The 521,940-nt window shown below is 40.8% G+C and overlaps 3 protein-coding genes across 23 annotated transcripts; all 3 read left to right on the top strand.

The window, feature by feature from the left end:
- The first annotated feature begins 18,554 nt into the window (after positions 1–18,554).
- Positions 18,555–56,617, top strand: LOC134516241 (melanopsin-like). Its single transcript, XM_063336201.1, has 11 exons — positions 18,555–18,626; positions 33,796–33,938; positions 36,234–36,367; positions 37,706–37,909; positions 38,339–38,510; positions 40,903–41,058; positions 42,222–42,329; positions 48,138–48,312; positions 50,712–50,798; positions 52,500–52,649; positions 55,674–56,617. The coding sequence occupies exons 2-11, from the start codon at positions 33,805–33,807 to the stop codon at positions 56,061–56,063; spliced, it is 1,710 nt and encodes a 569-aa protein (XP_063192271.1). The 5' UTR covers positions 18,555–18,626; positions 33,796–33,804; the 3' UTR covers positions 56,064–56,617.
- A 32,339-nt stretch (positions 56,618–88,956) lies between these two features.
- On the top strand, positions 88,957–218,223 carry PDLIM5 (PDZ and LIM domain 5). 17 transcript variants are annotated; one of them, XM_063337366.1, is made up of 21 exons: positions 88,957–89,060; positions 92,923–93,058; positions 130,467–130,618; positions 161,631–161,673; positions 162,990–163,387; positions 168,063–168,080; positions 168,386–168,558; positions 170,133–170,169; positions 172,462–172,491; positions 174,098–174,232; positions 175,008–175,124; positions 178,876–179,070; positions 179,801–179,887; positions 180,666–180,821; positions 181,644–181,775; positions 190,818–191,002; positions 203,723–203,897; positions 209,120–209,300; positions 210,297–210,417; positions 214,317–214,432; positions 215,062–218,223. In XM_063337366.1, exons 2-21 carry the CDS (start codon positions 92,963–92,965, stop codon positions 215,149–215,151), a joined length of 2,637 nt encoding a protein of 878 aa, XP_063193436.1. In that variant the 5' UTR covers positions 88,957–89,060; positions 92,923–92,962; the 3' UTR covers positions 215,152–218,223. The 17 variants fall into 17 exon arrangements, with proteins under 17 accessions (XP_063193436.1, XP_063193443.1, XP_063193441.1 ...); XM_063337373.1 differs by lacking the exons at positions 88,957–89,060; positions 162,990–163,387 and adding exons at positions 89,752–89,898; positions 166,054–166,070; XM_063337371.1 differs by lacking the exon at positions 88,957–89,060 and adding an exon at positions 89,752–89,898 and having other exon boundaries at positions 163,284–163,387.
- Positions 218,224–259,519: 41,296 nt separating this feature from the next.
- On the top strand, positions 259,520–516,506 carry BMPR1B (bone morphogenetic protein receptor type 1B). 5 transcript variants are annotated; one of them, XM_063336742.1, is made up of 15 exons: positions 259,520–259,662; positions 262,558–262,725; positions 263,751–263,894; positions 310,789–310,859; positions 360,463–360,524; positions 485,086–485,245; positions 494,626–494,728; positions 495,712–495,814; positions 502,298–502,394; positions 503,203–503,341; positions 508,768–508,960; positions 509,394–509,691; positions 512,012–512,187; positions 513,568–513,698; positions 516,043–516,506. In XM_063336742.1, the coding sequence occupies exons 6-15, from the start codon at positions 485,103–485,105 to the stop codon at positions 516,166–516,168; spliced, it is 1,509 nt and encodes a 502-aa protein (XP_063192812.1). In that variant the 5' UTR covers positions 259,520–259,662; positions 262,558–262,725; positions 263,751–263,894; positions 310,789–310,859; positions 360,463–360,524; positions 485,086–485,102; the 3' UTR covers positions 516,169–516,506. The 5 variants fall into 5 exon arrangements, with proteins under 5 accessions (XP_063192812.1, XP_063192811.1, XP_063192809.1 ...); XM_063336741.1 differs by lacking the exon at positions 263,751–263,894 and adding an exon at positions 261,883–261,961 and having other exon boundaries at positions 262,561–262,725; XM_063336739.1 differs by lacking the exons at positions 262,558–262,725; positions 263,751–263,894.
- Positions 516,507–521,940: the final 5,434 nt, after the last annotated feature.

The following is a 521,940-nucleotide window of genomic DNA, read 5'->3' as shown; positions in this document are numbered from 1 at the left end:
GCTGACCACTAATGCTGCAGATGACGTGTTTGTTTGTTCCATTGCTGAAGCTATCTTTGACCTGATTTCCTCACATTATCCACCAACTGGAGGCTAATCAATAGGAACTATTTGCAGTTACTTGTAGCCCAAAGAAAACTACAGACGATCCAAAATTTGATGTTATATGTGCAAGAATTGATGGTGATGTGCAGTAATAGGATAATTTTTTAGTGTTGCTGCTGCTGCGGATTATGGTGTTAATGTTAGAGTCGCTTAGGTTGGAAGGTACTTCTTGAGATCTTCTAGTCCAGCCCCCCTGGTCAAGCAGGGACAGGCAGAGCCAGTTGCTCATGACCACATCCAGTTGGGATTTTCATATCTCCACAACCTCTCTGGACAACCTGTTCCTGTGTTTGACCACCTTCACAGTAAAAAAGTGTATTCTTGTGTTCAGATGGAATTTCATGTGCTTTAATGTATATGTTCATTGCCTCTTGTCACTACTCTTGAGCAGAGTTTGACTCCCTTATCTTCACCCCAATTCACTTGGGTATTTATATACATCGATAAGTTCCCTTGAGCCTTCTCTTCTCCAGGCTGAACAACACCAGCGCGCTCAGCCTTTCCACGTAAGAGTGATGTTCCAGTCCCTTAGTCATCTTTTGGGCCCTGGGCTGGCCTCAGTCTAGTAAGTCTGTTTCTTTCTTCTACTGGGGGGCTCAGAATTGTGGCTGGAGCTGGTGAAGAAACACTCACCAGAAATGAGAACCTAAAACTATTTGTGGACTTGTGCTATCCTCTGGGAAAAGTTTTAGGAGTTATTCCAGGAAGGTGTTGCACAATCTCAATTTCCGTAGCACTTGATGTGAGCTCTTAGCACTAAGCAAAAGGATGTTGAATCCTACACAACAGAAATGTGAAAACAACCTAGCCTGTTCATGACTAAGTTAGACTTAAAACCACTTATTCCTAAGTGGCATCCTTGCAGTGGCCAAATGATGATGTTAATTTTTAATAGACTGAGTTGAGAAGACAAATCATGGATGTCAAAACCACGGATGTTGTGATCTGTAGCTGTTTTTATCCTCTTCCCTCTTGGGACACAGTTCTGAAAGTGGTCTTTTCTCTGAATTTGAAATTGGTGACTATCTTCCTAGTCACAGGATGGGAGGGTTATTTAGCAAGTCCTGAATCACTCTTTGATACTGAAATAGTGAAGGCAGAAGCCTGGAAATAAAGTTTTTTGTTCTAATGGGTGACATACATGGGGAAATGTAATTCTCAGCTTATGAGCACCGCATGCAAGAAACCTAACTTATGGAAGTTTATAAAAGCGCTGCTGTAAGTAGATTTGCCAGAAGAAATATTTTACCTAAACCTTACAGACAAGTATCTTTCAAGCAAAGAGAACAAAGACTGCTGAATAAGTAATCCAGCGGTACTACACCTCTATGCCTCAGAGAAATTTTGGAAATTGATATTTAAATACAAATTTCTCCTAGTAGCACATAGTTTAATTAAAAAAAAATTATTAAATCCATCACCAAGTCAATGGAAACTATACGTAGTTCGGTGAGGCCAGGTGTTCACTTGTAATATGCACATCCTCACTCCGGAAGAGTAATAGCTTTCATCTTCCAGGAGCTAAGGACTTGTCAAATTGGCTTATCTAGTCTCCGGTGTTCAGAGCGAGACTCATTCCTTCAGACCCTATTTTCCACTGCTTTCCAGCTGGCATTTATTACACTACACTTGTAGCATGGAAGTTTTGTTGCCCTCCCACTCCGGGAGCCCATGGGGTAGGTAGCGCTCTACTCAACATGCCATATATGTCAGGTCCCTTGGAGAGTCAGAGCAGAGGCTGTATGTGAGCTGGTGGAACATGTCCTTTGAAGGCAGGTTCCCTAGCAGCAATCAATTATTGCAGTGTGCTCATCCCGTTCACAGGGGCCTGTCTGCCACACAACGCGGTCCTCCTCCTGTGACCTCAACTTGGGCACTTGGGCTTTTCATTAGTTGGACAAATTTGATTCAAGCAGTTTCTCAGCAGTTAAGCCATGCAGGTAAATGCAGCTGTTAGGGCTTTGTAGTGGGAAAGGAAGACAGAGTAGTAGTGAAGAAGCTTCAAGAAATATAACATTTGCGTAAGGATCTCTTTCCAGGAATGGATAGAAATGAGACCCTGACCAGCAGAAATGGACCTAGCAGGGAGAATGTGAAACACTGTGGATTTCAGCTGCCTCCGTGTAAAAGACAGAGGAACACCGAAAATGTAAGATACCTTAAACTAGTTTGAGATTAATATTTTCCTCTTGGATACTTGTGTTCTTGGTGAATATTACTTGAAAGCCACACAGTCACTTGTAATTCCAGTCATTCCCCTGCATTGCCAGTAGGGTACTTGACAAACTGAAGGCAGGTCTGTGGGCTTGATCATATTCACTGGCAGGAGATGTCCTGCCCCAGAAAGGCAGTGGACTACCTTTGTGGGTGTCCCAAAGGTGGGAGGTCGTGCCCTATTACACACCCAGGGCTTTAGGACTCCAAAAAAGGGTCTATGCTATTACAGATAATTCAACCATCAAAAGTTGCCATGATATTGATTAAATGAAATAAAAATGTGGGAGGAGACCTAAATCAACTTTTAATTAATAAGGCAAAAAATTGCTCTATAGGCAGCAAACTATTCCTTTTGTAAGTCTTGCTGCACATCCTTCGAAGGAATTAGGAGTGGTCGGTGTCAAAAGCAGGATACTGTGCTGGGTGAAACGCAGCCCTGACTGCAAATCGTGCGGCTTCAATACGAATAAGGAATGGTTTCAGAAGAGCTGTGAGACAGGGTTATATAAATTATTGATACCTCAAAAGTAGGTTAGGATTAAAGTAATGTCATTGTGCCACTTCCAAAGAATATTTGTAAATCACAGAAGAACAGAGCACGACAGATTATCAGGAATAAGTTTAAGGAATAGTGGATAAAACTACACTGTATAATTCAAATCCAAGGTAAAAAAACCCAGAATATTTTGTATAGGAGCACTTATTCAGGAAAGCAAAGACGAAGTGCTTTTTGGAATATGTGCGTGACAACTGGGACAAAAGTTAAGATAAAACCAGAAATACAGTTTTCCAGCCCACACCCATCGCAATGACTGTCTGCAGTAGAAAAGTTACATGCATATTTTTTGCAGGGTTGAAGCTTAGCGAATTCTTTCTCTTATTGCTAATGTTACAATGCCTGAAATGAATGTTTCTAGTTATATATTCATGGAAGTGTATCTTGAACTCAAATGCGTCATGGCTAAGTGCTTTACTGAATCTAAATGTAAATGAAAAACTTGATAGAGTAAACTATAAATAACTTCCTTAAAAATAAACTTTGTTTGGAAACTCACGCTTAAGTGGATGATCCCTTTTTCCATAAACATCCACTCAAATTTCCAAGTTGCTTGGAAAATGAAATAATTATTGCAAAGCAACAAAAAAGCCTCACTGTGGCTTAAATTTTCCACATGTCCAACGTGCTGTAATGTCTGTACTAATTAACTTGGTGTTCCACGCTCGGTTTCAGCTTCTGAACTACCTCACTGCACTGAAGAAGTTTCAGCTCTCAGTCTAAGGAGGTTGAGGTCTTCTGCAGGGAAGTGCGAGTGCAGTGGCCAAAGGTGATGCTGAGGCTGGATTTGTGCACGGCATTTGTCTCCTTGGCAAAGGCTGTGAAGCCCCAATGAAAGCTGGGCTTTTGGCCATGCAGGAAATGCCCCCGGCTGGTACAATTGATCACGCCACTTTGGATGATCAGGTGAACTTGGTCATGGCATTGGTTTATATGTGCTGCCTTTTTCAAAAATAATGCTGTTTTCCATGCGTACTCTTTGGGGCTAGTACAAAATATCCTGACTGCCTGCTATCTTTTGAATACCAACACAATATGTTTTATAAATAACATCTAAAATGACTAGGCAATGAAACAATTAATCGATTTTATAATGAAGCATGAAATCAAATAGACTTTGAGATAGAGTTGAGAGAAGCTGGTGTCTGATCTGATTAAGATCAATGTCATTTTCTGCTCATTGTAGCCCAGGGGCTGCTGGTGAAGAAGTCATTAGTCTTAGTTTAGCGGACATAGAACAGTTTGACCGGTTTTACTTAGTGATACCCGAGCGATAGCTCAGTCTTAGGAGTCGTCAGTGCAACGGTTACATGGTTGTTTTGATGTGGCCAGATTTATATCACAGGGAGAAAAATGGGAGAGCAAAAATTTCACTGGGTGCTTTACCTTTTCATCACAGAATAAGTCCTTTGCTGAGCTGGAATGTTAATTCATTGTGTCCTTATGGTTAAACACACGGGAGTACTTTGTCCAAACATTAGAAACCAGTAGACTCCTGAATTTCTTTGGTTTAAAATCATTTGGATGCACAGCACATCCAAAGGAAATCAAAATGCCCAACTGCATTTGTTCTGAGACGTGGTTTTATTTTGTTTTCTCTGTGGTGCTTTCCATGCAGAAGTCAGCCTGGGAAGGATGAGTTTGAGAGGGCAAGGCTTCTCTGTCTGGGAGACATCTTCCATCCACCGGGTGCCCCATGGACTCGTGTTTGCACAATCAGGATGTAGCTGAGAAATGTCTTTAGAAGATTTCTTGGATTTATAGAGCGATACGCAGAAATCTCAGCTTCAGGAAGCTGCAGTTGTATCATTGAGTAGTAGCCTGGGTGAGGAAATTTTCTTTACTTTGAAGCCTAAGCAAAGTGCTAATAGAAGAATTTCAATGGGAGTATAATTACCCTCACCTGATGCATGTTACAGAAATCTCTCAGACTGAAGGGGATTATTACGAGAGCTCAGCAGTATTTGGAACTGCCCTGCACTAGGAAGCCTGGTATTTGCATGCAGAGCTTTGCTGATATGAAATGCTCATGTTTCAAGGGTTTTTTTCTGGGAATCAAAGTCCTTAAAAATCAAGAATTTACAAGTGTAGAAATATTTTCAATCTCAACAAGACATTTTAATACTTCAAAGTTCATAAATTGCGCATGAATTGAATTGAATTACTGATATCTCCCAAGGCACTTTGTAACTTATCCGGATTTTCCCATTTTGAGTACCTTGGAGGGGTGGGTAAGGGGAAAAGTGTCCTTTTTAAAAAAAAAAATCTTTTCTAGATATGGTTCCCTTACAAAAGTGATTTTCCTGTGAATCACCTGCTTTTCTGTGTCTGCCACCTATCAAGCAGTTCAGCCAGAGAGAAACTTGTCATGTCTTCCCTAGATTAGAACAGGAATCGTTGTATCTCCTCTGGAACAAAGGCAGAGGTAGTTTCCTGTGTTGTTAACTGCCAGAAAGTAAATCATGTCAGTCGGCTCAGCTGTTAGCTAATATATGCTAGCATGTTTTGAGAAACGTAGCTTCTACTGCAAGTAGTAATACTCAAAAGGTCTAAGCAATTTTTTGTATCGTTAACATAAAAAGTATATATAGGGGTACTTTTTTTGCTCCAAAGCAAAGTTAATTTCATTCTTAAAATGGTACAAGGTAAATCCATGCAGTAAACTCGTAGTTGGAAACTACTGGTCTCTTTTGGGTAATCCTTTGCTTTCTATAAGGTGTGAAGGACACACACTAGTTAGCATGCTCACATTCAGAAATTCTGCTTTTATACTTCTCTCCAAAATCTACCAAATATCCTTTTTTCCAAACCAGTGAAGGTTTAGCAGTGCCTTTTTTTAAACTCTGCTAACCACGGAATTTATTTGTCAGTTATAAGCACCTGGAAAAAACATGATTTTGGAAACTAAATCTAAACTCCAGGCTAAGTTTGGTAGATACCTCTCATACCCTGGAGCCAAAAGGTTTTTGGAAGACATTTTTGTAGCAGCATTTGCAAAGCTAAAATTATCAGTTTGCTGGCACCCTGGTTGTTAAGTGTGCTGAGTTACTGCTATAAAAAAAAATGCTTTATACTTATATACTGTACATTAAAGTAAATTTTATAAACCAAAAAAATGGTTCTATATTTTCAAAGTTTTGACTGTAGTACATCTTTAAATGAGCCAACTACCAAACGGGGTCAGTGGCTGTAATTTTTCTGCCACAAAGGAAAAAAAAAAAGTTGCCTTCATCAACTCCTTTTCTTTGACTTTAATTCTCCTTTTCAATTCTGGCTGAGATGCATTTTGCCTGCGGTCTTTTCATGAGTTGTATGACATCACTAGGAAATACCATGTCCAGAAGCAATCATATGGTATCAACTCATGCTTACATTTCCTTTCCAGACGTGACCGCTTCAATCAGGTGGATTTACAGCTGCCGTGGGATCAGATGAAAGAGTTAAGCAATCCTGTGGAGAAAGCAAGAAGCTCTCCAGGTGACACAAAGGCAGTAGTGATCAGGAGGCTGGGAAATGCCTATGCCAGGAAGGGACTGAAGAAATCGTTATACATGCCAGATCTGTCAAGACTAATAATTAGTATTAGCAATAAGTTATGCAATTATCATCAGATCACAGTGAAACAGTGACAGCAGATTTAACAAGATGTTTATGTAGTTAATCCTTCGGTTGATGTGTGGTTTATGAAGTGCTACGATGGTAATGAAAATGTCACGCCTTCAATAAGGCCACTTCAATGAAATAAAAACAAGTTGGTGCAGGGGTAAAACTGAGGTTGTGCAATTTTGCACGGTGCTGCACTACGCACCGTGCTATGTTCCTGCTGGACCAAAACAGGATCAGGGAGGACTGACATGAGACGTGCTGAAAGTAACAAAAAGTAGGGAGAAGATACAGCCTCCGCTGCATCTCAGGCAATGGAGCCCGGAGGCAGCTGGGGCGGAGGTGTCTGTTACACTGAAAAGTCGTCTCTGAAGGATGGTGCCCAGGAGGCAGATGGGCCTGGGGACTGCTGTCTTGGCTCCATGCATGAACAAGGACAGAGGTCGGCTCTGACAGACAAGACAAGATGGTGGAGGTGGCATGCTGAGTCACCAGACTAGTTTCCCAGGCTGAGATATGCCTCGGAGAAATCCCCTGTCAGGCTAGAAGGATAGACTGATATTAGGTTTGTTTTAAGTGCTGCCATGGCTGTGCTTTTCTTTTCTAGTTTTGTTTCATGCTCGTTATCCAAAATTTAAACCGTGGTTTTATTGACTAAGTTTGGTGCTTTTCCTTTTATTTTTTTTTTCTCCAGCATTTAAAGTCAAGTCAGGTGACTCATGGATTAGGCTTTCCCAAGCCCCAGGGCATGTGTTTCCCATACCAGTTACTGGTAGGAAAGCGTCTTTGGGACTCACCGGTATTATTTACACACTGTCAAAAAAAAATCCCAACAGGAGACCAGCCAGTCAGCCGCTGAAAGAAGTTTTCCAGTTGTTGGGAGGCTGAAGCCCACCTGAGGGAGGACCACTGGGAACTCCCATCAGCCACTTGAGCAGCTGTATCCTGAGAGGCCTTCCCATGGCCAGATGGTCCTTCAGGATCAGTAGGTCGTAGACATCCAGCTGCCTGTGCAAGAATACCTCTCTTCACCATCCGATATTGTTGGGATCTGGAGAGCCTGGAATATTCTGGTCAAATTTCCATTTAGCAACTCTTGTTGTTAAAACTCTCAAATCATTTTGGATGCAAACAGAGTTTTGGTTGCACCGAGCTACATCCTCAGCTATCATCTCTGTGATCATTGTGTGGTATTTGGTCAAGGGAAAAACTGGATTTTACAAATATATATGGGAGTATTTCAGATATCTGTGGAGTTATCCACAGCTACAAAGGAGAGAGAAAGCAGTGTTTTTTCTGTAATTCCGTTATAAACCCTGTATAAATATGACCCTTTTGGCAGATTCATTTCTGAGATGGCTGCTTTCTTAAGAGCAGCAATAAGACATACAAGGATGTTACATCCCATATTTGAACAGTCTTCGCTTATTCCTATGTTTGACCGTATTCTCTCCTTAGTTTCTTCTGCAATCTGCTGTTTATCTCTCTGCCTTTGTCATAGTCAGTCAGAAGTTGCCCTGTGCTCTGTTTTTTTTCTTACAATTCCTTTGTGTAATGACTTTCACTCCTGTCTCCAGTCTACCAGCCCAGCCAACTTGTAATTTATCTCTTCTTTTCAATTCTTCCTCCTCCTTTACCTACCTGCTAGGCTTTTTCTGGCTAGCTTTTCAAAGGCTTAATCTGCTGGCCATTTCATCTGGTACTTCAGTTCCTTCCAGTTACCTTTTGTAGTCCTGATCCTAGAGCCTTGACCCTCTTCTGAAGGATTCAGCTGTCTGTGGTCCAAGACTTTGTTGTGATACGGCACAGCTGCAAAACCTTGGCTCGGACTTCTGAGAAAATTGCTTCATTCTGAGAAAGTACAGAGAGGAGAGCCATGCGAGATAAGGAAGGTAAAAGTGCAGGCAGAGGAAGATTAGCAGCTCAGGGGTTCAAAAAAAAATAAATCACAGTCATATGAAGAGATACAAAACCGAAGAAGAAGACGGGGAGCTGGAAGTTGGTAGGTCAGCGGTATCAGGGATCAGCCTGCCCAAGCCGTGATGGAGGATGGTCCTTTCCCACCTGCCCAGCACATCGAGCAGCAAAGGCCCAGCGGGCATCTTACCGAGAGGCGAAAGCCTATCAATCTTTATGCTAGTAGCCCCTCAGCCCTGGCTGGCTACTGAATGTATTAGTTGTGGATGGGCTGCTCGACAAATTTATTTGTAAAAGTTGCGCAGAGAGGGATGGCTACCCAGCACGTGCAGGTTTTTGTCTCGCTTCTAAAATCTGCAAGGCAGTGCCATGAAACGTGAGCTGTAGCAAGTTTTTCTTGTTGTTCTACAGCCTAACGGTTTTTGTAGCCGTTTGTATTTTTGTATTACTTTTCTTCTGCACTGTCTAGCCACCAAAACCCTTCTCTCTCAGGACGCTGGTTGTTACTGTGCACTCTCCATACGAAACCTGACCTGAGCAAATCTCGCTGGTGATGGCCTGAATCGCTGTTTGCCAGTCACTGAATACAGATTTAGGGAAGCATATGAGATATCCCAAGGGATCCTGGGCTCTGTTGGCAGGCAGCACTGACTTAGGTTTATCTAACCTTCGTGTTGAAATTCAGAAGCCCTGAGCGAGTAATCACATTTTTGGTTCCTAACACAGCGCGTTATTCTGCAATAACTTTTAACTCCTTTTGGCAGTTAACTGTATTAGCCTAAATCACCACTTTTGCAAGCATCTCAGTATCTGCTTAGGGTCTTTTGCTTCCTGGAAAATTTGTTTCCTCCAAAACTGGTGGTAGATTCTCATTTTCTGTTAGCTGGACTACAATGCCTGAAAGTCCCAGCATGGGCTTGATGAGAACAGCTCTGTCTTGGACAAACTTTTGACTTTGGAAATTAAGTGTGGAAAAAAGTGAGCAGAGTGAAGAAGTTAGGAAAAGAGGGGGCCAATACTCTCTAAGTAAAGGCTAACAGTTAGTGATTTATGCCTGGAAATAGATCCCATCAACAATGTGAAAATAGAATAAGGCCATGTTTTTAATGTATGTGTGAAGATCAATGCTGTAGACCAACCTCTGTTCTCACTACCCTAACACAAATACATAAGCCCAAATGAAGCTTGTGATATAACAGTAGAATTTGGTTCCGTGATTTAAGGAAAGTGATTTGTTACTCAGGTCCTGATGGATAAAGGAGAAACCGGCAGAAGGAATAACAAAACTGAGCTTATATGAAAAAATTTTGCTGAAAAGCAGCTTAATATTTCTCCTGTACCTCAGACCAAATCCAAATTTGCCATCGTTTGGCTTGACTTAGAATGAGATGGGTGGAGCGACATTTTAATTTAATTCTTATTTTATTAATAACAAAAAACCCACAGCACATCTTGCCAGTTGAGCACAGGACTTTTTCCCTCCTTGGCTCATGAAACAACAGCATTGCTGTGATGCTGCGTGAGGGATCTTCATCGGTTTCCTTGGCATTAGCTGTTGGTTTCTGATAGAGCTGCAATGCTGAACTTAACGGTGTAATGGGACAAACACTACAACATTAAACATACCTGGGAGCTCACAAAACATATGTTGTCTGTTTGAGAGAATCTGCAATAGGCACTGGCTGCTATGGTTCTTCTGAGGCAAATTTGGTAAATTCTTGTATTCCAGTTATAAAAATGAACAGTTCCAGTCTGTCCTTGAATGATGGCAATACACCATTTTGACTGATGGAGCGGGCAAGAGGGAACTGGATGGTCCAGCTGAATTTTTGTTTTCTCACTGTTCTACTCCTTCCTTTTCATTGGGGAGTTAGTTTGCGTAGAAGTAGAGCTGTTGCTAAAGTGTATGAACCTCAAACGACACCTGCTTTGCTGCCAAAGTGTATCTCTGCCAAAGAAACGTTTTGTTCCTTTTCTTTGCATCATTTGGGAAAAGGGTGGGGAAAATACTTGAAAGCATTGGGAAAAGCTTAAAAAGAATAAGAGAACTGAAGAGTTCATTTAATACCATTTCCCTGTTATCTTATGCAGCTATATTTCTTGAATTTAACTGTAGCAAAGCTTACTTTACAGTCTAACATCCCATTATTTTTCTGAAAGAGCAAAAAATATTTTCTTCTCTAGGCCAGCCTTCTCCTGAGCTGAACAGTCAGATGGAGAGTTCAAAATTGCAGTTGCCAGAAGAAAGGATCGGTAAAGGCACACTTAGCTTCAGCAATGAAAATTATTCAGTAAATTAGGAAATGAGTTTTAATTAAAATTAATTTTTATCAACGTGTGTATATGCATGCAGATGCATGCAGGCACTCCCAGCAGTTTAGGGTATATAATCTGACCTGTTTATAGCTCTAATCCAATTTTTTTTGTAACATTTATGCATAAAATTGTGATCTAAAAACACCCCTCTATTTAAAATGTTTGAAAGAAATACGAACCCTGCTTCAGATATGCCTGAAATGGTCCTCAAAGTAGCCTTATGTTATTCACCACATCTCTTGACAAAAAAAATCTCCTTTTATCCTATTGTTTTAATGTCTTATTCCACTTGCTTCTCTCTCTGCCCTGCAGTTCTGAGCTTTGGAGAAGAGTATCTGTCTCTGAAACCACCTAGAGTTGATAGCTGCTTTCACGTACTCGCTATCCCTTATTCACTGTGTGCTCAGGGAAAAAAAGTTTAATTCATTTCAAAGCTTTCTTCATGAATTATTTCTAGAGGAAGCAAAGCTTTTTCTCCTTCTCAGGCAACATGTACCTTTGTGGTTTGGTTTCTGTGGGAAATGTGGGAAAGAAGCTCTGGAAGCAGCTGTTCTTGCTTATGCCTGTTGCAAAGGGAAGGAGGACACCAGCTGGTCGCAGAAGCCCGAACACCTGTGTCCCACTCCAACTTCCTTTGTGGTATTCATCACATTTCTTCGTTTGTATGCCCTGCTCTTAGGAAATGGGTTTTATCTTAAACGTTTGATTTTAGTGAAGTGCTGGATTTTCAGTAGTATCTATTTTGCTGAAGAAGGTAAGTGCACCCTGATGACTTCTGTACCAGATGGGATAGGGATTAGAGAAACTCATGTGGCATTAGACCAAGAAAAGCCCAGAAATGGGCTCAGTCCGTGACAGAGAAGAGATTATAGACCAGAGATTACATGCTGGAGGGAAGAACAGGGTTTGGAGTAGACTTTTCTTTTGTTTCTTCTGAAAGAAAAAAAAGTGAACTATCTTTCTAAGATGTTTCTTCCAAATTGTGTTTCTTTTTTTCTGGAGCAGAATTGAAATTTGTGAAGATAAAAATCATAGAAGATCCTGCCCAAAAGAAAGATTAGATCATTTGAGTTTATTTTTCTTTAATTTAGCACCCACATTTGAAAACCAGTCTCAGATTTACATGTCAAATTGTCATCCAGAAGGTATTACTGATGGCTTATTTTCAGAGCAGAGATGAAATCCAAGTTTCTTTTCACTTCAGGATAAATGTATTATTATGAATCTAATTCAGTTACTGCACACTGTTGCTTGTTTTCTGAGGTAAGAGTCAACAGTCAGTTTTGTATTTGCCGTTGAGTCTCAAAGATATTTCAAACAAGACTCTAGACAATATTTTAAAGGAATTTGTAGTTTAAATGCCATTTTATTCTGGGTCAACCTTTGGATTAGGGCAATTCAAAACACAGGATTATTTGCCCTAAAATTGCTGAAGAAATTGTTATGCGTTGGTCCTCGCACCACAGTAGATCTTGAGACCTTCTGAAACTTATTACTATCTCATACCCTTAATTTTAATGGGAACTGGATTTTAATTCCCCTGGTTTGAGAGTTGGGAATGCATCATGGTGAAGGACCTGCAGAGCTGGAACTGCTGTCTGATCCCTGCCGTGCTATCTGTCAGGGCAAAGCTCAAGAAGGTCACATCACCTGTGCTTCCATCACCGTACTCTGCAAAATGCCATAGTTAGAACACAACAGACCATTACCTGCAAGCTTATTGCCTAGCACAGGCAGAGCTGGAGTGTCACCGTGTCACCAGGGACTGTCAGAGCTGTGTAAGGTGCTGTGGTGGATCCCCTGGAGCCGACACTTAACAGGGCAGAGCATTTTCTGCTAAGTGTTAGGGGGTGGGATGTCAGGGTGGTAGCACGGCTGGTGCCTAACATGTATTCCTTCTGGATTTTAAGTTGTCCCCCAGTTTTTCAAGGGCATGCCAGTTGTAGCTACTTCACATCCGAGTACATTCTTCCCTCCTTTAGCATATAGAAACTGAAGACCTGTAAGTTCTTCTTTGTTTCTGCATGTTGCTTTTTAAAACATTGCTTGAATTGGGGAGCCGATACCAAGTTTGGGTTTCCTTTTTTTTTAACCTCATTATCAAGAGCCTTTGTAAGTGTTGATAGGACTCTGATGCATTCAGCTTCCAGGATGAAATTCTCCAGGCTGGCTTTTTACGCAAAAGGATTTTGTTTCAAGCATTTGAAGTGTGAAAATGTTTCCATTTATAGAAATAAGTCACCTTTGACCAGAAATGGAAAACTTCAGTATAGAAGAAAACAGTACAACAAAAAAATGTCTGTGTGGCTGTCACTGCCATGACTTTGACAGTTGTGACTTGTTGGGTTTTTCCATTAGTTGTTGGCAAAAACTTTGTGATTGAGTGGGGCCAGAGCAAAACTTGTGAGTTAGTGAAAACTCAGAATGTCTTTTCTGTGGAAAAATTCTGGTATCATAAAACGCATTTTTTCAACTAAAATGGGGTTAAAAGTAAAAATATTGTATTTTATTTACTGAAATTTTGTCAACCAACCAGAATTCAGGTTTGGTTTATAGAACTGGTGGCGCAAAGAAGACATTGATCTGAGGACCCAGTTTCAAACCAGTTCAAACAGCCTCTCTAGAAGGGATGTAACAGAGCCAGAAGAAGCAACAAGGAGTTAGGATTCCTGTCCCCCAGGGTTGAATGTCTCCCCAGGGGACTATGAAGTTGAATTCCTCTTCTGTCATCTTCTGGCCTTTTGACACCTGCATTTCTTCTGCTGCTGTTGTCTGTCTCCAACAGAGACAAAACCCTTTGGCTGTGGCTTAGTGCTGAAGTCCCTTTCCTGGGGTGCAGGAGCTTCAAAGGTCACTAAGACCATAAGATGTGGCTGAAGCTTCTCTGCTGTACCTGGGAAAATTAATGTCCTCACCTGAGGGAACTAGAGATTGAGAGTGCATCTTTGCCAGGTTGTTCTTTCCATGGAAAGGACTCTGGGAAAGGATGAAGTTTGGATGAAAAGTTGTGGCTGAGTCATTGTAATCCATTCCTGCTGGTGCAATAAGGGGATAGGAGGGATATCAGCCCCTAATGGGGTAAAGGGAAGGAGGCTAGGAGAAGCAGACAGGAATTACGCTGAAGCCCCTGTTTGAGCAGGGGCCACCACCTTAGGTACCTCCAGATTCTCTCTCTCAGAGTGTCAGGAAGCAAGAGTTTCTGTAGGCTTGGTGTAGGAAAAGGAAAAATAAAAGACAAATGCGTAATTATATTCCACAATTGGCATTAACATATGCCCTGTGTTAGTCCGGGAGGAGAAGAAAAGAGTTCGGCTTGTACATCTTTACACTTTTGCTAGTGAGGTGACCTGTATGTAAGATGTATCCTAGATAAGTAGTGCCATGTTGTCGTTTTTGTCCCTTGTGAGCGATCTGTAACAGTGAGACACACATTCTAATCCTGTGGTTGAGTCTAACCTGCACCTAGATGTTAACTGGCTTCATTTATATCCTAAAGCTTAGATTATACTTTAGATGTTCAGCCATTGAAAAATGGTTGGTTTTCCATGATGACTAACCCTACCTGAGAAGCACTTAATTAGGCGATTTCTTAAGAGCTTTTCTAAACCCCGAAGTTTCTACAGTTCTTTCATTCATGAGACAAGCTGGCCTGGCCCATGCTACCTCTTCATTTTCCTTTGCAATTAAAATGTTTCAGCTGCCATGTGAAATATGTGAGACTTTTCAGAGTTGTCAGAAGCTCAGTAGTATGACATTGAGCATTATAACAATCCCGAGATTACTTCCCAGATCAACCTTGTAGCTATTTTAAACCAGTGGAAGATACGGGCTGTTGAACGAATCAATTTTGTTCATTGGCATATGACTCTGTTCCCACTTTTTATTTCACTCTTCCTTATTCTGCAGCTCAAAACACATTTCCAAACATGCCTCTGTGCCATCCCAAAATGAACATGTGACTGTAGATTATTCATCAGTCTTTGACATCCTAGCCTTTCTTTTGGTCTTACAGCAAATCTGCAAAGGGCTTTGGGTGCTATTTCTTTTCCTTTTAAAGCTAGAATACACCAGTTCAGTGGCTGTGTATTTCTCTTTCATTACACTCTCTTCTTTCTGCCAATTTTTTTTTCTTTTTCTTTTTTTTTTTTTTTAAATAATCATGCCCTGCTTGCCTTGTTTTGCACTCTTCAGTGATAGTAGTATCAGTGGCCACGAATATGGCCATAATTCCTTAAAAGGACTGAGATCTCTGACATGACTGTGAGAGAGGGGGAGTGTGAAACTCACTCCCATCCCACTAAATCTGTAGCCTGGAGGAGCTTTTCGGTGTGACTCTGCTTCCTTTGCCATTCTAGATAATATTCCTTAACGTACACTGAATTTAGCCTGCTTTGCTACTCTGCATTGCTAGTGTTCACAGATTTCCGAGCAGCTGGTCAGGCAGGCTGCTGTCAGACCCATGTGCCCCCTAGGAAGCAGCCCTTGTGAATTGTCTGTTGGATGTGAAACACCTTTGAACCTCACTGTGTTGCCAGAAGTAATTTTTTTTTTTTTTCTGGAGCGCATATTGTCAGGTTGCAATGAAGGAAAGATGACGTGGGTGAGGGAAGGCTCAGATCATGGCAACTGTTGAAGTGTGCAACGACTCTTGATTGAGCGCTGGGTCTGGTTTTGTGCCTGGGTGCTTACAGTCAGTCTCTGCTCTCTCCTGTCTGGTGAATATAACACTCCAGCGTTGCAAGGATGGGGGCTATGTGTTGTGAAGGCACCTCGCGCTGAGGCAGGTGCCCCGAGGAGAAGGCTTGTGAGAATGCCCGCCCTGGCCATGGCAGGTCTACAAGACCTGCGATAAAGTCTTTGTCACCAGTGGTGACTGGAGAAATACCAGCAGCCTTTCCCCAACAACTTCTCAATCCAGGATTCTGCACCACTTCCAGCTGTTGACAATTATATTCTCCCTGTAGCTTTGCTTAGATGCGGTGTTTGTCACAACAGACCTACCCTGTTAAACAGATACTGCTCTTTGCTCCAGTGGGGCTGCCTTTAGTGACAGATAAAATGATTTTGGTGTACAGTAGATAATGTCCTTCAATTTGTTCAATTTGATAACTGCTTTGGAGAGCCTGTGGGGGATGAAAGGTGTCACAGAAATGTAAAGTGCTATTATTCATCCTAAATGACTCTTCTCCATTTTCTAAAAAAAAAAAAAAAAAAAAAAGATGTATACTTCTTTCCTGCATTTTGTTAAATGTTTGGTTGGTTTCTTTAAGCCCGCCCACAGAACTATGTTTTTCTAACCTTTTTTTCTAACCTTTTTTAGGCAGTTATTTACCTTACTTACTTCTTCGGTTACTTGAGCAATCTCCTTTCTGTGACTGATTTTAAGGCACTGATTTTCAGTACTTTTTACTTAAACACATTGTGAGTTTAAGCGTTTACACAGTTCATAATGCTCAGTGAGTCCAAATACCTTGTCTGGTTATTCTCACTTGGTTGATTTACCGTATTTTCCCATGTCTCAGGATTAATTGCAAACAGCTGAAATAGAGAGGCCTGACAAAGAACTAATCTTGGTGCGAGTGCAGGGAAGAGAGATGTGTGAGACAGCAATCCAGTCAGCCTCTGGCTGGCGGCTCAGCTGCACCTAAACGCTGTCATCCATGGAGCCAACTCAAACCGTCAATCAAAACCCTGTCAGTCTAAACAAGTCTGACGCTTCAAAAAGTTTGCTTTAGTTGGCATTTAATCTTCCCTTGGCATCCGATTCTTAGCTCTAATTAGAATATCTCACACAAAATAGAGGTCATTTTGAGTCCACGCTCCGTGTGTAGTGGCCTGACCTCAGAGAAGTTTCGGCTCCGACTTGCAGATGTGGGAATGAAGAACGTGAGCAAAGTGAGCTGTTCCTCAGAGAGGACATCTCAACAGTTTGTCGGGTCTCTGGATTGTTTCAGAGAGCAGCATTTCCACATTCCTGTAAGTAAAGAAAAAAGAGGGAGCCCACCTGTGGATGACAGAGGGCTGATCATTTCTCATGCAGCCTCTATTGCCTTAAAAAATTTTTATAACCTGTTACTGATAAAATATGCTATCAGATAACAAATTGTGAATCTACAGAATTTGAAGCTGCACGTCTATAGTACTTCTGAAATTGTGTATAAATTTTCCTCTTTTCAGAGGAAAAGTTATAAGGTAAACAAGCTTTATGCCTCATGATACGTCTAGAACATCAACATAATATTTTTAAGGGCAACAAAGGTAATCTAACGGATCACATCATTTAGGTAATAGTGAGATGCAATGATAAAGAAAATATAATTATGTAGCTGTTACAGTATGCGCCATTTGGTGGATTTGAGCTTGGAGCATATAAAGCAATGGAAAGAACTGTAGTTTACTTCCAAACCTGTCTGCAACAGACAGATCGCAGAGGTCAAGTCACCAGGTGGATCTGAAAAATAAAGCATCAAGATGCTGAGGTACCACTGCTGGTAAGAGGCAGCAGCTAATACTGATCTTTTGATTTACTGGGCATCTTCAGAGGAGGGAAGTAGAACCTGTCAAGTCAAATAATCGAATAGAAATATGATGGTTCAATAAGGAATGAAAACCAAGGATGAAGTAATAATGATCAACATACGATACCAATATCTAAACATTTATGTATGGCAATGATACTGTAATTTTGACTTTTATAGTACAATCCATAACAGCATATCATGCTTTCACTGAAGCACATATTTTTTTTTTCTGTTCTGGTACATTATTCATTTTGTTGTAACATATCCATCGTGTCTTTGGGATATTAAATGCCAAAACAAACTTTGTTTTGAAATCGAGGCCTTTAATTTAGGAAGTTATGCTGTATTCTCCAGCATTTACAGATTATCTATATGGTATATGTTCATCATACTTGTAAATTTTATATCTGTAATTGAATTTCTATCGTCTTTAGAATCACCAGTCAAAAGAACTAATCTTTCAGCAGAGATAGTTTTAAGGTTCCCCTGCAAAGCTGTGACTGCCACCATGCCCCAGGCGGAGGGGGCTTGTAAGTCCCTTGAATATCGTGGTTAAATTGCTATTTCTGCTCCTCTCTCTGCTACTTTGAGCCTTTTTTTTTTTTTTCCCAGACAAAGCTCTGTCTCATGAATCCTCTCCTTTTAAAAGGGGAATGCTAAAACCAATCATGTTGCAAATATTGTCAATGTATTGAAGACAAAAATATAGGGACGGAAATGTAGCTGTTTTTGTGGTGTCTTTCTGGCCAGAGTGCAAGAGAAAGAGACTCTTGAAGAGCATGTCTGCCATCAGATCCCTGCTCTTTTCATCACGTTTCAGTGCCTTGGAGGAGCTCAGCTTTACAAACATGGCACCAACAAGACTCTGTGAGGTATGTGCCCCCGTTTGGTGCCATTCACTTTATTTTCCGTGGTTATTCAAGCATCTCCAGGACAGGTGACGCTTGAAGATCGAGGCATACACTGCAGAGGAAATTTCAGTAACTCCAGGGTGAGTTGCTGGGTTTTATACCCAGTCCCTGTTCCCCGCCAGCCCCGTGAGAAGCCCAGCTGTAGCTTTAGGCGTGTGGCTGCTCATACCTGCAGCATACTCTAACCTAGCCGTGGGGCTTCGCGGGCCGTGGGGATGGAGCAGAGGGCACGCAAGGAGAAAGCCAGAGCTGGGTTTGACCGGCCTGGAGAGGCAGGGGGGGTGGGAGGGTGGGCGGCGCGGGGGGGCCCGGCTGGTGATTTCAGCCACCTAAGGGGGGGGGTCACGGGGAAGGCAGAGCCAGGCGCCTCGCAGCCCAAAGCATAAGAAGCCACGGGTGCGAGTCGCTGCGAGGGAAATCCTGGACGCCAGCCTCCGTCCCTGCCAGCCCAGGCTGCCCGCCCGCGGCCGCGGGGAGCAGGTACGGGGCAGGCGGGACCCCGGGCACCGGCCGCCCGAGGATGCGCAGCCTCGGGGGTGGTACCCTCGGGCGTGGTACCCTCGGGCGTGGTACTCGGGATGCTCCCGGGCTGGGCTGGGCAGAGGTGGCCGGCTGGGACGCCCTGGAAACGAGCTCCTCCCGCTATCCATCCTAAAAAAAAAAAAAAAAAAAAAAAAAAAAAAAAAAAAGATTTTTTGCACTTGAAACAGTCGTGGTGTGGCCAGTCAGGCTGAATAACGGGATGGGTGGTTTGCTGGGGGCTAGCGCTGCTGTTCGATACGCTGCCGGAGCTGGCAGGCTGGGAGCGGAGGAGGGCTTGCTTGCGGCTGGCTTTTTAAACCCTGGGATTTCAAACGCTCCTCGGGATGAGTCGCAGCTCGGCAGTCCTGCACACAGCGGATGTGCGGAGGGAAGGGAGATGCTTTCGGCTGAACCCAAAAAGTACGTGCCAGGAGGAAGGCTTTGGAAAGTGGGAGCTGGGCAGGGAGAAGGGAAGGCAGCGTTTCTCTTCTGCTTTGTTTTCTAAGGAGTGGTTTAAATGAATTGCTTCTCCTTTAAAAGGGGGGGAAAAAAAAGTCACTGAAGTTGTTTCGATGCAGTGAATTTTGATTTATTTTTTTTTTGTGCAGCTGACCCAAATCTCCCCAGAGGGATATGTATTTCCTTTGTGCTGTTTTGTTTAAATTTTTAGGATGGATTTGGAGTTTTGGCTGATGGGAAAGCTCTGGCTATGAAGGGGAGGATGTAGCAGATGATTGCTTATAATGGTACTTGTTGCATCATCAAGATCTAGTTGACTAAGCCTTATTGTGATCTGGTCATTAATAGCAAAAAAAATTTCAATGAAAAAGGAAATATAAATGAAGTCCTAAAGCAGATTTCAGAGTTGTTATCCTTTTGTGGAGCCGATTAATGTAATGTAAAGTGACCTAAATGAAGTGCTGTTTGTCAATTGTTTATATGTTTAGCTAGGATTATTTGAAAACATTCATAAAGAAAAGAGGATTTTCTTGTGCATTGCAAAGTAGTTATGATGATTTGGGACAGAAGACTGAGGTGGGTCAGCAAACTAAATATGAAGAATTTGTGTCCCCCTGTCCTCATACACACCCTCCACCCCACCCCCTCATCCCCCCCACCTCGTCCCTGTATACCCGTGACTTTATGCCATTACAATACTTTGTATAGGTTTTAGGATAGACGATTTCCTCCTAAATCTTTGACAACTTGCCTGGACTTTAATTCATTAGCCAGTCCTGCCCTGGCATTCAAAGAAGTCTACCAAGAATATTTGTTTGTTTTTCTAGTCTTGAGTGGAAGAGAAAGGGTTATGGGAATTGTATGGGAGAAACTCCAGCTTGGGAGGGAAGCTGTAGATGTCATCTCACTACAACAGGTCGTTGTCCTAGAATAAATCAGAAAGGAAAAAGTTGGGCAAGCCTTTTCTAGAGTCCTCTTAAGTTAAGAAATAAATAAATAGCAAATGAACCGGAGTTTGAGCGTGTAACTCAACCCCAAATCATTTAAATGCACTGAGTGCGTTCTGGCACTACTGAAGGTATTCACTTCTAATTGGTTTTGTCTTTTTAATCACAAGTTTATCGTGGTGTCTGTGTGGGTTATTTTAGCTGTTAAACTTTCTTTATGGTGCCCTAGGAAGTCCAAGATTTTTTCACTGTCATTATTTATTAGACAATTTTTGAACTAACTCCCATTCTGTATTACTTTTTCTTGCCATGAACTTATCTGTACAAAAACATGAGTGTATTTGCACATACCTCAGTAAGCTCATCAAGGGATTTAAAGTTGAATTTTTTTGACGTTGTTTGACTGCCTTTAGAGGTTGCAAATTATTCCCCCCAGGATGTCCTGTACTTCCAATGTGCTGGGGTGCCAGCCTGCAGAGAGAGTGTGACTGCCGAAGATGGCTTACTTAATTTGGCAGCTCTTGGCCAAACAGAGTTTGAAGCAGTTTCATTGCACACACCAGATGGGGCCCAGAATAGAAAGATGTGTCTGCATATTGTTGCAGGTGACTAAAGGAGGCTGATAACATTCCTGAAGCACCAGAACATGACAAAGCAACGTTACTAGATGAGATGATTCAGCCTTTGGTATCAATGTACCCAAGAGTTTCTCAAAGTTATGCAAACATAACAAGAAAACACATAATTGCAAGACATTGCAGCTGCAGTACAAGCTAAGCTCTTTGAGCCCTGAAAAGCAGGAAATGTTGGTATACTAGTGCAAGTGAAGTGAAGGAGTTACTTGTAACGCAGCTGAGAGGCAAGTGTCAGACTGACTTGCACAAAATTACTGTGCGCTACCAAAGCACTCAAGAATATGGCCGCTAGACACCTTCTATAAATTCTCTGATGAGGAGAGTCACCCTGGGAAACATCAGCATAAAAAGTCAAACTTCACGTGTGGTTTTGGTAGATACTGGGACTTGAGAGCATGCTTAGCGAGTAGATAACAAAACAGCGAGCAACGTGTGATGCTGGATGGTAGGCAGTAGTTCAACACGCAATGGCATGCCTGCAGAATGTATGGCACGGGTCAACAGTGTGGACTTGGGCTGCTATGCAGCTGGATCACCACATACGCAGCCTGCTGCAGTGAGGCCCAAGCCTGGGGTCACGGGCTCTCCTGCTGAGAGCAGACCCGGGGAATGGTATCAGCTGCTTTGTTTGTCACCATTTGAAGCTGAAACATACCCTAGTAGAAAGCCCAAGAAATAGGCAGATGGACTTTTCTGATGTTTGCTGTGCAAAGAGAGAGCACTGCGAGAGGCTGCCGAGTTTAATGGGTGATGCAGACTAGAAGACTTGAATGCCAGGTGGGGATACGTGCCTGATGCCCATGGAAATTTACCGACTGCCATCAGCACAGCTGTGTTGCCAACGAATAACTGGCTAGATGACACCAAGTCCACGCTGACAGGAGGACGACACAAACAACTTAAACAGCTACAGGTAGTCTAGAGCTAAAAGAGCAACAGGAAGGAGCATGCTTTCTTTGTGCCCTGTTAAGTCAGCAGTGCCTGAAAAAGGACTCGATCTCAGGTGAGGAGGAAGTTTATTTGTTGGGTTTTTTTTTTTTTTAATTAGAAAAAGGACAAAGTACTGCTATTGAACTTTCTGCAAACAATAACCCTAGTGATCAGAAAATTACTTGCCTAGTACTTGCCTTTACTTTCTTAAATACCTGATATATTCTGAAAAGATATCTATGCTGAAACCTGTGCTAATATTCAAATAAGGTAGCTGACTAAACCTTCACCATGGTAGGGAAAGAGTGAACACAGCTTAGAAACGTGCGGCGTTGGCCTCACCATGCCCCCGCTGACATAGGAGGCCCCTCCCTCCACAGCATTGCAGTAGAGACCATCGCACAGAAGATGAGCGATAGCAAACGAAGGTTAGCGGTGACAGCAAGAGCACCAGGGAGCCCCTGGACTAATGCTGGCACTTTGGAAAACTCTAGTGGCACTGCTGCAGGTAAGTGCCGGTCAGTTAGTCCTAAAGCAGATGGTGAGGGAAGGCGGGTCATCTCAAGTGCTGGAGGGCTGCAAGATCTGCAGTATTGGCAGTCCCTCCTCAATAGTGCATGAGGTAGCGGTCTGATGGTGTCCTGGGTAGTGCTTCAAGACCCTTAGGTAATCCATTTGCGGTAGAATTATTTTGCATTCAGCCGTAATGACTGTACAAGTGCTGTGAAATTGCTTTTCGGCTCCCGTTATTAGCTCAGTGTTGACCATTTGATCACAACAAAGCTAACAGCAACAAATTACCCTTAAATGTCAGTACAAGTTTGCAATTAACGCTAAATATTTGTTTTCAACGGGCTCCTTACTTGTGGAGAAATCTTAAATGAGTATCTCTCTTGCCCTCACAGCTGTTGTGAGTAGATTATCCCTTCACCCGTTTTTTCATGGAAAAATACTCTTTAGAAAAATACTCTTTAGTGCCGTGCTTTTATGGAGTTGGCTGGACTGAGAAAGGCCTGGTATGAGCTTAAGTGTAGTACGAACATGACTTGAGGCACAAACAGTGCTTTGTTAGACTTAGTTTTGTTTATTTTGTGAGATTCTCCAGTGCCTACTGCTTTGCTGGCTTGCTTATACGCTTCTTAAAAATAAAGGTTCAGAAAGAGCTAGTTTTTGTCTGGATGAGAAGTAGGGCTCTGCAGAAAAAAACTGAGGCTTTCTGACTTGGTGCGGTAAAACCAGGTTTGAACCTAACTGGATTGTGGGCTTCTCTTTTTGTAAAACAGCACTTCCATCTTAAACCAGGAAAAGAAGCTGCTTTGTGCTGAGATTTTCTTTTTGGGTAGTTCATCATGGTTCCAAGCTGATGTTGCAAAGGCAACGTAGGACTTGCTTCAAATGCCCCCCAGATCTGGAGATTATTGTGAGGGTGAGAGGAAGAGGATGTTTCCTAATATAGGCGTGCTAAACCTTTTTTTACCTTTTGTGAAGTCTTGAAAAGTGGTCTGTGGAAGTTATTCAGAGTTAAAGAAAATTTTCTATGTGATTAAAACAAGAGGCCTCATTAAAACAACTACATCGTCCCCGTTTTCAGCGTGCTACACACGACAGTGGAGAGGGAAAGGATGAAGCTCCTTCACTGCTATATCAAAGTTGTCTTGATGCTTCTCCAGATCAAAAATAAGGCTTTTGTGTGAGATATTGTTTCCTCTTCCAAGATGAGCACTGCCATGAGATAATTAAGTTTTCCGGGAGATACAGAAGTTACTTTAATATACACGCCTATTCCCACAAAATGTGTCAAAACATGTTCCGTTATTTTAGTATTTTTTAAATCTGGGAGTTTTTTGATTGCTCTAATTGCTCTCTAATTGTGCCCATATTGTAGTTCCTTATTAGTTTGCCAGTGCTGCTTCAATCTTCCTTTGAAATAAGTCTTCAGTACTGCGGTAGCTTGCTAATTGTAAATGGAGTTGCGACCTTCACTTGTTCGTTGGACGTTGGTCTGTTTGTTCCTTTAGCAACACTAAATCCACAAGGAATTAATGAGTGCTTCAAACCTCCAGGCGACTAGAAAAGCAATGATCTCCTTCCCGGATGAGAGTTTGTTTTACTCTTGTTTTGGAGAGGGAAGGGAGGTTGCACTACTGTCACATGCTTCGTTTGACAGTAAAGATTTGCCTTTCACTGGAGAGACGGGTAGCCTTGAATATATCTCACCCAATAATTTCCTTCTCTTCCCAGTAATCTTCAGTATCACCATTACCTATGGTGGCTAGGTGTTTCATTCTAAACAGAGCATTTAGAGTGTCTAGTGGGAACCTGTCAGACTGAAACACATAGGCCATTGGACTAAACAATGCACCAGCGATACAGTTAAATTCTCTAAAATTAATCACAAAATATTCCAAAGCCAAATTTTCATGATGCTTGGGCATCTAACAGTGCAGATAAACACCAAGGAGTATTTTCAACAGCACAGGAGAAGAGTAAGTGTATTGCCACCGGCGCAATCAATAGGTGTGAAGTGCCTAAAAACCTCTGGAAATCTGTCTTTTCATGTGGGACCTAAAGCCACAGCAGGAGAAACTGTTACAAATGAAGTGGAGCACTGACTGCAGCCAACCTAGCCAAGAAAGACAGTCCCGGTGCAGATTGCTTATCTAATCAGGCTAGGTGAAAAACGGGCATATATGTTCATTTGGCTTTTGTTGTGTGTCCCCAGTTCCTTCTGAAAGTAAAAGAAGGTACGCTAGGAAGATTTTCAATTTATTGAGACAGCATATCTGTCCTTAAGTAACTAGAATAGTATTTAATTTTACTTATGGCTTAAACCTATATTTTTTCACTATAAGTTTTGGAGGGGTTTATTCCTAGCACCATGGAATATCTTAGGTTGGAAGGGGAGTTGTCAAGTTCCACCTCCTGCTCCAAGCTGGGCTGACTTCAGCATTTTGAAGTTCTCTATGGAGGAAGATTGTGCAGTTTCTCTGGGCCCCTGTTTCACTGCTTCACCAATCTCATTGAAAATTTTGCCCGTTGCAAAATTGTGCCTGTTGTCTCTTGTGCATTCACTGTGTGCCTCTGGGTAGAGTCTGGGTCTGCCTTCTACATTCCCCCCTTCCATCCACAGAGGAATATTAAACAGAGGCAAGCAGATATTACATGGGAATAATCCTCAGCTTAGAGTGATGAGACATTTCTTTGATCTAAACAGAAACCGAATGCTACAATGTTCATACTAATATCCACAAATGTGCTTGAAGTTAACAGACGGAGAAGGTGCACTCGCTGTATTCTCCATGTTCTTCCCCTAAAAGCATCTGTTGCCAGATATGGGAGTTGGTGGACTTCTGGCCTGACTCATTTTAGCATTTTTCATGTACTTAAATGTACAAGACAGAATGATGCAAATGGCATCAAGAGGCTGGAGGTTGCTTTAAATTACCCTCCACCCTACTACCAACAAGCAAAATTTCTTGTTGAAACATGGAAATTACCCTAGTTAATGAAGAATGTCTCTGATTTCAGGCCTTCGATTAAGAATATTCTCTGCAGAAGAAAAATCAGGTGTTTTTTATTTTTTTTTATAAATAGGGAACCGCAGTTTTTTTACGCTCAGCTAATAAAAATTGTAAATAAAATTTAACTGAAATGTAGCTAATAGAGGAAGTGTATTTCTACTATTATCATTGCACTTCCTTCATCATTCACTACAATTCATTGTAAGTTACAGAATAGAAAAAATATAGAGCAGACAATACAGCAGGAACCAAATGACCAAATCGATGAAAAATATTAGCTGTTTGTATTTTTATAAGTATCATTAGAAAGGCTGTATAGGATTAGTATAAGTTATTAACATCTTGTCTGAACTGTGTTATTAGGATGTGTTTTCATTTTGTAATCGCCTTTTGAAAAGCTGATGTCAGTTCTTGATTTTTTTTTTTTTTTCTCCCCCAGAATCCTTAAAAATAAGCACGTGTTTCCATGGGATTTCTTTAAAAACGCAGGGCCCACTTCTCAGATTGGTTTTGGCACACAGATCTTCTGGCAGCAGCTGAAGCAGCTGGGTCTCCCCGAGAAGCAGAACCGTGCAATGAAAAGACTCCTAACGTCTAGACGAGGCGCATAAAGCCAGAGGTGGCTGGTGAAGGATCACTCTCAGTTATCAACAGTAAGGAAGAAAATATTATTTTTTAAAAATAAAATATAAAAGTCTAGCTGTCCATAAACCGGAGCATATGTTCAAGATCTTTGAAACCCGAGGGCAGGGTGTGATATCCCCTGGCAGAGATCAGAATTTCAAAACGTGGTGCCAACATTCGTGGAAATTCGTGAAGCCTGGGAAAGGGCTCCATCCGGGTGCTGCAGCACCGCGTTGCCATCAGCAAACAGCGGCATCCCATGAAATCGCTTTGGATGCGCGGTGGGCAGGCTGGAGTGGGAGCATCCCAGTCAGAGGTGTATGAAGCTGGTGAAAAGGGAGCAGCAGTCATCTGGCAGCCTGGGATGAGTCGAATGGACCAGGATGAGCTACAGGAGCTCAGAGGCGGTAGAGAGGGGAGAGGAGCTCAGGTGAGGAGCACATGATATGCCAAAGGGTGATAGTGCCAGTGAGTTGAGAACACTCTCACCACCAAGTAGCAAACACAGGATAAAAGGCTTTGGAGTTTTTTTTAGGTCAGCTTTGATTATTAAAGAACATCAGTTAGCAGTAAGATGCACAGGGGGAGAAAAATAATCTATGAAAGTGTATGTGCATAATGCATGAGAAGATAAAAACTTAAATATTTGCTGTGGAGTATAAATTGTTTCTCCTTGAAGACTGCAAGATTTTTTATATTGAAGGAAATAACTCTGTATCGTGTTTTGACAACACGTGCTTTTCTTTAACATGCTCTAATGCTCTAAAAAATATATCCTGAGATTTCTGCCTACTGCTTTGTTGTTTCACCATGCTAAGTCATCCATTCCCGTCCCTCACAGACAAAACAAGTATGCACTGAACTGTGATAGTCCAGATAATTTTGATGCACTGCTAGCATCGATTAGATTTGTTCGGCGTGCTGCCTGCCTAGACATGCGTAGCTGGTGGTGTAATTAGGGGCGCATTTGGGCATAGCATCAGACAATTTTGAAGGTGTTTATGGCCAAGGGGACAACACGGTGAGTGTCTCAGGGATCATGTTAAGGAACTGGCTGTACTGGTGTGTGAGCCTGTGAAAGGTGAGAAGGGGAAGATGGACTGAGTCTCTGACTCAGTTGAGTACTAACAGACTCTGGTAGTGGGCTTTTATCTGCTTGTTTTTTCAAAATGCTGAAGTCAAGGTTGAAGTTGGCTCTTTTAAGTTCTACATAAAATTTCTGTAGAGGAAAATGTTGTGAAGACCTGGGATGGTTATACAAGTATACCAGTACTGGAACAGAAATGCCCTCAGAAAACATGCTTTAGCACTTTCTGGTCTTGGAAAAAACAATCGGTTGCCTCAAGGTCTGATTATAGAAACTTGGATTAAGGCAAGGATGTGCTAGTTCCTTGTCTTTGTTGGGAATCACTGGCAAATAAGTGAGTAACCCAGTGTTCCTCCCAAGGCTGGGCTGTGAAGGCACACTCAGTGGAATAACTTGTAAGACTTTGAGTAAGCCGTCACGTTTGCTAACCCTTGCCCAGGTGGCGCAGATAGCGCTCGAGCTGGAACAAAAGCCAGCTCATTGGGTTTCAGCTGGGCTGATTTTGTTGTTGTTTTATTTTATTTTATTTTTTTTTATACTCAGAGGAGCAAACCTGCCATTTCTCACCAATTTCAGCGGTGTGACTTGGGATGTACATAGAAAGCAAAGTCTGTTTACTCTCCAGAATAGACTTTACATTTTAAGGTTCTGTTAGTCTCTAGCAAGATGAAAATATGCCCTTAGATGACTTTGTAATGAGCAGACAGATATTAAAACTTCACTTATTTTCACTTTTATTGTTTACTTCTGATTGCTGTGTAATTCTCATTTGAATCATTTTATATCATCTTATTAATTCTAAAACATGAATTTTTAATTTTTAAACATTGCTTACATTGCCTCCTAAGGCTGGATATGTAGACACACCTGAGTTTGCCAACGTTGTTGGGTATCTACCTGGTTTATTCTCATGATATTGAAAAGTTGATCAGACTTAAGAGGTCTAATTGCAGATACAGAGGACCTGAAAGAAAGCATCTTGTCAAAGCAGGGTCTGTGCTAAATGTGATATCTTAAAGATATGTGCCCCAAATGAGTCTTGAAGTCAAATATTAAATTGGCTTTTCTACTGGCCGTCCAGTTCAGCAACAGCCCAGAAACACTTGCTGGAATAGAATTAATTCAGTTTCTATTTTACTATAGAAAAAATTCTCATTTTTTTTCCCCACAAACTTATGATCTCAGTCTGGATAAACACGTGCCTAGGTCTGGAGCAGGTGCCTGACTTTGGTACCCGGCTGCCTTTGCTATTGGTTGTACACAGCACTGGCAGTTCCTGTTCTTGTTTGTCACTTTCGGATGAACTGCATCAAATTCACAGTTCAGTTTGCTAAACCAATTGTCTTTCTGATTAAATGCATGCTATAAATATGTGTTTGAGTGTTTCTGGGTTTGGCATGTGAACTGATTGGAACGAGCTGTGGAAGAAAAGTGTCGCCCGGAGACTGATAAGAAAAGTAACTTTCCACATGTGGATGATTGTGGTTTGATTTGACCTTCTGAGGACCGAATTAATCTGTATTTACTGTGTGGTGGTGGTGTGGAGTTCAGTTAACCCGAGCAAAGTTGTTGATTTGGGGTTTTTTTTGTTTGTTTATTTGTTTTTTTAATACCCAAAGGTGTTAACAATATTTTCTGTAACTATTCATTTTAAGTACATCATATTTTGAAAATTATCTGACCATCACTAGCTGTACCACAGTTGCCACATAGCAATGGTCTTCTGTTTGCTGATTCCAGAATTCATATGTACAAGATATTCAATAAGCCCCCAATTTTGTCGCCATTTCAAACCAGATGGTGCTTCACACTGAAATTACCTCTTACATTGACCATCAGTGAAATTGCAAGGAACTCGGCAAGTATTACCTGGTAACTGCTTCAGTTCGATGAACTGCTTCAAAAACATCTGCAGACTGGCACATGTGGACTGCTCCTGTATTGGCATACCTAAACATTGTTTGTTATTTTTCTTTAAAATTTGCAAGCATGACTGTATAGACTTAAGTTTTCTGTACAGTAAAATCAAACTTGTACTCTGTGAACTCACGTAGCGGGTCAGCACAGGGAGGCTGCTGTGCTGTTAATTCACTCTCTTGTTAGGGCACATTAATCCCCCATGTAAGCAAGCCCTTACTTAAGCTCATTTCAATGTAAATCATTTCCACAAGATGAGCTTGCATCCGTGACCAAAATCAGAACATAAATAAGGCTTTAGGTACTCTTATATCCACCTAGTGCCAATCATACCACCATTTCTGAATTCCATCCCTTGTTTTCCACCCCTACCCATTGAACAGGACCTGCCATTGCCCTCCTTTTTTTAACCACAATTTTTTTGTCTTCTGCATTGCAATCTTTATTAATCTTACCAGCTGGAAAGCAGAAACAGATGGCTCTAATTATTTGGACATCGTTTTATCACTAAAAATCAAATTGCAAAAGCTTTCATAGAATAACTTTCCTTCTCTGTTAGGTTTTCCATCTTTATTTTGGGAGAACTAGACCAAGTTTTATTTTTATATCTGGTGCCTGCTTCCTTTGCCAGCTATTTGAGGGACAGCTGTTAATTGTTTGTCCTCCGTTTGCCTGCAGATCTGTTAGTTACCCTGCCAGAAAAGCCCTCCAAGCACCCACGTAGGTGACAGCATTTTGATGTTGTAGTCACATCGCATGTAAGGGTAAGGCCACATCACGATTTATGTGAGTTGTCAGGTCCAACATCTCATAGAGTCAAAACACAAGTGATTGCAGCATTAATTTAGAAGGAGCCAAACAAAGCGAGTACAGGATAGGCGAGTATGCCAGAAGCTGGCCCCAGTGCAAGTACCGGCGTCTTCATGGGCTGCTTGTTTATATTTGTATTTTTGAGTGAAACAACTGGGTCATTCTGGATGGTGTCTTTAAAACCTTCATTTAGGAAACAGATGTGTCTGCAGTAGAGTGCTTGGGATTCTGCCCCGGACCACAAACGGAGGGAGGCAAAGCCAGCCTGGGAGAAAAATGGACAGGCAAACGCGTCTCCTGTGAGCCCTTGAAAACTCGTTTCATCCATTATATGTTCAATGTATCAGTTGAACAAAATGTAATGCCTTCCTTTATTATCACTGTCTTAAATCACAGCGTTAAAGAGAAGGAGCCAGGCTGTGGCTTATACAGAACAGGCTTTTCATTCTGTATTACGTGGCTGTGATGACACTGAGCACCCATAAACACAATTTATCGAGATAGATGTGCTGAGTCCAGGGCAGCCGTGCATCGCCATGGCAGTGTGAAACAGCTGGGGCTGGGGGAGCATCTCATGGCACATCTTTTAACTTTACACGGTTTCTGATTGCATTCTCAGGGGGTCTAAGGTCACTGTTACTAAAATGAAAATGAACAGCTTGAAGTATAACTGCATAGTGTATTCTAGCAGTTAGAGAGCGGTGGCGTGAGATGGATGCAAAATCCACACTTTGCTAAGCCTGAAAGGCAGGAGGACTCTTCCGTTAGTGTAAATTGATTTTTTCCTGATTCATACCAGCTGTCATTGACCGTGTATAATTTTGGTGGTAAAAGAAGCTAATATAGACCTAACCTGGTAAGACACACCAGTGACTATACCTAATGCAACCTGCTGTACTTAGCTGCTCTCCTGGTTACTGTGTCATTCGGAAAGATTTGCAATAATTATCTGGGTTTTCTTGGGTTGGAAAGAGTCACAGCAACTTGGAATATTCTTCTATCATTTAATTTTATTCTTATTACTTGGGAAAAACTAAATGTACCAGAAAAATGCATAGAGTGGTAACAGCTTTTGACACTGTCAGGAAAAACAGGCTCTCAACAGAGCACGTCACCAGGATTCAAGACTTTTTTTTTCATATTTCTAGTCCTCATCCTTATACAGTAAAATATTTACATTATCAAGTATTTAGCTTGTTAATCAAAATTACCAAAAAGACCAGCTTCTAACATGTGATACTGTAAGAAAAGGGAGAAAGCTTAAATTTTGTGACTATCTTAAAGCCTTTAAGATACTGATGGTTTATCTCCAATTGGGTGTTATTCTCTGCTGAGAAAGGGTCTGTGTTGGAAAAGCAGTATTTGTTCAGCGGAGTAGACTTTAAATTCTCAACCTGAAGAGTATTTAAGTCCTTATTCTTAAAGTTTTCCATTTTGAAATTATGCCACATTAGTGAAACTGATTGTGTGACTAAAATGAGGTATAAATTCTCTTTGATTATCTTGCTCCATTTGTACTGGTTTAGCCTGTTCTGTTTAGCAATTTTCCACTATTTTAATGAAATTATTTTACATCAAAGCTGAGAGTTTCTGTTGAAATATATATATATACACACGCACATGGATATGTACATTTCTCTTCTTAGATCCAAATTACAGTGTTATAAATGGTTTTCTGTCTTTATCAGCTTGCCACACTTCGTACAGCTGGATGCCTGCCACATCCTGCTGTCCCAGGGTAACACTGACAGAGGGAGTAAGTAGCCACCTTGTCGTTCAGCTCTTAAAGTTGTTCTTACTGATGTTAACATCACAGCGAAAGTGTCAGTGGTTTTTTATGGACTCCTCTGAAGGCAAATTCCCTTCTCCAAAGCCTGTGTAATCAAAACATCCCTCACTGCAGCTTCTCACTGAGGTTGCAGTCTCTGTGTAATCCCAGGTATTTATTGCCTTCCAAATTCCGCTCTGTAAGCATCAGTAGGTTATATATCATCCAGTATTGCCAGCAAACTGTAATCTGAGTTTACAAATGTGTCGCATGAGACATTTTTCAGTTTTTGATGCAGCTCACCCCTCGTAACTGAATAAATGAGACCAAAATGTCCAAGTCGGCTCCTCTTCAGCAGTGAGATAAGGCGAGACACCTTTGGATGTGAAATTCATAGTCTGCTTCTCAAATGAGTTTCTGCAACAGTGAGTTCCCACATGATGAAGTAAAGCATAATGTATACGACAGGCAAGTACTACTTGCCTTGAATTTACAACGTGTATATAATACTCCTCTATGTAATAACCCTCTCTGCAGGGGTAAATCCGGATCGTGCTTAACAGATAAGCTGGAATGGAAGGTAAAAAGGGACCTTTTTCCTTTCTCCCCAGTTTAGCCTCTTTGGTATGCATTGCCAGAAATGAGGCAGGGTTCCGATTTAGCGCACGTGCACTGCTAAGAAGATTAGATTTGAGGGAAGAGGAAAGGAGTTTACTGCGGTTAGTTTGCGTGCCCAGGCAGCCCCGCTCTGCAAGCACGGCACCGTCTGTGCCTGGTGTCACCGAACGGCCACAGCTGCGTTTCCTCCCCGGGCCACCTCCCTGTGTGCTGCCCGCTCTTACACTACCTCTCGCACCTTCTGCAAGGGTAAATGCTTCACAGGGTGATATTTTTTCTCGCTGTTTAACCGCTGGGAATGGCAGTGACAGCCCCTGGTGCAGCCAGCACCAGCAGACGCCCCCTTTCATTTCTTTCTACTTTTACGGCGATGTTATCTTTGGTGAAGTGTCACATTGGCAGCAGCCATCCTGTTACGTGTAGAGTCTGTCAGACCACTGAGAAAGCTTGAAAGCAGTTTTCTGCTTTGAAGCAATAGCTTTTGTACCATTTACAACATCGCTTCAACCCCAGGAGCTTTGCTGTCACCATTTCTGCTCCAGACCCGCTGGCTTTGGGTCGTGCTATGCATCTCACCATGTGCTTCCTATGACCAAATCCAACCTGCCCCACGGAGCAGCCCAATAGGATCACGTAGTCAAGGGGATAATGCCCACAGCTAGAACTGTTGTATAAGGAAGGAGCTGTAGTGTGTGCACTTATAGATGAACAAGGAATAATAGAAGGCAGAAAGGAGAAGCAGCGGAGTGGGAGATGAGAGCTAGCGACGGGGGAAAAATAGACTGTTCTCACCATTCTCATCCCTTAAATACTACCAGTGGGGTGACAGTCATCATCTTGAACCTGTTCTGTCACCCAGCTCCTCTCCTGCAGGCCAAAATCAGCCTTGTCCCATGCCCTGCACGTTGCTGAGCTGCGCAGTGGCGATGCGGAGCAGGTCCTCAGCTGTGACAAGGTGCCATACCTTTGACTAAGCCACCCAGATCTGATCACATGTGTGAGTGCTCTGCAAGGCTTAGCTGCTTCTGACTTGGTAAATAAGAATATCGAGCAATTCGGACTCTTCCCATCGATAACGCTAATGAGAGCGGAGTGGATTAGCTGCAGGCTGCCCTGCTGCTGAATTTAACAGACGATAAATCTGAATTTGCTTAAAAGGAAAAAAAAATACATAGACAGTTGGTGAGGTTTTATTCATGTGCTGGTGATAAAGGGCAGTGAAAGAGCTGTCAAGAATGTTTAATGTATTTATGCTTACCCAGGCAACACTACTGCTGCTGTTTTACCTCTGGTTTCGTACCTTTTTCGTGGGGAATTCCCAGGTTTTGCAGCACTAAGTTAGTGGATAGGGAGCGTGGGGAGAGCCGGGGGATTTAATGTTTGTAAGTGTGGGATTTGGTATCAGTGCTCCTAATAAAGCCAAAGTATGACAAGCTATTCCTTGTTGAACTGAAGATTGTGTTGTCAGCTATCTCTGCACCCCAAAGTGCGGCAATTATGCAGAGCGAGTTTTATGCCAGCACATCTTTGCCTTATTCTCATCATCATCACAACTTCCTTAATATTTTTTTCCAGTCTGTTTTCCCTGTTGTTGTTTCTTTAATATAAATATGTGCTGTTAAAGCAATGATGGCTACTTGAGGGAAACTTCATTATGGGGGACGTGAAATGAGCGCAGAAGTCTGTATTTGATTTGCACAAACCGTGGAAGCGAGTGCTCTGCCTTCCTTCAACAGGATGACCATGCCGTCCCCTGTGACACAGCCATCCTGAATGTGCTAAGCTCTCCTTTTCCTCTGTTTTCTGTTCAGGGTTTGAACATGGGCACCCAGCCACACGCCGTGACCAAGACAGAGGTCCCCGACCATGTTCTTTACACGGTAGGAACATGTGTGCTCATTATTGGCTCCATTGGCATCATTGGAAACCTCCTAGTTCTCTACGCGTTTTACAGGTACAAAAATTCCTTCTGTGGTTAATCTGACTGGCCTTGGGGTTCACCGGTGCCTGTGTGCGGATGGTTCCTCTTGGATTAAATCTCCAAGCAAGGGCTGATGGCATCAAATGGGGGAGGGCAACACACTCCACCCCTGTCACTAATAACCTCAGTGTAAATTCCTCGTGTTTTAAGGAACAAAAGAAAATGAGAAACCAAATACTGTGTTCTATTAACAACTCTACTGAAAATTTTAAAAAGAGTTTAATATTTTTAATGATAGAAACAGCAGACTTCTTCACTAGCCCTGTAGAATTTGCAGAAACACTTGACAAAAACTGATGCTCTTTCTAGCAGCCCAGATGTCCTGGAAGGACCAAGAAAACAATGTGTTACATGAAATGAGCTCATGCCATCAGGGTATTCCCTGCTTCAGGCAGGTCATAGGATTTCTGTCAGTTTGTGTGCTCTCTTGGCTCCTGACACTGTAATAGACAGACAAAGCTACTGCAGCCAGAGTATGTAAAAATCTTACGGAAAAAATGAATAGCCGCCTCCTGTCCCACACTGTGATGCTGGATTTCAAAATCCTTCTTGCTCACTGCTTGCCGTCATCATGCATGTTGATGCTGAGGGGGCTTACAATGCTAGAAACACTGGTGGGGTTATGAACCAAGCATTAGTTTCCTATTCATAAATGTTTAAGAGAAATTAGTTAGTTCTGTTATTTTGAATAACTGGCTTTTAATATGAGAAAAGGGAGAAATTGAATTCCCTTCAACTTGTAGGTGCCTTCATGATTTTTGAAATGCAGCACAAGCTCTCATTTTTTCTTGAAATTTGATTGTTTTAGCTGGCATAATAAAAGCATAAAATTGTCAAAGCAGGAAAATCTCCATATGTAGACAAGCACCTGTGAAGGTGTGAGCTCTGCACCCCCTCTCTCTTGCAGCTCACCCAGTTGTTGCAGGCAGTATGAGACCCAAGGTTTTTTTAGAATTGCAGAAGCATTGAGATGGCTTCCTCTATTTCATTTTCAGTATTTCTTAATCAGCCTGAGGAAAGAAATTCATGTTAGCTGCAAATATTTTAAAGCACATCAGGGAGGTCTCAGTTGTTCAACTTTCTACACTGAAGGAGGCATTTGGGGGAAAAGAAACGGTTATTTCCAACTATTGAGAATTACTGCATGCAGGTTTCAAGAGCAAAGCCATTTGTAAAACTCTGCTTCCTCCCTATGTCTCACGGGGTGCGCCAAGGCACTTCTTTTTCTATTATATGTACCTGACACTCTGAAAAGTCCTGAATTCAAACTCTAGGTATCGAAGCTCTTTGCTTCGCCATGCAACCAATACAGCGGTTCAGGTTGAGGGATTACTAGTTCAGCATTGCACCTTCTCAGGGTATCTCTCAAAGGTGCCAGTTTGAAGGTAGATTTGGGTGAGCTGAACTCACAAATTAATTTAGCTTTTGTAACGGGACATAACATTTGATTGGAGCAACAAGAGCACATTCAACCAAATAACCCCAAGTAAAAGTGAGAGGTTCTTTATCACATTACCAGCATCTTTATTCCTCTCAGCCAGAGACAAGGGTCATCTTGAATATCAGCTGAAAGTTTCCTAGGAGGTTGTAACTGCAGATATCCCTAAGAAGTGACACTATGTCAGGTGGCAAGATATGTAGAAAAAAACCTGGAAGTGAAGTTTTTTTCCTTTGGATAAAGTTTGCTTGCAGGCAGGCTGCTGCTTTTAAGCTCCTTGTTGGGATGTTTAATGTTTCCTGTTCACCTGCAGCTGAGTGGTTTTGTTATCTCTTATGAGATGTGTATGAACAAAAAGTATTTTTTTAAAAAAATCTCTGTGAATGCTCTGCTTGTGCTGTAGCACATTGCAAAAGGTCATTTAGTTAGTGGTAATGTGGTGAGCCGCATTCAAAAATTCACCAAAAGCAGATCCTTTGGCTCTGCAGCCTGCTTCAGGTCCTGGTCTTGTGCAGTGCAGGACACGCTCAGTGCTACTGCTCTTACAGGGAACTGCTCTTCTCCTAACAAATCCATATTTTTCACAACAGCTGGAATTCTCCTCAGTCTGAAGACAAAACAATCAATTTTATCCCCCCTGCTATTGTCAGTCATCATTTTGAAATGACTGTATCTGTAGCTGCAGTAATTGACTGATGATTAGCAATTGATTGACTGTAAGTAACCACCAATTCCAACCCAGATGGTATTTATTTATGCTAGTAGGCAAAGTTATAAAGTTAACTGTTCACTTTGTCTATTTAAAACCACATATTTCTCATGTTTTTAAGCAACAAGAAGCTGAGGACACCCCAAAACTACTTTATAATGAATTTGGCTGCGAGCGACTTTCTGATGTCGGCTTCTCAGGCACCCATGTGCTTTGTCAACAGCTTGCACGGAGAGTGGATACTTGGAGATATAGGTACTTTTCAGCACTAATTCATACCTCACCATCTCTACACTGTATGCAACCTATTTTAGCCATAACTGTCTTGCCTTGTGCTGCGGAGGCAGCAGCACAAGACTTTTGAGTGACAACCCAGGTTGCTGGCATCGTCAGTCGGCATGGTGGCACATGTTTTGTGTTATAGGTTTGATTCTTTCGTCTTATTTATTTTGGAGAGAAAGAAGTCAACATCAACATGTAATCATGTTACCCTTTAGGTTGTAAGGGCATATGCTATGGCTCAAGGTGGGTAGAAAAATTTTATTAAGTTGTAAATATTTTTTTCTGTATAGGTTTAAGAGTATAGCAAGTTCCTCAGAAGGCTTGATGCTCTGCTTGCTACTGCTCATCACAGCACTGGGTGAAAATTCGCACCAAGTAGCAGTCACGTATTGGTGGAGCAAGTCCAGAGACCATGTGTTATTTAGCAGCACAGAAAGGGTCTTCGTTAGTTTGAGGATGTTTTCAGTCTTGCTCATCCCCTTGGGTAAAATCAGCGTAAATTATCATGCTGCCACGAATGAGGCAATTGATTTGGGTTGAGTGAGATTTGGTCCTTAATTGCAGGTTACTTATAAAGACTTTAGAAGAAGTCTACTTTAAGGTTGAATCTGGTACTTCGATTGCCTCTCGTACCCAGTGGGCTGTTGTCTATAACCACGTGGGGTGATGCAAGATCCCCAGAATGAATGATCATTCGACAAATGTTTCTGAATCAAACGAGGGACGGTCTAACTCTACAAGTTTTCATCTGCTAGCACAACGCCTGAATGCAAAGAGGGGGAAAAACCCTGCTTCGTGTAAAAACTGTCAGTTTTTAAAAAAAGTGCTGCTATTAAATATAGGAGCTTGGAGCTATGTTTTACAGCTGGTCTTTTAGCCATCAAATTTAAACCACTTTTACATTTTTAAGCTACATAAACCAAAGTCATTTTTTGAAACATCCATCTGTCATTAGCAGACAGATGTCTGCTGCAGCCTGTTAAGATCAATATATTCGGCAACAGTCCAGGAAAATGTAACTTTAATTAGATTGGATTTTCTTTGAGGCAGTTTTCCATTGACAAAAGGTTCCCAGTTGCAGCCAGCAGTAGAGAGTAGAACTTGTTAAATACGTATGTTTGTATTTTATTAATAATTGTGGTTTTTTCTAATAAACACTTAATAATTATGAAACGGTGAGGCTAAGAAAATTCTTCTAATGGAAGAGAAATCCTGAGCCTGGAAAAAATGGGAGATTTATCATGTCAGGCTCAGAGAGAAAACATGCATCGGTTTTAAGAAAATCCCTGACATTGCCACCTTCTGCTTCAGGCTGTGACTTGTACGCTTTCTGTGGGGCGCTCTTCGGAATAACCTCAATGATGACTTTATTGGCTATTTCTGTTGACCGCTACCTTGTGATCACTAAGCCCCTGCGATCCATACAGTGGACTTCAAAGAAACGCACCATCCAGGTCATCGCTGTTGTGTGGCTGTACTCGCTGGGATGGAGCGTGGCTCCGCTCCTCGGGTGGAGTATGTCGTCTATCTCTTCTAGAGTTCCCTATGTGGTCTGTTTTAGCCTTACTCGGGGTATGAAAAGAAAGAGATTTTTTTTTTTTTATAAGTTCTCTGGTGGCTGTCTAGCCAGCACTTGATAGATTGCTGTTGTACTGTGTATCTGCACCTATTGCAGTGCAGATACCCTCCTCCCCCCTACCCCCAGGTTGTATTTAAGCAGAACAAATTGCAGGTGGAGTATTAGGTATATCTCAGGGTCTGGCAGTCAGAACCTCCTCTCCGTGTGTGCACTTGTATTCTTAGACCACACATATAATACATCACGCATAGCTCTTGGAGACTATATATACAGTACAGGGTTTATTTTAATTGCTCAGTTGTTGGATCAGCAATTGTGCAAGATTTGGATGTATGTGTAAATAATGTGTTCCATGTATTTCATAGGTTCCTATGTGCCTGAGGGCTTGATGATATCCTGTACGTGGGACTATGTAACCTATTCTGCTGCAAACAGAAGTTACACCATGATTTTATGTTGCTGCGTGTTTTTTATTCCCCTGATAATAATATTCCATTGCTATTTATTTATGTTCCTGGCCATAAGACGTACTGGCAGGTAAGCAATGTAACTGAAATAAGTAAATGTCCCTTTTCTTGCACTAGAAGATTTTCTCAATTTCTTTATCTGCAGAAAAATCTGAATCAAAAATTATTCTGAATTGAAATTGGAAATAAAGTGGCAGTTCATTAACAGCTGTAACTGGAGAAATATTTTTGCCAATGTAAAAACTGGAATGGATGTATGCAGTTTAGAGTAGGGAAAGAAGTCTCTGGTGGTTCTAATCTTAGCCCAGAGTGTGGTAATTAATGGTATATCAGATAATTTGATAGTTTGGATTATTTGTATTTCAGATTTACAATACAAGGAACACAGTCCCTGTGCATTCCAGCACAGTTTTCAGCCCCAAGGGATGATAAATGGCATGTAGCAATGGGGGCATCGTCTGCCTTTGGGCTGCTCTGTAAACATAACAGTCCTCATATTTTTTGACAGTTGTTTTATTTGAGGCAGACATCCCAGAAAACCTTGTGGTTCACTCAAGCATCACAACTGCATGCACAATATCTGGCTATGTTTGTTAGGACACTTTTTTTTTCTTTCCAAATTGTTGCTCTATCTTTGAAATCAAGTATCAGCAGGGTGTTAGATCTCTAAAGCAACTTCATTCTGTCAGTTATTTTTCTCCTAATGAGCACATGTCTTATCTTTGGTCTGATCCAACAATAGCTGGAGTTGTGAGTCCTTCCCGCTGCTCGCAGTGTCATCAGCTCCGATGGCTTTACTTTGAGCCTATCTGCAGGCACTTGTTGAAGTCATTTGGCTTCACAAGGCTAAATTCCATTTTTACAAGCGTGTTTAGTTGCACGCCTAAATTGAAGTTTCTGCTGAGCTCTATTTCTGGCTGTGGTCTTGGTTTTTACTGTGCTTTCTGGATGCATATTTGATATCAAGCGAAGAAGCAAAGGATGCGTCCTCAAAACACTGGTGTCCTGTACACCCATGAAGCACAGTGGCCACAAGATTTTTCTATGCCTTTGTCATGGTTTAACCCCAGCTGGCAGTAGGCAGCACGCAGCCGCTTGGTCACTCCCCCTACCCCGGTGGGATGTGGGACAGAATCGGAAGAGTAGAAACGAGAAAACTCGTGGGTTGAGATAAGAACAGTTTGGTAATTGAAATAAAAAAATAATAATAAAACAACAATAATAATAAATTGCAATGACAAGGAAAATAACAAACAAAAAAGGAGAAGTGATGCAAATGAAGAGCTATTGCTCACCACCAACCGATACCCAGTTTGTTCCCAAGCAACAGCCCTGCCCCAGCCAGCTTTCCCCCTTGTTTATATGTTGAGCATGATATCATATGGTGTATGGAATTTCCCTTTGGACAGTTGGGGTCAGCTGTCCTGCCTGTGTCACCTCCCAACTTCTTGTACCGCCCCAGCCTCCTCGCTGGCGGGGCAGTATGCGAAGCTGAAAAAGTCCTTGACTTAGTGTGAACACTGCTGGGCATCAACTAAAACGTCAGCGTGTTATCAACATTATTGTCATCCTAAACCCAAAACACAGCACTATGCCAGCTACTAGGAAGAAAATTAACTCTATCCCAGACAAAACCAGGACAACCCTTAGCTCACTAGTGCAGTAAATTCACTTTATTGGGTACGTTCACCGTGCACCAGGAAAAAATGTATTACTCTGCTGACTGGTAATAACTGTCTTCAGCCTGAAATGTATCTTCATTTCACAACACTGATATGTAAATATTGTTATTTCTATGGTAAATGGTATAAAATGCTAAACCATTTAAAATAATATTTTTAATGAAGTGTTTGTCTGAAGTGAGAAGATAATTTCATGGGATGATTTTTGGCAAAAATATTAGGACTGCCTGTTGTACTCCCCCTTAAGATGCTCTTCTCCAGTGAATAAATCTGCAGGGAAGTAAAAATGTCCCTGTAAGCATTTGGGGCCTGGTTCCTCAGAGCAGTCAGGGTATTTCCAGCACATGTTACCTTGTGAGCTGGAATTTCTGCAAGCTGCTCCTCCCTTGAAAAGGAAAAGCCATCAGATTTTATTTTGGATCCATCTGTGTCTTAGCTTGCTCCACCTGGGAGAGCAATGGAGGGCAAGGGATACCAATTTCTTCACCCTCCCAACCTGAAACCCTCCTTGTGTCAGGATAAGGAGATGGCAATCTCATCCTGTAGTCCCAGAGGTTCTTCTGGCTCAGTCCCACGCTTGTTCAAAGCTCAGACAAAACACATGGGACAATTTTACTACATTAAAGATCTCCTAGATTTTTAAATATGAGAGGACAAAAGAGTAAAGCAGGCAAAGATAAAATCTGCTTCATTTTGCGTACTGCTGGGAATGCGTTGAGATGCTGCACCTCACTTTTTTGCCCTCCTGCTGACGTATCTGTATTTTTTTTCTCCTCACAGAGACGTTCAAAAGCTGGGGTCCTGCAGCCGGAAATCCTACCTCTCCCAGTCCATGAAGAATGAATGGAAACTGGCAAAAATTGCTTTTGTGGTCATCGTTGTGTTTGTCTTGTCCTGGTCTCCATATGCTTGCGTCACCTTGATTGCCTGGGCAGGGTAAGTGGAAATGTAATCCAAATCCAAAGAGCATGGGTTATTCTGAAGTATGACTAGTGCTGTCACCCACAAGAAACAGATCTCCCTTTGGAACGAGTTTTAAATAGTTATTACGCTAGAGGTGATGTTGCTTTCTTCAGCATAGCCTTGTGGATAAAGCCAGGAAACAGATTATCCATGTATTTTAAACTATTGAGTTTTTAGCCACTTTTTTTGGTACACATTGTTTCCTCTCCCCTGTGATACTTTCTTTGAATGAATTAGAGGAGTTACATCTTTCTTTCCTAATACATGTTCTCTCAAGAGGTTTCTACTATACACTTCTGCCTCCGACAGAGGACAGGAAAGAGGTTAAATTCCCGGATCTTCACACCTGAGCTCCCATCTTCCTCCAACTGCGCTCTGCTCTCAAGGGACCTGTTGTCTTGTCGTTGATGTTATTGATTTCAAGGTCAGGCTGGATGGGGCTTTGAGCAACCTCACCTAGTGAAAGATATTCCTGCCCATGGCAGGGGGGTTGGACTAGATGATCTTTAAAGGTGCCTCCTGACCCAAACCATTCTGTGATTCTATGATAATAATTGTGACTATCCTGCGCTGACATTGATCACATGTGAGTGACTGTGGGATGTTATAGTCAAGAGGACGATATTGGTTTCAGACCACTTCTAGTCCTCTCTTCCTTCTGCAGTGTTTGCAACTGAGTCATTGATACCCGCTACTGTGCAACAGAGATGTTGCTGCTGAAAGATTTTTAGGTTTGATTCTGGTTTCTATTTCATTGTGATTCCCTTTTCCCAAATGGCCACAATGGGGGTTGTTTGTTTTTATTGGTTTGGTCTTGGTTTTTTGCTTTTTTTTTTTTCTTTTTTTTTGCCTAGTGTAGAAACAGGGAAGGTGATTCTTTGTGTTTCTGGTCATCCTCAAATAGATAACTAATTACTCGTGTATCTTTCATCTTTTCCAAATGAATGAAACCAAGTACACACTGTCAAACGCAAGGCTGTCATCTGAGCAAAGAATGCATTTGAATGAATTAACAATTCAGAGGTATTTCTTATCAAGAGACACAGCACAAAAACAGTCAAAAAGAGTAATATGTTTTAGCAATTTAGTACTAATCCATGCATAGCTGTGTGTGTAATGTTTTTGCTTTGTTTTAGTCGAGGCAACACCCTAACACCATATTCCAAATCTGTGCCAGCAGTTATTGCCAAAGCTTCTGCAATCTACAACCCCATCATATATGCAATAATTCACCCAAGATACAGGTACAGTAAACATATAGGTATGTGTATAACTGTACAAGCAAATGTGTTTTTTTACAATGAACAAACTACCCCCGTTCCCTCAGCCTCACCCCATGCGATGCACGTTCCCCCCCAACCACCCCATGGTGGGATCCGGGTGGTCAGACCCTGCACGGCATCCACCTGGTAGAGAGCAGTCCAAACTGCACGTGGGGCTCCAGACGTGGCCTCAGGGGTGACCAACAGAGGGGAACAGTCCCTTTCTTCACCTTACTTCCCACTCACAACCCTGCTCTGTCCTGCACAACGCCATGACCAGCAGGAGGAGGAGGTGGTGGTGACACTCAGGGTCATCTTTTGCCATATCAGGGATGGTCACTAAAGAGCACTCTCCAGATAATAGGTCCTAACCAGCAAGTTTCAAAAATCACATTATCACCAGTTTAATAAGCTGTATATGCATATGTTCGAAGTTTAGTTTTCTGAAGCACTGAAGTTATTCTCTTTACACCAACTTCAGTACTAATGTAAACAAGTTGCTGGGCTTTGGGAGAAGCTCTGTAAGAAACAAATAGCATTTTGATGGAAGTTCTGTGCAAAGTGAGAGTTGTATGAGACCAGCAATCCAGACAGAGCTCCCTGCAAATGAGAAAGTTTTCCAAATACTCTGGAAATACTGCTTTTCCATTAGCAGGCTTGCTAACTTTGATCAACAAATATTTGCCTTCAAAGAATAAAGCAGACATTTCTGAAAAACCCTGCTTTGGGGAAAGGAGTCTCTTCTAAAGGCTTTTTTCATATTTGTTTCATTTAGTTGTTTCAGGGAAAAGGCTTTCCATTCTTTACCTTTTGAAAAAATAGTAGCTTTGACTTAAAAAGAAAGAAAAAGTTGTACACTACGCTAATGGTGTTCAATGGGCAAAGAGCAATGTTGATTACTTCTCTGAAACGCTTCAGTGTTTTATTTTCATATATGAAATATTTCTGAACCTATGCCTTCATAAGCAAATTATACTATAATTCTACTTATTATTACAGATATCAATTACTGTATATTTTAAAACAGAACACTGTGCCAACCCAGCACAATTCCACTAACAAATACTCAAACGCTATTCAGTCTCAATAAGCTGCAGGGATAGCCTACGCTTTTCTTGCCTTTTTATTTCCTTCTCAAGCCTCTCTCAGCCAATGAATGAGTTTCTGAGCTGAAAGGTATGAATTCTGCTTTTTATCCAGGTCCTGTGACTGCAGTAAGGTGAGGGATAGAGAGTATAAAGATAACTGGTTCCCACAGAGTAGACGATTAGAAAGGTAACAATGCATTGTAAAAAAAGGTTTCCACACTGTCGCTCTGATGGGAAACCTACAAGATTACGTGAATAGAATAATTTAATATACCATAAAGGACGCTCCTCCAAAGAATCAGAAACCTTTCCCTTTGCAGAAGAAGGTCCATTATAACCTCCTTTAATAACTTCTCTAGAGCATCCCAGTTGGTCTCCAGAGACCGGATCAGCATTCCCCAACATTTAGGGAAAGCATGAGAAGGAACCAGCTTGCGTTTCAGAAAGGTCACCTGGTCTTTGAGCTAGCTAGGACCCGGAGGCAGGCATAGTATGGACACATCAAAAATGATTATGTCTTCAGTTGCGTGGTCCTAAAAGGAGTTACAATGTACTTTTGCAAGGGAATAAGCTGGCATGGTGTTCTGCTGGATGGTTTCAAACAAGGACAAACTTGCCCTGCACTTCCCAGGCGCTATGCAAGCTAGAACTTTTTTTTTTTTTTTAAGTTAATGCTTTATTTAGATATGTCCTCTCACCTTCAGTTGAGAAACATGTTCAAGTACTAGCAAAGTCAGTCACTTCTGCTAAAACGTCTAAAACACTTGTTTTCAAAAAAAACCAGCGAAAATAGATTTTTGGGGTTTGTTTTTTGAGTTTTTTGTTTGTTTGTTTAATGTAAGGAAAGGGATACAACTCCATTGTGTTCTCTGCCCTATATCCAGCATTAGGTGGGTTCCTAAATATTTTTTTTTCACCTTTACGGCCCACAGCAGTGTACTCGGAGAAGTTATACCTCACGTAGAAGATACAGCTCAGAACCTGCCATTTCCTCCTGTAGCTGTACGTAATGTGGCTTTGAAACATTGGCAGTGAAAAATACTTTATCATACAGAAGGAGAAATTCTTGTAACAGAACTGTTATTCAGCATATCTAGATTTTTCTGCGTATCTATCTACCACAAAGGGAGGCTGTATCAGAAGTTCGGATGAAACGCGGGGATGCCGTGGTGATAAACGCGTAAGTGCCACTAGATGGCAGGGTTAGTCGTTGGTATGAGGTTCGTCTGGCCCTTGAAGAGGAAGAGCTGCTAGGTTATAATGCCTGAAAACTAGGATTTGGGAGCCGGAAAGAGAGTTCATTGTTTTGAAGTGAAGTTGTGGTTGTAAAAACAGTTAAAGCTTCTCAGAAAGCTGATGGAAATACCCCCAGAAATGGTAAAAACATGTTTTCTTAGAAAATGTCTGCTATCGTAACTAACATGGTTTTGCATGCTCCAAAAACCTGAGCCCATCTTAGTTTTTGAAGGTTGTAGAGCATTTCAGTTTATAATAAAAGAATAACTACTCTCCAATGGCTTGCAGAAGTTCAATAAGAAGATTTGTGTGTCTGGCTGACACATTATGAACCTGGTATTTATTTTTTTTTGACCCTAAGCTATTGTGTTCAGTGATTCCTTATACTATTTTTGCAAGGTCAAGAGAGTGCTTTCAAAGCAGATAGTATATAGTGAACTGCTTCAATTAGTGTTTTTCCTACCAGCATTGACTTTTCCAAGTAAGACTGTATTAAGAAAAAGGCTGGAGTCCACAACAGGATTTCAGAGACTCTCTTGAAATGGAGGGGGAGTTTCCTGATTCTTAATTTGTGTTTCGAGACATATCAACAAGAGGAGTGTTTATGCAGTTGTTTTGAAGACATTTTATAGACTTGGTCATCATCCAGTCAGGAAAAGAAGTAACGTTGGGTCCCTTGTGACGAATCAAGCATGCAGTTTTAAAACTGAAAAAGCAGCTACAGTACACAAGCTGGTGAAAATACATTGGCAGGACCAACTTTGCTTGAACAGTCAATAATGAATATGTAGGTAAAGATCAGGGTTTCTGGATAGTTTCCATATCTTCTAATAATTCACATTATGCCTTCAAAGTCATTTATCCAAAGATGGATTAACGGGCCAGTCTGCTCAGGCCCAAGACTTAAGGGTTTGGGAGAGAATGAATTGCCATTTTCTATTGGCACTACTTGAACTGGCTTAAATCTAAGTTCTTTTCCAAACCCTTCTAGAAAGAAGCACCTAGAGATCAGGATCTAAAGAGATCACGTATGTCTCAAACCGATGTAACGCTACCAAAGCAAGCTGCTTTTTTGCACAGAGAATTGCTGTTGCTGCATCATAACACCCCAACAAATCAAACAAGACTTTTTGTGGCGTTTTCTGACTTCAAGCAATTAAAAAAAATACATTACAATGAATGTAACTGAAAATGTAATGGTGACCTTTATGCTAGCATTTGGCTTTTAAGAACTGGTCTGAGAGGTTAATTGTTACATACCCTCCTGCTCACCCACTCCCTACCAGTATGAAAAACACTTCTCTCTCTGACAGGTATCACTGGAAGTTAACAAATGTGAGTAAGTAAGTAAGGAATGTATACAAAGTTTTAATTTAGGAAATGCTGTTTTGTCGGCGAAGAAAGTTTTCACTCCTTTAACAACCCCTACATGAGCTGTAGAGAGCATCTCTTGGTTGTCGTTAGAGTTATTGCAGAAACTTCCTTAGATTTTGGAAGTTTTAGGTTTTACAATAATTCATTTGTAGCAAATGGGGAAATTCTGCATCTCCATGTTTCCAAGTTGCTCCCAAGTGAAGCACAATTTTACAAAAATTGTTTGTTCGAAATGGCTTCATCATAAACAACGGAATAATCATAAATAATCCTGATTTGCAATATTTTCTTAAGGAGTTGTTTGCAATTACTACATATTTGACTTTGGGTGACTCTTTTGGATGATTGTAAAAATATCATTAAATAAGTACCTCAAGTTTATAGCTATTTTGTATTTCGCATGGACAGTATTAAAACTCCCTTCAAAACCCATGCTTTCATCTCAGCCCACAAAATGTCCCTCAACAGTCCTTCCAAATACTAGTAAAATGGAAACTCTGGTCCCTCGAGACATCAAAAATAATGTTCTTATGCTATCCTTGAATTTTCACCATCAGGCATATGTTTCCTGAACCTCCAGCGTGAGGAGGTCTCTGCATGAAATCCCACTTAATAAACAGGACGGTATATTCTACACTAACTTGAAGTTACTGAATGGTTTACAGCCCCAGGTAGGCTGTGATAGACATCAAAAGCCTATGTCTGAGGGAAGTGGTTCAGCTTCTCAGCTGGGGAAAAAAGCTGGGAGCTGCGTTTTCAGCAGCAGCCTGAGATCTTCCACATGAAAATTAATTTATGGGGGCTTGGTGTTTTCCTGTGTCCTATAAACCCTTGCTGCTTCTCAAAACTTTTTATTTTCTGCACAACATTAGCTCTTTTTTTTTAATCCAGCACCATGTGGGCAGCCTCCTGCATGCCCAAGCAGCTCAGTGAGGCTCTGCCAGCTCACCGGCAGGCATCTCGGCAGAATTGGGAACAATGGTGCGGACAGAAAGCTTTCTTCAGTCCTCGTCCACTCTGTAGGCACAGAGCTGCTTGTTCAGTTGCCTTTGAAGCTAGAGAGGATTGGCAGCTAGCGATCTCATCTTGTGATCCCAGAATCAGGTCTCTGAGACTTTAACACTTGTGATCTTTCCTCAGAGTGAAAATTACGATTTTAAATGTACTAGTTATTCAACAAACCTGGTAACTATAGAAGCAAAGATTTCACACTATACACCCACTTGACTTGTGTCTCAGTGTAAAGTCAATACACTGCCGTCCTCCCCTGATCTGTAAGTCCTGCATATCCATTATTTTCCATACGCCTTGTTGCTGCCTCTCTTCTTGACTTGCTCATTTCGATTTGTGCCAGTATTACCTCGTCTGTTGGGCTGACATAATGGCTTGGGAGGCACTGGGGAAGGTGTTATGCCAAATGCCCTGCCGGTCCTCAGCGGCAGCGAGGAGCATTCTGCAGCTGGCATTCTGCAGGGGAGGCGTTTGGGCTCTTCTGCTCCATGTAGGGCCAGGGCTGAGGCCAAGAGGAATATTCTCATTACAACCATTACTGAGATTATTAATTAATAAATAAAGTAGGTTTTAAGTTCTTTGGGGCCTAGATCATCCTTCTCCTCTGCGCTTGTATGGAGTGTTAATTTCCGATAGGAGCTCACAGGAGATGCTGTGACACAGACAAACAATATCTGATCTTTCTGGCCCTCTCCCCCTTCCTGTTTTCCACTCTTCCTGTGCCTTTGCACAGAGAAGATGTTCGTACTAGCTAACCTGAAAGTTTTCTGTGTTAACTTTTTAATTAAATCAGAAGCAATCATGCTTTTCAAGATATTTTCAATTCTTAATACTTATCCATGCAGCTCTTCCATGTGTGTTTTGATTCAAGGCCCAGAAGCCACCTGCTATTTTCCTTTCAGCCTGTTGAGTAGTTTCCACTAGATGTACCATGCTGTTTCCATGTAGTCTTTAAGACCTCCTCAAGCAAAACAGAAGCCGTGCTGAGGTTATGGAAAGAAACGGTACTTTCACCACGTGATTTGCAAAACTGCCTCGTCAATGTGCCATTTAGATTTTTTCTTCTCTCATTTTCCTTCAGAAAAACCATCCACAATGCTGTTCCCTGCCTGAGGTTCCTAATACGAATATCAAAGAATGACCTCCTGAGAGGGTCCATAAATGAATCATCATTCAGGACCTCTCTCTCCAGTCATCAATCTCTTGCTGGCAGGACCAAGAGCACTTGCGTTTCGTCAGTTTCCACTGGAGAAGCTGTAAGTCTTTTATTGTTTCCACGAAGGAAAGGGAGTATAACATTTCTCTTACTCCCAAAATTAGTGGCTCTATAAATACATATTCAAAATTAGAGAATGGAAAAGAAGGGGGGGCGGGGGGGTAGCTAAATTTTTTGGGTCGTATGAGGTCATTTCTGCAAAGCCTTTCTGGGAATTCATGCATGATGATTTCTGATCAGAAAAAACATCCAGGCCAGCATATCTGCATGACTCAGATGCTTACTGGGACCATGTATGTTTGGGTTAAGTCTTTAATGTGAATTAGAAAGACCATTGTCAGGTACTCTCCACGTCACCAACCCTTTGCTACATAATTCAGTGCCTGGTGAGGCTGGAGGACAGGAAAACCATCTCCATCCAAAGTTTTTTAACCTATCCAATAGCTGGTTTATTGTTTTAAAGGAAGGCCATTTTCTCTAGACAGGAAACTTTTTTATTTGTTTCCCTGCATTTTAACCATGGGGAGCAGAAGATTCCCATGCCTGGAGTCAGAGGGGTGTTTTGCAAACAGCATACCCCAAGTCCCAGTAAGGCTGGTGGTCTGGCTGAAGTGTAGCATGAAGTAGTAGTTGTCTATAGCATGGAGGCTTGCCCTAGGCAAGAGTCACAGGTTAGAAAGTCAGGATGTGCAACCTGTGAGTTTGGATTGCGTTAGGGCCGGAAAAGGCAGAGTGACCCCTTTCTCTCCTTCACAACCAAGCAGAATTAAATAGAAGCCAGGTCTCATTGCAGGATTGAAGGAGTTAGAAATAAAAAGATCCCTTTGGGTCCTTCCCAGGCCCTCTTGGCGTGACCTTGCCTGCCTCTGTAAGTCACAAGAAGCTGGCCTTGCCCGCAGAGGTGGTGGGGAGGTGGCTCCCAGGGAGGGATGGTGGCCGCAGCAGAGACCAGGCTGGGGCTGGACCTCCAGGGGACCCGTGCTGCTCTGCCCTCAGCTTGGGCATGTGATACATCTGAGAGCGATGGCTGCAGTCCATAACCTTTCATGAAGGTGTCAGTCACCATGACGGGCTGAGTGATAAGCTCGTGGCTCTCCCCTTGAGGCAGGTGGCCGTGGTCTGAGCAAGGATGGGGCTGCAGGCTGCTGCTTTCAGGGTGCTGTTGCCCAGAGTCAGACTGCAGAGCTATGTTTCAGTGAAATCATAACTCTGTTGAGGATTTTGGGGAAGATTTGGGTCCTGGACTTGGAAATGGACCTAGGGCCATCAGGAAAACCAGCATGAACAGTGCACCATTCTTAAAAAACATAAATTTGTACTGAAGTTTCTGCTGGAGAATGGAAGTTGTTCCTTTCTGATAACAGCACCAGGGAGATTTCTGAACTCTTTCATGGCAGACAGACAGTAAACACACCTGAGCAAAAAATTGTACTGTTCACTGGGAAACCAGGCAGCCCCAGCCAATGCTAGCACTGTGCCCAGGGTGCTGACAAGAAACTCAGGCCTTCTGGCTGTGAAATCAAAAAACAGAACAAAAAATCCACTTGAAGTGCCTGAAGGGAAGGCTCACTGCCTGAGCGCTAATGAAACAGAATCTATCCCGTTACAAAACACAGGCTACTTTGCAGACCATCCCGCTGCCTCTCTTGCACGCTAGCCATATAGTTGCACCAGGTAGACTTCCAGTTAGAATGACTAATTACAAGTTACCAGGTAGCCTCAGCCATACAGCTTGTGAAGTTACGAACTGTTTGGGGACGTGGATCCTCTCTCACTTTCTTGACTGTATATCACATATCCCAGCAGCATTTCCTGCTATCACTAAACAGCCTGCAGGGTATTGTATTACACATAAGGCATAATGATGATAATTAAGGATCATGTGATCACTTGTCGTGTTTTGTGTTTTGTCATTCAAAATTAGTAGGTGTTTAAATACCATGCAATGGGTGAGCTACTTCTCAGGAGAGACCTGGTCTAGAAGTGACAACCTTTTTCTGTATTGTGTCATAAAATACGTCTACCACAAAATTTATTTTAAATTAAAACAATAAATAGAAGAGGAAAAGGCCTCTCTTAGCCCAGACAAAGCCTTTTTTAGCACACTGTTGTTCAGATTTGAGCCCAACTGAGTTTGAAGTGTGTGATGGGACTCTTGTGGTGTGACACTGCTGTACTATACCACACAGCACAAGGATCCTCACGTTTGCTTTCCTAGGCTCTCATAGTCTTCAGGGCATGGGGAGCACTTTCATGTTTATTGTTGCTGCTATATGAGGGCAAAAGATCTTAATGAGATAGAAAAAAAAATAGCTCACTTTGTATGGGCTACGAAATTTAGCATTTGTTTCTTGAAGATATGATAAATGCATAATTTTTTCTATTGCAACGTAAATGAAAATGACATAATCTATCCTGCTGATTTAATTCCATTCACAGACGACTGATTACACTATGATGCCTGAGAGTATCAACTGTGATGATTTTATAAACTGTAAAATTCACAGATTATCCTTACAATATGAGGTTAGTATATGCAACATTCCAATATCCTACCAAAAAAGAAGAGTATATTTTGTTTGGCATTGCTTAACAGCTTGAGCAAACAAAGCACCCATACATATGTGTATCCCTCCTGAGATCATGGGACTACTTGTCTGCTTACACTTGTGCTTCATCACTGGTTGTAGATAGTACGTGTAGCGAAACAGAAATGTGTTGACATAGTTTAAAAGAGGGAGGCTCCTCGTTTACTTATTTCCAAACTTTTTTGCCCCTTTTACCTTTTAATTTTCTTTGACTTCTTTCTCTCCCCATTAATCCTTTGTTTGATGTCACATTGGGTAATTTCTGTTGGATCACCCATCCTGATCCAAGAAGCTTTCTGTTCTTCACTGTTGGTCAGTACTCAATTTTGGTTTGTTAGGCTTAGCACAACATTGTGTGTGGTTGGTTGGCGTTGCTGCTTAGAGGTGGGATAATGAGGATAAAAGGCTTCAGCCTTTGGCACAACTTTGGCTTAGGAGTCTCAAACAAAGCACCTGCTGTTAGCTATGTGCGGCACTGTGTTGTGCCGAGTTGATGCAGCCAAAGGTAATTGTTCTTGGGGCCACTGACAGCCCAGTGCAGCTGTACAGATTTTACCTGAAACAGCAGCTGCTGAAATAAAAGCTAAGCTCAAGGACTCTCAAGTGACAGCAGCATCGACTGAAATTTTGGAATGCTCCAAGAAAGTATTGATGGGCAGGAATGACACCAGCAACACTGTAAAAGACGCAGCTGTTGCCACCAACACTTTCCTCTGTGTGTTAGTACACGTTAGTGTAGCGACCCAACATATTCATCAGTCACATACAGTTGCATTTACAGTTTGATTCTACAAGGGAAGAGAAATAAACAGGTGGCAAGACACAGATGTATGAGGTGATGCATTGGAATTATGCACTAGCTTCCCACTTGTGTGAAGACCTATCTATCTGTCTGTCTGTCTGTCTGTCTATCTATCTATCTATCTATCTACCCATCCATATCTAAAAGCTGGTGTGGAAAACAGTGCAATGATCTCATCATTGATATTCAATCATAAAGTCACCACAAAGTTAGGGATGATGGATGGCCTCTGCCCAAGCCTGTAAATGGAACGGCATGGTTGCAATGTCACAATCATGCTCCATTACTGGCATGCGCTTGGAAAATTAGTGTAGAGCCCATCAATTGCCTCCCATCCATGGGAGGACAGTTCAGAGAAGAAGCAAGCTCATGGGGCTTGAGAAGCCCCAGGTGTTCTGGGGATCCAGCTGGGATGTATACAAATGTGGGTTTGGACCTGTGCGTGCCCATGGTTTTGTACCAGCTAATGGTCATACAGAATACCATAAGCCATATTAAACAGATTGGTTGTACTTGCTCCCACCTTTAGACTTCAGGTGCTATGCAGCTAAAAGCATTGCATGAGCAATGAGATAAAAAAAAGCTGAAAAACATCCTGATGAAAAGAGATTAAGTAATTTTTCAGTATTTCAAAGATTTTTTTTGTTCAGAAAAATAGCCCGCGGTAAGTGACAAGATTAAAAATCAAGCCTCTCCCCAGGGGAGTTTTGAGTGTGAGGCCTGTGTTAGAAAAGCTTTATTTTCCTGTAAGTGTGCATTGTTTCTGCTAGAGTTTGAGAACTTTTGGAATTTGAGAAAGAATGTAACTGTGTGAAATCCTTCATCATTTGTGATTAGACCTGGAGCGATGTAGAGCTTGACCCTGTAGAACCAGCTCATAAGAAACTGCAGCCTCGACGGAGTCATTCTTTCTCAACAAGTGTGAGACAGGAGAAGAGAGACCTGATCCCAAAGACCTGCAGCTGTGATGCAGCAACTGCAGAAAAGGTAAGGAAAAATGTCTCTGCTGGGGACTCCCCATTTTACTGTTAATCTTGTTACGGTATGTCATTTCTGGAATAATAATTCAGCCTTTATACCAGTCTCTTCCATCTGTAAGCTTTATTTATACTGATTCTGATGTCCTCTTCAACATTGCTGTTAATTCTTTTTGATTTTTTTTTTGGTAACTAATAAAAATGTCAATAATGCCTTACTAACTTTTTTTAATGATATGTCACCTGTTTTTTGGAAAGCCAGCATCAGCTCATAGCTCTAAAGCTGCATTAAGTCAGTAGCATCAAATGTAAGAAGTTGACTTCTTTGCCTCTTTGCATGTTTATCTACCCCAGCTCTGGTTCCTCCCATCCTGACCCTCATGTCTACATTGTGGCAGCCTACTTTTATTACAAAGGCAGGGTTGCAAAACAGAGTTTGACATGATAGAAGCCACCCTTTTTCCTCTTTTCAGTGTACATTAAAATATTTTATTTTTGTTGAGGGGGAAGACGAGAAAGAAAGTCCCATTTCTCCCTAAGGGTGGGAGAGTCTGGCAGCTGCCACCCTTCCCTCACTGAAAGAGGAGACGGTGAGTACTCAGCGCATCTTCTGCAGATGCATCACACTCATTGCCCAAACCACTGAGGTTTGGTGTCCTGCGGTTGAGGAGCACCCTGTTCCCTAAGGAGGTGCTGAGGATGAGAGCAGTAAGTCACCCGCGAGTCAGCTTCTGCCAGAACCGTAACACCAGTTTCAAAACAAGTATTTGTATGGGTGGCACAATGTCAAGCATATATCAGTGCTGCATTTTCAAGAAAAGAAAGTACTTGCAATCCCCTGCCCGTGACTGGACTGAGCAGCACACATTTTTTGATGGAAGAACCCTTTCATGGGGTTACTCTAGTGTGCGTAACCAAACACCCACACCTTGGGCAGCTACAGCATCTGCTTCTGTCCCCTGTGCTCCCTTCCAGCTCTGAGACTAATTGTCTAGACACAGCATAGTTCAAAGCAGAAGCTGTTCTGGAAATCTCCAGCCATCTGAGGACCCAGTTCCTGCATGCATCTGCCCTGTCATCTTTCATGTGTCTCCTTAAGATGAAGTCCTCAGAAACATTGGTCTTTTCCTGTAACTGTGAATAGTATTGATGGAAAAACAACAGCTTCAAATGTGGTGGCAGGCAACACGGGCTCAAATATACTACCCACCTCCGCTGCCCTCCATCAGTAGCCCAGCGAGTCCAAGGTGGTAGGCAACTGGCAAAGACAAGAGGTTGTCTCCAGATGCTGGAGAGCCACCGGCTTTCAGCCTCACAAGGAAGTAAAAGGAAAATAAATCTGAGGTGGTTGCGTAAAAGTGTTCAGTAACACAATAAATATTTCTGTATTGTGCAATTTAGTAACTGTGTAGCCCACAAATACTATACTTTGTCTTTGAAAGACATCTGTTGGATTATTTTGATAAATAACTTTTAAACAGGGTACCTTCATGCTGAGTGTTTCAGTGGTGTTCACTGAGGTACCTGTGTGGAGTTTATTCACACTGAATGTTCAAAGCCTCATTTGCTTTTCTCAGTATTTTCAGCAAAGATTCCTGTGTGGCATGAAGCTCCTTTGTGTGTCAGCTAAATGCATGAATATTCATTCTATCAGAGTAAATATTTATTTGTCAAGCTCAGTTGCAGTGTTTCACTCTAAGGCCACCCATTTACTTTTAAAAAAACACCAACCAACCCTAAAGAAACCCCACTGCATTTTTAGATATTTATTTCAAGGTTCTAATAGCATTACTGGGTTGTCTATGACTGAATTCCGGTTACGGCACTTCCAAAAATGCTCACTTATGGAAATACAAGTGTGAATTTTGTGAGGGGTCACTTAACTTTCTGATTTAACAAAATATGAATTTTTTTTTTAGGAAAAGAATCTTACACTTCCTTCACTTTCTTTAAGAAGATGATCTCAACAACCTCTACAAAATTGGTGTACCTCTAAATTCTTTTTATGGACCGAGATCAGGTCTCCTTAACGCACAGTTGCAGATGGGTTGTCAAAAAAGAAAAGTCATCCCCCAAGTGAAAGTAAAAAAGCTGATCAGTGTCCTGGGCTTGGTGCTTTCCAGAGCATAAAAACGCATGGGACTCTCTTCTGTGCCGCCAGGAAGATATGATCCAGCCCCATGACTTATTGCCGTTAGTTAGGATGGTAACAGACTTGATGTAGACTGACACCTGGCAACCTGGCGTGGCAGTGACGAGGTCTTTTTAGAAGCACTAAAATGCAGGCATGTGTTATGAGGATAAGATAGGTTTGGATGCTTGATTTCAAAGGAGAGTTGCCAAGTGTGCTCTGTGCATCCAAGTTTTGTGTCAAGGGAATTAGCAGGCGTGAAAACTATTAAAAAAAACCCTTGGAAGTGGTGTCCTGCCCACTAAGCCATATCCAACAGAAACCTTCCTGCTGTGCTGAAAGCAGCCCTTGAAGCAGACAGGAGTGATTTTAAGTTTGGGGTTTTTTCGTTCTATTGTTATCGTTGGTTTGGAAGAACAGACTTTCCTTCTCTGTAACTTTTTTTAGCACGTTGCACTTCCCTCCATTCGGGTAGGTGCAGCGGCTGGAGAAATCGTTATTGATAGGGATTGGTAAATGATTCCTGCTTCTGGAGTAGAACTACACTATGCTGCAGTATATAGCAATATATTGACAGTACAATTATACAGTACCTTGAGATGTGTTAAAAATGGAGAAATATTTTTTTTAAATATATATTAAGTCAGATATAGGGATGGGCTTTTCTTTTCTTTTTGGTCTCTGTTGATATTTGAGCACACCTCCTTTTGCTTCATTTAACATCTTGCTTTCCAAGCTATAGATGTTAACACATTGTGATTTTCTCTCTTTCTAGTTGATGATTCAGGTGTTCAGAAAATATGACTGGTGACTCACATAGCCACTAGTGGTAGTGAATTTCAAATACTGGTTTTAATAGTCATAGGCTGTATGACAACACTAAAGCTTATGTCTCCGCTCTAGGTTTCCCTCTCCTCCGGCTCTTTGGAGAAGGTGCTTGGGCGGTCAGTCCTACGCAGTCCCCCTGCAATGCTCGTGACCAGCTCCCTCAAAGCAGCTTCTCTGCCTGTTGGCTTGAATAGCAACGGTGTCAGCAGAGCTGGAGACTCAGACGCTTCACAGATGGCAACTCAAGAAAGTCAAGTTGATGGAGTCCTGGGTTCTATCATTAGCAATACAGTCCCTCGCATCATCATCATTCCTACCTCAGAGACCAACCTATTTCAAGAGGAACTGGAAGAGGAAGAGACTGAATTATTCCACTTTCATGACAAAAAGGGCAATCTGCTGGACTTGGAAGGGCTTAGCTCATCCACGGAGTTCCTTGAAGCTGTTGAGAAATTTCTATCATAAGTTTGTCAAAAGAAAACTTTCCTGTAATTATTTTTTTGGCATCTTCTCCACTTAATTATACCAAATAACCAAAGCCTTGTAGGTTAGATCATCAGACTTTTTGTATGTTTATACAGTAGTCACTAGGCAGCCTTCAGATTTGTCTTTGTCCAGACCACCTCAGGCATGGAAACAGGCTTTCTTTCAGATTGTGCTGCAGGAAATGAGCAGTGGAAGATCTGGCAGCACGATCGAGTGGCATCGGTCGAGTCGGCCGCCTGCTTCGTGGGGCCCTGATTTGTAACCACAAATGGAGTTGCCAGCAGAAGGAAAAATGACTGAGCGAGAGCAGGAAGAGCTGCTGAATGTTTCTGCTACCTGTGTGTGAAACAGCATTCCTGTTTTGGCAGCTCCCTTCTGGACGGCGATGGGAAGCGCCACCAGACCACAGCTTCTACCAGCCCCAGTGATGACTCAGACAGTTAGATGATCTGAACTATCTTTTAATCAAATTATTTTTGGTTTGAAGTTCTTTTTCTTCTTATTTTTTAAATAGTCAGCTTGCTAAACATAAATAAACAAATTAATGGTGTAACTGGGAAGTGACTGCTTACTTTTAAAGCTTAGTGCTAGAAGCCTGGATTTTACCTCAGCGTTAGTACAATCACCTGAATGTCAAAATGCAAGGTGCTATATGCTAAAACACACACTGCTACCTATAGAGGCACTTAGAGCACCTTCACAGTTATAGTCTTGATTAAATATGTATGGATCCTAATGAGTCTGTGATTAAAACGATGAATGTTCACAGCTGGCTTGACAAGTCATTGATAAAAATAAAGCCTTGGCTGCTATATATCACTTGTTTCTTCAGAGCAGATTCCTCTCTCCTCTAAAATGACCCAGCGGATGCTGTCTTCTGCAAGTCATTTACCAGAGGTCTTCAGAGCAGGTAAAACATCACCTCAGGGAGAAAACTTCCACAGTCCTGTGGTGTTTGCTACCGGATCTGCAGTCATGTCGTTATCTGTGGTTACCGATCGTGCTTATTTTATCTGTGCTTCACATTATGGCTCATGCTCACAAAACCCTCCTAGCAGTCTATTCCTAAGTGCATTCTTCCTTTCATTACTCATTCTCCCTTTTTATAACTTGTTCCCCAGACCCTCCCTTTCAGTCTCTGACTTTCAAATGTAGACAAGTTGAACTATATTGTTCTCCGCATAATATCAGTATATCTTAGTAGAAAGCAGGCATTTCTCTGCATATAATAGTGCAAATACTTGGTCCAGTGAGTCTAGTAGCACTCAGACATCCAACAAGAGAGTGAGAGTTTATGTTCGTAGTCTTGGTTTGTCCCCGTGGCTGTATCCTAGGTAGTGCAGAGACCACTGAGAGCATTTCCAAGTTCTGTGTATGCACTGCCTGGTCTCAAGAAGTAATTTCTCTTTTCCTGTTCTGCTGATGCAAAAATCAGATGGAAAGATGGAAAGCGTAGAAGTGGTGTTCTAAATTATTTTTTTAGCACAAAAGAAGATAATACAAATCTTGTTTGCAACTGGCTAGACAGGAACACCACTGAAGAACAAACTAAAATCCAAAGCAGTGCAGGAGAGAGAGAGGAATGCCTCCAAATTTGCAGACCTGAGGTTTGTAGGGTGTCAGCATGGCAGAACTTTGAGAGGACACTTGCTTTTGGTATAGGCTCTGCTCTTTTTAGGAAAAAGAAAAAAAACAACGCTGGTGAGTTACAGAGGTGATTGCTGAGACAGAGTGCCTGTTGCAGTGCTCACACTCTTGCTGCTGCTGCTATAATTTGAGGTACTCTGCTGTCTGGAGACCTTCCTCAGAAACGAGGCCACCATACCCCCTGACCTTCTGGAGAAGGCGGGGAAAGGGTGGCGGGGCCATGCCACGCGTGTGGTTGTCTGCGTGCAGCCCCTCTGTGTGGCTCTGGGGGCCAGGGCTCAGCCCGGGGGGGGCATCACCATGCTGCGGTACCCACTGCCGGGCTGCTGAAGGCTGTGCCCGCCGGGTGCCGGCTTTTCTACCGGGGCCAGGCACCATGCCGAGGTCGTCTGCAATCAGCTCGGCGTTTCCAAAGGCAGTTCCTCCATTCAGGGCTGGCAGAGTGAGCAGGCAGCATGGGGCAGCTGCCGGGGACTGGGATGGGGACGTACTTGCCTGCAGTTCCTCTGTGCCAGGCTTTCATCCGGTGCGTGGTTTTGGCCGCAATGAGTAATCAAATGTTAATTAAATACAATGTTCATGGAAAATGGAGGACACTTAATCCTAGGCTAAACATAACTGTCCTGCCATCTCTGATTCTTTTCATTTTTTTGCTGAACCTGTCCTCTCTGATTTGTTTTTTTTTCCTACATCAACTGTACAGTCAGTGACCTTCCTTCTTGCAGTTAATATCCCCAGATGCTGTATCTTCTTTTTTCTTGAGCCAGATGTTGGGAAGCAAGTGTTCCTATAAGTCTTCCAAGTCTTATACCTGACTTTTACTGTTGTAATTACTCTAAATAACAATAAGAAAATGCATTTGGTGTTCCAAGATATAAAAATATTTTGCACTCAGATGTTGACAGACCTGTACTGGTAAGACTGCAAGCAGGATATTGCTGTAGTTTCCAGAGGGATGAAGAAAGTAAGACCTAAAATAACAGTCAACAAACTCCTCTGTATCCAGATAAAATTTTACATTCTACTTGTTAGTCTACAAGATGACTTTCCAGTGATCTCTTGCATATGTGCTGGTACTAATAAAGTGTGTCAGAAAACTAGCGGGGTTGAGATACATGCAAAGAAGTGTTTCACTTTTATACTGTTAATGTAATATACTATTAGTACCGTTGCTTCTGAAGCTAATGTCAAGATTACTGTTTACTTCAACTGATGTAGGCTAGAATGCCAAATGAGATAGCACTAGAGAGATAAAACATAAAGTTGTATGAAATAACAGATTTATTACATTCACGGTGACATTTTTGCAGAAAAATCAGTCACAGAGTAAATGAATCTTAAATTGACTACCACAATGCAGAAAAATTTTGCAAACTTCTCTGTTGCCACTTTAGAATAGATGGCACATAATAATGTACAACATTAACCGTTGCTTCCCATTTCACAAAGGAGTGTATTGGTTCACTCAAACGGAATAAAAAATTCTCAGGTGTTAAACTAAACTATCCATTGTTCGGTTTTCTTATTCAATCATTAATTTCAGGAGCCAGGAGGGGGAACAAAAAAGTTGAGTCAAAGCTTTTGAAACCTGTGCTCTGATCCAGTGAATAGTAAGGTACATATACAACTTTATTTACATGAGCAGCTCCTTTCAAGTCATTTAGACCGCTCACGTGCAACCAAGCACTTGCCTACTTGAGTGCAGAGCATTTACAACTAGACTTCACTGACTTGCTAAAATCTGAAGTTGCTCAGCAAATTTTGAAATATGATGACTTCAACTGAGATGTCAGGAATCGGGCGAAGAAAATTGAAAAAAATTAACCAAAGTCAATACATTAGAACTGTGACAGCAGTCTTTGATCTTTGTCCTAAATCTGAATGACAGTTGACCAGCAATTGTTTGCTTCTGCTAAATCTTTGAATAGCACAGTTATAGGATATGTTCCAGTTTTCATGAGTATAGGAAGTTCAGACCACAAGTGTAAACATTTTCTTTTACCATGGACAATGAATTTATTTTTTATAGTTCACTCAATGCTTAGATAAAGGTTTCAAATAAGAAGAAAGAAATTACTTACTAGAATCTTACTGAATCTTGCTGCCTTGGGTTGGTGTGAAGCAGGACCTATACCACTTCCAGAAAGCTCATTCCGTTCCCAGACACCCATCCATCTCCCTCCTTTTGGAAGACACCCCTGAACAAGAAAACCCTTCCACTTTGCTGTCTGAAAAATGTTTATGTTCCAAGGTGACATGGGATGTGCAAAACTGGAAAATACTGGGAGACAAATATCCTCTTTTTTAATTTCCTTACTTTTTTTTTTTTCAGCTGCTCTTCACTGATTCCCTGTGTATGTTATCCTTGCTATTTTTTGACAGGTTCTTTCACAAATACATGAAAGCCATGCAAGTTAATGGGGAGATGTGTATTATGCAGTGCTTTAAGTGTGGGCTCCTTTCTCATATAGGAGTAGAACAACAGGTAACTGTAGGATGAGGTTGAACAAGGTAGAAGCAGCTGAGATGTAGCTGTTCCTCCTGGTCATCTCAACACAACCTGGTGATTATTTCTTGCATTTCGTTTCATCCATAGCCTCAGTCTATGCACCAATGTTCCGGCTGCACATCTTGAATGGACAAGTATTTAAGTGGAAAAGTTTGGTGCTGTGATGCTTTTATTGTGCCTGTCGCAATTACTTGTGTATTAACATACACTACCGCTTACTAAGATTTTGGATGTCTGTCCATATATTTTATTTGCTTTATGGTGTGTCTGGGTTGCACTCATGTCTGCACTCTGGTTGCACTTATTAGTGCTACAGGTGGTAGCAGGACATGAAAAGCTAACTGCAAAATGTCAAAGGCAGGTGTAAATCCACCATTACTAATTTTCCCTTGTGCCAGTGTGGAGATATATCTGCTTGTCAGCAAGCCTGGTGCCAATACTTCATCGTAAAATTGCCTGAGAGAAAATTTCTGGTGAAGCCTTATACAATAGATTGACATTTTTATTCTGAAACATTTTTACTCTTTGGTTGTGGTTATGCATCACGTAAAGATTTTTATTTCAAGAGTCAGATGTGTTCTTCACCTTAAAGCAAGGCTTCAGAAGACCCTTGTCATCTTCAGGACCTTGTGCTGAACTGAACGAGCCGAAGAGACAGGCAATAACCTGTGAGAAGATGGGTGGCTGCCATTAACAGCGGTACATGGTCCTTAGGGTGATGTGCCCCAGCCCTTTCCCTCCATGCTGAGGAGCAGGTTTGATCCGCATGGAACAGTCAGACACGTGTGCTGACAGGTGTACATGAAAATGGTGTTTTCCAGAAATTTATAGGGCAATAAGTGTGGGTAGATTTTCATGGGCACAGCAGAAGATGCCTCCTTAGAGTTTCTCCTTGCCAAATTTCAGGTTCCTTTCCACTGTAAGCAGGTGGTAAAGCTCTTCAAAGGAACAGATGGATGTATTTAACGTTAACAGCTAATTTTCCACAGGCGTGCTCTTGGAAACAAATGATCCCTATTTCCTGAGATGGAGAAAAAAAATTCCAGCCCAGAGCACACTACAAGCATGGAAAATGTGAGACTGAACACATTTGAGTTCGGTAAATGTAAACCAAATGAAAACAGCAGCTTATAGTGGAAATTGTGGAGTCACTAGGAGTACAGCAAAATGGCCAACTCCATCTTCATAAAAGATGTAAAAAGCTGTATCCAACCAATTAAAACACCCAGTACTTTCTGTCTAACCCTATCTATGGGCAACCCAACAGAAATAAACTTGGAGCCACTGGCAGCTTTGTCATGCTTGGGTCACTGTCACCAGAATAAGCCATCTGGGCACCAACATGTGGAGGAAAGGGGGATGAAAAGTTTCTCTTACAAGAGCAAACCTCATTTGCCTTGTTAAACCCAGCAGAAAAAGACTGAGGGGGATATGACTGCTATCTTTACATGTGTCTCGGGAGGAAAACAGGCTGTTCAAGCAAAGTGTCAATTTTGGCACAGGAATAAGTTAGCATAAACTAACTGAATTAATGTATTTTGAAAGTTACATGGGGTTTTAAGTGCTGGTGGAGGGTTTGAGCCCTGGGGCACGTGCATTTTGGGGACACAAAAGAAAACTTTGTTTTACACTGAGCTCAAGCCTCGTACAAACAGCGCCAGCCAGCCAGCTGTAGCCCCAGTGACAGCCATCAGCAGCCAGTCTCACACACTGATTGCTTCAGCAGAATAATACAAATTTTTTTCAAAGTGCAAATACCCACAGAAAAAAATCTTCATATTAAAAATGTCTTGAGATGACTAATATGCTGATGGTTTTTAATAGGCTGGCGTTGTTTTGAGTGTCAGTGCATGGGTGGCTGTCAGCAGAGAGGACGAGGCAGGAGTCCCGCAGGGCAGATGCAGCAAATTTCCTGACGACGTACAGCCGTTGAGCAAGTAACTGCTTCCGATTTGCTGAGGGGAAAAATTGCTGAGCGACCGGTAGGATCTCTGTCATCCTTTTTGCAAACTTTAGTGGAAAAATTGCACGTCTCCCTAAGGTATTTTGCAATGTGGAAATAACTTGAGCTTCAGTTGCCTGGAAGGGCCGAGCCTGCGTTTTGTTATATTTCTCTCCTTGCCGTCATGCTGCCTAAAATCCACATGCTTTCCTGGGGCCGGGGGTTGAGCTGGTTTGGCCTTCTCCTCCCAGCCCCAAATTATGTCTACAATCGCAGCGTAGCTTAAGATCTTATTTTGCATCATTGGAGAGCCCAGCAGCAAGTGCCGAACCCCCTGACAGGCCCCTGGGGCTCTCTGCTACGTGCCTTATCCTCCCAGCCTTTAGTCTACCAGCTGTGCTGGTCTGCGAGGCCAAGGGAAATGGGCAAGTGAAAAGAAGCCTTCTGTGGTTTTCCATGGTCTCGCTATCTTGCCTATTTTGGGAGTGACTGGTTGTTTTTTTTCTTTCTGTTTTCTTTCTTTCTTCTTTTTTTTTTTTTTTCTCATGGATGCCTTGGCACGCATCCCTGCTGGCATAGGATGTTTCCTCAGAAAGCCTTTGTTTTTGTCCTGGTCTGGATTTATTTCCCCGCATGATGATTTTTCCTGGAACAGCTTCTGAGAACTGCTGAAGGTATCTGGCAGACGGTCCTTCACGGTTGGGTTGTTATGCCACACTCTGGTGCTGCTGATGCACCAAGACATTTGCTTTTGGGTGAAGCTCTTCCTCTTCAACAAGAATTAGCAACTAAGATTTCCACAGGAGAAACTCCCATGGCATGTTTCCATTTTGACTGAGATGCTGTTTCCAAATTTGTGTAAGAGAAGGGCTGAAAATGGAAAATTAGGAGGGTGGTTTTAACCACCCCACAAAGTCTGCTGGTTTGAATCTCTCTTCCTCACGTGCCTCTATTTCAGAAAAGGCTGTTGTGCACTGCTGGAACATCATTGGTGTTAAAATACTGAAAACTGTATTTCCACAGGCCACAAAGAAATCAGAAGTTTCAATAACCCAAGGGAAAAAAAGGGAGAACATCAGTCTGTAGGTGGGAATAAATAGACACGTCAAGGTAAAGCTCAGGTAGTAATGAAGTCTTCTCCACTGTGCTCCTGAAGTCCAGGCCTGGACTCCAGTGGACACAGTGAGGCTCAGGACGGGTGATTGCAAACACTCAAACAAGCCAGATTCTAAAATAATCATGAAACTGGGTAAAAAACAGCGGACTACCATGGTGAATTTTCATGGGAATTTTACAACCTCTGTTCTCCATCCTGAATAGACAGAAACACAATTTTTTTTCACAGAAAAATGAAAAAAAGAGTAATTGTACAGACTCAGACGAAGGATCCAGTTGACTTAATATCCTGTCTCCAACAGTGACCAACAAGTGCCTAGGAAGAGAAGCAGAACAGGTACAGATACTTCCCTGCTATGCTCTCACAGCCTTCAGCAGTTCTACACCAGAAATTTTGTTTGATAAGCCTTCACAGACCTCTTTTTCTTCCATAGATTTATGGAATCACTTCTGGGACTCATGTGAAAGCCTAACTACCAAAATATCCCACAGGCTCTGTGGTTTAAGTGCAATTCACATGAAACAGAGCCTTCATTTGCTAGTTTTGAGACAATGCCTGGTAATGGAATTTTGTGCCCTCCAGTTCTTGTAGGGTTTTGAGAGAGTGGATGATCGCTGTCTTTGGGCACCCTCCCTGGCGCCCCACTGAGGCTGCATCATCTCCACTGCTCGTCTCCTCTCCCAGCTGAGGGGTCCCACTCTGTTCACCTGAATCCAGGAGCTCCATCCCATTGGCACAGCAGCACAGTAAAGCCACAGGATACCACAGGTGAACTGCAAAGCTGCTTTGGTTGCTCATCCTGGGAGGAGGTCCTGGGTCATTTGTTCTTGTCCTTGCCTCTGGATGCCCTGGTCTGGACCTTTGCCCCCTCCTCTCCCACCCTGGTGTGCCCCTGCCCTCTCCCTACTCTTCCGACAGCATTGCTGGGAAGTTGTGAAAAATCCTGAAAAACTTGGAGCGGAAATGTGATGTGCTTGCAGTTAAAGAGTATCTGCAAAATATTTACAGACTATTTAAGCAGTTGGCAAGCACTTTGGGGAATAACTTGAATAACTTATCAACAGGCTGTCTCCCAGCTCTTCTGGGAGGGAAGAAAATGTAATTATCTTCTTTTAACATCAGCAGAGGATGGGACATAGCATGAGCGTGTGCCCAGGTGCTAGCAGGATTGCGGCAGTCTCCTCCTCGCCCAAGCCCAAACACCAGACCCTTCACCCTCCTTGACTGCAGTACGTGGTCAAAACCACTAAAATACTTGGGTTTCAGCTGTAGGTGTTACATCAAAAACACAAAAGAAACCTCTAGACCCAAATAATGCAGCAACGGTGATGTTGGATCTCAACTGGGATCCAAATTTTGCCACTTAATATTTCTACCTGTATAATACCGTGAAATTCAATGACAGATGCGAACACATAGCTGGAATTCTCACCAAAGTGTATGCCTGGGACCCACTCTAGGACACATGACTAAATAGAAGGCACTGGAGTAACATTATCCTCCCTCCTTAATCTGGCTTGCCTCATGGCGGTAATGTAATTATTGTATTCATTACCATTAATGTAAAAATGTAAAAATTACTGTAGAAATGGTATTTCTAAGGGCAGGGTTTCCAAGCCTTCTCTCCCAAAGAATGTAACTTTTTTTAATAACCAACTTGGAAAAAGTGTTGCCCACGCTTCTCTTCCAGCCTGTAGGATGTTTCTTTTTTTCCATAGTAATTGAACTTCCTAGTCTCAATGTTATAAAACTTTGGCAATGACAGCGAAAGTCCCAGTGTCTTGTGAGTGTGCTGCATGGGATGCTCTGTTAGAAAATCAGTATTATGGCTATATTGTCTTTGAAAGGAAACGGCCGAGGGTGGCATACGGATGAGGTTGCGCAGCACGTCTGCCCGAATGTCCTCGTACTGCCCTCGCAAAGCACGAGGAACGCTGTCATCCCCAGCGCCCATCCTGCCTCCGCCAGCATGGTGTGCCCTGCCAGAGACACTGCTGCAGGCAGGTGTCACCTCCTGTAGGCTCACGGACAGGTGGACAAGGAAAAACCTTGGTCTATTTGTGGTGCAGCAAACCCCCCAAAAACCAAAAGGTAAGTGGCTATAAGCCTTGGGTGTTTTTCTGCAGCCCAGCTGGGAGCACGGGGTGCCTTGGCAAGGAGGTATTGGTTTCCCCAGAGCCGGGGCATGGAGAAGTGACACTTTCCAGGGGCAGCCTCTGGGCCGTTCAGGTCAACTAATAACTTGTGAATGTATTTTCTCTGCCTGCTGCAGCCTAGGGAGAGACCAGTATTGCTTCAGCATGCGTGACCCTTGCTTCTCTTTGCCGGTGCTGCTCGCAGGGCTCACCCAAACAAAAGCAAGTGAGTCAAGTCTTTCGTCCCACGGGCTGGATGGAGAGAAAGACGGGAGGGGAGGCTGCTCTATTTTTAGCTGCCCGAGACACGCAGACCTCATGGTGATGGGGGGCAGATCATTACGTAATAAGTCATACTAAGGTTTGCTATTTAAGTCTATCTGGCCTCTTCCTTATCTCAAGTGCTGTACTAGCAGTTCCCACTCTGAATGCCCGTAATCAAAATATAGCGCGTTTTCCTGGAATTCATTACATGAAGTAATGGCCTATTTAATGAGCGGCTCTTCTACATACACCGTTCTTCCTGGCTAATGCCTACAGCTAGGCTCTCTTGCAGTGGCTGGATTAGTATCACCAGATCTGCTGTAGCCCCACAAGCAAAACCATGGGGTGAGCAAAAGAGGGTCACGAAGCACTGGGGGAAGGGGGTTTGCTTTTGAGCAGACTGTCAACTATTGCGGCTATTGCCTCCACCCCAGTGCTGCCAACCCTAACGTGTTTGACAACAAAAGTGTTTGACACAGACAATGGACCTAAAAACCCCTTTCAGTCGATAATTTCAGCATCTGTAGCTGATATGTCCTGGGTGCTTCTGTGCTGCTATGACCCAAAGCGCACCCACCTGTGCACCACTGTGCTGGCTGCAAAGGCAGCCTGGGGCAGGCAGGCAGGACCTTGGGCTTAGTCTCTTCCCTTCCACGACAAGGGTATTTCAGGTATTTCTAAAATTTCTCATGATTGATTTAGGGATATTACACCCTGCCTGAACCTCTGGCTATGTCTCACTGAACGCCTCTCTACACAAAGTTTGTCACGAGTGTCTCCGCACCTACTTCATGGGGAGGGGGGGTTTGCTCGTAAAAACATCTTTTCCCAGTTCCACTAGCGGCAAAGAGGGGAGCAGTGAAATCCAGGAGGCTGTTTTATAGATACAGGACTAGGGAAGCTGTAAGGCCCTTTAGTGGCATTATCCAGGGAAAAGCCACATATGTTACTGCAATTTCAAGCAGTGATATCTTTTACAAATATAACCTTTTATTCTCATGTTGCTCTAAAGCACTCAGAGGAAACGAGCACGTTAAAAACGAGGCACCAGCCTGCAGCTCCCGGGAATGTCTTGTGCCACATGCCACATGGGTGCTCTTGGATTTCAGGTGACGCAGAGGCTATATCCAGCTCCCAGGCACTGAGGTGAATGGAAACACTTCTCGCCGCATTAATAACGAAGGGCTAAACTCCAGCCCTCTAAAAGCAAGCAGTTGGTTGGTAGTTTGGGGAGAAACCAGAAACACTTGCTGCAAAGGTTTCTGTTGTACTGCACATGAACTGCCATAGATTAAAAAAAAAGTGGATGAAAGGTCTCTCTATTTTTATACAGCAGAGTGAGTGTGTTAGGTATCTGCGGCAATATTTAGTCTGAAGAAAAGTGAAATTGAATCTGAGTGACATAATGAGAAAGTGTCTGGCAAAGCCTGGTCCAGAGGAAAAGCAGCAGGGATCATTGCCTCCTAAAATTTAATTTTTAGGAATGCAACCGAACTGAAGCCTATGGTATGGCTAAAAGTTACTGTGTAGTGGAGCCACGTTGTTTTGGGAGGAGAGACAGAGCTGTTGGCATTTTAAAACATGGAATATATGGACCACGAAGCAAGAGAGAAAATTTCAGTAGTGTCAGCTGAAACTTGGAAGTGTTGCACAGAAGAGAGCAGTGAGTGGGAACACAGTGGGGAAGAACCGAGCGCAGCATAAAGGGAGGCAGGATGAAAACTGCCTAAAACCATCACAGCGGGGTACCTTGGAAAATAATTCAGCTGGTTTCAGGTCTTGAGCTTGTCTTTCAGGCACTCTTCTGCTCCAGCTCTGCCACCGTGGCAGGTGTCTTGAGTTAACGTCAGGCAACACCAGGGTGATTTTGCTCCCCTCGGCACAGTGGGGCTGGGAGGGCACTCCTGCAAAGGAAGGGTTTGGAGACACAGCTCTGAGGCAGGTACTGCTTCTTTTTATTTCTCTGAGTTCCTGCAAGGAATAAATAATGGAATATTTCTGCATGAACAAGATGCAACAAGTGAGAAATCCTTCAAATATGCTGCAAAGATTCAAAAGAACAGGCAAATTTGAGGGGGCAGATAATGGATTGCAGACAGCGTGCCTTCAGCAGGCGGCAGTGTAAGGACCCGCCTGCCAGTGTGGCCTTTCAATGTTGCATACATACATATATATATATATGCTCAACTGATGCAATGAGGGGGAATTTGTTGGAGGGACTGATTTCTCCCTGGTGCTCTGCGTGGCTGAGCAGCATGCTGTAGGTGATTTTACCATGGGCTGGTGGTTGCTACAGCCCCGCATCCCCTGTCACCCCCTCCGCGACGGCCTGATGCAGGCAGCAAGGGGAGCCTGGGGGCATGGGAGACTCTGCTGCTCCCCTGCTTACACAGGCTCTGGTTCGTGCTGTGCCTCGCACCCTCCTCCTGCCAGCACAGGCCTCTCTGAGGCCCAGCAAATGGTGCTGAGAGACTACAGGGCTGTTTTCCCAGGAGAAAATCTTCAGTACACATATGTAGTTCAGCCCTTTTTCTGTTACACAAGAGGCGACTATGGGATTTCTCAGCTGCTTGTATTAGCATAGGAGATACTGAAGAGGTGTAGTGCTTTTTTCAATGTCAGATACTCGTAAACCACAACTATAAGCCCTGGAGAAAAATCTCTAGCACTGTTTCCCAGTCTGTCCTGCAGCCCTTGATATTTTGTTACACCTGGACATTATTTATTTACGTCTGGATTCAAAAATGCTTGATGTTTGCTATCAGGTGGAAAAAAGAGATACTTTCAATTACTGGAGCTGCTGGTGATAGGTGAATTGAATTTCTTCTGCAAAATCACTGCCGATGATAACTTTTGCTGTGGCCAGGAAGACGTACAGAACTGGCTTCTAACAACCTTGTTGCTACAAAGCAGCTTGGGACAAAATTATCACGAAAATTATTAAATTCTATAAGCAAGGAAAAAACCCACCTTTTTTTCTGCTGTGGTTTTGAAAGCTTGCCTTTGAGATACTAATAGTAATATAGGAAGCCACAAATAGGTCAGTAACTGTGAGATGTACAGGCAAATTAAGCTTAAAATCAAGATGCTCCTTCGCTGCTATGCTCTGCGTCCCAGTAATTGATGTGCTTTGCCGAGCCTGTCTTGCCACTTACGGTACCGTTACCATATTATTGCTGCTGACAGCACGTGGTTGCAATCGTACCACTTGGGAAGTATACTGGCAGTGATGAGGAGACAAAGGGCAGATGGAGGAGTCAGATAGAGAAAACTTATAAAAAGACAGAAAGGATGCTCTGTCACTCTATTTGTCTGCTATCAAGAGCCAATTCTTCCGTGCAGTACAAAAATCCCAGTCTGATCAGTATTTGCAGCCACCCATCACGCCGCTAGAATATAATGGATGAGGTAGCAGCAGGAGTTGCTATCAAAGCAGTAGGGGTAGAAAAATATATCTGTTAATAATAGTTACTCATTTTTCCACTAATTGCTTTCAGGATGTTTTCTGGGAGAGACTGCAGCTCACCATTAGTTGTGTTCAGAGGTAGGAGGAAGCTATTAAGAGAAGAGAGCTATATGCTAATTGAACTAGTCTTCTAAAACCAGAGCTTTTTGAAGTGGTGTTCGTTACTCTATTCCTAGTTTCATGTGCTCTGACCAGCAGGAGAACCGATGGTGGCTACGCACCCTAAATGCAAAGTCAGCACAAGCAAGAAAAAGTTGAAATCAAATTGCTGATTCTGTGCTGTGCTCTTTCAGGATGAATCTTTTTTTTGGTTTTAATATGAGTTATTATGCAAGCATATTGCCCAAAGAGAAGCAATGTTTCCTTGGGGATTACCAGAGCCCCCTTCTTTTCCATTTTTAACTGGTAAAAATGGAAACATTGCTGCAAGAGTGTCTCAGGATCCCATCTGTTACCTAAAGCTGAGAGATGGAGGAACTGGAGGTCAAAGTTTGAGTTCAGCTTCCTGTGAGAAAGCAGAGCCGAGATTCCTTAAACATGTTAAAGCTTTGCTTTATATGGATTGTTTGTCTCCCAGTTCTCATGAAATACTTCTAAAAGAAGTATTTACATCTTAAAAGCATTCTTCCTTGGTTTTCATGATTCCTCACTGAAGGTAACAGTCAATTGCATCTATGGCCTGGCAGTTCTCCCTTTTTTTCAATTTTTCCTTTTGCTGTTTTCCAATGCTTTCCTAAACTTAGCCAAATTTTAAAAAGCTGCAGCGTAACAAGGCAAACTAATGGAAAAGGACCCCTGGGCCACATAGCAGACTGAAGGGGGCGAGCAGGAGGAAACAGCGCAACAGAAAATCTAGCCTTTTCTGCTTTATGGAAAACCAAACTAAAAAAATCTCTTCAGAACAGAGTTTTCTGCATTCATTTGTGTGTGTGTGTGCGCGTGCAAAAATGGAATAAAAGAAAAAAAATAAATTCTGTGGCCAGTTCTGGTCCTGGTTCATGAAATCTCAGCCCCTTTAGAGTTTGATCAAGAGCAAATTGAGGGGCAGTCTTTAAATGCTGATGGCCTCGCATGATTCAAGCAGCTGAACTAAGCTGCCTGGTTACATTTTTGCAATATATTATATACAGCATTGACTACTCAATGGCTATTTGCCTAATGGAAAAGAAAATGGAGAACACATGGGCAGATTAATAGGGGAAAAAGGTTGGACTGTTTTTTCTTCTGCTGGCTTGGTTCCACCTACTTTGATGGAGTTATTAATGATTTATGTTGCCATGCAACACATATAGCTAGCAGAGTAGCACTAAGGTAAAAGAACAACGGGCATTTCAAGCATACCGGATGGTTTTGGGCAGCTAAAAGAAAAGAGTAGAGGGGAATGCATTTACTAAAATTGTGCCTACAGTTCACTTTTCAATAAGAAACAACCGAGCATCCCCTTCTCCCTCCTCTGCTCTCTGGGAGAGGAGACCCTGGAGCCTCTCCTCTTCAGAGAAGGGCTCAGGGCACCTGGCTGCCAAGGAGGAGCTGTACATTGCAGAGAAGGGAGCTCTCGAGGGGGGTATTTCTTTCACTTAAACAGCAAAAGTAGAAAAGCTACACTGAACCTTTCAGGTTTGGTTTGCTCAGTTACAAAAAAAAAAAGCAGAGCTTGACTCATGGGTTGTTAATTGCCATTGATGGGTAAACAAGAAAGAACCCAATCTGACCGAGTTATTTGTAAGGTTTTTTTTTTCTTTTTTTTTTTTCCCCCCCAGTTCACTTGATCTGGAAATCAGTGAGGTGCAATAAATAGAAAGCTGTGAGGTTATCATTCACAGAGTCACTTTTCCTAGTAGGATTGCGCTTTAAATCAGCGGGACTGTCAACCCCTGACACAGCCAGGCTGTAAATACTCAGTCATCGCTTCACTCGGGGTGCAGAGGAGTGGTGAGAAAGGAATGACCAAAAGCTTTCCCAGAAATATACTGCCCTGCGGATTCATTTGTTCAATAGAGGCTGTGCCAATGCAGTGCTCTGCCGGGCTTGCACCTCTATTGAAATGTCTCCGCTGATTTATTCTCAGCATATGCATTTCCACATGTGAATTCTGTATCTTTCTTCTGTTGCTTTCAAGATCTATAGATCTGGGCCGAATTTTACAGGATGCTGTGCACAACAGTGCAAGGCAAAGACAAATTTCCTCTCTCCCCTTTTCATCTAGTCTCAGTGCTCTTCTTTTACGCTTTAAAAACATGTTGTTTGGGGGGGGTTGTTTTTGGCTGGTGTTTTTTGGGTTTGTTTTCTTTTTTTTTTTTTTAAGTTTGTAAAGCTTTATCCACTGTCTGTAACTCTGCAGGAATTAGTCTGGGTACCAGCCTTTTGCGATGCATGTGACTGGTCCTGTTTGTTTGGGCTGGTGTCTGAGGATTAAGAGATTTGGGAAAACTCATTCGCTCTTTCATTCTTTCGTGATCCTCTCAGTGGCTTTGGCTGGTTTTCTGCCTGCCTGAAGCAGGGAGATGGAAACAAAGACGCGTGACACTCTACAGCCGTGCTCCTCACAACCAGCAAAACCTTCCACTTGTTGGTTGGCGGGAACCAGCAGGACTCCTGTATGATGGGCTCACACCCAATCTGGCTTTTTCCTAGCTGTACTTTTGGACGACTTGTCATAATATTGATGTTGAATGCTTCACATCAGCTGAAAAGTCTGAGCCCAAATCTTTTTTTTTTTCCTACTATGCTATTGTACAGCTGCTAAATAGGCCCTGTCAGGAAGCACAGTTGTATACCTGCTGCTAAAAGTGGCCGCTGCTAAAAGTGATCACTGCTAAATTCATTATAGCTGCTTCTTCAAACTAGTAAAAAGAGAAGTTTCTATTCTTAGGCGCATTATACATCCACAATCAGAAGTCTATTTCTTCTACTGAAGATCAGTAGAAACCACTTCTTGCACCTCCAGTGGCTTTTATTATCAGGTGCTGTTATGGGTTTACAGCAAATGTAGTCAACTTGGAAGTTGCATGCTACTGTATCTAAGGCTGTGATTTGCTCTTTATGCAAGTAAACCTCCTTGCACAAACATCCCTAGAAGAACTGCTTACCAGGTTGCTGGGAAAGTGGCAAAGCCTGTACTTGGTGGGGTTTTGTGCTTTGTCAGCAGATGTGAATTCCTTGAGGTTTGGTCTCCTTCCCCACGGATATGATGGCTGCAAAGTGGTTTCGGTAGCTATTCTTCATGGATGTAGTTGTGGAAAAGCGAGCCCTTGGGTATAAACTGCAGCTTCGCCCACCAATGATGCTCTTCTCCCAGGGCCACCTGTGGGAGGAGAGGCCTCTTGGGTACCCTTTAAAGAAGCCTTCTCAACCGTGATTTGGGAAAACACTAGGTGTCATCAGTGAGGTTTCTTTTTCCAGCAGTAACATCTGCATTTGAGAACCCACAGCAGTGCTCTTGATAGAGTCGTTGCCCAGGATCATGATGCGTTTTTATAGGAAAGCCAGGAAGAGTCTCTGAAATCCCCTTCTCAGACAAGTCTAGCCAAGAGTTCAGGTTGTCCAGTAAAAACCATGTCAGGATTAGGTTTGATTTTTAAGTGCATAGAAGGGTATTTTTTAAAGCCTACTTTTATGAAGAATGAAAACACTATTAAAATACCAAGTGAAATAGAATTTTTTCTTTATTTGTTTTTTAGTTATCAGTTAGATCTTAGTAAAGATTTTTTTTTTCCTTTTCTCTCTATTGCTATTTCTCCTCTCTGCACAAATCTCTCCCTGTTGCAGTACCGTGTCCCTAAGATAAAACGGGAATTACCTTGTTGTTCAAAGAGGCTCTCTCCTGTCGTTAAGATATGAACAGCAGTGCACCGGCACAGTTCAGCCTCCTGGTCTGAGAGGAGGGCAGAGAACTCACTAAAAAAACTGATTTAAAAAAAAAAAAAAAAAGTACAAGGAGGACAGAGGCAAATGCAAAGAGTTGAAGCTGCCCCAAAAAATTTTCAAAGGTGTTAAAACTCAGGCAAGAAAAAAATCTCCTTTTTCCTCTGCTCTGACTTCACTGTCCCCTGCTGAGTCCTCCAAACCCTGGAGAAGAAAAGGGGCTTTTTGTGATCACAAGGAGGAGGTCGTCACTTTTTTCGTTCTAGATAATGATCCTTTCTCTTTTTCTCTCCCTCTTGGTCATCTCTGGTGCCAAGATTACAACGATGCAGGTGGCAGCCAGAAAGAGACAAACTCTAGAAAGGGAAAGGTCATTTTATCTAGTTCCCACTGCTTTTCCTAGTCACGTATGTGTATTATTAATACTAAATAGAATATTTTTTTCAGTACACTCTAGGTAGCTAGGATTTTTATTTTCTTTTTTGGGAACTACTCTCTGAGCTGTTAGGAATGAAGGAGTTTCATCTGTTTGTGTTTAGGGATTAAACTCACCACAGATGCTCCAAATCCTCAAGCAGATTCTTGCAGGTGTCAGCTGTAGTGGTACAAGAGACTTCCAAATCCTGGCACCCACACAGTCTAGCCATAATTTAGATTCAAAAACCTCTATTACATCACATTTCACAAAAGAGTGTGCACTCTGGGCTAGGAAAAAAGCCCTTTTGCCTCCCCTCTAGCTTCAGCAATCTCAGACCCGCTCTATAAAAGAGGGGTGCAAATCTGACTGGCGCAAATCCTGGATTAGACAGGACGAATGCACTTAACTCATGAAAAAGCAAGAATCCATTCAGGAAATTGCACTGCATGAGGAATTAGCTGTGAGAGCAGAGGAGATGGCAGCATCTGTGGGAGAGAATGCTGAAATGCCGCAAATAAAAATTGGCAAAATAAAGCTTAGAGAGTTGCAAATGATAAAATAGCTTTCTATTATGGTTAAGTAGAGAAGCAAGTTTTGGGTTGACCCTGTTAGAAAGAGGACCACCATGTAGAACATTGCTAACTGATGTGAACCTGCGTCATGCTCTGCAGTCAGCACACAGTATCCATAGCTACTTCCTAACTAAAATGGCTTCATAACAGCAGTTTTTCCTGCCCATCTGATGAAGAAACAGATTTTGCTCCATAGGCTGCTTCTCTTCCCCAGCCTGAATGATGCTAGTTGGTAATTCTCAGCCACGCGTGCTGCTGAGCACTGGCTGTGCTTCACAAAGCCAGAGGGAAGGTGGGCAATGCGGCTCACGCGGTGACTGCAACTAAACACTGAGTTAATTTCAGGAGAAGGTCAATGCTTCGGGATGAGAAAGGATGGGAAAAAATCATGCTTCACTGTTTACCTGTTGCCCTCTGTTGTAAAGCTGGCCGTTTTTTCAGTTCTTTGCCCATATCTTTGTTTCTGACTCAGCTCTCAAAATAGTTCTTAACTAACAATGTGCCTTACAAATCACTCTTAAAACAAGAGATGCACAAAAACTATTGTGGACCTCTGGGATGCATTAGCACAGCCTTTTCTCAGCTGCTTTTTTTCGCCTTTAAATTTAGCTAGAATTAACTTTTTTTATTATTATTATTTCTATTGCACTGAACTCTCTGTCTACAGGGGCAATGGGGTTGCCTTTCATTTAGGTGCCCCAGCTGGAGAGCAACAGACAGTGGAGTGAATCCAACAAATTCACCCACAAACCCTGTGATGTCTTCTCCTCCACCCCGACATTCAGCACACAGGTAAGAGGCTTTGTTTCACTGATTCTCAGCTGCTTCCCCATCTTCAGCCTGTTTTCCTTTCTCACCCATCCTTGTCAAACTGCTTCTTTTAGTATTTAAAAACAAAAAAGAAAAAAGCTAAAAACCCTATGGCATGATCCTGCTCCCTGGTCATTATTTTTCTAGCAAGTTATCCCAACTTTTAAAGTAGGAAGTGTTTGTGTTCAGCCTTTTGCCGTTGTTCTTCTGTTCCTGATGAGGTATTCTGGGGTTGGTCCTTTACGTGTAGCTTTACTCATCTGCAGAGGGAAGGAAGCAGTTGGCTACCTTTAAAGGTGCTCAAGATCAATCTTTGAGGAACACCTATGGGAAAAGGGAGGATTTCGCTCAATCCTTTTTTCACCTTATCTACCCCAGGAGGCCCTAGGGCTAGTGGTGAGACCTTGGGAAGAGACCATTCTCCCTTGGGAGAAGGCTCGTAACTAAATGTCAATAGAGTAACTCCACCCAGTCACTTTCAAATCCTAAAATTAATACTTTTTTCCTTGTTTTTACTGTAAGCCACTGGGAATATATGGACATTTATGCACATGGCCTAAACATGCCTTTGAGTGGAATCGAAAGATGAGGACGAGCAAAGAGATAAAGAGTAAATCCTGAGAGCGTAGGAGATGTTTTGGGTTTTTTTTTAAGTACCAAGGACCTACAGCTATCTTTCCTTTAAATCCCTTTCGTCACTTGGATATTATTGGAATAAAGGTACACTACGTCTTCTGCATCCATTACATAAAGGCCACTAATAAATCCTGTTCGGTTCCTTGCTGGCCAATGCCATTTCTCAGCAGAGCAATTTCATTATTGCCCTGGTGTCTGTTGACTGTGTTTCTGGCACTCTGCAGTGGGAGTAAAATGCTGCCCTTCTGCTGTGGGATCATCTGGCATTCGCTGTGGGGATGTGTCCAAACAAACGTGCAAGCAGCAAATGGAGACTCGCACCGTCTGCCTACACAAGAGCTTAGATCAAGCAGCAAAACTACCCCCAGTTTGTATATAAATAGAATTGTATATAAAATCCCAGCACCGTTAGCTTACACAAATTGTGTATGCCAATCATTCTAAAAATTCTTTCCAAGCAAGCAAATCCTCCATAAATCTAAGAGATAATCAAATACAATGTCTTGCGGTCACTTTATGCCTTTGGTGACCCCATCAAAGCATGCCAGTGCTTTGCCAAAATCCATGACTCTCTTTGCAAATTTTAGCTGTTCCAGACAGTTTGTGCACCTGATGCAATGTTGCTTTTATTAAAACTCCTGCTTGGTTTAGTTCCTCTTTTTAACTTAGCTAGGGTCAAGCCAGGTTTCTAGCCATTGGAATAAAGTTGAATGTGAGGAACGATCGCTACTGGAATGATACATCCTGTGTCTTGTCCTTAGCTGGAGAAATTGATACTTTCCAAAGATATGGGCAAGAGGGAAAAGCCATAAACTAATAATTTATTCCCGGTATTTTAAATGTTTTGAGGATTAAGGATTATGTTCAATATCACAAATTTTGAAGACAAAGTGAAAATGTAAAATTATTCAAGGCCATTCGCCTCTGAAAATAGCTGTCCTCCAAAACTGTTTAATGCATATAAAGGGCAAGTGTGTATTCCTGATAACAGATACAATAGGTTCTGGTTTTATCGATGCCTGCAGACTGAATAATACCAAAGCACCTCACAAGGTATTTGTCAGATTTTTTGCCTTGACCTTAACAACCCCAGTTCACCGATGAGTAATTGCAGCTTTCTGGTGGGAAGTTACAAGGCTGCATGAAAAGAGGCGCTCCTAGTTTTGCTCCTGAAGAGCAAAGCCGCACTGCAACTGGCAGTAGACACCAACCCTTTGTCAGTCTTAACACCTGAAGGGAGATGTTTAAGAGAGCAAAAAGCCCCCTGAGGCCGAAGGGACCAAGTCACAGTTCACAAGCCGCATCCGGGCATGAAGAGGTTGGCCAGCAATCACCAAAGGCGCAGGCTGAAATGAACAGGCAAAACTGTATTCCACGTTCAGTAGTTTTTCTTTCTTATTAATAATAGGGAGGTAGCAGTAAGTTTGATGGGCTAGGCTGCTCTTATTTGGAGAAAACTGAAGATATTTCAGAAACCACGCTTAGGTCGAGAATTTTGTCTGGGGGTGAGAAGAGGATCTACCCGTATTCAAGCATGTGGAGAACTCACAATGCATTTTCTTTAAATTTGATTTCCCCTACAACAAGCCAAGTTGTGTTACACAGCCTTGTTCACTGCTTTCCTATTCTGCTCATACCACACAGGCTTTTGTAAACAGACCAAACACCATCCAGAAAAATCAGTGAGGTTACCGTGTCCCAGCTGCTTTGAAGTTTGCTCCAGGATTTCAGTCCTCTGATGGCTGCAAGGCTTCCAATGCCCATCTTTCATTTATTCCACCCTCTATCTGGGTTAAGAACACCACCATCCCACCCCCCACCCAACTTATTTATCATCAAAACGAAGAAAACAGATTTTTTCGCATTAGCACAGCCAATGGAATATGTAATACTTTCTGCCTCAAAACTTACCCTCAGTAACTCTGCACGAAACCCTCCTGCAGCCCCATATGACCCTTCTCAACGCTGTTACAAAGACTCCTGCACTTCTTTGAAATTTCTCATTTGGGAGTTTCTTACCAACTTTACATTTATTTTTTGTAGACGTTCCCATTTCCTGCAGTTTGTTTGATAGCTTCCCAAGCAGTCCTAGATCTGAAGCTTTCCTGAAGTGCAGGGAGATAAAATCTACTTCATTTTTGTAATCTAGCAAAGGGACTCTTCTATCCAGGAGACCTATGGAGTGAGTCCTACAACTGTTTTTAGCCAATATGCTTCATTTTGTCCTATCCTTCATTCACATCTGTATCTACCTCCATCGTATGAAAAGCTTCTTTACAGTCTTGCATATTTCTGGGCTTGCAATAACTACATATGACTGTTAAGCTGACCTTTTTCCCCCATGCACTTGCTCTTAAATCAGACCTTACTAACACCATGTCAAGCGACTGATTACAGTTCCTGCCTGCTAGGAATGTCCACAATTTTTGTAGTCATGGTTTGGGGTGCCCACCTTGCCCAAGGCTGATTCAGCCCCAGTGGCTGGCTCTGGTGATGACAGCTGTCCCTGGCGATGCAGGGACCTGCCCCAGCCCCTGGATTGGCACTTACGCAGGAATTAAGGCATTCCTGACACAGCTGATTTCCTAGGAAATCACGCATCAGGTTAACCAGAACATGCAAGTTGTGCAGATGGACTGCCCAAATCGTTGAAGAGAGATCAGCCAGGCTGGGTGGGGGAAGTTATGCAAAAGTTTGGCTAGACGGACCCAAAAAAAGAAAAAACATAAGCCCACACCCTCTGTCTGGCGGCCCTGATGACTGAACAACAGTGGAAACATATTTAGTTGCCAAAAAGAGAGCTTCGCTCCTTACAAGGAACTGTGTACATTCACCCCTGTCTTTGTGGTCCTCTTAAGCGCTTCTATCTACAGTGACAGGAATGAAAGGCTGGTGGAAATTCGTCACTGGAATGAAACGCGAGTTTCCTGCCATCGCTCATCCTTTACCTCTTCCTTTCTTGCTGAATAGATAAGGTGGTGGTTTACTCCAGAAGGATTTGTTTGTTTTATGAGACATTTCAAGCGGAGTGCCCGAGGCTGTAAGGTTAGCACAGTGGGACGGGGTGTATTGTTCTCGGCAGTCAAGTTCTGATTTGTGCAAGAAGGAAAAAAGTAATTTCTCATACTGGTTTCCCTCTGTTCCCTCAAACAGAGCTGGCTAGAAGTAACTTTGCAAAAGTTTTGGTGAAGCATGGAAAATGTGCTCTGTTCTCTCTTTTTGCAATCAGCTCCTCTCATCTTTTTTTTTTTTTCCTTCTAAAAGCAGCTATTTTGAAATAAGTCTGATTAGCCTGCTCCTAGGATGTATTTTGGTTTATGGCATTTTAAAATGTTTTATGGTATGTATGTGCTGCATACATGATGTGTTATTTTCTTAAACCTATCATCAATTATTTTTTTTTTCTGCTCTTCCTGTCAGCTAAACAGAGATAACTGAATTTGGATGTAAATTTTATGGGTGGAGAGGGAAGGAAAAGAGGAGGTGGAGGGGGAAGGAGCAGCAAATTGTTTTGCAAAAAGCCTCTGGGCTGGAGCCATGCTTTTGTTTGAAAACACAGATATATATACCCAGTGACTGCTAGCGTTAACAATAACATAATGGTAATAATCTATGAGAAGGCCTAAACTATGTAGATTAATGAAAAGCTCCTATGGCTCCTAGTGCCCTCTGCAGCGAGTTTCGTTCATGTTGTCTCAGTCCACACGGCTTGTAGGACGAGGGAAAGCAGCCCATTAGAGGCTAATCTGGTAATTCTTGTAGGTGCCTCTGTCTCCCCAGAGAATTGTCATTAATCTACTGGCTAATCCACTGAGAAACAGGAATTGAGGTTGGGTTAGCGTTGCTGCCCTGCTAGAGCCAGCCTGGGAGCCGGCTGGGGTGGGAACAGGAGAGCAACCTGCCTCGGAGAGGGCCAGGCTCCGTGCTTTGGGTCTGGGTCATGCCCCATGGAGGGAGGCTTTTCAAGGAGACTGTTCCCTGCTAGGCAAGGAGTGGTGCAAAACCTGCCCACAAAAGAGAGGTGAAACTTTTTATAGACGCTTGTGCTCGCACTTCCCTGGATTATTCAGATACTACAACACTGAATGCGCTAACGCTTGCGAGTTATTCAGCTACTACGGTGTTGCAAGCTATATGAGGTAATACAGAAATATTCCATTCATTTCCAGGACCAGCTCGCTGGCCCTTTTCCAGCAGCACTGTAAACTTGTAAAACTGCTGGATCGGTTTCCCAAGGGTCTTTATTACCAAGACTTCTGACTTCTCAGCAACTGGAACAGCCTTGTAAACTATTCAGACCATGTAAGATGCTTAAAATAAGCTTACAATTAGTGTTCCCTAGGGTATTGTGCTGGGCTTCTTTTCCCAAAGACTCTTTTCTTTCATATTTAGCACAAGAGAATTGGATGTGAGTCTCTTGGGTCTTATCTCTGTTGATAGGAAAAGGGCACTTTTGAATGAAATTAAGCGCTACCGCTCCCTTCCTCAAGGCAGAAAACACTGCAATGAGTCTAAGTTATGCCTCAGTTCAGTTTGACAAATCCCAACCTTTGAGATGACTTGGATCTGGTTCCAATGAGGTTTAGCATAAATATGTGTATAACTGAGTTTCAAACATAGTTCTGCATGCACATTAAACTCTACGGAACACTATTAACTTGACTTTTGTCATATAAAATTCAGACCGACGCGTGCCCCATGTCTCTCTCAACTGTTCTGCTTTGCTATCCCTGTCCCTCCGTGTCAGTCAGGCAACTAGTTCCCAAGTGATGCGGTCTGCTGTTTGCTGAGGTGTGGACCACACACCGGGTACAGCACCATTAGATATGGGATACAGGATTGATTGGGTTGTGGTTTGCTTTTTTTTTTTCAAAAAAGGGTTATCCTTAGAGCGATTGTGGTTTTTCAGGGTGAAAGAATATTTGGAAATATGTATAATAATAATATGTATACAACATAATGCTATACTGATAATTTTTTTTTTTTTACCCAAAAAGGGGAAAAAAAACCCCAACATTGGGCATTCATGCTTTTAGATGATAAAAGCTGTTCTCCTTCAGTTTCAGGCAAATAAAAATAAAATGGGAGCAGAGGAACCACTTTGTGCCCCGGCCCTGCCCCCGGGTGTATAAATAGCCGGCGTCCCTGCGCCCGGGGTGGCTGCTGGAGTGCCTCTCATTCCAGAGATCTTTGGCCACCCTCTTATCAAAACAGAAAGGCTGACTTCACTCCCGCTCTCTGCTGATTGATTTCATGTTGGAAACAGGTAACACGACAGCTTCCATTGTCCTTGAATTAGCCACCTACTTCCAGAGGTCAAACAAACAGGCTGAAGGTCCAGAAACTCACTTCAGCTAATTACTGCCAAAATTCCTTCTCTGTGAAATAAGCAGGGGCTGGAGCGGTCCTGGGTGACAAATGTTCTCCAGAGAGATGGACAGAAACCATCCTGGGCGGGCTAACAAGGGGTATCGAGCTACAGGGCTGGGGAAGAGGCGAAATGCGAGACAAAGCCCAGTGCCAATTTTAAACGTAGAGCTGCAGAAAGTTTCTACTTGATTTTAGTAGGCTTTGAAGTCTCACTCAAGCTGATGGTGGAGCTGAGCAGCAGCATTAGGACAAGGCTGTCTGATTTACTCACGGTGCTCAGGAGTTTTACACTGGGCACCGCCATGGCCCTATATTTGTTGAAAATTTTCTACCAGCATAAACTTTTCCTATCAGCTTTCTGCTTTTGTATTTTTAGAAACAATATGAGTTTAGAGGCAATGGGTGGTAGCTAAAACTTTTCACTCTTCCCCCTTCCATTTTCTTTTTCTTTTTTTCTTCCACCAGCTTTCTAGCTGATTTTTTTTAGTTAGTCTCTAATATATATTTCTATCATGTAGCACATACACCACAGCTACTGCTGTGCAACCTGGGTCACGTGGTTGACATGTACGCCGTGCCAAAGATGATTGATGCCACCCTCCTGTCACTGTCATGTTTTCTTTAAAATGAAAGCTTAGAGAATGAGAGGATTGTATTGCTGTGCTTTGGAGGGCTGTCCTCATTGGGATAGATGGAAAACACAGGCCTGTGCCCAGCTAATGCATTGCAGGCACTTCAAGCTCCTCCAAAGTACTGTCAGCTCCTCTTTATCCCTGGATTGATTAATCTGACTACACGTCCCACCTGTAGCCGCACAGATGCTGCGGACTGCACAAGGCGGCACATAAAGCCAATTGCATTAGGTTCTGCTTCACTTATGGTTGTTTATATATTGTCCATCCTCTACAGGAACGGGCTTATGTGTTTTTCCATAGATCGGTATGGAAAATAAGCTCTTAGAGAATAACCCAGATATCCATGTTAGGCCACCACCTTGCTGATAGGAAGCATGGATGAGAGATATTTGCCTCTCAACAACAGCTTTTTCTTTCTTTCCGTCTTTCCTTAATCTGTGTAAGAGAATTTTTTAACCTTGCTTTAACAAACCTAAAACAAGTCTAAAATACTGTTCTCCCCATCTTTCTTTTGTTCCCTGTCGTGTTTTGAAACAAACTGCTGTTGACACTGATGAGTTCTCTGCTTCTGCTGCATTGCCGATATTGGCATGATAATGTTTTGTATCTAAGACATCATGAAACGTCTCTGTATTTTAATGCTGGCTCTCTCTCTTTCCTTCTTCACTCAGACCTTTGAGTGGCCTTTGACTCCTGCTGGCTCTGGTCTGAACATCCCTACAGACGGTTCTTGCAGCACTTCTGTGCTTTCCTCCCAGCACAGCTGCTTTGGTTCACCAAGGGCAGCTCGTGTCAGACTAACCTCACAGCTTTCTTCATCACTGCAATTATAAACAAAAGGAATGTGTCGGATCCCATTTGTCTGGGCTTTAGGTCAGCATCTGACGTCCTGCTCCACTCCTTATGCTTCTGAAGGCCAACGTTTTCGTGCAAGGTGAGCAGGAAGACCGCAGCAGGTAATGCTGCCACAAAAAGTACCAGGTGGAAAGGGAGTTAATGGAGTTTATGTATGTACATATATATAATGATATAAATATATGGTTATAAAATTAAAAGGTATTGGAATCATTCCTGCTTAATGGTTTCATCAGTAAACTAGGCACAAAGGCCTATACAAGTTTGCTGATGACCCTTGCGGATGACAAAAAGTTGGGAGGCGCTATCAGGAGGGAGGAAGATCTGAAAAATGTTATGGTAAGAATAAAAATGCAATGAAGATAAATTCAGAAGCATAAATGATGAGAGCACACATATGAAGATTACTTGTCAGTAAGCTGAAAACGGAAGAAAAGTAGAAAAAAAATTAATCAAATGGTCAACTCTATTGTATCCCTGGAGCACTGATACAATTTTTTTTAGAGAAGCGGGAAATGTCATTCTGGGACGTGTCAAACAAGATGTTTCCAGTGGAAACTCTAAATCCAGTACAGAAGATGACATCAGTAAGGTGTCCTCAGGACACCATATATGATTTTGATGTCTCATGTCCAAGGAAAATACAAGTCTGAACAGGTGTAAAGAAAGGCTACTGAGATCACCAGGAGTGCCACAATCTTCCCTTACAAATGGAGGCAAGGCAAGTTCGACTTGTTCAGCCCAGGGAAATGAAGGTTGACAGGGGATATGGTTTCCATCTAAAAATATCCGGGAGTGAAACAGCCGTGAGGGAGCACTATTTAAATTTGTCTGTGACTAAACTTAGTCTGGAAATAAGATGCAGGTTGCTGGCCATTAAAACAAACAGAGGCAAGGGCAGCCTTCTGGTGGGAACAGCTGGGACCAGAAAAGCGCAAGCGCTTTTAAGATGCAAATTTGGTTGGGAAGAAACACTATAACACCTCAGGAGGGAAAGGTTTGGGCTGGGTGACACTTCATGTTTGTGTGATTCCTGGATCCACCCGGGGAGTGCATAGAGAGGTGACAATTCCTGACTGCCAGCTAGGGGTGCGGGATGCTCTTAGGTCCCTACGGTCCCTTCCGTCCCTCCTGCTCTTCTTGATTTACGTACGGTGTTTCAGCCAAAAATACTGGCACAGCGTGGTTTTCATTCTTCTGCTGGTGACACCCAGATCTATGTGGCAGCCAACCTTGCAAAGCCAACAAGGAACCAGAGTTTTCACAAACAGCAAAAGGGAAATAAACCATTGTAACATAATTCACACATAAATGCGCCGCTGGTGTATGTAAATTTAGTCCAAACTCTTAAAATGCATAAATGTGAGCTTCTCTGGATTTTTTTTTCCTACCGCTTCTCCTCTGTCAGTAAAGATTAGATGTATTTTATTTACTGTGGGAATAGTAAAGCAGCTGCTTTAATATTTTTTGTGGACAGCAGCTAAAATAAGATCTCCTTGATGTGTTCTCAGACTGGTTTCATTATTATTATTTTCTTTTTCCTAAAGAAATATAACTTTAGAAGTGGTTCCAAAGGCAAGCAGTGGTTTCTCTGCACGCAGAGGTTTTTGTATGGATTTACCTAACTAATTACAAAATCCAGGTCAGTTAAGTCAGTGCAACGGGAAAGCAATGTTGATTTTTTTTTTTTCTTTTATGTTTGTAAATGTATTGTTAGTCCTGTTGATGTACTGGAATTTCACTAGGTTGGACTACATTGGGTTTTTTTATCAGTTCCATTACGGGAACTGGCTGAAGTGATTTGACTTGGTGAAGGTGACACAGGGTGATGGTGGCCGAGCCCCAAAGGGCATCTACCGAGTCCCTCTGCCCAGCTGCAGAACTGACCTGTCTCGTGAAAAGGCTGTGTGAATTAGTTGTGTCTGTGTGAATTAGTGGTGCCAGTAGGAATAACACAGGGGACCTGCCCCCTCCCCTCCTGTCATGTCTGTCCAAACCCATGTGCCAGGCTGCTCCCAACCTGCTGGGCAAAGCGCTCTTCGTGCCACAGCTTGCACCCGCTCCCTCCCTTGCTAAGGCAATATATCACATAAAAGATTACAGGCGAAGCTGCACCTCTTCTCCCATGACACTAATTAATATAAATAACTCCAAGGATCACTCTCAAAGTTTGGCTGTTTACCTGCCGAAGCCTACTTAATTGGTGTTCGTGGTGTATGTCAAGCGTAGCTCAAAGACATCACTCAGCAAGCCTTTCCTGTGCAGACGATGGACTGTAATTAAGCCACACCAAGCCACAGATTTCTGCATTAACCGTTCCCTGCCATTGAGGAAAAGGAAATTTAAGCAGCAGGCGTGCTTCAAGAGGTAAGAGCGTGGATGATTGAAGGCGTTACTCCCATAACATGCTTGGTTCTGTCAAGAATGGTAAATACAAAGTCTGAAATGTTTTATTTTTTCTTCCCAGGCATCGCTGTGGTTGAAGCAGCAGAAAGGGCTATGTCAGCCTGGGGTAGGGTAATCCGGTAGTTTGGAGCTGCTCAGGAATTTGGAAGAACTGGTTTCAATTCTTTATCTGACAGCTGATTCCTCCCATGTATAAGTGTTTATTGCCTCTGGTCACCATCTGTAAAATGAGGCTAACGCTTCACAGCAGGGCTGAGGCTGAAGCTGTCCAGGCTGCGATGTACTGAGAAGTTTCAGATTGGTTTCAGTCCTTAAAATTGGGCCATGTTTAACATGATAAGTATGTAACCTGGAGTTCCTCAAAAGGCTTCTCCTGTTCCATGAAATTAAAAGATTTAGTTGCTGTTTTATTGATTTGGACTCACAGGGAGGAAACGTTTAACCTATAGCACAGGCCGTGGCCCCCAGATAGGTGGTCCTTCTTTTACCTGAGAAGGAGAGAATAAACCAGATTTGCCTAGTTTACAGCTTCTCAATGAATGGCTAGGCTCCGGATGTGTCTGCTCAGCCACTACAAAAGAGTCCAGTAATAACATACACTTATTTCCTTTGTTTACACAATTTACCAAGATTTTGGGGGACATTATAAATAAGGAGTATTTTATTAGTATATATTAGCTTTTCTTTAAGAAGAAAAGCACCAATAAGGAAAAATTAAAGAAGGCTTGATAAGCTAAAATAAAGAAGAAACTAAGACAGAAAAAAAAAAGACCATAAATCTATTTATAACATTAAGAGCTATAATGGCTAACTATCTAAAGTGGGAAGACCAACACTGTTAATGTTTACATCTGATAAAAGCCACGGGCTTAAAAACTGGCCTGATCACTGACACGGCGAGTGAACTGCAGGGAGAGAGGATGACAGCTACAGACGCAGTAATGTGAGAAAACATGCTGGGTGGAAAAACGGGCTGAAGAAAAGCGAAAACGGTTGGTACAGCTGGAGAAAGAACCAGGGCTCTAAGAGGAGAAAAAAAGAGGTGACAAGTAAGAGCAAACTTGACAATGGGGTTTTCTTGGCTGACAAAGTTGACCCAAAGTGAGTTGGAGGGGTGTAGCTGCCCAGCTGGCCGGATCCTGACCCTCTGGCCGGCCACTCTGTGTCCCACCACTCTGCTGGCAGCTCGGCTGTGGGGCGGTCCTTAGGCTCACTGGAGTTACTGTGGTGGACAGGATGTATGAGGGAGGATGTAACTCAGCACCGGGTATCTTTCCAAACCAGGGACAGGAAAAAACAAAAAAAACCAACTAAAACAAAACAAAAGCCACAAAACACCAAACAAACAGAAAAAGAAAAGTGCTTCTGCGATACTGCTTCAAGGCAGTTTGGGCTTCACCATGACCAGAGTGTAACAGCTTGCCCTCTGTAGCTGTCAAAACTGATTGCAGCCCCTGCTTCTCAGAAACACTCAGAACGTATCTAATTTATTTCCTTGTTTGGCCTGACAGCTGTCTTGGAACTGGAAATAAGCTGTGAGGCTATAGACGATATTCACATTAACCTCTTGTTACTTTATGTTACTTTATGCTGAACTCCCAGCTATATGCGGAATGTAAATATTTTGCGTTAGCTTTACCTCTGGAAGGAAAGCAAAACTGAAAGTAGCAGTGCAGCTAAAGCACAGCTGGTAGTTCAGTGCCTTAGCACACAGAAAGCTAACGTTAGATTAACTGCTGCTTAATTGAGAATCATTTTACTGTGCATTGTTAATCTGTTCATAATTTATGGGCTGCTTTTTTCCATTAACGAGTGCCTTTTTGTACTTCAGGACCGCAGGTGATATTCTCTGTCAGAGTTTTGCAGTGCCCATTATCTGGCACCTAAGGCATTTCATTAGCATTTAAACAATACTTAAATGCCTGAGTAATTTTGAGATAGGCTGTATCTGCACGGCTAGCAGACTACTGCATTTAATTAATTTCCAGACTTCTTCCTTCCTTGTTTAGAGGGAAAAATGCAAGCTCTGTCTAAAACACAGTGGTGGTAGGAAGAACAGGCAGGCCACAGTTCTGGCTGCTGCTGAGGATTCTTGCTCAACTTGCTATCTCTTATTTCACTATTCAGCTCTAATGAAACGCTTTTTCTCAAAGAGGAGAATATTTGAAAAGTGACCAAGAATGGAGAGATCTCGCACTAGTGAGTTGCCTCTGATTTCTGTGCGCTGTCTCGGGAGGCAAAGGAGAACAGATTGGTTTGTCACGAACTGATCACGCTGTAGAGAAGTGATGACGGATTTAAAAGTGGAGACTGCCAGCTTCGGGCGGGGAGCGGCACTGGCCTGGGCGCAATGGGTGGGTATGGCGCAGAGCGCGTGAAGCCCTGCCAAGGGCGAGACCGACTGCAACGCCTACCAGCAGAAGTCTCCCTGCAAGTTCTCCTTTAGTCCTGGTGAATGAATGTAATCTGGTCTGAAGATGCTGCATGCAGAGGTAGCTTGGGCAAGCTACTCCTCCAGCAAGAAAAATCGAAGGCTTTTAAAGAACAGAAGTGGAAAAGGATTTCTTTTTTTTTTACTAATGTGGCTAGCCAGTATTCCAGGCTAAGACCACAGGCTGTTCGCTCTGGTGAGCTGGGAGCAGATTGCTACCCAAGCAGTCAGCGCAGGGACATGCTGACCTTGGGGATGTCACGTGAGTCATGTTGGGGAGTGGGGACCTGAAGCTTTTTCTACTGTAATAAATAAAACAGCATGGGAGTGACCTAAGGCCCTTGTGACACAATAAAAAATCCCTGAGTTGGGGAATTTTTACCTCCATGAATTAAAATCATGTGAGAGAGTCTGTGTGTGTGATGGGGATTTTCAGTTTTGCCTGATTAGAGATACTTAATAGGCAAGTGCAGAGTAAAGAAGAAAGATTTCTGAAAGAGTTGTTCAGTTACATTAGTGCGGGGTTTAAATGCTTTTATTTTTGAGATGCATTTGGCCTAGTCACGGCGGCTGACAAGACATGCAGCTCAGCGAGACAATGTTAAAATACCCTTATTAAAGTTCACGTAACTAGTACTGGCAGAACTGGGCTGGCCCCAATTTCACGCACACCCCAGCATCACCTCCAGCCTGGGGGCTCCTGCGTGGGGTAGCCTGTGTGGGCATGGGCACAGCTGGGCCAAACTTGGGCTTCGGGTCTGTTCAGGTGACACTTGAAACGAGGGACTGTGCTGCCCTCCTCCTAAATGGGGATGGAGGGACTAGGCAGGGCCATCCATGATAAGGACTGCGTGTTGTGCTGGCTGAATATGAGTCAGCAGTTTGCCCATGTGGCCAAGAAGGACAACAGCATTCTGGCCTGTATCAGGAATACCATGGCCAGCAGGATTAGGGAAGTGATCCTCCACCTGTACTCAGCACTGGTGAGGTCCCACCTTGAATACTGTCTTCACTTTTGGGACCCTCACTAGAAGAAAGACATCGAGGTGCTGGACCGGGTCCAGAGAAGGGCAACAAAGCTGGTGAGGGGTCTGGAGCACAAGTCTTATGAGGAGCGGCTGAGGGAGCTGGGGTTGTTCAGCCTGGAGAAAAGGAGGCTGAGGGGAGACCTTATCGCTCTCTACAGCTACCTGAAAGGAGGGTGTAGTGAGGCAGGTGTTGGTCTCTTCTCCCAAGTAGCAAGAATAGGATGAGAGGAAATGCCCTCAAGTTGTACCAGGGGAGGTTTAGGATAGATATTAGGAAAAATTTCTTCGCTGAAAGGGTTGTCAAACACTGGAACAGGCTGCCAAGGGAATTGGTTGAATCACCATCCCTGAAGGTATTTAAAAGACGTGTAGATGTGGTGCTTAGGGACACGGTTTAGTGGTGGTTTTGTCAGTGTTAGGTTAATGGTTGGACTCGATGATCTTAAAGGCCCCTTCCAACCCGGCCAATTCTATGAATTTAAACTTTCTTCTGCACTCTTTCTCTGGAGGAAATCCATGCCTAGAGAGGGGATTGAAATCCTCTGAATTGTAGCACTGATGGTACTGTTAATGAGGTGCACATTTCTTTCATAGCCACTATTGTTTGTAATGACTTTTAATGCACGTGAAGTATGACAGTTATGAACCTCAAGCATCACCTAGCTGTGCAGTGCAACTAAAGCCGAAAATGAAGTGTGATGGCTTCATCTTCACCCTGTCCCTCCCTCCGGCCATGCCAGGCTCCGTGAAGCTCAGCAGGGCGATCTCCCAGCAGGTCTGTCCCGCTTCAGTCAGCAACTTCGTGGGTCACCAAACTGATAGTCTCCCGGTTAAACAATTGTTCCGCTGACAGGCAAGTGTATCGTAGAAGGTAAGCTGATCAAGCCTCACCTTAGAAGCAGTTTGATTTCTTGCACCCACTCCTCTGGTGAGGCTGTGCCAGAAACCTCCCATTCCTCCTTACTGTTGGACTCCTACTAATTTCCGAACTGAATTTATTCATGTCCACTTCACAGGCATGTGTTCTTGTGCCAGCACTGTCTTTTAGCTTGAGCAGCCCTTCTGCCCCACTGCTGCTCCCCGCTTTGATGTACTTTCAGGCGGCGAGCGTATCTCCCTGCCGCTCCTCTTGCTACTCCGCGCTAAATTAACCAAACTCTCTCTTTTTGTAAGGGCCGCTGCAGGCTGTCCCTGCAGCCGTGGGGGCTGTACGTGGGGCCGTGTTGAAGATTGTACCTCTGAGACAGTGGGGAGGCTGCCTGGGGGGGAATTTGGGGGCCGGGCCCCGTTGCTCCCCCGCCCGGCACAGCAGCCCCTTCCCTCAGGCGGGGAGGGAAGCGCGGGGGGGGGGCAGCGGCCCAGGGAGAGCCGGCGGCACCCCCTCCCGCCTTTCACAGGTGCGCCTTGATTATTCCCCTCTAGTGCAAAGCGGGGGGAAACGCGTGCGTTTCTCCGTTTAAGAAAGTAAAAGAATAGTAAACGGAGGGCGGGCGGGAGGGAACGGTGTTTTTGCGCCTCCCCCAGCCCTCGCTCGGCGCTGGGCTCCGCACCGCCGCCCCGTGCCGCCGCTGCCGGGCAGGGCCGGGCCGGGCCGGGCCGGGGGAGGGGCGGCGGCGGCAGGCGGAAGTGAGAACAAGACCGGGGGGACGGGGCCGCTGCCGCCCAGACGCGCCGCCGGTGTCCTCGGCACTCCGCACCGCACCGCCGGGGTGAGTGACTGGGGAGGCTTGGGGGAGAGGGGCAAGAAGTCAGCAGATTGGCCGGGGATTTTAAAACCTCACGGTGCTTATTTTAATTTATTTTTTCCTTTTTAATTTTTTTTTTTTTTTTTTTTTTTTTAAGCGGGGCGCGCGGTTTGTCGCGGGCCGGGTCTGCCGGCGGTGCCCCGCTCTCTGGGCAGAGCCCAGCCCCGGGCGCAGCGCCCGTGGGGCGCCTCGTCCCGCGGCTGTGGGGCACCTGTGGGGCTCTTCGCCCTGGGTTGCCTGTGGGGCTGCCTGGGGCTCTGGGGTGCCGCGGCCCCCAGGCTTTGTGGCACCCGTAGGGCCGCACGCCGGGCTGCCCGTGAGGCTCCTTAGATCTGGGGCTGTGGCTGTGGGGGCTGCCTGGGCACGGGGGTCCGGGGTGCCGCGACCCCCAGGCTTCGTGGCACCCGTGAGGCCGCACGCCGGGTTGCCTTTGGGGCTCCTAGGGCTGTGGGGATGCCTCGGACTGAGACCCATCCCGCTGTGGGGCTGGGAGGCTCCTCGTCCTGGGGCGCTTGGAGGGTTTCGGTGGGGGAGTGTGTGTGGGGGGGCGCGGTACGGGGCGCTGGCGCTGCCCCCTCGGGCACAGCCACCCCTCTGCCGGGAGGGCAGGAGGGTCTCGCTGGCCACCCCCTCGTCCCCTGGGGACCAGGGCCCTGGTGACAGTGGTCGAAGGCAAGTGTTTCTGCCTGGGTTTTGAAATTCCCCCGTCCCAGAAGCAGATCCACCAAGCGTTTGATCGTCTAAGTGAAAGTTGCACAATTCCACCCGTAGCTGGTTTGTTTGCGCAACGTTCCCCACATGAAGCGGAGCTGCTGGGTTGCAATACTTTCCCTTAGATGTTGCCCTAAGCATCTTTTAAGAAATTTGTTAAACTAAACTTTGAAGGGATTTCCTTTGTCTATTATTCCTTGCCGGTGTATGTGTAAGCCTAGAGATGCAGACACGGCAGAATCGAGGGGGTGAGAAAGGAAAGATGAGTGATGCTGAGAGTGATGCATGGCATTTCAGCCTCTTCCCTCCCGTTTGTAGTTGCTACAAATGAAAAAGAACAGCCTCATTTTCTAATATAACTCAATCTTTTTTTCCTAGCTGTGTTATTGTAACTAGCTGTTACTCACGGTTTGTTTTTTTTATTAAAAAAAAAAAAAGACGCTACACAAGCGCTTCAGTTTTAACTGATAGGTAAAACAGTCTGCCTGTGCCAATGAACTGCATGTGTGCTGATGGCTTGATGTGGTCTGCTTTTCTGCAGTCTCTAATTTATAGTGACCCGTCACTGCGGCGTATTTCATTTAGAGGGAATGACGAGAATTTGTATTTTTGTACGGAAAGAAATCTGTGACTAATTAAAATCCTCTTTTTACAAGGAATTCAGTGCACAGTGCAATTAAACGAGTTGTAGTTCCTGCTTTAGCAGTGAGTGAGTCCCCTAAGAGTCCTAGCTCAAACTTGGTAGAGGATTTTTACTACCTTCCCCCCACTTCAGCCACATGAGAGCTCAGCCTGTACGTTGTTGAGACTTTTAAGGGTGGGTTTGAGTCAGTGCCTGGGGTCAGAGCTGCCCCTTTGCTGGGTGCCAGCAGGTGGGGGTACATCAGGAACTGCCCAGGTACCCAGGCACTGCTCTTACGAGCTCCGAATTCTGCTTCCTAATATATATCTTGTTCTGCCCAATGCCAGCAGCCCCGTTCCGGTTGCCTGAGTGCCTGCCGGTGTGCCTAAAGTTTGCCGTTTGGTTTAGACAGAGGTCTGAGCAGCGGATCTCTGTGGCTCTGGGAGGTGAACCCAGAAGCATGATGGCTTTCTCCAGGAGTGACATTAAATGTCCTTCCCTGCACCCGCCGGGGCCGCGGGACAGCCCCGTTCTGAAGGTCCATAGGGCTGGGCTGCATTTGCAAAAATCCACTGCCTCCGAAAAAAAAAGAAAAAAATCCTACCCACCCTTGCAGGGTATGAACAGGTAAAACCGGGCTTTGCATAGCTCGGTGGGGTCTGCAGCCCGCTTGCTTCTGCTTGACTGAAGGTCCACCTTAAATGTCCCTATCCCAGTATGGAATCTGGCTGTGCCCCGGTGTAGTCTTACACCCGCCCGCCCTGGTGTGCTCCTGCCTGCCTTCAGCCATACAAAAATAGACGGGATCCACTACCTAAGATGTCATTGTAGCGTTACTTATCCGAGGTGAAACTGAAGCCCTTATCTTTGACACTGAACGGCAATTAAGTGCTTCTGTTGCCTTTTAAAGGTAATTTGTTGCCCACGTTTGTGGGGAGGGAGATTCTCGGGTTTTGCTTTGCTTTTGCTGCCTCAGCGCTAAGTTGCAGCCATGGGTATTTCGCTTTAGTTCACAGCTTTCATTTGAGGGTTGGTTTTAATATCGGTTTTGTCTGTAGTATTGTTCTACCAATATGAAGCTATGCTATAAAAATAAAGAAGTCACAAGGATTTTATTTTCCTCTGATTAACTTCAAAATTGTGATGTTTTGACATCGTTTTGAAGCTGTCAAGACATAATGTGTTTAGAAACAAGCTTTGAGCTGATGACATGGCAGCGTATGATACTCATTTTATTAGAAATGAATGTGCCAGTAGTGCTAATTTCTTCCATACTTGGACTTAAGGGATACTGTCAATTCATGCTTGTCTCAACATTGACTTTTTTGTTAAATATGAGCTTTAACGTTGGGTGGTGGGTTTTTGTCCCCCACACAGTATTTGGTTAGTAAGAACTAGCTGCGAAACATCTCAGCAACAGAAATTCACAAAGTCCCAAATCTATGTTACCAGTTCTCTAGTTATGTTTCTTCTTAAGTTATGGAGAAAACCAGGTGTGGAATAAAAGCACAAGTAATGACAGACCTGGTGTGGGGTTTTTGGCTGTTTTTGTACTATTAAGGGGAAGACAGATGAAGAAAGAAGGCTTTCAGAATGGTAGACAGTGCCTTTTGTTTTTATCATCTTTAAATTAAAGCCGTAATCCTCTTCCACAGGCATCAGTTCTTTGGATTTGATCCTTGAATACTAAACATCATGAGCAACTACAGCGTGTCTTTGGTGGGCCCAGCTCCTTGGGGTTTCAGACTTCAAGGGGGCAAGGATTTCAACATGCCTCTGGCTATCTCTCGGGTAAGTGCCTTTGCCTCTTTGCCTGCATATGGGTATCTGGTATGCTGTGGCTGACCGGCGGCCTTCAGACATAAGTATGCAAAGCCATTAATTACAGATGCTGGGGCTCAGCTTGCCCTGTGGCATAGAGGATTGTTGGGTGCTGCACAAGCTGGGAAAATAAATCTTCTTTATTGTCTGAAGGCTCCAACAAAATTGTCTTAGGAAGGACGTGTTCATTTGAAATGGTTGTTTTATCTACATTTATTTATGCAACAAACAAAAGAAACCGCCCTTGAATTCCCCTCCTTGCTCCCACCCAGAAAACGGAGATGCAGAGGTTGGAGGCTGGCAGGAAACAGGCAATTTTCTGTCCAGGGCTGAGCCCGTGCTGTTCAAATGGGAGGCAGTGGGGGGAAAATCACTCATGTTACCCTTGTTTATTCAGCAGCTAGAGGATCTTCTGGTGTCTGTTCTTGCAAATCCCACTATTTACAATAAAAAGGCACTTAAATGACAGTAGTTGTAAATAGCTGTTCATCAATATGTGCCTGAGTGAATGTGCCACTTTCTCACCAGCATTTTTTAGAGTATGTGCTCTGAACTGATATTCAAACCATTTGAGGAACTAAATCAAAACAAATGTGATCTTTGTATGCAGGCGCTATCTAGGTAGTTTCCTACTTTAAACCATGTTTTCAGGGAGGACTTTCTTTCAGTGTGGGCTGAGTTTCAAAGCCTTCCTCGGATGGCTGAAGCACTTAAATATAGAATATAGGGACAGACTTTGCAGTATTGAATTTATAGGATCATTGGAAATCTCTGGGTGAAGAAACTGGCTTCTAATAGCTCTGTACCCCAGCACCTTCAAATTTAATTTGCAGAGTGGAAGCGTTTATGTACAAATGGCACCTTCTCTGTCAACAGCTCTCCTCCCCCTCTTGCATATTCATATAGTTTAGTGACAAAGATGAATTATTTTTTACACCTGTTGGGACTGCAGAATTGATACTGCCCTGGGAGAGGGACCAGGTTTCTATTTGGGTTTATGCATCACAGCAATATTTTTAGCTAATCTCAACTAGCGATTCAAACTCTGCCAGTTCATTTAGACTTGCCTTATCCTATTCACCTGTGGATTATGCTGGTGAAGTAAAAATACAGTTTGAGTCTGCAAAATTATTTTTATATGGCTAAAATGGACTGCAGAGCTGTAGAAATGCTTGTGTACAGTTGAATACAGCTGATACCTGAGCCAAAAAGAGGCTGAGAAGGAGTTTATTCCCAAACTCCGGGGATTTCCAAGCTAAACTGTAATTCAGTTTCTTGTTCAGTAGCTGATTACTCCTACACTAATGAGAAATTTGAACTGGGGATGCAAATAGTGCTCTTCTGATTCGACAGTACAAGTGCTCTCATGACAAGGTTTTGCAAAAGCATAGGCTCTTGCCCTCATAGGGTACTTGTGTGTGGTACTGATGAGCAATTAAATGCTGTAGGCAGTAAACCATAGTAAACAACCGGGTTTAGGAAAAGGTAGAAATTTCTTGTAGGAGCCTCTGCTGTCCTGGAGATCTAGAGTGCAGCCCCACTATAAGCAGGCTTCCCATCTAAAAGCTTCTAAAGAGGAAACACACATTGAAATGAGCCTAGACTACTACTTTATTGCAGGAATCAGATATGCTGTCGCAGGGAGTGGCCTAGGGGAACTGGCCTAAATAGCTACGTATAAAAGCCTTAGTTATGGGATTCCCTAATGACAAATGTCAGTGCCCACAAGAGCAGAACATAATGAAAGATGGGGACTGGAGTGGTTTTAGGACTTTAATTTGTGCACAGGAGGGGAAGCACAATATCCAATTCACCTATTACACCTCGGCACTGCTCCTCAGCTCAACTGTTTCTTCTTATTTGTGGTTAAGAGTATGCAAATATTAGATGACTGACAGCTGCCTTTGCCTTTTTTTTGGGGGGGGCGGATCAAAAAAGTGCTTAGTTCTGGTATGCCAATCCAGCTTTGGCCCGGTAACTGGAAGAATTCAATGCTGGTTCCTGGTATGCTAGAACAGCATGTACCCTTCACCCCCCCCAGCCCTTCTTTTCCTGATGAGGCATAAATGCCTTCCTGTATCTGAAGACTACTAATTAAATTATTTTAGCAAAACAGTAATGAGACAGCAGAATTATGTTCTTTGGCAAGGAGGACGTTTTTGGTTTTCTTTTGTTTTTAATTTGTCCTCTAGATGCTGAGGATGAATCTGGCTGCACTGCTGAGGGCTAATTTCCTGCTTTAGTTTAAACTCCTTGAAATCAAGTTCAAATAAAGTACAGTTTACAAAGCGCAGAAAAAACACTGCTTTCTAAAGCTGTTTATCTGAAAAGTTAATCTCTTTTTAGTAATGATTTGAACAAATTAAGATTTCACATGGTTCCTTGGAGAAAGTTTTTATAAGTCATTTGGCTTTGTACGGAATGCAGTTTAAATGGGCGTGCTCCCTATTGCCTATGTGAGGGAAGACAAAAGCCTGTTTTGTGCTCTTCAGTTGAAGGTCTTAATGTCAGCTAAGGTGTAACAGGTTAACATTAATGCAGGGGTAGCAGTAATATTTGATTTCTCATAAGCTAGTATATTGTAAACTAGTTGCAACATCGTAACTAATAGCAACAGTTAGTTATTGCAGGGTTATGTCAGTCACTTAATATAGCTCTCTTAGTGATTTAAAGTTGCTACATATACAGCCATACGCATTTCATGGTAAGTAACGTATGTGATGTTGGAGATACAGCCTTAGAGTTAGTGGCATAAATCAGTACAACAACAATGCGTGCAGTACTTGTTATGTATGCTTTCACCTGGCTGGACTTCAGCGGGGCGGCTTTTCACAGTTGTCCTCCTTACCTTGCGAAGGCGCCTGTCTGAGCCCTGCAGAGCCACTGCACAGGTTGGGAATTCCACACTGGGAAGCTGATGTGGGGCGGGTGCAGTGATGGGAGTGTGGTGGTGGGGTACGGCCCTCGCGACAGAGGGGTGAGTGGGAAGGAAGCTGCTCTGAAAGGAAAACAGTTTGATCTTCACCCTTCAACCTGGAATAAAGGGAGGGCTGAGGTGGTAGATCTACATCTTTTATTAACAGCCAAGTGTTAAAGTGCTTCGGGCCACCACATATAACTGTACTGTTGGGCTTCCAGGTAGTTTATTCTGTAGTGGTACTTGTATAATGAGAGATTGGAAACTGTGACCAGTTGGCCTGCAGTGAAGAAGGCAAAATTACTGAAGTCGAGGTTTGCAAACTTAGATTATTTGGAGTTGCTGCTCTTTTTCATCATGGCATTTTACATTACTTAAAGAATCAACAGTTCTCCTTATTCCTTCAAGACCTATGTTGTGATGCAAAACTGAAAAAATGGAAAGCTAGAGCAGATAAGAACAAATTGCTGAGAGGTTAATTACATTCTGGTAGCTATAAAGTCGCTAATTTAGGAAATGACTAAGATTCAGACTTCTCTATGGAAGAAAAAGCTTGATGTCTATACGTCTATCTGTAACATATGTAGTCACATGAAATGACACTTGCCATAAAGCAGTTGTCTTCATATGAATAAACTGATTGCTTCTGAATTAACGTAGACCACTGAAAAGGCAGCTACTTAACAGGTATCTCCTTTTCCACCTGGTAGATTTGTGTGGCGTTGTGCCAACACTCTTGAGTGTTGGCTACATACACCACAAGAATTACAGCATGGGTCCTCCTTGTTTCTCAATTATTTCCAAGTTGCAGGATGTTCTGCTAAACACCAGCTGGGTCAAAGCTGGACTATTGGACCAAAATAATTGCAGCTTAATTTGTTTTCAATCAGGATTGCCAATAATAAGGGACATGCTGTTGCTGATTTCCACATAGATCTGTGGTCTTAAGTAAATCCTACTGATGCTAGGGATATGTCCAGTTTGGGAATAACATTGTTCTACACTCAGTAGATCTTTGCCTTCTAGATTTGTTTGCGTAAGAGTTTGTTTTTTCTGCTGAATTAGAATAAATGCAGTTTTGAAGGTAAAGTAGTCCAAATGCACTGCTAGGCAGGATTCCTGGAGTGGCTCTTGGGCATGCTAATTATTATATTTACAGAATTTGGGGTTAATGATATCTACAACATGGTCTATGTTGTTTACATGCAACACAGTAGCTTTTAAAACAATACACACTTCTACAGAGTTTGAATTAACGTTATATTTGCTTTACGTTTTTGGGAGTTGGTTACTTTCCAATGCTTAACTAACATAAGCAGAATAAACTCCGTAAGCATGACTGTAGCTTTAGAATTGTCAAAACTGCTGTCCTCTGCAGACTGGAATCAATAGTGTTTGGTATTGATGATGTATTCATTATGTTCTGGTGACCTGTGACAGATTTAGGTATTTGTTCTAAATGTATGCTTGAAATGTTTGTAGCCTATCAAAGATGTTGTGGCGCGGTCTCTAAACAGTGCTTGTCTCTGTTTTATGGCACTAGTTACCACTAGAAACAAGGAAATACTGAAGTGAAACTACAGTTTGAACAGTAACGTAGTCTACATGCAATATGTACCCTCCCACCTAATACAAATACATAGGATGTTTTCTTGTATTTAAAAGTTACTTTTTTGTTCAATCCTGGTGGCAACTCTAGCCATCTTCCTTCTGAAGACGTTTCGCTATTTGTCTTTCTCCTCCTGTAAGAATCAAATGGAAAACAGTCGTGTTGAAATCCTTGACCCGACTGACAGCTCTCTTTGTCTACTGCAACTTCTTTCAGTGTCACCCTCCCAGCTGCTCCTGGCTTCAGTGGTTGCTTTGCCTCTTCAAAAAAAAAAAAACCAAAAACCCAAAACAGAACAAACAAACAAAAAACCCCTTAGAAATAGACCCTTCTTTTTGCAGTTTTTCAGTTTTCATTATTTCATCTGTTTCAGGTATGTTTTTCTGTGTTATTGCTGCAAGGTTGTAGTTGATGCAAGGCTGATGATAATGAATCTGTCAGCAAGCAGTACAGCTAGGGAGTAGGTGGGAGAGCAGCCCACCTTGGGATGAAGTAGGGAATGGATGTGCAGCAACATCAGCTGCTCAACATTTACCCCACGTGAGCATAATGACATTCCTCATGCTGGTATGGGGAGGTCACTATCAGAGGAGTTGTCTCCTCTGCTCTCCCGCTTTCCTTCCTGCCTACCCAGGTAGGTACATGGCTCCCCAGCAAGTTGTCCACGTGGTCGGAGCACGTATGATTGGTTTTGCACAGTGTTTGCTTATTCAGGGGCTTGGCCTTTGGCTGCCTTAATATTTAGAAGCAAGCTATCTTAAAGTCATTAACATCTGTGAAAATAATGTTAATGGGAAGAGAATAAAGGAAAATGATGCTTTGAATGGACCTAGAGCGTGTCAGCTTTGATTGACTAAACCCTGGCTGAGCCTCTTGCCCTTCTGTTTGTGTGAATTATTTTACTAAGCCATGCGTGTCATAGCCAGTAAAATCAAGTTTTGTGTAGGTATGAAATAAGCTATTGCAGTGGAGGGCTGGGGAAATGATCTTTCAAGCAGGCATGTGAAACAGGAGAGAAACACTGAAACAACTGCTGGTCTGGTCAGTGATAATTGTGTTGGTAACTTTATGCTTCATCCTGGAAGCTACTGAGAGCTACTAACTAAGCCTGAACTGCCAGCTGCTGGCATTGCTGTGCTGGTTTGACTTGCTACCGAGTTGTGATGGTTTGCACAAGATACAGCCGGGGATGTGCTCCACCACTGCAACTTCCTGGCCCAGGGTCAGAGACATCAGTGCAGGTCACAGCACTTTCCTGCTGGTCCTGCTTCTACGGCAATAAATGCTGCATTTTACGGGAGATATCAGTGCTTATGAAATGGATGTGATTAGCCAAGACATAAAGCAAGAAGTGTTACTCTGTTCTGTTTAATTCTGTTTACAAGATGTGGTTTACTGAAAAAAATACTGAGAATGACAAATGAGCTATGGTTGCCAAAGTCTGTATCCTCTCCGCACTGAGGCCTGAAAGAGCGTAGGTTTTTTCTTTGGGAACCAAGTGGAATATGGACAGTTAAAAGCTCCCAGCTGCACAAGTGGTTTAATATGAGCGAGTTTTCTGAAAGTCTAAAGAGTGCTGGTTAGTGCTTCAGAGTTTGCATAGTTGCCTGCAAGCAACGTCCTCCTTTATAGAGCTCCTCCGTTTAACTTGAAGATGGAAAGAGAGATCAGTTGGTACAAACATAATTTCCCCATTGCCTCTTTTCCCACCACTGTTTAACCTCTTTGTGCTGAAAATTGGGAAAAGGGCCATATTTCCCCATACCATTTGTTTTCCTTCCCTTGTCTCTTCTGCTGTGCAGTTTGAAGCAAGACAGACCATCACTGGAGTGGGGCTGGGAAGAAGGGAGGGCATGGGGGAGAAGAGGCGGAAGAGAAGTGCCTGCATCTTGTCTGCTCATGACCTTAATTGTCAGAAAACCTCCTCAGACCAAGTAGGAAGCTAAGTTATTTTAAAATAGTTCCTCTACTGATGTCATTCCCCCAAAAGTGAACCTGGCTGTACTGGGGGGGAAAAGGAACCAATGAGCTTGTAGCTGAGGGATATCTGATGTGATGTGTGAACATATTCTTTTTACATTAAAAAATGCTGGTAACTCTTTTTCCCCTTATAAGTGACAGTTTAGTTACAGTATGATGAGTACAAGCTAAATATTTCATGATGGAAAAACTAAAGTGTTTGTTTGCAGTGTCCGCTTCTCAAAGACAGATGTAGTGAAAAAATAAACTCTGATTAGATGTTCAGAGCAGATGCAAAATTGGCAGTCCTTCCGGACGCCAAAAAGCAGGACAATTTATTGAATAGTAACTGCAAAAAAATTAGGCATGTTTTCTTTGCGAGTATCTGGCCCTGGAGGCCTGACAACTTCTGTCGACTTCCCCACCGTTTGGAGATGCTATTTTTAGTGTAACTGTTTTTCTCATTATTCATTGGCCGATGGCTATCAGAAGGCATTGTGAGAAAAGACATGGTGTTGAAAGGTTTGTTTGTTTGGCTTTGGGATGGAGCCAGGAGATAACATTGTTGGCTTTTCTTCATTTGTTTTGACTTTTTAAGAATAGATTTCATATGTTATCAATATAAGGGAAAGTGTGAGAGAAAACTGTCTCTCGTGTTCCTAAAGCAGTGGAAATATGTGAAGGTTGATGATATTCCTCTTGCCAATGCTCAAAAAAAAATAATAATTGAGGCTGAGGTTTGTTTGAACAAATATGAGAAATAGAAGTATGCTTTCTTCCATAAGTGGCTGTTACAAGCATAGAGACAGAAGGAAAGGAGGCCACTGCTAAGGCTGGTATTACGTGAGTCTTTGACTCAAGTCTTCAGGGCAGTAGAAGTAGGGAAAAAATGACAAAAGTATCTGTTCAGGTTCCCTCTCCGTAAGAGGTCTTCAAGCTGAGTTTGTGGAGAGAGGTACTATCTTCTTTTAGGTGAGTTGATGTGGGTGGAAGAAAAAGGCTATGAACTTTGGGCACAGAATCCTTTGAGGTGCAAGTAGCTTCAGTTACCATATTGACTTAAAGCCTTACTCCTATTAAGGAGTTTATACTGTCCCGCTGCTCTAGTGCGCGATGATGAAGACAGAGCTGATGAGTAAGAGTCTGAGTGTCACTAACTGCACTAGTCTGGTTTAAATGCGGGCAAGCTACTGCTGTCAGTATGTCAGTAGGTGATTGTGGGCTATACCGGTCTATGATGGTCTTCTCAGACAAGTTTGCTGATAAATCAGGTTTGTTTACTTAGGTTTGCTTCCAGGAACTGTTCTGGAAAGGGTTTTCTTCAGGAGCATGGTCATGCTGGTAATGATATGCTGTGGGAATTCGGTCTCAACTTCTTAAGAGGGGGGGAAAAGGTAGGCAATAGGAGCTTGTGCTATGTTTGTACTGAAGAGCAGTCTCTCTAATGACTTGCTTAAATCTAGGTACATGTGGAAATGAAGTTCAAAGAAAAGGAGGAAGATGCAACAGAGGAAGAGAGAGAAAGTGTGGATGCTGTTAGCTTTGGTACAGCTGTGAGGAGGGGCAGGTGCTACTCTGTGACTGGCTGCTACTCGCGCACCAGCCGGCTGCGTATGCCTGTGGCCACTAAACACTTCTGCAGAACAGACCTAAGGTTTCAAGTTGGGGAATGAAGGCCACCCTTACTGGACAGCCTGTAAAAGTCTGATTTCAGTGACTTGCGTAACACCGCATAGCGGTATTCCCGCCATCTTGTTGCATTTCTCTGCTTCATTCGTCACTCGCCTTTTGACACTCAGTTAATGGGATGGTGTCCCACACGTGGTAGCTCTTCTTTTGTCAGTTCGAAACACCAGTGCAGTTCCCAGCACATAGTCTCTTGTGTACGCTGACCCAAGGAGAGAGGTAGTAGGGGGACAAAACAGCACATTATAAATTGAAGACTGTATTGTGATGCACACCCTCGGAGCAGATCAATAAGCACTGCCCTAATGGAATATGCTCAGTGGTTTTGGTGTAAAGCATAGTTAGCAGGCACAGACCATGAAGAGATTTCTGCTGTCGGTCCCTTATTTTTACTTAACAGGGACCACAGTAGTCTTCAGTGTTCTACAGTCCAGAAAACTTGGAGTAAAATCAATAATTCTGTGACACCTGTGTGACTGTTCTACCGATATACTATCAAGCTTCAAGATGTACCAAGTGTTGAGTCCCCACTCAAAACAGGAATCTCATTCCTTAAGAGATTGGTGTTCTTTCTTTTAATGTAGGCCAGAAAATTTGAACTGGAATAGTCCATAGTATTTTTTATTATTGATTATTATAGTTTCTATCTGATTTGGAGTTAGTATTGCATTAGAAACCTCAGCTTAAACAGTTAAACTTAGTAAAAGTACCAGCAAGAGAAAATTGCATCTGATAGGTGAAAGTATTTGCAAGTATGAACTCTCGCAATTGCTGTCAGCTGTGCCTGTAACAAAGCCCTGAAGTAAAATGTAATGCCTTGCGTGAAGTCCCATAGGCTAAAAAGTGGATCTTGCCAGGTCTTTAGTAGTCCTGTTGGAAAGGTCAAATGGTTTGCATGTTAACTGGATAGGAAAGAAGTTTGGCTTACCCTCGTCTATATTAAGGGATGACTTAATGTGGTATCTAGTTCTTTCTCTAACAAGTGATTGAACAATGTGAAGTACTTACCATTGGAAGGCATCAGAAACATTTATTTTGTGTGAATTATTTCATAGTTCTTTTGAAGGCTTGAATAGTGATTTAGATGCTAAACAGATTAACGTAGAGTGTATCAATTTCAGGAGGCTAAAACTCGCTGTTTGTTAAGTTTTGTGTTTATGAAAATAATAGGATCATATTTAGGTATTCTCACAAAATTTATTAAACCTGTGGAGAAAATAATCAAAGTGTCTCCATTAAGTGTGATGTTTTATTGGCAGTAACAGCATTTGAGATTTTTAAAAAGGAATTCTGTAGAGCAAAGACAAAATGCTGTAAATCTGAAAATTGCAGACATAAATAAAATGTATTTTTGTTATTAAAAAAATTGTATCACCTCGGTCGAAACTCTAGCTATAGAATATTTTTGTGCAGAACCCGTAAAAAAAAAAAAGGCAGCTTTGCTGTGAAAAAATTCCCTCTGCCAGACAGAACAGCTTAATCTCAAAGTTTATGGTACATCTGCTATTAAAGCTTTTTCTTTCTAATGTACATCTTACACATGACAAGCCAGGCATAGTTCTGAGTCGAAGGCAGCTAGTAAATGAAACTTTTCTTTCTTTCCCGTGAATTAAGTGGCCAAAATTGTTGGGGTTTTTTCTGGGGTGAGTGAATTCCTTGCCAGTGATGTCTAGTGATTTCTTTCTGGTGAATTCCTTGCCAGTGATTTCTGCCTCTTTGTGGTTCTAGACTTAGCTTGGCGTTGTGAAAGACATGGAGAGGTAGACTAATGGGATTGCTTGTCTCCAACTTGCTCATGTATCTAAGCAATTCCTTCTAAGCTGTTCTATTTTTCTTTACCTAATGCCTTTTAAAAGGACGAAGGAAAAAAAAGAAAAGCAAAGAAAAAACCCAATGGAGATGTACAAACCAGAGAGCTTGGGCACAAACCAGGAGTTGGGTTGGGCTTGCTTTTATTACACTGATAGGGAAATGGAAAGCTTGTAAAGCTTTAAACATCAAAGACATCTTGGGTAGAGTAAATTTTCTTCGTTCCCTGTCAGCTTTCTGCAGCTGCTCATGAAATTACAGTGTTTTGAGTCCAGACCAAATAAGAGTGTTCTCTGCCTACGGTCTACGGTGGCTTGTTAGCAATTATTTAGGAACGAAAAGGAATCCCCCAAAATGTGTATTCTGACAGAGTATACTCAACCCTCAGGGGACAGTGTATTAGTTCTTTGCGAGGCACTGATTATCTGGATTCACGGCTTGATCAAATGTAATGTAGATAGTGGTCAGGGGACACAATCAACCTCGCAAAGGAAGCGGTAGTGGTCGGAGAGTGGGCAGCATTGCATCCTATCTGGCAGCCTGCGTTCCTGTGCTCTTTAAATCTTTTCTTAATGCATAGAGCTGTGAGAGGGGGGGGAAAAACCGAAAACATTGGCAGTTCACTAAAATGGGAATAAGCTTATGTAATAACCTAACAATTTTCTTGTATGTGAACTGGCCCCCAGCTCTCTGTCAGTGGTAATCACTGGCCAAAGAACGTTGGCAGAAAAAAAAAAACAGTGCTCGCATCTCCATGTCAGAGCTCAAAGCCAGCTCAACAGATGAAACTCTTCCTCCATCAGTGCTTTAAGCAGGGATCGTAGGTGGGACTGGTGTAGCAGAGACTCACTCAGCCCAGCAGACTTGGCTGCAGGAGGTGGGGCTGCTGGTGCAAAGGTAGGGGGCAGGTACTTGGGGACTGTACGGTCTAGAATTGCCGAAGCCAGACTTGCTAGGACATGTCTGTCTGTATACTAAGCTGTGAAAACCCCCACTGAATGCTTATTAAATTACAGCTTTTGTCAGCTATGGATACAGGCTATTCTCTCCACTTTCCAGCTGTCGTGTTTTGGCAACTGGCTATGAGCAAAAGTCATTGTAGCAGGGGCTTACATGAATCTCCTTTGAGAGCAGATTCAATTTGTAAATTAAATTATTTTGCTGTTGTGCAGATTGAATGTAATCCTGTAAACACTAAGAACCCAAGCCTTGGTGCTGCAAAAACACTTGAGCAAAAGCGTAATTTTAGGCATATTAAGTTGTCTCCGTAAGATGTCTCTTGCTTAAGGCTCAGCCTGTGTTGATGTGCATGGCTGCTCAGCACCCAGCAGTGCTGGGTCGTCAGACTGCTGCTACCAGAAGGAAAGAAACATTGGCTTGCTTGGAGGAGACAATTGACCTTTCCCAGCCAACTTTCTACTTTCTCTCAGAGGCATTAGCCAGTGATTGTTAGCCATAAGAAAACTGGCTAGCCCAGGTATTTGTATGACATCCTGAGAGCTAGGTTAGAAACAGATCTTTGACCAGCCAGTCAGTCTCTATCACTAAAATTATAGGGCTAAATCAAGGGGTTTAGTAGCATTTGGGGATGAGAAGTCTTTGCGTATTAGGTAGGTGTGGTGTTTCACTATCCCTTGCTCTGGAAATGCTGTGGAGACGCTCTGTCCCCTTATCTCTCTTTGCAGTGTGCAATTATTGCACTCTTTAAACTAGAGATTAGTACCTCAGAGCAGGTCCTGTTTTGGGTAGTTGTGTAAAACTGTCTCTTCTGAATTATTGACTAAAATAACTAAGCTTATGAACAAAATACAGATAAGTAGGTTTTTGACTAAAAGAATAAACTTTGTGTATATGTCTAGAAATGCAATTCATTTTCAATGTGAAAACATAAAGATGGTTTCCTTGAGGTGTGCACTTAAATCTTGGAGACTTGAATTCTTGCGATATCTCTCTGGATAAAAGTATCACCATCTTGCCTATGTCAGAGGGAACGTGATACTGTCTGGCCAGTCGAGTATCTCCTCTGTGAGAGTATTTTCTTCCATTGACACATCTACACTTGAACTTTAAAACACAGAAACTGCTGATTGTTGAAACTTCAAATGACATTAATTTGTTTTGATACCTGACCTGACGAAAACTGCTGCTGCTGCAGTTGACAGCCCAGATCGGTTTATAACTCTGCCCTGGATGGTGTGGGATTAAATAACTGGAAATTGCTCACAGGAAACTCTGATTGCAGCAGTCAAAGTGAGGATTTAGGGCAAACCAGTTGGTGCTGAAGCTTTACTTTGCAACCTCCTGCTATTGGAGAAGGCTAAACTGCTGGTGTGTTTTACCCCTGCTTCCTCCTTGCAAACGTAAGGCATGCTTTTGGCATGCTGATGGAGACAGATGGATATACATGATTACGTGATATACATGATGAAGACAAATGGGTATACATGATATACGTGATGGGTACATGATTTTTGGATGCTGTAGCCATTGACGTCAACTGGTTCCTGACCTCATCAACAAGATGGCTTGCCTTGAGTGCTTCTGGCAACTCCGAATGCCTCCTCTGTCACTGGCTTGCTATGTGCGCAACTCTGTACTTGGTCTCATTGCATATCCTAATCTACGTCTGTTCGATTAGCTCAGTGGTTATCCCGTTGCTGCTCTCTGACTTCTGTGTCTCTCTTTAGCAAAGAATGTATCCCCAGGGTACCAAACGAGCTTTGGTAGAGATTCTCCTGCCGTGCTTCGCCCTGATGATGAATACCTAGTACAAGTCAGCCTTTAACCTACAGCATAGACTCTTTCCCTTGAAAGAAACTCCTGTATGACTTGTGTTTGGGGCTGAATATGGGGGAGAGGTGGGACCTGACAAGAGGCCATCCCTCATAAAGAAAAGTATTATCCAGAATAAGGGGATAAAAATGGGCTTTGTGGAATGCTTAACTGCTGTGCTTTAGGGGAAGTGTACACTTGAGAGGAGTGACATGCAAATAGTTTAGACTTAGATGCAATGGCATTTATGTAATGTTAGTATCAATTCTGGGAAAGGTAATGGATAACAATGGGCATTATGAGTTAGGAAATACCTCACTCCAGCATTTCAGATTGCTAACCATTCAAATTGAATTGGGGCTGGTTTTCTAGTGCCATTTTTTGAGTTTCTGCCAAATAGGTTTTAGTCTTTCAGTTTGTCACCTGTTTTTGTTTTAGAATGAAGAGAAAGGTAGTTTTGCAAGAACACAATTTGTACTGCTTTCAGGTTTTTTCCCCCTTACTTTCCTTAGCCTGAGAACATCTGTCTTACTGATGAAATAAGTCTACCAGGTGTTTTTGCTGTTAGTTGTCATTTAAGAGAAATGCTGTTCAGAAGCCATTGTTATTTGTGGCATTAACAGGGTTTAGGGTTCATAAAAGTGTATGATGGGATAGGAATGAAGGGAATAATAAGTACTAGGTGTGGGAAAGAAAAAAACCACCCCAAAATCAAACCCAAACTACAAAACTGCACAAAACTATTAAAATCAAATATATAGGATACTTGTCAGAAAGCTCCAAATGACAAATGATGAAAGCTTTGGGTTCTGTATACCAGATAGTATAAGTATTTATAGGGATATCTTGCCTCTGTTTTGAATTGTGTAAGTACTGCATTTTAAGTCTGTAACGATCCTTTTCCTTCCAGTATTTCCTTACCATGCCAGTCCTTGCCAGACTGTAGTATGTCCTGGCTTTGCTGTGCCCAGCACTAGGTTTCTGCTCAATCAGAAAAGCAAGGCATTATGGCAGCTTTTGGTTTATTGGTACAGTTGCAGGAAATGCTTTAGCATCAAGAAACAAGCTGCTCTTTTATGCAGCAGAGAGCACTTGGGCACCACTGGATTCTTGAACAAGCGGAGATGCCGTCAGGAGCACGCGTGCACTTTGGGTTGCCAGCCCCAAAATCACTGCTGGCTTCTTCAGGAAAAATTTTGTAACTGGTGTTATGTGGGGGGTAGTGAGATGGGTCTAGAGGTGGCTTCTGGCTTTCAGTCTTCTGACAGAGGTGTGACCACCCTCGGCGTGTAGGCTCGGCTATGTGTTTCAGTTTCTGGCCACCCTGTGTGTGGGACTATCTTTCAGAGCCTGACACAAAATCCCACCTTCGTGGCAATGGTAGCAGCTCTCCTCCCTCAGCCACTTCAGGCCATTCTGATTCAGGAGAGCATAGAGGCTGTTACAATGCCATAGGGCTAAACTGCTTTGTAAAGAAAGTAGCAACTTCCTTGGGTTGATCTCTGTTGAGCAATAAATGCAGTCTAAAAGTGAGGTAATGGTTAAAAATCACCCATAAGGTACCACTTTGGCCATCCCCATCCCTTTTCTTCACACTGGGAGGAAGAGTAAAGGTTGAGTTGTTGTTGAAAGGCTTGAACTAAACTGAAGCCAAAATCTAAGTCATGAAAGGGGTCACAGTGCGGTACAACAGAGCTGAGTTTGTTTTGCCAGTCATCCCATAAGGAGGAGGAAGTGCTTTGAGATCCTCACCAGTAACCCCAACTGGATGTTACTCAGGACCACCCGTAGCTGTCTTTGACCTCTTTTGCTGTCTTCCTGCATGCTGGAGTGATATTCCTAAAGTAGCCTTTCCAAGGGGTGTCCATGGGAAGATTGCTCTGGCCAAGTTTATGGAGGAACCCAGAGTTACTCTTGCTGGTGCCATTCTTGAGTGTCCCAGTAACTGTGAACTTTTGGGAAGGGAGCAGTGGGGGGGTGCTGTTAAGCTCCCAGTCCTTTGCATTGATGCGCTTGTATCACAATCTGGATTCAATTTAAATCATTGAAATATCTCCTCAGTGTTGCACTGAAGATTCAAGAAAAGTAAGTTGAAAAACCCAGCAAAACCTCAGAGTGTATCTTGGCATTAAAATTGTGAGATTAAAAAACACTCCTTATTTCTAGGGCCTGACTCATGGTTTTTGAATGCGTGAGGGTGGCAGCGCTAGCTCCTATGGTTAAGTAGCATTATAAATATTTCAGGACTTTAGGGCACAGAGCTGTGCCAAATATTTTTCTCGTGTTTGGGGTTTTTTCCTAATTCCCGAAACAAATTTTTGCAGATCTCTTATAACCTGGGTTGCGTGTATAATTAAACAGACAACACGTTAAATCTCTGTGTTTCTGAAAACGGTGCATCAAATCCAAGTATTTAAATTGATTACATAGTGACCACAGTGTTGCTGACTGTCTAAAAGCTGTTTTATTGGGGCGTAGCGTACGTGGTTTCATGTGTATGTGGTAGAGGAAAGTGAATTGCAGAGCAGCTGGCTTGCTAGAGACCTTCCGAAATAAACAGTGCATGGCATGTGTAGTAGAATTTGACCCTGTTAGGAAAATAAGTAGGGCAAAGTGGCTGGTTATTAGCGGTGGCACCATAGGCAAAACAAAAGGAAGGACATGGCGGGGTGGGGGGGAAATCAAGTGGGATTTGAATAATTCTTCCTGCCTGCCAGGAAGCCCTCAGTGCCCTGAAACTTGTTCAGCCAAGTCGTAAATGAATTTGCCTCTGACAGATTGCGCTCTGGGGGAAGTATTTTTCTACTAGTTTTCACAAGGCATTGCAAGTTGCCGCGGGCCCAGAGTGTTAAAGGGCATGGGGGTGCGGGCTCTCAGCGGAGGTGTGTGGGAATGTCTTGCTCAGGACTTCATTGGATACCGTGGGGTCACCTCTGGTGGCGTGGGGAGAAGCGGGTGGCTGGGAGCATTGTCCTTGTGAATTTCTCAGAAGTGACTTGCCAGAAATGCTGAACAAGGTCCCTCCATGCTTTAAAATGAGAACTGAACTGCTAATTTTCTTTCTCCGATTACGGAACGTGCAGGGGTGAACAAGCTGCCCCACTGCCCTGTTCTGTGCAGTGGTGAAAGAATGAGGTTGAGAGCTGTGGATGGGAACTGGTGGGTGGCGGGTCTCCTCTGCCTGCAGTATATCCAGATGGAAAAAGATGCAGGATGAATATCTACGCTTATTTCTGTATTTTGTCCATTATGAAGGTGCTGAATCCAAACTGCTATGCTATGTGGAATAAGCCCTTTACCGATTGAAGCTTTTGGCTTCCTTTATCCTTCAAGACTTCCTGGACTGGCTTCATTGGTTTCTTCTGATCTGGGGGAGACAGGTCTTTAGCCAGTGAAGAATGTGTGTTATTTCAGAAAGCTTTGCTTGTTGTGTTTGCTGCTGTTTTAAAAAATGTGTCATGTGTGGGGAAATCCTTGGGAGTAGGGGATGGAGCATGGCAGGCAAGATCCCGAGGAAATGTCAGAATAAGCAGATATGTGGATAATAGTAATCTGAACCTCTCGAAGATGTGTAGGAAATACATTTCTTGCTTCATAAATTTGTAATACTTTTAAAAGACACTAAAACATAAAGATGCTGGAAGAAGGTATGGAAAATGTCTGTATCATGTTGCATATAAATATCTGTGATGGGCCCAGTCATTGTAAACTCCGCAGGATTGTAATATAGGTAAACTTGTGATTTCTCTTTCTGCAACGGAGAAAGAATGACATTTACAATATGTACGTTATGTCTCCATATGCTGCACTTTAAAATGAGGTAACTGAGAGCAGAACATAACAAATGTGTAAGCACAGTACTGCACAGTTATCACTGGGACATAATTTCAATTGGCCATCTACATGTCTAATGCATTTATTTTGAAAACTGAATTTCATTGTAGGAATGGGTTTTATATCATAAGTTAAACTAGCTTTTGGATTTTTAAGTAACACATTATGGAAAAAAATAAATATGGAATTAATACATTCCCCTTAAGCGAAACTCAACCTTAATGTCTTTTCCTTTCCTCATTTGGTTCACTCTCTATATACAGGAATATGACAGCTGGCATAACGCCTCCTTTTTGAATTGTGCCATTTAGCATTTCTGGCAGCTGGATACATGTGGAAAGCTGTATAGTGACAAATCTGTTTCTCATACCTTTTGTAGTCTGTTTTTCGTCAGATAGAAAAATGTTAATACCCCCTGAACTTTCCTCCTTTCGCTCACCCAGACAGTGATTTACTCGAGCATTTCCTGTATGTTGTCTGTGGGTACGGTGCTCGTGCTTTCCATCTCTGCGGCGTTTCCATCTCTCGGGGCATTTCCTAAGACATCTCAGACTTTTGTGCTATGGCTAATTGGGATGTTGCAAACTCATGGAAGGGAATTTATCCTGAATCTGAAACAAAATCTGAAGCAAAACGTGGAAAAATGCTTCACTTTGTGTATTTGTTGCAATGCTGTTGATGTTTCCTGTATATCTTATCAGAATTCCATAAATTCCCTGGTCAAACAGAAGTCTGCTTACAAAGAGTTACTGCTTAGGAAAGAAAAGCTTAGAAAATCCTGTTTTTTCCACATGTTAAAATGTATTTTGATGCTAGTAAATGAATATTTTCCTAAGCGATGAATAGAACCTTTGTTTTCAAGAGAATTTTCCTCGCTTTTATTAATGTGCTTTGGCTTCAGAAACCTACAGACAAATGGAGAATATGGCATAGAGCTGATTTGGCTGTTGAGTGAATATTTTGTGTTTCTTCAGGCTGCACGAGAAATTTTGTGTTGTTTGTGGGCAAATACCTGATTCTAGTCAACTCTGCCCATCATGCTTTAATATGTAAGCAGGTGCTGAATTTTTGGCTCTTGGACATGCAGGTATTGGGATCCATACACAGTCCGGAGTAGTTGCCTACTGTAAGCAATCACCATAATGATTTTACCTCCTATTCCTTTTCTTCTGTGCTTGGGCACTTAATACTAACTCTGCAAGAATAAATACTTCAGCTCGGCAGATTACAGTTACAGCTTTCTCAATGTGCTGATATGCAGACTTGCTGCAATACAGAGGGTTTTTTGGAGACAGAGCAGCGAGAAGCGGTGAAATGCTGCTTGGAGGTCCCACCTTCAGCTCACGAATGGGCACTGTAGTGATGACAGTGCCTGGAGGAAAAGTATGCAAACCTCCTTTTCTGACAGAAGATGGAGAGTCTTGTCTAAAAGTTTTACTTGGCTAACCTGCTTTAACTGTTTATTTATTAAAAACATGCAGCATTGAGCCCAGAACTTCCAACATTTTGCTGTTTTTTACTCAGATTTTCTCTACTAAAGCCACATTTTTCCTTACTCTCCTTTTTTTCTTCGTGCTTGAAAAGCTGCTCTTTTTTTCTTTTTTTTTCTCCCCACATCCCCCCCATGCCCTATAGCAAAGCTGAAATAAGAAGGTAGTTTTATCCTTGCAAATATGCCCTGACCTTCCATTTCACTGCTGGTTTTGAATGCTGCTGAAACTGTAATTTGTTGTTATTCTTGTCTCCTCTCCTCCAGTTCTTCTAAGACTTGGAGTTCTCCTCAGACCTTAAGTATTTTCACATTCGGGGAAAAAAGAAAATCTTAGATTATTTGAGCCAGGCTAAAAAAAAATTTAAAAATATACAAGGACCAAAATGCAAACGACCACTCCCTTGAGGGGAGGATGAAGTGTTGCCTTTCAACAGGCTCTTCCTCCTCAGCAGTTCACTGAAAAATTTACTTTTGTTCTCCTTAGAAAATGTTTAGTGTTATTAATGGACTTTGAAACTTTATTTAGGGCACTATTTTCTTTTGTTAAGAATGTCTTGAAGTTCTTCAGAAGCTTAATTTGTAAGTTATTGCAAGGATTAAATAGATCCCTGTTGACATAAGTAGCCTTTTATGTTTATTATGGTTTAAGGTAGACATCAAAAATGTGTATGTGCATGTCTTTCTGCATGTTTTATTTCAGTGCTGCAGAACGATGAGGAGAGAGATGTTGCAACACTGAGCTTTTTGTTCAAAGTACAAGCTGACCCGGTGCCAGCAGGCACTGGAAAGCTGTCATGCAAGGCCGAAAGAGAAATCAGTGGCGGTTTCCTTCGTACAGCTTTTTATTGATGCATACCAACCCTGGAGCAGAGGTGGTAACAAATATCTGCAGGGGTAATGCCTTTAAAAAATTTTCAGCACAGCACTGTTACCGAAATCTTCAGAAGCTGTGTGTATTTGTATTGTTCCTGTAGATTTGGGAGGGCGGGTGTATATGTGTGCATACTGCAAGCACCCACCGCAACCTTTGGTCCAGGATCACACACTTGCTCCCAAGAAAAGCACTGCTGGTGCTGGCACCTTGCTGGGGTGGGGGTGAGGTGTGACTTGGGTCGCGTCCTGTAGGGCAGCTTCATTCGTGCGGCCATTTACTGTGGCCTCACCCTTCTCCTACCTGTCAGCATCGCAAAAAATGGTGATTGCTAAATTGTGCTTGAATTTACTGTGAAGAAAACCAGCCTGGTTTGTGTGTTTGCATGCCCCTTACCTCACTGGGGTCTTAAACAAGGAGTAATGAGTTTCATTGTCAAATTAAATGCCGTTTGCAAATGAGTGGCAAAGGTCCCCTTTTTCTTGTCTCCTTTTGGCTGTTATATTGTACATACCTAATGGAAGCACAGCGTATGTTATCTACCACACGAATCAGCAGTGGTCTGCAACGTTCCAGTATTTTGTTCTGTTTTCGCGTTGCCCTTTAACATGAAGTTTGTGTGCTGGTAATGCCATTGCTATGGGACAGCCTGTCCCTCGTCCTGCCTGACCTGGGTTTATATGCGCGCTGCTGGCATGGGTGTCCCCAGCCCTCCCGGCACAGCACTGGTGCTCTCCCTCCCTGACGCTTCTGCCCTCCTGCATTTTCTTCTACCGCTGGCTGAGGCTGGCCCTGGGAAAGCCCTTATTTCTGCATTGAAATGGGGCTTCTGTTCACGTTTAGAAAGCAGTGAAGACTGAAGCTGTAAATCGGATACAGAGGCTGTAAATCATAGTTAAATTCCGTTGCAAGCTCAGTTTGTTTCACTTACTCACTGTAAATTTTATCTCTGTTCAATCTGAGGCCCTTTGCCAAGTACCTATGGCATTTTTCACGTCTGGATTTGGCAGAAGCATTAACTCAATCCCGTAATTCTTAAAACCCTAAAGCTGTGGCCCTCTGCTCCATTTCACCAGGGAGCTGGAGATGAAGCTAAAGGTTCATTATTAAAGCAGAGCTGTAACATAATCTATAGGCAGCGTATTAAAGTGACGTGCCAGCTCGATGTGCCGTGGTTTTAAATAACTTGCATTCATCTCCTCCGAGTACTAGATGAAAGTTTAGACCCTGGCTGAGCAGCCCACACCATGGTTGGACCTCGCTGTTCAACACGTAGGCTCTGGGGCACGTGTGTCCGTTTTGGACGCTCTTCCATTTCTTTTTTTTTTTAATCAGACTTTAATTTGGTTTTAAACAACAAACTCTGGAGACAAAGTTCTTTTCCTATGCCATATCTGTTTGTAGATAAATGACTGTGAGCCTTTTCATTCCTGTTCCTTACCCCCCCAACTGTCTTTGGTATTGCTAAATTAGGCTAGAGTGATTTTAGTTTGACTTCCAGATGTTTCATATAGGAGGAAAGCATTTGGCTGAAATTTTATTTTTGGGCAACCATATTAAAATATCTTAACCAGGTGACACGTACAAATTGAAAAGAGTATATTTAAAATTATTTAATTATGCAGAACTAAACCAGAAGGCTTTTACACCAGTGAAGTTGTCATCAACCCAAAAGGAGATCAGGTTAGTTGGATAAATAAATAAAAATGTTTTTCACTGGCAGACAGGGATGGTGAGCTGTGTGACTAGTATTAATTTCTTCATGCAATGTGTCCCAGAAACTTTGAACTTGCCTGGGATTGCTTTTGTAATGATTTGTATTTATGTGGTTCACAAAGTTACTCAAAATTCTTTTTCAGTTTTGGGGTGTTTCCTCCAGCATTGTGAGTTTTGCCTTTATGGATCTGAAAGCTCCTCAGCCCCATCTCCAATAAGCTTGAGTAGGAAGACACAATCTCATCAAGCCAGTCAAAGTCAGTATTGCCCCAGCCCTGTCGTGCCCCTGACCCCACGTACCACCCCCAGCCCCTGCACTACCACCACTCTTCATCTGTTCACGTGCTGTGCTAAAATGTCAGAAAAATACACTTTTTTTTTCCATTTTTGCTGGGTAATACCGTCAGTTTTTCAATTAGTGTTAGGGATATGTGTATCCTAAAAATTCGGTTTCCAGGAGAACTACGTGTGACTCCGGGGCGTTGTATTATTGAAGTGTCAAGTTTAATTATATAAGCTGGAAGTTAGGGCACATTCTTGTTTTGTTTTGGTGAGGTTTGCCTAAGCCCACCCCAGGGACAAAAGAGTTTCCTCACCTGTGCTGGGAAATTAACTTTCACTTGTTACTGAACTCAATTAGACTTGGTGATATAAAGGGAGATGCTATGCAGTGTATCTGACTAGTAACGCTTAACGAATATTTTCTTCCTCTGATATCTTCCTTTTCTTAATCTTCTTGTGCGCCCTTTTATATGCTGTGGTCTGGGTTGCCCTCTTGTCTCTGAGCTGTAATTAGCAGACCCTGATGAATGTGACAGGGCATTTTGTTTTCCAGCAGATTGTACTTGATCACTGTTGTTCCAACCTGCCCCTTCTGCTGTTGAGTTGCTACATCAGTCGTGTACTCCTCAGGATGATGAAAACCAGGCTGCTTGTGTCTTCTCTGCAAGAGGGGGAGGAACGACAGCTATTTTCTGTTCAGTGGGCGCTGTGGTTAGTGTTTAGGAAGTGTGTGTGACAGTAACGGAGAAGCAGGGAGGTCTGGTATAACCTCAGGCAAGTTAATCGCTATACATGTTGACATTTGAATGCAAACTTCCAGCTGCACCGGGATTTTCGTAGGTCTACTTGTAACTTCATCATTTATTGTTATTTTTTGCATTTGTGTCTTAGTCTAGTCTGGAAGAAAAAAAAAAAAGAGATGGTGTTCTGCTTTAAGCTTTGTTTATTCAGAAAAGACATTTTTTCCTCCTCAGTTTAATAGGAATGTGGAGGAAACTCTCCCCTGCTTCACATCTTGGGCTGCTGTAATTTTTATTTGTTTTGTATGCTTTAAATTCTCAAAGGCTTGCACTTCCTCGCTCCAGTTAAGCGCTGCAGATTGAAGGGGTGAACTCAGTTTGCTTGTGCATCTAAAGGGCTTGAAATGTAACTTCTTCAGCAGTTAATTTAGTGGTATCATGCTCTTCAATACGAGTCATTGACACAAAATATAGCGCTGCCAGTGCTGGTCTTTCCTTCGGCATGTTTAGTTTGTTTACTTAATGAGAGAAGCACTTCATAGGTAATTAAACGCCTTGTGAACTTCGTGTTAGTAAGAAGCTCCTATAAATGGGAAGCTGAGATACTCCAGGGTGGCAAAATACCTGAAGGCACTGAGAGTGTCTGGGCTGTTGGCTTCTGTGGATGAAAAAGGGCCTGTCCCCTCGGGAGGGTTGCTCTCCTAGGGATGCTATCCACATCTGGGAGGTAGCGGGGCAAACACCTGGGACAGAGACTTTGAATTCACCAGGTGACCGGTTCCAGTGTGCGATGGAGGTTATTTTTGTGACTCTGACACAGGCTTGCATTTGGACACTAACTCTTGGTTGGGCTAACAAGTATTTTTTGCTGCGTAAGTGACATCGTACACTAGTAGTAATTGTGGAAGCTCAATCGTGGGCATGTGCACACACAGACAAGGCAGGGGAAGAAACACCCAGTTACTGCTGCTCCTGTCCATGACCACCCAAGTGAGAGTGGTGAAGTTCCCATATCCATCATCCTCCACGTCTGTTTACCGCGTTCATGCATTTGTTTGAAAACATTTGCAAGACTCCAGTTTGTCCCCTTGCTCTCCCCACAAGTTCCTGGTTTGGACACTGCTATTTCCCAGTCTTTAGGAATACGTGCAGCAACACGCTTGGCTCAGTGTGTGGCCCTGGAGGAGACCGTGTTGCCTTTCAGTATCAAAATCCAGTAAGGACAGATATTAATATTTTTTCATAGCCATGTCAGTGCTTATGCTTTTCTTCAAAAAACTGATCGCAATGTGCTCTTGTTATTAATGTGTGAAAACACCATCAAACGTATGTTTGGGCATGCTATGATTGTGCGATGTCATCACTTAAATCGAGCGGCTTAGAAGATAGAGAAAACATCCCTCTCCTCCCTGGAAAAGCAAACCTTTTAGTGGATTAGAAGTGCAGGCTGTAACTGAACACTAGCAAGAGATATGAAGCGCTTCCAGACCGTTCAGCCTCTGGAAGAGCCGCTTGGGGATATGTGCTGTAAATCCAGGGCCTCCCTTTGGTAGGTTGCGTCATTTTAAGATATTTGATGCCTTCTAATAGGTGGCTGGAGAGGAATGTCCGAAGGTGTTAATTTCAAGGAAAGCATGATGGATGGTTGTGCAAAGAGCTCAGATCCTTTTGTAGATTTTTCAATGTCCCACTGAACCCGTTTGGCTTTTAGAAACTGGTTGAATAAAAATTGTGTATTTATGAAGAAAAAACCTTCCCCTAAAATTGGTTTGTTAAACAGGCAGTAAATATGCAAATGGTGCATTTTAGGGTTGGAGCGACATGACCCTTGGTGTCATCAGCTCGTATGACTTGAGGACACTGCTTGCCAAAGGTCACTGGCTGCACATTACGTCTCACTTTCCACTTCCACGCGTGTGGCTATTCATGCATTTCACCTGCAGAAGCAGGACCAGGGATGCTATTGCTGTTTGGTGATTGATAAAAGCGTGGCTTGAATGATGGTCTTGGGTGGGAAAGCCATCGGACCTTTCTGGTTCTGGTGGCCAAACCTGATTCTGTGATGGCCTTTGAATAATGCATCTTATCCTGGCTGGTAATGTCTGGACAGGTGGGGAATGGACAGGACTAAATAAAACTTCTTTTTTAATGTTCCCATAAACTAAAGGTGGAGCCTCAGCAATTCTGGAAAAGGCATTCCCTTTCCCACCTCAGTGTATGGGGGTGGTTTTGCTTGGTTGCTTTCCTCCCCCTATCCCAAGTCTTGCAGCCAAAAGTTCATTCCTTTTGTCTTGAAAAAGGGTTTTGCAAACAGTGTACCACTGCTCAACAAAGTCTTATGTCCCACTGAAGTGAGTTATCTGCTTACGTGTTTTGTAAATCATGGTTTTGAACACTGTCAAGTCACAGCTGATGGACGCGTCAGCGGATGCTGGGGATGCTCGCAGTGGAGGCTTCCTCTGCTATCCTCCACATCTTGGGCAGTTGGCGTTGGCATCTCCTGCGCAGCAGTACTGACTTTGCCAGCAGTCCCGGCTGTGGTAAGCCTCCAAGTGGGAAGAAGCATGATGGCAGAGTAACCCTGCCGGGACAGTTCTCCTGTCCTGCTTTCTGAGATGTTTCTTGGATATTCTCACTTCCTTTTTTTTCTAGGTAGGTTAAGAGATTTTTCATTGCTTTTGAGAGGCTGTGTTAGTTGCGTAATTTTTATTGGATTCGGACTGATGTGGAGAATCTCTTTTGAGGATAAGCTTTCAGCAGAGACCATGCAGATGGTTTATTCTGAATACCTTTTCAATTTGAAAATGTCTTTCCCATCTTTCTACTGGCAAAGGGTATGTAATTGCTTGCGCTCCCGGCTTTCACCAGAACGGTGCCGTGTGTGTGGCCTACACAAACTTGAGGTACACAAAATTTATTAATGTTCAGAGTAGTGTGGCGAGACAGAAAGAATTATTCTTCCTGGCTGTCGCCGAAATAGTGGTCAAAAAGGACATTATTATAAAGGCCAGAAACTTTGTACTTCTTTTGGTATAGTTGATGCAGAATTCAAGCAAAAGCTAGCTGAAAAAAACCAATATAGGTACTGATTTTTATTTGCTTACTTATTGATAAAACTCTTCCAAAGTGTTATTTTCAGCAGTTCTGTAAGTAATACATTTACGTCTAGAAATTGTTTGACATCTAGCATGAGTCTTCCTACAGTAAAATTTTTTATTGTTGGGTACTCAGTGAAAAAACTTGAAGTGACATGCTCAAGAAGAAATTGCAGGGATTTAGCAGGCAGGAAGGTAGGCTCTATCATCACATTTATTAAAAGCCGCCTGCTTGCGTGATGGTCAGGCTTTTATTCTGGAATAGCTTGGAAGGCATTCAAGAGGCCGTATGTAGGTCTTGGAGGTTACGAGAAGAGTGTAAATCACACGGAGAGCAGTGACTTCTATGTGAGTGATCAATATTTTGTACTGTTATCAGCAATAATAAAAAGAAACAAACAAACAAAAATCCCCCGAACTGCAGGCTTTCCATACCATCTGTCTTGGATCAAGCTGGAGAAATGAACGGATATTGGGTTTTGGTGTTGCATTTTTCAACTTGGAATTGTTTCCTAGCTTTATCTGTAACCAGCAGTACATACTGAATTTTTTTTCAGAATGCTAGAGCAGTCTTGGTTTTAGTCCTAAAATTTAAGCCTGTAAATGATTTAAATTTTTATTTCCTTAGGTGTGATAATGAAGTAGAGTGAATATTTAGGGTGGATTTTTTTTTCTGTGTGTTAATTTTGAAATGTCCTGATTGTAGTTTAGGTAGTATAGAGCTTAGAGATCATGACATACAAACTGAGGGGAGGGGGGGAGGGAGAGAAAATAAAAAAAGAAGTCATCACCAGAGAGCTAACGTGACTATCGGGCTCTGTTTTACAGGATTCCTCTGCAAGTCCAGGCTTTGAATGGCCGGACACTTGCCACTGCCCAGTGATAGGCAGAGAGCAAGTGATAGACTGTTGCAAGGAGTAAATTTGAAGGGTTCAGTTTTCTTCATTGTTTTTTTTCAGAGCTATTTGGTAACCAGCCGTATTCATTGTTTAGTTGTGTGTGTAACTTCTGGATCTCCAGATGTCCAAGTAAGAAAAAAACGTGTTGCAGCATAACTCTGACTTTAGGTTATTATGATTAGCAATTGCAGTGCCGCTTTCAGCAGTGAAACTCTGAAGACCGTTAAAATACAGCAGCAAGAAATTTAGACAAAGTTCATAGTGGCAACAAGTACAGTAGCATTTTCCTCTCTGGAGCTTTAGTAAGGAAGTTTCACGTGGGCGTATATTCAGTCTTAAATGTCTGCAATACATTTGGCAATTGAATGGTAAGGAGAACTTACTTAAAACGAGGGTCTTCATTTTGCAGTCAGAGTTTTTGTCCTGAATAGCTGCCTATTTTCTCTGGACAAGTGCTTTTTGTCGTGTGCGGCCTAAAAAAAATGCTGATAATCTTCATGTGGTCATCTTGTACGGGTCCCCAGCAGAGAAGACAAATGCCTTTTTATTTATATAGGTGTGTGTGTATAAAATAAATATTTATACATAAATATTTACTTGAAGAATATGTGGGTATAACACCATCTATAGTAATATATCCAGTGTTTGAAATACATCTATAAATAAATGTACATATAAAACCCCCACACCTGGAACTGTGTAAACAAATGATGTAAAAGTGATGTTTGAAGTCAAGTAAACGAAAACAGTTGTGTGTATATATATATATATGTAATTTAGAAATGGAAAATTAAATTTGAAATTGTTATATATTCTCATAAGCTATATTAGCTTGCGATGAAGATTATTTTTTTGTCTTAGCTATAAACAGCTGGTATGAATTTATTAAACAATGTGCAACTCCTTTAAAATGTGTTTCTTGTTTTCTGCGGATTTTTTATTGGACTTTTTTCTGCAATATTTTATACTTTGGGGTTTTGGCCAATAAGTGTCTGGCTTAAAATAAATGTCTGCTATAATATTCCCTTGACGTATAAAAGGCAAGATATCCACTAGGATTTACTAACGTCTCCTCTTTCTGTTTTATTTCTTTGTGCTAGAAGTTTGCATTGAACTTATCCTACGGAGTTCTCTCTACATTGCATTAAATAAAGGCACGTACATATAGGACTGTGCTTTCATTGATCTGGAGTAGGACTCGGAACATCAGTGTATTAAGCCATAGTTTGTTTAATTGTCTCTTTCCATGCACTTCAGCGTATGCTTATTTATCTGAGCTGAGTTGTCTTCTTTCGCATGTGTAAGGTTAACTTTTTCTTCCACATTACCAAAGGAAAGTGCCATAAGCATTAGTGCCTTTATACTTAGAATGTGAACCCTCTATTGATGCGGCACGGTTGAGTGGGAGAAGCTTCTGCACCTTGATGCATTTCTTCTGCACTCTCTCCTTGGGTGTTGAGCTCAAAGGAGAGCTGGCAGAAACGTAGCTCTGAGTCCCCAGCCTTTTAAGCTGCTGGTTATAATGCTAACAGAATGTGTTCACTTTTTTTTTTTTTTTTTTTTTTTTAAATGTGACTCCTAAATGTGGCAGAACAACTTTCTGTGGGGAGTGAATGTGGTGGGCTGTCATTGCTGCACTTGGGTTTCACCTTGAAAGTGGGTTTCTGGTACAGCTTTTGCAGGGTGCCGGTTTGGGTTGGCATTCAGCTGAGCTGTGCTCCCTGGACAGATGATTTGTGCCAGTAAGCAATATTCACAGTGCCTGAACTTGCCTCCATTTTCTTCTTTACTTACATGGTGAAGCTTATCATTATCTCAGTTCTTTGAAGCAAGAGGGTTTTTTCCTATGTGTTTGTGCTCTGGATAGGAGAAAGTGAGACAACGGCTTGTATATCACAAAGGTTTCAATTTGTAGTAGCGTTTTCTTGCCCCTGGCTGTTAGTTTTTGTCACAGGAGTTTTTGCTTCACGCTTCCCCATATAACTGTCTCTGCTTTGCTCTCCTCTGCGTTGCTTTCATGTGTGGGATTGCTTCATTAGTTGCATTCCCTTCTCACTGCTTCCCTGTACGAGGCTCCTCTTTTTCCTGTGAGAGGTACCCCAAGGCAAAAAAAATTAAAAATCAATACTTTTAAATTACATAGTAGAACATATTATTCTATTTGTATTCCTATATTGGATGTTCTGGAAGCATGGGGTGGTTGCATCATGTTTGATGCAGAAAAGGCATATCCCATTAGGAGGGACTAAATCGTAGGCCATGAAAACAAGATGACACTTATTGGGCTACTAAGGTTATTGAAGAGATGGATGTTTAGTTATTGGAATTAATTTTATCATCTGTAAATGAACAAAAATAATCCTGTTTGAGAAGGAAATACACCATTATATGCACTGTAGACATCTTCATATGTATGGCCTTTACAGTATGGAAATTAATTTCTTCTTTGGAAGAAACTTAGCTCAGTCCCTTTTGCTGCCTCACACTTCAGCTGCATTAGAGAAAACTAATGCTTCTTTGATTTGGGTTAAGTCAGGAGACCCCAGCAATAAAACTTACTTAGTAACTTTCCAAACTGTTTATTCCAAAAGGGACAGGCACATAAACTTCTGTTCTGATGCAAATCGCCTGGCTGCTGAGATGGTACCTCTTCAGCAGTCCAAAGTATTTTAGTGCTTTGTTTGTGGGCTTAATTTGTGTTGGCTGCCCAAAACAACCCAACCCTGTAAGTGTAAGAGAGAGTCTACAGACCTGCAGGTCCCAAAAAATAAAGTAGCCGTACAAAGTTTACGTTACGTTTCTAGCTACATTTTGATTCCATTTCCTCTTTCTGTCTCTTTGAGAAATTAAGTAGGCAGTAATTTTTACCCACTGGCATATAGTCTCCCAGGGAGAAATCTGGATTAGTTCTGTTAACTCTCTGAACAGAAGAATAATCTTCAGAGAGAAGACAGCCAGTTAAAATAAATAGGGCTCTAAGGCATGCTGGCAGCATGAGAACACGACTGAGCTCCTTGAGAGAAGGCTTAGCGAAAGCTACTAATTTAGGGTCTTAAATATCTGCAGACATTCTGGCACTTTACTGTAAATCATTTTCCATCACTTAAATATTTGGAAAGCATATATTTTTTGGAATTGCCCATGTTCTTCTTGCAAATATGTTTTTAGCCACAATGTCTGAATTATTTTGCCTTAGTCCTTTTGACAACTAGTTTTTTGACTTTGTGGCATTATTTCTTCTCCAACTTGGAACATTAGTTGTCTCCTGTTATTTGGGAGACCCACAGGTATCGTCTATCCCATCTTGGTCACAATCCTTTCATCTCTTTGTTCTCTTCAATGCTTTGAATGACTTGGAAAAGCAAGACCAGGTGTTTAGTCTTGTTAGATTCCAATAGAGGTACACTTATACGGAGTGGTTTGTTTATTCCTCGTGCAAAGTGAATGTGAATTTTGACTCATTTTAATAAGCCTTTGAATTCCAATTTTAACTTGTATGTGAGTACCTGAAAAAAGTTTAAGCTGCATGTAAAATATGTGAAATGTATCATAATTTATTGCTGCGTGTGTAGTTAATTACTTCCATTTCATATGGTCAAGTTCAAAAGCAGGGATCATCCTTTCTAATAACTGCTACTGAATTTGCGGTGATGATGCTGTATTGGTGTTATGTCAAAAATGAAATCTGAAGGCACCTTTTGTGAAGTTGTTTGCCTCTGCTTCCTTGTGTCCTGCAGTGGCTGGGCTGCTGTAAGGGAAAGTGGAGAGGTAGCAGAGATGAAACCTGCTCGTGGAATAGTAGAGCCGCAAGGAAACCATGATTGGTCAAGCCGTGACAAGTGCGAGATGGCACCAGCTAATAACCCTTCTGGCATCGGCATGCGGAAACTGTTCCTGCTCATTAACAACCTGTTCTGGGGCAAGCAAGGGAACCTGAGGGCTGCTGCTTCTGCTTCACTCCGCTGGCATTGAAGTTGATCTGTTTGGCATTAGTTGATTGAAAAATAAAAGATCACGTATCCGAAAGGCCTATGCTTTGTGCAGTTACTCTATTTTGTAAATTTAGTTTATATTTTTGGATCCTTTTCTGCATCAACCCAACTGTGTGGAAGAGTAATTAACAGTACATGGTGCCTTTTCTGTTTTTAGCAGCTGACATCCTCTTGTGCTCCTCTGTAGGTGCATAGCTCTGTGTGTTTGGTGCATGCAGGGATGGATAGAGTGATGGATGTGTGTGTATGTAACAGTTTGTTTAAAGTGCAAAAGCAAGTTAAAATTTCGTCTTTGTGGAGGGCATTAGATAAATATTAAGGGCTGAAATATAATAAGAGAAAAATGTTAAGAAGAGTCGGTTGAAACCGTGTGTCTTTTTCCTAAAACCTGTGAACCCACAGGCATGCTCAGCCATGTTTGTGTTGAGGGAATGCTCAGACTTTGTGTTAGGTTTTGTTTGACATAATTTCTAACGTGAAACTACATGGCGCAATCACATTTAAAAGTATGTTGTTGTCAGTGTTACTGCTGACGACAGGTAGCAGAACTGGGAATGAAATGCAAGAGATGGTTTTGTGGGTTCCTCACTGGCAAAATGGCTGAATGCATGTGGGCTCTCTCCATCCTTTTCCCGTGAGCTGGGATGAGTCTAAGGGATGGTTTGGGTCTGCTGCAGCCAAGCCGCTGCTGCACCACAGTGGAGGAGCTGCTGCATATGGAGGGAAAATGACGAAGCGAAGCAGGAGGAGCTGGGAGGACAAGCCCCTGGCCAGGGCTGGGGTGGTATCTGCTATCTACTGTTGGGATCCACAGCCAGACCGAGAAGTATGGCGAGGTGGTACTTTGCCTTATACGTTTTTTTTCTTACATGTTGTATTTAATGATTATTGGTGTGCTATGCACGCCTTAGATTATGGCTTAATAGATCAGTCTGGAAGCACCTTTAAAGTTACGGGGAGAAAACGAGGGAACTGGAAACTTAGAGGAGCACGCAGGAGTACGGCCTAGTGGAGCGAGGTGAGGGCAGCATTTCCTGGCAGTGATAAGTAGCAAAATACTCTGGTACTCAAAATGGGTTTTTTGACCTAAGCTAATTTTGATCCCTGCTTGGTTTGGGGAAAACCTTCAACTTATTTGCAGGACTGCCTCATAACCCCTTTTATAGCTGGTTGTGTCAGCGGTTTCCACTGCAAACCCTGCATTAGGGTTCTTATAACTCAGCTGTATAAATTTGATCTGGACTTTAAAATTGGCATGTACATTCTTGATTTGGAAGCAAGTATCGAGGCTGGATGGCTAATCTGTTGGCTATGCGAATAATATTGCTGTAGTAAAGGCTGTGAGGAATATGATACAGCTCTCAGTTTCCATTGAGCGCAGAGGAAGCTTGTTTGTCACAAAGAGCAGGTGCTGCCATGGCTCTTTTTTTTCACGCAGGAGTGGTAAGCTAGATCCCAAGTGTCCCAAACCTGTCGGGAGTCAGCAGTGTAAGTTGAGTTTTTGCTTCCTCCTTGGCAGGGAAGGAGATGAGGAAGGGCTTTGGTGAGCCACCCTGTTAGGTAGGGCACACTGGAGCACAGCAATATATGGTAGGTTTAGATTGGATATTAGGAAAAATTTCTTCACTGAAAGGGTTGTCAAGCATTGGAACAGGCTGCCCAGGGAAGTGGTGGAGTCACCGTCCTTGGAGGTATTTAAAAGATGTATAGCTGTAGTGCTGAGGGACGTGGTTTAGTGGTATCTTGGTAGTGCTAGATTAATGGTCGGACTTGATGATCTTAAAGGTCTCTTCCAACCAAAACGATTCTATGATACCCTCTTTGAGCTGGTGGTGTTCAGGCATCAGAGCCGAGTACAGGGCACTGCTGCCGTTGCGGGGTGCTGGGATCACCCATCAGGAGTCAGGTCGGACACACAGAATTCCTGTGAGGGAGCTGGTGCAGCTATGGAGCTTAAGTGTGACCCCCCTGGTGTTTTGGGTCAAGGTTGGGTTCTCCGAAAATACAGTAAGGGCTGCTTCTCCAAGCTTGCAGCGATTCACTGAAGGGGTATTTTCTAGCATACTTTGAACTCTATGTACTTTTGAGGGCAGGCTGTTAAAATACTGGCTATTAGTGCAAGGTGGTACTTTGGTCAGGTGAAATGAGGCTAGGCATAAAAAAGGCAGTAACAGATAGCGAGTGTAAATATTTGCAGAAAGTGTATTATAGCAGGGGAGATAAAGCTCTTGTGGTTTGAACATCTGTGTGAAAAGGCAGGGTGTTGTTTGATAAAAGATTTCTTTAATACATTATTTATTTAAGAAGAGTATTTTATTTTGTGATTCTGCAAAGCTCTTCTGCATTGTTCTTTAATATAAGGAAGGATGTAGACTGAAAGAAAAGCAAGTAATGATATAAAGATCATTGGTTGACTTCTGCTTTGATTATGCACGAAATTAAACTGAGTTGCTGTAGCCAACCACATAGCAGAAATGCTCGAGGGGTAAAAATCAAGCTAGAGGGATTTCAGGTAGCACAGGGATATTTAAATTGGGAGCAATGAATTGCATTCTGAGAGAAAGTTGCAGATGATGTTGAAGGATGTTTGTGTGATGGGGGGACCATTATTTACTGTCAGACTACGAAATAGTTTCTTTGTGAGAGTGGCTGTGATGTACTATCACACGAGCCAGTTGCAGCTAAGATTGATTCAAGGCAGACTGCATGGAAAAGATAAAAGGCAGCTTCCATCTCTAGTCAAATAGACCTTTGTCTTAAGAGTAACTGCAAGGTATTTCATTTATTACTGCATGCAGGCTGAATAGTGACGGCTTGCAGAAGAGATGCTTGTCAAGTTTTCTTCTTAGTCATGTGAGGAATAGATGGTTATAAGTTAATTAGAAATGAGTTAAGCTACAAATTACATTGATTCAGAGATAGATGCACATGTATGTGCACATATGCAGTTTTCCTGGAAAGCATCTTTTAAAATATCTTGTTAAAGCTTGACAGTAATAGTAAAAAAGCTATTTAAAAAAAAATAAAAAAATATATATATTGGCTATTGCAAAATGAAATAATAGGCTGGCTAAAAATTAGCTCAAGGAAACAGTTGTATTCCAGTGTTTTGGGGCTGTTTGATTTTAACAGCCTGAGGCGTAGAGCTATACTGAGATGACTTTTTATACTGTGGCTTTTGAAGTTCGTCCTGGATCAAGAACTGGTTTACTTTTGGTTTATCTCCATTTGGAATGTATTTTAGAACAATATTCGCAGTTTTGGAAAACTAATGTGTAAAACAACAAGAACAATAAAAACTTTTTTTTTTTGTCAAACAAAACTGAAATCTAATATTAGATGGGTGACTTTATTTACGTTTATTAGAAAGCGTCCTGAGCATCTCTGGATGGCGTAGACTAGCTTTTGGCTTTCAGCCACGAAGCTGGTTGCTGCTGAGGGGCGGAAAAGAGGTTTGCTGCTGGGGGCTGCTGGGATGATTGGCCTCAGCAGGTGCCTGATCATGAAATGTCCCTCCTGCTTTCCTCCCCCTCTGTCTCAAAATGAGCTTCCCAGAGTACAGAGGCATGGAACTAAGGAGGAGGAAACATTTCTGGCTTGGCAATTTTGTAGCTTTACAATCTGGTGGTTAACATTGGAAAAAAGTCTCTTCTTTTTTTTTTTTGTAGCTGTAATTTACACTTGATTTTTAAAAACTTGCCACATAAATACAGAATTAAAACAGATCCATCAAGGATTTGAAGAATATTTGTGGTGCTTAGAGGTTAGTTTGATTCAAAGGTAGACAGTTTTATAATTTTAGTGCTATACTCTTCTGTGCATACGTCTTGTTGCATTGATTCTATTCGTTTGCACGTGTATGTTTAATAAAGACATGTTTCAAGGATATGCTTTTTTCCTACTAGGAATTAAACATTAGGTGTTTGTGGTTTGTTGTTTTTTTTTTTTTTTTGTCCATCAGTTTACTAGTCTTTTGGTATTTAAGCATAGGTAATACTGTAGTTCAGTGACTGATGCCAGATAATTTTACTAAGCTAAGGTTAAATTTGCAGTTTAAGAACAAAATCACATGTACAGGACAAAAAGTGTGGTACAAAAGTAGTAATGATTTATAAGTACCATTTCAAAATTTCCTATATATTAGCACCTACATGTTTTTATATCTTCTCCATCTGTTGGATTTTTTAGAATCTAGGTGAAAATGATGAAATAAATGGAGTTAGTTTGCATTGTGACAAGGAACATGGGGAACCTTTCTTTCAGTTTTGGTTCAAATGTGTACTCAGTTTTGCATGCATAATCCCAAGTATTTATATGGATTCACAGAGTCTAAGAAGTGTCAAAACTGAGGCTTCTGGGGTATAAATATGCCTGCAGTGTGGAAAAGATTCTTAACTATTTCAAGTGTTCTAATTCCTCCTGCTGGTTCAGTATGGATGTTTGTTTATTTTTTATATACTTGCTCCTGTGATTGTATTCTTCTTGCATCCTCTTACATGGTAAACTCTACCCTTGTTGCTTCAGTCCCACTTCGTTATAGGCACTTCACAAGCCAAGGATGCTGCCTGGGACTCTCAGGGAAGGCTTGTGCTCTGGCTGAGGTTTCCTGGAAGTACCAACCTCACCTCTCTTGGTTAGTCAGATCTCTTCTCCCAAATCAGTAGATGTTACTCTGAAGTCTTATTCGCTGTATCTAGATAAGGAGATTACTGCTCTGGCATCCTTTTGCAGTTCTTCACGCTCCTGTCCAGTGATTTGTTTGTTCAGGTGTACCTGTGACAACCTCACCTATAAGGCAGATTCAGTCCCCTGCCTGCATGGCAGGTCTCGTGGACATAACCAGGGGCTCGTCATGCTTTCAGGACATGCCTGGTTTTTTTCCCCATTTTCAGAGTGCATTTTCCAGCCATATGTGTTTCAGGGATTTTCAGCCTGGGGTTTTGCTGAAAATGATTTTACAGCTGTCTCTCCTGTGTACTTGCAAAGAGTTTCATCTGCAGCAAGCAACAGTTTAAAAGTGACCTCTTGAAAGTCAAGTGTTTAGTTATGGGTTGTCATGTGTTGGCTGCTGGAATCAAAGAAAAAAAGTGATTTTTTTTAAATTAATTTGTTTTATTTTTCTACTTTGGATGATAAGGCCTTCCCCTGTACGCCCACGGAAATAGTCACCCTGAAGCCTGCTTTTGAAGTCTCACTGCTGAATGTGTATAGGTTGCTTTTTTCATCCTGAATTACGATGCATGAACATCATGCGTATTTGTGTACATTCGGAGAAAGCTAGATTTTATTCACTTCAGCAGTCCAATCACAAAGCACAGCGATCTGTTTGACCTTTAGCTTTTAGCACCCTTACGTTCCTTTCCCTTTTCCAGAACTTGCTGACAAATGTCAGCATGCCATAACGTATCGGTGTAGAGATCTGTTTATGGCAGGTTCCACTCCTCACCCAAAGGTTTGAGGAGCTTCCCTATAAATAGCTATATTGGTCATAGCTTTCTATATGCTTGTAGGGTTCCCTGGTCTGTGTTTTATAGTAACCGGCTCTCTTAGCTCAGAATTTGGCTATGAACACCAACTTTTGGAGGAATTTCAGCTTTGCTGTTGAAGGCTTTTGTAAAATGATGCACCATAAGAGCTGTAATTCTGATGAATTTAGCCAGTCAAGAAGTTTTTCTGAAATTAGTGTATCTCTTTTTTTCCCCTCTGTCTTCTACTTTTCTTCCTTACATGGGACTTGCTCTGCTGACTTTCTCTTGACAGCAACCTTCAGTTTCAACTCTGGCTAAAATTGTTCTGTTGACCTATAACGCCGAGGGACTGGCTGCTGTTTCGAATCTGAGATGACAAGTCTTCCTACATCTCAGGCTTCTCCTTTCATCAGAATAATGTATTTGATAGCATAGGATTAACACCAAATGGAAGGATTTTTCTGGTTTTGTTTGGATTTTTGGCTATTGTGTTTAGTTGATAAAAATTGCTACTGCAGATATCCGTGGGACATAGGTTGGTGTTGAAAAGTGCCAGCCATGATCCACTGAATGTGAAATTTCTTGCTTTCAGTCTATATGTTGTCAAATTATACATTTTTGGAGTATTGCATTTGCACTTGTCTTGCAGCATTAGGCAATACTTTTTCCTTTGAGTATTTGTCTTTAGATGCTGTCCAATCTGCATGTCACAGCTGTCATGTATTATAGTCTCTGAGATTTTAGGAAAGCCTTAACCATATCAGGTAGGCTGATAGGACACTTTGCACAGGTTTACTGACAAGTGACTGTTCATAATCCCTAGTATTTCATGTAATTCTACCCCTTTGCCAGAGACAGTTTTCAAGACCTAGCCTGGCTTCTCCTGTTGGAGAGATCTAGGTGTGGAGACTGGTGACTGTATTTTGTGGTTGGTCATTGTCAAAAGGAACCACAAGAAACTGAAACTTCTTGGTCCCTACTGAGTGAACTAAAACAGCGGGGGTTTAAAAACACCAGAGATGAAAGCCTTCTTTCTGCCTCCCTTTGAGAAGTTGCTTACTAGAGCATGACTGTGGCCCAAGGTGAACTCCACTTTGGGAAGTAAAGATGAAATAATTCTGCTGCTTGCAACACCTGCCTAAAACGTAGCGCTTTTTTCAAGGAGCGCACTCATGCTTGCAGGCAAAGGAAAGAGTTGTGAGATTTTGTATGCACAGCACAAGCAGCTACAACTTCTCTCCTTTGAGACAGGAAATATATCTGGAAACAAAGAGTGAATTTTCACCATCCAGGACTGCTCTCTTCAGCCAGCTATAAAGTGGTTAGTAGATTGAGGACCGGGGATATAAATCATCGCAGAGATCTTACCATGTGTTGCTTTATTTCTATTTCTGTTCTGGGGAATGAAGCTAGTTGAAGTTTAGTGGCATCAGATGAAAAGATTAATTTATTGTTCAATCGAGGTCAATAATGTGAACTTTACAAAGGTTTCTGTTGCAAGACTATTTCATTCAAGTGGACCAAAGGCAATTGAGCTGAACTTTGGCAGTGATCTTGATCAAAGATGCAGACTGCTCAAGAGGCCTTTCTTATTCTGGTCTGAATATACTGCAGGTCGCTGGGGGCTATAAACCTATTGAGAGAAAGGCAAAACAAAGTCCTGTAACTGGTCTGTCTGTGATGTTGAACTTATGACTTTCTAGTAGTTGCAGCTGGGGAAAAGTCTTCCATGCACATGACCAGTCATTGACAAATACATAAACTTTGAAGAGCTTCTTTAGATGGAAAATCTAGAAAGGAAAAAGCTGGTTTACAGCCTTCCTTTCTCCTCTTGTGAGAAAAATTTCATATGTGAGGAGACAGGAGACTGGAACTTGGCATCCAGGAAACCTGTATGTGCCCATCCCTGCTTGCGTCTCTTGGTGCATGTGCACAGTTGCAGCCGGTAAAGTAGAAGTGGAGTTTTTGAAAACTAGACAATACTGTGCAGTATTTTTCATGTCATCCAAGTGAAATAAGAACAAGAACCTATAAATATTGCTTCACCAGAAAGAAAGATAGTACAGTAACTTTCACAGGGGCATACTCACAAAGGAGAAAAGACACATATGTCTCTTTTTTTTTTTTTTTTCTTTTTCTTTCTATGAAAAAGCACAGTAAGATATTGTGGTCCTGTGTTCAGAGAATATAGACATAAACACCCAAGTTTCTCATTTGCCATTCTTTTGATATTTCAGCTTAATGATGGTGGCAAGGCAGCCCGAGCACATGTGGGAATTGGTGATGTGGTTCTCACCATTGATGGGATAAGTACGGATGGGATGACTCATCTAGAAGCACAAAACAAGATCAAGGCATGTACAGGCAATTTGAACATGACTCTGCAAAGGTAAGATACCTTTTTCCTTTTTTTTTTTTTTTAAAAAAAAAAAAAAAAAGAAAAAAAAAGAAAATTAATCATCATCCTAACAGTTGTTTGGAGGATAAAAGCATGTAAGTGGTTTGGCAAAGTGCATGGAGTTAAATGGCCACAATTGAAAGATAAGCTGCTGTAGCCTGAAATGTGTCTTGATTTATAGCATTTTAGAAAACTTATTAGATGTTAATTATGTGAGTCGACAAAGACCTTTTCCAACCTTCTGTCACCTGCTCTAAATTGAATGAAGTCTAGTTCCTCTTCCTGTTGAGCTTCAGTTTTGTTAACACCTGTTTAATTAAAAGCAGGTTTTGTCCAGGCTCTATTTCCCTCCCCTTCCAGTGATTGACTAGGGCCACTTCTTTTTTTGGGTCAAGTCCTACATCGTCAGATGTCAGCAAACAGAATGATGGATTTATTGAAACAGTTAACCCCTGAGTTGTATGGATGAAAATAACTGCAGCTTGGAGTCAGAGAGAGAGAGATGTTTCCCAAAGTGATACTAATGTTTCCCAAAGTAGCAGCTTCCCTTCGCTAATTGCAGCATCATCTGTAGAAGCTACAGCTGGGTCCGGTCTCCCTGTTCCTGAAACATACAGTTTATTGAATATCAGCAATTTCCCAGCTAGCCTGAGACTGTGTTTTGGGAGGGGTTGGAAGAAGGGCGCAGGATGCTCATGTGCGGGCTATTGGAACTGAAGCAGGAAGAGCAGCAGCACAAGCAAGAAATTCCTTCAAGCTCTCAAAGCCTCCCCAGGGCTAAATATTGGCTTTTATTAGAATACTACTATTCTTATTTAATGATGTGAGCAAGCATCTTGGAGGAGGATTGGCCTCTGAAGCCGTCACATAATGAGAACCATCTTTTCTTGTTATCAAAGAAAACAACAGCAGTTGCACCCTGTGATTGCTGTTTGTGCCTGCCTTCGGCAATGCCAAGTTCCTCAATGAGTGTTGGTTGAGGCCCATAACAGTATCTCTTCAACAGTTACTGCCTTTTCTGGCAAATTATCCTGCCCTTAATGAAAGGACCACCTCTCCCTGAGAGTTCATCAATATAAGAATAGAAGAAATGACATGGGTGTAAGTTTGACAAACGTCCAGCTCTCCAGGGTGGTGGTGCTTGGTCCCAGCCCTACATGACATGTAGTTGAATGGTTGTGTGAGTGCTTTGTTTTCTAAGAGGCTACAGTTCAGCCTTGCTTGTTGTGTCTTGTTTTTCCTGTTGTCCTGCTGTACTTTGGTCCTTAGCTACCCGTAATAAGGGATTCCCTTTGCTCAGCCTCTGAGGAAAGAAGTATCTTGTGGTGTGGTTCATGCCTACGGCGTCTTCTCGAGTGAAACTTGTAAAGTTGGCATTAAAAGTTTCTTGATGGAGCTCATCAGAAGAATCATGCCTTGTATCTAGTGTGTCACTTGCTTTTCTGTGTCCCAATGAGGCAGGCAGGTCGTTTAGAAATGCACTTTCCAAGAGCCCACTGAGTCACTCCAGTAGGCAGCTGGGAGTGTAGGGTTTTGGCCTACTTTCTCCTGTTGCCGTAAATTGATGGGCAGGGTTAATATCAGATATAGGAAAGGAACAGCAGGTGTGTCTTTGGTCAGGCAATAACTTGTCGGAGGCTGCTTCTGGTTGGGTGCAGGGATGAGTGGTTTGAAAATCGAATTAATCATGAGTTAGCCTGGTCCCCTCCTGTTCTCACCCTTCCTACCCAGCGTAGCATCTGACTCACCAGCATCAGCTACCTGACAGCTGAAGGCTAAGTCAGGATCAGATTAGCAGAGATCAAAGGAATAGCCTCTGTCCCAGCATCTGGGGGTGGGACAGATGTCCTCTTTTGTGGTTCTATCAGTCTGCGGTCCTATGGTCTCAGCTGTTTCTAATTCTGCCTGGATCCCATGGAACAAAAACCATAGACAGTGCTCTGCTGGCTCCTCTGCTTGTGAAAACTTCCTTGCTCTGCTGTTCAGCAGGAGATTTGCTTCGGTTGTTTATTTGTTCTTTAGAGCCTGGAAGAAAGTGCTTCTTGGAGTCAGACTGGCTCATGCTAACTACAGATGCTGAATGCCCATGGGAAGGATGGCTTGAGAGTATAAACAGGGTGGCAAGATAAGCCATTTTAATATTGAGGGATCTCCATAATTATATTCTTCTCTTCCTGCCTCTTCTCCCAAAACAAGACCAAACTAGATAAAATATTTTGATCTGTGATTGTTCACATGCAAGATTAAAGAGATGCTGTCAATGTGAAACAATGCTGGCCTTCAAAATAGGAGTTGATGCCATAGATGGGAAAATCTAATACATATCTAATTTTGTTTTTTCTGCTTTTAATTATTTTTAAGGGTTTTTGTGCTTCTCTGAGCTTTTATCTACTTCCACACAGACTACTGATAGTTTGAACTACAATGCAGGAACGTTGAGGTTAGTCTTGAAAGAGTATATAAATTCTTAGATACCACCCTAGTTTGCTGCTGCTTTAAAGGAACCCGATGATTGGTTGGTTAGTGGTGTTACTTTGAGGTCCAAGAAAATAGGAAGAGCATTATGGCTTGAGCTAATGGCCTTTGCGCTGTGAGCGTGTCCCTGTGGTGTTTTATGAAAGATGTGAAAGAACTCAGTTTGATCACATTAGTCGTAGGAACCAGAATATATTTTGTAAGTTCAGTTTGGTACATTGCTGGTGGTAGCACTGAATGACCTTTATTCATGATAAACTGTAAGAAGTACTGTGTACTCATCTGTGCATGCCTGCTTCACTCTTGATCAGTTATAATTTGTCACAGACTCGTGTTGAATATGTGGAAGTTAGTATAGTGGTGCAGACTTAATTGTAATGTGAAGGTAACGGAAATATGGGGAAAAATGGCTGGACATACCACCAGCCTCCTGGCACGTCAGAGGCGGGGCTGGCTGTGCTGTTTGCTAGGGAGGGACTAACCAAAATAAACAGTAGCTATTTGAAAAAGAAACAGGGTCTTGTTCTGGCTTTTTAGCACTTTTATGGCGTGTGTTGTGAGGATCAAAACTACGGTTGGTAGAAAAGCAGTGGTATGCCTTAGGGATTACTAGGCCAGTGAACTCGAGTGGGTCCCATCTGAGGTTGATGGGCTCCAGTATCCCAGTTTGCACGGTGGCTGGGGCATGGCAGCAGCTTGCTTTTTAAATGATATGAAGGAAACTTTGTGAGTCTGCATGGCAAAGGCGAGAGAGGAAATTCTTTATGATCAGCTTCCTTATTATAAGTATTTTAACTTGATATGCTTTTGTACTGTTGGTCAGGTTTTCACTTGACTTCCTCTATTCTTTATGTGCCAAGTGGAAAAAATAAAATCGAGACAAACAAAATAGGCAAAATAGGCAAGAAGTAGCTCGCCTGGAAGGTTGGAAGGGATATTTAAAACAATGTCTTCAAAAGCTTTACCAAGAGGTTTAAAGCAGTATATTTATGGAGGCATATGTGCATGTACCTCTTGTGGAAAACCAGTTTAGATGTTTTGTAACTTGTAAATGAATATTGGCAAAATATTTGAAGGGAGAATAAAATCTCCCTTTTTTCCTACGTAAGGCAATATTGTATGTTGGTTTTTTAAATATGGAATTCTTCTCTGCCCCTGGAAGGAACAATAATTTCAGCTGTCTCAACTGCAAGTCCACTTTGATTGGAGATTGCTTAAATACAAATAGATTAAATTGTGCTTCCCAGACATGTACAGTAGTATGGGCCTAACATTCGCATGTGTTGGCAAGTATTTTCAGGTATATGTCTTTAGAATTAATTCATTCTGTAAACAAGTCTCAGTGTTTATTATGAAGGTTATAATTTTTAAATTGTGTAATAAAAATATAATTTTGGTGTGTTATTTGCTCAGTTTTCATATTAGATATGGTTTAAAAATCAGGGATGTGGTTTTTTTCTTCTTTTTCTAACATGAAATTTTATCTTTGTAGTTTGTTGGGTTTTTAAACATAAGATGCATTGCATAGGAAATTTTTCTTTGTTTATGTCCCTCCCTCCCTGAGATCTTGCTCTTTTGCACCCCAATATTTTATTTTTCAGTTAAAGCCCTTTCCTGGTTCCCATGAGGACAGATGGAAACCAGATGCTTGCTTTTTGGATGTATTTTCAAGTTCAGTAACTTAGTATGGATTTCCATAAATAAATCTCTTAAGTTGCTGAACAGCTGAGAGCCACCACCTATTTTTTAAATATTGTTTTTGGGGACTGTTTCTCCAGACTCCTGCACTTAATGACTCTTTGGAAGTGAGAAAGATAAAGAATTGTGTACTTCTTCTGTTACATGAGGTCATGATACTCATGAAACTTGTGGAAAAAGTGTCAGTGAGCAATACAGGGCTACAAACAAACAAACAAAAACAACAGAAAAGCCTGGAAAGTGGTTTTGTTTGTTTGTTTTCTTTTATAATATAGAGCTTATTTACCTCTTTATTTTGTAAAACAGATCTGCACAGCTGTAGCGTGCTTTGTAAAGAAATTTATTTCACCTCTCCCTCTGAATTTAGCCATTTAGGACAAAAGGCATTGTGATTGCTCGGCTTGGGAAGTAAAAGGATTCTCAAGGTGGTTTACCCCTCCCTCTCTGTCTATTGCAGTGCTTCAGAAATCCTTTTGGGTGCTGTAGGTTGGCAGTGAGCATTTACTACAGTTCTGCTTCCAGCTCTTCAATGGTTGACTTTAATGGATTTTTGCAAATGAGCACGGGTGTTACAAAGCAGTAGATGAATTTTAGTGATGGCTATAGGCTTTGGTTCTTTTTTTCCCTGATCCTTTTAAAAATACAGAGTTGCCCAAGTGTCACAGGTGAGGCAGGGGCCTGCGGGGTATTTTTGATGTCCGTGTTGACAGGACTCAGAGTCAAAATTCAGATGAGCCTTAAGCCAGTGTTCTGCAGTTGGTAAACGCAAGTGTTAAAAACCGTGTCACTTATTTTATCTGCCTGCCTGAGTACAAATCTTTATCATACCGTTCTCCCTCATCCTTTCAGTTTTTCTCTCAGGAAACATGAAGTCTAGACTTCTAGCTTAAGAACAGCTGAAATGCTCATGATTTGAGGTGGGGTAATAGGGAAAAAATGTTATGGATCACTTGATTTCTATTTTCTAGGGTCATTTTTCAAGTTATCCATTTCAGAAATGGTTGTCTGCAGTAAGACTAGCTCAGTATGCTTTTTACTTACTACTTTTATTGTTCTGACCGAGTCTTGCTTTTATTATAAAACAGCATAATGATATTACCATTTATTGTGTTGAGATCCCTGCTCTGCTTTGGAAATGCACAGGAGGAAGAGAGTTTTGCTGTGTGAGGAATGTGTGTTCTGACAAATAAATGATCTTGTTCCCATTTTGAAGATGGGGAGGTGAGACACCTTGATGTAGAGCAGGTTTTAAGAAACTTGAGTCCTTTCCTCCTCAGGTGTTGAAATATTCACCTAGTGTAGGTTAGCTGTAAACTATTTAATTTTACAAAAAAACCCAACCAGCAATGCAGGGAGTGGCACAGCCGTAGTCACTGTTACAGGAGGATCTGAAGTCCTAAAGTTTAAAAGTTTAAGTTGTTTCCATAGAAAGGTGAGAAAAGAGTATAGCTGCTAAATAAAATGGCAGGAGAGGCTATTATAAGAAAAATAAAAGAAGAGGAATATGCAGAAGAATACAAGTATAGAAAGGATTTTGAACTATTAACAATACAGGCTTCACTTGAGATGATGATTAAAAGTCATGCTTTCACATTTATGAGTCATGGGTTCCTTGGGGTGGATATTTTGTTTCCATAAACCATATAAGGATGAGCTTTAAGAAAGCTATGACAAGAATGCATTCGGAAGTCTTGTATTTTTCCAACTTTGGTTTACTAGTCATCATTATTTCCCTTACATAGGCATTTTGACTTTAGTTTTGTTGTTTGGTGATTTGTTTTTTTTAGCATATAGAAGAAGGTGGTTTGTCCTGGCCAGTTGAATGTAGGCAATAAACTGGTTGAAAGCATCAGAACTTTTGAGCAATTTTTTCTAAACCTGAAAACAATTTTTTGCTGGAATTCTTTTTCCTGTAATGTCAATTCTTGCATAACTCTTCTTTCAAGGATATCAAAAGTGATTCTTGGTTGATTAAGGAAATAAGCACTATTATCCCATTTTAATTGAGAGTGGAGGCCGAAAAATCACAGAACTCAACAGAGGTCAAATGGCTAGGAATATACAAACAAACTGTATATTTATAGTTTAGCTGGTAGTCAAAACCTGTCTGATCAGTTGCTGATCCTAAATGGTCGCAGCCTCCTCTCTGCCAAATGCCAGCGTTTCATCAACTTCAAGCCTTAAAGCTCCTCTCCGGTTAACTTTTTTAGAAAAAAAATAAATACAAATAAATAAATCAGTTGTCAAAGTTTTCAGTAGCCTGTAAGCTCAAAGCAGTAGGGTTTTGGGGAATGAATCTGCCTGGCTTAGTGAAGCAGGCATGGATCTGCCTTGCTCCTCTGTGTATTAAAATTCCCGAGTCTCTTTTGTTTTATCATATTATTTTTATGGAGTTGCATGGAAAAGTATTTCCAAAGAAGCATTCAGGTTACAAAGCCAGGTATGCAGTAATAGGAAGACATGGTAATAGAAGAGTCTCTATTAAAAACAAAAATATATTACTTACGGCTGCAGAAGAGAGCCTGCGTGACCAGGCAAGAAAAGCAATAAGGCAAAGTGAAGTAACATGTCCCTCAGAGTTCATTGGGTAAAACTATCTGGTGACTTGTTCTGGAGTCCCTCTTGTGATCTCTGAATTCTCTATTTCAGCAGTGCTCAACTCGCATGTTCTCAGAAACTTTCGTTGCAGGGCTGGAAGGGGAGGAGAGCTGTGCCAGCAGAGCTGTAATTGGGGGGTCAGCCTGGAACGCAGGTGGATATGAATATTCGTATAGGCTGCCGGCACGGCTCTTGGGACCTGTTTTCCTTATGGAATTGTGAACGACGGTGTGTATGTCTGGTGTGGGGCTGCCCGGCCCTCATCATGCCCTCTTTGGGGTTTGCTCCATGGTGTGAGGTTGCTGAAGGGGCTGAGGAGAGGCGCTGTGCAGAGCTGGGGCTTGCCTGGCCCGTCAGCGGCCAGTAGGGACATTCAGTATGTAGCTTGTTAAGGAAGAGGTAATCCAAGGTTGCGTGCCTCGCGGCATGAAAATCGCCAAGTGCTTTTGTCAGTCTGACCTTTGGGTTTGGAAGTAACCTGACCTGCAGGACCAGGGCTCTGTGCAATGTACAGTAAGCAGGTGCTGCTGAGAAAGTCACTTTTAATCTGCAAATTTGCAGAATCCGTTTCCGAGCCGGCGTTTCTTTGAAGTAAATCCCATGAACTCTGGGCAGGCTCTTCAAATTCTTGTGAGCTTTGTAAACACCAGCTTCAGGACTTGGAGACAAGACGTTGCTGGTGTAGAGAGCTCTGCTGGTGGTGTGGTACTGAAGACAACCTTCTCTCCTCAGAGTGTGGGCTGGTGCCTTCCCAGGTGTCATCTCAGCCTGCAGCTGCAGGAGCGTGCCTGAGGCACAGGGTGACAGCTGACCTGAAGCCTTTCCAGGCTTCTCATACCCTTACATCTTAACAGGAGCTTTTCTAAAGCTGAAAGGGTTTTGCCTGTGGCTTTTTATGCCATACATTGCAGTGCGAGCAACTGAGCCATCTTAAGTTCTCCTGTTTTATCTGTTTTTGACATTTAAGCGGTGTTGGGTAAAAAGTTGTTCAAATAATTCAAAGCTAATGAAGATGATGGCTTCCTCTTTGAATCAAAGGCGTCTTGGTGCATAAGTATATGCACTTTTTTTTTTTTTAATTGGAGGCAAGGTTGAAAGCTTTTCCTCCTAATTTAGCAGCTGAACAGGTTTTGCTAGCTAAACCATGCCTTTGGAAAGCCTGCCCACAACCTGCATAAATGGAAGGGTACAGCTCTTGCTTCAGCTGGAATTCAAAATCTTCTGTTGTGCACAGCACTTTGCTGCACGCCAGCTAGCAATTAGATGAACCACAAAACATGCTGCAGTGAAGTGAACCTGACAAACTAAAGACTTGCCTTGAAGTTCAAAGGAGAGTTGCTGGGGTGAAAATGGAAGGTCGGAGGGTAAAAATGGAGTTCAGTGACTTTTGCAGGATTATACTTACCCCTTTGCCAGGAAAATGGGTGGGAGTGAGGGCTAGTTAAGCAATAGCAGTCTTTTCCACATTGTGTACATTAGAGCCTTCCTGGGGATCTTCAGAGCTGCAGAATATCAGGATTTGTAAAGGCCATTCAGTTTCTTGAGTTCAGTACAGTATGTAGCATAGGAACATGAATCCAGTAGTAAATATAGAAAGAGGACAATGCCAGGTGCCAAAGATAGATCATTATTTACTGAACGTCAAAATGTTTCCTTCAACTTTGGTTTAAAAACATTTTTTACTTTAATTTCAGTTACATTTCCATCCCCACAGTACCATTGATACCACCATGGGCCGGGGAAGGGGGAGGGAAGGCAAAGAGAATGAAGCAAAGGAATAGCCCTGGAATTAAACATTTAATTCGGTGAGGGTTGAAGAGGAAACACATAATGTGGGGGTTTTAATTTCCTTTTAGTTTGTTTGCCCCCAGGAAAATGTAAAATATCACCTTTAAGCTGCAGCAAGTGGAGCGAATTTACCATTATGCTTTTGGAGTTTTATTGGTATCATGATGACCTGAACCAGGGGGTAATCAGCTTAGGAGGATATTTCAAAATTCCACCTTCATTTGTATGAAAATTAGGAGGCCATCATGAAGTAATTGCCTCTCATAAGCTGGGACCCTGTAAATTCAATTTGGGGTAAATTTTCAGGATTGCTACCTTCATAATCCAAGTTCTGTACAGAATAAGTGTTGGTCAATTGAGAGGCTGCTTGGGAGGATAGCTCAGATGTTATCATTAGCAAAGCCTTATAAGCAGCTGAGTGGGAAATCACTGTTGGGACATCACTATTTTTGAAGGGTAGCGAGTGCATGTGGGAGGAGGTTTGCAAGTCTTGTGTAATCTGAGAGTCCCTCACTGAAAATGGAGGGAGAAAGTGTTGGATCCCAGAAGTTCCCACCTGTTTGCAATGCATCAAGTGGTAACTAAAGGGTCATACTGGTCTTGCTTTTTCTTCATTAACCGATGAGAAACGCCTTTGCTTGGTACAAGTTGCTGCATAGCACAGACATCTGACAAATAGAACAAAATCTAATTCTGAACTTTGTATCTTAATTTGTGGGTTTTTTTAAAAAAATTGTTTTCAGACAGGAAAGTAAAAATTTTGGGTTTTTTTTGAAGTGATGTGATTTTGCTGACCCTATAGATGTCTGTTGTAAGGTCCGAAATCATGCATGTCTTCTAGATATGTTTAGCACTAGCCGAAGAATAAATGTTTATCACCTGCTGTTATTGTATGGACTGTATGCTTTAATTCTTACATTTAAGATAGATATGGAAATAATTGCCTTCCATTATAGTTCCACTATAGGGATTAAACTACTCTGAAAGTACAATGATATGAGACTTTCTTAAAACAAAGATTTAATTGCTAAAACAAAAAATGCACAGTGCAAAATATTATATGAGTTTCAAAAGTGATTTTACACAAGCAAATCATTAAAAGGTGATAGTTTTGGCTTGATTTTTAGATCATAGAGTGGTTTAGGTTGGGGGGGACCTTAAAGATCATCTAGTTCCAACCCTCCTGCCATGGGCAGGGACACCCTCTACTAGACCAGATTGCTCAAAGCCCAATCCAGCCCGGCCTTGAACACTTCCAGGGATGAGGCAGCCACCACACAACTTGGTGTCATCAGTAAACTTGCTGAGGGTGCACTCAGTCCCACCGTCCATGTCGCCCACAAAGATGTTAAACAGCACTTGTCCCAGTACCGACCCCTGAGGAGCACCGCTCGTCACTGGTCTCCACTTGGACATCAAGCCGTTGATTGCAACTCTTTCAGTGCGACCATCCAGCCAATTCGTTATGCACCGAGTGGTCCATCCATCAAATCTGTGTCTCTCCAATTTAGAGACCAGGATGTCCTGCAGGACAGTGTCAAATGCTTTTTACAAGTCCAGGTAGGTGATGTCAGTTTCTCCTCCCTTATCCACCAACACTGTAACCCAGTTGTAGAAGGCCACCAAATTGTTCAGACATAATTTGCCTTTAGCGAAGCCATGTTGGCTGTCACCGATCACTTCCTTATTTTCCATGTTCCTTAGTATAGTTTCCGGGAGGATCTGCTCCATGATCTTGCTGGGCACAGAGGTGAGACTGACCTGCCTGTAGTTCCCTGGGCCTTTCTTTTTAAGAATGGGCATCCTTTTAAAAAATGGTCCAGTTAGCAGGAACTTTACCAGGCTGCCATGACTTCTCAAATATGATGGATAGTGGTTTAGCAACTTCATCGAACAGTTCCTTCGGGACCTGTGGATGCATCTCATCGAGTCCCTTCAGGTTTCTTAGATGGTCTCAAACCTGATCTTCTCCTACAGTGTGTGGTTCGTCATTCTCCCAGTCCCTGCCTTTGCCTTCTGCGACTTGAGTGGTGTGGCTAGAGCACTTGTTGATGAAGACTGAGGCAAGAAAGTCATTAAGTACCTCAGCCTTCTCCATGTCCTGGGTGATCAGGTCTCCTGTTTCCTTCTGGAGAGGGCCTACCTTTTCCCTAGTCTTCCTTTTATTGCTGATGTACCTGTCATCATCAACGCATTGAGCCTCCTGGATTGCTTTTACCCTGCTGTGTTGTCCCTCCAACAGATAGTAGGGTGGTTGAAGTGCCCCAGGATGTACAATAGTTTAGAAGCCTAAAAGAAGTAGGAATATATTTGTGGGCAGCAGGGAATCGCCTAATCCACTCCACATGGTTTGATTTATATGGTCCGACTGTAAGCAAGAGCTAATGTTTGCAAGCTGAAATTTAATACAGAAAATATATCTAGGTTGATTGTGGTGGTAACTAGTGTTACTAGGAGTCTGACTGCTGCCCAACAGTAATCTGCAGGTTTCAAACTCCTCAAGTTACTTTTGCTTGTCTTTTAAGTTGATTTACATTCCAGGTGTTGAAAAGCCGTTTCATTGCTATTAAAGGGTGAAGCAGAATACGTGTTCAACTATCCCCACTAGGAAGAGGTGCAACTCTTCCTAAGCTATCTTTAATAGCATAGATGCTTCTAAGTAGTAGATTGAATTTATTTCCAAAACATTAAATAAATATGTCCTAGGAATGCAGCAACAAAACTAAGCTAATCTTCATTATGAAAGTCTAAAAAAAATCTCTTGAAAACCACAGGAGTTAATTTTGCTGACTATCAATATCTAGATGATGTGCAATACAGCTTCTCTTTAATAGGCAGAAGTGCCAACTGCCTACATAAGGGGAAAACATTTGCTGCCATCCGATTGTGTAATACCAAATCAGCCTTTCTGTAGTCATTGTATCTCAGTTTGGGATTACACCACCATTTTCAAGACCTGTAGTGGCCATTGAAGTTGGCTCTGTGCAATTTTTGTTTTTCCTTATCTCTCATCACACAGATGATGCTTGCTTTTTTGGGGGGGTGTGTGTGTTTGGTTTTTGCTTTTTGTTTTGTTTTTCAGAAAAAGGCAGAAATCAAGCCATTAAATATTTCAGACTTTGGCTGATAAGCAAGCAATGTTGTTTGCTCTTAGTGTGATTTCCTGGTTAAGTCCTGCTTTTTAGTTACTCTGATGAAAATGTTCATAGCTGTCTTTCAGGAAGCTCTTTTGGTAACTGTTTTCCTCCCATTTATAAATAATCCTCAGAGGGGAGTGTAGGGTTTTTTCTTTAATGAGCTATAGCAAGCCATCAGAAAAGTAATATTCTTAGGATTTTGTTATATTTTGTTTCATTTGAAGTGATCTTCATGGAGTATTATTCTCCAGGAGGCCTTTTAATGCAATTCTGGCTTTCATTTCCTTATTTTCTAATGGACTTCCGTGGTATTCACAGTGACAGCCACTGATACTTCATAAGCACTGCAGTGTAATATATCAAAATGTTTTTTCTTTCTCTAGTAATATTACCTACTGTGTGTGGCAGCTAATTACAGCTTTTTTAAAGATGCTGTATTACTTGCAAAATGTTTTTCATTAGTGATCTTGATGTTTCAGGTGTTACTTTGTCAGACCTGATTTAGTAGATAAGCGTAGATTTAAAATTCATGATTTCTAGTTCCATTTCTGGATTTGCAGCAGACTTGGTTTGGCTTTAATGTTTTACTTCCTAAACCTAGAAGTTTCCTCTTTTTCTTATGCAAATAACCTTTATCTACCCTTCAAATCTGATCTTGATATAGATGATATGAAGAAAAATAAAGTATCATGATGACCGTTAAATCAGGGCTGAGTACCTGTCGTCTTTGATAGTTCCTTGTGAACTAAAGTGTCTGCGTTCTCCCCCCAGTATTTTCTGGTTGTTAGGAACCTATAGGCAAATATTGATTGCTGTACTTATTTTTACATTTTGGTGATGATGTAAATCTGCTTTGAATTGTTAAATAATATTTAGGTTTCGGTGCACACAGGTTTCACTTCCTGAAGAGAAGTTTCCTACAAGCAAATACAATGAGAAGAAAGTTGCACTCTTGGATGCTCTGGTGCAAAACACATTGTAGAGATTCATTGCCCTGTAAAACAGACCTGAAAGTTTCATCTTTTAATGCTGCTGTTAGTTCAATATTAGAAGTAAAATCCAGCTGTGCCTGGTGCTTGAATAACAAAGAGCTGTGTATATATTGATTTTTACGTCCCCACCACCGCCTTGCATTTTCTGGTGGGACGTGTTTTGGCCTGACACGGAGTAGGATGTGTTTCAGTGGATGTGTTCTGGTCTGAACACTAAGCCTGAGAAATAATAAGGGAACTGGAAAACCTTAGGGATGGCTTTGTCTTAGAGGAGTGTATTGGATCAGTGAACCTGTTCGTCTGGTATCCGGACCCGTTGTGGCTGGTATCTGATGATTCAGCAGAGGAGCAGGGGTGAGAAGTAAACCATGCCTTTGTAACCCCTGTGTGGTGAAAACCTGGGTGCTTACACAAGAGATATGTGTCTGATTATCATAAACACTTGTAACTAATAATTAAATTGGGGTCTTATGGGCGTTGTTTCATGTATCTGTCACCATGACTCTTGTCCCAGACAGGCTGACAACATCAAGGTGTTTGTGCTGTGTGCAGATGGAAAGTATTTTCTCACGTTGTTTGTTTGTGTTTGTTTTTTTTTTAATTGCACTTTCCTCCAGCTTTGTGCACAGTGTACCCCCACTTTCAGCTAATGCACAGTGAGTTATGCAGGAAAAATTGGTCAATTTTCTTTACTCGCTAGTATGCACCTTTACTGCTTTTGGCAGGATCTGCACCAGATCTGAGACTTTGTCAACTCTGTGGTTTGAGACCTGACATTTCAGTTTAGTCACAGCTGAATCCTTATTCCTCCCCAGGAAAAAAAAAAAGGTGCTTTTTCTCTGCAGTGGCTCATGTGCACATTCTTTCACTTGTGGAGATGCATCAATTTCTGGTCTTGAAAGGACTTTGGTTCCCAGCTGGGGCAGAGCCCCAGAGGACGTGGTTTCCTCCTGACCTTGTGGCTCTTCTGGTGGAGCCCTTCTGTGTTTGAGCCTCTGCCCCAAAAGTGCTTTGAAATAAAAAAATTCCCTTCCTTCCTGCGATGAGTAAGGAGGTTTGAGAGACCCTACCTCAACTTCATAGAAGTTTTGAAGTGCCCTTTTAACCTGCTGCATTTGTTTTGTGTTTGCTTCACAATCCTCCTCTGTCTTGCACGTGACCTGATGCCACTGGCGGCTGCTGCAGATGTCAGATCCTCGCTCTCCCCAGCCCTGAGGGAACTACTCAATACAAGGGAAGTGTTTGATGCTGCCAGTTTCAGGGAGCTCTGAGAAGTGGGAACGGTGGGCATCTAGACAGACTATAAAGATGAGAGCAAAGGGAGCAGAGCAGGAGGGAAACAGTTGCCAGAAAGAACATTTTGTTTCAAAGAATGAGGAAGCTTTTAAGGAAAGATAGTGTAACTTTTAGCAGAAGGAGGAAAAGAAATAGCAAAGGTGGGGGAAAAAACAATGAAAACGATGTGGCACATTCTCAGCACAGAGATGTTAGTGTTGGCTCATAGCGCTGAATGACCATCTCTTCTGCAAAAATATAATATGATGAAGATTGCCTTTGCTTCTGACCCACGAGAGTTTAAAAACAAAACCAGTAGCAATAAATGTATGAAATGGAAAAAAATAATTATTATTGGAAATATTTCAAGAATGCTTTGGGTAGTAATTTGCCTACTTAAAAATTGGGCAAGTTTGCTCACTTGCCTTAGATGCCTCAAAGCAGAATTCACAGAGCTACGGTGGGGGAGTTGTGCCTGCTTCTTGAACCAGAACTGAACATGGATTGATTTATTTATTTTTACTTAATAGCATCTACTTCTCTTACAAACTGAGTAAATGATTGTTATTCCTGCTTATTTTCTCAGTTTAGGCTTAATTGAACTTGATGTTAACTAAATGTTTGGTGCATACTTTGTAAAACATTGGCGCAAGTTTAGGCTTTAGCTTTTTTTCCAGCATTCTTGTGGACTGTGTAAGCTGAGTAGAGACTGTCTGTTAAAATGAAATTTGCAAATGATTTCAGTCTCTCTTACATTTAAATTCACAACAGATTTATGTGCTTTCATATTTTGGGATCATCAATATTCCTCTTAACGCTTTACAACTTTTAAGCTTATGATGTCGTCTGAGTATTTTACTCCACAGTTTTGGCAAGCTTTAATTTCTGAACACTTCTAATTCTTACCAAGATACAATTAAAATATTACTTTAAAAAAAAAACACAAAACAAAACAACAAAAAAAACCCCAGAAAACCCAAACCCAAAAAGCCCTCGAAGGTTTTAGAAGTTAGTTTTATGTGGGTGTGGCTGAGCATGAAACCTTCCAAAATAAAAATGGTGAAATCTGAGAGGCTACAAGCCATTGTCTGAGAGAAGCACAAATTTCATAGAAAATTTATGTTAACGAGTGAGGCTCTTTAGAAGCTGGTGTTTGATGTTGCTTTCTGTTTGAAATAAAGTAGTCTTCACTGGGCAATTTAATGGGTTTTCTGAGTGGCAATAGTTTTGGGGAGCTTGCTTTTTTTTGCCTAGTCTGTTGTTTGCATTTAGGATGTGAGTGATTGCTGCTGTACAAGAGAGAAAGTCTTGGCAGAAGGGAATGAATTATGGAAATAACACAAGCTTCGGCAGAGGGGACTTTTGACACTCACTTAATGTCTTTTGGAGGGAAAAAGACCAAATCCAGAGTAGTTAGTCTATTGACCATATAATATCCTTTCTAACTACTAAGCTTCTATGTGAAAAATGGAATGTAGAATATGTTCTTCAAATGTATTACAGAGTTTAGGAAGCCAAAGTTTTAATGAGCACAGTGACTTCAGAGATAACTAATGCTTCTCGATTACTAACAGATTATTTTTCCTTTACATACAAAGCCACTCCACATGAGCAGACTATAAGTTTCAGTGACACATGGAGTCACTAAAATACACGTACTGTGCTAAGTATAATGTATTACAGTTTTTGCAAGTACAAAAATGCGTAATATTTTCCATTCAAGACCTCTCAAGCACTGAAATTTATACGTGTGCCTGCTGTTGATAGTGATCTTGGAGTCCCTTGGCCAAAAGAGTTGCCAGTTATCTCCTTTCCAAGTTTTGGAAGGAAGGCGATGGTTCAACAAGTCAGTCATTTTCCACAAAGTCTTATTAACCCATAAGAAACCACCCCATGAATGTGATAGTTAAGTGAATGCGGGGACTAATGCTTTTGTGTGGCATCTCTTGGAGCTGCCTAAAAAGGAGCAATGTTGAATAACTAAATTATAACGAGAGTATGGTTGTGGGATTTTTGTATCTTGTTATACTTGGCTGAAGGGAGCTTTCCTGGAGCAGAAAGATCCTAGAGAAATTTGAAGGAGTTGGAGCAAGGGCAGACCGAAGTTCTCATGGCAGGGCTGCTAGGATGAGGTGGCACAGTGCTGCGAGTACATTTCTTGGGCTTACGTGGAAGTCTGGACAAAATTAAGTTTCAGAACAAGTCAAGTAAACAATACTGTCATTTAAAAAAAAATAGTCAAAAATCAATATTAAATGACAGTTACGTAAAAGACATTTTGACAGGAAATGGGACTGAGGAGAAGTGGATGTCTCACATAAGTGCAAATTGCTTCCTGCACTTCCTAGCTGCCCATGTGAAAAGCTGTTAGGGTTGGGCTTTTTTAAGGATCCAGATAAATTTCAGATCCAGTATTTTAAACTAATGAATAAAATCTATGGGTCACTTTATTTATATTTTTTTTAACAAAACCAAGCGATCCTTACGTACATTAGCTGTTAAAGTATTTTAATGACATACAATGTAGTTGTTGCAAATAAATAACAAATACTGCTTACAGATTGTGTTATGCAACGTGCATAGAGGTGAGCGGGGGTAGCATGCCAGTGCTAAAGTTAATAATATATCAACTCAATGTTGTTGTTGTTGTTCATTTCAAAGAAAGTGGGGGGAAGGGTTGGAGAAATTGGAACTATGTTTCATGTAATCATAATCTGGTAGACTAATCTTGGTAGAGAGGATGGATTCCTAACTGGTATATGTTTGTTTACTTTTAGACTAGGAATAACAAATGCGTTTTGGAACAAAATACAGTTATAAAGTTTTGAATTTCTCTCGATGTGGAGAAAAAAAAGAGTTCTTTGTTTAATGAGAAGTACTTCATCTGCTGTTAAAGATAATGGAGCCTGAGGCATTTAGCAGCCTTCTTGGAGAAACATAACACCTTGCAGGGCTGGACCTGAAGTGTTTCTGCCATAAACCAGTAATTAGCAGACACAGCACATCTTTGATCAAGGTCTGAAAAAAGGACATTGTGAAACTATTCCTTTTGTTTTCCTTTTCTTTCTTTGCAAAAGAGAGAGGGAGAAGGTTGTAGCTTGCTACGCGGTTTTGTCTGAGGGTGTAATTTTATGGCAAATTTTTACTTTAAAGCTACACCTTTAATTTTAATCATGGTTATTTTTCTTGGCTGAGTTACGTTTTTTTCTATTTTTTTTTCTTCCCTCCAGTACATTAGCACTAGAGAATGTCTCCTTGTTAAGATGAGATATCATGAATAGCTGCACACTGTGGGTGAGGTCAAAAGGAAGTATGAGGGTGAGCTGGAGTAATTGCAAACATTAGATATTTACTCTTCACTACCCTATTCATTGTATAATTCGCCCAAATGACTTCATTCTTAAAAAATGCTGAGAATTCATCTGATCCTTTTCATGACGCACCATGTTCCTGCTGTTTGGTTTTGTTTTTTTTAAATACCATGGAAGACTTCTCTCATGATGAGTCACCAAATCATTAAGTTACCTCTTGGCATTTTCAGCATTTTTCCTTTTTTGCCTGTCTGTCTTTCAATCAGAGTGGGGTTTTTTTCGTGGGGGTGTTTTGCTGGTTTTTTTTTTTGTTTATTTTGGAGTTTGTTTGGTTCTTGAATTGCTCTTCCTAAAGAGGATCTGTCAGACTTTGCTGCTGCCCATTTAGATAAAAATGTGGAAACAAAGATACATTATATGCTATCGATGGTCTAACACTATTCCCTGCTTTAGGTCGCTGTAGATTGTTAATGGTCAGGCAGGGAGGCAAAAGGTAGAACTGGCAGAAATGGGCAGAAACTGGCAGAAATGGGCAGAACCCAAAAGATGATCAGATTTCTGTGATGGTAGAAGTGGAAGTGTTTTAGTGTGGCATTAGGGAGCTCTTGTGGCTGCAATTATTTCAAACTCTCTGCACCTCTGGGGCTGGTCAAACCTGTAGGAAAGGCTTGGGTAGACAAGGATCAGCCCTAGTGAGAACTCTCCAAAAATCAGGCTTTGTGCATGTGGCTACTGCAGCAGGACATTGCTGGAGTGAAGAAGACTGTGGGATATCATGTATGGAGACTAGAAGGTGGTCAGCACTACTTTGTTGGTTTCCAAACCATGGTACCCAACTCAAGCTTTGTTTAACTATGCAGAATATTTTTCAGGACTGTAAAGAAATGATTTCTCATTTTGCATGAGAAAGCAGAAATCTTTAGTCTTCCACAAGTCAGGGAAGTGTTTTTCTCCTTGTTCATGGATGTTTCCTGTTGGAGATAGCAGCTGGCCCAAGAAAATAATATTGGTCCCTCCTCTGCTTAACATAAATGTGTTATTAAGAAAAGATGTCTGGACAGTTGAGCTTTTCATCTTTGTCCAAAGGGATTGCCCAAGAAGCGCAATTTACAGTGTGGAGACCAATGTTTCACATCATGTATTTCCTAGCTCCAAATCAAATGCATGCCTAAAAATGGTTGTAGGAAGCAGTGGAGACCCATGATCACCCCAGCCCCACCCCGCCCCGAGAAAATGCCATCAAGTAGTAGACTATGGAGATGCACTCCTCGCCATGGTTTACCAGGGTAGTATCTTTTACTAAAAAGGCATCTGTATAACAATAATTCGCAGTGAGCAACTGGTTGTAAAATTTTTTTTCTGCCGTCAGTGAGGCAATGCTTTGAGAGTTCTTGTATTTAGGGTAAATACTTCCCTCCTCCATTCCGCTCTTAAATAGCAGAATTTTTTGCTAATGCCTTTGAAAGACTGTGTAGGTTCTCCTGTATGACTGGTGGCGATTTCCCATTCACAGTCTCAAGTGAAACTTTTCTACCTGTTTCTAGTTTGACCTGTGCATCCCATCTAGTACCTTTTTGAAATTTCAAGGCCTCGTTAGCTAGCATGTAAATTGTGGTGCCATTGACCTCACACATTTATTTTCAGTAGCGTCCATAGTTATTGAGTGAAAGATTTAAGGAAACAATGTGAAGTTGGCCACAGCTTATCTTCACTGCTTAAAATAACGTAGATAGCTCGGAGAGTGGTGTGATCTTTAGTGACATTTTAATTGTTGGCACACTTTGAAATAGCCAGCTGGGGCATCGCAGATAGACTACAGTTTTGAAGCCTTGCAGATACCATCTAAATGCCAAACTTTTGAGTAGCAAAATAATGCATTTATATATAGATTAAACACGCAGTAATCAGAAGTGCCTCACAACGTGTGCCAGTAATGGTGAACAGCTGCATTAGAACAATGCAGCTGTTACAGCTCCTCCATGCCCCACAATACATGTATTTGTCTGGTCCAAATATTACTCATTACTCTATGCTTTTTTGAGGATACAGAGAATCATTGGGGATGCATTTGTTTGAGGAAATCAGTCCTTAATTATAGTCTATCAAGGGAGTGAAAGGTATAAGCAAACCCACAGACATTAAAAAAAAAAAATAAGCCAACCTCATTCTCGCACAGCAAATTAACTGCATCTTGCCCTGAGGATCTTTGCTTTGGTGTCTGAAAACAAATATCGCTGTAACACAGTTGTATACTGCGTGTGTGTATGGTGTCTAATGCATTGCAGTGCTATCTCCTCACAGGCTTCAGCTAAATTTGCAAAATACACAGTGCTGCTACAGACATACGTAATCTTCTGTGTCATTTTAATTACTATTCTTTGTATACTGTGTTTGGCTGCTCATTACTCTAAAGGGGGTAAAATGCCTGGCCAAATCTTGAGCCTGTTTACAAGGGAGGAGGTGAGAATATTGAAGGACAGGGCTCTCGGATGTGTCAACATAAGCTGTCTGTCTCCATGTGTTAGGACAACTCTCTGGCCTTTTTCCGTGAAATCAGTAATACAGGCTCTGTGAGGCATTTGTTGAAAGAGGTAATGATAAATTTAGATATGGAAGAATTATTGTTTGTTTCTTTTCTCAGAAGAATTGCTCCTCTCTCCAGAAGAATTGCTCCTCTCTTAGTGGGCAATAAATTACTTCTTAAATTTTGCCCGCTGTTTTTATGCCAGCTGTAGTCATTGAGTTAGAACAAGCCTGGCCTGTATGGGCAGTCTGAAAAAGTTACCACATTTGATTCACTGAAAAAAACGAGACCCTTCAAATTACAAGTACCAGCAACTTAATCCAGCAACCGGACAGGATTTTATATGGTATGAGGGTGTGAGACGCTTGAAGATCTCCTCCCACGGCAATTGAACCTGAGGTTGAGAGGTGTCAGCTCTGAATTGCCAAAATCTTTTTTGTGTCTGGGGTGGCATATTTTTGTTAAGAAGCACATAGTGTTACTCCCTGCATGAAGTACACCAAATTTGTCATGTGACTGAGAACAATTTAACTGATCACTTTCTTTGTGTTTTTGTTTCCTACAAATTGCTTCATTTATTTGTATGGCCAGAGGTATTTGTTTTATACTTGTAACTTTTAATTTAAAGCATTAAACATAGGATGATTAATTAAAGATAAAGATGAGAAAACTGAAAGTGACTTAATCATTATGTTGTAACAAACCAGTAGCAAAAGTGGAGACAAGAATGCTTTAGCCTCTTCTAGCCATACCAGTGCGTAGCTATAAAAATTATTGGTAGTAACAGCCAATGTTATTCTGTGCCTGTTGCTGAGGCGTGTTTCATGCCAGTGAGCATTTGAGGACTGGAACATAAAGTTGAAAAAATTCTTTCACCATGATGGAAACCAGTCTTGTCATCATCATTGTCATCATGCTGCCTATGCCTTGTTTTCCCCTTGGGGGTTTTTATTAGAGGAAGCCTTCAGCAGCCTCTGATTAAGCTGCAGAAAGTTAAATCATACAAAGCAGAAAAAGAGCAAAGCTGTCAAGGTCTCAGACCAGGAAATCCAGGGAAAGCCTGCGCCTCTCTGTGAGGAGCTGCACTTTGGAAGTCTGATGTGCTTTATCTGCACTGCAGCTTCCTAAGGAGTACAGTGGCACAGATCTGATTTTGACTGCATTACCAATTTACAAACAGCCTAATTAAAAACTTCTTGAAGCTGACATGACCGTACTGTTTGTACTGCTTTAGGACCCTGGTCAAATTTTTTTTTCCTCCCCTATATTAGTTATGTAAAGCAAAATGTTAATAGGAAGATATCAGAAAGTCAAGAAAATGATGACTCTCATCAAATGCTAGGCAAAACTTTCTTGCTGCTGCTTTTGAGTCTCCAATGCTAGTGTTAAATCAAATGTCCATTGAATTCAATAGTTTAATGAGACTGCCAGAAAGACAATGAGCTTGAAAAATAGCCGGTTGACCCAGGTCCAAAAGTTTTCTGATCAAAAAGTTTCTAAAGCACTGTTGGTTTACTTCCCAGAACCTGAAGTAGCCTTGGGATTTGGCAGTCACTCGGCAGTCATGCGTGAGCAGTGGTGCTTCCTGCGCTCTGGGCCAAGTCTAGATAAATGGAAAAGCTTGCATTTTGGAAAGTTGAAACATTTCTTAGAATATTATTCTTCTTACCTGTGAATTTGAATAGCGTGTGAATATATATATAAGGGAGTGAAACTTTTCTTCCCTTTTTCGGATAACGGGGGGAGTTTGATATATTATCTGGATTGTATGACATGCTTCATGGCGTTTATTTCAAATCTTCTTTTGGAAATTGACTTAATCTTGCTCCTCTTGTCCCAGTGTTAAGAATGGGAAAAAATAATTTTCACTGCGTTCCTTCTACTATGGTTTCCTTATGGCTCCAAATCTGGTACTGTACAGGCAGCCTCCCTGACCCAGTGACACCCAAGTCCATCCTACCTCAGTCCACTGTGTAATCTGTGTCATTTTTTCCTTCATAAACACTCATTATCTCATTGTTTGGGTGCCACAAATAATGTTACTTGTCTCTATTTACACTTTTGTTTATCAAACACAGAATATGCCCCACACCTGTTGCTTCCCTTTGAAAAGCACATCTCTCCAACATGCACAGTTTATGATGCTAACTTGCAGGCATTCTTTAATTATAAAAGGGTATGTGATGATCTGTCAAGGGACAGTTGTCTCTAAATGGATTAAAAGAAGCTTACATGGTTTTAAAATGGACTGTGCCCTTCATGTGCTGAAAATAGTTCAAGTTAGCTTGAACTGGCTAAATAGTGTGTTTAGTACCTACGAAGGTGACTGCTTAGTTTCTCGATTTCAGATAGTAACTTTTGCACCTCTGTGAATGTGGGATGTAAAGAATAGAAAAAAACCCCAAGGTAAATGTGTGACCTGACCAGTGTTGTTAGATAAACAGTTCCTAAGCATCATCCCACAGGAAAAAATGAGCCACTGTTTAAATAAAACCTGTCCCCTGCCATGCAAGATCATCTCTCAGCTGTTCAGAATCAAAATTGCAGTGTCCTGACTCATCAATAGGGCACTTCCCACCTTCCTCTAGTAAAGAGTGGAATGAGAATAAATTAATGATTGGCTGTTTGGGAAATAAATGTCTTCCTTAAAGATAGTGGTAATATCATGGAAGTGTAACAGCATGGGAAAGATGGGATTTTTGGTAATGCTGGGAAAAGCGGGCAGGTTTTCAGGTATACAGAATTTTCTAGAGGTCTGCAAGAAAGATAGATACAATTTGAGAGCCACCACTGCAAGTTTAACTAGATATAGATCTGTTACACCACCTAATAGAAAGGTAAGTGGTAACTGCGGAGTCAAGTGTCTATTAATAGCTGAATTCCCCAGCTGTGCTGTTTTGGGAACTTTTTTTCGCCCAGTTTTTGAAAAATTACTGCCTTTGAAAAATAGCAGGGTATTGTCAGTAGAAAGTCATGTCTGTGGCACAGAACCACAAAACCCCATGAGGTAATAAAAACACATTTTGTGCCTGTCAAATGTTGTTCACTTACTTTCGTCTTGCCTCATAGCCGAAGTAAGGTTTGCAGCATTATGAAAAACCTCAACAGGTTTTGTGACTGTCAGATGTTTTGCATCTGTTTTGCATCAGTGATTAGTTGCCCACAAAAGCAGTTAATTGCTTCGTATGCTGTGAGCATGCTGTGAATGTTATCCCCTAAGTATTTTCAGCTGAGAAGGGTAAAAGCTACTTTTTCTAAAGCTAGACTGTGGGAAGGGAAACGTCTTTAGCTGGATCGGTTGGAGTCAGATGGGATTATTAATTTTTTTCTTCTTTCACAGTTGTTGCAAGTGACAGAAGAATTACAGCACTCTGTTTTTTATGCACCTTTACTTAATTAGTGTTAGAGTTTCCAGTATAATTGGTTCCTTGTCTACTTTATTGACTACAGGAATTAACAATTTGAGATCATTGCTGCTTTTCAGTCTTTCCTGCCTAGCTCTTGTGGTAAACAAAATAATCTCCAGCTACAACTCTTACTCTGGCAGTTGCTCTTTCACTTCCCTTTCCCTTAAAGGTGTGGTGAGAACTGTTGGCCAGGCTAACTTGAGGCCTTCTAGATGTAAGACTTATTTCAAATAAAAGTTTTTTGATATCTAAAGCTATGTTAGGCAGGCGTGTCGAGACAGAAATAACTTTTCTCAACACGTTAGACCTGCAATGCATGCTGCTAAGCCAGTGACCTTAAATACATAAACATACAAACAATACACGGAAATGATAAAGGGCCACAAAGGTGAGGACCTGTAGTGGAGAAGTTAACTTCTGGCAAGTGCATGTTCATTAAATTGATCCTGTAATAATTCTGTAGTGTGGCTTACAGTGCTTCAACTCTGCTATCTGCAGCCACTACTACCTGTGGCGATGTCCCCTGTGGGGACAGGCTGGGGGAGCCCCTCTAAACACACTGGCTGCAATGAAGACTGGCTTCAGTGTGCCTGTGGTGGAAAGGCACAAGGTAGTCCTTGTGGCAGCTTGCCAGCCAGGCCCTGGGCTTGTGCACCTCGAGGGTGGATGCTTGTGTCTCACTGCTGGGGCAGGGTAGGAGGGAGGAAAGAGATGCCTGAGGGGCTGGATGGGAAAGAAAACTTGCTGGTTTGGTGGTGGGTTGTGCTTTGGAGTCAGACAAATGCTTTAATGGTATTCCTGACCTTAATTGGAAAGAATTAAAACCATAGTGTATCCTATTAAAAGCAACATAGTTCATCCCTGTTAATATATTTAGCCTCACTTATCTTTATTGGTTCTGCCATGTCCCTGGCTTTCCTGGACCAGCCCCAGGCCCAGCGATTTTCCTGACAGCCACATGTTTACAGCAGGCTCTTTGCATGTCCATGCAGTTGAGATGATGTACAACTGCAAACAGCACAGATGGAAATTCAGAAATTGTAGTGTTATGTTGCTCATATTGTTCCCATATCATTGTAAGTCAATAAGAAGCAGGAGGTGCGTGAGGAAGCAGCTGGGATTTGGCCAAAGACACCAGGGCTTCTGGGGCCTGGGTGGGTGGCACCTCTTCCCATGCTGATGTGACCCAGTGAAGGACATGTCTCTTCTTTATTGCCGCCTGACACCTTGGAAAAAGGTTTTTGTCTCATTTGGTTAACTATACTTCCACTACATTTCTCAGTTTTTCTTGAAGCCGTGGATGGGTAAGCTGCTTCGTAGAGGAGCTTAGCTCCCATCATAAGTAAAATATAATACTCTAATGGCTCTCTAAATTGCCAAATTCTTCATTTGAGAGTAAAAATGTTGATATAAATGCTCATTCCTAACCATGCACTTAAGGGAAAAAAAATAAAAATCCCAAATAAGGATATGTTGGGGACTGGGGAGCTGTGTGTCATGAATTTCCAGCTAAAATAGATATGACTGCACTTTCAAGCTTATTTGGGCTGTGTTTTAGACAAAGGAGGTAATTTAAACGTTAGTCACCATATTGTGGGAAGCACTGGAAAAAATAATTTAGTGTTTAGTTTTGAATCTCCTAAATTATAACCTAGATTTGATGACAGACTGAAGTCAGCATGAAGTTGAGCTTTTTTTTTTTTTTTTTTTTTTTGTTGAGGGCTTTGGAGGACTGACTAGGTCTGCGAGTCATTTAAACCTACGCTTTTCATTAAGGGGGCTTTTTTTTAAAAGGGGGCTTGCTGTGTTAGAATTAGTATCTAATAAGCACTTCTAAAGAAATCAAATGTGTATGTTCCGCTTTATTAAAAGCACGGGTCTAATTGTTTTGTCTTATTTGCACTTAACAGTTATGTGGATACTGTTACTTGGCAAGGCAGCTTTAGGAAAGCTTAAAGAAAAGAAAAAAATCAGTTTATAACAAGGCATAACTGACAGAAATGACTACCGTCACTGAGGGTGATGTGTAAGGAGGTCTTATATACAAGCCATTAGTTTTCCTATCGTTTGTGAGTAACCAAACAGTGGCAATGTGGGATTCCTGCCTACCGAACCCAGTCATTTAGACCTGCTGAGCTACCACTTGTATCTAGGACAGCCGTCAGTGATCTGCCATACAGGATCGCAAGGCACCGGCCATACTTAGTACTGGGGGTGCTTTACCTGTTTGGGCTCTGACCAGGGAGTCATGGGCAGGTACGGGCAGATGTACCCCCTAGTCCAGTGATGGTCATACACATGGGCTCTCCAGGTTTCTAAATTTGCCTTTACGGGAGTGAGAAGTGTGTTTTTAAAAGTCCCTGGCAGTCGGAAGGTAAGTGAGATAAATTCCAAGGATTTTTTTTCTTAGCTTTCTGTTTGGTTTTTGGTTTTGCTTTAATAGAATAAAATATTATCTGCCTGCACTTAAACTCTCTTTACAAATGCATTCGGTAGGGTTGCCACAGACCACAGGAATGAGACTATGACCAGTGGTTGCCTTTGGGAGGTCTTGAAAACAACTAATTCTATGTGGGTAGGAATACCAAAGCAGAGGGCAGCTTGTTTCTCTCCTAAAATGTCAGCACTGTTTATTTTAACACAAAATTATGAAATCCCAAACCTTATTTAAATTTAAGAGGGGGGACCTATGTTTTATTTGGCCAACTCAAATAGCCAGTAAAGCAAGAACATAATTTTTCTTGCTTTTACCTGACCTAGTGTTTGATTGTAATTAACATTTTCATATTTGTCATGATTTGATATGTTCGACTAAATAAAACCTAACAAACTAAACTAGACCAAAGAGAACTTTTAGTCTTAAGAAATAAAATGTTGTTGACAGCCAGCTGTTCGTATGTTAGCAAGCACCATGACCAGAGTATAGATTTGAAAACATTACTGTATTTATTAAGGAGACAAAAAAGTAATCTCCTTTTTTCAGTGACTGCGTCAGATTCTAGTTCTCATTGAGTAGTACTTAGTGATAATTTTGCTACCTCTGCTTTGCCGTGCATTGGGATGTGTGCAAGTTTGCAGTCTCGAGGCCGCATGTCCTTGTGACAGCAAGATTGCTGAAGCACTGAGTTACCGGCTGGTGTTGCCCAGGGCAGTGTGTATGTTTCTACAAAACTGTGGGAAATGTAGTTATATATGTAAGGCAAGCATTTCTGATGGTGTAGAAGTTGCAACAACAAGCAAGCTTAAGAATGTTTTTGCTTTTCTATTGTTGTGAGCCAGAGCAAGGATGGTAAGAAATGAATTATGGCTGTGACAGAGGAAGGGCTTGGGTCTAAGCAAAAAAGAAATGTATTTGGATTGCTCCTTTTTTTCTGTGCTTTAAATTACATCTGCATTTGTTTTCTTTCTGATAACCCCTAGTGAAAGTCATGGCTTATTATATATATTAAAGGTTTTCTGCTTGTCATCTTTTTTCATGAGTTGGCTAATTTATGAAAAGCAAATGCATTTAGCTTTCTGCCCTGTCAGCTGACTGCTCTCTAGAAATAAAATGAAGCAAATTAGCAACTGCAGACTACAGTGGCAAAACCGCTAAAACATCAGGTTTTCGGAAGGAAGATCTGACCAGTGGCTTTTCAGGGATGTAATATCTGCTGCCAAAACTGTATCCTGATTGATGAGCTAGGAAAAAGGAGTTAGTTTTGAAAATGAGAGGGGTAGGAAAAATTCCTTCCTTTCTTCCTTCCTCCTCTTAGAAAGGTTCAGTTCAGAACAACAAATACAGTTTTGTGGAAAGTCTTCCAGCCTTGACTTTATTTTAGCAATGAAGGTTTTGCAGCCTCTTCTTTTTGTATCTCATGCTAGAGTTTATGAGCAATCCTTTCAGTTACAGAGATACAAGAACACCAAATGCAATACCTATGTTAAAACTGGTATTGTGTGCTCCCCTTATTTACAGAGGCGCCCATAATCACAGTTACCTTCTTGCGATCTTTCCATTGAATTCAGCACTGGCTTTTTAAGTTATGAATATAATATAGTGCATTTACTAAGAAGCAGAAGGACTGGAGATGGTGGGACTTTAAATGGAGTTCAGAGGAGAGACAAACGTGAAATGTCTTTTGCATTTTAGGTTCAATGAAGCTTTAGGGATTTATTGGCTGAGGGTATGGGCTTCTGTTGTGTGGTTATACACACAGGACAGCTGAGACTTGTCCAAAAACATCCTGCTTTGCATTGAATTTACTTCCATAATGCTAATTGAGATTACAGTGTTTTTGTTGATGATTGGCTTTTGGAGATGATGTATCAAATTGTACTCATTGCAGAAGCATGAAATACTGTAGCTTTATCTTTAATAATGGGTTTTTCCAGTTATTGGCAATTATAGAGGGGCTCTGTTGAATTGCTTGTGTCTTTTTTTTTTTTTTTTTAATGGGTGAAATACTTGGAAAGGGAATGAATAAAAGGAGAATTTGAAGAATGAATAGTTTTTTCTGGGCATGTTGCTCACAACGAAGAGCAGACTAATTCATTTTCCTAATAAGGCTGCACTGGAAGTTGGAATGTTTTGAATTGCATTAAATGTCATGAAAGTATTCATTGGAGAGGAACGGCTTGTGGTATGTTTAGAGAGCAAATTTGATCATGTTTGGTCGAAATGAACTGTTTACACAGTCTAAATATAGCGCACTTTTTTTTTCCTGAAAGATTAAACAACTTTGATGTAGAAATCTGTGCAAAAACTTTGTGCGCTTTCATTTTCAGTATTAGGCTGTCAGTAAGTGATGGCTGCTGCCCCTATTTTTTGTTGTCTATAATAATTCATATGAAGCTTGAAACTGTAACTGTTTGCCAAGGTCTTTTGTGTGTATTGTTTATAATAAGCGTTTATACCGAGCTTTTATGTCTCTGTATGCTATTGAAAATATTGCATAAACTAATATACCGAACTACTAGTTTTAAATCATTCAGAAAATATCCTGCTTCAAGCCATCCTGCTTTTCTAGTAAGTAGCAACAGGGCAAGTGTGTCATCTCATTTTGAAAGCCTTTATCATCAGTTATTCATACATTCAACATGACCAAACCAGCATGAAATCCTAATATGTTTAATTGCTAGGTGACAAGCGAAGTGCTAACAGCTAAGAAAATGTACAAGATTCTGCAGTTTAGGGGGTTTTTTTGTTGTGGTTTTTTTTTTTTTTTTTTTTTTTTTGCTATGCAATTTGGTGGTATCTATCAAAATCTTAAGGGAAATTGCCCTGAAGGAAGTATTTTCTTAAATGTGTGTGTTGGATGTGTTTTGCTTTTCAGCTTGAAGGGTGCATTTCCTTTTGTACTGTCTTGTCTAACCACCATGCATTTTTCACATTCAGATCTTGGTGGCTCAGTTTGCTGGGTGAGCATTTTCTTTATACGATACAGGATAAATCACAGATTTTTAGCTTGATTATGGTCTGTAGTCAACAAGGCCAAGTTAAACTGTTTGAAGTATGTCTGGGACACACAAATTTATGTCCTTGTTTCAAGTATGTTTGGGTGAAATAAAGTAATGTTATGCTGTCTGACTCCAATATTAAAAGAGCATTGGGAACATTTCAGTTATCAAGCCTTTTTTTCACCCTTTTTTCTTTTCCTTCCTTTTCTGTGATATTTTTGAAGATGAGTTTTGAGGAGTATGTCATCCAATCATCTGGAAATAGTGGTTTGGAATAATTTTTTCTCAGTACTATATTGAATGCAGAGCAAGCTTATCCATTGCAAACTCAAATTTGATTATTTTGTAAAAACAAACAAGCAAAAAATGAAGTATATTCCTTTTATGAGACTGAAATGTCAAGATCCAGCATTAGCAAAGAGGTTTTTTTCTCAAGCATGAAATATGGTAGTTGAATAACGAATGTCGTTGTACTTCTTAGTGCTAGCTCAGCTTAACAAATAAACAAAACATTACAAGTTGTTTTATTTAAAAAATGTATCCGTAAGATACGGAGCAAGATGCATGCTTCCTTCTAACTCTGGTCTTAAAAAAGAAAGGCTTCCATATGTATTGGCATTTTTTTTTCCTTCTTGTTGCTTTTGTTGCTGCAAATTGACAACTCTGCAATTAGGAGTGATTAATGATGCACCCCGGCGCTTTGGAGGGCTGGAGGTCAGTCTTCTCATAGGCTGCACGCTCTGTGGGAAAGGGGAAAATGGACCTGTTCCTCAGAGCGGACAAAACCCCCTCTCTGTTGAGAATTACTGTTGATGTGGACATAATGCGATGCACAAACGGTGAAGGCAAAGTGCAGAAGATGATCTTTTCATACAATGTTTGTATTTGTGCTTGTTTGGGGTTTTTTTCCCCTTTTTTTCCTCTGCCAACATAGCATGTGGATTATAGCATCTCCCTTTTTGTAAGTTAGTTACTGAACCTGCAGCAGGATTGCTGTTGCTGGAATCTGATGAGCACTGAGGGCCAATTGGCTTTGGGGGAAGGAGTAAACATTTTGAATGTAATTAATAAAAAGAAAAAAGGGATGGGGGAAATAAAAAGGCGGGGGGGGGGGAGATAAAAAAGGACTTGTTAAATGGACCAAGTGTGCCTAATTCAAATCTATCTCTTCATGTTTTCCTAGTAAAAATAGAAAAGATGGTTTATACAATAGAGGTGTTTTAAATTGTAGCCTCCGTTAGTTGATCTCCAGTTAGACAAACCTCATTGCCTCCAGGCAAATTATCTTTTGGAAATTAGAATCCAGCTTCCGTTCTTCAAAACCAAATTTAGGTGATTTGTCAGAAATCGGGGTTGTGTGAGTTCAGGCAGGATAACGATTGCTGGTTCTTGGAACATTAAGGTGCCATCTTTTCCTAAGCAGCTACCAAATATGGCCAGAAATGTTTTGAAATGTGGCAGAAGACACTTTTCTACCAAAACAGCATGAAAAGACTCAAGCGTATCAGCAGCAATGTCTGCAGACAAAAGTTAGTGTGTCAGATTTTTTGATGGGTGTTTTTGTTTGTGGTTTGTTTTTTTTTTTTTAGTTTTGTGGGTGTTTGTATGTTTGCATATAAGTATATGCAAATTCAAAAAAACCCAATCAAGCAAGATGCCTTTACCTGTAACGTGTTGTCAGTTCACTTTAGGTATAACAAAATCTGTCAATTCTTTATCTTCTTCATCCTTTCCATTGTGATACTTCCTTTCCATCCCACCACCCCATTGTAGTTTCAATGCACCCATTGTTTGGAAGAATTTTTTTTGCCATCTACTGTGGAGTTCAAGTGACATTAACCTTATCTTTGAAGACCAAAGACTGTGCAAAAAGTTTCTGTATTATTTAACTTCCTAAGTCCTTCAGAAGGATTTTTGTTGTTGTTGTTCTACAAGGAAGCTTTCTGTTTTAAGCCTGAATAAAGGCTGCACGCTGTTTAAAATGCGATTCGTCTGACCAGAGCTTTTCAGTTATGTGACATAGTTTCTTATGAAAGGATGGAAAATAATAAGCAAATTGGAGCTAAAGTCTCCTAACTGCTGATATGGTATATGAATTTACAAATGAAATAGTACTTGATGATAGATGCTAAAGTTCCTAATGTCATATCTGGATAAATTCATCCAGCTTGTTTTTGCCTTTTCCTTGTATTAACAACAATGTTGTAGGTTTAACTTGAATGCTTCTTGTTTCCTTTAGAGGAAACAAAATAAAATATTTTATATATCTGTGGGTGGACCTGGTGAGTTGGAAGAGGGAAATGCTTAAACATTAAAGAACTTGGTTTTTATGACTATGTGTATGTTTTTCTTCTTCCAGAGTGGCTTCTGTACAAAAACCTGATCTTATTCATGTACCAAAGGTATGTTCATCATCGCAACCAAGAAACGTAGCATGTGATACTAATTGTTACCCATCTGTCAAACCCTGTTATTGATAAGCACTGTCATTCAAACTCTCCTTTCAATATAACATGCTTGGTTTCCATGTTTTACATTAAGAGTATTGCAGCGTTTGAATCTTTGAGTGATTTTATTTTTTCCCCTAAAAAAGAATTGAGAGACTTGGCAAATGATTATCCGCCAAAAAAAAAAAAGAATAAATGTTATCTTCCAACCCAAATTTTTTTAGAAATATATTGATGAAGTTTTTCCTGTATCCCTAAGAAAGAAACAGTAGTAGGGTTTTTGGTGGTGGGGTTGGTTGTTTGGGTTTTTTTAATGGGCACTGAGATCTTCCTTTGTATTTAGAAGAAGCTTATCTAAATATTAGAAGCTTATCTAAATACAGAGAACGATTCCCCTCACTTTCCTTAGAGCCCTGGGGAATTATTTGTTCTCGAGTTCTTCTAATGTTGTGTTCTCAAGCAATAGTTTCAAACCCCCCTTTTTGATAAGAAGGCTGTTTGCAATCCTGAAAATGCTTACAAATGGCCTTTACTTGAAAATCCTCTCCAGTGGACATAAATAATTTGTAGCATATTACTGTTGTGCTGGCCATGATTTGAAAGGCCACAGTTTGAGAACCACTCTGTTAAAACATAGCTTCTGGGGGAGGCGGGGGGAAGGGTTTTTTGAGTGTTTTGATCTGACAAGGCTATATGAAGATATTGGGACACATTGATGGAGCGCAACTGGAAAAACTCACTGAGTCCCAAAGCACAGGCCTCTGATAAATGAGCTCCAGGGCTCCGGCTCTGCTCTTAAGGGCCGTATCAACAGATCAATATATACAGTGTGTGTGTGCACATGCCGTTTGTGTATGGGGAATGTGCATATCTCAAATTGGGTTTGAGAGGTGGAATGTGGATTTTTATAAAAAGCACTGATTTTTTCCACATGAGTTATCCCGTGGGTTTTGCAATAGAGTGGTTCTTCAGTTTGTCTTGAATTTGATTTGTGGGGTGTCTTTTTTGGATATGATGAGAGGAGTTAGCATCGTGGGATTTAATATGGATTGTGCATGCTTGGATCATTCCCTTTCTTTTCCTAAAATGCATGACTTGTTTTTTTCCCCATACATTTAATGGCTGCAGTCTCAGTAAAGCTTGCATCTGCGCTTCTTGATTTCACGCTAGGTGGATTATCTCCCCTGAGAGCAGTGGAAATACCTGCTGAGGAATGTGCATGCGTTTGGTGTGGTTTTGTGTGTTTCTTTTTTGTTTTTCATCTCGCTTAGGGAGAACCTACAGAAGTAGTTAAGCCTGTGCCCATTGCCTCTGCTGTTGCACCCAAAGTCACTGCCACGGCGAGCGTGGCTTACAATAAGACACCGAGGCCGTTTGGAGCCGTAACCACCTCCAAAGTCACCTCCATCCCATCACCGTCCTCCGCCTTCACCCCGGCTCAGGTGGCGGCTGCCACCCCGGCCCCGTTTGCTGCTCCCGGACTGCATGTTAATGCCAAACCTAACGCTGAGCAGCGGTCACCCGTGCCGAGCGCTGCTAAACCTGCAGTTAATGTCCCACGGCAGCCCGCCGCCCACAATGCCGCCCCGAGCGACGGCGCCCAGGATGTAGCTGAGGGGCCGCGACGAGGATTCAGAGAAAACCAGGGGGAGAGTAAACAGCAAAATGGGTAGGTGGGATTTTTTTTTGCTGTGAGGGTCTTTCCTCACAGGAAAAAAGCTGGGCTTGTTTAAGGGCTAATTAAAACACAGCATGGAGGAGTTGTTTAATCCTCAGAAGGGAATCTCTGAGGAAGGACTCGCATCTTTAAAGGGATGCTTTGAAGGGCCAAGCCAGACTTTCGGTGATGACTTTTCTTGGGAATGACATATCAGTTTAGAGAGTGTCATGGCTAAATTGAATTGGGACCATGAATACAACCCTTTACACGAAGGGTTGTATCACAATGTGTTCTGGACCTTACAACAAGCCCGGTATTAATTTCGATGTCCGTGTCTCACTGTGTATTTTGACTCCCGATAAAGTGACTGAAAGCAGCAGGCACTCAAAAATGCAGAGTGATCTGTCAAGAAGGGTTGGCGGGTGCTGCGATGGCCGGGAGCGAGATGCTCTGAAAGACCAACTGTAGCCCCGGCAGGACCAGTGAAAAAAGGTCCCTGAAGGGAGGCAAAGGGACAGATTTCACATTACTACTCTGCCCAACACATAAGAAACTTTAAGATGCGTTCAAGAAAGCTGGCAAGGTTGTGCAGATTTTTTGCAGCGTTATAGTGTAAATACCTCAACTTTAAATGTTACCTTTACCCTAAAAAAGCAACACAGATTTAAAATTCGAATCATTTTTATATTCAAATAATCGTTTATGTTAATGTGGATGTTGGACACCCAAGATTTAAGCTCTGTAAGGCTACATAAAAGGCTTATGCTATATCTGGTGTAGCATCTAGACTAGTAAACAACAGATAAGTAAATTAAACTGAGCCCAGCAGCAATCCTGGGCACCCGGGCCTGCACTGCTGCCCTGTTTCAGGGGCACGCTTTTGGCTGGGGCTGCCTTGGGCTATCCCAGAAATTCCTGGGCAGGGCTCGGGACCTGCAGCGCCCCAGGGACGGGTTCCCAGTGGCTGCTGTGCCGGGGGGAGAGGAGGAGGCTGGCTGCGAGTGGTCCCATGCCAGTTGGCCTCTGTGCCCGGCTGCACTGTCTGGCAGATTGAATTAAGTAATAAAAAGGTCAGGAGAAGGAACTGTAGGTTTCTCTTCAATATTTAGAACCTAAAACCTGTGCTTAAAACCTAAAAGCTGTGGTTACAGCTTTTTCTCATCCCTCAAAGGAACGGGGCTGGTGGACTAGACCCTAGTGCGTCTCTCCTCTGATATTCTTTCAGTATATAAGGTATATGAAGAACCCCACAGAAAGATAAACATCCACGTCAACTAAAATATAGAATAAATTGCAGTTTCAGTTGAGCTTCTCATGGGGGGAAAAAAAATTCTTTAAGTACCTATTCCGTATATATTGCAGTACGAATATTTTCCATATGTGGACTCATATAATGTAGTCCATATGCATTTTATATCACACCGTTGTCGCGGTAACTTCCAGCCCTTTCTTAAACAGCTGATGGCAGAAGTCCACGCTGCATAGAAGTGGCATGAAATAGGGAGATCCCAAGGACTTGCTCAAAGCTGGTAGACTTGTTGAATATGCTTTGGCAAGCCATCTCTTATCTTTCCAGGAATGCTGTTTTAGCAAATAGCAGTGTAAAGAGTATTCAAAAGCTGCAATTAGTACTGAAAAAGAGAAACAATACCATCAAAATTAAGTCTCCTGGAAGGAAGTGCTGCAGGCGTAGAGTACGTACTTGGTAATCGAGGGAGGATGACTGGCTGAGAGCTGTTACGTGCCCTACCTTACAGATAGGGGATGAATAATACCGACTGAAGAGTATCACAGCTGACAAGTGAAGAAATCCCTGTCTTGCTGCCAGCCTTGCAGATCTAGTTTGGAAAAGCTTGAAAACGTTTAGAGCTGTAAAAACCTACTTTGTTTTGCCATCTTTCTTACAATAGTGCGTTTGGGCTGTCTTAACTCTCTTGTGGTCACAAGGCAGAAAATAAAAACAAGCAAACAAAACCCCCTAAAGTGATTATACTGGTCTGCTGCTACACTACTTACTTAGTTCTACTTAGAAGAATTACATTTCTACAACGATGCTCAGCTATCTCCCCATTTAAAATGGAATCAATAACATTTATGAAATATCAGAAACATTGACATTTGGAATCATTGATCAGTCTGAAATAAATTCCATTTTGCTTCTGTGTTTTGTATTATTCATTTTCTCCAAAAAGAAAAAAAGGCAACTTGTATCTTGTTCATAGATAACATTGCTGAGCAAATGCAGTTCTTCAGACATGCACTTTGTACTCAGAATTTCCTCCCTTCCTCCTGGCTCCCCTCAAATCACATTCAGGATATAAACTATTTGCCTTCACTTCAGGATGGGGAAGGAAGTTTTGTTTCACTTGTTTAGTCCTGGCTTAGAAAGGAAGCAATTTGCCATCACTAGACTGTGTGCAATTACACTTCTATCAAGACCTTCTTGCCAACTCTTGCATGAAAATGTGCCTGCTGCTTAAAACAGGTAAGATATCCACAGGCTTTACTCAGTTTAAGCTCAACTGGGCTAAATTTTTCCCTCATAGGTTCTCTTGATGGTTGTAAGTTTGACTTACATATATATGGCTTTACCAGAACTTGGATCTGGAAACTCCTGTAATATTTCAAGAAGCAAAGAATGTATTAACACATCAAATACTTTTTTTCCCTTGCAGATAACAACAGTGACAAAGTTAGTATCAACAGCACTGGAGCTGAATTATGGTCGATTTTCCTGTTGGAATAACCAGCATGTATTCTTGTTTTGCAAAATTATAGCTCTTACAGAGTTTTATATTTAAATTTTGCAAAACAGCTTCAGCTTTTCTTAGTAACTTCTTAGTGTAGTAAATGGTTTTGTCTGCATTGGACATGATGTGATCTTGCTTTTCATTGTGTTACTTTTTGCAGCTTTTTTTTATTCCATAAAACTTCTGTGTGGTGTTGGTGTGTATTGATAAATTCTTGGTGCACCTATGGCTTACTGGTGTTGGTAAAACAACTAGTAAATGGTGAAATACAGCTTAAAAGTAAAAACGGTTTGAGGACTATGGAATGAGGAGCCAGATACTGAATTTAAACAACAACAAAAAAGACTAACATCCATATACTGTGATTTGTACATATTAGGGATGATAAATACGATTGAGGCTTTATTGGCTTGTCTTTTTCTCCCCGTGCCTCAAGGCGGAGTTAATGGAGAGCCTGTCTCATTGCCTTTTCCTTTGTCTCTGGCACCACCTTGTTGCCTCAATGGGTCATTACTGGTAGATTCTTAAGGCTTAAAAGAGGGAGCAGTAGGATCCACAAGAGAAGTCAGCAGGGTATTTTGTTAATAATACCGCTTTCAACGAATGCAAAAGACTACTTATTTCACTGTGGTAGTTGCTAGAATGCAGTCAACTGCATGTAAATAATTACATTTCCATGTAGTTCCACACCTTTAATTACCGCTTTAATTTTCAGATTTTATTTTTGCTATTAACTGCTATGCTTTACTTCATTTTTCTCTATACTTCTTGTACTCCATTCTGGAAATACCACTGTCTTTATTTCTGTACCTCTCCCTCTTTTAGTAAGTTTGATATGCGATACATGTACTTCACTAATACTGTGTGTCAGTAAATTCAAACTTTCAATATAATTTTGAACGATACCTTTCACACCATTCTTTCAGGTATTAAGTATTCTTTTAAGCTTAAGTATTTACTAATGTATTCTGTTGAATGGGCCTAATTCTTACTTGTTGACAACTAATAATTTACATCATTCTCATTCATATTTTCCACCTTTCTTCACCAGAAATACTTTGGACATTAAAAGTACAGTGGGCGAGTAGTTGGGGTTTTTTTTTTGTTTGTTTGGTTTGGTTTTTTTAGTTTTTTCATTAGAATATGTCTTAGGAGCTAGTTTTGCACAGTTAATATCGTGTAAATGATGTAAAAATAAATGTACGTTTAAAAGGTCTAAAAGATTAATGCTTTGGGATAACAAATGTAGAATTTAGGAGTAACATATGTAGTATGAGTCTTCTGTTCCCCTTTCCTAAACTGATCAGTGCCATTACATGTTCTTTACATCAGTTACTGAAAGCAAAGCTTTAAAATCCTGCATTCTCGCAAGCCTGCAGGGATTGATAATAGCATGTAGGTTACTGTGGGGAAAATTTCCCAATGGAACGATCATCCCACTTTTTTGACTTCCAGAGCCGGTAGCAGGCATCAGTATCTCCACATCATGCTCCAGAACATCGCTACCTACGCTTTCAAACGGCCTGGTTCTGATCCAGGCTTTGCCAGGCTCAAAAGGCTTGGCAAGTACTGGGTGGCCCTTGTACACAGCTAGTGCTTTGCCTCTTGTGAACCAAGGGGAGAATTTGTCAGACAATTCGACTTGTCCAAACTAAGTAGACTTCCCTGCTTTACCAAAACAAATTCCTCTCTCATCCCTGTAAGGAAATCGCTGTGAGTTTAATTTAAGTATGGGAGTTCTGTGCTGCCGTTTTGGTAAGTAGACAGAGAATATCAGTCTATTAGTTGGATTTCAGTCCCCACAAAACTAATTCAATAGAATAATTAGCTGCACTTCTGTTTCAACTTTCTGACTTTATTTCTTTTCTTTTTTTCCCATTTCCTGTTTGTGCTGGGAAAACTTCCTCTTGCTGTCTTACTCTGTCACCTCCAAGGAAAAACCCACCTAAACGGTAAAGGTTTAAACGTGTAAATGTCTTGATAATACTGTCTCTTACTCTTTCAAATGTTCCAGCTGTGAAACAAGGAAAAACGTTTTAGTTGGGTTAGAGTAATTATAAAGCTGTATTTGGTTCAGAGAAATGAATCTGTGTTCAGGTGTGCTCATAGTGCTCACTGTTGCACATCTGCGTCCAAACGCAGAAGGTGCCTTTAAAAGCTGTGAAAAGTCACAGTCCTGCCCATGTCTTCGTAGCTACCCAAACCAAGGTGGTCTTCAGAGCTTCTCACTCTCTGCTCTCTCCTCTCCTTGACACAGCCCCCCGCGGAAGCACATCGTGGATACCTATACGGAGTTTTACCACACACCCACCCACAGCGATGCCAGCAAGAAGCGACTGATTGAAGACACCGAAGACTGGCATCCCCGGACAGGCACCACCCAGTCCCGCTCGTTCCGCATCCTTGCTCAAATCACCGGCACTGATCATAGTGAGTAGCTTGGTGTAAACAAAATAAAAGTAATGGCCTTAGACAGATAGATGTCTTTGAAAGCTGGGGGCAGGGGGGAATAGTAAAAGGATTCAGTCACATCTCTTGCATTTTCCCTCTTGGATAAGAAGTCCAGTAGGCAGAATTTTGGTGAGTTTTTTAAAAGAAAAAAAATTAAGAAGACTATAGGAAAATATTTTTGTAAAATTCCTGCAATTGCGAAGTAGCTCAGGATACATTCATTACTGGACATTATTCCTGACTGAGTTGAATATTAATACATTCTAGATAAACCTTTAAATTTCCATTTCTACTCACAAAGACGGTGGCATATATGTATTTCTTGTTTCTTTCCCCTTTTGTATCACCAAAATGGCAATGTTCATGTTCAAATTTAACATTCCAGAAAAATTGAGGTGTTTTCAGGCACATAGAAAATCTTTGACAGGCATACAAAGTTATGTGATCTGCAATGATTTAACCAATCAGAAGCATAAATCCACAGGTCCTCAGTTTATTGCCAGATCATGCTTCCATCCTCTGCTCAAGCTATATACATGTGTTTACGTGTACTGTGGACTGGAAGAGATGATGCAGAGAAAGTCATTCCCAGTCATATAATTTTATGATAAAACTTCAATTTCATATCATGCTGTCAGTTAGAATTCATTGGCTGAGATCTGTAATGTTGTGTAAAAGCTGTTAGAAGTGCCATTGTGAGATTTGAGCTCAGTCATGTTCTGACTGAGGCAGCTAATGTAGAGCTGTTTCATTTTTCTGTTTTTCACAGCTAGTGCTACAATAAAGAAGGCAGTGAGGATAATCTGACCCCCTCCCTGGGGGCAGATTTGACTAAATCAGCTATCAGTTTTCTGGCAGAATTATTCTAGAAGCCAATGATGACATCTACCCAAATAAGGATTATTGTCCATGTGTGATAAATACTCTGAACTTGGACAGTTACCTGGTTGTTTTGTGGTCCTACGTTGCTGTAGTCTGTTAATGGATCATTGCCTATCTTTGGATTCTCTTAATTAATCCTTGTAAGGGCAGAATATGAGACCTGAACATCAAATAACACATCATCTAGTACTGATGAATTAATGATATTGACAAATACTGTAAGAAAGTAACTGCAACTGGATTTGCCAAACTTAAAATCAGGGCTGGGAATTTACATTATCCCATGTGCAGCCCTCTAGCCACCTCAATGGGTCAGAGCCTGGCTGCAAATAGATGCTTGGATTATCACCTGATACAGACCCACTGGATGTTCGTCCAAAAGAAATGCCTCCCAACTTCCATTCATCTTCCCCGTCTCAACTCACCTTTCTCAATGACAACGTGGAGGGTGGGCCAAGGGAAAGGGCAGAGCCTTTCAGCAATCTGGCTGGCAAAGGGGCTCTTGAAGTTTACAGACATATCTCATTTCCATTGGGATGTATTTAGAATCGAGGACTCCTAACGAGCCTTGTTGTAATTTCCTGCTGTGGTGAATACATTGGCACAGGGGAGAATCTCAGTGTACGGTGGTACAGTGCCTTTGAAAATAAAAATTTTCTGGTTTCTTGCAGTGAAAGAACCAGAACATGAACCTGCAAAGAAGACTAAGTGAGTTGATGTTTTACCTTTTTATTACTTTAATAGTCTGCATGTCTTAACTGACAGTGTTTGGTGCGTTTGTGTGACATCTGGGTGTTTTTAAAATGTTGCTTCTTTTTTGGCCTTCTACTTCAGCATGTAAAAATCAAGATCTTTTTCTGCATAGACCAACCTTTCTAAATCTGTTGGTGCAGTCTAGTATTAATGTTTGTGCAGGAGTTTGAGATTTTCCGTAAACTTGGACTGATTTGGTTTTCTGTACGAGGTCAGCTTGTCGAAGTGTTTTCCTAAATCTAACCAGGCATTTTTGATTTGCGAGTGTGGATCAGATTACAAGGCATATCTGGAAAGTATTACTGTTCTGGACTGCGAATGAGGGTCACCCATCTCCTTGCTTTGGGATAAGCGTTGCTTGAAATGAGGACCAACCAGTGGCTAAATCTAATGGTTCCTGCAGTCGGTAGGAGTTTTTCTGCTGATTTTGTCTAACACTGGCTCCAAGTTTTTGACAGAGAGGAAGGCAACGGGCAGATAGGAATAGTGCATGGAGATTGCATGCTCGCTTGTGAAACTGCTTAAGACAAACTTTCTTTCTTTCTTTCTTATTTTTCTTCTGTCACTTCTTTCCACAGGGAAAAGGTTCCTATCCACGTCTTTAGCCCCAAATATACAAAATTACGTGACTGGCACCATGAAGTCTCAGCACGTGTTCTTAATGTCCAGTGATTTTACCCAAGTTGCAAAAGCAAAATACAAACACTTCCTTCCTTTCTTCTTTTCCATCTGCTTTGGGAAAAAAAAAAAAAAAAAAGGAGAAAGAAAACATTTCACTGGCCTTACTGCAAGAGAGATTCTAGCCTTTTCTATACTTTTCTAACACTTTCCTACTGATGTATAAAAAATGAGATGAAAATGTTTTTGTGCTAATCACTAGTTGACAAAAAAAATACATATTTAAAACAGAACAACTTGGGTGACGGAATCTCCCATCATGGGGGAGGAGATGGCTGTTGCAGTTCTTTTTTTGCCTTAAAGGAGTCATTTGCATCGCTGAGTTTGAGTTACTATAGGTTCTTAGAAAGCAGAAAATTATGAACAAAAGAATAAGAAATTGTATTACTTTGATTTTGGGGCTGGGGGAAGAAGATGAAGAGGGACTGTATACACTTATTGCAAACTATCGTACTTACCAGGATAATTATCTTGGATTTCACTAGACTTCCAGCAGGTGAATTTTAGAGTGGTTGTAAATGTTTTACAAAGTAGAACAAGAAGACAGACTGCTTTTGAGCAAAGAAAAAAAAAATAAAAAAAATTTCCGATGTTGTGAATCGAAGTGCAAGCTCAATATAAAGGTTCTGCTGCTTAAACTAGTCATATGTTCATATTGTGAAAAACTTAGAAAAAATGGAGCAGAATGTTGCTGTGTATCTGTAAGAGCTTCAACGCATCCTCTAACCAGAACAAGATAAGACAGTAGTATTTATTTATTACAGAGTGAAGCTCATAGGCTTTCTTGTGTTTATAAAAGCTTCATGGCCCTATGGTTCTCCTGTAAAATAATGTATTATAGTAGCTACACATTCATTAATTTATGCTTTCTGAAGCTTGAAGAGTATTTTAATAAAAGTTGCTTTTATCTTAGCTCTGTCTGTTTTTCTTTTGAGTCTCTCTGACTCCTTGAATAGTCTTCTCATGCACCGAGCTGTAATTTCATTGCACCTTCACAGATGATAGTAAAAGAAACAATTAAATCCCTGATGCATAGTGGAAACAATCTGAATTGTACAACACTATCACAGTAACAGAGTTCCCAATCATGTTAAAAATGGGGTATGTGGTTGTGCTGTCAAAATTGACAGGAGATTTACAGAAATCAATAAAATGATCTGACCCTTTGTGGGGCTACAGGAGTAAGAATTGTGCTAAATAAAACTTGCTCTCGGCTTTTGCAACGCTTTATTGAATCAGAGAAGTTTCAAACCTTCAAAGGTGAATTGTGAAGCACATATAAAAGCCCAGTCTTTTATAATTGCTTAATGAGAACCATTGCAATTGACTCATAGTTTGTGCAGCTGACCTACATGCTTTTCTGATGGAATTGGTCCTTTGAACAGATCAATATCCACTGAAAAAAGCTGCTGCAGGCTTGGGGGGGTTGGGTTCTTTTATTGCCCAACTTGAAAAATTGAAAGGAGTAGAGACCTTTGGAAGCATTTTAAGCTTGTGTTTCCTTTTCAGATGGTTTATACTGCTATACAGTACAGCAGTAGCTTACGGTATTTGTCATTTTGTCTTTAGGAAAAGCCAAACAGAAAATGGAGACTTCAGGTAATAGCCAAGTTATCTAACACTAACAATCACCGATGTGGATGCCTCACAATGCACAGCATAAAGTACAGTTAGATTTGCACTGGTAATGATGGACAAAAGGCAAATCACATCTTACACACCTTGTGGGTTAACTCCTTAGGGACAAGAGGAGAAAATATTCACTTTAATAATTTCACTAAAGACTGTTTTTAAGAGAAGTGCCAATCAGTTTGATCCCCCTGCCATCGCATAACTGGGTAGTGAGTACTGTTACTAAACCCAAGTGTGTTGCTGAGTGCACATACACCACGATATAATAGTTCGATAGAATACTGCGTATTAAACTAGGAATGTGAAGTAGTGTATTAAAATTGTCTTGCTGGGTTTAAAGAATTTTTTATGAATGGAAGGGAAGACGGGAGTTTCAGAGGACATCCATGCAATGAAAACTGAAAGGTTATCACTTAGACTTTGTAAAGCTTTCTTAATAAGGGCAGAATGGCTTGACCTTCAAGTATTTTTATCTTATGGAGATGTCCCTATGTAATGAGAATATTTTCACATTAGTATTTAACTTACCATTATGTTTATCTATCTTACTATCTCTTATGCCTTCGAAGGGTGAGTTGCTTTAGTGAGAAATGGAAGAAAAAGCCTCTCTAAATAATCCAAAGAATAGAAGCCTCTGTTTTGATGAAAATTAAACATAGATAGTCATAGAGTCTGTCTATTGAAGATATGAGAATGGTTTGAGAAAGGCTACAAAAATTATTAGTTTCCTATAAACTCATAGTAACAAATCAGTAGTTCCAAAAATGTTTTATGAGCGTGTGAAATGAATTTCATTTACTGCTTTAAAGATGTCATCTCTTTGCCCAATATCCCTATTGCACAATACTTATTGACGTTAAATTTTGGACTTTGTTACTATTTCCAAAACAATGGATTGCTTTTCCGTTTGCATGTGGATAACATGCCCTAGCTCATGTCCGATTCCCAGCATACGTCTGATCTTTGATAAAATATTCTGAGTGTCTTTTTTTATATAAATGAATAAGCTTGCATTTACGAGATCACTGAGAAAGATGAATGTGGCAAACAAAATGAAACAGAAATTTCTCTTCCATCAGTAATCTACAGATAAATATTCCAATATAATAATATTCAACTTTTCAGACAGACATTGTCCAAGACAAATGCCCTGTGGATTTTTTATTATTGCCTACCCCTAAACTGTAACCCACTAGGGGTTTATGTGTGGATAAAATAGATTTTTCTTTTCAGCTGCTTAAACCAGTTACTGAAAGCTTACATAGGCAAAGTCTAGCCTTTATGTTAAGTTTATTTATGTGTTTTAGTAACTGATTATTTCTAATTCTGCAGCACCCTATTTCCAAGTATGTTTTAGATGTTCACTTCTAACCATCTTCTTTTGAGCAAACAGGTACAGATGTGGTTTCGGCCTTAAACTGTAGAGTCAGTTCATTGTCCTGAGTGAAGATGTGTCTGGGGTTTTTTCCAATAGCCACTGGAAAATATTTGCCCCACTCTTGGTCAGTCCTGAAACAGCCTGTCATAAATCATATATTTATTTTCCCCACCCGTGTCATAAATATCTCTAAAGCATACCTGCAGATCTACCCAATGGAGCAGGAGCCCAGGATAGCTGTGTTAATCTGAATAAAAACTCCATAGCTGCCCAGACTTTGGAGATGCCACCTGTACCAGAACTTCCATCTACACCTTTACCACCTATGAGGTCTGCTCCCTGGTCATTCCTAAGTCTGTTGAATAATTTTCAGCACTTAAGGCTCCCTACTTTATTAATATATTTAATTCTGCATGCTAATATTTATATATATTTATATAATTTTTTTTATATATATATATATGCCTACCCCTATGGCTAATTTAGTCTGCTCAAAACTTGTGGTTGTGATTGCTGTCTGCCTCATAGTTTACTTTTATTTTTGTGTATTACAGTGAGATGCCTGGTGGGTACTTTTCTTCAAGTAGAGGGCTTTAAGACAATGTTTTCCAGATTATTTTTTTTCCCTATCATAACAAAAAAAAAGAAAAAATATTGAGAAACACATAGTCTAACCTTCACAACACTAACACCCTAAAAAAGTTGCAGCAAAAAGTGCATAAAATTTTGGGACTTTGGGAGTGAATCCCACTAGCACTTGTGTCGGTTTCTTTTCCAGTATTTTCTAAAAGTTTTCCATCACACAGTGTAATACTAAATATTTGTGTTCCGTCTTTGTAAATATAAAATACTACTTTGCTTTCTGAGTTTATAAGCAGCAGGACACTTCTCAACCTTTGCTAAAAGCTTCCTAGGTGCCTCATTTTACCTCTGTCTGTATTTTGCCATAAACTCCATGTTTGGGTTTTTGTGTTTTGTGGGTTTTTTTTTTTCAATGTATTAACATTTCACTCACAGCACCTCCTGTTCAGCATACTGTTTTTAATGTGGATTAAAAATCTTTTTCTCTGTGTGTCTCCATTTGGTTTTATTACTGTGAATGCAGTGAAAATGGTGCTAGACCAGAATCTGTAGCCGCTCTTTTGCCGATAGCAGAGACCTCCCCTGGCAGTGTCCCTTCTCCCAGCCTTTCTGAACACATTGTCGCAGCAACTCCTGGGAGGTAAACCATTCAGAGGGGGTTTCAATTCAGTTAATGATTTATCTATGTGTTGTTCTAGCCTAGATTTGTCTGTCTTGGGGGAGAGAGGGTTGTCTGTCTTTCACTTAAAGTAAACGTATTAATCTGCCGTGACTAGGGTTTTTCGTGGAAACAGTAGGAGGGGGAAGGAGAAGAGAAATAAAATAAAGCTGAGCAGGTTCATAAACAGTCTCGTGGATACCAGTTAAAATAAGACACGATATTTAGTGCGTGTTGGTACGTTGTCAGTGGGTGTCCACCCTGTCACTTGGGTGTAGTAAGTTTTCAGTAGAGTAACTTTTAAAAAAGTGGATTATTTCATTCATAACACTGTGCTGTGATGCAATCAAAGAAAACTAGATGATTTTCTGGCAAATTTTCTGCCATTGGCCTTGGATAGCTTTGCCGGCACTTATCTTGTCAGGCTGGTGATGTTTTGGAGGTCTTCTATGGGTACTAGGCAGCGACAGTAATTTTGATTATAAGACAGTGACAGTAATTTAGAGGGTTATGATGCTATTATTGAAGGTCAATAACATTTTCTGATAGCTCGTGTTTCATAGTGCGGGAGTGTTTTTTTTTAATTCCAGGTAGCTAGTGTTCGTTGTACATGCACAAGCACAAAAGAAGTTGCTCCTTTAAAAATGAGGGTCCTGCCAGGCCCCTAGACAGAGACCCATGCTTGTGAAAAACATACAGGAATATGCTATTGTCCATATTTGTGTGGGCTTTCTGCAACTTGAAATCTAATACTAAGGTTTGGGATTGACAGTTTCCCCTTTAAAGCAGTAGTCTCAACCAGCTGAGAGAGATGAGGCGAAACCTCACAACAGAATACTTGAGTCTGTTTTGTTGCGGTGTCCTTTGAAGGCTTTTTTGATGTGTAGAAGAAGAGGGTACCTTCATGAGCTAACATGAGATTAGTCAGGAAGGGATGGTGGGTGGTGACAGAGGTTTGCTTGGACAGCAGGCCAGTACCTTCATGGTAACCTTTGGTTTGAGTGAACACAGGAAAGAACATTTGGTTGTGATGGTTTCAGTAGTATGTTCTCTTAAATCCCAGGGAGCAGATGGAGTGAGTAGTTATGAGTCACCAAAAATGAAGAATACACACAAAAGGTGTATGACAATATTCATGGTATTGTTGGGGTTTTGTTTTTTTGTTTTTTGTTTTTTGTTTTTTTTTTTTTTGGTTTGGTTTTTTTAAGCAGAATGAAAAAGGGTGAAAGAATCTTAGGATGCCTAGGATGAAAAAGGCAGGGGGAAAAGTACTCCTTCAATAATTGATTTTCATTTCTACCAATGAAACTCTAGTATGATTACGCCTACTGAGCTGCAGATGCCTTGCAGATACTGCTATGACTACTGTCTTCAGAGTACCCAGGAGTTCTTTCTAAATCCTAGCTCTGGGTCTGTGTCCAGGGAAACAAAATTTAACCACGCTCTCACTCAAGACCCATGGCTCTAAGTTTATTATTTGACAAAATTGACGTAGCAAGAGAGCAGCTTTAAAATGAGCCACAGGAAATCGGAAAGGACAGCTATGTTCATGGTGGTTCAGGATGAGAGACAAAGTATAGTATTTATACAAGTAGTCGTGAAAGTAGACAGTGAGTATTTTCCACTCAAGAAGGGCAGAAATCTGAGCAGCTTCTGTAGAGCTGAAGAAGGAAGGATTAGCATTGAGTGTGGGAAGGAGAACATAAATTATTTGACAAACCCATGTAGTCTTATTTATCTCCTGAAATGAGAGGTCATCATTGCAACAACTATATTTGGATTTTATGTTTTCTTACTAAGCCGATATTGCTGCTTTTATAACACTCTTTGGGGTGGGGAATACACCCAAAGCTAATCTCCAAAACTCCCTTTTTATGAAATAGCAACTGTCAGAAATCCATATGGAGCAATTGGTGCATGCCATATCAGACTTTTAGTAAAGCAGCATTGGGCCATCCAAAGGTCAGTAGACTTGCTTTTGCCACTAAAGCCCCGCATTTGTTGTCGATGACTGGCACAGGTCTTTATTTTCCTAATGGGCTCCATCTTTTCTTGGCTGGAGCTCTGTGATTTGTACCACCCACTACTGAACCACCAAGAAGGAAAAAGAACTTGCTGTGAAATGTATGAAGGATCTGGATTTGATCACTGGATTAAAGTTAGGTTCGCTGCTTATAAGGCAGACTTCATAATATAAACCATAATGCTTTTTTATTGTAGTTTTAGTTCTTTATTGAAAGCCTACACTAGTCATATGGCAATATAGCCAACTACTGTAATTTATGGTGTATTATTACTCAATTTCATAGGCGCAATGTCCTCCTGTAAGTTTAACAGTAAAATATTTAAAAGCAATTACAGCCTTTCCATCTTAAAAAGTCATCCTGGCAACTTTAAACCACGTAAACCACAGAATCTGGCGCTTCCTGAGAGATATATAACTAATATAAAGCAGAGCCAGTGCCAGCAAATCTTTAGATTGCTCTTCTATATACATACTTTTTACAGTCGTACAGACCTACTTTTATCATTTCTTTTAATGGAATTATTGCTGATAGACATAAATACAAAGACTTAGTATTAAATAGCAGGTATTAATCCTGACTTTTTTTTGAGTACTTTCTGATTACTGGACAGCCAAGAATATTCTCTGCAGAAATTGTAATCTCTGAGAGTAATTTCTTACTCTTTTTCTAGCTACTGCCAAAGGAAGTGAAAAATGGAAATACAATGAGTGCGTATGTATGAATGAGATTTGGAGTCAGCTTGCTCTCCCTTTGGAGCATATACCCACTGTGATTTATTCCCCTTTTCAAGGCCCTTTTTGTGACTTTATAAACCATCTTCACAAGGATGCTGTATGGAGTTTTGGAGAACTTGAGGGCAGCTCCAGGAAAGGGTATAATCTGTGCATACCCCTGTTTTGTCGTGAAATTTTACAACTGCTGCTATACCCTCCTCAGCTCGGCCAGATCTCCATTTTGGCAGGTTTGACGTTTCTGCGCCAGTTTTCCTAAACAACTTCCCTTGGTTGTAGTCATCATGCAAAAGGGAATTTGAAAAGACAGGAGTTGCTCATTTAATTGGCAAATGAGCATCAGGTTGGGGAGGAGACCTCAGACCAACTGAACTAAAACTGTCAGATCTTTTATGGTTGGCTTGGTTTGGTGACAATCAAGAGGAAGTAAGATATGGGGGAATAATATTGCTTTCCTGTGATGAATGCTACTTGCCCTTCTGCTTTCTTCTACTTCAGAGAACTTTTGTTTGAGAACCCTTTGGAAGCCTTACCCAAGTGCCACCTTGTTCCCCTGCAATTGTTCAGGTTTTAAATAGTGGCAGTCGAGTAGCCACAGTGTCTAAAGTGGCATCTACTCACATTAGGTAGAGTTTCTAATGTACTGGTTGTGCTGTCATTGAGTAACCACTTTAAACCACCCAAATAGTTTGGGTTTGTGGTTAAACAAGCCTGATTCTAAGCTCTCAAGCTTCAGCTGTAAAAATGCCCCAAAGAACCAGTTTCAGCATGGTCTGATTCTTAGGGGATGAGGTTTTGGTTCCTAGGGAAATAAAAAAAGCCGTCACGTGCTACTCACTTGTCCTTCTTAGGAAAGATGAAAGAACACCAGCTAGAAAGAGCTGTCCATTACTGTCTGGTATTTTTAATCAAATGAGAAATTTCTTCTGTGTACGTTGTCTCATTATAATTACTTGTGAAATTAACATCAACTAGGAAAATAACTGCGGAATTGCCTGCTCCAGAGGCAGCAAGCTTATTGACAGCTGATAAATCGCCTCCTCTCCCTGCAACGTGTGCTGTGGCCACGCAGACCCCTGAGCCTCTCCTGCCCACTGCCACGGCCGGGTGGCCACCTTGTGCAGCCCCACCGGTGGAAACAGCCTTTGGGCTGCCTCCCACTCCTGCCAGGTACACTTGAGCCAGCTGCCTTAAAAAGGCATGATGGGAAACTAGAATTTTACATATGGTTTCACCTGATTTTTTTTTTTTTTTTTAAATGATGATGCTATCAAGATGGAGCTGCTCACAGATGTCTCCTGACCCTCACGTTGCTCTGGAAATTTGCATAGCAATTAGAAATTCTAGTAGCTTTTAGGTAAAAGTTAGAAAAATAATTCAAAAATTGAAGTGATCCTTAAATGGAGGTGGAGAAACCAGTTATGGGTAGGAGATTCAGTTGGAAGGTGACTTTGTTGTGAAAAGCTGGTGACGTGGGGTGAATCTATAGTGTCAAAATGTGGAAGAAGGGTTTTAGGGGAAGGCATAGCAGAGTGTGTGTATGGTCAAAGAATCATACAGCTAATGTACGATTCTTTGATAATACACATTTTATTCACCTAGCTTTCAAAGATTAGTCGCCCTTGCTATAAAATGTGTATTTTTGAATTGTCCAGAAACCTGAAGTTTTTGGAGGAGAATACAAGCATTAACTTTTGCAGTGGCAGGACGTCCAGAGTATAGTGTTTACCAATAGGGAAAGAAAGTGCTTCCCTCGGTAATTAACAATCAGGGATGTTAAACCATACCTGTTGGGTTTTTTTTATGGGTAACGAGGGCTTTTAAAAATACTTAAATGAACTCCTCCTAAGCTTTAGTTAACAGTGCCATTGACTTTTCTTCTCTTGCTGCTTTTGGGCAGGCATGATGCATCTCTGCCTACTTATGGAACACAGTCTTTCAGTAAAATCTCAAGCTGTCAGACTAAATCATCCGTAAGTCATACAAGGTAAATCTTTTAAGGTATATCTACAACAGACTGCTAGGTGCAAGCAAGGTTTTCAGGCAGCATTTTTGCATTTAAATCCGAGAAGTGGTGCAAAGTATAGTTGCGTGTTTGGAGTGTTTTGTTCACTTCTGAAATTATTTAAAAAAATTATGCACAGCAACGCTGAGGATAGTATTGAAGTTTTAAAATAGTGCCTGGGTTATGGATTCACCACTATAGAAAAAATTTTGGAGCCAGTATGTTTCTTTCATTTTTTTCTTTTGACTGTTCGCATTCCTCCCACCCTGGTTAATAACTAGGGAAAATGAAAAGGGGGTGAGCAGCACACCAAATGGTGGCTAAAAATAGACCTACTGAAGTTATATCACCAAATATTCCAAAGCTTTCCATCTTTATTGTTTATTATGAAAAAGCAGAGAAGCTAAATGATCTTCAGGGCTCTTTCTGCCAGCACCATGGGTACTTAGGTGGATCCACATGGAGTGTCGTGGAGTTCAGTGGGAATGACCTGGAGGTGCGAGGCAGAATCTGGGATGGGAAATTTGAAGGCTGATAGATGCTGAATCCTGTGTTGATGAGAGGAAGGTTTTATTTGTGGGTGAAATCACAACTGCCATTTTCTACATTAGTATTCAAGTGGTTAATACATTGCCTGACATCTTTGTGAACTGGGAACCTATAATCACATAACTTTCCAGTGGTTAATGTACCTCAGTATTGTACTGTGTCTCTGTCAATCTTTCCTGCTTTCTCTGTTTTCTCCTCTGTTGCCTCAAAGCTTCTTTGCTAGAAAAGTACTGCTGGAAAGTCCTTTGGGAAGTCTGACGAAGTTAGGACCTGCTCCTGTTCCCGTTCTTTCTCCTTTCAAGCAGAGATCAAAAATTAAGAGCATGGCTGCTGCTGCCGTGTCTGCTGCCATTGCTGTCCGGGCCAGGTAGACATCAGATTTAAATGGAACATTTTATGGCTTGGTTTAAGAAAGTTCAAGCTCACACAAGAATTATCGGTTCCTGTCAGTGTTGCAAAATCAGTTCTTTCACAATAGCGTGGTAGGCAAGTCATTAGAATATGTCCAAGGCTCCCATGCCCTATTTTAAACTAAGCTCCAGATTGCTACTCTCTACTTAAGTGAGTTATTCTACCTTTCTGATCCTCATGATAACCATTTCATGGTTTGGTCAGTAAAGTAATTGTAAAAAAAAAAATTATGCTACATGGGTGACAAAGAATAATCTGCGTCTTTGAGTAACTTCTGGATGCTTGAAAACAGTAATTCTCTGAGTTGCATCTAAGTCTGTTGAATTGCAATTCGTGTACCCATATCAGTAAAAATATTTTGAGCACACCATCTCCAATATATTTATGTATTTCTAAATTATATAAAAATCCTAATGTACTAATATATTATGTACATTATAAAACACACAAAAACAGAAATTAAAAAAGGATGAGAAAAAGATGAAATAAAAGCTAGTTTCAAAATATTTTGTGTTACTTTAGTAATGGTAAAAATAAAAATAATAATGGTAATTTTAAAAAGTTTCTTCTCACACCCCCTGCGGTGAGTGACCTCCACTTTGGGGACTGCTTATTTAGACATAATTTCTACATCAGTTGTCCTAGGTTCAGTTTCTCTGTACTGCTACAGAACTTGCAGGCTTTTCATAAGGAATGTGGGGTTTATAGTGGTCCCAGCCAATTTGAACTTTGTTTGGTCACCTAGTTTGTTTACATCGTCTTTTTAAACGCTTGCTAGACTCTCCGACCCTAGTGTCTACCGCTCGCTCTTGGATGCCCTGCTCATCACGCCTGTCACTAAGCCTCCTCTGGAGGCCATCGGGCCCTCCAGGAAGTCCACAAGTGCTCTGGAGTTGCAGAGGAGCAAGAGGTATCGTCTGAGTGCGGCACATGGTTGGCACTGAGGACTCGCAAGAAACTGGCTTCTCCTTCAAAGCCTGTTTCTGTTGTCTTGCATGCTTGAAGTAGCCTGCCTGTTGTGGTCTTTGGCACGCAATCACCAACCCCAAATCCTACTGGTTTTCACCTCTTTGCAGAGTTAATCTTCACCCTGGCCCTGCTGATGGCTGAGGTTTCCTCACGGGCATCAGGTGCCCCTCTGAGACACACTGTGCTGTTCATCTTGCATCGTGAGCCTCTGAGGGAGGCACCGTCACTCTAAATGCCCAGCTGGAGAATAAACAAGATATTCTGGCTTGAAACCTCTATCCAAGTGAATGATTTGCAACAGTTCCTTGAACAAGTAAGCAGCGTGTTAGGCTGCAAGGCTGCTCCGGGAACAAAGACCTGCTATTTTTCAAAGCTCACTTTTAATGTATAAAATCAAATAATTGGCATGTGGTGTGGCAAATAACTATTTTAAAACTTATTTGCTGTCTAGGCCCTTTGTTCCAGCGCTGATTCTGTTCAGTGCACAGGACTTTTTGTTCTCCTTTCCTGACCACAGCTATGTTAACACTATGGAAAGCTGCTTTTATGTAATGGACTTCAGCCTCAAAGGCAGAAACCTATTTGATTATTTTACAGGACAGTATGTATTAAGCTGTGCTAAGGAAGAAGTAATTTGTGGGGTTTTGTGTACTTACTTGCATTTTCACAAAAGTAAAACCCTTCTAGAGATAAGACCCAATTATAAGTAGAGCTGAGATCCACTTGATGTAAGAAGTAAGACTTTCAAGTAAGAAGTATTAGATCTTTCCCTCCTGTTTCATGGCTTCTACGGTGACCTCAGTCACTATAAAAGGCTAAAGTAGCCCTAACTTTGGGGAGGGGAAATGGTAGTTATTAGACACCAACAGACAATCTTAAGTTCTATCAAATTTTTCAGCATTGTGGCATATGTGCTTTAAAATGAAAATAATAATATTGACAGAATTATAGTGATATAACGCAACCTTAAATACTAATTTTCTTTTTGACACTGAGTGATACTTATGAGGAAACCTTTTATGTGCTCATCCAAAAGGAAAACCTCTCCAGGAGCTCTGATACCTGGGCACCAATGGGTGAAAGCCACAATATCCTGCCAGTAAGACTATTCTTCAGCTGTGGTGTTTGTTTGTTGATACTTTAGTAGAGCCAATAATGGTGGTGAAAATTAATTCCCTGACTTCCTTTTTCTTCTTTTTTTTTTCCTCCACTCACTAACGTGCATTGTTTATGGCATAAGCTGCAACTGAAGGTAGATTGTTACAAGAATGGAACTGGCTCTGTGTTTACCCATCGTTTGCTCACCATACTGGGAGAAACTCTCCTCATTTTGAAGGTTTATTTTTGGAAATGCAAACACTTAGTTCTGTTAGAAAGTTGAGGTTCACAAACTCTTGCTGTCCAGTTGCTGTCCCTTGTGGGTACGTGGGACTGCCCATCGGGAAAGAGAGCAAGCAATGGAGAACTTCTTTCATCCTGGAGAGAGGTGTGCCGAGGAGCCAGGAGGTATACAGGGAATACAGAGAGCATATAAGCCTACCTCAAAGACCTTATCGGTATTTGATGTATCAAGATCCAGGTTGAACATCTTGAAATAAACATCCACAGATTGTCAGGGTGTTTAAAATGTTATTTCTAAAATTGTGAAAGACGAATTTTCTCTTAAACCTTTGCAATAGCCAGGTTATCCTGGTTCAGGTTGCTGCGTACAGGTGGTAGCATAAGGCCATACAGGAAACATGTGATTTTCAGGCTGTTAGGCACAACCCAAATAGTGCATGACCTAAAATTTGGGAACAGTGATGTATCACGTTAGTCTAAGAATGTTATGCATAAATTGCTTTTTTGAAGGATTTTTCCCAAAATAACTGGTGTTGATCTGAACCTAGGCGATTCTATGATTCTATAACATACCAGGGCAATGATTTCTGTTTTCCTTACTGTCATCCTGAGCTGCCAGCCACGGTAAGGAGGAAGGGGTTGCCAGTAGATGGAGCCGTAAAAAGGAAGCTTTGTGCTGGCTCATCCTAGTGAAAAAAGGAGCACAAGCCCCATTGTATGGATTGAGAAACCTAGGAAAAAGAGATAGGAGATGACAAATTGTGCTTACAATCTACTAAGTACATATTCTTATCTAAGTTCAACAAAGATCAACCAAAACCAATCAACTATGTCAGAAAAAAGGAAAAATATAGTAGATTTGAGAGAGATGTATCCAATGAGTGTAAGAAACTAGGTATTAAAATGTCTTTGCATTACTGCCCATCCAATGACATAATGTAATAAGTGCACAAATGTAATGCTGAAAAATTATTTTAAGTGGCAGCTCATTTCATCCCACAACACAATAGCTGATTAGGAAGGACAGCTGAAATCTTATGTCCCATAACTAGAGAGATGAGTATACAACATTGTATAGTAGAAAAACTTGTTCAAAAAACCAACTAGTTCAACCAAGAAAGCTGAGTAAATAAGTTTAAACAACTTTGGGGTTTTTGTTTTCTGCCTCTACCTTGTATAACTTTCATGAAAAGGTAATGAATCTATTTTACTGAGGTAGCTTAAGCTTGTTTCCATTATCTCTGGGGAAGAACCTCAAGAAGGTTGTAGCTGTAAGAAAAGCAGGTTTCAATTTTGTTGTGCAGTAGGGTTGCTCCAGCAATATTTCCCTTTTATCCCTCTCACTTCACTGTCTCTGTTGCAAAAAGCTGGCTGTCTTAAACTGCTCTGTACTGGGTAGCTGCCAGAGAAGTTGACCTTTTTCTGACTTAGTATCTGTTATTAACTGGCTTGAAGTGGTGCTGCACATCCACATATTTTCTACCAGACTCCTCAGAAATTGACTTTTTTTTGGTAAAACTGCCATGCAATCTTTCACTAAGCTAAGTGTTCATCCTGATGGCAATGGAGATAACCTTAAGTTTATGGGGGTTTGTGTTTTTTGACAAACTACATATACGCAGCAAAGGAAATTTTGTATTTAATATCTTGCATTTCCAAGAATTGGAAGCTCTTGAATAGGAGCTCTGCCCTAAAATTAAATTGCATGGCAAAAACGCTGTGAAATTTTGCAACACGCTAGGAAGAATGGGCGTTGACATGGCTTTTGCATTCTCTACCTGTTACTCTGCCACGTACAATTACTTGAAAAGAGGATAGTCTGACCTTGTGAGATAAACACTGGTCTTGACTCTGAGAGAATACTTATTCTGAAAGATGCTTTGAATTGTTTCTGTGTAGAGCAGTGCTTACAGAAGGATTACATACGCCCTCACTGTAACTTGATATGGAACTACCTCCACCCACACAACTTTCTGTGCTCTTTCTTTTTATTCTTTTATTTTACATTTTCTTCTTTCTTGCAAGTTATTGGAACACTGCTATGTTAACACAAAGTGTAAACACAGTTTTAAAAAGCTGACTGAGACCATGGGTTTGCAGTAGGGGTGGATACAAGGTCAGCAGTTGGTATTTCTTGTCTTCTGTTTCTCTATTGTTACAACAGAAAGCCCTTGCAAAAAAGGCTTCTATGTATGTCTTCAGCTAATGCTTATTTTGGTACTGGACAAAATACATCATGTGATGTGTACGACTTAACATAGCTTAAAATAAGAAATTGAGATCTGAGATTGAAGTTTTATATTGCTGTAAAGCTTCAGAGAAGCATCTATGTTACAGTTTACTTGGTCTTAGGGCAGACAGACTGTTCATTCCTTACTTTGAAGTTGCAAAGTTTCTTTAATATAGATGTTTCAAAAAGTTTGTATTTTTCCCTCTTTTAGTGCTATATCAGGCACTGTGGGTATATTTTAGAAGCCATTTATTCAGGTTTCTGCAGCGTGCTCGATGCCTTCTTGGGGTTAACAGGCAACCAACAGGCAACAAAGTGTAATGCAAGGGAAGTCTTACTTTTTTGTTAATCTCTTCTGGTTTTAGAAGCCATAAAGCAGAATCAAAGCTATCATATTCCACTTGGTTGTGCCAGAAACCAAGAGGATTGATTTGCTTACATCTTTTCTTCTCTTTTGTCTTGTTTTTGTCTTTAAAGATTTAGTGTTCTTAAGGGAAAATAACCTCACGGAATTCCTGGCCATCTGAAGAAAGCATTTGCAGACTGTCTCTTAGATACTACATGACCTCTCCTGTCAGCAAGCTTCCTCAGATCACAGGGGACTTGTTTCTGACTCACGCAGTCATTCTGGACAACAAGTGGGAGTTAAAATATCATTTATAATCCAGAAAACCATTAGGAAAATACTGATGTACCAGACTGAGCTGGGGCTCAAGTGATGATGTTTATAGATGGATAGTCTGGTATCTTGGGCTTGCGTGAGGAAAAAGTCCACCCAGACCTCTTGAACCTGCTTGGGAAAGTTTGAGAGGCTTGGCCCTTGTTACTATTTTCGTGGTGTTAGAAGTTACATGACAACAAGCTGTATTTGATTTTCAGTTAGGATCATGGCTTCTCCTTTGGCTAATAACAGCATGACACATAGTTATCTTCTCTAAAGTGTGTGCGAAGAAACTCTAGGCAGCATTATTTAGGTATTTCCTTGGAAGGATGGAGTGAGGTTTAGGTGTCTGTAGCCCAGACTCTGTGTTTTTCTTCTCTTGTTTTTTGGGGCGAGAGGGAGGGGCCCCAAACCTTTGAAAACCTTTTGCAGTGCAAATTTCTTAAAATGCCTTTTAAATGTGTTCAGCCTTATCTTGATGCACCTGATTTTGGGAAGGAAGGGGGTTTGGTATGGATGCAAATATCCCAGAGTGGTCTCTGAAAAAACTGGCGCTCATTTCACGTGTGACCTGGACGTGCTTTGTCCTCACAGGTTCCTTGCCCATCGCCCCTCTGTAGCATCCAAGCAGCTCCCAGCGATGGGACAGTCATCTGGCAAATGAGTGTTTCTCTCTGTCCTCCCACCAAAAAGCAGGGTGTAATACAGTGTTTGGTATTTGGGGAGGAAAATGAGGAGGAATAGCAGAGGAATTATTACTTGCTTTTTAGTCTCTTTTGCCTCTTTCCACAGGGCTTTTGTTGATCCAGAGGGGATAAATCTGCAGCTGTTGTAAGCTCTGGATAAAGTTTGCACTGGCACTGGAGCCCTGCATGTGTCCCCAGGTCTCAGACTGTCCCCCCAGGTGGTTCGTTCTTTTCCATACATGCCCTTAGGCATAGGGCTGCACTGCGCAGTAGGAGTTTTCTCCATGAAAATTCAGGAGAGCATGTCATGGATGCGCTAACATATGTCAAAGATAGAGAGGTGTCTTCAGCTTGCTTCTTTGCTGGACTTTTTTCTTTGTCTGTTTTTGCAATCTGTTTCCTTTGCAACTGACTTTCAGGGTTATTTTGATTAATCTTCTCATAACTTATTAATTAAACACACTGTGGATTTTCAGGACACAAGACTCTGAGTCAGTCAGGCTTGCGTTCCACAGTTCCTTCGTTCCTGCGGTGTTGAAACCCCTTGTCCAGAGCTTGACAGCAGAGCATTCACATCTCACAAACAACATTGTCTTTCTTAAAATGGATGTGACTCTTGGTTGCGTTAGTTTTAATCATGGAAAACTTTAATTTTTGCTGTAAATATTCAACAGGTGGAGGAGGAATCATTTAAGAGATATGAAACAGAGTTTAAAGGTTAAAGGTAAAGTTAGAAGGTAGGCTTGTCATTAATAACAGTACAAGTGTTTTGACATCAAAATGTGCTTGACCTGAACCTGACCTGGGTGTCATCTGGGAAGTCTGAGAAAGCTACTCAGGCAGAACTTGGTAAATACGTGAGGTTTATCATTACTCCTTCAGTTTTCTAGTGACAACACTGAAAGCAGATGGGAGCTCTCTTCCATAACCTATTCATTTTCTTGAATTTCTGTATATATTTTTCTCTCTTCAAACCATATGTGTTCTAGGTAATGAATCTTAGGTCATCATTGTACAATATCCTAGTGAGTTACAAAATACTAGTAGGGCTAATTGTGGTTATTGTACAGCCACTTTGTAGAAGGTAAGCATGCTTCTGAAAAGATACATAGCTATATTTATGAAGATGGATAAAAATAATTGGAGTTTGGGTGTTTCTTGGTGTAGAAGAACATGAAGTAAAAAGCTGAGGAATTAATTTTGAAGCATGAATTTGAAGAAGGTTAGCACTTAAAAGGTTGAACATCTCCAGGGTGCCGTACTGCTTTGAAAGAGAGACAAAGATGGATCTTTCTTTCCCTCTGGAGAACACTGCACATGCGCTCCCAGGCAACTGTGTGATTAGAAGCTGTAATTCAGGAAAACCGGTGCTTGCACTTTTTCCTGCAGCCCACCATAGGTGGGCAATGTAGCACTGGAGAGACTTGCCATGCCGCAGTAGCAGCCTGCCTGTGAAATTGACTGTAGTGCCAGCTTGAGTTTATTCAACTCTTGCTTGAAAGAACCAGGCACAAATTACAAAGGGCATCCAAGACCTGTCAGAAGTTTTGCCCTGAGGCCAACATGATCCCCTCTGTCAGAGTGACTGCTTCAAGCTTTTCCTCGGGAAGCTTCTCTCTAGGATAGGCTTCCGGCACATAAACTGCCGAAGGCGGTCAAAAATCACAGGTAGCTTTATAGCTGGGTTTGTTATTAGTTTGGGGTCATTAGGATTCACCTTTCCAGTCCTTTCATTTTTTAAATGAAAGCCTAAATGTATCCAATAATCTGTTGCTTCAGGAACTAGCATGCCATGTCATGCACAAGCTTCAGCATTAAACCATGAGAACAACAATGGTGGAAGTACAAATTGGCATTACAACTAGCCTTGTGGCTAGTGTCAGTGTACTTCCTCACCTATCCCTACTATAAGGCTGCAGTTTGCCAGCAGCACACCTCAGCTGTTTCTACATTTTGCTATCCTTCTTCTGCCTGAAGGATACCCTTTGGCTTGTCTTGCAGCTATTTGTGCTTGTTAAGTAGCTTCTTCTGCGTAAAGACAGCTGCTGGCTCAGCAGGATTTTCTTATTTATGACAGATGATTTATGATTTATACGTTCTTGACAAAGGTAGTAAAGAGGTGCTAGACTTGAAAAGTGATTTGACAAGTGGTGATGAGTCTTTTGGATGGAGAAGGAGGAAACTTTCTTTTTTTTTAGGACCCAACAGTGTTTTGAGGAATTCTTAAAGTTGTAATGGGGCTCTGGCCTGGAGTGGATTTGAAGGGTTATGTGTCAAACGTACTCAATAGTGTAGGAGGAGATTTCTGTGACACAAGTTGCAGACACACTTTTTTTACATAGTGGAAGCCGGTCCTAAACTACCTTGTCTTCAACTGTTGAGCCTACTACTTAGTGTCAGAGGATGTCTTCCTATCCTTTTTTTTTTTTTTTTTTTCAGTCAGCAACAGTGCTTTTATGCCATATATCTCTGCTGCCTCAAAATCTGTTGTTAAAAAGGCTTTTGTATCCTAGCCCTTTAAGGAGTCTAACGTGCACCTTAAATGCCTCCATTTGCACTATATAAATGCCTTTAAATGTCTATTAACATTTGAACGTAACAGAACGAAAGGTCTCACTTTGTGCTTCACTGGGCTTGTGCACACTGGGTATAGCAAATCCATCAGAGTGTCACTTCAGCACAGCTACCGCTCTTATCAAAAGCCTACAAATGCAATAGCTGTTACTCATTAAACTGAGCATTCAGATATATTCTCTAAACTGTGAATCTTTTTTTTTTTTTTATGTCTTACCCAGAAAAAGATTCTAAATATGTCAATTATTAACCCTGTAAATCTAGAGGCAAAAAAATCAAGGTTATGAACTTGCGTTTTGGCCTAATGGTGTGTTCAAGTTCTTGCAGGTGGTATGGGCAAGGCAATATTGTGTGTGTGCAATAATTGTAAAGTAAAAATAGCCCAAGGATTTTTACTTTATGAACTTGGCACAGTCTATAATTCTCTGAATGACCCTGGTGAAATATGCACGATGCACGTGTGCTGTAAATTTGTTTTTCTTCAGTAGAGGATAAAACACAAGAAGGCTTCTAATGTGTTAACTGATAAGTTTCCAAATTGCACAAAATATATATTTGGAATCGTTTTTGGCTGTATTTCACAAAGCTGTTGAGTTTATTTCCTGTTTTTGTGATCCTCTTAGTTTGCAAATGACATTCATTAGCAATTACTCCTCTACTTTGAAGATTTTTAATGAAAATATTTGTTTTCAGCTTCCCAAAGGCAAATATCCATTATACAAATACTGTTACACTGCATAAAAAATTTGTTACAATAACTTTCTCATTCTTGAACAGTCTCTGGAAATGAGAAATGAAAAATTTTCTTGCTTGCAATGTAATTAGTGGCTACTTACATTCTATGTGAATTGTGATTAAGTGCAGTTTTCATCGTGCGTGTTTTTAAATAGCTAAAAGAGTTCTGCTAACTCTTAAAATATAAAATCAGCTGTAAACTGCTCTGAAGAGGCAATATAAAATATTGTGCATGTTGGTTAATGAATGAAGAAACTTACAGCTCTTAAAATACTTAATGTTTTGGGGGAGCAGTGGCCCATAGAAGAAAATTGTGTATAATTAAGTCACTTTTAGATTGATGATTTTTATTAAGATCTACAATTATAATCTGACTGTATGAGTATTTGCCTACTCTCCAAAAGAAAAAAGGATTGAAAAAGTCTGGTAGTGTACCAAATTTACAGTAAGGGTTCTGTTTTAACCAGTATCATGCCAACACTTAATTATTTTTACATGGAAATTGTGAAGGGATTTAGTTGTCTATATTGACTTTCAGCAGAAATTACTCAAGCGTCCAGTTCTTAAAAAACAGCTTGAAAATATAAATCCACAACATTCTCCTGGGTTGATCACCCCGGCACTGGTGATGACAGAGTGGTGGGTGCTGCCCTCCTGCACCAGGCTGCAGAGATGTGGCTCCACATCTCCCTTTCACAAATGCTCTTGTTCTAGCAAGAAATGCATTTCATTTTTTCTTCCCTCATTTCTGAACAGTGATTCCCTGGAGGCTACCCAGCCCGCCGCTTTTACGGCCGCCGCAGCGAGGAGCATGCCCGCCCGCCAAGAAAACGCTGACGTGAGACCCGCTCCCACCAGTGCCACATCTGCTGCAGCCCTCAAGCCGACGGGACCCCCGGGGGCTGCCAAGTACTCAGGCTGGCAGCCCGCAAACCAAGCAGGTAACTAGCAGTGAGGCTTTTCTTTTCTTGGTGGCTGAAAGACCTTTGGATAGCTCAGGGAAAATATACTTCACCGTGGGTGTTAGAACAGCAGCTTTCAAATGGCTATTTGTGTGGTTTGAGTACAGGCCAGTTTGTTTAGAAAAGAGAAGAAAAACAGATTGAGCAGTCCTAGTAAACCAGTAGCCCTTTGTAAGTAGCCTCATAGATGTAATGGTTTCACAAACAAGCAAAATCAGAGGCCTCTGACCTCTATTAAAAGCATAGATACCAATCATACCATTTGCTCCATGAACACTCCTATGTTATAACCATATGTGTATTAAGATGTGCAATATGTGTAACTGTGTACCTATATTTTTGTAATATTACATACTGTAATCTGGGGTAATCTGTTAATGTAATGTGTTTCTCAAAATGAATCAATCTTTAGGGCTGAACTAAACTTGAGTAGTAATTTCAAAGGATCTGAGAAATCTGTATTACTAATTAAGCTTTAGCTGCAGATTTTTCTTGTAAGAATGAAATGAATATTCTTGATTCACTTTCTTACAGAATCTGAGATACTAAATAGCATTTTTTTATTTTTTATTTTAGTTTTACTTTTAAGGGGTTTCCCCCCTTTAAAAGTATATCCAATCCAGAAGAGGAACTGCCCTTATGCCCTGGCATAAAAATAAATATAAACCACATAGTGCTAACGCTGTGTGGTTTATAATGGTTTTGGCACATCTGGCTAAATTACTGTTGTGCCTGGTAACAAATATATTTTGTTTTGGACATGCAGTTCTGCTAGCAAGCCTCAAGGTGGCAATACACTGTCATTTCTACATTTCCCTGCCAAATATAGAGTACATTCTTAAGGACAAGGTAAAGGCTTACTTAAATTTAGACCAGTTTAATTGTAGCATTGTGGGAGCTATCATTAGAGGAAAAGACACCCAACTCTTTTTTTTTTTTTAAAATCTACATATTTGGTAGCATGTGTACTTAAGGCAAATGTTTGTGAGAATATGATAATCCTACATTTTGTAAGCAACCGATTGTGTTCCATCTTTGATGTAACTCTCTTTCTGTCTCACCAAGTGATAAGTTTGTTTCACTTGCAAAGAAACCACCTGTAAGCTTGGGGTTTCGGTAGTACCACACCCATTTTCCATATGTTGCTGGGTGTTTCCCTGCTAAATCCTACCAGCATGCTTTAGTGTCAATCCAAGTCTAATGTTTCAAATAGACTTTTTTTTTTTAAATTTTAATGACAGACACATGAAGGAGAAAGATTTAGAAGGATGAATTACGTTACACTTGATTCCATACTTCTCTGAAAATCAAGAGCACATTATGTTCTTGCATAATGTGAAAAATCTCTCTTTTCACATTAGAGGTACCAAGTTAGGTAGGTAAGAGGAAAGCCAGCCAGAGAATTTTTGGATGTTAAGTTCCAGCATACTTTACAAAAAGCTTATGAAATTCATACTGATAGAGAAGCTGGCGGAAGGCAATGGTCATGAGGATGTCAGCTCTGTGCTGCCTTGCTGTAGGGCCCTGAGATGTACTGCTAAACTTCCAAAGAAGCAGAGTCATTACCTCCTCCAAAAATATTGGGGGAGCCAGAAATAAAACTGTAGGAGAAAGAGACATTGAAAACCCAAAGTTTCCTAAAATGGGAACATGCAGGGAGGAAAAGGCAGCAGTGTGAATGGCAGCTGCCCTGGAATTAACAGGGGCAGGAGCAGGTACGATGTCGCAGCCACCAGAGGAGCTCCAGCTAGCGTTTGCATCTTGGGGACACATGGAGTCACGCGCTGCCATGGGAAGCCAGTCTGTGCTTGTCCCTGGCTTGTAGAGCTGCTCACTGGAACAGTGAGGAAAAATGAACCATTTGGAGATGTCAAAATGCTCTTGGATTTTGTTCATCTTCTAAATTACCTGACTTAATCAGTCTGAAGGCAACTTCATCTTACAGCAGTCTGCAAATGAGAGAAGTGACAGGCCTAGCACGCCTGCTAGCCCAATTTCTGAGTTGAAAGGAAGCGTTTCATGATTCGTTTGGAATTGCAACAGCTGCCAAGGTGCCAGAGGCTTGTCCAGAGGTTACCTGACAGGTTTCACTGCTGGTCTGCCCCTTAAACCTGCCCTAGGCTCACCTCTGGTTTTGTGTGCTATGCATTACCCAGCTCGTTCAAGAAGTCAGTAATGCAAAACTAGTAGATGGCAGAGACCTAAGCATGGTTACAGCAGAGATGGGATCACCAACTTTTTCTCAGGCCTATATTTTACCAAAAAAAAAAAAATAAAATACACCCAAGGTCTTGCTCTACCTGAGCTTGCTCAATGAGGCTGAAACCAGCAGTCTGACAGGTAAAACTCAATAGCTGAGATAAAATTGATAAAACTTGATAAAATCAGTCAGATGTTGAAGAAAAAGAAAGACTATAACCATTTCAGGGCATGTCTGGACTTCAGTCATCAATTCTGCTGTTTGTTTGCAGTCTGTGAGCATAAAGTTTTCTTTAAAGTAAAATTGCCAGTGCTTCACAGGCCAAACAAAATTTGGCTTAGTAGGTCATAGGCCTGACAAAATTTTAAACAAACAAAAAAACCCTTCCCTTTCAGTTTGATTGATTTCATAGTTGAAGTCTACCTTAGGAAATAATTAGAAGGAAGACATAATCTTATGTAAATGTGTATATCAGTATGCTATTAGTAGCAGAAACTTAGTAACTTAATAGCTACCGTTTTGTAGCTCTAATAGCACTCACTCTTCTAATGAATATTGTATATAACACCAAGTTGTTTCCGTAGGAAAGCTGACATGTCACAGGATTGTGTTTGTGTCTGGGGAAGGTGTAATCTGCTGTTTGATGGTGTGGCATGAATATTACCAGTGATTTTATTTATTAAGATGTCTGGCTACACAGATGTCATTTGGTCAGACAGCGTCTTTTATTTTATTAGCTGGAATCTTCCTTTCTTGGATAGGCCACCAGAGAATACCCTTATATTTTTTTCTTAAAAGTAGCATGGTTTCTTTTTTTGATTTCTGTTCAGGGGTTTGGGGTTTTTTGTTGGTGGTTTGGTTTTGGTTTGGTTTTTTTTTCTTTTTTTTTTTTTTTTTCTTTTGAGATTGTGCAGAGATGCCTAAAGGTGTCAGGGTTGTTTTTTGTTAGAGCTGAGGTATGATCTCCTTTGATCTCCGTTTCATGACGTGGCAAGAAAAAGGTGTGGGGGAAAAAGACGGTCTAAAATGAATTGGTGAGATAGTGAACCTGGAGATGCTTCAGGCACTGGGTTTCTCTGTACGGAAGTCAATCACGATCCAAGTGATCTCTTAGTGATCGCACCCTTGGAGCTGAACTATCCTCATCTGCTGTTGCAAGGGCACTCATGGGGTACCCACAAACACTACTTCGCTAGCTACCAACTGTGACGGTAACAGAGGTTTTATCCCTCTCTGGAATAAAATCCTGATATTACAGGATTTCTCCATGGTTCGGTAGAGGAAATGAGGAATAGCTGCCTCACACTTTCTTTTAAGGCGTGGGTAAGAAGCTGGATAAGGAGGATAATAGCCTGTCTTGTCAAACGAATGGAAAAAGTCTGATCTTTGGTGCATTGGGTGCACCCAATTGATGATGGGGGGCAGGTAGGGCAACACACTGTGCAGTGATGGCATCTGACTGGACAAAGGTTTCCAAATAATGCATTTGCTATCAGCCTCTCTTGTCTGCATTGTTTATTTTTTCAGATGTTGAAATAAGTCAAATTGTGGCTGCTAGTGTGTGTTAAGTGTGCAGGCTAGAATTTGTAATAATTCTCGCTTCGTTTTTGTTGAGCTAAGATGTTCTTTTCACCCACCAGAGGGAGAAACTTTTTACAAGATTATATTCAATTTAAAAAAATAATTGCCCATGACATCCCAGCTACATCACAGTGAGTTATTTGATAGCTCATTATCACCCTACGCTTCCGTAGCATTGCTCACCCCCAAGGAACCCCAAAGCATTTTCCAGTCTCTGTACCGTATGCAAGCACACGATGCACGCACAGGAATGGCTTTCACCCACCCATGCCATGCAGTCACTTTTTGGGTGAAACGTAACAGCTGCTTGTCAGCACACTGTAACAGTCCATGGCATCTTGAACGGAAGTGAATAGCACCATGGCAAATTGAAACTGCTGGGACAATTTAAGAAAGTATAATTACCCAATAAATGCAGTTACACAAACTGGAGTTTGTCCAGAAGACGAACTGTTCTTGCGGAAAGCGCAGCAGGATCTGCGATGGTCAGAAGCGGTCAGGACTTCCAATGTTACATTTCTCATGTGAAATTGCTTCCTCTTCCCTGGCATCCTCAAAACACTGTTGCGGGAGGGGGAGCTGCTGGTGCAGGGGAGACCAGAGAGGCTGGGTGCCAGGCACAGCACTGCCAGCACCGTGTCCCGCTTTCCCTTGCGGGAGCTGGGCAAGCAGCATTCTGCCTCACTCACGGTGGTCCGGTGGGATCGTGGGGGTCCCGTGGTGAGCTGGTACAGCTGGTGGCCAGAAAAGCTGGTTTGCTGCTTGGAGAGGAGGGTGTTTCATTGCAATTAATGACCTTTGTTCCTCCTAGGCTTGGCAGCTGAGTTACAGGGATGGGATGGGGAGGGTTTGCGATAGAAGTGTCCAAAGCTTGCAGTTTTAAGTGACCCGTTACCCGCATGTGCCAATGTCCTTATTCCCAGGCTTTCTTTCAGCCTGATACCACTGGGATATATAATCCCTTTCCAGTAGAGCTCCTCGGGAATGTCAGCATCTTCTGCAATACCCACAACTGTCAGTTGCCTAATCCCGAGCCAGCACATGTGTTAAGCACATGCTCCCTTCAGCAGAGGGAACACACTTGGAAGTTGACTGTAAGCATAGAAAAATTGCTCCCTAGGCAACTTTGTTTGAAAAATTCTGCTATTTCCTTGCAGTTGTTTTCATGTCTTTGGTAGACTTGCATTTACATCTCAGGAGTTATCCTTAGCATGCTGTCTTGCTGCATTTTCTTTTTCTATTTCGCATTCCCTTGATAATATTGGAACTTTAAAAGCAGAAGAAAATACAAGCCTGCTCCTAGGTGTGAGCTGACATCCTGTCCTGCATGTGCTTTGTCTCCTTCCTTGTGACTTATTCTGTAGAGGTTTACTAAGGAAAATGGGGTAAAAATGCAGACCATGTCAGACTGGGGAGTTTGGCCATGAGGCCAAACCGTATGAAGCTGGAGAGAGGGAAGGAGGGAAGCACCAAGATCTATTGTGCTATCACAAATGCTTGTCCTGACAGTAAGGCCTTGCTTGAGATCCATAAAGGGATGGACTGTGACGCTTTCTATCCTTGTCACCTTTGATTTTCTGTGTTTCGTTTGCAATTAGCCCAGCCCCTATCTCAGTTCTGTTGACCTTACAGGCCACACTTAGTGGGCAAGTTAAGTTGATGGCCCATCAGCTTTAGGAATATTTTTGCATGGAAAAGGCAACTGAACTATTGTGTCAGTATCACCTAGTTCATAAACTTCTGCAATTTTGTTTTTAGGGCCCTCTCATCCCAATTTGTTTCCTTTGTAGAACGGGAAATTAAAGGAAGGGCTAATTATTGTAAGGGTTCAAGGAGCTACATGCCTATTGAGGACCATGGCCCGAACTTGGGGAAGAAACTGGAGTAACACTACAAGTTGTTAAGGCAAATCTTCTTGTTGTTGGGAAGGCAAATCCTTTTATTGTTGGTAAGGCCTCTGCTAGAAGCAGTCCCAAAATATAAACAGTTCCAGTATTTTTCACTGAAAAAGATAGATAAAGATTGCTCCTCCACGATGCAGTCACCATTCATAAAAACAGAAATCCTTGTCCATAAAAGTGGTATGATTGACAGGTCAAAACACAAAAGCTTCCTGATCCTGGTGTATGGACTGTTATTAATTTTTCATCTAATCTGAATAATTATATTGTCATGTGACAGCAAACCACAAGAATTTATTCTTACAAGTTAAGTAATGCAAAGTCACTTAGCCAAGCAAAACCCATTGTGAAACCAGAGTAATTTATAAATGTCAACCTTAATTTGATGGTAGTATGAAATTGTAACTCCTGCAGACGTGGTGAAAAAATGAATATGTTTATAAAACTTGAATGTTTATATTTAAGAAGGGGCAGCTCATAGTAATGATGCAGAAATGTACCACCTGCTTGTTGGAGGCAGAATGGCTTGGTGTACCTTGCTACAGGATCTGCTGAACAGAAACTCAGCTTTCTGTTACAAATATGACTTTTGATAATTTTCCTGTGATTTGATGTTGCTAAATTCATGTGCTATTGCAGCAAGCTGTGCACTTAAACTATTTGCATACAGAAATCAGATAGATGCATATTCCTTTGTTTACTCATTTAAACAGAGGTGAAGAAGTTATTTGTCTCTTTGGTTATTTCGCACCCATCGAGTGGGAACATTCACCGGCTTTCAAAATTAGATGCTTGTCACTTTTGGTTTGGTAAAAAGCAACTAGCCTGTTGTCACGGACTGATTTGCCAGATCCATTCCCCTACATTCACTAGCACCAGCTCAGAGCAGTGATGTGTTCTGTTCAGATGTACAGGTATAGGACACCCAAGAATTATGCCTAATATTTGTTCAACAAATGAAAAGTCAGTATTCCTCTGGTAAATGCATTCTTATCACTATTCAATGTTAAACATCAGCTCCATGAAACTGGCAGATAATCTGCGTGTGAGCAAGACTGAACAGTCGTGGTCTCCACAGGCATAGTCAAACTGTCGAGGTCAGAACAGAAGCTAAAAGCAAGGGACACAAAATGTTACCTGCAGAAAGCCACCAAAAGGGTTTCTAAACTGTCACTCCAGAGAAACAAAACACTCGTACAGGTCTTCGTTTTCTCCTTCTCCTTGAGGCACGTTTTCGGTAAAAACGATGCCAGTTGTGCCAAATTTGTGACGGTCCGTGATGTAACAAATCACAAGGAGACAGGCTGAGCGAGCCAAAACCACCATACTCATTTTAATTAAGATGCTTTACAGCTAATTTATCCGGAGCCTTTCCAGTTGAAAGGCTGGTTGCTAGCGCAGGAACTAGCCCCTCACGTTGCAAGGGTTGTTGAAATTGGGCCAGGGTGGCACCTGTTGCGATTTTCCACGGGCGCATACCAGCCTTCGCCAGCATTTAAAGACATGATAATGGTTTAATCCTTCCTGTTCTGCCTTTAATCAGCACCGGGGGTTTAGCTCTGACTGCTCTTCTAAGATTCCATAGGAAACAAAAGGAGAACTGCTGAACACAGGGGTTTGGGTTGGTTTTTTTGTGGTTTTTGGGTTTTTTCCTCCCTGCTTGCTTGTCCTGTAGCTTCCTCCATTGAACTTGTGCGATTTCACGCAGGCCTGGGAGTGGATGGGGTGTTATATATGGCTAATGTAACGAGCTGACAGCCGAGATTTTCAGACACGTTGCTTCATCCGGCCATCTGTTTGGTTTGGAGGGAAGGAACAGGAAGATTTCTTACTGTACAGATATATTAAGAAAAGTCAGAAAATTGGACGTATGAAGCTTTATATTTTCCATTTATAATACAGTAGTTTGATAGCAGCGTATAAATCACTGAGTTAGAACACTTTAAAATGAAGTTCTGGCACTCCCACCGCTTAAAGTAGCATTGTTATTTATAGATATTACATGAAGTCTGATGTTATGTTTAAGTGAGCGTTAAACAGTTCAGGTTGTTGTATTGTTGCTACGCACCAGAGAGCCTCTGTCAAAGTGACTTTGGCACTGCAGCGTATACGCCTTTCTCCCTTTGTCTTCCAAAGCTTTCTCCAGTGTTTGCAGTTATCCATGTGCTCAGCGATGGAACAGCCTATTGTTAGTCTAACGAGGGCAAAGTCACACTGGGATTTTTGAAAAAGAAAAAAAGGCAGTTCTTTACCTTGCCTAAAACTTTGTTAAATATTAAACTAGCCATACCAAGGAGTTTAGGGAAAGTAAACATTGAGGCTTTGCTAAACTTAAACCTAATACAGTAGAAAGTTAATAGTTGGGTACAGAGTGTTTTCTATTTTAGAAAAGCCAGCTATGATAATACACAAGTGCAAATCAACAGTGCTTTAGAAGGTTTCATTAAAGAGGGAGAAGGTGAAACGAAGCCTGCAAAACTCCGAAATTTGGCCACAGAGATCTTTTCATGACTTGCAGAGAACCCGAACCTCTCTGGCAGTCATGGTAGAATAGCTATGGATAGGGAGTATAATTCTTATAAATTATTTTTTCTATTAATTTATTGTATTTACTTATTATAATCCATAATTCTTCAGAGCGTCCACAAAAGTTGCTGTGCTCTGTCCCATTTCATGTAACAAAGGTGGCGCCCAGAAAAGATGTGGTGAGATTGTGTCATGAGGCAGCTGGATTGGTTTCTTTTCCCATCCCCACACGGTCATCGTTTGCAATTAAAAATGTGCGTGCATCTTGTGTATCAGGGCATGTCCCCAGCACTCTTTCAGAACAGAGCTGCTGATGGGATCCGGAATCATATATGTAAAACATAAAAAGCAAAGTATAAAGCAGAAACCAGAGGAGAGCTCAGACTGATTGCCAAGAGTTGAGGGGTCTTTGCTTAGATTGAGTGTAATAATTTGTACCTACATTGTTTTTAGTGGTGTACCCTGGTAAAAGCTTCTCATTGCAAGAAAAAACACCTGCACAAGTTTTTGGAGCCTGATGTTTTTTCTTTAAATCATGTGGTTGTGTTACAATCTGAAAGGTTTCCAAGGCAATAGGGAAGAGAAAGTGCAGGAGGAGAATGCGGGAACTCTGAGAGTGTCCTTTTCCTCTCTGCTTGCAGAAAAAACATCTTGTCCAGTACAGGGGTGTTAAACTTGCTGTTTAGGTAGAAGGGATAATTGTGAAACATAAAAGGTTCATTCTAAACAAGAAAACATACCTAATATTTGAATTCTGTAGCTACAAGTGGTGGACTACTGTTGGAAAAAAATACTGAAAATTCATATAGATTTTAGGTAGGGAACTAACAGTCTTGTTTGTTTTGGTTTGGTTTGGGTTTTTTTTGCACTGGAAGTAATGAACACTCCAAAATTATTGGAGTGTTAAAGGCATGATTGTGGCCTACGGAAAGACAAAAGTGGGCAATAAAAGCTGTCCTCTGGCTGGTGTTCAGATGAGAATGAGGAAGATAAGAATAAGGCAAATGAAGCAGTGAGAGAGGGGGAATGATCTATGGTGAAAAAAGATCTAGCAGAACAACTGTAGAAAGTTTGCAAAGAAACCAGTATAATAAATGTGGTGAAATAGCTATTACTGTACTTTACTGGTGTATTTTGTTTAATAGGGCTATAGATCTAAAGGCAATAGAAGCAGACTGACTTCTTTAGGATGAAAAATCTGAACTGAAATAAACTTGAGCCCACTTCAGAACAGGAATAGAGGGGAATAATACTGTGCAAGACCAACAAGGTCTTAAAGTCAATACCAGCCAAGAGAAAAATACCCCTTCAGAGAATGCTGTGGGGGCAAATTGTGAGCGTGGACAGGGAGCTTCCTGGCTTTACACCGATCTCGAGAGATGGAAGAAGAGAGCATTTAATAAAATGCTTTAAGGTCTTGCTTTTCAAGGATTTTTGAGCAGAAGGCAACCTCTTCTGTCTTAGTTCTCAGCTGCCGATGGCATCTGCGGTCATCAATTAGATATTGTTCCCGTCATAGTAGACCAAATAGTGACATAAATTTACAAATGACAGTTGAAAAGCCTTTTAGAACTTAGTTTTTGTCCAGTATCCAAAAATATTCTGGCAAATATAGAAGTATCTGAAGGCTTAGGACTTATTTGTTAGGGCTTACTCTGTTTGCATTGTGGCTGTGATCCCATGGGAGTCCTGCCTCTGCTGGAGGTCTGGGCGTTGAACTTGACTTCACCGCTTCCAATGAAGTAGTCCATCTGTCTTTGCTGGTCCTCAGCGCTAAATGCTCAGCTTGTTTTTGCTTAGGCCACAGCTCTTGTTTTAACAGAGTACAAATTTTTGTGGTTTATAGTATGTTTCGCTTAAAAGAGGATCATTAAATAGACCAAAGTTATTTTCCAAACTGATGGGCTATCTCCTTCTCTCCTTTTTTAGTGCTTTGAATAACTCAGAAATGACTGATTTGTCTAACAACTCTGAGAGAAAGTTTATATAGACAAATCCTCCTCCTGGCCAGTAGTAACTTTAAAGTTGAGTAGTGTTCAGAAAAGCATCATTCATAAAAACAGCATGAATGAAAGCTGTAATGAGACCAAAGAAAAGGGAATAATTGTGGTGTTTGTACTTTTTTTTTTCCCCTTTAAGCAAGCAGAAGGACTTTTTTTAACTACACAGTGCAAACAAGAGCTAGCTGGTGTGTGTGAATGGGCTTTGGGATTTAGCAGATAAACAGAAATTAGCAATATACTAGAAGCTGCGCTGCAGTTTGATTTATGGCAAAAGCAGTCTTCAAACAGATTTGGTTTTAGTGTGTATTTTTGTATTCTCATGAAATGGGACCTGAAAATTAGAAGGCCATGTGTGATGACAGAGGAGGAAAGTGCTATTAATCAAAACCACTTTTGTTCATGTCTTCAAAGGCTTTGTGCCACCTTTTCCATTTTTATCTGTTCCTACGTTTTCAGTTTAGCAGGCATTTATAATCTAAAATGAACTACAGTAGCACAGTGACTTGTTCAAGATCAAGTGCTTTTATTCCTAAATATTTTCTACTCAGCAGTGCTGAATGTTTCTAGAATCAAGATGTTATTTTTAAAGATACTGCAAATTAATTAATTATACATTAAATATAAACAATAGTCTTATATGTAAAACCAAAACACAACAAAACCCACTGAAGAACTGGTGTAATTTTTGCTAATTCAGATACTGAAAAGGATCAAAAAATATGTCAGTCTTGAAATGACCTGATTCGAGAAAATTTGATGAACGAGCCAGTTAGACAAAAAAAGGTGTATGATTATATTGCTTCTTCATACAGAGAAAGAGTAAGCAAAAGTAGGTATTGAGCCCATATCGATGGATTAATACCAAGCATAATTATAGTACAAAAATATTGGTGTTAAAAAGGATTTCTCTTCCAGCTGCATTGCCTTAGCTAACAAATATGTGTGACTAGGCAGGGGGGAGAGGGGGGAAGATGTTAATTGAAGTTCACTGGATCGGTTTGATTAAATTGTGTGGTGTGTGGCTATCTGACTTCTGTTAATAGTAGGGGATTGCCATTTCTGTTGACTTTTATGTGCATTTAGTGTCACTTAAATTTATCTTCTCTGTAAATTAGTGTGCCACTTCCATTTGAGCAGGGAATGGAATATTTTACCTGAAACCTATTTGCAACTTTTCTGTAGGGAGGAGGCTGATCAGCATTACATTAAGGGAGATAGCGATAACATTTTTTTTCATCCTTTCCTTGGAAGATGATATGAAAGGTGGGAGAGGAAGATTAGCACAAAGATTAACATGGTGGAGTTATCTCCACCAACTAGTTTTTTTGCAAAGCCGTGTACCGATGCCGTGAGCTTGTGTTGGAGAGCTGCATCATTGCAACAGAAGCATCATCCTGCGCTGTCTGATGTCTCTGTCATTGCTTGATTGTTTCCCTCTGAGCTTCTACTCGGATCTTAATTTTGTATTTTGATTTACAAGGTTTAGTAAGGCTGCACTAAAGCCAGGACACCAAGTAAACGCTCACAGTTTCTCTTGCCTGTGGTTACAAACTGAAGTCTATGGAAATGTGGTGGTTTTTTAGTGTACTTGAAAAAGAAAAAGAATTCTCCACTTGACAGGAATAACTGCTCCCATAAACTCGTGTTGCTGTAGCTTGTACGTTACCAAGGTACATATATCAATAGAGGAGAAAAAAGCAAAGGACTGTTTGTTTCTTTATTACCCTTGGCAACAGTATCATCTGTGCCTTTCATTTTTGTAAATGCATTTTTCGTACTCCGTAAATGCTTATGTCTATTCTACGACTCTAAAAACCTGAGCCCAGATGGAAGTTTGTGAATGTATACATTTATGAAAACGTCAGGGGTTTTTTTGTGTCTTAACTTTTATAAAGAGGATGTGAATGTGGCCTTTGGAGTGCTTCAGATTGGCAGTATCTAGTGATCTAGACTAGTGTTTATATTAAATTTAAAAATATGTTTTCCTTATACAGTACTGTATTTTTAAGTTCCTGGACATGTTGTATTGAATGTGTACTCTTGTTTAATCTGTTAGTAATGACATATGATCTATTGCAGTCACTGTAAAATGTTTTGGGTAGGCATGTCATGTTCTCCTGTCTCTGTTCATACACTGATATTCTTGGCTTCAGCTTTTGTATCTAAAGCAAAATAATGCCTTCACAGGTTGTATATTCTTTTGCCTAACTTCTTTAGTGTGTTGAAATTTGTCCACTACTTCTACAAGTTTGCCAAAACCATTCTGTGTTATTTCACAGACATTTCATAAAGTAGGTGGACTTACTTGGTGGGGGAGGAGGGGAAAAGAAGTGCTTTTTAATTTGTTCCTTTAAGTAGGCAGGTATACACTAGACAAAGATGATAGAAAAATGTTGCTGGTTGCTTGTATTTCAAGATAATTTACTTGCTACTGAAGGATGTTCTTCTAATGTGATTTTGTAAATGCTTCTTGGCACTCTTTCCCCAGCTCCTGCCAGTGGATGGACATCAAACAGTGTTAAACCACCTGGAACAACTGCCCCGAGTGAAAAATTTGCAACACCACCTCAGTTAAATGAGCAAGACACATTGGTTCAGAGGGCAGAGCATATTCCCGCGGGAAAGCGTACTCCTATGTGTGCGCACTGTAATCAAGTCATTAGGTTTGTATCAGTTTGCTGGGTATACTCTTCACTGGGTAAAAAACTGGCTGGGGGGCTGGTCCCAAAGAGTTGTGGTGAATGGAGTCGAATCCAGTTGGCAACCGGTCACAAGTAGCGTTCTCCAGGGATTGGTATTCTGTTTAATTCTGATATCTATATCAATGATCTGGATGAGGGGATTAATCAGTAAGTTTGCAGATGACACCAAGTTGGGTGGGAGTGTTGATCTGCCTGAGGGTAGAAAGGCCTTACAGAGGGATCTGGACATGGGTCCAGATGGGCCAAGGCGAATGGTATGATGTTCAACAAGGCCAAGTGCTGGGTCCTGCACTTGGGTCACAACACCCCCATGCAATGCTACAGGCTTGGGGAAGAGTGGCTGGAAAGCTGCCTGGTGGAAAAGGATCTGGAGATTAACAGCTGGCTGAATATGATCTGGCGGTGTGTCCAGGTGGCCAAGAAGGCCAACAGCATCCTGTCTTGTATCAGAAATAGTGTGGCCAGCAGGACTAGGGGAGTGATCATCCCCCTGATCTCAGCTCTGGGGAGGCCCCACCTTGAATACTGTGTTCACTTTTGGGACCCTCACTACAAGAAAGACATTGAGGTGCTGGAGCATGTCCAAAGAAGATCAGTGAAGCTGATGAAGGGTCTAGAGCACAAGTCTTATGAGGGGCGGCTGAGGGAGCTGGGGTTGTTTGGCCTGGAGAAAAGGAGGCTGAGGGGAGACCTTATCGCTCTCTATAACCACCTGAAAGGAGGTTGTAGCAAGGTGGGGGTCGATCACTTCTCCCAAGTAACAAGTGGTAGAACAAGAGGGGAATGGCCTCAATCTGGGCAACGGGAGGTTTAGATTGGGTATTAGGAAAAAACTCTTCACTGAAAGGGTTATAAAGCATTGGAACAGGCTGCCCGTGGAGACTTTTAAAAGACATGTAGACGTGGTGCTTATGGACATGGTTTAGTGGTGGACTTGGCAGTGCTAGGTTAATGGTTGGACTTGATGATCTCAAAGGTCTTTTCTAACCTAAACAGTTCTAAGAGAATGTGAGAAACTTCAGTGCCTTTTACAGCACCTGTGATTTAGCAGGGTTCACAGGTGCTCCACGATGTGGGATCTTGCAGCACAGTCCACAGATCACTCCTGAGCAGCCAACCTCTCCTCTTGTCCCTTAAATCATTTGCTGCTATTTCCTGCTTTCCCACTTTGATCACCATTAAAAAGGAGATGAGCTGCAGCCCTGTAAGTAGGGGAGTGTGTTGTCCGTGGAGCAATCTTTGCTCCTTAGTGGATGCATGAGGAGAAACTCCAGCGCCCTATTTCACAGTACTTAAGCCATTGTCACCTATTGTAAGTGACGCTTCTTCGTGACTAGTAACTGATACCCATGTCTAACTTCTTTGTAATTTGCTTGTGGTGTTTAAATCCTTATATTTCTTCATATGTTAAATGCCACCTCAATTATTAAAAGCAAGCATTGTTTCATCTGAGGATGAGTTGCCATGCATTAATCAATGCCAAATATGCCTTGTGTTCACAACATACAGTGGATTTGAAAGATTGCAATGGCATTTTGAATTAAAGTTTTAGCATAATTACAGTTCATGCCCTTAGTGATAGCATTACCTATGAAAAGGTAGGAGGAGGATCAAGTGACATTGTATTGTACGTCTGTTTTAAAGCCAAAATGCTTTATGGGGTTGGTTACTTTACACTCAGGCATAGAATAACAATGGCTGGTTGAGCCAAAACCATTTCTTAGAGACATCTTATAACTTTTTAATATGTCTTTATTCATATGGTGATTGTCTGAAGATTCCAGTTTTTTCCAAAGCATCATTAAGGAAACTTTTCTTTCTGTGTCTAAAAGAATCAAAGCTGGAGGCAAACTAAATTTCCCATGATCTACTTGCTGTGATAGTCTGACAAATTTCTGACATTTCCCGACAAACACTTCTGGTTCCCAGGTAGTCTTACTGAGTGCTGCAGTTTAGAGTTGGCTCTTCCTTTGAAGTCCAAATGTGTTTTCCCTGGATCTCCATTGAGAACATACTCTTCCGCGTGTCTGCGTGTGAATGATGATTTGTCTTTGTCACCTTTTCATACAGCTCAATTGTTTTTAAATGCAAAAGGGAAAAAGTACCGATGGTGCTTACCTTCAGCATCTCCCATACAGAATTTACATGTCGTGGCATTTTCAAGTGAGGAGAAAAAGAAGCAGAATGTAGACTGCTGTATGGTTAACTGTAAAGTGATTGGCCTATTTAGCAGATGTAGAAATTCTTTTGATCTCTCTACCTCAGTTCTAGCTTGCTATCAATAATAAAAGCCACATGAGAAGCTAGATTATCGGTATACTCACACGTGACCATACAGAGGAAGTAATGTTTAGTTGCAAGTGTAAAGATAGTGAAATTGCGATTATATTCCCTATACATTACTTGCTTCTCCTTCCAGTCTGCCCCTGTATCATTGCTACATGCAGAACCCAGACATTTTATGTGGCTACCAAATTTATGTGCCTGATGATCCTTTGAGGCATAAGATTCTGTAAATACTGTTGTAAATACATCAGAATCCCTTAAAAAAACCAAAAAAACTACTGTTTGCCTCCCTCTGTGAGTTTGGTTCACGTGGTCTAGGTGGTGATGCCAGAAATTTGTTCAGCAATGTCAAAGTAGCTTGGGATAGAGGTGCATCCATAGCCAACTGTTGCCAGTTGGATCATCCCTTATCTTTGGATGGAAGGAACATGTTTTTTTAACACCACATTTAAAAGTATGTTCTAATTGACAGAGGCACGTGGGATTTTTTTATTGTTTTTTGGTTTTAAATGGGGACGGAAGGATGAAGCCATCTGCAGGCATCTTCCTGGTGTTTCATGCCCTAACTTCTTCCCATTGGGTTGCGTGAGTTTGGGCATGCGGCCTCCTTACTCAAATAGGGGCTTTAAACTTTTCCAATGAATACAGCAAATAAATACCTTTCATTACTGGAAGCTATCACTTTGTTCACAAAAATATGCAGAGGCCAGGAACACCTCCAAATTCTGAATATCATGTTTTAGTGTATTTTACGTGGCAAGTGTTTGTTTTTTTTTTTTCTTTCTTCCACATGCTTTGGGGCAGCTTTTAAGTCGTTGGTGTCATTAAGCTGCAGCATCAGCTTGACATGTTTAAACTACAGCCTGATTAAAAGTAAAATTGTATTTAGAAAGCGTTCTTCTGGACACGTGTGTGCAGGGAGCCAGCCCGCTAATGGAACACCTTGGAGACATTGTGCAGGGCACGGCCACAGCTGTCTGGGGACTTTGGGAAAGAAACTCCGTAGATGCACTCTCGGGCTGTTCCCCATCCGTCTGTGTTCCTGCGCGCTGTCCTGAATGGCTAACCTCAACATGTCAGAGCTGTAAACTCTGGAGAGCTAAATGCAGCAGATGTTGTAAAAATTCCTTCCCCTCCCGTCGCTGGCGTTCTTGCTTTCCATTGCAGAGCTAGCCAAGCCTATCGTTTCGGTGCAGATGGCCAGAAACTCAATCCTACCTGGAGCCGGGAGAGCCTCTTTGGTGTCAGCCGCGTGTTAATGAATCTGTTAAATTAGCCTGCGCTGACACGGCGCACTGAGAGCACTTTGTTGTACATAAGGGCTTGTATTGTTTGATCAGTACATAACTGAAAGGGCATTGATGTAAAAAGGTGCTTGTAGGGCGGCGGGAGGGTATCGGGTTAGGTCAGTGTTTGTACTGCTCAGGCATCCGCTGGGAACGGGGGCCAGAGAGCTGCGCTCGACCCCGACTCCCTCCTTAAAGGGCTACAAGCTGCTCTCCAGGAGCCTTTTTCAGTGCTTTCTTTTCGATAATCAGAGGCAAATAGAAGAAACTGTTGGAGATAAATATGTTCATCGTCTCAGAAGGTGTGTGAATTGTCCTAAACCTGTTCGAGCCCCTTAACTTTGACTTCTCATCCTGTTGAAAATACATAGCATATGCATATACATTATAAACATATAATACATAGTTGCCCTCAGTCCTCTGCCTGCACAGTCAGTATAACCCTGGAAACAAATTTTAAGGTTTTTTTTCTTTTTCTCTATTGCTGTTACTTTGTTCATGTGAGAATCTTATCTCACACAAAAATGTTCTTGTAGCTTAATTGCTTTTTAAAAAAATGTTTAGCAACAGCATTATGATATTAGTACCTTACATTTTTTTTTTGCAGTGAAGTAGTAGATCAGAAAAAAGTGATGCATTACTGAAGAATGACATCTCTATTGGTATTGCAAAAATGGGAAATCTGGTGAGGGAGATGAACTTGAACCACAAAGTTCACCTGAAACCTAAATTCTGGAAGGTTGAGTGTTGGTGGGACCTAGGATGCATCTCATCAAAGTAAATAAGTTCATTAAAGAAATTAGCACGCTGAATATGTTTTCAGATGAATACAGATACAATGGCATATATCTGGGACTTATGAGTTACAAACTGAGAATTTTTGTTGACTGAGAAATGGACAGTTTCATCTTGTGTATTAACCTTCTTGCATTAGCCAGACAAATGCTATAAAAGCATCATTATTTCGTGTTTGCAAATAGTAGAGGAGGCTCTGCATTTGGAGAAAATGTTCAATTTTTACTAACTTCTGTAAGGGGGAAAAAAACCCAAACATACCAACAATAAAATACCCCAATAACCGGGATGAGTTATCCTGTGACAAACTTGTTGGATAAGGACAGTGATTGAATTTTGTCTGACAAGAAACTGGTTTTATCGGCTTTTAATGGAGTCAAGTCTGCTTCGACATTTGTGGCCTCAATATATAAATGCATGCTGAAAGAGAGCTGATCCTGTCACTGAGTCAAATATCCCTTTGCAATAGATGGAAATAGTTGGGAACATAGGGAACATCCTTTTTCTTTTTCTCTCTAGCAGCCACTTCAGCACTGTATTTAACATAGTTCTAAAATAAGATTTCTGAAACGCAGTGAAGCTAAGACAATTAGTATTTACTGTGGTCAGGTGTTTCTGGGGGGCAGTTCAATGGGAATAGATCTAGTCAACACCTGATGATTTCTTAGAGCCTGTAGAATGAAAGGGGGATGGAGCAGCAGTATAACTTTGTGAACAGTGTAATAATGGCACAGAGTTGCAGGTTAAGCTCATTAACAGCTTTTGCGGGAGCCAACCCAGGGGCATTTGTTGACAAAATCTCTTCTTTCTAACCAGAGGACCCTTCTTGGTGGCTTTGGGGAAGTCGTGGCATCCAGAGGAGTTTAATTGTGCTCATTGCAAAACCTCCATGGCTTACATTGGATTTGTGGAAGAGAAAGGGGCCCTGTATTGCGAGGTTTGCTATGAGAAGTTCTTCGCCCCTGAGTGTTCAAAGTGCCAAAGGAAGATACTAGGGGTAAGTGACCAGCAAGTGGCCTGTTTTTGAGTGGGAACAATAATCACAGGGTTCAGTGCTTCTTTGTAATGAAATTCCCTTTTATCCGGCCCAGGCTGCATTCCTCCAAACATACCTTTTTAGCTTCCGTCACATATAGAATATGATTTTGGCTCTTCTAATGTTGAGCCTTTTTAGTCTCTTTGAAAAAAGTTGCTGTAGTCTCTTTGGCTCTTCCAAGTTCAGCTCCTGTTTTCCTGATGCTTTTCCGTACCTGTTGTGATTACTATATTTTCTTGAGCAAAATGCTTTTAATTTGCATCTTTTTACAAAATTAGAGGGGGGCAGGGGAGAGAAAAACAAATAATCCTCCTTAACTAAGCTGAGTGCTGGGGAACATGCTGGTTGGCTGGATGTGAAGTACTGAAATACATTCCCAATGGTAATCTAGATAGAAAGATGCATTATCCTACTTGGCACTGCTATTGCTAGTTTGAGCCTGCCAGCTGATCGTCCGCCGCTTTACTGCAGACAGCAATGTGTCTGGGCTTTTGTGTAACTGGGGTCACTCAGGGCTCTGGCAGCACCACTCTCAAGTCATATTTGGCATTATAGCATCTTCCAAAACAACACAGAGCACTCATAATTTTCTATGTGGTTTCTTCTGATTAGCTATTCACAGACTTGGAGATGCTGCTTTTCTTATTTCAGGGGGCCGTTATGGGTGAGATCCCAATTAAAATGGAAAAGGTGAATAAATGAGTTGTTAAATCTGTCCAACTCTATGTTGAACCTTACAAAATATGGAAGGTTGCGTATGACATATGAGGAGATGTATCATAAATAAAGCACCTCGTTAAGTTTAACATCAGCAGAGACTGCACGCACAGCCCATTTTCAAAGTAGCAGTAGGAAACAAAGTATTCTTCAAATGAATCGAGTGTGGAGGCATGGTCACCACAATCTAGTCATCACATCAAAATAATGTGTTAATAACACTTTTTCTAATCCCCACAGGAAGTAATAAATGCTTTGAAACAAACTTGGCATGTTTCCTGCTTTGTGTGTGTGGCCTGTCATAACCCCATCCGCAATAATGTCTTCCACTTAGAAGACGGCGATCCCTACTGTGAGACGGGTAAGAAGCAACACAACCAAAGTTTACTGCAGCTCTGCAGGGAAGCAGAGCTTAATAAGATTGGAAAAAATAATAGTTCCTTTTTCCCAAGCTTCACTTCAGAAGAAGTGTCCCAACAAACTCAGGTAACTGTGGTATTTCAATTCAAAGCAGCAACAAACGCTGGAGACACTTGTGAGTTTGCAGCAGGAGAAGTTAGTGAGGATTTTTTCATCGTCTTCAGCAGGAGCAGGCTTCTTGTCACTGGTTTTACATGTTGTTCTTGTTAAGCCCTCAACTGCAGGTATCAGTGATACAGCAGAGTGTTAATTTTAGGGTAACTTTCAGGTTGGCTTTAAAATAATCTGGAGTTCATGTAAATCTGCTTATTTACTAAACAAGCAAATGCCAGTGGAGTAATGTGTTTTACTCTGAATAGCCTTATTCACAGCTGGGAGGCACTTACAAGAGTAAGCAGTCTGCCCAGGAAGTTTTTTGCAGGATCAGGGATAACATCTGTTGAACATAAGCTTGGGATAAAAAAACAGGCTGTTAGAGGAAAACCAGAGCGATACTATTAGAGCACTTGAAAGCCTGATGAGCAATATTACATGAAAGATGCAGTTTAGAAGTTCAGAGGGATTTTGGTTTGGTGTTTAGCAGTTCCAGCTAATCGTATCTGTTTTTATTAATATGAACAGTTTTTATTTAGGTTGGTTTCCTAGTTTTCTTAAAACTTTCCATGTAGCCTTCTGGGCTCAGATAGAAATAGATAGTATTTGGAAAGCAATGCCACAAGATGGAAAAGAAACACAATTGTGTCAAATTTGTCTGTTTTCACACTGCCTGCTGTTTACATCCATGTTAGAACCATCAGTTGGACCTTTTTTGTGTTTTTCCTTCTACTATAAGGACCATTGTAATTTAACTGAGGCGGAAGTGGATTGACAAGGAAGAGATTTAGCATGAAATCCTAGTGACCTGTTTGGAGCTAATATTTCCTTCTGGGTTGATCCTGCAGTTGTTCGCAGCAGGTGCCGTGGAGAGTACTAGGTACTGAAAGGATGAGGAAAGCAGGCAAAATTTATCCAAAATTTCTCTGTCAGAGTGGCTTTAATGAGCAGTTGGCAGACACAAAAGGACGCAGTAAGTTACTGCTAACTCAGTGACACAAGTAGGGTAACGTGTTGCTCCTATTGAATTTGTGGAGCAGCAGAGGAAATGGATATACGAGCAGCATCCTCCAGTGTGACAGCACGGTGAAATTTCATCCTGAAGCAGTCTGAAGCCCCTAATCTTGGAACCATTTGATGATTCAAAAATAGTACTGGAGGAATCGATAACTCCACTTTGGGTGGAAAGCTCGTGACTGAGTTTGTTCTGCTACTGTTGAATTCTTGTTCCTGCCACCAGGTGACCCGTACGTCGTGCGGTGCGTTGATTTGTGCTACTGTTACAACTCCAGTGCACAAATGCCTGCTTTTCTGTACTGTGAGCAAGAAACACTGGGATAAAATGTCAAAAATGTTATAATTCTCACGAAGTTTATTTCTGAGATAGAAAGTTGCTAGCACAAGTTAATGTAGACACATTCTGTGAGGTGTTACTGGCAGTGATACGTTGTAATGGCTCTAGCTTGCTCACTAGATGTTAATTTGAGATATATTCATTCTTCAAAGACTTTCAGTCCAGCTGGAGTTAAGAGTCTATGACTAATTTTAAAGAAATAAGGAGTAAATGTCATTGCCAACTTTCCTTCTTCCTTGTGCAAAGGAGGGTTCTAATTTTAAATCCGTATTTGAAATTATAACAGCATCAGCTATTAGTATTAAGGGGGTTTAATCTGCAAAATGTTCTGGTTTGGGATGGCAATGCGAAAATTAAAATAAAAATGCAAATATCTACAACTTTGAACTTTTTGAAGTGCAGAGTTAGTAACCTAGTTTTTAAAATCTTGTGTGCAGTAAGCATTGATACATGACTATGAGAAGTCTGCCTTGGAAGGCTCCTGTGGTGTCACGATTCAAGCATGCAAAAGCAAAAGAAAGCTGATGCCCTTCACTCTGCCTTATCTATTGCCCTTTCTTCAGAAGAAAACCCAATAAACTTATCAACACAAACCACAGGCCAATTTTCAAAAGCTTTAACCACTGGCACCAAGAAAATATCAGTAAAAGATTATGTAGAAACATGAATGCAAAGAGCTGAAACAGTGTGGTCATGAGACCATGTCCTTCAAGGGTTTTGCACAGAGTTGTTCTACCATTTGATATTTTTATTGTCTTTCTTCTGCTTAAACACTTGCAAATTCGTGGCAGTAGCATGGATTAATGAAGGCGATCAGTGAAGCTGTTTCTTGCCACTAGCAGCCATCAACGGCTTTGCTTTTTCGGAGCACTCCTGTTCCCCGTCCTGCTGAGATGCCTCCTATGATGATGCTTTTTGAGGTCATCATACAAAACTCTGTCTTACTAAGCTGAAACAGGACTGTTCCCTTCTGCTTGACACATGCGATAAGCCTCTGTTGGCTCTGCTGCAGCAAGCACTAGAGCTTCAGCAGATCTGTATAATCTAGTAGAGAAAAAAATCTCCTTGTACCCCGCTTGCCACTCCCTATAAGGCTGCTTGAAAACAACCCCTGACATCTAATTTCCCTGTCAGAGCCAGAGTGTTAGTATTGAGAATGCAGTCCAAACCTTCATTATGGTTGTCACTCTGTAGTTCATCTTACGAAGATGTGATGTTGCATGACATTATGTATTTGGCATGTCAGCATGTTGATCCCAAATTCTCTCCTGTTATAGCACTCATGCTGTTGCCTTCTGTGCAGGAAAAACATATTTCCTTCTCAGAATGGGGTGTTTGAGAGTTGAAAAAAGTGAAAAAGACCAGATAACTTGAGGTGAAATAGAGGTCTGTGCAGGTGGGCAGCGGGGGGCTGTGGTGACTTGTAGCCCCCTCAGTGCACAGAGAAGCAAGTGTCACACACCGAGACTGTGGGGCTGGGGGTGGGTGTCAGTGCCTCCCACCCAACTTTATACATGTATTTTATTCTGGTAGTCTGCCCTGCTCTCTTTCTCAAGCTCTGCAGTCAGTGGGGAATGTGAACGGTTCGGTGCCCTCGGTTTTGGTCCCTGCTCTCTGAGACTGCTGGAGGAGCTTTTCTCTGCCGACTCCAGGGGAGCCTTCAGAGGCACCAACTCAATCCAGCGCCTAAAAATGAATGGTGCAAATACCCTTCAGTGACAGCAGTCACTAATAACCATCCTAACACCTTACTGATAGTTTTTGTTAAATGCGATAGATATACTGGCTAAAGCCTCTGGTTTTTTTTTTTTTTTTTTTTTTTTTTTTTTGGAAGAGCCATGTAATAAACTCCAGTGACTAGAAAACTATTCTGACTTTCTGACTTGATCCAAATTGCTGGGCTCTGTTTAGGACACAAGCGTAATGATTGCATGATTTTATGTAGTGCAGTCTGGGGCAAATATTGTGGCAGAATGTAAGCAAGGAGTTAGGTTAGTTACTTGCTGAGGAGGTCTGTCGTGTGAACAGCCAGGGTATGCTTTCAGGGCAGAGCCAGAGAGAAGGTAAGGAGCTTGTGGAGCCCAGGTGGGTGCTCTGCAAGGAGTGCATTTTCCCCCCAAGATCACTATTGATCTCAAGGAAATGAAACACCAGGAAGGTGGAGGCATTGCTCACTTGAAAGGATAAGGAAGGGGATGAGAACTGAATTAGCGAGGAAAGGAGGGCATCCTGGTCTTTCGATCTAGGAGCTTTTTATTCAGCGTACCTAGTATTATAAAATTTAACTAGTGCAAACCCACTGCCATTGAAAGAAAAGCACAAAGGTTTCAAAGGGTCAGTCTCACTTTTCTGCAAATGCTTCATCTTTAAAATCTGTTTCTGTTTGTTTGCAGATTACTATGCCCTCTTCGGTACTATGTGCCATGGCTGTGAATTCCCCATTGAAGCTGGAGACAGGTTTCTTGAAGCCCTGGGCCACACTTGGCATGACACTTGCTTTGTATGCTCAGTAAGTAAAGCTAGCCTAGATTTTAAACAAACCCATGGCAGCAGTGCTTGTGCTAACCTGACTGATAGCGGAGTTAACAGCTAAAACCTCTTTTAGTTCTCCAAGCCCAAACAAAAAGCACTTTCCCTTTCCCAGTTAATTTGGAAGGTGCGTTGCTATTGTGAGCCTTTGGCACCAGTCCAGAGAAGTTGGCCTGGATTGCAGCCATGTGTCCGAGCATTTAACCCTTGACGTTTACTTCCTCGGAGCAAGAGTTGAAGGCCATATAGGAACCGGCTGTGTTTCTAAAGAAGCAGGAGTGCTTTTGACATAAAGATGTCGTAGATGAACTGTCACCAGCCAATACTTTATGACCAAAAAAAAAGTTCCAATCCTCACGATGGGGTAGTTTTTAAAATGTTGAACTTAACTCTGCTCCCAGTTAAGAACCTGTTGACTTAAAGGAAGGGTATGCTTACATCAACCATAAGTATTACATCTAAAAGAGTGTCCCTGAGAAAAAGGTAATAATTCTTATTCTTTGAATATATTTGTGCATAGTTCAGTGCCATGATCTGGCATTCTGATTAACCTATCGTGTAATTTGTCCATCTGAATTGGGTGATGTTTTCTTTTTTATCCCATTTCAGGTATGTAGTGACAGTTTGGAGGGTCAGACTTTCTTCTCCAAGAAGGACAAGCCACTGTGCAAGAAACACGCTCACTCTATCAACATCTGATGCTTGGAGCTCACCTTGTGTAACAAATGTACTGAGCAGAAAGAAAAGTTAAAATGTCCGTGTTCAATAATTGCTTAAAATTATTTATGTTTTTCTAAAAACAATAGAGAAATGTGGAAACTTGGGGGGAGGGTTGTACGCTAATTTTTGGAGTGTTTATTGGTTAAGGTTTTCCTTCATAAAAAGATAGGAAATGGGAATTGCACCAAAGCTGAACGATTAGAGTGCCTTTACCGCTATACTTGGCACATTTTTGTATTGGGTTCATGATTTTATGGCCACATTTGTATCTGCTTCAGTATGAGAGGTGAAACTTCTATAAAGACAAATACCTGATATCAGAAGTCTTGGTTTTGCTGCTATTTAACAAATAAAAGGAGATTGGCTTCAGTGATCCAGATCACTTTATTACGCTGATGTTTTTTAAAGTGTGTCTAGAAGTATTGCGGCTAAATTCCATTAAAAGGAACTCAAAGCAAAGATAAGATTTCATGGAATGTATAGTTCAAAATCTGCTATTTTCATCTGATACTCGTATACATGAGCCCTCCTGCACAATTACACCTACTTGTGCCTTTGCAGTTAAATCTCTGTTGAGTCTGCAAAGGATAGAGACTTTTACAAAGCCGTTAAGTGGAGCGGTGGCTGTGTTGGTGAACAAGAATAGTTTAGAAGATGCCACTTAAAAGAAAACGTGAATAGGATACTCTTCCTTAACTCATGTACTATCAGACCAGTAGCCAAAAACCTGCTAGTGAAGGTGTGTTTGACAGGATGGAAATGTCAGATCAGATCTTAAAAAATAAGGGAGGGGGAGGTTTTACTCTTATGTTTGCAGTTCAGGTTTTTAGATAGTTTTAAGTGCCTTTGAAAGGGGAAACTGCACTGAATCTGCAGGTAACAGTGTTTTATATCCAAAATGTGAGACTCTGGTGTTGAATGAGGGAAACTGCTGAAGTGCAGCTGAGGACATTGTTTTTCTCTCAGTACATTCTTTACCACGTAGCCCATGAATATGTATGTTGGTGGTGTGCCAGGTAGCGTACCGAAAATTTATTTTCTTGCTCAGCTGTCATGATTTTTATTAGTGTAGGTTTATTTCTCTCTTTTCTTCCAGATGTAAGGAATATATTGTTGAATAATATAATATTGAGTTAGGCAGCTCAGTATCTCTCAGTTCTTGCAAGGGAGCGGAGAGACAATGCTGTCATTATGCATTTACTGCAAGCCAGGAGACGTAGCCAGTTCTGTGGCTTGAAATGAATTTCGCCTCCATACCGAGAGTCAGCGCAAGATCTGTGCACCAGCTAAGTCCCACTTAACTTCAAATTAGGGCTTAAGTGGTACGGAGCAATTGTGGGCAGATAGGGAAGAGGTGGTGACCCTCTGCACGGGGTGAACTTCGCTCCAGCAGAGTTGCACAACAGAGAAGGGGGCCCTCTCGGGGCCAGATCGGATTCCTGAAGGAAACTGAATTTACGTGCTATTTAATTCAACTGGGATGTCAGAGCTGAATTGTTAGTCTTTAGTTCTCTTTCCAGTAGACAGTACAAGTAACCATTAACTGGTTTTGTTGTGGTTTGGGTTTTTTGAGTTTTTTTTACTGATAAAAAGGACAGGTTTATCCATAAAACCATGGGGAAAAAATCACAAAAAGATTGCCATGGTTGAGTAAAGCAATTGTAACGGGGAACTTCAACAAAAGAGAGGGAAAGAAATTTCCGTACTGAAATTTCTGTACTGAAATATGAAAAGATATGTGGCTTTCTTATCAATTCAACGAGACAGGTTCACATTGTTGGGCTGTTTCACTTTATTTCCGGAAGTTGTTTTTCTTCAATACTACCATGTTTCTTTTATAACTTCTGGTGGTACGGAAGAAAGCTGCTTAAAATGTTTACGCTCTTGTAAATGTACTCTTTTGTGAGTCTGGATGAAAATCATAAGGGTAGAAGCAGACTGGAGAAGATATGGCAAGATATGAGCCAGGTTGCTTTTGAAATTAGGTGGAATGTGGAGAATTGAGACCTAGAGACTAGGTTTCAGTGGAGCTATATTGCACATGTGTGAGGAAAGAGGATGGAAAAGCACAGGATAAGGCATTTGGTAATTTCTGCAATTCAAACCTTGCTATTTTAAAGTAGGATGGAAACCTTTCAGTTTGTCAGTGTCCTTAAAGTCAAATTGAATTTTTTTGGTTTTGTAATTTTAATTGGGATTCTATTTCTTAATCCGTATGCTCTAGGGTTTGAAATTTTGCAGTCGGTAAGGAATTTGAGGACAAAAGCCTGGAAGGCTCTAATAGTACTGCTTCATTTAGCTGCTTTGGCTTTTAATTTCTGCTTTTATCTATTTGTTTAAAATTTAAAAGGAAGCATAGAGTCACTGATACATAATGAATATTTAATGGCTCTACCAAATTATATAAATCAACTAAATTTTTATCATTATTTTAATAAGTGAGATTTTAGTAGAGCACTTTATAATAATGGCATATATCTCACTGAATATTTATTAACTTTTTCTGTTTAGGAGTATTTCATACCGGTATCTTTGTATTTTGTTTTATTTGTAAGCCTGCATATTTACCTCTAGAATCTTTTGGGGTGTGAGTGTGTGTATGTATATGTGTTTACATGTACTTCTCTATACATGCACACATATGTGTGTACATTGAGACATACATATATATGCACATATACATATGTATATTTGACTGCAGACTTGACATAGCAAAAATCAGCACTGTTGCCATCTTCATTTGGGGATTTCATGAGATTCCCAGCTATTTTTCATAAAACACATGTATAGCATTCATGTTTTGAGGGAATATTAGAAAGTCAGGAGAGACATGTTAGTAGCCTAACTACTGTAGTTTTTTGCATGCATTTTCAGTCAGTAATTATTTTTCTTCCAAAAGTGCCTGTAAGAGAAACGCGTTTAACTCTGAAGGTAGAAGGTCTTTCTAAGTGAGTAATTGAATCATGATGACAGTTTCAGCATATTGTAACTAGATAATTCAGAATTAAGTGTAAATATAAATGCTTAATATAACAATGCAATAAACTTAAAAGCAAAAGTTGTGGTTGAGTGTGTTGGTCTGTTCAGTTGCGTACCTGTTTCTTCATGGAGCTCCTTGCATCATCTAGCCATATGAGTGGCTTTGCAAACAAGAGTGAGGAGGGGAACTACATCAATTCACAGATTACTTGTTTGAATTTCCTTTTTTTAGATTGTTTTATGCTAAACAACCAGCTGTTAAGTCCTGGTGATTTCCTTGCTTGGGTTTAATAGTCTTTGGCATCACATTTTGTCTGTTCACATTTGCAAATTTGATTATAATCAAAACCCAAAACAAACAAACCCAGCACAAAACCCCAAGCTCTCTATCTGTCCTCAGTTGTTTTGTGGTTGTTGGATGTTTTCTTTTTCTGAATCACAGTCAGTAAAAGAAAGTCATGATTGTACATGTGAATAGATATCATTTGAGTTGCTTGTTCTTCAGTTCTTTGTGGTAGAATGGAGCCTGACAGAACAGGACCCGGGGGTCCTGGTGGACACCAAGTTGACCATGAGACAGTGATTTCCCTTTGTGACAAGGAAGACCACCAGCCTTCTGGGGTCTGTTAGGTGGAGTGCCAGCACATTGCGAGAGGTCATCCATCTCTGCTCAGCCTTGGTGAGGCACATCTGGAATGCGGGGCACAGTTCTGGTCTTGTCAGTACAAGAGAGACATGGACTTACTGGAGTGAAGAGCTAGGAATTTGATTAAGGGCTTGGAACACTTGTCATACAAGGAGAGGCTGGGAGAGCTGTACTGTTCAGCCTGGAGGAGAGAGGGTTCAGGGGCATCTCATCCATGTGTACAGATACCTGGAGGTGGGGAGTAAAGAAGACAGAGCCAAATTCGTCTCAGTGGTACATAGTGACAGGACAACTGTACAGATGGTCAAATGCTGGCACAGGTTGCCCAGAGGGATTGCAGTCTCTGTCCTTGGAGATACTCAAAACTCAACTAGACACAGCCCTTGGACTAGACAAGGTCCCTTACTCCAAAGGGACCTTCCAACCTTGGTGAGTCTCTGATTCTTTCATCTTTTCTCAAGATGGAATGAAAGATGGAAATATGGTGTTGAACACTGTAGCATATGTAACAATGTAAAACTCAATATTGACCAATTACTATCTATTTGCTATCTTTACTTCATTCTACTGCCCATCTGGAATACTTTGCAATGCTTGTTTAGAAGTGTTTAATATTTTTCCTAAGTTGAGACTGTTGAAGGAAACACTGCCTGCTCTGGCAAGCATTATATGATACTGTACTTAGCCTTGGCACGCAGCAGTCTCCACTTTCACCGCAGGATACTTCACCGTCTACTATAACATGGCCAATTACTTCATGATAACACCAGCCTGGTAAGACTCTCCTTAGCTGAGTGTCTCTTAACTAGGCAAATGCGCTGTTGTTTTCTGCCTTTATTGACACAAGCAAAGGAAAACACTGCACACAGCTCTATAAAATTTACAGGCAACTTTACAGAAAACTTGCCTCCCCTTCAGTGTTTAGGCTATGAATGAGACAAACACAAGTCTATTTGCAAACAGTATATTAAACTCCAGAAGCCAAACTTTTAAAGGCATCAAGTCTGCATTTGACGTTTTAATGGCAAAGGTTTGGTTTCTATCAATCACAACGTCATGTAACATTAAAATGCACCGACAAAAAAAAGAGATCTGTCATTCATTCATTAAGACACTGTAATCCAGTGTAAGATTTATAGGCTTAAAACTCAATGGTGTGTTTTCACAATAAATCCACTTTCACTGCTCAGCACAGAACAAATCTCTGTGTCACTCAAAATGTTTGCTGGTCAAAATGCCCCGTATGAGATCTTCAAAGGGTTTCTCACAAAATTGCATATAAATCCTTTTACCAGCAAAGGCTTAATTTAGGTTCAAGTTTTACTTTCTCGGGACATTGGTTAATATCTTGTGCTCAGACAAGATCTTGGTTATATCAGAAACACATAGGGCCTAATTTATTATTAGCAGTCTGGTGTTAATTAGGGGGAATTACCAGAAATAGTTTGCTTGATGGAAATTTATTATGGGATCACACTTTACTGATGGCAAAATAGGAGTCACTGAAAGAGTACAGCTCCTTCTCATAACCAACTAATTAATAAGGTGCCAAAATTCCTCTGAGAAGGGTTTGGTCCTAACTATGGGAACCTCACAGAGCAAATGGTTCCTATGCAGTATTTAAAATTTAAAAGAGGAAAAGAGAGAGGAGAAAAAGCTGCCCAGCAGAAATCTCAAAAGTGGTATGGCTTTTTCTTGAATTTATGAAAGAAAATATTTAGCTGTGTTTCCAAGCTCGTTAAAGAATTGCTTTTCCCAGACAGAAAAACAACAGCTAGTTTATAATCTCGTTTGGTATGCTTGAGCTTGGTTTTCAGTTTTACTTGTGCATACTGCACACTACAGCCTGTAATTTTATGAATTGGGCTTCTAATGAGCTTTTACATTGCTCTTTATTGCTTTGCCTAAAGGTCTTTTTCATTATCATTCGCCATGAAAGTCGAGGTTGGCATAGATAGGAAACTCGTGTTGATGACTGAAAAACAGGATGAAGCATTCACGTTTCTGATAAGCCCAAATCTAGTGCGTGTGTGGCAGTTTGGGGGTACAACACCACTGTCTGTTGTTGTTAGGGGTCTTGTGAAAGTCTTACTTGTGGCAGAATGGCATGTTATAATAAGATGGAGTGCAAGCAAAAATGCCTCTAAAGAAATCTAAAATCAGCATGCTAAAATTTACACACGGCTGATTTGGAAAAATATTCTCCATAAGATTTTTTTCAAAAATATTTAAGATGGTAAAGTGTGCAAGTTGTAATAAAGCGCTTTTGTATTTGCACTGGAAATACCTTAAACTCTTTTAAAAAAATCCAGTGTTTTGGGTATGTTTTAAAAGGTTTCTCCTATACTGTGACACTAAGGATTGTGTCATTGTGCTCTGAGTAATATTCACACTTTCCATAGGATCACAGTGATTTCCTTTTCTGTACTCATGCCTTCGCTTTGGTTTTTCTTACTGCTGGGCAGTGCCATTGTTTGTTTTAAAGTATTTCAGTACAAGATAATCCTGTCAGGTGTGTCCCTTATTTCTCTTTGTGATGCATCACTGAAATGTCAAAAGTTCCTTTGGTAAATATAAACTTGCAGTAAATTTTGGCACACTTTGTGAAGTGTCAAGTTTTCCCACCCAGAAGTTTCCGCTGGAAAAATAACTCAAGATACTAGAGACCAAAGTGGTAATTATATTCCACATAAACTCTTTCTTTCCCTTGAAATCCATCAAGCAGAAGGGAAGCACATGAAAAGAAGTGTAGGGCCACAATCATTGTTGGTAACGTGAGCAGATGCAGCCTCACTGATTTCAACTTATTCCCCTCCAAATAAAAAATGACTTGTATCGAAGCTACATTAATTTTATGCTTACGTTTGCCCAAAGAGTGAGATCAGAATTAAGCTAAGGATCTTGGCCCTTCGTTTTAGCAGGATTTCCATTAAATGTCACAAATCTCTCGTTTGGTAGATGACAAAACAGTTGAATACCACGCTGCCCAGAGACAGGAACGTCACTCCAAGAAATGACACTGCTTCTTAACGGTGTATTTCATTTCTCAAATCCCAGATGTTCAGTGTCTCTGGATGAACCATAAGCAGGGTTAGGTAAGAAAGTGAAAATTTTGTCCTGATACTAATCTGCCTACTCCAGCACCTTGCTGATTCAATAAAATTTAATTGAATTGTTCCACTCAAATAGAACATAAAATTTTTGTACTCTTCCTGTGCTTGGATCAGTGTTCTCTGAGAATAAAAAGGATGGTAAATTCATAAATAGTTTGGCTCTGCATGAAAGATGAGCTCTTGGTATTTGCACTAAGTTGAGGTACTTTCTGCAGAGTTCTTCAGCTTTTCTTGCCATTTATGTTGTCCTAGCAGCATTTTTCCAAATTATGCAAACCCTCCAAAGTGTCCTTTAAGGGTAGATTGAGAATTATTCAGATTTCTCAAAAATTACTGGAGTACAAATTTTTTTGAATTCACTCCCATTATTGAAAGTGTTGATCATGACACATGAAGCAATCGCTTACCCTCTCCTGCTGTGCGCGAAGAATAAATTATATCTTATAGGGCAGGACATTTTTTTTAATATAGGCCCTACTTTTCTTTGTATGTTCTCAGCCTGTGCCTGTTGTTGGAGACAAGGTAGGGTATAAACCAGAGGAACTTAACATTTACAGCGTCTAGGGTCCAATCTTGGACTTACCATACTTGGCTTTAAACAACGCAAGTGCAGGTAATCTGATGTGTGACTTTTTTTCCCCATGTGGTACCCACTGACAATAAGCAGAGGATTGCTGGGAAATTCTGACCCCAGAGCTATCTGGAGAAGCAAATAGGTTGAGCTTTCTCTAAAATAATAAGTGTATATCAATAGAAGTAAAACAATACTGCAGTAAGGCTGCAAATTTGTCTTTAAATCTTGTGTATTCTTCCTTATTTAATCATATATTTTCCCAAGTATGTGGCTAATCAACTGGTTTTTCCCACTTCTAATAGCATCTCATAGTTGCCTAGAAGTTCCCTCTGCAAAATTTGGAGAGGTGTTATTTTTTGATACTTTCCTTTTTCATTTACTCCAAGTGGATGTCTGTGGTGTCTTGGTGGTGACCAGTTTCTAGGATGCTCTGATGAAGTATGTGATACTCTCCTCAAAAATCAGCAACAGCGTATTTTCTTGCTTAAAGTTTGTCTTTTACAAGGTCTCCAGAAGTTTGGCATAGGTTCCTAATACTATATTAATTTTTCTAGATAGTTACATGATTGTTGTAGAAGAATCTTGTATTTTTCTGCTCAATGGCAATTAATATTTGAGGAACGTGGTGTGTTGTTGGGAGCATTAGATCGCGAGAGACAAGCAGGTAACATTGCTGTTTATTTGAGGTATCCTGTACATGGAGTTATACTGTCTATATAGTTTATTAATACATGTTAAATATTGCAATATGGTTTCATATCAAAGACTAAGTTATGTGCGGTTTCTTGTGCCCGGAAATTAAAGGTGGTAATCACATCTAATTCCAGCACTCAAGCTATTAGTATGGAGGATTTTTTACAGAAAATTATCCATATTGTAAGATGTGTATTGACATTCTGTAGCTTGAAAAAGAATGAGCTTTTATATTTTCATGGTGATGTGAATTGTAATGAGCTGATACACCGAGAAAGGATGTATCACTTGAAAAAAATCTGTGGGCTGGTTTCAGTGAACTTTGTTTAAAAAAAGAAAGAAAATCACCAAAATTTTTTTGCAGTTACTCGGATCTTAGTCATTTCATATTTTCATTACAGACATAGAAAGAGCTGCTTCCAAAATGTCCGGAAGGGGTTTTTTCTTCTTTTTTCCCAGAAGAGCAATTAATGAAGGCGGGCCAGTGCTGACCACTAACCCAGACCACAAATTAAGTCTCCTTCAGAAAAGGCAAAATTCCTGCAGAGCTTTAGTGCCTTTGGGCACAGGCGGGAGAGAGCTCAGTCTTGGCTTCTTGTAGCCATAGCCCCGTGCGCACAAATACAAACAGTTGAATGAAAATCAATATACGGGAGCTGAGGATTTCCATCTGCAGCCAGGCTCTGGCTCCTTTCCCTGCATAGATAATTTTTCTTATACCAAAGGCACGCCAGCCTTGCAAAATGCAGGGGAGGGTGTCTCTTTCCTGGTGGGATGGTTGTGGAAGCTGTTGCCTCTCCTCTCTTGTCTCCCTGTGGGCTGAGTCCTGTGTCCTGCCAGCCAGGCCAGCTTTCCCAAAAAAAACCCCTGCTCGCCACATCTCTGCTGTTCATCTCCTATCCCTCCACTCAGCAGCACCCTGGCGACGCTGAGCCTCTGCTCTCCCACACCCAGCGAGCCAAAAATACATCTTTGGGGGCTTATATATAGGTTAGATTTTCAATTAATTTAAGTTCAGGGCTAATCGCTGTTGAATGCAAGTGTGAGCCGACTCTATCAATATGTGTATGAGTTAACATAATAAATTATTTGTTTTTCAGGGACAATGTTGAGAGAAGACTCTAACTTCTTCCTGGCAGGGGTTTGCAGAATCAAACAGGGTGGAAATTAGCACTTCAAATTAGTTTCTTCGAACAGTAACGGCGTTTACTATTCTGTCCTTCGTGTCTTCCCATGATATACAGTGAGCTCCTGTCTTACTCCTGGAAGGGAGAAAAGGCGTGCTGGGCAGCAATTTTTACTTGTGCTTTCAGTCGCCATAAAGACAGAAATGAAAAGCGAGGTCCAGTGGAGGCCAGGAGACGGCGCACGGTGGCAGGGGGAAAGAGGAGGTGAGGGTAGGAAACAGTTTGGTGGCTAGAAAAAGGGCAAGAGCTTGTGCGAGTCACACCGTTTTGTCAGTTGTTTCTTGTCAGAGATTCATGACAGCCTGGTCGGAAAAAGGGAGATGATTTGGGGAGAGCAAGGTAAAAAAAAAAGGCAGACAGGAGCATGGTTGTGTTTGGGGAAGCAGAGTGGTCCAGCCCAGAGGTGGCAGGGAGCAGATTTGGCCACGGTCGGCAGGGTGCAGTGGGGATGCTCCCAAGGGGGACGCAGACCTTGCAGCCTCAGGGGAGGGGACTCTTCTCTGCTCCCATCCTACATTTATATTCCTCACCAAATTGTGTGCATTTTTCTTCTGCCGGCTTTTTTCCTTGAGGTCAAATAGGTCTTTTGTCTTCACGATGTGCTTGGGAGCACAAACAAATCCTTTTTTGTCATCGGCTGATCCTGGGCTACCCAGAGGCTGAAGCGAGTGTTATTTAACATTGCCGGTGCTGGCTGCTGCGTCAAATTACACCGTCCCATCCTGTGCTGTCAGTAAGCAGCAGCTCTATCTCAAATTCCCCCAGGGCTTTGCTTTTCTGAACTTCTTCCAACTCCTGGCGCGGACATCTCTGCTGAAGTCCACGTGGAGATTTTGCAGAGCAGCTCCGTAGGTCTGTAAGTGGGAAATGCACCTTGAGCTGCTGTAGCCCTTCACAGGGGGTGAAATGGACTGGAAAATCTCATCTAATCATTAAAATTAAGCTTTTGACCTATTGCTGTGTGCAAAGTTGGAGCTGCTGTTCTCCACACGCTGTTTAAAATGCTGCACGAGGGAGCACTGAGCATCTGAGCCAACCCGTGCCCAGTGCGAGTGGCATCCAGCTGCTCTGGGAGCTGACAAATTTCTGGAAGCTCTTTGCTGTGGCTCACAGTTAAGCAAATCCATCGCTCCTTTTGGTCCGCGGATTATGTACCTTGTGCAGCACTACCCCCGTGCATAGATTTCATATCCTCCTCCACGTCAGCCAGAGATGAATAACTACATGCGGACCCACAGAGCTAATCTGCAGGCTGATACCCCACTTTGTCATTTTTGTCAGCGCTGCCTTGTTTGGAGTTCCCATCCATCTGGAGGAGCTCCCCGGCCCTTCCCCTCCAGCAGTATTCGCAGCAGGGCGGGCAGGGATGGGGGAGGCAGAACAACTGCGGTCCCTCTGCCAGGAGCCGGCTTGTGCTGCGGCCGGCAGCCGTGCTGCTGCTTACCTGCTCCAGCTGCCGCTTGAGATGGCTGCGGGCCACCGGCTACCAGCTACGACTCGACCAAGTGTTGGATAGTCGATGAAGATGCCAGAGGAGTGAAATGTCTCACCTCTTACAGGTCTGGCCATCCCCTGCCTTGGCCAGGCTGGTGCCCTGGCTCATGGACGGAGGAAGCCTCCAGGATCTCCTGCTTTTCCCTCCTCGTCCAGGCTTTTTAATCCTGGGGCCTGCACTCAGAGGAATGTATTTAAGCATAGAGGAAATTATTATACATAGTTTGATAAATAATAACTTTAAAAACATTGATAGAAATAAATTTTGCTTTTGATTCTTCAGCTTTCTGGGGGGTTGTTCGTCTGAGTCCCAGTATCATTGAAAATTAGGATCTGCATCTCAGCCAAAATGCGCCGTGAGGGGGATCCTACCTTTCGGAGGTGCTCTCATTTTGTTGTGTTGAGCTGTACTGAACGGGAGTGGATTCCTGTGGAAACAGAGCGTACAGCCAGGGAATCAAAGGCTGTATCTGAAGAGGACTGAATTGGCACTATCTGCTTCCTGACTTTGGAGTCCTTGACTTTTCAACTTTAATGATGTTCTTTTAATGGAATATAATGTGCACAGCAAAGGCGCGTGCTGGTGTGGTGTTTACTTCAAATGCTCTGGTCTAATTCAAAGCTCAAACTGTTCAGAGGTTTGGAGTGTAAAAATAAATCCAAGGGAAGATTTATTAGTAGATAAAGGCCAGGCACTGCAGTCAATGATATGACCTGACTAGTGCAATACCTACATGGCACGTGTGCGTGTGCATGCAGTTACAGAAATGAAGCAAAAGATACAGTGGGCATCCTCTTAATTTCCGTCCCCCTAGGAATAGACAACACTGTGCAGCAAAGGGCACACGAGGAAAAGGGCTTCGATTGTCAGTTTGCTCTCGGTAGGAAAAGATTAATAAAAGGGCATGTCAAGCACCTTTAATGAGCAGAAATGAAGTTGCTTTAATTTCTAACAGAGATTTTGGGTAAGCCCACTTCAAAAATGCGTGTTTAAGTGAAAGACTTGATACGTTAGGCATGGACACAAAACGCTAGAACAAAACTTGTACAGCTGAAGCAGAGGCTAATTGCACAGCCTGTCTTGCAAATGGAAGTCCTAAGTAAGGACTTACATACTTTTCTGGTTAATTTAATAAAAATCATCCTGGTATGTTACTAGACTCTTAACAGTTGGCCAGAGGAGATCCATGGAAGAGAGCAAATAGAGATGGAGAATGAATTGATGATACTGGAGAAGAAGCTGTGCTGGCAGTTCAGGTAAAACAGGATCAAAGAGAAGATGGCTTTCAGGTGAGGTAAGCTAAATATTTTACTTTATTTTCTATTCACCCCCCCTTCCAAGTTTAGATGGAAGCATTTGCTTCACTTTTCTCATAAGATAAATTAGCCAGAGATATTAAGCAAACTGTTTATTTTGTACTCATTCCAATCAGTCTGGGTTTAATTCTCTTTCTTCTGTTATGGTTGTCATATCATATGGATAATAGTATGCAGATGTATGCAAAGAATAGAAAAACCTTATGCTCTGACTCACAAAGATGTTGAACATAAAAAGGCAACCTGCAGCCCTTCTCTCATTCTGGGTCATTGGCTCTGGATGGATGATCTCCATTACAGCAATCTGTGCAGCCTTTTGACCTGGGAATCTGGACCCAGGGAATGGCCACTGGAATAAGGCAGAGACTGCAGGTAGCACAACGCTTGTTGCGAACACAATATTCAATGCCTGGAACCCAGCAAAGCCCTGAAGCACGTGCTTCCTCTTAAGCATGTAAGAAGTCTCCTTGAAGATAAGTGCTTTATTAGGCTTTGACTTCAAGCAGTCTGTCACAGACATCTTTAAAATAATATTTGTAAGGCAAGTTTATCAATGTTTATATTCCTAGCCTTTTTAAAAAATTATTATTGTTTTGAAATTGAGCAGGCCACTTCTCTTCCTTTCAGACCCAAACAATAGGAACACTTTCTAAGCTCCTCACATTTGTCACTTTATGTAGAGGGTTTGTTGTTTGTTTTTTTCTATCAAGATGAATCACAACATTATTACTCTGCATGGTTGAATTAGTGGAAGGTAACAGGTTTAAGTGATCTTGAATCAGTGCAATTATTTATGTGAGTCTAGTTCCAGTATGAATTTTTTCCTGACAGTTACAGCTGCCCAGAAGCCAGTAGTGGCAGTTTTTAATTCTGAACCAGTGACATCTTTAGTATTTCACATGTTATATCTTTGCATAGCTAAAACCAGCTGCAGTTATTGGGACTGTGCTATCCTGATGCTTCCCAGGTCCATATCTACATGGCATGCAGCCTGTGGTGTAACAAAACTATCCTCGAGTGATTCTCCCCCTCCACTCCACTCTCGTGAGACCCCACCTGGAGTACTGGGTCCAATTCTGGAGTCCCTACTACAAGAGAGATATGGATGTGCTGGAATGTGTCCAGAGAAGGGCCACGAGGATGATCAGAGGGCTGGAGCACCTCTCCTATGAGGACAGACTGAGGGAGTTGGGGTTGTTCAGGCTGGAGAAAAGAAGGCTCCAAGGAGACCTTATAGTGGTCTACCAGTATCTTAAGGGGGCCTACAAGAAAGCTGGTGAGGGACTTTTTAGGATGTCAGGTAATGGTAGGACTAGAGGGAATGGATTAAAACTAGAGATGGGTCGATGCAGAGTGGACGTTAGGAAGAAGTTCTTCACCATGAGGGTGGTGAGACACTGGAACAGGTTGCCCAGAGAGGTGGTGGAAGCCCCATCCCTGGAAGTTTTTAAGGCCAGGCTGGATGGGGCTCTGAGCAACCTGATCTAGTGGGAGATGTCCCTGCCCATGGCAGGGGGGTTGGAACTAGATGATCTTTAAGGTCCCTTCCAACCCTAACAATTCTATGATTCTATGAGTCAACAGCATTGACCTCTCAGTTCTTGTTGCGTGGAGGTCTAAAGTGTCAAACCTAAAGCACGTCACTGATCTGGAAATGGGCAACTACAAGCACAGGGACAAGATTCATGCTGGAACCAGAGAGAAAATAGATATTTGTAGACACTGTGAAGAGAAAAGAGGCCATCTGAAGCTGGTCAGGTTGGAGCCTGGTGCAGACATGGCAGCCAAGAGGGAAATTGTGCCCCAGCGGTGCGGGGCTCTGCAGGGCTTAGCGGCAATAGCCACTGGACTTGGCCTAGATGGCTGCAGCTGATAACCAGTGCACCTTCTTATGAGAAGGCAGCTGCCGTTTTTCTAGGAGATATTTTAAAGCACCTTGTGTTTTATCAGAGTGTCCCCACTCGTGTTGGAGAGGGTCTCTGTGCATCGCGTCCTTGCCTTTGTTTGTCTGCCCATGGCAGGAGGGGGTTCCCTTCTGCACTGCCATGGAGGAGCTAAAAGCAGTGCCATAGAAATGAGTCCAAAAAAGTGCCAAAACAGTTGTAAGCAGGTAGCGCCAAGCAGCCATTTACCTGTCGGGAATTACGGCCGATAGACCACCTTCATGTCGGAGAGTTGGCTTTAACTTTTAAAACCCCGTGTGAGAATTACACTGTGTGCAAGAAACCCATTGCCTGCAGTTTTACAAGTGAGTCTCGGGTGCCCCCAATACACCAGAGCACAATAAGAAATAAAAAGTTTACAGAGGAATTTAATCCAGTGGCAAATAACTCTAACACACCAGCTATCCCAGAGCTTGCTGGGATAAATTGCCAACTCTGGCATAAAAATCTTTGCAATAAGGCAAATAACGATACAGGTATCTGCAAAGAAACTAGGTTCTGTAGCTGTGGCTCCTAATTCATGTCCACCCAAGGCAGGATCAGCCCATCGCATTTATCGCACACTTGCATTTCAGGGGTGGTTTAGGCTGCCTTTGCTGTTTTGGGGGGCTCCTGGCTTTCCTCCTCCCTGGGAAAAGCACAGGGAAGTTGTGGTGCCTTGTAAAAGGGAGAGGAGACACTAAACGTTCGCATCGTTACAGAGCTCGCGTTACAGATGCTGTCCAAGCCTTCCAAACTCCTCTTCAGCAATGAGGTAGCATTACAGTGCATTTGCACAGGGAATAACTACGAAGAACTAAAGTGCAATTATTTAATTGTAAAGGCTGGAGACTTTTTTTTAAAAAAAAAACAAAAAAAAAACAACACAAAAACCAAACAGCAAAAGAGCTGCAGAATGGAAAGGAGTTTGGTGATCGTTTCTTTTTAAAGAGACTGCAGGTAAAATTGCTATATAAAATTATATTCTATTACATTCTCTCAGAATTTGGAGCCTCTGTAATATATACCGTCTGTGTAACTTATAAATGTCAGAGCCCTTCCCAGTAGGTTTCACCTGTAATATATTTAATGTATGGCACTCACGCATAGCCAAAACTACCCTTCCTAAATAAGTTTCATCAGGGATTTACAGCCCTTGTTACAAGAATAGTTCATGCTGGCATGTGGTGTGAGTTTACCCAAGTGGACCGAGATGAAGGGAAGCGTTACCTCAGATCTTGATATGATTATTTGCCCATCTGTGTAGTCCCTCTTTGAATATTGCCAGGATAGGAAATATAAAATGGCTTCAAAATGTCAAAGTCTTTAATTAAAAAATAAACAAGACAGTGAAATCTGAAGCTTACATTATGGGGAGGAACAAAAATAGGAACGAAAGCGTAGGTAAGGACTTTGATATGATTAGTCAAATGCCAGTGAAGCCAAAACTCAAGCTCTGAGGGTATTTCGTGGGAAGCAGTTAAAGTGATGGCTGCAGTGCTTGCTTGCTGGGTGCTGGGATAGTCAGCAGGGTTAGGACTGGTTCAGTTTGGGTTTTTTTCTGCAATACTAAAATTGAGAAGCTGGAATGAGAAAGGTGGTTGGGGGTGTGTGGCAGCTCCCAAGGCTCCCTGTCCACCTACCCTTGGCAGAAAAGGAGCCAAAAAGGAGCACCTCCACTCCATACCACAGCCTGCCTGGGCAGCTGAGGCAGAAGCCGAAACCTCACGCGTTGTATTGCCAGTGTGTTCCCGCTCTCGCCCAGCATTAAGATCTGTGGAAGCGGGGCAGGTGGGAGAAGCCCGGTTACGATTGCCGTTTCATTGATGAACATTTCAGTCTGTTCTCTCGGCTGCATCCAGGCTGCCGAGGCAGGCCAGGAGCCGGCCCTCCACCCCCTGCACCCACCGGCGCCTCCCGCACCTTACCCTGTCCCTGCCTGCAGCTCCCGGCCAAAGAAAATATGCCCCGAAAGGCAGAAAGGTTAGCTCATCTGTTGCTTATAGCCTGCAGTCTTTGTTCACGATGGCTACTATATTGGGAGTTTTCTTGGAATACGTAGTTATAAACAGTAATGGGAGTTCTCAGAAATATCATTTCAACTCCCTGTACTTGTAACAGATGCCAGCGCATTCGGGCTCCGATCGCAGTTTCCAACCTTGCCCTCATCTTGGAGGCACTCCGCTTCCTTCCTCCCCACAGGCAAGAGATGCCGGGCTATAAAATACAGGGGGCAGCAACCTGGCAGAAGAATGAGGTTTGTCATACGCGTTTCAACACTTGTCACATCTCCCAGGAGATGCTTGTTAGCCAACTTGAAGTGCCTGCATTTGCATGCAACACCAAAGGACAAACGTGCCCTGGAAGTGATCAGCCTGCAAACGTTCCCGTGCTGGTGCAAGGGAAAGGAGGATTTTTTTATTTTTTTTTTTCTCTAGAGAGAATGGAAAGTAAAATGGATTTGAAGGGAGTTTTTCTGAAAGCAAACCAATTAACAGAGAAAAAGTTCTTTATTTAGAAAATGTCGTTGGCTGTTCAAGAATAGAGAAATGGGAATTGAAAGGGATATGACACTTCAATTTTAACTAGCGGTTCGCAGTCACTTTCTTTGGATATCCTCTTTCCTAGCTGATATTTCCTCTGATTTATTCCACTGCAGAAGTGGATCATTTCAGTGAGTTTTATGTAAGTCCACTTGGCTGTTTTACAGTTCTCTGCATGTTTCAATATATTCCACTGTTAAAAATTTTAAAAGTAGGTGGGGAAAGAGGAAATTTCTGGTTAATATATAACAATTTCTGAAGTCAATGTGCCTGGACTCAATTTTTCAGGGCATTTTTCCAGACATCTAATGATGCCAGAAAATAAAAATAGCCAAGTAGCGGGACCTTTCCTACAAACTCCTCTGCAACCCGGCAGAAGTTTCATGGTCCTAATCATGTCCTTTTCTACTATCATTGGGAAGAAACTGAAAAAAAAAATCACAGGCACACAGAAAAAAAGAAGTGCTGTATAAAACTGCTATAGATGACTAAGTCTGCTACAGCAGAAAGAGTTGAAATTAATATGCGAGCTTTTTGGTAACATCAGAACAACCGTGGTTGACCGAATGGTCTAGCTGACCTCTGCTTGCGAGAATACTGGAGACTTCAGCTGAGCATTTTTTATTCATTTACAGTTGGCCACAGGAAGGGCAGCAGCCTCAGCACAGACACCAGGCTGCTGGTATTATCATTGCTATTACACACTCTGTGGACAAATAAAGGTACATCTGGAACTAGCGTGTGCAGTCCCAGGGGTTTCAGGTAAGTTCACATCCAACTGATGAGAGAAAAATCTTGGATATGAAAAAAAAACCCTACTCATTTTCAAGCATGCATATTTTGGATCATAAATAAGAAAAGCCTCACACTGATAATTTTTAAAGAGTTCAACAAGTGAAAAGTTAAGTGGGTGAAAAATGGAAATAGACAACCCGATGCTGGAATGTTTTTCAGTTCTTTTTAATTCTCTGGCTTTTACAGAAATTTAGTAAGAGGATCGACATTTTAAAAAGAATGCAGCTTGTGGGTTTGCCCATGAGATTTATTGCATTGTATTTAAAGAATTTCTACCTTATTGGGATATTGGGTTGTCCAGAGAGGTTGTGTAGTCTACATTCTTGAAGGTTTTTGAGACCCAACTGTATAAAGCCCTGAGCAACTTGGTATGACACCACTTGGAGCAGGAGGTTAGGCTAGATACCTCCCTAGATCCCTTCCAAACTGAATTATCCTGTGATCCTATCAAGTAGATAGAGAAGGATTATTTTTATTTCATGCTTTTAGGCAAAATTTTGTGCATTTGTGTGTAAGAAATGCTTTCCTTGATGGAAAGCAAGGACTTAACTGGATTCATATATAATTTTACACCCTTTCCAGGAAATGTTGCTGAAAATATCATATCAAACCACCTCCATTTCATTAATAGCTTTCTATGATTTTAGGTGTGAATGAAAATATTACAAAATGTGGAAGTTAAATAAATGACGAAGCACAAGACCAGTTAATGACTGAGTAGCTTGGCAAATGAAGTAACAGGATAGCGTGAACTATATTAGCTTAGTAGGTTGAGCTATGCGTATTGTTGATAATACTCTCTGCAGGATCAACAGTATGGGCTTTTATTATTGCTAAAGCGGAGGAGCCGATCTGGAATAATTCCGAGACCACCTCATTCATCCCATTTATGATTTATGCCAACTGCCAAAAGTTCTCTGAGAAATTTTTACTCACGTTTTATTTATTCTTATTCTTGGTTTGGCTGATAAGACAATATCTGTGCTGTTAATCCTTATTATAGGGTTTTTTCTGTCACTTACCTTGTGTTATTATTACTTATACATGTTTCCAATAATATATCTGAAGAAAAACGGATGTGTAAGAGATTGAATCTGAAAACCTAGCGCTTGTGCCATTCATAATATTTCAAACCTTTCAGTCAAATATTATTTCGATTGGTCAAAGCTGTTAGAATAAGCATAGGGAAAAGTGTGCATACATCTTGTTTGAACCTGACTGCAGCCCTACATGGTAATGTTCACGGAAAACTCCACAAAGGTACGAGCCACATATTAGCTTAGCAGCTGAAAGATGAGTAAATTCAACAGCAAGAGAAAAATGCAATTAAGTAAACGGAAAAAATCAGCCGAGTATTTAGTGATTCAAAGTCACTTAAACCTCAGCTGGTTTGGGTTTGAACACAAGAAAATGAAACTACATGGGCTTTGTGTGAAATCTCTTCCATCTGGTTCAAACAGGAAGCCAAACTTTTTGTCATCTGGTTAGCTATGAATTTTTTGAACATGTTTTTCATAGATCCATTCTGAGTTTATTGTGATGCCTTCCAGAGGTCATGGTAGAAGTCACTGTAAATAGATTAAATTACTACTCTTGTACAAAGAGAGGAGTGTATACAGTCGCTGGAGTAATCCCAGTCTACTGACTTCCCAACCTTTTGTGGTTCTTTCAAATAGCAAAGTGAAAATCTTCATCTGCATTTCTTTTGCCTTTGGATTTTTCCAAGCAAGTCATCAATTTCCCCTTCACCTGCACAGAGCTACCCAAATTTCATGATAATGATTTGTTTCATAATACTGATACTAAAAGGATCCAAACTAAGGTAAAGTCAGAGTGACTCCAGGAGATGCTTTATGTCTTTTGGGTCCTTAAAAAGCCAGCTGACTTCAGAATAACATGACAGAAGAGCCCCTTGTCATCCTCCGAGAGGTTAAATCAACTGCAATTCAAATGTGGCAGAGAGGCTGGCATGTTGTGGGCTGTTGTTGGCATGTGAAATTTTGCTAAAAGATTAACAATCTTCACAAGGAAGACATGAAGCTGAGAAGACGGACTAGGAAGCTTGAAGGAAATAACAACTTGGATTCTAATTGTTTTCCTGTAATTATTTAACTTTCAGGGGCTGGCCTGTCTCTTCTGGCCACCTAAAGAGATAGTAGAGCAAATACATTCAAAAGATTTGCAACTAGACTTGTGTGTAGTACTAGAAATTGAAGTGTTAGGATTTTGAAAGAAGTAGACCTGGGGTCAGGTACAGAAAAGTGCCTGGAACGCACTGGTAGCACTAGCTATAAAGTTTATTTTTGAGAAAGAATTTGCAATAGGTGTCATTTTAATGGTTGATTCTGGGATCAGGATTTTGCCTTACAAATTCACTGCACAGGAGATGGAGAAATGCATTTTAATTCAGAGGGAGTAATACCTGGGGGTTTTTTTAAAGCTATAAATCAGTTCTGAGATAAAATAAGAAATAACTTGCTTTTAAGTTTGATCTCTGTCATTTGCAGAGCTGGAAAAAAATCCTCGTCCCAGGACTTTCCTGTGGACAGTGGACAGGACAGGACAGTGCTCAGAAGAAATCCCTTTTTGGGACTGCGAGACACTCCTTTGCATCTGCCTGCGGGCAGAAACTTGCTCAAGTGGTAGAGGTGAAAATAATGGAGAAAATGAAAGGGTTTTTTTACAGGTGATTCAGGTTTCTTAACAGTAGAACGTATTCTGAAGTTTTAAATTTTAGAGAAATTTGAAAGAATTACATTATTGAATCGATACAGACAGAATGCTAATTGATTGTATCGTATCCCAGACAAATTATCACATGGGTTCTAACTCCCATCTCAAGCGTGCTTGTGGGTATAAATACACATACATAGTACGTATGTGTATGTATGTGCGCGCATGGGTTTCTGTAAGATGAAATGGCCTGTATGCTTTTTCCTGGGTTATGCCCAGCACGTTCATTTAATTATTCAGCGAGGACACACACTACCAAGTTCTTGGACCCTTTTCTTTTATTTCTTTTTCTTTGTAAGAGCTTTGATACTTTTTGGCACTGGTTCATATAGTCAGGAGAGTACGTTTAATGGGCCAAAGGCATTTTTATTACCCTTTAAAATGTTTAACAGAGTTTCTGTATAATTTCTCAACATGGTCTATTTGTTTATTTCTGTATATTTTTGGTATAAAGTGGTAACATTATGGTGTTAGGTTTTATTACATTGGCACTGTCATCATTAAAGATGTATCAATCCTTCCATTATGCACCCATATTTTTAGGGGCTTATATTCTGGACATGAAACTTCGTTCCCAGTGGGTGTCTCGATGCAAATGCCCCAGTAAGATGCAAATCGTGATTTTCTTCAATTAAGTATTAAAGGAATTGGTTTGGCAACTTTTAAATAGCACAAAATCTGTTTTGAGACATTTTTTTCACAAGTGAATAGAAAAAAAAAAAGTTTTTATTTGAACAGTTAAGGGATTGATCCATCACTTCTCAAACACTTCATTATCTTAGTTGTAATGGGACGTAGTTTGAGACGAGACTGAAGGTTCAGGCTCCAGAAGTGACATTCAGTTACTGAATAGCTTAGCCTTGCTTTTACCATTATGTGAGAAATGCAAGTGGACTGGACACTAAATATAAAGGAACAGTTGTTTCATATGAAACAGATGAAAACTGAAATGCGTAGAATCTGGATTTTGTCTCATACTACAAATGGGGAAAATAGTACACATTTGTTATTTTGAGTATAAAATAACAGTAACATATTAGTCACTAAAATCATATGCATTGTTTGCACCACTGATTATTCCTTCCTTTTTACACGTGGGTATTCTGCCAGTTAAATATTCTGATTTGTACGTGATTCAATGTAGATTTTTGAAGCAGATCGATCAGTAATTAGGACTTGGTTATAAAATCCATAAGAAGAAGCCGCACTGAGGTGTTTGTTGCTTGTGTGCGGAAGTCAGACACCAGTATCTGAGTTTTGCAAGTATAGATTTCTTATAAATTGAGTGAATGTCAGCGTAGTAGACCACCTTCTAGACATCTGGTGGGTGGCAACGCAGGCGCTTTTTTACTGCCTGAGTTCCAGTCTGCTTCACGGCTCCATAGAAAGAAATGGTTCATGGTTAAAACAACTTAGAGTCAGATTTCGTTTCTGACTCTGCTGAGCTTTACCTTTCAATAGGCAAGGGGGCAGCTACAGCAACAAGCTCCTCAGTATTTGGAATCTCTTCTCACCGCTATGTGTATTTTGCAAGAATTTCTTTTTTTTTTTTTTTTTTTTTTTGGCAAAGAAGATGTAGCAGGAGGCCAGCAGCGGTGTTATCCTGTAGTCTGCAAGTCCTCCTCCCAAATGGTGCTGAGAAGCTGGAGCTCTGCAGATGGAGAAAACCAGCAGATGTGAGGTTTGACCCTGGACTCTTTCACCCCCTCTTTTATCATATGCAGAACACAGGGGTTCAAACAGATGCTACTAAGAGCAGTCATCGAGTGCAATACTACACCGAAATGATAAATACAGCAACTGTATTATAGAGCCCAGAACGTTACCAACAATCAGGGGCAGTATCTGGAGTACCGGCGTCCAAATGTTTCCAAGAGTTCAAAAGCCAGTTTTATTTTCAGTTGCTCCAGACAAGGCCCACCAGTGACTTCAAGTTCAGTGCTATTCCAAATTATGGGATAACTCATTGAAAAGGTCCAGTGCTTGGAAAGAGACCAGTATCAAAGATACATTCGCTGCTATTCCGGTCTTAGTGAAGATGGCTCCTCTCTGTTGGAACAAAATGGTCAAGGTATATCCATTACATTTTAGATGCCTTCTGATGATACAAAAAAATCATTCCAGAATTGGCAGTGCATGTCATTAACATACATGCAGCGTATATGAAATTTATGAACATGTGTATAGATATACAGATAAATACATACATACATAGGTATCCAAGAAGTTAGGAGAGGAGGTAAAACGTGTAGGAGGCCACTATATAGCCCATCTTTCTCAGTTTACAGAATGAAGCATCGCTTGTGCATCTGTTCTAGGAGAAGCTGATGGAAAACAAGTAGATTGCAGTCAGTTACTCATACTGCAAGATATCCTAAACTGATGGGAGATGAGTAAGTACAGCACCACCTACTTTTTTCCCGGCGAAGGATTTACTCTTCGTATCTCTGATCAAACGCCATCCCCTCTGGAGTGGCATGGAGCCTTGTTCCACATAAGAATTAGCCTCTCCATAAAGCTGTGGGACAGTGCGCAGCCAAGAAGCAGGTCAGAAGCTCCTCTTGTTTGTCACTGTTTTCCCTGCCTCAGGAACAGCTATAATCCTTGCCCATCCTTGCATGCTTGGGATCTGCAGTGTGGAATATAATGGTTCATAAATCACAGCGTATCAACTTTTGCTGATTGTTTAACTGCTGGACCCAAAAGTCATGTGCTGTTGATGAAGAGCCAGTCTGAGCTTGGGCAAGTGAAAGAAGCCATCAGGTTCCCGCTGACATTTGGAATCTGCCGTCTCAGAAACCGTCATTTTTAATGCATGACTGAAAGCCTTATTTGAATTAGGAGTCTGTGCCATTGGCTACCAGCTGTGATGCTGCGGAGTTTGCTGTGACAGGGTACTCCCTTTTCCCAGACCAGAGTCTCCACTCAGTCTCTTGACAGTCTGCCAAGCTTCACAACTGGAATGTGTGAAGTTCAGTTTAGAAACAGTTTCTTTCCATCATTCGTGCCTGTTTTGATCTAGTATGTGAAACAGGTTTCTACTTTTGTTATAGGATTCTTGTTCATTCTTGGCAGATTTAAATTCATTATATAATCTATCGGCATCAGATGACTGCCTAGGAATGAGTAGCAGATGCATCTCCTGAGATACAGAATTCCTTGCTACAGCCATGCGTTGGTGACTTGATAGACTTGATATAGTTGGGACACTATATGACCGGAGTGGTGGCAACAAAGGCATCGTGAATTTGATAAAACCAGTACCAGATGTAACAGACTCTGAAGGGGTGTGATACAGAACTGGCCTCCCACACCTTAAGAATGATGGGGAAAACATTTGTCCTGGCACAACCACACTGTCATGGTAATACTTTCCTGCCCAAGCACAACTCAGGACTATCCTCCCTGAGGATAGTCATAGCTATTGTCAGTGTTAGTCTGGTTTCTCCATTTACACGCTGCTGTGCTATGAGCAGACTCTGTCTGGCTGATGCACTGGTGAAGAATGTTACACATCCCCCCTTGTGGCTAATCTACCAAGGATGACCACTGATCCAAGCTAATGGATGAGGTCCTTTCATTTGAGGGGCTTTGAGACTGTAGTCTGGGCTTTCATTCCCACTGTTGGCATAATGAGAAAGAAGTTGCAGGTGGTAATGCTCATGCCAACTGCTGTGCACTTCAGAAACTTGGAAAGAACTTCTGAGAAAACTGGCATGACGTAATTTCCATCCTTTTTTGAAAATAGTAATCTACAAAAGACAGCTGTGAGCTACTGCTACCAGTAAGCAGTGCAGTGGCAAAGGCCATTAAACAGCTTAGGAACCTCCACTCAAAAGTGCTCTGAAAAAGCTGGCTAAGCTGCTACTAGACTTGGAGGTACCTGACCTCTCTAGGATCTTTCCTGCTTGGTGCTAAGTTCTCCAGGTGCCTAGGGTTGTACATCTGAGCATTTCACCCTAATCTTCACAGGACCGAGCAGCTGTTAGTATGGAAGTGAAACACATTGAGATGCTGAAACAGTGCATTTTTCCCCTGGTGTCCTCACGAACAGTTCATCTTGTAGCACAGTGGTCCCCAAAATGGAGTATAATAGTTGTCTGTGCAAGCCAGTTCAAAGTCTGAATGGAGCTGGCAGGTTTTACCCTCAGTGGTGGTACCTACTTCTATAAATGGTGATTCCCTCAAACAAACCAAAACCAAACCCTCAAAAACAAACCAAAAACCCCCAAACAATAAAAAGCCCCACTTGTGGTTTTACGCAGTTGTAGGCATTCTCAGAAAATGCCTGATACATGCTGAAAGGATTAGGCTCCTCACCAAATGAAGTCACAGCTGCCGCTGCCTCTTATAACATAGCTGGAGGAAGAGAAAAAGGCCTTCATTTCCGTAATAGCATCCTAGTCAGATTATTCACCAAGTGAGAGCATGCTTTTGTTTCTTCCTATGCTGAAGGGAATCCAAGGCCAGAATGTCCTGTCTCTGAAAAGTATCATAGACCCCATGCTATAGGTCTTTATGTTTTGTTTCAGTTTAATTTGCCTCTGAGCAAAATAAGAATAATAATTCCAGATTCATCAGCCCAGATGAGATGTGTGACTTTCTAGCCTATAGTGCAGAGCTTCGACATGTGAAGAGTCTCGGGTTCTCATCTCATTATCCCCGATCATTTGTGTATTTCACAGCAACCAGTCCTTGGACAAGTTGCATGGGTCAGTCCTTCCGCCAGTCCTAAGTAGGTCTAGACCTTCTTCCCTCTCCAGTACATCTCATTGTTGAATCAGAGGAGTCCTACTTAAGATGACTACCTTTTAAGTAAAGGATTATGGGTGGGATGAGACAACTCCATCCGCTGAGCTTCCTCCCTCTGTTGGGTCTCAGCTGCTTTTGCTCCAACTCTGACACTCCAAACCCTTTCACTTCATGGTGAGGTACTGGTGCTGGCTTGTTTTCCCACGGGGATTTACAGACCACAGTCCTTCAATGTGCCCCTAGTTATCTAGCTCAGCTAGTAGAGGTCTGTCCCTGAATCATATCCTGGGACAGTCATCCTTATGCCCTATGGGTGTAACCATGCTGAGAAGAAAGGGTCTTCTTACTCCATCAGCACGTTTTGCAGACGCAGGCATAAACTAACTCTTACCTTTGTATACCAATGTTTACCAACAGTTCTCCAAGCAGATGTTAATGTGTGACAGATTGACTATAGACAGTCCTATAACCAATCCTCGCTAAATTATTTGCAGGTTTCACTTGTAGATCAACACTTGGCGAGAAGTTTTCCAAACCTGACTAATATATTATATGCATTGTCTTGAGGATAATAAATGGAAGAACATCTGTGCTTAATATTTTTCCTTCTTTCAGAAATTCTCCACATTCCACAGATGTGAAATGAGATCCTTTCTAAGTGAACAGTGCTTTTAAATTTCTTTCACAGCTAAAGAGGTTAATAATCTGACGACCACAAGGAAACCACTTGGAAGACAAGGTTTCTTCGGCTTTTAGATGAAGTAATTAAATTTAGTAATAGTTGTTGCTGTGTAAAAGATCCTGATATATTGGTCATAGTTTCCGTGATGGAAAACCAGTATTAAGGGATCTAAATGTCATACTGGCACATATTGTGTTTGACGGTTGGATATGCATGTAACAACTACAAGAAGGTTTTATAGGTCTCAGCTGGTGATTCCCACTCTGGTTATTAGGGGTGCTCAGAGTATTTGTTTCAGGTGACTCCACTTATCATGAGTGTCAAGAGCAAGTTGAACCAACCAGGCTTGGCAGACATGAGGGACAAATTGGGGAATGAATATCATAAATTATATAGAGTTCAGCCAGCTATTTCATCACAAACGGAAAAGCAGAAGGAGATATTTGGATGCTGAATTCTGTGCTAGGGGTGGGTCACTTCTTACCTTGAGAGAGAGGGCATGTTTTAAAGGGTGGTTTGAACTGTTTTGAGGGACTTATGCTACAATTACTGATTAATAATTAAAATTTTTTCAATCTAATTTCCAGGTAACTATTGCTGAGTCATAAAATGGAGCAGAAAAAGCAATACGCTACAACACTTCCATAGCCCGGCTTGTGTTCCCTACCATATGTGAAGGACAGCAAGCAGGTCACCCTGTGCAATGTGCACCAGTTTCGGCACACAATGAGACAAAATTTTTCACATAGAGTAAATACGCACACTCAAGAGTAAGGACCCTTTGTTGCTGTTGCCCAAACATTCTTAGAGGGTTTAGTTTTAGCCAAAGTATAATTGTATATAGCCTTTGATTCAGATAAAGAATCTGCATTGTAGTAATTTAAGAGGGACTCTCCTTCGAAAGAGAGAATTTCCTCTATATTCTCCCACTGCAGAAGATGAAACAAGGGATTCAACTACTAAAGGCTAGACAGCAGCACAAGATCTCATCAGCATGTACTGAGGTCTCCTGACACGATCCCCACTGAATTTCCAAACCTGGCAAATTACTCTGTCTGCTTCCTGCCAAATTGCTGACTTGATGAGAGACTTTCCAGGACTCCTCACCTATCCGAGTATAAGCAAACCAAGAAACAAGGTCTTTCACACAATATGGACAGCTTTCTGGCACAGGAGGAAGGGAAGAATGATGTCCAGTCGGCAACTCAAGCTTCAGCGATAGCACTCCTTATTTTCTGGTGAGAGTACTAGTTTGGCACATCAGGCATACTAGATTGACACTCTTCGTTTGGTGTTTCTGGTCTTAAGTCATCATCTGGCTGATTTGAAATCAAGGACTTCTGTGGTCAGTGGCGCTGTACTTTGCTGGGCTAAACTCCTTGCCTCAGCAGTTGTCAAGCTGTGAGGACACCAGTGACTTTGTGAACAACACACCATAACAGTACAAAAGGAAGCTGCCAAGTTAAAGTCGCCATGTGGCCAGATTTTCTTAGAGTATCTTTATCGGAAGGCCTTGGCTTCAGGAAACAGTCAGGCATATTAGTAGCCCCAGATGTGCTGTTTAGGAAGGTATAGCTGATGTTCTTATAAAAGATCTGTTTTGGATGTATAAAAAAAATACAGTTTTGTCTATGTCAGAATTTTTCAATATTTTTAAGCTTGTTGAACCCCTAGGTTTTTCCAGTCACAATGAGAATCTTTTCAGAAATTATGCATATTTTAGATCAGTGCATCTGAAATTTCTTTTTGTGTTATCCTTTTGTGGTCCTCTAGAAGTGATTCCCCACCCTTCTGGGTTAAAAACTACTTATCTGCATGTATCTCTGCACTGGGGTGGGTGTGCTCTTTTTACCAGGAATAAACAATCCCTGGGAATGAATAAGCTGTCACAAGCAACTTCGGGAATAAAGAGCAAAGTCAGGGAAAGAGCAGAGCTATGAAGGTTCTTTTTGTCAATGCCTATATTCATGGTTCATAAAAATCTACTTCAGAATGTTAATTTACTCAAAGAAAAAAAATCAATTCAGACACTGTGCATTGATCACTTGTGAGCCAGAAGGGGACAATCCTGGTACTGTCCCATCTCGCGGTCCAAGAAAAATTAACTTTTATCTTACGAAAAATTATTTTATGTATGTAAAATATTGCAATATTTCTGGGGAAGGGGACATTTGTAATGCCTTTCTATACTACAAAGTTAGTACAGCAATCTGTCCTTTGATGATTTCATTTTTAACAGATACAAATTAAATAAGAGCAATGGACCTGATGCTGAGGTTACGGTAAGACAAACTTCCAAATAAAACTGAATTCAAAGTAAGACTTCTCCCATATATTTCTTATTTGTTAGCATGTTTTTACGAAAGACCAGAGCCCTTTTTGTCCAAGTCCTGTGCTAAAGCATGCAGAGAGTCCCTCACTCAACGGATTTACACTCTGAACAGGGAAGACAGATGGGTGGGAAGAGAAATGGAGTCACAGTAATGGAAGTGCTTTGGCTAAACTATGCGAGAGCTGACCATGGCAAAAGAAAAGCTGCTGGCCTTTCCTGAAGATGTCACCTTTATTTTAAGCTAAGTATTTATTTAGGCTGATTTCCTTATCTGGAGATTTTTATTTTATATAGCCAGGAGGTTCAGTGATATAACTGCAGAAGAGGATCAGAAAACCTTTACGATGTTTCCTGCTTTTGTGGATGGTTCGGGTAGCAGATGCTGATAGACAGGATGAGGGAGAAAGCCAACGGGTTCCGAGGGGACCAAACATTAAAATGTTTTTTTTTTTCCAGAAAAGGACAAAAGAAAATACTGACGGTGCTAGATTTTTTTTTTTAATCTATCCTACTAAATTTTATGGCAAGATATGAACTGCACGGTCTGACCTTTTATATATTACTCATCAATGTTTCCTTACCCATTGCTCCATAAGAAGAGCCTTGTAAGTCAAATAAAGCACTTTGGCACACTGGAATTATTGATGTTCTCTACAAACAGAGAATAAAATGGGAACATTTCATGAACAGTGATGGCCTACAAAATGGCAAGAAAGGAAAATATAGGTAACTGATCCGGGCAGGTGATCCATGCCCTGTTCTTGCTCCCAAATCTGTCAAAAAAATCCGTCATAAAAGAGTCCTCAGACAGGCACATAGAGACAGCTTTTGGCTCTGTCGTTAGTCCAGCTTATACAGTGTCAGGTTTGATGTCTCTCAGAGAGGTATAAGGGTTTGAGGGGCATCAGGACATCTATGCACGTGTTGGGAAAGACATTTCTTCCTCAGTTTTGCAAGCAACCAGACAAAGCTCTGAAGCCATGAGAGTCCGGTCTACAGAAAGATGAGTATTCTGCACCAAACAGAGAGGTTTATCAACACAAAAAGCAGGTCTTCATGCAGGCTGGAGAGACTTCTGACCAGTCAGCCCCATACAGTGACAAAGCCTGTCTGAAACATGTCCAGGTTCTCCCCATCAAAGTTTCAGGCAATGTCCTGCAATAGTCGCTGGATCAGAGAAACTGAAAGGAAGGAGCTTCAGAGGCGGGGTGGTAGCCCAAACTAAGCAAAGAACTGTTTTGTTTGTCATTTTGCCCAAGGTTTATAATTGAAAGAAAAAGCTTTGACCTGTAAGAAACCCTGGGTGTGGTAGATAATGCTTCCTGGGCTGAGGGAAATGGGCAAGCCGCCCTGTCAGCTGCCTCGGGCATGGACGAACAAATACGTGGTCTCTGGCTGAAAAGTGATTATGATGGGAAGTATTTTGTATGGATTCAACTTCAAGATTTTCAGGATTACTCAGGTGCTTTTGTTTTAAGGTTTCAGAAAAATTGTTCTTAAGGGCTGTGGGAGTAATTCTATGCAATAAAAGTTGCTGGTGCTTTGGGACAAACAAAATTTTACTCAGAAGATTTAAATTTTCTAATCCTATATGCACAATCCAGCATGGCGGACTCCACTGATGAGGTGACACGTCATTTGCTGAAATGTGCAAATCCTAACAAATGAAGTCAGTACAACTCTAAAGGCTCCAGAAGTGAAGCATCTTGTTATGCTGAGCACACGGAGGTACGCGTGCCCGCATGCATACTTTCTACCAGACAAAAGTGCAGGCTTTACATTGATGAGCATGAAAATCCCTGTCATGAAAATCAGGTAGGCAGCGGATACTGGTCCTAATGCTATGGTTGTAATGATCGTCTCCACCTTTGTGCTGAAGACGTTTTTGTCTGCCACCGGAAAAGCTCAAGTGCTTTTCTTAGGCCAGCATGTGTGAGTTTTATGCATCCCCTGATTTCTTGAGGGGAACATATGGCTTTTTTTTTCTTCTTTTCTTTACGTAATTCGTATTGAAATACACACCCAAATCCCTCCTCAAAAGAGCAAGAGCTTTCCAAAATAGCCTAAAACTTAATCCAGCATGAGGGAGTCTCCCCTAAATGTGAGCACTTTGGAAGGGCTCTAATATTCCCAGGCTCTTTTTTTTTTTTTACGTGATACTCCTGACAAAACATGCAAGATTTTGTGATGCTCAGGCTCAGAAAATCTAACATCGCCCATCTCACAGAGAAGAGCACCTTGTGCGTACGGAGGAAGAAGTCTATGCAAGGAGATTTTGTATGGGCTTCCCAGCAAGGAGGAATTTTAGTCTCTATATGCTGTACGCTCTCATTATTTCACAGTATAACCTTGCTTTCTTCTCACAGCCCAGCCATTTATCTTTTGCCTGCTTGAATTTGGCATTTTCCTTTGTCCCCACCACCGTCCTCAGGTTTACATCCTGGCTGGTAAGCTGCTTCTAAACATATGTGCCCAGAGGACAGATGACACCCTCTTCTTGATTCCCGAAGAAGCATATCATTTGAGACTTTAAAATCTATCTAATCCAGGTTTTTCCAAATTGTCCGTGTTTATGATTGAGCAGCACCCTCGGAAAACTTCTGCCACTATATAACCACCAAGTTACCCGGAGAAGTTATTTTATAAGTGTTTCATCACCGTTTTCATTGTAGGTGGATTTCCGTAACAGCCGTTCTGCTCCAAATCTGCTCTGCGTGTGGGCTTCACCCAGAGAGGTAAATGGGAAGTAGGCAATGATTTACCTGACAAACTGGCTGCTCCCTGTTTTCCTGCCTGTCCTGCTTTCCACCTTTGGCCATCGGAATCATTTGGGATGGGAAATTGACGTTTATTAGGATTTATTGTCTCCTCATCCACAGCATCTGGTCATGCTGCTGGTCCCATCTGATACCTGGAAGAACATGAGGACTTTTCCAAAGTTTTTTCCAAAGTGTCTCTTACAAAGAGGGACGGAAGTAATCTGTGAATGGATCCCTACGTTACTTTTCACCAGGGAGATGACTGATACATTTCTTTAGGGCATGTGACTTGTATATGGCCTCCTCTGACATATACGCTTTCCATATAGAATGACCCTGGCTCAGAAACCTACCTTTATTTAAAATAACACCATTTATTAGCTGGGCTGTGGCTGACAACACTCTGTCCCCTGTTTTAGCCGGATTTTAAAACTTCATTGAACTCCATTGTATGTACCCGTCTCATGCTGCTGTTGTCTCACTTTGGAGAGTGCAGGAGATGCTTCAGGATAGATTACATGGGCATTGTGACAGCACAGAAGAAACTTAATTACAATTTGTAAAAGAGATTGTTTTAATCCAGGAGACAATAGTAGTATCTTACACATTGCGAGCATCTGGTCCAAAGAACAAATCTAAAACGTTACATTTTCACTACTGGGAACTGTGAAATGAGAGTCCACTTTAGTGGTCCTCAGTAGTACTTTTTTCTGGTAAATGTTGCAGTGTTGGTAATGGAGTGTATATTTATGGAATAGCTTTGTCTCTCGAGGGATCAGTGTAACTCTGATGAGGCTCATGTTTGCAAAAAGAGAATTTCATTAGAGAATTTGAAGACAGTAATATCCATTATTAAAAACAGTAATGTTTCATGGTTAGGTGCCTTTATATATGTGCTAATTGGCAATGTGTGACAGTCTTTTGCTTAGCCAACTGATACTGAGAGTAATCTCGTTGTTTTCTCGTGATTTAACAAGGAATTAGAATCCTAAACAGTGGTAAAATGCATTCAAAAGTATTTGACCTTGACCAAATCACAGCTTTTAGTTTAATTTCATTTTTCATTCCCTGCAGAGATTTGATAAACCTCAGAAACTGGACATGAGTTTTGCACCTGCTATAACTTACTGTTTGGAATTTGTCTTGCATCTTTTGTGAGACACCCAAGCGTACTTATGCCAGCCTACCCAGCGTAGTCCGTTCCCTTCAGTGCTCCAGTATAAAGCATCTGTTGCTTTTAAATTGAGTGACTTTCGACTTTCAGAACACTTTAACAGAGTACATTTTCTTGAAAAGAAAAAGAGAGGAAGTCAACAGTGTCTTGTATTAACTTATTTATACTCCATTTATAGTTGGAGGAGCTGCCTGTGGGCTAAGTGTCCTCAGCTTTCCCCAGCCAGGGCAAATTAAGGGAGACAGCTTGTCCCTGGGACCTTGAGAGAGTCTCAGCTTTTGTTGTTTGCATTTATGGTATGTAGTTTTCATGTGCAAAATAAATTGGGGCATGAGCTCTGGTCTTGCAGTAATCTTGTGAGCTTCCCACCTGTTACCAATCTGACTGCTCTCTGGCCAGACCTGAGTGTGCTAATGAGCCTTAATTGCCCAAAGAGGCCCCAGCTGGGACCTCTACCCACACATTCTACCCAGGTGGCCAGGGCTCCATTTAACATCAGGTCTGAACGTATCCTCCTTCTTTCTGAGCACACCTTTCTCCAACCCTTGTCTCCAGCTCTGTCTTCTGTTGCTCTTGCCTGGCCTCTCCAGACCTGGATCACCCCTTGCTATGTCCAGGACCATCAAAGGACCTGGCTCTGTCTCTTGTGTTCAGGTACTGTGGGGGGACAGGGTCCTGGTGGGTGAGGGCATCGCTAGTGCTGGGGTTGCCTTCAGTTCCCCCCTGCACTGAGGTGTCCTACTTGCTGTTTTCAGATGCTATAGCCTTGCAGCTCAGCATCCTTCGTCATGGTGGGACAAGGAGGAGATAGAGCATAATAAAGAGTAACTAAAAGAAATTTGTGCTCTAGAGAGGCTGTTTGCCTACCTCGTGGGCATGTGTGTGAATGTGGCCTAGCCTACCGGCCCTTCACCTGGGTTTTACATGGGTAATGTGGACAATTTCGCACTAATGAGTTTGTAGAAAAATTTAATTTGTTTCATAAGGGCCGTAAGGATAATCTGGGGAACTACAGGTCTGTCAGTCTGATCTCCATGCCAGAGAATGTTATAGAGTAGATCATCTTGAGTGCCACCACGCAGCACGTATAGGACAACCAGGTGATCAAGCGCAGTCAGCATCAGTTTATCAAAGGCAGGTCCTGCTTGACTAACCTGATCTTCTATGACAAGGTGACCCACTTAGTGGATGAGTGAAAGGCTGTGGATGTTGTCTACCTAGATTTTAGCCAAGCCTTTGACATTGTTTCCCACAGCAGTCTCCTGGAGAAACTGGCTGCTCATGGCTTGGATGGGTGTACTCTTCTCTGGGTAAAAAAACTGGTTGGATGGTGGTGAAGAGTTGTGGTGAAAGGAATTAAATCCAGTTGGTGGCTGGTTACAAGTGGTGCTCCCCAGGGCTCAGTATTGGGGCCAGTTCTGTTTAATATCTATATCAATTATTTGGATGAGGGGATTGAATGCGCCCTTGGTAAATTCGCAGATGACACCAAGTTGGGTGGGAGTGTTGATCTGCTTGAGGGTAGGAAGGCTTTACAGAGGGATCAGGACAGGGTGGATTGATGGGCTGAGGACAATGGTACGAGGTTCAACAAGGCCAAGTGCTAGGTCCTGCGGTCACATGCGGCGATACGGGCTTGGGGAAGAGTGTCTGGAAAGGTGCCCAGCAGAAAAGGACCTGGGGTGGTGTTGGTCAACAGCTGGCTGAATATGATCTGGCAGTGTGTCCAGGTGGCCAAGAAGACCAACAGCATCCTGTCTTGTATCAGAAATAGTGTGGCCAGCAGGACTAGGGAAGTTATCATCCCCCTGTACTTGGCACTGGTGAGGCTGCACCTCAAGTACTGTGTTCACTTTTAGGCCCCTCACTACAAGAAAAATACTGAGGTGCTGGAGCATGTCCAAAGAAGATCAGTGAAGCTGATGAAGGGTCTAGAGCACAAGTCTTATGAGGGGCGGCTGAGGGAGCTGGGGTTGTTTGGCCTGGAAAAAATGAGGCTGAGGGGAGACCTTATTGCTCTCAACAGCTACCTGAAAGGAGGTTATAGCGAGGCTGGTGTTGGTCTCTTCTCCCAGGTAACAAGAAATCGGATGAGAGGAAATGGCCTCAAGTTGCGGAAGGGGAAATTTAGATTGGATATCAGGAAACCTTTTTACACTGAAAGGGTTGTGAAGCATTGGAACTGGCTGCTCGGGGAAGTGGTCAAGTTGCTGCCCCTGGAGGTACTTAAAAGATGTGTAGATGTGCCACTTGAAGCATGGTTTAGTGGTGAACTTGGCAGTGTTAGGCTGATGGTTGGACTCAATGATCTTAAAGCTCTTTTCCAACGTCAACTATTCTATGATGATTCTCTTTTGGTGTATGGTATGCGAAAAAATGTAAAAGGTAATTCTGAAGTGTAGTCCCTTTGCTTCTCTTTGCCATTCTCAGTGTTTGGGGTGGAAGAGGGAGGGAAGGGCTAGCTGGGGAACTTGGCATCTCCAGCCTTGCCCACAGAGCGGGAGGGTGACTAGGCTTTTCACTGTGCTGAGGTCAGCTGAGTGGGTAAATGCTGATTAACTTGGCTTCTTGTCAAAAATATGATGACATAACAAGTTGGCACAAATTAGCCAGACCGCAAAATTTTGGAATATGTGAATTGGGAATTCAGGATATGAATCTAGAATGGAATTTGACTGCCTGCTCTCGTCTTTTTGGTCAAACTGAACTTTGATCCCTATTTTAAAATACCCCAAAGACAGTGTTTTGCATTATAAACATTGAGCCTTTGCATGTTGCTTCCCTGAGTAAAAATGAAGTTAACCTCACCAGAGCATCACCCTTCGGCAATCTTCTGTGCAATTCTGGCATCCTTGCTTACTACCTAAAGCACCTTCAAAATCCTAATGGCTGGGGGTCTCTCTGTATTTAGATGAGTACAGACTGTTGGACATGGATTGTTGGCTTGTTTCTTGCTTGTTAGTGGTGTTTGGTTTGGGTTTTTTTTCCGCTTCCTTGCCATAAAGTTATTTCTCTATTTTTTTTTTCTTAGACAGACAGACTTGTTAATTTATATTTTCTTTCATGTGGAATCTCAAGGCCTTTGATTCATATTTGCTCTTTGCTTTTGTTGTATGGAAAAATCTTAAGACATACTTGGCTCTAATAGTTATGCAAATTTAAATACTGGTGGGGGATAGAAATGTTTGAAACTAACCCCATCCTGGTGTATTTAAGGATTTCAGTTACCAACAGCCATGGGTTGCAAAAAACCACCCATTATCTGTTTTTTCTTACTAGGTCCTAAAAAAATAGAATCAGCAATAGTTTACATGTTGGCTGGGTGACATTGGGTGTTAAGCAGGAGAGAAAGCTGAGGCTTGCTTCCAAAGGATTCTTGGGAAGTGACTTTGAAACACAGCTTAAAGGGTAATTGCTTTTCCATCATAAAATTTTTAAAGGAGAGTGATTTTCCAGGTGTTTGATAAACACTTGGTTAAATAATATGTTTAAAGTCAAATGCTCAATGAAAACCTGTGTTTGGAAAATAACAATTGCAAATAGAGAGGAAAAAACCAAAATCCAGCTACTCCAATGGTGTAGCACCTCACCCAGAAAGAATGTAAAGGGCTGTAATCAAAGAGTTATAAGGGTCCAATATTTACCCGTTGCTGACTGCATCTGGAGGGAAGCTGAGATGCAATAGCAACCACTTCATATTTTGTAATTAGGATACTAACGGATTAACTGATTATTTTCTTTCTTTAACGCTTTAACACAAAAATAACTTTAAATTGCAAAATGCTTGTAGCTTTCCCCAGTCTGGAGAGAAAAAAGGCAAAGCCAAATATGCTTTGGATAAATAAGGCTGTATTTTTAAATGCTTTCTCTGTAATGTGTCACTACCTTTAAACGGCACACTCAAAGGATTAATAGTGTTCCTGTGTCATGATAGTTATAAGTACTGGAAGAATGCTGGTGCTTTAATAATAGGAGAGTTTGTCAACTTCCACTCCAATGACTCTTTTGGTTGTGGGTTTTTTTCTTTCCAATAATGGTTTGGGTTTTCTCCCTCTTGTTCAAAAAATAACACCATACTATGAATGTGCTATCTCTGGATTTACAACCATGTCTGTCTGCATTCAGTTAACACTGAACAAATAGGTATAAAACTTCTTCCCAGAAAGATCTGTGAAAAAAATTGTGGGTTTTTTCTTTAAAAGGAAAACTGGATGCTATGGTTGCAGGGTAGAAGAAAAAAAAAATTTTTTTTTCTCCAGTGTGCCTTCCTCAATCTTACTTTTTTCCCACAAGTATATCTGTTTTCAGCAGAAAAATTAAAGTGTGTGGGAGGAAGTGAAGGACGCAACTAAGTCAACAGGGCAATCTTTTCTTGTTTTCAATATTTGCATCCTCTGGGCTTTACCTCTTGTGATCAGTGCTTTCTGCACTCAGTATAAATGTGTCCAAGGAGGCACGCTCGTGCCAGCCCTTTGCACCGCTTCTCTGCCACTTAAATCCCCTAACGAGGGTTTCAGTGGGGCTCAGAGGCTGCCCTCAACTTCCCATCCATTACCTAAACCAGACCAGGGCCACTCCAGGACGAGAGCCTAGGAGCCAAAAAGGGCTGAGCAAGAAGGGGTTTGCAGACTGCATTTCCATATTGTAAAACACTTTCCAGAGCTGCCAGGAACTGGTGCTCCACAGTAAAATTGCTTTTTTTTTTTCTCTTTGGGAACTGGAAGTAAAATGTAGTGATACCATATAATTTTATCTTTGTGGTGGATGGTGATAAAAAGGACCGTGCCTCATGTGCTGCTGGTTTTTATTATTATTCCAATAACAATAATAGAAATCCCCTTTAAACTTTCTTCTATAACTTCAATGCAAGAATGGTTATATTTCACTAGCAGCAGCTCCCTCTCTGTATTATGCTCCTGCGAATGCAGGATACTGCTTAAATGCTTACGGGTAGCCTGTGTGCCTTTATCAGAATTGATAACCAACCCTTAACAAACTTTTCATCTGCCTAAACAAAACATCATATTTAGGTGATGCCACCATATTTATAGCAGGAGAAGAGAGAAAGATGTTTCCCTGATATGAGTTGTTTTACCCAAAACCCATGGGGGAGGTACAGACCATCAGTTACTGCACAAGAGTTGTTAGGGCCTGGAGAAAGATGTTCAAGGTGAAATGGGTTGGTCAGAACGGAGGAGAGCAGAAGATGAAGGCAAATAGACCTACCAGCATGCAGGGAAATGATTTGTGGCTGGAAAAATAGTTCCTAGAGTGGCAGCTCCTCCTCTCTTGCTCTGCTCTGCTTCCAGCACAGCATCACCATATGCAGTGATACAATTAGCTGCATCCTCCATGCATGGTTTTAGAGATGCCTGTGCCCTGCTGATCTGCTGAAAAACAGATTAGTGCAAGCACTTATTAATAGGGACTGCCAACATCTATGTGCAGCAAGTGTATGCCGATCCGCGACTTTCATCTGCTAAGACATATTTAGGGCTCTGGGGGAGTTTCACTCTTGACATCTTGGCAGTGTAAGGAGACCATTTTCAGTTTCATCACATTCTTATTATGAAATAAGAGCCATCTATTATAAGTGGCTTTATAGCTAAGCACTACACTGGGAATTTAAAAAAATCCCACTTTATTTTCCACCAGACAAATGTCCTGCTTTTTTTTTTTGGCTTGAGTCTCAGAACACAGCAGGAAAATAACTGTAATCCAGTTTCTTCTTGCTTCTTATGGAGTTTGGATAATTTTACTGGTTCTTCTCCCAATTCTTATCTACACCAACAACTGTAACACCGCTTGTGGTGTCCAATTACTCTATGGTCCGGGATTTGAAGAAATTTCTTCACATGACTTTTGGTAAATGCAAGCTGTTTCAGTCTCCCTGCTTATGTCTGCCAATAAAACCCCTTAAACCCGAGCAGTACCCTAACGATATGGCTGGGATGCGTCGTCTTATCTCCGGTAGCCTTTATAAAAGACATAACGACATGGGGATCTCTGCATCTGAGCTGCAATATGTTCCAGGAGAGTGGCTGGGGTAAAAGATGCTAGTGGGAAGCTTAGGATCTCTCTCATGAGAAGGCTGGGGTAGGACAGGGAAACTTTCCCTGGCTCCTCTGGAAATTGTTCTGCTGTTGTGTGTGGAGTAGCTGGAATGACTGGGCCGGGGAAGGAAAGATGGGCTCCCCAACCTCTGGTTAAGGCCTTCAGTTGGAGAGCAAAGGATCTTCTCTCAAATGATTTTTTTTGTTTGTTTGTATCTCTTACTGTAATTGGATATTGGAAACTACATGTAAGTGGTGATTATTTTCTTGTTTGCTTCTTTAATGGTATTTACCTCTGGGTTGTTTGGTTACCATTTTTCATGACTGAAAATTGGTTTTAAGTTTTCTCTTTCCTCCTAATAATATTACAAAGATTTAAGTTCTTTTATGATGACATTTCTCTTTATTTCAGAAGAGAAACTCTAATACAGGATTTGTCTCAAATGACTAGGTTTCCAAAGTTCCAATACGCAGCTAGTCCCATAGCCAGCGTGTGTAGGGGAGAATATACAATGATGACTATTTTAAACCTGAGTCATGTGAAGGCATGGCAAAGCTGGGGGTGGGGAAGGGATATGGTGGGTCATTCCTGGCTGCATATGCTGTTTTAAATGTTTTCTTGCCAAGAAATTTCTATTTTTTTAAAACAAACTGAAGACAAAGAAACTTTCTAATTTTCTGGGCATTGTACCCATTGGGTTTCACCTGATGCAGTGCTCTGTCATTAACTCATCAAAAGGCTGACTCCTTGGAGCCTCATCAGGAGAAAGCCAGGATACTAAACCACGGGAAATCATCTCTGCATTGCAAAAGAGAGAAGCAGTCCAATGGATTATGTGACATGGCAGATCTTGAAAGCATAGCACATCAAGGAAGGAAGGAGTGCCATAACTGCGAGCGTATTTGGCTGTTATTTTTAGAGTTGTGTGACTGACAGATCACCATGCAACAGTGGTGTGTATGGGGAGAGCTAGTGAAATAGTGCTGGGGATGGTTATAGTCTGATGTAACTCCAGTGTGATGACAATTCCCTGGCTCTTAGCGGTGTTTTATCCCTGACATGCAATGTTCTGCATGTCAGCTTTCTTTTGTTTTCCATGGCTTGTTGCTCTTTGCACTCCACACCATACAGCAGTGAGCAAATGAAAAGGATCCTTTTACGAACCAATGAATGTCTTTTGTGTTTTTACATATTCTACTTTGGGTACAGGAGAAATGCACACCATAGTTGGGCCTGTGGTTGGCAAAATGGGTACCCACAAATAAAAGGACACCTAATTTTAAACAAAGTGAGACCCTGGTCCTTTCCCTGGGAGAATGTAACAGCTTCTCAGCATGGGGCTTCTTTGTGGTGGGTGGGTGTTGAAATCAGCCCTTTTCATACTCCCATTTTCCAGATCAAGCCTAACACACTTAGAAAAGGCAAAACGCATCCAAAGGAAGATCTCAATAAAGAAATTTACCTTTTTCTAAGCAGGCTCAGCTGGCTTTGTAAGCACTTCCACCAGTGTCTATTTTCCAGGTGGCAGTCGTATAATTCTCTAGATAAGCTCCAAGAACTTCCTGTGGCTGGTTCAAGATCAAGCCCCTATCTTTATTTTGATATCTTGAGGAATACCTAGGTCTTTCTCTGTCATTCTGCAAAAGGTTGAATTTCATCCCCTGTGAGAACACAGCTGTATTCAGGGAGAACTGCTGTTATTGCATTAAATTGGTCAGTTTATGCTCTCCAGAAAGCCCACCCCTTTTCGAGGATTTAAATCCAAGAGGAAATTCCACTAATATCAAATAACATTACAATATAGGAGGAATAAGAATATTTCTAGATATGCACCCTATATAGAAATAACAAACAGTAAATATAAAAGTCATACTTATTATGTGAGTCCTAAATTAAGGAGTTGCAAGAGGAAGAAAATGCATCAAGTATACTCCATAGTAGTGAAATGAAATTAATATTCTAAAAGAATGACGACAGAATTGCTTTTAATTAAAATAACACCTGTTGGATTCAGTTTCAAAGAAGTGATCAAAGAAAATACTGTAGCACAAAACAAGGCACACAGTAAGTGTTTAGTAGATCAAAACATTTAAAAATGTTTGAGAGAAGTACGAGATGTAAAAGGGGAAAAAAAAATCAGGGATTATGTTGGGATTATACTGAAATTTGACTAAAGAACCAGCACTCCTGAACAAATAACATTACATTAAACTAATTAGAGTTCAGAATATGAAATTGTTAAAGTTTGCTATCTCAGCTGTTTCTTTAAACTGGAAAAGGGATTAATCCATATTGTAAAAATAGTTAGTGGTTCAGAGGGCAGAAGCTATAAAATACTGCCGAAGGTTGGAAAAACAATAACAAAATCCATGAAAAAGTGGAGCCTGAAGTCCCAGTCCATGGAAGCCTTAGGCAAGTGAAGAGCTCTTTGTGCAAGTCTGTTTGCTGGACTCGGGTGCACTGCTGCTATCAGCCGCGTGTATGCGAGTGCTTTGCCATGTACCCTAAATCCAGGATATTTTTTCTGCAGTTTAAGACTGAGTAGTTTAGCTGAAGTTAAAAACATTACAGGCAACAGATTTATTTTTAATCGGAGGGCATTCTTTCCCGCTGCTATTGTCCTAGAGACAGTCATTTGTTTTTATTCTTTTAAATTTCCTCTAAAGACTTCTGCACTGTAAACTTTCTTATTTAGTAAAGATGTCTAGCGTGCAGTTCTGATGGCTTTCGAGCCCCATTTAAATCAATAAGGATTGTGAATGCCAGAAATTCATAAGGAGGGGACTCCGGCCCATTGAAACTTGTGGAGGATGTTATGACTGACTGCTGGCTCCTCTTGCTGGTGGAAGATGCTGGGGCAGGCAGCCAGCTGCTCTCCCCAGGAGGGAGTTAGTCCCTGGATCTCAGTTTGGGAACGGCTGTCTTAAATAATTCTGTTCAAATATAGTGCCTTTTATGTTCTTTCCAATTCTCTGTCCCTCTTGCAACTACCATTTCACATGGGAAGCGTGTACCCTTTCTTCTTTGTTCCTCTCCTTTTATTGAGATGGGCTATCAGTGTTTTGTTCCCATTGTAACACACACTCAAACACATATATGTGCACATGCATCCTATGGCAGAGTGAGGTAACAAGAGGTACATTTGATCCTAAGCTTCTAGAGTTTGCACAGCAAATACAAAATAAGACTGTGCTGCATATAAATAAGCATAACTTGAATCTGTGGATAACATTTGGATCAACTCTTGGCCATTAAAATGCATTTCACTTTTTTTTTTTTTTAATTGAGCATGCTACAAGAGATGTTGGTGGGTGACCAGTATACCTGAGAAGCAGAGGCATTTCTGACAAAGTGTATGTGGCAATTATTTCTTTCCTAAGTCATTTTCTAGCTGGCTGATGGAGCTTTTTGATATTCTGTTTATCGCAGTTTAAGGGTTGATTTGAAAATCACAGCACTGCACTACAGACACTGTACTCCAGCAAACAGATGGCAGAGGCCCATCAGCCATAATCCGTGAGTAAATAAAGACAAATGAAGTTTGGTATTGAGTTTTGAAGATGAGATGTAATCGTGTTACAGAACTGTAAGAAAGCCATGAAATATTGTATCGTCCTGCCTCTACCATAAAGAACAAAACACTATTTAATCTGGCATGATAACAGCATTTCTTTCTGCGTTACTGAAACCTGCAACTTTGGTACAGTAGGAAAATCATAATGTCTGATCAACAGTTAGGAAAATGGGAATAAATTGGTTGGGTGTGTTTGCTTTTCCTTTGTGAAATACATAGGGCCACTCAGTGACAGACTTGGTGAAGCTGTTTACTGAGTAAAAGCAATGCATGAAGTGCAGAGCCGTGGAGCTCTTCACAGGACAGGAAGAGAATACTACTGTTTTGGAAAGGAATAGAGCATTCACTTCTAGAATAGAAAGGATTATGTTGTCTTTTCTAAACGTAGACAAAAGGCGAAGAGATCACACAATATTTGTTTTTCCACCGGATGGTTTATTTGCACGCGTTTGGGCGGGGATGGGGGATTCTCCTCCACTGACAACACGTAGTATCTGAAGGAATTGCAGAGGAGTAGAGCAACGCTCAACACTTCGAGGTCAGGAAGGTGAGAGCACACTGAAAACTTTGCCAGGAGGCTTGAACACTTTTGTGGTTTCATCTGTTTACCTTAGCAATGATAGAAGATTTAGACAATTGCCCAACAAACTCAAACAGTGTCTTGTTCAGAAACACTACATCTCCTTTTCAGTATCACCACCGGGAGCTCAGCATTTTGAACATTTTCATTCAAGTGCTGTTATAATCAGGCCTGGTAGAATTAGGAGTTAAAGAATGGTGGCTGAAGTGATCCAGCTAGAAAAGATTAGCTGGAGGTTGTGGGGAGAAGGGGAAATTCTCGTGCTTTCATTAGAGCTCGGTCCAGGACTGCATAGTTTCTGTGGCTGCTGATTCACTGGAGCTCGGAAGGGCATGCGTCTTTGAAGATCTGCCATATGTTTTCAAGGAAATTGGTAAACAAATAGCTCCTTTTGGGCTGCACGCTGGTGTTGCGGCAGTATAGCACAAATCCTTGATTCTCACATACTCAATAGATACTTAATTATTTTTTGTGCTTCAAAGATGATCACGCTTTTCAGATCTCTCAGTTCGGCAGTGAGAAGCAAAGGTGTACGTAATGCCTCTTTTCTCGTTGCCAACTGTTTCACTTTATGGTACTTTTTAATTCTGTTACACCTACCTTTTGTTCCCTTTCTATTTGTTTTTATGTCTTCTCTTCCCTTTCATCCCTCTCTTTATTACTTCCTGAGGGTGGTTGGTTATTTTTTTTTCCTCTTTGAGTTATCTGTTTTCTAGGTTTCTCGTGCCAGTGCAGCATGGGGTAGCTATTCAGCTGTTTTCTAGAAGAGCCAGTACTTCTATTTGTCTCAGTCTTCTCTTGTTTGTGTGCAGGAGGCAAACAGAAGAGGGAAACCAATTAACAAGTGAACTATCTTTGCTGAGAGGGAAACCTTAGGCTCACGATAGACAATATACCTGTGTTATAATGAGCTGTGCCTAGGATACAGGCCAAAAAAAGTGCAGAGCATGAAGTGCACAAGGACAACTTGCATACACAGATTTCATAAAACAGCAGTCCAGAAATCTTGCTGGAACAAGCTTTCTCCTATTTTTTTTCCACGTTTCCAATTTTGCCTCAGCTAGTAATAAGCCTTTTTCCATTTCTGCCTCTAGTATTGATATGTAAAGTAAAAAAAAAACCAAAACAAAAAAAAAAAACAAACAAAAAAAAAACCCACAAAAAAACATGCTTGCAGTGGTGGAGAGAGTACAGGTTTGGGCCTAAGAACAGAGAGGGATGCAGTGGAAGAAGCTCTCCTTCTTTGAAGCTAGTTTGCGCTCTCCTCCATGAAGCTTCCTCAAAATAGTGATGCAATATTCTGTAAATTAAATGTTCTGAGTCAAAGGGGGATAGACTAGCTTCTGTGTATATGTATGTAACATTCATATATTGACCCCCTCGGAAAGTAAGCGCGAGTATTAACTCCTCTTGAGTGTGAGAAATAGAAATTATACGAGATTAGGGTAATGCGTGCCTGCACCGCCAGCAAGCGTGGCCCAGTAGATTTGCCATCTGAAACAGCTGGTGCTGAGGACGTGGTGCTCAGGCCAATGCATTTGAACTGGCTGCAGCCTCACCTTGTGCACGGGATGCCTGTTGGCCCCCAAGCACGTTAGGTGCACTCTCGGGATGCATATTCTGGCTCACTGCTTGCGGTCTGTGCTCTGAGGCTGTTCCGCAACTGCTTCAAAGTGCACTCCTGATGCACACTAAAATGCTAATGTAGTCATACCTCAAATATTCCCATTTTAAATTAATTTTTTTCTTAGAAGTCACAAATTTTAACATGTGTTATGACGAACTAAATTGTGGTCACAGACTTCTAAATTGATAACCTGAACTGACGATCTGTTTTTTACTGCAATCAATCATAGAAACAGGAAATAGTAGTAAAATAATACTGAGATTGAAAACCCTGGGCTGAGTTTTCTGTCGTGCCTGTAAGGTAGCAGGGGATGGTGGTGGACTGCCTGTGAGATGTAGTACAAGTTACAGCAGGAGAATCCACGCTGGGGCTGTGGTGTAGCCTATGCTTTGCAATAAATTGTTGCCGATGCTATAAATGCTATACGACGTATCGGCGATCCATTTTTCAACCGGCCTTTCCCACGCTGTCCATTTTATCTCCGTTGTTAATTTAATCCCGGCAGTAAATTGCCTCGCTTCTCTTAAATCTTCCCCGTCTCGCCAGCCAAGCGCGGGGGGACTTGGCCGGCGGTGTGGGAGGACAGGACGCGGCGGCCGCTTACTTGGCGAGTGATTAATGGACGCGGGTAAGCGGCCCGTTAAGCCCCATCCCTGGGGCTGGGCAGACCCCGGGGGGTTGGCCGTGGGGTCCCCTCGGGTGGCGGCGGGGGCCGGAGAGGCGGCAGCTCCGCGCCGGCCGCCCGCGGGGGGGCGGGAGGAGGCGGCGGCGCCTAATCCTCCGCCGGCTGGCCGGCAGTGCGATCACTAGTGGGAGCTGGAGAGGGCGAGAGGAGGGGAAAAGAAAACCCCAAACCACCCCAAAGCCCAGCGCAGAGGCTGCGAGCCGGGCGGGATAAGGGGGTGCGTGCGAGCCGGGCGGGAGAGGCGGCCCGGCGGAGCCCGCCAGCCGCCGCAGCCGGTAAGGACGGCGGGGAGCGGGTGTCGCGGAGCGGGGATGCTGCGGCCCGGCGGCGGCAGGGCGGCCGGGCACCTGCGCGGCCGGGGCTGCCCGCGGCGGAGAGGGGGGTCCCGGGGAGCCGGCGGCAGAGGCCGGCGAGCGCCTGGCACGGCGGGGTGGCCCCGGGTGACTTCGCGCCCGCTTAAGCGCGGGGAGCGCCCCGAAAGCTCATCGCCGCCTTCCAGCCCAAACACGGGGCTCTGCTTGCCCGGCTGGGGCGCTCGGCGAGCTCCGCAGCGGGCTGGCGGCCCGTCCCGGCCCGTCCCGTCCCACGCGTGGTGTCCAGCATTTGCTTTAGGCTGTTCCTAATTTAGGGCAGCGCAAGGAGCTGTGGCGGAGCGTGGTTCTCGCCCCAGCTGGGAGGCTGGTGGGAAGCCCTTGGACCTCCTCTCTTCGGTGGCACGCCGAGCCTTGATACAATCTCGTTACTTGCACGCCAGAAGCTGGCGATTAATCTCCAGTGCTCCCGAAACGGGCTTTTAAATCAAAATGCCAATTTGTCAAGGTACGTCTTGTTTTGTAAGTGAAGATGATGGAGGACTCTGGGAGTCTTTGGGAAGTGGTAATCTCTCACGCGGTGAGACGGTGTTGTTAACTGATGGGCTTTCTCACTTGTGATGGACTGATGTGAACTCTGATTTACTAGTCAGATTTTTTTTTTTTTGGTGTCACTGTTCAGAAACATAGCGTTTGGCTACTTAAGACCCTGATGAATGTAAATTCCAGAAAGTGTCACTGTTTAGGAGGCTCTTGTGGATAAAACCGGAGGTCTGTCTAGCGTCCCGGGTCTGACAGTGCAAAAAGTGGTGCTGGGGGTGAGGGGGGGGGGCAGGTACAAATGAGGCAGGCGTGTAAGGATAATTCTCCAGAAGGCTCTCTCAGCATGCAATCATTTGTAGCTTGGATGCTTCCTAAGGGTGAGCTGCTGTCTTTAATAGCCCTCACTGATTTTTCTCTTCCACGAACTTCTCTGATTGCCCCTTGACCCCGCGTAAACTTTTAGCCTCTGTAACATGCTGTGGCAAGGAATTTCATAGCTTTAACTTTATGCTGTGTCAAACACTGCACCATTTTATTTTGAACCTTTGCTTGGTAGCACCTATGTCTGGTATGGAGTGCAGAATTGGTCCCAATTGCTCTGTCCCATTCATGCTTTTATAAACTTCCAGTGTTTCCTCTGCTGTTTCCTCTGCTGTGTCCTTTTCAGGCTGAAATGCTCTCTTCTGCTTCATTTGAAGTTTACCTTAAGAGGAGGAAATGAGTACAGTCATCATTATTTTCAGAGAATGGATCATTTTGAACAAGAGGCACGTTAAAGTTACGATGTTAAAAGCTACAGTCTGGGAATAACTCACGGAGGCGGTGTACATTAATTTGACAGAATGGCTTCCATGTGATTGCCTACAGAGGACAAAATCACCTCTGTCTGACAACTAGCGAGAAGCTTCTGACACCACTTACTCTTACTTTCTTTTCCTGGCAGAGGCTGCATGTGCAGGGAGTGGATTTCTTTCAGAGGTTTTTTCAAAGCAACAAATAAACCCAAAGCAGTATTTTACTATTAGAGTGATGTGATGAATTCATAATCTGCTCGTAAGTAGATTCTCTGGTTCATGTGTTGAAATTCTGCATTGTTATGAAACAGTTTTGTAGTTATTTCAAAATAAGGAATCCATCACAGTAAATACAACCTAAGGGCCTTGACTGTCTTCCCACAACCTACTACCCTGCTTGGCTTCAGCTGAGCTGCTCTTGATTGACACTTGTGCAATCAGGAAAAAAAAACCAACACAACTCAGGCCTTTGGGGTAGTTGTGTCTGTACCTATCTGCATTTGTGAGCGTGAGTGCATCCCTGACCTAGCAGTCCTTCCCGTGGGTCAGTATATTGAATGCCCTGGCTTCAAGTTCGCACTTAAGTACATGCTTAATTTTACGGTTATGAGCGGGTCCATTTTGATTGGTGCACTTGTGTAATTAAAGTGATGCATGTGCTGGGGTCGTTGCTGCAGTGAGGCTGGAGCACTCATAGCTTTGCAGTATCAAGCCCTCAGGTCTTGAAACTCTCTTTTAAAGAACTTTGGTTGGTAATGATGTAAACTGACAGATTCACAAAGGCTGTTCCCAGGGTCTCATCTTTCTTGCCTGTTTCTGTCATTCTTCTCTGTGTATTGTTTCCTAGAAAACAAGAGCTTCAATACGTAAGACATAATATCTGTTGCCAGGTGCAAGGAAACAATGAGAGGAAGTCTGATGTTCAGGTGGGAAATGATGTGTTACTACTCCCAAGAAATAAGATTAACTTTTTTTTTTTTTTTTAGATGAATGTTTATGAGCTGCTCTGCTTCTTAAACACCGATTGCTTGCCGTTGACTACAAAGCACTTACCTAGACTGTAAATCCTGTGGGGAAGGGACTGCTTTGCTTTGTCTTACGAATTGTAATATCCGATGCAGTGTGCTGGGAGGGGTGAAGGGGTGTCTCTGGGTCCAGCCTAAACACTGCTGCTAACAACAGCCATTGCAAAGTTGTTTGCAACCTGCAGCTAGAATACGGGACAAATGAGAAAAGTCTCTAAAAACTTGTGACAGGCATTTTCTACTGACCTTAGGGTAGTTGCAAGGATAGAACAGCATATAAAGCAACATGGGTATCTTGGTCATTACTTAAGAAGTAGGTGAGGATTTATAGATGTATCAGTATTTGGCTCGAACATGCTAAAATGATCTAGATCATTACGCTGTACAAGTCACAAATATTGAACGGAAACAGATTAGATTTATTGGTGGTACCTTATAAAACAAACTATAAAATGTATCTTAGACTTATTACCATTTGGATTTTTGTTCCTTTTCAGAAGATACGAGCTCCTGTTCTTAAATTGTCTTGAACAAACTGAAAACGTTGCCACTGATAGGCGGAATTTGGAGGAAATTGATTAGAAAACACTGCACTTTGGTCTAAAGTTTGCATGTGCCAAACTGGTTTCTGCACTAGCGCACGCTTCAGACTGGGCTTGCTTCTGGTAAGCGCTTTCCTCTTGCTGTTTTGTATCTGGTTGAGGCAGCAAAAACGTAACAAAGGTTATATGATACGGTTTTCAAAAAGCCTACAAATGGTAACATTCTGATGATATCTATGAATCCTATCATGCTTTACGTCAACAACCTTGTTCCTTTGAGTGCGTGAATGGAGGAAAGATTTACCTATCACAGCTTCTGTAAGGGCTGGACTACTTTTTTTTTTTTTTTTTTTGTAATAAGGAAATGATTTTGAGGTAACTGAAATACTTTATAAAGTACTGTTTGATTACATTATACCAGGTTTTTCATGCATTACATTACCAAGTTTACTTTTCCCTGCTTGAAACGTCAACACCTCATCAAGCTGTAAAAATATTCCTATGTGATCAATTATTCTTTATGATGGGTTCGCGCCGCGCTGTGTGCGCACAGCCAGGTGTGGGTGCTTAGGCAGGCAGCACACACACAGAGGTGCAGGTATCTGGCTGTCTCTGGTACACCGGCAATAATACCTTTTAATTCTCGTTACGTGAGAGTTCTCACACACAGAATATGCTGCAGGATTTTGATACGAAGGAAAACCCGAGGAAACCTCTTTTCTTTGGCGTTGCATCCCCAGGGTGGAGTCCCCGCTAGCCAAGCGCTAATTCCCTGCTCTCGAGCCTTTCTCTTCACAGGGTCCCTAGCTGGGGCTGGATTCTCAGCCCAGCTGCCTGCTTTTCTGCCGTTTGTCAGAGTGAATATCTTTTAGGCCTCCAAACCTATGTCAAATTTGGTTATAATTGGCCAATAGGCTCAAAACTTATTAGAGAGGATCTGGCAGACGTGTTTATCTGCAGATAAGCAAGTCTAAACATTTCCTTGGGAAAGCAGGCTGACGGAGTTATTTTCTGTTTGAGTCTGGATGTAAAGCAAGTCCTCATCTAGTGGTGCAATGGCCGGCTGGGAGGGCGTTTTCTTGGAAGTCTTTATTACCATTTTGAGCCCTATATGATGGGTATTGGGAGTCATCTGTGGTGTCTTGCAGGACTGCAGATACAGGTCCACAGAGTTTGAAGAAATGGGCACAAATCGCTGCATGTAATAAAGAGACTGGGGTAGCGATGGTGCGGGGAGAGCATCAGTGAGTGTAGGTTGCCCCTTTACCATGTTCCAGAAAGTTCTTCCAGCGGTGAGTAAACCAGCAAGGACCTGCAGGTACAGAGGTTTTGGGAAGTTTCTTCCCCTGAAACTAATTGTGTTACACATTGAAAATTAATTCAGTGCTAAATCAAAATGCATTGCTACAAATCTCTACGTTTTGATGTCATTATGCTAAAGACTGTAGTTCCACAGGCCGGAATGAATAAAGGCACGTATTTAAAACATTCTTTCTTTAAAAGTACCGCTTATTTCCTAACACAAACATAACTGTTACTGTTTTTCTGAAACAAAAGCAAATATTGATTGATGTGCAGAAAAATCTCATATGTAAAGCCTAAAATACAAATGGGTTGGATATAAGGAATATTTATAAAGCAGGCACTTAAAAGTTTTTAAAAGGTTAAGTTATTCAAGATTTATTCCCTGAAGCTACAAACGTATTTGCTCATGCATAACTTCACTGAGGAACACTTAGGTGAATAAAATTACGCACTTGCATATTTGTAGAATCTAGACCGTAATTAGCTCTAGGTTAATTTCCCCCCCTTCCTAATTAAAAACACACAAGGCAATTAAGGATCAAATGAGACTTTACCTTTGTGATTATCTTCCTTGGCAGAAATAGCTGTTCTGATAAATACTTCCATTTCAGTATAATCTGACCTTCTGTCCGACTTGCTTTCCTTTATCCTTACCAATGTTGGCCAAGGAAATATAGTTGTATTTAAAACAGCCTATGAAAAGGTGGAATGTTGAAGCACATATTTTGGACACATGTTTATTTTAGGGAAGAAAAAAAACCCCATGGTGGGTGAAATAATAGATCGATTCACCTTGGATTGATAATGTGTATATGAACAGGGTTTGGCTAGTTTGTTTTTATCTCTCTTAAGTGCACAAATGGAGCTTTATTTGTAAACGGATAGTTAAATACAATTTCCTTCGTATGTCTGCCAATTTTTCTCTTTGACATTAGAAGTGATGACGAAATGCCATCCACAAGTGCGCACAGAGAATACAGTGCAGAAGGTAGAGGTATGCTTACAGGCTAAATCTTTGCTAGTCAGATTTGCCTCCGAGGCTGTTGACTGTAGGCGCTGTACGTACATGAGAAGATTTGGACAAGGCAAACAAATTCTTGCATCTGTGCCAGATGTATTGCAAAGTCAGGACAGTGTAATGGAGATAAGGTTAATTAGCTATTTGCATTTGCTACTGAAGTTGGATGAACAGTTTTTTTTCCTAGCAGCGAATTTCTCTTCAGGCATAACTATCCAGTAGAGTTTGTTAAAATGAATATAGCAAGACTTTTGTAGCCTGCAGTAATACAATTAAGTGTGTGCAAACATCGCAGGCTTCTTTTATTCCTAGGAAAGTCTTGTAGGGTCTTGTCCTAGTGGAGAATCGAAGCAGAGAAATCCTTTTGAGCTGAGCAGGGTCCTGTTGCTTCAAGGAGATGCTGCAGGATCGCTCCCTAAAGTCTCTGCGTCTCGGTTTCTGTCCAGTGGGGCGCAGAAACAAGTACCTCTTGTAAAGTGTTCTGAGACCCTGGGTCAAGAACGAAGTCGAGTCCAAGCTGCTGCCGCTGATGGACAGAATGAGACTCCAGTTACTCAAAGACCGCTTTGTGTTTTCACCCTTAAAATATTAAATTGTATCATCTTTCTCCTTTACGCGGTAGCGTTGCTAAGCGGGCGTTCAGGACTACTACGTTCAGCACCTTGCGACTGTTGGGAATGTGAAACTTTGAATCTGTGTTGTGTTTAGCGTTTAAAATACTCGCTTAATTTCTGTTTGGGCGCTGATAAGAAGTGCTTTGTCTTAAGATTGCCAGTGTGATTTCTGTGTTCAAACTGCAGTCCGCCTAGCTCGGTGGTTTTCACAGGACACCCGTCACTGTCACATGAAGTGAGCTTCTTGTGGCAGGAAATATTCTTTCCACAGATATTAATCTCCTTTTTCAAGTTTGCCTTGGCACAGCTATAATCACTTTACTACGGCTAAAGACCAAAACCGTACTCCTCTAGACTTTTGGCATTAATTGGAACTAGTTGGTAAACTCTGGGAGTTTATCTAGGGGTTAACTCTATTTACCTAGGGCATGTAAGTTATGCTTGCCAGCAGTATGTGAGCAGCAATGGCGTCACATAGATGCATATTTGTATTTTGTGGAAGAAATGGGATTATTTTTTTTCCCTGAAGCCAATGGAACAGATGCAGATCCATATTTGAAGAGGAAGATGAGTACATTTCTAACTTGAAGCTAATAAATTTTTCCCTGATAAACGCACATTGCAACAGTTTAGGCTTATGTTTCCCTCGTGCTTTCTCCATGAGCAAGCCAGAGATCCACAAAAAAAACCCAAACCAAAATAATTGTTTACAGTAGGGATTACACAGCATTGTTGCGCTGTTCAGTGTAATAGGGATGCTGCCGATTGAGAGCCTGCAGAAATCAATAAATTACTGCAATTAAAAATGAAAGAAAATAAAGATAACTTTTATAACTTTTTTTACTCAGAAATCCATTGACAGGGAGTAATCAAGCTTTTCTGTAACTGAATTATGGAATTTTTCAGGACTGTTTCATTTTGAGTTAAATTTGCTTTCCTGACAAGAACTGACATGCCACCTGAAGGACGCACGCTCTGTGTTTTGAACTTGTGGAATTTTCTTATGACTTACAATTTTTAAGGTTTCGTGGAAGTTATTGGTTATTTGAGAATATGTGCTTTAATTTAAAAAAAAAACTAAAACCAAAGCGACGCAAAGAATAGTTTCTAGTCCTCTTGGTTGTAAACTTTATTCTTCTTTTTTGAGGCTTGAATCTTGAGTTATTTGACTTTTTTGTGTATGTTTAAGAACATCGGCTTTACTTAACTTGGAGCTTAATTTGTGAATAAATGTTTTGCTAGCTTTCTGCAAAAGAGTAGATTTCATGCTTTGTGCGGAACTAAATTTTTCTAATTCACCTTGCCAGTTTAGGCAACGTGACTTGGAATGGTGTGAAGAAATGAGAGCCTGTCAAAAGGGTTTGATCTATTTTTATACTGCCCTTCTGCTCTCAAATGCTGCACATGTATTTGAAATTATTAATCCCAATGTCATTTCTTTCCTTAGTAGCATTTCAGCTGTTTCTATAAACCATTCTTGGCATTTCTTTTCTCTCGCTGCAAATTTAATAAAAATTAAAACTGTGTGACTCTACTTCTGTGAATGGATGTATTCTTACAAGTTTAATCATTGACGCTAAATCTTTTTAGAAGTCGGTGGGGCCTTTGCATACAGGCGGGAGTTGTCTTACGTGTATTGAAATGCCTTTTGAAATGTTTTTTATGCTAGTCATACTTAAATACTGGACTTGGCTCAAGGTGAAAAGTAAACTGTAAATAGTCTGATTGACCAAAAGCAGCACTGTTAAGTATAAATTAATGACTTGAAAGCTGAGTTAAGCTTTTAGAAGTGCTTTGCCATAAAATTAAGGAGCCAAATGGGCAGTCGCTTTGGGAATTGTTGGAGCATTTGAGGAGCTGCTGTGGTCTTCTTGTTATCCTTCTTGCGGGAAGACAGGGGCCTCAGCACTCTCAGCAGGTGGTGGGAATGTGCCTGGTCTGCGTCAGTGCAAAGGCACCTTCCTTGTTTTGCCTCTTCCCCAGCCATGATGCGAAGAACTTCACTCGCTGTCCTCAAGCAAAGTGAGGCAGTCCTGTGGAGCGGGGCTTGGCTTAGCTGGCTAGCACAGAAATGAACAGTCGAAGATGCTATCTTTCTCGGAAATTAACTTCTTTTCCCTGTGACTTCAGAATAGGCAATATTCTCAAATGGTACTTGACAGATCTCAAAGGCTAGAGGTGGAGAGGTTTTGATTTTTTTTTCTTTTTTTTTTTTTTGGTGTGCAACTAAGATCCTAAAGAATACATGGGTTTTTAAATTGAAAATAGCGGATGGCAGTACCCATAAGGTAGGGTAGAGAAGATCCAAACACAGAGATACCAGCAGAGGTCCTGCAAAGTTACTGCGTTTAGTTTAGGTCTTCTGAATAGCCAAACTGATAGTAATGGTGTAACATGCATAGCTTAACAAATTACCAGTAGGTACACCGGTGCTAGGTGCTCAGGTCACGGCTGGACTGGAGTGAACGAATGCAGCTTCAGTACTCTGAAAAAAGATCCTGTGAGTAGTCTGAAGGTACGGGCGAAGGAGAGTGCTGCCAGCCTAACCCGGGTGAGAGAAAGCACTGGAACCTTTGCAGAGGAAGGTCAGGACTTTTGCCACTTCTGCTTCTCACATTGGCCGAGGACAGAAGGGACAGGTTACTTCAGGCAGCAGCTGTCTATATGTTCTATTAATGGTTAGAGGTCATAGTGAACATTAGAAAGGATTATAATAAAATCCTTGAAGGTTGCACACAGCAATTCCTGTTTTCATTCCAGGCTCTGGTGATGACCCTTTCATTTAGTCTGCACTTTAAAGTGTAGATGTCACAGCAATAAAGTAGACATCATGTAATGAACAGCATGGATATTTTTTATCTGCATAGGTTATTTCACTTACACCATTATAGGCTGAAATAGTAAAATCATGTTTAAGTTGGCATATTGGTCCAGTGGGAAATGCCAAATGGCATTGCTGTCCCAGGGAGCAGTTGCAAACCCAGAGCGTCCATTCTGGGTGACCACTGTTTGATCATCACTGCTTTGGTGGTTTGTTGGCTTCATTTCTAAGTGTGCATGTGCTTTTTAACTTCTTTGGGCAGTATGAGTATTCAGCACCTTTAAAAATGAAATAGTTTCCTTTCTTATTTTGCTTGCGTACTGCAAGTTTTAATTCAGGTTTCTAAGGCCTTTGAACTATCCCAGGTGACGATCTGTCTTTTCAGAGAAAACATATACTAAATTGCAAGTGATTTTTCGCTTTCTAACAGATGTTGATCCAGTTACCTGTTCTCTCGAGATGCAAGAATGGACTAAGCAGCAGCTTTTCTTTTTGTGGGGACTGGAAATGATGACAGAATGGTTGCTAACAACTTTTAACTCCATCTTAAACCTCTTGCAGTCTGTAAGCCGTATCATCAAATAGGGAGAGGTGGTGGGGTATGAATAATAAATGAATGTCAAGAGTTGTGAGAAACTTTCTGCATGGAACAACCTTTTCTGAAGCTTCCTGTCCCTTCCATATTTTCCCTAAAGGTATAAAAGGTGAAGCGTCAGACATGGGACTGTATTCTTGAAGGAGACTGTATCTGAGAAAGGGTAATTAGGGTGATTTTTATCCCACCGTGAGGCCCTGCCAAGCGTATGGCATGGACAGATCTACACGCTAATCTTTGCTGAACGAGGAAGGAAACCGTGTGATGGTGGTGGCAGTGCTGGGTGGTTTTGGGGGGTTGGGGAACCAGCTCTGGGCCGCAGCACAAGGGATGCATGTGTGAAGTCATTAATCTCGGGGATTTGCTGCATTTTTTTTTTTTTTGCCTGCAGCCCTTCAGCCCACACACAGCTTTTGGCTATGGGCACGGCATTTTCCAGCAGATGGCCAGTCGCACAGGAAGGCGACGATGGTGTCGGAGACTTTCTGAGCGTGCTGATGTAATCAACCCTTTCGCACGTATTCTTAAATTCTGTGAGCCAGCTTCAAAGGAACTGAGTACCTGACTGTAAACCTAGGATGTCTTTGCCCCTCCTTTTATTTTCTTTATTGTCCCCAGATATGGGTGAGAGTATGGCTCTGACAGAGTGTATGGCTGGACAAGGAGGATAATTCGTGCAGGTTTGGCCACCTTCCTCCTTTCCTTTTTTTTATTTTTTTATTTTTTTTTATTTTTTTTCCTAAAGCGGGAAAACAGGTTAGCAATAGAAACAGAAGAGCTGCTAAACATTTGTTCAGCTGCAAAACAAGAATCAGTTTATGCTCTTGAGAATCCTTTACATTTTGTTAATCTGCACAGGCCAAGATTTAGATTTGCAAAGAGACAAACAGCTGTTTTTGCAGTTAAAACTGGTACTACAGTCCTTTAAAAGACTGTTCCCTCTCTAGTTATCTGAATTCTGTAATGTCAGGAAAATACACCACACCTGACAGGATAAAGTCAAAGATTTTTATTCCTATGAATGTGTATAATTTGGAGGATGCAAGCATAGTTTTGTTTTGCTAAGAGCAGTTCTATGCTACAATGTCGGCTGTTGCAAGTACCTTTAAAATAGAGGTGTCCGCATTTAAATACAATAATTTATTTGAGATGTTTCTTCCATAAAACTCTTAAAGGGAAAATATGTTTTCAAATGAGATGTTTTTTTGAAATGTTTATATATCTGGGTTAAATATTTTACTGTGGTTTGTTACAATAGCACTCCAAGAGTGAAATTATATTACCTAAATTGAAAGAAATAAGAAAAAACAAAGGTACTTACTGAAAAATAACTTTTTAAATTATTTAGTTTAAGTATAATTAGAATATCTTGTAAAAGGTGTTGCAAATGATAACATACTAATTCACTAGTGAAAATTAAAATAAACGGGCTGTCTATTTAATGAATGAAATAATGAATTGAGGGAGGCTGTTCTGCTATTTCTGTAACAGGTGGAAATGTTATTTCCATTTAAGTGACTTTACTTCCCCTTCCTGCACTACTTCAGTTCTCTTCCAGTCGCTAACCTCTCGTGTTCCCCCCCAATTCCTCCTCTTTCCATACTATTCCTCCCTGAGCAAAAGCAACCAACTGCTGTGCTTGTTACCAAATAAACCACTGTCAAAATTTTCAGCTGCTTTTATTGTTCAGAGGATGTTCCTTTGTGTAGTATGAAAACTTTTGTTGAGTATTAGCGTAGTGTCAGTAATCACGGAAATGAATGATAATACTCTCCAATCAAAAGAGAAATGCTTGTTTATAGCAACTGTTTCACATGTTCATTAATCAAGAAAGGTTCTTGACACAGTGATAAATATAACTTCAGTTCTTGCTTAAATGTACCATATACAAATAATCCAATCTTGTTCATCAGTGAACCAATGATAGATATACTGTAAGGTGCATACAAGAAACTAGGAGTGTATGTCAAACAGCAGAATATTCTTCTTCCGCACACTCATGTTAAAATGATCTTGTACACCCTTGGTTTTGCAGTTTTGTGGCTTGCTAAATTCTGCACACTTGAGTCTATGCGTGCATTGGCACTTACGGATTTCAGAAGTTTGAAGAAACCTTTTGGCAGCTATCCATACTTACGGGGTGATGGGTCCACCCTGCTTTATTCTCCAGAGTCCTGGATGTATCAGCATCTAGATCAAGGAGCTTGATACACGGCAGCTCACGCGCCAGGGGTTTTTCCCCAAGACTAGTGCCCACAATGGTCTCCTTGGCAGTATGGTCTGAGGATGCGACCAGACAACGTACATAAACCTTGGTGGTGAATCTTCCATTGCTATCTGTTGTCCTTGCTGGTCCTGACTTAATATAGGTGATCATTATGGGGAATGCCTCCAAATTCCTGCCTGACAGTTTCATGCAGTGCGTGCTCAAAAAGCAGTCTTTGCACAGCAGGAGTTAGCTGGAATTTATTTTCTCTCTTTTGGTGTGGTAGAACTAACAATGGCATTCACTTGTGCTCTTTGTTTGAGGGGAAGAAAATACATGCAAAAGAATATGTTCTGCTTCTTTATGAGAAGTGTAGACAAGCCTCATTTATTTGTAGCAGTCTTCAGGTAGTTTGAAACAGAGGCAATCCCCTGTGGCACAGAGAACAGGCATGTGGGCTTTACTTTGTTTTCCTTTTCTAATCAAGATTTTGAGGCACCCACGCTTCCTTTTGATCTGCTTTTGAAAGTAATACTTGGGCTGGATCCTCAGTTGCATTTCTGAGCTCTTTTCACTGAGTTTTCTCCAATAAACGCAGATTCCTTGAGTACTACGTTTTGCTGATGGCTGGCATTTGCAAAGCCCGTGAACTGCACCCACGTAACCCTTCTTTGCTCTTTGAGCAGTGGCGTTCCATCAGTAATGTTACTATAGTATATATAAACCATCCTGAAGGTGGTTTCCATGGGTGTTCTTCTCCGTCTTATCTTTAAAGTTGCAGTGTTTGTTTTTCCTAGGGGTCCATCTGATATTATAATTGCCCAGGAAATAGGGCCTCACACTAGTGAGAATACAAATCATGTTGAGCTCTTTGCTTTGAGAGTTTCTCAATAAATTCCTGTCTGCCTTGAATATTGAGATTTTTTTTTCAAACCCTTACTTTTTCTTCATGTCTGAAAAGATTTAAAATTTCTTTTGAACCGCTGGTCATAACACTTCTTTGAGGAAGGTTTGCTCTCAAAATAGTACTTCTTGAAACCATCGTGTTCTTTCTGTAGGTGGTCGTCAACATCTGCTGGGGCCAGCTGACCAACTGACAGACTAACAAGATTAATATGTTTATTACTCACTGAATATGTCCAGGTTTTTTCTCAGATTTTTCAAATAAAGCTTGGTATTGCTTGGCCTTTTGAAGCCTAGATAACTGCAGAACTGCATAAGTCAGTTTAACTTAAAGCTATTTTTTTGGGTTACTCGATTTTTGTGGGCAGGGGCATCAGTACTTGGGAGATCCCCAAAGGGATCCCTGTTCAAAGGACTAGCTGACATTTGTTACAATCTCTGTGTGTGTCCTCTCTCTTGATGTATTTATGATCCTCCCCAGGAAGTTGAGGGATCCAGTCTAAACTGAGAATTCATAGTCACAGGGTGCAAGTGGCAAGTTAGTAAATGCATTATGTGGACGTAGTAGACTAGCAACTACCATGTGCATTTCAGCTGGTCTTGTAGATGAGTCTAGAGAATCATGCCACATGTGGAATTCAAGTGTAGCATTTCTGTCCTTCCATACTTGTACTAACCCAAAATGGGATTAGATTTCTATAACCACCATAAGGTAACTGGTGTACAGTTCCACTAGGTCTTTTGCTCATGGAAATAAAACAAAGGGCTGCACTAAACTGTACTTGGTAGATGTCATCAGGAGACTGTTAATATGTGAAGTGTCTCTTTGAAATAGTATACATGCATAAGATTTCACAAAAAACTTCAACCAAAATTGCCACTATTGTATACGTAAAATCGGCAGTAGGGAACAAACAAAACTGATACTTTTCAATCTATTTCATGTCTGTGAGCAGCTTGAGAAAGGTTCTACGGAATTACTTGGATGAACTTATCTTGTGGAAATTATTCCTCTCCCAGTGTTATGATGGACTGCTCCCTAAAGCCTCATTAGCAGACTGGTAAACGTGGAGCAGAAGACATGATTGTGGAACTCATGATGCTGTTCTGCATTCAGGGTAGAAGAACTTTGGTTTTCTCTCCTATACGCTGAATTTCATGGTCTTTGGGGTATTCCCTTCTGTTTGTTTTAGTTTATGTGGACTGTATGGCTTTATATTTTTAGGAAAGCAGGCTATGAAGTGTCTGTACGTAGTTTACTTAAAAAATATCTAGAGAGAACTTTACCAAACAGCTTTTAACTTTACCTATCGGATGTGTCCATGTAAATGTGGGAAGGTCTCTTGGTCTCATCAGAATTTCATTCTGACTTTGGGTGTCCTTACAGCTAAACTTGTGGGGTGCTGCCATCTAACTGTCACTTGGAAAAGGTGGACTTTGAGGGTGATGGGCAGTGGGAGAGACTGACAAATCCAGACTTTTCATATTGAAAATTTAACAGAACCAGCAGCTTAGTTAATCTTCAGCTAAACTTGTCTATTCAGATTTAAGGTCTAGTCCTTAAACCTGACCCTGTAGCAATCAGTTAGAAGATTGCCCTTTTGTTCAGCAGCAGGAGGAAGGGGTACTTGATGTGATGGAGTTGCAGGCATTATGCTCATGAGTTACAAGGAAAGAATGGCAATAGATGATATGAAAGGTCTGAAATGAAAGCAACAGATGATTTTCTTCAGTTCAAAATGACCTTGCCAAGAGAGGCAAATGACATCACAAACTGGAAGGTCATTGTTTCCTAACAGACTTATAAAATATGTTTTTATCCAAAAAATACACTGAGAAACTCAAATGATGATGAATAAACCACTTTAAACTCATGGAAAACAAGCATCCTTAGCTATTCAGAAATCTTCAAAACTGCTGATGGGAAGGAGGTCTAATTTCATCTTAATGGTTGTAATCAAATTCCTCATTCTGCTACTGTTAGGTATGTGCATGTGGTGTGTTTTCCAGTGTCCTATTCCACTTGACCAAAAAGTCTGAAAATACAGTAATCACACAAGCTCACTTGGTTATTTTTGAGGGTTAGTCTTGAGAGGGTGCAGTGTCACTTGTCTTGTTTATTTTCCCTTGATCAGCTTTTCCCAGTTGCAGTTATTCTCTCGTCAGCTGTGGAAATGAATCATAATAGAAGCAGCAATGTAGAAAGTTTGTTCGTTTGTTAGGATGTGCAAATTACTACAGCTATGGGTAAAGCCCTGTGTGTAGGTTCCCATTTTAAAACCCCACAAAACTTAGAGTCTGAATAATTCTAGACTCCCTTCCTGTTTACAACCCAGAAATTCTTGGAGTGCATCCTCTTGCCTTGTAACACGTTCCTGCAGGTGGAAAGGACCCTTCATTTTATTATTCCACAGAATGCCCACTTTTGTTTTCAGAAAATTGGCTCCCTCTTCTGCTTTTTCCTGCTATGTCCTAAATCCACTTCAGAGATAGAGATGGAGACATCTGAACTCCCCCCACTCCAAAGAAGCGTCACCTAGTACTGGGGTATGGGAAGCCCCCCTCCTCTGTCTTCCGTGCATTCTCTGGGAGAGCAGATGAACAATTGTGGGGAACAAGCTTGTGCTTTTAAAGAATATCAGTTGCCTTCAGACCCTTTTTCTGTTCCCTATAGCATTTGCTGGTTTTACATCCTCAAATTATTTTTGTGAGGTGCTTTTCATTGCTTGAAGACACTGCTTCAACACCTTAATGTCATCTTTTAGTCAATCTGGTATATAGTCAACTATTAATCTCCCCAATTCTTCAGCCCTTAAGCAGCTTTTTGTTCCTACTCTCTGAATTCTCCAAGTTTTTTGTGCTTCTGTAGTGTCAGGTGCTAGGCTGGTGCTGCTCAGCGGTTGTTGGTCTTTCTGACTGTGTTCCACTATTTAAGGGTGTAGGCTATATACAGATAGAGCTCACCTAAAAGGGCATTTACCTCCTCTCCGTGGAGTTCAGTTTTGCTGTGTTGAAGTCTACTGATTTTTGTTTCCTTAGCTGCAAAACCCTAGCAGTTCGTGGATTACAGTTAGTAAAAGCACAATTTCCACTCATCAGTTTTAAAATAATTTTAATTTCAACTGGTTATACTGCAGTTTTGTAGTTTGTTAGCAGTGAAAGTAACATTTACTTTGGACCTTAATCCTATTTATTTTCACACATGACTTTAAGTACAATATTGACTGAATTCTTCTCTTTTTTCCCTTAGGAGATGGATCAGGATGAGTGTTTAAAAACAGTCTGAAGAGCAAGGGAACTAGTTAGATATGTAAACCAGAGCAATTTCATTAGCACTTTTTTTCATTTTGATAAATTGCTCTTCTGTGGTGTTCATCAAATATTTACCTTGATTGCAGTAACCTATTCAAACCCTTTCTTTTATTGTGGTGTGTTTATATACCCATCCCCTCTGTATTTCCATGTTGCAGTTGAGACTGGTGTCAAGTGAAAGCCACTGCGTGCATGCAAGAGCTTATCGGCTGTTTCATGTCTCTCTGCAATTTGTCCACGGGCAAGGTGTTTTTGCAAGGAGCAGATTCAGGTGGTCCCTTTCCGTAGGTGTAGTTTAATGCCTGCTGAATACATGGCTTTGAGCTTGACACAGATCACGTGATTTTACCCCATTCCACGCGTTTATGAATTCCCTGGGGAGGGTCTGTGGACAAGAGGTAAAAGATACAACCTTTAGTTCTAGCCGTATGTCAAGCACATCCCATATATACAAAGCAGTTTTGTTGTTGCATAATTTCAGATATGTTGACTTGCAGGTATGTTGTCTTCTCCTTCATGACACCCTTTTCACCCAGTTCTCTTGCATCTGACTTTCTAAAGCTTCAAAAAATGATGGATCATCTAATGGGCTAGCTGTTACAAGAGGCTTATTGTGGATGTGAAAGCGTGTCTCATACAACTTGAGCATATCCAGAGCAAATTGTATTTCAAACGCTGGCTTTACTCTCTTTCAGCGGACTCCAGCTGTTCTGCTGGACACTGTTTTTTATCATTCTGCTGGACTACAGGGTACAAGTGTTGAGACTGCAGATGCTTTTATCTAGTATAGATTTTCAAAGAGTTTCACTCTTGGCGTTTTACATTGCTCAACCTATTCTCTTTTATGCGTTCTATATAATGTACGTGGAAATCGCTAGCTAGAGAATCATATTTAGCAGCTGGTTAGACTCTGTATTTCTTTCAATATCTTGTGCGAAACTTCAAAGTTTACATGGACTTACAGGAAAAATAACGCTCGAGTATCAAAGGGAGAAATGAGCAGAGTACTTGATAAATGGTGGTGCTGGTTTGAGTGCTTCCACGCTGCCCCGAACACAGCTCACTTATTTCTTTAGAACATGCACTGATATTTATATTACCTTTCTCTATGATCCTTTCTAAAGGATTTTTGTCTGTTAAGAAAAAAAAAAAATCAGCAGTGGAAAAGTTTAAAATTAGGTTTTTAAATGTGCATGAGGTGGAGGTGTATCTTGATTATTTTTTTTTTGCTGTTTTTCAGAGTTCATTTATGAACTGCCTTTAATCTACTGAAGGAAACGAAGATGTTTATATTATGTCATCGGGCTCTCATTAGTTGCTTACTTGTTTTTCAATAAGACCATAATTTCATTTTGCAAGCCAAAACCTTGTCCTGCCACCCCTTTACCTCCGCCTCTGTTTGCAAAGCCCAAGAAAGTCTTTGCCTGAATGTTAGGTTTCAAAGCAAAACAAGAAACCCCTAGACAAAATAATTCAACTCCCACTCTCTAGTTTGCTAGGAAAGGCTTAGCTGTGTGTGTACGTTCTTGGGGAGCCCTTGGCTCGCTCAGCGTCGCAAGCCCCGCAACACTGGAGCAGCCAGGGGGAAGCAGCCACAAGCTCGGGGGCACGGGTGAGTCACAGCTCCAATCCCAGGTGGCTTGAGAACACTGATGAAGAATATTGGGATAAAATCAAAATGAAATCGTTATCATGATTTATGAGCTATTAGTTAACGTGGTTCACCCATTAATTTGGGAATTAGTACTCCTCTGAAGCTTCAAGAAATAAAGCGAGTTTGTAATTGACTTGAAGGCAGGTTACTAAGTGTAATAGTTAGCTACGAGCTTAGACTCACACCTTAACTGCTGATGAAGTCCTCGTTTGTTATCTTTCTTACTAGGTTTTCTAATGGCCTGTTCTTACAGGGAAAACTGTGTCTGGCTTGTCCATTTGATTTTCTTCTTTCTATCTCATTGCATTGGTAACTGGGGTTCATCCCGCTTAACTTTATTTCTCTGATATTTCTCTGTAATCAGTGGTGGGAAACGGACCCTCCTGAAGACAATTCAGTTTGTCCTATCCTAACATCAAGGTGCTTTAAGACAGAGTGACGAATATTTGTAAAACCAGGCTCCTTTTCCCTGAGGTATCAAAATAATGCTGTGGCTTGTAGATGAATACGTGGAAAAGAGAGATTACACATTTTTAAATGAAATACTTATTTCATCTCTGTAAGAGTGCCGCTACTTTTTATTTATTTTTTGTTATTATTTAGGAATGGTTTGAGATGCAGAGGTTAAACTATGCCTTCTACTAGGGTTCAGGGCCCCCAGCATCAAAATAAGCTTTTGAGATGAATTCCTTCCTCTCTTGAGGATTCCTAATTAGAAGCTGACTGCTCCACCAGAAGCTACATGGAGGAGCTCCCTGTGCTCTGGGTTTCTGTTTCGGTCTTTCCTGGCAGGAGACCAGAGAGACTTCCTGGGTCGCTTTCCAGTTCTCTGCCTTTTCATCTATTACACAATTCCTTTTGTAGAAACAGCAAGTTTCTTCTTCTAAAGGCCGAATGTCTGCCTTCTGTTACTCCTGCGTGGGCAATCAAACGCCCTCTTAGCCTTTGTTTTGTTAAGATGTGTTAGCCAGGGCAGGCAAAGCTAGTGTCACTTCACATGTGCTTTTACTTATTGGTTGCTTCTTGGCAGATGTAGCTGCAGCAAGGCACTAAGTGGGAAGGTTTGTAGTGACATTTTGTTGTGGGATAACACCGGTGGGCAGCTCAGCCCCGCTCAGCCACTCGCTCACTGCCCCCCAAGCAGTTTGGGGAAAGAATGGAAGGGCAAAAGTGAGAATGCTTGTAGGTTGAGACAAAGACAGCTTAATAAGTTGAGCAAAAACTGCATGTGCAAGCAAAGCAAAATAAGGAATTAATTCACTACTTCCCATCAGCAGGCAGGTGTTTAGGGCCATGTCCAGAAAAGCAGGGCTCTGTCATGCTTAACGGGTACTTAGGAAGACAAATGCCATAACTCTGAACATCCCTCCCTTCCCTTTTCTTTCCCTAGCTTTATATGCTGAGCACAATGTCATATGGCATGGAATATCCCTACGTTCAGGTGGGGTCAGCTGTCCCAGTTGTGTCCCCTCCCAACCTCTTGTGCTCACTGGCAGGGCAGTCTGAGTAGCAGAAAAGGCCTTGGCACTGTGCAAATAAAGCTCAGCAATAGCTAAAATCTCCCTGTGTTATCAACAGCGTTTTCGTCACAAATCCAAAACAGCACCTTCAAGAGCTACTTTGAAGAAATTATCCCTGCCAAAAGCAGTATGCGTTTCCTCATCAGTAGGGCAGGCAATGTGAGTTGGGTAGCTGCTGGGCTAGTGTGGACAAGGGCAAGGAAATGCAAAATGAAGATTTGATCTATTTTGATGGCAGGTGTCCTCCGTCTGGAATCAAATCAGAAGATTTCTGCTGTGATGTGTTTTCTTTTTTACCTTTCCTTCCCCCAGAGCTTCTCCCCCAAGGTTAATTAGTCTGTGTGTATGTGTGTCCACATTACTGAAATTCCAGTGGAAGCGGCATGGGACTAGTGTTATGTGGTGCGGCATTGACCCCTGACCATGGGGGGTGGCTGCAGTGAGGCTTCCCAGCAAAACCTGTCCTGGTTTTACACTACCTGCTTTTCCCTCCCATTGCTCAGTCTGATTCAGTATTCTCCTTCTCCCATCGTAATCAGGAGCACATCTTGTGGTCAGGAACACCTTTACCTTTGCTGAGATAAGAGGAGCTCCTAGGCTAGATGCTACTGAGAACTAATCTGTGGTGGCAACTCTAAATAATGTAAAAACTCTTTCTCCTGTTAGTTTAAGGTAAGATGCCTGCAGCTAGATAAACTATTTGTTTTCTTGAAGGTTTTGGACTTCCAGGTGCCTGGCTTGTCACGCCATCACACCATACATCTGCTTCTCATTGCAACTCTCAACTATAGGCTCTAGCTTGCAAAGTGCACAGGCCCAGATTCTCTGCTGTGCCCAGCTTCTGAGCATAACTAAAGTGACTGTAAGTAAAATATAGACTAACTGCAATGGAACTCCATGATATCATGGTGTCAAATCCTATTTGATAAACCTCGAATCCTTCTTGGTATTCCTACCAAAAAAAAAAGTATTAAGATGTGATGGACTACTGTGAATGTTTTGGGCAATGACGGTGGGGGATTCTCCCATGCTCTGCTTTGCCAGCCTTTCCCTCCCATGTTGCTGAAACAGATGGCAAGCCCAGGTAGGCTTATTCTGCTTAGAGAGTAGACGAGAGATGCGTGAGCAGAGAGATACACGGATTGGTGAAGAAAGATTGATGGGATTAGTATTGTGGGTTTAGTAGTAGCACAGTCCTCTCAACTAGTAATTCTGGTATTGCACACATTTAGTCAGGAAAACTGAGATACCTGTCACAGAGAAGTGGTAGTTGGAGAAGGGGACAGAAGATTGCTTTAGTGGGAGGTAGAGATGTATTTTTATTTTTTTTTCATTTCCAACAATATAAGTGTCTGCTTTTCCCCACCTCATAGCTCCTTAAATTGTTTTTCACCACTCTTCTATCACCTTAATTGTTTTTCATTCTAGTGCATCATTTTAAAGATTAAATATTAAGATTCTGATACTTCTATTGTGAAGCATCTTCCACCACACTTTCCTGTAGTGAAGTGTAGCACAAATAAATGCCAGTAATGGTGTCTGAATTCAGCCTTGATTCACCCAAGTAAATGCATTATTCATAACTTTCATGATATGTTCCTGAAGCCGGTATACTTGAAAGCAATGTTTGTAATATAATTTGTCATTATTCCAGAGCTCTGAAAATATGTCTTTTTATAATTCTCCTTAGTAGTACAGTTTATGTGATGTGGAAACTATTTTCTAACACGTGTGCCTAAGCAGTGAGCCCTTTGTTAGATCCAATTAGAATTTCTCCCTTGATAGAGTGTGAGGCTCTAAAACAGTGTTATGCTTGGCCGCAGACAAAATTAATCCAGTCAGTTGGGACTCTCAACATCAACCTTCTGCGATCTCAAGGTATAGAACCACTGATATGTATGTTTACATTCAGCAAATCCAGCATTCAGTGCAGGCAGCAATAGCCAAGCCACTTGTCTGGCGTAGCGTGCGACGTGTCAGCGCGTCTCAAAATTATTACGTGCATATGAGCTACTGTACAATAACACTTTCCCACACAAAGTGGTGTAGCTCCTCTCCTGGTGGTGAAGAGGGTTTCTCATTTGTCTTCTTGATTTGTTTTTGAGACTATGATGAACATGCTATATGCTATATTCATGAAGATACTTAATAGCTTTTAGGAAAACCTTATGTATTTTCTGTTTCTTTTCCACTGTAAATTGCTAATTTACAAAAAAAAAACCCCAAACAAAACACCTCAAACATTTTGTTGATTGCCAACTATTGTGTTCATTTGAGTTAGTGTTTATTATGGGGCTTAGTGTTATAAAGGGTCGTTTGAGAAACTTAGCTTTAGGTTATGTCTTAAGTGCACTGATACCAGATCAAGTAAAATATTTTTGAGTATCACTGATTATTTTTTTTCCTATGCTAGAACCTGGGAATGGACAGTTAGTTGCTGTTGATGCTTTGCTATAGAAGAGTGATGAATGTGACTTAAACCTAATGCAAATTTACTGGTTTTTCTGGGAGTTTATATGAAGGCCAGAAGAATTGTTTTGACAGGTCTTGGTCGCAGAAATCTCTGTGAGCATCAAAATGACTCATCGGTTTCTTCAGACATACAAACGCTTTTCAACTGAACTTTTGTTTTGCTGTCTCACTGTTCTCTCCAAGCATTGCAAATCCACTTCCTGCAGAGACTGGAAACGGTGTGTCACCCTTGTCATTCTTCTAGGCCTGACTCTTCTTGGTGTTCAGTGGCTTCTATGGGTGCTTACACTCACTGGAGAGCCCTCATTACCTTCTTGATGCTTCAGATAGCTGTTGGGGAGTGAGATCAGGTCCTACCCTGTGCTTGTCCTGCAGGCTTGCTTGTGCTGTTATGGCATGAAAGAGCCCCATGTGAGGTAGAAATCACCCTTTGAGGAGCAGTTCAGTGGAAAACTCTAAAGAGAGGTGATGGCATTTCTTGGGAGACATACTGAATCAAAGGTAGGAGCATGTGCTATGTCCTAGTGAATTTCAGCTGCAGAAGAAGGGTTTCCAAGCTGAAGGCGTCAACAGCTACCTGAAGCTTTCACCAGGTGTCATCTAGGCATCAGATCGGCTTGGCTGGGATGCTGGGCTCCTGGCAACAGGGTAGGTCACTCTCCCTTTCCAGTTCAGGCCCAGTATGGAGTTTGTTTACTACTGGCCAGTCCACGTATCAGAGACAAAGTTTTTCAAAGATGCCCTTAGAAACAGCAAAAAGCAGACTTTTCTTGTTTTCCACCATAAAAGATTTTTTTGTAGTTACAGAGAGGGTCGGAAACCTTGTTTTGATTTTTACATTGTTTTCTTCTCTTCCGAATATGCGTGAATAGTAGAAACACTTATTTTTCTGTGATGGTAGTCCTGTTCTTACTCTGTTTCCTTAAGGAGAGTGACTCCGTGTTGGTTAACTCTTCTTTCTGAGCTAATGATGATGGGTCATACGTCTTTCATTTGACAAGTTCTCAGTCTCGGATTGCTTTTGTTCCAAAATCGGTGTATGTGGGGGAAAGCTGAACCAATGCTGGGTGCCTGGGAATAACTCACCATCAAGTTGTTCCTATTTGCTTCTAGTAGTTCCCAGAAGGAGCCAAATACCATAGAACATATATGGGGAGCATGACCCCTACCTTGAAGATAAGTCTAAAAAAGGCCCAAGTACAGTGTACTAATTGTGATACAAAGTTTAGTGAAATGCGTATGGACAGGTACATATTTCAGTTGTTTGGATAGCTATGATGGAATTGGATTCTTGACGCTTTCTTCATGTATGAATATTTGCAGTTATACATCAGGTCTCAATTTTTTAAAGTTAAGGATGGTATTATTTTAAAAAAAATGGACATAATATATTTTAGTTAGCTAGATGTAAGATACAATTTGTTGTAATTATTAAAATTCCTTTAAGTGAGAATTTGAGGGCTAGCAAACCTTAAGGTAGCTGTGCAGTTACAGAGTGAAGTAACTAAATCGTATTCTGGATGCGTTTTGCATTGATCAGGTGGAATTCAGCTGAAGGACAAGTTTTAGGTTGCCCTAAAAAAAGTTGTCAGCAGATGACTAAGAGATTTACTAAGATATTAATAAATGTTCCTGAATGTAACTGGTATATGCATGTTGGAAGTGTGTGACTGATCAAGCGGATGCTAAGTTATGTATCATCTGTTGTGCCTTTTTTGTACATAAATTTTGATATCTTCTTGCTCAAGAAGAATTCATATTTTCACATTTTGTTACTGTAAATATAACCCTTTGAATTTCCAGAAGAAGCCTTTATGGTAACTTCTTTTCCTCGACAAAATCTAAGATGGTTTATTTTACTGTCAGCTAAACCATGCATTTTTATATACCTTAAAGTATATAAAATCTTGCACTCCACTATTTGAGTGTATGTAAGTTAAACAAAACACTTTATGTAACACTTAAGTATTAAGTTTTACAAAGCCAAATTCTAGTATTATGCCAAAGCTAGTAGAAAAGTTAAGCAACATAATTTTTAGCCCTCTATCTGTTCCTAACTGGAAATGTTTATGAGTCTTAGGAACAAAGGTAAAAGGCCATGGGCCTTAGTGAAGAATAATGTCATAATAATTCTAATTAAAAAAAAAAAAACCAAACCCAAGACTGTTAACTTTCTCGATTATTCCTGTAAATCATCTGTTCATAAATTGTGCTGTATTATTGGGAGAATTATTTTGTCAGTTTTGCCCGTTTGGAAGAAGGTGACCTCCTGTCTTGGTTGTTGTCACGTTCAGCTGTCTTCCTGCAAATTGTTATTCTGTTTTGCTAAATGATGAGCTAAATTTGTCAGAATCCAGTTTTTATTTTGTTCTCAAGCCGGGGTGTTCTCTTGATGCTCTCGCTTCATTCATAGCTCTGCCAAGCCCCATCAGTTCCACATACTGTAATGCTTCGCCTGCTTTCAGGCTTGCCGCAAGTATGCAGACAGTTTGTTCACTGCATCACTCATCCCTTTCCTCACTTGTGCATAGCATCACCTTCTGAAGCATAACTGTGTCTCTAAACCCAATTATGATAAGCTTTTTGGATCATTGTAATAACTTTGAGAAATCCACCCACATAGAAGACTGGTGGCCAGGTTATTACATAGGTCGGGTGACTCTTTGGATGTAAAACACTCAGTTGCTGGAAAACTTTTTGCGTTTGACTTCCTTTGATTTTTAAATAATGGGTTTTTTTTAAGCAGCGCAATTTATTTAAACCTGAGCGTAAAAGGCAGAGTGTGAGCAGTAGAAAAATTATTTTGGTAAGATTTTATGAGCAATAAAGCCTAAACGTGAACTTCTTAGTTCTTCCTGACCATGAATAATCTGTGGTTTGATCCTACTGCTATTTATTCATTCAGTCAATAACTGAATGGTTATGACTGACAAAGCACTGGAGTGCTTGACAAAGTGAATCCAGTCTTACTAGGGAGTATTTGTCAGTTTAAGTACCAGTTCTTCCTCCAAGCTGTAGTACCAGCCAGGAGTCCTACAGCTTTTTCCAGCTGCTTTGGAAACCGATGTTGAGGTTAAAAATACTCCCTGTGCCTTGCGTAGGTGCTTGCTACCTTTCTGTGGCACTTGCCTCTACCTCAGCGATTGTGAATGATTCCACAATTGGTCAGACTGAAAATGTTTCAAGGGTGGAACTGGTCTTCTGATTTTTAACAGTACAGACTTCAGAGGAAGAACAAGCAGTTTTTTAGAAAGTGAACGTCAGTTCTCAACTGTTACTTTTGCCATCAGTTCGTGTTAATTTCTTTGTCTTAGGGAAAGCAGCAGAAATGCTTTTGAGCCTTCTTAAAGCACTAAAGTCTTAATTTGTAGTAGATCCACACAGTAATGCGGTTGACTAAAATACATAATAAGCATTTTCACGTATGGGGTATAATTTTTGTTTTCAGTTAAACCAGAGAGGCGGTAAGTACAGGGGAGTGCTATGTAAATTTTTTGCAGTATTTTTGCCAGCACTTTCTTAGACAAATGAAAAGCAGATTTTGCCTACCATTTTTTTTATGATTCGTCTTGTGTTTTTAATCAGGCTCGTAAGTCCAAGGGCTAAAAGATTTACAGGGTCAGAGCTTTTAAATTTGCAGTGGCAAAGAAGGGTAAATCTGTCTAACATGTTTAATTTGTACATTTTAGTTTCTGTTTTGTTGAATTGCTTAATGTTTGATGACATTTTGGTGGAATTGCATTATAAGGTGCATATTTACGTCAGTGTGCTTAGGGGAGAAAAAGGGGAGGCATGTAGTTGTTGCGAAGGGAGCTATAAATCACAGTTGTTCAGGCATCATCTGCACAGTGTTGCATTGAAAGAAGGTTTGAGCAAACAAAAGAGCATAAGCACCTCTTTTTGGTAGACCTGTAGTATTGTCCAGGGGAAGATGATGTTTCACATGAACCTTTCAGTGTATTTGCATCCACAGTGTGCTTGACTCATTGTATTCGACCTTACTTCCCATAACAGTGAGCTGGTGGAGGTCTCAGCAACAGATCTCTTGAGATAAAGAACCTGCATTCAAGAGGAGGAATAAGGAGACGTGAAATAAGAGTGTTCAAACTGGTCTCTTTGGTACCTGTAGAAATAGCCAGGGTACAGAAATGGATGGAATTCCCCTCAAGTAGTATATAAATTTAAAGGTCAGTTACCACCACATACTTCCCTTTTTCCTGAGTCTTCATGGAAAAAGAAAACACAGGCTGGGAAAGTTAACGAGAAACCATTTGAAGGCCTCATTCTTCCAAAGCAGAAGGGAAGAAAGAACACTTTTTCCCTTTTCACATTGATTTCCTTCATGTTTCACGTTCAGGAAAGAGTGCATTCCACGACATCTGCTTCAGCCCTGGTTCAGCCTTACGTTTTCCACTCCCGGACATATATTTTCCCCTCAGTGTACAGTATTTAGCTGCATGCCATAGCCTAAGAGTTCAGCCCAACTCTGTTCGTACAAGTTGCTGTATTGATGTTAGTATTAAGCGTCAGGCACCAACGTATGAGTGCCACAGCTGTCCAGTAACACCTCTCTGCTGAACCATCAACAGTTGTGAAATACATATAGTGCCTATGATATGATGCTTAAGGAATTTTCAATTAAAGCCAGTTAAATGAGTGGAGCAGGGATGTTGCATACATCCATGACAGGACGGAACTTGGCAATCTTTGAAGTTCTAACTTTTCTGTTTCTTTTATTCTCTCTTTTCACATTTTGGGTTTTCTTGAACACTTCCTTTTGAAAACTAAATTTTAGGGGGTTTCCCCCTTCTCATTTGTTTAGACTTTCATGTTCTGAATTTTCTTTTGCCTTTATCTTGTCCATCCTTCCTAAAGTAGATTATTCTCAATGTTTGTCTCATTTCTCTCCTGATATTTGTTAGATGGATATAAAGCTACTAGAAACTTCAAGTACAGAAGCACTTTCTCCTACTTTGAGCATTTATATATAATCTCAGAAGTTTTTGTTTGTTTTTTAACAGTAGACCTTAAGAGAGTTTTTTTTAAAAAAAAAGGCCAATAAAACAGATCAAAGAGACAACGTTTATGAGAACTATATATTGAAAGAGGCTTTTGAAATATATTGTTTAAATTACTTTTCCTTTTGGGGCAACTGCAAAAGTACTTAATAAGCTGGTTTTGAACAAGAGCTGGAAGGAAGTAAAAGAATTACAAGTATTTTCTTACTTTCCATTTGTTATGAAGAACAGTTAGTTGCTTTGCCAAGTCTGCTTTCAGTTCTGGTTAGTCCAAATAGGAGCCCAAGAAATTTTCTATTGAAAGGAAAATTTTTTGCGTAAATGTAAAAAATTATTTGCACCTTGCATATTTATGTAAAGGAATGATCTGCATATCCTAGCTTTATAAAATTTCAGTGTTACTAAAAGTGTCCCGCATAAAGCTATGCCAGTATTTTTGAGGGCTGTAAATGGGGAATGTTTAGGAGAAGAAAACAGGGACACATTGGATTAGTAGTCTGCTATAGGTTTGAACAGAATTAAATGTTTTAGTAACTTCCAAAAATGAACAACAGAGTAAAAACAGGCAGAATTGTCTTGATTACAACAGGTTGAGATATGTGTCAGATTACTGAATATGTTAAAGTCAGGAAGAAGGTTTTTCACTGTCTGCTTTATTCAAGGGATATGATCTCGTGGTGCAGGCAGGTGTTATGGAGCCTCTTCATAGAGGAGTGCACCCTTGCCCTAACTTATGGACCATTTCTGTTCCGTCCCACTGGCTGGGCCAAGTGGGGAGTGCCAGGAGAGCATCAGATTGAGACCGAGAGTTCATTCTCTTGCATAACCTTGACCCCATGTTGACACAAGCCAAAACTGACTGCAGAGGGATTGTTCAGCACCTGTGGAGGTTGACCTGTCTTCTTTGGAAGTGCCCAAATTTCACTTCAGAGATGCAGTTTGACCAATCCAACTTGGATTTATGTGTGGGTTTTGGTTTTTTTTTTTCAATTAAAGGATTTCTTCAGGCCAAATAATCTAGTCATATTTCCTTGTCTGATGGAGAAGTCATTCAGCTTGCGCCACAGGCAGACAAATTTGAGTCGTCTTTTGTACAGAAAAAGGCATAGGTAGGCTTTTATTCTTGTTTGTTTAGTTTAGCTTGGTTATTCAACAGGACCTAACAGAACTGAATATTGGATTACAATCAAAAGATTTTAAGAATTGTATGTCTGAATTCCTTTGGAATTCTTAATATTTGGGTGTCTGGGATGTAGATTCTGGCTTTCCATCCTCTGTTCTGTTCAGTGGGATTAAGCTTCCTTGTAAGGGGGAATGTAAACGCTTTGCAGATTTGCATGTAATCATGTAGAAATAGTACAGTTGAAATACCAGATTCAGCAAATGGGAAACTTGTATCAGCAGTCAGGTTCCTAGTCTGAGCAACCAGTTGTGGAAGTTCGTATGCAGCAAGCCAAGTTTTTCTGACGTCATTTGTCTTTCGACACTTGTAGAGAAAAGTCATTCTCTCACCATTTGTTTTGCAGGGGTAGCTTTGCTCAATATTTTTTTTTCTTTTTTTGGTCTCTTTCTTTGAGAGAGGTTCTCCACTCCTGTAACATCCTGGAAGTCCTCCTCTGCCAGTAGTTTATATTCAGTTTCCTGGAGTGTAAATGGCCAGATTTTAATGTGCTGTTCCTGAAGTACAGTGGCACTAATGCTTTCCTATGTCTGCTGGACACACGACTCCTGATATGTTTTCAGATCATATTTGCCTTTGAGGTGTTGGCAGGTCGCAGTCAATCTGTTATCAATGAGTATTTTCAACAAGGTATTTTCCCTCCTTGATCTTTTCCAGTTGATAAATAGCTTCATTTTCTGGTGCTTCCATGCACGTAACCTTCCATTTTATGCTACAGGACTTCATGCTCGGGTATCTCAAAGGTACCCATTAAATTCTGTTGACATTCTCTATGATCCTTCTATGTGTTGGTCGTATATTCTAACTTTGTGTTAGAAGCTGTTTTTAGTAAGATACTGGTAGTTTTGGATTCTTTCCTTGCTAAATTCATTGATAAAAATACTAAATAAAAATGACCTTCTGAACAAATGTTTGTGGAAGTGCACTATTAATCTCCACGTGGAGCACGCTTTCCCTTTTTAAAACTCTATAAGCTTGTCAGTTTGTTCATACTGCTAATATGTACTTCAAGTTTCCCTTTTGTTTCTGAGTTTGCGAAAGAATTCTTTGTATGTCATGCTATCATAGGCTTTATTGAAGACCAGATAAATGACATTTAAAAATCACAAAAAAAAAATTTTGGAAATGCAGATAAAACCATATTCCTCTGTTTTCTTCCATCTCTTCAACATTTTTTTCCCCCCTCTGAGTAATTGTTCTAAAGCCTCTCAATCTGCTGGGATTAGAATAACTGAACTTTCTTTGCCCAGAATGCATTTTTTCTTTCTCAAGTTATGGGTATTGTATTTGCTATTTTCCGATCAGATGCCACCACCCTCAACATCAGAGACCTATTAAAATATTTTCTTTAACACCTCCTGCTTCATGTGCCAATGTTCCCAGAACTCTGGGATGTAAATTATCTAGTCCTAACTTGAGTTTATGAAATTCTGTTGAATTTTGCTGTCACATTGGCTGTGTTTATTTTCATGTCCATTAACTAACCTCAAAGAAGAAAATACAGTTTTTTACTTTATAAATTCCTAAATTAAAAACAGGTATTTGATAATTCACATTCTCTAGAAATCTTGGAAATAGCCTAGTAAACATTCTTTAAAACTGCTTGTAGAATTCACTGGCCTGTTAATATTACCCAAGAAGCCATAAAAAGCACAAGCCAATTGACAGTAAAAGTAATGTACATTTCCCAGAAATTTAAAATCGTGGGGTGAAGAGTCGTTTGGCAGAAGAATGACCATTTTCCTCTGTGGCTTTCAACTAAGTTTTGACTTCTGTTCAATTTGTTGCCTCTTGACATTCCTTTAGTACAGAAGGAAGAAAATGGATGCCTTGAAATCTTGCATGTGGATTTTTTCCTTTCATGTGTCTGTATTCCAGCCCATCATTAATGTTACTGGCCTTCCCGTTTCCTTTCTCCCCTATGTGTATTTCATCTCTCTGCTTCTATCTGCGTTTTGCTGTCATCTCCTTTAAAGTCTTTCCAGCTTCCTGCACAGTCTTCCAATCCTTGCCTGACTTCCCTTGCAGCTACCTTCCCTATGCTGCCTTTTTTGTGCTATTCCTCAATATTTTAGGAAGCAGTTGCTTTCCATATTCAACCATCTGTATTTTTAAGTTTGTTTTTCTGAAAATCTGTCTTTTCCACAGGTAATCTGGTGGATGTAATTAAAAAAAAAAAATAATTACTTCTACATAGTACTTGTTCATTCTGTTAGACAGTATTTGTTCCTCACTTAGGAACGTTGTCTGACTGTACCTGAATATATTTATTCTCATCTTTTCCTTTACGACCTGTGAATTGATGCAATTTTTTTTTTTTTTTTGACGACTCCATGATTTGGAGTTATCAAAGCAGTAGTTCAGTTGCTAGTAATGCTTCATGTTACCTAATGGGATCTGAAGTAGCAGAAAATGTGCGATATTATTAGCAAAGCAGCTGTCAAGGTATAGATGTGTAGGTATAGAGCGTTCCACAATTATGTATGGAAAGCGCCTTGTTTTCCCTTTTGGTCTGAAACGAGGAAATCGTACATTAGACCTGTCATTCAGGAGGTCCTTGCCTTTGCTGCTTTCCTATGAAAAGCCGTGGTCAGCCATCACCTTGTCCAGAAATGTCCTCCCCGGGGTTACTCAAGTTACTGGCAGCATTGATTGGAGCACTTTCTATTTCGAAGTGTCAGGAGCAGGTTTACGGCTAGCTCTCTTTATGGGTGGACAAGATGTGATTTAACACGTACTTTTCATTGCAAGACCACCCAACTATAACACTCAGAGGGAGTGAGCTGTGGTGCTTGACCATGTTTTTATACGCTGTATTGATATGTATTGGCTGTGAGAGTATCTGGTTACACATTTGAGCGCTCCCTAGCTGTTCTCTAATTGCTCCTGTTTTGCTCATGGTTGCTTAATGTGTAATCTTGACTGCTACGCTGAACTCATATTATTTAAGCTGCTGGGAACCTGTGCTCGGCATTAAACGTACAGCTGGTACAGCTGTGGCTACTTCACTCTGCCACTGTGGAAGCTGCAAGTCTCGCCAAGGAGCAAGCCTGCCAGAGCGTTGACCTGTAAAGTGAGTTGCTTTAATATAGAGGCCGTGGAAAACACTCCAGCACATAGCTGCTCTACTACAGCTCGTCGTGGTGTGAATGCACTGCAGAAACCCTCTAATTCCCTCCTGTGCTCAGGGAGCTCTGTTTCTAATAAGGTTCGGTGAAAAGGTTTAGCAAGTGTGGAATGGAGTTACAGTGGTCTAAATTGACTGCAGGGGTGTCTTTTGTATTAATAGTGGTTTTCTGATCTTCTTGCCCCCCAAAGCAAGCATGTATTGGTTTAGAGAGCTCTAGTTGCTGATAGGGAAAAAACTCTCACTATATGGGTGGTATGTAAGGCCAAGAGGTGGATCTTTATCTCCTGTAAATGGACAGTTTGTCATCTGACTGGTATTGCTGCAGCAAACCAGAGAGAAGTTACTGAGATGGGGCCAAACTCTGCTGGGGCCACTCATGCAGTCTGCTTGCCAGCGTGGCAAATAACGTATTTACTGTATGTATACTTTATGTACGCTTTAAGTATTTGTAGCATAATGTGTGCTTGTGAATGATAGCGTATGTGTAGGTTAAACGTGTAGTTTAATAAGAAAGCATGGGGAAATATGGTCAAGGAGGAAGAATGGCTCGAGATAAGGCACTCCGGTGGAGGATTGTTGCAGGACAGCTCTTTAACTGCAAGAAATCTGGCTTGAGCTCTTCCAGAGCCAGCCGGGGGGGTTTTGCCCACAGGACAAAAGCTCAGGAGCTGCCAAAGCCAAGGGAGTTCTGATTGGATTATAAAAGGCTACTTTTATTTCTATCAGAGAAGGTGGCTGTTTGGGAACTGTCTGAAGAAAGTAGACTTGGACAGGGGGGGCAAAATCTGTGTAGGATGGCAGGGTTTTTCAAGTAGTCATCCCACGCAGGTATATTTCTCCTAATTTTGTGAGTTGATAATATCAACCTACAAACTGCCTTTTGGAGCTGGGTAGGAGTCATGGCCCAAACTCTCAGATCCCAAGCCTGTGGTAGACTGCCAGCATTGGTTTGCCATAACAGGTTTTAGATTTTCTGCCTTAGGCAAAGCGCTTGCTGCTTGCTCAGCAGAACTTCAGTTACCAAGCAATTTTAAAAATAAGAACTAGCAGCTTTCTTCTTGTAAAGCAAAAGGGTTAAATTCTTTGTACAGTATTGGAGGTTTAATCACAAAAGAGAAGCATTAAGGCAAAAAAATATATCCACAGAGTATACTTGACGTCAGCCTTTTTCTAGAGGTGTTTTGGGTTATGAGCAAGAGTTTGTGAACTAGAGTAAACTCCAAACCAAAGACCTATTCTGCCAGAACACTTCTATGAAGTCCTGTGTTTCACAAGATCTCCCTGAGTTTTTGAGTTTCTATGTGTCCTGGTGTATTGGCATTCAATGCTTAAATCATCTCTCAAGACCTTTCTTATTTCTGTGCTATGAATGTGTGGTGTTGCCTGACTGCTTGGTGTCTGTGAGATTGCTCTGCTCTGCTTCAGAGTATATATCCATGATGAGTATCAGTCTTGGAGGTGGCCATCTTTCCATTCTGTTTGGTCTTTTTCTCAGGAAAACAAATTGATTGCAGTCATAAAAGTGCACTGTTCCATTTCGCAGACACAAAGCATAGAAAGCTTGATTTTTCTTTTATTTTATTTTTAAATCCCCAAAAGCATGGCTTGTAACATGAACCTTTTCATAGTTACATCATGGCTTATGTAGTACATATATTAAAAGACCACCCTAAATAATTTTTTTTTTTTTTATTTAAAGGTGTACTATGCAGTTTCTGTAGAAAGCTCTATACAGCGTATTTAAAATATTAGTGCCTGACCTACATGACTCAGTTTTTTCCTCTTCTTAGTTTTAAGGAACTCGGTAACATAACATAAAAATTTCTGTTGTTCATAGAGGAAAGAACAGCATTTTTACTAGATCTGGAAAATTCCAAGCGGAACATGTACTGAGATAAAATACCATTTGGAGATGTAAGAACACATTTTATGATTCTGACTTTTTTGATGCAGACCACACAACCACCTCACAAGTACTCTCTTTTCCATTGCATTAGAGTAACTCATACTGAGAGAAATCGTATAGGTAGAGAAACACAAATTATTTATTTGAATAACCCTCTCTTCAGTGCTTTCCTGAGAAGCCAGCAGACAGTACCACGTACTGTTGAAAACTTCTTTTACAACCAAAATACTTCGTAGTTGCAGGTAATGTCTACTTTTCAAGTCAGTGCTTGTGGTCGAGCAAGGACCCAGTTCTTTTCCTTTCTCCATCTTTTAATAGCTTAGGACAATTTTGGGGCTCCCGTAATCGGTGCTGACTGGCCCTGGTTAGGGGCAGCAGCAGAGTCATGCCAACCTGTGTAGACACCCCCTGCCTGTTTATGGGTAAGACTGACTGCACGCAATTCTCCTTAGAATAAAGGTTGCATCATAGAGATTGCTGACGTGAAGGAAAGATAGAAAAGATACAGCCGATTTTTTTTTTTTTTTTTTTTTTCTCCTACTCCAGTTTAAATTTGTTAACACACCTGCAGGTCTGGCATTTGTTTTGTTCTTTACTTCTCCTCCTTTTAATATATATAAATGGCTCACTGGAGGCGAGACTACCTCAAGTTTACTTTGCAGCTAACTTAACCCCAGGCTGCTGCCCCCCAACACCCACAGCCCCACACCCAGAAGCGCGCTCGCTCCATCCTTTTCTTTCTCTCTTTGTTACATAGTTTGCAGGAGGGCATTGGTGGATGCCAGTCTTGGAAATCTCTACAGAAAATAAGAATTTAACATATTTCTCATTTAAAAATTATTTTTTAATGTTTAAATATAAGGGTAGATATAGAAAGCTTGTAAGAGGTACATAGTTTATTGTTCCACAGGGATGAAAGATGAAGAGCGTGACATCTGGAAAGTTTGGTAATATAAATAAAACGAACTGGAAACATATGGATAATGGGGAGCTCATCTCCTACTACAAGTCTTCCTGTTTTAAAAAAATGCTAAATCTGTTTTTAGTACCTGGCAGTATTTTAAAAAGCACTTTCTGTATCACAGAGGAAGTTGATAATAAAGAAATAGAAATCTTCTGTTCTCTGTGGAGCCAGGATTTATTCACCCAGGTGAGTAAAAACAATGGGGCCAAATGTTTCAAATTCAGCTGTCCCATCTTTAGAAAAAGTAACCGTTATTAACATGAGAAATACACAGAAAATATACTATTTATTTAACACAAAATCAGGTCTAGCCTCTAGAGTTGCAAGTACCAGTTGTACTAGTACTAATAATTACTCTTATAATAATTACATGTAATATAATATTAATACTAATTAAAATAATAATTAATTCTATAATGCATATTAGTAGCCTATTTACTCTTCTAATTATTAGGTTAAAATCATGGTCCCTCTGAGTGAGAACTGAAAATTAACACTAATGGCACCAGTGTAAATGTCAAATTGATAATAATTTATTGAGGATCGTTTCAAATCATATGATGTGGTATCTGGAAGTTGCAACCAGAGGGTGAGCTAACAGCAACAGGTAAATTATCCCTTCACCTGCCATAGAAGACTAATTGATGTAGTTAAAAAAAATAAAATATTGTGCCTTTGATTTACTTGCTTGATATACAGTGTGTTTAATGCCATGATATGTTCTGAAATGCACAATGAGTGTTTTGGCTGAAGTAGACAACTTAAATATTGAGTCTTTATTCACTTTGCAACATTCATAGATGAAGGCAGGGCTAAATTGAGGTTTTAAAAGTTAAGTAGTTATTTGTGTTTGTTTCACATTTCTGTATCATTTTTATGTATGTGTGACTGCGTGTGTGCATTTACACAATATAAAGGAAACAAAACGAGAAATCAGTTTTAAAGCATGAAGAGTTATTAAAACACTGAATGCAGTGATTTTGTGTTTGTGAGACTAAAATGGTGTGGACACACTGTGTGAGAAATGGCCAAAACCAAACAAATTGTTCTCAAACACTGAATGCTTCATCCTGGCAATCATGTTTTGCTTTTATTTGATTAACTAATAACAATAATAGTCACTGCTAAGAACAGTCGGGCCAACAGTGGGTCTCACTCAGGAACTTGTCCCTGATGGTGGCTGTGGAGGGCGCGCTGTAGGGAGGACAAAGAAGCCTGGCCCCATCAGTGTCCATTCCCCATTGACCCTCCCAGCACCCACCGCTGGTGGGCCGTGGGGTTAGAGGTGACATCCCAGCCTCTTGCCCCCGAGCTTGCCTAGTCTGGTTTTGAACTCCGAGTCTCACACCACAGCCTCATTCGGCAACAAAGATGTTCACTACCAGCTGTGTCGAAAGGGCGGTTTTGCCTGTTGTAAACTACCTACTTCAGTCCTAAATTTCCTGCTTAATATCACTACTTGCTATCTAATGACACTGCCTTTATCGTCTCTGTTTCATGGAAAAACCTTCTCAGTGCAGCATGCCTGCTGCAACTTTGCTGCATGACCACGTAGCAATAACTGGCCTGATTTTTTTGCAGTGGAGTTTCACCAGTGTGAAAATGTAACGCAGGATTGTAGACTTAGATGGATGGGGTCTGCATCTCTGTACAATAAGGTAGCGCTCTAACTGGAAGGTACTCCGTAAATCAAACCATATATATATTGAAGTATTCTGCAAAGAACAAAATTACGGGAAATACTCTTACAAATGAGAGGTATTTTCTGAAAAATGAAATCTAAGAAGATACCAGATGATATTGGATCCATAAAATTACCATATGAAACCTGGTTTTATAATTGCAGGTTGTACAGAAGTCTGAAAAACACCCATATGTTTTAAGATACTAAATATCTTAGTCATCAGGGGATTTAAGATAAGCAGAGGTGAACAAGTCTAGCAGGTTTCTGTTTTCCATTCTCAATCAGATGCATTTTGAAAATGCTAATACTTAACTAATCGCAAGAGCCCAAAGACATTCATGGGTTTCCATCAGGAGCGGTCGCAGTAACCAGAGGCGCTGCAGGGAAGCGTGGGGATACAGCTGCAAAGGTGGGCTGGTGACAAGGGCAGAGCACCGGCCTGCGTGGGAGGCTGGCCACAGATGGCCAGGGATGCTTTGCCACCACTTGGTTTAGAGATGGGGTTCAGCGAGAAGAGGTGGTGATTTTCTCACTTTGTCGGAATTCTGTGAGTTTTGGTGAAGACCATTGGTTGGGATTTGAGGCTTGATGCTTCTAGATGAATTCATGTTTCTAAAGCACTAATAACTGCATGTAAGTGATTAATTTACCCCCACCCCCTCTTTCCTTCCTGGCAATAATTGGAATTAGAATGAAAGCTTTATATCTAATTCCCAGGTTGTTATTTTCTTTGTTTCATATTGCACAAGTGGGTTGAACAATAGCCTTTGATGGAGTGCCGTTCTTGTGGAAGATAATTACAGGGCATACTCGATATGGGGTTATGAGTCAGTGCTCTTTTATACTTGTCCTGCTAGGCAGGACCCTTGTACAGAAAGCTGAAGTAGCTGTTGTTACTCAGAGAGAATGCCATGCCTTGCCATCAGCAGCATCTGAGGGTCTTTTGTAAATGAATGGACCAGTAGTTTAAACTCTGCCCGCCAAATGCAGCTGTAGAAGTCCCATGGCCAACAGCCTCTCCAGTGGGCAGTTACTGAGCTATAACAGGCCATAAGTGAAAAAAATAACAAGAAACATTATTCCCCATCTGAAAGTATACATCACACTTCTTCACAAACAAAGCGTATATATATAGTGTTGGCATGGCTTTTTTTGGGTACCGTTTTAGCCTCAAGTGTCGAAATGTTATGCTAGGCTGACAGCTCCTTTCGGGTGAGACATTCCTTTGAACTTTCAAGGTGGGTAACACGTTCCAGCAGAAGTAGGTGCTTGCTGAATCAGGGCCATAGTTTGTTTCTACTGAGCAGCACAGAGAGTTCGCAAGTTGGTTTGCGTTGGCACCTTTTAATTAGCAGTGGTTGTAAACAACAGGTGCATGCTGTCATACTTTCCTTCAACAGAAAGCAAAATTTATATTTGACTGTGCGTACATTTTCATGTTGTTTTTAATAAATGTCTCAACAGTATTGTACGCCTTGATTTAGATTAGTGTTTATTTCAAATTGATTGTAGTTTTATGACTTTAGGTATCAACATACTTGTGATATTCACATACACCGATTGAATGCTATTTTTCTTACACAAGTTTTGCAGATGCCCTATGCTTCAAAAAAACCCCACCCACTCAACTTGTAATTCTTTGCATACTGAATAGGTTCCATTGCTAGACATGTCTGAATCGACCCTGATTCCATATAAACTTCTTTTTCTTTTTACCACGTGCCTCCCTTCAAAAATACATCTTACCTTTAGATACACTGAGTGAGTGATGCTTGAGAAGATACATGTTTGGAATGCTTAATATTTCACGTCATCTGCATTGACTTCAGCTCATCCTTTGCAAACTTTCAGTACGACCCAGCAGTTCCTCTTGCATTGACCGGGAGGGAAAACAAAACAGTGAACGCTTGCAATGGAGTCTGTCGCCAGTGTTCAGCAACAGTAACATGGCTCTACGCAGCATGTAGCAACTCACCAGCACTAGAATGGAAAGAGGAAAGGAAATCTTGAGCCTACCATAGGCGAATCTGACGTTTAAAGCTAACCTGCTTCTGGTGTTTCAGACCTTGGCTCTTGCCAGCAAGAAAAATGTCTAAGCCTTGCCCTTTCACATGTCATGCATAAAAGATGACAACCATCAAAATGAAAGCATTACTGATGCAGAGAGCAGATGCCCATTTCCAGCCTAGGAGGACACTGAGATACTGAAGAAGGAAGAGGAAAGAACTGAAAAGCCAGAGATACATTTGGGACAGGATCCCATGCTGTATCACTGTGCTGGGGTTACATCAGCGATGTATAGTCTCCTCGGGAAAACAGACGTGGAACAAGAAAAGCTGAATGCCAGGTGCTAACAAAAAGATTAGTAACTTGTACAGTGCAAGAGCTGTGTGGGAACAGTTAGCCCTTGTGGGAAGATTGCCCCACAGTGCTGAAAGATCAGGGAGACCTTGGAGTTATCTGCTGCTTCATAAACTAATGAACAGCATTTCCTGACGCTGGAATTGAAGAACCAACGTTTTGCTATTTCCATTCCCTCTCCATCCCCTAGATGTCATTGATATAAATGGGATTAAGTGAGAAACAATCAGAAAAATATTTGTAGTGACAAAGAGTTATCTTCCCAAATAGATATAGTTTTATGTTTTATCTTGTAGAAGATACTTAGGGGGAATCCTTTTAAGATGCCTCCTGATCTCACTGTAGCTCTGGGTGTTGGAAGGTCAAAATGGTTAGGAAGAGTGTCCGAAACATAAAACGTCTCAGGCCTTGTTCTGTTGCCTGTATTGTAGTGCTTGCCATCTTTGGCAGGTACCTATACAGATCCATTAGCCATTTGTGTCGGTGAGTGAGATGTTAATGCAACGCTGAAGAAAAATTGCCAAGGAAAGGAAAACATTGGGAGAACTCTAAAAATATGTCAAAACCAGTTAGGGGGGTTTGGGGGCTTTTTAGTAAAACTGTAATGTTTTTAAAAATAAATAGTGGAAAACTTTGTGTAAACCAAAATTCTTACTCAATACCTACGGTCTTTTGGGTTTGGGTTTAAGTTTCAGCTTGACACTATAGTAGGTCAATGTTCATTTCTGTTTGTTATGAAACTCCCTTTTCTATGTTTTCATACAGTCTTTTTATATGTGGTGATACAGTGATTTATTAGATTTTTGTATCATCTAAACTGGGGTAAACAGTCCATAAAGGATTAGATGAGAAGAACAATTTTGGCTTAGAACATTGCCCTGGTCATGGGAGTATTGGTGTTTGGGGTATGATTATTTTTTTGGTTTTGTTTTTTTTTGGTTTTTTTTTTTTCCCTCTTGGCTGCATAGATGGCTTGATCTGTAATATTGAGTGAAGCCATTACACTATAAATATAAGAGGCCTGAATTCGTGCTTCATGAACAGCCTTAATTCTAGTATTTGCTCATTAGAGAGCTTGGGGTTTTTTTAACATTAATATCTCTGTCATGAGTTTTTCAAGTTGCTTGGTTTTTTGTAAGCCAAAACCTTGGAACTTGCTTGCCAGATTCCATCAATTGCACCGCTTGCAATAAGTAGTGAAGTAGTTGTTTTTCAGGACCCACCCCGTCTTTGAATTGGTGCTTACAAACTTCATTATAAACACTTCCCATTAATGCTTTCACATCAAAAATCAAAGACAGGTCATAGGTGAGCAAAATCAGAGCCTTGTTAATAATGGCAAACAAATAGCCTTTTATTTGTGTGTCTTATAAACTGCCAAGGGCAAGTTAATATGATTGAATATCTTTTTGTTTCAAATTAACACATGCTGCATATGGCACTCATTGTGCGTATTTAATGGGCAGAAGGAGATTAGGGGACTCTGTCGATAAGAATTGCAAGGTTCTCTCGTTGTAGTGTATTATCTACTTGACTTGAATTCCTGCCTGTTTTGAATGCTCACCTCTTCTCAGCCTTTTCCCGCTGTATGCCAGGCGATTCCAATTTATGGAGTTGTAATTTTTTTTTCCTTCCTAAGAGCGTAATTTATCTAAACAGGTACGTCGTGACGTGCACAGTTTGTGGGCTCTCTTCCCATATTTGAAAATGAGTTCCTGTTCCAAAAACGAGCCACGAAAAACCAAATAGGTGTTTTGTGTTCGTGTGAAGCCATATGCTTCCATTTAGCAAACAGGGCTGCTCTCGAGGCCTGTGCTGTTACAATGATCCCCTATTTTGATCCCCTACAGAATCGAGCAATGGACAGCTGTGACTATGCTTTCATGATGTTTCCTTTGAAAGAACTTGAAGAGGGAGATCACGATTCTGTTTTAATCATTTATTATAACTGAATAATAATGTTTCATGGCCTGAACTCTGCAGGCTTCAGATAGCTTTTCCTTGAGACGCACTTTGCATAGAACTGAATGTTAATAATAAAAAAATGATCTTTTTTTTTTTTGGATGATTGGACTCCACAGTGTATTTGAAAAAAATAAATGCTTTGTGTTATAGGTTTCCCGATCTTACCCACAGGCTAAGTCGTGTAGATATAATTATGCTTTAGGAGACATTTTAAGTGCTAGTTGAACCTTTAACCTGTGTTTCCTCTGGAATAATTACAGGATGTGAAAATGGCCAAATGAAATGCTTACTCTTAGAGATTAATAGAATTAGTTAAGCTACTGTTACCTTATGCTTGAGTTATATTGTACGTGTAGGTCGAAACTGGCTGTAATGGCATGTGGGTGTTTTCCTATCTTTTCATACTTGCTAAAGTTTTGCCTTATGTTTATTACTTGCTATGTTATGTGAACTGCTTAAAAAGGCATTTTAGACCACTGGCAGGTAGTTGAATTTCAAAGGCTGGCTCTATTTAAAACAAAACAGTAGTCTTTGAACTTCTATCAATTTTTCTGAAAATAACAGTAATAGAATTGACTCCATCACCTTCCAAGGAAACAAGTTGAAAAATAGATCTCTGTGGATTAGTAGTCCAGACACCAAATATATTTTGCAGATGTATGAAATCAAGCCTGAGTCAGCTACAATGGAAGTGGAGGAAACTAGGAAAAATTGCTTGTCTGTCTGCATGGCCAAGATTGTTTGAAAAGGTAAAAATAAAAAGTCTATAAACATGAGAAGTGGTATAGCACCAGTAGAGCATTTAATCTTATTTAAAGATTCAAGATTAGTAGTTATTCTAAGATTTTTTTTTTTAAATAAAACATTCAATTAAAAGTGATCTGCTTTTTAAAATTTGATTTGATGTTTTTTCTGTAAAAAGAGAGTAATGTATTGCCTTTAAGGCAACTTGAATTTTCATCTTAGAAGAGAAAATGTTGAACAGTTACCATCCTAATTTTCAGAAACTGACTCTTTAACAGAAAACTTAAATTGAGAATAAGAGGAAAGCTTGAAATCGGCTCATCTTGTTAGATAATACTGTAGGAGCGCATAGGCAGATTTTTCCGAGGCTTCACTGGTGTTCAAGTACTTTTTGTCGGGTTACTTTCAGTGAGCACTTTGCAGCCCTTCTCCTGCAGCCTCTACCAGCTGCAGCATTTGGGGGCTTCACGCAGGTGAGGAGGAATGTGCAATGGCGTTATTAAGGAGCAGTAGCTCACCATGGCGCATTTTAAAATCTCAGCAGGTGCCAGCTTAATATATTCATTATTGGTTTTTTAGTTGTTCAATGGAATCCTATTTTAAGGTGCCAGATGATGGTGCTCAGCCTCTGTGAAGGTCCTGGGAAGGCTTTAGGGCAGTGAACTGAAACCTTTAAAAATCTGACACATGATTAGAATAAACCTTTCTTGTAGAAAATTCTTTATTCAAGAACTTTGTTTTGAATCAAAGAGCATTTGGGTAAACCCATTTTAACACTTGTGTAAGGTATCTTTAGTGAGCTTTAGTGAGCTATTTCACTACTTTAAAATCCTGTTTTAATTTCGTTTAGAGTTAATGTTTGTTTCAGTGGCTACAGCAGCCAGTGAAAATGAGATTTATTTTTTTTTAAGATCAGTGAAGTATAAATGCAAAGGAGATTAAAAATCAATTATTAAATCAAGATTTCCTTTATTCTCATTCTATTCATGTTTACCTCTCTTTTACTTCCCCTTAAATATTATACTAATGTAGGAAATGAAAGATTTTCCTTATATACATTTCTGTATCATCTGAGTTACAGGATCTCTCATCTCTTTCCTGATAACCATGATCAGTAAGTCCACTTAGCATTTATGAGAGATATGTCTGTGTAGAGAGAGGATACAACTTATTTTTTTATAGTAATTATTCTGTTTTTAATTATATCAAATTTCTTCTAAGGAAGAAATGCGTATTTTTCTCCCTGTGTAGAATGGAGATACAATGCAGGAGTTGCAGCACTTCACCAGAGATGCGAGCAAATTCCTGGAAAAGGATCACTAAACGTGGAATCTGAACGCAATGTTCTGTTATAAACATGGATTATTTTTGCCAAAGGATGTATGTGTATGTATTGTTGTAATACTATGATGGCATGAAGAGCATTTATGGGCACAGCTGTGTGTGTTGAGGTGGGAAATTATATACTAAAATATCTTTCCTTTTATCTTTGTGCCATAATGTCTTTTGTTACTTAAGTAATTTTTAAGGAACTTTGAGGAACACAGAGGCTGTAGTTGAAGGGAAATAAACTTGGCAAATCATTAACATCAACAAATATAATAAAATAGTAAGAGAAAGGAGAGACTAGAGTATTGAACTATTGACTGCTCTGTGTGTTTACTAAAGGACATTAGAATGCCGTGTTTAAAATAGTTGACTAAAACTTCAAAAGCATTACTTTAGCATAGGCTTTATTAAGAATATGTTATTTATATTGAAACCATGAGAAGGAATGCCCAAATCCTTTAATGTACAGTTATCAAATTCTGGTCAGAGAGCTTCCAGCATTTATTGGAACATCAGTGCCTTGTGAAAATGTTTTTAAACTTCTACCAGATTTTCTAAGATTATAGAATGATTAAGTATTAGCCAATTGTTGCGCTCTTGGGAATCATGAGTTTCTGGAAAATATCCCTCTGCTGCCTAAGAAATGAAGTCCTGTTCTGGGGAATTCATCTGGAAAGAGCATTTCCCATTTCCCCATCGCATTTCATTGGGGGCGATGGGGACCATCTGTGGAATTCCAACTACGTGGAAAACCTGGAGCAGACATGAGCAAAAGATGCAGCAGGAGGCAGGCAGTTCTGAAAGGGTCACTGTGGTAACCTTGTTTTGAGGAAAGGTCTGCATGCGTGGGTTGACCTTCTGACACTTAATTATTCAAGAGTAATGTTATACACTCCTTATGCCTATGCAGTATTTCCATGGCATAAGGCTTCTAATCATTCTCAATCTTCATGTAATTGCCAAACATATATTTACACGTACATGATATATACACACGCAACTCCTGTGATTGTTACTTAGTAGGCAGCCCGTGTAGTTTAAGAACATTCAACTCCAAAGTGTAAACAAAAGCAAAAGGATACGTGCTCCAAGATTCAATTCCCAAACTGCTTTCTACTGTAGTGAATTAGTAACTCGCTCTGTGCTATAGTGAGGTGCATTTTTTCCACTCGAACCATTTGGTTCACAAATGACTTTGTACTCCAGTGGTTTACTACTGTTGTGAGATTTCATCAAGTAAGCAGTTTTTGTCGAGATACCAGTTTTCACATGTGTTCACACAAAGTGTGTTCATTCGCTTTTGGCCATCTAGTTTGAAGTTGCATGATATGCCATGTTCCAAGTTGTGATGGAAAAGCCACCCTTTTTCTCTCCTTCCTTCAAGACAATGAAGTCTGTTCATAAATAGAGAAGATCTGGCTGTCATTTCTCTTTCAGCTTAATGTGGCAACTTGATTGTGTCCTTTTAGAAAGGAGTTCTGTGTCCCTGTCCCCACACCAACTCACCATGTTTAATTACAGTATAGGGTGAATTGGTCTTTTTAATGCAAAATGCAGAGTTCTGTATGAAGAGAAGGTATGAAAACGGGAGAGAACAGATCTTGTTCCCTGTTTAAAATGGTAATAGCACATCATGTTGTAAATAAGGAATGATTTAAAAATTACTCTGATTTTTATGCAGAATGCTTTAGCTTCCTTGTTTTTTCACTGCATCAGCCTGAAATGACCTGTAATTCTATCTCCTCTGAGCGTTTCTCACTGTCTTGTTTATGTTTTTAGCCTAATTTTAAAAAAGAGAAGAAAAAATGAATTTTTGTAACATTTTGTATAACTTTCTCCCTCTGTTTCCTCCACATTGGAGCAATCGTGTGTATGGGTAGATATTGGTATATATTTCACTACTGATGTAATCCTATTGTTTCAATGGAAAAAGTTTTGGATTTAGAGGCCCACCCAGAAATGATTTACACTCTTACTGTATTGGATAAATATTTTTCTGTTTTAATAGCATTCCATGGTTGTGGCTTACCGTATCAACACTGAGTTACAGATTAAGCTGAGAAGGTGGGTCTATTGGGAGACCATCTACCTATTTCAGGTGCATGTCACGTTATGATGCAGAGTGTGTGTTCAGAAAGAAGAAGGGGTTGGGCTCGTGTTTCCTCTTTGAATTGCTGTCCTGGGGGTCTCGCTTGCTCACTGTGGGAGGTGGGGAGTGCGTGCCCCTGCGTGTCTTCAGCTAGGTAAAAGCACTGAACAACCACAATGGCTTTTAGTTCTCAACTGTACATATGTGCTTTTGTCATCCACACCCTGCAGTTTTGTGTTCGATCTTCCCAAACTTGCCTCAGTGTAGGTATTGCCGTCATTTTCATGGAGCACATAGCACTCTCCTTTGTGGTCTGTAGCCTAGTGCTCCTTTCACCATCTCTTATAAAAGTCTCCGTAAGCTCCATGTGGAAAATGTAGTTACTCAGGCCCAGCATTTCTACGAATAGTGCCAGCCAGTTTGTGCGTAGAGGATGAAATAGGTCTTTGGGGCCCAGTCTGTGCTTGAGAGTGGAAATGAATTTCCAGTTGCTAAGTGTAGGTGGAAGCCACAGTGAAATTCTTAGGCTTAGTCCTTTGAAATGTATTTTCTGACTCTTGCCGTAAACTTACCTGCCTCAAACTAATCGTGGTAGTTACTTTAAGAAGTAGAAATAGATGACTCACAATGTCAACACACATGATTTTTGTAGTGCCTTTTCTCCTCTACTTCTGAGTTAAAAACAACACTAGAATGTCTCAAGTATTAATTTCACGACTGGCTAGAATACAGTATTTAATATTGACAACTCTGATTAGTCTCAGTAGAGCAATGTAAACGTAAGGGATGTTTATACTGTCTTATTTTGTTTGTATTTGAACTTTGTAGAAAACCTTTAAAAGTTGACTGTGTTTTAAGTGATTACGTTAGTTTCTTGGTTTCTTTTCCATGAAGTAAGTGGAAACGAGTACAATGTTACTGCATTTCTGCTGATAGGGAGGCACTAAAATCCTTTGAAGCTGAGTGGATTACTAATTATATATTGAAGCTGTTTATCAGACTTTTAAATATTAAAGATTTGTGCGTTTGAAAAATCTATAGTTTACTTTAAAAACCAAATAAAGCAAAAAAACCCCAACAACACCCCACCCCAACAACCTCCCCCAAAACCTCAAAAAACCCAAACCCAGGATCAATTACAATGCCAAGCAATCACAGCCCTTGTCATCTCAGTTGCTTATGATTGTGTTGTATCCCATTAATCCTGGGTTAAATCTGATCTAGTCTTATGAATTAAACCTTACTCCTTGAGCATCTGATTTGTGGTCATTGTGTACGACGGATAGAGTCGCAGCAAATACTGAAGCCAAAATTCCCCGTCCTCCTTGTAATTCTGGGAATGTAACTCTGCTGTTTTTCTCTGCAGAGACTTTTCAGACTGGAAGGGCGGAGTTTAGTCGTTTCATACTAAGAAAATACTTGAATGTATTATTCCAAAAGGCGGTCTGAATTTCTTCCTTCTTTTTTTTTTTTTTTTTCCTTTTTTTAGTGGTGGATTTTAGTTGAAAACAGAGGGATCAGGTTTCATACTGGCTGTTTAGATAGGTGCTTGTCATTCGAATAGAGAGCAAAGGAGGCTCAGTGTGTGAATGCCTGAATGGCATGGAGCCATAGGCAGGGAAAGCGTATTATGGGTGGATGTGGGAAAGCACGAGCAAGACAAGGACTTCATTGCATAGGAGATCACCTGTGGGTTTTCTTTAGTGCCCGCACCTTGGAGAATCTCACAGACAGCACTAATTTGCAGATAACAGGTACAGAAAATAGGAAGTAATAAGGCCTTACAGAAGTGCACTGAAATGGATAAACCTTCAGTCTATGGAAAAGCAGCAGTGGTTTTATTTCTGAAATAATTTAAGAATGTTTTACAGAAGGGCCTTGTTTTTCCTGATAACCTAAACTCTGGTAGCCACAGGAAACCTACGGAGAAAAGTTTAGCCATATCTGTGAATTATGTTTATGGTGGTGGATTATCAGGAACTTTTACTGACTGTGTGCTGTAGTTCCCCTAGTGTTTGACTGTGTGGTGGAATTCAGAGATCAGAATTTGTCACCGATGGGCACCTTCCTGCTAGAATCAAATCTTTCCAAAGATTCAGTTCTCAGCTGAAAGTTCATGTCAATTCAGCTGTTTTGCTGAATCATCTGTTTTATTTTTCATATTTAAAGACTTCTGCTTGTCTCTCTGATATGCCACTTTAAAATAGCAAACTTAAAATTGCCCTGATCTTAGCAAAACTGTTATCTTGCATGATTCTGTCTTACTATGACATCACATAGTCTAATGGAGGGGGAGGAATTGATTCAGTTTCAGATGAAATTTTTTTGGTCTATTTGTAGTTAGAATGATGTGCCTACTCAGCTTCTTGTCTGTATTAGACTTATGTTTTTCCCTGATAAAATTTGTAGGCCTACAGACAACTGCAAATGCATTACGTTGGATCATTCTATCATAAAGTTGTGTAATTTGAGAACTGAAGCCACTGATGAAAACTGATGCCTGGAAGAATTATCTAGTTCTCTACAATCAAGCTACATATTTATACATGTTATGTTTACGTATGTTACAAAAAATCTTATCACAGGCTTTCCCATTCAGTTTTTTTGTCTCGTGTAAGCTGCATCAAATGAAATCTCATTTTCCTCATGCTGTAGCACTTTTCTATAATCTGTCTCCCTTAGAAACTTTCTGATGGCATCTATTAATTTTCTCCATAGATTTTAAATACTATTGATTCTGAGTAATTTGCTTAATTATCCCTGAACAATCTGTGTAATTATTCCAATCTGTGCTTCTCTCTCAGGTTTTGCCTGCAAGGCTGACAAATGGCAGGAGGGGGAAAGGGCAGATTCCTGCTGGTGGCTGCTGAGCCTTTTGTCCTCAGTCGGCTTTGTGCACCGGTTCCCTGAGCGGGTGGACTCCTGAAAGAGCTATGAGAGAATGATGAAAATATTATATTTAGCTTCATTTAAGAAGTCAAAACGAGTATCAGTTTTGGCAAAAATTTTCCTTGTCTTACAAAATAGGACATTTTAATGGTTACTTTAGTGTTTCCCAGCTTTTTAATGCCGTAGTATCAGCATACTCATGAAATCCCAGGACAGAAACAGTGTAAATTTCTGTCTCTGTTCTTGCAGGGTTTAAGAGGAATGTTAAATTAGTTTGGGATTGTTGGTGTTTTGTATGAAATTAAGAGTGAATGCTAGCTGAATCCTCTTCACATTTTAATGGTCGTTGACCTCTTTGGCTCCTGTATTGGTTATGTACCAATTCTGAGATCAGACATATGTGTATCCTATCGCAGCTATATTGGTCCGCTAAAGCACAGCATAAATTGTGCTGCTTATGTGTTATGTATTCTTTTTCTTACTTATTTTAGGCTTTTCTGTCTTATAAAAAAATGAAGAAAAATCTTTACATTTCAACCCAGCTCATACAGGTAAAGATATAGTAAATTGCTGGATGAAACACTTGTTTGTTAGGCACTTCCTCTAGACCACAAACTAAAAAAATTAAGTAGATTAAGGAGTAAAGTGGAAAGCATTCTCAAATAAGACAACGTGCTTCTTAGAAGCTGTAAGTTTGCATACAATGTCATGGCTAAAGCAGGAACAGAGACCTGCCTGTAGTGAATGTATCACCATTTCTGTATTTAACATTAGCTTAGCATGGGAAAATTCTTCAACAAGAATACTTTAAAAATGTCATAATGAAATCATATACTTGAAGGTTGTTTGTAAGTGGAAATTATTATTTCGAGCTGGTGAGGCTGTGCTGTGATTACTGGGGGCATTCGCTTGTAGGGTGTACCTACTTGAGATCAGTTCCTCATCTCTGCAGGGTGGAGTTGAGAAAAAAGAGTGAAAAAGACTAGGGAAACAGTTTCCAGAGATTCTAGAAAACAGGAACGTCATGTGAAAATGTCTCTACCATGGTTTTGTCTGTTGTTGAACATGGCAAAAGGAAGAGAAGGACATTATTCCTAGGAAAGTGTTTTTTCCCCTGTACTTGGCACTGGTGAGGCCCCACCTCGAATGCTGTGTCCAGTTTTGAGCTCCTCAGTACAAGAAAGACATTGAGATTCTGGAGTGGGTCTAGAGAAGGGCAACGAAGCTGGTGAAGGGTCTAGAGCACAAGTCTTATGAGGAGCGGCTGAGGGAACTGGGATTGTTAGATCTGGAGAAAAGGAGGGTGAGGGGAGACCTTATCGCTTTCTACTACAACTACCTGAAAGGAGGGTGTAGTGAGGTGGGGGTCGATCTCTTCTCCCAAGTAACAAGTAATAGGACAAGAGGAAATGGCCTCAAGTTATGCCAGGGGAGATTTAGATTGGATATTAGGAAAAATTTCTTCACTGAAAGGGTTGTCAAACATTGGAACAGGCTGCCCAGGGATTTGGTGGAATAGGTATCCCTGTAAGTATTTAAAAGATGGGTGGATGTGCCACTTGGGGACATGGATTAGTGATGGTTTTGACAGCGTTATGTTAATGGTTGGACTTGATGTCATCTTAAAGGTCCCTTCCAACCTAGACAATTCCATGATTCTTCCGTGGTGGGAGCTGAGGGAAGGAGCTGTCGTCCTTTACTACCAACCACCCTGTTTAAAATCCTCCAGAAAAAGATCACGGAAATTTAACTGCTTACATAAATTATAACCTCCAAATCAGATCCTCATCCCTCTTTTAACTGTGCAAGAGGGCACAGTTAAACAGACATGAATGACTACTTCCAGAAGCATTTGATAGGGTAAATTGGGAAGTTCAAACAGCTATGTGACGTGCTTATCCAAGATCTTTGCCTTTTCTGTTCAGGAACAGATTTTTTTCTCTGTTTGTACATGAGCATGAAGTTGGCGTTTTCTGTCTGCTTTCCACTGCTGTCTCAGGTGTGAATGCAGCTGAAATCGGAGTTGAGTTGCATGTGATTGTGGGTGGTAGTACTGCTCCTCTCCTCCACAGACGTCCTGTGAGAAGGTACAAATGGTGTTCTGTGGGAGTGAAGGACGGAGCTAGGTTTAGTGGAAAATGATCACCCTTCGGATAGAAGCTGAAATCATTGCTGTTTACTGCAAATCACTTTTTAGCTCCTAAGTAATTTTCTTATAAACTTAAAGTCTTTGCTTTGGTAGGAAAATTTAATCTAAACTTCAGAGTAGAGTTTAAATTAGTATTATAGTATAAATAAAAATTTTGGGTTTAATTGTGAAATTGTTGTGCTTGATTATGATCTCTATTACTTTGAACTCAGAGGTTTATGTCCGTCAAAGGTGGGACCCTCACTGTGGGGAAGCTCGTAGGAGCAACCCTTCACTGTAGCCCTGGGCAGCTGCCAGGCAAGTCATCCCATGAAGCCTGGTTTGCTGATGGCTGGACTTACTTGGTCACAAAGTGATGTTGCAAGAGTCGTGCATCTCCCTCTTCTCCAAATAGGAGCCAGGGGGATGAGAGAGGGAAGCAGAGCTGTGTGCATGTTTGGAAGAGGCCAGGAGACTTTGCTGTTGGATGCTTACTAACTTGAGACAGTTTTTCGTATTGTTGAGAGTTGCTGTGTTAAACGTGCGCTGGTAGAAAAATTTGCTGATGAAATATTGATATAGAGTGGATTGAAATTAAGTTATTAAACCAATGCATTTCTACCTCTAGCTTTGTGTAATCACCAGACAAACCTCTAGGATATGTGAAAGTTAATATTTCAGAATGGGTATGACCTTATGTGCACAACTTGATGCATGTGAAAGGGCGGAATCCACAGTATTTGAGCCCTATGAGGAAGCTCAGCAATGAAAAAGGATGTTTTCAGAATCCCTCCAGTGACTCTAAGGAGTGAAGTCAGTAATTTTTCTGACTTTTAATATAAGTTGAAATATATATTATGGTTGCACGAGGGCTCCCAAGCTGTCAGTTTTACAGGTATTTTGGGGGAAATGTACTCGTCGTTAGAAGGTGTTAATTAGAAGCAAAACTAAATGATCCCAACTCACTTCAGTAGTTTGTTCTATATATGAATGTTCAGAGAACTAATATGAACAAAATTCATGGAGATTTTCTTTTACCCTGATAACAGGAAAACTATAACTTACATTGTGAAGTAACTATGTCATTACAAGCTAGTTGCATATTAAATAGAAAAAGTGTAGCATATGATTAGTGGCACTTAAAAATCAGAAGCACTACCTAGGTATTTTCTTCAATAACAAACAACATTAATTTTTCCTTTCAAACAACAGAATATGACAACTGTAGAATAATAAAACTGCTGTAGAAACAAGGGCAGCTACTTGAATCTGGCCATTATCAGCAAGTCTGTTGTATTTATGCCCTTGCAAAATTTCTAGCTGTTCCAGTATTGTGAAGGAAATGATAAATATTTGGCCACTGTTTAGGGCTGGAATGAAATTCACCCATTCTGCAACTCTTGAATTGGTGTTGATATATGTAAAACTACTTCAGATAAGATAAGCAGTGACATTGTAAAGATTTTAAGGAAGCTGTCTAAATGAATAATTTCTGCTTCACATTCTAGTGTGATAATGGAGTAGTTAATTAAAGAGAAAAGAAGCAAAAGCTGTGGTCCTTCTGTTTTTCCTTGCCTCTGTGCTCTTGTGCCTTTTGTTCAACCCATGAAATTGCTTTTCCTTACAATACAAGCATGTCATGCGTTCATTCTCCAGCGGCCTTCATCATCCTGTAGCTATTGCTCCATCTACTTTTTGTCTTTTGCTTCTAGCCTCTATGAATAATTTTCCAGCCTTGTCTTCAGTCCTCTGCAGCTGACCGAAACTGCTCCTGCTGGGGACTTCAGTAAAGCTTTTATGGCTACATCTCAGAATAAATGAATCTCAATCTCTCTGCTGTTGATCTCACCCTAACTAAGACTTAAAACGTCTGTTGCTGTATAAATCCCATCCTACTCCCATGGAAGCATTTGGGTTCGTGTGTGGGTTACAATGGAGAGGAGCGATGATCCTTAGTTTATAAATACATAAACTATTAGGGCATCCAGAATTATTTTCAGTAATGTGTATCGTATTATTTCATTCTTCTGGGGCCTCTGTTAAGGTGCAGAGGAAACCTGTGTGTTTGACCTTTGCACAAAGGGTTGCAGTACTGTCAGTTTCTCTTGGAAGCTGACCTAATAAATAAAAGTGTAATTTTCCTTATAAAGTATTATTGTTGCTATTTCATGATCAATGTGCAGCACTTACCGTGTTACTTGTTGAAATAATGTAGTAAAAATATAACTAGCTGTATGCCATCAGTGGGCTTTTTTCCAGCTATTATTATATTTTTACCTGAGTATCATACCAAAATTGGAAGGTCTGTATTATTTTGTAATGAATTAGACTTTCTTTCAGAATATCACTAACCATTTAAAAAATGTTCTTTGCCCACAGGGTGGAGTTCATTTCTTTTGTTCTTGGGAGCTGAGAAGGAGAAAGGGACATTTCAGCTTTTCTTGATAAAGGTAAGACAACGTCTGTTGATAAAGATAAGACACTGTTCATTATTATGAGCTCATAGAAAGTTTGTCAATGGAGGGTTTGTTTATTTTGGGTTATTTTTTTCAAGTTCTGCGCTTTGTAGTAAGTTCAATATGTGATAACTTAACTTGTATTTGGAATGGAATGTGTAATTCTACCACAGGTATCAGTAAAGGCTCTGAAGATAAGCAAGTACCTGTAGATCAGCATGACAAAGTGGGTAGCAATTTGTTCAACTGCTGAACTTGTGACATTTTCCGTATGCCATTGAACTGGCCTGCCCAAGTTCACTCCATCACGCTTGCACACATTTGGCGAGTGCTCTTAAAAACAGTAGAGTTCTGTCCATGCCACTTCTCAAGGAAAATGTGTAGGCTTGTCCGGTGCTGCCTTTTACTATTCTGTGTTGTCGCATGAAAGCCCAGAGGTTTGATATGAGGAGAGAAGGGTCTTGAGACCTATTTTAATTGAGATACACCTTCAAAAGTAAGCGGCAAATGCCTATCCCACTTCTGATTGTCAGAAGCTGGAGGCAGAGAAGGCGACAAAGCTTTGGAAGTCATCTGGAAGTCATGGTTTCCCCAATGACTCTTGCTTTGTGTTGTGCTAAAAGGTCTGACGTTTTATAAATTTTATAGATTTTTTTAAATTTTGTAAAACCTGCAAGAAATATTTAAAGGCATAGCGTGCAACTTAGTGTTAACCTCTTAATTGCAATTTCTGATGCAGAAATCAACATAGCACTGTCTTTCCTTATTTCCATTTGGCAAATTTTGAAACGTGTTTGTAGGTAGGTTTGGTGTGAGGACTGCAAAGAATGGGGCTGGTCTGATTTAAGAGTTACCACATGCGCAGCAGATTGACCATCTGTGTGTCCTTTGTGCAGTGCAATGCAGGTATGGTGCACAAGCCTGTTTCAATTTCTATTAAAAGGGGCTGGAATTCATACACGGTCATTTACCATTCCTCATCTGACAGAGGCTGCAGTCTCTAATTGATGATAGTAATGTGTTTTAATGAGCACAAGCTGATCATTACCTTTGTGTGACTATCTGCAGATCCGCTTTTGACTTGTTCAGCATGCGTTTAACTGGATGGTAGCGTATGAAGGCTCCAGTTGTATGTTAATGTTTAGATTATGAAGAGCAGCAACGCATAAGTCTAACTTCTTGAAAGTTAAGTAATTTGTAAAAGAGAGAAAGACTTCAAAACTCTAACAACCCTGAAGAGAAATCAGAAGATTCACCAAAAGGCAGATGTGTGTGTTTGTGATGATGCAGCTGATTTTGAGTTTTTCTATGCAAGCATTATACAACTTTTTGAGCAGTAGTTTAAAGCAGCATAATCATGCCACTATGTATGGATGCAGTATTTAATCAATTTACAGATGCTTACTGTACTATAGCCTACTGCTTCAGGGAATGAGAAAGAGCTATAATCACCTTCATACCCTTATGATTGTATGGGTAGGTAGACATTAAGAGTTACATTGACTTCTTTCTTAGCAAAACATACAGTTAAACAATTTTTGGTATAAAAACATTTTTTCAAATTCTTTGACTGGTTTCTGAATTTAGGTATTAGCTTTGATCTCTTATCCACTGATAAATACAAAAAATTCCCTTGAGTTCCATAAAATCCTTCGAATGTATCCTGGTGCTCCTGTCCTTCCCCTCCTCGCAACTTGTGAAGACGGTTGCCCATCAGTTTGAATGTTCACATTTTGTGATTTAAAAAAAAAAATATTTATTTACGCAGCATGTGTAATCTCAAAGGTTAAATTGCTATTGGATGAATTCTCAATCAATCATGAAAGGAGCAAGAAATTTTCCTGCTGAAGTGGTACATCTCTTAGAGGACTTGCGGACTCTCAGTGAAGGAATGTGTTCCAGTGTTAGATTGCTAGAGATGCAGGGGGAAAAATTGCTATGCTAACATACATGAAAGTGTATTAATAATAATTTACAGATAAATTAATATGGCCTGAGCTTAATCTCATTCTGGCAAAACCCATGTTGAAGGAAATGAGAATTTACTGGGTTAGGATCTAATTGAGTCTATCTGACTATTATTTTTTTTCATTCTTTCTTTTTTTCCCTTCTTCCCTGCACTGGAGAACTCATTTAAAGTAACAGCCTTAAGTATTTAACGGTACTGTACCTACTGTGTTAATTTGAGGGTTAGAGGCAAATCATTTTCTTCCTATCCTTGTAAGACTCAGTTGCCTGTATAAAGCATGGTCCTCTGGTGAAATGCTCTTGCATTTTCTGAACGTTGAGCCGAAGTTATTCCTCCTTAGAGATTGCTCCCTGCTTCTTGTGCATCCATTAAGCCTTGCTCTGTGATATATGTAATAGGCTAGATCTGACTCACTGCACTTCTTACTCTATTTCTAAAAAATCAGTATGTGTGAAGTCTCTGGGGTGCGTGGTTTCCCGTGGGTGCACAGACAGAGCAGCAGCACTTCGCTTGCTCTTTGCTACCTTGTGGGAGTGGAAAAGCTAGGAGTTCATGCTTAAGTTTATCAGTACCCAGCAGGGCATAAGAATCTCACTTAATGACAGAAAGTCTCAAACATCATCAGTGGCAGATTCAGTTTCTGGCTCTGTTGAATCACTGCTTGTGTGTAGCTGTGGGGGGAACCTGAGCTATACAGGCAGGATCAGTTTAATGGTACCACTGGAAAAAAAAGATGGTTTGTGAGCTCTGGTGCTTCCCCATATCATGACTACTTCTACAGCTTAGATACCCTTGCCGTGGCTGCAGGCTTCATCAAGAAAAATACATTAACTCTGTTCCATGCCTCCTACCCGCAGTCTGCTCTGAAAAGACTTCACTTAAATAGTAATTTAGCTTTCTTTTCAACATTATGCACGTCTGTATTATGCATTGAAAGTTTAAGTCTGTAAATTGTATGTAAGTATAGGATGAATGCTTTGAAAACTGAGGATGCTTTCTCCTGGGAGTCGCGTGAGTTAATGTCATAGCCTGGGAAAACTCAAGTCCCCGGGAGAGGAGGCTGAGGCAGGAGAAAGGCCAGAAACTGTCCTTGGTCTTTCCTCTGTCTTCTCCTCCCAGTTATGACGAATGGCGTAATTTTTTTTAATCACAACATAGTTCAAGTCCAAAACCAACAATCCCCACCATGTGCATCTTAGTTCTTTCTTCCCTGACTATTTTTAAAAATCAAGAACCCCTTGGGGCAGCAGCACTCTTCATATTTGTCTGTTTTATGGCAGAGCACGTGCTCGTTCTGATCAGTCTCCCCAACCAGAGAGCTGTGTCAGAAAGCAAATGCTGTCCCCAATAATAATATTTGCCTCAAAGGAGCTTGACCTGCTTTGTGATGGCTTTGGAAACAAAATGCAGGATTAAGCGTTATATCACGAACGAAGCAAGGAAAATAGTGTGGCGGTTTTCCTTAAATATTAACAGATCTTTAATACTGCTGAAATATTTGTTTTGCTGTGGGAGGTTAACTTTCCAGGAAGCTGGACGTTTTCTTGACTTGTTTATTTTGGATATTTCCACTAATTGATTGTAGTCTAATTATCAAAACATAAAGCCAGACCTCTGAAACGGACAGTAACTGCAGCTGGAAAGATTCATTGGGATTCTTCCACTGAGGGAGAAGACCTGAGTGGCATTTTTGTTTCTAGTACGTAGCTGGCAGTGGAGTCACTGAGTCGGTGAAGTGTCTGGTGTTTTGTACCACCCTTCAGTAACTCTTCTCATGATTTTCAGTTTATCAATGCATAACTTAATTGCATATTATAATGTAGGACAAATATCAACAGAGCAAGGCTGATTTGTGTAGAAAATTACGCATGGGAACACCTTGTTAATTTTCCTGTTTCATATTCTAACAAAATAGTCCATTTCAGATTACTTGTAAGCAATTTTCGGCTTGGAAAGGTGACTACCATAAAATATAAGTGCTGTATCTGGTTAAAATACACCTCCTTCCCACATCGTGGCTGATTTTCTTTTGTGTCTAAAAAGCAATTAGCACAGAAGAGGGAGGCTGGGGGAGGAGTGGATGTTGCTGAATGGGGTGGAACAGGTTACTTATTCTTCAGAATAGCCAGAAGGTAAACTCAAGTGCACTTGAAAAACCACGCTGGTAAAATACCCCATGTGTAGTTCAGGCTTTTAAATACAATGTTTACTATTGACTTTTATATTGGGTTAGAGAATGAATCAACTCCCGAGAATGCACTGGAAAAATACTCCGTGGAGGATGTTAAAAAGTGGCAGCGTAGGCAGTGGTGCTTTGCACTTCGCACAGTCACTTAAATACAAGTGTGTGTGCCTGGTGTTTTCTATATAGTATATACGTATAGGCTGTACTATGTACACATATATATAAAAAAATTCTATATACATATAGAATATACACATAATCAGATATATACATATAGGCATATTTTTGCATACATATGTTTATATATGCACGTGTATATATGCATATATATGTGTGTGTATACATGCATATACCCAGGTGCATATATATGTATATGCATCTCCTGCCTTCCAAGATACTTCCTGCATCACCAGTTTGAGAATCTCTGTACTAGTCCTTGTTATGCATACACATACATATACACACATATACATACATATGTCTGTGCACATATGTATATATGCACACACATATATGCTCACGTATATATGTATGTATGCACACATACATAGGTACATATGCACACAGGATGTGGCCCAGGAAGACTGACTCCGGGGTTTTCCCCTCCCATCCACCCACAGATACTCTCTCGCCACTGGTACTCATATGAAGAGAGTGATGTTTAATGTGATCTAGTGAGGAGGAGGCGACAGGAGTCAGGGAGGGAGAACAAGAATCTTATAGGCAACTGAGTGACATAATCCCCTGCTGGCAGGTGAAGTGCAGGATTTGGGAAGTCAGGCTGGAATGGGCCAACATAACTCTGAGAGAATTTGGTACTTAAAGTGCTTTTTGTTAAGCAGGAGAGAACAAGGGACTGAAGGGGGTGATGGTACGATTTATTACTAGACCTGTCAGGACTGAATTTTGGGATAGGTTGGGAATGAGGTTCTGTTGTGATATATATTGCAGGAGGAGAAGAAGCAGGAGAAGCGTTACAAAAAAACCCCCCAACAACTATAAAAAACCCTAACGTAGAGGAAGGAGAATTAACAGTTCTTAAGAAATGTGGCACAAAAGTCTGAAACCACAGGCTATGCATGAAGAAGTTACTGGCCAAAGTTTTAGCTGTAATGCGATTAAAAAAAACCCAAAACAACTTATTCAGGTATTTATGAAAAGAGGAAAATAAGGTAAAACAAGTTGTGGTGGCAAGGGCAGGGTACTGCAACCTTTGCTGCCTTGAGGGATCAAAAGCAGGATGTAAACACGGAAACTAAAACCACTTTATCTTGGTACAGAAAGTACAATTTGTGTCTCCCCTGGCCTTGGATAGAAAGACAAGCTGTAGGATGCCTAACTACAGTTGTTCTAGCCACAGGGAGTGGGAACAAGCCTGGGACATCCTGTGAAATAATGAATAATTTTCATTATGAATGCACACCTTGTGGATCCATGGAGTTCCAAAATGGTGTTGGGTGGTAAGTCCAGAGTAAAGGAGGAAGGTGAGTAAGATTTTGATCTGCCCAAGTTGGCATAGCTGACTAAGATTATTTTAGCTGAATCCTGGCATATTAGTATTAAAATACTGTGTCAACCAGTGTTGTCTCCTAGAATAGCAGAAAACACTTCGGATATAAGCCAATCGCTGCGTTTCCCTGTAAATTATTATCTGCAGTCGTGACTACCTAATGCGCAAAAATGTAATATGCTGCGCCAGGGTAGTACAATGGAGGCATTGTGGTAATGTGATAATTTCTCTTCCTGAGAAAGCATAATTTAGATCACCGAAATCAGTAGGTCTGAAGGACATAGTTAAAATAAATCATGTGTTGCTGTCCTGAATACTGCTGACTAGACCTTAAATACGTTCCTAGGTAATGTAGTTGGAACCGAAGCACATTCCTCCATCATATTTGGGACACGGAAGTACTCAGTGGCCAAAACTCCTCTAAGTGTTACGGCTGAACAACACATTGCAAACTACTGGAGGTATGCATGAAGATACCGCATTTTGATAATTGCAGCTTTCTGCCTAGAATTGAATTATTTGTATAATATATCACACAACCTACTAGCATGTTGAACGAGTAGAGACGTCTCTGGAGACCTACACATGGGAATACTTATTTGGAGAATTAGGAGACAAGCCCAAAGGACTAAGCCTGCTGTAAAGAGATCAGACTGCCGCACCGAGAAAATCAAAGTCCACGTGCATGATCTAAACCATGTTTGACACTGCCAGGCTTCGGTTTCACCAGGAGACTCACTATGGTATTTGGTTATGTTTTTAAAACCCGCAAGTGTAAATTAGAACGAGCTAATTTTATAATTATTCCCAACAGACAGGCAAGTAATTTAGTCTCAAACATGTTTATTTTATAAAGACACAATCATTCAAAAAAAGAAGTGCTGAGAAACCACAAGTGGTTTGAGCAATAGAGGCTTAGAGCTTTTGCAAACAGGCACGTGTTTAAAATGTGGTAGCATTTGTTTAAAAGCCATTGAGTGTTCTGTCTCTTTCTTTGCAGCTTTATGACTGTCCTTAAGATTAATACCGAGGGTCGGGGGGGTTGTTTTGGTGGTGGTGGTGTTAGTCATTAATTTAGTTTAAATTCCATGCAAAAAACCTCAGTTGTTCAGACTTGAGGAATGAAGAACAAAATCATGCTTGCTTAAGATGCTGCTGGAGGAGAGACTGATCCTGAGACTGAACAGAGACAGGGATTTTTTTTATATATATATATTTTTTTATTTAATCCTGAGACTTGATGGATTGTTCATTCTGAAGAGACAGTGATACTGCTTTACTGTTTTCCTGTCTCAATAGCTCGAGGAAGAGACTGCTGATAGGATACAAATCTGCCGTGTAGAAAGGGCACCGTGTACAAATACGCTAAAATCAAGATTGTAATATTAGCCTGTGTAGAAGTCCATAAAAAGGTGGTTAGAAATGGTGAGGTTCTCAGCAGTTAATGAGCAAGTTCGCATATGTCATGACTCTCATCAGTTCTCTGATAGTTATTTTGGCATGACCTGAAAGGAGACAAATATTTGACGATGTCAGAAGCTAAGCGCCCTACAGCTTTTGGGTCTTATACAATGCATGATACGATGTTACAATTTTTTGAAAAATAGTGCTAGTAATAGCAATACAATTTACAGGTGGCAAAGAGCTCTCAAAAACATTGCGTTTTCTGAGAGCGAGAAGCTTTATTGGTGAGTTAGTCTTTATTACTTTTACTAGGAAAGATTAAACAAACAACTTCAGCATGGGCGTAATGTGCTGACAAAGGTGAGTTTGTAGCCTACTTTGCTTCTTTAAGGTGTTGTTTAAATAAATCTGTATTTGCCTTTTTGTAAGCAATACTTCGTTTTTGAGACAAGTATCAACTTTGCGGGGGGTGGTGGTGGAGGGAAACTCATGGTTGTTTTTGTGTGGTGGTATATACAGGTTGTTCTGTTTATAATGTCTGTATTTACGTTTATTTCATATAGTGCAGATACAAAAAGTTTACAAAAAGCTTTATAACATTTTAAAATACAGCTAGGTAGCAAACAGACTTTTTACATTTCCAGTGGAAGTTTTTAGGATCAAATAACTAATCCTAAATCAGGCAAAGTATCACGTTTTAGGTTCCAGTGCCTGCCTTCTGGAATACGTTATTTAGCTACATCTAAAGCCTAATGCTGATGGAGTTATTATATAAATCTCTATTTCTAGATTTTTCAAAAAGTCTACAAAAATCAAGCACCAACCTTCAATAAAGGTAATGGGATTTAGGACTGTAACTTCATACAAGTTTTTAAAATTTCAATCCCTGCTCAAAGTAGGATAGTATGGTTGGGAAGTCAAGATTACATGAATTACAAAAAATTATAAAAAATGCTTCTTTTATATGCCAGACCTTTCTGGCAATTTCCATAAAATTTCTAGTATGAATTACACATGAGTATTTTGTGAATGAATCAATTGCTTTCTAAGTAAGAATATATATTTTAGTCTTTCAGTCTGGAGAACTCACACTGATTTAAGGAGTTTTTGGGCTTTATGGAATATCTTAAAATGTATTTAGAACTTTTCACTAAATTCTAGATAAATTTTAACATCCTATGGTCACTGGTTTTGTAAAATATTCCAGATTTGTAGCTTCAGTGAAAAAAATAGATTTTTAACTCGAGTGAAGAAATATAGCCCCGATGAGAACAGATTTTAGTGGCTTGAGTAAAGGAATTATTATGAGTGTTCAAGTCAGACTCCTGCATGACTTTACTTTGTACTGATCTTCTTCAGTGTTTTAATTCTGATTGTCAAGTTTTCATCACAGTCTAAAACTGTAATTGCAAGCCTCTCTCTTTGGTCAAATGTACAAGTCTTTGCTCTCTGCTCTAATAGGTTTGCCTTCATATTTACATTTCCCATTAGAAAATGTGTATTTTAAATAACTGAGTGCAGGTTTCAAGATTGCCTCCCAAGTTGGAGAACTTTGTGCAGCAAGGGGTTGCGTGTGGAATGTCCTCATCCACATCTCACCAAGGTCAGCAGAAAGGCACCCATTGATGGCAGCGGGTGGTTGAGCACCATTGGTACCTTTCTTCTCTAATACATTACTGTCCATTTTTTCTGTTAGTTTACGTGCTTGTATGCTAGAAACATATTTGGACAGTTTCCGTTATTAAATACTTCCGCCTTTCAGTTTTTGCAGCAATGCGCACGATGTGTAGCTCTGCTGGGAAGGTTTTAATGTAGATGCATGGTTTCACCACTTTCATCTAACAAAGAATTTTCTTAATGATCAGATATCAAAGTCCTCAAATGTCTTAAACTTCAAATTGGTATTTTATTTTAAATAGTTACCAAAATTGAGTAGTTATATACTTGCTTCCTGTAAGATTTAATGCTGAAATATTTTATTTATGTATTTAATTTTCTGTACATTATCTGCAGCATCTGTTTTCCTATTTCATTTTGATTTCTTTTTTTTTTTTTATGCCTCTAAGAAACCTTGTAGTTTTTAAGGTTAGATATTGGGCTTCCCTTTTGGGAATATCAGCTTAGATAAATGGGAATGAATGTTCAATATAGTCTTTGTAGCCCTTTGTTATGAAAAGCAGATGTAATAAGCAATTCATACTTTCTTTTTTTTTACTTTAATGGCTTTCCAGCTGCATTTGGCTAGTTATGTTTGTTATAAATTTCATTATTCACAAGAAGGAAAAACTAAATGCAATGAATATTGCAAAGCAGCAACAACAGAAAGTGTCACTTACTTTGTCAAAGCTGAAAGAAACTGGTTTTAGTGTCAAGATTTCTGCAGTGATGCAAACTTTTTCAAAATAAAGTATACCTATCTAAAACACCAACAAACATGTGAAACCTATGAATACTGTTATTCCGCATGTATCTCTAGTGTTTATAGACATATGAAGCATTGCACTAAAGGCTGGTGCTACAAAGGAGAAGGAAGGACCTTAACAAATGTGGTCCCACGTGGAGAGAGCCTCAGGGTGGTAAGCAGAGATTTCTCACTTCCTTTTTGTTTCGTATAGCTGTGAAGTGTGGGAATTCCGCTTCCCTTTTTTTGCATGCCAGCCTTCTGTGCTTTTAAAACGTTTCCATAAATGTAAATGTTGTCAGTGAGGCTTTGCGTATAAAGACCACTAGAGAACATCTTTTATGAGGGTCACAATATTGACTGGGAGAGAATAAATTTGTTAATGGCTAAATGCAAAACAAGTAATTAGGTAGTCCTAGAATTTCTAGCTCTGGGAATATGTATATATAAGTGTGCACACACCCTGTGGGAATTTTTGACAGAGTAAAATAAACCCCTAAACAATAACAGGTGGCAGATACGAAGATTTGGGAAGTTTTTTCCATAACACCATGAATTATAAAATTACATTTGGATTTTAAGTGCTTATATGCTGCAAATAACGTTTCAAAAAAAACCCCTCTGAAATCCATAACATTTTTTAAAGTTGGGTTTTTTTTTCCCGTTTTCATTTAGTAGTATTTATAGGTATCACATTAATATAAAGTTCAGCAGTGCAAAATAAATTCTCTCAGTAAAGCCTCTCCATCTGAACGTATACTCAAAGAACTTTCAACTCAGTTTTCCTCCATTAGCCTGCATGTAGTTAAAAGCTACAATTAAAATGTCATCTGAGATAGGTGAGCAATGAATTTCTTTGAGACTATCAGATCTGAGTCCAAAAGATTTAAAAAAAAAAAAAAAAAAAAAAAAAAAAAAAAAAAAAAAGAAAAAAGGATCCTAGAGTACTTCAAACATGATGCATGCTCCTGTTTGGCTGCCAAAGTTACCCTTGAAGACCTTATTTAAAATGATAGAGATTTACAGCACTTGTGTGCATAGTCGACGAAGGGAAATGAAAATGTAATTGCACGCACTCATCAAAAGCTCCAGCTTTCAGTTAGCTTCAGTTAAAAAGCACAGTTTATTATGAAGTGACATGGTAAATTGGTAGGATTTTGTCGAGTCTTAAACTGGAGCTGAATGAGCTACAGGTACGAGATTAAAGGCCCCATCCATACACCACTGAAGTAAATTGGAAGTTTGCCATCACATCTAAGACTTTCAAATTTGCCAAAAGATTTTGATGGTGCGTGATAAGATTTTTTTTTTTTTTTTTTACATTTCAGTAATTATTAGAAACTTTATTCATTTGCATATGTTTAAATAAGAATAAATTGATATTGCAGCTGAAGATCTCATCGTAACAAATTGTGGAAGTCATTGTGTTGATCCCAGATATTGGTGAGTGAGCCCCGGCTGTTGTGAGGAGTCGAGCAGTGCCGGTTACCCTGTGGGGCTGTGATCATCAATATTTGTCAGTACATCTGTGCGCTTGCAGCATGGCCAAGCCATGTGAATTTGAACCAGGTCAGATGTGAGAACTTGCTCGCATTTTTGTCAGCTTGGCAGCAGCACACAATGAGGTATTTATAGCTGCCTCCTACCAGCTGCAGGAAGGATGATACCTGATCTGGCACAAAATCTACCAAGATAAAATTACTTTCAAAAAAAATTTTTAAAATTTATTTGTATCAGCAGAATGGCTTGGTACCAGTTCAGCTTTTTTTTTTTTTGTCACGAGCTTTTGCTGCTTTTATAGATACTGAACACCCAGAAGCTGCAGTTCCCATCTCAGTGAACCACAGCGTACAATTATTATTACTACATACTAAATAGTAATATATAAATAATTTTATATTATTAAATATATAAGCTGTATTGAAGTAAATTGGGCTGTTATCTGAAAGCCAGTTGTTGTCAGGGTTTAATTTGGGGTGATTTTTTTTTTCTCTTGCTGCAAAGAGGATTTTCCACAACAGGCTGCTTTCTCTTCTCCCTTTCCCAACCTTTCTTCCCACACAAAACTTGTGCTCTTCCTTGCCATGATGTAACTATTTTTCATAAACAGGAGTCATACTATAAGATAGAATTATACTATTTTTTAAAATGGGAATTTATCAGAGGTCTATGTCATGATTTTATCAGCATAAGTTGGTGTCATGGTGAACTGGAACCTGGACACAGAGACATGTAGCTGAGGGTGGTGAATGACAGAAATATCATAAAAATTGTTATTGGACAGGGAGTACTGGCCTTATTGGATTAAATGTGTGTGGAATCGCACCCTTACAGCAGACAATGGTGCGGTAATATTTCACATGAGGAAATCTTATCAACAAAAGGTTAAAAGTTATGGCCTTTGTTTTAATTTCATTTTAGACATTTGTTAGTATTTTCAAATTTCGGTCAGCTTGTCAGCTTTTAGTATTCATGGGGTTGGTAAAAGTTTGTTGAAGAGGAATGCAGGAGGATGAAAATAAATAGCTCAATCCTAAGAAAAGAGGTGATCACCTAGGAAGTGTGTTGGAAAAAGGTAATTCACGGAGGGGGGAAAAAAGAGAAAATTATGAGAGGAGAAAACAGTAGTCATGTTTCAGTGGCAAGTGCGTATGCACACATGCTGTTCTTCCATGTATAATCACATTACAGTCTAGGATAAGTGAATAGAAAAGCCTATGCAGATTTCAGTAAGTGATCCCCGCAACATGAGATGCGGGAGGTGAAAAGCTCTAGTGAATGACAATAGGTTTTATCTGGGTTAGAGAAGAAATGGCACTTTCGCTTATCAATTTTATAACAAACTATGTGTATGTTTATGTCAATAAAAACACTGAAAATAAGCTCTCAAAGTTGACGTTTACATGCAGTTGCAGCAGTGTCAAGAGTTTGAGTACTGTCTTGTTTTGCCTCCGAACTTGCAGCTCTGACTCAGGTAACAATCATCATTTATATGTACAAATTTGGCAGCACCAAATAATCACTGGTACCAATTTTCATCAAAGAAAATGACAAGCTTGTGGATTTAAACCAATGTATAGAGCATATCTGTCTACTTTGGACCATTTCATTTATGCAGTAATTACCCGTGAAGGGTTTTGCACAACTGCTTTTTACAGTTTTACTGACTGTTGTCCATGACCAGGAGTCAGATTACTGGAGAGGTTTTTGCAAGTTCTATTGACAGTATGGCCACAAGTAGGCAACATCAGTGCTCAGGCAGGAGAATGTGATGGATAAGATAAACCCTATATAAACTAACAAGCATATCCCTTGGCTGTATGAAAGAAGATGATGGCGGTAAGGTCACGTTAAAGTCCTGAATTGTTTAGGAAAGCCTATGTCTTCCAGCTGGGAAACATCACACAGACAGTTCAGAATACACCAAAGTTTTGGTTTAACAGAAACACGGAAAGTCAACTTAGGTAATTTTATCTGCTGTGTTCCCTTGCGCCAGTGCTTTGGAAAGGAGAGTAAGATCTGTCATTTGTCATTGTTGCCTCTTGTGAGCTATTAATTTATTATGCTCTTTTATGTCTGTATGCATTTTTGTAAATAGTGCTTAGATTAAAGTTAAGTGTATGTATTTGTAAAAACAGATGGGTTGTACTTTTGGGGAAAGTCAGGGTTTTTGCCTCTGTGTAGGGCTGGTACCGTTCATACCCATGTAAAACATATACCCCTCTCTGCAGTCTGTGAAAGGTTTGGTAAATTTAGAAGCAAGACTAATGGTCAGTGAAAAGAGCAAGTTGCAGAAACTCAGATTCCAGTTTTTCCTCACTTTTGTTAACAAAAGAACAGTCCGTGTGTGCTGGATATCTTTAGTAACCTGGTAGAACTTCAGATACCCACCTCTGTACTCGCAAAGGGCTCTTGGGCATGCTGAAGTGCTGTTCAGTCCTGGGTCTGTGTGTATGCACTCATGGAGTGGTGGGGAGAGAGCTGTGTAAGAACTCCTGAAGGATCTTTCAAGGTAATGTGTAAATTTAGCCTTGTTGTTTTATTAAATAATCTTTCAGCTTTTGATCCCGCTACAGCGGTGGTTTGTTTTGAGGTAAATAGGAACCTTGGAAACATGATGTGATGCTGTGTAATCGGGTTCTCCAGAAGTCGTGAATGAAGCTGTGTCCTCGGTGTAGGAAACTGAGCAGGGATGCACGAACAGGCACTACTTGAGGAGAAGGTGAACTCAACATTTTGAAAGGAGATTAGGCATAAGCTACATAGCTGTAAAAGTCTCAGGCAAGTCTGACTTGTCTTTAGATGAATCAAATGCATTGTGTGGCTGCTACGGTTTGATGAGGAGTATTGTCTGACTTCACTGTGCCATAGGCAGTTGTTTGACTATTTTTAAAGTCTTGCATTCAGTAAAAAATGAATTTTAAGGAAAAAAAATCGTGAGGAAATCTCACTGTAAATTCTGGTATTTAGTGGCTCCAGGCAAGCAAGGTGATGACTGTAAAATTAGGATGCATATTTAGGTTAGTGTTTTGGCAAGGTAAAGGGTAGGTTAACAAGGCAAAGATAGTAATTAGATAAACTTCTGGTTTAATTTCTCTTTTAGTTTCAAATTAGGTTTTGCCTTTGGGTATAGTCAGCTGCAGCATGATTTTATGCTTTATTGTGTTGAAAGGGGGTATTGTAATTTGGACACAGGCTTTGGCTTGAACAGCATTTTGGCAAGGGAAAGGTTCTCTGTGAAGGATGGATCCCAAAAGGAGGGACTCCAGGAGGAGTTAGACCTGCAGAAAATCTCAACTCTTACTACAACATGACCTTTTGCGTGCTGTGTCTTGATTCTTGAACCGTACCCTCGAACTGCAGCTCTTCTTTGGAGAGTATCTCATGCCCTCTAAACGTTATCTTGTCAATCTTTTGCCTGACAAAGAGGGATGATGGAGATGTCACAGCTTAGCAGTGTCCCAGTTATTTCTGGGGCAGTTCCTTAAGCAGAAGGCAGAAGTTGCTGATAAAGAAGGTAAAGCTTTGGGAATGTGTGCCTAGAGCTGAAAGGAGGATTGAAGCACAGGGAAAGGTGCTTTGGCACTGCTGGAAGGTGTCGTACCCTGAGTCAAGCTATCTACTAGTGTAACACTGGGGGTTCCCTTCTACGAAAGATGAGATAATAATCAGTTACCAGAGGTTTTTCACCCTTTCTTATGTAAAACTAGGCCTCATTTGACGCCTAGTTGCGACAATGCTACTAAGCATGATGAGTCCCATTTACCCAGAGCTCTGCTCTCTTCTGAATGGGCTTTTTGATACCAAAAATGGATTATACCAGCGTTGCCAATGAGTGTGACCCACAGCACAGCATGAAGACAAATCCAGTATGTGTACTACGGAGATAACTGTTTTCCCATTCATACTCTCCCTGGTGTGACTATGAAATGCACTTTCCTGATGCCTTTCCCAGCAACCTCTTTGTCATTGTAGGTGCGTGAATGCTGGAAAAATGTGAGGTTTCTTTCTGTTTGCATTGTTCATGAACAGGCGGCTCGGTCGTTGTACCCGCTGCTGTTGGTTTTGCTGTTCTTCTCGGGGGCCTCACGGAGAGTTTTCCCAGCCTAGAGCTACCCTTGTGCTCTGCTGTCTGAGGGTAGTGCTGTGAAACTGAAGAAACCTGAGAAGGAGAGACAGCCTTCCTGCAAGTAACAGATGGTTACTGTTTTAAATACAGGCAAAAAAAAAAAAAAAATGTATTCCTACCTAACATGCAGTGGTGGAAGAGAAGGGAGGGTTTTCTTGGGGGGTGGGGGTGGGAGGGGTGTCTGAAGGGAAAAGAGGTGGAAAGAGGGAGGTGAGGGACGAAAAAGAGAAAAATTGATTGGAGCTTTTTCATATCCTACTTAATCACAGTCATATGTCAGGCTGTTTGAGAGGAGGAGGGAGGGGATGGCTTGTTGAAATCTGTAGCGTGCTGGAATTCTGTGAGTGAGTTGTGTGGTGTGGTGAGTCCTGTGGCTTGCTGCTGCCCGATGAATAGAGCCTTTCCAGAGCTGCCAAGCCCGAAGCAAATGCGGTCAGGGATTTATTACGAAATGTACCAAACCTTGGCATGGGGCTAATTGCATATAACAAGGAGCGTGCTGGAAACTCAGACCCGAAAGGTGACAAATGCAGAAAGTATTCTATATCTGATGCTGGTGAAAGAGGTTTTGTGTAAGGGAATGTCTGTATGTCTGTGCTTTTTGCTAATGGGCTCCCAAACATAGTATGCATGTTTACTTGTTATTAACTTGGTTAAGATAGATTTCTTGTGTTGGTTATTTATTTCACAGCCAACAAAGATAGAGTATTTGCTATATGTCTGTAATAGCTGAAGTTCTTAAAGCAAGTGTGTGGGTTCAAGTCCTCAAAGTATCTGATGCACACAACCAAAGAGATGGTAGAATAGAAAGTTATGAGGCTGGACATTAACAAAATACTGAAGTTGAGAGTTTGAAACTTGAATATAAAGGTTCCAGAGACAGCAAAAATGAAATGTTGGCCTTGGAGAAAATAGTCTGTTCAATATCCTCCGTGGCTGAGCGACAAATTTGTGTAGCGAGACTGGTGTTTCTTCAAGTTTTATATTTACTGGACTTGCTGTACCCGCATTCCTGAATGCCTAATGTTCATTATTGTATTACACAGCATAGACCTGTACCACAGTGACATTTAATCCAGTGGAAACCTTCTTGCTTCCTTCCTGCTCTTTACAATATTCACAGCTGCATTTTATATCTTGTATTGGTGTTTGACATCAGCCATAGTTAAACTTGATGTCTGTGGCCGTGTGGCCATGCCGAGATAAAGGATATTGCTTGTACCTTTGAAAACCATCCGACTGTCCAAATGGGTACTGTCAAAAATTGGAGGTACTTCAGGGAGGGGTACCAAAAGAAAAACTGGAAAAAAAACAACCAACCAATAACAAAAGACAGGATGGGTATAGAACTTAATTGACTTAGATGTTAACTAACATACAAACTAGGCAATAGCAAAATGTGTTGCAAGAAATAAAAGGAAATGCTGCAAACATTTATGCAAATATTCTTTCTTGTCAATTTGGCAGCATCAACTTTTTCTTTTTGAAGGAAAACAGCTTTTGAGTTAATGTTTCGGCCAGAAAACAAACATAAATCCATACTAAGAGATTTCTGTTGTTTTTCTTCATAAGACGTTTGGTCCTTGACATTTCTAAAACTCATTCTCATCTAAATTATAAGGTCTGAAAAACATACTAGTTCATTTAATGCTCTTCCTGGTGGTGCAAGATTTGCCGTACAGTGGAATATTAGGGAGAGACAGACATTCAAGTAAAAGCTTCCTGCATAGAACTGCCTTCATCTCAGTTTAGTTGTGCCTAGCAGCTTGCATCAGCTTGAGACAGTAATGGCTTGTGTGGTGTTGGTTTGTGGAACTGCTCTGGACATGGCAAGTCTGTGGCAGGTGAGTCCTGTCAGGTTTGTCTTAGCTCCTTTCTATCCACAATAGTCTTTATTGTATTATGTTCCTGCCAGCGGCATGGGAAAGGAAGCAATGAGAACTCAGCAACATTCAAAAGAGTTTCTTAGTCTCGACAATCCTCCAAAGGCGTTAAAGCTCTTTATTTCATAAAAACAGTGAAAGACCTTTCCACTCTGAACCAAATCCTTCAATGTCAGCATTGATAGAGGATGCATTGTCCTGGTTGGTATGGGGAAAACAAGTGCTTGGTGAAAGCTGGCCTAATCCACGCAACAAACATTGTGATATTTAAAAATGGCCATGTTAACAGGGAATGTCTGGTACAGTATATGCAGAGTTATAGGAAAAGAAGAAACTGAAAGCAAAGGACCTTATAGCAGGTTTCCAGTACTTAAAGGGGGCCTACAGGAAAGATGGGCAGGGACTGTTTATCAGGGAGTCCAGTGATAGGACGAGGGGTAATGGTTTTAACCTGAAAGAGAGGAGGTTTAGGTTAGGTATTAGGAAGAAATCCTTTATTCTGAGGGTGGCGAGACACTGTAACACATTGTCCTGAGAAGTTGTGGATGCCCCATCCCTGGAAGTGTTCAAGGCGAGGCTGGATGAGGCTTTGAGCAGCCTGGTCTAGTGGGAGGTGTCCCTGCCCATGGCAGGGGGTTGGAACTAGATGATCTTTAAGGTCCCTTCCAACCCGAACCATTCTATGATTCTGTGATCTACATTACAAGCTAACAGTTGGAAACAGTTTTGGGGATCTTTTTTTTTTTTTTTTGGATTTTTCAGTTAGCTTTTGTTTTGTATTTCAGTTATTGATGGATGTACGCAGAGCCTCTGCGCAGAAAGTCATGATTTAAAAGAACAAAAATTTTCCAACATGCATGATCCAACTGGTATTTTCAGTCATAAAGAAATTTGCTTGTTAAAAGATATTTCTGAGTATAGCAATCTTTTTTAATTCTGCTTTTTCTGAGATCAACGTTTAATTAACACCCTCCCCCCCTTTTTTTTTCAAAAGACATCTTTAATGAAAAATTATTATAATAGAAAATCATCATGCAATTTTAATAATTCTCTGTCTCCATTTTCAGGAGTCCTGGATTGGGGAGGCTATTTAGTGTACTTTAGAAACACCTGAGGTATTTGGGCTTTGCACATATAATACTTGCACATTAGGTAGTGCAGCAGCAGCATGAATCTTTGCTAGTTGTACAAGCAAAGAATCATAATCCTTTGGACAAATTGTGTCAATATAGCAACTTACTTACTATCCTGAATCATAGCATGTTAAACACGGAAAAGAGTAGTTCCTGTATTCCTCCAAGTATGCCAGATTCTCCTGTGAGCTACTATACGTACTGGTAGCACTGGTAGTACCTCCTGCCATGATTTCCTGTTGCGTTGGTAGTCAGGAAAGGAGAGATTTACAAATGAAGCCAAATAAAGCACAAAAACCCTCCAAATAAGCATGCTTTTATTCCATCAAAAGCTTTTGTATGGAGTACACAGTCTAAAGCACTTGGTTCAAGGAATGCATCAACCCTTAATAACTTGCTGTGTAAATACTGATACAGGCCTGATACAGTGTGCAGAATAAAATCTTATAAAATTGTCCCAGTGTAGATATTTTTTTGAGTATGGGATGGTTATAATACCCACCAAAGCTTTTTATTACTTAAAAATTAAAATGCGGTAGGGATAAATCTAACAAAGTTGCAGGGTTCCTTCCAAGAACTATTCTTGCTGGCTTTAGCGGCATTACAGAGATCCCATTTTCACTCAGATAAGCTAAGCTGTTCTTGAACTATTTCCTAAATTTATGAAGCCCAAACAAGACTTGTTTTCTTTGGCATTGAGCATATATGTGCTCTATTTTACCTTCGTTTTCCACAATAAATACTAAAGATTTTTGTAGAAAGCTAGAAATAGATAGTTTTAATAGCAAAATGGCAGTGTAAGTTTTGTAAAGATGCTGCCAGTTAGATTTGAACACATACAGAGTTGTATTTGAAAGACGTTGAGTAAAATAAAAGCAAGGGAAAGGACCACAGAATCAGAGAGGCAAACTCTCAAGATTTCTAGAGTGCTCCATCTTCCAGGGTAGAAAATTTTGATGGCTTCTGACTATCATACATATCATCTATGCAAGTTACAGTAGTCTTTGTACCCGTTACAACCTCTTCTAGAGCATTAATAGCCTGATGGTCCTTCTGTTGAAGCTAGCAGGAAACCTGTGCTTGATTCCAGCAGAGCTGGAGTATGCTCTAAGTGAGGGATGGTGCTGAAGGAAGAAGAACAAATGCTACCATGAATCATCTTCATTTGCACAGGCATAATGGTTGCACAGCAGACCGTAAGTTTTTCTGATCTCTAAAACGTGCCTTCTTGCTACCTTTCTAGCAGTTGTTTGGAATAGACATCAGGGGATGTTAACCTTGCAGTCATTGACCTGCTTTCCCTAGATGAACAGATGAAATGGGATATCTGGTGGGAGACAAACTGATATCTTTGAACTAATTTTTGAATTAAGTAGTGGCCGAGTTCATCCCTCTGTTTTTCTTTCCCCAGCTTAGATTTAAGAAGGATTCATAAAAGCTGCAGTTTTCACTCTGAGGACATTCTCCAATTTTGGAGGCTTCCACTGAGGAAATGATTTTCCTTCTCAGTTCATGATCCTAATAAGCACGTTGAAAAAAAGCAGCATACAAGTAATGCTGTGATCCAAGCCAAAAATAATACTGAGCAAGAGTGTTGTCAGGGACTAACTATATCAGAAGAGCGGTAACAAATTTATTACTTACAGACAGTGTAAAATTTGAAAGATTACATTCCATCAGACAGCCTTCCAACAATGTCCTCTGACAAATTAATCTGTATCAGGAACATGTGAAGGTGAAGATAAAGACTGCAGTAAAGATGGAGTAGGTGTGTGAAGTAGATGTCTGTTGGGTTCGTGCATGAGGCAAAAGTAGTGGATATTTATGTCTTAGCAGTAGTTATGTTCCCTTGTTAAGGAGCAGGGAAGGTTCAAACATTTATATCCCTTTCTGGGATGTTACTGTTGATGCAAGTTCATAATATCAAGTCTATATGTGACAGTTTGCATCAAACAGATATACTGCCTCTGGCCCAAACTTTTTACAAAGGATACATTAGAAGGAAAGTCTAGGTGACTCAGAGGGTCAGTTTTGTCTGCAAGAATTCAGGATTTTTGCAAATATACCTATTATTGCTTCGCAGTTTAAGAATCTTAAACATGATTTTCATATGAAAAGTTAACAGCTTTTAATATAAGCAACACAAGACTGTTCCTTGGCACTGTATTAATGGACTAAAAGCATAAAAATAAACCCCCTGTGAAGTTAAAAGACCCGGAAAGGTGATTTCTGTTACAGATGCCTCCTAAGAAACACATTTTTTAATGTAAGATCAAATTACCAATGTCATATGTGTGAATATTTAATATATTCAGGAATAGACGTACATGAGACTGTGGTTAGAGTGGGCACATAGGCTGGGCTAAGGTAGTGGTCAGGAATTGTGTAGGTCTGTAAGGGATACCCATAAAATGTGGTGCTCACAGAGTGCTTTAGGATCTCAGGCTTCCAGCTAGTTTGGCATTAACTGCTCAGGGATGAGGGGCTGTCAGCTTGGTAGAGTGCTGCTGGAGAAAGGTAAATATAAATAGCAATAAGGATTTCATCTTATTCAAATATGTGGAGGGGAAGAAAAAAGATTTAAAAAATAAACAAACAAACAAACAAAAAAAACCCCAAAGTATACTGTGCTAGGACATGAGGGGAAGTGCTTTTGTTTTCTGAATTTTAGGATAGAAAGTCAGGTGTTTATCTTGATGAGTTTAAACTTCTTTCAAGTGCATTCTCCTACCGATTTCTGCCGCTTTAATAACGCATAAAATAGAAAAAACAAAGCTACAAAAGTCAAGGCATGTGGAACGTGGTGTTTGCCTGTGTGCCTCACCCAGATGGGAAGGTGTGGTGCAGTTGTCACCTGAGGGGACGAGGGCCTTAAGACACGTGGTGAAATTCCCCTGGGCTTCAGTGGAGCACAGAAGCAGTCCTTAGAGCATCACAAGTCCATAGCTTATTATTCAGTGTGCTGTCGTGCTTGCTCACAGATTTAAAGTACATCTTCGTAAGAGTTACTTGAAACAGCTTCCTTGCTCTATGCGGCATGTGCTGAGTGATGAGCAGAAGCCACAGCAGACCTCGTCAGCTGGCCTAAGTCTTTTTCTGTTGATTAAATCTGCTCTTCTAGCTATCCTGGCTGAGTAAGCAGAATTGCAGCAGGGCATGTGAAAACAGGGATTGTTTGGCTTTTTCTTATTATTTATCATTTGTGTTGATGCTCTGCCTAGACCTGCTGCCCCAGGACCTCTTAGCTGCACTGCTTGGGGTACTCTAAAATACAAGGTGAAACCACGGTCCCTACCCCAAAGAAGAGCTCGTAGGAAACATATTTGTTCCCTGTCTGCAGGGCTGTGAGTGATGTACAGCACACAAGTAACCGCAGACTGCCAGGTCGTGCTTCACTCTGTTTTGTGAAGAAAAGCTGGGTAAGGTTCAATGACCCATATTAGAGTCAGTCAGATAAATACTGGCTAATTCACCACAAACATTACTTCAGCTGAAAAAGGGTTTGTTGGCCGGTTTTGCCTAGATGTGATGATGCTGTAACAAAAACTGCCAGGCCGGTAGAGTCGGGCTTAGATGCAGTTAACCATTTCTGCCTTCCTTCCCCAGCTAGGATAAATAGTTGTGCCTGGGAGTGTGCAGCACCGGCAATTTACAGCCAGATGTTTAACCCTCACCGCTGCGGAGAATGGCAGGTTGTTACCGCAGGGGATGGCTGGAGAGGGGCACGGGGGGCGGGAAGGAGGCCGGGGGTTAGAAATAACCTGCGGGTGGGGATCTTTAGAGCCTTTATGTAAACACGGCTGGAATGAAAACAAGGTGGGTTTTTTTATTATTTTTTTTTTTTCTTTGGAGACCTGTACGGCATCCAAGCACAACATTGCAGGCTGAGCTGCACACTCCCTTTTAGAAAGGCAGCACAGTGCAGGAGATCGGGCCCACGAGTCCGATTCAGTACTGGCTTTGTGCACGGCGCTGACCTTCTATGTCAGTTGTATTTTTGCACTGCGGCCATAAAGGGTGGAAAAAAAAAAGATAGTGATCATAGGGGGGAAAAATAGCTGGCATAATCGCAGTGAACTAGAATGGCAATATTTATCTTTAATTTGAATGATAGGGCCTTGGGTGTAATAGAAAATAATAATAAAAAAATATACTTGAGGTCTTCTATGCTTTTGGGCTTTTAAAAAGCTCTCTTCAGATGGAACCTTCCTCACTTCTTAATCTGAAAAGAAGGTGTTTAATAGCCGTCCTTTGTTTTAGTAAGACTTGTACTTTACTCATCTCCACTTTTAGCAGAAGTTTGAGTGTATACATAGATATGTTGCTAGAAAACTATATAGTGGCATGTGACTTTGACAAATTTCAAGTTCTTTTATTTATGCAGTTCTTGCATTAAGTATAAATGTGGTTATACACCTTTTAGTTTGAGAAAGCAGGGTCAACAAATGTGCTTTGGGTTTGGAACAAAAGAGGTAAGGATTAGTCTATGGGGCTTGAAGGATGTTTGTTTTATCTTCATGGGTCAGCACCTCTGTAAATTTGTGCCAGATGTAGGACACTTATTGCAGAAGTGCCGTATGGTGCCAGCGCACATACTTTTCAAGAAACCCTAGTCAGAAAGGTAGAAGCTGCTACTCCTTGCTGAGCAAGATGTCAAATTCTAGCATGGTGCAGGATCAGACCATGTAACCCTTTGGCCGCTTGTTGTGCTGTGTTGTTTAAGAGCCATAATAATCAAAAGAGATTGTCCCTTAGCATCACAGAATCATAGAATGTGTTGGGTTGGAAGGGACCCTTAAAGGTCATCTAGTCCAACCTCCCTGCAGTAAGCAGGGACATCTTTAACTAGATCAGATTGCTCAGAGCGTCATCAACCCTTCACCTACGCTGCTTTGGCTTGGGGGACCTTGCTGGTAAATGTCTTGCACAGCTTTGTGAGATGCTCGTGCCCATGTGTCTTACATTGATCCTGCCATTGTTTTAGATGGATATAACTCCTTATCCAAGTACTGCGCTGACCTGGAAAGGCTCAGTGCAGGTTAGAGGTCTACACATAAGGATCAACTAATAGATCAACCCTCATGTCAAGTACTGTTTCGTTGTCTCTCCTGAGGTAGGAAGGTAGGAGAGGAAAAAGCAGAGGTTTCAGCTGCCTGGGAATCTAAGCCCTTTCACAGATAGTACGGTGGGGAAGGATGCCAGTAATTTGCTTTGTTCTACAGAGAGAGGAAGTTCAAATATGTTTAACCATGGTGGGCCTTGGGCAGTTCCTTCATTGGTGTTACAACCTGAGGGGCACACAGCGCATTACAGCTAAGAGGCACTGAAGGGCTTGCCCCCACTGGGGAGCTGGGAACAAAAGCAGCCTTCAAAGTAGAGAAATGAATTTTTAAAGGGGAAAAATAATATCAAAAGGGGGAGGGGCCTTTGGCTTAAGCACTGTGTTTTTGTAGGCTGAGCGTAGGAAGGGAATGAGAACCACAGTGGGCTCTATGCAGGAGAAACTGAAATGCACGCATTAATAGAGAGCCTGAACTGTGGAGTTAGGGGTGTCCTGCAGAAAATGTTTCCCCCTGCAGTGACCGACGTCCCTTGCGTTTGTCCCTGTCTATATAGCTGAATTACTAGTGTAGCTTCCTGAAGCATCCACTGTAATACCTGTTCTAACGTTGCAACAAACATAACAGGCTTTAGTATGTTTTGCAGAAGGTTAAACAGTTAAGTGAAGAAAGAATAAAGCCTTTCTTGTATCTTTCCCTGACAGCAAATATAAGCAAATAATAACGATAATCAATTAGAAAAAAAAACATGTTCCGTTTAGTGTGTAAATGCTAAATGGAGAATATCGCACAGAATCATGACTTGTGAACCATGTATACAAACTACTTGGAAAACGAGATGTGATGTGTGCGGCTATATTTCAAAATGTTCACTGTTGATGTTATTATACACTTGAAAAATTTTACTGAGATTTAAGAAACATTGACTAGTTGTTAGTATGAAAAGCACCATTTTCAGTTACTATTTTCTTTCCTAAGCAGATATTAATGTATTGGAAGGCAAAATTTCAGCTGCCATAACCACATTAAATCAGTGGCTAGTAGCTCAGGAATGCTGCTATTGGCATGTGCTCTTGAAAGCTTATTAAGAGATAAGAGAGTTTGCTACAATCATTAGATTTAATGAATAAAATCTTCCTGGGATTTTGTGCAAATAGTAGATTGTGAAGAACTATATGAAATCCGTGAGAGATGTGAGAAACGGGTCGTATGGCCTAAAATCAGAGCCACTCTTACAGAATTAGTTTGCTTTTCTTCCAGAGATTAACACTTAGCAATTCTGGGCTAAATTTCAAGAAAAGTGAACTCTAACCTGTGCATTTTCCCTTTGCTTGTTTTTCTTAACCTGAAAACAGTCCTAAGAGTGTTTGCAATAAAATGCCAGGAAAAATAAAATGAAATTAAATAATCCATTTTCAAGCTTTGGGAACTACTCTTTTTAGTTTGTAAAGAAATCTAAAAATATCTCCTATACTCAACAGGCATTTGAAGGCTTGCTCAAGTTCAGCTTGTCCACCATCAGATGGGCCTGGGCATTTTCTGCTTTAGCTGCATGCCCCTGTAAAAATGCCCTTGCCCTCCCACATGAGTTTGCTCATGCATAACACTCGTGGAACCTGCTCCTTGAGGTAGCAAATGTGATGCTGTTTGCTGTAGAGGACGGGAGAGCTCCAGTACGCTAGTCGTCTCTCCTTACATCTCTGTCCAGGAGGAAGACTTTGTCCCAGCACGGGTGTGATTCATATTTACCACCCAAAAGGTTTATTTTTTTTCTTCTCGGATCTGGAGTATAAAACTAATATCAGAAATAATGCTACAATAATAGCTATATGAGCGGCAAGTATGGAAGTGCAATTTAAGGGAAGCTTCAGGAGGTGTACGTCAAGGTGCTGCATTGTCAAAATTTGAACAAATTTGGACTTCCATTGAGCTGAAGGCTAATGGTATTGTAGCTGGGTGTAGTTTTGACGTGAGACGTCTTTGTGCATTTTAATAGGAATGTTGTTAGTTTGCTCTTTTAAAACTACGGGAATCCCTCCTAGACCTGGGGTTGGTAGGCTGGACCAGATGCCAACCCCAGGTCCAGGGAGAAGGACATACAGGCCTTGATGCTTGGGGAGTCAGGGTCCTACCACGTATTTCAGCAGACTCTTGCTGTAGGTTTGATGCAGCTTTTGATTGTTTTTATGGTAAAAGTAGTATCAAAGTAATTTAAAAGCTGCCAGTTGGCCATACATTTTAAATAGCTGTTCTCAGTTCCCATCCTTCTCTCTCTTGACTGTTGTTCAGGTGGTACATACAATTTGTATCTGATATCAAGTGTTTTGAGATGCTGAATGTGCTAAGAAAAGGCAAATATCTTGGCATAATGCTGCCATCCAAGGGCTAAGAAATATGGTAAACGCATACAAACAGGTTTTCAGGTGACTTATTTTAGATGTTACTTGTTGAGACATTCCTGTGGCTGTAAAGATTTACAACTTCCTTTTCAGCAGCATCTTATATCCTGCTTGTCAATTTTAATCTAGATTTTTTTTGAGATGGGATTTTATTCTTTAGTCAGCCTAAAGTGTTTATTTTTCTACATTGCACAATTTTCTAGTGCATAAGAACTTGAAAATGAAATTGAGTAGAAAATCATTGTATAAGCTACCATAACCCTAATTTTTCTGCTTAGCCTCATTTTTCTTCTTTTATTGCCCTCTCAGATAGAGAACTCTGATTGTGTGATCCTGGACATCCTGGATAGATAAGCAAGGACAAAGATCACTTGGAATGTTTTCACTTACATGGGTAGTTTTGTTTCAATTGACCTAATGTGAAATAGGTGCTTTATTTTTGTACAATTTCAAAATCAGTAAGCTCCCAGAAGTAAAATGCATATAGAAGTAAGGAAAACTCTACAGAACAAACTGATATCCATATCTGTGCTTTCAGAATATCTTTATCTCAGTTTTCTGCCTCTTGGACTCAAAACTGGAATTCAGCAACAACTAAAGAGCTCGTAGCTTGGGCTTGCCTGCCTCTTTGCTAACTTTCTTTTTTTGACTGAAATTCCAGAACTGCCAAAGCTGCTCCCTGATTCAGCAGGGCCCTGGGTGTATGAATACCAACTCACGTTGTAAAATAAAAGCAAAATAATTAAGTTATGATCTTTTTGTGCTAATTAAGATTTTACATTTGAAAAATTAAGAATTGTGAATGAAATTTGCATTTGAAAAATGCTTTTTCCTCCTGAGGTATTAACTATTGAAGTAGCTCAATATACAGGCATTCATTATGAAGTTGGAGATTCTTAAATAATTAGAAGAATGAAAAAGATACTCTGCTAAAGCTTTTGGGGGCACTGTGTATTGAAGCTTTGTAAATTTTAATTTATCTGAACTGATTTTCTTAGCTATAATTTTTAAATCCAGAGGAAACCTAAATAAAAACAAGCCAAGTTTATAATAATTGTCTGAAATCTTCCCTAATTGCAAGATTTCTCATCTGGTGTACTTGGAAAACATTTGTGTGGCTCATTCGCCTTTGACTCAGTAACGCATATATGCGTGTTAGCTGGATTTAGCAACATGTTTCCTTTGGGCAATGAGAATGAGTCAAAAGAAATGTTTGATAAAATTATGAGCAACTGAAAAAGTTGAATTGGATTGGGAAATAGTATGTCTTCAATTAGAGGAATCTGTTTGCTCTTTCTTTTTCTCAGTTTTGGAATATATATAATCCTTTTTAACCTTCTTTCTTAATATAATTCATACTGTACTCCATAGAGAATCCTGTTTGCTTTTAGGTATTAAACCTGTAGCAGTGTGAAAAGTATCTTTACCATTAGGAGAACAGGGTCCTGTTCCCAGCAGCAGTTTAGATACTGGGGATAGCACTCCTGGGTATGGGTCCACAGACATTCTTTTTGGTGGCAAAAATTAGTTTCCGCCTCATTTCCTCCAATTGTGGGTGCTCATTATTACTACTGAGCTGCTTCTGTAATGGAGGCAGCACAGCTGGTGGCATGGAGCCAAAGGCTGGGTGATGGGCTGGAGGTGGGACGGGGTGGGGATGCTCCTCAGCCCCACATTCTCCCTGCAAACCTAGACCTGTCTGAAGTGCTGTCAACATGGATTGCTCTAAGCCATGTCTGAAGACCTTTTTAGTGCACTTTTAGTTTAAAAGATAGGAATACTTCTAAATTGGAAAATGCAGCATTTCTCAAGTGAAGTAAGGTTCTTTCTGAAATTTGGCACCACCAGAGAACAGCAGCTCAAAATCTCCCAGGTCTCATGCTCTCATTTTCCGGTGCCTTGAGTTACCGACTTGCACTGTAGCAGATACACGACTTCAAACACTTGCTTTAGGCACTTCTCTTTATAACTTGGTATGTTGTCTGATCATATTGATATAAATCAGGCATAAGACTTCTCATCTGGAAAGGTCTGTGATGAAGGTGCATAGGGACAGTGTTTGCAAGTGTTTTAATTAGCATAGCTGGCAGCGTGCCAGCGTTCTCTAAATGGGGCTTGAGCAGGAGGGAGCTGGTTTTAATTTAGGACAATTACAATAAGGTTCTAGCATTGGTACCAACCACATTTACTTTCCCCTGCCCCCCAGTTTTGATTAATAAAGGAATTTATGTTAGAATTTAACCTCTGAGTGACCCGCTCCCTTTTAATACTTTTAATTGGTTACGCACAGGAATAGAGATGTCTTTGAATGTTTTACTTGTCAGTTATTTTATTGGGAAGTGTGGTGCTTGTAGCAGTGCTTCATGTGAAGTTGCAGATGCTAACTGCAGTGGTTGTGAGACCCCTGGTTCCAAGGAGGTTTTCTTATTTTCAAGGAGGGCCAGGTTTTAACAGATGTTGTAATAGGAGCAAAACTATTTCAATATTGTGGGCTGTCTTGTTTGAGGAGGGTAGTCATTTAATGAAGGAATATTTTCATGGGCAGCTGCATCAATGGGCAGATGTTATACCATTCAAAAAGATAATCTGTTCCAATAAAAAAAAAAAAAAAAATGTTGCAGGTCTTGTGAACATTATTGTCCCCTTAGAGATAGTATTAATTAAGAGGCTAAGCCCAAGAGCAAAGTCAGACATTTTTTCACTTGGAGAGCTTGTTGGAATAAATTGATTTTTGTCTGAATCTGTCTTACTCATGTATCTTGTTAAGTGTTTTAAGTCAGAAGTGGCCTGTGAACAGCAAAACATCTAATTCCTTTTTTCTATGTTTTTGTGAGCGATATTCACCTTTGAGAGTCTACTGAACACTTTGTAGCAAAATTAAATACAAAAGGACAGCCGGTCATGTTTTGTGTATTATTAGCAAAGTCTACTAATGCTGATACTTTTTTATTTTAAGAACGGTTTTAAGACTTATGTGTTACTTCTTACCTATGCCTTCATTTCCCTCGACTTCACTGCCTTTCATTCTGTACAGTTGTTACAGGCAAGATAATTCTTGCACCATGCCTTTCACCTGCCCTTCTCTTACTTAAAAGGTAGCCAGGTTTTGGACTTCAGACCATAAATCAAATGGACTCTCTTCCCTAAAATTGGACATTTTCTGCTAGCTACTGAATCAGTATGGAAAGATTCAATAAATAAATTAATTCAGAGGCATTAGAAAAGTCCGGTTCTGCCAAATGTTGAGCATGTTTTGTGAGCAACTTTGTGCCCTCAAATCCCTTGACATCTATAACGATTAAAGCAGTTAACTCTTGCTGAACAGCATGCCTGAAGAATATATTAACAATATATATAGAAAAGTTGTTGAGGTTTCATTATTTGCAGCAAAGCAGAAAACATGGCTTCCTTTTTTTGTAGTGCTTTCCACTTGAAGCTAATTGTAAAAATAAAGAAAAAAGTAACTCTGACTTTTTTTTTCCCCTCCCAGAAATCAACGATGAATTGTATTTTCTCCAGATGTTTCTGGATTTTTAAGTCTTTGCAGAATAAATAGGCAAAATGTTTAGTAATGTCAGGAAGACTCTTCCACAGAAACAGACTTTGCAGACCTCTTGGTTTTCGTTTGTGGAGTATGAAATTTTCTCATTGTTTCAAGAGTTCCCTAATATTTTGTTTTCCTGTAAAAGCACCTGCACTCATATTTCATCAAGTATGGCAGCTTTTGCACTGGGAACCATTTATTTTGGTGCAAACATCATAATCCATGCATTTGAAGTGATGAATTTTGTTAAATCAACATTTAGGAAATAGTTGCTCATAGCAGGAGGTCCTCTTTAATATGTGAATTATAAACTGGGAGGTCCCTTTTCTGCTCCAAATTTTTTCTCAAACACATTTAATCCATAAGATTAAAAGGTGAAAATGAATTCTTTGTATGTTGCTGAAACCTGAGAGCACAGTCAAGGAGTGAAATTATCCAGAGTTTTGGCAGTCCCGTGAATTCAATAATAAGCTTTTTGTAAAGCATTCATACAGTACCCTCTTTATCTCTAATGTTTTCTCACAAGAGATTTCAGTTTTGAATGTGTATTGTTTCTTATGATTTATGCCAAAGTGCAAACCCACTATTTGATGTTTTGGACCAGAGAAATTCTGTGGTGCAGATATGCTGTAAGAAATTTCCCGTGTACTCATCTGATGGAGAAAGATTGACAGATTTGACTAGGTGGCTTTTGTAAGGCTCAATTTGTGTGAACTGCAGTGATGGTGAATAAGCAAACATCATTTGGACACAAAGCACACTGAGAGAGCCAGTGAACAGTTTTCTAGCTTGGAGGTTTTTTTCTTATGAGAAGATGATACAGGACAAGGACTGCTGCCTTTTCAGTAATTTGGGTTGTAGTCCTTGGGCCATCCTATAGCTGATTGAGATGTTTTAGGAGTGTAACCAAAAATCAAAACTGTTACACAAGACCCTCATTGCCAGTTTCATGTTTGCTCTGAATCCTTCATCAGTGCATAGTTTTCTTTGTTTGCCTCTGGTTTTCCTTAGATTGTTTCTCTTCCATCATTTTGTTCTGCTGCTAGTCCTGCCAAAGTACTGTTGTTGTCTGCCACTTTAGGCGACAGCTGACCAAATTCATACAGAAATCTTTGAGTGTGTTTATAAAGAAACAAATTCTCTGGGTTTTGTGTGAACCTTCAAGAGTGAAAAGTAGTCTGTATAAAAAAAAAAAAAAAAGGCAGTCGTTGTCATTAAATTCCAGAAGTGAAAAGGAATACTGCATCTGTTAAAATGGTTAGTGTATACATAGATGGCATTTAAACAAGAGCGATAACTCTGTTCATCAGTAAAATGGGTTAGATGATGATAGTAATTAGTCAAGCTCTTCATCTGTAGTAAACTGTCACATACTGTGGTAAATGTGGACCATGAAGAAATGGCTACATGTTGCCTGTTCAGTAAAGGTCATGCTATTATTACATGAAGGATTGAAGGGATCTAGTCGCAGGTCACCTAAATTACTCAAAACCAAAAACAATTTTCAAGATACCTGGACAGGCAACTTTTTCCTCCAGCATTGGGATACCAGGTGGTATCAAGTTCATCTGAGTGTCTTTGGTTTCCATAAAGAATTTTATCATTCCTTATGTATTCTTTCCTTATAGACATTCTTCATTACTAGCCATATCAGAGATAGTAGTAGATTATGTCTGAGTCTCACCGGCTGGAAGGAATTTGGCATTTTGCTTCATGCAGGGCAAAGGTTCCCTCGTGTAAGTGCAGCTCCGTTGACACTGTGGCTTTTCTGTATGTTTTGGCAGTAGTTTGGTGTTATTAATTCCATCAGTTAGTGACAAAGATGCTACTCTTGTACTAGAAGATGAAATTTTGCTTGAATTTCTGAAAGTAACGTTTCCAGTTCCCGATGCAGGCAGTAGCACTGAACAAACAGAAGCACAGCAAGATTTGTTTTATTCAGACACTTGCCTGGCAAGTTGTTAATCCTGTATGTGATCCAGGAGGCATTGTGCAAACTTTGACAAACCCTGTGTATTTTTGATAGAAGGGAAAGTAGTGAAGTGCTCTAGCAACTCTGCTCTGACCTTCCTCCTTAATCAAATTGTACAGTTTGTTCCTACAGATAAATTTCTCAAGCTGTGTGATGTTTTATTTCTGATCTTTTTCTATCCAGTACTGGCCTTCCTGCCAGTTTATACTGCCACCTGCCTTCCCGTCTGTTTTTGAGGTCTTCCCCTGCTCTATTTTTTTTTCCTTATCAATAGTGCTCCTTTCCAAGCTGCTTTTCCACTCTGTGAGTATGTAAAGGAACTGAGTAAACTCTTCTTTCAGTGCTTGCTCATTTGCAAAGGTAATCTACTTTGCCTGAGACATGCTTGCTTTTGCTTAGCATACGATTAAATTTGACTCGGCTATCTTCCCTGAGATCAGTTGCTCGTTTAAGCTGTTGTTTTTTCCCAAAGTGTTCTGGGGATTTTTGTTGTTGCTGAGTTGGTTTTTTTTGTTTTTTTTTTTTTTTTCCTTCTCTGCCTTCATATCACTCATGCGCTACCAAAGCAAACTTGACATTCAAGTAGGATAATGTTATCAGTTTCATGTTGTACTGTACTGGACACATTCTACTTCATTCTCCTCCTGTCAGCAACAGCAAGTCAAGCAGTCTGTAAGTATTCAAGACAATACAGTAAATGAAAGAGAAGAATGGTGTGCCTTTTTCTTATTTGTTTGTATAAATAATACCTTTTCACTGCTCAGGCAATGTTAATGTTAACTTTCTTTTGTAAAGATTAAAAATTCAGCTATTGCTTAAAGGATCTTACCTTTTAACTTTTTTTTTTTTTAATCATTCATACAGTCAAAGTATGACCAGAAGGGTTTGTTGAAAAATTGTCTGATCCTCATGTATATCAGAGGTCATTGTACTTCTTGTACATTGTACCTTATGTTAAGACAATAAATTGTAGTGACTAACACAAATTTGTACTTTGCCATTCTGGAAAGATATCTGACTAATTCATCTATTGGTATCAAGAGCTGAAGAATGGCTGGCTTTAGTAATTTAGACCATGGATTAATCTTCCTTTCTGGAACTTCTATCCATATCTGAGGGGTTTTTATGCCTTCATCAGCTGAAGCAAGATTAGTGTTTTCTTCCAATGGAGGCACTTGGAAACTGCAGTAAAGTGTGTTCTCAGAGCTTCTCTGCGAGTTAAACGTGTTGAACTTCTAGTTGCTTACAATAAATCTTCTGTTGTGTTCTCTCTGTTCTAACATTAGTGATGACTCTGAGATCAGCCAGTCTTTCAAATAGGTGCTTACTAGTTATTTTTAGCATTAACAGTTTTGATCAGAATTTTGTACAGTACAAAGTGAAATACCTCACAAATATTGCTGTGTTTTATTTGTAAGCCCTTATTTAATCTGATTTGCTATCCTCATCAGAGGATGAAACCTGGTTTGTTTCACTAGATCTATTTTCCATAAATCCGTGATGTCTGGCATAAATTTAATAACTGTTCATTGGTTCTCTATCAATTGAATCCTCTGAAAATATTTCCTTTCCTTGTCTGGATTGATGTCAGATTATAAATGCTCTGTAAATTAGTTAGGTTGTCCTTTTTTGAATGTTGACACAACATTAACTAACTTCCAGTTTTTTTGAATGTACTTGGTATTATAAACCTTATTAAAATCTACTATGGAGCAGAGATAACTTTATCTAAGCCTATTAGGATTTATGCCATATGCTGCTGTCATGGAATTGCAAGACCAACAAAATATGTTCCAAAAACCAGGTTTAATGGTGTCATGAAAAGCTAGAGTGGTCAAACTGAACAGGGATCTTATACTACAAATACTTTGGCAGACATAACTTTTTTACAGGTTCAGGGTGTCAGTTGGAACTAATACTAACTGATGTATACTAAATCTAATCTTAAATGATGACTCAAAAGTTTCTTTGGGAAGTTTCTTTGGATCATGTCTCAATCCAAAGGGAGGGCATCCAATCACAGACCTGCTGCTCTGAGGAGAACCACTCATCTGTTGGTCATGGTCATGTAGCTTTCTTTGGTCAAGGGTTTCTCAGAGGTAGGCTCATTGGCTGAGGTGGTCTCTAGGGCTTGGGTGTCTGGGGTATGTGGCTGGGAGTTCTTTGCATACGCGACAGGCAGCTCATGCACTTCTTGCCAAACAAGCCAACACAACCCTGTACTGCGCCGTTAGACCCATGGCGGAGTGTGCTCCTGCCACAGCTGTCAGGGCCTGTTTATTCACAGTGAGAAATGAACAAGTGGTACCTCGTCTTACTGTGGTAACAGTGTATTATCTTGCTTTTCTGGAACAGTGTACAATTAAGGACTATCACTATGCGATTAGAATGGTGCCTTCTGTCTTTATCTAATCAATGTGTTAGAAACTTCATGTGTTTTCTGCATTGTTGTTAGATCATGTCCATCTTGTAATGTTGATAACCACTGTGCCGAATACCCTTGAAAAAGACCTTTCTATCCTTGGCATTACTAAATATGGGTGTTTTGGGTTTTTTTCATCTTTAGCTTCACTGCTTTGACTTATTGTAACTCGTCTAAGCCCCATGTGGAAATCAAGAGTGGTTGGTGTCCCAGCCCTGGATCTGGAACCCTTGCCCATGTGCTTGCTGCATGGGGATCAAATCCAGCCCCTCCATCCCAGCCCATGGGTGGTCCAAGTCATCTGCTTCTTGTTCATCAGTCTGAGAAGGAGGAAGCTATACACATAACATGAAACACCCTCCCTCCCATCCAAAGCCAACTAACCTACCCTCCTCTTTCATAGAATCGCAGGATCATAGAATAGTTTGCGTTGGAAGGGACCTTTAAATGTCATCTGCTCCAGCCCCTCTGCAATAAGCAGTGACATCTTCAACTAGATCAGGTTGCCCAGAGCCCCGATGAACCTGGCCTTTCTAGGAATGGGGCATCTACCACCTCTCTAGGCAACTTGTTCCATTGTTTCACCGCTATCATTGTAAAAAATTTCTTCCTTATATCAAGTCTGAATCTACCCTCTTTTAGTTTACAACCATTACGCCTTCTCTTATCACAACAGGACCTACTAAAAAATTTGTTCCCATCTTTCCTGTAGGTCCCCTTTAAGTACTGGAAGGCCACTATAAGGTCTTCCCAGCAACCCCCATTGTCTCAGCCTGTGCTCATAGGAGAGGTGCTCCAGCCCTCTGATCATCTTTGTGGCCCTCCTCTGGACCTCCTCCAACAGGTCAATGTCTTTCCTGTGCTGAGGGATCCAGAGCTGGATGCAGTACTCCAGGTAGGGTCTCACCAGAATGGAGCAGAGGGGCAGAACCACTTCCCTTGTCCTGCTGGCCCCACTTCTTTTGATGCAGCACAGGATACAGTTGGCTTTCTGGGCTGTGTGCGCACATTGTCAGATCATGTCCAGCTTCTTCATCCACCTATACCTCCAAGTCCTTCTTGGCAGGGCTGCTCTCAATCCCTTCATCCCCTAGCCTGTAATGATATTTGGGGTTGCCCTGACCCACGTGCAGGACCCTGCACTTGGCTTTGTTGGACCTCATGAGGTTCACATGGGCTCAATTCTTGAGCCTGTCCAGGTCCCTCTGGATGGCATCCCATCCATCAGGCATGTCAACTGCACCACTCACCTTGGTGTCGTCTGCAAACTTTCTGAGGGTGCACTCAATCCCACTTTCTATGTCATTGATGAAGATATCAAACAGTACTGATCCCAATACGGACCTTTGAGGAATACCACTTTCACTGATCTCCATCTGGACATTGAGCTGTTGACCACTACCCTCTGGATGTGACCATCCAACTATTTTCTCATCCAGCGAACAGTGCACCCACCAAATCCGTATCTCTCCAATTTAGAGAGAAGGATATTGTGGGGGACTGTGTCAAAGGTCTTGCAGAAGTCCAGATAGATGACGTCCATAGCTGTTCCCTTGTACACGGATGTAGTCACTCCATCATAGAAGGCCACTATGTAGGTCAGGCAGGAGTTGCCCTTGGTGAAGCCACGCTGGCTATCACAAATCACCTCCCCGTCCTCCATGTGCCTTAGCATAGCTTCTAGAAGGATCTGTTCCATGATCTTTCCAGGCACAGCTGTGAGGCTGATGGGTCAGTAGTTCCCAGGGTCCTCCTTTCTGCCCTTTTTAAAAATGAGTGCAATGTTTCCCTTTTTCCAGTCACTAGGCACTTCACCTAATTGCCATGACTTTTCAAATATCTTGGAGACTGGCTTGGGAACTATGTCAGACAATTCCCTCAGGACTCTGGGATGGGTCTCATCAGGTCCCATAGATTCCTGTATGTTCAGCTTCCTCAGGTGGTCACAAACCTGATCTTCTCTTACAGTGGGAGGGATTTTGTTCCCCCCCTGCCTTGCAGTCCATCCACTTGAGGGGTGTGGAAAGAGAGGTTGCCAGTGAAGACAGTTGTTGAGTACCTCAGCCTTCTCCTTATCTTGTTACTAGTTTGCCAGTCTTGCTCATCAGGGGGGCTAAACTTTCTTTAATCTTCCTTTTCTGGCTGACATACCTGTAGAAGCCCTTATTATTATTCTTTGCATCCCTTGACAAATTCAGCTCCATCCACGCCTTGGCCTTCCTGAGTCCATCCCTACACAACCAGGCAGTGTCCCTATACTCTTTGCAGGATACCTGTCCCTGCTGCTACTGCCTGTGCATTTCCTTTTGCCCATTAGTTTGACCAGCAGGCCTTGACTCGGCCATGCTGGTCTCTTGCCTTCCTTTCCTGATTTCTTACATGCGGGGATTAAGAGCTTTTGCACTTTATGGAAAGTGGCCTTAAAGATCTGCCAGCTCTGTTCTGCTCCTTTGTCCCTGAGGGCAGTTTCCCAAGGGGTCTTATTGACTCTAACTCCTTGAAGAGCTGAAAGTTTGCTTTCCTAAAATTCAGGGTCCTAACTTTACTCTTTGCCTGAGCCATGTCCCTCAGGACTGTGAACTCCACCAGTGCATGATCACTGCAGCCCAGGCTGCCTCCAGTCTTGATGTGACTGATTAGTTCACTTGCATTGGTGACCATCAGGTCCAGTATTACACCCCCTCTGGTAGGGCTGTCTATTACCTGCCTTCAGAAGTTATCCTTGATGCACTCCAGGAGTCTCCTGGATAACCTACAGCTTGCTGTACTACTTTTCTGGCAGGTATCGGGGTGATTGAAGTTCCCCAGCAGGACGAGAGCCTGTGAGCCTTTGTTGCTTTGATCTCTGATTCTTACCCATAAGCTTTTAATCTGCTCGTGGCTATTCTTCAGAGAGAGCTCTTGACACTCTATCTGTTTCTTGATGTAGAGGGCAACCTCTCCACCCCTCCTTCCTTACCTATTCCTTCAGAACAGCCTGTAGCCATTGATAGCTGCAACCCAGTCATGGGATTCATCCCACCAAGTTTCAATAATGACAACTAGGTAGTAGCTTTCTAGCAGCACGGTGGCTTCCAGATCCTCCTGTTTGTTGCCCATGCTGTGTGCATTGGTTTAGAGGCATTTCAGCTGGGCTGTCAGCCATGTCACCCTCTTAAGAGGAACGCCCCTTAGTTCCTTTGAGGTATTTCACTGGTGTTTCCCTCTTGGCTCCTATTACCTCAGGAGCACCTGGCTCATCTTTGTAAGACATCAAATGTGCTCCAGTGTAGCCAGCACGTCTCAGAGCAACAGCTGCTGGCCTTCGCTAGCACTCCGTCCCTCTAACCTTGGTGTGTCGTCCCACAGCCCCCTTCAAGCCTAGTTTAAAGCTCTGTCAATGAGCCCCACTGGCTTGTGAGCAAAGACCCTTTCATAAAGGCAAATCCCATCTGATGCCAGCAAGCCTGATGCCACGTAGGTCATCCCATTATTGAAAAACCCAAAACTGTGGTGATGACACCAGCCATGTATTAATGTCCACTCCGTTTTCCCAGACATTATAACTTCCCACATTACTGTCATGTGAATCATCCCAGCAGGTTTCTGTAGCAATCCTGAGTTAGTGAAGTTGATTCTCTCCTTTTTATTATTTTTTATTTACTTTTAAAATCCTCTTTCAAATAACCCTCTAAAGAGTTCCAGCAGCTGATTCGAGCGTTCTGCCAGTAAACCATGTTGCCACCTTTTCTTTGTAATGCTTCAGCTGCATCTCTCTTTTGCCAGGTGCCAGAAGATCAAATTCCTGATTTGCAAGTACCTGGTAACACAAAGTAATTTAGAAACTTAGAAGGTTAGCAGTGGCTGTCAGGGAGTATCTTAGGAAATAGAAATTTGTACTAGGTTTTGGATGAATGGGATGAAGCTCACCTAGGTACAGGTTTTGCAATTACAGAAAACAGCAATAGTCCATTTCAAGAAAAATAAAGGGTTTGCATCTTTGAACACTTCTCAGTGTCTTTTCCTTTTGCCAGCATGACAGTTTATCACTCCTCATTTCTTCAGCGCTAAAATTCTTGGCGTTAGAGATTTTGACTTCTGATGTAGCTTAAGGAAATCTTTGAAGTAAGGTACATTAGCATATAAACTCTGTAACTCTTTGGTTGCACTCGGGGTGGTATAACAAATGTTTGTTCAGGTGCCCTGTCTTAGGAAGTGGGTGTTTTCTGCCTTGTCACAATGCATTATCTATTGTGCGGTATTTTTCTAAAAACACTTGTCATATTTTTCAAACCTGGGCTGCTTATTTCTGATTTCTGTTCCTCCAAATTATATATCTCGAATGTTCTTTTGATCTCACCTGCTTTAACTCAGAATAAAAGTGTTCTTCGCATGCATATGAACATCTCCATCCTTTGGAGGATTCCTACTTGATTGGCAGAGGAAATGGAAACAGATCAATCATCTGTCACTTAATGGTGTTAAAGATGCCATGAGCTTTATCTCTTACTGATTCTGATAAAATGCTTGTTCCAGTTGCATGTCAGCCATCCATGTTTGGTAGCTGGTATCTAATAATTCAGGTTTTTGTAGGGCTGGTCCTATGGCTCATACCTGGGCAGTGAATCTGAAGCACTCTAAATATTGCAAATTTATCATATGTCGATAAATTGTGCAGTTGCTCAGCACATATGCAATAAACTTGATATGTAGATTTTTTTTATTAATTGCACATACTTAAGCCATCCGTGCAATGATTATGCATTAAGTAAGGTGCAAGAGCTGTTTTCCAGGCCAAATGGCCAAACGAGTATTTTCTGTTGGAAGGAAAAAAAAATAATCTGTTTTGGAAAATAAGAACACCTTTAAACTAGCTGGAATATACGATAACTTCATTTTTTGTAAGCAGAAAGAATATGAATGGAATGATACTGTATGCAAACAGAACTTCTAAAAGTATATTTTCTTGGAGAGTTTAATAGGGACAGAACATATTTCCTACGTTTTGCATGTGTGGTTTTATGTAGGATTTACTTTTAGGTTTTAATAAACTTAAATTGTGCTGCGAAAAATAAGCATAAGAATGGTCTACAATAGAAAATCTGCAGGACATGTTCACGTGTCAGAGGGACCCTATCATTTGCTTTTCCTGGTTCTGCTGCATTTAAGTGCTCATTTGCAATATTGCATTAATGTAGGGGTTTGGAGTGAATTATAAAAGGAGTGGGTTACAGCTTGCTTTGGCTGTAAAGCTGCACTCATATTTTTGGCAGTAGGTTAAAAGGGCTGATTAGGACAATCTATTTCCTGTATGTTCAAATATAAACCAGATACTCAGTCATGAAAAAGTCATTCACTGTTTCTCAAAGGCTTTTTTTTTTTTTTTCCCTGATGTGAAATGTTAGTTCGAGTGGAAAACTGGGCAAAACAGCATCAAGAAAAGGTGATTGTATTAATTCTTTCCTTCCTTCCTTCCTCCCTGGATTCTGATTGTTTCTGGCTTTAGACAGATGAGATTCCCTAATGACTGTGGTAGTGCTTTTAATCCTTCAAAGCAGGAGTGAAAGTGCAATTACTGTACACGAATATCAAAAAGACTTAAGTTCAAGCAGTGTTTTTGATGCTCCAGGTTTCATACCATTTTTAGAAATTAAGATCTCATCTGTAGCAGTGGGTGGCCCATATTCTAACTCTTGATGCTTGCACTTTTTTATGGTCATCTCTTTGAATATTTACATTGCCATTCATATTTAGATATGTGAGAGCAGCTTTTTTCCAGATCCAGTGTGTAAGGACTTTTTTCTGGTGGTGGTGTTCTCTTGGCCTGCTTAGAGCCACTGCTGTTTTTCCCTCAGGCTGGTTGAGTGGTGGTTGCTCTGAGTAGCTAGGGGAAGCTGTAAAGAGCTAAGGTAAACAGGCAAGAAATATATTCAGGGTGACAGTCAATTACACAGCGATAGTCACATTCTGCCACTTATGCTGTGCTGATGAATTATGTAAAGGGGTTTTGGAGGACACGGTAGGGAAAGTGTCATAAGCACAGGCCTATATATCCAAGGAATCTGCTTCTAATGAGGCTCCTTGAAGCAGAAGAGCCTCGATGCTCCCTATAGTCCTGCAGCCTTTTTTCCAGGCTGGGATCCTGAGCATCTGGTGTAGCGGACCGGTGGGTCCTTGTATGACAGAGCAGCTGCACCCCGTATCATTGGGGTCTGGGAGCGGGAGCAAATGAAGAGTCAGAGGTGCTCAGTAACCACGGGCAGGCCTGCTGGCTTCTTCCCCATACATACTTCCGTAATGTTCTTCAGAGCATTCCCCTCTGTCTGGAAATGACTAATACTCAGCACTGCAGGTGATGGTAGCAGAAATCTGCAGAGCTTTTTCTTGAAGAGAAGGGTCATCAAATTTGTATGTAAGGGAAGAAAGAAGAGGTAGAAAGACCCTCAGTGTAGCGCAACTACCTCCTCGAGACAGCCTCGGTCCGTTTTCCACCTAGTGGGAGTTATAACTGATAGTTCTTTTTTTATCTAAGAATAATTCATTAAGGGGACACTGAATGGTACCGTCCCAGCGGCAGACGCATATCCCTGTTAGATTCGTGTTGCCTTCCCAGAGCACATAGTCCAGGAAGCTTGCTCTGGATTGCTGGGCTTCTAGCTGGCTAACCTGCTCACTGTGCCTCCCATGGTTTAACACCAAAAAAAAAAGAGGAAAAAAGTGTTCTGCTATCGTTATATTAATGTTCGCTGTATGAACATTGACTTGATGTTGCAAACTTCTACATGGAAAATGGCATCCCAGAAGCTGTCAGTGAGATTTGGGCCTGTATACTCAGGCTGGCTGTGGTGCCTTACGGGAGCTGAACTCTATATTGGCGTACGCAGCCCCTGAAACTTTTTCCAACACGGCCCGCTGTTTCCATTAAAGGTTTTTATGGGGCTCCCTACACATCAAATCTTGCATAGCTTACCATATTGGCTTTTAAAAGTGGCTTTGAATACAATGCCAGGGCCCCCCAGTAGCAGCTTTATGGCCTGCCGGCGAGCTGGGAAGCCCCAGTTGGCTATCCCTGTGCTAGCGGAGCCGCCGTGCCAGCTTTTCCAGCTAAAATGATGAAGTATCTGTTTTGTCTCATTTAATTAAATATGGCTTCCTTGCTGAATAAAGCAGGGAGCATTGCAAAGTGCTGCAAGCTCTAGCTCTTGTTCCAGTGGTGCTAGCTCCTATTCTAAGGAAAAAATGGTTATAATTGAACGCCAATGCCTAAGCCCCCTCAGGACCGCACCGTCAGTGCCTTTGTAAAGGCCTTTATGTAGGCCCTTAAAATGAAAACAAAAGTTTCATCATCAAGGTAGCTTCTGTTTCTTTCAGGATCTCTGGCATAAAATTATTTTTTCTTTCTTCCTGTTTTGCAGAGCTGGTAAAAAGCCACAAATCCAAATATTTTGTAGGGAAATCTGGCACTCATTGCATAGACATCGGCCTCTATATGAGCGCTGCTGGACAGGACTCCTAAACTCCTCGGTGCTCCTGGATCATTAGATGAGAAATAACGTGCTCAGAACACTTTTGCCATTATTTTTGAGATAGACACCGCAGCCTGTAGCAGCGGAGGGTGGCTCGGAGGTGGGGCACTGGCAGGCAGCAGTGGGCAGCAGCCTTCCCTCCACCTTGCCTGCCCGTGGGGGCAAGCCGTGGCCTGGCACTCACAGCATGATGTTGAAGTGCAAAGTCACCTCCGGCAGCCTTAGGATGAATCCAGCTCTTTTTAGGGTAGATGTAAGGGCAAGGGTGACCCACTCAAACATAAAAAGGTTTCTTGTGGGTGGCAGTGTTGTGTTAAGAGGTGTGTGTGGATGCAGACAGGCTGAGAGAGTTGGGGCTGTTCAGCCTGGGGAAGAGAAGGCCCCAGGGAGACCTTATTGGCCCTTCCAGTACCTAGAGGGGGCCTACAGGAAAGATGGGGAGGGACTCTTTATCAGGGAGCGTAGTGATAGGATGAGAGGTAATGGTTTTAAGCTGAAAGAGGGGAGATTTAGGTTAGATATTAGGAAGAAGTTCTTTACTGTGAGGGTGGTGAGGCACTGGAACAGGTTGCCGAGGGAAGCTGTGGCTGCCCCATCCCTGGTAAGCGTTCAAGGCCAGGCTGGATGGGGCTTTGAGCAGCCTGGTCTAGTGGGAGGTGTCCCTGCCCATGGCAGGGGGCTTGGAACTGGGTGATCTTTAAGGTCCCTTCCAACCTGAATCATTCTGTGATTCTATGATAACACAGCTTGGCCTGGTTTTCTGCTGCCCGTGTAGTTCCTTCAGTGCGCACGAGGAAAATAAGCGTGTAAAACCTGAGCATCTTATTGCATACTAATTTTAAAAGTGGTGAAAGGATGTACCAGCAAGTGATGAATCAGGCCCTTGAAAGGACAGCATGGCTTGGTTTTTTTCAGTGGTGACAGGGACTGAATAATGTGTACTTTTGTTCTGGAGGCTAAATATTAAAATATGAGGGGAGTAAAGCTAAACGATATACAAATACACAGCGTTTTTTCCCCTCAACAAACACAGAGTTAAAATTCAGCTGCTTGGTAAACCCCATTTAAAGATTAGAGCACTGAAGAAACAAACCCTAGACAATCTTTTAATATAACAACAGCATAGTCTGGTTTCTTTTAAAGGAAGAAAAATACCCTGAAGATTATATGCAGGTAAGAAACATATTGAGAGAAACTTCCTAAAACAGAAGTTTAGTTCTCTGTTTAGCTTTGGTTTGAAGATGAAAAGCCTCAGGGAGACAGGAGAGGTGGAATGCAAGCAACTTTAGATCTAGATCAGGCTGCATCACCTGCATCACCAAAGAAAATTTGGGAATTGGTAGTACAGTTTTGAAAAGACACTGCCAAGATAAATTCTTTTCAGTGTAATTAGTAAAGAAGGAAGAAAGTGTTCAGTTGTTTCATGCTCACCATCTGCCAGTGTTGTATTTCTATTTTATAAGGATTTTCTACTTCATGTTGCTGCAGTTGGTTTTTGGAGGGAGGAAAATAAAGAAAATAAAAGACAGCATTGAACAGGGAAGGGGTGAACTTAAGGATAGGACTGGAACACATGTGGATCCTTTCAATGTGTGGGAAAAGCCAGGCAGGACTCAGTGGTTTGATTTAGACCCAATACCGTGTTTTGAATAGCTTGCCCCTAGCAAACCAGTCGATAATGGTCTCTGCTTTTGGTTAGTGCTTGCCCTCTAGATCGGAATAGCATGTTGTAGTGCACTTCCAGATGTGATTTCCCAGGGTGATTCAAAGGCTCAAAATACTTCAGTGAGTCACAAAGCAGGGTGTCAGTAGCCACATTTTTCAAGATCATTCTGTTCAGGCAAGAGCCCAGAGAGGAGGATGTAAAAGGCTACCCTGCGGTTTGATTGCAAAACTGTTGGCTCCATGTTCTCGTGAAGTCTATGTACAAATATGGCTGGAGCCTGACATCTTATAGCTCTGTCATGTCTACACATTTTCCAACATCTTTTTTACGCAAAGACTACAAGGAACATCAGCCAACACATGGCTTGTATTATTTTTGCATTATTATTGTTATGATTTTGCATGTTGACTAATCTGTTATTGCGGTGGTGTATCACTGAAACAAAATGTGGCGTTATTTCGACAGGGAAATGTACGTCATGTCACACAGCTGCTTTGTGATATATTGCACTGCATTATTAGTTTGGTATTTTCCATTAATATGAAAGGGAAGAAGGGAGCAGAAGAATAAGAGATGTCCATCTGGCCATGAATTTTCCCTCTCCTTCATAGGCTTTCATGTCCTCTACCAATTAGTCGCCTTCCCTGCACTACGTGGTGTGCTTGCCCACTCAGAGTTTAGCTGGCAGTTCAGACACAGTTTGTTCCCGCTGCAAAATCACTGCAGGCAAAGCAGCTCCACCAGTCTTCCTGTGCAGCCCTGTGGGTTGCTTGACTGCCAGGCTTGGAAAATAGGAGTGCGTGCTTCTGGGTTTAGCTCAAATATAAAGATTCAGGCATTTTCAAGTAAGTGTGATCCTGCTTGTTTTCAAGTTACCAGGTTTATTTGAAAAAACAGTTTATATAGATTACTTCAGATAGTTTTGGGTTTTTTGTGATGATTTTTGATGTGAAATAACTCAAATTTTATGTTCACTGCCAGATTTGCTGAGGTTTCATGATGCAGGTTATTTATGTACTTCACTGGAGATGGAGATTTATGGAAGCAAAAATATATGCAATTAGATGCTTTAGTGTATTTCTGTTTAACTTTTAGAGAGAAAAATCTCAGAAGTTATTTTGAACAGTTGATAAAAGTTTTATGATTATATGACTGTATTATGATTTGCCAGTCCCTTTTTTCACTTTTACTGCCTTGGTTTGTTTGCTTGGCTGTTCATTTATTGATCTGATTTTATTCAGTAAGAGCAGCAATGATTATAGACATTCATTTCCAATAAGGATCTTATGTTACTTTGTTAAAAACAAAACCTTACATCACCAGAAAAACTCTTTTAAAAATTCTGCTCTGAATAGAAAGTTTGAACAGCTGAAAAAAATCACAGCAATATGTGTATATGTATAGGGTGCTTTTCCAGGGAGGCAGAGGAGGTGTTGATTTGATAGGGGCCCTGCTATCTTCAGAGGAATCCTAAAACAGTTGTGTGTTTAGGCACTCTGACTTCCTTTGAAATGAATCCTTTTCTCATAATTTAAAAGAAAATTGTGCATAATGCAGGCTCTTAGCCAGCATGCTTACTGTCTTCTGTTGGTCATTATAAGGCAGAGAGCAAATGTTTTACTTGGGAGACAGGGTGCAAACCTTTTACTTCTATGTCAGAGCAGCATCCCATGCAAAATAGACCTCAAGATGTGACTGAGACTGCTCACTGTCATAGCATCAAACCAAGAGCGCACACCATGGCCACTCACGGTGTGAGGTTTTAGCCGGTATTCGGAGTTGTGTTTCAGTGGACAGGTGGAAGTAACGATGACAATAAGAATGTCTTTGATGCCGTATTTAGCAAGTGCTCTTTTCCTAATGTAGGAAGATCAAACAACAGGAAGCAGTTTCTTCACTTGTAATACGAAGAAGCTTGGCTTCACATCCAGTACCCTGTCTGAAAATCTGCCTCTCTTTTACAGGGAGGAATAAACTCTTGATTTCCCTGCTGCCCATGACTTCCCTGTTGGGTTTGCTCCTCCGTGCAAGTTTAATGCAGGAAAAACACCTGGAACCAAGTCAGTTCTTTGTCCTTTTAGGTATATCTGTAGTACCACAGTTGGAATAGCCCGAAAGCCCCGTCCCCCTCCTAGGAAGCTTACGCCTTGACTGTGCTCAGGGCAAGCAAAGCAAAGCAAAGCCCCGAGTTAGGGAAATCTCGCCTTGCACTGGAGGCTATTACATTTTTGTCCCCATGAGTGATGTGTTCTGAAACCCTGATAGTTCCTATAATGAATGTAAACCACATCACACCAGGTGGCCCAAAACTGCAGAATTTTGTCGAGCACATCTGTCAGAGACAAATGAAGTGTAATTTACTGTTCACATTGGTCTTTGAGTGGTGGCTTTCGTTGTCTCAGCTGACATCTAACAAAGACCATTCTAATCATCCTCCATTTAGTTTGGTGGCTAATAAACATATCAAGAGAAGGGGTGGTGTTTGCTCATAGTCAAGCCTCCTCTAAGACATTGAGAAGATAAGCACTGAAAAGTAAGGACTTCCTGCTGGTCCAACTGGATGACTGTTGTCTGCTTAAGAACTACTCACCTGTGGGAGTCAAATACACTAAATCTATCTAAATCTACACTAAATCTATCTAAGTAAATCTGTAGAGCTGAGCCCCTCAGTTACATGCCCTTTAAAACAGGGACCTACATGGGAACTACCTTTTGCTTCCACTGACTAGTCATCTGTTGTCTTGCGGCACATACTCTCTATACTGTGAATCTAAAATACAAGTTAGTTACGAAAAGAGGCAAGAGCGAATACTAGTTCTATAAACTGAACGGGAAACTTTGGTTCCACGTGTTTCTTTTGTGTTTCCTGTGACTAAGAAAACAGTGTTAGAGGACATAGGAAACATATCTGAGTTGTGTACATGTGGATGAGCTAACGTTTGCAGTGACTTGGAGTTGTGGACATAATCTGGTATATGCTGTTCAAGCTTGAGTCTAGCATGTCTTTTTTTGTGCTTTTTGTATTAAAACTGTGTTTGGCATATCATATTTTGGTTGAGGTGCCAGTTTGGAGTTCAGTAATGCGGCACGTATGTATTCAGAACAACAAGGGTCAGGTTTTGCACTTTCATTTTTTTTTGGTGTTGAAAGGCATCTGCCAATTAGTCTGAAACATTCAGGGATCCCCTGCTGTTATTTTTCAGCCATGATCAACTTGCTAAAATTTATTCAAAGTCAGCACTCCATGTTGAGCTAATGATGTTATTGGATTGTTCTTCCTGTTAGGACTTGCTTGATTTGAACGAGGAGGGCACGGCTACCTCCCAGTGATGCCCAGTATACCAGTGACTTGTGGTTATAAGCATAAGGGAATAGTGCAGTGGCTACTGGCACACGGCAGTTTGGCATGTTACGCTATTCATGCATTTCCTATGGGCTGGGTTTTGAAATCCTTAGGTTCCAGGAGGATGTACACAGACATCTCATGAATAGCGACATTTATAAACCCACCAAAGTAATTACTAGGCAGCGCGTATTCATGTGACTACTATAATGCTTGTAATTATGTTGACTATAGTGTTAGGTGCACATATTTGTAATATTTGAATAATGGAAAATACACTGCTTGTATTTTAATAGGTTATCAGCTTTTAGCTCATTAGCTATTACAATTCTCCAGTATTATATAGACTAGAGGTGTATTTGGTTTATTTTCCGTAGTCACATGGGTAAACATACTGCATGGGTGTTCCTCTGATTCACAAATGAAATAGCAAATACAAAGAAATTCCTCTTTTATTTATGAAGATAAGTTTCACATCAGTGGGTGAAAAGGAAAAGGCTAAAAATATTTTTATGCCTGTAAGTTAGATTTCAGTTAGCACAAGCACTACTGTGTGTGATCTCTTAATTTATATGTGTGGCAAACTCAAAGGTGAGATGACCTAGATCTGATTGCGATCTTGTATCAGTGTAAAGCAGGTGGACAGCGGCGGCTCCCCATGCAGCCACAATGCTCTTGTCGGTGGAAGTCAGCCTGAGATCAGAATCTGAAAAATTTACATAGTCTAGATAAGCAGGTGAAACTTTATATTTTGTGTTGCTAGTTTCGAAGGAACTGTGAAAGGAACCACCATCTTAGCTGGGTTTCTACTTGTCTTCAGTTTTCTACTGTCTTCTTTTCTTGTGCTGTGAAGTACAACAAAAAACTAAGCTAAGATATTAGTGTAAAATAAAAGGCTATCTCGAACTTCAGAAAAGGAACCTACTCAGAACAGTCCATCTACTACTAGTGGGGCATACGACTGGGTTTCTGCAATAAATGTACCACAGGGTACCTTGGGTCCTTTCTGAGCAGACGAAAAGGGATTTCTGAACAGAGCATGGTCATCATCACTGGAGCATTTGTTGTTCTGGAGAGCTCTCCTCTGTGTTCAGGATAGACAATAAGTATACTAACGTGATGAATTTTTGACCCTTTTAACTTTTTCAAGGATAGTGGCTTATTGTAATGGAGCACTTGCATAGATTTGTGCCATACATGTATTTTTTGGATGCTGCTGGGTAAAAATAGCTGCAAATTGCCAAGAGCTCTTCTCAGGTATAAATGTGAATTTCATAAGTCTTTTTATTTAAGGTTAATTTAAAGCAAAACCAAGGGAAAAACCTCCAAGGTCTTTGTTTAAAAAAAACCCCAACAAACAATAAGAAAGAGTGTGTTGGGAACATTAAGCTTGTGAAAATCTTAATATAGGAAATAACACCTTAAAAGAAACAAAGGTCTAAGCTTTTGCTCATATGTGATGGGCGTCCTCAACCTAAAGTCCAAAAGTACTAGATTTTCTTTCCAAACAGGAGGTGTCTTCTGAATATTGATAAGCAATCACACAAATCAGTTAGAATAAAATAATAAAATGTTGTTTGGAGGCATAAGGCAAGGTTGCAATCTAACCAGACTTTAAAACTATGCAAGTTTTAAAAGGAAGATAAGAGAATACAGAAGTACTGCGGCTGATATTAGAATTGTTAGGCATTGGATTATACTACTTGTACGGTTTCAAGCAAATAACTGAAACTTTAGGCTTCTGTTTCCCATACAATGAGATAGTGTTCCTTACTTTCACTAGAGAAATGAACATTGTTTCTCAAAAATTTCTTCTCTGTGATTTATTCATATTGTATGGGTTTTTGGGCAGTGGGTGGGGGGTTAAGCTATGTGGTCTTATCAGCATCTTTGTGGAAATGTTTTCATGGCACTATGGAAACAAAGATCTTTTCTTGAGTCCCAAATTGAAATTCTTGCATTGTACATTTGAGCAACTTTGATCTGTAACATAGTTTAATGAAAAGTTATCGAGGAATATTTTAGTTATTTTATAGAGAATACTGAAGAAATGCTTGTTTGCTTGTTTCTTGTTTTCCTCAGGTTATTCTACATTTAGACTGTGGCAATCCATTACTGTGGATCATATTAATGTCATTTTACATGAATTTTTCAAATTTCTATATGAACTATGCATTTTTATTGCAAATGGTTAGGGTTTGGTTTTGTATTGACTGACTGTATGAAAGCTTCAAAATGTGTGAATATATGTTTTTAAAACATTACTAAACAAACTATTTTGTAATCTCCCTGTCTTCCTCCTACATACATCCTCCAAACAAAAAGTTATGCTAAAGGAATTTGAACTTAAGACCACCTCCCATTTCTAAGTTTGTGTTTGATTTTGGTTGTATTGAATTCAGAGCAGAAATGAACTCTGAAGGAATGTAGTGCAAGAGCCCAGCTCTGGATGACTGGCTTTCCTCCCAGTTTTCCCACACCAACCTAAACCTCTGAGATAAGAGATCCCCCTCTCCGAAAACAAGACTTGGACAAAGTGCAAATTCTTCATTTCCTGAAATCTTCTTGTATAGGCCAACAAACAAGCAGGTCAACATGCAGGTTGCAGAACTGAAACTGAACACCAGCTCAGTTTCCCTGGATCAATGAAGTGTAATTTGAGGCTTGTGGTTGCCTGTCCAGCTTGGAGAACCAACACAGAGAACAAAGGCTCAACACTGGTTCCCTCGGATATTTGAGCCGCAAAATACTGTTAGCAGTGTTCTCTTCTGCTGGCGTTTGGCTCAGTGCTGTGCTGTTTAGATAGGTCAGGTGTAAATTTATTGTGATGGTTATGCCAGCAAATTCTCCTAGAACAGAAGCAGCTTGTGCTGTCCCTGTGTAGGTAACATGAAATGTACAGGAATGTGTGCTGTCTTGATTTGAATGTCTTTGCAGCATGGCTGCTGCTTTTTGGATGGGGAGCCTTCTTTGGTCAGTAGAAACTCGGGCTCGAAGTGTTTTAAACAAAGCACTTCATTTCAGGATGAAATTAATCCTGCATTTCAGGATGCTAATTAATAATTAGGATTTACTGAGTGTTCACTAGGATGCAATCAGATCTGTATTTTAAGTGAGTTTGGTGGTTTTGTTTGTTTATTTTTACTGAAGAGCTCATTAGAAGTTGATGGGAGTTGAGTGCATCTGGGCCTAATCATGCACCTCTTCCTGAAGTGCCTAATTCAATTGATTGGGTTGTTTAGTGACGAGAAATACAATGTCAGCAGGGCCTTAATTATTTAATCTATCTAGCCACACCATGAGCATTATGAGTTAACGCATAGAGGTAGCTGAAAACTCTTACATCTCCATGTCTGAGCAGAAACACTGGAAAAGGAAAAAGGTATCTTTTATTAGTGTGTATATGCCATATTGTACAATTACTGCATGACGTGTGTCCATAAAAGGTGTGCCACATCATGATAGTAATTAAAATTTTATCTGTCAGTTTGCTCAAGTGTGATTGAATTATAATGTTCATGTTAAATGCACAATATCAAATGTAATTGATATATCTTTCTGCTCTTCTGCAGATTACACCATCTTACTTAAACTGCAAGACACGAATATTTCTTGAACATTAAGAGCTTTTCAGGTAAGGACTGAGTTGTCATTTTCTTTCTATGAAGACCGTTGTTGTTAATAATCACCAGCATGAAGTAAACACCAAGGACAGGTTCTGTTTGTGAACTACACTTCGAAAAGCTGAGAAAAATTATTCGAGATGTTCATGGTGATACAGGCTGTGGTAAACAGGCTACTTGAGAAAGACACATGTATGCACATTTGGATGATCTTACTATTTGGAATTCTTGGAACCTAGGAGGTCTTGCAAGAAGGGATGGATAAAGAATTGTCCTCTGACAGAAAAATGGGAGCCAGCTGAGCAAGTGGCTGGAGGTAGTAGGCAGCAATCTGACACCAGGTTTTAGCAGCATGATGCTGGTGTAGGCTGCTTGTCATTGTCCATCTCGTATTTTCAGAGAAGCATTGGTAGACCTAAACTTCATGTTCAGGAAATGTCCCTAGTGCCCTTGGGGTTATTGCTAAATAATAGCGTGCCCAGCAAGTTAAGTTGTCGGTTTTTGACGGATGTCTCCCCTGGGATAAAGAAGTAGTAGTTCTGCACAGTGAAAAGTCAGCAGCTTTTTTTTAAATAATCTATTAAAACTCCTGCCTTCTGCTTAAGAAAAAGGATTTGAGGCTTTTCAGGAGGATTGTTGAAAGATTAAATAATTACTCTGTTCATTATGGGAAAAGCCCCAATTTGCTGGAGATGGTGCTGTAAAGCCATATAGTCACAGCTGATATAAAAATAAAATGTGAAAAGTTCTACCTTGTCACATAATGGGGTAGGGTTGTGTTTATTTTACTTCTGATGCAGACTGGTACAATGCTGGTAAGCAGTTCACTCGACTACAAGTAAAGGAGACGTATGTTAACTTGATAGATATTTACAAAACATATGAAGGTACCTTGAATTTATGAACTGTCAATCTACTTTTCCAAGGTAATGAAAACTTTGGGAGCTGTTCAGTCTACAGAGCCCTTGCCATCCTTTCAGTTTCTCCCATTTAATTCATCTATAGACCTTATAAACAAAATACAGGAAGTTGTTGAAATTGGGTAATTAAACATTTTTCCATACAGAGATAGCTCTTCCTGACTGCACCATATTCTGTTACCTTGCCTGAGTATCATAAAGAGCCTGAAATTGAGAAATTGTGTTGAAATTCCTTTGGGTTTGCATTCTTGGAACTTTTCCTAGAGCAATTTCACAACTTAATTTGCATTTGGTGTTAGAACATTTATAAGACTCTGGTGCTTTGTTACTTATGCCTAGGTTTTGAAAGGAAAAAGAATGAATGCCTGTTAAGTTTAAAATAAAATTGTAGCCTTTTCTTATAAAAATGGACATGTTATCATTGAAGTGCTAGAAAGTTGCATGGAGGTATAAAGAAAATAAAAAGCTATCTGTATCTTCCAAAGTTTATAACCTAAGCAAATGAATTAAGCATAATCTTTTCTATGTTAATCTTTATTTAGACAAGAACATGGTATATAAGAATTTTTAAGACCATTAAAATGCTATTAATTTTCTGTGTTCAATCTCAAATCTTTGTCTTGCCATGTCTGTAGAAAATTATTATTTTTCTTGTTAGATGTACAAACAGGTTTTAAACTGAATTTAGAAATATTTCCTTTTACAAGAAACTTTTTGGTTTTGAACCTATTGGTTTTGAATCTTTTTAAGGTTAGTAGTCTATTTACCATATGTAACTATGTGATAGGAAATGCTGGTCCTGCTTCTCCAATATCCTAGTTTATTGTTTATCTGCTTGAATCTGAGTAAAAATGAGTACAAAGATGATATTAGTATATCACGCATCTCTTATCCATATCATGCAATTTAATTGCATGGATGTATACATCACACTGGTTGTACATCTGCATAGATGTAAATGGCTTTACTGCTTCACTTTGAAGACCTCCTGAAGGTCATTGGATTACTCTGTACTTACAATGTCTCTCTGGAGGAAGGTGATACCTTGGACATCTTATATTATGTGCCTAGCCAGTTCAATCATTTCAGGAAGAAAATGCACTAGTAAATTAAACACAGAAAGAACCACAGGTAGGTCCATGTGTTTTCTATGCAATTCCTGTACTATTGCTTGGTTTTAGAATTATACTTGCATAATACACAAATTTTGAGCTAGCATACACTGCATTGTAGGATTCTGCCTGTAAAATGCTGTAGAAGATTGTCCACTCTTTTAGCAGTAACTTTTTAACACTTGATAATTCAAATCAAGCTTTGAAGTTTTAGTGACTACTTAAATTTTGAATGCCCTCCCTTATGCAATGATTGAAGTAGCTCCAGTAGGCTGTACTGGTTGTGTCTGCCACTGCTTTACCAATATAGGGAATTGTTGTACTTCGAAGGCTGTGTATTTTATTTGTATGTCTGCACTTCCATTTATTACTGGAAAAATCAATAATAAATGATAGGAAAAAGTAACAATAAGTCTGGTGTTTCATGCATTGTGCACCTGAAAAACCCATTTGAGCTTGGTTTTGCTTTGAGAAGGACTTTAACTTAATTATGTTTATTCCACAAATATTTCTTCTGTGGAAAGAAGAAATAACAATATAATAATAATAAAAAACAATAACATCAAACCTAATAACTTCAGCTGAAAGCATTTTCTGCTAGTATTTCACATGGAACCAATGAAGCTGAGATAAGGATATGGCAATACTGAGAAAACTGTTGCTCCACGACCTGGGCTGTAAACCATTCTGATTCTTCAGCTGACTCTTATTAGGCCCATAGTGAGTTGTCTTAGGGAGTACAACCACTTGAAACCTATTTCTTTTGTGCGGGAGGAAGAAGACAGAGGTAGCTTTCATGTAGTTTAGCTTCATAAGCTGGTGTCACAGACAGGGTCATGAGAAAAGTGGCAGTAGTCCAAGGGAAATAGGAGGATGGTGTGGATGGGACTGGGAGAGAAGAGCAGAGTAGTCCCTTCAGTGGCATCCTACTGTTGTCTGAGTCCAGCTGTGTCATAAAACTGCTCTTTGCAAGTTGGTGAGGAATCCTCCATTCTGCTGAGCAGTGCAGAATAAAGGGGCGAGTGCCTTACTAGTATCAGACCCCATGAAGCTTCTCCATCCCACTATCTCTGAAGGAAAATACTTCCCGAGACTCCCTTCAGCTCAGAGGTCTTTTAAGACTCCTGTTCTTCCTCCTCCTGAACCCTTTTGGCAGATTCAATTTACGTCACGCTCTGGGGATTTGATTAATATCCTATTATTGGCCCAGTCCTGAAAACCCCCCCACTCAAGGTTGGCAAGTGTGCTGTTGCATCTCGGTATAGACCAGTTCTGGTCCTGCACATTCAAGCTATGGCACATTTACTGTATGGGAAAATACACCCAAACTATGTTTACTTGATGAATAGGTGGCACTAGAATGTGAAATCTACCCTAGTAACAGAGTGAATGAATTTACTCAGAATAGAACTTTTAAGCAGTTTTTTACCATACGCCTTAGTATCATAATTTTAAATTAGATTTGCTCAAAATGGAAATCCAGATTCAAGCTGACATCATAACACATGACCTCCAGTAGCAATGAAAATTGAAAACATGAGGCAAGGGCATTAATCACTGAATAGTTTGTAAGCTTGCCATGAATGTTCATCTGAAATGTTAACGCTATTTTATTATATCAAATAACAGCTTAAAGTCAAAATTTATGAATACTGTGGGGTGCCTAAGATAAGGCATCCAGACTCATTTTACCATACCCTGGCTCAAACCTTTTGAACCTTTATTTAAGTGCACAGAGCTATTTGCATGCATAACCTATTGCTTTTACTGGAACTGGAAATGCTAGCAAGATAGTAGGGATCTGAGTTGGCAGCTAGACTTGTGTGAACTCAGAAATTTGTTTGTACGTACCCAGTTGCAGGAGGAAGTGTTAAATGGCCTCAGTGTGGATGCATTTGTGAAGTTAGGGTCATTGTTTTCTGGGGGTTTTTAGTTTGCTTAGCAATTTGAATTTTGGTTTGGATTTCTGTTAGTAATTATTTTTTATAGAGACAGTTGTAGTCGTAGTAGTAGTGTTGAATGTAGTTTAATATGGAGTATAATGAAAGCAATTTAACATGTATGCATAACTGACAAGGGCTGTAATCAAACAGATCTTTTCAGATGAAGTGATGGAGTTATCACTTTAAACCCATTTGTAGTTTCATTAATTTTTTGAGTTTCAAGGTATTTTCATTGATTTTGTTTTTTTTGTAGCTGGTATTTTATAATTAACAGCTGCAAAATGTATTTCATATTTTGAAAAGAAAGAAATTTAAGAATGTTGTATTAACTTTCATTTGATCTCACATTTATAATGCTTCCTTTATTGTATATTCCCTTTACATGTGATTTCATCAGCTTATTCAAAAGCTGATTATTCAAAATTTCATATATAGTTGACTTCAGTGGAGTTTGGAAAAACACAAGGGAAGGTGGGATTGTTACTTTGTAAACTACTCACAGCCACTATTGAGTTGAGGGTCTTCTCTCTTGTCTTGAAGAATATACCTCTTGCTCCTTCTGCCTTCCCAGTATACGAGTTAAACTTTGCCTGTGGTAATTGTGTCTGGTTTGTTGTGATCCGTATATTTTTATTGTGACTTAAAATATTAAACATGATCAGTCTTGCTTTACTTTTTCAGCTCCTGAATATGCAAAGCGCCAGCTTGAATGTTTAAAGAATGTGGGGTCAAAATATGATCTCACATTAGCAGGAGTATATGCATGTTGTGCTAAGTACTTATGCATGTGTTAGGAAGACATATTTAGGCCACCATCAGAAAAACCTAATGAAAGCCCTAGGGAGGAAGGTGTAGCATATCCGAAATGGGATAATGTAAAGATAATTTTTGAGAGATCCAGATAACCACAACACTTATCTGTTTTCTACCACAAACCCTCCTCTTTTCGATGTACCCTAGGGAAGAGAAGCGTAATGGTTGAGCGCGCCTTGATTGGGCTGTGCAATTTCGAGTGGTATTGAAGCACGCTGCAGCAAGAGGTGCGAACTTGCTAGGGCCCAGGAGTAGCATCATATAAATGAAGAATGTCTGATTGCTAATTGTAGGTCAAACAAAGTACCTGAATAGGACTCCCCATAGCTGCGTGCTTTAATTCACAAGTTGGGGGGGGGGTGGGGAGGAACCTCGCCAGAACACCCTTCCTAATGAACCGAAGTTTATACCTGGTGTTTAAACGTCTCACTTGTCAATAGAGAATCTTTTGCTGGGAGAGGTTCTTTGTTCCTATGTAGCCTGAGCCAGTGATTTCAAAATGGGTTTAAATGCTTTTATAGGTGAAAATGAGCTGAATTGACAGTGAGCTGGTTGTGGCTTTTGTATTTTGCTTTATTGGGTAGTTCCAGTAGTAAACTGAATTTATTGAAGTAAATGTACAAAATTACCTTAATTGCCTGTTCTCAATAATATTTTTAAGGAACTTTACTCTTTGCCTGTTTTTATTTTAATGTAAGGTATATGGTGCAGCTTGTATACGCATATTGTTTGAAGGCTTTGAATGGCTTGCCTGTCTGATCCATTTTAATAGATTCCAGCCTTTTTCCATGACATCATTATTGTAACAGACTTCCTAGAAAATATGAACAGCTGCTGTGTATTTTTTTCCCGTGTTTTATATTAAAACTGTAGCAGCTTTTCCGTTCTCTACAAATGACAGCAAGAGTCTTGTCTGATGTAAAACAAAATGAAAAAAAGTCAAAGTAAGGACCTGTGATACTGTTAACAGGCCAGTAATGTAACAGGTCCCCATGTATGAATCGTTTCATAATGCAATAAGGGATTACTTATGCTGCTGTCATACTGGTCAAAGGTTGGTCCCATTTCCTTTCCCCCCTCCCCCTGAACTAAACTGTGCATCATTAAAGATGATGAAAACAGTATTGTACTCAGCTTCCTGGCCCAGATGGCAATTTGCATGAAGAATTTTATTGTATTTTTTTTTCCTAATATCCTTCTTATGTAGGCTGTGCATAGAGGTTTTAAAGTTCTTTTCAGTTCTTATAGTTCAGGTCAAGGAGACTTGCTTCATTGTTTCTCTGTGCATCCTGGCATTCAGGGATGGTTTAGAGGCTGCTTTACACAGAGCCTAGAGTATTAAATAAAACGAGGAATGCATCAGGCTTGTTCTTCCACCTAATTTTCTGTCTGGCTCCATCTTTAAATAGCTGAAAGGTGTCAAAGAATGATGTGAGCCTTTAGATCGTTATATTGTGTTTTGTCTGGAATACCTCAACCAGAGTTTTAGAATCTTTTAGGTGACTTGTACGAACCAACCAGGAAATCTGGTATGTTTCATTCAGCAATATCTGCATTTGATTTAACAAAAATAGCAGGTATAAACAGAACCTATCCTTTATGTGGCTCTAAATAGAAACATGCAGCGCTGTGCAGGATAGCGAGGTGCTTGTGGGTCACTCCTGCCATCCAGCAAGCCAGGAGTTAACAGCCAGCTTGGGTCTCACCTGGGTGCTCCAGCTGGAGTAAGGAGACAACACTGACTGTTGATGGAACAACTGCTGCTTAGAGAAATCTGCAAAATCCACTGTAAAGTCCAGCTTCTTGTTAGCTGGGGTGGGTTTGCTTAATGGTTCTGCAACCAGGGATCAACTTCAGCTGGTCTTTTTCTTTTCTGTGTTCCTCTGCGATTCTTTTTAGACTTGGCACCTGTCTAGAAGATACAAAAATCAGGCTGGGTTATTGGGGAAATGCCCAACCCATGTATTTCAGTATATGGCTCCAGTAATGCATGAACTGTGCTGCCCCCAGAGCTGTCTGATCCCGTGGTAGATTGTGGCTGTGGTGCTCATCTGCACCCGGGGATGTCTGGTCCAGAGGTGTGCTGAGTATGGATCGCTGTAGAAAGTTGGTCCCAGCTGCAGTGTGAGAGCTCAGATGCCAATTTGGGTGTTTGGTGTCCAGGAGTGCCCAGCAGGCTCCAGCCCTGCACTGACTCACGTGAGAAGTGCGGCCAGTCTGACTCAGGAAGGGCATGCTGGAGTCCAGCTGACCTAGAGACTGACCAAGCCTTATGATGTAATATGGCCATAAAACAAGTCATCATCAGCTAATGCTGCTGTCTTAATTGTCTTAGTCCAGTGTCTTTTGGGGTGCTTTCTCCCTTCATTTGAAAATAAGACACCTGTATTTTGTCTCCTGTGTGTGAAAAACATACAGCAACTATGTACCTCTCTCTTCTTTGTAATGCAGGGAGATGGTTTATGCACCAGGTAAGTGACCGTGAGCTGATTGAAAAACACTAAAAGAAAATCGATACTAACCTTGCAATGAGAAGATAGATAAGGACAGGGCTACATTGACCCTGTCTGTGGTCTTCATCAAATGGTGCCCATTTTGTGGCTGCATATAGAGAAATAATTTCATGAACGAAATAACTAATGCCTTCTGGGGATTATCAGTTACAAGCCCTTCTTTATCTGTTAGGAGGAACTTTACAAAAGGCTGCTTGACCTGTTCTCCATTCGTGTCCTAAAGCAGACTGGAAACCACATAATATATAAATTATATTAATGCAAATTATTATTAGCCCAGATGCGGAAGAACACATGAAAATTACCATCTGGTTTATAATCAAAGAAGGCCTAAACCAGCATGTGAATGATGCCTATAGAAAAACGCTAAGGTCATTACTTCAAATATTTGAGGCATCGTGGTACCCAGCAAGTGATGGTCAATGTCCGTGGCTTCTGTGCCCACTCCCTGCTGAAGGTCAGCTCACACGGGGGGTTGTACAGCTAACACAAATCCAGTTTCAATCAAACAATTTTTGAAACTCATTTTTTATCATTCTCTTCTTGTTTATATTGAAATGAGCGTAAAAAAACCCTGATGTTCAGTGGAACAAAATCTGTGTATCATTTTCACCTATTTTTTACATGTAATTAGAAAACAAAATGAGGAAACAATGTGTTTTGTAGAACATATTTTTGAGACTGTAGTTCTTACCATACGACTTGTGCTCTGAGGAAAGTGTCTTTCCCATTACCCTAAAATTCCCCAATATGGGGAAAACTGTAAGGACTTGTACGGATTTTAGCTTACTGTTTGTCTTTTTTTAAAGCATGTAGAAATTAATTTTTTCCTTCCCCTTCCCTCATATAATTTTAGAAATTCTTGCTCTCTGGCATTGCGTTTCTAGTCAGTCTGGCTTATTTCAGGTGTACAAACAGGCTGTGTATAGTTTTATTAGTTCATTTCAGTAAATATTCTTCTTTGCAAAACAGTTTTTCCATTCCCCACGCCCCTCCCACCCAAAAAAAGAAAGTTCCAGAGAGTAACTGATATTTGCAAAAATATATGTTAATAGATTTTAAATAGATGTCAGAGATAAATATTTGCTAGCTCAGCTTATAAAAACTTTACCTACAAAATAAAATTATTTTTTAGCTATTATTTTATTTTTACTTAAAAAATGGAAAACATCAAACATACTGTAGACACAAAACACTTAATGATGGAAAAGAATTTTACAGTCATTGATACTTACAATCTCCAATATATAGAATATCAAGAACTATAATGATAATGACCACATCCATTCTGACCTGTATGGCAAAGCAAAGCAAAACTATGGAGAAATTACACTGAAATTAATGTAATTAATCTATAGTGACAGCACAGAGTCAAATAAAAATATGGATCATGTATTTGTAATTTGAATACAAAGAGATCTGTAAAATAAAAGTTCTACCATTCTTCACACTTAGCAGGAAAAATGTTTTGCATTTTGCTTCACAGAACTCTGAAATAGAACTTGGAATACATCTTGGTAACAGAATACATAAAAAACCACAACAACATATATGTAATTCAATGAAAAATTACTTAATTGTGGCTTTCCTACTGAAGACCCTTCTTACAGTGATAAACCTGAAATGGTTATTACAATGAAAACATGAACGTCTGAGTGCAAGGAGAGGACAAAGAGGAGTGTTTAAATTGTCTGTTTTATAAATAACAGTAAATTGTTGAGGGTGAGAACTATTTTTTCTCATTTGTAGTACAGATTTTTTTCAATTAGATTTGTGCTGAAGTTAATGATAGACTATGGGAAGAAAAGTGTGTTTTAAATAGCTGAGCATGAGTTTTCAGATATTTATTGCATCTCCTAGCATCAGTGCCTGTGTGTGAAGCAGGCCAGTCAGCTACTTTTTCTGTTCCACCTTAACTATTCAGAACATCAAAATGCATAAGACACAAAGATCTTTTTGAGGCCCACAGTACTTGAAAGGCTTTAGTTACTTCTGTATGTTTTTCTCTCTGGGTACAAATATGTATCCTCATGATAAGTTTTGGGGTGTGGTTCATGTGTTAAGAGTATCGCTTGCCAAGACCAGTTCTTATAAGCGTGGCAGTGTTGCCACAATGTCGGAGAAAGTTTTTGGATGTGTCTTGAAAATGATGTTATCTCATTACTCTTACTTAAAAATCCCCTATTGGGATTGTTTTACAGCTCTTTCAGTAGGTATTTGAGAATGTGTGCTCTTCTGACGTGTCCCAATATTGTGGTACATGTCATACTTGGAGGGTATTCTAATGATTGCTGTGAATGGTAGTAAGAGGGCTTGTGGTTAATGTGGGAGATGGGGGGGTAGGGTGGGGGGTTTTTGGCCTTTATCACCATAGCTTCAGGCTGGCCCGCATTAGCAATGAGCATAATTTATTATAAACTATTGCCTTTAAAACCAGTGGTCTGTTCTCTGTGAAATGAGTTGATGCCTGTTAGACCAAATACAGAGGACTATGCTGCAAACCATCAGTACAACCAAAGCGTAATAGTATCACTGTTGTAGCCATGATGTTCAAAGACTGTTAAATGGGGCAGGGTTTGCAGGGAGAGGTAATATCTTTTATTAGATGAATCCATACAGTTGGAAAAAACAGACACTTTCAGACAAACAAACCCCTTCTTCAGGTCTGTGCAGGAAAGGCTTTCTGTGCCCAAAAACTTGTCTGTTTTTTCCAACTGTATCAGTTGGTCTAATAAAAGATATTACCTCTCCCTGCACACTTTGCCCAACTGAAACTTTAACATTCCTGTCGGCAGCTTTAGCAGAGAAGCCAGCAGCAGCATGGGCACGGTGTTTTACTGAATTTCATACGCCATACTTCTGCTCATGCTTTACGTGCCCTGTACTTCTTCTCAGGGGGCAGAAAGGCAGAGTATGTTCAATTACAAAGATGTCTCCTTAGACACAGACTGACAACACTCATCAGGGAGTGTTTATTGCTTTCCTTAACTTTTTCATGAAAAGGAAATTTTGCCTCCTATGGGGTCTGTTTCTTCCTCACTGCTTGAGAGATGTAGGTCTGTATCTCCCGTTAACGCTAATCTTCCCTGCATGGCCAGCCTGGGCATTGGAACAATTACAGAAGGGAAAATTTTTCCCTGGACATCGCTTTGCTTTTCTGATGAGTCTGATTTGTGATGTGCTTAGGTCTGGAGAGATGATACTCACGCAATAGCTGCTCATAAGTCTTTTGCCTAGGTTTTAGAAAGGGGTCTCCTCACAGAAAATAGAAGACAAAAATATTTGGTGTCTTGATGGAAAGTGGATCTAAAGGGGTCTGCTGTAATGTAAAAACAAAAGGAGCAGTGTTTCCAGCTAGAGCGCCAAATATCTTGGAGTCCAATGCGGAAAATGTTTATAGTGTTATATAGTTTTATTACTACAGACTGAAGGAAAACAGCTTATTGAATGACTTTTGGGGACTAGATTTTGTACCAGCGGACTATCTAATAGTGGACAAAGAAAAACCCTCTCTGCTATGGGGTGGGAGCAGAGAATCTGTAAACAATACTCAGCTTCCTTGTACAGTGTGCAAGGACAAATGCTGTTCTCGGACATATTGAAGATCCTAAATTCACTGTGGAGAGTTGGGTTGTGATGCCAGGAGGCTGTGTGGATGCCGGTGGGCACACAGATTACCAGGCTCGAGGTACTGCCAAGTCCTCCCACAGGGACGCTGTGAAAACAGCATTTGCGGAGCTGTTGCCTTTTCACTCCTCCTCTCCCAAGATGCTTCGTATAAAACCTGTTTACTTGGGCTTGGTTTTTAGCTGATATTCTTTGTTGTGTTTTGCTCCGTGTTTCCCCAGTGTGGTGGGCACTAACACATGCAGAGCAGCCCCTTCTCTCTGCATTGGCTGAACCATATGTGATAACCATAGTTGTACCCTTTTTGGTGGGATCTATCTCTTCTCAAGCAATAAATGTTATTAAAGCAGCAAAGTTCAGTAGCAAGCTCAACAGTGCTATGTGTTTAATTGTCTTTGGTGTCTTTGCTGTTTTTATAGTGCTATACTAATACCAGCTGTTGCTGAAGACTGTAGCTGGAGGGTAAGACTAGGGCTGCAGTGGAGTCCCGAGACGGTTTGGCTTTTATGCTGTTGCAGCAAGAGAACAAATGGTTCTCCCCGCACGTTGCAGAATGAGGTGCGAGTGAGCTGTCGTGTCATTTCAAGGAGCTGGACCAGAGAGTTAGGCTGAAGCCAGGGCCTGAAAAATGTAGCCTGTGCCTAAGTGCCAGGGTGAAAAATAGTTGAGCTGCCATTCTCCCTGTTGTGTTCGTAGGCAGGGACTGAGGAGGACTTGGATTTGAATATGAAAAAAAAAAAAAAGTCTCTGTGTTAAACCTACACGTAGACTAAAAATGAGTGAGGAAAGAAAGGTGTGAAGGAGGAAAAGGTAAAAGTGAGTTTTGTCAGACACTGCTTTCATGCAGTGTGTTGTGTCCCTTACTCTTCCACCTCCAGAAGAAAAAATGCGTTCCTTGTTTCGTCTTAGTCAGCATGAGCTGGTCTGCTTCCTCTTGTAGATCCCTAAGTATCTTTGAAGCCTTTAGCCTCATCACCTTTCAGCTCTGTCCTTCCAACTGATTTGCCGAGTCCTTCTCAATTTCATAGCTTATATGCGCTTAATTTCTCCCTTCCTCCCCGCAAAGTATTGTGATTTCTTTGGCTGTGCTGTCACAGGACTACAATAAGGGCCAGGGAGGGATCCCTCTTGATATTAGTCTCCAGGTAGGAAGAAACAAATTGGCCTGAGTAGAGCTTAAACCCTATTACCCTGTAGCAAAGGAGGTGGAAGACATCCTTTCTGCTTTGAATTCTGCAGTGTTTTCATTGCTGCTCCCCTGCTGTGTTGTGTGCCATCCTCACAGGCAGCCGTTCGTTGATACTTTCATTGTGTCTTGCATGGTTCTTATTAGCAGCTGTGATCTGCTGCAGTTTGGCATCCACCTTTGTAGCTGAAGAGGTATCCAAAAAATTGTTTACTTGCTTGCAAAGTTGAGCAGCCAGCTGTGATGTTTACTGCCTATTCATGTTTGGAAGATCATTTTGTGGCCAAAAGAAAGCTTAAAATCTGGAGATGTTTTGGCATTTGTCTAGCTGAGTGGGTGGATAGATCGTTTTCAAGCTTTGATTAAAGCACACGTGTTGGGGCACAAGGATGGAGAAGCAAAACAAAGCAAATGTAGTGTGAAGTATAGTTTAGGAGCTGAAATACAGATATATACGGTAACATGCCAAAATATAAGGTGCAAGTCTCTTGTAAGCAAATAAATGGCACGTATGGCCAAGAAAAGCCAAGGAGAGAGACAGAAGAACGTGACCTGAATAGGCAGACCACGGACAGTAACGGAGTCTGTTATGTGTAAGGACTACATATGTGGGACAAATCACTGTCATCCAAATCTCTCTTTTAAAAAATAATGAGATGCACGCCTACCACCATGAAAGCTTAATGTGTAAGGTCTGCTCTAAATTACACTTCAGTGTAACATGTACAGAGACTCTGAATGCTGGAACTGGTGCCTCCCTGAACATAATTTGTGGCACATGTGGTAGTAATTCAAAGATACTCTCTTGCCCTAATTTCTAGTATATGTATCTTGTAGTTTAGTCTTGTTAACTTTTGCCAAATCTAGGCTAATAATAATAAATAATATTTAATATTTTTGCTGATGTAACAAGCTTGGAAGCCAGCCTGTTGAATCTGAATGATATGTGATGATAAAATACCAGCACCAAAATTTAAGGAAGTAGTGAGATTGACGTGGAATCTTTGTTTGGTATATAATAACTTTTTATTATACACCAGTTTTCACATAACTACTTTGAATGTTGTGATGACAGAAATAAAATTCACTGCATTTTTTCTCTTCAATAAATGAAAGGTAAATATAGCTTATATTATTTTAACTTTTCCAAGAAGAGTCTTGAAACATGGACTTGTTCCAGTCCTTATCCGTAGTAACCATCCTCTTGACAAATGTTTTTTTTTCTAGGTGGTAACAGTTAGTTTCGTTCCTCCACTTGAGCAAAATTCCTTTCCTTTTACTTCTTCATATGAATTAGTATGTGGGACTTATCTCTCGTTGCTGTAAAGTATGTGAATTTTAGCACATGTACATTAATGCTTTGCGAACACCTCAACAATTATTATTATGGTTTTTTTTCTCCAGAAAAATTTTGGAGTTGTTCCTTTTCTCCTTCTAGAGGATTCTTCATTACGCATCCTTACATGAGTTTGTACTCATGCACACAGCAGCCTTGCTCTACCCGCCACTTTTCCGCAGCCCCGCAGGGCAACAATTTTCTTCTGCCATTTCCTTGTGCTGTGAAAGATGTACCCATTCCTTGCACATGCTTTCCTCCTCTTGGTTGGGAACTAGATGCTTTTAATCTCTGTTCTCCCAAGTTATTGCTGGCTAAATAGATCAGTCTTTCTCCTTTTCCATAGTAAATCCATCAATTCCTAATTCCTCAGCTGCCCCTGAAGAATCTTAGAGCCTCCTGTTCTGGGCGGTTTGCTTCTCTTACACCATAGGTGACTAAATCTTTCCCGTCTTTTTCTGGTGATAATCCAGGAGCTCCCTCCTCTCTGTTCTTCTCCCATCTCTCTGTTTATTTTAGAGGTGATAAAAGTGTTTTTGTCTAATGTCAGTTCTAGTTAGGCGCATATTATCTAATCGGTGACATTTTCTAGAGGTTTGCAACCTTCTGGCTCCAATTTTGTTAAGTATCTGACGTTTTTCCATTGGGCTCCATATCTTCCCTTTGTTGGAAGAGGACATAAGAGCCCCAAACACCTTTCTATCACAAACTGTTATGACTAAAAGGACTTTTCTGTCTCAGCTCCTGGTTGCAGAAAAATGTAAATGTAAGAAAAGAAAGAAATGCTATCTTATTTTAAAAATACGTGACTCCTTAATGTACTGCATTTATGCCATAGTAAAAAACCTAATTACAGATATTAAAAAAAAAAATCCAGACAATGTAGTTGAACTATACATAATTTCCCAGATGTTTTAATTCAGAATTTTGCTTATTTGTAGCCTATCTTTGAGCTGCTTTATTTTTAGGTTAATGAAGAATTAAGGAAAATAGTTTACATTTGGCAAATAAACTAACAATTTATCTTGGGCATCCAGAAGCTAAAAGTAAGGCAGATGCTGAGTTTTGCATTTTCTATTCTCATGTTCTGCAATAGATAACATACTAGCTGAGTGTCAGGCTTTGTTAACTATCTTAAGCTAATGCATTTAAAGCACTCATCACTGCTAAGTATTTCCTTCATTGTTAGAATAAAGAATACAAAGACAAAATATTTCATACGCTTGAAAGATTTTCTTTTTATTCCTCTATTTCTTATATGTGAGAAAATGCCACCTTTCTTCCTCCCAGGTGATTTTTTTTTTTTGTGCTGAGACCCTCTTGTCCACGTTGGACCTAAGTTGCAAACTGCACATCTGGCTGAGCATGTGTGCTTGCTGCAGGAAGAATGAGACATCCAGTTTTTTGTCAGAAAGTCTATGAAGCTGCTGATTAAATGAATTATTTTATGGGTCCCTGCTTTTGAGTGCCCAATTTCTTTTGACTCCTACAGCTTGTACATTTCCCAAATGCTACATGTGAAATATTAATGCAAAATTTCCTTGAGACTGGTTTCCCACCAGGATTTTGTGACCACCCTGTCCATCTGTAAGTCTGTGTATTAGTAATGTTCAACCCCCATTGACCAATTTCAGCCTAACTTGTGTAATGGCTGGAAGTACAGAGACACAAAATTTCTGCAAGAAAACTAGAAATTGTGTGAGAGACAGAGAGTCCAAGTAATATCCGCCCTGAATTGTATCTATATAACCTATATCTAAACTCTGAATTAAAAGTCTGAATTCCCTTTGCATTTGCTATTTTAGGGGATGGAAAGGGGGGTGGGGGTGGGGGGGTGGTTTAAGCTACAAGAAAGTCACAAAACCATACTTTCCTATGCTGCCAGCTTCCTGGAAAGCTGAACAAAATTGACTTGCTTGTGTAGGAAGCAAATACGTACAGTTAATCAGCTTTTGATCAGTTATGTGGTTACAGGGAAAAGAGATGGTTGATGACTGCATTTTATAACCCCATGGGCCATAATTGGCTTTCTTGCCACATGTTGCACACCCTTGCTGTGTAGTCATAAAATCAGTTTGCAACTACACAGAACAGGGCTCAGAACAGCCTTTCTCCGTTTTTTTTTTTTTTTGGTTTTCTTTTCAGCTGCTAGCCAGTGGATAGAGGTTTTGGAAGAGATATAGGCATAAAGCAGGGAGGTTTTAAACAAAAGATTGTTTTTTAAAGGAAATAGGCGATGGCTTCTCAAGCTTTGAAGTCTCATTTTTAATAATTTAGCAGTTTGATACATGGGTTCGTGTTCATTACATATTAGCACTTTCCAAAAACATATTGAGAAGAGTGATGGGGAATGAGTCCAAGACTATGAATAATTGTGGAAACATCCATACCTGACTGAATAAATTATGATCTATAGTCAACCAAAAAGTTGTGTGCCTTCTAGTAATTTCTTAAGATATTTCTTCTTTCTGCCTTTTCCTCTATTCCACTGTTTAGCTTGTATTTTCAATATCTTTATATAGCTTATTTTGGAAGATTCGTTAGTCATCAATCCATCTGCCCTTTTTCTGTAGCTTTTTTTTTTTTAACCTCAAGCTTCTTTGGATTGCCAAACTAAATGATTATGCAAACATTTGACTAATGAGAGGAATTTTCACTGGTATGAGATAATTCTCAAATTCATAAATTTCATAGTCAGTGCTGAAGACTAACCAACATTCATATAACAGTAACTCAGAGAAGAATAGAAAATATTAAGAAGAAAACAACATAAATATGAGCCAGCAATGGGACCTGGTGGCAAGGCCTCCTGGGCTGCACTGGGCAGCGTGCTGCCAGCAGGTCAAGGGAGGGAATCCTTCACCTCTGCTTAGCACTGGTGAGACACATTCTGGGACCAGGGCTGGGCTCCCCAGTACAAGAGAGACATGGACATACTGGAGCCATTCCAGTGTAGGCACCACAAAGATGATTTAGGGGAATGGAGCATCTCTCCTATGAGGAAAGCTGAGAGAGGGGACTGTTCCAGCCTGGAGATGTCTCAGGGGGATCTCATCCATATGTACAAACACCTGAAAGGAGGATGCAAGCAGGATGGACCCAGGCTGTTTTCAGGGATAAGACAAGAGGCAATGGGCACAAACTGAAATACGAGAAATTTTGTTTAAACATAAGGGGCAAGAGGGAAAGTGTTTTTTTTTTTTTTTTTCTTCACTGTGAAGGTGTTCAGACTCTGGCACAGGTTGTCCAGAGAGGTTGTGGAATCTCCATCCCTGCAGACATTCAAGACCCAACCAGCGAAGGCCCTCAGGAACCTGCTTCAGGTGACCCTTCTCTGAGCAGGGGCGTTGCATTTGGCGCTTTCCAAGGTGCCTTCCAACATCAACCATTCTGTGATTATATGAAAAAATAAATTCATTTTGGAGTTGGATGTTTTATCTAAAAGATAAATACCTTATTTCTCATCAGAACTGACCAAACAATTTATTGGGCTAATCTGAATGTATTATATGTAGTTATCCTTTTCCATAATAAAGAAATACATGACCATTTTCAGACTTTAACCACAATGATGCAAAGCGTGGAAACTTAGTTTAAAACATAAGGAGTAGCCTTTCATTAATTAGTATGCTGTTTGAGCATTTCCAGTTAAAGATAACATGATCACTTAAAAGAGTAATTGAGATGGCACTAAAATTAGTGTTGTTGTTGCAAATGCAGCTTTTGAAATGTTTCATCTGTTACTTTCTCATGTTGTGTAACTTTTGGAATCACTTTGGATTCATATAAATGATAGTTGTCTTTTGGTTAGAAGTCAGTCTTCTGGGTGCATGGGGCTGAGAATACAAAGCAAGGAGCCATATTGTAATAAAAAGCTGATTTGAGGCTTATTTCAAAACGGTGGTGGTACTTCATCTCTAATTTCCAGTGATCTCTGTAAGTGGATCAATGGCTACCTGTAAAGTGGGTCAAGGAGTCCCAGGTGAGACTGCATATCTCGAACCTCATTCAGATTTCACATCAAGAACAGACCCAGTGTGCATCATGTTCCTCCTGTGCTTGGTACCTTGGTTTTTCAGAGGAAGGAAGCTTGACAGCATGGAAGGATCAAAATTTGCCATGAAGTTCTGGTGCTGTTGACAAGATTTACCGCAAGGTAATAGAAAAAGTTGCTGTTAGCCTAGTGTAAACTTTGTGTGGTTCTATAGCTGTCATCAGTAGGAGAGTTCGTGTGGGATTTCTGCTGCTATAACAAAAGATAACATCTGTCCCAGTAGCACTAAATATTAAATCAGGAGAATCTGTTACATTAGAATATGTTGGGATGATGTTTAGATTATTGCATTTGTCGTGTGAAGAAAAGGAGGATGCATGAGTAAAGTACAACTGAAGAAATGAGGACACCAAATAGCCAACTCTACTAGAAAACTAATTCTTATAGGATTGCAAGAAATAAATCAATTACATTTGTCTGAGAAACAGTTAGGGAGTTAGTTTGCTTTTCCCATGCATTGGAGTCTTACTTATTTCTTTATTTTATATTTTTCCTCCAGCAAACTCATCTTCTGACTGTCATACATATGCCTGCAATATGTATTTTAGAAGGAATTTGACTCTAATCCAAATATTTAGTCTGTTTCAAACAAGCCCAATTCACTGCATATCATTACCTCTGTTTTTCCTTCTGCCATGAGTAGTGTAGCTGTCCAGCAGCTTGCATCCAGCTGTTGAGTGCAGGCATCCAGCTGTTCGGGCAAGGCTAACTTCAGAAATAAAATGAGGCACCTATGAGATGCATTTGTAGATAAGTAGCATCATTTACTCTCACAGGTTGCACCGATCCTTTGCCATTGAAGATGCACTGTCAGCACACGAGTCAGTAAGCTGCCTAATTGTGAGGTTAAAAAATAATTGCATGGGTGGAATAATTATAACTGAAATGTATGCTGCTTTTTGACCTTTTTTGCTGTTTGTTATATTTGTTTGTTTTTAACAAAGTTAGAAAATGAATACATACCAGACTGCAGAATCTAAGAACTCAGACATTGTTTGTAATGTTCAGTTAATTTGTGCTCATTTGCGCTACAGTGACACTACCACGCAAAGCCACAAAGAAACAGATATTCCTCCTTAAGTGTTATTGTAGATGTTTTTGCCTTCATCAGTTCTTACAAGTATTGTTTTACTGTGCTTGAGTACAAGCTCTGTGTAAGATTTTTTCAGAAGCGTCTTAAAAACACAAATATGTCACAACCCTTTGGATATCCTACTGTATCAGAACTTTCTTATCTGTTAATAGGAGATTACCTATATGATATAATAGCTTTTATCATGGGAATTTATCACTTAAGTATTAGGTCTGATATATGTATTGCTTTTTCTTATTGGCAATCTTGCAAATTAACTATTGTTAACTGCTGTGTATGGTTGGTTGGGTTTTTTTTTAAATTTAACTTTACATTCATATGTTTTGAATGTTTCTCTTTCTGTCTCTTCCTTCCTGGTTAATCTCTTCCTCCTGAACAGTATGTTTCTAGTCTACTTCTTATTTGTGTGGAATCCTTTTAAGCAAGTGAAATTGTGATGGTTTTCCTTTTCGTTATCATTAAGTGACAGTTGTCTGGCACGTAGTGTATTAAGTGTCTTAAAAGCAGTGCATTAATTAACGATCATTTAGTGAGTAGTTGAAAATACTTAATAGACTGACTTGGACCAAAAGAACTTTATAATTGCAATAGTTTCTCCTCCTTCTAAAGGAAATTAGGCTCCTTTTAAAAAACAAATTAAGGGGGAAAAATGTTCAGCTGTAGAGCTTTTGCTCTGATAAGTTGCTGGTGGTTTGCAGCAAAGTGGGCTTTTCACCTGGTTCCTTGTCTTGTGCTTTAGGGCAGCATTTATTCCCTGGCAGGGCCAAGGCTGTCATTTTTGTCCAGAGAAGAGGAAAATTATTACACTGTGTTGTTATAAAGCTACACTAATGTAGTTATAGTGTACCTCAATGCCTTATTTCTTGAAAACATCTAGATCATTCTTAGTGTGTATGAGTAGCCTGCACTAAATTTTTATTCAAGCAGCAGAGATTTTAATTGACGCGGCATTTGTTGATTGTGCTGCGATGAACAGAAAACTGAAACCACATTCCCCAAATTACCTGCTGTGTGATGTCTTTATATTTTTAATGGTCTTCTCTTCAGAAGTCCTGTTACAGTATTGCTTCAGTTGAAAAGAACAAATAGGCTATTTATTAAGTGTGCAGTCAATAGCATTTCAGCTAATAATGAATAAGCACTTACAATAATCTATCAACAGTAAAGGTTTTTTTGGAGTCATGTATGATCTTCCTGTCTGCTCCCTGGAGCCCAAAGTATTTATTACTTGGAAACAAAGACCCTTAGAGTCAAAGGTAAGCAATGGCGTGCTGAAAAGAGCAAGAGCAAGTCCGTAAATGGGAATTGGTGGAGAGCAGTTAATAATGGATGTCTAGCAGGGCCCACTATATGTTCAGTCTTCTCTTCCCACCCCATCCCCTCTACGCTATTTCAGCTTAGAGGCAGTTCCCTCTGGCCACGGTTATAAAGAATGAGTTCAGGCACCATCGTATGTTTTACGTGCATTCATTAGTCTACAAGGAATGCAATACTCTTGCATGTTTGTTTTAGCTAAATACATAGCATTTCATTCTGCAGATAGCTCTTTCGAATGTATTGTTGATTACTGTGAGTAGATTCAATGCTCCAATGAGGTTGGACCCTTAAATGGTGTTTGGATGAAAACTGTTCTTAAATATGTAAAGCCTTTGTTACAGCATGGCCCACCTGTGTCGTAGTGCAATTATCTTTCAGTGAGCATCCTTTTTCCACGTTGTGATTCTTCAGATGTTACAACTCTGTATCATGAATGGGCACATTTAAGAAAATAACATAAATTAGGAATTAAACTGATCTGTTTTCCATTAACTTTATGAGTGAAAGCTAACAACTGTTATAGTGCAGGATTCACAGAGCTTCAGCGAAGTTGAAAAATCCAAATTTTTTTTCACTCTGAGTTGCCTGCAGAGAAACCCTTTAAAGCTGAATAGAATTCACTCTGCTGAGTGAAGATTACTAGAATGGCTCATAATGGAAGGATGAACGAAACATGATAAAGTCTCATTGCAATGTTTGGCACTTGTTCGGTTTCAAATAGGCATTCTCCAGAAAGAAAATTGCTTGTGGGTTAGGGGTTTTTTTTGTTGTTTTTTTTTGTTTTGTTTTGTTTTTACATATTCCTTCTCCTGGCATTTGAAATACCTCTTTGAGGTATGTTTGATTAAAACAATTTCACAGTCAGCACTGACAATGCTGTGAGATTATCTTCCTTTTAGAGTTCCCTTTTTGTGGTTCAGTTGTACACATGCTACAGGCAACACGCCTAAGTAAAATTCAAGTCAGTGCTGCTGTTAAAAATGTACATCGTGCTTGTCAGACCTGGAAAGGAGGAGATGGTTTGTTAGCTGAAGAGATCAGAGTTTATAATGAAAAACAGACTAATCATTAAGTTTGCAAGGGAGAAGAAACTAGAAACCCAGAATCACAGGAACCTGAAGTTCATATTTCACAAAACTTGACTTAGGTTTTCATCTTCCAGAAACAGAACAATGTGCGCAACCATGTGCAGCTTACTGTCTGTGGGCTTTTTTACACAAATTATTTTGTTAGAATCATAAAGCTTTTTTTCTTGAAGGAATGTGGAGAATCCTGTGGTCTTCTCCATAAATGAAGGGACCTTTTGTGGTTTTATTATTTCCTCTCCATTTTGCCTGCCCCTTTCTTCAGTGATAGCTATTTTATTGCTACTGTGTTTAATGAATATATGAGGTGCTTGTTAAGGATGCTTTAAACTTTGAGAGTAACTGGTAATATTTTAGTTATGACTAAACTTATATTTTTGAGCTTGGGAGGAAAATTTAAGGAAACACTTTAAGGAAGATTATCCTTTCATTAGAGTTTGTAATGCAGGTCGAATTAAAACTTGTTGCATATACGCTGCACTGAATTGCTAGAAAGGAGTTTGCCTGTATAGAATTTTTTATCTAACCAAATTTCTTACACTGATTTGTACTAGGTATATAAATGATTCTACAGATGTGTGTGTGTGTATGTATGTATCTAAACAATTAGAAGTTTTTATAATCCCCAGAAGGGGAGGAGATGTTTGTTTTCTGTTGCTGGGTTAGGGAAGGATGTGCAGAACCAAGGACCTGCTCCACCCAAGGAAAGCATACATGGAAGAAAACGTATTGTAAATTCAGTGTGTTGAAAATTATCTCTGCTAATTACATTATTTTGCACATTTGCTTTCCTGGAGGAAAGCTCTCCAGAGGTCTGTCACAACTTACTCTGCCCTTCTGCCTGTTCTCCTCTGCCTTTCAACGTTTTCCCAGGTGGTCTTTCATATGGATGGGCTTTAAAACTCACATGAAACAGTAGTGATGTCTCAGATAAATTCAACTGAAATAATTTACACGATCAGTTCACCTTTGCTTCACTGCTCAGTCATGTGGCACCCAAAACATGTTTTATTGGAAGAACTCATTAGTGAAGAGTAGACTGTGTAACGTTAACTCTGCAGCTGCTTTCGGTAAATAAATGGATGTGAGTCATTTACTCCTATAAATTCTGGCATTAGGGACTATATTTGTTCAGTGGGAAAGAAATGCCACTTGATCTGTTTTCGCTTTAAGAACTTGCCAGCCTCTGCATTACTGTGTGAAACTAGCTCTTTGTGATAATACATCTAATTTTGCCAGACAAATCAGAGATCGAGTGATGTAGAGATGTATCAAAGCAGCAGGCTATTGGTAATAGTTTTTTGACTATACAATAAATGTCACACTGATGCTTCAGTTATGTGGTTAAAGTTGTTTACTGACCTTTTATAGGAAATAATTCAAGAAGATGGCATTCTGAACAAGTTACCTGTAGGTGTGTCTCTTTTGCTGTAGTTGCCTTTTGCTATAGCTGTGTCTTCTGTTGCTTATGGCATTTCTGAATAGGAAAGCACAATGATTGAACTAGAAGACTACTATTGATTTACTCTCTGATTAAACAGCTAAATTATTTCTAGATTAAAAAAATGAGTACAACATGTTTTGACTAACTTCATTTTTAAAGATTAGTATCTTAAATGAGTGTCAGCTGAGTGAGTAAATGAGAAAGTATTATTATACTAAACCATCACTAAGGCATTGACCTGCTGTTCATCAATTTTAAGATATGAGGAAGTAATTTTTGTAAAGTGTAAAGAGCTACCCTGCTGTAATGAGGTGTGTTAGTAACTATTCCTTATGCTTGACCTCAGGCCATAAAAACTCAGGTATGTACCATCTTCGTTTCCCACAGTTCACTAAAAATGTTTTTGACTAGACCCACGGACATCCCATTACATTTATTGAGAATCTTTCTCCTCTGACTTTGGCTTTCCAAGAGTTTGGAAGTTGTTAATGACCCAAGTGTTGTTTTAACTGTGGTTTCTTTATCTGTTCACTAGTGAAGTATAACATCCCATGCTAGAATGCGCGTGCTGAATGAAAGTTAAACATAAGGCATGACATGAACCAAATCTTTCCTCTGCCTGTGTGGTTCACTGGGAAGCATCTGCTACGGCAGTGAGGTGGCTGGTGCAGGAACCAGTCATTCATGGCGGACATCTGTGGTCAGGGAGGCAGACTCCAAAGATGATACAGCGGCTACTGTGTGGAGCTGGTGAAGTCCAACTCCAGAATGCTTAGCTGATTATTGATTTTTTTTCTGGATTTTTTTTCTCTTTTTTGTTGTTCCCTTATTGTGAGGTCAATAAGTTAGTGCAGGTCAAAAATAACAATGATAAGTTACCTGTTGCTTGTTAGTAGTGGCACCACCTCGGGACACTCTCGTGTTCCCACAATGTGCATTTCTGCTTGGCGGAGAGTTAATGAATTACAGGAATAACTTTAACTAAGCAAGTTTTCTATTTATATTTTGTTGTCTATCAGACAGCAATTTGACTTCTCCCACATTTTTCTGCAATACCTTCAAGGTAGTATTTCAGATATATGCATCCGGATGGATGAACACAGTTTGAAGCCCTACTTCTTCTCCCCTGTGGCACCCTTAAGGTAGTGTATGGCCATGCAGTGCCAAGACAGATGATGCATGATTGAATTCTGACAAGAAACAGACAGAATTTTTCAAATGGGATTGATTTTGTTGGAGGCTGCTAGGTTGCATGCACTTCTAAAAGTGGTTGAAGTGCTGAATTAGATGTGTAGACTTCGGGAGCTGGTGTTAGTTTTTGAACAACTGACCCACTTATTTCCTATGAGCTTCCTTCCTGGCAATCTTCATTGCATGTGCCCAGAGGTCAGACTCAGTAGGGGTTCTGCAGTCATGAATATAGCTTCCTGGGCTTAGCTATGGCACGTAAGTGTCCATTCACAGGGAAGTCTGAAGTGTGTTGTAATCCAAAGTTTGAACATAGTGGTCACTTGGTAAGTCTAGTCTTTCTAGTTTGAGTTTTGGGGGTAGTTTTGCTGTTCTTTAATTGCAACATTGTCAAGGTTTGGATGGAAGTGTTTGATTCATTATAACTTACCCTAAGGTAATATTTAGTTTGGAACCTGTAGAAGAATAAAGATATTTAATTTAATGCAAGAAACTAAATATTTGGGGTCAATTACTTTTCTTCTCCAAGTCAGTGATAGAGAATCCATGAAATTTCACTGAAGTTGATAGAAGCTGTTGGTAACCACTTTGAAAAAAAAAAATCATCTCTTCAGTGTATGTGATATGTATCACATGTGATATGTGTGTGATAGAATAAATTTGGTTTTCTTTGAAATTATCTTTCTGAATGCAAACAGTATTATTCTTGTGATGTATCCTCTCCTAATCATCTTCAAAATGAACATAACTTGAAGTGATTGATTGAGTTATTCTTAACAGCTTCTCCTCCCAACTACTCTTTAATGGTGTCTTCCCAAGGTATGCCTCACTGCCCAATTGGTTCATTACTGTCATGTCCATTTTCTCTTCTATTAAATAGATGTGATCTATCTGGGCATCAAAGAGAAAGGAGGCAAGAGGCAAACATATAATTCATTTCAGTGTGAGATCCAAAGTTTAAGTTGATTTTAATTTTCCTGGGAGGAAATGCATCCATGAAGCAGAAATTAATTTTCACTATTTCTGGACAGTTCTATAATATTGTGTGACAAAATCCCTGCTATGATTTTCACAAATTTTTGTGGTCTTTGAAATGAAGAAATAATGCCAGTAGAGGCCAACCGAATCCTCCTGGGTTACCGAGTCTAAGACCTTGCATTTAAAAATTTGTAACATAATTCACTTTCATTATTTCTAGATGTAGATGTCTTCCATGAATTATTTATGTTCTTGATGAAATGTCTGTGCTAGATACTTGAACATCTTAATAAGAATGCATCATATCAAAGGGAGGTGCCTGTGATGTATGCGTAGACAAACACTGTATATACGTTTTCTTGGTATTGACAAGTCTGTACATCAGGGTTAGTATAAATGGTGTTTCTTTGGCTGTGAATGCCTACAGATTGTACTTTTCTAAGGAACAGGGTGGAGGGTTTTACTGTTACTGGCTATAATGAGCTTAGCATGCTGCATTGGTTGAAATGTGATTTTAAGAAAAACTTTCCAGAAAGGGATGCTGATAAAGTAGGCAATGGTAATTAGGAATAGCTTGGGGTAAGTGCTTGATTAATTTTTGAAAATTCTCTTCCATCAGTACATTTCTGGTTATAAATCCAGATTAAATCCTGTCACAGTGGGGAAGGTAGAGAAAGAAAGTAACTGTTGAAAACTCTCAGAGAACCTTGGCCACTTGAGGAATCCAAAGGCAGTTGGGGCGATCTCCTTAAGTCAAGGTGGAACAAGTTTGGAGACAGAAAACATGGTCAGGATAAGCTGAACTTGAGCTGCACTCAGGAACCTGAGAAGCCAAAGATAGGAGTATATGAAAAAGAGAAGGCAAGGAGAGGAGCAGAGGGCCTAAGACCATCAGAACCCATTCTAGAAGATACCTGAGCATTGGGTAAGGCCTGTAAGAAGTCAGGAGGATGAACAATAGTGGGCAGAAATCAAGGTACAGGTGTGAAGACAGAGGTGTATAGCTACAGCCAAACAGCACAGCTGTCACCAGCAGTTAGTCAGGTTGTCCTCAGCTGGGTTGGGACAGCCCACTGGTTGGCTATATGGGCCAGTCTAGAGGCTTAACAGGCTCTTAGTCACTGAAGAGACACCTGAGAGGTGTCTCAGAAATCACCTGAGAGCAGATTGCTCCCCCAGAAATTGACAGTGGCCCTACCATGAAAGGTTGGGTCCTTTATCTGGTGGGTCTTAATACAGCACTGAGTCAAAGTGTGTGTTCATTGAGTATGCATTACAGCATTAGATCCCTAAGTTGTCCCTGATAGTGGCTTTCACAAGTTATCTTATTTTTTGTAAATGTATAAGTGGTTAGAAACCTCCTGCTAGAAAGAAACATTATTTGAAATTAACTTTCACACTCAAACTTACTGTTCCACAATTGAGCATAATAAAAATAATTCTGTCGATGGTATACATTGAATGACACTTTGCACTGAGTCACAAAACCTGTGGAAGAACTGAATGCCTCCAGCAATGTCTTTAAGTTCTCTGGATTTCATAAAAGCAAACTGAAGCCATGTTCATTAGTGTCTGCACAGCTGATAGACTTTCCCACTGTGAAGTGTACACAGCAGTTGGCTATGATGAAGACTGAGAACTCAAACTCAGAATGACCATAAATTTCATACACGTTGCATTTGAAAATGCACCAGTCTGGATGACAGATGTTACTATCCTTGTGTGGTTAATACAGGTTTGTCTAAGGTTTTGCTACATTATGAAAACCCTCAGAGGTGCTTAGTTTCTTATTTTTCTTGGCTGGTTGAAAGGTAACACTACAGAGGGCCATAGCATTTGGTCTTACTGCTTCAATCATCTGCTCAGAGAGCTCACTCAGAGTTTCTAAAGCATTTATTAATCAGAGAAAGCAGGAGAACAAATTCTGGAGGATTTCTGTCTCGTCTTTCCAGTTATAGGGAACATAACCCATCTTTTACAGTGTCTGACGCACAATGGCTAATTCCAATATATACATCTTCAGTTAACTTCCTTCTTAAAGTAGGAAATGCAACTACTGCCTATACAGATAAAACTTAATTCTGTGATGGTTTTGTAGGATGCCTTAAGTTTCTAATTTTGGGTGAAATTCAGAGTTTTGGAGGAAAAAAAATTAAAGTTTCAGAGTCAAGTAGAAATATACTGAAAATAATTCAAATGATCTTTTACTGATTAATTTGTGTACAATACTGAGATATTGTATTCTAGCAATATATTTCTATAATGTAACAGAAGCCTTCAGACGAGTACCGACCACTGAAAAAATGGAAGAAACTGGTGGTAGTGCTCTAATGTATTAGTGTTGTAGTTTACACTGTCTCGCTGGAAAGACTGAATTCTGAAACAACCTGAAACTTTCTACAGCTAACACTGAAGTCAAATGAGGCAATGCCTCTAGTTCTGCTGTATTTGATGACTACAGAAGACAGTTGGGGCTTTGTTTTCTTTAATATAGTAATTTCTTCCTTTGTAAAGAATGCTGCCACTAGCTTTGATATTTTTTGTGACTTTCCTGACGTAGTCGTGACAAGATCGGACAGAGGGCAGTTTGGAATTAGATGCTCGTATTTTACCGTGTTCAAATGACGTTTCCTCTTAGTTTTAAGACCGTAGATTTATGGGAAAACAGCCAGATGGTGCAATCATGCTTTTGAAATCATTAGGAATTATTGTGAACTTACTAAGTTTCTCATCTGATACCTGAAATCAAAATTAAGTTCTCTGAAAGAGCTAAAGTTCAGGATCTCTAAGTATGGGATAAAGAATCAGAATTCCTCATTGCAACAGTTTTCCTTGTAGTGACCACCTTCATACAATGACCATATCTCTGCCAAGCAGGAAACAGAGAGTTTCCCAAAGTAGGAATAGAAGCACCAGCTGGTAGTACATGAGTCTTTCTTAGCACGAAACCATGGTCCTTACACAAACAGAAACAAATAAACATGCAATTGGTTTTTATAATGTCTGAAAAGTCATTTTTGAGCTATTTGTGACTAACACAGGAGGTATCCTGTGTGATAATGGTGGGTAGAGAATAAATCTACCGTTGATAGAACTTGGGACAGATTTAAGACTGCAAGCCTCACAGACGTAGAGCTTTTTGAACCTACGGGATCAAGTCACAATCTGCGTTTGGCTTTTAGTATAGACTTTTTTCCCTATTTGGCAGGAATAACTAAGGAAAAAGTCTTCATTTAAGAGAGGATAAAATTCGCTCATTCATTATAGGGAATAATAACACATTATAGGGAATAAAACACAGATGCAGATTCTCATATGGTAATGAGATATTATATAAGGTGTTTGAATGTTTGTAGAGGCAGAATATATTAAAGTAGTTTTCAAAAGATTTTAAAACAATTTTGCAGACGTTTAAAACTATTTTGTGGTTTCAGAACTTTTGGCATGATTATCAGTGTCATAACTGATGTAATAAAAGAAAACAGAATGAGATGCTTTTAAAAATACACAGAATATTTGGAATATTTTTCATTATTTAAACTGGTTTATAGTTGCAAAAATCCAGGCTTCTGGGCACAATTCAGATTTAAGTGTCAGCTACAATCTTTCAGTTTTATAGTGTTACTGGAAATAGTTTTTCCTTATAATACTTTTCTTGGTGATGGATGCATTCCTTTTTTCCTTCCCAAATAACTTGAATCGTTCACACTATTTGTTCTCTTTTTTCAGGTTACTTCATTCAGCAGGTTTTTCCCTTTTTTTAAGTCAGACTAGGTGATTATGAAACTTTGGTATTATTCATCTGGCTAAAAGGGGCTTTTGGAACTGTACTGGTCTATACCGGTCATATACAGTTCTATGTTTCATGGGAGTTATCGAACTACTACACCCTTTTTAAATTTTATACTGTTGGCGTAGTTTAAATAAGCCTATTATCTTTGAGTAACATTAGTTGTAGAATCTAGATTTAGTGCTAACCGGATTACATTTTAACACTTTAAACTTAAGTTTAAACTTTAAGTTAAACTTAAGATGAAGTAACAACTGTCTTATTATTAAATTGCCGACTTGCTGGGTATGCAAAATACAAGAAAAAAGCAGCAGTAATACATTCGTATTTTTCTTGAGCTATTATTTTCCTTTCACAAACTACGGACTGTGATTCAGCTAAACTTTGCACATGTTTAACTTTGTATGCTGTGGTTTGTCCCATCAACTTTGGGTTTTCCCATCAAGGGTCGGAGTACGAAAGGACCTAGAAATGCATAGTTGCCATTTCCCCCAAAGCTGTCCCTTTACTAAAAGTTTTGCTGGCGACTTTCAGAAACTCTAGGTAATATTAGGGTGACCCAAATTAGCATCCACTTCTTCTGTTATGCGCACTCTAGCTGTGAGATTTTAATGTAAGTTATAATTTCTAACACTGGGACACAGGGGACTTTTTTTTTCCTTGACTAATGAAGTGAAAGGGGACAGTCATGATGTTTGTCAGGTGATAAATGACAATAATTTATTTTTAGTCCTTGTGGGGTATGGGGCTAAATTTTTGGTTGAGAAGAATCAGGATGACAAGCAGTCTCAATGTTAAAAAAAAAAAAAAAGAAAAAGAAAAAAAAGAAAGAAAAAAAAAAAGAAAAAGAATGTGAGAGTGTTTCTCAAGGCAAACTTCGTAGTTCCCATACTGGTGGAGAATGGACCTTGTATTTAGGAAAACCTTGTGTCCTGGGGAATTGAATGACTATTTCTTGGAGTCAAAAATCAAACTCCTTGTCTTTTCCAACAGATGAGAACAAGGTATTTTATGCTCTCTGTGGATTTTAAGAGGTTGTATTGACACTTTGTTAAAAAATTAGGGTTTTTTTCTTGAAAGTTTGGCTAACACTGCTGTTTCTCCCTTGCCCACCTCCAACACTCATCCTCTTGGTGCTGTCAGAGTTTTCCAGCATGTTATGCTCTCATTTTTTGCCAGCTCTTGTATCTTTTTGTCTGCTTTGGTATCATCTGATGTCAGTGATGCTGGTTTTGTGTGCTTCATCCCCTGTGTTGTAACACCTCTGCAAGTGCAATGCCAAATAAACATATTGGTAAAAAAAAAGCCTTCACTAACAGAAGCATTTGTGGTATCCTCCTATTGCTGTTGTTTACATGTCGTCTTTTGCTTTTGCGTGGAATGGTAGTGATGTGGTATGGTAAAGCGATGCTGCATATTTGTTTCCAGGAGTAGAGGGAGGTGCACGTTTTGCTAAAATTAAAGGCTTCTCCAGTATCATTTCCAAAAATCTAAGTTAAATCTCTATTTTACAGATGTAGATGTCCAAGAATATGTTTTGACCTTATACTACACATAAAGCTATGATAAATACTTCAACTGTTTGCTCAGTTTTATTAAACCACGCTGTTTGGTTTCGGGTTGTTCAGGGATTTATTTGTGGCGGCTTAAAAGTTTGATGGAATGATGGTATGAAACTGTCATGTACATCATTGAGGATGAGAGGAGTTTTATGACTGAGAAACTTGTAATGAGCACATTAGTTGGAAGACTTTGCATCTGGCAGTTCACCAAGGCTTAGTGATTACCCATGTCATCAAAATGTGTTTTCATTTAAAGACAAAAGGTTTCTGTGGCATCAACGAAGAGCTTCTAAACCAAGGTTTTATAAACAGTTCCCATTTAAACAAAGTCCACTTCAGTACTGGCGTATTACTGATGATAAACTTAGTTTTTTCAAGCTGTACAGTAAAAATAAATAAATTGTATGAACAGAGAGCCTTAATTCTGTGAACAAGGTACTAGGAGCACTTCTGAAAGCTGTTATTGATCTAAGTAGTGAAAGTAAAGCAGTAAGAGTGAAAATATCTTTCAGTAGATGCAGGAGATGAAATTCCTGCTTTGTTCCAAACTTCCTATTAAAACTGCAAATGGGTAGGTGACCACTGGCCATGGCCTCAGTGGGAACCTCAAAGGCGTGCAGGGATGCTAGCTGCTGGATTATGCCAGGCTGTGCCAGGGGCTGCAGAAACTGTATTGTCTTAATCACACAACCTTGATGGTTCTGTATGCCTTGGAACAGACTTAAATTTATGTATAGAAGCTACCTTAAAAAGACATCAATGCTGAGATAAAACAAACTCCTGTAGCTCTAAGTGGTTAATGCAGTTATGATGTGTTTTATGTTTTACTTGGGCCAAAACTCCCAGTTATGCCATCTAAGGTTTTGATTAAAGGCAAGACATTTATCTGCATTTGTGGTGCCTGTCCCACAGTGTACACTGCGGGTGTGCTCAAATACAGAATTGTTTATGCCGGTCTTGCCATCTTCTTTTCAATTTCCCTGTTTTCCACTTCAAGGCACCCATCTCTTAATAGCCCAGTTTCTCAGGGGGTTCGTAGAGATGGTGATCCTGCTTTTTGGAATGATTTTTAAACGTCGAAACTCATATTTATTGCGGGGCAGGATTGTGGATTACTGCCCCCAGTGATGTCTTGTGCTTAATGTCATGATATGCATAATTATGAAATAATAATTTGGGCACCAAATACCTGACTAGCGACAGAAATTTTAAAAGCCAATGTTAATGTGTATTTTTCATTACACTGTGAATACCCATGTAGTCTTAATGCTATGACATCCTATGACAAACACGCACCTTCTTCAATGTGGAGAGCTTGTTTTACAGAAAATGTTTTTGCAGAATTTTTTTACATCCACGTTATCTGGGAATTAAATTCTATAATCATAGCTAGATGGTATGTAGATGTCCATTATAAGGGGACTGAAATGGAAGTGCTTCCGCCTTCTCCCTCCCCCATTTTTCCACCTGCTTGCAAAAAGCTGTAATTTATGGGGTTTTTTTCAGATGAGCCTCATAATTACCCCTCTGGGCCTGATCTGGGCCTGCAGGAAAGGCCCGCAGCATCTGTAAAGCTGGCAGCAGCACGCTATTTCCAGGCAGGCGGGGTGGGGAGCCAGTCCATGGCTTTGTCTGAGCAGCTGAGAACTTCATCTGAGCCATGCCGCGGTGTACAGTAACACCGACCTGTGCCATCGGCAAGGAAAGCACTGAGCAAGTGTTGGGGCCAGTATTTATAGACCACTACGTAGCAGTCCTGGAAAGAGAGGCGGAGAGGGAGTGTGAGAGAAATCTTGGCTGGACCGAGGGCAATTTTATTTCAGATTTCTGTTATTTAAACAACATTAAATAAATCCCCCTTGTCAAGTTTAATCTTCTCTTGGTGAATCATAGCAGTCCTGCTTCGCATTATGACCAGGTGGAAGCAACAGATTTAAAACAAGACATTTGAGGGTAAGTAATTGATTTAGTGTCACTTTTACCGCCAGCGTCCCAGGGCACTGCCTCCAGAGCTCGGTGCGCGTTGTGACTGAGGCGTAGTGCTGCCTGCTGTGTAAGGATGTTCTGCGTGCGGGGATTTTGTATACGGTTACAGAGGAATATCAGGTTGTTTCTTCATTTAGCAACATGCTTGAAAAGGTCAGTTAGCATCAGAGGAGGAATACACACAGTCTACTTCCACTACTGAAAGTAGTGAGGGTCGTCTAAAATACTGTCTCTTAGTAATCTCTAGGTAGTGTTTTAAAGCATCCCTTTTTGATCTATATAGATGGTTGTACTTGCATGGCAAGTCTGCTATCCTATATGCACATCAGGGTCTTCTAAGAGGAGCAGGACTGTAGTTAATGGATGTTCTCGCATACCTCGGTGTAAAAGATAAAAAAAATGGTGGGGAGGTGAGTGGGTTATTAGGAGAGAAAAATTCCTCTTCCTTTATGAATTGTACAAGGTGACATAGAACACACACCCCTGCAGGATATTCCCTGATAACAGGAGGGAAATGAGTGTTTACAGCAAACTGTTACCACCATGGTGAAAGAGAGATTCTCCCTCGCCTACCTTCACACAGGCAGCTCCCTACAGCTTTTGAAAAATGAACCTTTTTCCATTACTCACAGTATCTTTTTCAACAGCCTCCTCAATGCATACGGGCTGCTGAGTTCATTAGTCTTCTTTGTTTGCATATTCTAGGGTGTAATTTTAAAAGCCAGGTTACCTAAAAAGGGGATAATTCTTCTAAAACTCTCTCCTGGCAGCAACATGTGAAATCTGTACAATTCAACGTTGATGTTTACTATGGTTAGCTCAGAGAAGATTAATGTGTTGCTTAAAGAACACAGCGTTTCCCTGAATGAAATTTATCAGTTGACAGCCCTGGAATTACTTCTTTAAGTTAAGAAAATATAGACTTTGGCACTGGTTGAAGATTTTTGGGGGTGAGTAGGAGGGTGGCTTGCAACTCCAGAGGGTGTTAGACATATACTGAATGTGTGTTGAAAACAAAAGTGTGTTAAAATAACTTTAAGCTTGAGATTGAAACTAACAAATAAAAGGAAATGCAAGATAGGGCTCACGTTAGATCCTTAACTTTTCTTAACACCAAAGTTTTGCATGCATGAGGCATGTAACGTAAGCCACTATCCACCCGTTTAAGACTTACGAACTAAAGGATAGGAACAGTGGTGGTTTCCAGATAACAAAAGCAGTCTATATGAGAACCTGTGGAAAAACATGTATATATTTAATGATCATGATTTCCTATGTGTATCATATATTCCACGTTTTGGTTAGAACACTTGTTATCACAAACACTAGAAACATTAAGAAACTACTTTGGGAAATGCAACGGGCGAGACAGAAATGTGCATTATATGGACAATTAACACTAATAAAACTAATCTGCTGGGAAATTCTCTCATTATGGAGCTATTTCAGTACATGGGCATTGGAAAAAAAAGAAAAAAGAAGAATCAGCTGCCTTCTAACCAGTGATTTTTTTTTTTTATAGAGGACAGCACTGTCGCATCTATTTGGGGTTTATGAATAAATGATAAATGCAAGCTGAAACCTCTTATTTTTCCCCTCTTCCTTACCCAAATTTATCTCTGCTTCTGTTTGAAGGTGATATGGGTGTTCTTTTGTCTAATGTCTTGTCCAAAAGGCAACTAATAAGAAGTGAGAGAAAGAACAGCTGTTGAAAAGTGACTTAGCAAGCTGTATTTGGACACAGCAGATTACTAATTATTAGTCCACATCCTCAGAGTTGCATTGTTATGACTATACATCCCTAGATGATCACACCTTGACAGTTTTTACTATTATTGTACTTTACTATTGCTGTGCCTTTTACTACTACAGGCAAACAAATGATTTACCATTGGTGAACTTGCATGGTCCTTACAAAGCATAAACTGTTCTTCAGTAACTGCCTGTGTGTATACAATTACCCTGTGTTAATGTGGCTTACCTGTTGGTGACGGGTAAAAAAAAGGTCTCTCATTTATAACCGGGGACTGTAAACTGCAAGGGTGTACAGTGTTCTGGAGTAGCTGATGTACCACGGTATCCACCCGACCTTACAATGAGGTTGGTTGTTTGCTTTCCCATGTAGTTTAGTAAATATTTTCTATTTTGCATATTTAAGTGACATTCAAGGGAAGTTGTGGAGAATAATGTCAGGTTTGCAGATATTGCAGGTCTCGCCCCAGAATAGCCTCTGAGCTGAATTTGACCTATTCCTGAGGATCTTGCTATAACCATGTATGAGCTCTGGAGGTATTTTTGTTCTTTGTGATGGAGTTTTCTTGACCCTTCCTAAGCCCCACAGAGAGATGCTTTAATGGCATGTTAACCTACTGATCAGTGAACTCTGTGCTAATGGGTCACATTAGAGGCAGAGATTTTCTCTCTGATAGCTAGGATTATCCATGGAAACTCCAATTACCTGCTGGGGCTGGGGTGAGAAAAGTCACACGCTGCCTCTTTAGGACTTGTGTCTGTAGGAATTGTAACAACATTGGATATTGCAGGGACAAATGTTGTGGCTTTTTGACTACTGTTAATATGCCTGGGAGGGCTTTCACCTGGTTACCTGCTAGGATGGCATGAAATCCCAGGCTGAGTGAGGATGCAGTTGTCTTCCAGAGGTTTCACAAAACTGATGTCTAGGAAGGCTTCACAGGAAAAGACAGTGGGGATAACTTTTTTATGATGCCCGCGTCCCCCCATTAACAATCGGAACAGGAGTAAAGACACAGAAATACATTAGTGGGCATGGCTCTGTCTCTTCACAACCTTGTTGTGTTTGGGGTTGGATGTGGGTTATCTTTGGTTTTTTGAATGTCAAAAGCCAGCCTGCCCCTTTTCTCAGTCATTCTGGAGCTTGAAACTCATTGTATAACTTCAGCTTTAGCAGCTGCATTTCCAGGGGTGGTGTACACTGGGGTGTTTGCTTTTATGCTGTGTTTGCTTGCTGTTTAGTTTGCTCTCATGTTCCGTTTAAAGAGTCCCCAACAGAACTAGATAATCAGGTTGACACAACAGCCTCATCCATGCTCTGCATTCATGGGGGAAATGAGATTATGGTGTAGCAAAAAAAATTATGTGTGAAAAAAAGGAAGGGAGGAACAGACTTTTTTTTTTTTTTTTAAAGTAGGCATGTGTACATCTAAAGGTAACTTCCTAGAAATGGGTGCATGTCTTCATTGAAGGTAGTTCTTTAGTTCTCTGGAGTCCTTAAGCAGGGTATGCTGCACAAATAACAGAGGTAGTCCCTGGGGGTGGCGGGGTTGGTGATTTATTGGGGCAGGGGGAAGAGGGCTGAGCATCATTTCTGATGTTATTTCTAATGATGGTATGCCAACATGGTAGCTTACCTTATAAAACATCGATTTTGAAGAAATTTAAGAAATTTTAATTGGGAAAAGTGTCCTGGATCTGGGACTGAGTTTCTAGTCAGGACAAAAATTACAAAGAACAGTATGTTAAATAGCTGATAACTGATGGATAGAGCACACATGTGGGTTGCGAAGGATTCAGGTTTAATCTCATGGGTTTGCCTGATTCAGGTCAGGGACGTGGGTCCTCATTTCCCACACTGCAGCTGAGCACTTCCCACTCTAGCCTATGAAATAACAAGAGCTTCTCAAGCCTCTCCACTCTAGGCTATTTCTCTTCGTACTTATGCCTAGATTCCTACTGGGCTGGGACTCATACCTGGATCTCCCATATTGTAAGTGACTCTTTTAATGTCTGGGCTATGGAATCATTCTGTGTCTTGTGATCTGTCTTCAGAAATACTAATTTTTATGTGCAAATTCTATAATTCAGAGCAGGCTATTAAGTATTCTGAACTAATATTCTGTCTTTCCCTCTGTGATTTTTGAGGAAATCTTTTTGAAAAATCTTGGTTTCAAGAGACTCGAAGAGTAAAATCTCACCTTTTTTTTTTTTTTATTTAAATTCCGTTCCATCAGATTTCTTGGCTGCCTCTACTAAGCTGTTCCCCATTCAGACTTCATCTTGGGCAAACTGTTTCCTAGCAATATACGTTGCAGTATTTTCATCTTTGTATTGGTTTCCTCGGCATTGTTTTGTTCTTTTAAAAAAAAAAAGTATGTTCCCATGCAGAGATGGGAAAATGGGCATAAATTTACTTTCTATGCCAGTGTTGCCTCAATTGTGGTATTTTTTAGCATCAGAAGAGTGGCACCTGCATCTTTTCATTATCATAGCTCGCTGAGGATGACTTTGGGACCTCTCCAGGTTTTGTAATAAACTTAAGAGCAAAAGACAAAGCAAAAATGGGTTTATGCAACAAAAGAAAACCATTTATGTGTTAGGAGTCAGAGCTCATTCTATATTTGAGCAAGTTCCTGCTTGGCTCCCATCTCTCCCAGAAGTGATTTGTGTCTTTTCTGTTTCTTCCACCTTTGAATTTATGGCTGGATATTTTTCCTGACCCGCAACCCTTCCTAATCAGAACTTTTGTACCCTGCCTGCAGGTGTCCCATGCAGTGATGTTATTGGCATGATGCCATAAATATTTAAAAATGGAACTGGCATTGGAATTTACTCCTCGAATGGGTAATGAGTATTGCATTTTGCAGTTTGATTTGTATTTGCAAATCACTGCCAAGTGCTTCTTATCATTGAATTTCCCCTATGGGTGAGAAAAACTTTAGTTAAAGCAGTTACATGAACAGTGTTATGTATAGATACCATGAGAGTACTTAATGTCCGAGGGAAATGCTGCTTAGCCTGAGAGCAGGTGCACGTTCAACAACACGTGTGTTTACAGAAGACTGTATTTGTGGGCGCTGAGTCCCTTGATCACTGACCTTTATCTTTTTCCCTGCACACAGGAAGTCCAGTCTTATTTGAGCAAGACTTATTCGCTTAACCAGTGCTCATTTAGGCAGATCAAGAATGCAGAGAATTACACATGATCACTCGTTAATGTTGGTGTGAACAGTCCTTTCAAGTTTATCTTAGTCTATGACATGATATCTGAGTACTTGCAGCATGAAGAAGACTCAAGTTTTCATGCCACTTTAAAAAAATGTGATGTTTTTGGTCTACTGCTGCCTCTAATTTCTTTGTAGTGTTTAATATTTGTGTAAAATATATATATATAGTTGCTGTTAACAGTTCTCTGGTTCAGGGTGAAACTACTGACTACTGGTAGCCCCTGACACATCTTGAAACCTGATCTAGATTGATATTCTTGTACTTTAGGAGTTACAAATGCACAAAACCTCTTTGACTATTCAGAAAGAAAGGTTTGGGAAAAGAGCTAGAACTTTTAATGTGCTTTTTGGTTTAGATTATGTCTTTCATATTGGTTAATATGGGCAGACTTTAACGTGGATGACCTTAAAACAACAGTGCTTTAAACAGCAGAAGAATCAGGCAACTAGTCTATGGTCTAAAATGCACATTGAAAGTCTTCAGCCTGTTGCTTCCTATGTCAAACTGGCACTCAGGAATGCATTTCTCACAGCAGAGGACAAAATATTCTGACTTTTTTTGTAATCCTTTGTGTCCTATATAGTTACTTGGCCCACAAGCCATATGTTTGAAATCTCTCCCTTAAGGTCAGCATACCCTTTACTTAGACTTTGCATTATGTGCCAGGGCACTGAAGTGGGACCGTGGTTTCTGTAAAAATTAAAATAAGCCATTGTAGTTATTTACTGTATTTCATCCCACCTCAGAAAGCATAAGTGTAAAGTGTGATTTTTAATTAACAAGCACATTGTCCCAGGGCTTTGACTTGGAAAATTACATATCAGTATCTAGACAGTTTAGCAGATCATTCATTCCTCCCTCTAAGCCATAAATAATACCCTTCAACTTCCCAGGAATGTTTTTCTGCTTACTTTTAGCAGCCACAGGTACATATGAACTATTAATGATCAAGGTAAAATAAATGAAGGGTGGTAATTGAATAAGGCTATGCCATTTGCTAAACAAAACAAAAAAACCCAACCCTTTCCATCCCTGTATCTCCTTTACTTCATCACTACAATGGCTCGTCATGACATCCAGCAAGAGTTTTGCCTATTAACCTTGAAACGTATCTTTGTGTTTATTGTCAAGTCCTTGCTGGCAAATTGAGCTTGACAATGAGATGGTGAAGGCAGGGGGAAGCAGGGTGACCTGGGACGCACAGTTCTGCTAAAACCCTTCAAGGTCCGTAGAGTGCCTTTTCTTTTCCAATAACTCAAATTACCAACTGCACAGTTAGTTTGGTTAGCTAATCATTAATGTGGGACCTGTGAATTATAGAGGTTGTAACCCTTTCTCTTGCTAATTAATTTTTTTGTGTGCTGAAATACTCTTCCTCCTGATGCTATGAGAGCCTTTAATAGAGGCAAGAACAGTGAAACTTGGCCCAGGTTGACCCCGAGGTGGATTGTCCAGAGCCCCACTGTTGCCTTGGCTTGGAAGAAGGCAGTTCTGCTGGCACCCTCTCGTGGCCAGTGAGTTTGGGGACTGGCCCGTGGTGGGTGCAGTTGGTGGGCAGCCCTTTGCAGCCCTGAGGGTCAGGTAGCAGCTGCCCTGGGTCTCCTGGTGCCTGTGCAGATGAGATGCTGTGCCATGCCTGTCACTTAGGACAACTTCTTTCTCTTGTGCTGAAAAGTGCATGTCTCATAAGTTTGATGCATGTGTAGCCTCATAGTTCTAGTTGCTTTGGTAAACAGGTGGCCGTTGGCTATCTTGTGCCAGTAAGAGTGGTGCCAGGTAGGCACCAGCTGATGGTCATCTCTGTTCCTTCTTCTCACTGTTTGTCTCCCCAACACGTAGCACGCAGGGACACCGTGGGTTTGAGAGTAGCTTTTTCCCATGTTTTCTCAGCACGATAATGGAACGGATTTGAAAGGATTACCCTTGCATTTGCTCAGGGCTGCCTTGTCTCAGCCAGCGTCTAAGTCAGGTTCAAACCTGGTGTCCCTCTCCTCTGTGTTCAGAGGGGCTGTCGGAGCACTTCTCCCTTATGACCCCAGGACCCCAGCTGTGCTACTTGGGCTTCACAGCCCGTCCCTCCGAAAGGAATGCCGTGGTGTCCAGCCCAAACTATGATAAGTGGGAGCGGCAGCAGCAGTGTCAGTTACCTGGCTCTCGCTCTCTCTCAAACCATCCCGACTTACTTCCCGAAAAGATGAAGAAACACATGTATGGTACAAAATTTTTGCTTTATTTTAAACCTATTTAGAAGAAAGATGTTTCTTATTTCACAATCACATGGCAGGTGCTAACTCTGTTTCCTAAGCCACCAAGTGCAGCTGGGCAGCTGTCACTAGGCAAAGAGTTTTTCTGCAGCCCTTTTTCCATGGTTTGAGGAAAGCAAATCACATACCCGCTGGATGTGGCCAGGCAGGGATGCTCTCTGAAACGCGGCCACTTTCCCAGTTTTGAACAAGTCCAGCTAAGATGCTGTGGGATAGGGGAATTGTTTGTAAAGTGCATATATGGTCAGAAAATGACTCTGTACAAATGCTATCACCCTTCTCCAGAGATCCCAAATCTGTCTCTCTTCCAAGATATATCTGCTTTCTTTAGTTCAAAAATAAATGCTGATGGCTTTTTACTCTTATTGGCTCTAAAGTGGTATGAGAAAATGAGCTGGATTCTATTCTGGTTTGTTGATTGTCAACAAAATTGTTAATTGCTTTCCAACCTGAGCCAGAGAGCGTGCAGCGTGACTCCAGGTCAGGCTCCAGGTGTGGTTTGTAAAGCGGGCTGTTAGAAGGACAACTTGTTTTCTTTTTTTTTGTTTGTTTGTTTTAAACTTGTAAATTAAGACAATGTGCTTTGGAGTCATTGTAAGACAAATATTGAATCTCATTGTGTCACTTCTGCCAAACTGCTTTTCATCCTATACTTGTACTACCAGGTCTTATTTCTCTCGTGGAGGTTTTTGAATATTTCTGACAGTTAGCAGCATCTTAACTTTTTCCACCCTCAAAGCTCTTTAGAATAAAGTAATATCTACCACTTAAATAGCAATTTGCACCCTGAGAAGATTTCGAGAGTCTCCGTTAATGCTTCTCTCCTGTAGGGAAACGGCAATGTGCATGTTTTTAAGATGAAAGCTGAGAGTGTATTCAGTAACTTACTCGGGGCACACAAGGAGTTGGTGCCATTTAATCTCAGAGTAAGTGACTTGAGCATGTAATCAACTTTCAGCTCTAAGCATACGAATGATTGGAAATTAATTATAAAAAAAGGAAAATGAACTGCAGTGTGGTTATTTCACCTGTACTGTGTCATTCACTTTACACTTTTTAAAGTGTGCTGTGGAGGAGGGACTGACTCTCGGTCCTGAGGCCAGGCATCTAGATGATGTCTCTATAATATAGCATTGACATAAGCAGGCATATTTGCCTTGGGGCATCAATCTAGTTCTCCAACTCAAATAAAGTAAAATTTGCTATCTCTTCAGTTCAGGTTTTCCTCAAAATGCAGGGCATGACCCTCAAAAAAACAGAGGGTTTTGCTTTTGATGTAGAGTCCGCTGAAGTCAGCAGTAAAACTCTAACAGCAAGACAGTAAATCAAGGGATGCAGGGTCATGATGCAGTTCAGTGTGAAGAAGCCACTACGCTTCTTGGTTGCTTTCCACGAGCAGTAATTTAGTGGTTCAAAATGATGTAAGTCATATAATGTCCAGTCTGGAGATTTTAATAGACTTTTTCTTATGTAGAGTTCATGGTAGTCAGAAAGATGAATGTTTTAAAAAAATTCAAAACAAGATCTGATTTCTTTTAAAATTATGAATGAATTAAGAATTCCATTTAAATCAGAGAGCATATCATGAGATGGTCATAATTTTGAGAAAGTTCCCTGAAAACTCTTGATGTTGTTGAGTATGCATGATATAGTTCATTAATGATAAGAAAGGGGAAATATTAGGATTAGGTAAACTTATGCTGAGTTTCATGTTGATCTACAAAATGACAGTAGCCTGTATGCCCAGGAGAAAATTGTACATATAGTCCTACTCAAAGAATATTGAGAAACCTGGCATCTAAACACCAGAGCTGAGTTTTATGCCTTCTTGTAAGCTGGAGCATACCCACAGTGAAAGAATATAAATACTGGAAAACTTCTGCAAAGAAAAAGAGAAAGAAAAAAGTGTAACGAAACTAATAGAGTCAGCAAATCTAATACTGAATTTCAGCATTGGTGAAAGTTCATGTTTACTGAAAATAAATAAATATACTCAAATACATGCAATATGAAAATATTATCTGGCATATTTTCTCTAGGTTATATTTCTCTCTGCCAAGCTGAGATTCTACTCCATAGTAAAGGCGGTATCTTAGAAATCATGTGGTTTCAGGGATTTCAGTGGAATCAGTCATAGAGAAGGATATTATTTCACAAGGGTACGACTGGTAAAATTTGAGGCCCTGGTCGCTGGCTTTAAAATACTTTGCTGCACAGGCCCTCAAAGAATTTACGGGAATGACTTACGTTTCAGTTGTTGACAATATCACCGTTCCCTTATTATTGGCCCTGTTATCTCCATGCTTTTGAAAATATCACCTCTAATTGTTCTGAATAATTGCAGCAACACCTGCTGGCAAGCCCAGAGCTGATACACTGGAAGCTGTCCTGTGGCTGACATCAGCCAACAAACCCTTTGTGTCCTTAGCAGATGTTTTTCATTTCTTTTTCACATAGGATTTACTTAAATCTATTCTTTTACTCCAGTAAAGGCCATCCAGGTCTTTCAGACTGTTTACCATTGGAAAATGTAGCAACTGGGTTACTGCCACCAAAATTATATGGATGTTATTTATGCACCAATGTTGATGTATTTTGTGTATTATGAATTCCCTTAATCTTCTCTATTTTTTCTGTTTTGCAGAGGTTTAACATTTCATATTTTTAAACTTCTAATTAAAAAAAAAAAAGAAAAATAAAAAGAAGGAAAAAAAAGTCCTCTACATTGTCTGCTTTTAGCTGATAGGTCAACCTGATGGTGATGGCTTGTCGGCTCTGGTTCTTGGTCTTACTCTGTTATCGTCATGAAACAGTGACTTTTGTTTCCATTTCTTTTAACATCCAGAGTGCTTGGTTCTTTACTTATTTATATTCTGTATGTTTTTACCAGTTTCTGATTGTTTCTTTGCAGTTCCCTTCCAGATTTTTATTTATTTTTATGCTATATGCCACAAAGGCTTTAGTTATTTAAAAAAAAAAGGAAAAAAATGAAATAAAAAAGGGAAAAGCATTAATAAACAATGAAGTATACCCAAATGAATGGCTCTACAATGGAAAACAGTAACCCCCTAAACTATATAAAACTATACGGTCTTAATAATATGCACTGTGCATCATTTTGTGCTTGGGGTAATGTGATCTAAGTAGGAGAAAATAATATCCCTTTCTTTTAACGGTATAGATTTGAATAAGCTAAAAATTCCACATTACTTGGGACTTAACAAGTTTCATTTTTGGTTCATTGTTCTTTGGTAGGGTAGCTACTCCAGTGTGCTGATGCCAAAATGATATTTCATCAGTGCACAATACGGACATATAGATATAAAGTGTTTCTAAAGATTCAGATTGGACCATCAATGTCTTCCTTCCTCTGCCAAAAAATTACTCCTTTCTCCTAAAAAAAAAAAAAAAACAAACCAAAACCAAACAAACCCCAAACCTGCTAAAAAGCAGTCTTCAGCTATCACAAAATCTCAGAGGGGCCAAGCAAGCTCTACTTCTTTATTAAATGTAGCAAGAAAAATGATGTGCACTTTCTCAATCTTTCTGCAGTGGCAGAGGAGTACTAAAGCCAGTACACTGTCTTTGTGTGGCGTATTTTGCTGAGCACCTTTATACAATGCAAATCTGCAAAGTCCTGGTCATGGACTCGAAATTACCTGTCAGTGGGGCTGGTCTCAGAAAGTCTCCCTGTATTCTTTCAGGGTATTAGCCGTATATATCCAATGCCAGAACTCTGTTTTCCTCTTTCTGTCGGAGTAGTTGTTACCATTTTGTACCATATTGTAGATAGTCTCTCTCTTAAAGAAACATCTCTTAATGATATTTATTTTTCATCCAAGAGAGCTTTGTTCTCCAGTTAGTTGTGTTTTATATGTGACCTTTTTTGTACAGGGGTGTTAGTCCTCTGCCTTGGAATAAATAGAGAGGTAGATAAGTATACGAAGGTATTTCAGTGACCCAAACTATATTATATTACTAAAGCTTAAGTGTATTTGCCCTACCAGTTTATATACTGAATAATGGTCTTCCTCTGATTCTGATTATTATTGTTAATTATACTAAATTGACAATTTTGTCCTATGACTTTTGAAGCAGTATGTCTGTCTGTTCCTTACTCAAATTTAAAGAAAATTCCATCTTGACTTGGGGAAAGAACCACTTCTGCTATGCTCAGGTCTCATACTAATCAAAAGAACACATCAGGTTGTATTGGCGAAGTAAATTGTACGCTCTCTCCTCCCCACCCTTTCCTCAGTGGTAAGATACCAAGATGTTTGCATTGATACAGTTAACAGTTTACAGCCATTCTTTCCTTTGGAAGGTTCCAGTTATAATCATCTCCAGGCTCCAATGTGTGCCGTACATGACCATCTACGTGGGTTTTTGTCCCAATTCCAACCACCTGGGTCCCATTACTCCCATTTGGTTCCCATTGCACTGACTTCCTGTCTGTATTACAGAATTTATTTAAATTTTTGAGCATTTAACATAAAAGGTCTTGTATAGTCTGTACTTGCAAAAAAAAAAAAGCAACCCACCGCATAATTCAGAAAGTTTTAATTTCTGCATATTTCTACTTGCTCAGTGCAACATCAGTCCATAGGAAGACAGTATCAAAGTGTAAGAAAGCCTTTTGTCAGAGTTCCTCCACAGAGAATGTTTTAAAAATACCAGTTTTTTAAATCCATATAACCCTAATTCTTACAGAGTCATAGAAAAATGCTGAAAGAGCTCTCCAAGGGTCAGCTGACCTACGGCTGTATCCCAAGGCAGGATCCTTATATGCTCAGGCTATTCTAAAGAGACACTTTTATGACCTTTTCTTAAATGGATATTCTGCCAACTTTACTGGTGTCTCTAGACCACATGGTATGCAACAAGAATTTTGTGTTGTGCAGCGATGCCTGATGCTGAGGCTAAATTTGCTGTTCTCTTTCTCACTGGGAATTCTTTGGAATTTATGGGATGCTTTTTTCATTTCCTCAAGTATTTTTTTTTCTTTTTTTGCTTTTCAAAACATACATATATGTACATCTTTCATAGCTGAAGTGTTTGCATTGTACTGCACTTCAGAGATTAATGGTGGGTATAGTTGGGGGGATAGTTTATTACTTGTAAGGAAGGACAACGATGGTGCTATTCAAAAACATGCAAAGAGCCTTAGACCTTTCTATGTGATTGTGTAAAGACAGGGAGATTCAACAGTTGATTTCTTTTTCTTTTTATCAATTAGAATTTTTAATTACATATTAGTCCTGCAAGTGAACATGTTGTTCCTGCAGCAAAACAGGAGGTAAATACTGTCAATTGTCAACATCCTCATTCCTCCTTTACTTTTCTCCCCAGACTAATACCTTCTACTCCACCCTTACCATGATTTTCTTTCCCTAAATCTGATGACAGAATCTACATATCAGATCACAGCATCACAGAATGGTAGGGTTGGAAGGGACCTCTGGAGATCATCTAATCCAACCCCCCTGACAAAACAAGTTCACCTAGAGCAGGTTGCACAGGAACGCGTCCAGGTGGGTTTTGAATGTCTCCAGAGACGGAGACTCCACCACCTCTCTGGGCAGCCTGTTCCAGGGCTCTGCCACCCTCAAAGTAAAGAAGTTCCTCCTCATGTTGAGATGGAACTTCCTGTGTTCAAGTTTCTGCCTGTTACCCCTTGTCCTGTCACCAGGGACCACTGCAAAGAGCCTGGCCCCATCCTCCTGACACCCATCCTTTAAGTATTTATAAGCGTTGATAAGATCCCCCCTCAGCCGTCTTTTTTCCAGACTAAAAAGACCCAAATCCCTCAGCCTTTCTTCATAAGAGACATGTTTTAGTCCCTTAATCATTTTCGTAGCCTCTCCAGCAGTTCCCTGTCCCTCTTGAACCGGGGAGCCCAGAACTGGACACGGTACTCTAGCATAAAATAACCTGTGCATAGATTATCCAGTCTGAATTAGAGATTTTATATTGCATTCGTAGATGTTTTTTCCAGGTTCTTGGTCATTGATAACAGGAAGATATAGTCACGTATGGGAAGTTACAGCACCACAGCAGAAATAGGGCCAAAACGCTACTCCATGCCAGCTGCCCTGCCATTTCAAACAGCAATATCAACTGGCTGTATTGCTGTCTCAGAAGATTGTGGAGGGGTGGGGTTCATAGTGACTAAGTAATTCCAGTGCTTTTCACTGAGTAAGAAAGTAACTGAGAGCTAGAGAGGGATTAATTTCCGTGGCCATCTAGTCTAGAGGCAAGTCCTTAAGCTACTTGGATGTATTTATCTCTATTACATCCCTGTTGGGGTCAAGAAAGCAAAGGAGGAATATGGGTCTTTGCTTCCATAAACTCAAATGGCACATATGTAGAAAGCTATGCCACAAATACTTGAATTCTGTGAATTTTTAACTTGGTTGGAAGGTGAAAAGACAAAGGAACAGCTGAAAATGCTAGCTGATTAGTCTTGTGTATAAAATCTATTTAAGGGGCAATAGCAAGGTTCTGTATAAAAATTAATTAGAACATAGCACAGTCAGTTGTGATCAAAGAGCATACATTTATTGTGAAATATATGGTTGCTGGAGACAATTCATTTTTAATTTATTAGATTCCATAAATTGTTTTCTGATAGGTTAGCTACAGAGATATATCAAGGTTATTCACATAATACTGGCTCTGGTAACTAGCTAAATGAATTATAGTTTTGAAGTATATGCTTACTGTTTAATAGCAGTAGACATGAGCAATGAAACTACATGGAAGTACTGCTAGTGTTTTTTCAGGATTACAAAAGCACCTCTAGCATAGAAGAACATGTTGATATTAGCAAAACAAACCCCCATGCTACTCCTATGAGGAGTCAGGGAGAAAGTACACATTGGTTTTCTCTTATTGGTGTAATGTCTAGTGGTTTTTCTGAGATACAGATTTGAAAACATGGATTCTTGTGTCATGAAGGATCTGAACTGGCTGCTTCCAAGGTGCTCTCAGATTCTTGGAACGTGTACAGGTGTTGGACTTTTTCTGCATTGACATTTTCTATGTTGTCCTTGGTCTTTCACCAGGGACAGAACAAATCTATCCCCTTCAGAGCACGACCACCTCCACTCCCCTGCAGCTGGTTTAACTTGTGCCTTCAGAATTGCCCACATGGGTAGAAGGTGGCCCACGTCCTGCTGCTGCCCCTGGTAAAACAGACGCATAAGGCACTGGTTATCTCTTGCTTTGTAATGTTGGTTCGTAGAATACTGTTAAAACGTATAAAAGTCAGTTTTGCTCACCTTTTTCCTTATTTATTTCTGCTTTCCCTCTATAATATGATACATGCTGTGCTGAAGCTAAGGCAGATGTAAAAATTGCAGTGTATATAGAATTAAAAATACAGTGTCAGGCTGATCAGTTCAGTTTATAGGTACAGTGGCTGCAGGAGTATGGGAACGACAGGAGGAAGGTGAGCCGTGTTCTTACATTTGCAAGAACTCGACTTACTTGCACGCTTGCCCTGCTGTTTTCTCAACGTAACTGGACCTTCCAGCTTGAACCTGTGCTCATTTTATCCCAGCACAGATTGGGATTCCTAACAAATAATCATTCTGTGTTGCTGCAGAAACCAAACTTATTTATGTATATTACATAAAAAGAAACCTAACCTTCATGTTTTTTTCTTTTTTCTGCATCCTAGTGTAATTGATTTTCAAGTACAGCCCTTTCTGAATGTCAAAGATGATCTGGTAAAGTAGAACAGGATATTTTTCATTCAGAAGAGTCCTAAAACATCTGCTCAGTAAAGAGACCTGATGGCTGAAGGATAGAGAGAGCGTATATATTCTCAGAACTGCTTTTGGGTATTCAGTACAGGATGTATGCCAAACTCTTCAGGAAAGCAGCAGGATATTTTTGTTTTATGATTATTCTGATATCTTGTGCCTTTTTTATGTTGTTCAAAATATCTGGTAACAATTTAAATATAATATGCTCACCCTCCTCTCTCTAATTTAGAAAAGGAATGAGTTTATCAAAAGAGAAACTGTCTTTTGGGGATGTCCAGGTGTGCACATCTAAATCCTGTGGAAGTCTGCACAGCATCAGACTTTTGTTTTCTGAATAAATAAGCTATTGTAAATCAGCAGGCATGAAGCCAAGTTATAATAGAAGAATTTATAATAATTTAATGTAGATGGTGGATAGAATGGATAGATTGTAATTGAAGCTAAGAGAATAATTCCAGTAAATAATTTATTCAATGAATCTATCCTGTTTTTCTACTCACAGATTGTTTTTACTCCCCCCTTCCCCCTTCCTCCCCATGTTTTATAGCCCCTGGATTTTTTTCTCTAACCAGAAGGGTGAGGGGTCTCTTTGTTTCCTCATGTGCCGGGCTGTGCTGCCCACCGTGACAGCATTGCCGTTTTGTGCTTCTGTGTCCCCAGGCATGCACACCTGGGACCCCATGCTTGGGGGAAGTCTGGTGAAGTTGGTGAGGCTCCATGTGGGACATTCCCACCTCAACAGCAATGCTTACAGAGATGTGGGTCTGGCTGTGAGCACCGGTGCCTGCAAATACTGGTCTTGCCACTGCAAGCAGTCCTCTCTGTGCCAAGTGACTCCCAGCACTGCAGTGGGCATCCCTTCAAGGCAAGAATTATTTAGTTATGTCACGAGATTTGAGCTTCAGTCTCTGGGTTCACAGTTGGGTAGGACCTACTCAACAAAGGCTCACTCAAGAGGGTTAACAAGGGACTTTCTAGAGGATGAGAATCATGTTTCACTTGGGCCGTCAACATCCTCAGTGGGCTTTTTGTGTATGTGTGTGGTTTTATGGGGTTTGGATTTTTGGGGCTTCAAGGAGAGAGTAGAAATATTTGTGCTGTACAAACTCCTTCCAAAAAAATGTCTCCAATCCAAGGAATTTGTTTACTGAGTAGGAGCTCTGCTGTTGGGTTGTAAGCCTTGTGGGGTTTTGTTTCTATTACCGTATATGCCAGTATCCTACCCATTGGTCAGGCTGGCCAATGTGCCAAGTTCTTGTCCATATTCTGTCTTGTTCCGCTCTTTCTTCTATTTTTTTTCACAGCTTTTAAAACAGTGTTTCTGGACTTTGGAGATTTTAATCAAGCTTTATGTCTTCTCAGCAGCCCATCCCTGCTCCATCAGGAACTTGAACAAAGATTATTAGATGCTTACACATCCAATTGATCCATTTTTTTCCAATTCCCTCAAAGGCTCAAGCTGGTCCTCCATACTTCATGTAGCAAGAGACGCGGATTTTTATAACATTTCTTCTCCTTATTGCTTTGAGTAGTAAAAGAGTTTCATGTCACAAGAATTAATGCTCCTAATTGATATTGGAAGGTAGGACACACTAAAACAAATTGAGATGCTGACATCTCATAGCTATTATTATTCCAGGCGGGTTGCAAACTTAAGTAGGCATCACTTCATCAGGATTACAATGGTCACAGCTTGCTTAGTGCTCAAGTAAATGGAGCACAGGCCGATACAAAATTTGGCCAGTAGCATGAACTTGTAATGTTCGATTTTGAAGCTCTGACCCACCAGGCTGGGATACATTAAACCAGCGTAAATTAAACCTGTAATGTAGCAGGAGATCCAAAATGATGTGCTCATGGCATGTGCTCTTCTCTTCCTCCTGTGGGAGCAGCAGATTAATATACAGTGGTGAGCAGGTCCTGCCGTGGTTATAAATTTGCAGAGTTCATCCCTGCAGCTACTAGTATTATCATTCTGTTGTATATGCCATCTCTTTGCTATTCATATTTATGTTTTACATATACTGATATAAAAATCTATTGTACCATAGAATCTGCTCTTCCCTGCCTCAGTTCTTGCTCCCCTAACTCTAAGACGTCATCTACCTGTACCTGCAGAAAAAGGCTTTAATCCTAGCTCTGCGTACTCAGCACAAGTTTGGAGTGATATCACACAAGATCGTTCATCTTCTCTGTGCTGCTGTGCGTTGGACTTTCTCACTGAGCATAAAATTAAGTAGCAGGTTTGATTTTTTTTTTTAATGAGGCTTGCAATTTTCTTTTGACAAAAGTGGAATTGTTTGGATTTACATAGATAATCCATGTACTCTTCAAAGTGACACTGTTCCTCTTGAACAACTTCAAAATATTTGAGTTTAATATTAACTTATAAAAGCAAATGATTTTAATAATAGAATGTATGAACAATAGTCTAATCTGTTCAGCAGTCTGGTGTATTTTTTTCATTGATTTCTCTATTAATATTGGAGCAAAGACAGTAATTTCTGGTGCTTTTACAGCTGTAAAAACATGCCTATTGCGAAAACAGACTAAACTGTACCAAAGGACTCACTGTGCCAGCAATATTTAATACTTCATTGTAGGTCCACTGTTTTAAACATCTGTCCCTCATTTAGTATATTTTTAATACAGAATTTTTAGTGTGGGCAAAAATGTAACTGTTTATAGTAAGATGCTTTCTCTGCTACTGAGAAAAAAGCAACATAGGATTCTATGAGAAAAAATACTTTTAATGATTTATAGGATTTGGGTCATTGGCCTTAAACTTCCGTAAAATAGTAAGTAATTTTTATGGAAATGAACACATTTCTAAGAATCTGAATGTGGCTGATAAACAAAGTTTCTGTGAAGTAAATATGGAAGACAGGAGGAAGCTGGAAAGGGAAAATGACCATGTGGCCCCCGTATTCTGCTGAGTGTTGTGCATAAAAAGGAAATCGTTGAGTTATTCAAGCGGAGGCGGGTGGATGCAGAGGTCTCGTGTTGTAAGAAGGAAGAATTAGGAAATGAGTTGCGTGTGAAAGATACTGAGGTTATGGCTACCTGATGTAATTATTAATGTTCTGCAGGCATCATAGAATTGCTCAAATTGGAAGGGACCTTAGGAAGTCATCTAATCCTACCTAAACCACATCTTCATATGGTGTACGATGAGAGCATTGGAACGATGTACGAGTGTCTTGCTGTGAGTTACGGTCCATAAGCTTCTGTAGGTGCTGGCTGCAGATGAGAGCACTGTGTGTACGGTGTAATTGTTCCACACTAGTCTAATTTCCACCATAATTTTCTGGAAGAACACTTCTGTTTTTCCAGAAAGCGTTCTTCACAGCTTTATAGGCATGCAAAAATTAGGAAACCCTTGTGCTAGCTTGGCTGATGTGTTTTACTGGGGATATGTAACTTTTCTGTAGTGGTGAATGTAGAAGTCATATCTTATACTGGTTGGTTTGTTTTTAAACTCTTGATGTGAAAATTACAGACTTACATAGCATCCCTGTGTAACATTCCTACAGTACACTAAACAAGTCCACACAAAACCAGAAGAAAACACAGTGGCTAACTTAAATTTCCAAATCCATGGCAAGTGCCCATGCTCATCTCATTTAAGTATTTATCAGAAATGTGATGTAGATTAATTCCTCCCTTCCACAGGTATGAGACTGCCTGACTTATTTATGAGAAAAGGACTTACATTTTCAACTATAACAGCACAAAAAAGTTCTGCCATTAACTGTTTGTCCTGCAGTAATGGTGCTTGGGCACTAATCAGCTTGTTCAGACGGTATTTTCCTAGATCAGCCTGCTAGAGTTAGCCGGTGGATAGAGATGTTTTAGCCTGCAAGGTTGGAAACTGAATACTAGGTTGGCTATTTTGATTTGTAAAATGAAGAGTTCAGAATGGGAACTTTGCGCTGGGACTCACGTATTTAATGGCGAGACTCAATGACATCTTAATTACTAGGAAAAATGTTATAGGCCTGTTTGTGTAGGAAGATCACTTGAAATTATATCCACAATTGCATTTAATATGGTCATTACATCTCAGTATAATTTATTGATGGTTATGGCTGTAAGTGTACCCTGATGAAGTTTGTTATGACACCAAACTGAGTGGGGAAGCGGACACTTCAGAAGGGAGAGCCACCCTGCAGGAAGATGTTGCCCAGAGATGCTGTAATGCCCAGTCCCTGGAAACATTCAAGATCAGGTTGGATGGGGCTTTGAGCAACCTGATCTAGTTGAAGATGTCCCTGCTCATTGCAGGAGAGGTTGGACTAGATGACCTTTGAAAGTCCCTTCCAACCAAAACTTGCAAACCAAAACTATGATTGTATAATTCTAACATTGTTTACGTTTTTTTAGTTTGATTTTTTTTTTAAGCAGATCTATTCCTAGAGCCCTCTGTGATGGAAGGGGTATGTGGATTAAAATTACGCCCTTTTTAGTGGCGTAATTACCACGTAATTAGAACATGAAAGTTAAAAAATAAAAACCTTTAACAGCACACCTGATGTACCTGATAATGGTACTAGAAGCCAGGTACAGGAAGCCAGGACGTGTCCCTCTTCATTTTCCAGAAATGTTTTGGGAAGAGTCCCACAAATGTTGGCAAGCTTCACATCTTAGTGGAAAGCTGTGTGATTAATTTTCCTTTCAGAGTTAATGCTTCACACAAACAAGGGATTGTAAACTGAGGCTTTGTTTCAATGAATGGTATGGTGTTGATTTATAATCAGCTGCTAAGTTAAATCTATAATTATTTAAAACTATATAATTATTTTGTGATCAGTAATTAATGACTTGTTTTGCGTGAAATATAAGTGATATATAAAAGAAAAAAGTGCAATGTATTTCAGAAGACCTCTTTTCAGTTCTATCACTGGTAACTGGAAATGATTATTATTTTTTTTTTTAAAAGGTATAGAGTTAAGGTAATTCAGCAAGACTTACTTATTAACTAAAAATACAAGAAATCTATTTTTTTAATATGCCAGACATACTATTTTTTTTTCTGTAGAGGCAGCAATTGCATATAGGTGATGATGTTTAGAAACTTGTCAAACTATGTCAAGGATAAAATCTCTTTTCTTTTGAATTTTAGCCCATTTCTATGCACTCAACTAGGATAATTTTGTAGAACAGATGTAGAAAAAAGTGTAAACGTGTGTCTCTGAAGATGGACAGTGTGGGCAGTTTCTTATAGGAATCCTGCCCGCAAGTCCTGAAGTGGTGTCTGGAATCATCAGGATGTGTTCAGGGCCAAAATCCCAGTTCAGAGAGGTGTAGGCAGGCTTGGGGGACTGCTGAGGTAGGAATCGTGTCCGACAATTCCTGTTATTGGCAATCCAGTCCCCTCTGCTAGGCCTCCATCCTCATAGGAGTGCCTGGATTAGTCCTGCAGCTGTACAGACTTAGTTACTAATTAAGAGAACCTGATTTTAATGGAGTTACATCCAGGGTTAAAACTCCATATGAAGCCAACTGAGAGATTCAGAGGTACTGACTCAATTCAGACTGCCGTCGGTATCACCAAAAACTTGTCAACCGTAAGACTTATGTGCCCTTTCGTGAGGATATCTTAAACAAATAAAAACTCTCTGAATTCTCTTTTCATGTAAAACTGAAAAAAAAAAAAAAGGCTTTCCCATTCCTTGCCACCGTATGCATGGATAACTGTGGTTCACATACTTGCTTTAAACACTATAGAAACAAAATATCTCTAAAATATCCTAGTACTAAGGGCCTCATCTGTACCAGGCTCAGCAACACATTTCAGTGAGCATTTCCATTTGACCATACTGCGAGATAACATTTGTGAAGCAGCTCTGATGTGATAAAAAGTGCTGATTTCATAGGAGATTGTAAATGACAAGCTCCGTGTCAAATTTAGCTGTTCTTTGGAGGTACAAATGGAAGCAGAGAAAATTAAGAGCCCAGTATAATTAAACATCTTTCTGAACTTTTGCATTTTATATATTATGTTAGTTTTCAAAGGTGAGGGCCAAAGTAAATGTTTGGAGTTCACTCTTGGCGTGGTGGCGCAGCAGAGATTGACGTGCGTTTATGGTTCCATCATGGACATTGGAAAAACCCCGCTCACCGTCGGGGAGGAACGCGCTTGGCGTTGAGTCAAATGCGCGGCGTGGAAGCATTCGCCCAATTAGTGTTTTAACAGCTGCTTAAGGTTTGTTTCAATGGGAAGAAAATTATTGAGCACAATTTTATATAATTAGTAGAGCATAAAACACGTGGTGTGTCTAATTAAATGTTTAAAACTATTGACATTACATAGCTACTGTTGAAGTAAATGAAGTAGAAAATCGTTACGATTTTTTCAGTTGGTAAATTACTTCACAATACACTCAAAGGCCCATTTGATAAGATGAACTCAATCCTGATGCGGAATGATGAGCACCAGTGGCCTTTTCACACCCCACAGGTATGCAGAGGTCTCACCAAGTTAACTGGTGCGACTGGTTGGTATTTCAGGGCTTTCAAGTCCTGCCAGCATGTGCTCTGCTCTTCAGAGCACGCTGTGTTAAATGCAAATATGTCCTGCTCCTTTGGTCCGGTACTCCTTTATCCAAAGGGTGACAAATTGTGCATTGTAGAGCTGAAACCCTCACTTTCTGATCCCAAAACAATAAAGCCATTGAGTAAAGATCCAACAGGCACTTATAAAAGAAGAGGAGTTTGGAATTGCAAGCAAATTTGCTTTTAAAACCTGACATATTTCACAGGTTGCCGTTGTTGAAGAATTTGAAATTTGTTTTGCAGTTCTCTGGATAGATATGGAAATGTAATTATGTATCATGCAACATCAGTTGTCGATTAATTTAAATCCAGCTGCGCTACCTGGTGGAAGGCTATTCTGTCCAAGCTTATAACATCCCTGTTCTCATTTTTATTTACAGGAGTACTGAACAATGTTGACAGTGAAAACAAACTTTTGAAATTATTTTTTCCCCATTTTAATCAATACCGCTTTCTCCTAGCTGCTACTTATTGACACACTTTGTCATGTACAACACTTCTTTTTCTGTTTCAAATGGAATAAAGAAGAAATAGTATAAAACTAGACAGCGATGTTTAATTCCAGCTGTAGCACTCAAATCCAGCAAAGACAACAGAAAAACACTGAATTTACACTGGGCTAAATGAGGATTTGCCCAGCCTTTTTACATTGAGTATTTATAGCTCTTCAAGCCAATTTTATCATTCTGTAATCATACTTTTAGTAGCTGTCAATGTAACCATAAAATGAGCATAAGCACAGGGGAGAGGTAAACATTCTTTAAAATAAATTGTATTTCAGGGAAATAAATGAAAAAAAGAGAGCAGTTTACTGTGACCTTCAGGAAACCATGAAGTAGGGTTAAGCTGTGATTAGCACTGTCTCCTCAAAAGACAGCCGATCACTCTTCTGGTGAGGTAGAGTTGAAAATTTAATCACTCAGTGTCTTTCAACCATTGGAAAAAATACAAAAACCCTATGCATGAAGTACTGACAATACAGGAGGAATGCAAGGACCATTCATTGGGGGGGAGGTACAATTCTGAATCTTCCAGAAGGAGGAGGAAGTTCTACTAGAAGTGATATGGGGTTTATACCAGGGAAGGGCAAATGGCAGTAGCTCTTCCCTTTCCACAGCAACCAGCAGCCTGTTACGCAAGTGCTAAGGTGTTTGTCCTCTTATGGGCACTGCAGTGCCTTTGATGATGGCTCACACTGCATAGATCCACACCCAAAAGTATCTGGAGTGCTCTGGTAGCTTATGGATTCCCTGAGAAAATAGGTTTGCAGTTACTGCTGCTGAGCCTTCCTGTATCCCTTCTCAGTAAGCCTTCTACTCCTAGAGGCCTCCTACTCGAGAGCTTGAAGACAGTAGGTTATTCTTCTTCATATATAAGGGGGGAGAGAAGGGGGCAAGTGCATATGAATCAGACCTACTTCCTAGGAAACTGGAACTTTTAGCTGATTTCTGTCAACAACTGGAATCCTACACAGGGACTCACTGTCTTAAAAACTCTCTGGTATGGCAGGGAAAATGATCTACGTTCTCTTGAGATACCTCAAGCACAGTAAGAAGTCCATCTTTTTCTTTTAGGAAGGCTTAAATGATTTTATCTGCTATTTTAAATTTCCTAACATAATTTTGTAAAAACTACACTGGTAACTTTAGGAAGAGCAGAAGTGGTCATCTTTCAAAGGACCATGGGAAACAAGGATCTGCAGAAGTCTGTTAACATGTTTTCAGTGTGGGGCTTTTGGAGGGCTGGAGCAGAAGCATCAGGGCTGTGCATGAAGCTGTGGGGCTTCGGCTGTGAGCTGAAAGAGTTAATTTTCAAGTTCACCAGGAGCTGTGTTTACTGATCCTTTCTTATTCCTTCGTGATAATTGGCACCTCAGATTCTCTACTAATTAATTGGGTTGCAAGGGGCAGGTGGCGCCATTCTATTTTGATAATCCCTGTCAGCAATGTCTGTATAATCTCTTTGTTTAATTAAAATGAATTTGTAATAGGGGTGCATGAACTTGCAACAGTTTTTTTGGTTTTGGTTTTTTTTTTTTCTTCTTCCTTTCTCTCACTTCTGGCTTTGCTTTGCTTCAGTAGGCGTTCACTGCTGGGGGGCAGTTCTGCAGTTGTGGCACTGCTACAGTCTGTGTGCTATTGTCACTCTCTGGACTCTTTGGAAATGTCTTACCTCATTAACACTCCCCAAGGCATAAGCCATTTATTTTGAAACACTTTTTAAAAAAAAAAAACAAAAAAAAACAACCACAAAGAACGTATCTGTAAAGAGATTTCAAAATTTCTTCCTACTTCATTAAAAACAGTTAAAAAGGTGCATTGAGTTTTACAATTATTTTAGTTAAAAACAAAATATTTAACCATTCAAGCACATTAATGTTTTGTCAATTCATTGCTCTTATATCTCCATGGCCCTGACAAAAATTTAAAACAAGCAAACAAAACCCAATGCCAAAAGCATTGCCTATCTTAACTCGAGTCAGTTCAGCCAATATGAGCAAGGGTCAACTATTTTTAACAATCGCTCACTGAGGACGGATTTCAGAATGGAGAGCTGAAAGTTTAAATTTCTGCTAAGACATACACAGGTTCTGTGTGTGTCTTATTACAATTATTGAAACTTGCTCATGCCAACTGCAAATACAGAAGTGGGTTGTAAATTTAATCTTTGAGGAGGTTTCGTGGGTCCGAAGGTCCCCTCCTTCCCTGAGGGCCTCCCTGGTGTTTTGTCTAGCTCCTCTTCACATTCCAGAGCAGAGGACAGGAAGTCACAGGAGTTGGAACAAAACATGGGATTTGTTTTACAAACACTTTAAAGGGATAGGAAGGTGAAGGATAGATGCTGAAGGCGTCCTAAGCCATGGAGGACATTTCACATCACATGCTCATCTCCTCCAGTGGCGGGTCAGCTCACTTCTGCTGGCTGCTATTCACGGGGAAAACTATATTCTTTCCTTTTTTTTTTTTTGTGTGTGTCTGTGCAGGAGGCATGCTGGAGCCTGACAGGAATAAGAATCTCAATTCTGCCCAAAGTTTAACTGCAAAGAGGTCTCTAAGGCAGTCTGTCAAACTCTTGTAGTAATATGAATGCACACACTTGCCTAGAATCTAAAAGGAAAAAAAAGAAAAAGGTGTTATGTAGTAGTTTAATTACATTGCTATCCCCCTGTGTTCAAGATGGGGCAGGGCAGGAATTGACAATGGCACTCATTGCTTCTTTATGTTTACTTGAAAAGGGCTGCACAAAACATCAGTTCTTCAGTAGCATTTGTCTCAGCATTTCCTCAGATCCCTCGGACTCTCCTGTTGCAGGTATTTTTCGCTGTTACATTTGATGTGTTTGCTTGCATTTTGTGCTGAAGCCACACGTCCGGCTCACTTTCCTGTGGTGTGGTACTAGTGACAGATAGGTGGGAATATCCCTGATGTGTACCTCCAGAACTTGGGAACTGTACGATGCCAGCCTGCGTGGCCATGCAGGGTGCATTTCATGTCACTTTTCCTACCCATTCCTTTCCTGGGCTGTCTCCCTGAGGTCCTTCCTCCCTCTTATTGAAAAAGCAGCTGGTGGCTCAGTGTGAGCAGTTAAGGTCAAACCAACACTCCAGTCATCTGACAGCGATCGTCACACCCGCGAAGTCAGCTCACATGAAGAAATGAGGTCCTAAAGTTACAATGAGCAATGTTTTAGAAAGTCCCGTTTGAAAGATTTTTTTTTAAATAGCAGTGAATTAGCATTTTCAATGGGAGATTGAAGGATAAGTAGGCAAACTTGTCAGCATCCCCCTGCAGCGCTCTGAATAGATGCACAGAGTTGCCAGCGTTTGTAACCTCATCATTAGCCTCTCAATAATTGCTCTTTGTTTGATATCCCTAGTGTCCACACTCAAGTGATCAAATGAAAATTTCTGCTTTCATGCAAGAAACCAAAACGAAGTTTCTAGTTCTCATCAAGTCAGGGAGAAGTTTGAAAACGTGATTTCCAAAAGCTTGAAGAGTAGCATGAAAAAAAAATATCAAGAAAACCTTGTATTCAAATCATCTGTGTTTTAAAGAGAGTATCTGAAGATACAAATGGGCTTTTACTATTAAATGAGAACAAAACCATAAAACGAACACTGTGCAAATGATTGCAGGGTGCTTTTACCTTTCCTGAAAGTCCTAACTTGCAAAGACATACGCACTTTTCCGAATGTATAGGCAGTAGCGTATAGCAATGTGGATTTTATTTCCACAGTCATGAGCTGTCTTGCCACTGTTTCCCCCTTTACCAAAAGGGTGCTGTGCAATGCCTGCTTGGCAAGGGAGAGGAAACTTCAGTTCTGTCTCCTGGCATTTGGCGAGCTGCATACTCAAAATAACTTTTGCAACGCAGCAAAAAGCAATCCCCAAACTTTTCTGGAACTGGAGATTCATCCACAGATTTGCCCGTGTCACAGAAATTGTTAGATTTTTCTATTGTGAAATTGTACCTTTGAGGTACAAGACTGCAGAGGTTAAAAAGAGAAAAAGATCTCAGTGTACAGTGTCAGAAAAAAAAAGCTGAAAACTTGAAAAGCTCAGAAGGTCCAAACTAACCTTTTATCCAAATTGTCTTTGAGTGTAACAACTAGGGATCAGCTCAGCAGCATCTAGTCCTCATAAATGGTGCCTACTGCAAGTGTGACTACAGCATGTTATCTTTTCCCGTTAATTAAGAGTAATTAGGGTACTATTGTGTGAAGGTGTGTCTTCAAAGTCGTATCTAGATTCGACATTGCTCTGCCTCATTAGTATGTTTGCCATACTACTGATAGCCTTAAAGTTTTTGCTGAGCTCTTGTTTGTTTGTGAGCCCAAATGAAAACATCTGGGGAGTTGAAACAACTTCTGAGACATGTGAAGAGATGTCGTTTTTGGAGAGTTAATTGAATTCCTGTCCCTCTGGCTCTAGGTGAAGGGTTCTCAGCCAATTTCATGGTTTCTTTGCAAATACCTCCTCATTGTGACTGTAACGTATACACAGTGTTCATTAATAGACTCACAATTCTAGTTATGATGCTGGGTTTCTGAGAGACATATGTAATATGCACAAAATATACTACTACTACTAATAATAATAATACGATGGATGACTGATGTGGCATTTCAGGTACCTCCATTTCTCCTGTATTGAGTCTGAGGTTTCATGGTTTAGTTAGGGTCTGCTTGGTTCCAAACTTATAGAATAGAATCATAGAATGACAGGGGTTTGAAGCGACCTCTGGAGATCATCTAGTCCAACCCCCCTGCCAGAGCAGGGTCACCTAGAGCAGGTTGCACAGGAATGCATCCAGGCGGGTTTTGCATGTCTCCAGAGATGGAGACTCCACCACCTCTCTGGGCAGCCTGTTCCAGGGCTCTGCCACCCTCAAAGTAAAGAAATTCCTCCTCATGTTTAAGTGGAACTTTCTATGCTCAAGTTTGTGCCCATTACCCCTTGTATTGTCACCAGGCACCACTGAAAAGAGCCTGGCCCCATCCTCCTGACACCCACCCTTTAAGTATTTATAAGTGTTGATAAGGTCCCCCCTCAGCTGTCTTTTTTCCAGACTGAAGAGACCCAAATCCCTCAGCCTTTCTTCATAAGAGAGGTGTTCCAGTCCCTTAATCATCTTGGTAGCTCTCTGCTGCACCCTCTCCAGCAGTTCCCTGTTCCTCTTGAACTGGGGAGCCCAGAACTGGACACAGTACTCCAGGTGCGGCCTCACCAAGGCAGAGTAGAGGGGGAGGATGATCTCCCTCGACCTACTGGCCACACTCTTCTTGACGCATCCCATACTAATACTCCCAGTACATCAAAATTATATGGCTTTAACTTAGAAAAGTCAAAAGCCAAAGTGCCACTGATCAAACCCTTGAAAGAGTCAGATGACTGTATTACTTAAAGTAAAACATCAGTTTTGCTCTGGTAACTGAAGCAAAATGGACACCTTTCAGACACAGTGAAAATTGTACAATAGGCTTCTAACACTCAGACACACAGACAAGGCTATTTGCAAGATCTAGTATTTATGAAGCAGTACATAAATAATGACTATTTATTAGTATATTGAATATCACATATTTGTTAAACATCTTACTGCGCATTATAAACTGAACTACTTAGTTAATTCTAGATTGCTACAGGGAAGTATGAACATGTTTGCTCCCTATTACCCTGTAGAATAGAACTGAAAACTACGAACATGCAGCGTTTAATTTGTGAAAATCTAGCTTTGAACATGAATCATCACATATGGTAATTTCTGTCCAAGTTTTAATATGGCAAGACCTGATTACCTCCCTAAGTAATCCTTCTCTTCTGCTAAATGTTAGCAATAGCAGAATAGCAATTCAGTTGCAAAGACTATCTTTCAGTCTTTGAAAGAATTGCATGTATGCTAGAAACTGAATAAAAATTACTCATGCTACAGAGGATTAAACATCTTCTGGGAACAAGGAATTCCATATCTGAAACACAATTCTGTTCTTGCTCAGATGCCTTCAAATGGTACGTCCATTTCTGTGGTTTATAGGTAGTTACTACAGAGAATCTAGCTTTGCTGATATGAAAGCAAGGAGTTAATGCTGTCAAATGTCTTATATTTATGTCTCCCATGTAGATTGTGAATAATTATTTTTAAGTTGAGGCTCATGACATTGTCCAAAACTTTTACTGGGAGTAATTTCCTTCTCACAATCTAGAATGTGGATATTAAGGAAATTCCGTTGTCCTCTGCCCCATAAATTCAGCAGCTGAGAGGAGAAATTGTATCAGCTAGATATTATACAGAAGATCAGTAGTTGAACAAGTAATTGGTAGGGTACAGAAGACTGAGCAGTAGGAAAAAACTCATACAGTGGTATGGGGAAGGCACAGAAGAAGCTACATGAAAAATTCTATGAATTATACAAATCAATTTAGAACAATAAAAATAGTAACTTCCCTATTTACTGACAAAGTTATTTGTCAAAGCCAGTGACCCCAACTGATGGACATTAGGTAGCCAGAAAATATGACAAATCGCATTGTAGATTATTAATTTAGATAATTTCTTCTCCCCTTCACAGGTAGTAGAATTATGACTTGTCAAAAACTGATATTTGGAGCTGGCAAATACAGCGACATTGTGGATACTGTCCTGTTGGCAAAAACCAATCTTCCTAAGTGATATTGTGATGAATCCCTTTGGGCAACTGTTAGAGACTCATACTGTAGAAACTCCGCTCTTCTCTCTTGCAAAATCATCTCTGACCATGTGAATTCTACCATTCCCTTATACGTAGTGTCTGATGCTGGCTTTTGTGAGTTATATGTTCAGCCAAGGTCAATGTTTTATGTTAATTTTTGCCTGGAGTTGATTCATAATAGGTCTTAGATGCCTTTTTTCTTGCTCTGTAATTATATTGGTTTGAATCTCTAATACTGCTGGCTATTGACTTATGTTTGGTTGTTGTCTTTTTTTTTTTTTAAGGTCTGAGCACCCTAAAATCTTAGTAGAGATTGAAACTATTCAGGGTCTTGTAGGACAGTTCCTTAAAATTTATCATTAGTTGCTTCAGTAGTGTTTCTGGGGGAAAAAATTAAAAATGAAATGTGAGTCTTAAAGATAGCAGCCTTATGGGTCCATTTATCAAGAATTAAGATCAAGACTAACAAGTTACTGAAGTGATCAAGATGCTGAATCATGCAACATATGAGTTTTTAAACAAGTACTACATATTTTGGATTTGTTTGGCTCATGGAGGAGGGAGAGTCTCCTAAACTGTCAAGGTTTTAAATCCAGATTCTCAGTGTATATCAGTTTTATCCTAAGGATCTATTTAGCATACTCTATTTTTTTCTGCTACAGGCAATCTGTCAGCACCAGGATGTAACCTGGAAATTAAATATAATTTGTTGTAGTAACATTTTTAAACATTATGGTGACTGTTCTTTTGTAGTTTGACTGTATTTTTAAATAGTGCTTTTTAAAAGATAAACAGTTGCCTCTAAAGAAACATGGAAATAACATCTTGATTTGGTACTAGTTCTGAGAAATAGAACTTCTTCAGTGTGCCTGAATTTAACATGGTGAATGAATCCTTTTTTTAATTTTTTTTTTTTGTTGTTGTTGTTAAAGCAGAATTGTTAGTTCTGGGAGCATATTGTAAATATTAGTGTTATTGTAGGATTATTGCCTATTCAATATTTGGCCAGGATTCGAGGTCGCAACCGCTCTGGCAGCTGAGAATGACCACGCTTGGCCAGCGGAAGGTTCTCCTTTTGCACTCAGGCACCACCGCATGGCCTCTTACGGCCTTTCTCATGCTCTTCGATGGGATGCACCGCTCTTCCCTCTCCAGCTCTTTCTGTTGCCTTTGAGATAGCTTGCTATTTGCCTCTAGCTTTGAGACTATATTTGCATCTTAGGCACATGCATAAAGTACCATCTCAGTCTATGTATAATTTTTATCGTTGTAGCACATCAACCCGAAAGCAAAATACTGTCATTGGAATAATGGCCTTCTAGGTATCAGAGAAGGACTATAATAAATGCTTTCAAGTTGTTTTTTGCATGACACAGAAAGTTTAAGGCAGCACTCGTAGTGTTTTAAGAATTATCAAAGAATTGCAATAATCCCCTATAAATTTGCAATTAGGATATTCAAATAGCTACCTTTCATTATGTCAGTTCTCAAACTTGTGTTGTAAACTTGTGCAAGCTTATAGGTGTGAAGGAAGCAAGTAGTACCACTTTCTGTATATTGGCCTGTGTCCTAGCAGGGTCAGAGGGCTTTTCAACCCAAGATGAATGACAAATACCTCATTCAGATCCCCCTCTACAAAGCTAATTGTGAGTATGGTTCAATAGCTCTTGAGAACAAGAAAGAAAAGATGGGACTAACCCGTTCATGTCATGTTACTTCAGCCACTGAATAGGCTTGTGGTTGCTGCCCCATCTATCTGTGGAAAATCCCTTGCAAAGGTTTTAAAGAGATCGTAATCAGCCGTAAGGTGATACGTTAAAAGGACTACCAAAACCACCCATAGAAATTTGAAGCACTACAGAGAAAAACACTGGAGACAGAAAATGCAGACAGCAGAGCTACTGTATTGATTTGTTTTTCCTGGAATTACAAACCCCTTCTTCACTTGAAATTAGTGGTCGGCTGGGGCTGGGTCACCCAGTTCATGATCTAGACCCCACTTTTCCCTCTCCCAAGGACTGCGTGGCTGTGGGCAGGCCAGATGCACCGCACCGGTGCACTGCACTCCCTTCCCTGCCACCTTCTCTTCTGGGGGCTGTCAGAGAGGCGTGCATCTGTCCTTTTGCTAAAGACAGAATTCCCCCCATTGTGGTACAGAGGAATCTGTTGCAAGAATAACACACCTTTTCGGTGTCTCTGCATGAAGGTGAGGCCCGTTGTGGCCTTTTTTGCATTGGCATCTCTGGTTCAGGTTGGCTGGTGGGTGCAGCAGCCTTCTGAAGCTGTGCAGAAGCACACCTCAACTGGTGAGCAGGGGGGGGGGGGGAAAAAGCTGACATTTAAAAAGCTGCCTTTCAGCACGATCAATCTGGGAAACGCTTTTCCCTACCCAGGATCACATAGGAAATAAGGACGGTATTTATGTGTGAGCTCCTGGTGTAGAGGTTAGTAAAGCTGATCAGAACATAGCAAATGCCTGTGGAGATTTGGTGACCATCAGCGATCAATATGTATGTAACCTAAGCTCAAAATCGGAAGCGTCTGTTAACTTCAGTAGGCTGCTCATCTAATGTTAGGTATCAGAAATCAAATTAGTAATAAAATAATTGACATCATCTCTAGCTGATATTTGGGCCCTGTAGCACCTCTAACCTATGCTGGAAATTCTTAGTCTGCATGATAGGCATCATCGATAATAACACTGAGCTCCCTTACAGTGCTGAACTCCATCCAGGTCAGTACGTTGATGAAGTAGGATGCAGACAGATGTTTGCTGCTGGAACAGATGTGCTGCTCTTAATACATTATTGCTTATCTGCTGCTGATTACTGCCTTTCTCCCGAAGAGAGGTGGCAAGACCACTGAGTGCTTCTCCTCTGCTCTGGTATAAACTCGGATATCTTGCCTTAAGCTGCTGTTGAAGGCTGTTTAAACTAAGCCCAGCTGACTTGTCTGCAAAATAGATGGGGTTCACTCCAGCTAGTGTTTTGTAAGGAGCAATAACATTTCAGCAGAGACAGAAACGGATGTGATAACTTTCTGTGTAACTTAAAAAATAGCAACAAACACCTTGTAAGAAGATCTCCGCCATGATCTAGATCAAGAAGATAGGAAGGGACATTGCTGTTACATTGTATGTACCTACAAACCCACCACTGACTTAATAACCATACATCCTCCGCGTTTATAACTCTTTAATGCTATCTTAATCAACCCTTAGGGTTCCTAAAGCTTGGAGTTACTTGAAAATATACTGTATTTTCAGTTTGCTCATTTTTGTTAGCAGCATTTACGAAGTACACAGGTTTGTGTAGTAGCTTCCTCTATTATTCATGCTGCAGCTCCACACAGAAGAAGAGAAGCAGCATCTTTGCAATTAGGAAAATAAGTACTGGAGTTAAAGAAACAAAACCAATGCTTCAAACGTATGACCTAGATCTCAAATAGAGAGTGTTTCTTTAACACAGATCTGATTTTGGAGCTGGGAGCAGGGTGTATATTTCAAGAGATGCCAGAAATATCTACTTATGGGAGGTTGTGTGGTACTGTGGCCAGTGTTTGCAAGAAAAAAATGTAAACATCTTAAAGATAAAATATTATGTGCTTCCTTAAAAAGCAAAGGGTGTTTAACTTGTAATGTTGCGTGCTTAAATTAATGGAGGTAAGAATATACTGCTAATTGGCGTGACAGTTCAGTGGAACTGACCATCTTTACATACAGCTCGTGTTTCATTCAGTTCTACTGTCTGGTTCCGCAGGATGATTCCAAAAATACGTGAACATTTGAGAAAAAACATGTGAACAGTTAAGCACCAAGGTTGGGCTATTTCTTAAGTAGTTCTTAAAAACACTGTCTCAGCTGTAAAAGTAGCTCAGAATTGCTTCTGGAGGTTTCTTGCTTTAAGGTTAGGGGCATTATGTTCATGTATTGTGTAGGCTGCCTGCATGAGTTGCTGCAAAGTTCATTATACTGCTAAGGCTGTCAGTGGTATTTATGGATATTCATGTGCAGTGAACCCTTGAACCTGAGCTGGTCATCTGAGCGTTGCTTGTAGATAGAGTTGTGTTTATGCTTAACATTGGTAGCAGTATTTAATTGCTCCCTAGGAAAAATAATTGCAATTTGAACTCAGTCGCAGAGTAGACAAGGGATTGCAAAAATGCTAGGCTCACAGGAAGGATCATCCTTCTTATACAAGTATTAATTATTAGTCTTCTGTTTTCAGACTCCTGTGTCCAGAGTTTGGAAATGAATGCGGAACAAGTACATAATCCAAACTGCGCTGTGTCCCACTCCCATTAAAATCACTAATGGCAAAAATTGCATTATGGAATTAATCCTATTTCAAAAATATTTTCCAGGCATTTTTCGTGTCAGCTGCAAACGGGAGACAGGGTGATGATGCCATTTTGCAGTAGAGAGGAGTGGAGATCTCGCCTTATACTCATCTGAAGAATTTCTAATTCAAAGTATTGCAATGTTATCCCTGCTAAAGTTTCAGTTCTCATAATATAATATCAGATGAGAAAATCCTGCGTAACGTCTGGTATGTCAGCAGAACTGTTATGGTTCTGAGCCTGGTGGTGGTATACGTGTCTTCAGAGTTGCATTTTAGAGCTCTCCTGCTAGTGTAAAGGGAGTTTATATTTCTGTAACTCTAGTGGGGATTCCTTTGGCTTGACACAATCCCGGGAATGTCTTTCAAACCATGTACATACACAGAACAGATGGCTTTCATGGGAAGCAGGAACTACCGTTCAGCATGTAAGATTTTTTTTTTCCATTTCTTGGTAGCCTTCTAACTTGAAATAATCCTTCCACAGATACCGTGTAATGGGAACAATGTCTCGATTCTCTCTTTCTCCATCCCTCTCTTTTTTTCATTTTCCTGTCAAATTCAAGGAAAACAACTTTTCTCAGATTCTGAGGGTAGGGTTTGGGGTTTTTTTTTTTTTAGCTTTAAACTCAGTTACTACTGAATTTAAGCATTTGGAATGAATGTTGAATTACTGAAACTAAGCCTTAGTGGAGAATTTGACAATACAGGCCACTGTTTCGTCCCTCTTGGGCATCAATGCAATCTGACCAAACCTCAGAAGTGTAATTCTTGACAGAAAGTTAGCTGCATATGAAAAATAATTTTTAGAATGTAGTGTATTTTACTTGTAATTTGATTAAATATGATCATTTTGTAGTATCATATAGCAAAATCAGTGAGTGATATGATGTGATAGAATATGATATGAAGTGGCCACATAAGAAGATAATTAAAGCTCATGTTTTATCTAATTTTCACACTCTTGCACTTAAAAGTGTTGTCCCCATAAATGGGTAGCTAAATAAAAAATTGTCTGCCCCTTGCAAATATTGACTCGTTAAATGTCTCTGCTTTCTTATAACCATGTGTTTGCTTTCCAAGTCTTGTGGCCTTATAGGAAATTAGCCTTTTTTAGTTACAGAATAGCAATACTTCTGCTTTTGTTCTGTTACCCACCCCTCTGTACTCTTGTCAGCCTCGCAGTCAGTTTCTCATAGATTTTGTTAATATTTCAGCAGCTTGATAAAAACGATGAGAACAAGCAAACAGATAAAGGAAAACAAAACAACTTCAAAAATTTGGTGCGTAGGTATCTTTGTAATAAAATCAGGATTTGACCTTGAAAATGTTTCCTAGTTACTACAAAGACAAAGAACAGAAGCTGCAAGTTAATATTCAGCTGCCTGTACAATAATGAATTACAATCTAACATTAGAGAGAAAAAATAAGGGTAGTCTATTGTAATTCTTTAATTGAAAACGTATCATTGTGGAATTGTTACTTGGATACCACTTGTATTCTTCTGGAAATGTGTTTCCTTTTATTAGCAGGTCGATTTATTTGATATTACAGAATTGTAGGTTAATTTTAATCTACTAACCCTGTGTCATACTGATACTGTCCAGCTACATGTTTTAAATAAGTATGTGACTTCTAGTGTCTAGTTCTTATTTTCCATCTGCATATTTGCAAGTGCTCAGATTAACATATTATCTACAGTCAGAGAAATAAACTAGCACATTTTAAAGTTACATACAGAGGATATATTAAAAATAGATCAGTCAAAATTAATGAAAAACATGGAAAAACTGAATCTAGACATGAGGTCCTTATTATATTAGACTTAAGTGAATATAATAGGAATTGAGAGCATAAAACTGTAACGTCTGTCTGAATAACTTCTTTTAAAGATAGTGGGGAATCGTTCAAGTTGCATTTCTGTGTTTGTTTTGGTCGTGTTAGATTTGGGAGTCTTCCATTAGCTTCTAGCTTTCATCTGAGAGTATGAGAATTACCACAGCCTGATGATGGTTTACGGGCACTGAGAGACAATGAAGACACCAGACTTGCATCAGCACCTGAACTGACCATGCAGATGCTGATGAATCACCCCAGGCAAATAAAAATTATAAGCCCTACACTGTAGCCTCAGTCTTGCTTGGACATTTTGGCATAGGCAGTTATATTGGAGGCAGGAAAAAAAAAATTGCAAGGTCAGTTATGCTTGGGGAGTTTAGCGGTAGAAGTTTAACGAGCTCCCAAGAGCCATCCCCATGCTGGCCTGCTGTGATTTCATGGAACAAATGTTGTCAGTATGGTTTTGGTGTATGTACACACTGCTTTTTGGAGATTGGGCAAAATTCCTTTTGTGGTATCAGAGCTGCCAAGGGCCAAGCAATTATTGTGGATTACCTGAGCAACCCTTTCAGCGATGACTGATTGAGGCAAGTTCAGCATCCGAAGACGACCTGTGTGATAATTTCTGGGCTAGTTATTCATGACCAGTGCAAGCACTTACTTCAGTTGCAATGAGTGGCTGGGAGCTCATTGATTGGCAATCTTCACTTTGAGAACATACAAGAATTAAAAAGGATGTTATGAGGCTTATACCAGTAATTATATTTCACCTGGTTTTTGAGTAGCACATTTATTCTGTGGATGAAGTTGGAGCCTGCAGGCCAGGGCAGTGTACTGATGGTGCCCTGCAGCAGAGGAGGTGGTAGCAAGACTTGCAGAATTCCAGTATGTGGGTATTTGCAATCAATTCTATCTTAAATAAGGTGTTACAATTATGCAAAAAGTCTTCATCAGTGAAGTCTTGGACATCAGAACTGTCCTTAATGGTGAACACATGGGTTGTACAGTTCATATTTGTTCCCTTCCACACTGAGATGTAGGGACAGTTATCACCTTGCCAGATAAAAACCCGTAAACTGCAGTAGCAACTGAGACTGCAAACAGCCTACTCTCTGTGCTCTTAAGGAAGTATGTTTTTGAAAGACAAATTCTGCATAACCCCTAAAAACTGTATTTATGCTTATTCAAAGTGCTAGTAGAGCAATCATAAAAACCGACACATATATTTATGGCTTAAATAAGACGTTCCGTGCTTTGATCGTGCAAAATCCTAACATAATGCTCTGCCACCGAGCCTCGCTCCTGATGGCATGAGATATCCCTCATCCCCCCGCTCAGTCCTCAGTCAAGAGAGCACCAGTCGCTGCTGCTCTGGGTGTGGAACATGCCCACTAGGGACCTGGTTTGTGATTACCAGCTAATTTTACATAGACCACCCCTAGAGCTGTTGGAGACAAATAAATCACTGCAGAGCTGTCCTGGATTTAAGCCACTGAAAGGCCTGTGAAAATATTTGTTATCCAGATACCTAAGCTGGCCAGCCCTTTCTACAGATTTCAAGCTGTCTTACACGTTTTGCATTGCTCGTTTTGGATGGATTTAGGCAAGCAAGTTGAAAAAGTAGTTATTGGCAGTTGGAGCAGGAAATGTGAGTTTGCCATTTAAGTGCATGTAAATAGGGAAAAATCCCATTAAACTGCAGTTGATGAGACCATGTACAGTGAAATGAAAACTGACCATTTTGATAGAAGTAGTTGATGCTATAGAATTTTTTGTAATGGAGCATACAAATTGCTCCTGTTTCACCACAGAGCAGTTTAACACATCCCAGCTTTTCTTGCTGTCACTCCCAGTATCTCGCGTACATCTGCTCATCACCAAGGCTTCTCTGTGGAGGTTCCTTCTCCTTGAAAATGCTTTCAGGACACCCACAGCATGGCTTGTAAGATCTGATAGAAAGCCTGTCTATAAAATAGTCAGGTCTCTTTTTGTCTCGCTTTTATTTTATACTGTCTGTGCCCCCTGGGGAGGCTTGTCTCCTGTTCTTGGCAATGGCTGAGATGTCCAGCAGCCAACCTGGCCATGGAGCTTCCCCCAGAAACCACAACTCCCCGGCTCCTTTGAGATGAGTACTTCCTAGGCTGGCAGAGAGGGGCACTTGTCTCCATTTAAACAGAATGATTTACAGGTAAAGGAGCTTGCTTAGCACATGATTTGTTTTACATGCAAAAGATATCGGGGATTACACTTTTAATGCAGTTTTTCAGCTGTAAAGAGAGACAGTAAAGAGAGCTGCTGCGTCTCTGGATTTGTTCCAGCTCCTTGCTTGGGGCCAAGCTTTGGTTCCCCTGCACCCTGCGGCTGCTGAGGGTTGCTCAGCGAGGAGGGCTTTGGGTGACTTTTTTTTTTTTTTTTTTGCAGAGAGATTGCTTAAACAGCCAATCCTCTCTCCACTCACCCTGGCGAAGGAAATCCTGTATGAACTGGAAAGTGTTAGAAAGGATTTAATGAGATTATCATGAACTGTTACTTCACAAAAAAAATCTTAAACCCACAAGCAGCTGTGCTGTGTAACTGAGGACAGGTGAAGGAATGTGAAGGACTAAAGAAGCTCTCGTCTTATTTAAAGAGGCAGAGCCAAGGTTTTTTTTTAATGTTTAATATGCATTTTAGTTAAGAAAACACAGACAAGCAAACAAAACCTTCCACCAAAGGAAGGGATACTGTTGAAGTCAAATATCTTCAAATGTAGTTTTATTTTTAATAATATTGAAGAAGTAAGCAACTGAAATTACTACTTGAAAATTCAGTAGCCCAGTGGACTCCCGCTTGCCTTCAAGTTCATCATACTAGTTAGAAGTGACTCAGAAAGGTCATATTGTATCCACGTCACATTAGGGACTGCTTGGAGGTTTTGATATGTCTTCTGTTGTAATACAAATAATTTAGTAGCAATGGAATGAAATTTGGTTGTTGGTGTGGTTTTTTTCTTTTTTCTGACATGTGCTTGTGGTAAACCTATAAATACAGACGAGATTTTTTTTTGATGCCAAGTACTGCCTGTGCTCTTTGTGACACTGAAGTCTTGAAATGCATTTACTTTCTGTGTGTTTGGTTACTTCCGTGGTCTTTGTGCACCTGTCATTATAGGATAGTTATAAATAGTGAGTGTATATTATGGCGTTAACGTCCCTGGAGGCCTGGGTACCTAAAACCAGTGTGCCACTGTGGTTCTTCAGGGTAATCTGCTGTGAAGTCCAACTTATAGAGCAATGTGATTGCAAAAAGAGGAACAGGTTGTTTTGCACAGCCAAAAAAGTGATTTCAATTGGAAATTGTTAACCACTGAGTAAGAAGTATGGAAGAAAAAACATCCTCTACAAGCATTTAGTGTCGGATTTATTTTGGCAGATGCCTATCTTGAATTTGTAGGACACTTTCCAAATCCATCAGACATGCATTTAGGCAGGGGAATAAATCTATGTCTTTGTCCATTTATTGCTTGGGATAATAGCTTGGCGGCTGAAATGCAAACTGTGGTGGAAGGAACATCTGAAATACGAAGTTATGTACTGATAAGATATTGTACCAAGAGACTCTGCCATAACTTGTTTGGTGAGAACACTTTATGTTATAAAAGCATTGCCTATTATTTTTGTGCATGCTTAGAACCCGTTAGCGTAATTTTTCTCAAAGAAGACAAATTTTACGACAGAGCAGCTTACTGATGTAGGTTTAAACCTTGACGTTTCACACTTTCAAACTTGCATGTTAGCTGGCATTACAACCACCTTGAAAGATCTCACCCAGCAGGGAGATGCTCGGTTTGCCTAGCGATGTACCAGGCAGGAGTCGGCGTGTGCAGAGATGCACGCGCATTGCTTAAGCTCCCTAACAGCATGCCAAGAATAGGACCGAGCCCATCTGCCCTTGACCCTTCAACCCTTTCTTCTGGCCAGGCCAGAGGATAAATTTAGGTTCCCAGGTGGCGAAAGGGGCTGAAGAACAGCTGCCAGCTCTGCCTGCAGCAGGCGAGCGGGCGGGCTCCTGGGGACAGGGGGTTTCGGCTCCCCAGCGGGAGGCTGGCTACGGATCCCATCTACGGATGAGAGAAGAAAGCTCTGAAAAAACAGTGTGAAACACCAACAGAGCTTTTTGAAGGTAGTTACAGCCCTCTCCTTGCTCTCGTCCCTTCTGTACCCAACCATCACACCAAGCCATTCATCTCTGTTGGCCTTCCTCTTCTGTTGTCTTGCAGCCTCATTCTTTGGCATATGGAGAGGGAAAGGAGAAACAGAGATTTGGGAGGCACACTGCTCCTGCCATGTTAACCGGGAAGGCAGTACTAAGCTACTTCTGGAATTGGTTTTGGATATGTTAGCCTTTGGAGGAAAGAGTGACTTCAGAGACGGAAAAAGTAATTATCTAAATTAGCTTAGATCAGAAAGAATCAAGTAAAGCTGTGAGAGATTTGCTAAAGTGATATGAGTAGGCAGGTTAAAGTATTTTTGGCAAATGCACACTGTCAAATATGAAATCCTAGTATATTTCCTGAATGTTGAATTAACTCCGAGTATAAAAAAATATCTTTCTTGTCCTCTTGAACAAGTCAATGAAATCTTCTTTGCACAGTGAGAAAAGCGAATAAAACATTTGACTTCAAACAACAGATAGAGCTGACTTCTGAAAGTGACTGTGTTGTTCAACGAGTGCCACATCCCTCCGGGAACACTGTATTCGTATCTGGCCACCTCAGCCGATAAAAAGGTGCAGCAGAAATAGGTGGGTGGCTACAATACAAGATGAACTATCTCCCAGAGGAGTGAGGAATTTAAAATCTGGGGACTGGTTAGAGAGGACTTCAATAAGAGGAGACAGAAGGAGGAAAATAAAATGATACATATAAAAAGGGGAGGCAAATTGGATTCTTCTATTTAACCTTTTACATAATAAAAGACAGGAGACATCCAAATGAAATTAAAAAGCAATGTGTTTAAAAATTAATAAAAAGCAAATACCTTTTATTGGAGACAGGAATATCGACGAGTTGAGCTGTTGGTCTGATCTGGTCTGTCAATGCAGAGATCGCTATGTTCTATGACTTTTTTGGGATGTCTTCTGCCTTTGTAGCTAGGTGCAGTTCCGTTTTGCCACAGTCTGAGACATCTGGACACAAGCCTGCTCTGGCTCAACAGCTGGGCAGATACAGTCGCTGGGGCAGTGGTAGTCACGGCAGATATATTGGTGTGTGGTGCTCTGTTGTTTGAGCTGATGGTGGCTGTGTGGCTCCCAGTTTGCGAGGGTAACCTCTGGCTGGAGTACCACATAAAGCTCTGTGCAGGTACTCATTGCAAGGTCAGGCAGAATATGACAAAACGCTATAAATAATCGTTTCTGGTTTATTAAGTCAAACACACGTCTAAGCTCCTTTAACTTTCCTAAATAGACGCCTTTTACGATGCTGGCTCCTTACTGAAATATAGTCAGCCTAGCAAGGAGCTTTAGTAAAGTTAAAGACGCATTCTTCCTTCACACATTTAGATTTTGATCCAGCTTGTCAGTGAATGTGCTTTTATTCTATAACATTCTATAACATTTTATTCTACAACATTTGAAACCAACAAATGAACTTTTAATGGGGTGAGCATCTATATGTGTATGTTTGTGTGTATGCTTATACTGGTAAAAGAAATTCATTTATTGTCATCAAAATATTGCAAGTTTGAACTTATGTTTATAGGGTAGTTTTTAACCAAGAAAAAAAACCTGCAGACCCAATCATATTAGGCTGGGTAGGACCTATTACTAGGATGATTATGTTTTTGACACTTTGTGATCCAAATGCTGTGTAGCCAAAAACTTTCTAATGAACACTTCAGTTAAGACTGAAGACAGCTTTATAGACAGGACGCTTAGACTAAAATCCCAGCCTTTAGGTAGTATATCCTGATCCCCACATGTGATGAGATGGATGGTTTGCTGTTTGTATTTTCAAAAGCATATGTTGCAACACCTGATGCACAGCCATAGCAGGTCCTCATTAGGAAATGTACCTCCTGAAGGCAGTGAGTGTCTGAGCTACTGCTGGGAATGGCTTAAATGAAAATTTAGAGAAACTGGTAGTGGATTTCCCCATGCTATCATCTTGGATATTGTCCCTTTTATTGGAAAGTACTTGACCTCCTTGTACCTGAAAACTATTTCCTTCTCAATACACTTTTCCCATGGTTTAATCCAAAGGTCTTTTCACCTCTCTTGGCAGTGTGCTGCTCCTTTACTCGAGGATCAGTCACTTTTGACATATAACTGAGAAATAAATGGCTTTAAATTGGAAGGAAAAAAACCCCAACCAACCAGCTCTGGAAAAGCAGCGGAACTTCCCCACGATGAGATGTGGTGAACCAATCTCCCAAACTGCAGCGACAAACTCTCCACACTGAGAGCTTCAGTTTCACTAAAAATGCAAAACAGAGAACACACTGAACTCTTCAGGGCATCCTGTCCAAGGCTTTGTTGATGAGAGTTTGCATTTTGTACTTATTTATTTCTAGTCACATGAAAAAAATGTCTTAGCTCACTGTTACTGCTGGCGTGGCCAGCTGTGGAAGAAAGCTGAGATGGCCTAAGTAGGTTTCAGAGTTAACAAGCATGTTCTAGGAAAGCAAATCATACCTTGTTTTGAGAGTCATTTCATATTGTCTACAGATATGGGCAATACAAGATGTTTGAGATGTAGGTATGATGGTTTATTTGGGCTGTTTCCTTGTTCCCATGAAAGTCTGCAGTCTGTAGAGTCTGTTTTGTCTGTAAGGATGACACTGTATTAGAATTTTGACTTTACAAATTAAGCTGGGCCCTGCTGGTAAGTACATTTCAGAGCAGCACATGCATCACCTGCTGTGTGCTCTTGTTTCCTCCTGACTCATAACTTAAAATAAACGTGCAGACTGAAACAGAAGGTTTATAAAACTAGTTGTAATTCATTTAAACTGAGGTGTCAGTCATTGAAACAGATGAAATGTTTTAGTGGTTAGTGATGTTTATAATATATTCTTTACAAAAACACACATTATTTGAGGTAATGAGCGTAAGCATTTGCACGTGGTGAGCAATAGGTTCATGAGTTCTTAAGGATGTGATTTGCTTTAAGACATGTTTTGAAATTACTCCATTTTTAGGAATGATTTGGAGAAATTACTTTGGTTTTGTAAATACACGGCAAATAAGAGAGAGAAGGCAAGCCCTTTGTCCTCCTTCCCTCCTCCCTACAGTCTGCCCCCCCGCCCCAATTTGTTAAAGACGAATTGTTGCCTGTAGTAACTGCAGAGAATTTTGTTGAAAAGCACACTTTTAGAAGACAATGGGCCCCAAATATACTGTGGCACAGCTTTAAACTTTATTAAGTCTGTCTTGGACTACCCTCTCCTCTCCCGAGTTAAAGGGAAGAAAAGTTTGGCAGCCTCCACGCTGTGAGCGTGATTGATGCCCAGAACATCTGAGGGACTTTTGTGTCCAGCGTGCTCTCCATGAGTGCATAATGTGTGAATACTCAAATAAGGTCAGCCCTTATCAGATGTAATCTAGGCCTGAAAACAGATCAACGGTGACAGTCATACCCCATAAGTGAGAACACAAATCATCCTTGCATGCTTTGGACAAGTTATGGGATTTTCTCCCTTCTTGCTCCCATTTTACCCTTTCCAAATGGGGGGGGGAGGTGACAGAGGGGAGGGGAAACTTTGGCAGATCTCTGGGAAAAAAAAAAAAAAAAGGACAAAACCCAGAGGAATACGTGCTTGGAATACTAGTCGGGGCCTTAAACTGGGCGGCAGAAGGATGGGGGCTGTTTGCAGGGCGGTGGCAGTCCCCGCACAGGGGCTGGGGCGCGCTGCTCCTCTCGGGGCTGCTGCTGGAGCACCCCACGGCTGGAGCAGAGTGGGAGGGAAGAAACTTGGGCAGCAGAGGTTCAAGTCACTTCTCTGGAGCCTTTTAAGACCTTTTCAGAGATTTCTAAGCACATCACAGCTTTTTTTGTCTGCCTGTCCCTGGATTTGAATGCCTCAATTTTTCAAAGTGGAGTGAAAGCATCTTTTTATTCTTTTTTGAGTTTGTGCTCCACAAATGGGGATGCTGTGTTTCACCACAAAGCGAGTAAAAATATCAGAGAATAATGCCATAAAGAATTCACTTCTGATGGCTTTCGTGGAGAAAGCATCACTAAGCAGGTTTTGTCTGAAGGAAGAGCCTTCCATTTGTGGATATTACTTACTGTAGTTTAAGTACTGGATTGTTTTTTAACTAGGGAAAAAAAGAAAGCAGCAACGAAATGTTGTTAATTTAGACTTTTTTGATTTGTGCTTCTGCTTAGAAAAGGATTTTAATGGGCAAAGAGCTTTTACAGAACACAGAATATATAGGAAAATAGCATAATTAGCAGGAAGAAATCAAAGATATGGTTACATCATTGATGACATTAACAACTATGGAAACAATGATGTCATCTTCTATGATATGAAAATAATTTTTGCACATTTATGATAACTTGAAAATTTTCTTTCCATTTTCAGAAATACAATGTCCCTATCAGGGGAATAATTTGCAGTACTTTTGCTTGCTTACATACTCCAGACAAATAAGTGTGTAATATTGATGTATTCCCCAGGATTGAGGGGAAGATCCATGAACGCTGACCACCTGCCTACAAACCCTGTAATTACAGCACATTATTTCTTGCTTCATTTATTTATTTTGCTTTGTGCTCTAGTAACAACAGGAGTGTCCTGCTCCTCATTGAAAATGCACAATAATATTAATTCCTGAGTTGCAGCTCACACCTTGAACTCTGAAGACATTAGAGAAACATAAGCAGGACATGTATCTGCAAACAACCTCTTCCCTTTGCTTCCCATCGCTGAGCTGTCACCTCTTTGCTCTGCTGAAGGGGATGGTATTATTCATAGGGAATCTCGTGACATCAAATCCATCACCATGGTGTCTCGAGCAACCGTGTCACACTTTTTTTTTTCCCCTTCTTTTTTCTTCAAAAAAGTCATCAAGATGTGTGTTAAAGTAATTTATGCTTTCTTTTTGGACACCGTCGCAAGGAGGAATACCACCTGATATCCATATGTCCTGTATGGATTTGCAATGAAACATAATTTAAAGAGATAAATCATTGATTGTCTAAAAAAGTCCTCCCACCGTCTGCACCCTAACAAATACTTTTAGGCAGCAGTGGTTAATACTGAAAAAGAATCGATGAAAGCCAGTAACTCTGAAGGGGTGTTTTACCTTGGCTAACTTTTGTGTGACTACTTGGAGATCTCTGGTTTCCTTCGGTGAGCCAGACTACCTACCCATGGCCATCCAGCACACGTTTACTTAAATTGCCCAGTCATGGTGCAGCTTCCCAATCATAGTTGAGGTTTTTGCCACTGTGAGTTTTGACCTCACTACTACACTCTGTTACCTAAATCTGTAGACAAATACAGACATGAATTAAAGACTGATTTTAAACACTTATGTTCGGTTTAGACTGCACAAGAAACTCTTTTTTTGATGCACTGATTCTGCTGGCATCCTAAAAGCATCCCCGCACTTTTAACATCAGTCTTTCCGATTCAGATGATTGCAGCTCTGAATTCATCCAGCCCTTTATGGTCACACAACTGGGGCTTGTGATATCTGTCCTGAGCATCCAAAATAATGATACTCTGGCATCTTGCAGTCAAGAAGGTCATAGGAGTGGCATCCTATATTTGACCTAGGAAGAATGGTCTGCTCTGTAGCATTTGATGAAAGCTGCATGATACGTGTCAGTTTGGTTTTTTTTGTTTTAGCAATAGAAACATTTAAAATGGTGTCAGCAGATGATAAAGCATTGCTCTAAGGGATTTTTTTTTGTGCTTATATAGGGGCTTGGGAAGGAAACATCAGGCATACTTTTTGAAGACAGCATATAGGTTAAAAATGAATTTTAGAACGAAGATAATTTTTTCTATGAAAACTGATATGTGTGGAGTAAATCTGTAATTAGGACTCATATTACAAAATAAATAATTTAGACACTACCGTATTACTTTCTGGCTATATATCCCAGTGAACACACATGAGAAAGACTGGAAAATTATATTCACATATATGATGTATTCCAATCGTGCATAGAAATGTAGGTCTGTGTTGCAGTTGCACTGTAAAATGTTGTAGTAATCAAGCAGGTAATACAGTTTTAAACAAAAGGATGACAAAGAAGAATAAATTCCACACATCACTGAGAAGACAAGGGTGATGCTCATCACATTTATGATAGATGGTCACAGTCTGGTTTATGAACGCTTTGGCCAGATTACTCTCAGTCATGTTAAGTTGAATTTTATTCTGTTATTACGAATTGTTGTATGACAGCTGCTAGGCGGGCACTTCAAAGATTTCCATTTCACTAAGCATCATCAAAGATGTGGATCTTCCCCAGAAAGCTTCTAGGGGATCATTTTTTTGGAGCAAAATACCATTCAAAGCTTGTTAGTGGAATTTACCCACTGAGATGCCAGGCTTCCGTTAGCTACAGCAGTCCAGTACCAGTGCCAAACTGAACAAACATCATCAAAAACAAGCTGGTAAATCACAAAATATACTTTTCTCATTCTTATAGATAAAAATAATGGTGCTTTCATTAATAATGACTATATATTGATATGGAGTTTATTTGTAAATACCTAGTTTACCCCTGCTTTTGGATTTTTTGTTCAGTGGTAGTTGGGAGTCTTTTTTTATTGCAGTGTGTCAGTCTGTAATATTCCTGTTACAGTGCTGTATTCAGTGTTTCAGGGATCTCACTTGTGTTTTGTTCAAGAACATAGACCACATACTTCTGCACTTTGATGCCATAACAGTTGTTGAAAATGCTTGTTCCCATCCTAAGGGGCAGACATATAGGTGGGTTGTCTTGTGGGTTTGCATCCATTGATGCTACCTGAGCAGCCTTTCTCTGGGCAAGCGATCAGAATTGGCATATCAGTTGAAAATAATATTTTGCTGAGCAAATATCAAGATGATATGATGATGATGATGTCTAATAACCCTAGCCATCGATGAGGTGGCTTTGTTTTAGTGCAGCCAGTGGAGAAGTGGCACAACTGCTGTACGCAGTGTCACCATCAGGGGTGAAGTTAAATCCATATGTGCATGCCTGATTCACTAACAGGGTTGCAGGGAAGCCATGCATTGCACATATGTTGGAGCAGCTCATTTAGTACTTGAAGAATGACACCGGCTTAGAAAGTGTTTATAACAGTTGTCCGGTGAAAAGCAGTTCATGCTGCAGAGAGGGCGCCTTATCTTAAACAACGCCGTGCAGAAGCGCAGCTTTGGGTGCTCTCCCCCTTCCCGGTTCGCCCTCCGCTAACGCTTGCGAGCCCTTTCTGCCTGCGCCGGGCTCACGGTTCCCGGGCGCGCTGCTGGGGACCCTCCGCGGGCGAAGGGAGCGTTTGATGCGCGAAAGCCTGCAGCAGTTCCACGGGACGGCTCCGGGTGCAGGGGGGAAGACCAGCGGACCCCGCTCCCCCCGTCCCCAGGCGGCAGCCGTCCCGGCCGCCCTTTTGTTGCCCATCCCCGGGGGCGGTAGCCCTGCGGGTCGCCGCTGTCCTGGCTCCGCGCCGCCGGCCCTGCCCCGCCGCCGGCTGACGGGCAGGAGCCTGGGGAAGGGGCGCGGCGAGGAGGCGGCCGGGTCCGGCGGTGCGCGGCCATGGGGCGGTGCGCGGCCATGGGGCGGCGGGCGGAGCGGGGCTGGCGGCGGCCCCTCGCCCTGCTGGCGCTGCTCTGGCTGCACGCCCGAGGTGAGCGGGGAGGGCGAGGAGGAGGGGGGGACCCGGCTTGGGGAAGGTGTCTGCCGACGGGGCGAGGGGTGTGCGTGTGTGTGTGGGAAGGGTTTTGGCTCGGGCTGGCCCTGCGGGGCTGCCGGGGGATGCCGCTGGCGCGCTCGGAGGCAGCGGCGGGATGGGGGCGGCATCCGCAGCGGCTGCGAGGCTGCCGGCTGCTTTTTGGTAGCGCAACTGGAGGCTACTCGCGCCGCTCAACGGGAAAACTTCTAAAGCAGCTGCGGTAAATTGCATCCACCTTTAGAAATCTTGAGCGTTTTAGGCTTCTGCCTTTTATAACTTTTGTCTGTTTACCCTTTTTAACAGCGAGTGTTTTTTTAATAGTAACTGTAGACTAAGAAACATTGTGCTGGTTTCGTAGGAAGACTGAACTTGTTCATGCTTCAGTTTTAACAGGAAAGCATCCTGCTAATTATAAGTGAAAACGCCGTATTTACCCATCAAGAAGTAAAAATTTGACATGGCTAATAAGAACAGGGGGCACTAATTAGCAGTAAACAGGGATTGTAATACGGCAGAATTTTGATTGACAGCAGAATCATAGTAGCTTTATTCATTACAGAGACTGAAAATAAGGAATGTGTGTTAATGGGTTTGAAATGTACTTACAACAATTGCATTTGAAAACAAGTTCAGGATGTAGTAAATAAGATGGTGTGTTTTCAGGAGTTTATAAATGTGCTTACAGTAGTGCGCTTCATTCTTTGGAAGAACTGTAAAGTTACTATTGTTGAAGAGAGATTTTTCTGTTAAGCTTAGTGTCTTTTAAAAAGTGGTAAATAATTTAATGTAACACTTGATGTTTTGGCTTGTATGTTCTCATCATGAAGCAGATAGCTAACAAGCTGACTATCACATCTGAAAAGAGAAAAAAAAGGCACAGCAAGGAAGGTTTTTCTTTCTCCCCATAAATTAGTCAGTTCCGTTAACTAAACAGATAAACTTTCTGTGACCTCACCGTCAGCATCAACCATGAGTTTTTCTGATGCTTGAGATTATTTTACTCTGGCTTTCTAATAAAGATATGGCAAAGCTAAGAAGCAGAAGAAACAGCAGTGCCACTCACGTAGTCCATTTGTCCTGAAAGCTTTCATGTGGTGGGGAGTGGACGTGGTGTCCACGGGAGCAGCTGGGCTTGGGGAGAGTGTGGTAGCTGCAGAGCAGGATTCAGAGCAGCAGTTGGACTGCAGGAGTCTGTACCAAGTGTAACGGTGTATGCAGCTCAGATTCAAGTTTGCAATCCTTGGTATGCAATCTTGGTTTGCAAGAAAGATCACTTTCTCCTTGCATCACAAGAACCACTGGGCTGATGTTTTGTATCTAATGTTTGATCTCATTTTCAGACTTGACTGCAGAAGCTGTATGTGAGGCATAGGAATGAGCACGCTGCACAAGTTTGCACGGGATGAGCAGACTGTACACACTTTAGCTGATCCTGAAAACCTAGCTTTAAACCTTTCACTGGTGCTGTTCTTCCTAAGTGATGCTTGTGTGAAGTGCACACTCTGGACAAATTGCAGCCACACCTGGCCGACCAGCCGTGGATATTTTTGCAGGGTGCCTCGGTATTCTGCCAGCACCCTCTGCTGCCGAAGTGGGGAGTGCAGCTGGGGCTGCATCACCTCCCCCAAAACCAGGAGTCATAAATTTCTGAGTCTTATTAGTTTCTCTGTTCCCTTTTAAAATTTTGATGGGTAAATGCTTTGACACTTTTTTTGTGTGTGCAATCCATTGAAAACCGAGTTCTTAGATTATCCTCAGAGTTATTTGTGCCAAAATAATGTGCTTTTAAAGACAGTGAGAATCTTGGTGCAATGACCTTCAAGGAAATCAGATGGTTTTCTGACTTGGGAGCATCTGCAAGGGCATTAGGCAGATCTGTAGGAGAAATGCAGTAGGTTGCTGAAAGATGTGTAGAGAAAACTTTTGTCCAGAAGAGACCAAGATTTTTCCCTTTCTGCAGAATTCCAGGCACAAAGATCAGCATGCCAAAGTTATGCTAAAAGATCTTCAGATATTTTGCGTTATCAACAGTGTAACTACAAGAGTCCGTATGAGATTCTCAGTAGCCTAATTTGAAACCCAGCTGCTCCCGAGTTCACAGTTTGTATTTGAAATACGTTCCAAACTTCCCAGCAGTTCGGAGTCAAATCTTTTCTTGATTTTTGAGCACTTCTACAAACTTTTTAGAAAATGTAACTAGTGGCTTGCTCTGCACAGGTTTTCTTCCCTTCTGAGGACTGTATATTTCTCATTTGCCAGCACCTCTCAGACGGGGAGAAGCTTGTGCTGGGGAATCTTTGCCAGGGAGAGCCCATGTGAGTTCCCTGGGTGCTCGCACCAGCTCCGTGTCCTCCTCCAAAATACTGAACATGAGATGGAATTTGGACCAAAATCTTCAGTAATTAAAGAAAGAGAACGTGATAGCAACTGAAGCTGAGTGCTTTAGGATACTTTTAGGAGCTAAGTCCTTGAAAAAAACCTTGTAAAACTATGCATTGTATAATGTCATTTTTTATATATTTATTTCTAAGTTACATGACTGTAACAGTGTGCTTCTTCCTACCCTTTGGGTTATGGGTCAGAGTCCCATTGCTTTAGGCAGTTTCAAGGCCAGAAGTTGTTGTGAAAGAGAGCTTAAAATCAAATTAAGAGGTCTTTTAAGTAATTCAGTCCGTGCCTGAGGCCAAGAGCAAGGTTTTCTAAAGGCGTATTCATTCTAGTTTAAATTTGCTTAGTAGATGTTTCTATTCTTTCCCTTCAAAAGCTTCTATTTTCTTGCCAGATGATCACAGTGGGGACATGAATTATTAGCCTGTGGAGTCTGCCTTTTACCTGTACATATGCCTGGAGAGATCCTGATGGTTCCACATGGTTACTAATATCAAATATAGTTATATCATTAATGTACTGGTAGACTTGCATTGGATATAGGGCAGGAAGGCAATGCTAAGAGTTTAGTCAGTTCCTCTGAGGTGCATATGATGTTTGTTACCAATATTTGACTATCCTTCAGTGATGAGGAGACCACAGGTTTCCAGGCAATCAGTTCCAGTGCCTCCCTGTTGTCACCTCTAGAAAAAATAATCTTAAGTGTACTCTGGTCTTTTTTGCTCCAATTCAAGCCCAATTCTATTTTTCCAGTCTTGAGTGTCTCCAGTTACTCTTGCTGACTTCTGCTGTGCATTTTTCAGTCTCTCCATATATTCCTCAAAATGGAGAACTTGGACCTCAGTGTTTCCTTATTTGTGCAATTGCTTGTGTGCATGCGTTATGTTATACTGACCGTGAATTGTGTTATACCAGCTGAGTAGCACCTCAGCTTCTCCTGATCATTTCTCCAACTTCTGAAGAACATTTTTGAATACCAGCGCTGTCCTCCAGTTCACGTGCAATCTTGTCTGATGTCCACAAGGCCTATACCTTGTCCTGGAGGGAATTTAAATTCTTTTGACATGGTTTGTTCTTGACAAACCTATGTTGCCCATTGCTCATCTCTGTCTGATGGTTGGGCTATTTTTGGCTTAATTTAATCTTCTCTAAACTTGAGTTCAAAGTGTAAGGTGGAAAGGCAGAGCAGTTCAGACAGATCGAACTGCAGATCTGGTGTTCAGGCTTTAGGACTGAGCGCTATTTTCTGTTTCTAACTTGCATTACAAACTGACAGAGGGTAATTTTCCAGGCTGGAATTCAGACTTAAGGAGATCCTTTCTGAAGAAAACATTCAAAAGCAAAGTCAGAACAGGTAATCATTGTTTGAAAACAGAAGCATAAATAACATAGGCCAAAAGCTAATTTAATTGGACGTTTAGAAAAAATGCTTAACTGAGCTTGATGATGCAAACTAGAGGGTTGTACTGTAAAGGAAACAGGTGACAAAAGCTCTTCTTGCTAAAACATCTCTATTTTTTTGAAAAACTCTCTTCTATCCCATAATCTGAACAAATTTAATCTCAAAAAAATAAAGAAATATTGTCTAAGAGATTGATTTTTAGGGCAAAGTTGTAGTTTTAGCCTAAATCCCTTGCATCTGGCACTGCATAGCTGTATCAGTCCTATACATGTAACGAAGTGTAAGCCTTAACTTACTGTAAAAATGGAGATTTATTAAAAAATGTAGCATTTCCTGCTCATCTTACATATGTAAGATAGAGGCAGGATATTGATTTGACAGATTTTTCCATCTTCTACCATTGGTGGCATCCTAAGTGAAGCCACGAATAAGCATCTTTCCAAAAGGCACTGACCATGTCACAGGCTTGTCCTAAACTGGTATGTGGAAATCACAGAGACGTATTTCTGAATGAAAACGTGTAGCATTCGTGAAAAATATGGGGGAGAAAGTACGAGGAAACTGGGCAGGAGCCAGTTGTACCTTGGAGGAGTGTAATGCTTATGCCTATGGTGCTCTCTGTTGGTATACTTCAGTCTCATGCTGTGGAGCGACACATCAGCCTTTACAATTAACAGATCCAAAGCCGCAGGGACTTCGAGTAGACACAATTGTTAATTATCGTTGCAATCTGGTGAATATATAAACCTGATGTAACCAAATTCTTTGGTATAATTACTTGTCATACAGTTCACTGCTCAAGGGGTTTAGCAGGCAGTACTGTGCTTTGGTTTAATCCAAAAAAAATTCATGTTCACCTGCTGGTCTAGTTGTTGTCTGGCAAAGTGCCAGGCCTCTGCTTCCCGCCTCTGATACATGCTGCTCCTCGATGCGTTTTAACACTCAGAGGCTTAAAACTAAAAATTCTGGGAATTAGGAGATAGGACCTGACATTGTTTGGCTCGTTGAAAGCTGAAGGATGATTTGGGAAACATGAGGGCAGGTAACCTTTGGGCTGTGTTACATTAGAGGTTGCTACACGGTGTGGTTGTACAGCGCGCGTTTAAAGTCATAATTTTGTAAGTGTAAACTGATCCTGGTTACCATATGGCAAAATCCACTGAAAGTATGAACCCAGCTGTTAAATACATAACCATGACTATGTCTTCAGGAGTTTTATACTGCAGCTATTATGCAGCATCCCCAGCTATTAATCTCTCACTATTAATCAGCAATAAAAGCAGCTTGTGGTGAGCATCACAGATGCTCGAAATCTGATCTCTTCAGCATCATATCTGGAGGGAAGATAGCAGTACTAGGATCTTTCCTTCCTTTATTCACTCCCTCGTCATTTTTCTAGGAGATACGGTTCAAGCCAGGACACATGAAGCATACTTGGCACCCACTTGGTCCGAACAGGACTTTATCACCCACCGAGTGATCCTCAGCTGTCTGGCCTTGACAAAGATACTGGGTTTGAAGGCCTGCCTTGTTTTGCAGTTTGGCAAACGCTTCACTCGTATGATTTTTGAATGCCTTTTGTTCCAGATTCATTACTAGAAAGCAGAGTATTTAAGTGGACTGAAACTAGATGTGCCATGTGTTAGCCAAAGTAACCATTAATTGTTTACTCAGCAGGTTACTTCAAACACCTATGTGATTTTAAACTTAAATGGTCCTTTTGAGACTGACAGGACTGCTCGCTTCCTTGAGTACTTTGCAGAAGTGGAGGCTTAACTCCTTTAAAAAAATGACTGGTGTATCAGTTGGGTTATCCAGACCAAGGATAGTCATGTCTGTTTACTGACTTATATTTGCAGCTGTACTATTTTTTAGTATTTTACACTGCAAACTGACTGTAGGGAGATATCTTCTAATGCTACTGATTTTTATGACGTCTGCCTGTGGAGTGAGTTACTGTGATGTTGCAATGGTACTGATGATCTATCAGCAAATTTTTGGACTGTTGCTTCAGACACAGCGTGTTCATGTAAATACAACTCAAAACATGTGTGCTAAGAAAGTATGTTGTTCTTCCCCTTGAAATCTGGTTTTGCATGACCTTAGCAGTGTAAAAGGTCCTCAAGTCTTAGTGTAAAAACTTCCCGTGAAAAGGAAATGGGATATTTGTTTCTCCTCTTTTGAAAGAGAGTTTGGTAAATGTCACTTGCTGGTCTTCTTCAAATGAACCCCTGATCTCTGCTGTCCTGGCTCATCCAGCGGTCCTGTAATGCTCTCGGGGAGGTGCTGGAGGAGCACAAGGGTGATGAGCGATTGAAGGAGCTGGGACTGTTTAGTTTGAGGAAAAGGAGGCTGAGGGGAGACCTCATCGCTCTCTACAACTACTTGAAAGGACATTGTAGAGAGGTTGGTGCTGGTCTTGTCTCACAGGTAATTAGTGATAGAACAAGAGGGAATGGGTTCGAGCTGCAGCAGGGTAGGTTTAGGCTGGACATTAGGAAAAAATTCTTCACAGGAAGAGTGGTCAGACACTGGAATAGGCTGCCCAGGGAGGTGGTGGAGTCACCATCCCTGGATGTGTTTAAGACTCGTTCAGATGTGGTGTTAAGGGATATGGTGTAAGGGAGAACTTTGTAGAGTGGGGTTGATGGTTGGACTCAATGATCCCAAGGGTCTTTTCCAACCTAAATGATTCTATGGGAAGCGTTAGATGATCTCTGTTCCTGCTTTGCTGAAGTCAAGGGCTTTTTGAGTTCTGTTTCAAAAGTGAGCCACACAGAGAGCTCCAGCCCCTTTATTATTAATCCACCGAATAAATATTAGTCTGGTGCATTAGTTTTGCTTTGCTAAGAAGGCTACATCTGTGTGAATTGTCATAGTTTTGTATTTGAATGGATATTTGTATCAGACAGGGTTTTGAAGTAATTGAGTGCTAAATGATCACAAAGATTAGCTCCCTAAAAAATTCTTCTGGGTTTCTCAATTCCTCCAAAAGAGAGAGAAGAGCACCTTGAAGAGATTGCTACCCTTTCTAAGACAGTTGCCTCCAGAGGGATGAAAGGTAGGAAGAGCTAGGAAAGGAAACCCTGATCGTGTTCTATAGTAGCGCTTACCATAGCGATAAGAGATCTGCTGAGACAGGCAAGACTTGGACCGTGGAGAGAGAGAGATGCTAGCTGTGTTTGGGGATTTTATGCAAGACATTTATCATTGGGAAAAACTGAGGTATTTAGTGCTTCCATGGCTTCATTTAATTGTAAATATTATGTCAATTAATTTATGCTTTCTGGTGCTCTTTTACCACATTGACTCTTCCTTTCACTGCTCTTTTGAGAAAGCCAATACAACTATGAAGTTTTGATGAACAAATAGTCTGAAGATGTCTCAGAATATATTCATTTGCTTAAATATCTGAAAGCATTCCCTTAAATGTGGCATGGGGGGAGGTTTGTTCATTCCAGCAGTATTCAGTGTCCAGGGTACGGTATCATTACACAGAGTTCTGTATGTGATTTGAGCTTTTCCCCAGCCTTCGAAATACTAAACTCTTGGTGGATAAGGAGTAAAACATAATATTTCATTTGAGTGTGTTGTTTATAAATGTTTGATACGCTGGTGTCAGAGACAGTATTTGCGGTCGCTGTTTCTGGAATGAGTGGTTTGAATAAAAGCTAAGCAGTCTGCAGGAAACATAAGCACCTCAGGAGCTCCATGAATACCACCACTATAATCTAACCTAACTTGGTTGGGTGAAAAATGTGGTTTCCTGTCTTTGTTTGAAAAAGTGTTTTTCAGGCTTACTGACATGCATCCTGCAAATTTAATTTTCATAAATATTTCATCTCTTTCTTATGCTCAATTTAATCTATCAAAGCCACACAGTGCAGGAGACATCTGGGATTGTGCTTAAGCAGCTGGGTTTCATTTGCAGGAGGTTTCTAGCAAATTTCCCTTTCTTGCCAACCACAGAATGTCTTGGTGACTGTGCAGTAGCACTGGGAAATTCAGCATAAGTGACATAGCTTCAGAAACAAATGGGCTCAGTTTCTTCTTTTACCTGGGTTAGGTACTGTCTAAGGCTTCTGGTAGGCGGCTCTGCTTTGTGTCCAGTCAGCGTAAGCAATGAGAGAAGTTTTTTTTCTAACCCTGGAAACTTCTATACAGAGTGAACAGCAGCCAGTGAGATTTTCCTTTAGCAGAAAAAAGCGCAAAAATCCTATTCTGAAATGTAATGATTAACAATCTAATTCTACATTGACATATGTTGGGATCAAGCAACATATGTATTAAATTAAATTGATTATTAATTAAATACACTGTGTAAGGAATGAAGATAAAAGCATTTCCCACACTTTTCAGAACAGAACATACAGTGACAGAGTATGTAAATCAGCTTTATCGCCTTTTGGCAATTCAGTTTTATTAGAAATATCAGGCAAGCACAAGCATCACGTGGTGGTTTTCCTCAGTGTTGGCTGTAACTGAGCTTGTCCTGGTTCCTTCTTCCCACACAGATGCTGCTTACTGTGTAATATTTGAAGCTCTTACCAACTAAGATGTCTCAGCATAAGTTATGCAGCATCTTTGTACAGGGTAGAAGTATCTGACGTCATGTTGACGAAAAGGTGCCCTCCCACCGTTCTGCTGGGTGGATTAGCTGGGTCCCTCTGTTATAGGGAGGTCTCTTTAGACTTGCTCTGATTTATTCTTTCAGTGCAGATTAGCAGTTGGAAGTTGAACCAAACTACGTTGTTCTTCTTAAATCTGAATGCATATTGATTAGATCAATATGACATTATACTAACCTTTTTTTCTATTGTGACTAACAAATGAAAACTCAGTATTTTATTTAAGTTATTAAATATATTCTATTTGAATAAGGGACACCAAGTAGATTTTGTTCTATGAACGATAGCTGCCTGTGGAAAGTCACCATCTGAAAATACAGCTACAGGTGAAGAAATAACATCACCGCCTTCTGAATCTATCATTACTGACTTAAATGTTGCGAATAAATTTAGGCTTTAGGAGCATTCTTTCAGATCAGTTCTCAAAGAGCTAGAACATCTCATAAACTCTATTATTTGTTAAATGTAGTTTTCTCTATGTTCTCTTAGCAGTTCAGTTGTTAGTAGCTGCCTGAGATGTACTTTCTTTATTATTTTTGTTGCCTTATAAATTGAAAAATAAATAAATATATACCAGAAAGCATCTGTAAAAAGAAGGAAGGGAAAAAATTGAAGGTAAAAAGCCATAAAAGTAATTATGGCTTTTGTAAAATTTTATACCTGCTTCTGTCCAAATCAGTTGTTATTAACATTTCTTCCCTCTAAAAATGAGAAGGAAGACAAAAAATTCCAGCTATAGCTGCAATAAAGGAAATTTAGAGACATTTCTTACTGCACATAGGGATAGCACAGTTGCAGCAGGTGTCTTAGCTGGACAGCGAGGATTGAACTGTCTAGGGAGAGGCTTGTTCACGTGGGAAAATTTGGGCAAGGAATTGCTGCTCTGTATGAAACAGAGATACTGATATGTGTAATGGGTCCTCCTTGGTAGTGGCTGTATTAAACTTGCATGAATTTACACTTCTATTAGATTACTGTCTCCATGCAAACCCAGAGACAGAAGTATAGTTATATTCTGACAGTTTTACTCATCAATTCCCTTTAAAATGGGGTTCTCCAAAACTTTTGGGATTGATCCAGTATCTTTAGTAGTAGTCAGTGATAGCTGACACTACCATTGTGGATGGTGGTTTGGTTTTTGAGGTTTTTTTTAATACTTGTCTTAAGCTGACTTTTCCCTGGGATGGAGGGAGATGCTATGCTTTATACAACCCGAGGAGGATTCCGTCTGGACTATCTACTGTCATTGTACTTTGGTATTTTGTTTTTTAAATATAACATTGTAACTTTTTCACAAATCACTCAGAAATTCTTCTCGGGGGGGGGGGGGGGGGGGGGGAAGCCCTAGACTCTTTCTAGCTCTGTGGACATGCACTTGAGTCATGTACAAGTTTTGTTTAGTAACAAAATAGTACCACCAAAGAAGAGCAAGCTAAATCTCATAAACAAATAAAATGGAATGCCGCTAAGTTATGGAAGCATGTAAAGTGCCCAGGCAGCCGTTTATATAAAAATCTAACCTTTATAACCAAGTTTCTTTCAGCCCTGGGAAGGGGCTGCCAAACACATTTCCCTTATCATAGGAGATGTTGAAACATGTGTGTGTGCTAAGCTAGCATCACCCTGCCAAAAAATGTGTTAAAATCAGCCTAATGGTATATCCTCCTTTTGTAGCAAATATTTTATGGTTATTTTAGGTAACAGAAAGAATTAAAGCCCTAGCAGATGCAAAAAGAAGGGAAAATAAATTGTCTCTAAAACACATTGTTTTTAATAGGTGAAAAAGCTCCTGTTTTTCTGCAAGTTCCGTAAGCGGCGAGTTTGCAGAGCCCTCTGCGTGTTTAGAGAGCAAGGAGGGAATGTAATCTCTAGCTTTACAACCATGGGCACCAGCACCCGCTAAGAACAAATGCTTCCACCTGTATGTTCTCATGTCCTGGCGCTAAGATGACATTGCTGCTTCTGGGAAGCACCTTTGTGCTCTCAGTAGGCGGTTGTTAGATGGGCGTTACATTGGAGAAGGGCTGCAGCCCTGCCATGGATGTGCTGCTAAGCAGTGGGCAAAGAGCAAAAATAAAAACTGATGAAAATACTCCCATGAATAATGCACTGCTCTCACTTCTCTCCAAATGAAACGGTTCTGCTAGTGGCCAAACGCCCTCCATACTTGGACTTGAGGAGCTAGAAGAGTGCTTTGGTCTTGTGGTTATGTTTAACACGTCTGACATCAACATGATTTTTCAGAGCTAACTAAAGGTGGTGTTGTAAATCTTTACTATATTGTTTTGTAGATCTAAAAGATGTAGAGAAATTTGTGCTTCCAAAACTGTTGTCTAAAATGTCAAGATTTTTCTTATTGCGTGACAGCATTCATGATTTTTATATTTTCAGTGTTTATCGGCATACTGTTTCTTCTAGTGTATGGACAATATTAGAGGAAAAATAAGTCATAAGCAGCGTGAAAAAGAGCCATCACACGCACCATTGCAACCATTTGGTATAAACACACCACAAACACCATCCCCCCCCTTTTTTTTTTCTCTTTCCAAATTTCTCTTGTCTGTTTAATGTTGTCTTGGTAGTAAAAGAAAAAAGGACCTGACCAAAGGAAAGAATACAGTCCAGTTTTCTGAATGCGCAATTTTGTGTTCAGTCCACTACTGGCCTTTTAAAGGTACAAAAACAGAGTGGGAGTTAAAAATCTTCAGTTCATTTTGCAGCTTTGTAGTATAATCCCACATAGATGCACATCTGATTTCTGGATCCCAATCCACAGCAGTTGTGTGGCTGAACCAAGTTCGGCTGGTTCAGTGGGAGTTAAGGACAAAGATAGCTTTGTGAATCTGGTCTGCTCTCGTTTCACCTTCTCTCCTGCAAAATGGAAATAATAATGCAGTCTGACTCCATAGAGCTGTTTGTGAAAAACATTAATTGGGAGCAGCTGTCTCCACTGTTGACAAAGGCCATAGGAATATTTGTAGAGATATATATATAAAAACAGCAACAGACTGTTGCTATTCCATGTGCTGGACCAAATGGCTTTCAAAATTTGAGTGGTCCTATGGCAGCCCACTTAGGCTACAAGCTAGTTTCATGTTACGTGCCCATCGTTTTTCTCACTGCAGCTTAATCTAAAATAATATTGAATAAATTTCCCTTGCAGGATGGCAAAGAAAGTTTTGTCATTCATTCATTGCCCTCTCTCACAGACAGGATCTTCACTTGTGGAGTGAAGGCAACCATGTTTTAGCCTCATCACAAGAACCGTAGGAGGGATGTGGTGGAGAAAGGTGTGTGTGCCAACCTCAGTACTCCAAACTGAATCTGTTAATCTGATCGCCGCCTGATCTGGACCAAAGAATTTAATGAAGAGCTTAATGCACCCAAGCTAATAAATATTAAGGAGAGAAATATGGAATTTAGAAAGACAATTTATAGATCTAAAATGATGGCAAGTCTGTAAACACTGCCTGGTAAGTTTTATATTCAAAGCAAGTCACACTACACAAGCACAAAACTGGATGAAAATACCCTTACTAGGGTTGCATTCAAAATGTCTGCATTTGTGTTGCACGTGCAACCTTTATTTGACCTTTGTGCGTATGCAGTCTTTAATTGCATGATAACATATTAGTTTTTCCATTGGACCCCTGCTTTTTTCAGTCCAAAGGATGGGCAGCGCTTGCTTAATGAGTCCCTATTCAGCATTTTGTTTTAGCTGCATTGTTCAATGTGTGACCATCGCCTTATTTACTGCATGCTATTCAAACCCTGCTGAGGCCATAATTATTCATTTCCTCGCCTTTTTTTTTTCCTGAGACACCCATCATTATAGTATCTGAATGTTCATTAATTTCAGTTTAGTTTCACAAATCCCAGTGGTTAGACAAAGAGATATCTGTCCCCCCACTTTGTAGATGGAGCATCGAGGCAGAGGACAGCTCAGGCTAGAAGATGATGGCCAGACTGTGGCCTCACATTTGGGTAAAACCAGCCTAACTTAGCATGTAAGCAGCATTGTATACCTCCTTGCTATAGATCCCTCTCTCCGTTTGTCCCTGGTACTTGGGTAGCTGTGTGGTGGAGCAGATCCCTGCTGTGTGACTGCAAAATAACCACACCAAAAGAGAAGGAAAAGCAATTTTTGGCTGGACTGTCTCTTTCGATGGAAGCGTGTTCTGACATTGGCTAAATCCAGTTGTGAAATCACACGGTTGTTCTACCACGTGCCCAGTTTGAGGCACTTTGGGCTCAATCCTTTGGCACGTACTTACTCAAAGTAAAGCACAGCCTTCCTGACGTCAGCGGTACTTGTGAGTGATCAGTGTGATTTGTCAATTAGACCCTAGGTTTTCATGCTGAGCGTGTAGAAGAACTGGACACCACCCGAGAAAAGCGTGGCTTAGATGTTTCTGCTGGCTTCACACCCAGGTAGTGCTGCGAGAAATAGGTCACAGCAAAGCATGTAGCTGCATTACTCAGAGCTAATTCCTTTTTTTTTTTTCCTTTTTAAATAGTTTTCTACTCATGGTTATTTCTCTTACCTGCCTTTTAGTTTCTGGCAAAAATTGTAAAAGAATTCTACAGGCAACAATAAGTATCCTTTATTAAACAAACTTGCAGAAGTAACACTAATTCAGTCATCTCCTGAGTGGGTGGGTGGGCAAGTTGATTTTTTTAAGTGTGGTTTTAACGTATTGTGGTTTTATTTGTGATTGTTTAGACTTGAAAAAAGCAAATGGAAAACACAAGTCCTGTCACATAGTGCACAGACCCACCATGCCAAAGCACGAGGACCATGCATGTCCACTGCACAAAACTTTTCCCTTGAGTGAACAGAGTAAGTGGCACACATAATAGGTTACAAATCTCTACGTGTCTAGCACTTGGAAGGGACAGGACATTTTGCCAGGGCCTTGCAAAAAGATTTTTCCACAGAGGAGTGATGATATTCAATAAACCAAAGTGCAATGCCAAGCTACAGAGAAGCATCCAGCAACTCTCGTTCCCACTTGACTCAATTGTCCTCAGCCCATTCCCCTCTTTGAGCGAGTTTCTATAGCTCCCGCTGCCCTGGTTTCTCAGCTCACGTCTGCTGCTTGTTAGGCTTATCGGTTTTACCTCCAGTGCGTTTTCTCAGCGTTTCAGCCCAGCTCAGTCTGTTTTCTCCACCCATTCTGACTTCTCGTCAGATGTGCCCGTGTTTCCAAGTATTGGGATGAAAGACAGTGCATCATCTGCTGTGCAACACACAGCCTGCTGTAGCCTGGGGCAGGCAGGACCAGAGGTTGCTGGAAAAGTCCTGCTGAGCTGGCATATTCCCTTTGGAGGTGACGTTGTCAGGAAATGCAACTCTTCAGGTCCCTGGGGTCAGAATTAGTACAGCCTGGGTATGGGGGGTTACTGGTTTATTACTTGGTCAAGCTGGCTTGGATTTTCAAAGGAACAGCAACAAATGCACATCTAGTGCAAGCTTTTCCACTCATGGGTAAAGATTTTGTGTAAGAAAAGGTTAATAGAACTGTTTCATGGAACGAACGGTGATGCTTCAATTTATATTCACTACAAGCCTCTAATATTGAAATATGTTTCTAAGTCTCTAGGTGTGTGTGCTGCTGGTAAGAATACAAGTCTTTAAGGGGAAAAAAAAAATCAATCTGTGAACACTGAACAATCCTTTCTTGGTTTCACACTGTCGGTATTGTAGGAGTAATGGAAATCAAAGCTCATGGCAATGTGTGCATCCAATATCTGAATTTTAGTTTAAATGAACAGTGGGTTTTTCTCTTTTTGGAAATGTTTCAAATAATGCTCAGTATAGCACAGGAATGGCTTATGCTTTGTAGGCTTTGGAGTGTGATTCACTGCTCGGGTTACTTCCATAGCACCCTCCGCACCATTCATTTCAACAGGAGGGAGGAACTCAGTATCTCACAGGATCAGATTATTGTTTGGATAGTTTTCATATCTGATTAATGCCTAATGGCACCTGGCAGAGAGATTTACTTTGATATATATATTGTAGAATAGAAAAAGCTGTTTCTGCTGTGTTAACAGTCAGCTGCTGGGTGTTTTAACTCTGCTGTTTGGGGAGGGTGTTTGCTCTTTACCACTTTCATCCCTTGATTATAAGAAAGGAATTTTTTACTTAAGCAAAACATGGCCTTTTCCTGTCAGCAGCTGGGAGAATGAGGATTACATTCTCTAAACAAAGCTCAGCGCCCTTGTCAGGTCTCTCTTTTCAGAAAGTCTCCAAAGCCATAATAATCAAAAGGCAGGTTTCAGGCGAAGCATTCCTTTGAAACACCTGCATGTGCTTCCCAAAGGATGAAGCTGAAAGTGGGGTCTTTGCAGTGTATCGCGCTCCAGCAACGCGTCAGGCGCTGCCTCTTTGGAAATTTCCCCCTGAAAGGCGGTGGACACAGACCGTAAAGAAATTCAAGACATTTCTGCAATGTTGTGAGCACTTGGTGTCTGTTTCCTAAAACCCTTTGAGGAGAGACATGAAGGAACTCTTTGAAATAGTATTTTTCCTCCCTTTTTTGAAACATTCTTTTGCTCGTTAGGGATCTAGGCTATACATAGCGCATTATTGTTGTTACTAAAGAAACGGTATCACCTGGCAGCTTCAGTCCAGCAGAGCTGACTGGTTTATCTACTTTCTCATGCATGGCCCTTATTTGTTTGCCTATTTATTATCTTCTTTCACTCTACACTGAAAATATTGCTGTCCACCTTCTCCTATAAATTAGCAATTCAGTTGCGTGTGCATATGTGGCAATTTTGTGCTAAATGCAAAACCCTCCAGCACTGTGTAAAGAATGAGCTTTGGAAAGCAAAATTTTACTGGTTTGACAACCAAAATCCCAACTGGCAGAAGCTACCATTTTCAAAAGAATCACATATGTTGAAAGGGGGAAGACACAGTAAATTGTATTGTTCGTTACAACTTCAGTTTGACTCAATTGCAAAGGCAATTTATAAGGTAAGTAACTTTATATTTCAAAATATTGATTAGTCTTTGGGAAAGAAAAAGATTGTATAGATGAAACATCTTCTGATTAAACAATTAAAGGTCTGGAGACAAATGTGCTATGGATTATTTTGCTTGAAAAAGTTCTCTTGCCTTCATTAAAAATAATCTCAGAGGAGATTAGGAAACATGGATAGAGTTACAGAGCAGTTTTTAATGTTGCTTTGTTCCTCTGAAATTAAGCTATCATGACGAAAGAAACATACTGCAGAGTCAGGTTCAGTGTATAATAAAAATATGTTTTAATTTAGCCTAGGGCTTGCTGCAAATTCTGAGTCTCCAGAGTTAAGAAAGAGCAGAATACTGTAGTCTCATTATTTCTAAAGCTTCAGTGTCTCTTCAAAACAATTTTACCCTGAGTTCCTTAGCGTTTCTTCAGCTGCTGCTTTCCTTTTTTTCTTTTTTCTTCTCCCTGGTGATAGCAGTCTGGATTTCAGCCTGTCACCAAGGCTGATACTATAACTGATCCAACTGCTATTCATATTCTGACGTGAACACGATAATGGAAAAAATATGGAACAATATTGTTGGAATCTTGGAATTCCAATAATGGGATTATCTTGATGATCTTGACCAGAGAGAGCTCTGTGGAGGACAGATCTTTTGGCTTGGTGGGCGACTAACGGTAATACAGAGAGTTGCCATAATATATGTTTTATAAGCATTATGTTGAAACATTTTGGTTTTAGATTATTTTCTCTTTTGTTCATCAGGTCAGGTTAGAATTTCAATGTTATGAAATAAAAAAGTGAAAGTGCATTTAAAGAGTTTTGATGCTTTAAAAATGTGGAGGTTTGGATTCAATTTTTGTGAATGCATTGAATTTGCATTTTGGGGTAAATTTATAGAGTGACAGAAAGTGAGTCTGGAAGGAAGTTTTGAGTTGTCTAGTCTGTCCCTCTACCTGAAGGCACCTAAGCCATTTCTGACAACTATTCATCTAATTGTTTTTTAAACCTTTAGGAAGAGGGGTTTATTGTTGTACCTCTGTAGACAATCTGTTCCCATTCTTAGCCATACTTTCAAAGAAACCTGATTTTCTGAACGTCTGAGATCTCAGTATTAAAATTTCAGCCTTTACTTCCCGTCCTGTGCAAGTACACATGAAGCAAGAGTACATTTTATCTCTCTTTGCAGAGACCTTTTACTTATTTCAGTGCTGTTACCATGTGGCCCTTGTCTCTAGACTAAACAAACCTTGTCATTTCAATCTTTCCTCATAATTCATTGTTTTCAGATATGTGAGGGTGCTTGTTGCACCTTTCTGGGCTTTTTTTCACAAGTGCTCTTCCTCCAGGAGCGATGCTGCCCAAAGCACGACACTGCTCCTGACAAGGCTTCCCAGCCCTGAGCAGGAGGCTTGTTTCTCCTCTCCTACGGAGAACAGTCTATGGATACCTCCTGGTATGGTAACTGCTTTCTCATACTCTGTTTAGCCTTGAGAAGAGAAGAGTGAGAGGGGATTTCATCAATGCTTATAAATATGTAAAGGGCAGGTGTCAAGAGGATGGGGCCAGGCTCTTTTGAGTGGTGCCCAGTGACAGGACAAGGGGCAACAGGCACAAACTGGAACACAGGAAGTTCTGTCTGAGCATGAGGAAAAACTTCTTTACTTTGAGGGTAGCAGAGCACTGGAACAGGCTGCCCAGAGAGGTGGTGGAATCTCCGTCTCTGGAGACATTCAAAACCCGCCTGGATGCGTTTCTGTGCAACATGCTCTAGGTGAACCTCCTTTGGCTGGGGGGGTTGGACTAGGTGGTCTCCAGAGGTCCCTTCCAACCTCTACCATTCTGTGATAAATTATTACACTGATGACTAGCAGTTAGTCAGTGACCCTCTGTCTACGCTGCAGATTATTGACTAGCCAGTTGTTCTCCACATTGTATTTGTGCGGCGTGGTCCACTTTGGGACACCAGGTGCCCACCAAAGCTGCTCTGTCACTCCCCTCCTCCGCTGGACAGGGGATCATTGTATGTAGGCCAGGCAGGCAACGGGGCTGATGCCACGCTGCTTCCCCCAGTGACATGTTGCTTCAGTCCTGAAGAAGTTCCCTGCAGACCTTTATTGCTGAAACAGCAGTCCCCTTGGGGGCATATGTGAGTGAGTTGTTTCTAAAAGGCACGGTGTTCTTGGCTGGGGGTGGAAGAGAATTGGTTGGGAAGGAGACTTGTTGGTTCATCCAGACCTCAGCTTTCATTTAAGCTGCTCAAAATGTGGAACAAGTATGAACTGCTGCAGTGATCCCTCCCCGACCTCATGAGTAGTGTGAAGTGATGCCTTATTTGCTGTCTTATTCGTAGTTAACTGAAATGCTAGAGGTGGCAGCTTGAACTCTAAAATCTGTGAAGGACATCTTGGCATCAAGACATGTACGTCCTAAATATTTGATAAAATTGGTTTTCATTTATCTGGAAAGTATTCAGAGCTCAGCTGTGGGGAGAGAACACCATATTAACAATGGCCTCCGCAGCAGAAGGGTGCACTCGCAGGGGCCGCCACCGAGCCCCTGCAGCACCGGTGGCTGCTCTTGGCTGTGCATTCCTGGAGTCTGGTGCTGCTGCCGCATCCCTGTCATGCTCAGGGAGGTGCTTCCCCACCAGTACGGAGGGAGGCTGCTATCTCACAGGCTGTGGAGGGAAATCGGTGCTGTGGCTGTTTCCTGTCATCCGCAGTTTCACATGTCAGTAATCTTGCTAACCTTTTCAAATAATACTGAGAATATGTGATTGACGTCTGAAACAACATATTTGTTCCCAGCAGCAAAGACTAGACCCAGAGTAACTTACTGCAAAAACTGTTTCCACCAGACAGCGATCCATATTGAAGCTTATTAAAGTCATGTGTTCAATTTTTTCATAATTGCCCCCATTCAAACCATGGCAGGCAGCCAATAAAGCACTAAGTGGAAGTTTCTGTCGGTCCACCTGTCTTTCTGTAGCTAACAAAGTGTGCCGTTTTTTGTCTTGTAGACGTTACACAATTCATTGTCAGAGGAACTTGTTATATATAGACTTAAAATAAATTAGTTCAAGACAAGGCCAAAGCCATTCGACTATACTTCTTTGTATAGCAAGTCAAGTATTTATTATACAGTGTGACACATTAATACTTTGTTTGGGTGGAGAGCTTATTCTTAAACAAGAACAGGCGATTCTGGTTCTTGGCTGTAATCGTCTGTTAAATGTCCTAGTTAAAAAGGATGACATCCTGAGCAGCATGGGTTTCACCCATCACCCATTTTACCCATCAGTCCGGGGCTATGGTCTCTGCTACTTTGGTTCATAAATTAGTTGGAAGCTCTTCCTCTGCAAGGGCTGCTGTGTTTTCAGGCCCTTGTCCTCTGCCAAAGCCCAATTTACAGCTAAGGTTTCCTTTTGCTACAGTTCAAACCATAGAAAGACCTCAGCAATTGCCTCACATTAGCCTACTTAGAGAAGTAGGAAATTAATTTTACAGGCTTCTAGGAAATAAAAGGGGTTTTTAAGTTTACCACTCCTATGAACAACAGGTACGCAGTTTATCAAACCTGTAATTAATTTGCAGTTGGAAGTGCCTCCAGGATCAGAAACTTGCCTCCAGGAGAAGCAACACGGGCAAAGTGAAGGAAAAGAAATATCTCCTGCGTTCTATCAGAGCAATTCATCTTGAAAATTTTCTTTGCCTGTGAGGAGATTGGCAAAGACAGCTGTTCCTTCATCCTGGAAAGTGGCCCAAAAAAGGTCTGCAAAAAAATATCTTGCCGTGATTTTATTATAAACAGTAAGTTTAGCAGCAGGGGTCTGTATTTTCCTTCATTTCTGCTGTAAAATTCAGGTGTGCTGGCAATGAGCAAGTCAATAACTTTGCTTGCTGGCCATTAGCAGTGAAATGCTTCGGGATGAGCTAAGATAATTCATCAGGTGAGTGATCTCAGAGTAAGAGTGACACCTTAATTTTGGTGATACCCAAATTGTCAGCATGTGATTTCCTTGTCCCGGTGGTTTGTGAGCAGCAAAGTATCATGTCTGGTCAAGCCTGAAGGGAAATGAAACCTGGTCTCCCTTGGATCCACTTTAGGCTGCCCTGATTGCTGTTACAAAGAACCTCTCGCTTGTATACACTGCCTTCCTGGAAGGCTTTTTCTGATTCATTTTCCCTGTTCGTCTTCCACAGACTCTGTTAACAGAAGCTTCTCCCTACAGGGTCTTGCCCCTCATTTAGACTTTTATATTAAGGCTCTTCAGCAAAATTAATTTTTTTAAAAAACTTAGTTCAGATACAAGGATGCAATTCACCTTCTTTTACGTATCATTAGCTCTTTGTTGCTGGTGAGCAATTTTGGAAAGAGGAGAGAGGAAAGGAAAGATGTTGAAGAGGTGGCCAGTGGTTAAATTCTTGCTAAGACTGGGCGTGTGGCCTGTGTCAGGTGACTGGGCATATGACTTGTCCTTTGGCTAATAGGTTTTCTGGTTCTAGATGTTTTTACAGGCTGGATTAACTCCTGTGACCTGTTTCTCCACGGTGAACATAAATGTGATTCAGAAAATGTTAGACCTAATCAGGATTAGCTCCTTTGTTGATTTTGCTTGGAAGGATGACTGAGGTGGCTGTTTACCATTCAGTAGACGGGACAAAACACTGTGGGGTAAATTTGCACACAGTCCAGTCCAGCCACTTTTCTGAGCAACGCAAAAACTTGTTTTTTACTCAAATCTGCAGTATGTAGCGTGCAGAAGAAAATGAGATGTAATCTCCCATGCAAAGACCCTTGGAAGATCTGGGTCCCAATATATGCGCGTTAATTGCTTTGGAGAGTTGGAGAAAACCTCCTAATATCTTGATGATCTGTTAAATAATTTGAAGACTCTTCTAAACACGCTTATTAAACACTAAGATATCTTCGGTTTATTCGGGAACTGGAAAATGGTCTTCTCACCAAAGCAGTTTAAAGGGGCTTAGCAGTGTGTCTAATTTTAACTGAACAAGGATTATTTGTGAAGGGCTTTTCACACAGCTATACTATTGGGTTCTTTCACCACAATAATTCTTGCTAAGATTGCTGTGTTGTTTTATCCCTTCTGAAGGAAATGCCAGAGCTTTGAGTTTCATTTTCAGCACCTCCCATAATATATCTCACTGCTTCTATACACTTAACATGTCTGTTTGCAAATGTGTCCATCAGCATCTATTCAGCATATGAGAACTGGCACTAGGCTTTTGACTTGAAGGCTGCACTTCTGTCAGCACGCAGGAGACTGAGAAGAGAACTGGAGTCTCCTTTTAAAAGATATAGCAGAGACATGCATGACAATTCAAAGCTCAACTTGGTTAGACTCAGAAGTTTCTCACCCCAAATTATCATTTGTTTACACTTCCTTAAAATCATAAAATAAAAGGTTGTATTTATTGTACAAAATCCCAGCAAAGGGCAGCATTCTGTCCTCTTACAGAAGTAATCCCAGTGTATTATAAGAAACAAAAGGCAGGGCTTTGGCTGGGCGGATTTCAGCTCTCCATAGGCTATCTCTTCCTTCTGTTAATGAATAAAGGTGAACCTCTGGGTGACAGAAAGGTGGTAACGGAGAAAGAATTCAAATAGCTCTTTTGCCTCTGATCTGTAGAGCGTGGAAGTAAGTCCCACTGCCAAACACATGAAACTAACCCCCAAAAGAAAAAATAGGAGCCATTCTTTTCTGCCCCTTTGCTGCTGTTTTCCACACTCTGGGCAGTTGGCAACAAGAAGCTGAAGTACAGAATTATTTTTCAAAAGCGGGAACACTTCCAGGGTGGGCAAATTTCATTTATAATGCTATTATAATGAGCATTATACTTACAAATCCCCATTTTCAGGTTATAGCTTTCATTTAAAGTTATATAAATGAAGGTTAATGTCAAAGTTGATGAATGGTGTTCTTTGTAGGTCGTTTTTGGCAATGTTTAATTCTCATTCTGCTAAGATTTGCTTCAGTCTTCTCATATTATTCCATGGGGAGCAACATTCATACAGTCTTATCCTAGCAGGACATAGTAATGCAAAGTACAGATCTCTTCAGAGAATAAAGACCCTTGCATAATTTGGTCCCATTTTCAAGGGAAAGCATTTATGAAAAATAATATATTAAACCATTCAAAGTAAACCTATAAATTCTCTTAGGCTTCCTTGCAGCACTAGTCACTGCAGTCAGTAGCAATTATTTAAGATTTGCTCTATAGCCTTTACATGTACTCTATCTAAATACTTTTTCTGTATTAACAGCAAAATATCCCCCAGAAAGTAGTGTAAGACTGACATTTTGAACACTAAATGTTGAAAAATAGAAACAAATGCTGGACATCTAATACATTTTAATCTTGCAAAGGTACTTAATACTCTGAAAATGTTAATGAAAAATTTATTTGTATTAGCTTAAATAATGACACTACCAGGTGGGATGAAAATAGAGATGAAAAAGGAGTGACGAGCAGTTGTTGACAGTAGTGTGTTATGTGAAGCATGCTAAGTTACCCTTAAAAGTGCAAATTGGGGCTGAGAGACATTGTCAGAACTGGAAGGCTTTTCTTATGGCTGCCCTGTAGTCTAGTGGAGACTTCATGCATCAGGTTTGCCATTTAACTAAGGCTAAATTTGTCTAATATTTGAAGCTAAAGATGATAGTTATTCTACTAGCCAAATGCAGATGTTAATTGCTCGTAGCCATGTTGCATAGAGAGCTACGCAGAGTTTGAAAGGCATCTTTGAACCTTGTCCTTCAATACTAACCTCAAGCAGCCCTGTGCTAATAGAAGTGAAGCTGCGGTGAAAACGGAAATAAGCTGCTGTAAGAAATTTGCACGCTGCGAAACTTTCTCATTACCAGCAGTGAGAAAGGAATTGAGATCCTTAGCTAGACTTATTTTTTCAGCCCACCTGAATTTTATGTGAGTTTTACGCAAGTTCGTTCTTTCCTCCTCGCTGTCTCTGAATAAGTAAATGGAAAGAAGCAAAGACAACCTTCCCACAGTAGGGCGTTTTGAAAAGACTTGAGTGATTGACTGTGGGGTTTGCCTCCAAAGGAGAGCTGCAAGAGAATACTTCCCTCCCTCTCAAAATGCCACTTTTCCGTGATTCCATGGGAAATATTTGGTGTGTCCTCTGTGATACTCTTTATCCAGCAGGGCTGGCCCCAGCTGTGGCTGAAACCCTTGTTTCACCCCTGGGATTTAACCATTGATGTGGAGCTGTTGTCTCCTTACATAGTAAAAAAAAAAAAAAAGAGTGTGGTTTGCATTAAGCCTTACTAAACCCCAGGATTACTTCTAAATGAATCATGAGCATCTTTGTGAGACTAAACTTCTGAGGTGAATTTGTGAAACAGGGTGAAACGGGTATTTCCCAATGGTATGCTGCTTACAGTGATAAGTCTTGAATACTGAGAGGATGGTGGAACGATGGCTTGTTTTAACTAGGACCCGTTATGTCACTTTATTTTCACATCTAAATGGTGCTTTTTTGATTGTTTGTCATAACTCTGTAGATGTTTAAGTGATGATCTCATTATTGTGGTCACAAGTGTCTACGGTGACTTCCTATGAATTTTCTAACTGCTAATTCCACAGAATTTCTACTTTTGGAAAAAAGGCACTTTTATTTAGTTTTATCTTGTTTTTATTTTCAGTCTAATATGTGACCTTAAAATTCTACTAAAATTTATAGCTACAGTAGGAAATTCTTAACTTTTTCAGCATTGTCCTTAGTTTATCTCCTAGAAAACTGCAAAGTGATATGGTTGATAGAGCTGATTGAAAAAGTTGACAGTTAAAAAGTGTATGACAGTACAGATCGCCAGAAAAATGTTTGGGTTTAGGTCCAAAGTATTCACAAATTTGAGTTATGCTTGACTTACAGTTTTAACTAAATAAAAGCAGGATTTTTGAAAATTAGTACAACGAGTTCTCAGTAAAATGTAAATATTTTTCTTTCAAAATAACATTTCCATGTAAACATTGACCTAGCTCTAAGGAACAAAACCAAAAATACAATGATTTCAAGAAGCAGTAAATAATCTAGAAAAGAAACTAAATCCTTTGGGCTGAACAATATGCATTCAACGTGACATTTGCAGGTTGGCTGGGACATTATCAGAGCAAGCTTCCATAGTTTATTTAAGCTTATTTCCAACTTTTCAGGGGTTTTTTGGCTACCAAATTTGAAAATTCCTTATGTGTTCATAACACGTAAGGGCACCCATATTTCTTTTTTATAAAGAAAAAAAGACAACAGCGACAGACAGAAAGATAGACTATCCAGGGAGAGAAGTATTATGGACATGGGAGTGAAAGACAGATAGATAGATAGATAACATGCAGTATATGTGTGACCATAGACCATAGAAATTTTAAGTGACTGCTTTTCAAGGTGCCTTAATATTTCCATATGAACTCCTCTGTATGAGCGTTTTCTCCTCTTAGCAGCAACCTTAGTGACACCAGGTTCTTCAGGGAAAATGCCGTACTACTTTTCAAAGCTATTTTCAAGTTAAAGCAAAGCATCTTCTGCACCAAAAATGCAGATCACTTAGTTGCTTTCCTCAAACAGAAACTCCCAGGCGTCTCCTTCAATGAGCGCCCTGCGGGAGTGGGGAACGCTTGCCTTATAAACAAACACAGCCCAGGGAGGCCAGCCTGCCAGCTTGCAAAAATAACGTGCACGGAGGCAGGGTAAATAGTTTACATCTCCTTCGGCCTCTGGGTTGTGTCACGGAGCTGCTAGTTGAAACGAGCAAATCTGCCGTGGCCTGAAACAAATGCCTCTGGAATGAGAGGATGGAGAGGTTGTGCTGTAGATAGCTTCTCATGGTGGAAGATTTCTACCAATGTCCTGTGGACCACGTCTGGCCAAAGAGCATCACTGTGCCTGGTTTTGGCAACAGACATCAAAACAGCACAAGGGGTTTGAGCATTTCAGATATTGTGTCTTTTTTTTTTTTTTCTTGCTAAGTACAGGCAGAAAAGGAGTAATTTGCATCTAATTCATACCTTTATGAATCACAGAGTGCAAAAAGTGAAGAGCGTATCCAAACCATGGGTGTACAATATATGTCACCTGTCCTTTACTGCCTAAATGTTAGCTGTCTGCCCAATGTCCATAGTCAAAAGCAAGTGAAAGATGCTTTAGTAATATTTAGATATTTTGGAAAGATAGGTCCAGAAAATGATTCTTTATATCTGAAATATGTGTCTGAGTTATGTGGGAGGAAACTTCAGTGGATAGGTTTTGATGGCTAAAATGAGAAGAGAGGAAACCTACCCTAAATCCACCAGCCTCCAATTTTGCTTTGTTTACAGCTTGAATCAGATATAAATCTGATCTCTGGGGATTATTTAGGTTTAGATTTCCATTGTTTGTTTTTCTTTAACAATAATTCCTACAGTTTAGGGAAGTCCCAGCACATGTGCTTTGGGACTGGAAGATGAAGCGGTCCCTCAACCAATGGCCTAGAAAATTAGGAGGGGGGAAACACCTGCATATCCCTGCTGGCCAAGGAATTTTGAAAGGGGTGTTTCTTTTGGCAAGAAGAGCTCCCTAGTTGGGGTCACTGTGGAAGTGGAGTCCTTTGTCTATATCCTAATTGCTGAAGGGGGTTGAGAAGGTCGTAAGCAGGGCTAATTGCTTGAGCGCATTGTCCTCCATCTCTTCTCCTTGAATGAACCCCTGGAAACCTTTTATTGAGATGAAGCTGAGTGTCAGCTCATCCAGCTCAGTGAAGCTCAGTGCCAGCCCTCAAATCTCGGGGCTGGCTTTATTGAGGAAAGGTTGGCCCCCACCTGTCAGACAGTCCCATGATGTAGTTTGGGAGAGTCTGGTGATCCTTTGCTCAGGCAAGTTGGAAGGAGTATTGAGCTGACATTCTCCCAGAGAGGGTGGCAGGGCTGGAAAGGAGACACAATTGGGACAATCCATGTTTGTTGTAGGGTGAACTAAGCAATGGATATAGCGTATCAACACACAGAAAAATTAAGAGGGACAAATTCTTTGGGGGACAGGGCAAACATGCCTCTAAGGCAAATTTTCTAGTGCATCTGTTTTGTAAATAATTCTCCCCAGTTCTCACCACATCTCTGTAAGATGGATGACTTGTAGTTATTTTTCAGGGTTTGTTGCTTTTTTTTTTTCTTGTTCACGTAGTTATTTTGAAAGGTCTCTAAAAGAAGCTTACAAAAAATGAGAAAGAATCTGTTTCGTTGGACTGTTCTGGACTTGTATAAAAAATACAACATACCTACAGAGTAATTTGATTATGCTGGTTTCTTGTAAGCATGTCTGAAAAGCATGGGGTTTTTTTCATTTTTAATTTGGCAGTATTTTGGTTTGAGCTATTCTAATACTATGATCTATATAAAGTACATCTGGTCCTTGCTAGAAGTGTGCTGAGCCCCATTTTGCCACCATTGTTATGGGCAGAAACTGCATTTGCCTTTGGCAGAAACAAAAACTCCTGAGAGCTCTAAGAGGGAGCAATTTTGCAGGGAAAGGAAAAGGTGGTCTTAAAACACTTGATTAATATTATTGCTGAATCTGAAAACTTTTTATACTAGTGAAGGGAACCAGAAATATGATGCTAGAATACTGTTGTTCCAAATAATCTCTTTCTGAATGGGTGTGAGGTTTTAAAGTCAAGGGCTTTGATTTCTTCCCAAGGCTCCCTAGTATTTCATGGGCTGCAGAACAATGAACGTGAAATCCGAAAGGGACCCTATAAATCTATTACAGGGCATGCTGGACTTGGTTTCACCTTCACTTTTAACATCAGAACTCAGTTTATTTTCAGGGGGAACTAAGGTCTAGGTGAGAAACAGGGGAATTACTTGAGTACATAAATGTTTTAATTGACTTTCTCTAACTGACAGAGAGAAAGCAAGAGGAATTTTGCACATATGAGCTCTTGCCTTGAAATCCTAAACCCATTAGAGGTGTTGGCAAAACTAACAACACTTGCAGTAAAGCCAGGATTTCGTTCTCTAGCTTCAGGATTTTTAAGGGGGTGAAGATTTGAGATCATGTCCTGTATTGGAGATGTGCAAACAGTTTGCAGAAATCACTGATTCTCTCCTGAAACATAGCCAGCTTCGGAATTGAATCCACCCAAATTTAATAACTCACAGTGCTGTTGAGGATAAAACTGAAGAAGTGTGGTTGTTTTCATCCTGAGTGTATCACATCCTAATGAAACTGCAGCCAGCAGGATGTAGAATAAATTATAAAGTGCTAATTCAGTTATTTTTGTATTTAACCCTTCCTCTTTTGGATACTTTTTCATGGATATCCGATGCCCTTCTTCCCTCTTTAAGTGTAGCTTCCCGGATTTGGTGATTTATGACAGTTATTTTCATATAAGATATTCTGTTGCTAAGTAGCAAAAATATGTAGTTGATTGTATAAGAAATTTTTTTTTCTCTCAGAGTATATTCTGAACTTTTCTGAACATAAATTTATTAACCTTATTCTTTCAAGTAATTATTAAAAGATTAATTCTTTCTTGTTTTGAAGTTAGATGGGTAACGTTTAGTACAGAAGTAACATGTATAGTCTACCAACACTTCCACAGTCTCTAGGCTTGATGTTGAGCTTCGTGTTTTTCTCATGTTAGGAGTCAGGGTTTTAAGCTTCAGTTTTAAGCCGACTTCCAAGATAAAGGTAATGGAGAGTACCCATGATGTTTTCCCCCCAATAATACTCCCTCCTACTTTTCTTGATACAACCCAGCAGCTGGAATGCATGCCTCGCAGCTCAGCTCCTAAAGAGGATCCTACAACTGTAGCTCACTATCAATTTGGCAAACATTAGTCACTGTTGCAGCTGAATTTCCGAATGGCATTCTTGGGTTTATGCCATCTTGTCACGTGCCATTTTTGTCGGTGAACAAAGTAGGCATTGCAGATATATGGACCTGCAAGTGCAATATTCTAAAGAAATAATTTTTGAGTAAGACTAGTTAAGTACTTATAACCTAACTATGGTATATTTTACAGAAGGAAATTATTAAAACTGACATATTTTCTGATGTCACACATATTTAAGCATTTACATTGATTTTCTGCTGAACGTATTACTAAATCTTTTAATTGCATTTCCTTGGGCATGGTGGTAACTTAGGGCAAAGGACGTGAACTCTGTGTTGGGGAAAATCAAAAGGCATCCACAGCCTGGGCATGGAGATCAGCCCGCTTCTTTAGCTCACAGACGTGGCACTTCTGTCCACCACCTTCAGTCCAGGGGGAAGCTACTTTGAAAAGCAAAGCGGCATAGAAATACACATTTTTACATGTAGGAGAGCGTGTGAATGTTATGACATCCATCCTTAAAAACTGGGTTTACCCTTTTCCTTCTCCATCTGGCTGCAACTCAGTGATACTGCTTGTTTTATCCAGTATGGTCCACACCCAGGAAAGGGCTTTAGAAAATCACGCCTCTGTTGCAGAGTTGAGTAGGGAATTAACTTAGCAGTGTGCATTGAAAGAACAGCAATGACAAATACAAGTTGCAAGGGAGTAATTTCAGATTACTTTATAGGAAAATAATACTCCCTGTGCTTATTTACAGAATATCCAAATACTTTTTCTTATTCCTTAGTAAAGGTTGATCAGACCAATAATCAGGTTTTGTAGCACAGAAACAACCTCTTATTTGTCAGAGACTTGACCACCAACACATTCTTTAAGAATTCTGCTATTTTATAGATGAAAACTGACTTCTTGTGTTTTTTTACCCTATATTTGGCGTCTATACCCTTACATATTCTGATGGAAAATGTTGCACAATTCATGCATTTAGTTATGTTAACAGTATTTATACTGAGTTACAGTACATTACACTAATGAAGAATTTTAATTCTACATCCTTACCTAGCTATAAAATAAACTATTTTATACAAATGAAAAGTTGAAAGCTTGGGAAAATATTTTTCTTTCTCTCTGAAATTACACAGCATCTCAGCTTGAAACCATATTTGCTGTAGGCCCCTTGTTCTTATGACTTGGAGTATTTTTAGAGATTGTCTGGAGCTGAAAGAAATGAAACTTCAGCTAGATCACAATTTCCATCTCTTTAAAATAGGTAAAAGGAAGAACCGGGAAAAAGAAATCTAATTTTGATTTTTTAAATTTGTATCCGTGAGCGTAGCCACTTCCTTGCAATTTCATGTGAGGTCTCAAGAAGACCCAGGCTATTGTATTTTTTTGGCATTAGTTGTAACTTCTCATTAACTTTTGCTGAGGTCAATGTTTCTAATTCAATTTTAATGGGCTAATGGAAGTTTGGTGAACTTCAGATGGGTTCGTAGTTGAAATAAGTAGACAGCAGCCTCTGTTCTCTTATCTGGGTGTTCTCTAAAAAGCATACCAACCCCAAAATATCAAACCCAAAAAACTTGATCAAGGAAGACAAAGCAGCTTGTCATGTCAGCTAATGACATGGCAAGCAACGCGTCACGTCAAGAGGGCTGTTGCCTGTCTTCGGTTTGCTTTTCCTTCTCCTAGGAGTATCGGTGCTCCACTTGCCCTTGCTGTGGTCCACAGCAGTCATTTCGGGGTGCTTCCCAGGGGAAAACCTGACAAGGGAGAAGGGCTTCTTTTCCCAGGGGAGCATGGGGACCAGTGGGAAGGACATGCGGAGGTTGCCCTCCTGTAGAGGACCGAGTATGTCACATTGTGTGTGTGCTGGGTGTACAGGTATATACCAGCTGGGAGCAAGCAGTGCCTGGTTTGGGACTGGGAGTCCGTATTGCACCTGCTTTTAAAGGAATGTGAAAGTGGGCCAGATGCACAAAAGCTGAGGAAGGAGTCAGGGTCAGATGGTTTTGACATAAATCGTTCGGAAAGTGAGGAGTACATAAACGAGAAAGGGGAAAAATACCAGTGAGCTTGTCAAAGCATCATTGGAAAGTGGGAGGAGTGAGGGGTTGTGAGAGGAATCAGGTTATAGAGGAGAATAGAAGGCAGGCAGCTGAGAGACAGAGAGGGAGGCAGTCCAGGGGAATATAAGTGGGGGGGGGGGCGGGGGGAGGGAAGTGAGTTTTTGAAAGAAACTTACTTGGTTTATTTAGAAGAAAACTCCATGAACAAAGAATCAAATATAAAAAAAAGGACTGAGAAAGAGAAATGAAATGCTTAAAACATTACAGAAGAAAGTACGTTGAGGGAAAACGGGAAAGAACAAATAGTGATTTGAAGAACAGAATAAATAATGGAAAACATTGTTTTATTTGTGTTTCTAAATGGTTTAAAATATGATACTTAAGTTTTTCTTTTCAGCATGACAGGGAGGACATAAGCAGTCATTCTTGCTTAGCATGACATGGACGTCAGAGCACGTGCACTCCACCGTATTGCACGTTGTGTCTTTCTGCAGTACAGCCTGTATCTCGGCTGTCCGGAGCGGGGAGTAGCTGGTTTCTTGTGTAGGGCTATTGCTTTGGCTTGTTTATTAAGTATGTTCACAAACAGCAATTTTTATTTAAGAAGTCCCTTATTTTATAGTTAGATGCATGTGATCAAAATGGTATACCACAGTCTTGTGTTCATTGTGCACATGTGAAGAGTGGCCATAAGGACCATAGTTTTCGTACTTACATTGCATATATTGACATTATCATATTGAATAGTAGCAGTATTTTCAGCTTTCAAATAATTTCATTTTCACAGTGATTTGTTCCCCAAATTTGGAGTCCTCATGTGTTATTTTTTTATTTATTTATTTATTGTTGAACTAGAATATCTATTTTAAATATGTAATATATAAATAATATACATATCTATTTATTTATTTATATTTCTTTCTTTCAAAAAATCCCTACCACTGGAGCTGGCCAAAGACTGTAGATGTGTGGCTTGCCTTCTCCCAGTGCTTTTGCCTGCATTTTCTTTTCCCGGTGTCCTTACTCCTGGCAATTCCTTGTGGGTGTTTGTACCTTGAACAGCAGGCAAAAGAATCACTGGAAAATACAGCACTGTTTGGTCTGCTCTTTTCGTCAGAACAAGCAACTTACAGTACAACTGGTTTTATCATTTCAGGATTGTTACTAGAGTGTGTGGTTAGGAGAGGCAGATATCTTCTGGCTGCATCTCCTTTCTGTATTTTGTTATCCTCTGCTGCCTTTGGAGTTTCAGGAGTTTCAGGACAATCTAGATGGAGCAGTGGAAGAAGGAATGCCTGCACATGGTGTACTTGTGCCAGTACTGTAATAATGATTTTCAGCTGAAAATCAGAAATGCTTTTAAAAGAACATTACTGTTTGCATCAATGATTTGAAGATGGGCAAGGTGCATCCCAGAGCATCTAGGATAAGGTCACTTAGGTAGTCCTCACTTTGGGAAGAGGATCTACTTTTGGTTTCTGCATATCATAAGCTCACTTTTATGTTACGCTGCTTTGCAGGGTGCTTGAACGCAGACTATCTCTTTTTTTTGGCTCCACGATAAAGCTAGGTGACAGCACTTTCAAATTGTATAATCATTTCAATGGCAATGGCTGTTCATGTTAAGGAGAGTCTGTGTGATCCCACTGAAGGCAAAAGGATTTGTCTCGGGAAGGGTAGAAGGCCGTTTCAGGAGTGTGAAGAATTGCAGGTCCAGGAAAACATGTGCTTTAGGAATAGTGTCCTGTTAATTTGCTTGGGCTTGTCTCCTTACTGGGATGAGTCACTGGTAGAAATCTTGTCATACCCTGTTTGGGGAGGGGTCTCTTTACCTATGGGAACATAACGTCTTTCTCTTAATCTCTGTGCCATAGTATTTAGGACATTTCTACCGTATGATGAAACTCAATATTTTTATTGAATCTATTGTATAGTGCCAGTGGACCTGAATAGGAGAAATGATACCGGAGAGAGCATAAAAGGAGTTTCTTTTCTTTTAGATGGGCATAAGGGAGTTCAATATTACCAGAAAAACTGCTTTGAACAATGCTGATAAAGGAGAGGTTTAATGAGGCTGGGGCTGTTTGCGGAAAATTAGTCTGCATTAGGGTAATATTCCTTTAGGGAGCGTTTATAATGCCTGCAGGAATGTGGGGGGGCGTGGATCGGATTCCGGTGCAACCTTGCCAGCTTTCAGCTGCCGACGCGCAGTGCACCTGCGTGTTCCCCTCTCTGACCTCAGAGCAAGCTTGAAAAGCTCTGGCATCTGGAAGTGCAAGGAAAGATCAGGTTTTTCATTTTTGTGACCAAAAAAAAAATAAAATTCCATCTTTTTCTTGACACTTAGAATGCCTTGTATTTTACATCTTTTTAAAGGGTACTGGAAACTATTTTGTGGGGATGCTATTTAGTGGTTGTCGGTTTTGTTGTTTGGGGTTTTTTTTAATTTATTAAACTAGTATCTTAGTTTTCATGAAGATATTAGAAGAAATAGATTAATAGTATTCAGTTAAAAAACTTGGTTATTCGGCAAGACTGGAGAAAATAATTTCGTGTTCTGTTGCTTATTTCAGTAAAAATGTCCTCCCTAGCAAGTGCAGATTCAGGCATGACAGCTTCCACATTTATCTCATTTGCAGAGGTCTGGGATAGCATCTCATTTTCAAATTGTAGCAGTGTGGAGCTAAAATGTAAATACTGCCCTACAAGGATTGCCACTTCATAATGTTATACTTCAGAACTGGTATCTGCGGTAGTAACTTGCAAATTCTAAGTGCATATAATTTGCATCGCTTGGAATTAACTGCTTTGTAATTACACTTTGATTTGTGTTTCTTTATCAGACATCACGGAGTGGTTAAGCTGTGCTGTTTATGAACTTCCATGTCAGTGATTTTGCGGTGTAAAATTGTGCTTATTAAATGCACAGATTTTCCTTTTTGGAATTTAAAAGTCGCTCACTTTGGCATCTGTAGCTTATTTCTTGCAATCTACTTAATTGAGTAGCTTCTCTGTTTATCTTAAAATGGAGATAAATGGCTTTCAGAGCAGTGTTTATAGCATCATAGTTCCTGAAATGAGAGTCAACATTATCTCCTAGACGCTACCAGTCATAACTAATGATCCCTCTGCTTACACTGTTGAGCAAGTCAGGAGACACTGAACTCTGCAGAGAGCAAGGGCCCTGTGCAGTGGGAGGATAGTTTGTATGTGATGGCGCCTAGTAGACAAGGCATTCATGGCTCGGTAGTGTTAATTGGGAACCAAAATTTGTCCTTGGCCACCTCTAACCTCCTATCACAGAACTATTCTTCTACAAATATGGATACGGACCTGAGGGTGAGTTGACAGCACACAGTAGTCTTGCTTCCTTCATCATTTAAAGTAAATAATATCAGTTTACCCTTATATTTTCTGCAGTTTTGCCCATTAGAGCACATTTTGCAACGTGAAATCTCCACAGAAATTTGGGATATTTTCAGTGATCCAAACATCACTGGCAGGCAGCCCAACAGAGGCATTGTGTTGAGGGCTGAAAGAGGATGAGAAAATAATTAGGCAGCTGGCAATTACTGCATTTTGTCCTAGGGCTTTTTTTATGACATTTTAATGTATTAATGAAAGTAAGATGCCTTTTTTATATTTTCCTGGCAAGTCCTTTGGCTTGGTTACTGAACGGAGAGTGGTAGGCTTTCCTTTGTAATAGGGTTAAGTGCATGCTTCAGGAAGAGAGAGGGTAAAGAAAGAAAAAAGGAGTAGATTTGCCACTCATAAGAAATACTATGTTATTATTACCTTGGTAACAAAAGTTGCCTGTTTATCCATGAAATTTAAATAACATGGGGAGCTACAATGCCTCGTGGCCTTAAGTGTTAATATTCTTCTATACTTCTGCCAACTTGTTCACATGATCTTTTACCTGAGATATTTTAACTTGCAAGCAGAGTATTTATTGGAAATTGCAATGTAGGTGTTGTGAGATGGATATTAGCCTTGAAGAATTTCAGCCAGGACAACGTTCCAGTTTCAAATAGGCAATCCAACAGCCAGCTTTTGCTGGCTTTAGGTGTATTTTACCTAGTGATATACAAAGCACTCTCTGTACCTCATTCCTATGTCTCCACAGCCATCTCGTCCAGTGTTTTGAAGAGCTAATTACATGTAAGCATTTAGGTGGGTGAATGGTTGTAAAGGGAACTGTATATGAAAGCTGTTCCTGCTTGAAGAAACTTATATCAGTCTTGTTTATGCTTCAGCTTCCATGATTTTCATTGTTTTCCTGAGCTTTCACATTATTTTATATGTAGGTTTTGAGCTTTGTCTTGGCTGGAGAACAGGAGGCTGGTACAGAGCACAGTCTGGGTAACACCACATACGGTGCAAACGCCACACTATACAAAGAAAGCAAATTCAGAACCCTTCTCACAGCTCTGAAGGTGTTTTTGTTAGACTTTCCCATGAATGGACTGCAAGAGACACAAGGTAGAGTAAGCAGGATGCCCTCAGAGAGATAAAGAGGAGGAACGTGATGGCTGCCAGGAGCCACCACCAGGCAGTTCAAGCAGCTTCTAGTCAGACCCCGTTACAACATTGGGTTGGCAGAGGATTGCATGTCATGTGTCTTTTTCACATTGTATACGTGGTCTTGTTAGTGTGTATGAGCAGTTCTCTAAAGTAGGGATGCAGCAGGAACAGACCAAACAGTATGGAGGAGGAAAAATTCAACCATTGCCTCTGCTGGTATCAAATAGCTTTAAAAAAGCGCGTGTAAGGCTCCAAAAAGGGAAGTAAGTATTTGCAAAGACAAAATATGCAAATTTTTTGAAAGAGGAAATCGGAGGCAACTTTCTTATTTTGATGCTGATGTTGTATAAAGTCTTGTTTCTTACCTTTTCCTATGTAGATCAAATCAAATATCCAGATACCTGTCTTTCTGCACTAGGAATCATACTGTTTTCACTCAGCATCCTGAAAAGTCAGCCCTTCTCTACAAAATCAGTTGAAAGTTCATATAGTTCCAGATTAGTTTTGAGCATTTTCTCATAGGAATATAGCTCTTGTTTCTTTGGAAATAATCCCATTGATAAACAACAGCAGCAATAAACCTTCCAACAAGAAATTGGATACATAGTCCTGAATGTGCAGATATCTCATATTTTCATTACCAGTTTCCAAACATGGAATTAGATTAGGTAATGATGGAGCAGAAACTGAAGTATCATTTTTGTAGAGAAAAGCATTTAAGTAGAAAATGTTGTGAGCATGTTCTGATTGCAATGTCTGGTGTTTACAGGTTAATATCAGGTGATTTTTAACAGTGGTTGGTCAACTTGTAAGACAAGTGTCAGGATAACTGATTACTCTCAACTGTTGGCGTCTCTACCTTGGAGTGAAATTCTTGCTCTCTTTCCATTACAGGACCAAATTTTGCTTCTCTTTATCAAGTTTACTATCTTTTTTTGTGACATGCTATGATAAAAACTATGCACCCTGGTAGCAACTTCATGATCTCTTTGGTGGCCCTGTCTCTGAAAAAAAAAAAAAAAAGACAAATTGCTGTTTGTATGCCATCTCTTTTAATAGCCTGTTCTCTATCGGCATTTTTTGTATTGCCTATAAAGTAAACAAGAGGAAGCCTAAAAATATTGAAACCTTCCTGTGATGGCACTCATTGGAAACCACGTGCTGAGTTGGATAAATGAGAGCCAGGCCACTGTGGTGCATCCCGTATTGCAGGTAGACGCACTTTAAAGGGAGGTGGGGAGCAGGAGACTCCAGCTCCACTGCGCATTTCACATACTGACCTTGGAAACTGCTGTCAACCATCTGGAAATAGTTACAAATGCTGTATTGCTCAGAATCTTTATTTTATTTCTAATTCCAGGATTTTCTTTTTTCTTCCACCTTTCTACTGTCATATCCTATGTAGCCTGAATATTGCTTTGCGCCTGGCTGAAGTAGTATTGTTTGCCAGCTTACAATCAAAGGGAGTACAGAGAAAAACAGCTGAGCCGTATTAGGCAGAGGCAGTCTGGACTACATTTCTTTACTGCTGAATAACACACCACAGGTGCAGGATTAGCCCAGCCTACGGTGCTGTGTTTGCTTAGCAGAGCCCCCCGAGCTGCTCTCTGCCTCCTCACATGACTCTCATCTTCGGGGAATCTGGCAGCGATGTAGCAAGCCCGCGGAAACCCAGTGTAAGTAGAAGGCTTAGCTTTTCAGCTCACAAAGCACTTGTGCTCCCCCCCCCCCTTTTTTTCCCTTTTTCTCCTTTTTTACTTTTTCTTTTTTCTTTCATTTTCTTTTAAATTTTTTTTTAAAGCCTGGGTTGAGAAAAACACTAAAGAAACCGAAAAAAATAAAATAAAACACTGAAGTTCAGTGCGTTTTGGGAAAGGTCAAAGAGGGAAATGTGTGACTGAAAGCATCATCGTTAGCATGCTGGAGAGATGTGGGTCTGCCCTGTGGGGCAGCGGGGAGCTGGCTGCTCGTGGCACGCACCGTCTTGTGTTTGAAGCTTCAGTTCTTGCAAGGTGGGGGACATACGGGAGATTTCCCATTCGTTCGCTTGGACTGTGGGGTCAGAGTTTGTACCCTGTCAGGGGTCTGCCCCAAACCTTTAGGTGCGCTCTGGTTAGTTTAGTTTTAAGGAGAGAGGTGGTAGATTTGGCGGAGAAAATACTGCAGATAAAACAAAAAATTTCCTATTCCCTTTTTTGGTAAGGAACAAGAAAAAAAAAAAAACAAAGAGATTTTTAGAAGACCTGGTAATTGGCATTCAGCCTGACAATGAACTTAAAAGTATGTTTCTGTTTTTCTCCTGAAATGTGCTTTTATATTAATCTTTGGTTTTGAAGTTAATTTAAAAATAAATAGATAATAGACCAATAAATAAAAAATAGACCAATTTTGATGCCAGGGTTGTGTTTTGAGGATGAATTACAGAGCTGTGACTGGCTTTTTGCCTTAGCAATAGACACCTTTCTCTCTAATTTATAGGTACTTTGGCAATATATGGTGCATGTGTACATCAGTAATGCTTATTAAAATGCTGCATCTGTCCTATACATTTTAAACACTACTTAATTGGAAAAATGGCCAAATAATAAATCCAAATGTAATTTCTCTCCTAAAACTTTTCATCACTATTCATATATGGCTGGGTGCTGGAAAAAACCCTACTGTTTTACATTTGTCCAGAACTGTTTCTTGCTTCATACCCTATAGAGAAAGTTTAAGGAGAGAAAGGCAGTCACGCAGCTCTTGAAAACTGCTGGTCAAGGAGTAGAGCATGTGGGATGCAAGTTTTAAGGGTGTTTGCAATTCACTTTTCTTTCTTAGACTTTGAGGTGCTTTATGAAGTGTATTTATGAAGATGTAGCCATATGATAGTGGAAAAAACAAAAGCAAAAGCAACAACAAAAAACAAAACACAACACCAAGTGGGGCTGACGACTGGTTCCTCCTCTTCCAGGGAGCCAAGTGGGTGGGTGAGCGTGGCCGCGGGGACCAGTTGATGGTTTGGTGGCAGTGTCATTGGGCACGGGTGGCACGGGCCTCCTTCCTGCCCAGACCCGAGCTCAGCAGATGCTCTTAAGCGTTCAGACAGGGAAAGGCTTTTAGGCTGCTTGAACACTTCAGGAAAACCGTAGCACTTATGGCTGCAGTCAAAATTGATTATTGTTGTTTCACGCATGCAATTAATTTTGCTTTGCAATAGAGATGCTTTCTTCCCCCTTTAAATGGATTTATTTGTTTTCTGTCAAAGTGAATAAGCCGATGACACTTTCTGTTGCATTTGGCGATGGTTGCAGAAGATAAGATTTGTGCCTCAGCCCTCCTTCGCAACCACAAAGATCTTCTTCATCGCTTATGGTTTCTACACATGCAGTTCAAATCCCTACTTGGCGTGTGTAGTGAGGCCAACAGTAGCAGTAGTCAGTTCAATTCAGTCCCTGCCTTGGCAGCTGAACAGGGCAAGAATTTATACTGTCAGTTGTTCAATTATTTAAAACACTGCTTGACCTGGTGACTTGGCAGGGTGGCATTTGCCTCCAGGAAGAAAAATCCTTGCCGATTCTCGAGCGGTTCATTCAACACCGGTTAGTTGCCGAGTGTGTCATAATCATGTGGGATTTAGGGATGCCGATGGCATCCGCCCATGAAAAATTATCAAAATATGCTAGTGAATTTTTCAGACACTAAATAATCTGTCCTTCCGGGAGATAGACAGGCATTTGAGGAAAAGTTGGGAGGGGAGTTGGTAGGAAGCATCATCATCCCCATGATTTGGGAAGCATTTGTGATAAACTAATCAATAAACTAAGTTTAAAGAAAGTTATATATATATGAACATCACAATTTCAAAAAGCCATTAAAAATATAGCATGCTTATGCCATAAGATACCTATGTGATGGTTTTGTTTTTGTGAATGTCTACATAGTTTAATTTATTCATGTGAGAAATGAGAGGGAAGAACTCCCGTGAAGTAGGATTGAGGAAGGAGTTAGTGATTTATGAAGTTGGTTGCTCTTTAGGCTGAGAGGGGGATATGTCACATCTACTCATGAACAGCCAAATCCAGTAGGTTAAAAGGGCACTGGCACCTCTGAATAATGTTGGCACCGTCTTCTGAAAGCATGGCATGTGCATATGCTAATTATATTTTAATATACGGGTACAGTCTTTGATGTTGGGGTGAGAATAGCTAGCTGATATTTTTAGCTTCCAGGCACTATTTTTGTCTTGACTACTGGCATGGTGCTCTTGGCTTTCTTTTCAATGGAAAAGGGAACAGGAGTGACAATGATTTTTTAAACATATCTAAAAAAGCCACAGGATCAAAGCTGTCTATTGCTATTTCTTTTAAATGCCATTGACTGAATGCCTCAATCTAAGTATCATTTGAATTGATAATAAGTAAAAATCTGCAGCTTGCCCATTGCAATCTTTGATGTTTTCCTAAAGGTCAGTTAGCAGAGCATATTTTAGTAGTAATGATATCGCATTGCATTGCTTCCTGCTTGTATTATTTTTTTTTTCCTGTTGCTAGTGTTCAGGAGAGTCTTCAAGATTGCTTGTAGTGATGTTTGCATAATCCCCTGATGGTGGCATTCCATGTTTGCTGCTGGGAACTGCAAGTGTATGTGGGGATTTGCAGCTTAAAACCAGAAATAACTACCTTTGGATGTTAACAGAAATCTTCCTATCTTTCTTTACGTAAAATTTTTCTAAATGATGGGTGTGGCACAGACTCTGCTGTTTGTAGCTTAATATCCAGACTGCTTGTTTCACGTCTTTATATTTGAGCTTCCATTCCCTGTTTTGATCAGGTGATGCTCATAGTTGGGAGATGGGGTTTTGCAGCTGAGCCTTGGCTGGCATAGTTTCATAAGTTTTGATTACATTTAGGTAGGCATCTTCCCAAGATGCTGTTGAGGAAGGGATGAAAAAGTTCAGGTACATAAAAATGATGAGAGATAAAAATCACCTCTTTCTTTCAAAAAACGGCTTCAGCAATCTCACTGAAATAATCAACTTTTTTTTTTTTCTGTGGTAAGGAATATTGCAAGTTTGATGAAGACATGAGACTATCCTTTAGTGTGCCTTTGTACACTGTACCCATTCAGTAGCTTATTTTCTATCTGAAGCTATCCTGTAAAGCAAATGTGGGCACTCATCGGGAACCAAATTGATATAAAGTAATGCCACCATGGAAAACTTAGATTTCTGCATGTTATCTCACAAAGCTAGGCTAGTGTGCCCTTTGAAATAAATATCTCTTTCTAATTATTTTGCGGTACCTTAAATACTAATACTTCGGGGAGGTCAGAAGAGGTCTGATCTAGCTGCACCTGCGTCTCCTCTGGTGTTTTTCAAGTGATGCTCTGTTATGACTCAAATGCCTTCTGAGGATGAATTCAGAAGAGTCGGTCATTCTCAGGTCAGACCTTGGATCTCACCTTAGTATTCCTGAAATATTTGCATCTCACTGTTCCAGTTTTATTACCTGTTATCCTCATACAAGCGTAAAACTAGTGCTTTTACACAAATATTTGCAGAATGTTTGTTCATTTTGAATTGTACAAGAGCACACAATTAAGAAAAGAATAGTGGTAGCTCCAATGCATGCTACCTCTAAATTTGCTGTGTAAAATGTGGCTCTTGAAAAGAGATTACAAATAAAGAAATTAAGTTTATATCTTAATGAGAATTACGTGAAATACCTTTTCCCTCATCTTTGCAAATGATTTATAGATGGAACCAAAGGATTGTAGAAGGTAAACTTAAGTGACAGATTTGACAGAGCGGGGGAAATTCTTTGTTAATGGGGAATTACAGTGGGTGGGGGTAGACTTACTAAATCCAAGCCGGCAGGCTAAAACACCTTGCATGTACTTTCCTTTGGAAATTATAAAGAAGTCATTCTTTTGTGCTTTTTTTCTATTCTGTTGATATGGTATCTCATGCTATGAAAAATGTGCCAACCAATTCTTATTTTCTTCCAAATGAAAAATATGTCGAAGATTAGCTGTAGATAGCAGAAATGAGTGGAAACCAGGAAAAAGTAACACTCAATCAAACTGTGATGTAATGGTGGACAGCAAATTACACGTGCATTTTCCATGGTCTATGACACCAAAGAAGCCTTTGCTTTTTTAAGTTGCAAGTAGTATGGTATGAGTATTAATTTGAAGGGTCTTGTCTTAATGGCTTTGTCGCAGCTTGTTACATTCCATGCTGAACTTAACTAATTTAGCTAATAACGTCATGTGTGATTAAGATGGCTTAAACAGACTTTGTGGGAGAAGGGTGCTTATCCTTTTCAAACCAAATGCAAAAGCAATTTCTGAAAAATAAATACATTACTTAAAGTAGTGCTGTATACATGTAGCTATATTGGCACTCTGGCAATTCTATGAATATGGAGAGAAACAGTTTTTAAGAAAACTATCTTGACAGATTATTTAAAAAAACCCATCAGATTGTAACCCTTATTTATTTGCATCATGAGCAGAAGCAAAACCACCCCGAATTTTGAAATATACAGATGACAAGGAGCTAAGTGTAGTTTCTACATACTTCGGTGTGCAGGAAATCCATCATAAGTGGGAAATGAAGCAAATCATACATGATAAGCCCAACAACACCACAATTTTTTTAGTATGCCAATTTATTACAGTGGATGTATATCAGGGTACAGCTATTTTCAAACACCATTTGATACCAACCTCATTTGGGGCTCGCTAGTTCCATACAGTCACGCACTGAAAAGAAAAGCATGTTGTTTTCATTTTTCTGGTGTTTTTATGCCAGATTTTGTTTACTGTGGTTTTGGATCAAAAATGTGTGGGTCCTGGCATCTGACCTTTCCTGAAGTTTTATGGTAGCCTTGAATATCCAGCAAAGGGAAACTGCATGATCCATTTTTCCTTCTCTGTTATATGACTGTCACCAATAAAACGTGTGTTACTGTTACCTCTTGACTATTTTACACAGTAGATCAGGCTGAGTTAAGAGGTGTAATTTATTTCAACTTCTTTAACTGCACTGTGTTTTCATTGCTGACTATTTGCCAAAAAATATCCCATGGAAATTCTTTTATCTGATGACTGTAAAGTACAGTGAGTTAACAGTTAGTTATTTCCCTTTCTCTTAAAACAATCATGTCGATGGTATAACCCTGGCCTGGTTGTAAGTCATCAGGCTGTGTTTTATGATGTAGCAGAGGAAAGTCTAGCAGGATGCTGTATGATAGTTTCACATTTTAATAAAAATATGATTTGAGGAAAAGCACACAAACTGTATAGGCTGGTGCAGGGTACAGAGGAAGCAACTTCGTGGTTTAAAATTTCCATCCAACAGTCTTATCAAGTTAACGGATTTTCTTGCTACCTTCTCATCCAAAGTAGATTTTGAGGTTTGGGTGGGGTTTTCTTAATTATTGTTCAGATACTTTTGTGTGAATGTACTTCATTTCCAGTCCAAAGCAGCAGTTGAAAGGGCTGCCTTGGACTGACGTGCAGGGCTTCCTAGGTGTTCCGTCTCTGAAAAAGTAAACATCGCTCCCTGTCAGTGGGTGCTGTTGATAGCCAAATATAGTTTTTACTGGCCTGGGAAAATGTGAATGGATGGTACTGTATTAGTTTGAGGCTTCAAATACCCTGTGTAGAAAGAAGAGTGAGCACAGCATTCTGTCATTTTTTTCTGAATAGATGTGTTTGTGGCCCTTAGCGTCTGTTTTCGTAAGGAGCAAGTCTGACTTTTACTCCTGACAAACCCATGCAAGATCATGAAAGATCTGCTTTTTCACTGCATAGACAGCACGTAAATCACACGTCTGTGGCACAGAAATCAGTCTGTTGAGACAACTATTGCTAATTATTCATCCTCTGGGAACAGGAGGGCTTAAGATTTGGACTACAGAATACAGAGTAACAGAATACAGAGCTTTTCGCCTCCTACATTACCGGACTTGTTGAATCAGAGCAGTGCCCAAAAGTCATTACCGTCTGATGGCTGTGGGCCGGTGCGAAATGAGCTATTGGGCTTTATCCAGATTCTAGTGGAGAAATTCCTGTCCAAATCGCATAACTATGGCTACAGTTGGCAGGGTACTTACTGGCAGCCACAGCGGAGCGCTTGAGGACTAAATGTACGTTAAGAGATGGGCTGTCTAGATCAAACGCTTTTTGCACCTATATGAGTCAATGCAAAGCTTAAATAGGTCATTTTCCTTTTGTGTGCAAGGTACCATCGTCTAGAGCTAAACAGCACTATTTAAAACTGAGACATAACTCATCCTAATGGTTACTTCACTGTGATTGTGGAGTAGGGATCTGTGATCACTTCTCTATCATTTAAAAAATGATAGCAAAACAAACTGAAAATAAGTTAAAGCATTTGCCACATGAGAAGGGAGAAGTTAGTATTTAGATGCAAAGGCTTAGTGCTCATAGACTACTATGAAATCTAGGAGGGATGGGAAGAAAATGGAAGAATATATCTAAGAAGGTTTATTTCTTGGCATAGAGGTTAGTAGGGGTTTAGACTAGAGACATTAGTCATTCCCATGGTCATCCAGGATAATTCTTTCATTTTACAGCACATTATAAGTTCCTCATTCTCCTTCTCCTGGCTTCAGGATCTTTATACATGTGACTTTCTGTAAAGACTGCCTTGGGGTATGATAAAGGAGCTCAGGTGAAGCAATGCATGTAGAGGCACACTAACACATTTGGAAAAGAAATAACAGCAGCATGCTTCTGAGCACACAAACCCCTTTCTCAGGTAGGCATTCATAACAGAGGCCATCACATCACAATTTTGAGTGGTCCTAGTCTTACAGAGGAAAATATTTCTCCAAATACTCCAATAGTACTCCAAATAGCCGTAAAAGCCCTGGTGGTGGCCTGCCTGTCCTTGTGGTGGAAGGTGCTTTGTACATGCTGGTGGATTTTAGTGGAAACAGAGAGATAAGCTGAGAAAATAAAATAAATTTGATGAAGGTATACTAGTCTGGTGGTGACCTTTAGGCTCTGAACTGTTTAGATTAATTCCCGGATGCTGTCAGCAAGTTTCTCAGCAGACTACAATAACCGTATTTCTGATACCACTGTTTTTCTGCAGTTGTCCCAAGCTGTGCTTGGTTCGTCAGGGATGGGAAGCTGGCCATAAGCAGACTGCAACAGAATAGGTTACAGCAGAGAAGCAGCCAAATTTAAATAGCCTGAAATCCCTTGCTTTCTTGGACATAGCTCCTTAGGAGAGCTTTCAAAACCCCAACGGCTTCTAATCCCTAAACAGAGGCCAGGGCTGCATGACCAACACGTGCTTGTTACAGCACAGCAGCAAATGCAAGAGAGTAGGCTGTTCACCATCCCAAACTGTGCATTTCACACCTGAAACTGGTAAGAACTTGTTGTCAAACACTGAAAAGCTCTTGTGGGTTTCTTCCTATGTGTTACATTTCAGGGGAGGGACTGCTGAAAATCTTTCTGTTCCGAAGTCAGACAAAGGTGTTCATCTGTATCTGACAAAGGTGTATTATGACAAAGGTGTATAGTCGTAGAAGCTGTGTAGTCGTCTAATTTTAACATCTTCAGGCACTCTCAAATGTGTAATTACACCTTTCCTTTTTTTTTAATGCTACACGTAAAATGCTTTTGGTTTTCCACGCTTTGCTGAGGGAAGATCCCTGCTGAAACTGTAGACAGCTTGTAGAAAGAGCTATGGAAATGATACACAGAGCAAACTATTTCACTCAGTTCCCTCATGAGCTAGAAGTTCACTTTGTTGCCTCATGAGCTTCAAGTCAGAAAATGCTTGACAGGAGTATTAGTAGTTGAATATTCCCCATTCAGTGGTAACTAAGACAAAGATTGCTGATTGAAAGAGAATTTACTTAATCTCTAATCCTGTGACACAGTGAGCAAACATCTGTTGATACTAATTTGTGATACGCAGGCTGCATTTCAAAGTATCATAATTATATTTGAGAAATATACAACAGTGCATTTTTTTCTTAATTTAAGCACCTACAGCATCTTAAGGTACAGCTATGAGTACACAGACACACAGTGCATCTTGAGAACTAACCCATTTAGTTCTCATTTTGCCAAGTGTTTGTAAAAACAGTATGGGACTTTGACATCCAGATGACGTCTGGACATCATGACATCCAGTCATGAATCCAATTAACACCTTGACGCTGAGCACAAGGGTTACAAGCCCATAGTTTGTATGTCTTTTGTAACTAGTTTTCTGGTTTGACTTTCAGACCCAGTCGGTTTCAGTGGGATATGTAGGTACTGCGCAAAGATCAAGCCAGATAAGCTTTGTATTTCATAGTGCTATAGCCCGATATGATGAATGATTGCATTTCATGTGTATCACCTTAATATTATTAATATGTCCTTTATGCAAGGAATATGCAAGGAGTGGAAGGGCTTAAAAAAACCCCTTTATTAAAGAAGTTATCACTTCTCTAAATGAGCTGTTCTTGTGTGTAAAGCCCCAATTTTCTGAGAGATAATGAGTTTCAGCATTTTCCCCAGTTTTCTGGGGACAAGCTTGCATGTCTCTTGTTTCACTGAAGAAAACCAGAGCCTATGGGCCAGCTGTTGCGGTTGCCTGTCCATTTGCAGGGCTTTCCTAGCAGAGTTGGCACAGGAGAGGAGAGGTGTACAGCTGGGAGGCATGATGTGCACACATGTGCTGGGGGCACTGGCTGGTCCCTGGCACCCAGGAGCACAGACTGGACTTCATTAGTCCTCCTAAGGGTGTGGGCAATTTGAACAACCCTGCTCTTCCTCCAGCCTTTCAGTGCTTCAGGACCTTTCAGCCTGTTCTTGCCTTGGTTGTTGCTTGCCATCCGAGCCCTGAAGTGTTGCTACTTGTTCCCATCACCTCTGCCCACTCCATCTCTCCGTAGGGAGCTGAAAAAGATACAGTTTTCTGTCAGCTCGACAATATATCAGCCCTGATGATGGAGGTTTGGGGAAAATTTTAATTAGAGTTGAAGCAGCAGTTCAGGACCCAATCAAAATAATAATAATAATGCCAATTGTTTCTGAAGACTTAACAGTAAATCAAGAATTTCAAGCCTGCTCTTCAACTTCTCTGTTGGAGACAGCTGTTTGTAAATGACCCTTTAGTCAGATTTCTTACATGGAAGCAAAAGGAAAGTGGGAAACTGCCAATTGAAGCTTTTCATGCTGATCTCTTTTTTTGTCTTTGAGGCTTAAAATATTCACAAGCACTGAAAGCTGATATTTATGACTAAAGCTGGGGGTGGGGTGGGGTTGTTGCTTAAACAGCTCCTAGCCCATCAGCAGCATCTCTAGCTGTACTTCATCAGCTCCATGGAGATTCATTGCTCTGATATTTTTAGAAGTAATCACCTCCATGTATTTCAGCATTGTTCATTCTAAAACACATTCTTGCCTTTTATTTTGTTTATAGAATTTTTTTATAGAAATGAACTATTTTTCTTTGTTTTCCAAGTAGTGCTTATGCAATTCAGTGTCAGAGTGTTGAACTTGAAAGAACATCACTTTCTGTTAAATCTTTGTTAAATTGTATGCCCATGTTCTGCTCTGCCTGGAGTACCATAAATCCCACTCATTTTATGGGGTTCAGTGGATGTAAATGTGTGCCAAGTATAGAGACAAAGAAAGCACAAAGGTGTAACCAAGGATTTGACCTGCGTAATACAATAGGATAAAACCTGTACTCTGCAATCTGAAAAGCTCAACATAACTCTTTGGCAGCAGCAGAACTTGAACATCAGCACCTTTGATCTAATGCCATTGAGGCCCAATAAGCCTCAAACATGGTGACAGTTCCTGGGACTTCGGCAGAAAACCACTCAGCTCAAATAACTTGCTCAAAATTTTGATGGGTAGAAATACTTTGAAGCCTTCATTCCAAGTCTTGCAATCCAGCCTAGAACTGTTTCTTTCCCCCCCCTTTATATTTACAGCCAATTTTCTAGACAACATGCCCTTGCGAAGTTCTGGCAAGTTGAGCATGGAGACCAGAAGAGAAGATGGTGAGAGCACAGCACCTGCCCCGCCGCAGAAGAAGCTGTCCTGTCAGTGCCACCACCACTGTCCTGAGGATTCAGTCAACAGCACTTGCAGGTTTGTGGGATATGTATTTGCTGGTAAAACATGGGAAATCCTGTTTGTGGTAGCTCAGCAGTCCCAAGTTGGGCATTGCCATTTTCATTTAAGCAGTAATATGTAAATTAGTTGTTTATACATTGTGTCTAAAAATTAGAGGTAATTTTTACTTACATTTCAGCTACGTATTTATATTTTTATGTTAGGGTGTTTACATCTTTAGAGTTTTAGGTAATATTTATATTAATTCATTGCATATTAAATATTCTGAAGGTAGGAGTTTGTTTTTAAAGGTGCATGCAGTTAATGAGAGGAGACTTAGTAGAGATATATTGAAGTGTCAGTAAATGCTTGTAAATTTATAATCACTATGATGGAACACCGTTTATAAGATCCCTGCTCTTGGTGTGTGCCTTTGCAATAGCTGAGCTATCTTTTGTAGGTCCTTAAGGCTCTGGGTTTTATCTTGCTTCCATGCTAAAAGAAAAGCGATCTTTTTCTTGAGGTGAAGCGTTGAGGGTTTTTTTTTTTTTTTATACTGGTTATAGTTTTCTGTTTGGTTTTGAGTACTGTAAACGGCTCATTTGGGTTGGATTCTACTTTCTCAGATCCTACTGTCTCCCTGGGGGAGAGGCATGTCCAGCTGTGCACAGTCCCCTTGAAGGCTCAGCCTTGGTCTGTGTTTCACTGATACTGCCTGAAGCAGCACAGGTGACTGAGGGTACCTGTGGCGGGACCCAGCTGCTCTTCCCCCACCCAAGAGCAGCTCTTGCTGCACACATCCTGTTGCTGCTGAATGAGGGCAGTGGTCAAACACCTGTGTCTAGGCTTGAGGTGCATGTACAGTTTGCTTTAGTGGCAGCAAAGGAGGGAATTTAAACTTTTCTGCTTACTTAGAGCAGGTAAGATACTGGAGATATTCACCTTCAGCTATAGCCTAGTGCAGTTGTGGGAATGTGAGGAGCATCGAAGCAGGGCACAGATGTGAGCCCAGCTGGACCTGCCGGCTGGGTATGCAGTGCTGTTTGAGGTGAGATAGTCTAACACCATGTCAGCTCTTCAAGACGGCACGTAAAAAAGATAGAAGGGGAAAAGCCTAAGGTTGCTGAAGATATTGATTGCTATGTTGGATTTTTATGAGTGTTGTTCCGTAGCCTGACTTAATTCTGCTCAGCCTGCATTTTCACACTGAAGAGTATCAAAGTTTTGATGACAGCTGTAAATACCATTTCCCCTTTCTATCCTCTTCCTTCAAACTCACGCTCTAGCCAGGAGTTAGAGCTAACTGCTCTCACGTGGCAGCCAGTTTAAAAAGCTGTAATAACCCAGTCTGATATCAATTTGCAGATCCCCTGCAGCGTGAATTGGCTGTTTCCTGTTCCTGCCCAGCAAGAGCCACTGCTTTCACACGTGCTGTCTCACACACGCAGTAACAGGGAAGTTGCAGATGACTTTTAAATCCAAGAATTAGGAAGCACAAAGGGATCCATGTTAAGGAACCCATTGAACGAGGTTTATACCCCAGCTGGGTAGGCCTGCTGTTGCACATTGCTTCGTAGGCAGCATTGACATTCAGTATTTTTCATGTTACCAGGAACTATGAGTAAATGTCATATTAAAATTGATTTATGCATTTTCTCTCACTGCAATACTTTAAAAGAAACTCTCTTCAGAGTCCCCCTTACAGTGTCAAATGCCAGACTCGTTTTTAGCTGTTAATGCCCAAGGACAGGCAGTTAAGTAGTAATAAAATACAAAATTATACCCCCTTTTGTCTTCATAATATTTGCACATTTCAGGCTTGGCCGTTCTACTTGAATTACAATTATTTTTTCTAATTTAGACATCAAAATAATAACTGAAACTGAAATTTACCCATCAAATATTGATCACTCTTCTGTCCAGGAAAATGGAAAGAGTCAAAAGGCTTGTATTTTATCCAGAGCTACTCCTCTTTCCCATCCTGTGCTGTCTGTCACCTGAGCACTATCCACCTTGCCACTTGCCCTGGGATAAGAGAAAAATTGCTGAAAAGTTTGTAGTAATATAAACCAAAAAATGTAAGTTAACTTAAATGAAATGCCCTGCCTTCATGGCTTGTCAACAATAATCCTTTCAGGACGGTGATCATTGCTGTGGCTCCCCTTACCTCGGTGCAAGAGCTGCAGTGAGGTATGAAGGACACAACACCCCTTGTTTTCCTTACATCTGCTTAACTGTTAGTCTGTAATCTCTTGATGCTTAAATTCCCTGTTACATAGCTGGAATTATGGATTAAAAGTGAAATGGGACATTACGGTGAGAAGAGGGCCCTAGATCTGATGTTGGGAGAGTAGTTATTAGATCCCTGGTTATCTGGCTGGGTTGAGACCAGGTTTCAAAAGATTTGACAGAGACCAATCAGGTTAGTAAGGATTATTAGTTTCCCCTGTGTTTTGGGATCATCCTACTAGTCAGGCAGTAACTTTCTCATTTCATCCTAGCCCGAACGACTGTTGGCACAATTTTAGAGCACTCGGGAATTCTCATTGGACCTGGCTATAACGGAAATTTTCCCATATCGAAGTTCAAGCAGTATCGATCACGCTGTGTTTGTCTGAAGAATAAATGAACTGTTCCAGATTAAAAGTTATTGCATTAATTATCTTCTTTCCACAGATGCAACCACTAAAAGCCTTTTACATTTTATATTGAAAAAATAAAATCTCTCAGCAGCTCTATTAGTCTGTTAAGCTTTGGGCTGTGCTTGGACCTGCAGAGCTTGTATCTGCCAGCCCTGCAGGGACGAGTCTATATGTGCTGGGGCACCCAAGGGCCTAGCGAAGCCCTGACACCTGGGAAATTCACTGAGCACATCCATAGCCAGGGCTTGGGCTCTGGAGAGCATCAGGCATTGTCCCCATCATGGCTCTCTCCAAAGCAGGTGAGCCTTTTGTGTGCCCAGGAGCAAGGATGGCTCTGAAAGTTCAGTGGGAAAGCATTTCCAGCTGTGTTGAAATTAAAACTCTCAGAATAAAATAGCTAGTCCTATTGCAGTCACCATTAAAAATTTCTCATAAAAAGCAGTCTGCCATCCCACCTGAAGATTTTGGTCTGCTACCACAGGTATTTATCTTTTAAAGTGTAGATCCTGCCTGTAGTACCAGTAGTCTGAGTGTTTATATAAAAATGAGGACATCTGGTGGCCATTTAAAATCATCTTCATAATTGTATTTTTAGAAATTTAAAAGTCAATATTCTTTAACCACATCTGTATCAAATCCTCTAACAGCCTGCTGTGTTCCTATACAGAATTTCCCTTTCTTTATACTTCCGCAGCTTAAGTCCAATAATACTTTAGGGAGCTAAGGATAATACCGCAGCTTAAAATGCAGATTGCTTTCTGTATCAACAGAAAAGCAGTAGCTCTAGTTTGAGTGTGCTTTAAAAAATGGGGCAATCCACAAGCACAGCAAGTTTTGGAAAACCCATTACTGGGTCATCTCATCAAGAGAAGGTTAGGGTCAGGGAGCAGTGAAAGGGAGGGCCAAACAAGGAGCTGAAGGTGATGCTAGGGCCAGCTGTGTCCTCACCCACCAGGACCCCATTTCCCCAGGGGTACTGAACACAAGAGGCAGAGACAACTCCCTCGATGGCCCTTCACATGGCTAGTAGTGATCTGGATCCAGGCGGGAGATGGGGCTGAAGACAGACACTCCTGTACTGCCACTCAGGGTTTGATGCTCAGACCTGAGCTCAAATGGAGCCCTTGGGCAGGGGCTGTATAGTGGGGGGCGAAATCCCAGGTGGGGCCACTCCAGGCAATTGAAGCTCATTAGTGCACTCAGGGCCCTGGCAAATAAGATCTTTGCAGAAAGTTCACAATCTTCTTCTTGTAAAGGGTGTGTTAACCTGTAGCGTGTTTATTCTTCTTTCTGAACATCTGTGCAATTCATAAAAGGCTTTCAGAAAAGAAGCTCAGAGCTGCTTTGAACACAACCAGGGCCTTGTTTTACTGTTCCATTTCAAATTTTGTGTGTACAAAGTGAATGCATGGGCAGTTGTGTCTAATCATAATTAATTGCATATTTTAAAAAGTAGCGTTAGATTTAATTGGCTTTGACTATAATGGGATTGCAGTAAAGGCAGAGACTGATTAGGTGCCTTGTTGTACTCCATTTCCCATTCACAAATAAATGCTGACAGTTTTAAAGATCGGGCTGATAGAGTTTAATTTCTTATGTGTTGCCTACTGGTCTTGATTGTGTTTTTGCCCAACGGTGTCTTGAGGTAGCTTTAGTTCTCTAAAGCAATAAAATAATTAAGTTGCTTTTTCAGCATTACCAGAGGTGATAATTCACTTGAGTGATGTTATTTTCATTCTCCTGTTCTCCAGATGGTAGGATTGAATTTTCTTTGTAATTTGGTATGTATGAAGAAGACTTCAACAGTGGGCCAAAGCACTGAATTCAGGCAACTTTTCTTCTAAGCAACTTCAATTTTTGGGGTAAAGTTGAACATTTTCTGATAAAGGAGCTATGGTGAGATCTTACAGGTTAGCCTTTCAAATTTTTTAATGTTTTTTAATGTAATCCTATATACAGGGCTGTACCGGAAGCAGTTAAGTCCCTTTTGATGATTAAAACAAAAAAGACAAAGGTCAACAGAGACAAATTCTTGAAAGCTCCAGTCTTTCTTTGCTCCCTCTGCCAGGGCCATATGCCTCATATGTAGCTCAGCAGGTGACTTTGCCTCAAGTGTTTAAACTGAAATGCAAAGTCCCCCTACCACGCTTTTCAGCTGTGCCCCAGAAATTCTTTGTTCTTCATTTTGTTGAGGCCTTGCCCATTAAGTATTTAATATAATGGTTAAGCTAAATAGTAAAGCAAGTCCAGTCTCCCTGTATTTAGACCTATTGCATTACTCTCAGATAGTTTTTTAGTGTGGGGGAGTACTTTGGTGTTACTGTGCAGAAAGTACTGGAATACCGAAGACTTCCCTTGCATACTGAATTTACTTATACCAAAAAAATTCCAAACCAGCAAATATCCATGTTAAGTCTGTCCTAGCATTAAAGAAGAAGCTACGTCATACAAATTCAACTGCAGTGTAATCTTAAAGTCAAGTAAAAGAAAACATTTGGTTTGTGTTTAAATTTTGGAGACAAAAGAAAGGAATAAAAGAAAAAGGGAAAAGGAAAAAAGGAAGATGAGTAGCTTTATTTTGACTATTTTCTTCTTGATAGTTCTCACCTCTACTGAGATGGGTTTTGCACATAAGTGCTAGAGAGTCCTGGTGAAAATGCAGAGGTATGCATGCTTGGTGCTGTTGCCATACCCCAAGCTGTGCTACCAGGTCTATAGACCTGTCAAATCTCATATACTCAGCATGAAGCCTGGACAGTTGCTAGGGCTCTCCCTCACAGATTGGCATAATGGCTTGTTTTTTGCGTTGTGACTCCATGTGTCAGGGAGAACTGTTTGATCTGTGATTTAGTAGAACGATGCAAGACACATTTGGTGACCCAGGTCATGTCTCAGTCCTGGGAGAATAGTATGGGCAGTATAGAGAAATAGTATAGAGAAAATATTGATTGATGGACCTATATATGATATATGAAAAGATGCTCTGGTAGGATGCGTTGGGTACCCTCTCTGTGTGTAGGGTAGTCGCTGAGCACCCAGAGAGCCAGAAGGTACCATACATAGTAGAGTGTCCATGGTAGGACCAGCATCTTGGAGACTAGCGTGGCTGGAAACTGTGGCCCAGTGTGAGCCAGCTTCTTGGCTTTGTCACACTTGTATGTCTCTCCTTGCCTGCAGAGTAGCTGTGTAAACATCTCAAGGTGCAGCTGGCTCAAAAACTATGTAATGCTCTTTTCACTTGGTTTCATGTTACATCCTTGATGCACAGCCGCTAACTATATTTTTTTTTTCTGAAAAATTAGCCTGTGTTGAACACATTTGTGGTGATTCTTTGTTTTTTGGATGGTGTCCAAAGAGAGTGCTTTGCCAAATTTGGCCTTAATCATCTTCCTTAAGAGAAGGATGTGACAAAATACGTGAATTAGATGCAAATTGGGAGTCAGCCAATTTTTGAATTAGATTATTTCAGCCAGTCTTTACAGAAGAATATGAACTTCCCAGTTTCTGTGTGTAGTATAGTCTAACATTGTTTTATCATTTTTAGAAACAGTGCAGAAACTTGTCATGTTGCTTTGGATGGAAATGAAAAGATGCTGTAGCTCTTTCTGATATCAAAACCAGGAGTATAAAGAGGAGGGATGAACAAAAATAATAATACTCGTATGGACTCAATTGCAAATAAAATTAAAGATAAGGAATCTTTTCATCAAGTTATTTAACCCATCTGTTTGTGGTAGACACTGAATGAGGGAAAGACGTTGCTTTTCCAAGTTATATATTGCCATCCCTGACTGCGTCACATACACAGAGAGCAGGACAGGAAATCTTCAGCAGCCAAGTTTTGGTAGCTGAAGTATCGCATCTTCTGTGAGAAGTGGCTGTTGGCCAGTGAGGACATCTGTGTGAGCAGCTGCAAAGCTGTTGGCCTCCGTTCCTTTCTTCTGACATTTAGTAAAGGTCTCAGTTAAGATCACCTCTTTCTTTCTGGTAATCTGTAATTGTAGCAGCACGTTCTATGTCAATGTCTGTCAGTGTTTCCGATATTAACTCCCTCTATTTTCCTGGCATTTGACTTGGCTGTAAAAATTCACTCTTGGCAAATACGTGACGTACCAAATCTGTGCTGATTAGTGATCACATCCAAAATGTATTTAGTCTCTGTCCTGCACCATACTCCAATAAGATGGTGCTTTAATGGAGGAGGTTAGTGGATGTGTACCCGGATGTATTCTGTAACACTGGGTTGAGTTTCTTCTTTACACACCATTCACAGAATCAAATTACATAGAATTCAAATTACAGAGTTTAAGAAAATAGTAATTCTATACCGCAAATTTTTTGCTAGGAAGTGAAGGGTAGTTTTTTTGTATTGCTTTGCTTGCGTCAGTGATGTACATATGTTTCTATTTGTGTAGTCACCAAAATAAACATAAAATTGGAGATGATGGAGACTTATCTGACTTGTTTCTGACTTGTTATAATAGTAAGAACAGTTTCATGTCTATCACAGGCAGGTATGAGGTAGGGTAATCAATAAAACAGCAGGGGTATGCCCTGCCCTTTACTTGCAGCATGTGGTCCATCTGACATCCTCTGAACCAGAAGAGGTTGGGGGTGGGAGGGGGGAAGCAGGTGAGGGATACTTCTTTCTTTTCAGAAGAGTTACTTCTACCTCTCGCCCAAACACCTGAGAAATTTTTAATAAGATAATGAGTTCTTACACTGCATCAAAACTTCCTGGTTTATTTTTTTCTTACAGGTAGAAAGAAGCGGTACCAAAGTTTATTCTGCTAGCATTGCTATTTTTAATTTTCTCGCACTTTTCCTTCGTTACTCTAATGTTGTCTGTAAAGAACGTGATTTATCCTTATTATTGGAGCTTTATAACTTTTCAGTTTTGCTCTATCCAATCTAATTTTGTTTGTCTTTTTAAATTTGGAATAAAATTTTTAGAGGGACTAAAGTGCTTGAGGAGCCTGAATTTAATTTTCAGAAATGAGCTAAGAATCAGAGTCCCATGGCAAGTCAGATAAAAAAGGAATAAAACTGCTGGCTTTCCTGCTTCTTTTTTCCCTTTTACAAACAATTTGACTTTTCCTTCCTCTGCTTTCCTTTGGTGAACTGAGTGTTTTGGTTTTTGCTGGGGACTCTTAGCTATGGAGTTCATTTTTGTGTTTCACTTGATTGCAATTTATTGTTTTGTTGCTCTGTCCCCTGGGTTAAACTTACTCATTACTTTGAATCAAAGGCACCATGCAAACAAATAAAATCTAATCTAATATAATATTCTACTCTAATGGATTCCTTACAGTCTCTCTTCTTGGCAATCCTATTGTTCCTATCTTTTAAGCTTAAGCAATGAAATCAAGGTGGTTGTTGCCCAGAAGGGTTGCTGTCTCCTTTGCCTTCCTCGTATGCACAATGTCAAAGAAGGGTAGAAGTCATCGCTCGCTTCTCTGAGAAAGTCATTTGTAACGTGCAACTGGTTACTTTTCAAATCCAGAAGTCAATAACCCGTGATAGATTATTATTTGAAGTAATAAGCTTACTGTGGCTAGACCCTGCACCACTAATATAAAAATATGCCACAGCGAATGTTTGACATGATCCTATCCAGCATCTCTCTGTCCTGTAGCTAATACTTACAAATTGTGTTTATCTCTTATACGTGTAACTGTGCCTCTCGTTTCCTACATCTTCATTGCTTTTGCTGTTGTTGCTTGGTTAGACTCTCCTTTCATTCAAATAAGGAGCAAATCATCTGAAATTTTGCTGTGTTTAAATTTTCTAATCCTTTTTTCTTTTTATTTCCTTGTTTTAACTAAGTTTGCTGCTTCTCTTCTGAAAAATACTCATTGCACATAACAACCAGTGTTATTTTCCTGGGGAAATAACAGAATATATTATTTTTATGTGACTTAAATGTCTTATATTAAGAGTTTTTTCTTTATTTTTGGATCCTCTTCCTGCAAATCAGTCAATTTGTGTTTCTTACATTATGTATCTCCCTCAGAGGGTTGAGAAATTATTGTACAGCAGTCTCGGGAAAATGCAGCCACTCTTTTCGTGCCCTTCTCCCCCTCTTTCCATAGGATTCAGGCATTTGACCTTCATCAAGGAAGGACATTTATCAACAGCACCATCTAGCCATCTGTTAGTATACTTGTCCTCCCTGGTGCACGTTCTTGTAAACGGAAGCATTATGGATCACTTTAGGCTTATAACCCAAGTAAACAGTTATGAAGGGTGTTGATGATAACTCAAGGACTCATACACGAGAGTGTTGCGGTTTGTAATACGGTTAAAACAGGAATCACAAATCACTCTTAATAATATTTTGCATTTAGTATCTCAAAAATGTTTCTTTCTTCAGATGTCCATCGTGATGCAAATATCCATGCCTTGTTCCCACGCACAAGGCAGACCTGCTCTTGCGTTGATGCTTGCATTTTTATAGGTCTCCAAAGGCTTAGCACACTAGTGACCATAGGCAGAGAACTGAGATGTTTCTTAGTGGGATTTATAGCCGTGAAATGTTGGAAAGGTAAGTGTGTCAACTCCAAGGCACAGCGTGCAAGTGCTGGTCCTCAGCACTGTCGGCTGTTGGATTGCATTGCGAGAGGTTGCCTTGGGTACCTGAGTCTTTCAGCCTGCCTTGGTACGTAGACTTGTTAATGTCAGATTTGCCTTGCAAGGGCCGAAGTTTAAGACTATATTCAGCAGCACATTTTTCACTTCAAAGCCTTTTCCTGATTCATTCTTTCCAATCCACAGCACTGATGGCTACTGCTTCACCATAATAGAAGAAGATGAGTCCGGCGGACATTTAGTCACCAAGGGATGTCTTGGATTAGAGGGCTCAGACTTCCAGTGTCGGGTAAGAAAGCATTTGCTGCCAGGGTGTTGCTTGGCTTTTTGATAGCTTTCAGCTGCAGTGCAGTCAACAGACATTACTATGTCCATGTTTTTCACTTCTGTTCATTTGGCAGATAGTTTCTCTGCATTGATTGCTGAGGGGAGTGCATTTATATCCCAGAATGGTGATATTATAGCTGCTCCTAACAGTAACTTTAGTAAGTTTTGGTTTTGGCACTGCTGTTACTAGTAACACTACCGCTCAGAGGAAGTTTGAATTTAGGGAAGTGCAGTCTAATTCCTGAAGTCCCCATGGTAGCTAAAGTTAGGATGTTATCTGGTGGACCACAGCAACCTTTATATCTTACATACATTTGCACTTTGGTTTGGGATTTCTGGTGCCAGAAATTCCCTTAAAGTACAGTGATCACCTGATGGAGAGCAGCTCTTACTGCAGGAATGGAAGGGAGACAGGCAATGGAGCAAGATGGCTCTAAAGTGGTTGCCTTTCCTAACATTAACCTTAAATGATGTTACATGAGTACAGGAACAGTCTAACCATCAAGGTCCATGGAAGGTATTTTACCCAGCTTCCCATGAGAGCAGAAGCAGCAGCTAAATTAGTCTACACAGGGATTCCTGTGTTATTCCAGCTAAACTGTTTCGAACGCTTATGTTAACTTATTTTTGTAATATAAGTCTCACTGATGGACGTATGTGACTTCCACAGTTCTGTCTTGCACCATTAGAGTCAATCAGTCCCTTCTGCAGCACTAGGGCACCAATAGAGATACATTAGTCGTGAATTAATCTCTTAATTATCTAGATGAAATGTTGCTGGATACGCTCGGTGGCAGAAATCCTTACTCCACACATCCTAGAAATTTGTAACAGACTGCAGTGCAGCCCAGCTAATAAGCACATCTTTCTCTCAAGTGCCAGAATGGTGGTGTATATTTACAACACAGATAATTACTTTGCTTTCTATCAAATTATGTGTTGCAGGACACTCCTATTCCACACCAAAGAAGATCTATTGAATGTTGCACAGGCCAAGATTACTGTAACAAACACCTTCATCCTACACTGCCACCACTGAAAAATCGAGGTAAGGGGAAGTAAATCCAGTCTCAAACTGATCTTTTTCTGCTCTTGCGCTTTGTGCCTTAGGAAGCAACAAAGGCAAAACCAGAGCACCTCCCTCAAACTGCAAGTGATTGGAGAGATAAACTGCATTAAACAGTATCGATGAATTACGATAGGTTATGTGGGGAGCGGTGCCTTGACCTGTGGTTGCTGATGCTTGCTATTATTCCTATTGCAGACATGCAGTAAGCACCAGATGCATTAGAGTCGCGTGGTATTGTCCTAGCACAGACCTGCTGGCTATCAGTGATCATCCCAAAGACTTAGGTTAGTCGTGGCAGAGGATGCCTCTTGCTGGGTATGTTTTTAGGCTGATAATAAAATTGAATCCTCTTTCTAGTCCCTACAACATGCATTACTGTTGTTCATTACTCCACACACATCTGGGACCAGGTCTACAGTGGTCAGTCAGTCAGTTCAAGTTGACTGAAGTCCATTAAGCTTTTCTTATTTAAAAGACCTGATAAACCAGCACTAGGACAGTAACTTGTCACTAAAGCGGATTTTCTACTTGAAAAACGTAGCTGAAGATAGAATGTAGAGTAAGAACTCATGCACTGATTTTATTTTTTTAATTGCTACTTGAGAACAAATGGACGTGTATTAACTTAGTGGATTCTGGGGCAAGGTTTTAGCTTTTTTGTTTGCTTAAACATCACCTTCTGAAAGTTGATAAAACTATTTTGGCTGGACGTTGCAGAACATTTTATAGAAATGTATTCCTAAGTAAGTGTAAATTCATCCATGATAAACTCTTGCCATTGGCAGCAATGGCCAAGATTTGTGGTGGTCAGCGTGGAGTTTAGCCTGCAGGAGTCAGTTCAAGGTTGCAGGAGAATTTCTCATCATGGTGTTTGAGTTGAAAATCCAGATCAGTGTGCAGATGCATCCTTAATTATGCAAACAGCAGATACTTACACAAATGCGTGCTCAGAGAAAGCGTTCACTCATGTAAGCTGCTCCCTTCACGCCTATGAAATTCCGCACAGATGGGCTGCAGAATCAGGCCTACGGAGAGTAGTATGTAAATATTTCACTGTTTACTAGCAAGCCACTAAGTCAGCGAAACCTCGTAAAATCTGACTACCAGCATAAGAGTTACGTACTACTTTGTTGCTTTTTTCATTTTAAAAAGTTCTTTGGACTGAGAGAGAAGCTCCAAAAGGAAGTCAATATTTGTTCACACTTACTTAGTATATCAATAAATATCATTTCAGTTTGGAAAACACTGCTGTGATTTCTTCTTGATGGTGACTGAGTTTATTCTACATTAAAACTACTTAAAAATACTGAACCAATGCCTAACACTAGACATCTGCCTTATTAAGGTTTTAGTTATTTGGCAATAATATCTGCTGCTTATGCAGAAAGCAATAAAACAAGCTTCTGGGTAGTGGCAGACGTTGTTTGGATCGATGTTGGTTTTGCTCTGTGTGTATATAGGGTAAATAAAGCATCACTTGGGCACCATGGTGGCAGACCCATTAAATATCAGAGAGAATATTTGTTGAAAGAAAAATTTCATAGAGTTGGAACAGGATTCTAGCTGCTCTGTGTTGCAAAGTTGTCTATTTTAGCATGACAAACAAAAGGTGATGTATTCACTCAACATATTCTGAAGACCTGTTTGAAATAAGCTCTCACACTATCGGTATCCTGATACTATATTGTGGAAATACATTTCAGGAGCTGCTTCATTAAACGTGGCTGGACAAGGCTGAAGTCAGCACCTTTATTAAAGGCTTAAGTAAATATGTCATTTTTGGTGCCAGTCCGGTTGTAATTTGTCGTTGCTGTATCCTAGTATGAAAGCTCAGAGAAAAGCCATAGTTTGAACTGTAGATCCTCACTGCAACCAGGTACAAATACTCTGTACAAATGCACGCTACTGCCAGTGCCCAGTACTATGGCTGTGGTCATAGCTCCTATTGGAAACATTTAGATCAGGCTGTGATTGACTGAGTAGTGTTAGAATTGTATATCAAATTTAACATAAGCTGTAAGTACAAAGAAAGAGAAGATGAACTTAAAAACAAGCGTCTAGGAACAACCTTCTGACCTCCAGGATTCCATGAAAAATATGTATGTTCCTCAGCATTTAAAAAACAAACAGAAATTTGGCTTCTGATGAACTTCTGTCTGAGGTCGTATCTCATGGGAAACAGAGTCTAGGGAGAGCGTCCAGCTGCAGGTCAGAGGTTGTTGAACTGCAAATTAACCTATGCACCAAGGTAACATCTACAAAGGCAACAGACTTGTATTCTCAAAGTGCTTTTCCAGACCTGGTATGTGCTGGAAAATGGGTTTTAGCCACCTCCACCCCCCCATCCCCCAAAATGAAAGGAGGACCACAGTCACGAAAGTGGTAGCTAAAAGAATTAACACTAGGCGTAGCAAGACTTGTTAAGCAAGGTGGAAGAAACAATGGCTAAGCCTAAGTTTTGAGCTCATCTTAGTACAGAACTAGCAGGATAAAATAGCCCAGAGAAACCATGAAGTCCTCATCCCATCTGTACATCTGTCTTATTAAAGAAATGAGAGTCATAATTGGGTCTGATACAACACCTCTGCTTTAAACAATAAAAGATATTCCTGGAAATCCCAGCGAAAGCGCAGGCTAAGACCAGTCGAAAGGAGAAATATGTCTTTACTGATTTAGAGCCTATATAAGCAGAAGTGGTGGTGCCACCGTGTCTGGCTCCCTGCCTGTAGAGCTAGTGATGAATGGGTAAGGGAATGATTGGAGGAATGATGGGGTTTGATGTGTGCACACAGTCTCCACGCCTCAGATTTCACTGCAGTTTTTACTCGGATAACCGTAACATTGTGAACTGGAGGGAACTGGGGAGGGAGGAGAACCTCCTCTCCCTTTGATATGCTGACTTCTCCCTTGAACCTGCTGGGTGGCATTTTCAATGCACTCCTAAGCGCGGTCCCGCAGATGGCAGAATGAGGGGAACGAGTGGTGGAGCAGGGGGAAGTCACGGGAAAATAACCGAGAGGCAGCTTGGTATCACCAAAGACCCTCCTTTTGTTGCCATCTCTCCCTTTCGGTGCTGCTCACCACTGACACCAGCATGCTCCACTGTTTGCATACAATGTAAAACAGTTAATGTGCTGTTTGCCAGTCTTCGCTATTATCAGCCAGCCAAGGTATGAGAAGAAGCTTCCCAAACCTGCATGTGTTTGTTCTGTGCTCCCCGTGCTGCGCTCCTGGTAATCGCTCACTGCTGCCTCTGTGGAAGCTACTGCTTATTCTCATAACCCCGCTGCTTGGCACGTTGCAGTTGCCAAGTAACATAACACTAAAAAGCACAGTGCTGGACTTCTTAAATGACAGAGTATCTCCATCACGCAAACTGGCACCGACTGGTACCCACCACAGTTTCCACCACGGAGCCCACAAGCCAGTGATTAAGCGGACTCACAGCTAAGCTGCTCCATCCCTCCACCTGGCCAAGGAGGTGCCGAAAATGGTGCAGGGAAAGGGAGGTTTGTCCTGCTGCTCTGTGGGGAACAGCACACAGCAAGGGCTGTGGAGGAGAGAAGGGTTGGTCTCCAGCAGCACCAACAGAACAGTTCAGCAGAACAGACATTGCTGGTATCAGAATGGGATAATGCTTTTAATCTTGTGTTGTCCTCACGCCAGTGAGTTTATTAAGTCCTCAAGTGAGCAAGCAAATGAAATTCTGCCAAAATCCTTTGAAAATGCAGGAAGTATTTGAAAGGTGAGACAATAGCTCACTTACCGTCAGTATTGCCTCTAATCATACGTAGCCAAATACATATAAAGACATATGGAAGTTATTCTCCTCTCCTGAGAAAGCCAGTTGCACGCCCATGCTGTGTGTAGTGAGCCACTACTAAAGCTATGTGAGCTGACTATCAGCACGGGGGCCATCACCTGCTGCAGGAGCATAAGCATTGCTGCTGCTGCAGCTCTCGGAGTGCACTGGCTGTTCCTAGCATGGAGATCAGGACACGGTCCTTTATTTCTTGCATGCTCTCACAGAATCACAGAATGGTAGGGGTTGGAAGGGACCTCTGGAGGTCATGTAGTCCAACGCCCCTGCCAGAGCAGGGTCACCTAGAGCAGGTTGCACAGGAACGCGTCCAGGCGGGTTTTGAAAGTCTCCAGAGACGGAGACTCCACCACCTCTCTGGGCAGCCTGTTCCAGTGCTCTGCCACCCTCAAAGTAAAGAAGTTCCTCCTCACGTTGAAGTGGAACTTCCTATGCTCAAGTTTGTGCCCATTACCTCTAACTCTCCTTGCACTTACTTCACATAATTGCATTCAGGTACCAAAACATTTTTCAGTGTTGGGAGTATGAAGTTTGTTTCAGAGCTATACAGCACTTCCAAAATGCTTTCTGGCCTCTGGGAAAATCAAACTGCATTTATTTACTTTTCTGAATGGGAGAAGCCCATTAGAAACATTGAACACAGGGTTTGGATCATTTAAGACCTAAAAAAGATTGGACCTTGACTCGAGATTTAAGCATCTTTGTTGTCCTCTCCCAAATGCACATGCTTGGACACACACAGGCAGCATGGACAGTACGGGTGCTTTTCAGGTTCCTGTAGCACAGCACTTCACCAGACATCCGTGGCTTTAGTGTCTAGCATACACAAGTGTGAGCAAGATCTGACTTGCTCACTCTGCGTCTGACAGCAGCATTCATCACTGCTGAGCACAAAGACCCAGCTTCCAAGGTGGCTTATTCTGTGGGAAAGTGGGAAAACCCTTGCTGTGGACAGACACCCGCGTTTCTCCCAAGTATAAAATTGCACTGTCTGGCCTGCGTGCTCTGTTTATCTTCTCGGCTGATGGGCTGCGACATCTTAAACTGTTACAAACCACACGTTTTAGAGGGAAATGGCTGGCCGAGCCAGGCTGCTTACAAAGCGTGAACGAGAGCCCTTAGCCCTGCCGAGCCGCCGTCGCCTTTGCGAGAGGGGTCTGGATTCCCCAGTGGGCTCTCGATTTCAGCTCACAGCCTGCTTGGAGTGTCAGGCCAGGTAGAAATCTGCTGCGGCAGGGAGAATGATGGGCTCCGGTGTTTTCCTGATAGACATCTGTGTCAGTGTCCCCTTTCAAAGGCATCGGCCGTGTCTTGAATGTTTACATTGTTAATGCTCCCGGAGCAGGTAATGGCAGGTTAAAACATGACCAGTGTGATCAAAAGGTGCGTTGGTAGGTAATCTCTGTTTGTAGTGGAAAGGGGAAGGAAAAGAAATAGTTTGGGGGCAAAAACAGAAGGAGAAACTGGATCTTTAAAATAATAGACCCTGACAGTAAACCGAGAGTCCCTTAGGAATCTCCTTGTCTCATTACCCTTGTAAATCTGAAAGGTGATAGTGCCGTTCCAGGATGAGTCGATAAGGATAGATTTCTTGCATTTTACGATGTGTTGGGCATTAGCATGAAAGATGCAAGACAGCGTGGCTGGAAGAGCTTCAGAAAACATAGTCCTCATTTGTATTATACCAGATAGCAACTTTGGGAGGGTGATGTGTGTATCTACAAGCTGAAATACCATAAGTTTGAGAGTTTGGGGGGCAGGGGAGGTTAAAGAAAAATAGTGCTAGGTTTCGTTGTTTTTCAGCAGAGGAGCAGGCATGAAGGTCAGTCAGACTTGCTTGCCTGAGTTTAGAATGCAAATTTAGAGATATAGTGGTATACTTTAAAGGAGAATATGACTCTCCCATGCAAAAATTGACTGAAATGTTTTAATAGTTTTCACATAATGACAATTTCTACAAGTTATTTCACACATTAATTTTCAAAGTGCTTTACAGAATAGCTGCTGGAAAGATAGTTTTGCCCACCAGCATAGGAAGGACTTGCTGGTACGCAGGGCTGCTATAGAGCGAATGGAGGAGGAAATTCCTGTTCGGGTGTTTAAAACAGGATCCGAGAGACAAGATTATTCTGCAGTGATGGAAATACACTTTCAAGGCCTCTCGCGGCCTGCCTTCTTGGGGATTGGATGGTCCACTGTGTCTTCCCTCCTAGGATAAATGCAATTATTCATTTTTTAAATATTAACTACTCGATAGGGTGCTACTTAGTAAGAGTGATTTGAGATGAGAGGTGGTAATTTTTGCGTGTTCTGGCTGATCATGATCTGTCTGGTTAAGACACAGAACTACGGATCTTAATTGATTTTTCATTCAGGGGATTGCAAATCAAGATGATGTTTTGCCTGAGTGAGGACTGAAAAACCAAATAGGCTTTTGGAGGTGCCGGTTCTGCCCTGGTCAGTGAGGGTCAAAGAGGAAGTGCACAAAATGCCTGGGGAATCCAGGGGTATATTGCACAGGACTTCAGTAGAACAGAAATGATCTTGGGTTCTCTGCACTTTTTAAGATGTGTGTGTCTTTTGATACTGACTTTGTACCACCTCCCTTTCCAAATTTTCCACCTTCCTTGTTTGTACCCCAGACTTTGCAGAAGGAAACATTCACCATAAGGCCCTGCTGATCTCCGTGACTGTTTGCAGTATACTTCTGGTGCTTATCATCGTATTCTGCTACTTCAGGTAAATAAGGAATACTTTACCAGCTTGTTAATATTCCTCACAACATTTATCTTTTTATAGACACAGGAATTCAAAAAAATTGAAATGGGTCTTAGGAAAAGAAATGGGAAACTGTAATTTTATGATGAGGAAAAATGTGTATTTTATTCATGCTAGTCACAGGTATACCTGTGTGATGTATTTTATGTAGCATCTTTTGCCCAACATCCTAAAAAGCCATTCAGGTAGAAGCACAGATTATTCTTTAATAATAAGAGCCTATGAAAGCCACAGGACAAATTTCGTATAGGGTAAATAAACCTAAGGCTTCTAAATGTGTTTATGTGGTGAAGAACTATTCATAAAAAAGAGAGGGATACAGGAATGTAAGTAACTATGTCTAGAATGTTATCATAATCTACATACATTATGTTTAAATAATTTGTCACATTTTTTAAATAGTCCCAGATTCCATGACCTTACCTCCTCTGGCTCCTAAAAGATCCACTGCAGTCAGTAAAATAAAACTGGGTATTTACTTGGTCTGTGTTTAAAACCTATTTAAGTTTCTGAAAGAAAAACATTTGGTTGCTTTGCAAACTTACACCAGATTGCACGGCCTTTGAGTTTTATACTTAGAGTTTTGATGCCGAAAACAGCTGCTAAAAATAAAATAGAAAATTTTGGGCAGTGAGTCCAGCATATTCCTCAGGGAAGCAGAGGAAGCTGCGAGTCTATAATGAAGTAAATGTGAAGGACTATGTGCATTATTCATTGCACATGTGTTCATTGTCTTCAAAGTTAATTTTACTTTCATGTAAAATGGCAGATACAAACGCCAAGAGACGAGGCCTCGCTACAGCATCGGGCTGGAGCAGGATGAGACCTACATTCCACCTGGAGAGTCCCTGAAGGATTTGATCGAGCAGTCCCAGAGCTCAGGGAGCGGCTCCGGGCTCCCTCTCCTGGTAAGGAAGCAATATTATTTTAATGAGAGTTTAAAAGGCAAAAATGAGTAGAGGGAGAAGGCAAAATGAGGCACAAGAAATCATATGCCCTCAGTTGTTGGTTTAGGGTTTTTTTTCTCTCCCAGAGATGACAAGGATTTAAACTGGACAACATCTGCTTTAGAAGCAGGAGACTTTTTCATGTGCTAAGCTAAAAAAGCTTAAGGGTTTTTAACCTCAGCTCATTGCTTATTTTATCTGCCATAGGGTAAGTACAGGCTAATAGAGCTTGCAGAAATGCATCAGGATTTACCCCAGTGTACAGGACAGCATCTGTCCCATTGATCTTTTTATCTTGCTTTTTATGTGCAACACACAATTGCATTTCAAACACCGACACATTGTCTTTGTGTAGAGGGAACTGTAATTCATCAAACCTGGAACCTTTTTATGTGTAGATTTCACTTTGCATTCAGGAGTCAAGAGCAAATTATTTTTCCTTGTAGCGTGGTAATCTCAAAGGTTAAAGGCACAGGGATGAAGTTTGTGATTATTTCTGAAGTGACTCCAGGATGACTGAGCCCCCTGAGCTCACCTGCTGAAAAGGCAGTTTTACCTTCTGTGGCAAAACAGTTCTGTTCACCAGGGGTTTTTGTTTCTGAGGTTCATTGTTGCTTTTTAGCACTGGAAAAAAATAAGCCAGGTTCCGAGTACTACGCACTAGCTATCTGTTTTTTGCCCACACATCTTTTTTCTACACCCTAAAGAAGAAATAAAATGGGAAGTTTTATAATTCCTTAATATGAAGCAACAGGCTGAATGGTTGGCGAAAATCTGACTAAACTCAATTTGTTCTGGCAGGAGTAAGTGCTCAGAGTCCCATTTAAATAAGTGCTGACTTTTTTAAAAATCAAATTTTCTGGCAATTAACATAGCTATTGAGAAAAAAAGCCAAGCTGACAAGTGGGTGCTGTGTCTGATGCTGAGCATGGAAAACCCACGGCAGTTTTTCTCTGTTGAGAAAAACTCCATCATTCAGGTCTAGGCTTTAAGAAAGCTCTGTCATATCTGCCAAAGGGAGGGATCGTGCTTACAATTTAGGAGCATTCCTAATGAGTGCTTCCCAATGATTTAATTGTGAGGAGTTCTTGCTTTTTTTGCTTTGTTTTTTTGCATAACACCTGCCACATCAAGGTCTTGGTCTGTTCTTGGTGCTCTTACCCGTTACAGTGACAGAAATAATATTTAGAAATAGCTATCTAATAATATTAGACAGAAATAATATTAGAAATAAATAATCCAAAATTAAGGAGCTTTGTTTTTCTTCTGTGAGAGGGTGTGTTTCCAGCAGCCCATGTGAGTAGCAGGTGCCCTAGGGCATCTCGTAGCAGTGCACAGAATCATAGAATAGTTCGGGTTGGAAGGGACCTTAAAGATCATCTAGTTCCGACCCCCTGCCATGGGGGGCACCATGGGACACCTCCCACTAGACCAGGCTGCTCAAAGCCCCATCCAGCCTGGCCTTGAACACTTCCAGGGATGGGGCATCCACAACTTCTCTGGGCAACCTGTTCCAGTGCCTCACCACCCTCACAGCAAAGAATTTCTTCCTAAAATATAATCTAAATCTCCCCTCTTTCAGTTTAAAACCATTACCTCTCATCCTATCACTACGCTCCCTGATAAAGAGTCCCTCCCCACCTTTCCTGTAGGCCCCCTTTAGGTACTGGAAGGCCTCTTTAAGGTATCCCTGGGGCCTTCTCTTTTGTGGCTCGATACTTCATCCCAGGATGCCCTTGAGACAAAAAAGCTGGAGCAACACTGGTTGTGACCGCTTGTGCTTTATGCCTTCCCCTGTCCCAGTGAGCTGGTTGAAAATGGGATCTACGATCTTTCTGGTGTCCCCAGGTCTACTCTTGCGGTGGACAGAAAAACTAACTTCTGCTAATTACCTGCTGTAATGGCTGAGGTGGCATCCCAACTGGTGCGTTGATCAGTAGCTCTCAGAGCTGTGCCGTTGCTCTGTGAAACAGAAACTATCCTGTCTTCTGCCAGTTCTCCTCTGTCAGGCCTGGAGACTTTGCAGCCACTGGACCGAGTGTTCTTCCTGAAGCTGCTGTTTTCCCCTCTCTCTGCCTATGAAAATGCATACATTTTTTGTCCCAGACTTTCCCTTTAAGTAGTGATTTTCAGTGGAAGAGAAGAAAAATGAGAGCTATAATGAATCTTGCACTTGGTAATAGATGTTTGCTGCATTTCCCAGACAGCTACAACTGCTACAGGCTCACTAGAAATGCACAGATTAATACCTCTGGGACCATGCCTGAAAAAAGTGTATAGAAAGTGCCTGGCAATAATGCTCTAGACTTTATTGTGGAAGAGTTTGGTTTTAACTGTATTATTTCTTATGCAAAGACTGAAATATCAAAGTTATTATTTCAGGAAGGTAAGCCACAAATTTATTACAAAATGTCACTTTATGCTAAACAGTAATGTTTTCCTTCTGTGCAGAACATTTATTTTAATGGATACAAATACTATACAAATCCAAGCATTAACCAAGATTTTATCGATGCTTTGACATTCAGCAAGCATTCTTTCTCCTGACCTGTTCATACCTCTGACAGAAAAGTTTTCTGCAGGTCAAATGCTGCCAATCAAATTTTAAACCAAGAAAAAAATAGAGTAAGTTGTAACTAAAGGCTTTGAGCCAACAAACTGGGGTGCACAATCAAGTCTGTGCAAGCGAGGAGAACCCCATTGGCCTTGACGGAGCAAGAAGTGCAGGCAAAGCTGTTGCCCCCATGAATCCACGTGCAAAATCCAGGAAGATTAGATGCTGGGGACATTTATTTCAGTGGTCTGTACAAAGAATTTGCTGAATTACAGTTTGGTCTCTATCTTTTCACGTATTTTTTTACTAATTCGTGGTCCAATGAATTTTGGTCTTCAAGGGACTGCATCTCAGCCATAGGTTTGAAGGTCTCAGTTCCCAATATTGAAGTTTAAAAAGGTTGTTTGTCTGAATTTTCATCTGCAGCAGCTGAACAGAATTAGCTGAACATCGGAAAAATAGAACACAGACAGTAGAGATAGTTGATAATTGGATTGATTCCAGTCAGGGATAGGAAACAAAGGGCCATGTAACCTTAGCTGGCTGCTCATAGAGCTCAAGCAACAAAGTATACAGTTTTGAAAACAAATTAAAAAAACCCAACCTCACTCAGTGTAAATAATTCACATGAAGACATCAGTCATCATGCTTATGAAATCAGTTCATCCAACAATTTTCATTAACTGATTTGTTTTAGAAATTGTGATCAGTTTTGGTTCAAGAAAGGGCTAAATTCCTTAAAATAAAATAAATTGTTCGTAGGAAATCGTTTGACCAGTTCTAGCAAGAGGAAACCAGGTTAAGGCCCTTCACATAGTATTCTGCCGCCTGAAAACCCATAACAGAGATGTGTTTTTCATTTTCTTAATGTAATTTAATAAGGAACTTTTCATCATTAAGTATTGTAATTCCATGTACTTTATGATGCCATTACATATATTTGCACAAATTAAGTTATTTGATATAACTGCATTATAGTTCAGGATGCATTTTTAAAATGGGCAAAATAGAAAGCAACAATGCTAGAATGACATTACAAAATGTTACAGCAAAATTCCAATGTAATATAACTATTGTTCAATCACTATATGAGAGTATAAAAGAGAATAAATCAATTTAAAAAATTAAGCCTAATCTCTGTTCTTGGCTTTCACTGATGTTAATAAAAAATAATGGCACTGAAGCCACCATTTTTGAAGTCTAATAGTACATTGCGAGGCTGAAAAAATGGGATTCTGTTTAAATGACAGAAGAAATCTGGAACTTTTGAAATAGCTTTGCAAACATGCCAGTGTATGTTTTTCTTCTTTAAATTGCCTAATATGAAAACCAGTAATTTATTTACAAAATAAATTATGATAGACCTTACCAAATAGGCTTTGAATTCTTCTTTGGACATACATTCATGCGGCAGCGGGGTTGTGGCAGTCCTGCATTACCAAACTGGTAGTTTCCACTGGACCTCCCAGGGGTAACAAAGGAAGCAAATGATTTCAAAATCTACTTTTGTTCATTTCTGTCAGCCAAGATTGCACAAATATTTGGGATTACATAAAATGCATATCATTTCATAGGGATTCAGACAGTGCACACTTGCTGCAATAAACTGCTTGAAATTTGTATATGGGTGGTGGCAAAACCGAGAGACCAAATTTGCACTTGTCCAGATTTTGCCAATTGCTTGGGACAGATGAAAAACTCCTTGCATTGGAGGCCATAAAGTTATTTTCTTTCAAAATCTTGTAAAACCCTACCAAACCAAAAATCGCTAGCTGTGGACTGAACTGGTAATACAGAAGCACAATTATACTAGGGTGAGGCTGAGTCAACCATCAACACCAGCGGGTTGCGTTGCAGCATCTACTTGAGTTTTTCTTTGTAAACTTTTAGAAATATGTGATCTGCAGATATTCTCCAATCCTATGAGAGTATGTTAGTCTCCATTCGTCCAAGATATTTTACAGTCATAAAAGCTTGTTAAACGTAGAATCTGTCCATCTGCTATATGGGGTCTGCCATCCTTGTGAAGGGTATCTCTACGATGCTGCCAAGTACGTTGATCTTCTGCTACAGCTGCGCTTCAGCATCAGTTCACGGTGCAGCCACTGACAAAGCTGGTATAAACACTATAAAGGTCAGATTTAAAGCTGTGCTTCCATATCTTTGGAATAAAATTATTAATTTTTATTACTATGTAATGATGGTGTTTGTTAAAATTAATGTAGGCACGTGGTTCCTAACACCAAATTTATATTTTGAAGTTACTAGGCATGGGATTTTCAAGGAAGGTGATAGGAAGCTGCTCTCAGTATTTTTGCTAGTTTTGGAGCATGGAAATGCTTTTGGCTCTTGTGAGCCCTAGCCTTAAGTCTCAATGGTGTTGAGACTTCCCATTTTAATTAAAAACGTGTTACCTACCACTTTGGAATTTGGTTTGGGTTGGAGTGGCCAGGAGTGTTTTCTGCTAAAGCTTTTCCAAAAATAACAAAAAAATTTCCACAAAGTGGTGACTTCCCACAGGAAAATAAAAATTTCAAGGTTAGTAGTCAAACATTTCCTTCACTCAGACCGATTTAGTTTCCTGAGAAACCACGGTGCCTTTCGGGAATGTATGGAAAGGCTTCTTCACAGAGGCAGGAATGGCTCCACTAGTGCTTCATCCTGGGGGAGGCGGGGAGCATCTGTGTTGTGGAGCTTTGCTGACATCCATGTCTCAATGGCTGAGTATTCCCATTTTTGCTGGCCTTGCCGCACGGGAAGGAGACACAGAGGGAGGTGAATGCAGCAGGTTTCTGCAGAGCAAGTCCTAACTGCCCTTATCTGCTTTTCACAGGTTCAAAGGACCATCGCAAAACAGATTCAGATGGTAAAGCAAATCGGAAAAGGTCGCTATGGAGAAGTCTGGATGGGAAAGTGGCGTGGCGAAAAGGTAGCCGTGAAAGTGTTTTTTACCACGGAGGAGGCCAGCTGGTTCAGAGAAACAGAAATCTACCAGACTGTCCTGATGAGGCATGAAAATATTCTCGGTGAGTGAAATTAAAGAGAATTTTTTGATAGTGCACAGCTCTCTTAAGCTTAATAATTTTGCATTTGCTGCTGTCTGATGCCCTTTCCTATGTACTTTATTACCTGCTGTGGTCTGCAATTGGCCACCCAGCACTTTCCAAAAGAAAGATGTTTCAAGAATTACTGAAACACAGATAAAAGTTAAAAAATAATGGGGCTTGGGGGCTGTTACTCCAAACACCACACGTTTGTTTCTGCCACCTGTACTTCTGTATCTGGGCTTTCTGAACATATGTTAAAGGCTAGAGGCAAGGCATAGTTGTATGGAATTAAGATGAAAGAAATTAAATATGTTATTAAAATAAAATTATTGCAGTGTCTGAGAGTCCAGAGCTATGAGCAGTCAAAAAAAGCCTTGAGAAGTATTAATTTGAAAATCTTCTTTTTTCGCAGGATTCATTGCCGCAGACATTAAAGGTACAGGGTCTTGGACCCAGCTGTATCTCATCACTGACTATCATGAGAACGGCTCACTGTATGATTACCTAAAATCTACTACCTTGGACACAAAAGCCATGCTAAAACTGGCTTATTCCTCTGTTAGTGGATTGTGCCACCTGCACACGGAGATCTTCAGTACTCAGGGCAAACCCGCTATTGCCCACCGTGACCTAAAAAGTAAGAACATCCTGGTGAAAAAGAATGGCACCTGCTGTATAGCAGATTTGGGCTTGGCTGTTAAATTTATCAGGTGAGTAGGAGGGAGGAGGGTGAGGGAAAGTTGGTAAACTAGACGCAAACGCTGGTTTAGTTGTTGATTGAGCGATGTGTAAGCGTCTGCGGTGTATGTGTATTCTTTGCAGGCTATGCTCATCTGTAGGTGAGGTGGGGCTACCTATGGAGGTGAAGATGTTGCATAAATACATAATGCAGGTGTATAAGCAGTCACTTGTTAATTGTTGAGCACAGCAGTTGCATTTGCATAAAGATTCAGATTTCATCACCTTGCCCTCAGTAGCAACCTGAGTATTGCTAGCACATGCCAAAAGGACATAGCACTGACATGTTGAAGTCGTGTTAGTAAACTTGTCACTGAAGCTTTCAGCTTGTCTCATCCCAAGATAATTCACTCACAACTTATATAGGATAATACTAATCATTTGCACAAGTTACTGGTTGGGATTTATTGAAAAGCGTCCCATTTGGGCAGCCTTTTGTTTCATTTCCTACAAATCAAATTGCCGAAGTACAGATTTGATTTTTGAAATGGCTTTTAAATTTGATTTTAAAAAAATGGCTGTGTGTTTAAACAACTTAGAAAGAGCAGACAAGTAGGACTTATGCACTCCTGGGATTCATAAAGGAGTCACCGCTGTCTGACGGCTCTCTTCAAAAGGAGCTCGAGCTCCCAGCACTGGTCCTGGTGGTGGAGACAAGTGGTACGAAGTCTCTGATTTCTCTGTGCACAGAAATGTGGCCGTGGACCGAAGGTTTCAGTTTCAGAGGTCAGCTTTGAAACCCTGAAGTATAAAAGAAAAATTTAAGAATTCTGTACAAATCTTGAACTGAAATTATTCAGAGTTTAAGGAAAGGCAGTTTTTATGTGCTCTTCTCACCATTCGTTTAGCTACCAGGTTTCTTGGTGAGACTTTTCCTTTATGATTGTGACCTTTCTTTAGGAGATGAGAAAGGAGTATTTTTACTTTGAGGAACAGGGGCTTAAAAACAGGCAACTGGGAAATACACCATTTGCTGTAAAAGTTTCAGGGAAGAAATTCACCCTCTGCAGGTATACCTTGCCTGACAAGTACAGAGCAGCACGCTGCTTATGTATCAACTGAGAACTAGGAACTACCAAGGGATTGCTGTAAAAGAAAGTGAAATATGTATTTGTCACAGTCCAAACGGAATTTACATTACATACTTGGCTTGTTTTCGTACTGAATCTTTCCTTAGACAGCATTTCTCATGCAATGACCAGGAACAGAAAAAAGTAGGTGAAAGGGGTGTGCTCTGCTGAAGCTGATGAGTTTAGTAAAGTTCTCTGCATTTCTCATTTAATTCGAAGTATTGCAAGACAGTGCAGGTCACTAGATTTATGTTACATTCTTGGAGGTATAGAGAAATGCCACCAGCATATGTATCATTTAATGACTGTGTAGGTGACTGTTTGTACCTCAGGCTCGGCTTTTTTTTTGTCATTTTCATAACCGTAGGTAAAGAAAATTGCTGTAGGTGAAGAAAATTACAGAAGTTGTATAAATATTCTGTGAGATTTTGTTGTGTCCATCACATTTAAAATGTTTACCTTTTGAAGATGGGGACAGTGAAACAGAACTTCTAAGAAAACCACAATATATGCCATATATTAAACTTTTAAACCCATTAAAACTGATACAGCTGAATTTGAGTTCATAAGAAAAAAAAATAAATCTAGTCACATTATTGATGGGAATTTGCTTCCCGTTAGATATACGTTGTCTCTTCTGATCAATGTGTGAGGGATGGCACATTTGGTTAGATTTTTTTACGCATTTATGCCTGTGTGTTTATACATCTTGATGTGTAAAGGTTGGGAGAGATCAAACTATAATGCATGCACAAAAAATAGGCTTGTCCTCCTTGCAGATCTTATTTGCTACAGCTAAGTGATACTGCCTCAGCTATTTAGTGTCCTCCATTAATTGCTAAAACTAAAGCATTAGGCGGTGGAGTATGTTAAGAAAACTGCATTTAATGAAGATTTGATTGTTATCACCAGCATTAGAGCTCAGGCTAATGCTAATGAAATCTCCCAAATGTTACAGCATCCCTGTCGAGTCTTATCTCCGTCGTGGTTCTGCATTTGAATGCTTAACATAGCCTCAGGCGGGTCAGCCTTTTAAGGAGGGTTGCCTTCCCACTAAGAGGCTTTCCGTGTGAGAATTGTTCCATTAAGATTATGCGTTACTTTTGACCCTGTTTGAGTGGATGTGGTGTGAATTTACTACTTCTCCCATCTAAATTGCTTTCTTTTCAAGCCGCTTTATTGCATGTTTGATGCCTTTTTTCCCCCCTTCTTTTTCTTTTAGTGATACAAACGAGGTAGACATACCTCCAAATACCCGTGTAGGAACAAAACGCTATATGCCTCCTGAGGTGCTGGATGAAAGCTTGAATAGAAATCACTTTCAGTCGTACATCATGGCTGATATGTACAGTTTTGGACTCATCCTTTGGGAGATAGCAAGGAGATGTGTTTCAGGAGGTAAAGAGCTGGGAGATCGCTTTTAATTGTGTCAGTGAACCCCTTCGTAACCCAAATCTTCCATTACATCCCTTTCCCTGGGTGATTGTTTTTACTGTAATAAACAAATGTGGATAACCCATACAGGTAACTCTCTTAATATGTGTTCTCTTGTTGAAATGTATTTTAAAGCATCAGTCAGTGCTATTTCAACAGCAAAGATTTAGACTGTATTTTAATGGATCGTTTGAAGGCAGAGGGTGCCTGCACTGAAGTGGGAATATGGAATTCATTTGGGGGCCTTTTCCAATGCCAACACATTTTTCTGGACTTTTGAGTATTTAGCTATTTTAGTAGAAATAAAATAATGATTTCTTTGTTTTGTTAGAGTGAAATAGAAGGAGGAGGACAAATAATTTGAGGGGTTGCTGTGCTACTATTTAAAATAAATAATCTATTTACAAAGACAAGTAGAAAAACCCCAGAGGGAAACGGCACTTATTACATCATTGTCATACCAGTGATTTTCCTTCTGGTATCAGGCATTCAAGCGTGAGGACAGCAAAGATAAAGCAATGCAGCCAGCTGCAGACTCAGGGTGCAGATCCATCCTTGTATGTGTAGGCTATGTCTGCTTTCTGCACGTAGAGCTCAGTGTAGTACAAAAATGATGGGTGTTATTACCTCTATTTTGCCACTGAGGAAACTTAAATGCAGAGAAATGACTTGGCAGCAGTTACGTGCCAGATTGGTGGCAAGTAAGAGTAGAGCATGTCTCTCTTGGGTCTGCGCTACCTTCACCAGACTTTATAGGTCTTTAAAGCCTGAAGTAGCGTGCTGAATGCTCGCTCCGTATTTACCCTAGAGGAGCTGAATTTCATTGGTGAGCATCATGATCCCTGTGTTTACAAACTGGTTAAAGTGTATTACAGTGATGGTAAAATCTGTAATGTTGTTGTCATTGTTGCTGTGCACAAACAAAGGTACCTTGCCATGTTCTGAAAAGGCACAGAAATGCCCTTTAATATATACCAGGTCCACTGATAAGAAGGAGACCTAATTCAAGGTTAATTCTCTACCAAATTACTCTGATACGGGCCCTATGCTACTAGTCCTGTCTGTGATAACTTACTGGAGATTGCTGGACTGGACAACAGTGGTAGAAACTGTCTCATATGGCAAGTAACTGTGCTTTCGGATTAAGATACTTGGCCCGTCTTTACCCGGCAGTGGTTACGTCGGAACTTGACTGTGGAATAAACTTCTAGGGCAGGGAAGTCCTTTTAAGGAGAAGTGCATCTAATTGTCAAACAGTATGGTCAATCTGTTATAAAATGAGAGGGGAAGAGGGTAGTGGAAGGTGTCTTTTGCAAGTGATGGGCAACTAATTGCTTCTTTCAGGAATAGTTGAGGAATACCAGCTTCCATACCACGACCTTGTGCCCAGCGACCCCTCGTACGAGGACATGCGCGAGATTGTGTGCATCAAGAGGCTACGCCCTTCGTTTCCCAACAGATGGAGCAGTGATGAGGTATCGTCCCTCTTAAAATGCAGCCTGTGTTTTTAATCAGAGCAAGCGAGTTTTTAATCAGAGCAAGGTTGACCCAATTCTGCATCATTTTTAGTGAGGAGGAGCTTTACCACTGGTGCTAGCACCAGTCACGGTGTAACAGAGCTCAGGAAAGAGCATGACTTCCTCGGATATCCCCACGGAAGGTGTTCAGAGCCCCAGGGCATACAATATTTGCAGCAGGTTCCTCGTGTGCTGTCTACCAGATCCCACAGCAATAGCAGGCTGCTCAGACCTTCTTAGTCTCTCTGTTTTCCTCTTGCACTCATTTTGCTTTCTGCTCCTGGCATTAATAGCATTAAATCAGTGGCTAGCCAAAAATTTTGAAAGAGAAATTATTTTGTAGTGTTTAGTGCGGTGGCAGCATACTTGGTGTACTGGGAGCTACTTCAGTGTGTACTGATGTGTGGGCTGTAATTCCTACCTTTTTCCTTTTTTTTTTTTAAAGAAGGAAGTATCTCCTCTCTCTTTGAAATGAAATGAGCATACAGCTTTTTTGTGATCACAGGTGTGCAGGCTTGGAAACATGATTTTACCATGATTTTTAGGCTAACATGACCACAAGATAGGAAGTTTCACTCTGAGGGTATTGATATGCAGTAGTACTGACCAGAGCGGCTGGTCTGCACTGAGGAGCACCAATCCTTTACCCCTTTACAGCTTACAAAAAACAGTGCTCTTGTACCTCTCTGCCTTTTAGCAAAGAGGGCCACAGATGTGGCCTTTCGGAGGCGATGCAGGATCCAGAAAATACTTTCCAGAATAAAACAAGGAGGTAGGAGGGTCTGAACTCTCCCTGCTGGGAATCTGTAACGAAGCAAAGTTGTGCTTATGGGAGCAGAGACAAACAGCTGAGGTACCGCAGGCAAACCTACCAACTGCTCTGGAGATGCTGTGGAGGAGGGATCATTAATCATGTTAATTGGTACAGTTTAATGCTGTAAAGTTTTTTACAGTCGCAGAAGACAGCTGCCATTTGGGAATAGCAGTGTGTAGATGAATATTCTGCAGGTATATGAAAGATTTAGATGGCATGAGATGTGAGCAATTTGGGAATGTGAGGGGAAAAAATAAAACAATCTTCCTGGGAGGCTCGAGGACTTGTGCAACAGCCAGTGTGGGAAGATCTAACCGAGACTCACCTGCCTCATCCTCTCCCTCCCCAAATCCCTCTGAGCCTTCAGACTGGGAGTCGAAACACTGGAGGAAGCGCTGTTAGTATTGATCCCGGGAAGGGCTTTTGTGTGGTGGCACGCCATGTGTGTTTGGTGTGCTACCACACGTGTTGAGGCTTGGGGAGGCTCGTTGAAATAACTGGTTTTGATTAATTGGTTAGCTTCATAGGTAATCACACATCAGGCACTCTAGCGATGAGAGGCAAACTTGTTAGCACATAAAACCTTGTGCATCACCAAAATGTGTTTGTAAAATTCCACATTAATCTGAAATGTATGAGGCTGGTCTGGGCACTGCTGGTGGTTTTTATGCTTGATGCCTTTCAGGGTCTGCACTGCTTCTGGGCCAGGAGCCTCAGGAAAACGGAGAGAGCAAGTTGGATGAGATGGAGAACTTCTCTTTTCCTACTGTAGCAAGCAAACCTTCAGGCAGCGTAAATCCATAGGCTGGCAGGGTCATCGCCCGGCTGTGGTGGCTTACGTGGTGCTTTATGTTTGGAAGGTGGTGGTAGATGCAGAGCAGGGATGTATGCTCCTTTTCCAGGATGGCAAAGGCAATCTGGATGGTTGCTGCCATCTGGAGATGCTGACAGCAAGAGAGTTGTTGCTGGGAGCCGGAGGAGGGTCTGTCTATGTTTCGGCAGCGAGCAGGGGATGGAGCGGGACTGGCCAGAGCCAAGCCGGGTGCTCGCAGGGGGCGAGCTGGACGGGAGCCGGGGGTGCGTGCTAACCCTGGGCTGCAGTCCCGGGGGCCGGTCGCTGGCTGAGGGAAATGGATTCCACTGACTTTGTACGGCAAAGGGCGCTCTGTACAGAGCCACACTTGGCGCAGCGGGTCAGGCTGCCCAGGTTTGGGGAAGAGGAAATAAGAAAAGTGCTTTTGTGGAGCGCACGGCCAAGTCTAGACTGTAACTTGTCATAAATTATAAGAGTAATTGCCATGTTTGTTGAACTCTCCTTAACATACAGAAAAAAAAAGCTCTTGAAAAGCAATACCAGCCAGCATATTGCCTTTTTTTTGGCTGCCCTTAGGAAAGACCTTTTCCCTTCAGTTTTTCGGCATTGCCACCACCTGCAGTCTCCTCTTCCACTGACCCAGGTGGGACTTTCTTTCCCGTTTCTCTCCGCAGTGCCTACGGCAGATGGGGAAGCTGATGATGGAGTGCTGGGCTCACAATCCTGCCTCCCGGCTCACAGCCCTGCGGGTCAAGAAAACACTTGCCAAAATGTCAGAATCGCAGGACATTAAACTCTGACTCAGCCAGAGGCAGCTCTCCTGAAGGCCCATGGAAATAGACTTTCTCGTGCAGGCAGAAGTCCTGAAGAGGTATCGAAAGTCTTCGCTATTAAGTATCTTGAAAACAGTCATGCTTAAGAGCAGCTGTAAGTTTGTTTGACAGCTTTTGAGGAGACTATCCTTTGCAAAAATCAGCTGAATTTTGACATAGAAGATTGGAAGAGGCTTGTCTGCCCTTGTTTACACGGGAAAATACAGTTTTAGTAACTGGTTTAAGATTATGCATGTTGCTTTCCATGAAAGCCACTTATTATTTTATTATTATTATTGTAATTATTATTATTTTGATTGTTTAAAAAGATACTGCTTTAAATTTTATGAAAATAAAACTTTTTGGTTAGAAGTAAAAAAGATGTATATTGTTACATTAAAAAAAAATATGGAGAAAACTGTGCTGAAAATGAAAGCAAAGCGACTTTTTCATTTGTAAAGAGACTATTGCACTCCGGCATTTAAAAAATACGGAGAGTGGGTCTGTGCAGCTCAGAGGAGCTCTAATGGAAACCATCTTATAAGCCGCCTACCTGCGGAGATGACTTTCCATGGCCCCGTGTGTGTGAGTGGAGCCCAATTACATCCCTGCCATCATTAGCATGGGTGGCCGGGTTCCTGTGGGTGGCCTGTCCCAGTGGAGGTCATGCGTCATTTGAGGTAGTCGTGAGCCATATGAATATGGTTCGGTGTGACTTGGAGAAGCTCTTCATGTTTCCAGGAAATCTGATGGGTATGGTACCAGGATGATAAACAAGTGCCCCTTTTCTTGGCTTTTTTTTCTTCTCTTTCTTTCCGCCCACTGCAAAATAAAGTATTATGTGTGTGAGTGAAGACAAAGTACACATTTGGATCTGCTGGTGAGCGCAAAACTGCTCTGACCTACATACACAACCACTGGGTAAGAGGAAGTTCCTTGTAAGAAAAAATTACTCTTTCATCTGTGTAAAAGGGAGTTATCCATCTACAACCACAGTTGAAAAAAAAATATAATCTTTGTTCCCTTTCTTAAGGGAAAGTTAAAGACCTCAAAAGTTCCCGTTTTTGGGGTGGCAGTGATTTTTCTTTAAGGAGACGCGGTGCCTCGTGGCTGCAGTAGGAAGCTGAGAGGGGAGAAGCATGGGACCTGGGTGGGCGATGAGAACCGGGCACCGCGTGGTAGTGACAGGCTCTGCCACCACAGTGGGGCTGCGAAGCATCGTGATTTCCAGCAAGAGGAACTTTTAGAGGAAAAGAGCCACGGGAAACTTACTTACCGTCTTTCCCCATTCCTCCCTCCTGGGGCTGCAGCAGTTGCCGCAATGTTAAAACTACAGAAGGGGAAATGAGAGGTAAAATATTCCCCGTGAAGTATTTTCTTTGGAAAGGTCTCTGTTCTTGGTCAGGTTATCAAAGCTGAGCTGTATGGGAGTTACCGTTTTACCCTTCTTCACCCTTCTTTTATTTTATTTTTTGAAATTTTTTTTGCCTGCCTATGTCCTGTTTCACTTAGATAGCGTTCAGTTTAATTTTGAAATAAGTCCTTACAAGTGCGCTTTGATTATGCTAAGCCTATTTCAGAACTGAAATAATTGCCACGCTGGATTTAGCCTCAGCATTTCTGTAATGCTTCTTTTTTCCGTTTTTTGGATAAAACTGATTTATTTGTGGTAGGTAGGTATATAATTGGGGTTTAGCTTCACAGCTCCCTGAAGGTTATTTCTAGTTGCAAAAATTACCATTTTATACTTTCAAGCTAACAGAGAAAAATGTGCAGGTTCAAGAGAACCAGCAAGACTTACATGATTATAGGTGTTAAAAAGTTTAATCAGAGGATTTCCGTTAATTAGAGTGTTTATTCCGCAGTGCACTTTCCCTGCCTGTACCCAAAAATAACTGAGCAGTACAAAAAGAAAATCTCTGGGGGTAACAGTACTCTGAACCCTGGCCTCAAGAGGGATGATGCTGGCTTCCCCTGTCCTTAATAAACAGCGCGCTTGCCTGGCTGGGAGCGGAATTGGCTCCTCTGCTTGGCCACCTTGGCTGGAAGATTTGTGGCCCCAAATGAGTAGAACAGCCCAGCCTCTCTTCGCCTTTTTGTCTTGGTGGATGGAGCCACGGGGTTTCTACTCACACTCTGTTCGCCTTCATGCCCTTTCATAAGAACCGGCGCAGCCCCGAGGAACTGGGGTTTCTCGTCTCCGACGAAGCGGATGGGGATGGGACCTTTGGCTTTGGACAGTGGTCAAGGGTGGGCTCAGTCAGTCCCACCTCTGAGCCCACTCCCTGTGGGTCCTGGGTAAGCAGTCCCGCAGCAGGGATGCCTCTTCCCTGCTGTGTTTAGGTGTCTTTTCACATCTGCTTTCCTCAAATAGGTTTGTTTTTTTAAAAAATATTATCATGGCTCTCCCCAGAAATGTTTCAGAGGGTAATTGCCAGCTGGCGATGCCCCCGACACCTGCTGACAGTGCGTTGCGAGAGAAAGGGACGGTTGCTGGTTTTCTGAGCAAGTCTTACTTTTTTTGGTCCAAAAGAAAGGGATCTAAGATACTGGTTGATAGGTAATATAAGGTGTAATAGTTAAATGTTCGGGTTTATGTGTTTTTATATATATATATAAAAATATATATATATTCAGTTAGGAGTCTGGAATAACTCCAGTATGTGGATTAAGAGTAAACTATTACGGATGATAAAGCACTAAATAAAACATAATATTTATTTATGAAAATACATAAATGACAAATCACTGCAACGGTGCTACATAGGAAAATAAATATATATATATATATGTGTATATGAGGAGACACACCTCTGAGAAAGCAAAGGGTCTGCAGTTGTGCAACTAGTGCCTGCCCATTTTCTTCCAGCACTTGGAAGGCCAGATTTTGCCCTCAAATCTCCTACCCGCTGTAATTGATGCTATTGTAAAGGGATAGTAATAAGGCCAGAGAACAGCCTGAGGCAATCTGGGAAGTCGTTTGTTCTAGCACTGTGACATTCGAGTTACCACCTGCATGGTTGACTTTATGCAGCGCTCAACATTTAATTATTATGGTTTCAGCATGTACAGTGACATTTATTTTGCCAGGTGTGGCCTTTTAATGTCACTTCCAGATTTTGGTAGCTGCACAGTGCACCGTTGATTAGGGCATGGAAGTCGGTGGCGGAGATAATCGTGGCTTCAGTGCCCGCAGGTCTGCAAATCCAGTTTTCAAATGCAAATCAATGAAGGAAGTTTAGTTTAGTGACTTATTGGCATAGATGAAATGGCATAGGTAAGTGGGAGAAAATGGAAAAAACACCACACCCAAAAAGGAAAAGAGATGCCATCTATCAACTGCTGTCCTTTCTTTAGCACAAAGATATTTCTGTTAAAGAAAAGGTTGACGATGTAAAGACTAAGAAACGAATTTGTGTTCTTTTTTGAGAACCAGTGCCTTATTAAACCTGTAAATACTGTAATTAGAAAACCTGGGGAACAAACTGTTAACGTTGTATTTGTTCAAATTGTATATGGTTGTTTTAACATTCCCCTAAATAAAATTGTTTCCATCTCCCCATGAAAGAGATTGCTTTTACTTCTGTTTACTTTTCGTGTGCTTGAAAAGCACTATCTTTGGGTTTCATTTCACTGGCTAGATTATTTTGACCATGCCTCATTTTATTTATTTATTTTTAATAAGATTTTTCCTCTGAGCAAACAAGCAAACAGTAAGATGTTGCATATGTTCCCATTGGCATAAGAAAGCATCACCCCTTTCACAACTCAGTGAAGAGAGAAATAGTAATTAAAATGGTGTTATCACTAATAGAGCAGTCACCCGCATTTTGTGACTGATTATGTAAATCTATACATAATATTTTTGTGAGGCCCCCCCCCTTCCCTTTCTTTCCCCCACATATTTATGAATTGCAGCTACTGGTTTTAATGGCACAGGAGGTAATCTGCACAGACGGAAGATAAATTTTCCAGCCCCGTGCTTCAGCAAAAAAAAAAGTTGCAGCCTACATACACCGCATCAGCTGAAACGTGGCATCGCTTAGTGCTGAGGGACATCAGCGCGTATGTATCTCTACGTACATAGAGATATTTGTATGTGTTTGTATTTACGGCCTGAGCTGTCTTCTCGTTCTGCAGTGCTGTGTTTCAGCATGCAGCATTCAGCTCGGCATTTCCTAACGTGTAATTACTTTGCCAGTTATTTTCAGAGAAGCGTGTAAACAGCATTTTTCCCTTGAACCGCGTCTTGCCGATGACTAACACAGACCCTGCAGCCCTCCTGCTTTGCCCCAGGCCACCCGTGATCAGCGGTGGAGCGTTTGGTTATTCTCCAGCAATGTTTCCACAGTCCCTTGGCCAGGCTACGTCTAGGCGAGGGAGCCCTGTGCTTGCTGCACGTTGTCCCTGGCTTGTCGTGGTATCCCATAGTTTTGGGGCTGTTTCTGCTCCCCTTGGCTGCACACTGCTGAAGGTGATCTGATGCTCCAGCGCAGCACATCTGGGCTGCACCTTCTCCAGCATGCTGCTCAGATAGGTGTTTCTGCAGCTGCCCTCTGTTCCTCCCATCCTGATTGCTTGTTTTCCCCCTAACTTTCTAGGTATGGCTTTTTGGGGCAGTCCTAGGCTCTGTTCTCATTTTCTTTCCTCTCCACCTTGCTAGGTGCATGGCTATTATTTAGCCTTGGGCTTGGCTACCCATATCTTCTGCAGCTGCAGGCGGCGTTGGGACTGTTTTGCTTCCATTCAAGGTTGGGAGAGTCATGCTACCTTCCCCTGCCAAAACCGGAGCTCTGCTTCCTCGTGAAACACACCGAACCGTGCCTTTCACTGCCTAGGAAGGAGAGTTCCAGTCCCACCTTCAAATGCAGCAACACCGGAGCAGCCACTTCCAGGAGTCTCAGCAGGAACAGCTAGAGGTGAGGTACCTGAAGGAAAAGTCCCTGAAGATAAGGAGGGAGCTGCTGGGCCAATGCCGAGAGTGCAGGCTATGGCAGACCCAGCCCACAGGGGTGTCAGAAACCAGAGGAAACTTGAGTCTGGCAATACATGTAGACAGGGTGGGAACGGTGGGATAGACAGAAAAGAGCTTGTCTCCTGTGAGAGCTAAGTATGCAAAAGGAAGGGCAGACAGACACCAGGAAATCTAAAGCAGTGACTGTGTGTGGGCATCTTAATTTTGCAGAAACCAGCCCTCCCTGCAGCTCAGCTCTTTTTAGCTGTGGGACCACATGGTGGCCAAAGTTACCATTGAAGAATTTATGCCTTGTACCCCTTGGGATACGGATCCTCCCTTTACGTCACAGCTCCAAGTCCTCTTCATATATAATCTACCTCTTCCTATTACAGAGAAGATAATCATAAAATAATAATAAAAAAGTAGTTCTCCCCCCGTGTTGCCAAAGGTCCAGTGGCTTTTGGATGGAGTAAGCCTGTCACTGGCGCTCGGCTGCAGCTCTTTGCCCTGCTTGATGTACTTGAGCAATGCCCAGTATTTTGTCCGGACTCAGGACGTCGGGTTGTGGCTCAGTAACCTGCGAGTCCCCAGCTCCGTCCCCCAGTAGCCACAAGGGACAGCCATGTGAGCTGGTACTGCGGAGCTGCCCATGCCCGCCCTCCTGAGAAGAATTCCTGCCTGTTAAGTGCAACTAAATTACAGGAGCCAGGGGGCTGAGATTGCCCACATCCCAGTTTTAGCAGTGAAGCCAGGGAAATGGAGGAGCCTTGTGTTAGTAGTACACTTCATTGAGGAGCAGCGGT

Source organism: Chroicocephalus ridibundus, chromosome 5 (genome assembly GCF_963924245.1).
Source record: "Chroicocephalus ridibundus chromosome 5, bChrRid1.1, whole genome shotgun sequence".
Classification (NCBI taxonomy): Eukaryota; Metazoa; Chordata; class Aves; order Charadriiformes; family Laridae; genus Chroicocephalus; species Chroicocephalus ridibundus.
This window is presented reverse-complemented; position numbering and strand designations above follow the sequence as displayed.

Coding starts and splice junctions, on each gene's coding strand:
- BMPR1B (XM_063336738.1), top strand. CDS start 439,140: ATGGGGCGGTGCGCGGCCATGGGGCGGCGGGCGGAGCGGGGCTGGCGG. Junction 439,231..485,085: donor GCTCTGGCTGCACGCCCGAG/GTGAGCGGGGAG, acceptor TTATATTTACAG/CCAATTTTCTAGACAACATG. Junction 495,815..502,297: donor GCCACCACTGAAAAATCGAG/GTAAGGGGAAGT, acceptor TTTGTACCCCAG/ACTTTGCAGAAGGAAACATT.
- PDLIM5 (XM_063337366.1), top strand. CDS start 92,963: ATGAGCAACTACAGCGTGTCTTTGGTGGGCCCAGCTCCTTGGGGTTTC. Junction 130,619..161,630: donor TTGAACATGACTCTGCAAAG/GTAAGATACCTT, acceptor TTCTTCTTCCAG/AGTGGCTTCTGTACAAAAAC. Junction 161,674..162,989: donor ATCTTATTCATGTACCAAAG/GTATGTTCATCA, acceptor CATCTCGCTTAG/GGAGAACCTACAGAAGTAGT.
- LOC134516241 (XM_063336201.1), top strand. CDS start 33,805: ATGGGCACCCAGCCACACGCCGTGACCAAGACAGAGGTCCCCGACCAT. Junction 38,511..40,902: donor GCCATAAGACGTACTGGCAG/GTAAGCAATGTA, acceptor TTCTCCTCACAG/AGACGTTCAAAAGCTGGGGT. Junction 48,313..50,711: donor CAGTTTCCACTGGAGAAGCT/GTAAGTCTTTTA, acceptor TTCCATTCACAG/ACGACTGATTACACTATGAT.